The 575,371-nt window shown below is 46.2% G+C and overlaps 2 protein-coding genes, 1 long non-coding RNA gene and 6 other non-coding genes across 24 annotated transcripts; 4 read left to right on the forward strand and 5 right to left on the reverse strand.

The window, feature by feature from the left end:
* The first annotated feature begins 60,279 nt into the window (after window positions 1–60,279).
* On the forward strand, window positions 60,280–361,111 carry ADGRB1 (adhesion G protein-coupled receptor B1). 16 transcript variants are annotated; one of them, XM_051771928.1, is made up of 34 exons: window positions 60,280–61,099; window positions 61,212–61,372; window positions 141,854–142,774; window positions 183,783–183,941; window positions 191,935–192,042; window positions 198,300–198,464; window positions 200,587–200,760; window positions 204,594–204,758; window positions 207,914–208,078; window positions 218,160–218,261; window positions 220,015–220,121; window positions 220,935–221,129; window positions 222,126–222,194; window positions 226,087–226,195; window positions 227,069–227,212; window positions 229,693–229,768; window positions 233,855–233,957; window positions 235,107–235,150; window positions 268,001–268,142; window positions 288,597–288,700; window positions 289,882–289,977; window positions 296,233–296,335; window positions 300,590–300,740; window positions 305,943–306,012; window positions 313,945–314,011; window positions 318,121–318,206; window positions 323,914–324,012; window positions 332,486–332,657; window positions 333,807–333,902; window positions 336,545–336,599; window positions 340,492–341,171; window positions 342,591–342,626; window positions 344,274–344,378; window positions 358,320–361,111. In XM_051771928.1, the coding sequence occupies exons 3-34, from the start codon at window positions 142,027–142,029 to the stop codon at window positions 358,515–358,517; spliced, it is 4,893 nt and encodes a 1,630-aa protein (XP_051627888.1). In that variant the 5' UTR covers window positions 60,280–61,099; window positions 61,212–61,372; window positions 141,854–142,026; the 3' UTR covers window positions 358,518–361,111. The 16 variants fall into 16 exon arrangements, with proteins under 16 accessions (XP_051627888.1, XP_051627891.1, XP_051627892.1 ...); XM_051771931.1 differs by having other exon boundaries at window positions 60,280–61,372; window positions 336,545–336,584; XM_051771932.1 differs by having other exon boundaries at window positions 60,280–61,372; window positions 289,954–289,977.
* A 108,138-nt stretch (window positions 361,112–469,249) lies between these two features.
* Window positions 469,250–469,322, reverse strand: TRNAF-GAA (transfer RNA phenylalanine (anticodon GAA)). Its single transcript has one exon. It is a non-coding gene; the product is annotated as a tRNA-Phe (tRNA).
* Window positions 469,323–474,275: 4,953 nt separating this feature from the next.
* On the forward strand, window positions 474,276–474,358 carry TRNAL-CAG (transfer RNA leucine (anticodon CAG)). Its single transcript has one exon. It is a non-coding gene; the product is annotated as a tRNA-Leu (tRNA).
* An 8,953-nt stretch (window positions 474,359–483,311) lies between these two features.
* Window positions 483,312–492,895, reverse strand: LOC127463004 (uncharacterized). The gene is made up of 5 exons (XR_007900634.1): window positions 492,797–492,895; window positions 489,430–489,553; window positions 488,272–488,320; window positions 487,432–487,565; window positions 483,312–483,518 (listed from the first exon to the last, which is right to left on the reverse strand). It is a non-coding gene; the product is annotated as an uncharacterized LOC127463004 (long non-coding RNA).
* A 33,335-nt stretch (window positions 492,896–526,230) lies between these two features.
* ARC (activity regulated cytoskeleton associated protein) lies at window positions 526,231–532,279 on the reverse strand. Its single transcript, XM_051771963.1, has 3 exons — window positions 528,994–532,279; window positions 528,351–528,517; window positions 526,231–527,954 (listed from the first exon to the last, which is right to left on the reverse strand). Exon 1 carries the CDS (start codon window positions 531,759–531,761, stop codon window positions 530,544–530,546), a length of 1,218 nt encoding a protein of 405 aa, XP_051627923.1. The 5' UTR covers window positions 531,762–532,279; the 3' UTR covers window positions 526,231–527,954; window positions 528,351–528,517; window positions 528,994–530,543.
* Window positions 532,280–550,303: 18,024 nt separating this feature from the next.
* Window positions 550,304–550,376, forward strand: TRNAF-GAA (transfer RNA phenylalanine (anticodon GAA)). The gene has a single exon. It is a non-coding gene; the product is annotated as a tRNA-Phe (tRNA).
* A 623-nt stretch (window positions 550,377–550,999) lies between these two features.
* TRNAF-GAA (transfer RNA phenylalanine (anticodon GAA)) lies at window positions 551,000–551,072 on the forward strand. Its single transcript has one exon. It is a non-coding gene; the product is annotated as a tRNA-Phe (tRNA).
* A 13,526-nt stretch (window positions 551,073–564,598) lies between these two features.
* Window positions 564,599–564,671, reverse strand: TRNAF-GAA (transfer RNA phenylalanine (anticodon GAA)). The gene has a single exon. It is a non-coding gene; the product is annotated as a tRNA-Phe (tRNA).
* Window positions 564,672–570,279: 5,608 nt separating this feature from the next.
* On the reverse strand, window positions 570,280–570,352 carry TRNAF-GAA (transfer RNA phenylalanine (anticodon GAA)). Its single transcript has one exon. It is a non-coding gene; the product is annotated as a tRNA-Phe (tRNA).
* Window positions 570,353–575,371: the final 5,019 nt, after the last annotated feature.

The following is a 575,371-nucleotide window of genomic DNA, read 5'->3' on the forward strand; positions in this document are numbered from 1 at the left end:
ACTTTTTGTTAGTTATTGGTTATTAAAAAAGTTGCTCAATGTTGTTTTAAATCCATTGTCTGATCTCCTCGGGGATCTGAGGAGGAAGAGAACTTGTGATCTGTGCTTGAACTCCTTTGACCAAGTGGGTGCAGACCAGGAGAGTAGAGGAAGCTCCTGTTTCTTCAAGTCCTGCTGCCACAAGGTGTCCTAGAGAAGCACCAAGTGCAATGAATGACCTTGGAGGGGTTGGGGTAGTTTCTAGAGTTCCTAGAGTTTCTAGAGAGGACAAAAGTGACTCCTGAGAGAAGAGAAGAGAAGAGAAGAGAAGAGAAGAGAAGAGAAGAGAAGAGAAGAGAAGAGAAGAGAAGAGAAGAGAAGAGAAGAGAAGAGAAGAGAAGAGAAGAGAAGAGAAGAGAAGAGAAGAGAAGAGAAGAGAAGAGAAGAGAAGAGAAGAGAAGAGAAGAGAAGAGAAGAGAAGAGAAGAGAGAGAAGAGAAAGAGAAGAGAAGAAAGGGACACCCATAACGATAATTTTGATGCACCCAAAACTTCATTTTGCTCCACGTTTGGCTAGAGAAATTCCTCTAACTGGGAAGGAGTACATCCAGATAAAGCTTTAACTTTGACAAAAGTTGGATGAGGAATTCAAACAATTAGTGTGGGGAAAAAAAAAAACAAGTTTTTTTCTGTGTCATTGCATCATGGATGGAGTTACAGTGTCAGGAACTGAAACCCTGCTCAGCAGCCCACAGTTGCCTTTTGTTTTGTGCAAAATTAATCATTAGTGAGAAACTAATTTTAAGTGCATTTGTGTTTGTGGATCTCAGTGAGGTATCTCAGCAGTGTCTGCAGTCCATCCTTCAAACCAAGAAGCAGAAGGGTTTTTATGTTGCAGCTAATTAAAGTCTAATTGGAGGTGACTTGTGGAAGGAGTCTGAATATGCCCAAAAGTATGTATCAAACATTTTCACTAGGTTTAAATGTAACTTTTGGGTTAAGGTGGAGCAGTCTACCTTGTAGAAGTCCCCATCAAAAACACACCTCTGTGCTCTGCAGGTCTCTTCCACCCTTTGTTTGACTTTTAAGCAATCTTAGTGATATGGCAACTCTTCAAAAGACTTAATGATCTCCCTGTGACTTCTCTTGCCCTAATCATATTTACTCTGGATTTACACCTACCTGAAATAGCAAAAGCCTGTGTGGGAGAAATGTGAAGACATTGGTGTCCTGTAAAGAAAAATACCTAAGAAATTTTGGTGAGGAAACTGCTGATGAACCCATAAATCATAGAGTCATAGAATGATTTGGGTTGGAAGGGACCTTAAAGGTAATCTAGTTCCAAAGCCCAAATTTTAAAGGTTACTGATCTTCTTGCAGGTTCATTCATGGCTGCCCTAGGCTTAGTGTTGGCACATGTTGGATTTGTTTGGATCATGTTCATTTAATTTTATCTTCAGAGCTGAAGGAGCCACAAGGTGTCTGCTGTGGGTTGGAAGAATTTATCTCACATTGACTGGGATATTGCAGGAGCTCACCCAAGCCATGTGTGATGAACTCTGCAGAGAAAAACCCAAAGAACTCGAGGTGCTGCTCTAGGACTTGTCTGGCCTTCATGGTATTTTCCCTTCAGAGTGCCTGGGAGGCACCACGATGCTGAGGGTGCTCTGGAGTTCAGCAAAGCAGGTGGTGCTTTTATTGGATTAGTGCACTTCCTGTAGGTGCTGGGATTGCACGCGGCTGAGAAATCATGTCCTGCCTGCTTCAGTTTTTCCAGCCATCTCATTTCAATGCATGATTTCTGCCTGGCACTGGTTTTGGGAGTTGCTTTGTGTTGCTAAACAGCTGGTCTGTCCCACATCTAAGTGGGCCACCCTCCACTCTAGGAAAAAAAAAAACCTGAATAAGAAGAAGGTGTTATATTCACACCTCTGTCCTCATTTCAGCTTGCAGGGGTCACTTGGAGAGGTCTCTCTGAAAATGTCTGAACAAATATTGCTCTTTTTTCTCCTCTGTTCCTTGAACAGCGAGGATTCACACCCATTCCCATCACATTTCCTGCCATTCAGTGGGCACTGTGGCTCTGCCTGCGTGAGTCCTTCAGCAGAGCCATGGAGAGGAGGGAGAGAAGCTGCTGTGTTTTCTGTCAGATGGAGTTTAGTAAATAAGTGTAAATAAGGCTCACAGAGCTGTCCACAAGTTTAAAAGGATCCAGCCAGAAACAACAAGCTGGCAGGGAGAGCTCTGCTCAGCAGCATCACCCTGGCCAGAGAGTTTTTGTTTGCTTTTCTTTTCAGTGACTGAAGCAAAAGCTGATGGAAGAAAATGTGCATAAAGGTCCAGGAAGTGACCTGGAAGTGAAAAAGCAAGAAGAAAGGCTCTGAAATTGTTGGATCTCAGTGATGGGCTGGACTTTCTTTACTCCTACATTTCCTTTTATCTGTGTGTAAGGTGCTATTATTTTTGTTTGCAGAAGCTCATCTGACACTCAGATCCATTTTCTGACATGCTTTTCATAAATGAATGGCAGAGGACTTTTTTTTCTGTTGCAGAGAGGGCCCCCAGAAATGGCTTGGTATAAAATCCTCCATCCAAAATCCTTTCATGAAGCCTTTTGGAAGGATGTCAGAGTCACTCTGAACATGTGCTGGATCAGAGGGGCTTGGATCCATGATCCCAGATGATCTAAACCTGGAGCCATTCCCATGGGCACAGTGTTATCCATCAACCAACATACAAAGACACCTTTATATAGTGCTTAAATAATAATGAAGGACATATTACAGCCCTCTTAGACCTCTCCATAGGCAGGGACTTCTTTGAAGAGACCAAATAGTTGTCAGAGAGAGTTTGTATTGAATTACAACGTCTGATATAGCTGGGACTGTAGAGGTTAACAGATACTCTCATTAAAATTCAGTCCTTTAAACTGAAATATCCTGAAATCTGCTGTGCTTCACACCACACGAAAGTGGGTGTAACAGCAATGAAATAAGTTGGAGTTCTTCTCTGCTTAAAGTGTCAGGCAATTTGCAATGCAACATGAAATATTTTGGTGTGAAGACATCAACTGGCCTTTCCCAATGCAAACTGGGCACAGTGTTAAATTTGCACTGGCAAAAGACCTGGTCCTGGGAGTTTAATAGTTTAGGGGCAATGCCCAAGAACCCCAGTGCTCCCAAGAGGGACAGAAACCATCAGTCAGGGCAAAACCAAGCTTTGAGCATCCCTTTGCAGCGCAGTTGCTTGGTTCTGCCAGCCCCATGCATGTCTATTTATAATTGCAACTTCCCTCGGTTAGTCATGTCATAAATGGCATTTGTACCTCTGGGAACTGTATCTGATGTAACAATCTTTGCAAAATTGTTAATCCCAGATGTGAATCCCCAAGTAAACTGATTACGCCGCTGGCAGCACGAAATAAGCTCAGACCTTCCATTAATCGCTGCACAAACCACAGCAAATTCTGAGCTGAATTTAGATGCATAAGAACATTCCTGGTACTTCAGGGAATAATACACAGACAGCTTCAGACATCATGTGAGTGGGTAGCTGCTGAACACGGAAAACATCCACTAGTTGGTGGTAACTCGTGAACCAGAAGCTCCTCTTCATTTTCTCGTTTGCTCATGTGGAAGCAGTTCATGCAGGAGTAGTGGGGCTGGAAAACTGGAATATTTTAAAAAGAAATGACTGTCAAGGGATATTTGGTTCATGGTTGTCTTGCCTTTCCCACCAGAAGGCTGCCAAGACAGGTCTTGCTCTTGTGGCACTGTGGATCAGCACCTATGGGATACAGGGCTCAGTATTCCCACTGGGGTTTTGTTCAAGAAATAAAAATGATTGGAGATGCCAACTGAAACCACAACGTGACTCAGAAACCCCAGTGTGGAGAAACTGAAATGACTGTTAGATACCTGGAGATTTCCATTTGGGCTTCTCCAGTTCACCTTGGCAGGGAACAAGAGAGTATTTTGTGAGGAAATAAAACCAAAAAAAAAAACCAAAACCAACCAACCAACCAACCAAAAAGAAAACCCATACAAACCCCCCCAAACAAAAAAAAAAAAGCCACCCCAAAACATCAAAACATGAGTAGTTTCATTTTACATCTCATAAAACAACAACAACAACAAAAATCAAATAGGTAAAAATATTTTGAATTTTACAGTGTCCTTGTTTCCAAAACTTTCTCCTGTGAAATAACAAGGATGGGGAACATCTCTGATTCATACATGAGCCCATGTCCAGCTACCTGCAGATCCTCTTGCTGACCAAATACTGCGAGTCCTATCCCTGCCTCAGTCTGTGCCAGTGCTGGCACAGATTGGGAGACCTCAGGAATAAAATGGAGAGCTCAACTATTTGATAGGGCAGAAAGCCTCCTATGATCTCAAGTGATTTACATCTTCAAATCCTACTGTTCTCCTGCAGGGTGGGGAGGGCCTGGCACAGGTTGCCCAGAGAAGCTGTGGCTGCCCCATCCCTGGAAGTGTCCAAGGCCAGGTTGGATGGGGCTTGGAGCAACCTGGGATAGTGGAAGGTGTCCCTGCCCATGGCAAGGGGATTTGAATGAGATGACCTTTTAGGTCCCTTCCAATCCATACTCTGATCTTATGACTTTCTTCTTGGGCGACAACCCACCTGTTGCCGTCCAAAACAAGTCATGTAGAAGTTCAGGTAATACCTCTCTCCAAGGACTTCTCCAAGGTGGCAGTACGGGTGGGGCAGCAGTGTGGGTCTTTCCCTGGGAATGGTGAATTTGGAGGTGGAAATGTAAGCAGTGAAGCAGCACAAAGGCATCTGGGTGGAGTCATCAGCAACATGCAGGAGTTGCTTTCCATCTGTTCATTTTTCAGGAAACTGTGCTGCATCCTTGAATATCTGTCCCTGCTGGTCCTCATTACATGCTGCTCAATTGCTTTGGAGACAAAATAGCAGTTTCTTAATGCTCCATCTCCCCTCCTCCCCTTTTCTGCTGCATGTTTCTGAAATTAAACTCAGATTTTCGATCACAGGATGATTTATTACTGTTTTCTAATGGTCAACCTCCCCCTCGTTAAATAGATGATTTACCAGTAGCTTCACCCCTCAGGAATTAAAGTTTACTGTGTTGAATGGGTGATATGAGGGTCTTTCTTGGAAGTGAAAAAGTCCCAGACTCACAGGATTTAAAGCTCAATATGCACACCACTTAAGGGAATTTTCACTTTTTCCAAAGGTATTATGGACTGTCCTCAGCAGTAGCCATTTGCTCAGTGCTGGGTTAGGACCTCACTGTGGTCGTTGTGGTCCAGAAAATTGGGTTGAGTCACCATCCCTGGAGGAATTTAAAAGATGTGTAGATGTGGCACTTGGGGACATGGTTCAGTGATGGCCTTGGCAGTGCTGGGTTAATGGTTGGACTTGATGACCTTAAAGGCTTTTTCCAACCCAAATGGTTTTATGATTTTGCCTTGCTACCAAATCTATCCCCTTTGGAGAAAACGGAATCCAAATTGCACCTGAGGGACCAGGGCTGCAAAGTAACCTCAGAGCTGAGAGTGACTGCATTCTAAGAGGTTTCTTGGCTTTGTCCATGATCCAGATGCTCTGGAAGATGAGGGAAACCAAGTCAAAAGATTTAGGAGACAATAAAATGGTACATATACACTCAGTGTAATGGAAACACTTATGGAATCCTAAAATCATTAAGGTTGGAAGAGACCTGCAAGATCTCCTCCACCTACCAAATCCAAGTAAATGGGAAGTTATCCCTCTGGTGATTTTAAAAGTATGCTCCCTGTTCCTGTGAAAACCAGTTGAGGATGATTCAGAGCACACAAGGCATTTCCACCATCCTGAGGCCAACACAAATATGCAGCTCTGTGAGGTGAGGCAGGATTTAAAACCAATGTTAATGGTTCTGGTCTGTCACAGTGCAGGGAACCAGCTTGGGACCAAAGTGAGCAGTCCCCAAAAATTAATGCACAGTTCAGTGCCTTTTGTGACGACTCCTCCTGGGTTACTGTGGCTCCAGTTTGTCCTGGGGAAATATTGCCAGAGGATCAGATGGAGCAAAGAGCAGCTGGTGTGAAAAGCTTGGCTTTGAGAAATGGAAACAGAAACGTGTCCAATACGTCTGGGAGTTCACTCCCCAGGCTGGAAAATGAGATTGAAAGAGGAGACACAAATAGCCTTTGCATTAAGCTGTCCTTGCTGCTGCTGGAATCTCCTGCTGCTTCTATTAGACAGTCTTTGATGAGCCTTGGAGCTGTGGAAAGGTGTTTCCATAGTGGGCACAGCTGGTTCTGTGCAATATCACTCCTGCCTTGAGGGTTTGCTGCTTGTTTTTGTGATTTTTGCTGTCTTTCCCCATTTTCTCTTTGTTTAATAAAGAAGAGGTACCTTTCCAAATATCTTGGAGAATAAATCAAGCAGAATATGGGCATTTTTGCAGGTGCATTTCCCTCCTTCACAGCCAGATTTGTGGTGTGGAGGGCTGAGTTTTGTTGGGGAAGTGGAAAAGTCACCTCCAGATACACTGTCAGACATACTGTGGATACATCAGAGCCTCTTTCTGCCCTCTCACCCAACCCCTGCTCATCCTCTGAACCAGATAAAGTCCCTTTTCCAGAATGTGGTAACCATGGTGCAGGTGCTGAGATAAGTCAAGACCAGCTCTGCCTGTGACTACTGACCCAGGTTGGATGGAAAGAGCTGTGCAGCTGCAGTGGGAGTTTGCACAAAATGTCTGTGCTGTCTGTCTGTCCATCTGTGTCTGTCTGAGATCCTCACAGTTGTGATGTAGGAATGACTGGATGCTTCCTCTACTCAGCAGTTTGGAGGGAATTTCAAGGGAGATGGAAGGAGGAAAATAAGGAGAGCATTTGTGTGAGAAAGGAACGAGATGAGGAGAGGCCTGTCAGCTGGAAGTGGCTTTCTCTGACATCTTTCTGCATTGATTCTCCTCAGCATTCAACTTTATTGGCCTTTTGATATCTGCATAAAGTTTAGTGTTACATGAAACGACGCTCCATATCCAGAAAACGAAAGTGAAAAGCAACCCAAAGCAGCCCATCAGCACTGCCCAAGGTAATGAAATCAGACAGTTTTGTTTCCTTGTCTTACGGAATATTTTGAAAAAAACAAAACAAAACAAAAACATTTATGTAAATACCACTAAACTTTCCAAATCTTTAAGGGAAGGGAAACTGATATCAATTATGTGGTTAGTAATCCTCTCAAAAGATAATAACAACAGGCTTAGTGACGTCAGGCCTCTCTGCTGTGGTGAAAAGGCATTAAAAAGCAATCATAAACAAGAGCAGATCTCTACCTAATTCTCTATTCTCTGGGACAGAGGGAGGCACATTATTGTGCTTCAAGGGTTTGCTCTGAGGATAAACTGGAGAGAGGTTTACTGCACATATTTTGGCTAAAACACTGGTGATGTGTGAACCCTGACTCTCACCAAACGCATTTGTCAACTAAACGCTTGTCACAGGCAAAGGAAAACCTCACTCAACTGTCGGTGCGTGGTTGTTCCCAGAGTTTTATTTCTCCTCCTGAATTTGCCGTGTAGAGTTAATTAGCGAAATTTGCATTGTTCTGCTTCTTCTCCCTCGCTGTGAAAATCAGTGTTTTCAGCCTGGGGATAAGGAATAGCAAATGCCACTTATGCTTATGCAGGATCCGTGTGTGCTCTTCAGTTCTCCTAACGAGAAGTAGGATGTATCTGGAATCAGATTGAAAAGGATCCAAAACCAGGGAACGTAAACAGGCAACATCAGCCACACAGGAATAATAATGATGATGTAACTCTAAAAAAAAATATCACAGCAAATGGAGTGTTTCTTTGCAAAAGCAAAAATATTTGTAAATCAATTTTTAGTGACATAAGCAATGTCAGTATCAGGAAAGAAAGTCTTTCATGTTTGTGTGATTAAATAAATATATCAGCATATATAGTGAGCTGGAAGACTTATCGAGCCTCGGCTTTATGAGAAATTCAGTATTTCCAGTATTTTTTTTCATTTCAATCTGAAATATAACTCTGTGTTTTGATTTTTTACCTCTCGTGCATTTAAAAAAAGCATCATGTTTTTTGGTCAATGAGAATATATCACCAAAACTATTTCAACATTTATTTCTGTTTGACTTCTAGTATTTCATTTTTGCCAGATAAAGCTGCAGAATACAGAATTAAAATAAAAAAGTGAATATAAAATTAAACGTGAACATAAACGCGGAATAAAAGAGAACATAATAAATAAGCTTCTACCATAAAATAAATCAGAATAAACAATGTATCCTAAATATATATCTCAAATGGAATAACTCTAACAACTAAATGCTAAAATATATTATGCAAAAGCTGTTTTTAAGCAACGTTGAATTGAAACCATTGCATTCCTCAGGAAGATTGAGATTTTGATGACTTCGCAAATCATGATGGAAAATGTTTTGCCAAAACCCCGTAAAACCAAGCTAATACATTTTGAAAAGCATATGTTAAGAAGCAGTTTCAGATGACATACTTGGGCCAAATGGATAACAAGACTATTTCCAGCTAATTTCAGATGGGGAAGCAGATGGGGCTGTTTCTCGCTGTTAGACTTCTGTGGTCACAGTCTCTCAAGGACTGAACTTGAACATCTGAGTCCTTGTAATTATTATTATTATCATGACTGAAAATAATGTGGCCAGGTCTGCCATCCTGACTTATATCCCGCTGTGCAAAGTGCAGGAAGGTTTTGTCACTGCCTGGAATGTCTGTAGCCCATTAGAACTTCAGGTGGCACATGTGTGGTGCACCTCACCCAGCTTCAGAGGTGGGGTTCACTTGAAAGTACATGGGAGTTTTGCACCCTTTGAGAGTCCCCAGGGTGTCCAAGGGATCTGAAGAGGGCTGGCAGAGATGACCTTACAGAAGACCTGAACTCTTCTGGACTGTCATCAGGTGCCATCAGGGTTTGAAGTGACAATACACAGTTACATAAGGGAGACTAAATCCCATATTATGCACTCTGAATGTTGGGCTCTATATGAGTGAGATGTCAAGGCTCCACATACAGTCAACAGGGAGTCTGGAAGCTCATCAGTGACATGAGCTGTCATAGGCATATGTATTAGGAATGGATAATTTGTCCCCAAATTTGACTTCCTGTAGGGAGAACAGAGGGTTACATGCTCACACCAAATCATTGAACAGTTTAGGTTGGAAGGGACATTCAAGATCATATAGTTCCAATCCCCTGCCATAAGCAGGGACACCTTCCACTAGACCAGGTTCCTTCAAGCCCTAGCCGACCTGGCCTTGAACACTTCCAGGGATGGGGCAGCCACAACTTCTCTGGGCAACTTGATCTAGTGTCTCACCACCTTCACAGTCTAGAATTTATTCTTAATAACTAATCTAAACCTATCCTGTTTCAGAAGAAAGGCGTTACTCCTTGTCATATCCTTCCATGCCAATCTCCAAAGTCCTTCTCCAGCTCTCTTGGAGCCCCTTTAGGCACTGAAAGGGGCTCTCAGGTCTACCCAGAACCTTCTCTTCTCCAGACTGAATAACCCCAACTGTTTCAGCCTGTCTCCATAGGAAAGGTGCTTCATCCCTCTTTGTGGCCTCATCTGGACTTGCTCCAACAACTCCACATCCTTCTTATGTTGAGTTCCCCAGAGCTGGATGCAGCACTGCAGGAGAGATCTCACCAGAAAAGGGAAGAGTCCCCTCCCTTGACCTGCTTTTGATGCAATCCAGGACACAAATGTCTTTCTGGGCCGCAGGTGTGCCTTGCAAACCATATCTAGTCCTTCACCCACCAGTGTCCCCAAGTCCTTTTTCACAGGGCTGCTCTCAAGCAATTCACAGCCTGGTTTGTGTTGATACTGAGGATTCCGTCGACCCAGGTACAGGACTTTGCATTCAGCCTTGTTGTGTTTCATGAGGTTCATCATGGACCTACCTGTGTTACTGACACCTATATTCAGGGTGACAGCTTTCACCCTGAGGCTTTCTGGAACACTGATCAGATGCTTATCTGGATCTGGGACCTCAGGGAGATCAGCCATGAGTGTCTTCAGAACAGACAGCACCCGCTATCTTGGAGTGGCCTTTTACTTATGACACTATAAAAAATGCTAGCATTGAGTGACTGGAACCAACAGCCACCTGAAAGACTTCAAGCTGTGAAATGTTGCTTTTGCTTACACTCCTCCTTTCCCTCAAGAGATGATGAATTGGAAGCATCCTCCAGCTGGGAGAACACTGGAGAGACCTGCACATTTCATTGCCTATAATTGCAGGTATCACAACGTACAATCCCACTGGAAGTTTCACCGATTCAAAACCATTTAACTGCACTTGAAGGTGGAGTGACAGGCAGCTTAACCTCTGGATACATTTCAGAAATGGGTTTTTTACCTTGATTTTCATTTTTAGCATGATCACACTGTAACTGTCCATCCGTCTTAGCCAACTGTCAGTCTTGCTTCTCCCTCGTAAAACTGTTTCTGTCTCCTTGCCACTTCCAATGATACTGAAAGAGTTACTCAAATTCCCAAGAATCTGTTCCTAGGAATGAACAGAAGACTGCATTTGTGAGCCTTTGGAAGGCAGGGTTTAAACATGAAACCCATTCTTTTGCCTTGGTGGCATCAATCAGTGTGTCCACTCTGAGAGCGTTGCTGCCTCTCTTGCTTCTTGATGAACTGGTAATGAGGGTACATGAGAGGGGCTGGAGACGGGGTGGATGGGACAGAGCTAAGGGGTTGTCAGGAAGAGCTGGAGGGATTTGGGGAGTTTCAGGTTGTGGAGGCCTGGAGGTGTTTGGATCTGCAAAGTCGAAGAGTTGTGAGACTTGGGAAGGTCCTTTGTGTATCTCAGTAGGTGGAGGTGGTTCCGTACATGAGACAATAGCTGAGGCTGTTGTGGCAGGATTGTTTACAAAATATTGTGCACACAATTCTGTAGAAAATCTGTCTGCTTTTAATTCTGCTGCTTATAAATATTTGGGTGGCTGATAACCAAGAATATTCATTGTTCCCTTCTCAGAACTGAACACTGGTGAGTGTTGCATCCTGGTCCACAGGGCTGTCCATGTTGATTTGCCTTTTGTGTTCATTTGTGCAGCTAATGTGAGTATTTTCCTAATCAATACTGGTAGATTACTCTTTAATTAATATTGATGAGTTGGAGAAAGAATAGAAAGGACCACAGGCAACATTTCCCCATTGCTGAGTGTTTGAAAGGGAAAAGGCAGAAAACCCAGAAGTCCTCATCCAGGGACATACAATGAAGACCTTCAGCTGGACTTCTGTTTCCATACAGAAAAGAGGAGAAACACTCCAAAGTCATCATGTAAAAACGGTAAAGATGCATTAAGAAACTGGGAATGCTGAGAAAAAGTGGGAGTTGTACAACTCAGATGATGTTTCACTTTATTCCTGACTCGCCCCTGACATGCACTGGCACGGGTAAAAACTCTGCTGGGTAATTGGAGCTGTGACATATCCCTGGCCCTGGAACATGGACAACTTTGTAGACCAAGATACAAGTGGCTTCAGCAGGTTCCAGTGGGCTGCCTGTGGACAAAACTCTTTACACGGAGAAATAAACAATAAACACTGTCCAGGGTGTTCTCTGACAGGAAAACTTCATGTTCACACACCGCAATCTCTCCATAGCACAGGGCTGGAGTAACACTGATTTTCCCTGTTGGCTGCACAAAGAAGAGATCTGGCAAAGTGTCACGGCCAGAATAGATCTGTTCAAATGAAACCACCCTGACAGACAACATCCTTCTGAAAATTTAAATTAACTGTTTTTCCCCGCCTAATAATACCAATCACTGAGTCAAATTCTTGGCCGTGCTTTCCCTTTGTTTCTTTCGTTTATTTAATCTGATTTAATTTAATCAACCATTTGTTTTTGGAGCTGCCTTTATGAATCTGTTTAAAAGCACCGAGTGCTACTCTGGAAACAGAGATTTGCTGTCCTCTTTTGTCTCTTTTTCCTCCTGGTTTGCACTCCTCCTAATGAGGTGCAAAAAATGAGAGTTGAGAAGATTTTTTTTCATGTCTTTTTTAAGAAGACAGTCCGGTCTGCTTGAATAAAGAGTGGATAAAAATTAGTTGAGGGTTTCAGGATTTGCTTTGATGCAAAGTGAGGCTTGTCCAGTGACATAAGGCAACGTATTCTCCAGGGAAAAAACTTACAGGAAGGAAGGGTACATTTCCTATGACCAGGAGCTGAGCCACCTTTCCTGGCAGTCAGATTTTCTCTCTAGTTTATCATGGCTACATCACCACTGCAAATAGGGGATGACAGAGACAGCTCTGTTTCAGCACTGTGAGCAGAATCATGGAATAATTGAATATAAAAGTGTGGGTTGGAAGGATCCTTAAAGATCATCTCTTTCCAACCCCCTACCATGGGCAGGGACACCTTCCAGGTTGCTCAGAACCCCATCCAGGCTGGCCTTGGACACTTCCAGGGATGGGGAGTCCACAGCATCTCTGGAAACCTGTGCCAGGGCCTCACCCAAATCAGAGGTTGTTACTGTGAATGATGATGAGTGAAGGCTGGGAAGGGCTGGAGAGGGGTTTCCAGGAGAAGAAACAAGTTTGAAAGGACAACTGGGGATAGAGGGTTGAAGGGACAGCCCTGAAAGGTCAGGCTGGTCTCTGCTGTTTGGATGGGTAGGAGGTGTGAATACAGCAAACACTCCTGCATGGAGGGGCTAAAAGGGAGGATCTTTGGCCAACCTCTTGGGTTCTCACTTGGTAGTGGCCACTGTGGCTTTTCATAGTTCTGGCACAGGGGGGAAAAATGTGTGCAGTGATGATTCCAGTGTTTGATTGTTCCTGTTGTCCATCCCACTCTCCTTCAGGCAAGACAGGGCACAGTTTCAATGCAGAGAGGGAGGGTTGATCTCAGCAGCATCAGGGAAGGGGAGAACATTTAGAATGGCTCTTCTGAGCAAACGTCCTGCCTTGAGACCTTTGTCTCCTGCTCTGCACCATCAGTGGAGGGCTCAGGGTGCCTGCAGTGCAGAGGCAGGGCAGTGCTGGGAGAGACTTTTACACCAGCCAGGCTTTGGGTAACACAAGGTGAGAGTCAGCACAATGAGTCTCTTATTCAATATCTGACTTGACAGGTCTGAGAACCCGGAGTGCTCCCCAGCCACAGACTAACCAGGTCCTGTCAGCTGGCCCAGAGTGAAAAATTAGGGAGGTTTGCCTGGATATCAGTGAAACAAATGGGGCTTATCAGGGACTCAAAGGTCAGAGCTTGTCACTTTGCAAAGTGAATATCAGATGGGAGTAACTCATGAGCCTCACAACAGAAGCTGTGTGAGGAGATACAAAAGAAATAATTTGCAGTGTTGTCTACAGTGTTTTCCTTGTCTATGTTTTGGCAAATCATCCTCATCACCCTTTTAAATTTGGGGGGGACACCCAAAGAGGACACCCTAAGGGGTTGGTATAAGTGGTGACTTTATTATACCCATTAATTAACAGTTTCATGTCTTTTGAACAATTATAAACCATAACTGATTTAAAACAGCTGCAAACTTCTTTTTCATAGTATTCATTTATTACAATTTTCAGACCTGCCCTTATGTTTCTGCCAAGTACACTGAGTGACACAGCAAAATCTCCATAGAAATTCCCTCTGTGGGCATTATTCTTCACCTTAGTGCAGAAGTTATCAAGCCATGGAGCTGGACATAGTCCACCTACAGTTACCCTATTACCCTCCCCATTGTGTCTGGTAAAAAAAGAAGTAGAGGAGCCCCAGGAATAAGAGGAAAAACGTGTAAGGGGCAAGGAATCTTCGTGACACAGGTTTCTTCCTGCTCTTTCATATCCCCACTCCCTCCCTGTCTCCCCTGAGAGGCAAAATCAAAAGAGATGAGATGTCCCTGCTCTATTTTCAAAGCTTTCCACTTCAAAGGTCTCAGGTTGCAGCAGCTGTTGGTCATGCCCAGGCCCTTTAGGCAGGACAAGGCACAGGGAATATGTATAAAGAGGGATGGAGACTGCAAGTACCAGCTGGGGAACTCTGGAGAGGAACAAATCAGAGGGAAGATGTGACCTGGAAGGACGGACCAGACATGGATTTTACGGTGAAGCAAACAGAAGGTGGATAGAGGAATTATTTAGATGGAATAGAGGTCTAAGGAGACCAGATGGGGTAGGGAAAATGGAGGGGAAAGAGGAGAAATTCCATGGGACAAATAGAATTATGGGAGAGGAACTTCTCTTGAACATCTGTACCCCCAGAGGACCTCAACATCTATCCTTATACACCTTGATTTTTCCACTGAAAATCCTACCACTCATTCTGAAAGGTTATTCCTCAAGATAAGGGTCCTGGCAGCATGAAATATTCGTGTGCTTTACTGTTTTGTCTGAGTTTGATCTACATGGATGCCATCCCCTGAAAAAAAGGCCTGGAGAACAGGAACTCCATTCAAAACAAATCTGGGACCACAAATGAGATACGTAGAAAAGTGGAGTCCACATCCCTCGCGGGTTCCCCAGTGCAGTCTGACCATCCACCTGTTTGCAAATCACAGAAATCTCTGGAGAATTCCTGAAATTATGGCTGCCCCATCCCTGGGAGTGTCCAAGGCCAGGTTGGACAGGGCTTGGAGCAACCTGGTCTAGTGGAAGGTGTCCCTGCCCATGGCAGGGGGTGTTGGAATGAGATGATCTTTAAGGCCCCTTCCAACCCAGGCCATTTTATGATTTTATGATTCTATGATTCTCTTCCAGGTTAGGCTAAAACCAGCTTGTAGCAGAAAGCCAAGTTCATCTTTGAAGGTGTGGAAGGTGCACCAACATGTCCTCCTTGATGTCACTAATTACAGCAGAGATCTGTTCAGGTGGTCCCCAGTGACCAGTCAAAAAGGCCCTTGACAAAAATAACATGCCATGTGTGGATGTGGGAGCTAATGAGGCCCAGCTCTGATTAAATGCAGAGCTGAAGAGGAAAATCTCTGTTAATAATGAATTCATTCCTTATCATATGAGAAAAGTATGAATTTATAACACTCGCTCACTATTTTTGGAGGATTTAAAAAAAGTTACAACACTTGAAATGGTCCCAAGTCCTGTTTCAGGAATGTGAATGAAGTATTTCATTTTCCCAAAGCAGGAACATGCAGTACTTAGCATTTCCAATCGGAGTTTATTTTAGTCTAATTTATTTTCAACAGCTTTCCCCTCATCTTGAGTGCTCTGAGAAGAGTTAAAGATAATACATTCCCACTAGAGACAGGGGATAAAACAACATCAGCAAAAAAAAAAAAAAAAAAAGAAAGAAATGTGTACATTGAATCAATTCTCTCAGAGCTGAGATTTCAGCCAGAGAAATAGGAATAGGAAGGCTGGAGATTCCAGGTGTGTGAGGTGTGTTCTCCTTGACGAAAGGGGTGTGATGGGTATGTGATGAAAATTAAATTTATATTTTGGTGTCACCACAAACCATGACTTTGAAATGCAGAACTTGAAGCTCCTTTCAAAAGTGAAGGGTTCAACACCTCCAGTCAAATCTTTGGTGTTTAGGAGCAGTGCCATTTTTATTTGTGTCTGATTAAAAGGAAAACAAAATAGAGAAAGAAAAAAAAAGATGTTTTCTATGATTTTTGCTATTTCCTTTAATCAAATAATTGGAAATTTTCACATAGTAATTATCTGTAAGGAACAGGTTAGATCCAGACAGACTTTGGCTAAAAAGGATTTTGTGTGCTGTTGTTCACAGTTACAGTAGGGACTTTTTGATAACCTGTAGCCTCCCTGTTTTTGGGAGTGTCTTTTTAGTAAGAGATCTGGAGCTGATATTTGGATCCAATCTCAGTGTTTCTCTGTTTACTTCTGTGTCTGTCTGGCCCAGAGTGTTCTTTTTTTCTTAGCACCTGTTTTTTTTTCTGAAAATGCTTAAAAAAAATTAGACAGTGTCCTTCTTTTGTTATCTGCTGCTCCTCCTGGAGGACTGCTCACACTCCACAGCTGATTATGACAAATGTTCCTGCTGGAACTAATTGAACTGTTATGTCTGCAAATTGTCGGCTTCTATCAGCTTGAAATCTAAATTTGGCCTACTTGTTGTAAAGGTTTGATACTCCTGCTTTTATAACTCTTCCAGGATTGTCTGGAAAGCCTGGTAGACGTTGGCAGTAAGAAACACAGAATGGTTTGGTTGAAAGGGACTTTAAAGATCCTCTTTTTCCACGCCCTGCATGGGCAGGAACACCTTCCTTGTCCAGGAATACACCTCACAGGTGTCCTTCCTCTAATCTTCTAAGGTTTTGCTTCTGACACAAATCTTTCCATGTAATGCTTTGACCACTCATCAGTCACTAATATTGGGTAATATTATTTGATTTTTTTTTCTTTTTGAGATTATTTCTATCTGTACTTTCTCCTTTCCCATTTGACTGTGCTCAGCAAAGACGCTTGCAGGAGCTATGAAACAAAACCCCTCTCCATAAATTACATTTTTGAAGCCTTGCTCTGTAAAAACCCTCATCAAGGACCAAAGGCTGCTTACTCACCGTGCTTGTTGGAGATGTTTGAATAGATGAAGCATCTTCTTGTGCTTTAAAGACTCTGCAAGCAAAGCAAAGAACACACAGTCCAGGGTTAATGGTGGGATAACAACTCCTGGGCTGCCTTTATATGAGTAATAGAGACAAGGATTTAAAGCATCAGGAATACATCAAGGTTAAGGACTGTGGAGGAGCTCTTAGAACAAGTTATTTAAGCACATTTCTGCTTCTCCTGCCCTGTCCTGGGCGCTTCATGCTATATTACACCAAGAAGTCAATGGTAGAACACAATCCAATGAGTTGGCCTTGATTCAGATCTAAACACAGAGGTAACTGGACATCCTCAGATGACTGAATGCTTCCCACCCACCTCCTTAACCTGCTGCCTAAACAACATCAGTGACCTGCATCCCTGTCTTGAGTGAGGTATGACTTCCCTGGCCCGCAGGGGGAGATGAGGATAACCAGGCTCCCAACCTAGAATTGAAATTAATGTACAGATTTCACCAGAGTTTTCTTTGCAAAGTGACTCAGAGCAGAGAATAGAAACTCTGAAATCATCGCTGTGTAAAAGGCATGGTATGGAAATGCATTCTGAGGCTGCCAAAGTTCCAGCAAACCTCTATATCTCTCAGGAATGGGTGATATTCTAGGCAGGAATTCATGGTATTTGCCAGTGAGCTGTTCATAGAATCCTTGAATCATAGAACTGTGGAATCATAGAATCGTAGAATTGTTTAGGTTGGAAAAGATCTCCAATTTAATCATCTAGTCCAACTACTAACCCAGCACTGCCAAGCCCACCACTGAACCATGTCCCCATCTACATGTCTTTTAAATCCCTCCAGGAATGGTGATTCCACCACTTCCCAAGCTTTGCCTGGAAAGCTACGGGGTTTTATCTCCAGGTTATCTACAGGCAGTACAATTTCCCTGGAAGAAATGTTCAACACAAAGAAAATCCAAGGTGGACTGGAATGTCCATCTGAACACAACTTTGCTTCTGCACTCCTGCACTGCTGTTCCTTGGTGTGGCAAATTGTGGTGTGCTGGAGTTAAACTGGATGGAAGTTCTGTATCAAACCATGAAGAGATATGGAGTGGAAACTGAACTCAGCACAGAGACCTTCCTCCATGCTGCTGGATTCATTTGGAATAAAATACCTCTGCAAGCCATGACATGCTAACAGGGTAACCTCTTCTAGCACAATTTTTAGGAACCTCCCTTCCTGCCCTTTGGGACTTGGATCTGAGGGTTCCTGAACATTTTGGAAGGTGGGACTGCTGTATATGTCAAAGGCCTGGTTCAGGTCATATAACCCAATTCTCAGCCCTGAGCTTTAGTCTCACTGCTGTTCCATCCACCACTGCTTTTGAAAAGACCAGGAGGAGGTGAACCCTCACTGAGTAGAGTCTGTTGATAACAGAATTCCTGAATTTAAGGCACCTCTTACCCCCCAAATCTCTCAGGTTGTGGGTCGATCTGTGCCCACTCTAACTCCAGGAGGGATCCCAGTGCTCTCTCCAGGCTGCTTGGAGGTCTCCTGCCTTGCTGCACAACAAAGCAGGGGTGGTGCTGAGCCGTGCCAGGGGTTCTGTGTGGTTTGTCCATCACGGGGACCACCCTGATGCCGTGCTAACAAGGCCCCCTTTTCCTGCCATACCAAATCTCCCTCAAAGCCATGCACAGAAAATTCCTCATTCCCATCCCACCTCCCTCTCTCCACCACCTTGGTAACCATCAAAATGTTGTTTTGGTCACCAACCAGCAGCCTTGTTTTGGGCACAATGAGGAATCCAAGAGGGGCTTAAATGCTTAAGCCCTCCAAACCCCTCCACTCAGTGCAAGATGTTTGCATGTCCTTTATTATTCCAACTCCTTTTTCCCCTCGCTTTGGTCCTCCTCCATCCCTTTTCCGCCCAGGCATCTTGGTCCCCTTTGTGCACAACATCCTTTCCCTTTCACAAAACCAGAAAGACCCAGTGGGGAGGCGGATACAGGAAATGCTGCAGGCGAGTAAAATCCATTCCTTCCCTGTAACACTTTAGCTGCTGGGAAGGGGATCTATTGGCCTTTCTTTTTTTTCTTTTTTTAATGTATGTGGGGTTTGTTTTCTGGTTTTTTCCCCTTTTTTTTTTTTTCTTTCAAAGTCCTCTTTTCTGCATTTCCCTTCTGGTTGATTTGAAAACAACTGACAAGGAAACCTGAAAGCAGAGCTTTGTTTTCCCCCACTTCCCAAGGCTTCCTTTTCTTTATTTTCACAAGTGCCACACACAGATACCTGAAAAGGAAGGGGAAGGATTTCATGCTGTTCTGTCTTCTACATTCACATGATGCCCACCAAGCTCCACACAGAGGTCTATTAAGCAGTCCTGCTGTGACTCAAGTCATAGAACCATAGGATGGTTTGGGATGGAAGGGACCTTCAAGATCATCTCATTCCAACCCCTGCCATAGGCAGGGACACCTTCCACCAGACCAGGTTGCTCCAAGCCCTGTCCAACCTGGCCTTGGACACTTCCAGGGATGGGGGATCCACAGCTTCTCTGGGCAACCTGTGCCAGGGCCTCTCCACCCTCACAGGGAAGAATTTCTTCTTAATTTCTTCATTTCTTCTTCAACACATCAAAAAATAGTTCAGATCTTCAAGGCTTCCCAGATGTGCTCATTAGCACTGCCTTTGCACTCCTGTGTTATCCCTGTGTGAGTCTTGTATTGACTCAACTTTTCCAATGTTATCTCTGGCAACAGCCAGGGATTTCTGTTTTGGAAGGGTTATGCTCTAAGCTCATAGTTGTTCCCTCTAGGGATGGTTTAGACAGACAGAGTCTGGGGTGAAGACCAGTCAGAGAGGAAACATTTTTGCTATGGGGAACTTTAAAAAAAAGGCCTCATGCAACATCTCCTTAGGGATTTTTCTCAGGTCCAGCTGTATGAAGGACAAGCCTTGGTCCAAAATTTTGTCCAACCACAACACCAAAGGGGGTCTGAGCAGCAGCTTGACCTTCTGCAAAGATTAAGTCACAAACCTCAAAGCTGGAAGCATTTCTCAGGCTGGTAAGAAATCCGTGTCAAAGCACTTCTGTCCAGCACAGAACTGTGTATAAAACTAAAAATAAAATAATTCCAACGCCCAATCTCCCAGTCCCAGCTGCTGCCCATATCACAGCAGTTCAGGCCTTATATCTCAGTTCTGATCTCTTCTGGTGGCTTTATTTTCCCCTTCTCCAAGCCTGCATTGTCCTGCACCTCTCCCCCCTCTCCCTTTCCCAGAGACTTGTGATAACCATTGCCTAGGTAACAGCATCTTGCCTGGTGTGTTTTACTGACTGCAATGGCTGTGGGGGCGTGTGCTGTGCCTGCATTCCCAGTGGGATAAGAAGTGGAGAGTCGAATACAGAGTGTGGGAGAGAAACTTCTTACACTGATTCTGACACCAGCAGAGGGAGGAAGGTCAGCTCCTTGCATCCCTCTGGAGTGTTGGGGAGCTGCTGCCCTGGTGACTAAAAGGGTTTATTTACTTCTTGGGGTCCCGGTGAGAGGGCTGGGAAGGGAGACACTTGAAGGACTTTCTGCCTAAGATATCCTTATCAAATGTTAGTTATGCCTGGCTAAAGTTTTGATTATTCAGAAGCCAACTGGTGGGGAAGCTGATTGTCACTTCATTCATACCTTGGGCTTCCTCTGGAGTGAGCTTTAGATCCAGCAGAAAAAAAATTAAACATCACAAGATCCGCCTATCAACAAAGATCAAGAGAAGGAGGACCAACAGTCCAACAAAGTAATCTAAGAAATGTTTTTCTGCTGCATTAAGTGTTAATTCAGAGGCAGAGAATGCCACAAATCTGTGTGTCTCACAAAACTTCCTCAGAGCATTAATTTAGGGAAGTTTGGATTTAATTCCACTAATGTGTGGACTGGAAACCAGGAGAAAAACCGCAAGCAGAAGGTCAGGCATAGCACAGAGGATGGAATAGAAACAGGACCCATGGAGGTTTTAATTATCTTACTTATAAAGGCAGTTCCTAACATATTCATGACTTCTTTTTTAAAGGTGCCTGAAGCAGTAAGGGTTGAACCAAGGAGCAAAGGAAGGAAGGTGGATGGAAAGGCTCGTAATTTAGAACTGGTGGCAGAAAAGACTAAAATGAGGTTTTATGTGGGGACATAAAGAGGAATAAATTCAAATGTGTCTATGTAATGTCAAAGAGAATTTAAGAAGCAAGTCACACTGAAAGAGATCTGGAAACAACGATGGACAGGAAAGTAGGTGGTGGTTTGGTCCCACAACTCAGAACTTGTGTCAGGGAAAAGGAGAAGGGAAAGGCACTCACTTCCCTGCCACCTTTTCATGGACAGATTCCTTGGAAAGTCAGAAGTCAGTGGGTTTATGTTGCCAGACACCTGAAAAAGGTCATAGAATCATAGATTCATAGGATGGCCTGGCTTGGAAGGGACCTTAAAGACCATGTAGCTTCAGTCTCCTGCTATGGGCAGGGACACCTTCCACTATCCCAGGTTGCTCAGAGCCCTGTCCAACCTGGTCTTGGACACTTCCAGGGATGGGGCAGCCGCAGCTTCTGTGGGAAATTCATGCCAGGGCCTCTACCACTCTCACAGCTAAGAATTTCTTCCTAATATCTAACCTAAACCTGCCCTCCTTCGGCTCAAGGCCATTGCCCCTTTTCCTGTCACTACAGGCCCTTGTAAAAAGTCTCTCCCCAACCTTCTTGTAGGTTCCCTCCATGTACTAGAAGGCCACTGAAGCCTTCTCCTTTCTCGGCTGAAAAAATCAAATTTTGTCAGCCTTTCCTCCCAGCAGAGCTGCTCCATCCCTCTGATCACCTTGGGGCCTCCTCTGGAATTGCTCCAACAGCTCCATGTCCTTCCTGTGCTGGGACCCCAGGGCTGGAGGCAGCTCTGCAGGGGAGGTCTCACCAGAGAGGAGCAGAGGGGCAGAATCACCTCCCTCGACCCGCTGGCCAGGTCAGTGCCCAGCACTGGGGAAGGAACTCGGAGGGAGGGATGCAGGATGGATCCCCACAATCCTGGGCTGAACAGCCCACGGCTGGAGAGCCACGAGGTTGTCCCGCTGCAGCAAAGGTGGGAGCTGTGAGAAGCACTCACCAGGCAGTGGAGGTAAAGCCAGGACTCTCAAAACCAAACTGTTTTTCGTCTGCATCACAGTTCCTTCCTGGTGCCACAGCAGGAAAATGCCTGACCTGCGACTCCTTGAAGAAAGTACAGCTCTGCTTATCAAATTCGGCTGCTGGAATGAGAAGCTGATCAAAGTGAACTATTCTGCTGCCAGACAGGGTCTTCCCTCCACTAAAAATAACTTTTAAAATATTGACATGGGGCCACTGGCCTCTGGTAAGGACTCCTATCCAATATAAACCATGGAGTTGGCACAGGACAGCACGGGCAGCTCCCATCTCCCTCCATTTGGGAAGGTGAAAAAGGGGCCTGGAGAGGAAAGGATTCAAGCCACCATCCAGCAAACCAGAGACACCAACACTTACGGAAAATAGCCAGGAAAATAAGATCCAATTGAAAACCAACCGAGCTATGGACACTAAACCACATTTTCCAGCACAAAGCCATCTCTGTTCTTTTCCCTTTGTCTCATCTTCCCCCATTCCCTCTTTTCAAAGTTTGCTCTTTACCTTGACTTTTCTCTGATGTTTTTAATTCCATGCTCTCCTCTGTGCAGAACTTCTCAGCCAAACCCAGTGTGTCAGAGGTGGGGGCAACAGCACCAGGAAACAGAACTGAAATGATTTTCCAGTGCAAGCTGAAATAACTCACTGTAGTGGGCACATCCATCCTGTGGAGTTATTCCCAGTTCAGTATTGATTGGATATGAAAGGAGCAACCCTTGGAAATGAACGTAAAGCTGCCAAGTCTTCTTCAAACTTTTGAACTCCTTTGTGGTGTTCCTGTTATTCTTTGCTTTGCTTTATTTCCCCCTAATTTTCCTTCCCCTTCTCTTCCTTCTCCTTTTGCCAGGAGTGGAACAACTGCAAGCTTTCCCTAATCAGACTTGTGCCATTCAGGGCAGCAAACAAGGCCTCAGGGTATAAGTCAAACACTGAAGTCCATCGTGCAGGGAGGAAGAAAACAGCTTCACCATGTGCTCAGAGCAGTGGAAGGAGAACCAAAATTCCCTGGAATTAGTAATTTCTTTCCCTTCACTCTCATCGCATTTTTGTTTGTGTTGGATGGACGTCCTGTGGTTTGCAGCTTGTACACTATGAGATTTTTTCTTTGGGGATTTATTGTCCTGAATAGTAATGTTTTGGGGATTCTGGTGCTTTCTGGATTGTATGAAGGCTGGAAATGAAAGGAAGTTTATTAGAATGTACAATTATCTATTATCATTTTTATTTTTACTAATCTGGAAGCATTTGGGAGCTGCAAACACGCACAGAAACCTCACTGTGAGACTCCAGTCTGCATTCCAAGGGCTCATGGCAGGGGCAAGAGGTGCTCTAACTAGTCAGGTGATGGAATCCAAGAGATCACTCTGGTTATCAACCACATTTTTCTGCTAATTATCTCTTACCCATCACCCCTCTGTACCTTTGGTGTTCCTTTCTCTGGTCCTGGACCTGGAGGCATTTTACCTCATCTTTCCTTCCTGATTTCTTGATAACCCCATATCAAAGCTCTCCCTCTCCACTCAGTGCTGCATTCACACACCTTCAGAGCAGAGACTGAATCCTTTGAGGATTCCATTAGTGGTCAGGTGAGAGGACTGGGCTCCGAGCAGTGGAAAAAGTTTTAATTCAGAAGTTACCTGCTCGTGAAATAAAGTAGGGAAAAAGTGTAGGGATAATCCCCATTTTTCCCATTTATTTTCAGATTATTGGTCAATGCAAGGGGCAGATTCTCAGGTGCCTTTTTTGCACACAAGTGACTTGTTAAAAACAGGAGGAAGTAGCAAGGATGGGGAGAATAAGACATGACGTATAATATGGGGAAAAGGAAGGAGGAGTAGGATGGGATGAAGTATAATATGGGGGAAACGAAGGACGAGTGGGATGGCAGAAAGGGGGAGCAGAACCCAAGGTAGGAAGAGGAACTGGTTGGGTCCTAATTTCCTGGGGAAATTTCCAAAGAAAAAGTAGTTGGAATTACAATGAATGCCTATTTTATCCATAGTATGCTGGAACACTGGAAAGGGAGTTTGAAGTTCCTGTAGAAAGAACCTCAAAGTCTCCTTTTCAGATCAAAGGACTTCACTGACTCACCAGGGACGGTCATGGTCAACCCCCTGGGGAGGGTGAAGTGTTTCAGTCCCAAGGCTGGGTCCAACACCCAGAAAAACAGAGCTGAGGGCTCCTGCACAGGTTCCCTCCCTGAAAAAAAAGTGATGTTTTGGTGAAGTGAGGCAGCAGGTGAGGTAGAACAGTTGCCTTTCTCACTTTGGACTCCTTTATGCTGTGTTATCCTGTGACAAACGTGGCTGGGGAGCTGAGAGGAGCTGAGCTGAACTTTGTCCTGCTCCCGAATGCAGGAGGGTGAGTGACACCCCAAAGTCTCACACGCACCTCTGGGGTAGAAATGGGGGGGGGGGGGGGGGACGGACACACAACCTCTCTCCTCATGCCTGTGGGGTGTGCATCTCCCTCTCCCACTCCTCCCGAGGTGCCTTTCAGAGCTGCTGCTGTGGCAGGTGAGTCAGTGTGACAGCTCAGACACGGGGCAGCCCCCTCAGCTGCCGAAATGCCAGCCAATCTCCCGGCAGGCTCAGAGCCCACTATTACAAACGCGTTCTTTTTCTCCCTCCCCTCTCCTTCAGCTGGCGATGGTGAGTCAGTAATCAAGGTTCCTTTGTCGTGGGGTGGGGTGTGGGGGAGCTGCTGGTGGGACCGGTGGGCACGAGGGATGTGGGGCAGGTTTGGCTGCATCCTCCTGTGGGTCTCTCATTCTGCTCCTTCCTTGGCTGAGAAAGCCCCACCAGCTGCAGCAAAGGACAAGATGGGTAAAGAAAACAGGGGAGGGAAACATCCCCACTCTGAATTTTAACGTTCTCCGTTCTGATTCACAGGGGTCTTAAACAGAGACCAAGATCCTGCCCCTGCTAATGACAGTTGTTCAGCAAAAGCCAGTGGGGGTTAAAAGGGAATTTAAAAATCCCAGCAGCTGTAAATACCAAAGTCCTGGGAGCACATGGAGGAGTTGGTGGGCAACAAGAATAACGTCAGCCCCTTTGTTTGGAGCCTCTTTGCTGAGGTGGGCTGGGCTGCACGCTGTGGAAAACATGACAGCAACAGGGAAAGGAGGGAGGGGAGGAGGGGAGGGAAGGGGAGGACAAGGCAGGGGGTGCAGGGGGGCTGAATTCTTGCTGCTGGCTTGGGAAAGGGAAACAGAGCCCTGAGAAGAGAGAGACAGGAGGACTGCCAAGGGGAAGGGAAAAGCCTGAAGTGAGTTGGGGGATGACATGAAGCAGAAAATCAACCAGTTCCTTCTGTGTGATCCCTCAGACACCTGTAAACAAGCTTTTCCATAGGACAGCACAACTGCAGTGGTGTGTTGGAGTAAAGGACAGTGCAGCCCTGAGCAGCCAAACAGATGTCAAGGGGAGGGCAAAAGCAGAGTAAATGCACTGGAATACATCCCTGGGTTATCCCACACCTGGCAATGCTCAGGCACCTTCTGAACAAGAGCTGGTGTGGTGGTACCAGGCAGCACCACGTGGATTTTTCTCCTGTGAATTTACCCAAACACTTCTTCAATCCAGGCAAGTACCAGAGCATCATCCAGCACAGAGTTCCACAACTTAGCACAAGCTGCATGTTGTAGCCCCTCCTGGTGTTTGTGGTGGTCTCCTTGTATTAGAAGAGAGGTTAAATGATCATCCCCTTTTTCAGCATCTTTTGGCCCCTCCTGATTTTGTAACCTGCTCATGTTTCCCCTCAGTCATCATTTTTCCAAGCCAACCTTTAACACACCATCATGATCTCCCCTACACTGCAGGACACCTCATGACAACTGAAACACCACTGCTGTTCATCATGGCCTTGAGGGTTTTGTAGGGCCCACAGGGTGGGCGAGCTGGCAGAGACCTTCCTTGTGTGCCAAATCCAGCACAAGGATAATCTCCCCACAGGAATCAGCATGGGAAAGCTGCAGAGAGGGAGTTGTGTGACAGGATGCAGTCAGAGAAGGTGTGGTACGAAACACCACTGGTCCCAACACCACATTAGTGCTCCTTCTTCCATTCCAGCTCCGCCTTCAAACACTCCTTCCCACAGTTTTCCCTGTGTGCATGCCCATGGCTTTGTGTTAAAATCCATGTTTTTAGGAAAAAGGAGAGCAGTAATTGTTCAGAGTTTTCAGGAAACTGTCAGCTTGTGCCTTCACATCTGGCTGAAGTTGCTCCTGCCCTGCAGCTGCCAAGGACATGTTGTTCTTCCCCTGGGTGTGAGCGGAGGTGGGATCACCCTTTCCCTCTCCCTCTTCTCTTTGAAAATTGGTGGGTTTTCTGCTGGATCAGTGAGTGAAGCAGTCACTGTGTGAACACACTTCCCAGAGCTGACATGTGGGAGGCTCTGTGAACACACCACCAAGGGCACTGGAGCCAGTGGGACTGTCCCTGTTGGTGGGAACACAAAACCAGTCTCTGATTTCCTCAAGCTGGCAACAGTCTACACCTTCCATTGGTGTGATGGAGTGATGCTGAAATGCTGGAGGAAGGTACTGCAAGACCAAACCTTTTGATCAGCGAAATCCCCTGGATTTGTCTCTCTTGATTGACCCAGAGCAAGATCAAAGCTTTCCTTTCAGTTGTGAGCCTTCATAATACCTTTCTGGTTCTACCTCTCAGATGTGGGCTCCTTATTATCTACTAAAAGCTGACATACAACAGCCATTCCTTTGGATGGGAACACTGAGCCTCCTCCAACTCTGTGTGTTTGTCGAGAGTTATCTGAAATAAGTCAAAGAATTCAGAATTTATTGGGGAGAGAAAGAGGCCAAAATAACTTCAGTCTTGCCAGTTTGAGATGGGTTTTCCTGGCAAAGTGAGTCTGAAAATGTTAAATGTTCAAGACCAGGTTGGATGAGGCCCTGAGCAACCTGGTCTAGTGGGAGGTGTGCCTCCCCATGGCAGGGGGTTGGAATTGGATGGTCTTTAAGGTCCCTTCCAACCCAAAGCATTCTGTGATTCCATGATGTTGATAGTGAGAAGGAAATATGGATAGAGAAGAGAATAGTGGAGCTGCTGTAAAGGACAGCAAGGACTACCCAGGACAGCGACCACAAGGAAGAGTTCAGAAAGAAGAAGGGAAAATAAAATGGTATTGTTTTTGCTGGATGGTGTGGAATAAAAGGAGGATTTGAGGACTGCAGGAGGTTCAGTGAGAAGGGATGAGGAATAGCACACCCTCCATAATAAAACTGTTTGCTGGATGCTAAGAGGTCTTTGACTCTATTCTAGGGGGAAAATTACACTTCAAGATTTTCTAACACTGAAAAGAGTGTTTTTATTGCAGTATATTTTTAGTTAATTGTCTATTGATTTGCTTTTCATTCTTGAGAAAAAATGAAGGCACAATTGATAGTTTGCTTACTTTACTAACTTCTGCAACTGCTAAATTGTCTAAAGCAAGAGGAAGGCCCTGATGGAACATTCTCTGGGTATGGATCTGAAGAAGAGGCAGGGTTTTTGCTCATCCTCTATAAAATTATTCTAACATATAGCTCACCTAACCTCACTTGTTGATGACAACAGACCAGTGCACACTTATGCTGAATAATATCGTGTTCCAGTGATTACCAGTGACACCAGGACAATAGTGGGATCAGATGTTGAGTGGCACAGCTCAGGGGTGGACCTGGCATTGATTTCTTTTCAGTTTGTTCCTTCAATTAATTGTGTCTTTATAGACCTACTGTGTACTTTTTCTCTACTCTTTCATCTCAGATGCACCCACCTGAGTTACTTTCTCTGTTATTTCGGTGTCATTTTCTGTGTGTTACTAAAATGTAGCAATGATCATGCTCTGGAAATCGATATTTGTGTTGGGAGCAGGACTGGGTGAACACACCCTGCTCCCCAGATTCCCTGAGGCTCACAGGCAGGTTTTTAGGCCCTCTTTCAAGGCACAGAAACTATTAAACTTCCAGGGTGTTTGTTGCTGTTTTCCTCATTTACATAATTAACCAAAATGTGCTTTGTGCCACTTGAAAATACTTAGTCAGAGATAATTCCTTCCCAAGCAACCTGCCATCTGAGGAGACAAGATGAACACACACAGAGGCAAGGATGGGATGATTATTATCCTTTTAGTGATGAGGATTTGTGGATTTTGGTAGAAAAGGTCAGGATCTTTCAAGGGTGACTCAGCCCAGCTTAAATCTGAGTCACTTCTCATGCCCATCTCTCTCTCTGGAACACAGAAGAAGCCAAAGACGAGGTGGTTCCTCCCATAGACATCTCCAGATGTATCTTCAAAGATTGGATCCTTAATATTTGTGTGCAACTCCGTTATATAAGATGAAAACGGGTCTGAAATATCCTCCAGGCATCTCTGTGTGTCTTTGGGCACTTGAACACTTTCAAAGCTCTGTCTTGAACCACCTCCCAAGAGGAGCAGGGAGACACCTCAAAAGATGGTGACAAGAGACTGTGTGTTGGGAGCCAATGGGGAATTCTGATTTTGTGCATAATTTTTACCCATTGAACAGTTAAAAATGTTCAACATTATTCCTTTTTTTTTTTTTTCCCCTTCTTTGGCTGGAATCATCATTTGCGTGTGCTCGTCCACGTAACACCCTCAACAGAGCCACTGAGCTTTTTTTAGAAATCAATAAAACCTTAAAGGTGGAACAACTGTGAGTTTCTCAAGCCCTTTACAAAAGGTTTGCCCAGGACTGGGGTTGCTGACCCCTTTGGGCTGATTGTTAAGAGAATAAAAGCCCAGGCAAAGATAAAGGAAAGTGAGTCTGGGAGAGAAGAGGGGATTTTGGAACTTCTAATGCAAGAAAATGCTACAAATGTTCAAGTCACTGGAAAGGTCAGAGCTACAAGTGGCATAAACACAGGGGTAAGTCAGGCTGGCAAGGAGCAAGGGCATGATGTATTTTTGTACAGGGAAGAGAATGAAAGGATTGGGAAAATATTTGGCAAAGCAGCTGATGGGCGGATCCAGAGCTGTATAATAAAGACTCTGTGTGTGTGTGTGTGTGTGTGTGTGTGTGTGTGTGTGTGAATATTTAAGGCTTCAGTTCCTGATGTACATGGATAGTCTAATCCAGGCACTGATTTAGTGAGGGGAGAAAAGGATGTTCCTGGGAGCCTTGATGTGTTTAGCAAAGTTGGCAACCAACATAATTTACAACGAGAGGATCACAGAATGGTTTAGGTTTGAAGGGACCTTAATGGCCATCTCATTCCAACCCCTCTGCCATGGGCAGGGACAACCTTCCACTAGAACAGGTTGCTCCAAGCCCCATCCAACTCAAAACCCCAGCCTTGTGTCCCTGCAGTGAGGACTGTGACTGCCTCTTTGCTCATCAGAGTGCTGCTGAACTATCTCCAGCTGCATTTTAGGAGCCTTTTCCCTTCTGTTCCTTTCCCTTGTTGGCAGAGGGATGGTCTGCACTCAGATAACTCACCTACTCCTGTGGAGTAGATTTGAAATTCTGTGTGTGCCTGTGGCCAGAAGGTGCTGTGTGAAAATTGGAGCCATCATTACCTAAATAACATTTGGTATCATAATAGTAAAATCTGATTTGAGTCAGCTCCCATAAACCCGCCCAGAAAATTGCACTGACCCCATCCGTCCTCACCATGTTGCTGTGCAGAAGAACTTGGTAGTGCACACCCATAGTTCCTGGTGCTGAGGAGAAACAAAGGTCATAACTCCAGACACCCAGACCACGAGTCCTTACACATCATTAAAGGCATGGGAGTGGAGATAATAGACTTACCACAGGGGCAGATGGCAAGAATGTGGCAACCAGAACAGGCAATTTGATGTTGTGCAGAAAAGCAACTTTGATTAGTTGACTTCAACTCATCATTCAGTTCCAGACCTCAGCAGAACAGGCACCATTCCTTGCCAAATTAAAAAAAAAAAAAAAAATCCTATGTGAATGGGAGGGAAATGAGGGTGAACTTCAGGACCTCCAGCAAAGCTGAGATGAATTTCAGGCAGTGGATCAGACTCTGTGTTATTTTGCCTGAAATATTTCTACTTCCACAGTGCAGAGCAGAGCTCTTTGGAATGGAGCACAGCCTGCCCTGGGCATTGCTTGAGCAGGAAATTCAGATCATACTCTTTTGAAAAATGTAGACCTTGGTCAGAATTGCAAATGTCAGATCTGGAGCTGAATTCCTCTAAAATCTCAGAGTGCCCAAATTTGAGATCCTTGTTTTGCTCCCTTTTACAGGACACGTAAGGCTGAAGCTTCTGCCTCCTTCTGACTCAATGCATACATGGAAATTTTTTAATTTTTAGGGTTTTGTAAAAAAATTGTGTCCTACCAAGAGGCTTAATCATAATTTTTACACACTTGACAATGTCTAAGCATTTTAAAGCTTTGGTTTCTTTTTTTTTATTATTATTTTTGTGCATGTTGGTAAAAGTAATAGTTTCAAATCTGCTTTGAAATAGGCTCATTTGAAAGTGATAAACATGATGGCTTTTGGAAGGATGTAAGGCAAATATATGTTCTCATAATCCCCTAATAAGTGTCTCTGTATGGAACATTTCAGGGAATACTCTTCATACACTTGTTGCTTTTTCACTCTTCTTTCCCAACCATGAGCTGAGAAGGGGAGTCAAAAAAAATACATCCTCCAAAGAGCTGAACACGTTCTGATTTTTGATTCTAGAAGGGTTTTTTTGTTTGATTGTTTTAACTTGGCCTAGATAACACATCATCTTCTTAGATACCAAATGTCACAGTTACCTGGACACTCATCTGGTGCCTACAGAGGAATAGAATTACATATTCATGCACTAGATGTAGCTGATCCACAGGGACTTCCACCACCATTTGGTCTAATGAAGGAACAGCTGGATTGAAGGAGGATGCTCTGTGGAACAGAAGAAATACATTAATTATGAAGCATTTTCATCAGCTAAAGTCCTGCTGATGTGCCACATTCACATTTCACTGAGAACATGGAAGCTGGTTCTTCTTCCCCAACTCCACTGAAGAGAACACCTGATATTCCAGTGTTTAATGCAAATTGTCTTCAGTTTTCTGCTCTTCCCCAAAGTTACCTTCTGTCATTCCTTTTTTATCCACCCCAAAAGGTGTATTTTAGGAGAATAACATTCCAATCTGGTGAGTAGCCCTCCAAAGCTACAAGGCAAGAGGAGAAAATAAATTGATCTTTAATTTTACCCTTTGATTTCTTTCCTCTGGCACTTATTCTTTTACTTTATTATACTTATTATATATAACAATAATTTAATATATATGATATTTATTATATATTTATTATACTTTAAAATATTTCTATTTATTTCAGTTATCATCTTCGCAGCCTCAGGACCATCCTGAAGCTTTCCAGATCCTGATCTGTTTTCAGAATTTAGGCTGAAAAGCCCTCAGTAGCATTTCTTGGGCAGTTACTTACCCGGGGAAGGTTTGGATCCTTGCTGGCTTGTGATGTGTGATACAGGCAGCAAAACAAAGTGCTGGGTAGCTTTCCTCAGATCTTACTGATAGTGCAACTTCCTGCAGTTTCCCTGAGGGCAAACTGTGTCTGTAAAGCTTTCCCCAAATCTTTAAAGCCTTCTCCTGAATATTTCGATGGGAAAAAAGGGCCAAACAAGAGGGATTCCTGTGTCCCTGTGGCCAAGGCAAACTTTTTAAATCTGAGTGACCTCGAGTTGTCCTGGTGTGCTGGGAATAGGCTCAACTGCGTCTTTATCTCTAATTTTTACAGTCCCATCATTTATGGGACCTGAATCCCATGAATCAAGAGCAAAAGTCTGGTTGTGGTGGCCCAGACATGTCCTACACGACTTACCTGAAACACTTCTCAGATGATCCCAGGATCTCCTGCAGGCAGTGCAGCCACAGGAGTCCTGCATCCCCAAGACCTACTTTTTCTTGCCTGTGTTGGGACTTAATGTTTCTGAAGCAGAAGACCAGATTCTTAATTTCAGTGCCTAATTTATCTTACCCTGGAGTCTGGGGAAACTACATGTCTTACAGTCTTCAGGACGTGAAATACATGGAGTGTCCTCAAACTCTTTTTTTTTTTTTTCAAGATCTGCCCTCTCATTTGTGTTTACTTTTCCATTTTGAGCATTTTTCCCCTCTTTTTCTTTTTTAATTATTTCTATATTATGCTGCAGAAGGGAATCTTTGAACATTGACCTTATCCTCACTATATAAATTACACATTTTTTTTGGCTTAATTGACTTCTAACACAATTTATTCCTGTGTCATTCCCATAGAACCTGGAAGTTGACAGTGCTGTTTTATACAGCCCTTAAGGATCAGCTGGAAAGGGTTGTCATGGACTCAAGTGCTAATGACTGCCTGGATCATCTGTTTAGGAACTGCTCCTCTGAGGGAAAAGTGGGTTGATTTTTTAAGGAAGGAAATAGGTGAGTACCCCTCTAGGCTGTCAGACATTGCATTGGTCTGCTCTGGTGTGGGAAATTGCCTGTTTTCCCTCCTGATCATGAACCCCTCACTGCAGCTCTTCCATCCCAATGACTTCTGGGATAAAATGCTGACTATCCAAACGGATAAGTTTGACACACCAGTGGCCAGGATAGCAAAGGCAGAAGTTTTCCACTGTTTTTTAGCACATGGGAATGTGTTTGAGCCTGGAGTGTGTCTCCTGGCTACTGCAAAAGGGAAGGAGGACACCCGCTATTCAAGCACATGGAAGTGTCTGTACAAGTCTCTCCTTTAGCTTCACACACCTTACACAGTGAAAAACTGTTATTCATCTGATGAAAAAAAAGCTAATTCTATGCAAATATCAATGTCCAGCTTTAGTAGTCAAAAAAAAGACCTTTCTAGACTTTACTGCTATGTCAGCTGCCTCTCTTCAGTGACAAACTCAAGATCTGAAGATTCGACACCTGCTTTATTAATGCGATAAAGTTTTCTGCTCTACCCCAAAAAGCTTAACCACCCTTAGTGTCTCTTCAAGTTTTTAGATTACTTTTGCATTTTAGTTTTGCCATTCACTTAGTCTTCAGTGAATGCCTTAACACCATTTGAACTAAAGAAATTAAACTTCTGTTGCTGTTTTGAAAGGAAAAGGAGGGGTTGTTGGTGGTAAAAAATTAGTTCAGTGCTTGGCAAAATTGGCAGAGCTTCCTCTCACATAAGCACCTCTGCAAGGCTTTAGGAAGTGTTTCAATTTAATCTTGGCACCCTCTGGGGTTTTGCACCTGTCAGAAAGGTGTTGGGTTATGAAAGCAGGAAAAGAACCAGCACAGAAAGCTCATTTGTGCTTGCCCTTCCCAGCACATCTCTAAGAGGGAATGGGTCAGGCAGGAAACCTTGTATTTTGTGCAGGAATTAAATGGGTCATCGACCTGTAAATATGGAAATGAATAAGAAAATTTCAGGAGTGTTTGGGGAAACGGGGAAAATAAAGGCACTCCATTTTCCCAATGTAGTAATTGTTGGCCACTTCTGAAAATGTATTTTGATGGAGCATTAATTGGTTCTTGCATTACAGCTCATAGATTCTAACCTGGACACATTATTAACTCAGAGCTAAGTGCAGACAGACAGATCTCTCATGAATAAATAGCTCCTGATGGGTTGATCTCCCTGTGTCATGAGCATTAACCATCTGAAACTGTTCATCTCCCTTCAGTTACTTTGTCTGCTGATATTCCCACTACCTGGAAAAGGAGAAACATAACCCACACTAATTTAAAAGGGGGAAAAGGAAGACCTGGGGAGCTACAGTCTTGTCAGTCTCACCTCTTTTCCTGGCAAGATCATGGAGCAAATCCTCCTGGAAACTATGCTAAGGCACATGGAAAACAAGGAGGCAGTCGGTGACAATAAACACGGCTTCACATGGCTTTAAATGAGGTAGAACAGGTTTAGATGGGATGTTAGGAAGAAATTCTTCCCTGTGAGGCCCTGGTAGAGGTTGCCCAGAGAGGCTGCGGCTGCCCCATCCCTGGAACTGTCCAAATCCAGGTTGGACAGGGCTTGGAGCAACCTGGGCTAGTGGAAGGTGTCCCTGCCCATGGCAGGGAGCTGGAATCAGATGATCTTGAAGGTCCCTTCCAACCCAAACCATTCTGTGATTTTATGATTAGACCTCTTGGCAGTGCACAATTTTTTTGCTAAACCATAAAAAATAATTAAAAAAATTCAAATATGCATCAATTCAGTAGAAAACCAACCATCTGAAAGCACTCCCTATGATTTCACATATCACTGAATAGGATAATAGCAAATAGATTCATTCATTATTCTGAGTTAGAAGCAGGTCTCATGCCATGGCATCTCCCATGAGCTCAGAAGGTGCCCACAGATCAAAAGATAAGGTGAGTGGCAGCTCATGACAACCTCAAGCAAAGCATCTGAATTTTTTGGAGGTGGAGGAACCGTGTCTTTTCCAAGCTCTTTATCACCTGGTTCCTGGCACTCACTGAAAGACTGATCCCATTCACAATCACATCCCACTGTTCCCCTCGTGCAGGTGGACCCAGGGAGGATTTTCAAGCTGTTTTTTCATCCCAAGCAGCAGAAGTAAACAATGTTTAATGCAGAGACGATTGTCCTGGGGCTCATGGAACATGTGCAACTGTCCTTTCTCATTGCACTGATGTGCATTTTGCAGTCACAAACACTGTGATAGAAGGAGGGAAGGATCTGTGATTTCTGATAGAAAACCCCTCTCCCAGCAGATTATTCAGAAGTCTTCTCCTAGATTGACTTTTTTCCTGCTGAAAAAGTTTTTCGAAATATCTAATGATTATTTTTGTTGCAGTTTGGGTTTGTTTTCTCTTTCAGACCTCCCTGGCAGGTTCCTGCAGCTATTAGCCATTTGTGGTGGTAACATTACTGGTGTAACTTCCAACTAACCTTGTCAGTGCTGGGGATGGAGAGGAATGGAGAGAGACTGCAGGTAGGGATAGAAAAGCAGCTTAGTGGAGATGTACTCTGTGTGGGATGTAGGACTTTACTGAGTTCTGGAACATAAGGAGGAAAAAATATCCCCTTTCCTCTAGCCCAGAGATTCCCAAGCTGTGGGTGTTACGGTACACCTACCTCCGAGAACCTTCCCCAGGCAGCTGTCTGCAGAAATTAGAGCCTGCAGAGAACTGCAAGGAGGAATATCTTGAGCATGGTGGCACCAGATTGTCTCATGACTTCTCCGCGCTGCGTCGTTGGTTTGTATCCATCTGTTGTTTCTTGCCTCATCTTTCATCTAGAGAAAAGGACTTGGCAACATGGCCCAGGGATTAGACCTTCATCTAGGGAAGAGATGAAAGCAAAGTGTAATGAAGGGCAAAAACAGAAGTTAGGGATGTTGTCAGCCTGGAATGTTATCAGGAAAGGAACCGAATTAATTCACCCTCTCCCACGTCGCTGTTAAAGGGAAACCGGGGCTTTGGCTCTCTCTCCATGGACTGTTGGATCATACTGGCGACTTTCTCTGATGGTTTCTCTAATTTTGCCAAAACCTGGAAAAACATACCCTGCCTTTGAAGCTTGTATAACTTGATGAAGAAATATACCTTGATGTTTCTGGAGATGTCTGGTCAACACTCCACGTCGGGCCCTCAAGAACTACAGGGCAGTTGTGAGCCCAAACACTGCCCCTCATCCCAAAATCGACCTTGGGCACCTCCACACCCCCTAAAAATAACCTTAAACCTCCAAAATATGTCAAGAATCAAAAGAAAAAAAAATCAAAATTGGACCAAATCACGCTTTTTTTTTTAGGCAAAAAATTGCCTCCTTTTTTTTTTTTTTCTGAGGGAAAAATGGCCCCGTTTCTGGTGCTCGGCCCCAAATTGCCCCTTTTTTTGCTTTGTTTGGTCCCAAACTGGCATTTTTTGTTTGGCCAAAAATTTACCCCTGTTTTTTTGTAGCCCAAAAATTGTGTCCTTTTTTACAAAAAACAATTGTCTGGTTTTTAAGTTGTGTCTTTCCCCCCCACACAATGGCTCACACCTGTCTTTAACATCAACTCAGTTGTGGAACCAAGGTGCTTTTTAGCCCCCAAATACCCTGGTTGGGCCCCAAAATTTGGAGGGGGGTGTGTTTAAGCTTTCAAATGGGGGCTTTGGCCCCCAAAATGCAGCAGGTCTGTCCTCTCCTTTCCTCTGAAACACATTTGTGAGTGACAGAGTGGGAAATCCCTGTAACAGGGTTTTCCCTGTGTGTTCAGTCACTTGCCTTCATGTACCTAATGCAGCAGAGCATTCCTGTCTTTGGGAGCAGCAGCATTTGTGCATCTCAGCACAAGATTGATGGATGATATTAATAATGTCAAATTATATCCCTCTTTTGTGTTATACTCTCAGGTTATTTTACATATGAGACAGGCTGGTGCAATGAGTCTTAGGATGTTTTAATTTTGGCTGATTCGCTGCTTCTATCGTATTTTGTTGTTTTCAGAAGGAGATACTTGGGAAATTTAGGCTTATGGCACTAAATTAGCCTTGGTGGCAATCCCCCAGAGAGACCTGGAAATTGTTTTGACACACTGAGAAGAAAGAAGGTGACCTGCACAATTATGTCTCCCGAGAAATTAAAAAAAAATAATAATCTGGTTATCATTTTAAGGCAATCAGCCCTCTGTGGTGTCGTCCTATATTTTTTTGGTTTCTTGTTCAATCCCAGCCTTTGATCAACCACAACCCCAGATAATTTCTAACTCAGGACTGACAGTGTATGATCACAGAGTACAAAGCCCTCACTCAGGGTCATGTCCATGTGTTTACAGTACATGATTCAGCTCCTGCCCTTGGTTCTCCTCTGGAGGAGCCTGACATCTGAATTCCTGGTTGGCAGTTTTAGGAGAAAAAAATAAGAACTGAAAAGGTCATAGAAACTTGACTTCTGCTCCCCAAAAGGTCAAATACAGCAATGGGACTCTATAAAGAAAAAAACCTGACCTTTCTCTTGCCTTCCCTACCAGAAATGTGGGAAACTAGAAGATTTGTAGCTTTTGAATCTGTCCTGGAAAGATCCTTCTGCAGTAGAATCATAGAATCACAGAATGTTTTGGGTTGGAAAGGACCTTAAAGATCATCCAGTTCCAACCCCCTGCCATGGGCAGGGACACCTTCCACTAGCCCAGGTTGCTCCAAGCCCTGTCTAACCTGGACTTGGACACTTCCAGAGATGGGGCATCCACAGCTTCTCTGGGCAACCTATCCTGGGGCCTCACCACCCTCACAGGGAAGAATTCCTTCCTAATATCTGATATTCCAATTGTGTGGATCTGCTGGAAGTACACAGAGCAGGATGTATCCAACATCCATGGGAAAACTCTTGCCACCAGCAGTGGCAAGGAAGTGGTTCCTGGCCCCTTCAACAGACCCCATGTGTTGTATCAGGTAAATAAGAGTGGCTTTGAAATTCTTTGAATTTATGAGGTGAAAAACAGAGAATAAGGGTCAGGTTTTCACAAGTATTTAAAAATATATCTTGGCGAGTTTATGAATGAGCAAAACCAGCTTATGATGTTTAAAATGTAGTGAAAGTGGAGTTAAATAATAACCTAATTTTGTGTTCATACTTATATCATGAAGCCCTGTTTTCCAAAGGCATTCAGGTCCAGGAATAGCAGGGGGAAGTAAGGCAGTGGGACATCAAAGTTAGAGCACTGACTCTGTGTTTATAATAGAAATGCTGTTGATTTTGGTGTAAAAGTCAAATTCATCAGAGAAGGATGCAAGCCATATCCATCTTTCTTTCCTCTAACTCAGTAGGAAAGCTGATTTAAAAAAAAACCAGAATGAGTTAAATATTTAAATGTGAATTTCCCCCTCCTACTCCGCTCCAGAATTTCCAGAGTACAGAGCTGTGGAGGTTTTACTTTTGCTACCTGTCCAGCTAATTAATACCTGCCAGTTTACTTTTCCCACTCTTGCTATTTTTGGACTGGTATTTTATTTAAAAAAGAACAATAAAAAAAAAAAGAAAGAGAAAAAGGAAAGAGAGGAGGGGAAGGGTAAAATGAAATAGCTGAATTTCACTTCCTCTGACAAAAAAAAATGCAGGTCTGACGTTAATTCAAATATTGAATCTGTTTCCAACTTTCCCCACATTTTCCCCCCTGTTTTAAGGATTTTTATGCTTTTTAAGTCATGCTATGCACAATGAGCATTCTATTCATTTTCTCCATAGCAACATGTTTGTATTGGCTCTTTTTTCTTTCCTTTTCCTCCTGCTGACTGAAGGAAGTCTGTCAGTGACCAGCTTGATGAAGTGCCTTTATAGGCAGTGTTAAATCCAGGGGTGAGGCTGTGAATTAGTGTTTGCAGCAAACAGCAGATGCAAACAAGTCCTTGGTGCACAGTGACAAAGCAGATTCCTAAAAAAAATAGTGACAAAGGGAGTTTCTCAAGTTTTGGTGTGTTTTTATCTTTTTTTTTAAAGTCAGGATGTGCTCATTCTTGCAAGGCTGAGTTTGAGCCAGATGCTGTTCCTTGTAGGCACCCTGACAGATTACAAGAAGGGTTGGAAGCATCACTGGAAGGCAGTGGAGCTCATCAACACATTGCTGGCAGCAGAACTGGAGTCCTTCTCCATTCCCTCTCCATCCTTCCAACTGATCATCTGTAAACGAACGATAATAACCCAGGGTTGAGTTCACAGTCTGGATTTATGGGCATGAACTAAGAATTCATCACTGCTTGAGTTATATTTCTCCACTAAAGAAGAAGTAGCCAAGGCCTGGAAAGAGCAATTAATGTTGATGTATTTGGTTGTGCAGACAGAAATAAACCCCAGCACCTCGCCAAGCCATGTGTGACCCTGGAGTAAATCAAAGGAGCAAGAAAACAAGGAACTCAGATGAAAACCCCACACCTTGCTGGTGTGCCAGCCCATGTCAAGCTGGAGAGCTTTGAGGCAGGTCTGACAGGTCCAAGATGCAAGATAATCCAGGCCACTCAAATGCTGTGCACAGAAGGGAATCTCTGATACCAACCTTCTTCCCTCTTCCAGCTGGATGAGTGTTCAACTCATGTTCATCTCCCTGCTGTGATGATGGACACATAAGAATGACACCCAACAATTTAGGGACCTTGTAGGTCAAGTCAGACCTCTTGATTCTCTTCAGAAGCCAGTGTGGAATCAAGACACATCTGGGACATGCTTCAATTTAATTTCTATGTTTATAACTTGACTTCCAAAAGTCCAAGAGATCTGTGGCAGATAAACCATTACAGATCTTTCCCAATTTCTTCTCCACTCAACTCCTAAAAGTCCAATAGACTGTCCAGATAAACCATTACAGATCTTTCCCTCACTGTCAGGGGAATTATTGCCTTGGTAACAGGCATACCTTCCAACTACAGCAGAACAAGTGCTTTGGCATATCTGGTTACAAGATTGGTAACATCTCTGTGGCCAGGCAGTGAAGATTGACCTCATCTCACACATTCAGAACAGTTTTCATCTGATTTGTCCTTAGGGATGGGATTTGTCCCACTATTTGTGCATTTCCACAAGGGAAGTGACTACTGACCAATTCAGCCCAGGCTTGTTCAGGACAGGATTTGGTTTATCTTAAAGTAGATGCTTCTCTGAGGTTTGATGAATCACATCCTTACCCTCTCTGAATGTGCTGACTAATTCTCAATTACTATGGAGCATCTGATGGAAACACTAAATATGGGCAGCTTAAATTAGAAGGGTGGATCCCAGACAAGTTGTCTACAAGCCAGGTAATGGAAATACTTGTAAACAGCTCCTCTGTATCTGCATCTCAGAGTGTGATCAAACCCATCCCATGATAAATGTGTGAAGAAGGTGAGCAACCATTTAATGGGGGTATCCACCTGCCTTAGGACTGACCAGTGGCTCAGTTTTAGACACCCAAGGTTAGCTGGGTTGAACTGGACTCTGAAAGATGTATCATCATATCTCTGTCTGGAAAAGTATCTCTTAACACTGTTGGATCCAAAGCCTCAATGCTCACTCTGGGAATGTTTTTCCAGAGATTCTTCAACAGAAAAAGGATTCAGCTAGGCTTTTCCAGTATTAAAACTCAACCAGGTGATGGCAGAACACACCCTCTGGCCTCTATGGAGATTCATAACCACTAGGACTTTGCAAAGATGATGGACAGCAGCCAGGAACCAATGGCTGCTTCTGGCAAAGCACTGTGCAAATGCCATTCCATCTGGATGGAGTTTGTCCTCTCCTTTATTTTCCACAGCCTGCTTTGGAGAAAACAGTCCTGCTTGCAATCATTCATATATTTCTTTCTGTTTGGGAAAAAAAAAAAAAATAAAGAAAAAATCCCCCAAAACCTGCATTCTTGTTATTAGAGGCTTTTTTTTTTTCAGTGTTCCTATTCCTGCAGCAGGAGCTTAAGCCAAAACTCATTGACTTCTGCAGGGCAGAAAACACCTTGTGTTTATTGCCACTTTGCACCAGATTCCTGCCACTGACCTTGATGGGAAAACTCCTTAACCCACTTACTGAATCCCCCAAGTCATCCTGGAGCCAGAGAATAACAGTTAATAAAGTGCCTGCCAGGTTTCAGGGTGTTTTTAGCTGCCCTGTATTTCGACTTGTTACATGATTTGCCGTGTAAGAAACCCCCAGGGGTAACACTCCTAGTGCTGAGCACACTGAGCTGGCACTGGAGGATAACAAGGAACTGCCGTCCTGCCCCTGCTCCACAGCTGGAAAAATGCAAAGAACGGGGGGAGAGGAGAAAGGAAGAGAAAGGACAGAGAAAAAAGTAGGTGGGATGAGGTAGAAGCAAGAAAGGGAGCAAAGGAGAGAGCAAAGGAGGAAGGGAGGGAGGGAGGGAGGAAAGGAAGGAAAGAAGGAGGGAGGAAGAAAGGAAGGAAGGAGGGAGGGAGGGAGGGAGGAAGGAAGGAAGGAAGGAAAGGGACTTCAGGAGAAAATGAGAGAGGGACGATTCAGCTTTCTCAGCAATACATAGGAAACAAATGACACACAGAATCACAGAGTCACCGAATGGTTGAGGTTGGAAGGGACCTCTGAAGGTCATCTGGTCCAGCCCACCTGCTCAAACAGGGCCACCTACAGCCAGTTGTCCAAAACTATGTCAGATGTCTTTTGAATGTCTCCAAGGATGGAGATTTCACAAACTCTCGGGGCAACTTTTGCCAGTGCTCAGTCACCCTCACAATAAAAGTGTTTCCTGAAGTTCAGAAGGAAACCCTTATGTTTCTGTTTATGCCCGTTGCTTCTTGGCCTGGTACTCAAAAGAGCCTGGCTCTGTCCTCTTCTCACCCTCCCTTCAGGTATTTATAGACAGCAATAAAAACCCCCTGAGCCTGCTCTCCCCCAGGCTGAACACTCCCAGATCTCAGTCTTTTCTCATGGGAGAGATGCTCCAGTCCCTTCATCATCTCCATGGCCCTTGGTGGACTCTCTCTAGTGCCCATGTCTTTCTTGTATTGGGGAGCCCAGAACTGGATACAATACTCCAGGTGTGTCTCATCAGTGCTGAGTAGAGGTCACGCCTCCAAACTCATCATAGAACCACAGAGTGGTTTGGGTTGGAAGGGAACTTAAGACCGTCCAGTTCCAATCCCTTGCCATGGGCAGGGACACCTTCCACTATCCCAGGCTGGTCCAAGCCCAGTTCAAACTGGCCTTGACACTCACCACCTTCACAGGAAAGAATTTCTTCCTAACATCCCATCTAACCCTGCCCTCAAAGCCATTTTCCCTTATCTTGTCACTCCAGGCCCTTATTAAAAATCTCTCTCCAGCTCTGTTGGTGCCCCTTTAGGCACTGAAAGAGATTCTAGGGTCTTACCAGAGCTTTCTCTTCTCTGGGCTGAACAACCCAAACTCTCTCAGCCTGCCTTCATAGTATGATTTTTAAGTTTCTTTAAATGTTTTGCCCAAGCTGAAATCTGCTCTTGATGTCACAACCAGCTCCTTCTTCTCAGTGCAGCTGTGAGAGCCCTGCAAGCTTTGCACTTGCAGTGACACAATTGCTGCTGCTGCTACCTGGCATTTCCAAGCTTCCAGGCTCAGCTGAACTGACAGTGTTGGCAAGACAGTGTAAAAGAGAAAGAAGAAAGTTGACAGCTCCTTAAAAGCCTAGTACAAATAGGACAGTGCTTGACATAAGGCTGTTCCAAAATCAGTCACTTGGACTTGATTTGCAAGGCTTGCAAAAAGCTGCTTGTTGCCTGGATTTTACTGGGAAAGGTGCTTTGGTTTGGTACCTCTGGGTTTAACATCCTGGGCAGATGCCATCAGTAGAAAAACAGCTTCAGCTGAGAGGAATTAGAGCTGAAGAACAGAGATGTGTCTAAGAGGATCTGGCTGCAGCATTTTCAACTGCAAATACACATAAACAGACACTCAGGGACGGAAAAAAAACCACTTTCTGGGACTGAAGAGGAGAGGATCACCAGTGATGCATGTCCCAGTGTCCTTCCTTTGTACAGTCCCTTAAAAAATAAAAGTATAATTTTGTTATTTCTCTAAAGACTCTTTTTTGTCTGTCCTTGTTCCTACCATTTAAGTAGACAGGAATTTGAGATCCTCCTTCCCAGCATCACTTTCTTCTCTGTGGCTGAGCACAGACCAGTTGTCCCATCATGGAACCACCTGAGCCTGAAGACATTTCAAAACAACAACACATGTCTACAACATCAAACAAATCATCCTCTGGAAGTTTCTACCTTCCTTTGGCCGTGGGGGAAGACTCTAGCTGGCATGAGACACTCAGGAAAGAACCACAAGTCAGGTGAATCCTACACTAAAATGACCCATCACACCATCATCTGAATTGGAGGCACCAGCTCTCTGCAGTGCAGTTGGTGCCTGATGTGAATGCTGATGCTCCTCCAAGGTTGTGTCTTATCAAAAGGGAGGTGACACATCTTCCTGTCCTGTGCAGAAGAGCAGCCAGTTGTAGCTACTACATAACACAAGTGATGCTACAGAATCATGGAATCATTCGGGTTGTAAAGACCTCTGAGACCCTGAAGTCCACCCGTTAACCCAGCACTGCCAAGGCCACCACTAAACCATGTCCCCAAGCACCACATTTACACATCCTTTAAATGCCTCAAGGGACGGTGACTCCGCCACTCCCCTGGGCAGTTTCTTCCAATGATTGGCAACACTTCTGGTGAATAAATTTTTCCTAAGATCCAATCTAAACCTCCCCTGGTGCAACTTGAGGCTGTTTCCCCTCATCCCATCACTTGTGAGGTGTTCTCACTAGAGAAGTGGATGCTCTTTGCCGAATATGTTGTTTTTACTCTGATACAAACCAAGGCTTCTCCCAACTTGCAGAGGCAACCCTTCAGGGATGCTTCCCCCTTGGAAGATTGCAAATTTACGTGTGTTTTTTTCAGTCTCCTGTTCCCCAAACTGCAGAGATGTCTGAACCAGTGTAGACGGCCAATAAAGAGTTTCTAGAAGAGATACCTGGAGTTGGATTTTTGCAGTGGTTTGGGAAACCCTTTTGGTTGCTATTTTCCAAAGCAACTCTGCAAGACTGTGAGCTTCTGGGAAGCTTAGGGATTAGTCCAGACATGACTGATAGAGAAACCAAAATGAGCTGAGGGTTCTCAATACCACCACCACAACAAAAAATGATAAAAATCTTTAAGTAAGAAACCTCAGATCAGAAGCACTTCCAATTAGGAGATAAGACAGCAGCAGACAGTCAGGATCATTTCCTACCCCTGAGACCCTGGCACAGGTTGCCTAGAGAAGATGTGGCTGCCTCATCCCTGGAAGGGACTTGGAGCAACCTGGGATAGTGGAAGGTGTCCCTGCCCATGGCAAGGGGTTGGAACTGGGTGATCTTTAAGGTCCCTTCCAACCCAAACCAGTCTATTATTCTATGATAAAATATGTTATAATGTTGACCTGCATCAATTCTTCTGGTCTTGTAATGAGAATGGAAATAGATGCAGAGGATATAGCGGGGGAATCATTAAACCAAGGCTGGCTACATGGAAAATTCATAAATAATGGAGGAAATTTCATAAACAATCAGTGCCAAGTAAGGCAGAGCTGTCTGCTGGCCCCACAGAAAGACAGAGACATGGCCCTGGGTTTGCTCAGGAGGAGGCTGGTGGTCTTCCCGGGCTGTGACGGAAGGACACAAATCCATCTGGATCATCCCTGTGTCAGCAAGAAGCAATGGGCCCCCTCTGCAGGACTCATCTCCCTCCAGGGGCTCTTCCAGAGGGCAGATGAGATCACCCCCTCATTTCCCAGAGTAGCAACTGCTCATTCAAAATTTCAGTATTTTGTAGTCTCCCATCCCCTGCCTGTCAGTGTACAAACATTCCAGCCCTCGGCAGTGCTGAGCAGCAGTAAATAATCTGTGTGGGAGAAGGCTGGGAGGGAAAACCAAACCTTGTGGGGCAGAAGCAGGTGGGCAATGAGGGGAAATTAAAAATACTCTCTGTCTTGCTGATGCCTTCACTGTCTTGCAGGGACCTCTCTCCCCTCAGGGCTTCAGCCTCCCCACCTGGGAAATACTGAGGCCAATAATTCACTTGTGTACCTTGCCGTGCCGAATAAGCGCTTCCAAAACTACGCGTCGACGTCAGGAGCTGGAAACAGAAAAAAAACACTGGGACCTTCAGGCAACTGCCTTCTTTATAGTTCTGGAGGGATTAAGCTGCACATTTAATTGCTTTGATATATATTTGTCTTACATGAATGCAAGACCCGGCTGATCTAATTGGCTTATCCGCTCCGATGTCGCTGACAATGGACCTTAAACCGCACACAAATGACCGTTAAATTATGAGCTATCAGGGAGATCTGCAATTGGATTTGGAATGTGAAATCAAATGAGAGTTGGGAGAGGCAGTTATTATTTATCTTTTTTTTTAATTTTATTCTTTTTTTTTTTTTTTTTTAAAGCAGCCTTATGTTATCTCTACGAGAACCTTGCTCGGGAGACGAGCGTTCCCATTGGAAAATCGATACTGGAACAACTGTGATGGCAGCAGAGACCTGCTGAGTTTCAATCAGTGCTTGGGAGAGGCTGATCCCCTTCCCTGGGCCTGTCACTTGTTAGGACCCAGTGAATGTTTTGTGCTTGTTTATTGTTTGGAGAAATTTGAACTCTTGGCAGTAAAAATTCGAGGCAGCAATAACGGCAGTATGATTTGCAGGCAACCTCCTCATTTTTTTGTCCCTGTTTTCTTGGGCTCCTGAAGATCCCTAAGACTATGAGAGGTTTTCAAGTGTTTTATGGGAAATGCATCAGCAGGGAGATGAGGGTTGTAGTTCGCTGCTCTCACAATTTGAGATAGTTCCCCACTGAATCTTGACAGAAGACTGGTTGATTTTTCTGAGTTTGTGCTCTGACTTCTAAATTAAATATTTATACAACACCTAAAATACGGAGGACTTGACATGTGCTGGAAAGCTGGTTTCTACAGTCAAAACACAAAGTATCCTGAGAAGTTGTCTTCAGTCTTGATCACCTTTTAGTTGGCCAGCTTCACCTAACCTGCTTTCCTGGGCTCAGCTGAGGCTGGAAAGGTCTAGCAGGAAGATCAGAGTGGGAATCCACATTTGTGGACTGTTAGATAAGACCACACAGCAAACAGCAATTGAGGAAGGGAGACAACACCCCTCAGGAGGACACAAGGCCAGCCAGCTGTATCACAGACACCATTTTGCAGGACATTAATGTGAATTGTTTTTATTTTCTCCGCTCCTTGACAAAGCTCTGCCAGTTTTCCAAGGCTGTTTGCCCCTAAGAAAGCCAGATTATATCCTGTCCTTCATCTCCTCTCACAGGTTGCTGCTTGAGTACCCCTTATCCTAAATCCCCACTTGTGAAACCCTCAACTGATCCACCTTACAGCCGTTCTCTTTCCACTGTTTTATGCTCAGATTCTTTTTTGCTTCCCTCCCCAAAGACCTAGAAAGGGTATTAGAGGCGAGGAGCTCTGTCTGTGCTGTGTGAGAGGATGAGCTTTGCCTTCAGGTCAGGATTGCTCCTCACAGGCCAACCTTTCAGGTGTGATCAGGTGCCCTACTGTGCTATGGATAATGTCCCCACATGAGCCTGTGACCAACTCTGCTGGCTCACTTTGCAAAATCCATGGGCAGTCAGGGCAACACTCAGACAAACATGGAAATGCTGCTCATCTGTCCTTTACTCAGTGGAAAATGGGAGGATTTTGGTCTTGTAACAGGAGTACACCTTTGTTTTAATCATCAAAGTGATACCCAGGTAGGAATAGATCCACTGCAGGAGATGCTGCCTTTTCAGGTGTCTTTTCTTGGCACTTTCAGGAAGAAATGAACCCAAAGCAGAACAAGAAACACAATATAAAGGGGGGACAGGATCCATCTCACCTGCTTGGCATGACTCTGGATACAGGCAGGGCCTTGGTCTCAGCTGTTTTGAGATTAACAGAGAGATCAACTCTTTTTGGTGATTTCAGCCAGACCACCAGGGTAGGTGGAACAGTCACCATCTAGGAGAGGCCAACTTCATCTCTTGTCAGCAGGGAGAAAAAAAAGCCTCTGAGAAAGCCTCACTGTGACCTTCCAGTACTGAAGAGGTGTTTTTAAAAAAGAGGGAGTGTGAGGTTTTACACAGGCAGAAAGTTTTAGGACAAGGAGGGATGGTTTTAAACTAAGGGGGAGGAGTTTTAGATTTTATATTGGGAAGAAATTCTTAACTATGAGGCTGGGGAGGCCCTGGCACGGGTTGCCCAGAGAAGCTGTGGCTGCCCCATCCCTGGAAGTGTTCCAGGCCGGATTGGGTGGGTCTTGGAGCAACCTGGTCTAGGAAAGAGGGCTGGAACAAGAGGATATTTAAGGTCCCTTCCAACCCAAACCATTCTATGATCTTTCATGATTCTTCCCACTGACTGGGGAGGGTCCCCTGGTGAGTAGTTTTCATGGGATTTTGGATTTTCAGTTCCTCAAAGTTCAGTAAAGAATTCCATGGTTGGAGACTTGTTCAAAACTTGGTATCTGCATTTCTTTATAGATAAGAAAAATCAAAGCTTTCTCTCCCTGTCATGTGTTTCCACTTGGTGGATGACATGAAAGTTTCTGATCCTCCAGTGCCCCTCACAGAACAGATGTTTGTGAGAAGGGAGTATCCATTTCACAGGAAGTTTGTAAGGAGAGTCATGACAAGATTAATTTCTTACTTCACACAATGACTCCTCTATTAGGAGGTTCTTGAATATTTAATTATTAATATACATTATTAAAGAACACTGTGGGATTCATGGATACACATGGAGTAAGGCACACCCCCTAAGGTTACAGTGAGTCTGACAATTGCAGAAACACGCAATATTTTTTAAAATGTAGAATTTAGCCCTGAATTTGTGAATGGATTAATTTTTTCACCCCACTAGAAGTTACTTTTCTCCGATTTTAGACAATTTTCAGATTAAGTGGCTTATTTATTCCATGCCATCTTGCTCCACTGGTGACTTAAAAATTAGGATCATGACCAGGATAAGGGGACTGCTATTCTTAAGTACAGGTTGGCATTTCCAGCTCCAGCAACTTGCTATAAGTCAGTCGAAAACATTCCAGCTGAAAAAAATTTGTTAGAAAAAGGTAGATCCCAAACTGATAGAAACTCCACATGAATTTTTGACGAGGGGGTTGATTTTTCTTTTTTATCCGTGGAAAACCAAAACCGAAACATTTCACTTTATTCTTCTCCTAAAAATAGACACTTCCTTTTTTTTTTATTTTCTTTTAATTTGAACTGATGTTCCATTTAGATATTTTTTCATCTGTGCTGAGGAAACACATTATAAAGCTTGAAAACAACATGAAGAAATTCATTGTGGGCGGAAGACAACATTCATTTAAACTCAGATGTGCCGGGCTTGCTCCCCTGTTTGTTTGTTTTCCATTTTCAGTTAGCTGATTTTCTTTCGTTTTTTCTTAGCCTCATTTCAGATCTGCCTCAAACTTATTCATTTATTTGCTTACCTTGTGGAATTGGCAGCAAAAATGAAAAACCAGTTATTCCCGTATCTCTGATTAGGAAATAGCGCAGCATGATCAGTGCCTGGAGGGGTCCAGAAATTGCTGTTATCTCCAGATAACAGTTTGATTTAATTGAGAATGAGTAACAGACATGATAAAAATAACAATAGAGCAATAATAATGAAATTAATAATAATAATAATAGTAATGATAAGGGAGAGAAATTTGCCCAGAGAAGCTGTGGAGTTTAAAAGGAGGAACAATCTATGTTTCCTTCTTCCCCTTTCCTTCCTTTCCTTCCTTTCCTTCCTTTCCTTCCTTTCCTTCCTCTCTTCCTTTCTTCCTTTCTTCCTTTCCCTTTCCTTTTCTTTATTTCTTTCTTTTTCTTTCTTTTTCTTTTTTTCTTTTTTTCTTTTTCTTTCTTTCATTTTTGTCTTTCCTTTCTCTGAACAAGCAGTTAGAGGTGGTCAGCACCAGAAGACAGACTGTTACCGGACTCTTAGTCCTTTTTACATCTGCTAATTATACAGGCATCACCTTGTCTATAAAATTTTTGGTATGTGGTCACATTCTTGCAGGGACTTTTCCAACCATCTGTCCCTATCCTGAGTGCTTCTGGCTCTCTCAGCCTTGGAAAGGGAACCAGCTGTGGCCCAACCAGGGTCTATATCTAAACCAGCTTTTCACTAACTAGTTTGGCTATTTCCCTGTGGTTTCTTTTCTGCATTGGAGGCATTTCCACTGGGTACCCAACTCTCTGCATGTGCTTCACAGTTATATTTAGCCTGAAAGTATCTGACTCAACAAGTGAGACAGATTCAACCTTACAGATATGTATTATTCTGATGAAGGCAGACACTGAAGATTAGTAAAAAATCTATTGTTCCAAATTCCTTTGGAAATTGCTAAAAAAAAAACACAAACAAACAAACAAAAAAACCCAACAACAACAACAAAAAGAAAAAAACAAACAAACCAAACAAACAAACAAACAAAAACAGTTTTGTGGCTTAGTGTTGTGCTTGCTTAAAATTTCTGATTTGAGTTCCCATCTGGTTTAGTGATCAGTCCTTCCTTTTAAAAGTCAGTCCCTTGCAAGTAGAACCAGACATTTCTCCTTTCTGTGCTGGAAGTCACACGTGGACACCCTTTTAAACAGGCATTGGTGAATTTGTTCTTCATGGATTTGTCTAAATCTCTATCAATGGGAAGACATCCACTATGGAGAATAAGAGAGGTGCATCACCACCACCTACTTACCAGCTGTGCAGAGTTTCTGTGCCAGTAGGACCATATTTGCCCAAAAATAAGGTCATGCTCATGTGCACATGTGGGGCCACTGCTACAGCAAGGGCATTTCTTTGCCATTTGTGACTGTTTGAGGGTTTATTTTCTAACTGTGAAGCACAATCAGGTTTATGGTGCAAAAGGATGGAACAGAAATGTATCTGCTTCGAAAACAAAGCCCCCTGCTCTTCTGTCTTTATCAACATCTCTATCAGTCATGACCAGTGTTGCACAGGCTCTGAGCCCTCCTGGGGGAGTGTAGGAAACCCAGAGAATAAGTTTGGCATTGTTAAAATTGTGATATATTCTACGAATTTTTGTCCTGCCTGTGCCCTCCTTCAGCAGAGCTTCAAGGAAGACAGAGCAGAAGGGGGGTCTTTGCCCCAAAACCTTTACAATGTGCAGTGTTTGACAGCATTAAATGGCTTCAACACCATCACACTTGTAAAAACATTATAGCTGTGCTATTGGACTAAATATTTTACGGACACAGGGAAAGACACGGTGACTTCCAAGTTTTCCATGCAACTTGAAGTAAATCAGCTTACTAAGGAAAAAGAAAGTGGAGTCAGGGAAGGAATATGCAGCTGTATTGAGTAGGGTGTTCTGAGTCTCCTCCAATTATTTCAAGTCATTCCTACACTCCTGTGAAGTTGCTGATTTGGGGAGTTTGAACATCCCTGGAGATCCTTTATTCCCATTTCACCAAACCTTTACAGGCTCCTGGGCTTCTCTGGCAGGGTTGCATTGGAGTCAGTGATAAAGTCATAGAATCTTGGAATTATTAAGGTTGGGAAAGATCTACAAGATCATCAAGTTCGTAGGAGTTGAAGGGAAACTGATGTGGTTGCTGGGACAAAACATCCAGAAATGAGTGTTCTCATGTGCCTACACAGCAGTAAGTGCAGAAAACTAAGGCTGTGCCTGGCAAAGGTGTGTGAAAAATTTCTGTGTCCCTTGAAATGGGACATATTTCTCACTTTCTGCTCCAAATAAAAAAATTCAAGTGATAAGTTTCTCATGTCTCCAGCACCAATGGATACCTGAGGAATGGGCTTCAGCCTGTTCTGTTGATCCCAGACTTACACCTGTGGATCTGATCCCCACCCTCAGGCATTCTCTGTAATCCTGTGAGACTTTTGTGTGGTGAGGAATGGGAAGACAAGGAAGGAAATCAGTAATATTTGATTGTAAATGTGGGGTTTTATGTAAGAGCACTATTATTAGAAGGAAAACAAACAAACAACAAACAAGCCTGGTTCATTGTATTCTAAATGAGCCTTTTAATAGACTGGCTTTCTCCAGTGGAAGTCTAAAAGGAATTTATGAAGGGGAAAAGGACAGATTTAATCAGCACATGGGATTTTAGGTTGTCTTGCCAAGTCTGATCAAGGTGAGGCAGGACTGGAGACACAGCTGGGAATGGCTCCAGGGTCATTTGCTCCATCACCACACTTCTGGACCATGATTGTTCTCTCTGCCTTCATCTCCTCAGCTCCATGATTTCCAGAGCACATAAATAGCAGCCTTTCCCTGAATAAATGGTTCTAATGTGCCTCTTGGATTGCCTTCCAAATTTTCCAGCAGGCTCCAAAGGCTGTGTCTAAACCCAAAGCCTCTTTAACCAGAGTGGGAGATGGTTCCTAGAGTTTGTGGCCTCCCTGGGTATGGTGGAAAATGTTCTTGAGTATAAATGGTCTTGCTTTCCACTGAAGTACATAATGAAAATAAAGAGTTAGATTTCACTCAAACTCCACCAATTGCCTTCATTTCTAGCTGTAAAGTGGCCTATAAATCTTGAGGGTCATTCAAAATAAAAAAAAAAAACAAAACAAAACAAAAGAGAAAATACCATACAGCATTGCATTGCTTGCAGATTTTCAGGTTAACACGACTTGACTGTGTCTCTTAAGCTTATTTAAACATTTAATTTTGTTTTCTTGTTCTGTCCCCGAGTACATATGGATTTCACAGAGGTTTAACAGGACAGAAGAAAGTTCCTCGTAATTGAAACAGGCTTTATGCACGTCAGGATGTTTTGTTCAACACTCTGAGGGAGAAAAACATGTTCTTTCTGTCTAAAGTGACTTAATTTCAGATTAAAGGGAACAGCTGTGAGAAGGGAGACAAGTCTTCCTTGGAAAAGCATCACCAACAGAACTGTTGCTGAAATCCGTTCAAAGGGAATAATCCTGAAACTTTATGTTTGATAATCCAGAGAAAACAGAGAAGGACTCATGCAGCATAAATCATAAAATTATAGAAACATGGAATCACAGAATCACAGAATCATACAATCATAGAATGGTTTGGGTTGGAAGATCATCAAGATCATCTACTTCCATGGGCAGGGACACCTTTCACTATCCCAGGTTGCTCCAAGCTCTGTCCAACCTGGCCCGGAACACTTCCAGGGATGGAGGAATCCACAACCTCTCTGGGCAACCTGTTTCCGTGTCTCAACACCTTTCTAGTAAAGAATTTCTTCCTAATATCTGATTTAAACCTAACCTCCTTCAGTTTAAGACCATTTCCATTGTCTTATCACTCCTTGCCCTTGTCCCAAGTCCCTCTGCATCTCTCTTGGAGCCCCTTTAGGCACTGGAAGGGGCTCTAAGGTCTTCCTGGAGCCTTCTCTTCTCCAGGCTGAACACTTCCAGCTCTCCCAGCCTGGCTCCAGAGCAGGGGGTGCTCCAGCTCTCTGATCAACTCAGTGGCCTCCTCTGGGCTCGTCCCAACAAGTTGATGTCCCTCCTGTGCTGGGAAGCCCAGAGCTGGATGCAGCACTCCAGGTGGGATCTCAGCAGAGCAGAGTAGAAAAGGAGAATCCCCTCCCTCACCTGCTGCCCACTCTGCTTTGGATGCAGCCCAGGACATGGGTCTTTGCATTTACAAATGTCACTGGAGCTGCAGAACTTCTGAACTTTTCTGGAAGCCTTTGCAGAGCATTTGTGAGCACGTGGAGCACTGAGGGATGAGCTGTGTGCTGGTACCACATGGCCCCACAACCAGGCTTGTCTCAGCTGCTCTCAGTGATTTATGGCAGGAGACTTGGTAAGCCAACTGATAAATGATTCCTCCATTACCATAAACAGACATGGCCCAGCATAGATTATAACTACAGCTGAGAAAAAAACAGCAAAACAAAAAGCAAAACAAACAAACAAACAAACCCAAAAACAACAAAACAAAGCAAACAAAAAAAAACACAAAAAGCCAACCAACAACAACAAAACCAAACCAAAACAAAAACCACAAGCAAAAAAAAAAAAAAAAAAAAAACCCAACAAAATCCAAAAGCCCAAACAAACACTAAAAAACAACAACAACAAAAAAACAAACACAAAGGTCACCAGGCTGAGTTTGAGTGAATGGTTTATTTAATCTTAATTTTTTTTTCTTATTTTACTCAGGATTAATCCCACCTTCCACTGAAGGGCTTCCAAGGTAGCTTCAATAAGCTCTACATTTTGGGATAAATATGTTTTACATATGTTTATGTCAAGTGATCTACACAACCAGAGGATCAGCCTTTGATTTCAGGATGTTTGGGTGAAACAAAGTTGTTGGAAAACCACAGATTTTCATTCATGTGAGAATCAAAGGAACATCCTGAAAGGGGCTGAGCACTCACCAACTCCATTGGTTTCTGTGGGAGCCGGGTAGCACTTGCTCTTCCAAGAATTAGGCTTGGGAGATGATTTGAAATGTTTCAGTCTGAAAAATGAGGTTGTAAACCACTAATGTGTGAAATTTTGCAGTTTTAGTTTGGGGTTTTTTTGCTTATGTCTTCTGACATCTGTGAAGAGCTGACTTGGGTCCTTGTATGTAAATAAATCAAGTGGAGTTCAGTCCCTGGGTGTTGGGAACATGGGGGAAAGAAGATGACTGTGGTGGGCTGACCCTGGCTGGGTGACAGGTGCCCATCAAAGGCACTTTTTCACTCCCCTCAGCTGGACAGAGGAGAGAAAATATAAGGAAATGCTCATGTGTTGGGATAAAGGCAGGGAGAGATCCCTCACCAGTTACTGTCATGGGCAAAACACACTCAACTTGGGAAATTATTTTATTACCAATTAAATTGGAGTAGGGCAATGAGAAATAAATACAAATCTTCTTTAAAAATCTTCCCCTTCACCTTCACTCTTGATTTTCTCTTCTCCACTGTGGGCATCCATGAGCTGCAGGGGCACAGCTGCCTCACCACAGGCTGCAGGGGAATTCCTGCTCCAGCACCTGGAGCACCTCCTACCCCTCCTTCTTCACTCACCTGGGTATTTTCAGGGCTGTTTCTCTCCCATCTTCTCTCTTAGGTTGGAGTTATACGCATCTTTTTTTCCCCCTCCACCTTCTTAAATCTTAAATCCCAGAGGTGCTGGCACAGATACTGGTGGGCTTGGCTGTGCCCAGTGGTGATTCCATCATGGAGCTGGTTGGCACTGACTCCTTTTGACATGGGAGAAGCTCCCAGAAGCCTTTCATAGGAGCCCACCCCCCACTAGCAAAAGCTTGCCAGGCAAACTCAACTCAACAACCCACAGATCTGGTCATTTACTGGCTGGGATTATTTATAAATTCCTGTTGGAGGTACCACCTTTTAGTGGGCTCATTGGCTGTGTGGAATTTTAAATGTGGAAGGAGGGAGTGTTTCTGATGAAGACTTTTTTTCTTTTTTTTTTTTTTTTTTTTTCTCCTGTTCAAAGTGTTTTTATTTAACTTCAGGTGTAAGAGTCATTTCTCTTGCTGCAAGAGGGGAGAAGATGTGAGTTTGCCCCAGCTCTGGCCAGAAGCATCAGTTGGTCTGATGCAGCACCAGTACTTCAGTTATTAAAAAGCTTCAATTAATAAAAAGCTTTGATTAATAAAGTCCCTTCACTGTGTTGCTCTGATAAACCAAATACCAAGCAGGAAGAGAAAGAAACTTGCTATTAGTTACATATTCCTTCCATAGGGTTCTTAGCTTTGTCTTTGGGCAGAAGTATCAGTTCACTGATATTAGACATCAGTGTGTGAAAGTGTTTTTCTATAAGAAGGAGAAAAGAAGGGGAAAAAAAAGTCTCAAACATTATTGCTTAAATATTATTTTGAATTTTTAAAGCTAACCTAGTGATACTAAAGCAATAGAAAAGGGGGAATGTGTATTGAAATCAAAATGTTTTGACTGGCCTGAACTAAACTCCCATTCACGTGCCCAGTTGCTGCTTTGTGAAAGTGATCCTGGAATTTTGAGCTCATTTCAGGCTTTTGTGACAGTCACTTGAGGTATCTACAGCTTCTTCTTCCAGTATGGAAAATTGTTTTCTTGTTCAACTCTCCAGGTATCATCCCTGTGAAAGGGGATAGACAATCCTATACAGCACAGAGGGATTTTGCATTTCAAGCTCTGTCTGCCAAGTGCTCAGGCAAGGAGGCTTTTCTTGCTTCCTCCATTGATTTAGGATTCGCATTCTGAGCGCATTGTAACTACAAGGAAATGAAATTCTCTCGCTTTCTGCTAAAATAAGAAGATTTACTCGGGGAAACAACTCTGTAAATACCACGTACTGCCATCTATGGCTCTGCTCGGGAAGCACATTGGCCGGGAGAGCCCTGCAAATGAAGCTGCTTTACAGTGACAGAGAAACCTTTTGTTCTGACTGAGGCTTTAACCAAGTGGTTCCAAGCTTCCAACAGCTGTTGTGGGAAGATGAAGTTCCCCGGGGGAGAGGAATCCCAGTCCATCCCACTCCTATCGGTTTGGTGCCAGGGTCAGCAAGAGATGCTCAGAGCATGGAGAGGGGTTGCAAGTCGGCAGGGAAGCACCTGAAGAGCGGCACAAAGGAATTCCAGCCATTCCAGATGGGAAATTGGCTTCCTCAGTGATCCAATTTAAATGCCTCTAACTCTAAAACCTGCAAGATGGGGAATAAACAAGAGGAGTTAGAGATGGGCACAAGCCTGCAGGGCTGTGATCTTACTGGCATCATGGAGATGTGGTGGGATGGTTCCTGTGACTGGATTAGGATGAATCCTGTGACTGGAGTGTTGGAATGGAAGGATTGCAGGCTCTTTAGGAAGGACAGGCACAGGAGATGAGGAGGGGGTGTCACCCTGGATGTCAGTGACCAGCTGGAGCACACGGAGCTCCTTTTGGGATGGGGGAGGAGCTGATGGAGAGTTTATGGGTCAGGATTAAGGGAGGGCAGGGACAGGTGACAGTAGAGTGGGGGGCAGCTGCAGGCCACCCAACCAGGAGGATCTATGGGGCTTTGAAAAACCTGGGCTAGTGGAAGGTGTCCCTGCCCATGAGGTGGGGTTGGAACAAGATGATCTTGAAGGTCCCTTCCAACCCAAACCATTCTGTGACTGTGTGAAATGATGCTGTAATTATCATTACCATTGCTATTTTTACAAGTTGTTCAGCACTTTCTGTCCTGTAAATAAAGTTTCTGAACAAGGATGAGGAAGAGATGAGCAGTTGTTAGAGAAATTCCCTTTATGTGGCCATTTGGTTTTGTCTTCACTGGCAATGGTGTCACACTGGGCCAAAAGTGCACTTTGCTTTTACCTTCACACTCTTGGTCCTCAGCCTCTGGTTCCTGGATCTTCACCAGCTTTTGGCCTTGCCACAGGAGGAGGAATCCTTCTCCCTCCGTAGTCTGGCCAGAAGTGATGTGTAAAGCTCCTGTGATCCCCACAGGAGTGTATGTGTCAGGGAATGGACATGTGGAAGAGATGGGGGGTAGAGGTAAAGGAAGCTGGAGCCACAGTGACTGTAGATGGTCATTGTGGAATGGGAAGGCAGCAGAAAGGTGTCATGAACATCTCCACCCCTTCTGTTCCTAGTCAGGGAGTGAGGAAAGATAAAAGCTCAGGATCAGTTCAAAGCTCTGGAAAAAGAGAATTGTGAATATTTAGGCTTGGGGCTCCATCACTCCTTCCTGCTGCCAGAGACAGCACCACAAATGCTTTCAGGGGTGGGTTTTATCCTCTCCCCTTGATAATCCCAGAGCTTTGGAACTCTGGTGAGTGGCTTCTTCACCAACATTCCAGTCACTCATCCAAGCTCCATCCACCGTCTCTGGCCATGACTGTGTGTGCTGGTGCTTGTCCCCCTCATTAGGACTCTTCTTTTGGGCTCCATAAAGTTGTCCCCTGACCCTGGTGTGCAAAGCAGGCTGGTTAAGGGAGTGGGCTGGAGTTAGGGTTTTCCATGCTGTCACTTAGGAAGCTGGGACTGCTGCCCTGCCTCACTTTACAAGTCTAGAAAATGGGCTTAATGCTAAATTCCCATTTTAGGAGAAGCCTCTTTGCAAGTTGTCCAAGAATGAAGGACTTTGAGCCAAGACACTCCTTGAACACAGAAAATTTTTTCACTTAATAGGTGCAACCCATGTGAGGAGGAACAGGACTTTCCTCCCTTGCCCTTAGAAGAGGCTGTGATTGCTGGGTTTGACATGTGATGATGTGAACCTTAACACTCCTGAGCAGCTCCTGCCAGCAGAAACCACAGTTGGTAACAGGAATGAAAAGTCATTAGAAATATGTATAAAAAATTGATGACAACAACAACAACAACAACAAAAGTGAGGTGGAAATGACAAGCCAGTGAAAGGGGGGAATAGGAAAATCCCCTTCAAGTCCTGTGTAAAGCTGACTTATTCCATGTTACCCTTCAGCAGAAGGATGTGACTGCCTGGAAATTTGAAATGTTTAAGCAGATCTTTAACCAGACACAATACAAGGTGCTATAGATGTAAACACAGTGGTATCTATTGCTGGAGGGGAAGTAAACTGATTACTTACAAGCTGTCCTCCTTTGCAGTTATCCTCTTCAAACACATCCTCTGGGAATCCCAGGCCTTCCCTTTTTTTTTTTTCTTGCCATCCTCATTTAAACCTCCAGTGGCTGGAGCTGCCCCTGGAAGGAGGGGGCTCCTCCAACAAACTGAACTCAGTTTCTCTGCTTTGGAATTGTGCTTCCAGCAGATTTTAGGGGCAGATATATTATTCCAATGGCACTACAATCCTACCTTTCCAAAGTGAGAGGTGGGAGGACAGAGTTAACAAACCTAAACCAGCTCTGAACAGTTTCCAGCCCAAACAGACTATTTTCATCTATAGAAGGTGCTTCAAAAGAAGGTAGAAAAATGGGGCAGATAGAAAATGTTTTTCTCTCTTTCATGCCTCCCTCATGTACTTTGTAGTCTGAGACCCACTTAGGCCCCTGAAGCAGCTTAATCCTTGTCCCAAAATCTCTTTGCAGATTCCCAGAGGTGCTGCATTTATCCATGGAAATTCCCATCCCATTTTTTGCTCTTGACCAGTGTTGCCTCTGACAACAAGACGCATTTTCTGTGTAATAAGTGTGTTCTAAATTCAAAGTGTTTGTAAGGGTAGAGAGTTTGTTTATCTCTATTGAGTTTGCTGGGGGGGTGGGTGACAGAGGGAAGTGGAAAATTACAGCTGGATCCAACTCAAGCTTTTCAATCTCCAAAACCCAGACAGAAAACAGACCATGGACAAAGGCCACAGAGCAGAGAAGAGAATGATAGCTGTCTCTTGGTTGTGTTTTTGGACAGCAAAGCCAGTGTTTGTCATAAAACCCACCCAGCACCTCCCCAAATGCTGTCATGGGTGGGTTGGCCTTACAGCACCATCACGATGGTCTGGGGATGGTGTGTCCCAGAAGCTGTTGGGCCTTCTAATCCCTGCTTTTGCTATTCCTGTCTGCTTCTCTTTCCTCTGGGAATGACACTGGAAGGTCCCGGTGGTGCATTGAGTAACTTCAGGAGTCATCACACCATGTTGTGATGGGACAGAGGTTGCCAGTTTGGGATGAGCTGAGGCCTTTTGGTCATTTCTGCACAGTTTCAAGCAAATAGGGCAGGGATCTCTGTTCTAAGTCTTTCTGTGTCACAAATAAATCATACAACTGGGCAGAGTGGTCCCAGCAAGGCCCCTCCATGGGGAGCAGGGGAGACAACCATGAAAAAAAGGTGTCCTTATATGTGTTGTTTTAAGAGTATGGACTGTTCTCCCTGTGGATTCCACGCTTTGGTTGTTTTGGCAGGATGGAAGGAAGGGTATATGTCTCCCTAAAGGTAGATTTCTAGGAGACCTGATGTTTTGAGAGCATCTCTTGCTCTATGAACAGATTTCTTTGCTCTCCAGATATCCTACAGGAGTGAACTTCACAGATCCCTGTGCATTGTGGTGAAGTTATTTCCTCTTCATCCCTTCACAGATGTGCAAAACCAGAGAGAAAAGGTGAGTTATTGCATTTGATTACCTCAACCCTTTGCAGACCCCAAATCCCCACATGTCCTGTTCAGTGTTGCAGCTCACCCTCAGTTCTCCCTGGAGGGCACACAGTGAGAAATGAGGAGCTCAGGCCTGTCTTCTCTTCATTTTTAAGGTTTGGGTCATGTCTACCCTTTTGTTAAGTGAGGGTCTGGGGATTCACAAACTTCTCTACTTAGGCCTGGAAAGAAACGGGCTGCAGGGACATTTTTCAGCATCTGTGGACAACACTCTCAGGCACGTGGTGGGATTCCTGGGGTTGTCCTGTGCAGGGCCAGGAGCTGCACTTGATGATCCCTGTGGGTCCCTTCCAGCTCAGGATATTCTATGATTTTATGATCCATTGCATTGAGTACAGCTCCCCATTCCCACAAAGATGTGTTTTCCATCACTCCCCATTGCAGCAATGGGAACTGAAAATGGGTTTTAGTTTTTTCAGGGGCACTTTCTGGCACTTCTTCCTCGTGCTGAGCTTCTTTGCCCTGCAACACAGGAGAGATTCCCAGCTGCACCTTGCTCTGTCTGGCCTCCCCAACCACGAGACAGGGAAGGTGAGCGCCCCTCATTCCCCCCACCACCCCAAAAGCAAGGCAGAGCTGCCCCACGGGGCTCACAGGGGCAGAACACATTTCTTAGGCTCTTTTTCCCAAGCACTCCGTGTTTCCCTCCAAAGCTTTCCCCTCTCCTGTTTGCACCTGCCAGGGCTGGAGAGAGAGAGAGAGAAGCTGGAGAAATAGAGAAGAAATCCCTGGGGGCCTCGGAGGCGCAGGGAACCTTCTTGCAAGAAAACAAACTCCCGAAAGGCTGGAGAGAGAAAGGGAGAGATTTCCATTCGGAGCATGCACGGTGCTAATCCAGCATAGCCGCCTGTCGGCTAAAAACACGCATTTCAGGCCCCAGCTGCCCCTTTGCTCCAGTCCCTGCTTAACTGGAGATGTCACAGATGCCTTTGGCCGGCGATGCTGCAGTGCCGGCTGGGGATGAGGAGAGGCTGGTTCGCTGCGCTCCACCACAGCCAGGGCTTGCTGCTCAGCTCCCCTGCAGGAAGGATTTTCTCATTCCCCGCGAAGTTTTTTAGGGATACGAGAGGTTTGAAGGTGTGGAAACGGGGGTAAAAGGGCTGGATGACGTGAAGGGAAGGGAGGAAAGGGAAAGAAGGCCGAGGGAAGGGGGTGGAGGTGCCCTGGAGAGTCCCTGTGAGGAGAAATGGGGTGCTCTTCACCCTCTCTAAGACAGAGGGATAAAGGCTGATGGCAGATGGGATCTTCACCTCTGCCCCTCGGGAAGGTCTGTGCCCCTCCTCTGTTGGGAAGCAGCAGCCCCGGACAGGGAGGGAGGTGGTTTTGTCAGGGAAAGGGGGTGGTTTCCCCCTTTTGGAGTAGAAAAGGTTAAAGACAAGGGGCAGGTCCTGAAGTCTGACAAGATTCTGAAGACCCCCAGCTCTTCCCCCCTTCTCGAGCCTTATCCCTCTCCCCTCCACTCCCTTCTCAGACCCCCTCCTCTGCTCGGGAGGCTCCTCATTCCCGGGAACCTTCCCTGGGCTGTAAAGCCGGAGGCAGCAGCTTTAGCCCAAAGCTGCTGGGATGCAGCCTGAGCCTTTCACCCCAGCCCATCTCCTCCTCCTCCATCTGCTCAAACTTTCCCTCCCCCCTCCCCTTCTTCTACCCCTGGGGCGTTACATGGATGTGATATCCCCCTCACCTCATTCTCCCAATATTTTGGGTTAATGGAGCAAGGAATTGGGGAGGATGCCAGGAGAGAGGTTAAAATCAAATAATTAGGAAAGGGTTAACGGCTGTTGTCGTCTCCTGCCCTGGTGCAAAGCCACGGCCAAACCGGGGTGCTGGGGGAGGTCCCCCCATCACCGCCCTCCCCCTCATCACCCCCCCGCCTGCCGGGCTGAGGGGCTGGGGGACCCACTGCCCCGGTGGTCCCCGCCGCCCTGTCCCGTGTCCCGTCCCTCTCGGCAGGCTGTGAGCTCCGGGGAGGCTCCGGGGGGGCGGTGGGAGAGCCCCCCAGCCCCGCTGTCCCCGGCGGTACCCCGGCAGCGCCGAGCCGCGTCTCTGCGCATCCCTCTGCGGGCGAGCGGCACCTCTTCGCGCCGAACCTCCGCAGGTTTTTTGGGGAGCGGGGAGGGGAGCAGAGCCCTCGCCATCCTCACCACCACCTTCCCGGCTCCCTCTTCACCTCCTGGCTCCCCGCTTAGGGCTAAGCTGTCCCGGGGAGGCTGCGCTGCCTGGGCTCCAGCGCGCTCCGGCTGTCGCTGGGCTCCTCTGCTCCATCCATCCATCCATCCATCCATCCATCCATCCTGTAGGCTAGCGGAGCATGCCCGATGCGATACCGTGTCAGTTCGGGTCCTTGCCTATAGCTGCCTGTTTTACAAAGCTCCGATCCGTGCGTGTGCGTGTGTATGTGTGTGTGCATTTCATCCCTCCCTCCTATCCCTCCCTCCCTCCCTCTCTCTCTCTCTCTCTCACTCTAATGTGTGATCTGGAAAGCTTATAAAAGCCTGATGTAATCCTTAATGCAGCCCCTGGCTACAAAGACTGGATCTAGTTTCACAGAGAGAGATTCAGAAGCAGAATTTAAAAAAAGAAAAAGAAAAAGAAAAAAAAAAAGAAAAGTGGGGGGAGAAGAGAGAGAAAGAAGGAAAAGCAGACGAGTGGATTTTAAACAAACATATCTTTCTGAAGAAGACCATTCTCGCTCCTCGCTGCTGGGAAAGCTACTCTGAACCCTGCTGTATATTTTTTTTTTTTTCCAAAGGAGAAGACTTGATTGTCTGCTTGGATCTAATGATTTACTGGCTTTTAACTGCGTTTTCCCTCTCTCCTAAGGATTCCTCAAAAAACGGCTTAATTATTTTCGGCTTTTCTCTTCTACCTGCCTGTCTGCAGAGACACCAAAGGTTCTCCCTTCCTTTCCCTCCCCACCCCCATTTCTTTTAGGATTTTTCCCCCCTTTTCCCTTTAATAGATACATATATATATATATAAATGTGTATGTATATATATATGTAGAGGCGAGAGTGGAGGAAGAGGAGGGAGGGAGAGCTCTGCCATCCTTTGGACTTCACGCGCTGCCCAATGTTGGGCTGGTTACCCCTGGATATGTTGCTGGTTTCCATTTGGAATTTGACAAAGGGAAGAAGGAGGATATAAAACCTGGGGAGCTCGGCAAGGTAAGGGGCTCCCGGCCACCCTTCCTTCTTCAACGGAGGGTAGGGAGAAAGGGAACGCGACTTCTCCGGGCTGCGCTTTGCCTGGAGCGCGGGGGGGGTGGTGTCTGTCTCCATCCCCAGGGGAGGCAGGGATGGGGGCAGCGCTGGGGACCCCTTCTTCTACTTTTACCCCTGGAAACAGCATCCGGAGGGTGCTTTCGTCCCCTCAGCTCTGCAATTTGGACGGATAGAGCATAATCATTCCCTGACATGGGAAGTTTTAACTTTTGTGCATGCGGGTCCTGTGGGCAAACATCAAGCGGTGGAGGAAAATATTGATGTCTGCAGGATGCGGAGGGGGAAATGCAGTCGTGTCCTGGGGAAAGCAGCTGGGGATTGGATTGGTTTTTTTTGGGGGGGAAGGCAACGAGGAGAGGGAAGAGGAGCGGGGGATCGCGGCAGGAGAGCTGCAGAGCCAGCCGGGGCTGAACTGCAAAGTGCTGTGAAGCCGCGGTGCCTTCGCGGGCAGCCCTGGGGTCCGGGACTCCTCAGCCTGCAATGTTGGCAAACAAAGTCTCGGAAGGACAGGCAGCTGCCTGCCCCGGGCGTGAATCTGCCCTTATCACAGCTTCTCGCCTTCCCCTTTTTCCTTGGAGAGGTGGTGGGAGGGTGAAGGGTCTTTTTTTGCTTCGCCGCTTGTGTGGCTCCTACCCGGGGCTGGAGGCAACGGCTGGGGAGGGGTGAGCGCCTGATGTGCCCCCCCAAATGCCATTTATCAGCACTTTGCTTCACACGGGAGGAGAAAATGAGCCTTTAGCCTGTGTAGGGCTCGGAGTACGGCACAGACACACAGACACACACATGCTGCTCCCGGAGCTGTGCTCCTGGGGGATGCTGGCACCCAGGCACAGCTTAGCCTTTCTTTGAGGATGGGGAGGAGGGTGGCGAGAGAAGGAGTCTCCATCAGGGATGCGTAATTACAAAGCATCTTGTTCTGAATCACCCTGTGTGGGAATGAATCGCAAAATTTGTCTCTCCCTCTTCCCCCACCGCCCCCTTCCCTTTCACCGCCTGACATTCGCTGATGGAGGGTGGCTGTTGATGCATCTTCAGACTTTCACAGAGAGGTGTTTCAGCCATGGCTTTGCCAAGGCTGGAAGGAAAAGAGGAAAAACGGGATGGAGGGGATCAGGTGGATGTTTCAAAGGGACTTTTCAGCCTGGTTGTGGCCCCGGTCCTGGCTGAGAGCAGCAGTGCTCCCCGAATCGAAGGCTCGGGTTTCAGATCAACTCCGCCAGGTCCCTTCGGTTGTGACTCACACTCAGGTCCCCGATCCTACCCTGGCCACGGGAACAACCCCTGTGAATCCGTTGCACAGACAGGAGATGGTAGGGAAGGGAGCATCAAGGCAAGGTCAAAGGGATGGAGGGCAAAAAGACACCCCCCCTTCCATCCCTGACCACTCCATCCCTTCGGAGCCGGGGCTTTCCAAGGCTCAGGCTCAACCCACCTCCAGCACCGGGTCTGGCGAGTGCCAGGGCCAGCTGACAGCTGATGGCTGAGGGAGGAGGAAGAGGAGGAGGGGAAGGAGGGGGCTGAGGAAGAGCGGAGCTACTTCGACAGATGCCCAAACCTGCCTGTGCGGCAGAGCGAGAATCGCAGCGTCTCCAAAGCCTCCCTGGGAAGGAGCCAGGGGCGCTCCGAGCTCGGGGGCACCTCCCCAGCCCCGTTACCTGTTGATTAGCGACAGGTTTGCTCTCACCTGACCGTGCAAAGCCTGAGGGAAGCCGGGAGGGATGAGCCCCCGGCACTCGGCGGAGTTGCCCGATGACCTCCGCGGCGGAGCGGGGAGGGCTGTGTGTTAATGGTGATGACTCTGCTTTGGCTGGTGCTGAAATATCTGTATTATCTATTATCAGCTGGGAGACGAGGCTGGAGGCTTCGCAGAGCTGGGATCTCATCCAAAGTCCGGGCTGCTAAAGGAAACAAACAACTCCCCATGCATATTAAGTGGGTCCCTAATTAATTAATGACTCATTAACCTGGGTCCCACAGTCCTTGCTGTGCGGGAGACCTCTCCGAGGAAGAGGAAGGAGGTCTCAGGGAAGAGCCAGGGAGGTTTTTACCCTGGGAGGGTGCTGAGGAATTGCACCAGCCAAGCCGCACTGCCGGGGGACAGGGTGGGCACGGCGCTGAGCCAGGCAGGGGACAGGCAGAGGGCTGAGCAGGCAGGACACCCTCTCTGAGGGTGCTCAGAGGGGCATGGGGAGCACGGGGGTGCTGAGGCAGGGGGAATAGGGGACCTCCATGCTCTGTGTGATCTAGAGGGGTCAGGGTGCAGCATCGCTTCTGCTGTGGAGGGAGAAGGGGAAGGCCAGAAGGAAACTGGATGGGGTAAAGGCACAGGTAGGGCAGGAGCAGGACCCCTGGCCCTTCCCATAGCACTTTGGATGGTGTTGCAGAGCCCTGGGAGGAGGGATAGGGGCTTGGAGCCCCTCATAACCGACCACTGAAGGTGAAAAGGCTCAGGGAAGGACTGGCTGCAAAGTGCAGGGGTTTTCTAGTTATGAATTTTCTCTACCTCTCTTCTCCTTACACGGGGGAAACTGAGGCAGGTCCGTGTGCCAGACCCCATACCCTGGCTGGGAAACGTGTGTGTGGGGAGACACACCTGATCTCCAATCAGACCTCAAGGAGCAGCCACAGGCACCCTCCACGGTGGGGGGAGCACCCCCCCCATCCCACTGTTTTGGCACACCAGGGAGACCTGCAACACTCTCTGCCCCACAGGCCCTCAGAGGTGGTCTGGGACAGTCACACAGCCCTTCCCTCCCTTACATTACCCCACAGACTCCTTTTTCAACCACCCTAAACTCAATGACACCCCCTCCCAACACACACACACACACATGCACGCTCTCCATCCTTCCCACAGCATCGGGACCGTTCCCGCTGGAACTGCGGGGGCGGGAGAGGCTGGGAAAGGATGTGGGGGCATCTCAACCTGGTGTCAGGGTCCCCTCCACACCTCCCCCCTGCCCATCCGCGGTACCGGGGGGGCTGTCGGGGGCGGTCGGGGCTTGCGGCGAGCGGCGGGGAGGTGGCGCTCGCATCCCGGCTATCGCCGCTCGCCGCCCCCGGAGCGCTCGGATGCTCGGCACAGCCCGTGGAGCGCTGCTCCCCCTTATCCCCTCCCAAAAAAAAAAACCAAACCAAAAACACCCCACCTGCACGGTTGGGACTCGCAAGAAGCGCTGCCTCACACCCCGCACCCGAAACACGCCACCCACGGGGGTTTATGTCTCGCTCTCTAGCATCACCTTCCCGTGGACTTTTTGCCCCCCTCCCCCCGTGTTTTTTTTTACCACACTCCCCCACGTTTCATCCTCCCTCTTCTCCCCAATTTCAACATCGTTGTGAAAATAGAGGCTCGTTGAGCTTCCACGGGCTCTCCATGGGAGTGCAAGTGGGGTGAGCAGCTCTGTTACCCTCGTGCCCAGGATTGAGAGGGGGCAGCCCCCAGCTCCAAGGGCTTGCTGAGGGTCTTCACACCATCCCTTGCTCCGTACAAGCGGGGGAAAAGGTTGCCCGAGCACTCTGCTCCTGCGAGTCCACCCATAGTGGGATCGTGCCCCATCATCTCTCCTGGGAAGGGGAGAGGATGGAAGGGATTCCCGCAGTGACTGTGCGGCTACAGATGGCTTTTCTTTGCCCCTTTTTAGAGGGAGGGAGAGGGGAAAGCAGCGTGTTCCTAGATCCAGATTCACCTTCTCCCGTAGCTCGAGTGCAGCACGCAGGAAATCCCCTGCCATCGATACCTGTTGCCGGGGATCAGCTCGGCTCATTAATTAGCTCCAGGAAACCTGCGCTGGTAAACAAATGAGTCAAAGCTTTTCTCCGGGGCTGATCCCGGGCTCGCAGTGCACCGGTTGCCACCTTTCTAGGAGAGGTGCAAAGAGAGAGGAGTATTTTCTTCAAGATGGATGACAGGCTGTCTCTGGAACGAGCTCGCCTCCTCCCCTTGGAGAAAATTCCCATCCCCAAGAGAGCCTTCCAAGGGAAGGGAGCTGGCACCTGGCCTGGGGGTTTGCAGAGGAGTCTTGGTGTCACAGCACATGTCAGAACGGCTCCGTGTGGCTGCAGAGAAAGTCCCCATCACATCCCAGTGTTCACCTTTCACAGGATGCTCCCGTGTCCTTCTCATGGTTCCTTCCCCAAGTTCCCTGGGCTCTCTGCTTGCCTGAGGTTTGCAAAAGGTGCTGAGATTAAAGAGGGCAGGAGGGTGGTGCTTGTGCTCGGGTGAAACTTGGCCAAGAGTTAAGTTGCTGGAGGGAGTTGCTGTCCATCCATATATTTGGGTGGCGTAGGGATTTGGGGTCTGAAGCACAGGAAGAAAGGGGCTGGGGCACTGTTTTCTCAGCCAAGGTGGGGATAGGAGGGATGTCTTCCAGGGAAAACAGCGTTTCACTGTTCCATCTGCACTGGAGAGGCAGGAGCTCCTTTTGATTTGAGATGCACTCCTTTCCTTTACATTAAATATTAGGAAGAAATTCATCCCTGTGAGAGGGGTGAGGCACTGGAATGGGTTACCCAGAGAAGCTGTGGCTGCCCCATCCCTGGAATTGTTCAAGGCCAGGTTGGACAGGGCTTGGAGCAACCTGGGATAGTGGAAGGTGTCCCTGTCCATGGCAGGGGGTGGAATGAGATGAGCTTTAAGGTTCCTTCCCACCCAAACCATTCTGTAACTCTATGATTCATGTATGGCCCCCTAAGATCCCAAATCCATAGGGACAAGCCCTCTAAGTCCCAAATCACTACAACAGGGAGCTGTGCCAACCCTCATTTCTCCAAGTCAGGGCCAGCACAGATGTTATCCTGGTCTTCAGCATCCTCCAGCATCCCAGTGTTGGAGGTTCCATCTGCCTTGTAACCCTTCTTAATGTTCCTTCTGCCCAAAAGGCAATTCTTCCAGAACCCCACACCATCCCTGACCCAATATTGGTTGCATTTTATTAGAACATAAGAAACTATCAACTGGAAGCCAAACTTGTCTTTTGGAGAGCAATCTGGCAGGGCAGCCCACGGGGAGAGAGTAATTCCCTCTCTCTTACATGCACTCCATGTGATATTTGGCTCTTTAATACAGTTTGCAGGGTGCTGAGGCTACAAAACACAACAATAAAAAAGAATAAGGGAAAGGAAAATGAGCAGTAAATGAAGTCCCTTCAGAACATCCATTTATCGTCACATCTTGGGCTTAGAAATTCCTTGCGGTGCTTCTTGGAGCGAGGGGTTTGTATTAGTCTGATTATGCTGAGATAATCTGTCATGTTGCTCCAGGAAGCTCTGAGGGAAGAGGGGGAAAAAAAAAGAAAAAAAAAAAGGAAAGGAAAGATAATATTTTAAATCAGAGGGCTGCTAGATTGGTGACTCTGTCTGGCAGACACACATCACTGCCCCCTTTATGAAAATTTAAATTGGTTACCTCTGTCAGAGAAAATGAGAGATTTGCTGATTTTAATTTGTTGGAGCAAAACACCCCCTGCCAATGTTATCAGAATTAAACCAGGGATGGTTTCCTACTCTCCTTCTCCTACTCCCTCTGCATTTTTTTCTGAAATATCCCTTCATAAAACATTGATTAAGGAGTGACCAGCTGGTGACACATGAGCTGTTGAAAAGGCAGGCTCTGTGTTGTTGGTGCCCTGCCTTATCCCTGGGACAAGGAGGATCAGGGAAAGCAAACGGGATCTGGGGGAAGAACGGACAGAGCCCTTGTAAGAAAATCTAGGAAGGAAGGAAAACTACCTGTTTGGAGTAGCTGGGGGTAAAAATGGAAGCAGATGGGTGTAATCTTATGTGATGCACTGTGTGCTGGCTGAAGTGCACACATGCAGCAAAATATATAAAATATACAAAATCCTCCTTCCAGTGAGCATCAGATTTTAAGTTGTTGGTTTACTCCAGGTAGAGCTGCTGCTTTCTGACTTGATTTGTCCTGAGAGAAGGACACAGGAATCCTGCATATGTTTGGGGCACCATTTTGTGCAAACCATGTGCATGTACCAGTAGATATCATTGCCAGCTCTTTCTCTGAACATCTAGTTTTTTTGGTCAGAGGCAGGTCTTGTGATACCTCATGCTGTGATTTCAGCACTCCCACCTGCATGCTCACCTTGTCAGCTGCCTGTTTACAGGTTGGCTTTGCTAGATGGAGGTGTTCCCTCAGTTTTTGGAGCTCAGCTGGCCTGGAGCAAAGTCCTTGCTGTTTGCAAAATGTCTCTTTTCTTTCTTCCCTCTGTCAGTTATTAGGAATATCCCATCCCTGGCAGATGTACCTATTCCATATTCATTGAGAGTTAGCAGAGCTGTCTCTCTCTAAATGCATTTGGGATAGGGGTCATGATATCCATGCTAAAATAGATTTGGAGCCAAAACTCTTTGTCCAATCTGTGCTTCTGTCTTCTTGTGGATGATCATTTAATTCTCCAGCTCTACAAACCACTGGAAGTTTGGTGTCCCCAGCATATAACCCCATAGCTTGATTTTAAAAGCTGCAATTCCCACTGTGGACCAAGGACATCCTCACAGGGCTGATCTCATCCACTGCCAAGCCCCGTGGCTCAGGCCAGGGGGTCAGGTCACAGTTAATTAAGACATTGGTCCCTCTGCACTTGGGTGTTCTCATTTGTGAAATGGAAATGCCTGGATTCCTCCTTCCCAGGGGGGCTCTGTGCCAACATTCAACTGCATGTGGTCAAACAACATTTCCTTTGGAATTCTGAGATGAAGGACACCAGCTAAGCACCAAGAATGAATTATTCTTCTTGTGCCTTGACTGTGAGTGCATGTCCACCCTTAAATCTTCCTTCTGTGTCATATTTTCTTGTCCTTTCTCAGTCTTTATTTTCTTGAAGCCTCTCCAGAGCCAAGGCTTTGGAAGTATGAAAATCTCCTGTACCTGCCTTGGATTCGCTCTGGATTAAACAGGAGACCTTGTATAATACTGCAGAATGGCCCTCTGTGTAGTCCAGCACTCATTGACATGCAAATGGATTAATCCTGGGGTGGGAGTCTGGCTGAAACTGGATGTTGTTGAGCAGGAATCTAACAATGGTGATCTTCTGGAAACAAATATCTGCTGGTTCCTGCAAATGAAAGTCGATACACCTTCAGCAGGAAATCTGTCCCGGTGGGGTCTTTTATATTGAGAGCCCTGTTGGTAGATTTATTCATTGTGCAGGTCCTGTTCCCTTAACAAGTCAGTTATTCATTGGCCATTGCTTGAGGGTGTGTGGAATTTATGGTCATAGTCCTGTAATCAGATATTTTGTTATAGAGGGCTTCGGCACCGTAGAAGGTTTGAATAAATCAGTATGCAGCAAAAATTGATCCTCTCACAATCTATTTCTGGACTCATCTCCTGCTTTAGGAGTGTTTTCTCCCTTCTGGAACCACATTATTAAAGCCTTTGCATGTCTGTGCTGTGGTCAGCTCTACCAAAGCTATGCATTAGTGCATGTGTGCAGACAGACACACACTTAGGTGTGTTTTCTGGGCCCGATTTTTATTCTGAGATTCTTGAGACAACATGCTGTTGCCATTTCCCAGCCAAAAAAAAAAAAAAAAACAAACCAAAAAACCCCCAGTTTTTCTCAATCACCTGACTTCAGCATCTGTAGGTTGGAAAGAACTGCTTGAAAAGGCTTTAATCAGTGAAGAAAGAGAAATCAGATTTTGAGTAGCTGCATTGGTGCCTTAAGTACTAAAGAGCTTGGCCCTCTAATCTCCACTTCTCAGATGTTGTTCTACAATCTGATCAGCTCTATTGAGCTGAAACAAGGGTTAATTGCTAACAAAATGCTCCACACTTTTGTGCATACAAAGGAAGGGGCAAGGGTGAGCACCTTGCTTTTTTGGAGCTTATTACGATCTTGCTGTGTGCAGGTGATGGCCAGGGAATTTGTTTCTTGTATGTGCCCCAAGAATACCTCTCTATGAGGATAAAATTCCAGCAGAGCCTCTGATTTTTATGGCAGAAATCGGGGATGAGAGGAGAGGAAAGTCTCTGTAACCTAGCAGCCTGTGCAGCCACTGTCTCTTAGGTCGTTGGTGAAGTTAAATGTGTAAATGTCAATGAACCTCTTCCCTGAGCAGGGCTGAGCTGTCTTGGCACTTCCACTTGGGATGGAGCTTGGCAGTGATATGGTTAGTCAGTGGTCAGACATGCTGCCTGCCTTGCAAGTGTTGCCTGAGGCACAGCATCTTTCCAGGGAAACTCTGATGGCTCCAGGGGTGGGTTTTGATTTAAGGAGAACGCATGACAAAGGACATTTGGTGCCTGGTCTGCTCTGGTGAGTGCAGCCAGCCCAGAGGAGTGTGAGGCTGTGATAAGGAGCGTGGAGATTGTGCTCACAGAGCATGTGGGCAGGCAAACAAGTGGGTGTTTATGGGAGAAGCCATATATGGGATGTACATGGGAGAGGCCTCTGAGTTGCCCACACCTCAGTAGAATCATTCAATGTCCTGAGTTGGAAGGGACACACAAGGATCATCAAGTCCAACACAGGACAATCCCTAGAATCCCACCATGTTCCTCAGAGCGTTGTCCAAACACTTCTAGAACTCTGGCAGCCTTGGTGCTGTGCCCACTGCCCTGGGGAGCCTGTTCAGTGCCCAACCACCCTCTGGGGGAAGAACCATTTCCTAATATACAACCTAAACTTCCTCTGACACAGCTTCAGGCCATTCCCTCAGGTCCTGTCCCTGGACACAGCACTGGCCTTCCAATCGCCCCTTTTAGCACTTGCAGGTCAGTCATGAGGGTAAATGCAGGAATAACCAAATAGTGAATGCACATTTGCTACATATCCTGAATACTTAACAAAATAACAGGGACAATGTCAAATACTGCCTGTCCTGTGGGACTTGCTGCTTCCTGCCAGCTTGGGGTTCTTAGGTATGTTAACTGGGATGGCAGTGCTGTCAGGACTTCCAGATTCTCCAGATGGAGATGATTCTACTACCAGCAGGAGAGATGGTGACAGGCAGAAGAGCAGCAAGGCTGGGAGGGCAGGGGGGAAGCTGGGAGAGATCCCAGCAAAATACTCATTAGCTGAGGGATCCGGTTAAGTGGGGTGAGTGGAAATGCCAGGAAGGCATCCTTTGCTGTGAGAGCTGACATTTGTGGATGTACCCGAGGCATCCCTCAGGGAAAAGACAACTGCCTGTCATCTGGGAAGTGCCTGCAGGCATGGAAATGTCACTGGAAGTGGTATTCAGTCCAAACATGCTCTACTAAAACTGGGAAATATTGTGAGGTGGACTTGAGGAGGTGATTTCAGGGTGTTCCTTTCAACCTCAAGCATCTGTGATCTTGTGATGAGACACAAGTGCTGCAGATTTTGATGCCCTTACTGGGCACAGCTGCCCTCAGGAGCTGCCTGTACATGGTGAGCTGGAGGCCTTCAGGGTATTTAAAGGTGTCCTGAGAAAAGCACTGAAGGCTCTTCTGCAGGACAAATTCCAGGGTGGGACTATGTGACAACCCCCTTTGGGGTGTCCTTCTCAGAAAGGAGGAAATATGGTTGAGGTTGGGGGCTGAAATCTAAGGTCATGATGTGTTTTGAGTAAGAGAAAAACCTTTTGTTACTTCATGAGACAGCTTTACCACCCCTCAGAAGTAGAGACCCTCCTTCCCCTGTGTTGGGAGAAAGCCCTGGATTGACTTCCTGTTGACTGGATCCCAGTTTTCTAGACAGGGTGTTTCTTGGTAAGTCCATATCCCTGCATCTCCATGGGGTCTTACACTGATTTTTTGGCAGGGCTGTGGCCAGTGGCAATGCTGCCACATTTCTTTGATCAGAAACACGCACACACCTTGCCCTGAGATGAGACGCCGACATTCTTTTATTCCCATCACTGAAGCCTTTCTGTGAATAACTTCTTCTGTTGTCCTGGGAGAAGCCTTGGCTTGTTCTGCAGTCAGGGGAATTTTCTGGGATGAGGAAAGCAGGGATCCTCCACCACAAGCTGAAACAGCTCCTTCCTTGTTCTGTGCTGCTGATGGCTGGTGGGTCCCTCCCTTGCTTGGTCGGGCTTTTGACTTCTCATTAGCAGCAATGATCTTCACAAAAGGACTCTTGAGACCATCCAACACCTTCGAGTATGATGTGGGATGTGCTGGGCATGAGAGATATGGCTGGTAAAGCCAATCATGATTCCTAACAGCTCCCAGCAAGTGCAAGCAGTATTTGTTGGGTTGGAGCTCATCTTAAAAGGTTCAGGGAACTGAAACAACTTTCTCTTCCCTGTCTTGAGTAGGTCTTAAATGTGTTTATGGAACTCATCACATTTGTGTGGGGAGGGGAATATGGGACAAAGCGCTGCTTTTTCTCACCTCCCTTCCCTTGCCCAACAGGGTGGTTGGATGTAAATAGGACACAACTCTTCCCAGTGCTGGAGCTGGGTCACCAGGCTCTGCCTGTGTGCAGGTGACAGTGCTGGGGTGTGACAGGAAAACTGGTGCTAAATGCAACTTCCTTGCCCAGCTAAACCCCTCAGATGCTCCACACCTTGGGGCTGCCTTTCACGCCGACCCAAAACTCTCCCTGCAACCTCCTGCTCCCATAAATGCCATTTATGAGCTGCGAGGTGCCTGGCACGGCACAGCCATGTGGTTATTAAAGCCCCAGCCTCCCACCTCAAATTACAACCCAAATGCTGTGTTTGTTCCCCACTCAGTGCCATCCCTCAGAGGGTTTCTTTCAGTGCTAAGCCCTTTTGAAGTTGCTCTTGATTACAGAGAAGGGACTGTAATCTCCCCGAGGGAGTTGTTTGTAGCTGGGGAGTGGGGTGGAGGGAAGGCAATCAATCACCCCAATGCAAATGTCAGAGATGGAGTTGGGAATCAGGGGTGCTGCTCAGCCCTGCCTTCCACTCAGTGCCCCGTCCTGCCACTCAGATGTCCTGCTCTGAAAGTGTTGGCCTGATGACTGCTGCAACTCCTCAGACAGTTAGAGAAGGAGGATATCAAAGGGGTTTTTAGCTGTGCAAATTGGCTTCTGGTCTGGAAGATGATTTTGGTGGTTTAATTATTCTGTCCAGTCACCCAGCCCTCACCAAACACTGGCAGCTGGCACTCTGCCTGAACCCTAATTTTCCCTGCTTTTGTGGCAACTTCTCTGACTGTTTCCTGGGTCATCAACGGAGTGAATCATTTAAAATTATCGTGCTTTATTTCTTCCCAAATTATTGATCACTGCCGTCTGGTGTCTCTGAGTTTTTCTTGATGAGCCCTTTTGGGTTCACAATACTCAAGCACCATGAGTTGGACAGTCCTGAATTTGGGCATGGCCAATGTAGAGCTCCTGAGCACAGAGGCAGCTCCTTGGTCTATGGCTTAGATGAATATTTCCATGAATTAGGTGGAAAGTGAATTGTTGGCAGGCATGAGATCAACACCTGCCGGTCTTGGGATCTTGCTACACCTCCAGCTCAGCCCTTTTCCTCTGTGAAGCTCCTGGACAGCTGTTACTCCCTTGAACTGTTTCTTTGAAGCCTTTCCTAGGTATTTTCACCCTCAGGAAAATTTGGATCAGGGTTAGGGAAGTTGGTCCTCTTGGATACGATGGGGTCCAACTCTTAGTTGGTGCCTCCCGGTATCACTGTGGCAGAAACAGCGATGGGGGGAGAGCTCCAGGCTGACAAAAAGCTGGTGTGCAAGCAACTGAATTTTAGAATCATGGAATCATTAAGGTTGGGAAAGACCTTTGAGATTACCAGTTCCAACAATCTCTGTGGAAAATCCAAATGCACTTTCAGGACTTGAAATTGTCTGGGGGTTTATTTATTCACTAGTTTATTTGGAGACGAGGACTCTGGCTGGTGGGTCTTGTCCTCCAGATGTTCTTGACTTGATCCTTGACCTTGACTGCAGGTCCTAGATGGCTGCAGTACTTGGAATTTGCCAAATATTAACCATAAATAGCTTTGAAATGGTAACAGCACAAAGCCTGGCGTGGTAGAGAGAATTAGCAGGTGGAGGACACCAACCCAGCCCAGCTCCTGCTGATTAATGGCTGCTTCCCTTTATTTCATAGGGTCTGTAGGGAAGATTCCAAAAGTTATCAAGGCTCCACAAAATATTAACTATTTTTCCCCTTTTAGAGTTAAATCTTTAACATTGGGAAATATTCAAACTGAGAGAATAGTGAGGAAGTCTGGGTAGGTAAGATGCCTTTGTTGGCACTATGGGGGCTTGTAGGGGCACTGACTGAGACTGAGCACTGTTGTGCTTTGCAAAATCAACTGGTTTTAAGATATCTTTCTTAATTAAGGGGTGGAGGTGGATTTCACCTGGGCACTATTAAAACTTCTTTTCTTCTAGTTAATCCTTGCAGCTACTTTGGTATTCCAGCATCTCTAGTGTGTTTAGGGCTCTGGATCCCTGCAGATCAATGAAATATCACATAATTGTTAATCAGCAATAAATGTCAGGGCTTGTTCTTTGACTAAGTGACACGGTGTAAGTTGCTGCCACAGGACTAAGTTCTCTCCATCTCCCCACCTGGGGCTTAGTCTTGATCCTAAGGTCTATTAGCAATAATCCCTGGCCCATGTTGTCCCCTGGATAGTGCTTGGTGTTATCTGGGTAACAAATCCCTGGTGGGAATGGTCATCATAGAATCATAGAGTATCCTGAGTTGGAAGGGATCCACAAGGATCATCAAGTCCAGCTCCTGGGACTGTCCCTCAGATGGGTCCTAAGACTGGGCCCTGTCCCTGTAGAGCCCAACAGTAAAATTGCAGATAAAAAATGTCACTGCTAAGTGAAATAATACTAATAAATGGTATGTGAGCAGGAGAAAAAGAAAAGCCAAAATGAGAAGAGAGCCACTGGCGTCAGTGTCCAGGTACAGTGGAGTGGGGCATCTCTCATGTCTCCAGCATAAAGTTGACCCATCTGGGCTGCTCTCCTGAGTCTGATCTTGCTGTTTCATAGAATTATGGAATCGTTAATGCTGGAAAAGACCTTTAAGATCATCAAGCCCAACCACCAACCCAGCACCACCACCATGTTCACCGTTAAACTTTGTCCTCAAGTGCCATATCCATGTGTTTTTTGAACACTTCCAGGAATGGTGACTCCACTCCCTCCCTGGGCAGTCTGTTCCAATGCTTAACAACCTTTACAGTGAAAAATCAAAAAATCCTAATATCAAACCTAAACCTAATCTAAACATCTGATGGATGTTCATGGCTCACAGGGCACGCAGAGAAGAGACACAACCTGGTAGCACCTTTTTTTTTGGTCCAAGTTTCAGTGACTTTCAATATCTGGGAAGTCTCTTGGCTCCTCCTTTGCACCACTTCTCAGTAGTAATGAGGTAACACTCCACTGACTTCCCTGAGCATCTGTTTCATCCCTGGCATGGGGGAAGTGATTTTCCTCACTGCTGTGCTGACTGGAAGTGGAGCAGCTTCAATCCTGGGTTATGTTCCTTGGAGCACTGAGTCTCCTGCAGGCTCAGGGAGCCTTTATCCATGAACACCAACCTGTAACCCAGCAGTGGCTTCAAACCCTATTTTATTCTGAGGCAAAACCTGATAATTTCTGGCCATTCAAAAGCATTCAGGAACATCCTAAATTGTGTCCTCTGGGCTGGGTTACAATGTCGAGTCTTTTGTATTTCAGCTTCTCCTGTATTATTATTGGAGTAGAGGGATGGAGGCACTACATGAGTAATCAGGTTCTTCCATCCCTTTTTTCTCCACCATGATGGCGTTTTGCTGAACCCCAGGGTACTTTCCAATCCTCTCTCCATCTTGTGCTGGAGTTAGGGCTTGGTAAACTAAACAGGGATAGGACCCAGATCCAAAAACTGCCCTGCATTTGTGCAGATAGTTTAATTTTTAGAAATGTTTTTAGAACAGTTTTTTCATCCCCACTCAGGCAGCCCTTTCCCATCCCAAAACTGGTCATGGTTCAGAGGAGAATTTGTCCAGGGACTGTTCCCAGCAGAGACATGAGTCACCTTCTTTTGGCAGGGAAAGGGGTGAAATTCCCAGCTCTCCAGTTACTCTGTGTTAATTTTAAATCAAACAGCAGCCCCAGGGCTGAGCTGGGTGGGGGCTCCTCTCTGTGCTATAACATCCCCCTGCTACAATGCACCTTTACAGCTCCATAGATCACTGGGTAAAACTCACATTTAATTCTATAGTAAGGTCACTTTTTTAGTTAAAAGGGACAGAATGGATTTAATTTACAAGCCTCTCCAACTTTATGGCTTGCATTTAGAGTTATATCTATTATGTAGTGCCAAACACATATTATAAAAATTGATTCCCCCCTTTCTCCTCTCCAGATTTGCTGTGTCAGGAGGATTCTGATGCCCCTCCTGTTTGCTCCAAGCCCACAGATAGACTGAGGTAGATCTGAACGTCAGGGATGACATCTGTGACTGCAAAGTGCAGGTTTATAGGGAATGGAACTGGCCCAGATCTATTCCTGGGTGTTCGGGAAGGAACGTGGTTTCTGCCACGATGCAGGATAGGAGGGCAGGGCTGGAGTCTGCAGGGGAAGATGCAACTCAGTGCAAGGGGTTAGTAGGTTACCTGATGTTAATGTCTTCGTGGGGGTCCTTCCATGGCAGTGTTGTGTAGGCACATCCTCTAAATTCAACAGCAAATTTGAGGCAAAAGACATAATGTTCAGACGAAATCAAGGAGAAGAATCATTATTTTTTTAATTCCAGGGAAGCTTTTAAGCACTTTCAAGGGTCTTAGCAGCAGTGAAATTGGAGTTGGAGAGAGACCATTGAAGGGAAGAGAGGGAGCAGGGTGATAGCAAGAGGAATTAGGTCAAATTTATCACCTGACCATCACTCTCATAACCTAAAGAGCTGGTGCTGGAGCCACATTTTGGCTTTTTCTGATTTAAGTGGTCTCTTTACAGGACAAAAGGAATGCTTAGGATCTCTTGTCTGAGCTCCTGTGGACAGGGATGGCAGGTTCATCCCACAACTGCAAGGATGCTCTTGTGAGGGGAGTCAAGTGAGCTTGTTAAAAGGATGTCTTACCTTGCTTTAGAGGGAGATTTGAGCCTTGAGTCAGGGCTCTGGCAGGAAGAGGGAGCCTGGAAGCATCCCTATATCATAGTCCACTCTCTGGGAGAGCAACAAGGGGGAATCTGCCTCCCTCCCTTGCAGCTTCATTTCTTGAATGACACTTTTCTATCTCTGTTATTAAGTCGTGCTCATAAAATCCCTCACAAACACCCTGGACAAGCTGTTAACTGCCCTTTAAAGTTGAGCTGGGGAGAAATGAACCACATTTGCCTAAATAGAGGACTGGCCATGCTTGATCGAGTGACTGCAGTAAAACCAGAGCTATAAATAAAACACATGTGCCTGTGTCCACTATAGTATTTCCTGAGAAGATGTCATTTGCTTCAGAACTTCAGTGGAATATATTTTCAGCCTCTGTTTATATAAATTAGTGGATTTTTTTAATTATTGAGGGGAGTTAGGTTATTTTTTGGGGTTTTGGTTTTTTTTTTTTGCTTTAGTGTAGTGAAAACAAGGTAGGACAGGACATCCAATCTAAAATAGCAACATGGACAAGGTGCTAAAAGACAAAATATCTGGCAGTGGTGAGGGACAACCACATTTCCAGGCAGGGCTGAAAAGGGACTCCACAGTCTTTGGCTCGGGTCACACTGCTGCTCCTCCTGTGGGCTGGAGAGTCTTCTCCAAAACCTGCAGCCAGGCTGGGTTTAACTGTGAATTGCACAATCCTCTTTGAGTTTTACATGGGCCTGAACGGAGAAATCTGCGGCCTCACCTTTGCTCACACAGTTATGAAACACAGCCAAAATACAAAATCTGGAAATTATGAAACTGGATCCCTTCAGATCGTGAGTTGCTTAGAAATCTTTCCTATTTATTTATTTATTTATTTATTTATTTATTTTAATCTGGAATTTGAGCCACGGTCAGCCTCTCCAGCTTGATTCAACAACCACAGTTGGGATTTTTTTTTTTAACTGCTATTTATTTTTAATACTAATTGCCTTTTATAATTACATAACTTAAGGAATTCTGATTGTCAGATATTGCCAGATCTACCCCAGAAGTGTCAGAATCTGAGGGCAGAGGTAAGTCAGAAAGGACCAGGAGATTACCAAGCACTAATAAGGACAGAATCCAGTCTCCATGGGGAGTGAAGTATTTGCCTCTGTATCTTTTCTTTCCGTCTCCAAGGAGCTCTGTCTCTCGAACAGCAGCATCTTAGGAACTGAAAGCAGCAGTTCACAGGGAATGAAGCTCTCCCTGGCACTTTAGCAACATTTATCAGCATCCTGGCTGCAAAGGACATGTAATTTAGGTTCACTGGGCATGTGGAGATCAAACATCTGACTTTTTTTACTTAAATTTGCCTACATTTAGACAACAGAAATGCGTCAACAGGAACTTTGGGCTTGAAGGTGAGATTTAAATGTGGGATAGAGTCTTAGAGTCACACCTATGTGGAGAAAAATCATAAAGAACCTTGTGCCTCTGCTGTAAATAAGTGGGTTAATGTTTGAACTCGATAATATTAGAGGCCTTTTCCAGCCTTAATGATTCTTTTATTCTAAATATGCATGTTCTGGAGAGGGTAATGACTGCAGGAGGAACATCATGGGATAATATAGATAGGAGAGGATTAAGGGTCACTGTACTCAGAGTGATCATTTCTCCGGGTTCAAATTTGCCCACGTGCAAAGACTTCTGCCACGTTAAAAGGGGGCAGGAGATGGTTCATGTCTCTCAAATACCTTTACTTTGATATTGTGAGGAAAATAAGGCAGGAGGCAAGAAAATGCATGAAGAAGAGGTTTCTGCCCCCAGTTCTGTGGTGTTCAACAACCCCCAGAGGTTTACCAGGAGGCTGAGGCTCAAAGGAGGAGGAGAGGACTCGAAGAAAGCTCAGTGAGGATAGAGTAGAATCATAGAATGGGATGGAAAGGACCTTAAAGATCGTCTAGTTCCAGCTTCCCTGCCATGGGCATGGATAAAATCCTAGAATGAGAAAGGCTGCTGGGCTTGTACCAACTAATTGGAATGTGACCTGTCTTGTTAGCATCATGCTATACCTTACCAGGGTAAGATTTCTCTCTGGAATTTGCCCTGGAGCCCTAAGATATCTATATCCTTGAGGACAAGGCATTAGAGATGGGGGACCTTAAATTAAAAATGAGCAGACAAATGGAAGCTGAGACAAATGAGAAGACAAATCTCCTGCCTGCAGAAGGCAGATGTCATGTCTGTAGGATGTCACTCGAGTCCTTGAGCTATTGGAGACTTTAATGTGAGGTTAGACCAGAAAACTTTCCCTTGGCTGCTGATGAGTCACCAAACACCTGAGAGGAAACAGGGAGGAGGCTGCTCACGGGGTGGAGAAACACATTAAAGCAAAGCCCCCCTGTCGTGTTCAGCTCTAAAGACAAGCTGGAACCTACAGAGCTGTGGAGATGTTTCCATCTCTCTCCATTTGATATAAAAGGGCAGAACTGGAAGGACACTTCCCAAATCCAACTGCCTTCCCAGTGAACTCCACCTCCACAGGGAGATTTCCTTGTTAAACATACAAGATTGACAGCCCTGGACAATAATTTTTTTTGGTCACTAAAGCCTCAATCCAGGTATATTTTCTTTTGGCAAATCAAGCCTGTTTATTCTCATGGTATCATTCCTATTTAATTTAAAGAACTTTTTTCTTCCCCTGGTGCTTCCTCCTCAGAGTTTTAATTGTGGCATTTTATTCTCTCTTCACCTTCCTTGTACAAAGCCAAGTGCACCAGTATCTCCTGGTAAGTCTTATGTTCTCCTCCTCATCTTAGTGATCTTCCTCTGCAACCCTGTCTTGCTTTCTTGAACCCAAGCACGAAAATACAGGTAATATATTAGATATGGCCAAAGATAGTGTCTTCCCTATATTTGGAAACCTGAAAATATCCCCCCCCAGTGTGTCCTAGATTGATATGTTGCCTTCTTTCACAGCGTGTTGTTTGCTTTTATCCAATCCGTATCTTGGTCTTCTGATTTTTTTTCTGCTCCATAGGAATTGCTTCACTCTTTTTTAGCTTTCAGCTTAGGAATGTTCCCATTTTTTAAATGTGACAGTTTTACTCTTATGTTACACCTGGGGAAACTAAGGCAGAGGCAAAAAAGCTACTTGGCCTTCACAAAGGAGGAGGTAAAACTTGCCAAAAGCAGTGCTGAGGAGAGAGGCTCGTTCAGCCCCTGGCTGCTGTGAGCACCAAGGCTTTGTCCTGCCATGACTTCCCTCCAAAGTCCGTGAAGTCAAGGTTCAAATGCCTCCCTGTGGGCAGAGGATGCCTCTACCAGGCAGGAATTATTATAAGGAGACTGGTTGTTTTTCCAGCTCCTCAGCCTTCATCCTACATCCCCCCCTCCCTCCTTCGCCGGGATGGGGATGAATGGGAAGAGAGAGACTCTGAGTGGACTCTGTTCTCCAACACCAGTCGCTGCTGAATTTCAAATAACTCCCCAAACAAAACCCAAACAAGCAGCCCCTTGTGTTCCTCTATCTCCTCTCTCTTTGGCCTTAGTCACCAGGCTTGGCAGCCCTGCTGCTCCTCTGTGGCTCGTCACATGCGAGGCAGGGGAGGATGGGCCGCTTTTTCATTCTTCTTTCCCTTCAGGGGTCTGAAACAACAGGGCCCTTTGCCTTGTTTGCTTTGCTGGGGCAAAGGGAGCAGGGCTGGAGGAAGGAGGAGGGTGGTGTAATCCCTTTGGAAGGGTTTTTAGTCAGCAGCAAGGTGAAGGTTTTTATCTTCAAAGAGTGACTGCCACCACCCATCCTTGTCCCCTGCCTCCCTAGTGCTGGTGATGCCTGGTCCCCTCCTTGCAGAGGGAAATGGGAAGGTGCTGGATGCTCAGAGATGGAGGGAGAGGAAAAGGTGCTGTCCCATGACTGAGGACAGAAGATCCCTCGTGTTCCAGGGGGATTCTCCAGCTGGCAGGGCTGTGTCAGCTGCAAAAATCAGTCCACACAACTGGCTTGGCTTTTGCCTTAAATACAGGTTGGGGTGAAAAGGAGTACCAGGACAAATCCATTTGGGAGCTGTGATTTGTCTCCAGTGCTCATCTCATCCTGAGATACCTGGGGTGGACACCATTCTCCTGGGGCTGGTGTGTGTGGTGGAGCAGGGAGAAGAAAAACACAGTTCCTTTGATGATCTCTGCACCACTGCTCTCCAGAGCTGCTGGGGCATGGCAGTCGTGGAGAGAAGGCCAGGACAGTCCATGAGATCTGAGCAGAAGGATTTTTAGGGGTCTTGAGACCCCTAAACTGACTGTACTCATTGTCCAAGACAGGACTTGAACTCCTTTGACCTGTAGGGAGAGAATCTCTCCAGCCAGCACAGTGAGGTCAAAGTTATTGCAGGCTGGGGCAGCTCCTTCTGACCTCTTAATGTTCAGCAGCCAAGCCTGATAGACTGGGACTGTGTAGTCTGTTTTCTGCCAAAAAAAAAAGGGATTTAGCACTATTTCTTTCTCTTGTGTCTTAGACCAGAAAGGGCCTCTGTGCAAAGCTCACTCAAGATGCACTGTGAGTATTTGGCAGCATATTGTGGTGTTGTTCACTCTGCTGTGCTCGGGCACAGGTCTCAATTCAGCCCAGCTTTCCCTGGATGCTCATCCTGGCAGCCCTCTTGGAGTGGGCTGACTTCAAATAGCAGGACATGACCCCTTGCTTGTGATAAGGGATGTTAACTCCTGACCTGAAGAGGGAAAAAAGAGACCTGAAGTTTAAGAGAAGCCTGTTCCAGTGGTCTGAGTAAAAGCCAGATGGTTTCTATTGACCACAAAGAGAAAATCATTAACAACCATAGATTGTCTGTGAGGAAAAGCTTAAGTGAGAGCTGGTGCCTTTGCAAAATCATGGGAAAGGTCAGGAGAATGGAAGCTGACTCTGTCTTGTGGATAAATATGAGTCTCCCTTCTGCAAGGCTCCTCACTGCAGCTTTTCTGTGGGAAAAACAGCATCCAAGGCATTGTTTGTGCTGTTAGTCACCAGTGCTGAGTGGATCATGGGGAAAATACACAAGTGAGGTGCAGCTGGGGGGGCTGTGCTAAAATTTGGGCTGAGCACAGGAATTCTTGGGTGACATTCAATGGCCTTGTTCTGTCTGAGACAAACTACATGAGCATAAATGTCTCTTCTGCCATTATACATCTGTATATACATGTGTGTATGCATATATATATATAAATATATATATTAAAAAACCCAACATGCAAGATGTTTTATTAGGAATGACCTTGACTAAATAAATTTTACTGTTCCCCTTCAGGTGAAGGAATTATCCCAAAAATTCCTTGAGAATCATGCTTTGTACTAGTTGATTTTTGCCTCTGTTGCTCTGCATCCAACACTGGTTTGCTGCTCTGAGGTGCTGCCTCTCTGTGATGCTCCACTGCTCTTGCAAGGACTTGGCTTTTTCCAGTTTTACTCAATACTCCGATTTTGACAGGGAGCTCCTATTAATAAATCTTCTTATATATTCCTACATATGATCTTTATAGCTGACTATATATATGAAATAGGGAACACCTCCAACTGGGAGTGGTGTGGAAGGAGTTTTTTACTGCTAGGCAACCACTTGGAATCCAAGGCTGCAAATTGTTACTCAGGCTATGACAGCTCTCTTAACCCCTGAGCTCTTCTGCTGAAACTGGGAAACAAGAGGCACTTGGAAATGAAGAGGAATTTCACTGGTTTCAGAGAAAAAATTTAAATCTCTGCTGTGTGGATTCTCTCCAAACTGATTGGGGAAAAATAACAGATAAAGGTAGTCATAACAATTTAATAATACAGACAATTTAACAGTATTAACAATAACAGTTTTATTATTCTTAATAATAATAACAATAAAAACCCAGCTGGTTTAGTCTCCTTCTTTCATTCCTTCTTCCCTCTCTCCTTTTCTCCCTTCTTTCCCCTCAGTCCACTGGGGAGAGGTTTTGAATCTTTGTGAACAAATTTTTTTTGTTCAAAACACCTTTAACTCCGCACCAATTTTTAGCCACTGATTTCTGCCAAACTCTCTTTGACTGCCACATATTAATGGCCCCTTCAATCGAATTCTATATTAAATTATATTAGATAAATAGAGGTCGTGAATCATGGTCGTTTCACCCATAAAGTGCTTCAAGCAAGTCCACTTATAACATGTAGAGGCAGTTTTCCAAGCTTTTTAAAAGATTACATATGTTGGTCATATATTAACACTTCCAGACAGAGATTTTGGGATTTCTGAAGTCTTCTTTCAGCCTCGGGTGAATATGTTTGTACATCTTTCTCCACCCACGTGGTTTACACACGCATACACATTTAATTCTGTTCCTTTTGTGAGCAGCTGGTCAGAACAAAAAGATGCCAAGGGCTGAAGAACTGATAAAAAATAAGGGGTTTTTTTTCCACACTGGTTCAGGCTCTGGAGAAGTTCTCTATGAAGAATTAATTCTTTAACTGGTGTTTTGAGGGTCTTGCTCCTCCCTGATCACCTCCTGAGCTGCTGAGAAGTTGAGATCCCACGGTCCTTGAGATCCAAGTCCTTGTCACCAGAGGGAGGCCTTGGGAAATGAAATAGTTGACTTTTGATGATGAATGTTTTTACCAAAGGTTTCACTAATTGCTGAGCTATTAATGAGTAATCAACAATATAAGCTGTCAGCAGCAAAGAAGGAAAACAAGAGGCAGTAAATTACTCTTACAGCTGCAAATCTGTTGCCTGCTGCTCCTCCTACCCCCAGCCCAGGCCCACCAGTTTTATGAAATCTGGAGACTCTCCATTTCTAGAATAAGTGTGATAAGAGAAAATATCAGATGGTGGTCAGAGGAGAATGATTGGGATAATAATAAGGAACTGGAAGAGTTACAGAACATGGTGTTGAAGGCTGCATAAGAATAAATTTCTGAAAATGGGATGGGAAAAAAAAATGTTGGATTTTTAAAAAGTAAAATAAAACGAGAGTGTAGCAAGGTACAAGCTGCTGGAATGGCAGCAGCATTTGCCATGATCAGTGCATTTTCTATTTTTCCCTACCTGAAAAAGGAGATTTTCTGTCACTTTAGTGACTTCTCCATTTGTTAAATTACAAAGATTAAAAACTAGTTGCTCTTAGCCTAAATAGCCTTAGTGCCACCCTAAATAGCCTTACTGCTAAGGCTGGATGTGTGGAGACTAAAAGAGCTGCTAAAAGGTTACTTACATTACTAATTACTATTTGTCATTAATGGCCAATCAGAGTGTGAAGAATGACTCTATATCTTTTCCTCCCATGACCTGTACTAGTGAGTCCCACTGGCTCTTTACTCAGATGAAAGATTTTCCTTCAATCCATCTTAAATAACTACCCTGGTAATTTCCTGGAGGATCAGTCAGAGAGATTGAAGTTCTGTGTGTTCCTTTTCCTCTCAGTGTGAATCTGTGATATTTAGAATTTGTCTTCTGGGTTAGAAAAACCAGCTAAACGTAAAAAAAAAAATGCTTGATAGGTTTTGATCTTGTTCACTTGGATGGTAAAGCAACATCTCTTCCCTGCTCATCTAAATAGAGGTTTCCGCACCTCACACAAGCAAAATCACAAGAATTCCATATAAAGCATCCGTGGCCAGGAAAAAAAGCCCAAATGGAGAAGATTAGTTACCTCATCTTTCATCAGATGATAATGTGCTCCTTCTCCAAGACTTCCAACTCCCACACTTGCAAAAGGTGTTTTGTAGCATCAAAGACGAGCTGAGGGAATATAAGAACCAAATTTTGATTCGTAAACTCTTTCCAAGGCAAGGCTCTCCATGAACCCAAGCTGTCTGGAAGGATGACTCAAGGCTGACACTGGCCAACTCTAATTTTATCTGTTTGTCTTGCTTTGTGAGCAGTGTTGGTGTCTGGTTGAAAGCCTGATGAGAAGAGGTGACTTGAGAATTTATAACAACTTATCTGCACGTCCTTCTGCACTTCTACTTCCACCTACAGGTGGCCAAAATGAGCTAAAAGCCACAGCTGGAGTTCCAATATCTCTAAGTTTCTGTTGATGCTGTTTTAAGTGACCAGGTAATTCTGGAAGGAGAACTGTAGGCTGTAATTTGTCCATCTGTGGTGTGAAGGTGCACTAATTCAGCCTCTCCATGGAGACTCCATGGAAAAGAAGGATTACAGACTGGTTGCCTCTTATCCAGATTTGCCTGGATGTAGTTCCCCATATACTGAATGGACACCTAAGTAAAGGATTTTGTCACAGTTCCTTCCCCAGAAGTTTCTTGGGTGCCTTAAATACCCTGCAGCCAAAATAAATGAAGCCACCAAGGGCTTCCCCAACAGAGAAACCACGAATTTTGTGTCTCTAAGTTTGTCTACCAACAGGGATTCCTCAATCCACCTCTTTTCTTTAGGACACACCAGATCTCTTCATTGTCTCTGCAGAAAGGAGATCCCTTTTCAGTTGATGTTTGCCTTGATCTCTGAAAGCCACTCCAAATCTCTTGTGGCTGATTCCACAGTCATTTCTGTGTTGTAATGTCTCCAAAGATGCTGAGGATGCTTCAAAACAGTATCTTCAGTATTGATCACTTGCAACAAATAGGTGTCCTGGATGAAGGATGGGAAAAGGTTCCACACGAGATGGAGAACAAGGGTTGACACAAAGGAGATTTGATACATCCCTTTTTGTCTACAATTCTCTCAAGGTTTGAGTCCCTCCTGTAAATCCTGAACAGGGAATGAGGGGAAGAGCTTTTTTAGGTGCCAGTGGTGACGAGGGGAACAGACACTCCTGAAGGTTGGCAGAATGCTGACATTTGATAAGGTGCAGTAATGGAAAATTACAGATCTTGACCTCCCCTGGCACATCAGAGGACGTACCAGCATGGAACCATCCCAGGGGAGAGGAGCTGTGACTGCACCTGCCTCCAAAGGGGAAGGAGAGGACAAGCCTCATGGAGGGCTGGAATTCCTAATGCTGCCAGGACAGAGGGTGTCCTGTTGTCCTTGACTGGGGGTCACTGGGATGCTCTGCACTGAAGTCTGAATTGCTTGTTCTTCCTGAGATAAATGCCCTTCTATGATGACTGTTTGTTGTGGCCCTTCCTGTCCAACACGTGATAAATGCTACTGTTGTCCTATTTATTTAATTTTTTAATCCTCCCCAGTCACTTTAGAGTAAGTTGGGTGTTTAACCTGGCTCTGTTACATTTTCAGAGAAGTGGAGAATCAAAACTGTCTCTCCTGTTCTTGTGCTGATGGTAGGGCTGTTCCAATGCTATAAACAATTTTTGTGAAGAGAAAGACTTCCTTACTGCATTTAGGAGAGTGTCCTGTTCCTGAATAGCCATTCAGAAACACCTCTCACTGCATAACATCTCTATCCACTTGCATCACTGATAATGTTTATTTTTGCCTCTAAAATCAACACATATCCCCATGTTTGGTATAGTTTTACATTTATGCAATTACTGAATATGGCCATCAATTCAAGTGACCCTCTGACCCATTCCTTCTCACCTTGACTGTGGACTCTTCTCTAATCTCGTTTTTTCCCTTTGATTACACTCATCAGTGGCCTTTTTGTGACAGTGAAAACAAAAGCTACATGACAACAAGCCCAGGAAGACAGAAATGACCTGCTCTGTTCTTCCTAAGCCTCGCTCTCATTGCTGAGCAGAAGAAGCAATCAATGGATTGCCTTCAGCCTGAGGAGTCTGAAACAGGGCATCAGTGGGATTAGAGGGGTTTAGGGGTATTAGGATAATTGGTGGTGCTAATTTCCTATGCTGGAGACTTGCAGCTGAGTGAAGATGCTGCAGAGGGAGATGTACTTTAGAACAAAGGAGAGGTGGCAGGATGATGCTCAGGAGGAGTAAAAAGATGGAGGAGTTAGAGTGGCAATATAAAAGGATCCCAGTGAAGCAAGATCTGTGGCTTTGGTGAAAAAAAGTGTCCTAGAATATGCCAGGTATAAGGTTGGGTGGAAAGTGGCAACCCAGGGTGGAGGAAGAGGAGGGGAGAGAGGAGCAAGGACTGAAGGCTCTGTCAGTAACTTGAATTAAGGAGGGGAAGAGGAGGTACCACTGCCTTTTCTTAATACCTGGGGAAAGAACAACAAATCTCTGCCCTGTCATGTTTGTGAGGAGGATCTGTAACCTTCTTGGATTATCTGATATCCCATGTGCACCTTGATCTCACCAAAGACTGAGAACAGGATCCACAAGTACCTGCCCATCTCCATACTGGGGCCATCAGAGCTTGAACAAAGCTGGGATTGTGAAGAGAAAACATGCAGAGACTGGAAAGAAAGAGTATGGATGAAAAATTTGAGGGAAAGTGTTTCTATTGTCTCAGGACAGGGTGGATCTGTAATCTTTGGGAGGTTGAAGATTATGTTGCTGACAGTGAAAAATGATGGAGGATGCAACGGACTTCTGAGGGCTGCCCCATTGCCTGAACATGTGTCAGGGGAGCTCCAGGTGGGATATTAGGAAAAATTCCTTCCCCAAAAGGGTGGTCAGGCATTGGAATGGGCTGCCCAGGGAAGTGGTGGACTCACCATCCCTGGAAGTGTTCAAGAAATGTGTGGCTATGGTGCTCAGGGACATGGTTTACTGGTGGATCTGGCAGTGCTGGGTTAACAGTTGGGCTCGATCACCTTAGAAGTATTTTCCAACCTTAAGGATTCTATGATTCTATGAATTGTTTGAGCAGGATGAAATAAATCTTTCCCTGGATGGGAAGAACATGTTAAATAGGACCTGCAAGTCCTTTCCCACTTCAGTGTTCCTAAGTCTGGAACTAATCCTTCCCCTTCCCATTACATGCAGAGATGACCTTGCACAAAAGAAAGCTCTTTACTGATTTCCTGCCTTCCCACTGGGTTCACATCAGTCTCTAAGTGACATCCTCCACCACTGTGTTCAAAAGCCCCTAGACTAGTTAAAAATCAGCGAACTGGAGCTTTGGAGATTGGTTATGGGCTGAGCTGTCAACTCTCAGAGTGATATTAGAACCTTTCTCAGGTGCCTGCTTGGTCAGTCTTGCCCTTGTACAGACAAACATTATCCCCCAGGTCAGGTTTTCCTTAGTAGTGTTACATTTGGTCAGTTTAGGACCATCAAAATATTTTCTGCTAAAAAAATAACCAATGCTGTGGCCCAGTCATTAGATTTTTAAACAATCCATCTTTCCTCTTGCTGTTTTACTGTGGTGCATTGTACTTTTGTGGCTTGTAGGGGTTTTCTTCAGAGGAAACCTTTGTTTTTGAAGACTTCCTGTGGTGCACAGAGCAAATTTTTAGTGGACTCTCCACTGCTGCATAATGCCAGATATAGAGTAGGCCATGAATTGTAACCTTCAAGCCCTTTGAGTGTGTTTTTCCTTTTAATATTAAGAACAGTAGAAACTTCCGAGCCAGCTTTTGTCACTCAGTTCCCAGAAACGCTCCTGTGAGCTCCTCACCTGAAAGAGTTCAGCAAATAGCTGGTTAAATCCTGCAGAGGGATGAAAAACTGTCTTAAACAAGAGCCACAAATGCTGCAACTTTGTGTGCAGAACTTCTCTGCCTCCATTTTCGGGGGAGTGAGAAGGACAGGGTATGATTAACTTATGAAGTGCTCGCCGAGGCGGCGCCTGAGCTCCAACAGGCCCTTGTGAAGATGGGAACTGCCAGGACATGAATTTTTAACGCCTGGGCTGCATTAAGATCTTAAACGTGACGGGGACTAAACTTAGAGCCTGAACTCGGCTGCTATTTGTGGCACAAGCCAGAGATGGGTTTAGAGGGAAAGCAGTGGAGTGATTTTTAAGGAGCTCTTGTGGCAGGGGAAGCTCCACCAGTTTCGGGTGTCAGTCCAAACCAGACTATTTCTGGGTCTCTGCCCGGGGTCCCCACAAAGCTAATTCTGTTTTTGCCTTTAAATGCTTTGTTTCCATCCATCACTGCATTCACCTTCACTCCTGATGGTCTGTCCTCACCCACCCTCAGGAGATCCTTCCTTCTCCCAGGCCACCCATCCTGTGTTGGCTGCTGGTCCCTTCTCTTCCCTGCTCTGCACACACTCCCCCTCCCTGCCATCCTCAGCAGGAAAACTCCTCTGCTGTGAAACCAGGAGCTGGCACTGGAGGGAAACAGCACTGAGCAACTCGAGTTCTGTGGGAGATGGCCAGCTGGAGGCTGCCATGGCAACAGCTGGATTTCCTCCATCCCTCTCACCCTGCTTCCCTGCTGGTTCTATTAAAACAACAGCAAAAATAACAGTTACAGGGAATCAAAGAACCCTCATCCCCAACAAAATCACCTGGCCTTGTTATATGTTTCCCTGTGCAAATCCCTGCCATCCTTGCTGCTGGCACAACAATACTGTGGCTGTTTCTTGTACATGGTGGGCAAAAAAACGGGTTGGTTTGCTTCCCCTTGATGGGGAAGACCTTTCTCTGTGCTTCTTCTTCTATAGTCTTTGAGCTGAGTGACAGAGCTGTGGGCAAAAAATGTCTTTAGGGATGACCATGACTTTTTGGGGCAGAGTCACCTGGGAGGATCTGGGGTTTGGTTCCAGGAGAGGTTCCAGTGGTGCTGTTTTTGCTGTGATAACTCAGAAGACAAGTCCAGCTCTTTGTCACGGGGTTGTTCCATCGGTTGTCATCATCCTACATGTGCACACAAATATGTGGAAGTTCTACTTGGCATTACCCAGCACAGGTAAGATGTTGACTTACTGTATGTCCAAACTCAGGAAGAATCTGACTGGTTTGCATCCTCCAGGGGTCCTCCTTCATCTCTCTGTGTATTTTTTTTTTTAAAGAGAAGGCCCATGTGCTTTTTTCTCTCTCTTCCCTTTTTGGCTCTTTGCATTGGGAAACACCAAAATTGCGTGGAACACGAAGTGGAGAAGAAATCCCCTGGATAAACAGGAAGTTCACTCCAATTGCAGATAGTTCATATGGCTGTGCTGCCATATCACAGACCCATTTATTCCCATCATTCCCTGCCTGGCACGGCTCCCTTAAGTGGTGGAATGTTCTTCCAGGGTCTGCTCACTACCAAAACTAGAGAGCTGCAGGAACCATTGTCCTCCAGATCTGGAAGACATTCAGATCCCTGCAAAAACCCAGGTAGGCTGGCATCCCACCTCTGACAGTGGCCACAATTGGTCCCTTCACAGACAGACAACAGATTCCATCTCATTCTTTAACAATTATATGCTGACTTTAATCACTGAAGCACAAGGATGGAAATTCCTTCCCTGAGCCTGCCAGCAGTGATAATAAACTTGAGTTTTTTCATTCCTTCATATGTCTCCAAGCTCACTCCACACTTAACATATCCCCAGGGACTTTCCTTCAGACTGGAGGCCTTGAATTGTCACAGTAGGTCAGATTTGGGAAGTCTTCAAACTTGATTTCTGAATGAAGCAGCATCTAAGAGACAACTCAGCAGCTGTAGCAGCAGAGTGGCTCTGTCCTAGTCAGTGAACCTCCAGCACTGGATATCATCTGGGAATATAACCCATGGACAGCCAGGCTTGTGATGCAGTCAAAAAATTGTTCTCCTTGTACCAAGATGCCCTGGCTCTCCTTGAGTCTCAGCCTGAACAAATTTTCAAGTGGATGCTGCTGAGATGTTTGATGCTTTAGCTGCTAACAGGGCTGAGTCCTTTTTTTGGGGACAGAGGGCTTTGTTCACTCAAAGAAGCAAGGAGTGATAGGCACATACACAGGAGGATAAAGTGTATTTGGGGCAAGGAAGCTGAATTTCAGCTTTATCTTGAGGATATCAGACTGCTGAGCTCCCATATCCTCACTTAGTTTCACGCTGTTTGTTTTTCTCCCCCCTCCCTTCTCCTCGACAATTAACTTTGCAATTAGACTTAATTATATTCAGTAGCTACTGAATGTGTCCTCTGCCCCAGTTGCTGCTGATGGAGAAGTGCAGCAGTGGAGGTGAAAGATGCACAGTCAGCTCAGCAGAGCGTTCAGCAGTGATTCACACGTCCCCTGCACGGGTGAGAACAGGGATCTCTCCCAAATCCTCGGTCTTGTGATTTACTCATCCTCTTTCTCCCACAGCATTTCACCTTTCTGTCTCAGGTGTCAAGCAACTGCTCTTAAATGTCAGGGAAACCTGGAAGGATCCCTTGAGGGGTGTTTTCTTTCCCGCCATAGGTGGCAAGTCTCAGGACAGTATTATGCAACCAGAAAGCTGGTTTTGGAATGAATCATAAACCCAAGGTGCAGTCTTTGTTAAGAGAACGTGATGTCCCTGCTCTCTCAGTCTCCAGGGCACACAGAGATCACCTCTGAAGCTGGCAGACCTCAAAGCCAAGTTTTGTAAAAGGTCCTTCAGTGCCAAGTATCTTCTGGTGTTATTTGACTCTAAAGTGTCCAGAAACCCAATACCCAATAATGCTCTTGGGGTATCAGAGAAGGACTTGGTGGTGCTGGTGGATGAGAGGCTGGGCATGACCTGGCAATGTGCACTGGCATCCCGAAAAGCCAAATGTGTCCTGGGCTGCATCCAAAGCAGTGTGGGCAGCAGGTGAGGGGGTGTTTTTGCCCCTCCAGTCTAGTAAGACACCCCCCCCCCTACAGAGCTGCCTCCAGCTCTGGGGTCCCAGCACAGGAAGGACATGGAGCTGTTGGAGTGAGTCCAGAGGAGGCCCCAGGGTGATCAGAGGGATGGAGCAGCTCCCCTGGGAGGAAAGGCTGGGAGAGTTGGGATTGTTCAGCCTGGAAAAGGCTTCAGGGTGACTTAATTGCAGCCTTCCAGTATCTGAAGGGAGACAATGAGAAAGATGGAGAGGGACTTTTTCCAAGAGCACATAGTGACAGGACAAGGGGAAATGCCTTCAAACTGGCAGAGAGCAGGTTTAGATCAGATATTAGGAAAAAAAATCCTTTACTCTGAGGGTGGTGAGGCCCTGGCACAGGTTTCCAAATGTCCCATCCCTGGAGAGTTCAAAACCAGTCTGGATGAGGTTCTGAGTGACCTGGTCTAGTGGAAGGTGTCTCTGCCCACGGCGGGGGACTGGAAGGAGATGATCTTCAAAGTTCCTTCCAACCCAAACCATTCTATGATTCTATCATTGGTATTATCAGTGCCCTTCCTCTGCTCTGGGTAAATGGCATTGTATAAAGAATGTACATGTGTTCATGTTGTCTTTTGTCCAATATCCAGTTTCACATCCTGTATCAGTACCTGAGATATCAACTACTTCATCAGTCAACAACTTATCTACTAGCACAGTATATGTTAGATGGCTTTGTGACTGTTAGATGACTTTAATTTCCTCTTGGGAGATACATGGCAGTTTTCCTTCAAGGAGGATGGGGTGAGAAGTCGTTTTTCCAACTTGTGATGCAAAGTGGGGGTTGCTGCACCTCTGGGAAAGAAGCATTTTGGTTCAGCACAGCTCTGTGTGGAAGCTGCTGTGAGGGGCAAGTGGTTTGTAAAATCTGGGTACAGAGAACCTTTGAAGTAGAGGTTCAAGGTGTTGCATGAAAAGTATATTTGTTGATAGGAAGTTTTTATTGCTGCAGGTCTATCTGAAGAAATAAATAAATATGGGTGATTCTTGGTTTTAGATTCCTCCAAATCCACAAAATCTGTGTGTTGGTCTAGTTGACCTTTAAATGTCCCTTCCAACTCAACCCCAAAATGAATCATAGAATATAATTAGAGAATGATTTGGGTTGGAAGGGTCCTTAAAGATCATCTTGTTGCAACCCCCCACCATGGGCACGGATACCCCACCCGAATCATATTTTTCAGGGCCCCATCCAGCTTGGCCTCGAGCACTTCCAGGGTTAAAATAATTTTAAAATAACAATGGCCATTGAATAGGAGAAAGGAGGTTTTGCTGTGAACATTAATCTGCTTCAGATGAGGTTTGCAAACTGCTTTGCTTCCTTTATAAGCATAATCTCCTGATTTTGAAGGAGAGTGAAGTTGTTTCTCTGCTTTTCTGGATCAAAGCCTCCATTCCTGGAGGACTGATGCTTTTATAGCCAAAAGGCAAGTAATATTCCCTGCAGTAAGGCAGAGACCTCATTTTCTCCCAGGAAATAGTCTCCTAAAGACAAGGCTGGAAGGTGGAGCAACAGCAAACTGAAGCAGCAGCCCTTGAGTGCCCGACCGTTCTTGTTCCGTGAACAAAGAACTTCATCATCTTGGGCTGCCAATGTGAATTAATTTTTAATGCATAATACCTCCCTCACCACTCTTTCTAGCTGCAACTTAACTAAACAAAGCATCTCTCGAGATAAAAAGTCAAAAATCGCAGCCTTTGGGTCAATTTGCTGGGAGTGGAGACGTCACTCAGACGCAGAACGTTGACCAAGCACTTCCTTGGGTACTTTATTTGGGGAACCTCGAGGGAAAGCTGAAACCTTCCACCTGCCTGGGGAGAAATTGTGCTCAGGAAGATGAGGAACCTGGTTCTTCCCAAAGAAACAGTCCCTTCTTGCTTCCAATTAGGCAGTTCATATCCTGCATTGTCAGAAAGAAAAGTCATTGGTGGAGAACATAGAAATTCCCATCCTGTTGCTCCCTCCTCACCCCCTGCTGTGAGTGAAAACTTGATTCTTGCTGATAACTTCTCTTTTCTTTTTGTCTCTTCTCCCTAGTCTTATTTATTTATTTATTCCTGTGCCTTAGCAATTAAAACATCGTGTCTGGCAAAATTATTCAAAAAAAAAAAAAGGGGAGAAATACCCAAAATGTAACCACCCCACGTCACCAGAGGAAAAGAAAGGCTGGGATTTCCATAAATAAGGCAGAAGTTCATGAATAATTCAAACCAGAAGATACTTGTTATTGTAGAGAGTTATCACAGCTAATTATAGTCTATAGCTATCGCTCCCCCCAAAGCTCTGGCATTGATCACTGCAGGACATGCCAAATATTTCACCAAAACAAAATATTGTGCTCCATAGTTCCCTGATCATCAGCAGGTCTTTTCCTAAGAGATTTTGCTGCTCTTCGGTGGCTTTTGCCCTTCGATCATGGTTGGAAAGAAATTAAAAAGACCTTTCACTCAACAGATTTGTTCATCTCTATTAGTCCAATTGTTCCCTGCAGACCTTTCCCAGTGTTGTTCCAACTCCCCTGGCACAGAAAGGGCTCAGGCTTCCACTGTTCCAAAAAAACAGGGACTATATTTCTAAGATTTTTTCCTTTTTCTTTTTTTTTTTTTTTAAATTCTGATTTCTTTCTAATATTCTGATTTGATTTTTTTTTTAAAATCTATCTGCATTCTCCTCAAAAAAGACTTGCATCCTGCAATGAGATGAGGAGTTAAGCACATTGCAGAGTAATATCTTTCAGGAAATGTGGCTTCTCTGTTGGTTTTCCTTTCAGATTTCCCTGTGAGCTGCAAGATTTCTGGGTTTGGATATGACTTTACTAGTTTTAGACTATTGGCAAGTGGCAGATGTTGACTAGACATGAGCTTGGAACTGGAGATGTTTTAGGAATGAGCTCCAGAAAATCAGAATATGCCAAAAGAACTGCCTGCAAAAGGAATTTTAATGAGAATATTAATCATGAAACTCAGCAAAGAAAGTAAAATAATGTAATCGAAATATTTCACAAGAGAAATGCAAAGGCAGTATTATTTCTATAAAATTGACAGACAGGGAGGAAAATTACTGATATCTTTAGAAGTCTGAAGACACTAAGGAAGGATAACAGATGGCCAGCCTGGTAGGAGTAAATCTTTCCCAAGCTTCAGATATTAAGTTGCAAGGAAATGAGGGTGGTTTTTACCTGCAAGTGGGAACCTCAGCGTGAACACGAGTCCAGAGCCAGCAAAACTTTGCTCCGGGGAAGAAATCACTTATGGTCCAGTCTCTGACATAAGATTTACAGTGTGTTGTATCACTGCAAATAGTTGTTGTCCTTGGTCAGACTAAATCTAACTTCCAGCCTATTTTGAAATATGAATCAATGTGATATTGCTGCGTGGAAGAGGTGGGAGGTTTTTTTTCCCTTCTACACTCACCCATATCTTTAATTCCTATTCCCCTGACATCTAACTTTGCCTGAAACTATAAGGCATAAAATTTGCATTCCTAAAAATCTACGGAGAAGTCTCTAAAAAAATCTAGTGTTATTATTTTGATCATTCCTACTTCCATAGAGCACAATTCCTCTCACTAATTTTCTTGGAGATCTTCAGATAAAGCGAAGAGTTTTTAAATGCCTGTACAGCCCATTTTATGGGCTTGCTCCATCAATTTGTCTCTTAGATCAACCTAAGAGGTTTGCTAAGGGGCAAAGAGTTTTTGGGTCTGTTCCAAGCTCCTCTGAATGCAAGAAAAGCCCTTGGTGTATCTGTATTGCTCTGCAGGGTTGGCACTGGAGCAGCATTAACAGGGTGTGCTCCACATTTCACCCTCTTCCACCCTCTTGGGAATTCTTTTGGGTATTGGAAGGAGCCCCCCAGGTGAATTTCTGCTGCACATGGGGCACACAGGTACCTGGAATTACCTAAAACCTACATTTGGTTGAGCTTCCAAGAAGACAGGTAGGCAGGTGTGGTCTTGAAGGCAAGTAGGAGTCACCCTTATGTGCAGGAACAGAAATGGTCTCTTCACCTTCCCTGACTTAACTCATCAAGCCCTTACTTACATTAGTTGTGATGGGGGAGACAAATGAGATAAATGAAGCAGGTTAGATCTCTTCCAGATTTTAATTCAAATTATTTCACACTGAGAACTCTATTTCATAGCTATATCCCTATTTGGAGAATAAAAAGGAAATAACCTCCAAAAGGTTTTACAGAGGAGATAATCTGAGCAGTGACTGGCTTTTTTTCTTTTTTTTTGGGTAGGGAGAAATCACAGTATTGCAGGGAGGAGAGGAAAACTGGGCATGCATTTTACATGACCAGGTTATTTGAGAACACGACAGCTCTAACGAGAGAGAGAGATCATCTTGCTTGTGGCTGTACAGAGTGGAGGTCAGACAGCTCTGAATTAGCAGAGTCATTAATATTCTACTACAACATAGAGCTGGAGGGGACCTTCTAGGTCACCAAGCCAACCATGTCATATAATCCCATTTGAGAAGAGAGGGTGACATTGGAGGCTGAGGAGTGGAGAAAATGCTTGTGAAGACAAAAAGTGCCAGGGTTGTTAACACAGAGTAGGGACAAGGGATTTGTTTAAGGAACTTGAGGGAATTACAGACCTGACTGAGATGTCTTGGAAATTTCCAGTATTTCTGAAGTAACTCTTGTGTTCCTTGCTGTGTTTGGGGAGGAGAAGCCCAACTCTCCACTAAATATCTCGTGTTATCAACCTTGGCAACGTAAGGAGAAATGTTTTCCTCTGTGGATCAGTGCAAGATTCCGGGTACAGAGCAAAGAGGGATCCAGCCTGCCCGCTCTTGGTGCCCTCAGTTCTTCCTGGAGCTCAGAGTGCTCAACCCTGCCGAGATCATCCCTTTTGGGTTGAGTTGTGAAGGACACACAACCATTGCTGTTTCTCAGGTATGGATGCAGGAGACAGTGTCCTGGAGCAGGGAATCGAGGTGCCAGCTTTCCTTCCTGGGAATCCCACTTGATTCACGTCTCAGCTTTGCCTGAGTAGAATTTCAATGCTTCTCTCCCTTTGTTCTCATCCACGTAACGTGCTCAGATAATTACATTTCTGTGTCTCACAGGGATGTTGTGAGGTTTCTCTAACATTTACCAAGTGTTTGAAGAAGATCTTATGAAGGTAGAGTGCAAGCACCAGAAGCTCAGAGCAGTCCTGACGAAATCCTTCCTTTGAGCAACGTAAAGAAATTCAAATGAAACAACGACAAACATTTTTTAACAGCAAAAATTAATTAACTGCTACAGCAGCTTCCCAAGGGAAGTGGGAGATTTTCCATTGCCCAAAACCTGTAAGTCAGAGCTGCCTGTCATGTTGAATGACAGGTTCTAGCTTAGATGCAAGTTATTTAGTTCAGTGCAGGGATCACTGGAGGATGCAGACGATAGAAATGATGACACTGTGGAGTTAACAAAAGTTTTATCACTGCATTTATTTGCCTTCACTCTTTTTCTCCTTTTTGCACACTGTGCCATGCCAACAGTGCACAATTCTGTTTCTATTTATACATAGACCTCAGACATTAAATAGAAGAGTCTTTTGGGAAACAAGGCTCTCCTCTCCGATCTCTCCTGGGTGCATTGACCTTCATGTGTTTATGAAGCTGGAAAGGACATATCAAAACTATTTTACTTTTACCTTCCACTCTTGCCTCCCTGTGATATCTGTGTGGGATTTTATACAGACTTCCATCCCAGGGTCGTCACTTTGGGGTCTAGATCTAGATTTGGGAGGAAGGCTTTTGGTAATGGATGGTATCCAAGCATCAACTGTTCCTGAGCATGGTTGGGTGCTTTGGGCCTGTCTCCCTGTCACATCCTTGTAGAGAAAGGCAAAGGACCTGGTGACAAGAGTTCTTTGGTCCCATAAGTCACATTTGCCACTCCTAACTACACGAGACATTGCCAAAATTCACACAGAATTCTCTCTTCTTCTCTGTTAAAGAGTTTAGACTGGTTTTTTGTGCCTCAAAACCCAACAATACTTTTTTTTTCCTAAAAACCCCAAATGGTTCTCAGAGATCAACCACGACTTGATGTTTATGTCAAATTTGCAAAGATGAGTTACACCTACGAAATATTCAAGAGAAGCATCCAAATAACCAACTGGTGGGCAGTGTCTTCTACTGTGATGGATGAATTTTTAGGGGATGAAAGAAGGAATTATGTAAACAATAGACAGTTTTTTCCTACTATTAATTTAAAGGTGGTTATAACACAAACTGTGATAAAACAGATTTCAGAGGTGACCTTTGTGCTTGAAGGTGGAGAAAGAGAAGTGGTTCATCAAAAAGATTCCATCTGAAAAATTAATTTGACAGTGATGATCCAGTAAGTGCTACTGTAAATACAATTTTCTCGATTTTTAAGGAGCCATTTGGTTTCCAGACACACAATTCAACACTGCGCCAACTGGCAGCTTTGGTGTTTAAAAATGGATTGTGTCGAGACAAGGTAATACCCAGAGGCAAATGTGCTGTTATGAAAGAGCTGTACAGGTTTATATTAGAGTCAAAAAAAAGGGGTTTATGACTGTCAGGAGGCAGGCAAAGGGCAAACTTGGATCTCATCGACATACTGAGAGCCTGCAGAAGTCAACTTCTGCCTTGTGCCTACATGGGCTGACTTTCAAAACTGTGTGAGCTCGGAGGATGGACTCTCCTGTTCTTTGTTTCCATTTTGTTCCGGCTGGATGGGGCTTTGACCAACCTGGGCTGGTGAAAGGTGTCCCTGCCCAAGGCAGGGGGTGGGAATGAGATGGTCTTGAAGGTCCCTTCCTACCCAAACCATTCCATGATTCTGTGATCTCTGTTTTGGGGGTGATCAGCAATCAAACAATTTTGATGAATTTAGAATGGGATAACTTTGGAGGCTGAAGTGATTTCCTAACCTATACCAGGGCAGAGCAGAGAACAGAGGACCCCCAAGGCCTCACTACACAAACCCATTTGAAAGCCAGGAGGGAACATGATGCTGTGCCATCTGTGTGGAGCAGAGCAGAGAGCAGAGAGCCTCACTCAGCAGTTTCTGAAGCAGTCCCCTAACTCAGACTAAGCAGGAGAATTAGACCCAGTCCAATTTAACATCTCCCAGTGACAGAGAAGCATCTGCTCCTCCTGTGATTAGCTACCACAGTTTAGAAGACACACACACACACACAAAGAGATTTTATGTCCATTCTGAATGCCCATTTCTGCTCCATATCATGAGCACCCCACCCTTCCCTTCCCTTCCTTTCCCTTCCCAAACCTTCCCTTCCCAAACCTTCCCTTCCCAAACCTTCCCTTCCCAAACCTTCCCTTCCCAAACCTTCCCAAACCTTCCCAAACCTTCCCTTCCCAAACCTTCCCAAACCTTCCCTTCCCAAACCTTTCCAAACCTTCTCTTCCCTTCTCAAACCTTCCCTTCCTTTCCCAAACATTCCTTTTGCAAACCTTCCCAAACCTTCCCTTTATCCTTGTAGCACTGATGGAAAGGGTGGGTGAACCCCTCAGCTGGTAGATGTGCCAGCCAGGTTGATAGAGAGGCTGGATATAACCTGGTTCCTGGGATCATCTGTTCCAATCCCATCTATCTTCCCGCTCTTCTTGCAGGGGTACTGGAAATATCCATGTTCTCTCTTTTCTTTGTTTGTTTTTCTAGTAGAGACAAAACCACCTTCATCCCTTCTCTCCTTGGCCCCTTTCCAGTCACCTCCAGTTCTTCCTTGCATCCTAGGTCCACTATTCCTTATCTTGGACAGCAAAAAAGTGAGGGTTTTTTTATTTTCAGTGCCATTTTTTGCCTCCACAAATGAGGGAAGAAAAAGGGGAGGTATTATCTGCTTCACCTGTATAACCAGGCTCTAAGTGTTGGCCAGCCTGTTTTGTGGCCTGGGAGGCTGTGAAGAAAGACTTCAGAGAGATTTCTGGGTGTGTTATACAGTCATTTACAGTCCCCAAAGATGAGATTCAGTGGTTTAGATCATCTTTACCAGATTTTTGTGCCAGCCTTTGCCCTCAGTTTTACCTCTTTAAAAACAGCCTGTCCACTCATTTCCTTCTATATTTTTACATTTTGACAAACTCAAGGGTTCTGTGGCCATTCTTTGGGCTGGCGGCCAGAACCTCGTTTCTTCCAACTGCTTCCTGCGTGGAGGGTTTTGGTTCCTAAAAACGGAAGGACCATCATCTTCCCGTTGTGCCTTTTCCTGAGATGAGCCCTCCCCCCAACACACAACAGGACACATCCTCCCCACGTGGCATCGTTGTCATGAAGGGCAAAGAACACCTGATCTCCACCCATTACAGCAAGGAGAAGTTGTGCAGAGCGCAGGCTTGATGCTGTGAGAATGTGAACCTTGTTAATTAAAATGTCAGTGACTCAAATCCCCTTAAGGTGAGAGAGAGAGAGAGAGAGCTGCATTTTTTATTACCATTGCTGTTAATGATACAGTCAGCTGGTACCTTGTAAAGGCAGAAGGCACTTCATCTACCTTGACAGGCTCTGCCCACTCTGAAAACTTCCTCTGTGCCTCATGTATGACTCTTCCAGAGAATCGTGGAATAAGGCTAGAAATGGAGAGAAAGTAAAAAAAAAAAAAAAAAAAAAGGCAATGCTTTCAATTTTTCCATCCTGTTTAGCTAAAGGAGAGGACACGGCCTCAAGCTGAGCCAGGGGAGGTTCAGTTGGACATCAGGAAGAATTTCTTCATGAAAAGGGTGTTTAAGTATTCGAAGGGGCTGCCCAGGGAGGTGGTGGATTCCCCACCCCTGGAGGTATTCAAGAATGACTGGATGTGGCACTCAGTGCTCTGGGCTGGGGGACAAGGCGGGGATTGGTCAGGGGTTGGACTGGATGATCTTGGAGGTCTTTCCCAACCTTAATGATTCTGTGATTATTCTCCAAATCTTGAACATGATATTGTAAATTAACATTAAGCTCGCAGGAGAAGAGGAACAGCCCAGAACAGGGGTACATGGATAAAGAGGAGAAAATGGAGTTGGGGCAAGAAGGAAGAGAAGTAAAGCTGGGAAAAGGCAAAGGTTAGTTTCATGATGGGTTCAAAAAGGGTGATTTGTGTCTTATGACTTGAGTGTTCTGTTGAAAAACCTTAATCAGCTCTCACACAATTGGAAGTATGAGCTCCTCTGCCCTATTTTGCCAACTGTGATATTGTAAACCTGCCCCTCTTCTCTTTAGAGAGGATGGAGAAAAGGACTGTAAAAGGAAGGTCTTTAAAAAGTATAAAGGAAGGGCTTGAAAGACATGGCTAAAACTGTACCCCATGTCCTCATGTACTTTGCAATACATAGGACCACCTTCATGGCTTATTTAGAGTAATAGGCTCAGTGAAATTGTGGAGCTAATCAGAGTGCTTTGCTTCTGCTTTGCCGAAGACTAGCAGTGAACGGTGACCATGGTTTCCATGGTTTTTCTAGGGCAGAAAACACTCAGGCTTTCTCCTTCCAGCTTGGTGGCATAACCAGGAGGTGACACTTCTTTCACAGCTACTTAAGCACCTGCAAGATCTCAATGTAGTACTAAGCATGAGCTTCAAGAGCTGCGGCGAATGCAAACGCAGCTCCAAGTTAATGGGCCTGTTCTGGTCCTGAGGTACAAAATATTTCAGTCAGGACAGTGACTATGAGTCAGGCTCCAGTGGTTCTGATTCCACCTGGGAGCAGTTCCCACAAAGGCCAGCCAAGTCATTAACAGTCTATGGCTAATTGCCTGTTGTAAGAATGGCATAAAGCACCTTTGCTTTGAGATGAGCTCAGCTTGAGCGGTGCTGCTGGCTCTAAATGTGGTGGGTTTAGCCAGGATTTATCTGCTGTCTTGGTGTTGTTATTTGTGGCAATTCTGCTCAAGATGAACCAGGAAATGCTCTGCTTAAAAACCTCATCTTTCCATGACCTGTGCTCCTGGTGAGGAGGATCACGAGATCCAGATGTGAAACTGTCCCAGCAGTCTTTCACTTGTTTGCTGTTGAAGCTTTGAATATACAAGGTTTCCGTGAGCACTGTCTCACATTTCTGGGGGATGAGATTGTCTTTGGCTGTGTCAAATTGTGACTCAGCAGGTTGTAGCAGCACATTTTATTGTTGCAAGAGAGGAGAGATCAACTCTGAGCTGCAGAGATGAGTGTGAGGAGCAGAGCAAATGCCACACGGGAAAGAAAAGGTGGAGCAGGAGATGGACCCTGAGGTCGTGTTGAGGAACAAGAGGGAATTTTTAGGGGTTAAAACAATTTCAGAATTGTTTCTATCTAAGAAACAGTTTCAGAATTGTTTCTATCTAAATCTATCTAAGAACGTTTCTGTATTGGCACAGCGGTAAGGAAACAATCACGGACAGATCATGTCACACTTTGGGAGCATCTCAGACATGTCAGCGTGTCCTACCTGGGCAAATATAAACTGATTACAAGGATAAATTATTCCTGGGCTCAACCAGTTCCCTGCTCTGGGCTGTGTCCATGGACATGTCGGATGTTCAAGGCCAGCTTGAATGGGGTTTTGAGCAACCTGGTCTAATGAAGGCTCCTGGTCATGGCAGAGGGTTTGGAATTAGATGGTCTTTAAGGTCTCTTCCAACCCAAACCATTCTATGGTTCCATGTACCTTCCATTGAAATTTAGTGGGATTATTATTAACTCTGGTAATTAGGGGGAAAAGTCTGCATGTCATATTTATTATATTTTATAGTGAAGAGCATTGCAAGGCTTCTTTGTACTCCAAAGGAGAAGAGGTAATCTTGTCAAAACCCTAAAAATCTAAGGTCTTGCGTGAATATTTGCTCACATTTAAGAAAACCCAAAACAAAACAAAAACAAAACAAAAAACCCACAACACAAAACAAACTAAACAAAAAAACACCCCAAAATAAAATAAAACAAAACCCCAGCGGATATCTAATTATTCTGATTTCTTAATCTCCATTATTAACCTCTCACACACCAGACATGCTCAGTGCATGGGACATTAAACCTTTCTGCTGAGTGACCCATGCTTGAGGAAACTGCTGCTGTATGAATAAATACTAAATAAGCACATTGAATATTTCATTGGCAGGAAGAACAGGTTCTGGAAGGGAGGAGAATTAACATGTGCTGATTTTTACCCTCACATAAGAGTGTTTCTGACAGCAGGACTGCCGTGCACTGGCCAAGAAGGAGCAGGAGCAGCAATTTGTGACTGCTCTGACTGATATCACCAACCAGTGTGGCACCCAAACAGCTCTTCCTGCTTTTTGTAATGAACATAACATTGAAAAAAATAATTACATTCACCAAGGAAAAAAGAAACGCAGGAGTGAAAATAACGAATAATAGTCATGAAATCCTAATCTCTCAGTAGGCAAAGATCATTACCTGAAGTGGACCATTCCCTAGGGACTCACATTACAGTGTGGACAGACAAAACATTGAAAAATGAATACTTGGAAAGTCTTCCCTGGTCTGGAATGAGTAAAAAAATTAGGCTGTTGCCACAGGTCTTGTCCTTTTGGTGTCCTCTGGTTTATATGCATGATTTGGTCTGATACCAGAGCATCAACAGGAGTCTCTTCATTAAAAGTTTGTCCAAAAAATGTCTGGAGATATTCTGAGAGGAGAGAGAGGCAGCCTGCAGTGGCTGCAATGCCACTGGGATAACATTCCTCTGTGACAGAGTAACAGAGCCTATTTTCCTGCCCCTGAATCACAGCTTGCTCTGTGAGAGATGCACATTCCCTGCAGCAGCACAGGAACCTCTGTAGAAAGCCACTGCTGTTTGTGGACTGCTGCCTCATCTTCCTGCTGGAGAGTTCCTATCCTGGCCTCTTAAATGGCTGTGATCTCTGTTCCTGTCCCTGTGGGTTGGTTTTTGATGGATAGCACTGACACGTGCATGGATATGGACTTCCCGCTGAGTTGATGGGTGACAGTTTTTGGGGTTTGGGTTACACCCAGAGTACTTTGCTTAGGAGGCTGTCAGATTAGTATTAACTGCCAGACAGATGATGGAGCTCTTTGTGTAATGATCCTGACAGCGTTTCTCTGGCTGTCACCACAGAGATGACTCCAGGACATACAAAGCAATCAAATCCCTTGTCTCCACGATGTGTGTAAACACCCTCAGCTCTTCCCCCTGTACCAGAAGAACTGAATTAGACCTTTGGACTCTCTGAATTGAGAAGAGAAGTGAAGGAGAGCGAGGTACAAGATCAACCATCTGGAAAGAGGAACAAGAGGCCAGAGCACCACAATAGCTCTGACTTGTACAAATTACTGCTTTATACCTGATACTTTCCTTTTCTGCCCAAGACCTCCTTAAGGGGTGAAATGCCTTATGTATCTATTGCAGGGCTTTGTTTGGGAAGAATCCTCCTCCCTCTCCAGCCTCCCGAATGACTCAATAATTACTTTAACTGATTCAAGGCTCCCCCTCAACCTCCAACCGCCCCCCTCTCCACCATTCAACTTTAACACAAGACCGCACTGTTTCTCGGTTTCCAATGAGCCCAAAGCTATTCAGGCCCCTTGTTTCTCCCTGAAAGGAGCTGACAGAGCTGCTTTTGTGCAGGGGCAATTTTGGATTTAATTGGAGACCTACTGGGGGCAGGGCCGGGGGGGTGGGGGAGGGAATGGGGTCACTGGGTCAGTGTTTTGGAAAGATCAACTCAAGGGAGAGTCCAAGGAGAAAAATCAGTGGGGGTTAAATGTTTGGAGAGAGGTTTTATGTGGGGCTATGTAAGGGCAGTGCTCCCCACCTTCCAGAAATGATCATGATACCTGTGTGGGAGCAGAAAGAAAACAGGGTCAGGCCTGGGGCAAATGGCTTTAATGGCCATTTTGAATCTGTAATGACAGATCTCAGGGTGCTTTCTGCAGGGATCACAGAATAATTCAGGCTGTGGTTGAAGGAGGTCTGATGTCACAAAGGTCACTTGCTGCAGTCCATCCCCTTAGGTCAGGCATTCATCATGCACATTAAAGGAGCTCAGCTAACTTCCCTTCTCCAGCTCTGCATCCTTCCCTGGAGATAAGTTCAGCTTCAGCCCTGTCTGTACCACTTTTGGGGCACAATTCATGCCAGCACTGTGACTGCACCACAAGAAGGGAAGACCTTTTTTTTCTAGTGAGGCACATGGAAAGTCACATCAGGCTTTAAACCAGCACAGTCTTGCTGTGCAAGGGGACCACAGATCATCATCCACATGAAAAATGGGCCTCAGTGAGGCAGCATAAAAGCAGTGGGACTCTCCCACTTCACTGCTCATCTTCTTTTTGGATGGTTCCACTTTCTCACCTGACAAAAAATACATAAATTAAACCGGAAAGATTTGTATTGATTATGCTACAGAAAAGCCAATATAATCCTGGCAGAGCTAGACCACAGTCCAACAGAGATTCACTAAAGCTATTTATGTAGAAAAAAGCCCTTTTTTTGTTGTCAAAAGCCAGATGGACATGACTTGAGATACAATAGGTAAGGCTGCTTTGAGTGGCTTAAAAAATTCTCCCTCCCCATCCCTATCCACAGCATGTTGAGGTCACCTCCCCTCACCTGTTACCAGTCCTGGTCCCTACTTCTCCAGCAGAGTGATGGCTCTCCATTCGCTGACCTAACTTCATTTTTAAAATGACTGGAAGCACCAAGAGAGGTGGGACCACCTCCTATTAAACTGCTCCAGGTTGGTGACAAGCATGGAGCTGACAGTGCCCTTGTACAGCTCGGAGACAGACACCTGCTGGGAGCGTGTGCTGGGGGGGTGATGCATAATTTAGTGGTAAAACAGCAATCTCGCTATTATCCTGATCATGCACTTCAAATCCTGACATCTCCTACCAGCTGCTCCAGGGAGGAGCAGGCTGGCACTGCTGAAGGGGGGTGACCAAGAGCAGCTCCTGGTTTTTGTGGGTGTGTGGGGAGGTCACCTCAGCTGAGTGAACAGAGACAGAGTGAAAAGCTGTTCAGTCAAGGTTGCTACAGCCCTGAGAGTTACGTTTCCACCCGGCATCACAACTTTGCTTCTTTCTCTTATGAGCCTCTGGCTGCATGTCCCTCTGGGATGTCTTTGCTGCCAGTTGACATCATCCCTACGGACCACAGATCCAGGTTTCCTCTAGGGGAACAGGGAGAGGTGTTCAAAGATGTCAGAGACCTATTGAGTTGCATTTTTATCAGCAGTTCACCAGCCATGCTCTGGCAGCATTAGTCAGGTTGAAGCAACACAGAGTTCAAACAGGCTTTGCTCTATTCCCACTACCTACTTGAAAACAAACAAGGCTGACATTTATAAGGCTTTATAAAGCCTGGGTTTAGCATTAGATCTGCTCTCAGATCCCTATTGTATTCCTCTCTTTGACATCTACTTGGTCTCAAACTGCTTGTTTCCAGGATGGCAGCAGATAGGGATTGGTGGTCTTTGCATGTCTGAGACAATGGTGGTTTGGAGGGGGTAGAAAACATCTTCTCTGCCCAGAGGTTGCCCAGAAAAGTTGCCCCATCATAGAAGTGTTCAAGGTCAGGTTGAACGGGGTTTTGAGCAACCTGGTCTAGTGGAAGGTGTCCCTGCCCATGGCAAGGCTTGGAATGAGATGATCTTTGAGGTCCCTTCCAACCCAAACCACTCATTCTATGATTCTGTCCCCCCTCAGCTTGAAGAAAAACACATTTTTATACATTTCTGCTCCCAGGGGGTTTAAGGATACTACCCAAGCTCAGGAAGCTGCAGTATTTCAGCACCACTCTGTGATGCTGGTTGCAAGAAAACAGGAGTGGTCTGTGTCAGGCATTTCTATGTTGGTATCTTTACTGAAACGTGGGTAGAGACCTTTCCCAAATCTTCGTTTGCAAAGCCCAGCCATGAATGAATCTTTACTGAAAATCCCTTTGGAGCACCATTCTGGGCTGGGATTAAAAACAGAACCATAGAATGGTTTGGGTAGGAAGGGACTTTCAAGATCATCTTGTTCCAACCCCCTTCCACAGGTAGGGACACCTTCCACTAGACTAGGTTGCTCAGAGCCTCTTCCCACATGGCCTTGGACACTTCCAGGGATGGGGAGTCCACAACATCTCTGGGCAACTTGAGATGGCAGTAGGAAGGACTTGCCAGATTGGGGATGTATGTCTGGAAACTCCTGCTAATCCATCATGTCTTGGTAGTTGTGATACTTCCTCGTGCTACTTCAGGCTGAGGGTGTTGATAGTTAATAGCCCAGTACAGCCACATGACACGTGAAGAATTCCATGTGCCTGCTCAAGGCTGGATGCAGCAGAGGAGAGCAAGGAAGTCTGTCCACCTCCATCCCCAGCCCCAGCCCCACAGAGAGAGCAGTTACTGCCAGCTGGGCTCTTTGTGCTTCACGAAAATCAGTGATGGTCCAACGCTGCCCAGACTCGAAAAGCTCATATGTCCAGTGGCTTTGCATGGGGAGCAAGGGAAGAAGGACAGGATGGCATTCCTTTCTCCAAAACTTCCTCACTCAAGACTGTCTCTAGAAACAAATGAAACTTTGCTAATTGCCTGCAAGGGAATGAAGAGAAGCAGCAACGCTGATCCAAATTACATATTGTATGATATATTGAACTCCCCTAAAATTGTTTCCTTTCAAGAGAAACAATTCTGCTGTTAATAAACCAAATGATCACCTGGGTTTTCAAGACTAGGAGGTACCACCAGTTTATATATCTCTACCAAGACTAGGGACTGTCACAGAAAGTATAATTAATGTACCTTTAGCACGGTGAAGGTGTTTGCTGCTCTATATATACCTCCCAAATAAGAGTCCAGGTACACCAAAGCATGACCCCGTCATCTCAACTAATATTATCTCACTCAGATGCCGAGTTCTAATGTCCAGGCGTAAGTATGAACAATCACCAGGGCTACAACTGCTATTTCCCAGCACTGCTCCATCAGTATTTAATCTGCTGCTTTATAGAGCACTGTAGGAGATCCCCAGAAAGGAAAACAGCTGCAGCCAAGTTCTGCTCTAAAAAGTATTTTCAATTGAGAGGCCTATTAATCCAGGCAATAGGCATTAAATGACGTAACAGAGAAGCTGGAGGGCTGATATGCCCTTCTACCCAGGGTAGGAAAAATTCCTTTTTATGCCTGGGATAGTTGTTGTAAAAGAGAGCCCTACAGGAGTCTGAGAAATTTGTTCCAGGATTATTATTATTCCTTCTTGAAGTAGCAGCTGCTGGCTTTTTTTTTTTTTACCCTAAACCAATATAATGTATTTCTATGCATATATAAACATATTTATATATGTATATTTACATATATATTTACATATAAAATGCATATTTGTGCACTTATTAATATATGTAACTATATGTACTATATGTATGTATTTATATGTAGATATATTTATATCACAATGTATTTAACTTCTTTGGTTGCTGCAAAAATTGTTTAGCAATCCACAGGTACAAGGAGTGATTCTTGGGGTTGTCCTGTGAAGGGCCAGGAGTTGGACTTTGATGGGTTTTGGGGGATATTCTGTGATTCTGTTATTCTGTGAGATGACAGTCAGTGCAAAACGAGCCTGCAGCTGTATTCCCTGAATTTCCAGCCATTTCCATTCAGACTCTTTCGTTCTTTGAGCTTGCAAAGAGAGACACATCCTCCAAAGAAGGGTTGGAAGCCTTTCCAAGAAAAATTGTTGGCTTAATCAGCAGGAAGCTACAAGTCACTTTTGGGGTCCTTGTGTGACCCTGAAAAACTTGTTCTGTGTCTCTGTGCCTGAAGTCCAAGTCTGGAACGTGGACAAAACAGCTCTGACCATTTTCCTGAAGAGGTGGTGAGCACTCATTTTTGACTTGCATTTTCTAATCTTATATCCCTGTATATTTTTTTTTCTTTTTGCACCTCTATCTGTCCAGCAAGTGAAACCTGAGATGAGGTGTTTGGTGTCTCCCACGATGACAAGATTTAGAACCCCACTGGGTATGTGAAGTACTGATTTTTTTCCTGCTTTTCTTTGGTCTTCTCCTGTCTTTGAAGAGGCTGAGTAGGTGAGCTGGGATGGTATCAGTGTTTGTCAGGTAATAATTATCAGGTCATATCAGAAAGCTGTTCTCACTATGATGTGTTGGCAGGGTGATAACACAACCTGTTCACGCAGCTTGGAATGACAGAATAGTTTGGATTGGACCGGATGACCTTTAAGGGTCATGAAAAGAGATATCTTCAAGTAGATCAGGCTGTTCAGAGCCTCATCAAATCTGGTCCTGAATGTTTCCAGGGATGGGGAATCTACCAGCAATCTCTGGGCAACCTGGTCCAGTGTTTCACCATCCTCGTTGTAAAAAAGTGCTTCCGTATGTTTAGTCTGAATCTTCCCTCTTTTAGTTTAAAACCACCACCCCTTGTCTTATCATCACAGGCCCTACTAAAAAATATCTCTCCATCTTTCTTACACGCCATCTTTAGGTACTGAAAGGCTGCAATAAGGTCTCCTTGAAGCCTCTTCTCCAGGCTGAACAGCCTCTCAGCCTGAGATTCTCAGGCCAGAGGGGCTCCAGCCCTCTGACCATTTCTGTGGCTTCCTCTGGACCCTTTTCAGCAGGTCCATACCCCTCCTGTTCTGAGGATCACATGGGTAGATACAGTGCTCTAGATGAGGGTCTCATCAGAGTGGAGTGGAGGGAGAGAATCCCAAAAGCCCAGGGTAGAACTGACCTTCAGGGCTGTGAGCGCCCACTGATGGGTCCTTTTCATCCAGCAGTGTCCCTCTGTCCTTCCCCACAAGGCTGCTCTCCATCCCTCCATCTCCCAGCCTGTATGGATACCAGGGCATGACCTCACCTCTGTGCAGGCCCTTGCACTTGGCCTTGTAAAACACAAAATGTTAGGCCTCAGTCTTTGGAGAACTTGTGTTTATGACCCCATTTTCTTCTGGGATCCCAATCTCTGAAAGCTCTAATGCTGTTAAGTCCATATGAGCACATTCACTGATTGGTTTTTATAAACAGAAGCAGCAGATGAGAAATATTTCCCTATTTGGCTTGTTGTCCTTCTGCAGTCTATGGCATGGGAGGCTTGGAAAGTTATTTTTGACTCTATAATGGACACTTCACACAGGAGACGAATTCAGTACTTGTATAAAATAAGAAGATAAATAACAGCAACAAACACCAGAAAGATAAAAATAATAAACCATCTGACTGGACTGGCTGGTCTGCAACTTGTTTTTCTTTCCTCAGAATGGAAGTACAATCTTGTCTCCTCCATCTCCACACTCCCTTCCCTTTCCTTCCAGACATGTTGATTCTTCTGCATTCAGAAATTCATTCCTGTTGCCTGAAGTTGATTTTATTTATTTGCCTTAAGTGACTGCATCACCTGACAACTTCCTTTTATCACCTGCCAATTCCTTTTACAAACCTGTTCTTTAATTGCTGCTCAGACTTCTAATGAGCTTTTGGTGTAACCACTGCTTGGCTCCCAGTCCACCCAAAACCCACGGGCTTTAATAACAGCACAGCACGACAAAAATATTATTTGTGAAGGTGTTTCTGATCCCATGTTATGAATGAACATAACACAAAGAGTTGTATTTATTCTCCACCCTGCTGAAAGGAATTAAAACTGCAATTTTTCAGGAGAAACCCTGTTCCCAATCACATCTCCCAGCACACAGTGGGTCTGGCCAAGAAAGTAGTGGATGTCAGTCAGGATTTTTTCCACCTACCAGGCACCTGTCCATGGATGCTGTTCCTTCAAATTTTAGCTGTATTGGAAGGCCTTTTCTAAGGCAGCTCCTCCAGTTCCTCACTAGTTTGTTCCTTTGAGTTTTTGATCACTGCAAACAAACTCTGATATGTGTTTCTGTCTAACATGCTTGCCAGTATCTTCTGAATTGGTCAAATATCAAGTATTCACTGCCTGTTCTCCAGTAAAATGCCAGTTGAAATTGCAGTATTATTTCTTTCTGGAGAAATTCTTGGTATTTCTTTCAAATGTCCAGAAATAACACCATTTTTGCCAGAGTAGTTGTCGCTGTGACCCATGTAGAGAATCACTGGAATGGTATCAACCTTTCATCTGATGAATCATGTAGGACTCTTCATTATCTCTGTTTTCTAGGTTACTACTAACTACTTGGAAAGCATCAAAACTTGTTTTTATGGAAGTACCCACCCTGAAAAAATGATAAAGTTAGGAAATTGGGTGCCTAATGTCTACATCCATTGGTTTCAGACCCTGAGATTTTGAAGCAAGGGCTGGAAGAGATCTACAGCTCTCATACATGCACAGATATTGATATAATCAGGCTCTTTAAATCAGCAGTTTTCCAAGATATTAGTGTACCTACCACTGTGCAGTATCATTAGCTGGGAGATGAAAAGGGGATAAAAGCTCTCTGGCTGTTGGCCAAACTTTAGTCTAAGCTTTGGTATGTAAACCATAATGAAAGGACTTAAAAAAAGTGAATATCTGCTGGTGAAACTTGGTCCATCCCAGTTCAATGTACTGAGACAAGCAAAAAAGGCCTGAAACTCCTCTTCTTAGCAAGGGTAGAGGTTGGGCTCAGGAACCTTCTCAAAGCAGGTTGGTTGGATAGCTGGGGATGGAGATATTGAAAACATACTACACACACACTATGTGTGACTCACCTTGTGCCAACTGACACTGCTCCATGTCTCTGATGTTCTAACACCAGAATATTTTGGTGTTTTGGGACTCACGTGGCTCTTGGAATACCGTGAAATCCATGGATTTATGAGAAAGTGCTCTACCGTTTATTAATCACTTTGGAAGTGCTGGACAAGGTTTGGAGCAACCTGGTCTAGTGGAAGGTATCCCTGCTCATGGTAGGGAGTTGGAATAAGACGATCTTTAAGGTCCCTTCCAACCCAAACCACTCAGTGATTTTCTGACTCTGAACTTTTCCAAGGCCAGTTCTGCTGCACTTTAGTGCCACGAATCCCACTTCGGTGCCTGGCACATTTTCCAACTCTTTCCTGCCATAGTCAGTATTCTCCCTTCTGAGGCCATGTAGAATTGCTACAGATCACAGCTCCTGATAAAATCTTGATGTCTGGAACCTTTGGCCTGTGAGAGGGGGCAGGATAACTGCATTTCAGGTGCCTCACTGCTCTTCTGGAATTTCTTTGAGTATGTTCTCTTCCCAGGCTCTCCTCTCAGGGCACAGCTTTTCAGCTGCCAGTCATGTAAAAAACAGTGTCAGTCCAAACTTCTGTGTTCTGGACCAAATTTGAGCATGTACATTTTATGTTTTCCTTGCCTCAGGATCTGAGTCACATTTCTGAGCTTTGTCCTTCACTGTGCTTGGGTTGAACTGAGTTTTATGTCTGGGTATTACTTGAAGTCAAGGCAGAGTTTTGATTGCTGCATCTTTTATTAGCAAGAGATGCAGAGGTGCCGTTGCAGATTCACTATTCATCTCTAGCATTTTTTGCTGGATTTTTGGAAGGATCCTCTGATTTTACAAGCAGAGTTAAATCTCCATCTTAATACATGGGGTGTGAGGCTGAGAAAGAACCCAATAAGTTTTCCAATTCAGTCTCATCACTAAGGAAAGTCAACCAAAAATACAAATAAACCATAACACGGTTTTTGTTTTGTTTTGTTTTTTTATGATGGGATGTGGACTAATGACTCAACAATAAAGCTGATCATCCAGTTCCCATGATTTTCTTTCTATCTTTGCCACTAAGCCATAAGCAGGTCACCTTGTTCCCTATGAATTGTTTAATGTCTAGGGTTAATATTTCTGCCTCTTGGATGTGCTGTGCAGGTGTGTTGTGACAGAAGAAGCCTTCCTGCAAGTAATGACTCTTGGTTAAGCCAGGTAGATGCAACCAGAAAATATGGTGTGAATTTTTAAACAAATTATAGGATTTGTGTGTGTTCACAGTTGTTCACAGGGACAACTTCACATGAAGTCAATAAACAGTGTGTCCTGTGTAGGTTTTCATACTGCTGTGATACTTCTCACTTACACAACCAGTTTCATTTTCAGTTAAAAATATCCCACACCAACAGGGAACCCCCAAATTTATGGATAAGGAAGCTGAGATAATGTTAAAAAAAAAGGAGATTGGAAATTAGACTCGATGCAAAAAGCTGTCAGAGGTCTCCTGGGCCTTGACAAGCTTTGAACCTCTTGATTTAGTTTGTATTAGTTTTCAAAGACACACTATGACAGCCAAAAGTTCAGGAACAATGTAATGTCTAAGGCCATCACCATTCAGGAGGTAATAAAGAGGAGGATCCCACCAGCCTTAAAATCCAGGACTCTGCAAATGGCTGATACTTGTGAGTCACTTAAGAATAATGTGTCCTGCAGGAATAGCTCAGATAGACAGGGACACACCAGCAAACCATAGAGCACCTTATGGATGATAAAGTATAATAATTCAAGGCTCATTACGAAAGGAACCTGTATGGAAATAATCTCAGTTAAAAGCAGAATAAAAGAACAAAGGAATCAGCAAGTACCCAGAAGGGTCATGTAGGGCACCCTCCCTTGATATGATTAAACAGACGAATAAGTGAATAAGTAATAATCTAATCATAAAAGGGGCCAGGCAAACTCAGCATTAAACTACCAGACTAGGCAAGTTTTTCATTTGTGACCAAATGACCTCATATTTTTTCCATCTGCTTCTATTAGGCAGAGTCGTTTCTTCCATCAGTGCAGTGGTGAAAAAATTTCTCCAACTGTTCTAGGGAAAGAGGAATAAATGGTTCCTTCTGGGAAGGAAGAGGGAGAAATTAATTTCCTGACATGTTCTTTCCTAAAATCAGTGAGAATTTTGCTTTTAATTTCAGGGGTCTGTTGGGGGAAGACCGAGGCCTGGACAGAATAGGGTTGATCTTCTGTGAAGGAAAGAATAGTCACTTTGTTGGTGAGTCACAGGGAACAGCACTTGGAATGAGACTGGGGAGTATCTCCTGACTCTGTAGAATAGGCAGAGCCTCAAGCATATGTTCATGAGGATGACCCAGGATCAAACACTGGCTCATCTGGAGCCCATGTCAACAATGTACCCACCTCAAATCTTCCCTGTATCCATGCTCTGGATATAGGTTGCACCACTGCCTTCCTGTGTCCAGTGTTCTGAGTCTGGTCTTGGTGGCACTGGGGACCTCTGGGCAAGTGACTTCTGTGACAGAGCAGGAGGGCACTGTTGTGGTGCCACTGAGAGGGCAGATCTCTGAGGGAGCTGGGCCTGTTCAGCCTCAAGAAGAGACTCTGAGAGGGGACCTCATCCCTGTCTGTCTGTGTCTGCAGGGGGGGGGCAGAGGATGGACAAGGCTCTGCTTGGGGGGCCCAGCAGTGGGCAGGAACTGATGCCCAGGAAGTTCCACCTGAAGATGAGGAAGAACTTCTTTGCTGGGCAGTGACCCAGCACTGAACAGGTTGCCCAGAGAGGGTGTGGAGTCTCCCTCACTGGGGATATTCCAGAACCATCTGGACACAATCCTGTGCCTTGTGCTCTGGGATGACCCTGCTGAAGCTGGGGAATTGGACCAGATGACCCACCGTGGTCCCTTCCAACCTCACCCATTTTGTGACTCTGTGACTTTGCAAACCCACTCAGCACTCACATCTGGGTGAGGTTGGTGTGATCCTGCTCCCTCCTGCAGAGCTTCTCATGTGAGACTTTAAAGCATCACTTAAGACACTCTGAGGAAGGCTCAGTGCCCCACAGTGCATTTTTTCATAGACAAAGCAGCCAAGGCACAAAACTGACCTACCCAAGAGCATCCAGGAAGCCACAAACCTGAGAATCAGGAACAGTCTCTGATCTTGTGCCTCTCAACACAGTTTCCAAACCATTATTTTATTTTGAAGAGGAAAAAACTATCTTATTCACATTTCTTTGGTCATCCTGTTTCTGCTGGTAGGGGGTGAGACTAGTTTTCGACTCACTAGGTCTGCATGTGTCCAAAATACAAAAGCTGATGGGTACTCATCCCAAATTTTTTGGCACAGTTCCAACAGTTCCCAAAGCTCCTGAGGGATATTTTGACTCTCTTTTGAGCACAGTCCATCAGACTGCAGTAGGATGATATCCACTTTTGATGTCCTCAAAACAAGCTCTCTGGGGATGAAACCAAGTGGATATTGAAAGGGAGGTCTGGCAGAGTCTCCTCCAATGCCTCTGAATCAGCACTTCTAAATTCTGAATAGGAGAGATGGGTCAAAATTACATGTTCTCCCCAAATAGTGTCTCCTGTTGGCACTGCTGGAAACAGAGCATTGGGCTTTTCTGGGAGGGTGTTTTTCTTCTGAGCTCTGTTACGACTTGGTGAGTTCCAAGTTCAGATTGGGACACTGCTGATGTGGAAGAATAAATAAATAAATGAGATCTTTTTTTTTTCCTTCAATCTGCAGAAAAGTTTACAGCACTCTTGCAGGTCTCCTCCAAAAGCTGTGGTGGTAGAAAGGTGCCCATGGAAGTGGGAATTTGTGATTTCTTGATCTTCTTGAAGCTCAGAAGACTGATGGCAATCCTAATACTGCTCCCTTGTACTCAAAGCATTTGAAATGTGTTGTTCAGCACAAGAAGTTTGTCCCAGGGTACAAATTTTGCTGTATCCAAATATCTGTTGCAAAGACTGAGTTGGAGAATTTGGTACCGTGCCGCTTGGCAGGAGGGAAGCACCACACAGAGGCCGTTCAAACAGTCATTTATTTACAGGATAATTGCTGGTTATTAACTAGTTAATTAATAAAGATTAGATGCAGTGGTGGGGGAGAGGAACTTGAGATTAAAAAAGTTTGGCAGCAGTGGTAGGTGGTGTATTATAAAGGTTTGTAAATGTGTGAAAGAAGAAGAGGAAATTAAGTCAAATTGATCATGGGGGAACAAAGGAGTAAGATAAGTAGGGACAGTCTTAGCAGGACAGCTCAGGGCTTAAAAAAGGAAACAAGACAATACCTTCTAACCAGCTCCAGCTGGTGAATCAGAGCAGTGCCTCACCTTGCAGGTTGCAAGTGGAATGTGAATTGGGTTTCCCATCCCTAGGGCTAATTGTAGGCAAGCAGATGCTCAGCTGAGTTGAGAGATTAAATCAGCATGAACCAATCCACAACGTGTGGAGGAGAGACTTTTTAGACTGCTCACAATAACTGGACTTTTCTCTCCTGGAGTTCTTTCTGCCCCAGGTTCACAAAACATTACATAAACCACAGTTGGCTAAGTTTTTTCATAAGGTTTTCCTTTCTTATTTGAAGGAGTGGGTAAGGGTTATTAGCTTTGTTCCACCGATGAGGAAACCAAGGCACAGAGAAGTCAATATACCTCTACCCACAAATCCCACTGAGAGCATCCCCTGGCTGCTGAGAGCCGTGCAACGGATTCTGGGAGACCAGCCAAGGCAGCCAAGTGCCAGGATCAGTGACTCACATTGTCTTGGGGGGGGGAGAGGGATGATTTACACCAGTGCAGTTCAAGCAATCAGGGCTGGACTGGGCTCCTGCCATCAATGCAGATGCACCAGTGCACTGGACCCACCGCTCCTCCCAAAGACAGAGGCTGGGGAAAGAACCAGGCAGGAAATCAAACCCAGGCCTTGAAACCACCATCATCCCCTGCTCGTAAAGCCAAAGTGATTCAGCTCTTTGGTGAGCTAAATCACTTTTAGGAGGCTGCTATCATTCTCTCCTGACTGTTTGAAGGCTTGCCTTCTTGTACCACTCTTCCTGCCTCTGTGCCTCCACTACAGTTGATATTAAAACCAGTAGTAAATCTTGTGTAAGTGCTGATTGCTGGAGTTAAAGCCCTTCATACTTTTAGCAGGGGCTCACATAAGGCTGAGCAGAATGCAGATGTTTTATCCCAGGACAGCATCCAGCTCTGGGGTCCCAGCACAGGAAGAACATGGACCTGTCGGAGCGAGTCCATAGGGCTCCAACAGTTCCCAAAGCTCCTGAGGGATATTTTGACTCTCTTTTGAGCACAGTCCATCAGACTGCAGCAGGATGATGTCCACTGGTGTCCTCAAAACAAGCTCTCTGGGGATGAAACCAAGTGGATATTGAAAGGGAGGTCTGGCAGAGTCTCCTCCAATGCCTCTGAATCAGCACTTCTAAATTCTGAATACGGGAGATGGGCCAAAATTACATGTTCTCCCCAAATAGTGTCTCCTGTTGGCACTGCTGGAAACAGAGCATTGGGCTTTTCTGGGAGGGCGTTTTTCCTTTGAGCTCTGTGACGACTTGGTGAGCTCAAAGTTTAGACTGTGACACTGCTGATGTGGAAGAATAAATATACAAATGAGATTTTTTTTTTTTTCTCTCTACAGAAAAGTACAATAAAGAGAGACAGAACACTTGTTTACTGTAGTGGTATAGGAGGAATTGTGACAAAAAAAGGAAATAAAATGGTTTTCTGGATTTACAGGACAAAAGAAGACATTGGCTTAGATGGCAGTGCTGGATATCCAAATTAGACATGGCAGAGCTTTTCCTAGAGAGATGGGTAATGACACACTGGGCTGCTGGAGTGGGAAAGCTTCTAAAAGCAAATTGGAAGGTCATTATCAGGGATGATTTCTGCAAGGTGAAACACTTCTAGAGGTAGGAAGTTCACTGAATTATAGAATCACAGAATGGTTTGGGTTGGGAGGGACCCCAAGGATCATCTAGTTTGAACCCTCCTGCCATTGGCAGGTACACCTTACACTATCCCAGGTTGCTCCAAACCCCATCCAACCTGGCCTTGAACACTTCCAGGGATGGGGCAGTCACAGCTTCTTGGGGAAATGTGTTCCAGGGCCTCACCACCCTCACAGGGAGCAATGTTTTCCCAATATCTAATCTAAATCTACTCTCCTTTAGTTTAAAGCCATTCCCCCTTGTCCTATCACTGCCTACTCTTGTCAGAAACCCCTCTCCAGATGGTCTAGGTAGGTCTGGAGATGGAGTAGATCTCTCCCTGTGTTGTCTATAATTCAATGTTCTTCAGCTCTGGGTTGTTTAAGGACCTGAGAAGTTTCTGGCCAACTCTCTAGTTCCTAAAATAACATCCCTACATTATAGATGCTTCTTTTGGACAAACCTTTACTAAGCTTCTGTGATTTTATCACAGCCAAGAGCTCATTTTGGTCAATCAGTCCATATCATTCCTCAGAAAATGGTTTTCCACTTCCATGTGCTTTCCCCCTGCATTGCAAATTTTTAGCAAGGGTTTTAAACAAAGGGGAGAAAAAAAGAGTCCCTTGAACAAGCTGTTGAACAGCTGAGTCTGAGGCAATCACATTACACGTCGGGTTCATTTATTTTCTAGGTAAAGTGTTTCTTAGAGGGTTTGTTTTCTGGCATATGCATTTTTCCAGCATAAACTCCAGGTGTTGATTGGTTATTGATTTCCAGGGAGCAAGCAATTTCCTGAAATAGCCCCTTGCTTGTCCTAGACCCTCTACAGAGGGAAGAAAAGACTAATAAAGGTGATTCTTTAGTGGGGGGGTGTTGTTACAGGTTATAATTGGTCTTCATTACCAGTTCATCGACTGGTTTGTTAGATCATTAATCGCCCTTGGCTTTGATCTGGGTCATTAACTAACAAACTTGTCATTAGCTGCTGGAAAATGACCAGCTCCTTTTTTTAGGATTATTGCACTGAGCAGTGGCTGCTGTTGAGTCCCGGAGGGTGTGAGACAGGACTCTCCAGAGCACTCTTTGCTTGGTTCACTGGTGGTATATGAACATCCAGACAGGCTGTTTCTTTTTCAGGGATCAAAAGCTATCTAGGATGCTGGCACAGGGTTTTTTTCTTTGTTTTGCTTTGTTCCTTCACTATATACATAGAATTGTTGAGGTTGGAAATGACCTTTAGGGTCATTGAGTTCAACCTTTAACCCAGCGCTGTCGAGGCCACCTCTAAACCATGTCCCCAAACACCACATCTTCAAGTCTTTTAAATCCCTTCAGGGATGGTGACTCAACCACTCTCCTGGGCAGCCTCTTGCAGTGCTTGGCAACCCTTTCTGTGAAGAAACTTTTCCTAATATCCAATCTAAACCTCCCCTGGAGCAACTTGTGGCCCTTTCCTCTCATCCTGTTGCTTGTTATGTGGAAAAAGAGACCAACCTCCACCTCACTACAACCTCCTGTCAGGGAGTTGTAGAGAATGATAAGGTGTCTCCTGAGCCTCCTTTTCTCCAGGCTAAACAATCCCAGTTCCCTCAGATGTTCCTGATAAAACTTTTGCTCCAGACATTTCCCCATCCTTGTTGCCCTGAATTGCTGAACAGAGGCATCATCTGACTGTAAGAAAGGAAACTCTCCCTCTGCTTCCTTGTTAACAAATAATGAGTCACTTTGAAATCACATTTCTTGGTTGACAGGATTGAGTTTTGCAGGTTTATACCTGCAGAAGGTCTTTGCTTGGAAGTTTATTTTCATGCCTGTGAAAGGTGTGGGACTGAAAACTGTGGAGATTAAAACACATAGAAAAACCAAAAAGAAGCTGGACTCCTTCCATCCTTCCTCAGTAGTGTCTCTCAAACCAGATCTCAGATGGCAGAGGAGAAATCTCTCAGTTTTACCAAGAAATAAAAGCAATAGGGTTGTTAGTATTTGTTTCCCTTGGATTTCCTACATGCAAACACCAACCTGGTTAGAAATTCAGGAAGGACCCCAAAAATCCATCAAGGAGCCATGAGAAGGAGATTTCCTTTTCTCATGATTGATCCAAAGAGAAACTTACTTTTTTTCAACATGGGTCCAAACAGGAATGAAGCCAGTCCTCTAGAAATGAAACTCCCCATTTTTCATTCCAAGTTGCCCTGAGCCAACTTCCCACCATGGCACTTCTCCAGGACACAGAGGAGTTGAGCTGTTCTATCTCAGCTTTCCCAAGAAAGCAGATCTTGCTGTAAATAGGTTCTCCCAGAATGAAAACCTGGATCTTTCCAGCACTGCATAAGTAACTCCCTTTATTTCTGGTAAAGCTGGGTTCTTGAGGAGAATCTAGTCAACAAGCAAAATTAAATGGGATTCATGGAGGGTCCTGTATCAAAAGTGTCTGTTTCATTTTGCAAACACTATTGATGGAAAATTCTGTTCCAGCTCAAGATCTGGGAATTCAATCCCACTGTCACACTGGACCCACCACCTGCCCCCATTCCCTGTCCTCACCCCCTTCTCTCCTCCCCAGGAATTCAATCCTGTCAACATCCTACTGCCAGCAAGGGAGATGTGGAGATGAGGAATACATCATTTTCAGAGTTTTGTGTCTCCGGGACAAATTGCAACGCTCCAAGTCATGTTATTATGAACTCCATAATAATAATAATAGTAACATCCAGCAGGAAGGGAAGGAGGGCTGTGTCTGCGCGCAGCAGACGCTGCAACACAATCCCTTTCTGGAGAGTGTCATCTGTGCTAATGCGTCCCAAAAAAAGCTTCATATCCGATTACAGGCTGTCAGGAGAAATGCAAGGAAACTCCCTGGAAGAGAAGTGCTCGGGGCTGCAGCCTCTCAGAGTTCATCAGCCAGGCAATGAGTCGAGGCTGATCCGTGCTTCAGCTGGGAGCCCACAAAGGAAGCAGGAAAAGTGGGGCTGATGTTTGGGCAGGTGATGTTTTTTTTTTTCTTCAGGTTAAAACTCAGTTATTCACAGCTTCATCTCCTTGACTTATTTCCCAGCCTCCTTGAGTGTTTTCATATGTAAAATCCACGGTCCTTAAGTTCACTGGAGGTAAGCTGGATGTTTCAGAAGGGTAATGGTGAGCAAACACAACGGATGCTGTTTCCAGTTTTAGCACCCTTGAGGTCTTACAGGAAGTTTCTAATTGATTTCTTGCCCCAGTTCTTAGAAGAATATTGGGTCCCTTTGGATTAGCAGGCAATTATCTCATAGATTCCACTTGACCACTTTTGATGTTGCCAGAGATTCAAGGATGTCTCAATAGGAGAAGCCTCAGCTCACCAGAAGACCCAGCTCAGGACACTTGGGAAGGTCTGGCCATCAGGAAGAGCTGAGGTCTCTTCTTCCAGAATCAGCCTTGCTGTGATTTCTGAAACCAACTACCCACACTCTTGGAAAAAGCTCACTCCCTGCAGAGGGAATCCAGGAAGGCTCACTGAGCCCTCAGTGTTAACCATGTGTTGAAGGGAAAAAAATTCCACTGATATTTCTCAGTGGATCTATTCTCCATCCATTCTCCCAGTCCTTCTTCAAGTGGATTTCTCTACATAAATGTAGCGTTTTGGGTGTTGACATGCAAGATTCCCCCTTCTTTAGCTACCATGTCCCTAAAATATGGATGTTTTCATCTCTGGATGAAACTCTGGATCATCTCTGATAATCTCTGGAGATGGGCTAGTAAGTCCCAATTTTACTCTAGAGTTTTAAATGTGCCATTCCTTGTTATTCAGAGGATCCTCTGCCATTCTCCCAATCCTTCTTCAAGTAGATCCAACCAAATGACTTTTCCCTCCCAGAGAAGAAAATTGCCTTTTGATTTTTTTTTCTCCAGTTTCGGTGAGCAGTCCTCCCAAATCTCTTCTCTCCCACCAGCCAGTCTTTGATTTCCTCTTCTGAAGGTTTGTTTTCAGCTTTTATCATGTCCTAACAGCACAAACGAGTCCCAGGGATCCACAACAGATCACCCTTTACAGATCTTTCTCTACATAAATGTAGCGTTTGGGATGCAGGATTCCCCCTTCTTCAGCTACCCTAAAATATGGATGTTTTCATCTCTGGAGACGGGCCATAAGTCCCAATTTTAACCTAGAGTTTTAGATGTTCCATCCCTTGCTACTCAGAGAATCCTCTGCCAATAGCAGGCGTCGTATCTGTTTAGCTGCATTTATCTGTATCCATGCACAGGTTTGCGCAGCCACAAATCCCTGGAGTATTAAAGGATCCAGACTTTTCTCAGCTGATAATTTATTGAAGCAGCATCTCAGCATAACGCCAGGCCTTGTACAGTTATTGGTTCTGGCAGGGTTTGCTTCGTAATAATAACTTGGTCTGCTTTCTATTGAACCAGAATGGAATTGACTGGAGGACAGTGGTGTATTTTCTGGGAGCACAGTCTCACATTCCGAGGATCCCAGAGCACTCAATAAAGAAATGAGTTAGACTGGGGAAGGAAACAGAAGTGCCAGCTCAGCTGGGCTTGTGCTTTACACATTTGGGAGTTTGGGTTTATTTTGCTTCGATTTTTTTTCACGTGTCAGTGCTAAGTTTCTCTCTGGGTGTTTTTGTGCTGAGGTGCCATGGGAGCATAGCCCTCTTGGACAAAGATTCTCATCTGAACTGGGCAGGATGATCCCGTCTATGCTGTTTTCCCTGCAGGGTGTGCATCAGTTTTCCTCCCTCCCCACTTTTCCTAGTGCTGCAATGCAGTGTCAGCGTTGGTTGCAAGCCCAAGCCCTAGCACAGAGTCTGACTCTGCCACAGCCTCCTGGCTCTGGGGAGCAGCAGGAAAACACTTGGCCCCTCTCTCAGAGCTGCTGCAGTCTCCCTGCATGCTCCAGGAGGGAAAGGAGGGATGGAGCTGTAAGGAGGGTGAAGGGCTCTTTTGCTTTATGTGCCCATAGTGTCACCACTGGGCAAGGTGAGAAAGAGCAAAAGTCAAAGCCAGGTTCTCTGCCAGGGTCTCCTGTGAAGTTTCTTGGCAACTCCCCCCCCCCAAAAAATAACCCTCAGAACAAAAAATCTCCAATTCTTTGGCTGGATTTTCCTCATAGTCAAGATTCACCCAAATTCTCTGTTTTTCCAGAGGATCTGGGTGAATCTGGTGCTTGTGGAGTATGGCCTCTCCACCCCAAACTTCTGCTTTGAGCCTTGGCCCGAAATGAGCTCATTTTACAGAAAGAAATCCAAGTAAGACACCAGCTTTGAGTACCTCTGCAGTGGCAGGCACTGGGCCATGACTCTGAGCTCATCCCTGTGCCACTGTGCTTGCTTCCAAGTTTCCCTGGCACGTTGTGAAAATTCCTAAACCATTCCCAGATCCGGATACACAGCTCAGTGGCTCCAGACTGAGAGAAGCTTTGAGATGAGCAGTCCGTGATCTGCTACACAATTTGGAATTTATCAGACATGGGATCTCACCAGAGATCCTTTCTGAACATGGGGACCAGGCTGGAGACTTTGTCAAATGCTGATCCAGCCGCACTGGCTCAATCCATCTCTTGGGATCATCCCTCACCTTGCAACACCTCTGCTCTCCAGGAGAGGTGGGAATTTCGAAGGCTGGCTGTGCCTTTGAACACAAAAGCTCCATAACATCCATGCTGGATGAGACCAATGGTCCATGGAGCTCACACCGATAGCACAGAATCACGGAATCATTGAAGTTGGAAAAGACCTCTCAGATCATCAAGTCCAACACTTCCAGGTCCACCACTAAACCATGTCCCCAGACACCACATTTACAGGTTTTTAAATGCTTCCAGGGATGATGATTCCATCACTTCTTTGGGCAGATGCCCATGAGAAGAATAAAGCAAAAAGGAGTAAGTGCAAAGTAATCCCACCTTTGATGCACACTCCTGACATCCAATAGTCACTGATTTAAGGATTATTATTTTTCTCTGATTTGGAACTGTCTGAAAAAAACCACGTTCCATAACCATGGATCGATTGTGCCTCTGTGAATCGATTTAATTCCTCTTGGGACCCACCAGAACATCTGGTCTCTGGGGGGTTTGCCTTGGGAATGAGTCACAGTGTTCAACTGTTGTTCCCTGTTCAGGATGTGTCTGCAACCCATCTCCAACCCACCTCTCCTGTTGGGTTTTGGGGTTTTTTGGGGGGGGTGTGATAATGGCAGGCGAGAACTTCATGGTCAACCTGATTTCAGCTGGGCCTGGGTCATGCCCTCATGAAAGTAATGAACAACAGGAAGAACCTCGTGAGAAACTGCACAAAGTGCTTTGATTGTCCAGTACAGGAGATGAACTGGCAATGAAAATTCCACTATTCCATGTAAACATTAAGCCAAAAAAAGGAAAAATCAAAGGTAAAGGAGTTCTGTTGAACTGCTTGTTGCCATGGCTACTGTATCACCCAGAGCATCCAGGAGGCATGCACAGGATTTCATTCCTTTTCCAACTTTTTCATTCAGTTTGATTTTATTTTTTTTTAATGAATAGGAAATAAGAGGGGAAATGCAGGAAGGGAGGACACCAGTTGCTCTTCCCAGTGCTTTAAGCACAAAAATGCTTTGAAGCTGATGATGAGATAATTGTCTGGTGTCACCTGTGAGGTCTCCCAGACCTTCCTTGTTTCTGAGACAAATAACTCTCTTTAGAGCTGCTATGGAACAACATCTTCCATTATCAATGACTTTGGAGGGACCCAGGGGTGTCCATGGCATTGCATCTTGAGGAAGGTGGGATCAGCACGGATAACCCTCTTTCTCATGCTCTCTGGGTAGGCAACCGTCCTGAATCAAGTGGCATTTTGGGGATAGAATGTAGAATTAAATAGAATAATATTCCTTTTCCACTCTAAACACTGTAGCATTTCCAAATACACTCCGTAAAAGCTGACAGGATTCCAAACTGAGGGTAAGGACTCATCTTCTGGCATCTCATCTTTCCATTCAATGTTTTTTTTCCCATTCTTTGAGTGCCAATGATTTTGGAGTTACTAGAGCCATGAAGAATTTGGGAGGGCTACTAAGCAATGTTGCATCTTTATTGTTAATTTTCCAACACTAATCCAGGTTTATGTTGAAATAATTGATCAATGATGAAACTTCTTCTCATGGGAGGCTGTGCAATATTACACAATAATACAATCTTTTAAAATTATGAGAACAGTGTCTCACTAATCTGATTGCTATTGGCCAAGCCAAATAACAGAAAAAGTGTAATTACAGTAGAATTATATTGCAATTAAAATGTAATTACACTGTGGTTTTTTTTTTCCTCAATCAATAATTATTTCTGTTGATATAATAAGAACATTAACTGCATGAGTGAGTGGTTTGTGTGAGCTCTCTGGTGTCCCTGTGCTACCTGAATTGAATATACAGCATTGCAGTGACATTTACAGTATTTATTCTCAGCCACACCGTGAACCATCCAGTCACTTATTTTCCAAAACAGGAGGGTGTGTGTGCATGTGTGTGTCCACATATGTAAAGCACTAACACATGCAATAAGTCCTATAATTACCAATTATGTTATTACATTATCATGCAATTAAATTGCAATACTAATATATATTGTAATGGAGTGTAATTATATTACATTTGTATTTGTGGTATTAAAGCGTGTCAGAGAACATACTTATCATAATTACACTGCAATTGCTCTTTTACAAGAGTGGAATTACAGTCACCATATTATGAAATATGACAGTATTATCTTCTGTATTATTTGTATTAAAGTACAACTTAGAGGGCCTTGTAATCAGTGTCTGCTTAAGAAGAGAGTGATTTCCCACCAGGATCAGGACACAGACCCACACTGAGCTCTGGTAAAGGACTCTGACTCAACAACAAAATTTTTGGCACGTGGTCCTGGTGTGGAGTCTGGATCCCTATTTTGAGATCCAGTTTTTGTATTCCCATAAATTGTCTGCAGCTGCTGCTGAATTTGTCCATGGAAACTTATGGCTCCTCCCAAAGACGTGGGGGCAGCAGTGGTTCACAGACCTGCCCAGGAAAGTTTGTCTGCTGGTGCAGGACTAACCCTGACACTTTGAGACCACAGTGGCTTCTCCAAAACCACGCCCTGCTGCAGATTCCCATTTCCTTCCATGGACAGATCAAGGAGCCTTGAGTGGAGAGGCTCAGATTTTCATCTTTGTGTTTCAGTCATCTAAGGAGAGTTCAAGGCAACCCTTCTGAGTATTTAGTGAAAGGTGTCCCTGCCCATGGCAGGGGGTTGGAACTGGATGATCTTTAAGGAGCCTTCCAACCCTAACCATCCCATGACTCTGTGATCTTCCAGGTGGTCCTACCTACATCTTAAACATCCAAACCCAGTGGTTGGAGCATTACATCACCAAACTGAAACCGCCCATTTTCCCAAGTCTTGCACAACTTGTGCACTTTTCCTTAAAAAAGCTTTAGGTAAAAAGCACATATCTCTCCATATTGTGGATCAACACATAAGTTATAGTGGCACAATCTACTTTATCTTCTCTTTCTGGCCCTGGGATCTTCCTGTATCCTCCACAGAGTCATTTCTTAGCCTGGAGAGGTCTGCAGATGAGCTGAGGATGTTAAGCAGAGAGGTAGGGATGCAACACCCATTTCCTTCACTTGCAGCTCCTACAGTGATCCTTGACAGAGAGGAGTTCATGCTGTACTGCAGATTCACCTTCCAGAGTCAAAATGCAGGGCTCTCCTAATGAATATCCATTGCCATCATTGTTTATTTACTGAATTAAAATCCCAGTTTCTTGAGGAATGTCTGTACCCTTGGAGCTTGGGCTGCCAAGGGCGGAAACAAACAACCTGAACCAACATTTACTTTCTGCAGTATTTATGATTCACCAAAACAATTGCTCTTGGCAATTGTGCAAAGCAGGAACTTTATTCCAGTAAAAAATTAGTTGGACAAATATACTGCTCGGGCAAGAATGTGTCTGAGTGTGTGGGCTCCTTCCAGGATATTCAAGGAGCTCCGAGCAGAGGAGGATGAATCAGGATGAATGAGCCAGAGAAAAATCAAGAAGATGCATAAAAGAAGTCTTTACAGCTGCATGAAAACAATATGTAGGCATTCAGCTCAGGAATAAAGAGATGGATTCCTGGTTCCACTGACGTCAGCAAGGCTTCTTGGATTCAGTGAATAACTTTGGATCTCTAATCAAAGATGGATGGTACTTAATTCCAAAGAAAATGGCTGCAAACTATATAAAGAGGTTCTCACACCGTTTGAGTTCCATCTCCAACTCCATTTATCATCAGAGGCCTCCTGAGACATGATGTCCTCAAGATATTAACTCTGGAGTTCCTGAGCCTCTTCCTTTCCTCTTTTCTCATCTTTCACCCATAGTGTTACAGGTGACAGATGTTTAAAATTCTAGTCTTATTTTTCCTTCTTCATCATCCCTGGTTTTTAACCAGCTTTTGGAGATTTTTGGATTCATGCAGAAAATCATCATTATTTGAGTCACTTGCAAAGTGAATAAAATGCCACAAATTATACATCAGGATTGTTCCTGTGGGCATGGAGCAATAGAAAAGATAAGCAAAGGAGCCTTCTGCCAGGGGCAGACTGAGTTGTTCCTAAATATTCTGAGCAATTCAGAGGGGTGGGGTATGTTCAGAGTGATGTGCACAGCTAAACTCAAACTGAGAATACAAGACAGAGAAATTAGATTCCTGTGATGGGGGGGAACTTGATGTCTGTAGTTATATTTCAAGCTCAGCTGATTTTCACCATCTAAAAGTCCCATTTTCCGTTCATCCATCTCCCCACAGTGATGCTAAATTCCTTCAGTCCAAGGGCTGGGACACTCTTCTCTTTTGGTTTTTTTTTGGGGTTTTTTTTGGGGGGGGGCTCTCATTTCATTGAGCTTCTTTCTGAGCCTGTGAAGTGAGGCAGCATTTCTGCCTGGTTGGTTTTTAATTGGTATTAGTTTCCAATCGATCAGATCTCCTAAATCATAATCTCAGGAGGTGCTGATGATGCTTAACATCAGTTTGTGTGTCCTTATCCTTACTGGTAATTCATGAAGGAGGATAAGATTCACCTTGCAGAGGGGTTGTGAGGAGAGCTGACCAGTCATTCCAGTTTCCACTTAGCGACTGGCTTTGTGCCATTTTGGTGGGAATAAAAACATTGCTATTATCACTGAAAAAGATTGTATGGACTCCCCACCCCTGGGAGTGTTCAAGACCAGGCTGGATGGGGCTCTGAACAGCCTGGTCTGGTGGAAGGTGAAGGAGTTGGAACTAGGTGGTCTTTAAGGCCCGTTCTAACCCAAAGCATTCTGCGATTCAATGAAAATAAAAAAATGGAAAATATGGAAATTGCAATGCCACAATGACCCTCATGTTCCTGCTGTTCCTTCTTGGTCAATGGTAGAAAGTGTTGCTGAGGTTTTTTACAAGTTTTCCAGGGTCTATGGTTGACCCTCCAAGTTCACTGGTCTTTCTCCTAAGCAGGATGTGCAGGGAAATCTTCTTGTAGGGCTGGATTAAATCCAAGTTTGTAAGACCAAAGACATTTCCAACAAAGTACACGGGGGTCACCTAACTGCATTTGCTTGCTGAAACTTTGTTCTGCTCTACAATTTGCTGCTGACTTGCACCTTTGTTACCTGAGTTATACAATATACTTCAAGATCCCTGGAATGGCAAGGACTGTAGAACAGCAGTGTAGCAGGATTAGCTGTTTGCCACAGCTCCTGTCCAGGACTGCTGTGCTTTCCCTGCGGCAGGTGGGACTCAGGAAACAAATAAGAATTTCACTCGGTGCTGTTAAGAGTGAGTGGGCAGACAGGACCAGGGTCCCTCTGACTGGCATGGACCTGAAACAGCACCATTTCTGCTCAAAATAGCCTGCCACAGGCAGAGACATTTTGTTTTTGCTTAAAGCAAACAGAGTTGCTAAGAAACGAATATTGCGGAGATGGAAAATCCACAAAAGGTTTGACAGTCGCCGAGCGGTGCAGGAGGGGTGGAGTGGCTTGGCAAAGGTGGCCATGCAGCTATCCCAGAAGAGCCAGAGGATTCCACGGTGCTTCCAGCAGGAAATCCATAGTTTGCTCCTTACATCTTGCCTCCACCATGCGTGTTGCTGATGGGGATTGAGAAAACAGGGGTATAAGAGGGACAGGGCCCTGTGATCACAGAATCATGGAATGGTTTGGGTTGGAAGGGACCTTAAAGATCAGCTGATTCCAACCCCCTGCCAAGGGCAGGGACAGCCTCCACTAGACCTGGTTACTCCAAGTCCCATCCAACCTGTCCTTGAACACTTCCAGAGATGGGACAGCCACAGCTTCTTTGGGCAACATGTGTCAGGGCCTCCCCACCTCACAGGGAAGAATTTCTTCCTAAAATCTCATCTAAATTTGTGCTCTTTCAGTTTAAAAACATTCCCCCTTGTCCTATCACCATCTGTCCGTATAAAACGTCCCCGTCCCTCCCTTTTAAAAGCTCCCTTAAGGTACTGAAAGGCCACCATTGGAGCTCCCTAGAGTTTTCTCTTCTGCAGGCTGAGAACAAGCCCAGCTTCCTCAGCCTGTCTTTGAGGAGAGATGCTCCAGCCCTCTGATATCTTTGTGGCTCTTCGTGAAGCCATGTCTGTGCCTCCACCAGTGATGGCTCCTCTTCAGATTCTGCTCACGGTGTCCCATCATGATGAGGGTCAGTGACCACGTTGGTTCCATGTTGGTACCAACTTTCCCAGGGTGTGGAAACACATCCCTGTGTTTAAGTCACTGTGGAGCCTTTGGAGAGAGTGATCACCTGTGGCTACAGAGGAGGCAGCTTTTTCCCTCCACTGTGCCCCAAATTTTAGCTCCCTCAATGTCCTGTGCTGGAGAAGAGATCTGACACAACTTCCTCCCCAGATAATAAATGACAGATTCCCTGCACCCTAAAGGTGATGCTCATCATGTTCATGACTATGTGCTTGGGGTTTCTCCTTGAACGATGCTCCCAGAGCAGCGTGGATGGAAAAGGTTCCTGAAATATGAGACATTCCAGGGATTACTGTCCCCTGCTGGGGCAGAGCGAGTGAAAAACCACACGTGATCACTACCTATAATAACTGAAGAGCCATCCCTGCTCTCCAGTGCGTTGCTGTTATTGTTAGGTGTGCTCTTCAGGAAGGTGGGATTAGGAAAAAAAAAACATGAAATATTAAAATAGAAGACACAAGCAAAGCAAAACTAAGGCTGAGCCAATCCGGCTAATAAAGGATGCCAGGAGTTGGTGTTAATTTGCGTCTGATTTAAAGTGCTTGGTGGGTGGAGAGAGAACAGCCCACAAGAAGCAGCTGGGCTCCTTTTCCATCCCCCAGCCCTGCTGTTGGAGTGGCGTGGTGGGGGAAAGAGGAGCTCACAATCAGGCGATTCATCCCCACGCTGTCGCACTGTGCAAAGGCAGAGGAGAAGGAGGGAAGGAGGGAGAGGCAGAGAGAAAAAAACAGAGATCCAGTTCTCATGAAAATCGTTGGCAGCAAACATTGTGGCTCTGCTCATCTAACCAGGATTGACTCAGCCTATCCACGTTTACTGGCTTTTTGTGGGATCCCAAAGACAAAAAGGAGATGGATTAATGCTTCTCCTCACCTGGTTGTTCTGGTCAGGCGTGCTGAGGGATGAGGGGAGTGCTCTGATCTGCCCTAGTGGGGCTGGCAGGGCTCACAGTCTTCTCTCAAGGCCAAAGTTGGTGATTTATGTGCAGAGATGGGTAAGACAGAGACAAACACCCCTGCTGACGTTGCTCCGATGCAAAGGTTCACCTGAGCCAACAAAGGGGATACCTGGATTTGCTCCCCACGGGGAAATCAGAGAGTTGGGGCTGCCCAGAGAGGTTGTGGACTCCCCATCCCTGCAGGAATTCAAGACCAGGCTGGATGGGGGCCTGATTAACCCTGGACAAATGGCGGGGAGGTGGGAACAAGGTGATCTTTAAGGTCCCTTCCAACCCAAACCATTCTATGATTTTCTGACTCTCTCATCTCTACCACCCCTCTGCTCTTCTACACGAGAGAACACCCCCTTTGCTGTTCGTGTCCATTCACTCCCTCTGGGGCTGCATCCATCCTTGTAAATAAATGAGGGATTAAATGCAGGCACGAGTGTGGTCCCGTGATCATGCAGACCATTTAATTACTTCCATGCTCCCTGGTGAAGTTTTGGCCCAAGACGGTGCCAGGACACAGTGTGGAGGATGCTTGAGCCAAGCCAAGGGACTCTCCTGCAGGTCTGTGGGATGAGGCCAGACCCTTCCAGAGGGGAGGAGGGCTGAGGTGTGTGGCCCAAGCTGTGCCATGCCTGGTCCCAGAGCCAAGGAACAGCCCCTGCTGCCCATCCTTCAGTAGTAGAGATGTAGCCCGTGGAGACAGACAGTGAAAGGGCAAATTAGCATTTATTTGGCATGTGAATTTCTGTTCTTCAGGAACAAAAGGAGGGCCATCTGCTCATTGTGTCTGGCACCACGTGGGGGCTTTCATTTCCAACCAACCTGTGCTGGATTCCAGTCTGCAACTGGATTTGGAGATGCCTCGGGCTGTCCAGGTATTGCCCTGGGAGACTGAGGACTTCCACTGTGCCCCTCTGTGCTGGGTCATCCTGCCCTCTGGGTAAAAAAGGCAGTGATCCTCATCTCCTGGCACCTTCCTAGAAGGGCTGCTCATCTCTCCTGCATTTCCTGGCTTACTGAGGCAGGTTCCTGGGATGCACAGGTTTGTCATTGCAGAGATATCCAGGAACACCTGGCTCTGTCCATGCTGCTACCTTAAGGTGAGCTTTCCTTAAACAGTGCTGGGTTGGAAGCAGGAGGATGAGGCTCAAAATCTTTCTCTGGAGGAAACTGGAAGCAGAAGAACTGTGGGCACATGGCTTTGTAGCTAAATCCCCCTCCAAGGTCTTGGGTCTTGGGTAGTAACCTAAATCTAAGCCCTGTTGTCTGCAGACGTCCAGCTCCCCTCCAGCTCTTCATTCCAGTTCTGTCTGCTTGTCCTCCCAGCCAGAAGTAAACACTCAAACAACTGAAGGAGCCTGTGAAAATCACAGGTTCTGCTGTCAACTCCGTGATGAAGCATCAGCAGAGCCCTTCTCAGAATAAATATAAACCATTCTCCTTCAGTCCTTCATCTTCATCAAGGCTGCACACAGACAGCTAACTAACCCCAGCCCCAAACCAGCAAACTCTCAGTGCTGCACAAATCACTCCATAATGTCCTCCATCATTTCCTGTGATTGAACAAAGCCAAAGAAAGTGAGAGGAGAGGAGTGCTTTGCCTTCCCATAACCCCCCTGCTTGCCCCTCACCACTAAGCCATCCTCCCTCCCATGTCACATTGCTCAAGGGTTCCTGGAGAGAGGACTGAAAAGGGGAAAATCATATTTCTGTCTCCTTTATGCAAATCCTGAACTACTTGTCATGAGATTGATGGATGAGATGCAAGGAATAATCCAGCTTGTTAGAGCCTGTGCTGTGATTGCATCCCTCTGCCAGCCTCTCTGCACTCCAGCATCCTAGGATTTATCACAGGGGAGCCTAGAAGGCAGTTTCTGCCCTGAGGTGTCTGCAAGGAAAAGAGGGCTCTCCAAGGACCCTTTGCTGTTCATCAGGTTTAGCTCAGGCACAGCAGTACATGGATGTGGACATGACACTCCAGAAAAACTGAAGTCAGGGCAGATAAACATCCAATCCCAAGGACTGCTCTTCCAAGCAGGACAGTGGTTCCATGCAGGATACAGCAGGGTGAAGAGGAGGACATGGATCAGGCCAACCCATTTTGGTTGGGAGGTTTAGCAGTGTGGATGTGACGTGTGACACTCCGTTTAGTTTCATGGACATGGTTTGTTTGGCAGTGTGGACACACATCTTGTGGCTTTGGGGTGGTTACTGATATCCCTGTACCTCTCCATAGTAAATGCAAGAATGGTTATCGAGGGAAGGAACAAAGAATCATGGAATCATAGAATCATAGGGTGGACTGGTTTGAAAGGGATCTTTAAAGGTCATCTACTCCACTCCCCTGCTTCCACGGGCGGGGACATAGCAGGGCTTGGTTTGAAAGGGACCATCAAGATCATGTTCCAACCTCCTTGCCAGGAGCAGGGACATCTTCCATCAGACCAGGTTGCTCAAATTCCATCCAACCTGGACTTGAACATTTCCGAGGATGGGGCAGCCACAACTTCTCTGGGAAACCTGTTCCAGCGTCTCTCCACACTCATAAAAAATGTCTTCCTCATATCCAGCCTTTACCCACCCTCCTCCAGTTTAAAACCATCTTCCCCTGTTGTGTCACTACAGCCCTTGGTGAACAGCCTCTCTCTTTCTTCCAGGACCTGTGTATATATTGAAAGGCTGCAATAAGGTCTCCCTGGAGCCTTCTCCTCTCCAGGCTGAACCCCCCCAGCTCTCTCAGCCTGCCCCACAGCAGAGGTGCTCCAGCCCTCTGATCACATTCCTGGCCCTCCTCTGGATCCACTCCAACAGGTCCGTGTCTTTCTTGTGCTGGGTGCCCCAGAGCTGGGTGCAGTGCTCCAGCACTGAGGTCTCTCCAAAGACCAGAGGGGCAGAATCACCTTCCTCAACCTTCTGGCCACTCTTCTTTTGAGGCATCCCAGGTTATGGTTGGTTTCCTGGGCTGCAATCCCACATTGCCAGCTCATGTCCAGCCTCTCATCCATCAGTATCCTCAAGCCCTTCTGTTCAGGGCTGCTCTTCATCCATCATCCTCCGGTCTATATACTGATATTGGGGATTATCCTGACCCAGGGCCATCCAAGACCATCTGGATGAACAGTGAAAGGCCAAAGGAAAGGCAAAGAAGAGGATACGCTCCGAGACTCTTAGTTGCATCCAAACCATCATTCCCAACAGCAATGGATTGGCTTGTCCTCCACAGATTCCCTAATCCATTTTGTCACTCTTTTAGACCTTTAGTCTCCACAGCATCCTGTGGCAACGAGGTCCCCAATTGAATTATGGGCTGTGTGAAAAACTACTTCCTTTTGCTTGTGTTCAGTCTTTGGGGTCAGCAGGGATGGCTCTCTGCGTCATGAGGCTTAATTCACTGCTGCTCCCCATGTCCCTCGAGGGCCTTGGAGACAAGGTGCTGCAGAAATGCACATATTTATCATTCTTTTGCTTTTTTTTTTTTTGAAGGCTTCTGCTGCTTCAAGGTCATGGCTGGATCTGAATCCATGGGAACTCGGGGCTTTAAAAGGGATTTTCTACATCTGTTTCTCTCCACCTTTAGGGGTTGCTCAGCTTAGTAGAAAGGTTCTACACTCTGCTCAAGCTCAGATATTTCTCCCCTCCCCACGACACTGGGAAGTTCCATTTGCCCACACTAGGGTGGTATCAGAAGACTCCAAAGTCCCTCATTTCAAACTGTGTAGTAGGAGATGGAACCTCTCCCATAACTAGAGCAGTCCTGGAGTTCAAGTTCTCTTGTGCTCCTCACTCCATGGACAATGAAAGTGAATCCAGAGATGGTCACAGTTCCAAAAGGACCTATATTTTAAGTGTCTTTTGTAGTCACAGCCTGAATTTCCATCCTCCTGCTGCTGGAAAATTGCAAATCTGAGCAATGGTATCTTATGGTCCTTCTGTGTGCAATTTAATGACGTCCTCACTGGGCACTGGGAACTGAAAGCCTAAAATTATGAGCTGAATTCCTGTTGTCAGAAGGGAAAATGTTCCCAATCCAGTTTTAACTTTGCTGAGACGGCAGCATTCAAAAACAGCACGGTGCACCTTCAGGGTTGCTGGGAAATTGGACCCTGATGTATTTTTACCTTCTTTTCCCAGCTGCTGCCTAGGAAATCTATTCCCCCCATTGGAGTGGCATCAACATTGTTTGTCTGATGGGGAAACTGAGGCACAGTCATTGAGGGAGAGCACAAAGCCATGGAAGGAGTCAGAAGAAGAATATTAAATCTTCCACAACAAATCTTCCATACAAGCTGATCCAAGCTTCTGGTTGAGGCCTTTTCCCTGCTGCTGGTCATGCCCAGCCACGTGAGGAGCTGGAGGGAAGGAAAGTGGAAATCAACTTTCCTGGTGCTGGGAGAAGCACTAGGATTTGAGCTTGTGCAGATCCTACTCTGGAGCAAAACCAGATGTTCATCCTCTTTTCTTTCCCTTGGGCAGCCCAGCTTCAAGGTGCCATGGGGCAGGCAAAGTGCCAAACCCAGTTGTTATTCCATCCCAGGGGTCTGGACAGGTGGGACAGGAGCAGAGTTGTCTTGGTCAAAGCACCTGGTTTTCCTTTATCCTTTGCATCCATCTCTGTACCAGTGACTCCAGAAAGCCAGGACACAGAATCAGAGGAACACCTTTGGTTGGCAGGTACCTTAAAGATTAGCTCGTTCCAAGCCTCTGCCATGGACAGGGACACCTGCCACTATCCCAAGTTGCTCCAAGCCCTGTCCAACCTGGCCTTGGACACTTCCAGGGATGAGGCAGCCACAGCTTCTCTGGGCAACCTGTGCCAGGGCCTCACTACCCTCGCAGGGAAGAATTTCTTCCTAAAACAAGGCCTGAAACACTATCCCCTCACTGCCTACACATCTCAGGACACTTCCTGGCGAGGTTTTGGCCCCAGCCAACAATCACAACCCCAGACCATGCCAGGGCACAGCTCAGGAGGGAGCAATAAACACTGTGAAAAGCTGTTCTGCTTTGGGGATATGCAATTTAGCCACAGGGAACATGAGATATGTCAAAGGTCTTGTCCTCAGAGGCCAAAAATTGAGCCCTGCTGTGTGTGATTTATGTGGGAGGCACAAGTGAACCTCAGGACGTGCACTGAGCTCTGCCTTGTGCTTGTGCAACCCTGGGAATCACAAAGTCTAGTTTTGGCTTTGCCAACCATCTCTCTGCCTGTGCAAGCCTCAGTTTCAGCAGGCACACACAGCCCCTCCCTAAATATCCCCTGGCCCCAGGGGGCCCCCACTTAGCTCCCCAGCTAATGCCAGTGCTTTTAACCTCCAGCTGAATTCCCAATCAATTGCATCCCAGTCCCCAGCTCAAATGGAAGTGGTCCTGCCTGGTTTGTGCCACTCATTGGGATGACCTTGCCCTCAAAGGCCCTCTTGTGTAACCCTCACAGGCAGGAGCAGGGTGGGAATGAAGGGAAAGAAACCCCAAAGCTCTGGCTGTGAGCACTAACAGGCAGGATAATAAGGCAACAGGAAAAATGGAATTTTTCTAGGATTTGCTGGTATATTTTTCCAGGATTTTTTCTGGCAATATGTGTTGCTCTTCCGGTGGTACCACTGATGGGGATGGATGGGAACGTGGGCAGGCAGATGATATGGGTGATGCTGGCATGGGGGGAAGGCTGATCCTACCAGGATCAGAAGGATTGTGAGGCTGAGGAAATGCCTGGGAACAGTGTGGAGCAATGACCAGCCTGAACTCACAGCAGCCTGTACTGCAATCCCACAGTTCACTGGGATTAAAGCCTTTTTTCTTTAAACTGAGGGAGAATGAGGCAGAGAAAGATGTAACATTGTGACCTCCATCAACAGCCTTCTGCCAGCAACTCTATCAGCCCCTTGACTCCAACCCATCCCAATGTCATTCAGTCCTTGAGAAACTCCCAATCCTGGTAATCCTCTCAACAGGCCATGGAAAAAAACCCCACTGCACTTGTGCAGGGGGAAGCTGAGGACAAACACAGCTGCACACCAGGGTGAAGTGGTACTTAAAATACACCAAGTGCTGGACCCAGCAGAAGGTGCTGCAGAGCCCCGAGCCCCCTTCCCTTGGGCAGCCACATCTGGGAGCAGATGCAGCACATCTGGCCCTCCTTGTCTGCCAGGCTTTTATCTCCAGAGGTTTTACTGGATCCTAGATTTTCAGGTCCAATCTTTGTGCTCAGCTGTCTCCTGATCCCAACTCACTGGAAAAATCACCCAGAGCCAGGGGCTAAGCCTGACCTGCTAAAACCTGGGAGTTTTAGCTTTGAGCCCATCTACCATTAACATGATCTGGAGCAGAGGCCTTGGTCTTTAAGTTAATCTCATTTTGGGATGAAATCCCAGTTGGTTGGACATGAATTGCCATCTCCAGCACTTTACTGAAGCTGTTCAGGTCACAGAGAGCTAGAGAAAAGCAGAGGATGCTTCTTCCATCCATCTTCGGGTGGGAAAACTGAAGCATGGATTGGCAGAGATGCTTAACTCAGAGTGTGCACAAATCCACGACTCAAATCTGGCCTCTGGCTCCCCATGATGGTATCTCCCTTCTGGCCAGTGTTGAAGGAGATCACAAATGGGATGGTTTGGAGTTTCGTCATGGGGCATTCCAGTATGATCCATTTCTAGATATCACCTCTCAGCCTTTTCCCCAAATCCCCCCTTCCAGCCTTTGAAACTTGCAATAGGACTGGGATTCTGCCCCCTAACTCAATCCTCATCACAGAATCAAATATTTCCCACCCTGTTCATGCTGTTCCTGCAGGCTGTTGCACATCTGCTGTGCTCTACCCCTAAAGCAGATGCTATTCCAGCTTGGAGTTGATCGAAACTGGGGATGAAGGGTGCTGCTGTGCATAGATAATTTATTAACAGAGCAGGCAGGTGAGATTCAGGCTTTCTCTGCACTTATGAGACTCAGACAGAGCAGAGGGCAGCACATCAGACTCTACAGCGGTGCAGCAAATATGCCAGGATGTGAGAATGAATCATAGACTAACAGAATTTTTTGGGGTTGAAAAGGACCTTAAAGGCCATCCAGCTCCACCCCACGTGCCATGGGCAGGGACACCACACAGGTCTGAGCCCTTCTCAACTCCTCTGCGTGTTGTCAGTTCACAGATGCCACCGTGTTTTTCCAGGCATTTCCACTCTGTTTTTTCCCTCGCAGAAAGAAAATTTCCAAGCTGTTGCAGCATTTTTTTCCCCTTTTAGCAGTTCCCTGTGAATAAGGACAGAGCAAACACTCCTTTCCTGTGTTTTCTCAGGGTGGCAGGGGAATGAGCCTTTTGGGGCCAGGCGGTTTTCTGCCTCTGGCAAAAGGGATATTTTGTTTGATACCTGGGGACCTTCTTACAGGGAAATGGGAAGACCCAGGAAAGGAGGATTAGCTTGATGAGAGTGGTTTTCACCCTGCTGGGATGTCAGCCATGTACCAAGGTCAGGAAAAGGAAAAGCAGAGGCAAGGAAATCTTGGACGGTGGCACATCCAGAGCCAGTGGACAGAGTAAAGGGAGTTAGGACATGGCTGAGACAGCGGGAACAGATGAAGGAGAGGGTGTTGGGAATGGTCCCACAGGCATCAGTAGGAAAAGATGTCCTTTCTGCAGTCATTTTGATCTTTTTCCCTCCTTTTTTTTTTTTTTCCCATGGAATGGTTGTGTGTGTTTGTGTGTATGTCTAAGAGTGCCCTCCATTGGCCACATCCAGGCTGCTCCAAGGAGCACGACGGAGGGAGGTGGTGGATGCTCAGCCGGGGTAATTGCCCTTCCCATGCAGTAGGAATGTGTGTGATGCCCAGACTCTGCAGAGCAGGGCACAGACAGGGCATATTCCAGCCCTGCCGGGAGCCCCTGGGCTCCTCCCTCTCAGGCAGAGCTGAAATCCCTGTTCTGGGCACAGCTGGACACAGCAGTTTGGAGGGGTCCATCTGGAAGGTCTTGGTGGGACAGGGTGAACTGGTATCTGGGACAATTCAGGCAGAGGGTGAAAGCAGTTTTAGGCAAGATCAGGGCACACCCTGTTCCCTGCTCACACATTCCATGCTGCCTGAATCCCCAGGATGGCTGTGGGGTGTGCAAGTTCTGCAAAATTGTGCAGAATTCAAGCAGAGTGGTGGAAAACTCCAGCTTCAGGCCTGGATCTTCTTGATTTATCATTACTGCGGGAAGATGATGTCCACCATCAAACAGCTCACCGTGGTGGTCTTAGGACAAAGGTTGGACTTGATGATCCCAGAGGTTTTTTCCAACCTTAATGATTCCATGGCTTGCAGGCTCCAAAATTCACTGGCACCAGTGAAAACTGGATGCCTAAACCCCTTGGAGAGAGCAGGTGCCAGGTGTAACCTCGAATTTTGTCCTTGCCTGGTTTTGATTTAGGCTGTGAGGGTCTGTCTCAGGTTGTGTTTCTGATCCAAGTCTGCTCCAGTGGGTGCCACAGTGGGATGGGAAATGTTCAGTAAGGAGGTAGAAAAAGTTATCAGGGCTTTGTGAAGGTGCAGGAGCTGTGCTGGGGGTTCACAGCTCTTCATAATCCCCTTCTTTGTCACCTCTAACACCTGCTCAAGGAAACCAAGGCAGAAGGACCATTTGGACCTAAGTTCCTTCTGTGAGTTGTTTGGGATGAAAAACTGCCTCTGGCAGGGTCACACACACAAAGACAATGATATTTTTGTCCTTTGGTTTGTCCTTGAGAAATGCAGACAAGGGACAGCCCAAGGTCACCTGCTGTCCCCAAGCTTTACTCTGCCAGACACATCCGCCAAGCACAGGACTGGAAGGAGAGGGAAAGAGAGGTGGCATTTACTCCAAGTTGGAGCCAAAGGAAGGGACAAAATTCCAGAAATAGCCAGGCTACCTAGACATTCGCTCTGACAACAGCCATGGGAATATGGACAAATTTGACTCTGTGCTATAGGAACGTGAACTCCAACACTGGGATAATCTGTTTTTTCATGCATTTAATATCACTTCTGCAGGCTGTAGCCTATGGTTATATGTCCCCCTTGGGAATTTTTTTTTTTTTGGATTGAAATGCAGAAGATGGATCTCTGCTGAAATGCAGCAGCCACTCAGCTGTCCATTGCACCTTCCCTCCCTGACAGGTCCAACACCTGCTGAGCCAAAGATCCGGGTGTGGAGGGGGTTTTGCCTCTCCACTCGTGCTCTGAGTAAAGATTCCTGCTTCAGCAAGGATTTTAGCTGGAGGAGAAAAAAAAATATGTTTATGTTCCTTGTGGTGAAACCTTCCAGATGGGGCTGCACTGAGGGGAGATCAATTCTGAGGACAAACACCCGTAACACGGCGTCCCATTAACGGGTCGGCTCAGTTAAAGTGTGTTGGCTTTTATGGTGCTTTTCCCAGGGAGGGGCAGTGAGGGGGGAGGTGTTCCGTGCTCACCACACCCTCACACAGGAGCACGTTTGTAGTCAGTGAGAAAAACTGAGTTTGGGGAGGGCAGGAGCCTTGGGCTGAATCCCAGGTGCTGGCGTTGCCAATAGGGTCTGGATTTCAGAGCCAACCCTTTCTCCTGATGATCTTGTTGCTATGGAGGCACTGCTGGCTCCTGCTTCCAACTGGGAAAGGCAGGTTTCTTCACTGACTGGACCAGAGGTTAAGGTGACAAGAAAGATGGAGGTACTATTTACAAGAGCATGTAGTGAAAGGACTGGGGGCAATGGCTTCAAACTCACAGAGGGCAGGTTGACGTTTGATGCTGGGGAGAAATTCTTCCCTGTGAGGGTGGGGAGGCACTGGAACAGTTTTCCCAGAGAAGCTGTGGCTGCCCCATCCCTGGAAGTGTTCAAGGCCAGGCTGGACAGGGCTTGGAGCAACCTGGGCTAGTGGAAGGTGTCCCATGGCAAGAGGATGAAACAAAATGATCTTTCAGTTCCCTTCCAACCCAAACCATTCTATCATTCTATGATCCTTGTGTGTCCCTTCTAACTCAGGATATTCTGTGATTCCATGATCCCTGCCTGGCTCAGAAGTGAGAGGTTTGTACAGATTTTGGCTTTGCAAAGGCTTGGAAACAGCATGAGCTGCTGCTGCACTGCCCTACAGAGAGGGAGAGGACAACCAGTGGCCCCTTTCAGAGTCTCAGACAGAGCAAGAGCCTTTCACTTCCCAAATATGATATTTAAAGCATTCACAGCCATTTTTAGGCAACCCCTCCTGCTAACCAGGATGGCCTCTGGAAATTTGTAGGATGTGTGGTTGATGCCTGTTGTTTTCACTGCAAGCAAGACCAGCTTTGCATCCACTTTTCATCCCTGAAATCTGGCCCTGGAGGCAGGCAGGAGTCTGGCAAGGGGAGATTTGCACTGTGGAGCTTTGTAGGCTGCAAACCAGTCGGGAGTGGGGATCTGACTTGTAAAAAATTTAAGTGCAAATGCATTTGGACTCCATGCTGATTAGTGTCAGGTCTAACACACACTCAGGAATCTGCTGGCAGGGGCTGCAGTGATTTGAAGCTGGGATGAAACACAGTTTGCAAATAGCAGATCTGACTTTCGAGTTACCTAACCCTTTCCTTCCCAAAATAAAAGCACTTTTTTGAAGACGAGGGGAGATACAGAGACAAATCTTTGATACAGAGCGAGGAGAGAAACCAAGGGGTGAACACGGCAATGCATTTGGCTTCTTATCTCTTCCTAGATGCACAAGATGGTCTGTGGGCTTCTCATTTCTTATTTTTCAGTCTCTCCTGGGACTGGATTTAGCTCTGCCTGAGTTGTAGATTTGCTGGAAATTTGTATGGCTGCTGTGAAAGCTTCCTCTGTTTGCAGTCTGGGGAGGTAGAGCCTGGTGTGGGGTGGGAGATGGCAGGATTGGGGAAGGGTGGTGTGGACACTGTGGGGCTGTGAGGTGGATCAAGGTGTGTTTTCCTTCCTCCCTTGGTGCAGGTTCCCCTCTCCACAGGTTTTCACCCTAATTCCTTCCTGGTAGTGCCAGCACGGTCTCTGATCAGGGAGAAACACATCCCAGATGATCTGAATTATTTTGGGGTTGCAGCCCAGGACAGTGCATCTCAGGAATGGAGCTGTTTGCTCTCAGGCTTCAATGCAGAGCCCCTGAGCACTTGCTTTTCCCTAACCTGTGGACCACGAAGCCTCCTGAAACCATGGCAGTTGTCTAACTTGGCAGGGAAAACCTTCCTCCCAGGGGTCCCATTTATCTGTTTGAAATTGGGCAGCAGGTCTGTTTTGGAGGCAGCAAGTGCTGCAGGGTCGGGGTAAGCATCGCCCAAAGGGGAAACTCCTGATTTTCTCTACCTGAGGTGAGCCAAGAGGGCAGGAAAGCAAAAAGCTGGGAAGGTGGGAAGGAAAAGGTACCATGGCTGCGTGTCCAGCAGTGGGGGAAGTCCTGCCCCTCCTACCTGTCAATCCCCGCAGCTTTTAACAGGCCCCCTTCCCAAACTTGGGGGTGGTCACTGCATGGGGAGGGGGTACAAAATGAGGACAGTCCTGCTTCTTTCTTCAGTACCCTTCTTTCTTCTCTCCTGGAAAGAGGGGAGATGGAGGGAAGGGGGCGCTGGAGGGTTTTCTTGTGGGGTAAGAAAGAATGAGACTTACAGAGGGTGGAGGAGCCTCTTTCTCATGAAGGGGGGCACAGGGATCTGGGCAGTTGAGTTAAAAGGGGATCTTGGCTACAAAGGGTTGCAGGGATTGAGTCTCCAGGTCAGTGGAGGATGGATTTTACTTTCGCTACAGGGATTTAGGGACTGAAGGAGGTCCCAGGGCTGGCAGGGAAGACTTTCACTCTCTGCAGATGCTCCAAGCCTGAGTACAGTACCACAGGCTTTGGGGTGTCCTGCACACAGAGGTGATAGGTGAGGCATCTGCCTGATGTGGGAAGACCTAAAATCTGCCTCTGTTGCCCTTTTTTCCTTGTACTGGGTGTACAGCTCCTTCCAGCCTCCTGTCTGGCCTCAGGGTTAGAGCAGGTCTGGGTTACCAAACAACAACTCTCTTCCCTGCACTGGTTTGGTGGAAAGGAGAGAAAAAAGGTGATAGAAAAAGAAGCTAAAAAGCAAATGCTGGAGAGAGGAAGGGAGGAGGCAGAGCCCAGCTTCCCGTGCTGAGCCCACCCTCCCCAGGTGCAGCTTGAAGTCTGCCTTAAACTGGCTCCTCTTGGGATGGAGAGGGTTGGAAACTCCCTAAACCAGAGATCAATGGTGTTTTATTTGGGGGGATGGTTAAAATTCACTGCAAAGGCTCTGCTTGGCTCAGCAGAGGGATCTGCATGGGCAGAGGGCACCGGGAAAGCAGGGCACAGATATGTTTATCCCCAGTACTAGTCACTGTTGCCGCCCCCCCCCCGGGGGGTTGGGACATCCTAGAGATGGGGACACCCCCAAACTTAGCATGGGGATGGTGATGTGGGACTGCACCTTCTCCCAGTGAGATGGGAGATGGGATTGGGGATGCTGCGTGGATTCTCAGCCTTGTGAAGGGTTAATAAAAACGACAACAACAAACCACCACCAAAAACCCCAAATACCAAATCTCTTCTTTTTCTCTCCTCTCCTCCTTCCCCTTCCCTGTTTTGTTTTTTTTCCAGGTGTTCTTTATGGCCACAGGAGGGAGCTCAAATCCAGATATGGGAGGATTGGCTTGATTTCAGATCCAGAGCCTCTTAAACTCGCGTTTTTCCTATAAGCTGGTCCCTGTTATGTCCAGGATCTGGCGCCTGCTTGACATTTACTTTGAGTTCCAGAGGACCAGAGACCTAGGATGAGGAGCATTGGATCTGCCCTGAACCTGCTTTTGGTATCTCCACTCTACTTTGTGTGGACCGTGGTCGCTCTGGACCTGGCACAAACTCCCTGCACCACTTTGGTCCAAGGGAAATTCTTTGGGTATTTCTCCTCCTTCGCCGTCTTCCCGTTGAACTCCTCCCTCTGCTCTTGGATTATCCAGAACCCCGACCCCCGCAGGTACACTTTGTACATGAAGATCCTCAAGCCCGCCGGCGTATGTGACCACCAGCACATCCGCACCTACCAGTTCGACTCCTTCCTGGAGTCCACCCGCACCTACCTGGGCATGGAGAGCTTTGACGATGTGTTGAAGCTCTGTGATGGCTCCACACGCTTTGCCTTCCTCCAGTCCAACAAGCAGTTCCTGCAGATGAAGCAGACGGCCCCTCCAGGGGTGGACACCTGGCCCATGAGGTGGAAGCCCACCAAAGCTCAGGAGAGGGACTTCTCAGTGGAATACCTGGTGGTGGGCAACAGGAACCCCAGCAAAGCCGCCTGCCAGATGCTCTGCAAGTGGCTGGATGCCTGCCTGGCCATCAGCAGCAGCTCCCACCCCTGTGGCATCATGCAGACCCCGTGCTCCTGCTCGGGAGGGGAGGTCCTGGATCAGGCCAGCGAGGTCCTGGGGTTCACCAGGAAGAAGGAGGATTGCTATAAGGATGGGATTTACTTGGAGAACTGCGTGAGCAGCCCTAAGGACACCAACGGAGCGGAGTTCCTGGGTGAGTGGAGGGTAGCCGGGGGTGTTGGGGAGGGACGGATGGTTGGGCTCTGCTCTCACGGGTCTCACACTGTCCCCATCACCTCTGTGTCTGTATCTGTGGATGCCTGGCATGAAAACCTAATTTCCTAATTGACAGGCAGGTCAGGTAACCCTCTTTAGGAGCCTGAGACTGACTGAAATTACAAAACAGCTTCCCCTAAACATACCCCAGATCATTTCATTCATTCCCGGGGCTCGTGCGTTGCTTGTTTTACTCCTGCAGCCTCTGAGCTTCTCACCTGAGGGTGAGCAGTTTTCCAACGTAATTACAGATGTCCTAGAAAAGGCAGGATCCAAGCTCCCTCCCGAGGCAGGCTGCACTCAGCAGCCCCATCAACCCATTTTAATTCCTAGGGAAAACTTAATACTTGGGTCTGGTTCAAGGGAATGGCAACAGAAGGCACACTCGTTTTGTTCCCAGCTTCATTTTCCTTCTGGAGGCTTTCAGAAAGAAAACTCATCACAATGCTTCCGTGGGGTTACTTGGTGCCTTTGCTGGGGCTCATTCCTGGGATATTTCATTAGTGTTCCATCAGTGATCTTGAGTATGGTATGGGCTGGAAAGGGGGAGGTGGAAGAGGCATGACAAAAAAGGGCTGTAAATAAAGGTGGGGTGATCCTGTAGTCTGATCTAGGCATTGATCTGGGGAGGGAAATGCTCCTTCCAGACCTCTGACACAGCCATGAAAAAGCAGAAGAGATTCAGGGGAGGCCAAAAGCAAAGCTTTTTGTTCAGTACCTGTGTCAGATCTGCCTCGATGTGTTTGTTCTCAGCTCCCACCCCACCTGCCAGCACACAGGTTATGTAAAGGAGAGGTGTGATGCTAAATAGGAATTTGGATGGCAGGGAATGGAGCCTCCAACTCAGCAAGGTTCAAGCCCTCACCTAGCCCTCACCCCAAGGTCTCATCTCCTTCAGGTGCTGGACTGAAACCCCCTCTGCCACCAGCAGAAAGTTGGCATCTGCCTGGGTCTGGAATTTGGGGCTCTTGCCTGACTTTCGCAGCAGCCCCTGTTTAGGGTGGAATTTCTCAGGGTTGAGGGGAAGAGGCTAAATTTGCTTTGCAGCAGGAAGGAGGTGGCCAGGCACAGGTCCAAGCCGTGCAGTGTGATTCTCCTGCAGAACTGCAGCCTGGCGTTAGCAGAGAGATTAGTGTGTGATCAGGTACTTGTGCTTCCGTCAGGGTGTTCTGGGGGAGGTTTTGTTTCTCACTGATCTGTGAATCAATACATGGAGGCAAACGGCCGAGCCATAAATCCTGCAAATTAGTTCTTCAGCCCTGCCTCCCTCCCCTGCTCGGCTCTCCAGATTTTGGGGGTTGTTTTTTTTTTTGTTGTTTCCTTTCACGATGCCCTTTTCTCCTGTGTGGGCAGCCTGTGAGGAGCAGAACCTCTGCTTCCTCCTCGGGAGTGATGAGAGCCCTGTTCAGTCAGATGTCCTGCCTTGGGTTTGCTGATTGGGTGATTTATGCATTCCACCCCAGCAGTGTGACCTTTCTCACTTCAGCCAAAGGCGAAATTTGAAATAAGGTTTCTGGCAAATCCTGAAGCATTCAAGCTTAATGTTGGCTTTTTGTAAGGATCTCTCCTAGCCCAGCTCGAGTGCCTGAATGTTCCCAGCAAGTAAATATGAAAGAGGCTCAGAGGTGGCTGAATCAAAATCCTTTTTGGGTGTCAAATATTTGTGGAGTGGAGATAATTTTTTTTTTCTGGCTGCTCACATCTGCTCCATATTGAAGACACAGGATTATCATCTCCACTGGTGGGTTGCCATCCCCACAGAGATGATGCTTGCAGGGGGCCAGGCCTCTCCATGTGCTGCTCTGTCTGTCACTGTGTCTGTTTTGATTTATGCAAAGGCTCGATCAGGAAGATGGAGGCGAGATCCAATTTGGACAGGGAGTCAGCAATCCCTTAACAGCACTTGGTGGGTGGAATATTTTGATAGGGTTCCTGATTTCCAAGTGCTGATGCTGGTTATTGCAGTCATTGCTGTTCTGATTGTATTTGTAGCATTTTTTTTTCCCAACACACGTTTATTTTTTTTTTTTCCCTCTCTGCTGCTTTCTGAGTCATTTGTTGTTTCTGGGCCTGTCTTAACACTTTCATCTTTGAACAAGTGTAGATGTGTGTGATGTGCTAATCTACTCTGATGACTTTGAAGGCACATAAGGAATGTGGAAGGTGTCCCTGCCCATGGCAGGGGGGTTGGAACTGGGTGATCTTTAAGGTCCTTCCAACCCAAATCCTGATTATGTGAATTCTCAGATACCACTCTGAAATGTGAAGCCTGACTTTTCCTAAGGTCCTTTTTTACTCCTTGGATATTTCCAAAGCAAATGGAATGGGTGCAAATCTATGATGAGATATTGCCTTGGGCACAGCCATGGTTTGGGGCAGAGTCTGGGGGTGAGATCCCTGCGAAAAGCTTCACTCCAAGTAGACCCTGTTGCTCCAGAGCTACTGGGACACTCAAAAACCAGTCTGTTTTCAGTCATGGGCAATGATTCACACCAGGTTCAGGTTCACAGGGATCTTTGTGGTCATTTATGAGGGACTTCAGAAAGAAACTCTGCCAAAGTGACCCTGTCGTATGTGCAGCATCTGTTCTTCTGTGTCTGGAGGTAGGAGAGACTGCTCCAAATTTGCTTCCTGGGTTTGGTGGGACCCTCTTTGCTCTCACTGTCCCACACAGATGTTAAAGAGGTCACACCAGGGAGCAGTGGGTTTGAGAAGAATTCCTCAGGGTGCAGAGGTGGCAGGAGATGTTTTGTTGCACATGGAGCTTGTCCTGGTGATCAGCAGAACATGCTTGGAAATGTATTTGCACCAGCAGCCCATCCCTCACATCTTCCCTCCTTGGGGGAGCTGCCTCCAACTCCAAGAAGGCTTCAACAGGAGATGTTTTCTAGGAGAAGACAATTCAACAGGGGAACTATTTTTGGCCAGCATCAGCTTTCCCTTGTCTCACTCAGGCAACATGGGAAAGGAGGCAGAGACTCTTTGTAGGTCCCGATGTTTAGATGTGAACTCACTTTTTGGAATGCAAGTTGACTTTGCTGGAATAGCTTTGGGGTAGGAGACCAGGGGACTGAAGGAAGGAAAACTTCCTGAAATGCTTGGCATTGGGACTTCGTGGTCTGAAAGTCCTGGTGACCCTGCCAAATGTGAGCTGGCTTTGCTGTAATCATAGCTGGAGCTTTAATGAGATGATGATGAGACCCTGTAATGAGAGAAGGTTAAATGTGTGCTTAAGTGCTGTGCTGAGTTAGGCACTTAATGAATGTCTAATTAGTCTTGTCTCCACATAATCTGTTCCTGGAAGGCCCTTGCAGTGCTGTCACATTTTGGTGGCCCAGAGAGATAACCAGCATGGTCTGGTCCCTCTACTCTTCATATCCCTGCCTTGGAGTGATCCAAGGTGTTTGCTGCAAAACAGGGCTAAATGACTCCCCCAAAATAAAATATTTTCTTCTTGATAAAGTAGGGGGTCCAGGGCTGGAAGGGGTTTTATGATGAACGAATAACTGGTCTGAAATTCTGGGGATTTTCCTGCCTTTTCTGCTATTTTTTTTTTCGTTCTTTTGTTGTCCCCATTGCTCTCAGCAAAATCAAACCCTCTTTCCTCACACATGCTCATGACTTCACTTCTGTTTCGTTAGTGGTGTTTCACCTTCCAGCCTTTAGCTGTTTTTCTACCCCTGTCTGATAGATCAAAGTGTCTCACAGCATCTAGAGGAGCATTTATAGATACATGACCAAGTTCCTTCTTAACCTCTGCCACATCAGTAGGCTGGACTCTGTGAAATTCTCACTGCAGGACACATCCTCCAGGCCTTGGTCATTGTTGGGAAGCTTTGCCTCATGCTTGGCAAGTTCTGCTGGTCAAAGCATGATGCCTCCTCAGCAGGGCTGAGCTCCTGCCCGGACTTGTGGTTGAGTGGCTGCTGAATGGGGTCTGTGGCAAGGGAGAGGAGCCAGAGGCATAGAAACAAAAGAATCAACTCCCATCCTCCCTGCTGTAGGAATCCTGCTGTATGGCACAGCTCCCCTCCCCTTGAACATCCCTCAGGGCAGAAATAACTTGCTAAGTCATTTCCTATGTTCGAGGTGAGCCTTTAGTGGCCCTGAAAGCTCAGAGAGGGATAAAGATCTGTGAGTAATCGCCCAGGGGCAGGCTCTCAAAGCTCTTCTTGACATCTTCAGCTCCTTATGACACATGCTCTGCTCCTCCAGCACCAGTCCCCCGGGTCCAAACAGCAGCTGAGCTTGCAGAGAAAGGTGTTTGGCTTTGGTTTTGCCTCGGTTTTTGATTTGCCAACCAAAGGGCAAAGGGAGTTGTTTTATGGAAGAGGCAAGTGTGGGTAACTCCTTCCGGGATGCTGAAAAGTGAGTTCTGACTCAATTAAAACACTCAGATCTCTGTGACCTGTGCAAGCCCTGCCTGTCCCACTGCTTTCCTCTGGGATCCTGAAAGGCCTTACAATTGGAATGGAATGGAATAGAATTAGAATTAGAATAGAAATAGAAATAGAATAGAATAGAATAGAATAGAATAGAATATTTTCAGTTGAAAAGGATCTGCAATGATTATCTAGTCCCACTGCTTGACCACTTCAGAGCTGACCAAAAATTTAATTAAGGGCATTGTCCAAATACTTATTAAGCACTGACAGGGAGGGGGAATCGACCACATCTCTCAAAAGCCTGTTCCAGTGTTTGACCACTCTCTCAGTAAAGAAATCCTTCCTAGTGTCCAGCCTACACCTTCCCTGGTGCAGCTTTCAAGCGCTCCCACACATCCCATCACGGGATGCCAGGAAGAATCAGGCACGAGCACAGGAGCGCCGGGGTCTCACAGGGACAGAGCAGAGATTCCCGGTGTCTGTGCTGCCTCCACCACTAACTCCGTTCATCCGCCTGTCTGGATGGAGACGGGGTGGACTAAAACGAGCAAATCGAAGCGATCGGTTCCATTGTGAACCCAACAGCTCGTGGACACGGTCACAATGCAGAAACATCGCCAATTACCGTCTCAATGCGCTGTTGTTGTAGCGGGGAGACTAAAGGTGGAATTTACATCCAGTTGCTGAGGGAGTTTCACAGGCAACTACTCCCATTATTGCAAAGAGGGGACTTTTACGGATAATTTAGTGAGTGGCAGCCTGGTGAAAGGCTCGGCTTTGCAGTCTTCCTTTTTTAAAAAAAAAAAAAAAATTTCTATTGTTTAACATTTTCTTATATTCAGGACCCATAGAAGCTGCTCCACAACGTTTTGTGTGGGAATACAGGGTGAAATTTAGATGCAGGGAAACACAGACATCAGATTCATGATCACCATATCTGTAGTTTTCCAGCTGTAACTGCTGAATATGGGGATGATGATGCTGAGGTCTCAGAGGGAGGGTGTACAGAGGGATTCCTGTGCACTTTCACCACCCACACTAAATATCTGGCCCTTTTCACCACCCTCCCTGAATATCTGATGTATTCAAGTTTTGGGAGTGGGCTGAAAAATGGAAAATATTTTCTCTAAGAGAAACGGGTGTTTCAGGTGTTTGATCCACCTTTGCAGTGCCTGAACTCCGTGGGTTTCCTTGGCACTGAGTTCTCTGACCTGGTGGATCCCATCTCTCGTGGTGGACAAACCTCTCCCAGGCTTCCTTGAAAGGGAGTTTTCCCTTTTTCAGTGCTGGTTTCCTCCATCCGGATGCACTCCCAAAGATTACGGCTGAAGCCAGGACTCAGCAGAGATGACATTGGTCTCAGTTGCCTCAGGGATTTAGGAGAAAACAGATCCAGGACGGGAGAAGGAATCTGATCTGTGCTACTTTCAGCAATAAATTCACTCATTTAGCACTAAATTCAGTTATTGCTCAGAGAAGCTGTGGCTGCCTCATCCCTGGAAGTGCTCAAGGCCAGGTTGGACAGGACTCTGAGCAACCTGGGCTAGTGGAAGGTGTCCCTGCCCATGGCTGGGAGCTGGAACGAACTGATCTTGAAGGTCCCTTCCAACCCAAAACTTTCTGTGATTCTCTGACCTGTAACAGGCTGGGAGCAGTGGCTTTTCCATGAGTACTCTGGGAGTGGAATTGAGTACTCTAAACCACAGAAATCTCCTTCCATGTTGGGCAGAGCAGTAGACTTCACACCTTTTCCAGAGCATCACTAAGCCCTCTGCAAATTTCTCAGTGAAATTTTGACAATCTATGTGTTGATTCTGTTTGCTGTAAGTCCCACATTCCCCAGGACATTCCTTGGGATAAACAGATTAGAAAACTGGATAGGGATTTTCAGCCAATATCTTTAACCTGGGGAGTATTCAGCAACTGTGTGTCCCTGGGGTGGCTCTGCCAATGTCACCTCCAGTCATTGAACCTCCTTTTGGAACAATCTCTTCTTGCATTTAAAGCAGACAGGAATCTGATACTGCTATCCTGTATTTCATCCTTCAGCAGGGTGAGACAACCAGGCTGGGAAAGGAAAGGAAAGGACGTCCTTTAGCACATCAGAACTGCAGATCTGTTGAGTTTAAATATATTTCTTTGTGTTCCCCGGCTGTAGTTTCGATAGAGCAATAATTGCCACACACCTCATTAAGCTGAATGCTCTCAATAGGTCTTGAGTGGTCCGTGTCATTAAACAAACAGTTACTGGCTTGGGATATTCCCGGTGTTAAGAAGCAGGAAGGAAGGGAAGGGAACTCGGGGAGGGGTTGAAAGCTGCAGCTCCAGCCTCCTGAAGAAACTGGGCTGCCCTGCCAGGGGCTTTGTCTACTTTGTCCCATTGTTTCTGGGGCAGTTTGAGATGTCTGATTCCTCCCTGTGTCCTAAGGCAGGAATGTAATTCCTGGTACAAGTCCTTGGCTTTGTCACCTTTCCTGGATGATGTGGGGGATTTCCTGATTTCTGCCAGTCTGGATGTTTGGAGCTGGGTTTTTTTTTCTGGATGGAATTTGTTAGTAACCCTTGTTTGTTTGTGGCAGGAAGCACCACCTCATTTGTTAGTTTTGGGACAGGGGTTTGGGTATCTTTGTGTTGAAGGTGCCCAAACCAGAGGAAGACAGTGAAGTTCATCATATGGTACTGAAAGCAGGAGAAAGAGCCTAGACCATGGGTGCTTTCACTACTTTTACTGGTTCTTCTCCTTAATCTGAAGACTGAAGGACCAAAATGCAGGTTGTCAGCCCCTCAGCTTTTGCTGAGACCCTGGGACTGGTGCAGGAGTTACACAGGGTTTCTGCTCCAGGATCTGCTGGAAGCTGGGATAGGACGTGGGGTACGATGGCTCCACCACACCTCCCTGTTTAATCTGCTCTACCAAATTAAACCCATCCACATGGAAGGTGTTATTCAATGATCTGTGTGCAGGTCTATATGCCATCCCATGTGCTTGCTGGAAAAATTGAGGGTTAGTTTTGGTTTCCCCATCCCATAACTTGACTTAACCTGCTCTTTGTTACCAAGACCATGAACAGAATCCCATTTCTACCAATCCTGTGGTCAGAAGTAGAGATGTGGAAGAAAGGCACTGCAGGGTACGTGCCATGGTGCAGGTTCAGGTTGTCCATTAGAGACCTCCAGAGGGGCCCAGCCTAGAGCCCAGATGGACAAGGAAGCAGCTCTGTTGTACACAGGGATTCTTGTCTTCAAAGTTAGTGCCCTGTGGGGCCACCAGGCCAAAAGACAGGGATGCTGTGCATGTGTTTATACCCACAGGCAAAATAGTCCTGGTGTAGGGAGATGTCAGATGGTCCAATCTCCATGAACAGTTTCAGCCCATGAAGATCACAGAGTCATAGAGTGGGTTGAGTTGGAAAGGACCCTTAAAGATAATTTTGTTCCAGCCCTTCTGCCCAGGGCAGGCACATCTTCCTCTAGACAAGGTTGCTCAGAGCCCCATCCAACCTGGCCTTGGACACTTCCAGGGATGGGGTGTGAGAGACTGAAATGCATCCACTTCTCTGGGCAGTTGTGCTTGATGGTGGCAGTGCTGGATGGCACCAGTTTGCTCTTGGTTTGGACCGGGATTCGGTTGGGATTGGGATGAAGTTATCTCTATGGAGCTGGACTAAAAAGGCATCTGCACCAGAATTCCAGTTGTGGAAATACACTGGGAAAGATATCACTGGCCATTCCCAGCAGAAAATCATGCAGGCAGATGTGCCAGGGCTGCTATTTACAGCTGGTTTTGTTCAACACTTGTCTTCTGTCCTCTTTACAGGGGGTGAGTAAAAGGAACACCAACAAAACCAACAGATGACTATTAATTTCTGTCCAAAATCCTCTCCTCCTCAGGCCATTTCTTCCTCCTTTCTTTAGTTTGCTGACTTTGGTTGTTTATTTTTTGTTTTAATGTTCTGAAGGACAAAGCTTCCTGCTGTGCTGTACATTTTTGCCAGGCACCAGAAGCCCCTGTCTCATGGAGCTCTCCTGGGCTTCAAGTGAGTAACTTGTAAGCATCCCCATGAGGTTGTGCTCCGTGGGCAGCCACCCATTCCATAGCCAGCCATCCACTCAATCTGTGGATGCTGCACAACCAAACTGTGAAGCATCAGGTTCAGTGCCAGCATCACTGTGCCAGGATGATTCAGACTGGAGAGGTTCATGGTGTTTTCATCACAATCCAGCAATGCAGCATCTAAACCCAGCTGACCAACACCACAGAAATGAGATGATCAGCCTTGTTGGCCTCCCCAAACACTCCTCTCCCGTGTCTAGGTTTTAAATTGTGGGGTTACCTTCTGTAATTGGCCTGAAATGTAGCTACTTCCCATGCATTAGAATTATAAAATCACAGAATGGTTTGGGTTGGAAGGGTCCTTAAACATCATCTACTTCCAAACTCCTACCATGGGCAGGGGCCACCATCCGCTATCCCAGGTTGCTCCAAGCCACATCCATCCTGGCCTTGAACACTTCCAGGGATGGGACAGCCACAACTTCTCTGGGAAACCCGTACCAGGGCCTCCCCACCTTCACAGGGAAGAATTTCTCATTAATATCTTGTCTAAATCTACCCTTCTTCAGCTTAAAGCCATTCCCCTTCGTCCTGTCACTCCAGGCCCTTGTCCAAAGTCCCTCTCCAGCTCTCCTGGAGCCTCTTTAAGCTCTTAGGTCTCCTCAGAACCTTCTCTTCTCCAGCTGAACATCTCCATCTCTCCCAGCCTGTATCCATAGGAGAGGTACTCCAGCCCTCAGACCACCTTCATTAGGTCAGCCAAAATCAAGTGATGGTGTGCCTTGAGATCAGTTCATAACAGGGAGGCACTCAGTGAGCAGCTGAGGAGCTGCTCAGAAGGATTCTTGGCTTGCTGGGAGGGCACTTGCTGAACAAGAAAACCTGCGGGGACCAGGACAGTCCCCAGGTAACCACAGAGAGGTAGTTTAAGAGATTGTTTTTCAGGCTCTGTACTTTTGGGCTATGGAGGACCTCAGGAGGCTCCTTTGGGGAGTTCAATCACCTGCCCCCATGGACCCACCACAGCTGAGGAATCATCAAGGTAAAATCAGACCTCATGGGAGAGCCATGGTGATACCACCAGCTGCCAGGGCAGGGGTGGCTTTCCTCACTCAGCAGGTCTTATCTGTAAAGTGCCCCTCTGTGCAGTCCATTCCCTGCTACCAGTCCTGGTGTCCCTGCCCCAGCTCAGCATCTTCTCTACTCCTGAGCCTGATGCATTGGCCCCCACCTTGGCAAGTGTCATGCCGTGCCTTCTACTCTTCAAAACAGGGATTTGTGAATGGTGGAAAGGATGAAACCCAATCTCCTACCTTGTGAAACCCCATATTCCCCTATTGCAACCATCCCAATGAGCTCCTCTCACTGCTGCTCATACACAAATCCTTCATAACCCTCATCTTCCACCAATGCCTTTGGGATTGTCTTGTTGCCAGTGCCCTCCTGGGTCTCCTAAGTATTTTCTGGACAGGTATATCCACATATACGTGGATTCCTAAGTGTGCATGTCCATGTGTAGGGACATTTGGCTGCACACAAGGGGGTAAAACCACACAGGGCAGGGCAGATGTAGAAACGGGCATGAAAGTACCTGAATGCAAACCTGGCAGTGTAAAAACACACAGAGATGAGCAGAGAGTTGCACATGCTCCACATGCTCCACACGCTCTGAGGTAGATACACAACCATGTAAATGGGTCTGGAAATGTGGGAACTGTGTGCACGTGTACAACCACTACACATCCACACCCCTGCAACCCTCCAGCCATGTGGGGACACACAGAACACACCTGTGAACATCTCCAGGAGCTGAAACCCCCATGGGAAGCCCCAACACCACACAGAGAGACACAGGCCATGCTGCTTCCCATGCAAGAGACCCACAGAGTGCCAACTCACTGCAGGAGCAGGAGGCTGACTCACGCTTCATCCTTTCCTTGGTTCTTCCAAAGTGTGCCATGAGGCCTATCTGGGCTTCATGGTGCATTTCAGAAGAAGCTGGCTTTGTTTATACTTGTGGGATCCTTCCCATGAAAGCAGAACTACTTCTAATTCCCCCAGAGCCAAAGCACACTGATGATGGATTCTCCAGAGTGACTTGATGTCTTGGTGGGAAAGGACAACCTGCATGGCTTGGCATTCTGAGGGGACAAGGCAAGGACTTGCTTTGAGACTGCACCCATCCAAAGCTGTTCCCAAACCCACTGATGGTGGGCCATCCTTCTCTCTGCCCTGTCCTCCCACAGCAAAGCCTGCAGCAGTCTTCTCCTGCTCCTTGCTCCTGATCTGCTTTAAGTCCAGTTTGTTCTTGACCTCATTGCATTACAGTTCGTGAGGGGAAGAGGAGGGACAGGTACTGATCTCTGCTCTGTGGGGACCAGTGACAGGACCCAAAGGAATGGCCTGAAGTTGTGTCAGGGGAGGTTTAGGTTGAATCTCAGAAGAAGGTTTGTCACACAGAGGATGATCAGACACAGGAACAGGCTCCCCAGGGCAGTGGTCACAGCACCAAGGCTGACAGAGCTCCAGAAGCATTTGGACAACAATCTCAGGCATATGGTGTGACTCCTGGGGGTGGTTCTGTGCAGGGCCAGGAGTTGGACTTGATGATCCTCGTGGGTTCCTTCTAACTCAGCATATTCTGTGAGTTTGTGTTTCTGTGACTGGTGGTTTGAACCATTCCCAGGGACTACCAGCTCTTCCTCAAAGCTCTCTCTCTCCACTAACTGATGTGTGACTTATCAAGGAGAGATCTTACAGTATCTCCCCCTGCCTGCAGCATTCACACCGGTTTTGGGGGGAGTTTTACTGGATCTTGTGGTTTGGAGCCTGTTGGCTACTCCTCAGCTCCTGCCTTCCCCACATCCCAGCCCAGGTGTGGGTACCTGTGCACCAGCCCTGTAAAGCACATGCAGATTCATTCACAGAATCCCAGAATCAGAGAATCAGCTGGGTTGGAAAAGACCCCTGAGATTATCGAGTCCAACCTTTGCCCCAACCCCACCTTGGCACCCAGACCATGGTCTCGAGTGCCAGTTCCAGGCTCTCCTTCAACACCCCCAGGGACGGGGACTCCACCCCCTCCCTGGGCAGCCCATTCCAAGGTCTGATCCCTCTGTCTGCAAAGAACTTCTTCACAATGTCCAACCTAAACCTCCCCTGGTACAGCTCAGGGCTGTGCCCTCGTATCCTACTGCTGGTTCCTGGGAGCAGAGCCCAATCCCCCTCAGCTCCCCCCTCCTGTCAGGGAGTTGGAGCGTCTCACGTGTCTCCAGCCACGTGCTGGTTTGTACACTCAGACATCTGCTTCTGACTCCCATATTTCTCATTCCCCTCTCCATCTTTTCACCTTCAGGGCTGTTCCTCGTTACACCAAGACCCTTTGGTAGGCTTTTGAGGAGCAAAGTCACTCTAAGGGACGTTGGGGTGCTGAGCTGCATCTCACTGATCCTTCTGAGTGTCAGAGCAGTCTCGGTGCAGAGGATAATTGTGGCTGTTGTGCTTTCGAGGACCATTCCATGGAGAGAGCCCTCACTTCAAAAGGCAACCCTGACAGAAACTACAGCTTTGTCTGCCTCACATTTTAATTAAAACTCCAACAATTCTCCTTCGCCCCCGCTCCCTCCCTCCCTACCTTTCCCCATCCCGATCCTCTTGCTGCAAATGAATATCCAGTGTCACCTAGGGACAAAGCATTAATTCAGCAATTAAATAATTGAATGCTCCTCTGGCAAAATGAACTATCTCCTGCCTTTCTTGTGTTTTACCACTTTTTCCCCCCCTCTTTTCTTTCCCCCTCTTCTTTCTTCTTCCCTCTGGTGAGATAAGGCTGCCATTCTTGAAAGCCATTTTAAATATTCATGTTTTAATTAATGGACTTTATTGCATTAACTCTATGTAAGGTAATAAAAAAGGCTGCCTGAGGCACAACACACTTTTTTTTTGTTGTTGTTTGTTTTTGAAAGGGGACTGAGAAATAAAAAGCTTAATATGTTTCTTCAACAAATATTAGAAAGATACACAGAAATGACAGCCCTGGGTCATTTAGCCAGTGGGGCATCCACAACCCTCATGATCCTCAGTGTTGTGGAGTAGGATGGAAATACATGGGAATCTTGCAGGGACTGGTTCTTTCAGACAAGCACCAGGTTCTGCAGTGGGCAGAGTAGGGCAGTGGGTTCATCCAGAGGATTTGTGGGTGGAAATGGAAGCAGAGCTGCAGGGATCCAGTTTATGAGAAGGCTGGAGAGGGACTTTTCAAGGTCACGTAGTGATAGGACAGGGGGGAATGGCCTTAAGCTGAAAGAGGGCAGATTTTGATTAGATATTAGGAAGAAATTCTTTACCATAAGGGTGGTGAGGTACTAGAACAGGTTGCCCAGAGAGGTTGTGGATTCCTCACCCCTAGAAGTGCTCAAGGTCAGGTTGGATGGGGCTTGGAGCAACCTGGGATTGTGGAAGGTGTCCCTGCCCCTGACAGGGGGATTGAAATGGATGATCTTTCAGGTCTGTCCCAACCCAAACCATTGTATGATTCTGTGATTCTATGATCAAAGGCCCTTCAGGGCTGTGAGTCTCTGGGGCTGAACGAAATCTTTTGCTGAACCTGGAAACTGAACAGGTTGTTTTTATCTTAGATGATGTTTTCGACAAAATAAAACAGAGGGAAAGTTTGGACCCGTCCCCTCACCCGGTATTTCTGGGTTGAAAAACCCAAATATTGATTGCACATTTCTGCACTGCATCTTGCTTTTCTTGAAGACAAACAAGTTGATAGAATGTAGGGATGTGTGAAACATCTGGTATTGCCAGTTATGTATTCTTGCCAAAAAAAGGAAGAAAAATAATGTTAGATGAAACTTCACTCCATGTGGGTGTTTTCTTATGGTGCAGCAAGCTGAAATTAGTTTTATATTCTGAGTGTGTCATCTGTGCTGCGTGACATGGGCCCCTGCACCCAGTTTAGCTCTAGTCTTGTGATGGGAGGGGTCTAAGGATGCAGGTCCAGAGCCTTATAGGGAAGCCTAAGTTCTGATCCTGCATCTGCCCATGACCTTGAAGACGCCAAGGTGTTTGTGCACGTGGCTTTTATCGTCCTATTCTTTTCTTTGTTTATTCTGACTCAGATCTTGAGAGCAATTGGCTCTTTCTCAGCAAACAGATGTACAGTGCCCAGCACCAGCACTCCTCGAACTGTGGTGGTGGCTCTTAGTAAGACTGGAGAGAAATAGTTCTAACAGTTAATAAATACTCCAGTGGTTGCCATGCTTAAATTGGGTCATAGAGTTACTTCTCTTTCAGGAAAAGCATCATCTCACAAAGGGTGACACCCTGGCATTTACACTAGAAAGAGAGGGAATGTCCAGCATTGAAGGAGACAGGTGGGTGGCACAAAGAAAATATCTTTAGTCACCCAATGCAGGTTTTCAGTGCTTCAGTGATAAACTGCACTGTGCCCTTGGGATGTCTCTATCCATCACATTGATTACTCCATTTGCTATCTGCCTAGTGCTGATTTTTTTTCATCCTAAATCAAGGAAAAACCAGAGTTCACCCTGAGCTGCCAAGGTGCAAAGATGGGGTCACTCTGCTGAGCTGAAGGGCACTGATTTTATACCAGGATGAACAAGGGCACAAGTAGGTTGATCTTAGTAATAGGTTGCCTTGTGGAGCAGTCTCCATTCCATCTTCTGCAGGTGCTGCCACCTCTGTGTGGCTCCAATTTTGGAGGTCAAAATGCTGGGCTGCTTTTTCTTGTGCTCTGTCTGGTCATGGCTGGGGCATCAGAGAGCTACAGGCGGGGAAGGCAAGGCTATTATCTGATAACAGAGCCACACTCCTCCCTCCTGCATCAGCAGAGCTGGAGGGGGTTTAACAAAGTAGCTGGAGAGACCAGAAAGGGGAGTCAGTCCAAGGTGAAAATTCTTGCTCAATATTTGCAAAACTTCAGTGACAGCACTGAAAGGAGAAGGAAAGCTCAGATTCAGGCAGATCACGTAATGACAGAATTCATTTCTGAGCACATATGTTTGAGGATGTGTCATTCTGCCAGCTCGGTTTGAGCATAACCCTCATCATTATCTCTGGGACAGCCCCTCCAGTAAATGGTTTGCTGATCTCTTTGAGACAGGAGTGGTGGCTCTGAGAGCTGATTTAAATTTCCTCACTGCGAGCAGCAGAGGAGCTCAGCTCTTGTCCCATGTTCTGTGGTGACTAATTCCAGCTGTCCCCAGTGGAGACATTCACATCCCAGCAAGTCACCCCAAGATCCCTTCTTAGTCAACAGAGAGCTGCTTGAGGTGGGTGGTGGGTGTGAGGGCAAACTTTGTCCTATCCCAAAATAGGTATCAGAGGGAAGGAGTCTGGATCTTTAGCAGAGGGACTGATGGTTGATTTGGAGGATGAGTGGTGGTTATGGGTGGCATCTCAGCTCAAGTGCAGCCTTGTCACTGTCTCTAATCAAAGTGTCCTTTGGTTGAAATCGAGTACCAAGGTCATCCCTGGTAAAAGCTACCTGATCTTGCTCTTTCCTCTCCATGCCCTGTCCAGGAGAGGTTTTTATGTGGGATCTGTCTCTAAGGGCTGGAGCACAAGAGCATTGAAGGCAGGGTATGAGTGTGCATCCCAGAGCATTCCTCCTGCTGAAGCTGTATCTTTCCACAGCACTGAAGCAAACAAAGAAATCAATAATTAAAATTGAAAAGAGGCTCTCAGTAAGTCTAAACCTTTGGGAGGTTTCCCATTTTGTGGTTGCTGAGATCTGCTGTTCCACCATGCTCAGCACATCTTCAGGTTATTCTCCTGCCTGCCCCACCTTCATGAGCACCCTCAGTCCCTGTGTGGAGGTTGCTTTCCCCACCTTCTGATTAATCCCTTCCTTTCAAGCATGACCTCTTATTAAAAGGATGCCATGAGGAGCATTCCTTTCCCACCCCTTCCCATGCCTGTCTTAGTTTGGAGATGAGCTCTGGCTCACAGAAGAGAGGAGATGTTTCTTTATCTGGGGTTAATGAGATCCAGCCCTGAGAGAAGGGGGAAGCTCATGGCCACACACCTGGCTCTGTTCACACCTGGTTTGGACCAGCACTGAGAGCACTTTCAGCCTCATTGTACATGATTTTCACTCTGCAGGAACATCTGGGATCAGCTCACACAGCCCAGTCCACCAGCCCCTGTTTTGCCCCATCCCTGGAAGAGTTCAAGGCCAGGTTGGATCTCTGGGAAAGAAAAAAAGGGATGAGTTTTAACTTGGATCCACGAGGTGGCCCAAATCATGGTGCAACCACCCAACTGTCAGAAAGGAGACATGTGGAAGGTGTCTCCTGGCAACAGCCAGGTTGAGGCCTGTTTAAGCTGCCTGCAAAGCCCCAGCTCTCAGCTTTGCCCCTGCCTCTGAGTCACCAGGTATCCCTTTTGTTTGCATTTCGTGTGGATCTTATTAATTAGCTCTTTCATTCCTCTAATTAAATGTAAATGCAGAGTGGATCATTAAACAGGGGTGCAGGAGCCCTCTCTGAACAAAGCAGGTTTCAGCTGGAGGATGAGAGATGGGAAGCAGCTTTTCCTCTGCCCCTTTTACTCCAGGTTTCTCTGGTAGAGATGGTTTAAGTCCCAAAGGAGCTTCCCTGCTCTTTTGCTGCTGAAGGCCTCCCCCTGTGGGTGTGAAAGGGATTTCCTGGTGACAACTGGATGCTCCGAGACCAGAAGCAATGAGCCAAACCTGGCTGCCTTCCCTTTACTTTCCAAGCCAGCGTCTTCCCTACTTCTCCTGCCTGAATCTTCCAGATTGCCCTGCTTGGATGCAACATCACCAGGGAGGTTGGAAGCAACTTCACTGGGTGCCTTCTTGGCACTGCCAACCCTACGTTGTGCCAAGTCAGGTGGGATGGTCTTCATGGTTTGGTTTTGTCCTGGAAGCACCATCCTGTCCAGGATGAAGGAGGGTTAAGCCTTGCCTTGCTGGAGCCTGTCTCTAATGCCTTGTGCTTGGCAGAGCAGTGACGCAGCGTGGCCGGATCTGTGGGCGATGGGAACAGATGGAATGTGCTCTGAGGAAAGCAAAGCTCTCCCTCCTCTCAGGGAGTAAAACGATGTTTTCTTTCCTGCAGGGCTCAAATCTGTCTCTGGTGTGCTGCTCTTGTCCACCTTGGGGCATTAAGCCTGATGTTTTCCTCCTGTGGATGATCAGTGTTGGATGCCCTGGATCCTGCTGGGGGGTGGATGGAGTGTGGTGTTTGTCTACGATGCTTTTCTGGGGCTCAGCAGATGTTCTGCACGAGCAGGAGTGACCTGGACCTAAAACTTCTTGGGCTTCAAGAAGCTGAACTTGGCTGCAGGCCACTGGGTCTGTGAGCAACTGGATCTGCTCCTGGTGACCTGAGAGCAGTAGGGATTTGGAGGCCATTTAGAGGTGGACACCTCATTTTCTATCATTACAAGTGCTCCAGAGGATGAATTTCTTTACTGTGAGGGTCATGAAGCACTAAGATGCCCAGAGAAGTTGTGGATGTCCCATCCCTGGAAGTGTTCAAGGTTGGGTAGGACGGGGTTTGGAGTAACTTGGTCTAGTGGAAGATGTCCCTGTCTTCAAACCCCAACCATTCTATGATTCTATGAGCACAGCTCCCCAAAACATGGAGACCCAGGGAAAGGGCAGGTGATGCACGTGCAACAGTGCAGAGGCAGCCCCTGGTGTGCAGAGTGGGGTGATTTGCAGTGGGTGAATGGAACCAGGAAGATAAAAAGGGTCTGGGATGTTGGATTGGAGGATTAAAGCAGGTTTGAGGCCATGTGTTCACCTTTGGGGTCACCCCATAATGCTTGGGGACAACAGGAAGGGACTGAACATCTCCCATGACCAACTTAGGTCAACGTGGCTGTGGGGTCTCACCGGGAGAGACAGCTCTGCCCTCCCAAATGCCACAGCTCTGCCCTCCCAAATGCCACATCTCAGCCTAGGACAGAAGCTGCCATTTGGTTAAATGCTGCAGAAGGAATGAGTTTGTCACATTGAATCAGCGCAGCAGGAAAAACTCCCAGACCCCTGAAACGACTGAACCTCCGCAGTGCCCCCTTCAGCCCTCAGCATCCCAGGAAGCCACAGCCCCCTCCTGCAAGCCTGGTCCTGTGTCACAGCCCATAAGGTTTCCAGGACCAAGGGGTGAGCTCAGGTCACGGGGAAGGGACTGGCTGGTTGGATTTCTTTTTCTCCAGGACACAGGAGGAGCAGGAGCGTGCGGCTTCTCCTCGGCTTTCCTCTCTCCTGCGACGTGCTGGCCCCGGGGGAGGCTGTGCTGTTGTGCTCTCGCATGGCCTGGTGGGATAATTATCAGGGGGGTGATGAGCCCAGGGAGGATCAGCGGTGCTCTCCCTGCTTCCAACCTGGAGGGGAGCAGGGGGAAGCAGTTGACCTTTTTTTCTGCTTGGCTGTGCCGTGATTCTCCGAGCAGATGCTGCTCTGACTCTGGGACACACGACAACCAGGAGCTGAGCTCTGGAGCCAGAGCTCTGCTAATGCAGCCTCTCCAAGGGCTGATGGGACATGGCATCCATCCCCTTCTAGCCAGGGGAATGCTTGGATTTTGCCCCCCACACTGCCCCTCCCTGGCCCCACTGCTGTCACAACAGGAGAGAGAGGATTCAGGTCTCTGCTCATGGATGCCCAGTGTGTCTCTGGGCAAGAAGTGTAACCTCTCTGTGCCTCAGTTTCCCCACAAGAATAGAGGATTTCAACCTTAGGACTTTCATCCTTACTTTCAGATTTCATCCTTAAGACTTTCAGATGGAATTTAGTATGAAAAACCAATTCTTTTTCTTTCCTTTCCTTCCTTTTCTTTCTTTTTCTTTCTTTCTTTCTCTCTTCCTTCCTTTCTTCCTTTCTTTCTTCCTTCCTTCCTTCCTTTTTCTCTTTCTCTTTCTCTTTCTCTTTCTCTTTCTCTTTCTCTTTCTCTTTCTCTTTCTCTTTCTCTTTCTCTTTCTCTTTCTCTTTCTCTTTCTCTTTCTCTTTCTCTTTCTCTTTCTCTTTCTCTTTCTCTTTCTCTTTCTCTTTCTCTTTCTCTTTCTCTTTCTTTCTCTTTCTTTTTCTTTCTTTCTTTCTCTCTCTCTCTATTTCTTTCTTTCTTTCTTTCTCTTTCTTTCTCTCTTTCTCTCTTTTTTCCTTTCTTCCTTTGTGTTTTTTTCTTATTCACAGAATCATAGAATCATTAGGGTTGGACTTTTTGCTGACCCATTCCCAAGACACCAATAATCCAAGGGCAAGGATATAAATGTTTCTTCTCTTTCCAGAGTCTTAGATGGATATTGGGAAAAAATTCTTCCCTGGGAGGGTGGTGGGGCCCTGGCTCAGGTTGCCCAGATAATCTGTGGCTGCCCCATCCCTGGAAGTGTCCAAGGCCAGGTTGGATGGGTCTTGGAGCAACCTGGGATAGTGGGAGGTGTCCCTGTCCATGGCAGGGGGGTGGAATGAGATGATCTTTAAGGTCCCTTCCAACCCAAACCATTCCATGATTCACATGAGGATCTTTCATTCCCTTTTGAACCTTCTACCAATTCCTAATTAGACATGGGAAGATATCTTCACCCACTTGAAAAGTTTTCTCTGAAGTTCCCTGACTTTTTATTTTTCTAAACCCAGTAAAAATCTCCTCCCAACTCCCCCAGCAGTCACACACTTCCAGTTCCTGTCTTCCTGCTCCCCCTCAAAACAGGTCTAGCAGGAATGTCCCACACAGAACATGAAGTACTAACATCTCCTTCCTTAACTTAAAAATACAGAAAAACCTGGATGCTTTCATAGAAAATTTGTCTTTAGCTCAGAAAACAACTTAAATATTTCAATACAAAGTGTTTTAGGGAACTCTTGCCATCAAATGCCTTGGTGAGACCTCTTTGCTCTGTTATGTTCTTCAGGTACATCCTCTACAAAGCAGATGTTCTTGCTAAGAATCTTTATCCACTGAAATCCTTGATGAGGAACATTAAACAATATTTCTGGAATTCAGTGCAAAAGGTATTTAGCTAGAAGTTCTATCCTAAAAGTGCTAAAAAGCTACACTAAAAATTTACATCCTATGGATCTTAAGGCATCACTGCTCTGTGCTGAGGTCTTGGTTCTGCTGCTCTGCTGGCACTGGATTTTTTTAGGGGGTATTGTGTGGGTTTTCAATTTTTTAGGGGGTTTTGTGTGGGTTTTCAATTTTTTATTTTTTTTTTTTTCATTTTTCCTACTCCTGAGCAGGCTCCTAGCACAGAGGTATCTCCAGCCTGGAGATCCTGATTGCCTGAGGTATCAAAGTTCTGGAGCAGTGACTGCTGGAGCGTGGCTGTCCCCACACCGCTGTGCAGTTGGCAGCTGGCATGTTCCAGAACCAGCTGCATTTTGGTGCTGGGTAAAATAAACTTTACATTCCTCCTTCCAGCACAGCTGTACCAAGTGGCTGCTCTGTGAGCAGTTCAGAAAAAAAAAATATCATCTTATTCATTACTTATGAAACTCTTTTTCGTCTTGTAAGGTCTTCGTAGCTCTTCCATGTGTAGGTTTTTAAACCTCACCCATGGTATTGTTTCAGGATATTTGTTTATTTGTTTAAGGTCATGTGGTGATAGGACAAGGGGGAATGGCCTTAAGCTGAAGGAAGGCAGGGTTAGATGGGATATTGGAAGAAATTCTTCCCTGTGGGGGTGGTGAGGCCCTGGTACAGGTTACCCAGAGAAGTGACTTCCCCATCCCTGGAAGTGTCCAAGGCCAGGTTGGATGGGGCTCTGAGCAACCTGGAATAGTGGAAGGTGTCCCTGCCCATGGCAGGGGGTTGGAACAAGGTGATCTTGAAGGTCTCTTCCAACCCAAACCATATGATTCTGTGATTCTGTGTTAGCTGGGGATTTAGGAAATGGTTTAGAACTTCTACCTGAAAAGCACAGTCCAGATGGAGCCCAGGGAAGGGACTGTGGGTGTTCCAGGCTGGGTGAGTTGGAGGGCTTGCTAGACGGAGAGTGACTTATTCTTCCCACTTGTCCCCAAGCTGAGTGATGTTCCTGTAAACTAATGCACAGAGAAAGAGCACTGATAACAGCTGAAAATGTGCATCATTCCTACCAGCTCCTGTCATGACAGCTGCATACCTCCTTTCCCTCTTCTCTCTTCCCCCTCCAAAGTCAGCTCCTGAAGTTCCCCAGGCAGGGTGGGGATGCAAAAGTCTGACTGAACAAGTTCATCCCCAGACCAGTCTGAAATGTGCTGGAACACTGGGAGCAGCCTTTTAATTTGATATATCAAGATTCAAGAATCAGAACTGCTTTGGGATTATTTAATCCATCCCTAGGGCAGGAGCTACTCAAACCATCCCTAATCCTTTCCCAGTCCCTCTCTAATAATCTGTTCAAAAGCCACCACATCCCTTCCAGATTTGTTCCTATGTCTTGTGGGTGTTTGGGATTATGAGAATTCCCATGTTGGATGGGGCTCTGAGCAACCTGGTCTAGTGGAAGGTGTCCTTGCCCATGTCAGGGGGTTGGAATGAGATGACCTTGAAGGTCCCTTCCAACCCAGGTGCTCACTGTGAGGTCACCACATCTGGAATGCATCTCTTTTCACGGCCTCCTTTGTGCTGAGAACATCTCGAAGGTGGCACAGGAGGATCTTCCCTTCTTTCCCATTGAATCATTGCTGGAGACCGTCCCTGCTCTGGTGTATGAGCTGCCAAACTCAAAAAGGAACAAAGGAGTTATTTGCAGCGTACAAGTTGGGAATAGATTAAACCTGACAACTCAGCTACAGAGCCTTCCCCAGGCGAGGAGAACGTACAGAACTGAATTATATTTCCCCTCTTCCCCAGCAGCTGGAGGAAGGATCTCCCCCTGAGTTATTGGTTTTAACCCTATTCTGCAGCCACTCTCTAAACAACCTCTCTTGCTTGTGAGCAAAGTCCCTCAGCTCTCATCCTTCGTGGTCATGACTTGATCATCAGGTGGGGACTGGGAAGAAAAACCCTTTCTGTCTGTTGGAAGGGGCTTTTCCCAGTCTCAGTGTTCCAGTAGCAGTGGAGGGAAAGGGATGATGCTGGCTCAGTACTTCCCCCAGGTTTGCAGTCAGGAATAACCAGAACTGCAGTGCTCCAGCCAAGGGGTTTTTTCCATCCTCCACAAACCTTGTGTTTGGGGATGTGTCTCATCTGACCTCCAAAGCAACACAGCCTCCCCTTCCTGCTGCACCTCTAAACTCCATCTGAGTTTGGGTGAATGTCTGGGCAGGGTGATAATCACTTGGTTCATGGAGGGTGAGGGCAAAGGAAGGTCAGGACACAGGCAGTAGGTTGCCAAATCTTTCTATCTCATTAAAAAAAATAGCTCTGATTTATAGAGAATTATTCCCTTGGAGCCTTGATTCCAGCTCTTCTCAGCTGGAGGAGCTTTAGTGAGGGTGCAGACACCATGATCCTTATTTCTCCCACAGGTTCATTGGGATGTAGGGTGATGTTACACGAGGTCACCATTTCTCATTTCCAGTGTCCAAGTTTGATGGTCTAACTGGTGCTAAGGACAGACTTTCAGGACAGATTGACTCTTCCTCATCCCCTAGATAGACTGATCTCGTTAGAAATGGTGTTTTGGAGCTCCTCTAGGCTGCAGCCTACCTTGGACAGCTCACATGGAGCAGGGCAAATACTTCCCTGCTCCTGAGCCCTGAGCCCGGGGCCATCCTCAACCCCTGAGCGATCTGCATCGATCTCCCTCCCCCGGACGCCACGAAGGTTCCCCTTTGCAGATCGTTGTCTCCTTGGCAACTGAACTACATCAAATCACAACGGTCTGAAACTCCTAAGCTTGCGGAGCCCGAGTGACGGGCTGGGAAGGAGGGGGAAGGCTGCGGGAAGCCTCGGTCCGGCTGGTGATGTGCATCGTGCAGACAGAGCTGCCGCCTCCACTGCCGCGTGTCCTGCCCCAGCTTCCAGCTCCTGCTGCTGCTCCCCTGTCTGACAGGTCCTACAGCACATCCACCCCTTCCCGACGTGAGGAAAACTGTGGTGTCCCCAGGCACTTTCTCTGCCCCATCCCCTCCCCATGGAGCCCACGCATCCGGGGAGAGGACAAGCCTTGCCTCCAATTCCTTCCAGCCCTTCCTGCTCCTGCAGAAAGCTTTATTATGGGAAGCAGTGGGAATGGCCCAAAATTAAACCCAGGGGGCGTGTTTGCTGCTGCCCCTGTGGCTGTGGATGAGGGTACTTCTGGGTGGGGATTGGTTGGGTATTTGGCTTTTCTTCCCCTCTCCCTGTTTCCTCTAGCTTTGGTCTTCTTTCAGCATCACTGGGCTATTTGCCTTTGCAAGCCTGTCTGGAAGGTCCGTCCAACTTTGGCTTTAAATCAGAACCAGCATTTCAACAGAGCAAAATGGTACAAAACAGCAGAGTGGTTTTCCCCAGAGAAAATCATTCACCCTGCTCCAGGCATCTTTTCCCTTTCCTTCTCATCCACCTCCTGAATCTGAATGTTCTCTTTACCTTCCCCTCCTGACAACCTTTCTCTTTCAAGTTTGCCCCAAACCAACAATCCCCTACTGTACCTGTGACACAGAACACCTGGAACATCTGTCCCCAAGACCAAGGAGAAAAAGACCCCAAACATTTCAAACTGGAGTGAACATAGAGTGGTCCCATCTCCCCCATCTTTGGATGGGCAGGGCAGAGGAAGGAGGAATCTCATCAAAACACTGTATTCCTTTTATTTTAGTGTGTATATAAAAATATATATGTGGATTATTTTAATTACTTTTTTTTCTTGCAATGACAGTCTGACTTCAAGGGGTAGAAGACAAAAGGGGCAGAGGTGTTTAGAAGTGCAAGGAACCAAAGGCTTGATGCAATTCCTTTACAAACAGCACCAGTTGGAAGGACATAGTCAGACAAGTATTTTCCCCCCACTCCCTGGTAAAAAAAAAATAAAATCAACATTTGCATTTAAATAGTCCTTTTTGCTACCAAACAGGGGCATGTTACAGAAGAGCTACACAGAGATAAAGATTCCTTTAAGAGAGAGAGAAAGAGAGAGGGGGGAAATCCCAACCTCAATGAAAGCCCAGTCCATCTCCTATGTGCTGTCAGCAGAGGAAGGGTTATTTATGCATTTGAGAGGGTGCCTGCTGGGATATAATCTAGTGCTCTCAGGGGCCTTTGCTTGCTGGAGGTGGAATTATAAGAATTAAAAATTACAAGTGTAAAACAAGGCTAGTCTAAAATGAAATATCACCCAGTGGCTGTAAATAATTCATGGGCAAAACAACCCTCCTGGGTCCCCCCATTGATTCATCTTCCTCCACAGATACAAAGAGGGATAATCTGTTGGAAGGGTGTTTGAAAGGCTCCAGGATGATTTCAAGGGTCTAGGGTGGTTTAGGAGTGGCTGTGGGCCATGAATGGCTCCGTGGGGAAGGATGAGTGATGGCACAAAATGGAGTTTCCTCTGATAATAAAACCTTTCTCAGAGCTGACCAAGGGAGATGAAAACACCATTTGGTGAAGGAAAAAAAGTAAAAAATCATGTTTTACTCCTGTGATCCAAGCAGTGAGCACCAGTAATTTAACCTGCATGTGCAGAGATCCCTGAAGGACTCAGCAAGACCTTCTCTGGCAAATATTTGCCTTTCAGCACAGTCAAATCCATTCTCAGAGGAAAAGGCTGGCTCTTAGGAAACGTTTTTCTAGGTCTGCTTTGTGCACAAGGGCCATGTCTGAAATCAGAAGTACTCCTGTGTCTCTCTCCTGCATGGAAAAGGGGTGGAAAGGACCTGCCAACCCCACATGAGCAATGTTTGGGACCGTAATGGAAAATTCAGGATGAGAGCTGGCTGATTCTTGAGAGGAAAGATGCTCTCAGCTCTCTTCTGAGAGCTTGGGGACATGGTTTAGTGGTGGACCTGGCAATGCTGGGTTAATGATGGGACTTGGTGGTCTAAGGATTTTCCAGCCTTAGTAACTCTATGATTCTATTCCATGATTCTAAATCCATACCTCAAAGATCAACATGAGAGACTGGACTAAGGCAGATTTTTCTGGGAGAGCTTGGCCACACAGGAGGAAAACAATGATTGCCCATCATGGACCTATGGATCCATTTGCTGGAGGACACTGCCAGCATTCAGTTAGCCCAGAAAACAATTCAGCAGATTTTATTCATGGGGATTAAAAAATAAAGTCACAGAATCATTTAGTCTGGAAAAGAGCTTTGGGATCATCGAGTCCAACCTTTGACCCATCACCACCTTGTCCCCCAGCCCAGAGCCTGAGTGCCACGTCCAGTCATTCCTTGAACACTTCCAGGGGTGAGGACTCATCACCTCCCTGGGCAGCCCCTTCCAATGCCTGACAACTCTTTCCATGAAGAAATTCTCCCTGATGTCCAGCATGAACCTCCCCTGGCACAGTTTGAGTCTCTGACCTCTCATCACCACCTTTGAGCAGCAGATACAGCACACGTCAGTCTTGTCCATCAGTGTTTCCATCCTGGATCCAAATGAGGCTCATTTACCCACAGCTTTTTTTTTTTTTTTTTTTTTTTTTTTGTAGCAGAAAATGTAGAATCACAGAATCATTGTTAGAAAAAACCTTTAAGACCATGAAGTCCAACCATTAACCAACACTGCTGTGTTCACCAGCAAACCATGTCCCCAAGTGCCATATGTACAGACTTTTTGAACACTTCCAGGGATGGTGATTCCACCACTTCCCTGACCACCCTTTCAGTGAAGAAATTTTCCCTAATATCTAATCTAAACTTCCCCTGGTTTACTTAATCCTATCTGACTATTTGTGTTGCTCCTCAACTCTCCAGTGTGTAACCCTGGTAAAGTTTTTGGTGTTGCTGGAATTTAAGTGCTAGACCAGAGTGTTTTATTCTGGGAGGGTTCCACTTTGGGTAATGTTTTCAATAGCATAAGCAGTTGTGTATGGATGAGAAACAGTGACAAAAAGGGCCTGCTTGGAGCTTGGAGATGAATTTTTGGATGCCTTAAGGAAAAAATCCTGTCTCCTACACTGATGGCAGGCTAACCTATTGTATCTTTTGCTTCTTAACAATTGCCCTGTTTGACCTCTATCTCATGTGCATGCCCCAAAAATTGTAGCCATCCTAATCACTTCTGACCACCTCAAAGAGCCCAGTGCATGGTCCTACATGGGCTTACCAGCTACTGGACTTTCCCTGGTGTGCGTTTGGTGGCTTCCAATATTTTTAAAATTTTTTTAAGCTAGTTGAGGGCATTTTCCCATTTTGTTTTCCAGTTAGAATAGATGGAGTGAGGTTGTTTCTACATGAATTTTGTAGTAGCAAACACTCTCCGGATTTCTGTGACTCTGCAAAGCTGGTGAACCAGTAAGAAAATACTTTCCTGCAAACTGATTCTTGAGACAAGAAAAGAGGAAGGGTTTGTTGGGTTTTTTTTCCCTCTTGTTTAGGAGGAAGAGAAGAGCCACAAGAAATACTTTTTGGACACCTAAGGATGCTTAAAGACCTTTGAAAAAGAAAATGAGAAAGAAAATAAGTCAGTGCTTGAAAGGAGGGGACACAGCTCCGGCTACTGGGATTATTCATTCTCCCAGGAAACACAAACGAGCTAAACAAGGAAAATGCCATGCAGAGATCACACATTGTTTTTAAGGACAGGCCCCTAGACATGATCCCCTCTGCTGAGCTGTGACACAGCTCCCAATCAATCTCTCCTTCCTGAAATGTCACTAACCTGCACTTAAGTGCAATAAGACTTCCCGGCCTAATTGAAATTCTGAGCCAGAGTCAGGAGACATTTGCTTCAAGTAGTGTTTTAATTGTCTGCTCCCCAGGCTGGTAACAGAATATTTTGAGCCTTGCATTATTCAGGGAGACACCAGAGCTCAACCTTTCCCTTTAGGTTTGTGCCCTTCCTGTCCTGGGTTTCTGTTCTGTTCTTTATTTGGCCTCTGCTCACGCATTCCCGAGTGTATCCTCGTGTCCCTGCTCAGCCAGGGATCAGGAAACCTCATCCAATCCATCTGCTTGGAGGCAGCTTTTTTGATTTAACTTGTTATCTAGAAATAGATCATTTCTGGGAGGCATGAGGCCAAAACCAGACCCCTGGATCTATGTAACCTGGAGTTATCTTTTTTCTTAGCCCTAAGAGGACTCCTTCTTCCCACATCCTTGCCTTTCAAACCTTCCCTGTGCCATTTGCTGTAACCAGGAAATCAGTCTGGCAGAGAGTGAAGACACAAACTCTCTGTGGCCTTTCCCACAAGTGACCTTTCCCACTTGCACTGAAGACAAGTCTAGAAACTTGTGCATGAAACCAGGTGGAACTCATGGAAGTCTCCACAAAGACTGGGATAAGGCCAGGCATCATCAGGAAGAGGTAAAATGAGCCTTAATGAGCATCCTGGTCACCTGTTGAATTCTTGTCAGCCTTGAGTGCTAACTCCAGTCTGTGCTGGTCTTGGAGGCAGTTTGGAAGTGTTCAGTGATCCATTTACCTGTGAGAACCTTCCTGTCCTCCCCAGGAATTGTTGGGATCCAAAATTGCCCAGCAATCCAAAATTGCCCAGCTATGCCATCATCTGTGGACCAGAATCAAGCAGAAGATAAACCTGCCTTACCTGTCTTACCTGGTTATGTTGACAGGTCCAAAGAGGTGGGTTTGCTTACAGTACCTTTCTGGATAAGTTTGGGACTTTTGGGTCTGGTGGAGTTTGAGCTCCACCAGCTTTATGGAAATACACACAGGGCTGTTTCCAGCAGGGATGTATGTCTGTAGATGGGACAAAAAGAGGAAAACATGTCTTTCGTCTCCCAATTTCAGCATCCTCATGTGCCCTCATATTTCTCGTCATTATCAGAGACTCCTCAGCTTTGAAATCAGACAGAGGGAAGATGACTCTTCTGGGGTCATCTGTTAGATTTCTAGCAAGCCTGACCAGAAGTCCTGAGTCCTTTGGAGCTGCTGTCCCTGCCCCTGCAGAGGGCACAGCTCCTGCACACCTCAGATGCCCTGGTTGCAGATTTGTGTGCAAGGAACACCTGGACATGGTGTCCTGAACGGAGACTGCCAAGTGGACAGTTGGATGTGGCTGTGAGTCAGCAGGCAAGGCACCTAAACAGAGCGAGTTCACCACCTGCCTGCAGCAGGAAGGCTTGTTCCTCCTCATTTTATACAGGTTTGGCTTGTGCTTCCTGCTCATTTTAACCACTTATGGTTCTCTGCCCCCTCTCTGTTCCCTGTGCAGTGATTTCTGTGACCAAAAGACATCCTCGATGTCTAAGGAGGCCTTTCTATAATCAACAGAGAGAAACGGGCATTTCTAGGGGGAGATCCATCCCACTCTAAAGAAAGATGGTCAAATAGAAAGTCTATACTCTCAAAGTGCTTATTTTCCTCCTTTAATTATGAAGTGCCCAGGTGGACACATCTGCACTTCTAAAGCCACCTGAGATGTTGCTCACCCTGCCGATGCTTTAAAGGGGTCATCTGTGATCTCTCAGTGAGCTCAGAATATAGATCAAGCTACTTCTCTCTTACTTCCCTCTAAATCTTGCTCTTCAGGGAGAAGTGGCTCTCTGGAGGGTAGGAAATTGTGTTTTATGTGTAATCGATTTGGATTCCTCAGAGCTCTGTCCACCCGTCAATGCCCAAATGGCCCAGTCCTCCAGGCTGCAGAGAAGGAGGCAAGAGCTGTGCCTGTTATTCATGGCTTGTGTACTCACTCTTCCTAATAAGATGAACTCACAGTCTTTTTTTTTTTGCTTCTATTTTTTGGGTGTAGCTTCTCTGATTTCTCTCTCTCATTCCTACACATTCCCACGCTGCCTTTTGGGAAGGGTTGTGAAGAAAAACAGGGGCTGGCAATGTTGAATTTAACACATCTGGACAGATTCTTCTAGAGGGTGAAACCTCTTCTTATCATCTTTTATCATAGCCTAATTTTACCCTCACCATTTGTTATGCAAAGGCACTAATTAAAAATACAGACATCCTGTTATCTCCCACCCCCCATACCAATAGACACCAGAACAGGCTTAGGCCTCCAAATTTGGACCCTTTATTTCTGATATGTAAAGTTAGACCACTTTAATACCCCCCACTGCAAGTTTCTTGCAGTTTTGGTGACAATAAATGGACTGCAACTCGCCTTTAGGCTGTTTCATCCCAGGAAAAGTATGGGAAGTGTGAGGAGCATTTTGTTATGAAGAAGTGGAGATACACAGATACTTCTGTCTACGAAGATGTGCTACCCAGGACACAGTGGGATGGAATAGCAGTGTTCAGATTAGGGGTGGGTATGAGCCAGGTCCACGTGTGCAGAGCTGAGGGATTTGCTTTGGTGGCAAATTCCACACCTGGGAAATGCTGGTGCTGACCCTCGTGTTTGGGAAATAGCTAAAAATATCTCACAGATGTGTTGAGCTCTGTAAAATCCACGCATTGTGCCAGATCTACACTTGGTCTTGCTTAGCAGCTCGGCCAGTAGATGTTGCTCTTGGCTCACACTGACGCGCTCAAAAAAAAGGATGTATCCAACCTGAGATGTTTGAGAACCCTCTGAAGCCAGGAAGTGCAGATCCATCCATCCTTCACCCAGCTTTCTGCTTTTGGCCATCGTGGAAAATCCCAATGACCACAGAGAAAAATAAAATATGACACAACTCTTCAGACAGCAGTGACTTGTAATTAGTGGGTATAATTGTTAGAGGTTTGCTTTGTGTGAAGTGAGAGTTGCTGGACAGGCAGTCAGTGTCTATAGGGGAGGTGTTGGTTGCTCCAAGCCCCATCTAACCTGGACTTGGATACTTCCAGGGATGGGGCATCCACAGCTTCTCTGGGCAACCTGTGCCAGTGCCTCACCACAGCCTGAGTAAAGAATTTCTTCCTAACATCTCATCTAAATCTCTATTCCTTTAAAGCCATTTCCCCCTTGTCCTATCACTATCTGCCCATGTAAAAACTCACTCTCCCTCCTTCATAAACCCTCTTTTAATTACTGGAAGGCTGCAATGGGGTTATCCAAATGGGATTTAGCCATGTTTCTCATTTCATGGTGTGATATAGGAAAGAGAGTCACCTGGTGTACTGGCTCTTCATCATGAATACTCCTGGCAATCAATGATAACCCAATAACTCCTGACTCCCCTGAGCACCAAAGATGACAAAAAGGGAAAAAGGTAAAAGTGAAATCTTCCACCATCAGTCCCCATCCTCTGGATCTCCTATGGATTCATTTTTGCTCAGTTTTGGGGAAAATACCACCCTTAGTCTGTTCAGAATCTGCCCATTTGTGCAGAGAATCTTGCAGCTCAGGGAGGTTTCTCTGCATTTCCCTCACAGAAAAAATAGCAACTGCACATGATGATGTGCAATTAAATAGGGTCAATAATTTGTAAAGTAGTCTGAATCTCTGTATATCTGGTAATAAACCCACTCTTCCCTCTCCACGCACATTCACCTCACTCCCTCTGTAGTACCAATCACAGCAGTAATTAGGCACAGCCTAATGCCAGCTCTCAGGATCAAGGACTGTCTGTGACTGTTTCACCCACAGAGGGCCAATCCCAGAATGGCTCTCATCTTACTCAAGGCCTCTTAAGAGTGCTGGAATATAAATGACAAATAGCAATAACAGAAAAAAATCATTTACAAACTGCTGGGTAAATGCTGAGCCTTCCTAGCATGTCCTCATCATCTGTGCCAATATAATCTCTCAGTACTCTGCCTTTCTTTTCTTAAGCAGGGCCTCAGACAAGGGAATTTCACATCAGATTTCTCCCTAGAAACAAAAGGTTTTAAGCCTTTAAGACCTTGATCTCTCTTGGCTGAAGATTATGGGTATGGGGGACTGGATCAGCAGACTCAGGGTTAAAAAATGCTCATGAAGATGCTTTCATTAGGGAAAAGGTTTTCTTGTAGTGGTGATAACAGGAGAAATCAGAGGGGGGCCTCCCCTGTAGCAAGGTAACCTGTCTGTTCTGCATCAAGACATCATAAAGAACAAGAGCTCGACTCCTGTTTAGTTTTCAGGGTAGAAACGTAGGATTAGACCGCAGGTCTGCTGCCTGCAGGGTCAGGTGAATTCCATTTGGCATCTCCTTGTGCCACTCTGGGACTCGGAAGGGACATAACAGACATGTGTGAATAATCCCCTCACCACTGACAGAAAAGGTCGTGACTTTGGGTCCAATTGATTACAAATCAGGCTGAGAATTGCTTTATTCATTATAATCCAGGGTCTCTAAGGGGTCTGTGAGCAGATTGCTGTGCCTGCATTCTGTGTTATAGTGCCCCAGCTTTGGATTCCCAGCAATGACTCGATGCTCACACCACACCTCAGCCTCAATGGCAAGAGATCAATACTAACCTCGTCATTATAATGCTGGTAAAGGTTGATGATATTGATTTCTTGCCCTTGATGCTAAAGCATGTTGGAGACCATGTGATCATTATCCCAGATGCAGAACTGCTACTGCTGGTTCCTTAAATTGTCATTAAGCAATCCAGCAGAGCTTTGGATGCCTCCAATGGTTTGAACATATCTCTGCCTTCCCCTTGGACTGAAGAAATTTAGGAATTTAGGAAGAAATTCTATACTGAGAGTGTGGTGAGGCAATGGGATAGGTTGCCCAGAGAATCTGTGGCTGCCCCAACCCTGGAAGTGTTCAAGGACAGGTTGGATGGGGCTTGGAGCAACCTGGATAGTGGAAGGTGTCCCCACAGCAGGGAAGTTGGAATGAGTTGACCTTTAAGGTCCCTTCCAATGCAAATCATTCAATGAGTGTACGGTTTTATGATCCCACACCCCAAAGGTGTTAAAGAAAAGGAAATCTTCAAAGGCATTCATTACTGTAGGATGGAAAATATCAGATTAAGCTGAAATCCTGACATTTTTACTGAATCTTGCCTTGGCCTGGGCTTTGAGCATCCTGGTCTAGTGGGAGGTGTCCCTTCCCATGGCGGGGGGGTTGGAACGAGATGATCTTTGAGGTCCCTCCCAACGCAAACCTTTCTATGTTCCTGTGACTTAAATTCCCATCATTTATCACTCACTGTGCCCAAGTGATATGTGAGCCAACTGTTCTGCCTGTCCCCCTGTTAATGAGGGGAATCAAAATGAGACAGAAGCTACACACAGAGAAAAGCCTGAAACCTTCTCCCCTCTGCAGTGGGAAACACTGACAACGTGTCAAAGGAAGAGCTCCCAACACCAGCCTGTGCCCAGCAAGGCAGCCTGGGTGAGCGTCTCTCCATGCAGGATGAGTGTAAGTGACAGCTCTGAGAAGGAGGGGACACAGACAGGAGAAATTCCTGCTGACAACTTGCTTGTTCTCCAGCCTCCCTCAGAGGTGCACACACCCCCCCGAGCCCTTTCACGTGGTTTTCATCCGCCCCCATTCCCCTTCCGGGCAAAATCCACATCCCTGACATCTCTGTGTGAGGAGAATTTGGCTCTGTGTGTCAAAACATCATTAAATGTTTGGTTTAGGAAGTGCCAGGGTGGCCGTCTCAGTGTTGTGCCGGAGTTTGTGTTTCTGGCTCTGTCTTGGGAGCAGTTGTTGGAGCCAGGACTGCTGGGAGCCACAAATCAGTGTTTGCAGAGCAGCATCTCCTTGGCAGAACTTCTCTGAGAGGGGACACTTGACTCCTGGCTTGTCCTCCTGTGTGATTTTCTCCACGTCCTGCTGTAATATGCTTACCTTAAAAAAATTTAACTTCTCTCAGTGCTGTGTGGAGATACTGCAGGCGAGACTTTCAGCTTTACAGCCCCTCCCCGGTTCACAGTAACAGCACAACCCTGCCTGGCAGTGCTCCTGTGATGAGAAATGTGTCGTGGCTCGTGGAGGATTGAGAAACTGTGGTCTTGGGGGCCATAGAAACCCTTCAGCTGGAAAGGCTGTTCAGGAAACAAGATGAAGTTGCACGGGGCTCGCAAAGCTCTGTGTGTTACAACATTTCACAGCATTTATGGGTTTATGCAGCGCTCTGCAAGTGTTTTATGGGTGAAAACTGAGGCTCTTCAAGCCAGGGAAGGTGGAACATGGAATCGTTGAATCGTTTAGGTTGGGAAAGACCTCTAAGATCACCGAGTCCAACCATTAACCCAGCACTGCCAAAGCCACTGCTAAACCACGTCCCCAAGTGCCACATCCACACATCTTTTAATGACAAGAAAGCAAATTTCACAAATGCCCTTCTTTGATTATTTTTTTTTTTTTGAACGAGCTTTTACGAAAATAGAGTGACACTCAGATCAGGAAAGGTTTCAATCAGCTTGGGCTGCACACTCTGGTTTTAATGTGATCACGTATTTCTCGAGGTGCAGAGACACACGTGTCTGTGCTGATATGTCCCCTCTGTGCTTTGCACCGGGGTCTGCAGCAACCTGGAGAAGCAAACAGTGTGTGAACTCAGCTCTGGTGTGATTCATGAAGCATCAGAGAGCGTGAGGGCGGGGAAGCACTTCATTCCTCCCCGCTGGTGTGTGCTGGCTTCCCCCTCCCAAGTCTGCTCTCTGATATTTTGCCTGCTCTGCTTTGAAATAAGTTAAGTGATTAGGCCTCTACGGCTTTCTTATGGGAAGATTCTTCCACGGTTTTATTTGATCTCCTGCTGCAGACTAAACATTCCCTTTCTCATTTCCCTGCCCACCTCCCCCACTATTTCCACATAAATAATCTCTCTTTATCCCTAGTGTTTCATTTGTAATAAGCACGGCTTCATGCTGGGTTTCCTTGAAAGCTGCACACTGGCCTCATTTCCATCTTCCTTAAGTGATTTTCAGAGCAGGGGGAGATTGAAACTGGTCCTAAATGTTAATCCAAATTGGTCCTCGTTGCCTTTATTTGCAGGGACTTGTGGATGCTGTCGAAATCAGTGACAGCTTTGGCCACTCGTCAGGTTTGAAAGATCACATCACTTATTTGGGTGCCCAGAAGTGAGTGGCCTGAGCAGATTTTGGAATGGTGATGGGCAACACTGGCTTGACCTTGAGCTGACTGTGTTCAGAGTACATCTCCATGAAGGAGATTCATAGTAATAAATTTAAGGTAGGAAGAAGCCAAGCAACTTGGAAAGCACCAGAAACCATCTTGTTGGTCAGATCAGGGTGGTTTTGGCCCAATATCCTCTCAGTAGCAGTGGCTACCAAGGGAAAACAGCATAACAAGGCAAATATACAACATCCAGCCAGCCTGAAAGGAGGTTTTAGACAGGTGGGGGTTGGCATCTTCTCCCAGACAGCCAGTGACAGGACAAGAGGACACGGCCTTCAGCTGTGCCAGTGAGATTCATGTGGATGAATTTCTTTACTGAAAGGGTTGTCAAGCACTGGAATGAACTGTCCAGGAATGTGGTGATGGATTCACCAACCCTGGAAGTGTTCAAGGAATGACTGGACCAGAGCACTCAGTGCTCTGGTCTGGTTGACAAGATGGGAATCAGCCAAAGGCTGGACTTGATGATCCTGAAGGTCTTTTCCAACCTTAACAATTCTGCGATTCAGCAACTTGCAACTCTGAGATTTCTGAGCAAGAGCTGCTGTTTTTTTATGTATTAGCATTTGGTAGCTTTGTCTCTCATGCATTTCCCTGGTTATATTTTGTGTTTGTAGAAACTCTGGTACCTTTTCATGCCATGACAGGCATTGCACAGTTTGACATCGCTCTGTGTCTGTGAATTATGTCCTTGGTTGGTTCTGCACCTGCCTCCTGCTGCTTTCATCTGACACTCCTCCCTTCCCAGTATTGGAAAAGATAATGAACAGCCAGTCCCTGGTTACCTTCTCCTGGTCACTCATGAGCTGTTAAGGCATGTTTATAATTTTTCCACCCTCACTCATCTCCTTTCCATGGAAGAGAGTCAAACAATGATGGAATGGTTAGGATTGGAAGGGACCTTAAAGATCACCCAGTTCCAGCCCCCTACCATGGGCAGGGACACCTTCCACTAGCCCAGGTTGCTCCAAGCCCCATCCAACCTGGCCTTGGACACTTCCAGGGATGGGGCAGTCACAGCTCCTCTGGGTAACCTGTGCCAAGGCCTCCCCACCCTCACAAGGAAGGATTTCCTCCTAATATTTAATCTAAATCTACCCTCCTTCAGCTTAAAACCACTCCCCCTTGTCCTATCACTTTATGCCCTTGTCATGAATGATTTTGCTTTTTAGTGGATTTGGGGGGTTAGTTTTTCTATTAATGTGCACAAACTGCAAACCAGCAAAGCATTACATGGGATTTATTCAGGAAAGGGCAGAGAATGAGCCACAGGAGCAACTCACTTTTGCTGCTGGAGACTTTCCACACACGGGGCATGAGGAGAGGACATCCTCCTGGAAGGTTTTCCTCCTTTCTTCCACAGAAGTAGCAAAGTGAATGTGTGACTCTCCAGGGAAAGATCATGGGTTTGTGTAATAGAAGGCTGTCTGCAAGATAGTCCCTTCTGGACTTGCTCTTTTCCAGCACAGTAGGAAGGAAAGTGATAAAGGAGCAGCTCTCTCACTTCCCCCACTGCATAACAAATTTAAGTTTCTGATGGTATAAGACAACCTTACTCTCAATCTCCTTTCTGTGTCCTTCCCCCTGTTTGCATAAGAAATAACATTTTTTTTTCAGTCATTTGTTAACTGAGACGATTCTCAGGCCCTCAGATACTGTGATATAAATTCCACTACAAATATTCCCAGTGGTAGCACACAGAACCGTGGTGATTTTTTTTGGAGCCCGGGCACGTTTTTCAGACACTAAATGCCCTGACCTGTCAAGCTTGAGAGAGCTGCCAACAAGATGTGTCTTCAGCTGGGGTCAGTGGGAAGCTAAATCCAAAAAATCCAAAATCGGAGACAGATGGAGCGTGTCAGCAAAGCCCCTTTTGCTCCATGGATTGTTTTGTGTTGATTCCTTAGTTTTTGCTGTTGTCACTGCCACCTAATTTAAGGCATTGCTGTTAAATTAAAAGGCATGATTGACTGACTGGCATCTGAGACACATTGCAGCTGTCAGCTGCAAAGATAAACTCTGGATCGAGATGCAAATCTTCCCAAAGATCAGGGGTGTTTGCATGAGGTGTGTAGGTGGAGCCCTCTCAGTTAATTTGTAGGAGGAAAGACCTCTTCTTTTGGCCTCTCTGCTTAGGATTCAGAGCAAGAAATGCCAAATATGAACTTGCTGGTTGATTCCGACCCTCTTGAAGTCTTTTCCATTTAACTGGAGAATTAAAATGCATTGGGTCAGCCTTGCATGAAAACTAATTTGTTTTAGTAGGTGATCATGATAAGAACTGACTGAGCAGGATCAAAAAACTCTTTAGAAACTGGATTAAAGGCCTCCCTGGATGACAGTCTCTGTGGCTCTCGAGCCAGTCCCACAAGCCTCAGGTGCAACAGCAGCTTTGAAAAACTCCTGCCAGGAGCCAGGACTGTTCTCCAAAAATCAAAACCACAAGTTAAAGCTCGCTGTGGGATCGAGGTGACAGCTACTGGTTGTGATGGGAACCTCTGGAGCCGGAAGCATGAGCCAGAGCCACTCCTGTTAAATGGAATAAAGGGCAAAGCGAGAGGAGCCTGTGGACCTGCGAGGCTGGAGCTGAGCAAAACTTCCCTAAGTGGGAAAGGGTTGGGTGTGTGACCTTCAGAGGAGTCAGTGCCTTTGAAAAGCAAAACCCTTTACAGAGCAGTTGCAGCAGACTCATTATTTCTGGATTAAGGACAGATGGCAACTCAACCCGCATCGATCAGCGGGGTGCAGCAGTTGGTGGAGAGCTGATGAAACAGGAACCTCCAGGGGCAGAAGGGACTTGTCTGCAAAGGGTCCCATTAACTTCAGTGCGAGTCTGTGCTGTGTTTCATGTGGGTTATTTGATTCCCTGCACCAGAAAGGTCTCCTCCCAGCCCGTGCTTGAAATGTAAGAAGGGGCAGAGCAGGGAGTTGTGTGGTGAACAAGGGGGGATGAGTTTCCTGGAAGGTGGGAAGTCCATGAGGGTTGTGTCAGCTCAACAAGCAGAGGCTGAGGGATGAACTGAGTGATGGGGCCGCTGTGCAACCACTGCAGTGACCACACCCCACTTATGTCTCTTCTGCAGCATCTGCACTGAGCTGAAAGCACCTGTGGGTTGTGGAGCTCAGCTGCTCCACAGCCACTGCAGATCGTTCCCTTCATGGAATCATAGAATCCTTAAGGTTGGAAAAGCCCTCTAAGATCGCCAAGTCCAACTGTCAACACAGCATCACCCCCATGTTCACCATTAAACCATGTCCTTAAGTGCCATACCCACAAGTTCTTTGAACACCTCCAGGGATTATGACTCCACCACCTCCCTTGGCAGCCTGCTCCAATGCTTGACAACCCATTCAGTAAAGAAATTTTTCCTAATATATAATCTAAAGCTCACCTTGGCACAACTTGAGGCCATGTCCTCTCATCTTGCCACTTGTTACCTGGGAGAAGAGACTGACCCCCATCTGGCTACAACTTCATTTCAGGGAGTTGTAGAGAGTGAAAAGGTCTCCCTTCACCATCCATGTCTCCAGGCTGAACTCTCCCAGCTCCCTCAGTGACTACCTTGTTATCCAGCCACCCCTTTCCACCAGCCAGATCCTTTCACAGTGGGCAGAAGAGCCCAGTGTTGTACTCATGGCACAGCATTTTTCCCCCTGAAAGGTAGGATGGGAATAACTTCATATAACAGACCCTTAACCACTTGTTTACAGCTCCACTAAAAAAGACAAATCACCTGAAACAGTGAATGACTAGACCCAGGAAAAAAAGGAAGATTTCAAAAGGTTTATCTGACAGCCAATAAACAGGATAAATAACATGCAGCATTTAGTTTGTCAGGACCATGGTACAACCTGATGATAAAAAAGGACTGCTCCATAAAGTGGGGAATACCTTTGTCTTGGCTGTAAATGCCTGTGTTGATTTAGGAAGTGCTCTGGTACTTCTCTAACTTCTCTTTAGTACTCACAAATGGGATGGAAACTGAGGAATAAGGAGAGGAAGGAAGTTATCTGTGCTCAACCTCATAAAGAGATCTCATTCCAGTTAAAGTTTTGAGATCATGATGGTTTTTATCTTATTTTGACTGGTTCTCCCATTGCTGAGGATAAGCAGAGTAAGAGCTACCCCCTCTACTCTGTTCTGATGAGACCCTCCCTGTAGTGCTGATCCAGCTCTAGGATCTCCAGCACAGGAAGGACATGGAGCTGTTGGAGCAAGACCAGGGGAGACACCAAGGTGATCAGAGGGATGGAGCAGCTCTGCTGGGAGGAAAGGCTGGGAGAGCTGGGATTGTTCAGCCTGGAGAAGAGAAGGTTTTGGGGTGATCTAATTGTGGCCTTCCAGGACCTGAAGGGGGCTACAAAAAAGATGGAGAGAGACTTTGGAGAAGAGCATGGAGTGACAGGACAAGGGGGAATGGCTTCAAACTGAAACAGAGTAGGTTTAGACTAGATATTAGGAAGAAACTCTTCATTATAAAGGTGGGGAGGCCCTGGCACAGGTAGCCAAGAGAGCTGTGGCTGCCCCATCCCTGGAAGTCCAAGGCCAGGTTGGATGGGGCTTTGAGCAACCTGGTCTAGTGAAAGGTGTCCCTGCTCATGGCAGGGGGTTGGAACAGGATGATCTTCAAGGTCCCTTCCAACTGAAACTGTTCTATTTTAAGATTTAAGAAGTCAAAGACTGGCACCTGTATCCCTCACTCTTTCCCATAGTGAGACCAGGCAGCACCTATTTCTGTATATATTTGAGGGGTCAATGTCATCACAATGGTTTCTATCCTGAAATGCAGACCTGTTTGAACAACCCATCATCAAACTAGGGACACCACAACATCCAGTGAATCTGGGTAACCAGTGTGCATTTTACTTACAAACACAAGATAAAATAACTTCTGAAGACACTGGAGCAATTAGACATTTTGTCTCAAAAAAGCATTCCAGGGAAATAAATCCTAACCCCACCTAAGGCTTGTGTGGAGGTGCTTTCTGCCTAAACCTAACTCTAATCTGCAAGGGAGTGAGAGCAAAGAAAGACATCCTGAAAAGGGCAAGCAAAGTGTTGGTTACCTCCTAAAGGAGTCTAGTTGCAGGTATCCTATTGATCAGCTCAAACCAGGCATCAGGATACCTCCCATTATGCCAGTGGCTTCTCCTGTAACTGAAACACAATCTGTGTCCCAGCAGGAAAGAGGAGAGACAAACCTGTTTTCCCAATACTGTTTAGAAAAAGAAGCAGCACAGAAAGTGACTTTTGAGGGAAAGACAATCTTCTTCAAGGTCAAATATTTGTTGTGTGCCAATAACAACTCCATCCTCGTGCTGCTGCCAGGATCTCTGAGCTCCTGGCTGGCAGGTTCACTACCCTGCATTTCCATCCTGCTCCATTCTCCCATGTTATTCTCATTATTAAGTACCTGAGCAGCTTCCATGACCATCATCAGTGTGAATGTTGCTGAGCATGTGTTTATTTTCACTCTGTCTTGGGAGGAAAAGTCAAAGCATGGTGGTAGCAGAGTGTGAACTCGTGGCTTTATGCTGTGCAGGTGGATGAATATTGTCCCATCCCTGAGCAAGGGGGTGCTGATAATGTCCCTTTATTCTGATTTGGCATCTAGTTGGGCTTGTTTTTCCAGAGAAGGCTGGTGTCCTGCCTAGTGTGTGTCAGGAGCAGCTCAGAGCACAGCCACGATCTCCACTGCCTCAGAAATAGCAATACAGGGGGGCTGAGTCAGCTCGAGTGGATCATCTGCATCTCTGAATCCTCTGGTTCTTGGCAAGGAAAGAAAAAGGGGCTTTATTTCGTTTTTATTTTTAAAAGCAGCATTTGTCTTTTTCCCAGTGTTTCCTGCCTTCAAAAAACTGCATCTTTAGCTCATTATCTTTCTCTGTGCCTGGACACAGCACACAGCTGAATTTCCTGGACCCGAGGCATCTCCAAGGGTAGCTGTGGGTAATGAGAGAATTCACAGCAGGAAAAACAACCATAGGAAAGTGGCCACCTCTGGGATGAAGGGCCACCTCTGCTCCTCCCCATGAGGTGGGCACACGATGGAGCAAAACAGCCAGGCAGCTGAGGCTTATTTTAGCAGATTTTAGCTTGCTGCACACAGGCCATGAGGAGTGAACAGACCACTGAGGGATGTGACAGCTTATCCGTCACCTGAAGGGCCTGGATGATCCCCTGCTGACTTTTTACAACCCAAAACCCAGCTTTGCTTGGCTCCCTGCAGGTGTTTTAACTGTGGGAGGCAAGCCAGCCTCAGATGGTCTTCACGGTCCACTCTGCCATCAACATTTACGGACATTCCACCAGGGCTGGTTGTTCCTGGCAACAAGCTGGGAAGATGCAGGGTGGAGAAGCTGCAGAGGCTCAGAATTTCCCTTCTGCCAGTGGCAGGATCATCTCTGCAGCAGGAGTTTGGTGGATCCATCACCTGTCAGGGAGGTAGCTGGTGGGACAAAGGGGAAAAAGCTGAGTGTTGCTGACACCAGCACTGAGCATGGCTGGGAGGGGAAGCCTAAAAACCATCTTCATCTCATGGTGCTCACAGATTGCTCCCCATGGGTTCTGGAAGGGTGCTGGAGGGTGAAATCATTCCCCTACCAAAGCTGTCCTCAGGAGTGGTGCCTCTCTGTGGCTCATCTGCACTGTGGGGAAAAGGAGTGGCCTTGGGTCATAGAACTCCCACCCTTATCCCTTCCCAGCTCCCTGGTCTTCACACAGTGTTTGTTGGGGGAAAGAGGAAGGAGACACAACCTCACTGATGCTGGATTTTCATCCTGAAGTGATTTCTGCTCATGTCTTCTGGGGTTAGAAGACAACACAAAATGGGCAGAAGGTCTTGTGAGAGGGAGGCCTCTTTACCACAGGAAGAACAGGACTACTTAAATCATAGAAATATAGAATATCCTGAGTTGGAAGTGACCTATAAGGATCACTGAATTCCAGGACAGCCCCAAGAATCCCATTACGTGCCTGAGAGTGTTATCCAAGCGCTTCTTGAACTCTGGCAACAGGAACAGGGAATAATTGAAGAGAAGTCAATACAAAGGCAATGCTTATCAATTCATCTCTTATGTCTTGACTTTCAGGTGGGTGCCAGTCTCCTCTCCAGGAACCAGCTGTAGGACGAGAGGGCACAGCCTTGAGCTGTGCCAGGGGAGGTTTAGGTTGGACATTGGGAAGTTCTTTCCAGAGACAGTGATCATACCTTGGAATGGGCTGCCCAGGGAGGTGGTGGAGTCACCGTCCCTGGGGGTGTTGAAGCACAGCCTGGATGTGGCACTAGACAAAGTGGAGTTGGGTCACAGGTCAGACTGGATGATCTCAGAGGTCTTTTCCAACCCAGTTGATTCTGTGACTCTGTGACTTTCTGGGCTACCCCGTGGTGCCCAGACTTTTAAGGACACCCGAGCTTTGGGGCTTGGCGGTGGGTACGTCGTAGGCTCTGCCAGGCCGGTATCGCCTCATCCTCCTCACTGAAGCTGATGAGGCTTTTCTGGATTTTGCCCAGGTGGTTGGAACTCGTGGTCGGCTTGGGGCGACTGCACCAAGGACTGCGGGGGAGGCCTCCAGACCCGCATGCGCTCCTGCAAACCCCTTCCCAAGGAGGGCCTCGGCTGCGAGGGAGTCCTGGAGGAGGGTCGGCTGTGCAATAGGAAGGCGTGCAATAGTAAGTGCAGGCATGTTCCCTTCGCATGTTCCTCTCCCTTCCCAGGAGGAGGAGCTTGGCCTTGTCCCTGTAAATAATTCGGGACACTCCAGAGGCACCAGGAAGCTGCTGAAGGGTCATGTTGGAGCAGCAGTCCCAGGGGAGCATGTGGGTGAGGCTGTGCATGGCCCTGCCCTGCCCTGCCTGCCTTGCATGCACATGTTGTCCAACACACATGCCTGCAGATCCAGGCCTTCAGCCCAAGAACTAGGGGTTAATCCATAGGAACCAATAAGCAGGCTTGCATCAGGTTTTCGTGTGCTGGTGGTAAACCTGCCACCGATGGCAAAATATCCATCCCTAAAGGCATTGCTTTTAGTTGGAGCCTCTCTCCCATATAGTTAAAGCAGGAAGCTGAGAGAGCTTCTCTTTTGCTTCTTTTTTGCTTCTTTTTGGTTTAGTTCAAGAGCAGTGATCCTGTCCCTCTCTTTTACAAAATGAAACCCACGGTGCCAAGATGTGGAGAAAGATCTGGTCATAAGAGAGACAAAATGCAGGGACTGAGCGAGGTAAAGGCTTCGGTGGATGCTCCACCCTCCTCCTGTAATGAACCCTCCTTCCAGGTCCTCTTCTCCAGGGAACAGGGGACAGATTGTCAACACCAGTCACATATCAATGGGTCGAGCTGGTGAAGCTCCAGCACTTTCATCCCCAGTTCTTCTTTTCCACAAGCTGAGTTGGGAGGGGGATGAAGAGGAAAAACCAACAGTAGACTCAGTTCAGCTCAGTAAATGCAAGCAAATGGCTGATTATGATTATTCCCTTCTTTTTATTTCAAATTCGTGGTGGAGAATGTTTGAACAACTCCTCTGATTAGTCAAATAACTAGGGAAAGTTCAACTGTCTTCAAAGGCTGGGAAGTATCTCCTGATAAAGGGGAAGTTCAAATAAAGGGACATAAATATATTCCTCTAATAAGGGCTAAAATGATTTCATGCATATTTTAACATTTCCATAAATTTAAAATATGTTGCAATTAGGCTTTTTTTTTTTTTAATGAAACCTGGGATACTGAATTTCCTCTCCTTGACTCACAGTTGCTAATCTCCTTCTGAGGTTTGCCCGACACAAGGGATATTTAATCCATGTCCCCCTATACTTGCTGGTGACTTTATCGTTGTAACAGAGCTGTGGATTGAGGGTGGGAGTGCAAGGACATGGAAACTGGTCCTGAAAGACACTTGTGGGACTGAATGGCGATGGAGGAAGGGCCACACCAGTCCTGGTGGGCAATGGTGTGAAGCAGAAGAAGGTGGAGGTGGCACTGTGAGTGGGTAGAGGGGGATCTGCAGGGGTGGCCATTGTTTGAACATGGGGGCACAAGGGACAACAAGCAGAAAAGCTCCTTAGACAGCCCCTCACGTTCTGGACAAACTAGGGGGGGACCCAGTTCCCCAGATTCTCTTTGCAGGACACCCATCCTCATCCTTAACCATCTTCCAAGCCCCTGTTGGATTCTTTCACAAGTCCCTGTTGGACTTCAGCGCGGCGGAATGGACATTTTTCCAGGTCCAGATTCACCATAACTGAGCAAGGAGCAAAACATCTTCTCTTGATCTTCCCCAGGGATGAAACTTTGCCTCTTCTTCATGATAGTTCTCCTGAGGTTGTGGTGGCAAGGAAGGATGGAGTGGGATGGTGGACAGCCATGGAGCCTGGAAGTGTGGGTTGGATTTCCAGCTCCTCTCATTGCACAGAGTACAGCAGTGCAGGATAAATCTTTATTTACTCACTAGTTACTCACTCATTTTCGAGAACACAACATTGAGTAAAGCCAATCCCAGGTGCAGCAAACCCTGATTGTACCCCAGACGGGTTCTGATTCAATAAATTATTTCACTATTGTCTCCCTGTCCCCTTTCCATTACATTCCCAGTCAACTCCTGCTCCAAATCACAGTGAGATGAGTTCAGCTGAGATTATTTGGGAAGAAAGAATCTTGAGCTAAGTGAAAAACCCAAGTTTGAAAAGAGAGCACACCCACAGAGTGGGGCAGCAAAAATGGATTTATTCCTTTGAAATAAAAAAGTTAATTCTGATTAATTGTTCCAAAAGCCTCTTTGGAGACAAGCTGCTGAGCCCCCTTGTGATAATTCCATGCTGGAAAATATTTGAGGGAAGATGTCAGCAATAAACCTTTCAAGAAGACTTGTCCATGCACATCTTGAGGTTTCTGCCTACCTCAAAACAAACTTGTAACTCTTCATACCTCCCAAAACTGTGCATTTGGTTTTGAACTCACCTCTCAGTGAACCTGTCCCTTGTTGCCTTTGCCTAAGGAGATGCACTTCTGACCCAAGAAGGGTTTCTAATTTTTTTTGCACATATCTTTTCTTTCTTTTTGCTTTGATCTGCACCAAAACCTAAGAGGATTTAAAAGTAGATTAGAAATCCTGTTTTAAATGTGTCACTGTTATTTTCATATTGACTTTAGCTCATAGATTTGTTAGGGATGAGTAGGAACTTTGTTCTTTCACTGGAACTGTTATTTTCCTAAGTGTTCACTATATATTGCAGTTTAAATAGGTTCTACTTTGTTTTAATTAAAAAGAAACAAAAAAAAAAAGGAAAAAAAAGGAAAAAGAGGAAGTGGCCAGAAGAAGAACTGTATCCTGAATTATTCAGCATTTGAGTAGCTTGTAATAATGCCTGAGCAGCTTCTGAGGTATTGTGGAGTAGCTGAGATCTTAATTTTCTGGTAGGAAAAACCCACTCTTTTCCTTGACCGAAAGGTCTGACAAAACAAAACAGGGATTAGCACTCTGATATTTTCCTTTTACTGTGGAGATAAATTGAAACTTGTCCACTGAGAAGCTGCTGACCAAGCAAATTGTGTCAGAATAACACAAATACCACCATAACCTTCAAAACAAGGGCAAACCTATCTCTTTTCTTTGACTTCCCCTTTTCTTGCTTCTGCCAAAGTGTCTCAGAATCTGATGGATGATTAGCAAGAGAACTTTAGCTGTTTATTTGGATCTCCAGCATCTGAGGCAGGTTCTCAGTGAAAATAACTTGAAGTGCTGACACTCAGCTCCCTGGAGCTGCTGAGATGAACTTTTGTGGAAGATCTTTGAGGGTTTGATTGGTTGTTTTATTTTACCTGGACATGGAAAACGCTGTAAAGGGATTTAGTCTTTCTTGTCACTCAACTCTTCCCCCAGGTGGACCTTCTCCAGGTCCTGCCATTCTTCCTTTTCCAGAAGGATCTTTAGCAGGTCCTTCTCTGCAGAAGTGGAAATGGTGGCTCTCAGTGTTTCCAAGAGGTGTCAATTCTGCCAGTTTGTCACCAAAATATGGGCACAGACACCTCGTTCTTAGAGTTGACTCTGAACATATTGTCTGGAGGCCATAATGGTTGAAATCAGTGCACAGGGGTGGCTGACTGACTCCACAGGCACCACTTTTATGTGGTCTTTCTGTTTTTCCACTCATTTTGGCCACCATGTCTGCTCTTTCATGTTTTGGAGTGTCTTGCTGGATGTTCTTCTGGCTAAATTTCCCCAGGGATACATCCCCAAGCCCAGTGAAAAGTGAGCCAGGTAAGCTTTCCATGGGCAAAACCCAAAAGATGTGAAACACTGAGGAAAAACTGTATTGAAGGCTGATCCCAACCTGGAAAGGGAATTTTGTCTGGTAGCAGCAGCTTGGCTTAGGCAGAGCCTTTTTTTGTGGCAGCTCAAGAGACACAATCTGAAGGACAACACTCAGTTTTTATTGTAATTCTGATTTTTTCTTTGCTAGAAGCAAAGGACCAGAGACTACACCTACAGAATCAGGCAGCACGGAGTGATTTATTCCTTTGCAATAAATGAGTTAATTCCAATTAATTGTCACAAAATCCTCTTTGGAGACAAACTGCTGAGCCCTGTTTTGATGCTTTCATGCTGGAAAACACTTCTTTCAAGAAGACTCTCCTCATCTCCAGCACAGACAGGGGAGATTTCCTTCATCTCTTGGATTTGGCCAGGAATTGCTGTTTTATAGAAGGAAGAAAAAAATGCCAACCCAAGTGTGGTGGCAAGTGCTTACAGAGGAGTTTTCCAGGCACTCCTACTATGGATGAAAAGGGACACCCACTGTGCTCCAGTGGCCCTTCTTGGCTGCAAATGGTCCTTCAGGTTCCTGAAGCTGTGACTGCTCAGAGGGTCCTCTCAGAGATCCTGGATGGACAACATCCAAACCAGAGTGGGAATGTCATAGGCCTGACCCTGGCGTGGGAACTCTGCAGTGCTGGAGAAATCCGTGAACAATCAGGGATGTGGGCAGCCTGCACTTATTCCTGGGGAATGAGAATCCAAAGAGGAGCCAGCTGAAATCCTGCCATCCCATCTGGCAGAGGCAGCACAAACCCATCCCTGACATTTATGAATATGCAGATTGGGCAGATGCATCTCCCCATGGCTGGGGAAGGGGTGACCACATCCTGCCATCAGCATGACACTTGCATAGTCCTGTCATTCCACACCGGATTTCCAGCACCCAGCAAGTTCAGCATCAAGCCCTGCAGCTGTGGGACTGTGGTGTGAAGGAATGCACACTGCACATGACATTCCAAAGGTTGAGCCTCAGTCTCTGCCACCCCTGATTTCCATTAAAAATAGTCTTTTTGCTGCAGCCACCAAGCTGGAATATCCTGGGCATGTGTAGGAACATCTTCATTCCCTGCTGGCCAGGCTGGAACTCACAGCAAACTGGAAGAGCTCCTTGTCCTATAGATCCTACAGATACCTGCTGCTGCTGCAGAGACTTCACCCTGTCCCCTCTTTCAATGGTGGTGACACTCAGCTGATCTGAGGGTCCAGAGACATTTTCACAAGTCTCAGATGTTCAAAATGCTTTGGGTGATTGTTGGTGTGATTGCCACATATCCAGTGGCCTCCAAAATGACCCTCTTTTGCATCCACTAAGATCTTGGCTTTTAGGGGTTCTTGCTGATTCTACCTTTCTCTAATTTACTCTTTAGCAGCTGCCAGAGGTCGTAAAAACTCCACAACCACCACCTTTCCTTTCAATTTTATTACACTGAGATTCATTCACACCATTTGAATGTTTGGGTTTTTTTTTTTAATAATCCTTTTCCACTCTTTGCTCTGGTCCATCCATTCATTTCCACCATCCCAGCTTGCCTGGATAATTTTCATGATCCTGCTGTTTGCTTTGCCTCTCCTGTTTGGGGCATGAGCCCAGTGTGTGTGGCTCTTGTGAGACAGGCTTGGATGTTAAAACCTTGGCCCACAGCACTTTGAAGCCTTTACTTTTTTCCCTTTGGTTGTGTTCCAAGGTGCTGTCTGTGCCTTCCTCATGGTACTTATGCAGATGGGATGTAAATCAAGTCCAGGCCTTGCTTTGATCCTGGAATTACTCCTCTCCACTGACCCTGCTGTGGGAAGCAGGCTGTTGAAATCCAACCAGTTCCCCACGGCCTTTGTTTCTTGGCCTCCACACCAAAAAGTTCAGGTGCATAAAACCCACAGCAAAGCATCACTTGCATCAACTTCCCCTTGTTCACAAGGGACCTGGCATCTCCCTGCTTTCTTTGGAACCAAGGTTGATTTTTGCTATTCCTCAAGGAACTGTCCAGCTTAAATCTAAGCCATGTTTGGGGTTAGAGACAGATTTGCTTCTCTGCAGTCCCTTTTGCAAGGGGAGACAGGCTGCCTGAAGCAGTGGAGCGACTCTGGAGGCTGCTTTTGCTGGGGGAGGCTTGGGACAAGCTGGAAGGGTCATTCATTCAGCCACTAGGCCTGATTGGCTTTAATTAGGATGAGAAATAGCAGTGCAGACTGTCAGGGAGCAAAGGAAATCATTCTGCTCCTTCAGAATCGAGCTCAGTCATTAGGAGATGTGAGTAACAAGGGGCCCAAATAAATGGTGAGAGGAGGTTCAGGGTGCCAGGGTGTCTCTTTTATCTTTCCTTCCTTCTGTCCTGTGTCCTATCTCTCTGTGCATTCATCCATCCATGCTCACTGACTGCTTCTGGGATACTCAGTCCCAAATTTTCTTTGTCACCTTCCTTGCTCTGGGCAGCTGGCACAGCCATCCAAGCTCCACATCTCCTCCTTGATGCCCAGCCCCACTTTCTCCTCCCAGCCTAAACAAGTCCGTGGGAAGCCTCTGGGATTTGCTGCACGTGGAGATTTTGTGTGCTCTTGTGGTTTGTGAGATTTCCTGAAGAGGATGCAAATCAGAGCAGATGAAGGTGGGTGGGTATAGCCAGGGATGGGTGGTCGGAATGGAGCAGGGTTTGTGAGAAGTCCCAAATATGGGACAAATTTAAGTTCTCTCTGAAGCAAACTGAAAAAAATGGGTATTGGAAAACTAGTTAGAGGTTGGGGTTTTTTTAATTGAATCTCGCAGAGGAAAGTCCCATGATTTTTGGCTAAAAAACCATAGTATTTGAGACCTTTCTATTCCAGTTAAAAGCCATATAAAAACAAGGTGTATGCAAATTCCAGGATGTTTGTCTTTCCCTTCAGGATGGCAGGGGGGTGACTGCCTTGTCCCTCCTCTCCAGCCAGCAACCAGTCAGTGCTGGGAAGGTTTGCAGGAGTCGATGTGTCCAGTTCCTTCATTCCTCAAGTCCTGCTCTCAGGCAACAGTGATGGCAAATAATACTGTTTCACAAACTCTTCCATGATCCAAACTGCTGAATATAAAGCTCCTGGCAGGGACTCTCTGAATCATTCCTCTCCCTCCTCTGCTTTCCCTTTTTGGATGGCAATAAAGACTCCTGCCACCACACTGAAGCTTCATTAACCTTTATTAATTTTCTCAGGGTTCCGGGGTCAAATTTGTCACCATTTCATCTCTTGGCAGTTCATACTTCTTGAAAAGATGTCTGATTGTTTTACCTCCTTGGGGGGAAAAGGTCCTCCGTCTGGTACTTGCTGTTTGGAAACAAATTGGCTGCCAGATCTCAGATTACTGGGGCTCAGCTCTGCTCTCTGCTGTTCCATGTGACTCCAGTGGAGTCAGCTGAGCTCTCCTGATTTACAGCAGGCACTGCTGGTGGGTGGGATCTGGTTGTTGTTTCTCTCTTTGCTCGGGAGGGCACGTGTCAGGATTGCAACACACCCAATAACGTGGAGAACGGGAATTTTAGTTTCCCCTGTAGCAAATTCAGGGCTGATCCACACGGGATGAAAATGGAAAGCTGGCAGAGTATGGCTTTGGAAGAACAGGGGTGAGAGCTGTCAGTTAGGAGTCAAATGCCTTTGATTCACATTATTTACCTTCTGAACTCAACACCGTGGTCTCCGTGGGAGATTTCCAGATAGGACACAAGGGTCAGGAGTTCCTCTCTTCCACTGAGCTGGAAAGGTTCCCAGCCACAGCTCTGTTGGGACTTTGTTGATGCCAGACTTTCATCTCTCCTTGTTGCTGGTGACAGGGTATAGAGTCTGACAAAGAGACATCCTTTTGAGTTATCCCTTTCCTTTTCACCTGCCCTCACCTGCCTGCTCCACTCAGCATTTTCTGGTCCCTCTGCAGAGCATTTCTGATTCCTCTACAGAGCATTTCTGAGTAGATCTTTGCTGCAAGGCAGAATTTTCCACAACAAATTACTACCAGTCACCACCATAAACCTCAGAGCACTACTGGGGATGGTGGGATTCAGTGCCAGCACGTCTGAAGAGGATAAATCCTCCACAAGTGCAGCAAGGAGTACAGGCACCCTAGAAAATCATTGCAATTAAAGACCAGACATAAGGGATCATACTCTGCATGGTCCCGAGTCTCACTGAGAAAGAAGAGGTTGAGCTGCCACCCAGCCTGAGTCTCTCAGGCTGGCTTGGTGCTAAATTTCGGGAATTACTGGTGGCCAGGGGTGTTGGGGTTGGCAAGCAGGTGGTGGTGGCAGGTGGCTGTTGTTTATACGTGTAACCTTTGTAGTGAAAGATCTTGCAGAGTGAACCAAGGTGTATTTACATGACCCATTACCTTGCCATAGCCAATGGACGCTATAATTCCAGAAGCCAATCGCTGAGGTCCACAGATAACAGAAAGCGAGAGGACCCTGACGAACTGCAGCACTACGGGTACCCTGCACCTCAAATAGGTAAGCTCTGACCTCCCCCAGCAGCCCCTGGAGCTGGCACTGCCTGCTCCCTGCACTCCCTGGCTCACTGACTCTCTCCACTGTTTCAATGACCCCTCTAACCATCACTTTTCCCCCAGGTTACTGTGGGGGAGACTTTCCCCCGAACAAACGCTCATCACCCAGTTTGTTCCCATTCCATCGCCCTGCAGGGTTTTGTGTTGGTGCCATCAGCCAGAGAAAGCAGAAAGGGTTAGACACAAAGCCCCAACAAGGCCATACATCTCACAGACTGCTCCTCGTCCCGCTGCCTGAGCCCCACACATCTGAGCCACCGCTTTGTGTGAACTATCTAAGCAGCCATGGTTCATGAAGCCAAAGCTGACCTTACTGCAATGCAGCCTCTTCACTGATGTCCTTGTCATGCCTTCACACTGAGCGTAGGAGAGGGCAAGCAGGGCTTGGTGAGGAGAGAACAGGACTGATTTCCTCTGTCACTGGGCCTTTAGTGCTGTGCAAGGACTTGTAAGCTCTGCAGCAGGACCTTCCACCCTTCTGCAACAGAAGGGGAATAATATGTAGTAGTCTCAGAGGGTGTGGTATGGGAAGATGGGAATGAACTGGACCTGGGTTTATGCCAGCTCCAATCTGGCATAAACAGTGTTCAATCTGGCATAAACCCCTGACAGTGTTCAAGGCCTGGTCGGATGGGGCTTAGAGCAACCTGGTCGAGTGGAAAGTGTCCCTGCCCAGGGCAGGGGGCTTGGAACGAGATGATCTTGAAGGTCCCTTCCAAGCCAAACTGGTTAATGATTCTATGATTCAATCTGGAAAGGTTTTGTGCTCTCCCTTCATGGCTTCATTCTCTGGCAGAGTCATCATGGGTCTTGGGCAAAGCAAGGTGTGCTGAACCTGGCCACAGGTCATAATCATTGCCCAGTGACCTTGCAAGCATTTTGTGCTCTAGAAAGGCTTCAGAGAAGTGATTTCATTATAAGTGAGAGTGGGTCTTATTCTGGTGTAGGTCAGCTGTGCTCCATCCAACCCAGCAGGACTTTGCTGTGGTACAGTGTCAGGAGTCTGTGTGGGGTGGAGGCTCTGGGTGTGATCAGACAATTTTTGGGGTTGTGGCTTTCAACACAAGGCAAGGGATGGTCTGAATTTTCTTTCTACCCTACACAGAAACTGCTCCCCCCAGTGGGAGCAGCCCCACTGTCTGGAGGATCTGTGGCAGCTGGCAAAAGGCTGCAGGAGAGAGAGGACGTTTGTACCACTATAATCTGGTGAATCTCAGCTTAATCTCTCAGTCACACTTGGAGGAAGGGAGGGCACTCCAAGGCAGGTCCTGTGATGTCCCTTGTTCCTACTCTGTCTGGTCTCAGGTGCTTCCTCAGAGCTCTGTTCCAGGCTGTAGCTCTGCCATCAGCTTCATAGCTTGGCGTTTCTTCCTGCTGTGCAGCTGGATGCTGGATCTGGGCTCAGTGACATCCCTGTTAACTTCCTGCCATGGTGGGCACTGCTGGAGCATGGCTGGCTTTAGGCTGTGCTGTCCCTGAATGCAGCATGAGCTGGGAGATGTGCATTGTCCTGCTGCAAAGCTTCCCACATTCCTATCACTGTCTCAGGAGCACCAGCTACAGCCAAGCTGCTCCAGGAAATCAGAATGGAGATGTAGAAAGCAGTCAGAAGGTACAGTCCAGCAAGGGATCAGAGGGAATCTTTAGCTGGGGATGCCAAGGCAAAGCCCACACTTTCCCTGGCTGTGGGCACAGTTTGTAGGGGATAAGTCACGTCACTTCAGCTCAAGACCTAGAAAAATATGAAATACAAAAAATATGCCAACCATAAAGGACTAGGGACAAGGGAACAGCAATGCCCAGTTGAAGAGTAGCATTTTCTCCTGCCAGCCCTTCATCTCCCTGGTACCCAGGTCCTGCTGGCCCACAGGCTCTGGCACAGCCGTGGTGCTGCTCCTGCCCACGTGTCTCTCCCAGCAATAGCACAAGAGCGAGATCCAGCTCAGCAGGTCCCTGGCACGGGCTCTCCCAGCTCAGACTGCTTCCAGGAGGACTTTGCCAGCAGCAGGATGTGAGCAGAGAGGTGTCTTGCACAGGGAGAGATGTCAGATTGACAGACAAGGCCATGGCAAAGAGGGATCCCGGCAGAAGGATGACAGGGATGTGCTGCTCCATTAGTGCCCAGGGAAGGAGTGTCATGGAGAAGCTGCAGGCACTGATGGGGACACACAGCCAGCTGAGCTCAGTTACTCTCAGGGCTGGCTAGGAGCTGGAAAGGATCCTGGATTGTAGTGGTACATCCCTGTGGAGTGACATCCAGCGTGTCTCATTCTGCGGCACCTGCTGGACCCTCTCCAGCTGCTGCAGCTGGATCTGTGGGAGCAACAAGGGCCATCTCCCCGCTTCAGGTGGGGCACTCACCCCTGTAAAATCCTTTGGGATGCTCCTGGTCATCCCCAAGCTAGTCTGGAGCATTACAGGACTAATCAAAGGTCAACCCAGCAGGGGCAGCTTTCTCAGGCACGTCATGATGGAGGGCAGAGCGTGGCCTCTTCTCCTCTGGGGGCAGAGATAAATTTGGTTGAGTGCATCAGGGGGGTTGGAGCACCACTGCTCTGGAGCCAGGCTGAAAGAGCTGTGACTGTTCAGCCTGCTGAAAAAAAGGGTCTGGAGAGACCTTAGAGCCCCTTTCAGTGCCTGAAGGGGCTCCAGGAGAACGGTAGAGGGACTTTGGATAAGTGCATGGAGTGATAGGACAAGGGGCAATGTTTTAAGCTGAAGGAGGATATATTTAGATTGGATATTAGCAAAAAATCTTCACTATGAGGGGGAGTGAGACACTGGAACAGGTTTCCTAGAGAAACTGTGGCTGCCCCATCCCTGGAAGTGTCCAAGGCCAGGTTGGACGGGGCTTGGAGCAACCTGGTCTAGCAGAAGGTGTCCTTGCCCATGACGGGGGGTTGGAGTGAGATGATCCCTTAGGTCCCTTCCAACCAAATCATTCCATGATTCTATAATCTCTGGCAGGTCTATTATAAGACAGCACTGAGCTGTACTAGGTGGCTTTCAAGACCAATGAGCATGGTAGACTTCTTGCCATTACACCAAAATACAGAGCCAGAATCCACTTCTGAGATGAATAATTGGAATATGTTTTGCCCAGTAATTTGTATTTGCTGCCATCTGATCCACAGGAGTGCAGAAATTCTTCTCATCCACAGTTTTGATGACGGGCAATATTCTGCTCCTCTTGAGTGGAGAATGAGAGATCTTGTCTCATGCCTGAGAGAGTCCAGAACTGGGTCTCACATGGTTTGAACATGAGTTAAATTTCTGCAAGGCTTGAGACTTAGTCTGGGTGTAATGTCCCAGTAGACTGAGATAAATTGCTTAGTTCAAAATGACACCAAACCCAGGGAGTAACCAGCACTTAGAAAGTAAACTGTATTATGGGTTTAAAAGCCAGGGACTGGTGCAATGCAAGAGATGATAATTGAGGAGATTTGCCTCTAAGCACAGTTATTTCTGCTGTGAAAGGGCAAAAGCCAGAAGTAATAAAGAAAAGAAAGAGTCAGGAGAGGTGGAATTTGGTTCAAAGGTGCCATTCACTCAGACACTGAGACAGTAACTCTTGTCTGAATATGGTGTTTGGAAAACCCCACCCAGGTCTGAGTGGGGAGGTGGTGGGATGGAGTGGGGAGGTGATGGGATGGTTGGGATGATGGGCTCTCCAAGCCATGAGCTGCTGATGGAGGAGGCCTTTGTGTCTCTGCAGGCTCCCTCTGTCCCACCTCTGGCCTCCCAGAAAAGACTTTGGGGCACAAAATGGGTGTGTTTCCCTACCAAAATCCCCCAGCTCCTTGTCATTAAGGGACTGGGTGCTCTGGGTGCTCTGGGTGCAGGTCCTGGGGAGGTTGCTCAAGGCTGAGGAAGGGTGTTCAACAAGAATTGTAAGGACATTGTCTGTCCATGCAGCGCCCAAGCAGGCAGGGTAGCAGGAATGGTTGGGATCTGTGGGCTGAGAAGGGATCTCCTGGAGTCTGGGCCACTCTGAATGGGAAGTGTTGAAATGATGGTACCACAAAGGAAATTTGCTCATGATGAACTTGGAGGACCCCAGGACTGTCTGTCTGACAGAGCTGGTTCAGTTCCTTACTGAAAAGGTAGGAAAATTACCATGGAAATGCAGATCTTTGTATATCAGGAGATCTAATATCTGAGAAGCAGGATGTGGGAGCGATGGTTTCTTGAAGCCCCAAAGCTTTAAAACACACACTGTCTCCCACACATCCCAGATAAAGACCAGTGGTCCATAACATCCCTCTAACTGGAAACAACTGGGCAGATTAATGGAACAAAACACAAAAGCAGAACAGTATTGAGCAACTTTGGCTTAATGAACAACAAATCTCATTATTATCATTACAGTGGCATAGATGAGGTAGGGAAAGACTCATCCTCACCTCCACCTCTTTCTATGTCCAGCCAATAAATGAAGGAATAAAAGTTTGTCCATTTTACAGGAAAGTCAGGTCTTCCTCTACACTTTCCCCTCTCAACAGGCAGGTATTAGTTCCCCAGGCTGCAATTAGTGGGCATATTTTTAATTCACAACAGCCTGAATGACAGGAGATATTCAAAGCAGACATGCTGAAAAACATGACACAAACCAAACAAAGTAGATAACTACCCAAAATCCCAACGACTATCTCGATGAGGGACACAAACACTTGAAATCCTGCATAAAATTCCATAGCACATGGAAAACATTAGTAAATAAAGACACCACCTCGAGGAAAAAGCCAGACATGCACAACTTTAGGCAGCATTGGGCAGTTTGGTGGTCTCCAACCCTTACAGTCCCCATCACAGCTCTGTCCTGATGCTGCTTTTCATGCAGCTGGTTTATAACTTTCACTGAGATCTCAGGCTGAGATCTCCAACTGTAGAGCCTCTTTCATGTTCCACGTTGCAGCTGGTCTGTTTAATACAGAGTCTGAGGCCCAATTTTCTCTGGGAATGGGGTGGTGGTGTGAGATAACACATCCAAGTGCTGGGTGCAGCCCAGGCTGTGCTGTACGACCCCTGAAGTCCTGCTTACCTGTTTCACCCAGCGCTGTGACACTTTTATCATCCATAGTCTGTCAGATGCATCTTTTTGGGATGTGACACAGTGTGGTCTGATGCTCTGAGGAACTTGTTGCTAGGAGGGGATGCCCCTCTGTGACACATCAGAGATGTGCTGCTGTTTATTTGTGCCATATGCCTGTGTGCTATACATACCAAATGTTGCATTCCAGGTTTATCATGTGTAATTATTAGTAATCCATGAAAAAGCTGAGAACCCAAACAATGCATGGCTTAATTAAATGAGACAGCCAGCTTTTGTTTTTGTGTGGGGAAGAAAGGCATTTTGTCAAGGGTAGATTTGTGCCTATGAAAACTAATGGAAAACTGTCCTTTCCCAGCCCATGTAACACTTTTGGTGAATTATCTGGATGCTGTGGCCTGCTGAAGCACCCCCAGCAGGGATATTAGTGACAAAGAGACTATATCTCATTGCTTTTCACTCTCATTTTTTGCTCATTGGGGTATTTTTACTTTCCTTTCCAGTGCTGCCCCAACAGGTAAGCAGTTGACAGGGACAGTGTGATGCCCTGGAAGAGTCAGCCTTGTCCTTTGTCACGTGCTCAGAGCAGGTCTCCACAGGCAAAGGAGATGCTGAGAACATTCTGTGGGACTCCTCCAGCTGACCCTTCTCAGGAACAGTCATTTTCTCCTTTGTCTGCTCCTCCTCTGCAAATCTGTGTTGGCAGGGGCTGTGAGAAGGCAGGGAAAGGAGTTAAATCCTTAAAACTGATCAATTTATGGACACATTTACTGTATCTGACTAATCACTGTTGCTTAATTAGTGCTCTCTCTCAGTAGGTGTTACACATCCCACGTGGTTCCTCAGTGGCTACTCCACCTCATTATCAGTGGTGGAGCTTGTCCTGCCTTTGATGCTTCCACAACACCCTTCCCTAATTTCTCATGTGTTTGTGTGCTATAGCTCTACGCAGCACCCCCCAAAAAACCCTTTAGCCCATTCTCAACCCTCACCTTTTCTCACCAACCCCCTTACCCCCATTTCTCACACCACCCGTAGGACACGTTGCGCAGCATCTCAGACCTCCGACAGCCGGTGAAGTGCAGCTTGGCATTCTCTTCCCTGGAGATCCAGGTGCCAAGGATCCTCACCTTCTGCTCCAACCCCAACAGGTGACCCTGCAGCAGAGGAGTGGTCCCCCTGGAGCGTGTGCTCGACCACCTGCGGGGAGGGCTGGCAGACCAGGACCAGGTTCTGCGTGTCGTCTTCCTACAGCACCCAGTGCAGTGGCCCCCTCCGGGAGCAGAGACAGTGCAACAACTCTGCCGTGTGCCCAGGTATCTGTGGGCACCAGGGGAAGGGAGATGTGTGGGGGATTGGCTGCCTGTGGTGTCTCCACTGTGATACTTCTGGAAAACACTGGCACAAGGAAGTTGTGGCCACCACGTCCCTGGCCAGGGTTGGACAGGGCTTTGAGCAACCTGGTCCAGTGGAAGGTGTTGCTGAGGGTTGGACTAGATGATCTTTTAGGTCCCTTCCAGTCCAAACCATTCTATGATTCTTGAAGGAAGATGTTTTTTGTTCCCTCTTCCTTCTCTTTGTACCTTAAAGCCTCACACAGAGACCTTTGTTAGACCAAGCACCATGAGATGGGCACCTGTTTTCCCTGCTATGGAAAATTCCATGCTGTCTAAAATCCAGGAACATGAGACACCTCAAAGGCAGGTGTCCTTTGGGGTATTTCCAGTGTGGAGCAGACTGGGAAAGATCTCATCCATAAGAGTGATTACCCACAGGGAATGTGCCTCTCCCACCTTAGATATCAGCTTTTCAGGGTGAGCTTAAAAAACCTGAACAAAATATCAGTGAGACCCTTCCCTTACCTCCATAGTGCCTTAACTCTCCTCCCCTTTTTGTTTTGTTTTGGGAAAGAGAAGCACGAGGTGACTCAGTTGCTCAGATTCCAACACTGGACATCAGCAACAACCAGTGCAAAATCAGCATGAAACACTCAGGATGTTGGTAGGTGATGAACCGAGAAATCCATCACCTCTGTTTTCATGCTCCTTCTCCCACAATTTTGATGAAATAGTATGTTCTGGGGAGACTGGAGCCTACAAGAAAGATGGAGACTTTTTACAAGAGCATGTAGTGAGAGGATAAGGGGGAATGGCTTTAAGCTGAGAATATGTTTAGATTGGATATTAGGAAGAAATTCTTCCCTGGGAGGGTGGGGAGGCCCTGGCACAGGTTGCCCAGAGAAGCTGTGGCTGCCCCATCCCTGGAAGTGTCCAAGGCCAGATTGGATGAGACTTGGAGCAGCCTGGGATAGTGGAAAATGTCCCTGCTCATGTCGGGGGGTTGGAGCAAGACAGTTTTTAAGGTCCCTTCCAACCCAGACCATTCTACTATTCTGAGATTCTATGATTATTTGGAAGATTTATGCTGTTAAATTGTGTTATTCGTGTCTCCTGACCAGCAACATCAGTGTTCAAAAGCAATTCTACAGTGGTGAAACCACCACCTGTGGTGAAAACACCATCCATGTTCTTTCCTGTATTTCCTTCTCTAGTTATCCCTTATCATGCTCAAGGCCTGGTGACAATTAGCTTGGAACACCCTTTCCTGACACTGGGGCATCAGTCACTGTTGACAACTGATGAAGGACTGGAAAAGTACCTGTTTTTTTGGGTTTCTTCTTTTCCTGAAACGTTATTGATTTGGCATTTGCTTTTCCGGTAAAGCTGGAAGGGATGAAATCCCTCCAGAAAGCTCAATGCATTCTTATAACATTTGGTCTCAAGAGATTACAGTGACTAAACTTCCATAAATATCTTGGCCAGATTAGATTCGATTAGATTGGAGAAGATTAGATTAATATAAATTAACAGGCTAATTAGATTAGATTAATATATAGGCTAGATTTCTAATTCCAGTGATGGTTTGAGCACGGTTGGAGCTTGTTGCCCATTCCATTTTACTCTTCCAAGTCTCCCTAGCTTTGCCCCTGTGGTGTCACTGACCTCTGACAGTAATCAAGGCTACAGCTTTCCTGAAAGATTTAAAACGTTGTAGCCTTTGACAATTCAGTGAGAAAATGTGTTGAGGGACAGAAATAAGGGTAAGAAGTGAAAAAGTGATAGTGATGCTGCTTCCTTGTACCTCTCATATTTTACTCAAAAAAAGGATGTTTCAGCTCAAAAATCTAAAAAAAAAATCAGGGTGAATTAAAACTGCATTGTGGTCCGTGTCAAAGACTGGAAAGTAACAGGCACTTGGTGTCGATAAAAGCCACGGCACAAAAATTACACGATGTTCCCCTTGCACAGTTTCGGGCTGGTTTGTTCTCGGCCTTCCCACGCGTTCCGGGTGGGAAGATGCTGTGCCCTGTGGCACTCGCTCGCTTTCCTCAGGCCCTCCCTTGGGAAAGGGAACTCACTCCTTCTGCTTCCCCCGCAGTTCACGGCACCTGGGACGAGTGGTCTCCGTGGAGCTTGTGCTCCTCCACGTGTGGGAGAGGCTACAGGGACCGCACCCGAACCTGCAAACCCCCCCAGTTCGGGGGCAACCCCTGCGAGGGCCCCGAGAAGCAAACCAAGTTCTGCAACATCGCGCTTTGCCCAGGTAAGGACAGTGACAGATTAAAAGCCTCCCCCCTCCAGCAGGTCTCCCCGGCTCTGAAAACGCCCTCGCTCAGCCCATCCAGCTCCATAGGCAACTCCAAGGAAATACTGCCCAACCTGCACTGTCCCCAGGAGGATCCCCTTTAGGGAAAGGGCTCATTGAAGGAGCAGCCTAAAGGGGCTTTCTGGGGTTATTCAGCTCAGATTTGTCTTGGGTTCACTTTTGCCCTCTGTAATCTCTCCCAGAGGACACATTACATGGGTTGGATCTATTTCCGAGGCCATCTTAAGCTTCTCACCTGTTCTCTCCATTGAATGGTTTAAAGTTATTTTGCCTGTGCTTATTGTTGTGCTGGAATTAATTAATAGTTCTACTTTCTTGTAATATATGTGCATTAATTCACTGTATATGCAAGTTTAATTCACTATATATAGCAGTTTTCTCTGTAGCTGATCCCGCTTTGGGTGGTGAGATGGACCAAAACTTCTGATAGCCTTCCATGCCAAGTACCTTTAAGTACCTTTTCCCTGCCCCTAGATTTCAATTCCAGATGCCTCTCCCTGAGTTTTGCTTCGAAACACCAGAAAGAACCTGAAGATGAAATTACTTTTACTGCCTGGAAGTCCATTTGTGCTCCTGTGGCTTCCTTCCTCTGAACCAGACTGGCCCAGGATTTACAACAGAGCACCCCTTAATTTAACTCTGGTTGTCCTGGTGAGCACGATCTGAACACGAGGGACCTCCCCAAAATTCCCTCCCTCTCCCAGGGTAATGTCAACTGACATTTTTCCAGTTTAATGAGAATCATTATGAGACATTATTATGTCCCCGGAGGAGGAGAGGGATTGTGGGAGTGATGAGAACTTTGTGAAAACATTAGTGAGAAGCCTCCTGGCATTTCCCAACGAGTTTTCGCTCCAAGTAACTATCCTTGGATTTTTTGGCTGCTGCCCAGAAGACTCTACTTGGAATGAGAACATCCCAGACACCAAATCGACTCTGTCATAAGAAAGACAAATTGAAGAAGTCAGAGCTGGCACTGCTTGGGCAACAAAGCATACCCTGAGTTAACATTGATCCATAATTAATTTAAATACAAATAAATATGTGGAATGAAACAGCGGTGGAAAAGACAAGCAGCCCAAACTGTGAAGGCTTCAGCTCTAATTAATGCCACAAAGGCAATCAGGGGCCTGGCAGTGCCAAATGAGAGCGGCGTCGGGGGAATCACTGAAGCACAACAATGGGTGTTTGTCACACCAGGCACTCACATTGCTCATTACCACCCTGCTCTGAGGATTTATTACCACAGCTGATGAAAATGCTCTGCTGCGGGGACAACGGAGCCTTTGTTCCTCAGGAGCAGTGGAAACCACAGGCTGAGCCCCAAATCCTTCGAAGAGGGAGAAAAGGAGGAAGACAATGCCTGCCTCTGCACAGCCAGACTCCAAGGAACATTTGTGATAGACTCCCACCATGGTGGGAACGGTCTTGGCTGTGGCTGGGATGGAAAACCTTCAGCATCTGATGGCCAAGAGGCATCTTCCCATCCAGTGCAAGAGGCTGGTGGCCACCTCAGTCCTCCATTATTTAAAACATCTCTGAAATTACAACCTGATTAAATTAAAAAAAAAAATGAAAGGAAGAAATAAATAAAAGGAAGAAATAAGCAAAATGAAGAAATATATAAAAGGAAGGGGAAAAAAAAGGAAATAAATAAAATTACCTGTTCAATAAGTGTTTGGATGACACCCTGAGGCACATGGTGGGATTCTTGGGGTGTCCTGTGCCGGGCCAGTTGGACTCGATGATCCTGATGGGTTCCTTTAAAATCAGCATGTGCTACAGTTCTGTGATTCTATCCCCCCACTGAATGATCAAATAATGGGTTTAGCTCTTTTATTTTCCTACCTCCAAATGCTGGCACTTGTGGTAGCCCATCACCACTGCCACAGCAGCAGGGAGGCTGTTGGATCATTCAACCTTTTATTTGGCAAATGTAGTTTTTGTTGATAAATGCACTTTTTTTTGTCAATGACACTTTTAATGTGATAAATACAATCTCAGTTTTCCGACACAGGGGAATGTTAATGAGGGGCAGACATTGTCATTATTAGGAAGGAATTCTTCCCTGGGAGAGTGGGGAGGCCCTGGCACAGGTTGCCCAGAGAAGCTGTGGCTGCCCCATCCCTGGAAGTGTCCAAGACCAGGTTGGATGGAGCTCTGAGCAACCTGGGATAGCAGAAGGTGTCCCTGCCCATGGCAGGAAGTTGGAATTGGATGATCTTTAAAGGTCGCTTCCAACTCAAACCATTTCTAGATTCTACAATCAGTTCATGGAAACTTAACAGCACTACCTTCAGGTAGAAAAGCCACTCTAATTTATACCTGATAGGACCTTCTTTGTGGAGTTTTGGATCATTTCCAGAGAAATGATCAGACACCTCAACTTGCATTTCCCCTCTTTGGGATTGATAAGCACTGGCACAATGCCTTGAATTTGTGCACAATAAAAGCATCAATCTTGGATTGCTAAAAACGAACACCTTTTGGAAGTACCTTTCTGCCTGCCTGATTTTTCACACCTTCTGAACCCCTCTGAGTTAATAGTTGTTCATTTGGACGGGTTTCGACATTCTTTTTACTCAGTTTTTGCAAACAAAAAGCTGCTCAGCTGCAATGGGGATTATCCAGGGCTGATGGAGTCCTTGCAGATCTCACAAGGGACCAGTTTGCATATATTTTTCTTGGACCGGCAAACAAAGCCAAAAAAAAAAAAACAACAAATGAGCTGCAATGTGCTTTGAGCCAGAATTCAGACTTTTCAGGGATTCAGGTTGTATTTCTGAGTGAGACCTGGCAGCTAATGAGAGCTAAACAGAGCATGATGACCGCTGCTAATGAGTAAAAATGCTGCAGGAACAGCAGAGTGGGTGATGGATCTGTCGATCTGGGACCAATTAGGGTGTAACTGCCACACCTGGGAATGCCTCAGTCCTTACCACGTTAATAAGATGTATTCCTGTTTCTCTCCAACCCCGTTCCCATCATAACCTCCCTCCTCTATTAAATTATCAGACACTGCTGTGTAGAGACACATCAAACCTGTCAGTGTTAATTCAGCTGCGAGAGAAGTACACTGACCACACACACACACACACTGCTCCTGGTCTCGTGTTGGAGCACACCTTTGCTCCCACATTTCCTGGTTATCAGGGTGGATTCCTATGGATAACATTGTGATTGAAGTTTTCTGCATGTGCTTTCATAAAAAAACAGAGCATTGGGTTCTTGAGAAAGTTCTTTCCCTGTGGGCTCATCCATTGCTTTGGTGAAAAATGGGTTCCTTAAAAAAAAAAAAACGCTGATTGCCCCAAATGAGAAATGTCCTGGTAATATACTGATTCCTTCAAAGTGCTCAGTGGAAACATGATCCATGCTTTGATGTTTTGTTGGGATCAGCAATATTATTACTTTTGACTTTTATGTTGGAATGTTTAACGTCAATAATTTCAACTTTTATGTTGGAACGTGTAATATTGATAATTTCAACTTTTATGGTGTTCTGTGGAGTGTGGAACATAAAAATGGGAATGTTGTGGCACTTGCATTCTGTCGGACCAAAACATTCCAGCTGGAGGCTGCAGAGTGTCCCGACAAACCACTGTTGCAAAGTTGTCTAAACTTTTTTTGGGTGATCTTTGCCCTCTCTCTCGCTGACTCCGGTTTGTCCCTCCTTGCCTCGATCCGTTGTAGGCACAGGCTGGACCATCTTTCACATTCCTCTTTCCAGAGGGAGCGATTTTCACATTCTGTTTGTTTTCCTTCTTTGGGCCACTCAGTGGACGGCAACTGGAACGAGTGGTCGAGCTGGAGCTCCTGCTCCGCCTCCTGCTCCAACGGGACCCAGCAGAGGACCAGGGAGTGCAATGGACCCTCCTACGGCGGAGCCGAGTGCCAGGGACACTGGGTGGAGACCAGGGACTGCTTCCTGCGCCAGTGCCCAGGTTGGTCACCAAGGAATTTTCTCTCCCCTGGGTCACCTTTCTCTTTTGTAAAGTTTTCCTTCGGGGAAGACTTGCACCATTTTCAGCAGTAATAGGGAGGTTTGGGTTGCACCAACAGACCATGGCAGCCTAAAATCCTCTCTTAAAAGAAACCTCTAAGACTCAGTTTGTGAGTTTTAGAAGCCAGGCATTCCTTGATTCAACAGTCAGGAATGATTCCAGCATGGTCAGAGTGCCCTGGGGATCAGCTCACCACGGTGCACACAGAGGTGTCTCCACTACAGCTTTTATGTCAACATTACATTGATGCCTTGAACTCTATATTATATAAAACTTTAATATAACTCTTTTAGCTCTTTTAGTACATTTGAGTACCTACTTTTTTAGCTCTTTAGTACCTTTTAACACCTTTGTATGAGATTTCCGAAAATGTTATTTAATGTTCCTTACTGAAATTCCAACGGACAAAGATTTGAGCAAGGTGAAAAACAGCTTATCTGGAGAAAATGTACTCGGAATAATACATAACAAGGGGCACAGCACTTGGTATAACTGAGTAAAAACTACTCAGAAGCCTTGAAGCCGTTCCAAGCAGGACAGAGATGATGATGATGAGGAGGACAGGGATGAAGGGGTGGTCATTTTGTAACCACTGACTCAAATTTGGGATGTGTGTCTGAGGGTGGGACAATGGGACAGACAGTTTTGGGGCTGGGTGTAATCAATGAGGTAATGCCTAGATATTATAATTAGATGGTATTACAAAAATTGTAAAGGCCTGTACTGTGGGTGTGTGCAATATATTTTGTGCACCAAAGGCACCACAGTTAAAGAGCTGCTTTCTACCTTTCTGTACTCAAAATTGTCCAGAGAACTATTTCTCTGATTTTAGGCACCAACATGATTATTCATTTTCAGTTCCCCGCGTTCTTGTTACATATCCATGACATTTCCCAACACTTATTAACATATATACATATCCTTATAAGGTCTTTGGGGAGCTTCACTGGGGGTCTTTGGTGATCTTTTCTGTTTGGAGCCCCCAAAGTTCTAAGTGACTGCCTCAAGACCTTCTTGAAGACAATACACCTGGTTATAGAGTAACTGCCTCAGTTCCCTTCTTTTATTTCTTTACTTTGCTTGGTTAGCCCTTTTGAATCACTTGACTCACTTATTGGTAGTTTTTATGGTACATTCTGCTGCAAAAACTATTAGTTCTTGTTACATCTCAAAACTCTGATATAGAAACCATCACTGGCAAATGCTCCAGGGGACCCCAGAGAGGTGAGTGATTACCCACAGGGAATGTGTCTGTTGTAACCTTAGATATCAGCTTTTCAGACTGAGCTTAAAAAACCCAAACAAATTATAAGTGAGACACTTCCCTCTCTTCCAGAGTGCTTCAGCTTTCCTCCTCTTTTTGTTTTGTTCCTCTTCTCCCAGCATTTCAAGTCTCCCAGTTATATTTGAAGCAAACAGGGAAGCATCTTCCACTGTATCTCAGCTTTGAACCTTATCTGTGACAAGGTCTGGAACAATAAAGCTTTAATTCATGCCTATCTAAGACTTGTCACTTTACTCATCTATCTTTGAGTTAAAATAATAATAATGACAGCAATAATAGTAATAATAAGAAGGATAATAATAATAATAATAAGAAGAAGAAGAAGAAGAAGGGTGATGATAATAATAATGACAATAATTCCTACTGTCCCAGCTGCTGTAGTTGGTACCTTACATTTAGAATAATCATCTTGTCTTCATACCATGGACCTCGAGCTCCAGCAGAGAAGTTTCATGCAGGAGAAGCAATGAGAATTAAAGCAGAGACCAGAGCACACCTAACACCAGAAATCTGTGTTTCTCAGACTAGCACCAGCTCTGTAGAGTTGCAGGTGCAGTTTGCTCCCCTTTTTTTTTTTTCCAGAAATCTTGGGAGAGGCCATTTTAATGGAAACACTTTGGTGAGCTGGTGTGAAAAATATTCTGACCTGTAAAGAAGGTTTGAACAACTAGAAACCTTCCAGACTGATCAGGAACTAAATTTTATTGGTGTGGTTCTCCTGTCCCTGAGTGCTCCTTTCCTGTTAGACCATGGATTTGAGAAGGACTGCACTCCTGAGATGGAGAGTCCCTTCCTCTCCTTTGTGAAAGAACAGGGACAGCCAGAAACAGCTCAGGTCTTTTATACTCTTCTCATACCTTGCTTAGGTGACAAAATACTGGTTTTTTCCACTCCACAAGCATAGAAACCTGTAGCTCATAATTTTCTTGAACTTCTTGGAGAAGACAGAGATCCCCCACCGTCCCAAAAGGAGTTACCAGACCCAAGATGATGCAGTAATTCACAATTGAAACCCAAATAGTAAGCAGCAGACTTAGGCCTTGTTCTAGTTATGTCAGCAATATGCTGCAGCAAAAGAGAAGGTTTCCCTACCTTGCAGACTTGTTGTGAGGGCTAATTAACATTTTTATGGTGCTTTGATAAATGCCATTGTTAATGTAAAAGAAGTAGCATTTTGATAAATGTCAATGTTAACGTAAAAGAAGTCACATTTCCACTGAATCCATAAAGATGTTGGGAGAAGATACAACTGAATGAGACAGCATCCCAAACCTCTTTCCAAGGCACATGAAACATCAGTGCAATGGAAACAGCTGGAGGGAGGTTTATTTGATGTTTCTTCATGGTTTTTTGCCCAAGGGCTCTGCTGGTCTCTCTAAATCCCTGAGCCAGACCTTCTCTGGGAAGGTCTATTTTCACACATACATTGTACATCCCAACTGAGTTCCAGCTGTGGGCTTTGCTTGGCAGATGTGGTTGAATCCCTGCCCACCTGGAGAGTGTTCATGAGCCCAGCCCCAAACGTGAGCCGGAGGAGAGAGATAGGGCTGTTTTTCCAGGGAATGAGGACACTGAGGAGGAACACAAAAACACCTTTTGACTATGAAAGGGCTGATGCAATGGGAAAGGACACACTGTGTTTTAATGTCTGTTGAGAATCAGAGATCCAAGGCAGGAGACTTCCCTTTCCACCAAGCCATGCCCTACTCACCCTACATTCCACTGCTCACCTTGAGACCTCTCATCCTTTGGTTACATATTATGTTTGGGACTAAACAGGCTGTTTCTCTCCTGTTTTTTTTGTCTCCAGTGGATGGGAAGTGGCAGGCCTGGGGAGTGTGGGGCAGCTGCACCGCCACGTGTGGGGGTGGAACTCAGAGACGTGACCGTGTGTGCTACGGACCCTTCTTCGGTGGAGAGACTTGCCAGGGTCCCAAGGAGGAGTATAAGCAGTGCAATGACAGAAAGTGTCCTGGTAGGTACCCCAGACCCCTCATGGTTTGCTTTGTGGGAGGGAGAGTTTGGATTATGGAAAGGGCTTCCGTGTCAGAGAGCTGAATGCTACAGGAGTTGGGATCCAGTAAGAGCCAATATAAAACGCAGGTACAAGATACACCAAGGTCTTGACTTAGTTGCTGCAGCATCCATTGCAACCACGTCAATTTAGTGAGTATTTGGTCAGCTCACCAGTCCAACCTGGGTGGCTTTCATCTTTTCATTGCCATAAAGTTACAAGAGGAAAAGAGGCACTGTTTGGTAGCAAAAACTGAAAGCCGGGTCTCGAGTCCATGAATTAGTTGAGTACTGAGGATGCTGCAGTGGTTTCCCACCCTTTACCTCTGGGAAACCTGCACACCACTGGAAATTTAAAAAAAGACAGCTCTGTCCACATCTGTCTGAGCCTTCCCAATCTCCCCCTCCTCCAGAGTGCAAAAGCTGAATGAAGGGCAAGAGAGGGTAGGGGAAAACCTGGGGCTGAGTGTGAAAACCAAGCAGGAGCAAACACAGCTGGGAATGTTTCTGTCTGTCTCTCACAGACTATCCAGAGACCCCAAAAAGGCCTGTGCACCATTTTGACTTTCTTACTCAGTCTGAATTGAAGCTCCTGGTGAAATTGCTGGTGGGGAATCAATGGCCTGTGTGATGTTGGCAGTCAGATCGCATCGATCCTAACAGGCCGTGAGTTTTGACTGAAAGGGTAATTAATTGTCAGAGCAGCTCAGTGAGAGGCAGGAGAGATTCTCATGGCAGCATCCTGGCATTCCTAGTGAAAGGGGCTGTCTCCCTACAAGACAGGAGGCAGCAGTTTTGATGCAGATGTTTCTGGGGGCAGATCTGACACGTGGAGGACGAGCTGACCCTCAGACTCCCTCACCAACTGCTGAAGACAAAGAGATGAAAGCCAAAGAACTTCAGCATGGAAGTTCCAGCACGTTTAGCTCGGAGATAACAGAGAGAGAGGCTGTGACAGCACAGTCACTCTCTCCAGCTCTGCTCTAATAAAAGACATCACCTCTCCTTACAAGCTGTGCCTCTCAATTAGCAGTGGCGTGTGAGAATCTCTTCCAACTCTGCCACAAAGCTCTCCCACACCACAGAAAAACTTAGCACAGGGTTGTCTGGTGGTGTCTACAGAGTGATGCAGATTTAGTTCAGCTTCAGTGTGTGCCAGCTGGGGCCCTGACAGAACAAGCCCGATCTTTTCTTCTCTTCCTGCAGGCGTTGATGCCTGTGCAGTGCTCAAAAGGAAAAGGCACATCTCAGGGACTGGGCCCTGCTAAGGGTTCACAACCAGAAGGGTCTCACTGCAGTTGTTAATTTGCAAGGGAAGGAAAAGGTGGGGAAACATCAGAGGCTAAAAATAAACCCGCTCGATTTGTTCTCCAGAAAGTACCAAATGCCGGCATGATTTGATTTGAACAGAAGAATTGAACTTAATTGGGTTAGTTATTAAAATCTCCCAGTGCAAATAGGTTACTCTGGTAAAAAGGATTTTGTTGTGAAGCAACATCAAAAAGAAAAAAAAAAAAGGAAGAAAGGAGGAAAGGATAAAATGATTCTCTCCTGGTCTGGGAATTGCTCCTGCACTCGCTGGCAAGACACCACCAATCAGTGTATTTTTAAAGAGCATCTCTGAGCCACAGCATCCCTCAGCGGTCCCCAGGGACACTGCAGGGGTGAGGAGACCAGGAATGTTTGACAGGTCGGCAGAGGAGAAAGGAGAGGATGGATCTGAACATTCTGCCTCTCTGCTTTCTGCTGTGCTCTGCTGTTTTGTAGCCAAAGGTGGTGATAGAAGCTCCAGCCCCACAACCCAAACCTTCCTTTGAAGGGAGGATCTGTGACTGTGGTCAAAGCACTGCTCCAGAAGAAAGGAGCTTAGAACTCAGCTCCCTGCTCTGCCACAGGCTCTCTGGGTGAGCATGTGCTGGTCATGGCTGGGTGATTCAATCTCCCTTTCCTTCAGGTTGGAAGCAAAACTGCCTCTTTTCCACCCACGTTCTGCCCTATCTACAGAAGTCATGAGCTGTTTGCACAGGGACTAGTCCTGTGTGTGCAGAGAGCACAGCTGGGGTCCCTCTTACCCTCCAGGATTTCATTACAACAGTGATTACCCGCAAGGGAACTTTGAAACAGGGGATGCAGCATCTGTTTCCAAGCAGAGAGTGTAACTTATTCATTCCCAGCGTCTACTGGGGAGGAATCCATCTCTGAACTGCAGCTGGGGCTGGAGCCACACAGTCCTGGAGCTGGACTGCAGGAGCAGTGACGTTCAGGCAGCTCGTTGGGTCTTGTAGGAGTTCTTCAAAGAAGCAGGACTTGCCGTGCCCATAATTTTCGGCTTGAACCTCCCCCACAGCCAGGCTGGGCTCTGGGTAGTCCCAGAGCAGAAGTGGATTAAGTCCTGACCAGTTATTGGCACTCACTCAGCTTCCTTTTTATCAGTATTTTTACTTGCACAATGAATAAAAATGCAATCAAAAACTATTAAATCAAGTTTTTTCTTCTCCCCACCCTCAGGAGTGACAAATAGCTTTAACACCATCCTTGTGGCTCCCTCAGCTTTACATGCTGTAAGTAATGAGTTTCTCAGCACAAAGGTCTCCTGTGGTGAATGTTCTTCTCCCAGATCACATCAACTCTGGGGCCAACTCAGCTCCACCCACAGATAGAAGTATCTGAAAACTTCCTTCCAAAGAGCTTTTGCTGTGATGTCTCAGAGCACATTTCTGCAGTCTCCTGGACTTTGCAGCAGTTTTTGGAAATGAGCTGCTGATGCAAATCCAGCTTGTTGGTGCTCAGATCTTCTCCCTGTGTCCTTACACAAGATGGAAGCAGACAGAGGACCCGAATGAAGACCATCCAGGGGACATGTCCATCCTTTTTTCTTTCACCTACTTGTTCTTTCCTTCATTCTTACTCTGATTGATTTATGCCAAGCTGTCCTAGTTAGGACAGCTGAGATCAGTTCATCATGGTGGGTGTAACCCAAAACTGTATTCTATAGCCTTCCATGTCATTTCCCAGAAACTAGACTATTGTTGTCAATAGACTATTCGCACCCTCTACCCATAGAGCCTGACTCCTCAGGCTATAAACTAGTTGTTAAGAGGCCTGTGAGATAGAAGGATGTTTCTGTCCTCACACCCTTTGTGAACTCCCCGCCCTGAGGGGAGTACCAAGCATTCCTGCCTGAACTGGAGGATATATAATCTTGGAGTTTTGGAACATTTTTCAACCCACTCATGGGATCCAGAGGACGGCTGCATCTCATCGCTCTCAACCAGACTTAGACCACCACTGGACTGCGATCACCAGTTCTGGCCAGACTGCAGCAGCTCTCCCACCAGCAGGTTCTTCCCCTCTCCCTTTACTTTGGACTCAAACAGGGCCCAAGGAACACCACTTTGTTCAGGCCCCAGGGCACTGGGTTATACATTTGGGGTTTTGTGGGTTGAGACCAATTGTTTGTTTGTATTATTGTACTTACTGTATTATTTTAATAAATTGTTATTCTGACTTATAATCTCTCCTTTGAGTTGAGTTCATTCCCCCTGCTGGTTAACTTTTAAACCAGCACATTTTTGGCGCCCAACGTGGGGCAGAGAGAGAGAAGTCAGAATCACAATTTCATTTTAAGCATTTGTCTATTTGAATATAGAAACTCCCTGATCACAATGTTGTCTGATGCACTCACATGGATGTTGTATTTGAGCCTGTTCATATTTCCACAGATGGGTTATTATTTGCCTGTTTTGATGCTCTCTTTAAGACCAGGGAGAGGGATCCAAATTGTTTTATTAGTATATTATGTTTATGTCATTCTAACATCAGAAGCAATGAGTTTCATGGTAAATGTGTATTCAGTCCTGTTTGCCTGTCCTGGTTTGGGTTGCTACTTCTGGGGCCTCATTAAAAATCGTACCCAGCTTTTTGGGGGAACAGGGGTGGATGGTTTCCAGCCTCTCACCTCCTTCTTCCCCTTCAGACCTGCTACAACAGTTTTTGAAAATATTGAGTTCCCTTTTGATGTTAAGGACAGCATAATGTTATTGTTAGTGTTGCTCTGTCTGCTCTGTACTGTGTACACCATGTTTAGGGTCAGAAAAGTGCCTTTTAGGGAGGCAGTTTGGACACCTGCCCTGGGAGCAGATAATGCTGAGTGGCACGGGAAGTGGGAGGACATCAGCCAGTATTTGGAAAAGTTTTCTCCTCCAATGATCTGGAAATTCACCCCTGAACAACTGCAGGATCCTGTTAGCATGATAAGACTGGTGAAGGAAAAATGCTCTGGCAGCTCCAGAGATGGCCAGCTCACAGCAACCTGCTGGGCCCTGGCCACTGCCTACCGGGCACTACTTGACATTGTACAGCACTGTCAGGGGGAGGAGAGAAGGAGCAAATCCGCAGACACCACGTCCACCCAAACCACAGCTGAGTCAGAGGGAGAAAGAAATGAACCAACCAGCACCGTGTCCACACAAACCATCGAGGAGCCAGAAGAACAAGCAAAACCAATAGCAGTCGCCCCTGTCCAGAAAAGGAAATCAAAGACTAAATCAGTTCGCATAGCAAATGATGACAAAGAGGCGGGACCTTCACATCCACCGGAGGAGACAGAGCCAGAAATAATCACTCGGTCCCTATCCCTGGGTGAGCTACGTGAGCTCCGGAGAGAGTTCACACGACAGGCGAACGAGTCCATTCTGACCTGGCTGCTCCGAATCTGGGATGCCGCAGCTAACGATACGATCCTAGATGGGAGTGAAGCCAGACAGCTGGGATCCCTGTCTCGAGATGTAGTCATTGATCAGGGGATTGGAAGGAGGCAGGAAACTCTCAGCCTCTGGCGGCGACTGTTGTCCAGTGTGAGGGAGAGATACCTTTGCAAGGAGGACCTCCACGTACAGCAAGGACAGTGGAACACGATGGAACAAGGTATCCGGTGCTTAAGGGAGTTAGCTGTACTGGAGATAATCTTTTCAGAGGATGAAAGATTCCCTAAGAGTCCAGATGCCGTACAGTGCACCTCCCAAATGTGGTTAAAGTTTGCACGACTCGGGCCAGAAATGTATTCCCGCTACTTAGCAACGCTGCAATGGAGGGAGGGAGAGGACAAGGTGGGAGCATTGGTTAGCAAACTCAGGATTTATGAAGACACTGTCACCGCCCCATTACGAGCCCACGTCTCATCTGTGGAAACCAAACTGGCTGAACACGTCCGAAGCCTGGAAGAGAAAACTGAAGAGGGACACCAGAAGCTAAGAGAAGAAATTAAGGAAGGGATTTCCCATATCTCACCAGGGCAAACAAGAGTCTCTGCTATCAGGAGCCAGCGCCCCCCAGCTAAGGAGAGAAGGTACACTCCACGTGGCGATCTATGGTTTTACCTCCGTGAGCATGGAGAAGATATGAGGAAGTGGGATGGGAAACCCACCTCTTCCTTAGCAGCCCGGGTACGTGAACTGAAAAGAGGAACAAATACCATAAAGAACTCTTCAAGGGTAAACGTTGCTCCAGTCTCTCGTGGGCAAGACTCCAGACGGTACAGGAATGATGATACGTCTGATCCTCTTGAAGGGACCTCCAGGTCATACCCACAAGAAGAGCACAATGAGTACCATGACCAGGACTAGGGGTGCCCTGCCTCTAGCCAGGTAGAGGAGAGGGACAATCGAGTCTATTGGACTGTGTGGATTCGGTGGCCTGGCACATCAGAGCCACAAAGATATAAGGCTTTAGTGGACACTGGCGCACAATGTACATTAATGCCATCAAGATACGTAGGGGCAGAATCCATCTCCATTTCTGGGGTGACAGGGGGATCCCAACAGCTGACTGTACTGGAAGCTGAAGTGAGCCTGACTGGGAAGGAATGGCACAGACACCCCATCGTGACTGGTCCAGAGGCCCCGTGTATCCTTGGCATAGATTACCTGAGGAGTGGGTATTTCAAAGACCCAAAAGGACTTCGTTGGGCTTTTGGCATAGCTGCTGTGGAGACGGAGGAAATCAGACAGTTGAACACCTTGCCTGGTCTCTCAGAGGACCCCTCTGCTGTGGGACTGCTGAAGGTTGAAGAACAATTGGTACCGATAGCCACAGCAACAGTGCACCGTCGGCAATACCGCACCGACCGAGACTCTGTGACTCCTATACATAGAATGATCCGTGAACTGGAGACCCAGGGGGTGGTCAGCAAGACTCGCTCACCCTTTAATAGCCCTATATGGCCAGTGCGTAAGTCCAGCGGAGAGTGGAGGCTGACGGTGGATTACCGTGGGCTCAATGAAGTCACACCACCCCTGAGTGCTGCTGTGCCGGACATGCTGGAGCTCCAGTACGAGTTGGAGTCCAAGGAAGCCAAGTGGTATGCCACCATTGACATAGCCAATGCCTTTTTCTCCATTCCTTTGGCAGCGGAGTGCAGACCACAATTTGCTTTCACTTGGAGAGGTGTGCAGTACACCTGGAATCGACTGCCTCAGGGGTGGAAACACAGTCCCAGCATTTGCCACGGACTGATCCAGACTGCACTGGAAAAGGGTGAGGCTCCAGAGCACCTACAGTACATTGATGACATCATTGTATGGGGGAACACAGCGGGCGAAGTCTTCGAGAAAGGAGAGAAGATAATCCAGATTCTCCTAAGAGCCGGTTTTGCCATTAAACGGAGTAAGGTCAAGGGACCTGCTCAGGAAATTCAGTTCCTAGGAGTGAAGTGGCAAGATGGACGCCGCCTAATTCCAATGGAGGTGATTAACAAAATAGCAGCCATGTCCCCACCAACCAGCAAGAAGGAAACACAGGCTTTCCTAGGCGCTGTGGGCTTTTGGAGGATGCATATCCCCGAGTATAGTCAGATTGTAAGCCCTCTCTACCTTGTGACACGGAAGAAAAATGATTTCCAGTGGGGCCCCGAACAACAACAAGCCTTTGAACAAATTAAACAGGAGATTGCCCATGCGGTAGCCCTTGGGCCAGTAAGGACAGGACGGGACGTGAAGAACGTGCTCTACACCACAGCCGGGGAGAATGGCCCTTCTTGGAGCCTCTGGCAGAAAGTGCCTGGGGAGACCCGAGGACGACCGCTGGGATTCTGGAGTCGGGGATACAAAGGATCTGAAGCCAGCTATACACCAACTGAGAAAGAGATCCTGGCTGCCTATGAAGGAGTTCGAGCTGCCTCAGAAGTAATCGGCACCGAAGCGCAGCTCCTCCTGGCACCCCGACTACCAGTGCTGGGCTGGATGTTCAAGGGAAGAGTTCCTTCCACACATCATGCCACCGATGCCACATGGAGTAAGTGGATCGCTCTGATCACGCAGCGAACCCGGATAGGGAATCCTAATCGCCCTGGGATTCTGGAAATTATCACCAATTGGCCCGAAGGTGAGAGTTTCGGACTATCCTCTGAAGAAGAGGAGGAGAAGGTGACACGGGCTGAGGAGGCCCCACCATATGACAAGCTACCCGCAGATGAAAGGCGATATGTGCTCTTCACGGATGGCTCCTGCCGCATTGTAGGGACAAACCGAAAATGGAAGGCAGCTGTATGGAGTCCCACACGGCGAGTTGCAGAAGCGACTGAAGGACAAGGTGGGTCAAGTCAGTTTGCAGAGCTTAAAGCCGTTCAGTTGGCTTTGGATATAGCTGAACGAGAGAAGTGGCCAAGACTCTATCTCTACACTGACTCATGGATGGTGGCCAATGCTCTGTGGGGATGGCTGGAGCGATGGAAAAAGGCCAACTGGCAGCGCCAAGGGAAACCCATCTGGGCGGCGGAGATGTGGCAGGACATCGCTGGCCGGGTAGAGAAGCTGAGTGTGAAGGTCCGTCACGTAGACGCTCATGTAGGCAAGAAACGGGCTAATGAGGAGCATCATAACAACGAGCAGGCGGACCAAGCTGCCAGGATTAAAGTCTCTCAGGTAGATCTGGATTGGCAGCACAAAGGAGAATTATTTCTGGCTCGATGGGCCCATGACGCCTCCGGTCACCAGGGGAGAGATGCAACATACAGATGGGCTCGTGACCGAGGGGTGGACTTAACCAAGGACATTGTCTCACAGGTCATCCATGACTGTGAGACATGTGCTGCCATCAAGCAGGCCAAGCGGGTGAAGCCTCTATGGTATGGTGGACGGTGGTCAAAGTACAGGTATGGGGAAGCCTGGCAAGTTGACTACATCACGCTCCCCAAAACCCGCCAAGGCAAGCACTACGTACTGACCATGGTAGAAGGAAGCACTGGATGGTTGGAGACATACCCCGTGCCTCATGCCACTGCCCGGAATACCATCCTGGGCCTTGAAAAACAAGTCCTGTGGCGACACGGCACCCCGGAGAGAATTGAGTCTGATAATGGGACCCATTTCAAGAATGGCCTTGTAGACACCTGGGCCAAAGAGCACGGCATTGAGTGGGTGTATCATATCCCCTACCATGCACCAGCTGCTGGAAAAGTTGAGCGGTGCAACGGACTGCTGAAAACCACTCTGAAGGCACTGTGTGGGGAGACTCTCAAACACTGGGAGCTGCATTTAGCAAAGGCCACCTGGTTGGTCAACACCCGAGGTTCCATCAATCGAGCTGGCCCTGCCCAATCAGAACTTTTGCATACTGTAGATGGAGATAAAGTCCCCGTGGTACATATGAGAGGAATGTTAGGGAAGACTGTTTGGATTAGTCCCACCTCAAGCAAAGGCAAACCCATCCGAGGGATTGTTTTTGCTCAGGGACCTGGTTCCACGTGGTGGGTAATGCAAAAAGATGGGGAGACACGTGTACCACAAGGGGACCTAATTTTGAGTGAGAATGGTCTGTAATGTTTCATTGTATATATATATATAGATAGATAGATAGATAGATGTATATAGTTTTAAAGGGATATAGTTTTTAAAGGGGGTTAATTTGGGCATGACATGGATGGCATAGAATAAGGGGTGGATAATGTCCTAGTTAGGACAGCTGAGATCAGTTCATCATGGTGGGTGTAACCCAAAACTGTATTCTATAGCCTTCCATGTCATTTCCCAGAAACTAGACTATTGTTGTCAATAGACTATTCGCACCCTCTACCCATAGAGCCTGACTCCTCAGGCTATAAACTAGGTGTTAAGAGGCCTGTGAGATAGAAGGATGTTTCTGTCCTCACACCCTTTGTGAACTCCCCGCCCTGAGGGGAGTACCAAGCATTCCTGCCTGAACTGGAGGATATATAATCTTGGAGTTTTGGAACATTTTTCAACCCACTCGTGGGATCCAGAGGACGGCTGCATCTCATCGCTCTCAACCAGACTTAGACCACCACTGGACTGCGATCACCAGTTCTGGCCAGACTGCAGCAGCTCTCCCACCAGCAGGTTCTTCCCCTCTCCCTTTACTTTGGACTCAAACAGGGCCCAAGGAACACCACTTTGTTCAGGCCCCAGGGCACTGGGTTATACATTTGGGGTTTTGTGGGTTGAGACCAATTGTTTGTTTGTATTATTGTACTTACTGTATTATTTTAATAAATTGTTATTCTGACTTATAATCTCTCCTTTGAGTTGAGTTCATTCCCCCTGCTGGTTAACTTTTAAACCAGCACACAAGCCTTGTTTTAGATACATCCTACTCTGAAGGATGGAAGAAGTAGAGTCTGAAGCTGTGGAGTTTTTCTAGAAAAGACAAAGATCTGCTATTAAAATTAAGAAATAAAACTCCTTAGTAGAGTGTTGCAACAGCAGTTTTCTTGCAAAGTGCTGCCACAAGGCAAGGCAAATGTGTGAGTGGACTTTCCCAGGTTGTTCCATGGATATTAGTGAGCTAATCTTCAGAATGGTTGGATACCCGGTTTTCAGACAGACAGAGCAAATTCCAGGGGGTTTAAATGGCTTTGTCAGGGCCATGCAGGAGGAGCTGCAGAGCTGGGAGCTCGGCTCCAGACCTCCTGGCTCACACCACGGTGCTGTTCCCTCCAGACCCTGCTCCCCTGTTTCCTCTTTCCGTTCCCTTTTCCATGCCCTTGCTGAGGAGGAAGCCTTACCAATGGATCTTTTCTCTCCTTGCAGAGCCCCATGAAATCTGTGATGAGGAAAGCCTTGGCTCTGTGGTTTGGAAGGAGACTCCAGCAGGGGATGCTGCCGCTGTCCGGTGTCCCCGCAATGCCACTGGTAAGGGTGACTCCATGATGGGGACATGGTCCATCCTCAGGGTATCCCTCATCCTTTGCCTCCTGGATGAAGAGAACCTGGTTGTGGGAGGACAGGACAAGCAGATGGACTTTCCTTCTGTCTTTTGGGGCTAAATTAACTCTTTCTGAGTTTCTGTGGCCCTTCAGTGTTTAACAATAACATCTTGGTTCCTACTGGACAATTTGAGGTGGTTTCCATCCACCTCCTGCCTAGTCCTGGGACAGCCTTGCACTCAAGAGTATCTGTGGTGTGTTCTCCCCATTAACTACAAACATCTTTGCAGAGCAGGTGGGGCCTTGTCAGAGTTCTCTAGACTTGGTAGTTATATTTCTCTCCACTGCCCATAAACAAGCTGGTGTTCGAAAGCAGGAAAACCTGAATTTCATGGTCCACTTATGCTTAGAAAACACAGCACCTGTCTAAACATTTATTCAGGTGCTCAGGTTGATGGTCTGATCATGGGGGCGTGAAGTGATGGGATGTGGGCATCCAGGTGTTATCTCTTGTGACCATGACTCTGTGTCATGTCTAGTCCCTAAGGACTAGAAAGCAGGGCAGAGAAGGCTCCAGGAGACACTGTGGTGCTGAAACTTGCCCTCAGCTGGATGTTCCTCACTCCCAGGCAGGAACAGAAATATGGGCAGCAGTGTTAATAATGAATTTAAAGGTTTTATTTTGCTTGAGGGAGGTGGTTGGGTACAGACCAACCCTGCAAACCTTGTTTGAATCAGCCTGGGACAGTTGTGTTGTCCCAAATTCTGTCCTAGAAGGGCTGTATCCATAGAAAGGTCACTGAATCCTTAAGCAGACCCAGCAAACCTGGTCCTCAGAGACTCTCCAAACTGCGCCCTGATGGCTTGGGCAAAGTGATCCCCTTCCCTTCTTCCTCTCTGATAAGTCCATTTTTTTCCTCCACAAAGGCATCTGATTATCACTGCAAACCCCCCTGTAGACTGGAGCTGAGGGAAGGCCTGGGGGAGGACCGAGAGCAGCTCTCAGAGTGTTTCAGCTGCCGCAGGGATGGTGTTTATTCTCCTCCAGACTGTGTGGGCAGCACAAGCCACTGTGCCTGGTTTAGTTGCAAGTACCAGAACAAGCCACCTGGGGAGGCTCGTGGGGCTTCCTGAGCCAGGAAGAATGTTGTCCTCCAGGCCAGGAGAAAAAGAAACCTTGACTAGCCATGGCCAGCCTGTTAATTTTTGTTTTCATGCCCAGTTCCTTCTGCTGCCCTGCAATATTAAAATGCAGGAGGAGAAGGTAATAAAAATAATCTCTCCTACATGCTTGCATGGGTTGTTCAGGCACCTGCAGGTGCCACTGATGTCCTTTGTACTGGTAGCTGTGCCTGAATGGATGCACTGATCAGTTCTGGGTGACCTCCATGGAATTGTTAAGGTTGGAAAAGAGCTCTAAGATCATCGAGTCCAACCCTTAAGCCAACAGTGCCAGGTCCACCCCTAAGCCATGTCCCCAAGTGCCACATTTACATGTTTTTTGAACATGTCCTGGGACAATGATCCCATACTTCTCTGCACAGCCTGTTCCAATACTTGAAAACCCTTTCCATGAAGAAAATTTTCCTCATACCCAATCTAAACCTCTCCTGGTACAACTTGAAGCTGTGTCCTCTCATCCTATCACTTCCCACCTGGGAGAAAAGACCGACCCCCATGAACTCTTGGCTTTTCATCCTGTTTTCCTCACTCCCATATTTGTTTCTTTCATTTTTCAGGGCTGATCCTCCGAAGATGCATTTTAGATGAGGAAGGTATCGCTTACTGGGAGCCCCCAACATACATCAAGTGTGTTTCTATAGATTACAGGAACATACAGATGATGGTAAGGCAGAACAACTCCTCACTCAGCAGATTTGAGATCCTCCCAAATTCTTGTAACATGGCTATAGTTGCTAAAAAGAAGGAAAGGAACATTTCCGTGTGAAAAGGAGATACTGGGTCTGCCTTGATTTTTTTTTACTGCTTTTGTCTGGTTATCTTGTGATGCACAGACACTCCACGGACAAAGGATGGTTCCTTTCAGGATGTTTTAAAACATATCTTGGCAGAATCCAGGTTCTACCAGGTCTTTCATATCACATTATCATTAAGTATCACTGTGACTGCATAACTATTCTATTTATAAATAAGCATCTCATTTTCTGTTAATCTTAAATTCATTGTTGTGATGAATTTCTGCTGATCTCCTGTGGTTTCTCTTTAGGAGAACTGCCCTCTCCTGTTCAGGACAAGCTACAGTCTGTTCTAAAATAATTCCAAATTAGTTATAAGGAAAGAGGGTTTGGGGGCAAAAATATTCTTACTAGCTGGCTTGGGTTATGAGCAGAAGAAACTCTGTGGTAGGACAATCTCTTCTGAACCTCCACACAACCTTTCCTACGTGGGCAAATGAAAAAATTCAGTTTTCTATCATTTTAGAACCACTTAGAATATACTTCAGAATCTATCACTCTGTCCTATCATTTTAAGAAAACCAGAGGCTCCCAGGCCAGCAGAGATTGTCAGATTCAGCTCATCTGCACTCTGAATTAGAAGGAAGGTCAAAAACCTTCCCCCAGCAATTCCTTCACTGAGCTCATTAACTTGACTTCGACTGTCCCTAAAGTGTTTGTCATGTCTCTTCTCTGTTTCTCAGACCAGGGAACATCTTTCCAAGGCTCAGCGTGGGTTGATGGGAGATGGGCTGTCAGATGTGCTCCAGAACCTGGTGGAAATCTCCCAGGATGGGACCAGCTACAGTGGGGACTTGCTGTCCACCATGGACGTACTCAGGAACATGACAGAGATCTTCCGTAGGGCTTATCACAGCCCCACCTCTGGAGATGTCCAGGTGAGCTGGGATGCACATCCTGGAGGCCAAGGCTTGGCTGGAGGTGTGTTTGCATGCACAGGGCTTCAGGTTTGATCACCTCCTTTGCAGCTGATGCAATACTGATGAAAAGCCAGAGTATTTTTTTCTCCAAATGTCTTCCTGTATTAACAAATTCTCCCTTCAAGGTTGTTCTCCCTGGCTTAGAAACTGGAGAATTTGAAAGCCAAAGTCACTCTGAGCTGTTTCAACCTGACAGCACTTTACTGTTGGAGTCTAATTGATATGAGAATATCATTTGGAAGGGATTTCAGTCTTAATGACTAGAGGTAAAATGATCCTGTGGCATTGGGTACCTGGATGTTGATGCAGGAGAATGTCCTCTGACCTTCTCATCCCAGGGTTTTACTTTCAGCAGCTACACACAGAGCAGCTACAAGATACCCCCTTGGGATGGGTCATCACCCCATGGCTTGAAACATTAAACTGATCCTGCAGGACCTGCAAAGAGTGGTAAAAACTAGAGAAGAAATCAATAGGCTTAAATTTCCTTCCTTCTCATAGTGTGCTGCAAAGGTCCTGCCATGCAGAGCACCCTCTGGATCAATCTCTGCTTCTCTTACCTGGTAGCAGGTCAAAGAGGATCATAAGGAATATATTGGAAATGACAGAAAGAGTAGAAAATAGGATAGAAAAGAATTTGTGTGAGGGAAGATCATCTTTTTCTAACCAGTCTCTGACAGACATCGACCAGTAATAAATACAAGACATATTCCCAATCCAACCCTTTAGGAAATACAGTAGTCAAAGTGAAGGCCTTGGGAAAAAAAGTCCTGTTGGTCATTAACATCCCTGGGACCTGTGAAATGCTGTGGGACCCTTTGGGAATGGCACCATGAGAACCCCTTTGGAGCATGGCTGGTTCTCAAATGTTCCTCCCCCATCACTGGGTCCTTCCCAGCCTAGGCTGTGTTTGACTGACCACCTCTTTTGTCTTCTTTTGTCTCCCTTCTCCAGAACTTTGTCCAGATCCTCAGCAATCTTTTATCGGAGGAAAACCGGGAGAAATGGGAGGAAGCTCAGCTGGTATGAACCTTCAGCACCTTCCCTGAGATGAAATATGCTTTCAGCATGGGGTTAAGCCACGAGGAGAGAAATTTCCAAGTGTCTACATGACCTCCTAGCTCTTCTTGCCCAGAATTTTTGAATATTAGGAAAGGGTTCTTCCCCCAGAGGGTGGTTGGGCACTGAACAGGCTCCCCAGGGGAGTGATCACAGCACTGAGCCTGACAGAGCTCAAGGAGTGTTTTGACAATGCTCTCAGACACATAGGGTGATTCTTGGAGTGTCCTGTCCTGTCAGGAGTTGGACTCAATGATCCTTGTGGGTCCCTTCCAACTCAGGACACTCTATGATTCCATGATTCCGGGCTGAGTTGTGTGCAACATAAATCTGTTTTAGGCACAGACCACACAAAATCCCCATCCACCAACGTTCTTCTCCTTGGATAAAGCCTTATGATGAAAGAGCCAGAGTACCCAGACACAGTGAGCTGTACTCGGCTTCAGAGTCTCTGCATGAAGAACAGTGAAATACTGGTGGTGGATACTGAATTTTGGATAGTTCTCAGAGGTCAGGCTTGGGTTGGAGTTGATAACCCTGCTGGCTTGCTCTAATTCCACTCTTTCCTCTTGCCAAGATAAAGAAGTGGGATTTCATGGGTTCCTGGATAAAAAGCTGCAGGACAGGCAGGATTTTCAGAGTTGGGGTCTTCTCAACACAAGCTGGGCTTTGTTTCAGTTATGTTTTGTTTTATTTCTCCCCTCTCAAGGTTGAGGATCCTGCTGAATTCCCTAATCCCCATGCCTGGAAGTGTTCAAGGCCAGGCTGGGTGGGGCTTTGAGTAAGATGTTCTAGTAGAAGGTGACCCTGCCCATGGCAGGGGTTTGGAGCTAAATGATCTTTAAAATTCCTTCCAACCCAAGACATTCATAATTCTGTAAACAATTCTGTAGCTAAACTCTCACGTATTAGGGGATTGGTTTGTTGGGTTTTGTAGCTGTGTTTTATTTGGCTTTTGTCTCCCCTGCCCCAGTTGAACCCTCTGTTGTGGGCTTGTCTCAGACCTAGTCCTTGTCCCTTTGCCATTCTCTTGACAAGCCCTTGGGCTGCTCAGTGCTGTCATCTCACTGCAGCTTTCGGGCACCACATCAGAGGGAAAAAGCTCTGCCTCAGACCAGCAGCTCTGCTGGAAGGTTCCATGGCACCTCGTTCCTCCCATGTCCATTCCTCAGTATTGCACCTTGGAACACAAACCCTCAACTTGCTCAACTCTCAAACTCTCAAGCAACCTCAACTTGCAGAATAACCTGGACAAGGAACAAAACTCAGCCTTTGTGAGAGGTCAATCCCGTGGAAGGTACTTGGAGAGATGGCTCAGACATGGCAACTCACTTTTAGCCACCTGTTGCTGTTGAAAAATTCCTCAAAGTGATTTGGAAATACCAAACAATCAAGTAAAAATCAGCCCCAGACTCCAGTTATATTCACACCAATCAGGGAAGTCCCCTGGGAAAGCTTTCAACAGCAAGTGCTGACACAGTTGTTGGCAGTCCAGAATGGGAGACAAGGGCCTGAATATATTCATACAACAGGGGCGCTGTCAGTAGCTGGGCAGCTTCTTCTCTTCTCCCTGATATCTTGTGTTTTCCCATTGCATTTGAACGAGAATGGTCTGTCTCCAGGTGGGATAAAGAACCATCTCAACGTGGTCCTGGGCAAGTGGCTCTAAGTGTCACTGCTTGAGCAAGAGGGTTGGACCAGATGACCTCTGAGGTCCCTTCCAAACTAAACTGTACTGAGATTCTGTGATTCTGTCATTCTGTGACCAAATACTTGGTTCCAAGCCTTCAGGTGCATGTACATATTTTAGCAGAGAGCAGAGGAGGCTGTCAAGTTGTCATGACAACGGGGAAACCCTGTTGATGCCCTCAAACCCAGCTGCAGTTACTCTGCGTGGCAGTTCATCCCCACTGGCTGTCCCTGTGCAATCTGCTCTTTGCACCCATAAACAGACACAGCCCAGCCTGCTGCCAACACCACCATAACCTACATGTGGATTGGGAATATCATGGGGAGGAGGTTTGTTTAATGGGAATTGAGATGAGAGCCCAGCACTTCAGAACAGAGAAATCTTCATGGACAGGATGTCAACAATTTTCCAGAGTCCCTGTTTTTTTCCCTCAAAGCTGCTGGACCAAAATCACTCCCTGCATTTCCCAGGATCAACCAATTCTTTTAAAACAAAGTCTTTGCCTCCCAGTTTGATCATTAAAAATAAATCCAACTTTTCCACATCCCAAAACCCTGTGCTCCACCCCCCCAGGCAGAGATGTTGTTCAAGGAAAATATAAACCAAAACAACCCATAAAAGTACTCACAGAACGGTTACTGTGCTTTTTGAGGAGATTGTGTTCACCATTATATGATAAAAACCTAAAATGCAATGGTCAGTGTAGCCTGGATTTCGTTTGACCTTGTGATTTCAATCTGCAATGGGATATAAAATATGCAGTTAAAAATAGCTTCCTCACTTACTTCTCCTCCTTGTGTGCACACCCGCTGTACTGGCAGGACTTTTTGTGCTCATCCTGATACGATTTTAGTCTTACCAAGATTCCTTTGGATCGAGACACACAAGGCCACCCCTGTGCTCCTCGTCCACACATTTGAAGGTTCAGCCTTTCCTTCTCCTCCATCCCATCGTGCTTGTCCCCAGCTGTCCCTTCAGCTCTGCTCAGCCACCTCAGGAAGGTCTGGATTACAGGTAGGAACTGAAAATGCTCCAAAAGTGGTGGAAAAGGAAAAGAAGGATCTGAATTGTTCAGCCTCTCATGGTATTTGCTAAGCTCCTGTAGGCAAATGTGAGGAAAAGACAGAACAGCTCCTTTCAAGTGGATTATCTTTTATGGAATCTGTCACTGGAAAACTAGTTATTTTTTAACAGCCTTCTTTCAGGCTGGCAAATTACAAGTGAAGAGTTATTGCCAATATCTTTTTCAATGGGAAAACACCAGGGAAGAAAGAAGAGACAGAGAAGATCCAAGACAGGCCCAGGACCAAGAATTTGGTTATTTGGAGAGTGAGATGCTGCCAGCAAAAAAGAAAAGGAGAAAATCAGCCAGAAATGAGAAAATCAGTCCAGAAAGGAGAAAATCAGGCCAGGAAATGCTTTTCTGGATAGGATTATGTGGTCTGGTGCCTGAGATTCAACATTAAACCATGGATGTCCTTTGGTGTGGCTGCTCTTTGTGAAATGACAGCAAGATTAACTACCCTGGTGGAGGTAATGCTTTGTGGGCTCCATGTCAGTAGAGAACACACACACATATATATATGTACACCATCAGAAGTAGAGCAAATATATTTCTCAGGTCAATTATCATCATACCCGAGTGTCAGGAAAGTCTCAGGCTTGGGAAAGGCTCCTGGAATTTAACAAAGGGCAAAGCTTCAATACATCAACACCAACACATCTTCACTCTTTGGATGTGCAATTCCAAATGCCTCTGGCTTTTGGCCAAATACTCCAGTCAATGGGCTTGGAAATCAAGTAGATGATTTTAAAGGTCCCTTCCAACTCAAACCATTCTGTGATTCTTTGATTCTCTGATTCTATGCAAGTAAATGTGTAGGTTGTCTTCTGCTCCAGACGATCTCAGATACTTCTGTTTGCTTTAAAACATTGCCCTCCAACTCAAGTTTTACCAATCTGAATGTCATCTTATTATTTCTTGCCCCTATTTCTAGGCCTTCTTTTAGGATTTCTCACTCCTCATTCTTCCCAGCTCCATGACACTCCATTATATCCAGCATATGCTTCCAGTTCACGTGCGAGGGCAGGAATCTTTGCCCACAGAGAAACTCCTGCTGTGCTCATTAGTGTCTGATCTACTAAATATTGTCCCTCTCTTTGCAGATAGGGCCAAATGCCAAGGAGCTGTTCAGGCTCGTGGAGGATTTCATTGATGTCATCGGCTTCCGCATGAAGGATTTCCGGGATTCCTACCAAGTGACAGACAATCTGGGTGAGTGGATTTACACTCCCCATGTCAGATAGAGAGCCCATGGAGCTGTTAATTACTGTGTAATATGTGTAACCTGGGCTGTGGGGAGGGAAAGAGGGGAGGCAGCAGGTGGTGCAGCATTAAAAGGTCCTGGGAAAGACAGGGATGGTCGTAAATACAGGGTGGCTTTTCTCCAAATAAGTTAGGATATCACCCTGAACAAGAGATATCCATGGAGAGATATCCAAGAGATATCTATAGAACCATGAATGGAGAACAGGCAAACTGGGCAGAATGAGTCTTTTCCTTTTATTTTTTGAACACAAGAGCTGCACAGCAACCAGTGGAGTGATGAGGCAGCAAGCAAACAGCAGGCAGTGTGTGATTTATCCTGTGTGCACAACCCCGGCGGGGAACTTGTTGCCAGAGGATGCTGCAGAAGCCAAAAAGTGCAGATGGGTTCATGATGGGATTAGGAAAGTGCACAAAAGAGAGGCCCATTGGTGGCTGTTAAAGTTGATGATCTGGATACAGCCACTGGCTGAGGAAGTCCTGCTCATTGCTGGGAGGACAGACCAATAGACGTCTTCCTCTGTTCTTTCTCACACTTCTTTTTAACAACTACTTTTGGCCACTCCTGGAGACAAGATGCTGGAGCAGCCTGACCTCTCTTCTTCCAGGTTTAGTGCAGGCAGGGCCTTTCCAATGAAACCCTGACAGTGTCATCTTCTTTCATGCCTAAGCATCACCTGAGGAGAGCATCATTCCTACAGCTCTCAAAATCCAGTCTCTCTGCTATCTAGTTTCCCAGAATTGCTTCCAATGGTATTTTCAGCACAGGTGAGTTTATTGAAGCTGGTTTGTTGACTGGTTTTATCTCTTGCTCCTCTCTAGTCCTCGGCATTCACAAACTGCCTGCGAATGCAGCGACCGACATCACCTTCCCCATGAAAGGCTGGAGGGGCATGGTGGACTGGGCCAAGAACTCAGAGGACAAGGTCACTGTCTCCAAGAGTATCCTGTCTTCAGGGCTCTCAGGTAGGCAGCACAGCCAGGGCACTCCAACAGAAAATTCCTTCTTCGTTTTCCAAGTGGTTCCTTCCACTTGGCCAATCTTCAAATCCTCCTTCCAGCTCAGCTGGATTTGCTCACAAATACTTGGACACCAAAAGCACTGATGAGTGTAAATAAGGCTCTCGGATGTGGCCTGACCAAGAGTTCAACTTAAACTCCTTGCAAAAGTTCAGGAGCGGGCTCAGTGCCTGGTTGTGGGTGTATATCTTGTCCTAAATGAGTAGCAAAAATAGACAAACAATGCTTTAGATGCCCCCCCAAGGCTGGATCCAGACCTGACAGGACCATCTAAGGGTAAGTAGATGGTGGTCAACACATCAGACTGAGGTCAGGGTCTGTTGCATGGACAAGCTTTGCTAGGTTTGTGAGTTTATGGTTGCTGTGTGAAACTTCCTGCCCCCAGAGAGGAAATTCAGAGGCATTTATCCCTGAGGTCACTGGCTCCACAGCAGGGCATGGATACGAGCCACAGCATGGAGGTGGGACCTCTGGGTGCATCAGCCTCACTGCCAGCTCCAGAAGGAACCTGAAAGGCTCTGGGATGCTCTGCTGAGACATCCAGGTGAAGTCCCCCAACACACTTCAGGCGCCCATCTTTTGGGAGACAGACTTGAAATTTGGCAGGATTGAGCCCTGAGTTTTCAAAAGCAGGACCCCAAGTTGGGCTAATTGCTGGGAAATTGTGGGATTTACTTCTGGCACTCATAGTTTTGAGGGGACAAGCTGTTGGCTGCTGCATCAGGCTCTGCTGTCCTTCCTTGGGACAGAGCCTGGAGACTGTGAGTTGTTGCTACCAGAAAACCTTTGGACTCCTGTTGTCACACCAGGACCTCTTGTCTTGGGCTTCCCTACTGGGAATGGAATCAGCCATCATTTCTACTTGGGAAATCTGAGGCTGGGAACTGTTGACACCCCCAAAGGTAAACAGTGAGTCACTGTCAGAGCAAGGATCATGTGAAGCTCTCCTTCTGCTTTGTTGTGCCTTGGAGACACTGTGATCTCCATGGGAGAAGCTGGAGCGTGTTGGAAGGGTTATCACAGTTTGTGTGTTGTGGCACCTTCACCTCTGGAAAGCTTTGGACAAACTGCTGGCACCAGGCACAGACAGAGCTGATCCTGCTCTGAGGCCGAGGGCTGTCCTGAAAGTATCCAGTTCCTCACGCTGCTGTTTTCCAGATTTCTATTAGAAACATCCTCACACAGAGCTGCTCTGGGGCCCCCAAGCTGCAGTGACTGTGCAAACAAAAGGTGACATCCACCCTGAAGAAGCAACTTCCCATCAGTCCTCACTTCTCCATGGTTTTCTGACTACCACCCAGGGCTCTTCCTGCCTCTGTTTTGTTCAGTATCTTGTGCTGGTGGTATATTTTTCAAGGGTTTATTTAGTGGAGATGCACCTCTTTTAGCTTTGATCCTCACTTTCCTTTGGCTGCAGGGAGTAGGAGTAACTACTCTGAGCAAAGTGATGGAGACAAGGAGCTTCATGAGACCAGAACCAAACTCCCTCACTACTGGGAGCTGATTTTGGTGGGCCAACACTGATTTGTGCAGTTGGGTGATACAATTGCCCTGCAAGCCTGTCTGTCAGTCTCTCCCAGTTATGTGTTTATCAGTTACCCCCAGTGAGCCCAGTCTGATGATGTGAAAGAGGAACACACAGACTTTTGCCAGCCCTGCACTGATGGAGCAAACTCAACCTCAGTACAAGGCATGAGAGAAATCCCAGCTCAGGGCCCTTCCCCAGGCTTCCTCAGCATTGCTTTTCACTTGTCCACTTCCTTTTTCTCCCCCAAAAACCCATCTGCAGGGCTGCCTTTGCTGTTTGGGGTTTATCAGGGGAGCTCTTGCTTTTTGCAGCTGGGCCCTGCAAGGCAGCAGAGGAGGAGCAAAAGGGAAAGGAGGAGGAGGTCAAGTGATGTGCCCAGAGGTCACACAGATGATTCAGAGGCTCATCTGGGACCGTGGTCCTGAGGCAGCACACGAGTTTTGGGGTCAGACGAGGCGCAGTGGGACAATTCCCCTTCTCGCTGCCCTTGTCGGCCCAAGCGTGGCTCTTCCCTCTGAAGGCTTGATGACTGTGGATGGGTCCAAATGCCTCGAGGTGACTGCAGGGGACCTTTCCACCCTGCAGATCTGCCTGCTGTGGTGCTGTCAGAGGGAGCAGTGGGTTTCTGAATGGGGGAGAGCAGCAGGCTGGTCATCTGGGATGAGTGAGCCTTGTGTGAGGGTGGATGTCGGGTCACCCCAAAGGCGCTGAGCCCTCTCTGGGGACCGATGGAGACCCAGTGTGGTGACAGCAGGCACTGCATCCCACCACAGCCACTCTGGCATTAGCCATGCCCCAACAGAGGCCAAATCCTGCACGTGGGTGTCCCATGGGGACAGCTGTCATCCCGATTGTCTCAGTACCGTTGTCTTCTTCCCTTCCCTCTGGTGTCCTGCAGTGTCGGACGACTCCTCCGTCTTCGTGGTGGGGACTGTGCTGTACCGGAACGTGGGCAACATCCTCTCCCTCCAGAGGTAAGAAGGGCTGCCTGGGGAGGGTGGAAAGGCTTTCCTGCTGATCCCTCTGGCCGCAGAGCCCTGGTTTTCCAGGGAAAAAACGAAGGTCACCGGGGTGCAACGAGACAGTGAGAATATTTTGCCCCCCACGGGCTGATGCTGCGCGTTCAGGTGGGGACGGGCTCATGCCTTGCAGGCATCACGTGCTGGAAAAGCAGGAAGGTTTTCCCCACCCCTGTACACCCGGGATAGGAGGGGAGGCACAGAGCTGCTGCTTCATCCCTGCCTGCCGCCCTTTGCCCTCCGGGCATGGATTCTCACACGAGGGATTTGGGGAGGGTTGGACAGACGGGGGATGGATGCTCAGCTGCCTCGATCCTCCCGAGCTCCCGGAGAGCTGCCAAACCAGGCTGAGCCCTCGAGAGCATCACGGCAGAGACAGGCTCGGGAGGAGAGCAGCAGCAGCACGCCTGGCTGCACATGTCTGCCCTGTTCCCGGCCGCTGCAAACTGCCTCGGGCACCGAAGCTTTTGTGTTCAGCGCTCCCCTTCCTTCCCTTCCCTCCTCTCCCTTTTTTCCTCGCTCTTTTTTTTTTTTTTCCCCGAGACCGGTACTGAGGCAGTAAATTAAGCATCCTAAGGCACCTTCTAAATCTGTTCTGCACTGATTAGCGTGAGCCCATTTACCATAAACACCAGGGCATCTCTCCTCACCGATAATCATTTAAATACCTCCAGATTTAGCGCTGGCAATGGCAAAAGAGCTCCAAGTGAGTGCAGGGAGGAATTAGCAAGTCAGCCAACTGTATTCTGTAATATCTTCCATTACAGCAGTGGGAATTAGATCAGAAGGGCAATAAACATCATTGGCTCAAATGATCCAGCAGTATTTCAGCTTTCTCTGGCCAAGCAGGGAATGAGCTCTGATAACCAGCAGCTGCAGCAGCCACAGCCTCCGAGCAGCATTCCCACAGGAGAGCTGATTTAAGATGTTCCTTAATTAAAGGACAGTCCCTCTTTAAAAAAAAAAAAAAAAAAAAAAAAAAAAAAAAAAAAAAAAAAAATCAGGAGCCTTGAATCACCTGTGGAGAGTCAAAGTTAAAAACAAAAAAAAAAAAAAAAAAAAAACAAAAAAGAAGAAATAAAAGCAGCAGTAGCAGTAAAGTACCTCTTACTGCAGTGCTGTGCAAATGGACACAGCATTGAAAAGGAGAATGTCATTAAATAGCCATGTAGCTGCCTATGGGTAAAAAATGATTCTGACCACAGAGGAGAGCAGCTATTCCTGGGTACACATAAGCAACATGGACCCAGATCCTGGGTTTGACCACACTGATTCAATGCAGAGTGATTTTTCCTCAAAGGAAAAAAAAAAAAAAGGAGGTTTAACTCAGTGAACAGCACCAGCTGAGCTGTTCCTAATTGTCCCAATTTACCTCCCCCAGGCAGCAATGCCTTCTCTGACTCACACATTACTCTGTCCCCTCGGATCCAGAGAGCCCTGTGGATCTTGGCAGCTGTGACAGTGGAGACAGGGCACACACCAAACCTGATTTTTCATGGCAGGGAGGTGAGCAGAGCTCAGTCCCACCTGGACAGTGCTGCAGAGGACACAGGAGAACCACCAGCCTGGCACCTTCCAGCCCGGTGTGCTCAGCAGGGTGTTTACAGCTGTTTGCACACTCTTTACAGCCACTCAGGAGCCCTCTGAGCTCCTGTTCCAGCCACATCTCCATGTGTCTTGTTTTCCTCCCAGAAGCTGGGCTGCAATGTACTTTTAGGAATAACGACTCATCTTCCTCCTGAAAGATTTCCCGTGATGCTGAATCCTTCTCCTCCCCCGGAAAGCTGCTCAGATGCTTAATTACCTTCTCTGCTGGGAGCCTGGTTCTCATTTTAAGGCTGAATTTGTCTGATTTTCCCTTCTAGGCACTGGGCCTGGTGACTGAAAAGGCCCTCACACGTAACAGACCGTCAGACATGCCTTTCAACAGGAAACTTTTGTCTGGTTTTCCAGCACCTGGATCAGTTTTCTGTCTCTGCTTTGGTCTCCCTGAGCTGTTTCCTCATCTCAAAGTGGAATTGAACCAGACAGTACAGTGGGATCCTGACAAGGAGGGGTGCATAGAGCAGATCTCTGCTTCATCTCACTGGAAGGGACCTAAAAGACTATCTCATTCCAAGCTCCTGCCATGGGCAGGGACACCTTCCACTAGCCCAGGTTGCTCCAAGCCCTGTCCAACCTGGCCTTGAACACTTCCAGAGATGGGGCAGCCACAGTTTCTCTGGACACCTGTGCCAGGGCCTCACCAGCCTCCCAGGGAAGAATTTCTTCCTTACATCTAATCTAAATCTCTCCTCTTCTAGTTTCAGACCATTCCCCCTTGTCCCATCACTGTCTGCCCATGTAAAAAGTTGTTCTGCAACTTTCCACAAGCTCCCTTCAGCTCCTGGTTGAGCTGTGACCACTTGGCCTTTAACCAATCTTCACCACACTGGTGAATGCTGCGTTCCTACAGCTTCCCACGCTGAAAAATCAAATGCTCTTTCTTCTCACCCGGTCCTCGGCCTTCAAAAGGATGTTTTGGTCTCATTTGTGTTGCTCGTGTAAATATTCAGCAGCACTGAACCAAGAGCTGACCCTCACAGACACAGCTACTAATGAAGACATGCACTGGTTGTTACCTTTCAGCACATCTTGTTTTTAGCTTCTTACAGCTGCTGCTCCCATTGACTTACTCTTTTACTTTTTCTTTGTAGGCTGATGGTTGTGCTTTATCACTTCATTTTTTTATAAGGAAAATATATTATTATTTTTCTTCTTTACCCTATTAAACCAGTGCTGTTGTTCCCTCTAGTGTCGGTGGAATAGTGGCTTTCTGAGCATCCACTTACATATCCATGAACAATTCCAAGTGGGTTTTTTTTAAACCTTTTTTTAAACTTTCTTTTAAACCTTCTTTTTATTATTATTGCTGTTACGCAAGTGCAAATCTTTCCCACCTAATTCCTTTGTAAAAAGAAATATAAAAGCCAGAAAGAAAAGTGTAAGATTTTATTAGTACCTGTCGATTTGGTGGAGATTTGGATAGGGAAAATTTTCCCTTGCCCATGGGAGCAGCCAACTGCTCAGCTACCACCAATTCCTTCATGGCAGAGTTTTCAGCTGCTGGTTGTGGGGACTTTTTGCTTATTTAAACACCAATAATCTGCAGAAACACCAGGAAAACCTGTGTATTTACATATTCAGTGTCCAGGGAAGTACCTGCAAAGAGTTTGGCTTTCCAGGAAGCAGGAGCACAGGCAAGGGAGGTATCTCCTCACTTACTGCTTCTTCCAACAGCCAAACCTCCTCAGGCTGCCAGATTTAATACAATATTTTGCCTGGGCCCAAACATTTCAACATTTCCTTGAAAGATTTGGCCTTTTTCCATCTGCTTTTGATCCTCAAGGAATAGAGATACACACCAGTATCTCCAGACAGGATCATGGAATCACAGAATGGCCTGGGTTGGAAGGGCCTTAAAGCTCATCTCATTTCAACCCCCCTGCCATGGGCAGGGACACCTTCCACTAGACCAGCTTGCTCAGAACTCCATCCAACCTGGCCTTGAGCACTTCCAGGGATGTGGTGCCCCATGGATATGCTGTAAAGGCCACCAAGCCAGCCTTTGAGGGGGGAAAACAGAAGTTTTGTTTTGAAAGCACATGAAATAATAGAATATCTCAAGCTGGAAGGGGCCCACAAGGATCATTGTAGTCCAAATGAGCTCTGTTTCCTCATGTGAGGGATAGAAAATGGGTCCAGGACTATTTTATTACTGGGATATATACAGTCTATAATTCCAACAGATTTAGGGAGTCATCGAGGTTCATAAAGTGACTGATTCCTGGAGGAATAGATGTCTAGTGGCTATGAGGGGAGCTCAAAGGGCTGAGAAGGGGCTCCACCAGCAGCAAGTGTCTTTTCACGGCATTTTAAAGTAATGGGGTCATCTCCTTCTTCACTGTGTACACCACACCTTGTACCACCAGTGACGGATGTGTGGATTTTGTGCTCCACAAAAATCCTCTTTAAAGCATCTCTTTCTCCTCTTCTCCCCAGGAACAGCACTGTTCTGAACTCCAAAGTCATCTCGGTGACTGTGAAGCCATTTCCTCGCTCCCTCCTCACCCCTTTGGAAATCGAATTCTCCCACCTGTACAACGTAAGTATTTCCTGGGACTGCACCATCCCACAGCTCTGTTTGATTCTGCAGAGCAGGAATGTGTTGGTGCAAGGAAAGAGGTGGTTTTTCTGGGCTCCTGAGATCTCTTTGCTGATGCAGGACCCTTCAATCTCCCTAAACACTGCTGAGGTTCTCCACTGCCACCCTCTCATTGGTGTCCCATTGTTGGTCACTGCCAGGGATGATTATATGGATCAACCTTCCAAACCTCCCCTGCTCTGTGCTCCTTGCTCAGGCACTACCAGGGCAGCAAGAGGGTGACAGCACAGCTGGCACAGGGAACATGGGCATACTGGTCCCAAATTCACACCATTTCATTGTGGGAAATCATGGGAGGATAACTGTGTGCTCATTAAAAAAAAAAAAGGCTGCAACAGCGATCTTCTTTGAGGAGGGAAAGGAGGGGGGAAGATTTTTTTCCATTAATACTGGAGACAGGAATATTACTGCTGTCCTCAGTGCTTCCAAAGGCAGGCTCCTTTGCTCCAGGCTCCTCTGCTCAACCCTAGGCAGATGTCTGGGATGGACACTTACACACCCCACGGCCTGTTCTTGCTGTGGGTTTTAGATGTCCTCCTGAGGCTCTACAACATGAATATTAGATCCGTTGTGTCTTTGCTTTGGACTTTCCTGGAAGGGTTTTCCAAAGGGGTCTAAGACAGCTGGAGTCAGTGGTGAACCCCTTCCAGGGGGCTTCAAACACACCTGACCCACTCCTGCGGGGCCGTGGTTCTTCCCAGCACCACGTCCCACAAAAGCACAGGCTGTATTTGATCCACTTTCCAGAAGGGAGCAGCAAAAGGATTCTGTTTGAGGGGAAGAATAAGGAAGAACATCAGTAGGGTGAGTCAGGAAAGATGCAGAGTCAAATCCTCCTTGCAGGGATGGTGATGTGGAACAAACTGAGGCACATTTTGGCCTTGCTTTTCAAGCCCAGAGTGAAAGAATCCATTCAGAGGACTGAGATCCACAACTGCCCATCTGGTGCATCCCAGACACACCAAGCTTAGGGTAGTGGAAGTTGTTCTACAGTGAGATATGTCCCACATATTTCATTCTAATCACACACTCCACAAACAGCATGACACTGATTTGTTTCTTTTTTTTCCCTCTCTTGTCTCCTGGCAGGGAACCACCAACCAGACCTGCATCCTCTGGGATGAAAATGATGGGTGAGTTCTGTGGGTTTCTCTTTATTCTCATGGGTCTGTTTGCTTTTTAGGTGAAATCATCACAATTTTAGCAGTGATGTGTCAGTCTGTCTCAGTCCTTGCTCTCTCCACTCCGTTGTCTCTTTGCCTTGGTGGGGAGTGTTTCTTCCTTCCCCTGTGCACCACTTCTTACTGACTTCTCTTTTAGTGCCAGTTGACCTGGGTCTTGCATTTAAAGATCTGCAGTCAGGTGTTTTCAGAACAGTTCATGAAGGGCCCTGTGTCCTGAAAGCATCGTGTTCTTGTACCAGGGAAACCCTCCAGGGTTCCAGCAGAGGTGTTCATGTTGCTGCTCACAAGGAGGTGTGTTTGCATTTGATTTGATGCTTTGGACCTCAGTCTACTTTTTGCAGAAGTTCTCTCTTATTTTAACTCTTCCAATTTGGGATTTTCCCATATTAAGGATGCATGAACTGAGACCCAGGATTGGGTTTGACATAGCAGTGCTTGGCTCTCTGTAGTGGTTACCCTAAATCAGACACCATAAGGAGAGTAATGCAAAATCAGAGGCCACTGTTGCAAATCTGGCCTGTGGTGGTGAAGTTCAGGTGCTGTGAACTTTATGTTGTGCTGCTGTGATAGGATAAATTGATTTTTTTTCTGGGATTTTCCAGGATTTCTGTGATGACTGATGCTGTTCAGGAGGTTTGGAGTGATGTGATTCTAGTCAGCAGGGGAAAAAAAAAAAGAAATCCCAAGTTACCAGAAAGAGTCAGGGCCATAAATCCTATATTGGAAGTAGTTGTCAAAGAATGGGCATCTTAGAAAAAAACCCAACAAAACCAAAACCAACATTCTGGAAGTGAGCTCTTAAATCTTGAGTGAACTTGACAAGGATACAAAGTGTTTGATTTAATGGTGGTTTTACTTCATTGACTTTTGTATCTCAGTTTGAAGACCAATCTGGCTTCTTTTCTGCCTGCAGTTGCTTTCTCTCCTTGAGATCTTGCACGTTTGGCACCTACCTCTGCATTTATTATTATTATTTATTAACATTATCTGCAGCACCTGAAAAATGATTCCATTCTTCTCCTTTTATGCTCCATTAAGTAGCATATGCACACATAGGCGGGCAACATATTTGCAGGCAGCTCACCCTTCTTGATGGCCTGTGATAAATTTTGCACCTGTGAGTGGATCCAAACACTGCTGAAGAACCCAGAGGGTCTCCCTGCTTGTGAAATCACACCCATGTTGGAGCCCAGGGCAGAACTGGTCCCTCTGGCTTGTAGTGGAAATTATTCCATTATTAGAAGGCTGTTGAGTGCAGGTGAACCTTCAAGAAATTAATAAAATTGCATTTTATTTTGCCAAAGAGCTGTAGGTCTGCATAGAGTGTTGTGTATTGCTGGGCAGACTCAGGAGGAGCTGGCCTGCTCTCCCAAATCTGTTGTTTCTCCATGCTGGAATAGAATTAAAGCACTTGTATACAAATCTAATTTTTGGCAAATAAGGGCGGAATTTGGATTCCTCTGCACAACATCTCGTTGGTTTTTGCTTTCTGCATCCTGGAGAGAGGGTTATGTCCAGAAGGATGGAGATGTTCCCCTGCCAAGCTGGATTTAATTAGCTGTAGTCTGAGCATGAAAAGAGCAAAATCCAGTTTGCACATGGCTGGATCCAAGGGCAGTGATGGCACTCAGGGCGGGCACATGTATCTGTCAGAGCTGGCACTGGGAAGTGCCTGGTAGGAGACAGAGGCAGGGTTGCCCAGTGCTCATCATGGATTGAGAGCTTTGAATGCCATTGATCTGGAGGCAAAACGTTGCCCAGTTCAGCATAATCACCTCTGCCTTGTGGAATGACAGAATGGTTTGGGTTGCAAAGGATCCTAAAGATTATCCAGTTCTGACCCAGTGGGCCAGGTCACTCCTTGTCCCAGGAACTCTGCCCGCTCCATACTCCTGCTCCTAAGGCTTAGCAGCTTGTTTGGCTGCCTGTTGTCCTTCTGGTAGTGCAGGATGTTGGGAATGCTTTCAGTCTTTAATCCCTGCATCCTCATGGCATCAGAGAACAGGCTCCCAGCTCAGAGCTGAGCAGGCGATTTCTTGGCATCGTCACCACGGCTCAGTTTTCAAGGATGGATTCCAAAATCCCCAGCAGATTGGTTGTGCAAATGTTGCTGCTGAGACTCCTGTGTGTGTGTGTGTGTGTGTTGGGGGGTGTGTGTGCTTCCCTGCGAGTGTTTCCAGTCAACATTTACAATCTCAAGCAGTTGAAAAGTCCTAAATGCTGATGTCAGCAGATTTTTGCCGGGGGATGTTCCAAAACTAGAGCTGATCCAGTGATCTCTGGCAACAGGAGCTGCCAAGCTGTTTGTGCAATATTTTAAAGCTGATTTGCACAACATTTTAAAGCTGATTTGCTACCACTTCTGACTCCTGGGAAAGTCTAATGAAAGGCAAATTATGCAAAGCCTATTCTCCAGTCCTGAATGCTCACCTCGAACTTGAACAGCACTCCGGGGCTGTCAAGGGCTTTGCAGTTCTGGGTCACAGTTTTGGGTGATTTTTTTCCTGCTTGGAGCAAGAATTTTTAGGCTTCACCCTGGACCTCTAGCCTGGTATGTGGTAATTCTGGTAATTCTGTGCCATGTCTTAAGCTTCCTCTTTTACCACTCTCCATGTTCCTGCTCCAAGACTGGCCAGGTGGACCTTCCCCACATCCACAATCATCCACCTGAGGCTGCAGATCTTAGTGATCCAAACCCCACCTGAATCCAGTGAATCAACCTCTGGATTTAACCCCTTGAGGCCTGTGAGTGAACAGGTACAAAGGCAGGAAACTCCAAGCAATCCTCACATGAGAGCTCCTGCCTGTTCCTGCAGCCACCTGAGCTTTCAACCCCATCCAAACCACACCACGGCCACTTAAAATCCATGGACCATGAAAGGCTGAACTGTAAAACTGCAATTAGAACAGACAATTAGCAGGTGACCATGTGTTTCCTCAAAGATGGAGCTGTCAAACAGAGCACTTGGGGAAAAAAAAAAAAAAAAGAGGAAGAACTCCTGAGTGTTCATTCATTTGCATTTAGATGGATATTTAAACTTGTACTATTAACAATGGATTTTTGATTTATTAATCCCAGCCCCTCTGAGTGACTGTGAGATTTGTGGGTGGCACCTCTCCATCTCTTTTCTCTTCCTCTTGCCCCCAACTCCTCATGTCACGAAACAAGAGGGGAGAAGATTGAGGGACTAATTTCTGTTGTGTTGGATGCTGCAAGTGTGATTAATGAGCTGAATACTGGCCGGGTAAATTGAAAGCTGAAATCAGAGAATGATTTGGGTTTCTCTGGCTCTCCTCCAAAGGTATTATTCATCTGGAGTGATTATTAGCTGCTTAACCCTGGTGAAGTGAATACCCAGGCAGGATCCAGCCTCCCACTCCTTCTTTCTCCTGCTGGAACAGGACAGAGGGAGTTGACAGATTATCCATGGGCTTCCATGTTCTTGTTCACCAGATTTGTATTTCTCACCTGCCTTGCTCTGGTGCACAACAGGGATGTCCTCTGGCAAAGGGGACTGTGAGAGGGTTGCCAGGGTTTGGTGGTGGTGGTGGCAGCATCACTTCATGTCTCTTTACAACTCCCTGAAAGAAGGTTGTAGTGAGATAAGGGTGGTCTCTTCTCCCAGGTAACAAGAGACAGGTTGAGAGGAAATGGCCTCAAGTTGCACCAGTGGAGGTTTAGATTGGATATTAGGAAAAATTCCTTTACTGAAAGGAATTGGAAAGGCATTGGAACAGGCTACCCAGGGAAGTGGTGGAGTCTCCATCCCTGGAAGTGTTTAAAAAAATGGTGTTCTTTGAGCCTGGGGTTCTGTCTGATAAGGGCATGGAATGATAAGACAAGGTGGAATGGTTTCTAACTGAAAGAAAATAGGTTTAGATTGGATATTGGGAAGAAATTCTTCCCTGTGAGGATGGTGTGGGAGCCCTGGCACAGGTTGTCCAGAGAAGCTTTGGCTGCCCTCCCTGGAAGTGTCCAAGGCCAGGTTGGGTGGGGCTCTGAGCAAGCTGGGATAGTGGAAGGTGTCCCTGCCTGTGGCAGAGAGGTTGGAACAAGATGATCTAGAAGGTCCTTTCCAATCCAAACCATTCCATGATTCTGTGAAATGTCTGGAGAGACACCACGAGATCAGTCAGGGAATGCTTGTTCTTAGAGGATCTGCCTGGCTCCACCAACCAACTATTCTGTGCTTCTCTGTCTCCAGGTGGATCTTTATAATATCTAGGCATTATAACTGATCTTAAGAGGCCTCCCAAACCTTCAAAAATATTTGCATAAAAGCTTTTTGCTCTTGGAAGAGAAAGTTCCTCAAGAACCTGTGGTTTTAATTCAAGGACACCCTTACCTTCCCTTGGGAAAGATCATCTATGCCAGTAATTAAAGCCTTTGAGCTGTCTAGGAAAATCTGACTTCACTGTTTAGGAAGGTGACACAGCACAGCAAGGTTGGGCATGGAGAACAAAGCAAACAGTGCCTCAGCTTGCAGGGCAAGGCTAAACCACTTGGAAACTTAGAGAATCCTAAAATAATGCTGAGAACAGCTCTGCTCATGGGCTCTTTTCAAGCAGGAACTGCTTGGGGTGGATCAAGGGCTGGCAGGACTGGAGATGGTCACACAGAGTTACAATCCATAGGGAATGCTCTGGAGAGTGAGAGCAAGCTTTTGGGGGTGTTTTTGTTTGTTTGTTTTGTCTGGAACAATTAAGAAGAGCCCCAAAATCATCCCAGAAGGAGCTATTGGCTGTCGGGCTCTTTGGGGTGTTTATGGTCCAGCCATCCCATGAGTCTTGCAGTGTAGCTGCTTTGCCTGAAATTCCTGTTTTCAGGATGTCTAATCTGCAGAATCCAAAGCTGTCTGAATTCCTGGCTGCATGTCCTGCATGATGACAGGAAAGTCATTACAAGGCAGCAGGAGGAGCAAGAAACACTGTGAGCTCCATGGGCTTCTCCTGAATTGCTGAAAGCCTCTGATGCACTGGATGAAGAATAAGTCAGGAAGGTTTCTTTCCTGTGCTTTTTGGGGCTTTGTCGTGATCCCAGTCTTGTTGGTCTCCACCTGGTTTCCTTTGGAGGGAATGTACAGGTCCCTTTTTTCCCCTGACACCTGAAAAGTGTCACACAGGATTTGTCTTATCTACAACATCCCACATCAACGTTTTGCTCATCACATCAGTTAATTCATCCCTCAGTGCCTGTCTTTCGAAGAAAAGCTTTCTGAAGTCAAGAAACAGCTTCCCTTTCCCCCTGTCCATCACCCAGCACATTAATGACCCTGCCAGAGCTGTAGACCAGGCAGTAACTCAGCTTGTCTGCGCTGGCAGAGATAAATGAGTCTCCCAGATACAGACAGGAAGGGAAACACAGAAGCAGAGAGTGGTTGGGCTGGAAGGGACCTGAAAGATCATCTTATTCCAACCTCTTTTCCATGGGAAGGGACGTCTTCCACTGTCCCAGGTTGCTCCAAGCCTCATTCAACCTGACCTTGAACACTTCCAGGGATGGGGCAGCCAAAGCTTCTCTGGACAACCTGTGCCAGGGCCTCACTGCCCTCACAGGAAGAATTTATTTCTAATATCTAATCTAAATCTACTCTCTTTCAGTTTAAAGCCATTCCCCTTTGTCCTGTCCCTCTATCCCTAGTCCAAAGTCCCTCTCCAGCTCTCCTGGAGCCTCTTTACGCACTGGAAGGGGATCTCAGGTCTCCCTGGAGCCTTCTCTTCTCCAGGCTGGACATTCTCAGCTCTCCCAGCCTGGCTCCAGAGCAGAGGGGCTCCAACCCTGTGATCATCTTCATGGCCACCTCTGCACTTGCTCCAGCAGCTCCACATCCTTCTTGTGTTCTGGGTCCCAGAGCTGGAGGCAGAACTCCAGGTGTGGTCCCATAACAGCCGAGTAGAGGGACAGAATCACCTCCCTGGACCTGCTGGGCTGTCACAACCCCAAAGCCCCCTGAGAAACCAGAGCTCTGCTCTCCCCTTTGCACCTGTTAATGACACGTTATATATTAATTATATATTACATGTTTTTTACTGCAACTCTCCAGCTGTGGGGGAGCAACATTGCCAGCGACATGCCTTTCATGTGACCCTGTGCAGGTTGTCTGTGCTGGTGTTTCCCAGTCCCAGCTCCATTGCCCTTAATCAGTTTTTATTCCCCACATCTTCAGTTTTGGCTCCAGCTGCAAATCCTGCCTTTTCCAGCTGCTCCTGGGGATGTATTGAGGGGGTGTCTTGGAGAGAGGAAACCACTGTGCTTGCACAGCCTGGCTACACAGGGGCAGGCAGGGAGGTTAATCTGAATATTCCCATTAGTTCCCCTGTGTTAAACCCAGTTAAAAGTATCCCTTAATTCAGCCTGTCTGACTGCACTCACAGTGTGCAACCAGGCAGATGGAACTGTGGTCCCAGGAGCCCTTTTTTAGCCCTGGACGAGAGCAGACAAGACAGGGCAATGCAGTGAAACCCTGTCACACCTCCAGAGCCTGAGGATTTATCCCTGCTCAGCTTGGGGCTGATGGAAGCACCAAGAACACCTTCCAGGGGACCATATTTTCAGGCATCTGCCTTATTCCAAGGACAATTTTTCCTGGAAATACCTTGCCACCTGGACTTCCAGGTGTTGCAGGAAAGAGGTGGTGGATTCTGTTGGCAGAAAGCAGCTGGTACAAGGTACCAGCAAAGCACAGGGCTGTGTCCATCCCTGTTTGGGAGAGGACTCAGACTTGTTTGGCCTTTGCTAAGCTGCTCCACAGCATCCAGCCTTGTCCATGGGATTGGGAAAGCAGGTGCTGGCTTATTCTCCTGTGTCATTCACAGCACAGGATGGAGGAGAAGCTGAGCAGCACAAAACAGGGCTTCTGCTGCCTGCCAACAGAGCATGGCTTAATGGCTTTTGACAGAAGGGAGAAGGGGAGAGGACAGAGGATTCAGAGGCTCTGAATCAAATGGTCCCTTGCTTCCCTAGGAAAGGGGTCAGGAATACAGAGGGAATAAATGAATTCCCTTTACAGAACTGGCAGGAGCCAGACACTGACACCTGGAGGATGCTCCCATTGGGAAGGGGCTTTGGGTTCAGTGATGTGATTCCCAGCCTCAGCTCAGTGCTGAATGTGAGCTGTGAGCTGGAGCCTCATGAGGTTCAGGATGGTTTGTGAGTTCACATGTGACTGTGCAATGTATTCACATAAAAAAAAATATATGTGCAGGGCTATAAATAGGTGAAAGTTTGGGAACAGGTGAGTGCTGGTGGCTGTGTATGAGAAAGGACATGTGACTGTGTTTCTGGGCACAGTCAGGGCTGCAGGGTGTTGGTGGGGTGTCAGTGTGGGTGTGAGCACAGGGGAGGGCTGCAGGTACCTCTAAGTGAAAGGCATTATTGGTATATATGTTTATATATGTGTATGTGCTTGGTTTTGGGCCTCTACTACAGGAAAGACATGAAGGTGCTGGAGCATGTCCAGAGAAGGGCAATGGAGCTGGGGAAACGTCTGGAGTGGCTGAGGGAGCTGTGGGAGTTCTGCCTGGAGAAAAGGAGACTCAGGGAGGACCTCCTTGCTCTCCAAAACTGCCTGGCAGGAGATTGGAGCCAAGTGGGGGTCGGGTTCTTCTCCCAGGTGACAAGCGATAGGACAAGAGGAAACAGCCTCACCTTCCACCAGGAAAGGTTTAGATTGCATATCTGGGAATATTGATACATGGAAAGGGTTGTCAAGCATTGGAATGGGCTGCCCAGGGAGTTGGTTGACCTCCCATCCCTGAAGGTATTTAAAAGACATGTAGATGTGGCATTTGGGGACCTGGTTTAGTGGTGACCTTGGCAGTGCTGGGTTAACGGTAGGACTTGATATTAGAGGTCTTTTCCCACCTAAATGATTCTGTGATCCCATGTTATGTGTACATATTTGTGTGTGGACACCAGAGAAGCACATGTTCATGTGACAATGCACACAGGGACCCAGGTGAGGCTGTTAATCCAACCCACCCTCCACCTGTGCAAGGACTGTACAGCCAGAAATGCACAATTTATATTTAAATACATGTAGGATCTACAGGGTGTCTGTGTGTGTGTGTGAGGGGGATGAGCACACACAAACCTCTGACTTGTCTTCCCTGCATCCCTGCCTGGTTCTCCTGGAACCTCCTGCCATGGACATGCCAGGAAAGTCCAACCTGAATTCCCAACTTGCATGAAGGGACTCCAGGCTGACACTGCAATAACAGTACAGGCTTCTGAATGTGCTGGTGGAGAACTTTGGTTCACAGCTCCAAGCCTTAAAGTGTGGGGAAGAGAAGGAGGCTGGGGAAATTTGAAGCCTGCCCTTGGTGTGCTCAAACTCAACAGCCAACAGGGTACAGCTTTGAGGCAACTTCAAGGCAGGCTCAGATGCATGGAGGAGAGATAAAGACTTGCACTGAAGAACACTCAGCACCCTCTGTGTGTTAAATTCACTGTAGAGTCACTTTATCTCCATGTACTTCTTTGCTGGATTGATTTTATTCTCCCTTTATCAGCACAAGAAAGGCTGTCTGGTTCCAGAGCAGGGCTTCCAAAATGGTTCTGCCTCTAAACCTGCAGATCTTACCAGGTCTGCATCCTCTGGAGCGTTACTTGGCTTTGCTGGAAGCTGCAGAGCAGCCTGTGCCTGATGTGAGGAAGGTGGATCTCAGGTGTCTCAAGGCCAGGGTTGTCCAAAGCCCAGCCCACCATCATCAGGTAGATGCTCAAGAAGGTTTATATGCCACATGACTCTGTCAAGAACACAAGAAGTTTCCCCATCAGGCTTCTTTGCTCAAACTTCCTTGCAAGACTGAGGCAAGCTCAGGTGAGCTTCTTAAAATGCCTCATTTTTTAACAAATCCATCAACTCCACCGGCAGGCAAGCCACAAACACAGCAGTACCCACCATATTCCCAATACTGCCAAAATTTCATCATGGAATCATAGAATAGTTTGAGTTGGAAAGGGCCTTCAAGATCACCTAATTCCAACTCCCTGCCACGGGCAGGGGCACATTCCACTAGACCAGGTTGCTCAGGGCTCCATCCAACCAGGCCTTGAGCCCTTCCAGGGATGGGGCACCCACAGCTTCACTGGGCAACCTTTTCCAGTGCTTTACCACCCTCACAGGGAAGAATTTCTTCTTAATATCTAGTTTCATCTATTTTGCCCATTCCAGTCCCAGGTACCTCACAGAGCTCTCACTCTCATGAGAAGGAGCCCATGGGAGATGGGCAGGGTTCAGAGACAGGTTTATGAGTTCATTCACTGCTGAAAGATGATGGACAAGGTAGGATGGACTGGTAGGATTATGGACAGGGTAGCAGTGATGGACATGGTGGAAAAGTGCTGAGAACTGGCTCGCCGTGAATAAGGATGGACAAAGTTTGATTTTTAAAGAGGAGAAAAGCACTCGTGCTCATTTTCACCTGACTGCTTGTGCACTGCACTAGAAGATGAAATGTTCTGCTGAAACTGCAGAGAAAAGAGGACATAGTGCCTGGGATACAGCCCTTGTCTAATGATGAACTTTCTGTGTGTCTGGGCAAATCAGTGTAAGCTTTGTGCCTCAGTTTTCCCTGAGCCTCCTGCACTAATGACATCAGACAGCTCTTCTAAATGCCATGGGATCCAGGAGTCAGGAACTCCTTTAAGGGGAAGCAAGAGGTAAAAATAAGTATTTTTATTTATCACTGAGAACTGGTTACCTAAAGGTGAGCTTGATGGTTGAACTGGTCACCCAAGCCAGAGGAGCTCCCATTGTGTCAGCTTTGCCCATCACACCTCAGTCCTGTGAGCAGCAGCAAGAGTTCCCATGGGAATTTTGGTCTTCAGGAGGTGGAATGAGACCAGAAAGACTCAGGACAATCACTGAGGGTGGGAGACACCAGCCTGTGCATCCCACCCACTGCCTGAGCTCAGGGTGGCCTCTCAGCCATGTGGTAGAGAGGATTAGCAAATGCAGGGAGCACCCAGATGAGGATTAGCAAAGGAATGGAGCACCCAGATGAGGATTAGCAAATGCAGGGAGCACCCAGATGAGGATTAGCAAAGGAATGGAACACCCAGATGAGGATTAGCAAATGCAGGGAGCACCCAGATGAGGATTAGTGAAGGAGTGGAGCACCCAGATGAGGATTAGCAAATGCAGGGAGCACCCAGATGAGGATTAGCAAAGCAGTGGAGCACCCAGATGAGGATTAGCAAATGCAGGGAGCACCCAGACAACTCTGACAGCTGCCAGATGTGGAGCACAGCAGCTTCTCCCAGCACAGGGAGAATGGGAAGAGCAGGGACAGGCAGACCCACAGGGCTGAGCCCTCCTGGAAAGCCATGGGCAAAGCTCTCCCCGCAGAGAGGACAAATCCTCTGTGCCCTGACCAGTAGATTTATTTGGACGCACTTGAACCCTCAGTCAGGAGCTGCAGAGAGGAAAACAACTGGCACAGCAAGGTCAGGAAGCCCAATTACAAGGCCTATAACGATTTCCAGACTTGTCAAGGCTCTTTCCAGGGCTTTGCAAATACTTTAATTCAATTACGGCACTGACCCATTGGAATGTGCATGTTCATCTCCCAGAGCTACCTCTGCCTTAGGCCAGAGCTGCCTCTCCAGGGGGTTTAATGCACATGTGGAATGTTGGTGGGATGGAAAGTCAAGCAGAGGAATTGCTGCCTGTCTCTGAGGGAACAAATTCACCCTCTGCCAGAGCCTGGTGCGTGGCAAGGTGAGGGTGGGGAGACCCTGGCACAGGCTGCCAAGAGAAGCTGCGGATGTGCCAGCCCTGGAAGTGTCCAAGGCCAGATTGGATGGGGCTTGGAGCAACTTAGGGTAGTGGAAGGTGTCCCTGCCCATGGCAGGGGTGTTGGAACTGGATGATCTTTCAGGTCACTTCATTCTATCAGGGCTGCCCAAAGCCTGACCCAGCAAGAGCCTCCATCTTCCCAGGGGGAATTCTGCTGGTTTGAGGAGAGTCTTTCTTGCTGCTGTGGATGGAAGCACAGGCAGCAAATTGGGTGGGAAGTGCATCATTTTCCCTCATTTTTTGCTGATGGATTCAATCCACCACCAGCCAACCAAGGAGACAAAAATGAAAAGGGTCATAATTGCCTTGATGAGTGATGGGCTGTCCCCAAAAACTGAAGTGCTGCCGTTTGAGGGTGGGGAGGGAGAAACCAAGGCAGTGATTTATCCACAGTCACCGAGGACGAGCAGAGCTGAGCCACAATCAGCTCTTCTGTCCTTTCTTATGGCTGTGCTGGTGGCTCTGAAGAAAATTAACTGTGTCCTGTATTGGGAGAACAGGAGCCCAGAGGAGGTGGTGATCCAGGACACTGCTGCACCTTTTTTAGCTGTGGTTATTATTTATTTAATGATGGATAGAGCTCATATGTTGAATCTTTAAGAATGCTGAGCAACCTTCAAACCTCAGCAAGGCTCCTGACAGCTTCAAGGGCACTCCATGGGATTTGGCCCAGGGATTATCAATATGCAGATGATTTTTCACCCCTTAATCTGAGGCTGAGGACTGAACAAAGGGCTGTTTGCAAAGGGCTGTTTGCATGTCTTTTAGCTGTCACTGGGGTAACTGTGTCTTTAATCTTCCATACAAGCCCAAGTGAAAGCTGCAGGAATGTGTCACTGCTGTTGGGAAGTTTGCTGTGTTCAGGCAGATCCTTTCCAGGAAAGTTCCCTGACATTTAACTGTGTTCCAAGGGCCTGTTTAGTTACTGGCAGTGATGAGTGAGGCAGAGAACTGCAATGCAAATTCCTAAAATCCGGGCAGCTTCAGGAAAAAGGTGTCTCGGGAGCTGCTGCACCTGGAGCCACACAAGGAGAGAGGAGGGAGCTCCCTCTGTCAGACATTGCTGCAGGATCTCGGTCCTGGCTGGGAAAATCATCCTTCAGCTGCAAAGTCTCCTTGAGGGAAGGGATTTTTGATGCCAAAGGTAGAATTTACACACACCAGCACATGGGGAGCCAGCAGGAGTGCAGGGATAGGGAAGGCTGTGGCACACACAGGGCTCTGCTGCAGCCCAGGAACTTTTGCAGTGGTTAAAGTTGCACTGATTAGTCCCAGCAGAGAATCTGCTGCTCGTCCCCAAGAGAAACAGCTCAGAGTGAGGGGGGAGGTGGAAAGTGCTTTGACTGAGACACCTGGAACAGGGCAGGAAGGGGGGAATTGATTCCCAGGGGAGAAATCTACCTGCAGTTCAGAACTGGAATTGGCTCAGCACGAGGGTGCAGACACACAGGAGAGCCCCTGTGCCCACACAAGGAATGGTGTGGAGATAATGGATGGAATGGAATGGAGGAGAATAGAATAGAATAGAATAGAATAGAATAGAATAGAATAGAATAGAATAGAATAGAATAGAATAGAATTTTACAATTGAAAGGGACTGACACGATCATCTACTCCAACTGCCTGATCAATTCAGGGTTGTCCAAAAGTTATTAAGAACATTTTCCAAATGTCTCTCAAACACCTACAGGCTTGGGACATTGGCCACCTCTCTGGGAAGCCTGTTGAAGTGTTTGACCACCCTCTGTGTAGAGAAATGCTTCCTCATATCCAGTCTGAAGGGATGGCAAGGTGCATTCCACCCCAGTGCTCCCAGGACTATTGTTTTTGTGGGACAGAAATTGTTTTGAATTTTTTTTTCATACAGCTATAAAAAGAAATCCCCCCCTCCACCCCCTCTCCTGGGAGGCTGCTGTGTTTCTCTCCACTCAGGCACCAGCATCTCAGAAGTGCTGTTAAGAAATGGTGTCATGGCATTGGGCATTTCCCTGCTTTCCAGTTCATTTCCACCCAATTCATTCCGTTTACAAGTGCAAAAGATGCTTTTGCTAATTGCCAGCCCTGCCAGCTCCTCCTGGGAGCTGGGAGGCAGCTGGGATTGTCCTGCCTGTTCCATCTCCAGCAGCAGGAAAGAGCTGCTGCTGCAGTCTGTGAAACAGGACTTACATGACTCCTATTGCTGTCATGCCTGAGCATTTCACAGCCTTCGATGTGCTGTTATTGCAACTGGAGCTGAACAAAAAAAATCTCCTTTTCTAGGTCACTTACGGTTCTGAATTTTCTTTTACATTTGCCTTTACCCAGATTAGCGTTTTTGAGGAGTTTAGGAGGAAGCAGGTTGGTCAAATGACGAGTGTCACTTTGTTTCTGAGGCTTTCTTGGGTAAAATGGCTTCAAAATGCAGCAAAACTGACAGGAACTCTCAGAACATTTTCTGCTGCTCTGAAGCAGGAGCGACATGGGAACCTGCTCTCGGGTCCCCTGAACAAAGGGCTTGCAAGGAGCATTTATTTTTGTTCTCTTGCCCCCCCTTCCTCCCAGGGAAGCTTTCAGAAGAGGTGGCCTGGGAGCCCCGAGCTTGTGAGCAGTGCTCCTTCACTCTGACAAGGCTTGTCATCTCAGGAAAGAAAGAAAGATCAAACAGGAGGATGAAGTGGGAGCTGTCACATCCACTGTACTTTTCCTGCTCAGTTCAGTTACCCTTGGGCAGGTGAAGGCTGGGACCAGCAGCTTCATCCCTTTGGTCCCAACCTACCTGTCTCCTCGCTGTTCAGTCTGGGGGGACGACCTTGAGTCACAATCCAGCAGCCTGGGCAGGGACATTTGGAGGGACTGGGGAGAAAACAGTCAGACTTTCACCTCAGCACTGTGGTTTCCAACCCTTTTTTCCCTGTCAGGACCCTTTAGCATCAAACTGAATGTTCTGATCAACTTAATCCCCTCTACACACACCTGCACCCCCTTTGATTTCCAGATTCTCTCTCCACAACTCACTCTCTTTCCTCGGTGGCTCCAGAAACTTCCTTTTCTGCAAAATATCCACTGTTTATTCCTTAGAGAAAAGCTGAGCAGCTCCTATTTCTGTTGCTGATGCTCCTTTGCTTCTCTCCACCTTCCCAGCTTGGATAGAGAGAGCTGCAGCACCTGGAATCCCTCTTTTACACCCTCCTGGCTCCAGGTGCCAGCTTGACTTTCGGAGAAAGCACCCGGGCAATGTGCAGCTCTGAGCCAGAGGATAAAAGCTTCCTGCTGGGATTCTGCATTTGGTCTGTGATGGTGATACCAGCTGGCTTATCCCTGTGCTCCTTCCCTCCCCTGGGCCTTGGGAAAGGGAGTGCCAGGGGGGTTGAGTGCGTTTTGTTGTTATCGGCCTAACACAGGAGATCTCAGTGAATCTCGGGGGACTTCTGAATTTCCCAGCTTGGGAGCTGTAGAGCCAATCCTGCTCCCTCCAGGCTCCCTGGAAGGCAGCATCACAAGCCTTTGACTAGCAGGAGCTGGCTCTCACTCTGGGATGATGTTGGAACACGGAACCAGAGCCCGAGGAATGTGCACAGGGCTGCAGGAGGTGCAGGAGCAGGGCTGTGGTGATCCCTCTGCCAAGGGAGGAGGCAGAGATGGATGTGTTTGGCACTGGTGTGTGTGCATTTTATTGCTGGGCACACCAGGGTGGATGGATGGACAGGAAATAAAGGACATTTCACCTCTAGGACTGTGCCTTCTGCTGCACAGTCAGCGATTCCTGCAGTAAAGGCCATTCCCGGTGCTGCAAAACCACGGACAGGACAGAGGAGACATTTCTCAGTGCAAATTACTTTAGCCAGCACAGTCATCACTCGTGCTGCCTCTTAATTGGCAGGTATTTAATTAGCTGAGGAATATTCCACATCTTCCCTCTAAGTGGGAAGTCAGAAATTCCCTGTGGGATGAATGATTTTTCCCTCCCAAACCTGCCACTGCACCTGAGCTGAACCACAGCACATAAACCCCAGCAGACAGTGGAGGGTGAGTTGGCACAGATGCTGCAACATCTGTCCAGTTTGGGCAAGCTGGTGGGCTGGGGGTAGGGGTGGCACTGAAAGTGGGAATGGAATGGAATGGATTGGCATGGAAGAGGAAAGGAAAGGAAAGGAAAGGAAAGGAAAGGAAAGGAAAGGAAAGGAAAGGAAAGGAAAGGAAAGGAAAGGAAAGGAAAGGAAAGGAAAGGAAAGGAAAGGAAAGGAAAGGAAAGGAAAGGAAAGGAAAGGAAAGGAAAGGAAAGGAAAGGAAAGGAAAGGAAAGGAAAGGAAAGGAAAGGAAAGGAAAGGAAAGGAAAGGAAAGGAAAGGAAAGGAAAGGAAAGGAAAGGAAAGAAAAATCCACTGCCTGGGTTTCTTGGGGAACACTCTGTCCTTTCTGCTTCCAGGTGTACAGAGATACAGCAGGGTGGGGAGGAGGGAGGAGAAAGCTTAATGAATAAATATTCGTGGAAATAGAGAGGTTTCCACCAGCCTGTATCTCTGCAAGCCATTTTCATTAGCAGAAAGTGGGTTTAAAAGGTTTTGATAGCAATCCCTCTTTGCATGAGCTCCAGAGGGGCTGGCAGAGGGTTTGGTTACCAGCACAGCTTTGGTTAAATACATTTGCAGCAGCAAAGCTGGGAAATGCCTCCCCCTCCTCCCCCGTGACCTGCTTTCCTGACAAAAGCACAAGCAGATCCGTGTCTCTCCACTCAGCACCTGCTCCTTATTCCTGCTCCTTGCACGATGCTGGGCTGCTCTGTCTGAGGGTCAGGCACGTCCTCCCTCCCAGACAGATCCATTGGCAGGGCAAAGCAGGAATTAGAGCAGACCTGACTCCAGTCCTGCTGCCCACACGAAACCATCGGGCTGGCACGGCAGGGAAACCTTCCGGCAGGAAAACCTCTGCCAGCTTCTCAGGTCTGCAGCTTGATTTGTGTTTTCACCTCCTGCCTATCCAACCACACTTTTCCCAGGCTGAAGAGGGGAAGTTTGCTCTGCTGTTCTCCAGTTCCACTAGAATCCTGAGCTTTGCTGCATCCCTGCATCCTCACTGCTGCCATGCCTGTCAAACTGGGACAAGGTGCCATTCCCGGCAGCGTGGCTTGGAGCTGAATCCAGCTGCCTCAGTGCTGCTCTGTTCCCATCTCTCCTCAGGGATCTCACCCTCTCCCTCTGACTGATCCCAGTTCTGCCCACCAGGGAGATGTTTACATCGACCCCCCAGTGAGAAAACATCTGATCAGCACCCAGGAGGGCTGGGAATGGCTTGTTCAAGGAGAGAGGACAGCACGATCTTAAACATCAGCATTTATTTATTAGCTTTTACTCAACCACGAGTGCTCCAGCCCCCTCACTGCATTAGCATCATCTTGATTTCCCACAGGTTTCCAACTCTTCTGCTGGTGTAAATCCAAAGCAAAACCTCTAGATTCCTTCATACACCCACGTAAGTCAAGGCAGAAATCACATTGGTCCCATCAGAGTGGGATTTTGTGGTTTGCTTTGCATTTTATTTACCCCCTCCCACCCAAAACCCGTAAAGAACCAGCATTTAATGTGACAGGACATTTATAGTGGCCATAGGCACATCACAGCAATGAGGAGGTGGTGAGCAATGGTGCAGCATCCCTGATCCAGGATCTAAATGACCTTCAGGAACAGGCAGATGTTGCTTTCCTAGATTTAAGCTGGGAACAAGGGAGGCATTTCCACCCATTCCAGGAGCTGCCAGCTCTGCTTCACTTGGCTGCTCTGCTTCCATGAAATGCTCATTTTGTGGAATGCAGAGGAAAAGGAGACCAAAGGGAAAGGAAGGAACAAAGGAAAGCACTGGCAGAGGAAAGAAAGTGCTACTGAGCTCACATTAACTAAACCTTCTTGTCCTCAGACCTGCATCCCTGAGTGTGTGTGTGTGTGTGTGTGTGCGTGTGTGCACCTGCCTCTTACTGCTCTCTGAGCTCCAAATCACTCCTTGGATCTGACTCAGAGCTCTCTGATGTCCAGCTGCAGCCTTGAAGTTCATCTTGACTTTAATTGTGGTGTTTCCCTGAGGTACTGATCCTGGGACAACTGTGCCAGTGACAGGAAGGCTCAAAGCTCTGTTGGGTTGAACCATAACAGACAGGTTAACACAGCCAGGTTGTGGCTGCCCCATCCCTGGGAGTGTTCATGGTCAGGTTGGATAGGGCTTGGAGCAACCTGGTCTAGTTGAAGACGTCTCTGCTTTAAACATCCCTTCCAACCCGAACCATCCATGCTTCTACTGTGGTCGTTAATAAGTCTGTATCACCCAGGAGAGCCTGATCAGAATGTTTGAAAGACATGATAAAAATGCCTCAGGGTTTTAAAAAATTAAACCCCACAAGTTCAGGAAGGCCATTGAGGGGCTGGAGTGTGTCCAGAGAAGAGCAACGAGGCTGGAGAAGGGTCTGGAGCACAGTTCCCATGAGGAGAGGCTGAAGGAGCTGGGGGGGCTCAGCCTGGAGAGGAGGAGGCTCAGGGGAGACCTCCTCACTCTCTGCAACTCCCTGACAGGAGTGGGCAGCTGGGGGGGGGTCGGGCTCTGTTCCCAGGAACCAGCAGTAGGACACGAGGGCACAGCCCTGAGCTGTGCCAGGGGAGGTTTAGGTTGGACATAGGGAAGAAGTTCTTTCCAGAGAGAGGGATCAGCCCTTGGAATGGGCTGCCCAGGGAGGGGGTGGAGTCACCATCTTTGGAGATGTTGCAGCACTCGGTGCCATGGGCTGGGTGCCAAGGTGGGGTTGGGGCACGGGTTGGACTCGATGATCTCAGGGGTCTTTTCCAACCAAGCTGGTCCTGTGATTCTGTGACCCCCATCCAGTCCCTCCACCCCCCTCCTTACTCTCACAGGAACGGGGTCTTGGATTCTCCACTGGAAAATGTGAGTTGCTCATGCTAAAAGGAGGTGGCATCTCATGAGCGACCTTTCTCCCGGCGCTCCCGGAGCTGGGATGTGCAGTGGTGCAAACTCCTGATGTGCCACGATGGGATGAGCATCCTCTGCACCCAGAGGCTGAGCCCAAGGGGGAACCTGCTCCACCTGCTCCAGTTTGATGGGGATGTTTGCTGAGCTCTCTTGCTCTGGGCTGTGAAGAACCAGGTGTGAAAGGTGCCCTCCCACTTCCAGCTCACCCACCGTTCCTTTGGAGACATTTTGGTAGGAGGTAAATTAGGAAATGCTCAGTGAGCAGACAGCCCCAAAGGGCTCAGCAGCTCCCCTGGGTTCAGAATAGTTTCAAAATACCTCCAGAGTTTGTTTGTACAATGCCAAGCCCTTCTCAAATGACTGCTTGCATCCCTTCTCCTTTACCTCAGCCAACACAGGACTTGCAATTTCTTAGGGTGATTGCTTTTCCTCTGCTTTTAATGCCCCTTCTCATCTGGAAACACCGGGGTGTGAGGCCACCCAGAGTTCTTAGGTCCAGATATAGCTGCTGTGATCCAGTTGCATCCGTGAATACACTGTTCTTAGGAGCTTTGTGTGGGTTTTGTGAAGTGCATTGAGGTAATTTGTACCTTTAAAGGGCTGCCTCTCCCTCTTGGTTACGGTTAATCTTTAATCCAGCATCTTCATCTTTGCCTGCAGCACCTTAATTTGGCTTCTTGATTTAATTTCTTTTACCGTCTGCTACCTCCTCCTATTCCCAGCCCCTCTGTCATCTGCCTGATTTATTTTTCTTTGTCTCTTTATTTGCCAGCCCTGTGCTCAGCCATTAAAATGTTCTGATTTAGGTTTCTGAGAAGCAGCACGCCCTGGAGCTGCTGTTTTGGTAGCAGGAGAGCCATCCTTCTTCCCAACCTGCCCCTGGGGCCTCCTGTACTCCCTGAGACAGGGCTGGGACACTGGCAGCATTTGTGAAGTGCTGTTGGAGGTACACAAGAGCCAGTCTGGCTTTGTCTCCGTCACTGACTTTGCCATGCAAAGTTGGGAAGAACATCAGGATGGATTGGGCCATTTCAGAGAGGGGGAGGCTGAAAAACAGGGAGCACAAGCAAGGAGATCTGGACCAGAGCTGGGATTTGCAGGCTCACGCTTCTATCTTCTTCATTCCCTTCAGTCACACGCAACAGAAATTTTGTGTTCAAAATCCCAAAGATGGACAATCCTGCCACTGCCGGGGTTTGGTGTGAGCAACCATGGGCTGATGGTTGTGGTCATCCAACCATCCTTCTGCTTCCCTAACCATCCACCTTTAGGACAAGAGGGCTTGGTCTTAAGCTGTGCCAGGGGAGGTTTAGGTTGGATATTAAGAAGAAATTCCTTCCAAAGAGGGTGATCAGCCCTTGGAATGGGCTGCCCAGGGAGGTGGTGGAGTCACGATCCCTGAAGGTGTTTAAGATGAGACTGGATGTGGCATCAGTGCCATGGGCTGTGAAGCATGGCGGGGTTGGATCAAGGGTTGAACTTGATGATCTTGGAGGTCTTTTCCAACCTGGTTGAATCTATGATTCTGTGATTCTGCTCCCCTGAGCTCTGGCTCAGGGCTTGTGTGGAGCTCTGAGTCCTTTTAGGCTCTGTTGGGATCATCCAAGAAGTTGGAAGTGCTGAACAGTGAAGAGGACACAGATCCTGGGATGTCCGAGGCAGCCTGACCATACCCTGAGGAGGCTGTGGGATATCTCTTCCCAGGTGTTTGCATTGCTCTCCATGCCCTTAATCCAAGTGCATTTGTACATCCTTGAGGAGCCAAAGGGAGTGTTTCCAGCTTGTTAACTGCTGGCTGCAATGTCCTACATTTCTTTTGGCATCTGGTATATTCAGCAAAAGCACTTACTACCTTGTTTCCCCATTCTTCCCAAGCCTCCCTTCCCATGGGATTTGAGTATGGAGCTATGATGTCCAGGTGTAGGAAGCAGTGTGTTGTGCTAACATGCTGCATTCCTGGGGGAATTTTCCCTGAAATGTTTGTGGCACACATGACAAAGCTGCTGCTTCTCACTTTGGTGGGTTGGATATTGTTTTCTGTGTAACCAGGAAGCTTTCCCAGTTTCTCAGAAATGACTGTGGGATGACTGGCTCCTGTTCAAGGCAGGGAATGAGGATTGCCTGGACCACCTGTGGGTTAACGCCCAGCATGGAGCCGCATCCTTTTCTGAGCAGAAAAGCAGAGTCCCATCTTTTGGACCGTGATCCAGTTTGAGAGGGAATAACTGCATAACCAGCCGTGGCATCTCATGGAAATTGGGAAATTACAGCTGGAAAGCTGAGAGAGTGAGCTGAGTATTTTTGTGTCCATCTGGAAAATACGCTCTGCTAAAACAGGCACTTCCAGGAGGGTCGCACAGGGTGGGGCAACAAGTTGGTGACAGCTCCTTCAGCACAGTCCTGGCTCCTGTTCCTGCTCTGCAGGACCTGCCACCACATTTCCATGCAAACTCTCTAGTCAAGGACACCCGAGGAGCTGCCCCTGGAGAGAACCATCCTGCAAAGCCTGGATAAGCAGCTAGGAACGTCACGTGGGGGTGGGAGGGAGGCAGATCCATCACTCACTGGTTTCACCTTGTCCTCCGTTGGAAAGGAGCCCTTTATGATAATAAGCCCAGCCATCCTACTGCTCACCCTTCCATTCCCCTTTTGTCCCAGTGATACACCTCCCTTTGCTCAGGAAAGTCGACTTCAGAAGGTCCCAACCCCTGTTTCCAACACTTTCACAGCAGCTCCTGGTTTCACCTTTTCCCCAAGGTGATCCTGATGCCTAATGAATTTAGGCAACACAGAGAACTGGTTGAGTCACCATCCCTGGAGCGATTTAACAGACGTGTAGATGTGGCACTTGGGGACATGATGTGGCACTTGGGGACACGGTTTAGTGGTGGATTTGTCAGTTCTGTGTTAACAGTTGGACTCAATGATCTTAAAGATCTTTTTCAACCCAAACAATTCAATGGTTCTCTGATTTTTATTGTTCTGATACTCTGGTGAATGAGAAAAGATCCAATGGAGCAACTTGGCCCCCACATAAATATTACTTATAAGATTTATCTATAATCTTATACAATTTTTACTTTATTTTATTTATTAATTTTAATTATAAATCTTATTTGTAATCTTATTTATAACTCCTATTCTAGGAGTTATGGCCTGGATTTCTTACATTGGAGAGATCCTAGAAATGCTATAATGGTGCTTTTAACTCTGGATAAAAGCAGCAAATTTAAGAGCAGAGGCCAAAGTCTTGGATGGATAAAATGTTGATCTATTGTGTAAATAAACTGTCTGAAAGGAGGTTGTACTGAGGTGGGTGTCAAACTCTTCCTGGGTAATAAATGACAGGTCAAGAGGAAAGGGACTCAAGTTGCACCAGGGGAGAATTAAATTTGATATTAGGGGAAAATTCTTCACAAAAAGGATTATGAAGGGTTAGAACAGGCTGCCCAGGGAAGTGGTGGCATCACCATTCCTGGGAGTGTTCAAAAAAACATGTGGATGTGGCACTTGAGGTCATGGTTTAGTGGTGAACATGGTGGTGGTGCTGGGTGATGGTTGGACCTGGTGATCTTAAAGGTCTTTTCCAACCTTAATTATTCTGTGATTTTATGAAAGTAGTTCAAGGTCATCTTCTGCAGTCACCGACAGATGAGCCAACCTGGTGATACCAGAGTTTGCAGTGTAGATAAATCTGAGAATTATTTTTCTTTTATTCCTTAAAACCATGAAACCATGGGATTATAGGGAGCTGCAGGCTTTTCTGTTCCTATTTCACAGGGTTCTACAGAGGAGATTGAAAATGCCATCCTTTTAAAGGGAAAGAAAAATCCACAAGAAAAAAAAGACTTAAAAAATAAGAAAAAATGAAAACCTCATGATACTTCAAATCAAACTCCCGATCCTGAGCTGATGCTGATCTGCAAATTACAGATTTGTAATTATTCAGCAACCACTAGAACTGGGGTCATGGAATCACAGAATGGTTTGAGTTGGAAGGGATCTTAAAGATTACCTACCTCCAACCCCCTGCCATGGGGAGGGACACCTTCCACTGTCCCTGTTCAGAGCCCCATCCAGCCTGGCCTTGGACACTTCCAGGGGTGGGTCAGGAGGGAATATTTCCCCAGGTTCCATGAGCAGGGACTGTTGAACTGGTTTCCTCTGCAACATTAATATTGTGACACCTCACAGGGAGTTTCACATTTGTCTCTGATTTAAAGACCAAGGGCACAAGACCAAAAGTGCCTTTGGTTTCTCCATTTCTTCTCCAGGTAGTCAATGGTCTCACATCATCTGTATCAAAATTTTGACATTTGTGGCACATGTTCAGGACTGTTCAGTGGCTCATTGGGCAGGGCTGGGGAGCCCTTGAGGATTCATCCCAATGAAAAATCTGTCCTGTGGACACCTTTGGAAAGGAAGTTTGGCAGGGAAGGACAGAGAAGTTTGGCAGGAAAATTGCCATCACAGAGCACGGACCCAGTGGTCAAGTTCTTGTCTCCCACCTTTCCTTGTGCACTGAATCATAGAATGGCTTGGGTTGGAAAGGAACTTAAAGATAATTTTGTTCCAACCTCCTGCCATGGGCAGGGACACTTTCCACTATCCTAAGTTGCTCCAAGCCCCGTCCAAGCTGGCCTTGGACACTTCCAGAGATGGGGCAGCCACAGCTTCCCAGGGCCTCCCCACCTTCCCAGGGAAGAATTTCTTCCCAATATCCCACCTAAACCTTCTCTCAGTATGTCCCAAGCCCCCTCCAACCTGTCCTTGACTGAGGCAGGTCCTTGGAGACCAAGGCATGGGGCAAGTTTCACCTGCAAATGATGTCTGACTCCAGGGACAGGGATGAAAAGGGGAAAAGTCCTCCTTAATTATCAGACACAGCCTCTGGATTTCAAACTGCAGAGTCCAAAGCCCAGGAGGCTGATGATGGTGGGAAGCTCTGGGCTCCCTCTCTGGTGGGATGGCCTGATGAGGGTCATTAGAGCTCAGCATCAGCTGCACTTCTAGTGCCGGAAAAGATTATCTCCAGATGATCTTATGGGTATTTAGGCAGCCATATGCTTTATTTCAATGGTAATATGTATTTCTTTGTGCCTTTTAACATTGTTTATGTTAATTAAAGCTTCAGACTGGATGCTGCATATGGGCTCTTTCTTTCTTTTCCTTTTTATTTTCTTTTTTTTTTTTTTTTCTGGGGCTAATTTGCAGATAGAAACCAACCTTGTCCCCTGCAAAATGCTCTAATTCAGCTATCTGTAATTATGAATTCACAGCTGGGAAAAAGGTCTTGCTTTTCACCTCCTTATAACTGTGTCTTCCTGTCCCTCTTTCTCCCACGCACAAAAAGAAAATCCCAAATATTTCCCATGGGTCACCAATGTTTTCTTAAGTCACTATTATCTTAATTTTGTTTGTGTCAGTTGTGAAGTAAATCAGCTCAAACCACCTTAAATTAGGGGGTTCTGTAAAATAAAATAAAATTAATATTCCTGCTCTGGTTTCATTTTCCTTCCTCCAAGCAAATGGATCAATAGTAGGCTTTTTTTTTTCTCCTTTTTGCCACTTTCATTGTTTTTCATTAATTTAATAATAGTTGTTAATCTGATTATTGATCCTTTCAAACTGATAGAAAGTGGTTCTCTTCCGTACCAGGTCTGTGCTGTTGGGGTAGAGGTGAAAAAAAGGGCATCAGTGCCAAGCAAAGCTCCTGAGACTGAGCCACCTCAGTAGCTGAGTGTTTTGCAGTGGCTCAAAAGACCTGGGTTTTTTCCTGTCTGTGAAGAAACCAGGCAACCCAGCACAGGATGTTGGGATGTATTTATTGACTCTTTACTCCAAATACCAGAGCTCTGTCAGTGTCCCCTTGCAGTCTGTATCCATTTGCATCTTCTTTGTGGGCCTCAGTTCCCTTCTCATGGAATGGTTTGGGTTGGAAAGAACCTGAAAGATCATCCAGTTCCAAGGGCAGGGAGACCTTCCACTATCCTGGGTTGCTCCAAGCCCCATCCAACCTGGCCTTGAACATTTCCAGGGATGGAGCAGCCACAGCTACTCTGGACAATCTTTGACAGTGTCTCAACTCCCTCACTGTAAAAAATTTCTTCTTTAAATGTAGCTTGAATCTCCCCTCTTTTAGTTTAAGGACATTCCTCTTTGTCCTGTCCCTTCATGCCTTTTCCAAAGTCCCTCTCCAGCTCCCTTGGAGCCCCTTTAGGCACTGCAAGGGGCTCTCAGGTCTCCCTAGAGACTTTTTTTTAATCCAGGATGACCAAGCCCAGCTCTCCCAGCCTGGCCTTTCATCCTTAACTCTCTCCTCAGCTTTGCAGCCTTTCACACCAACCAGAAATGGTCAGAGCTCTCCTGCTGAAATCCTCACATCTGTGCATACCCACAGGCACTCCCTGCCCCAAGGAATCTCAGCTGCCTTCAGAAGTCTGAAAACATTTGCCTTAACATCACTTCCAATCCCAAAGTCCAGCTTTACTCATTTCCCAGCTTTCAAAGTAGACTAGGACAGATCTGGGCCATACATCAACTGAAATAACCTTATGCTTTTGCGTAGCTTGAATCTCCCCTCTTTTATTTTAAAACCATTCCCCCTTGTCCTGTCTCTCCATCCCTTGTCCCAAGTCCCTCTCCAGCTCTTCTGGAGCCCCTTTAGGCCCTGCAAGGGGCTCTCAGGTCTTCCTGGAGCCTTCCCTTCTCCATGGGAGCACCCCCAGCTCTCCCAGCCTGGCTCCAGAGCAGAGGGGCTCCAGCCCTTGAAGCATCTCCGTGGCCTCCTCTGGACTCATTCCAACAGGTCCGTGTTTTTCCTGTGCTGAGGATCCCAGAGCTGGGCACAGCACTCCTCGTGGGATTTCACCAGAACACAGCAGAGGAGGAGAATCCTCTCCCCCAACACGCTGGAGATGCAGCCCAGGACAGGTTGGCTTTCTCAGTTTTGAGCTAAATGAGGTTGATGACACTTGATTTCTTTAAACGAGTGTAGGAAAGTTGCTGGACAAATCAATTACTCCACTGGAGCTTCAGATTTCAGGTTGGGTCACATGGATTTACCAAACTGGTGCTACACTTTAAATTCAGAGATGTACAAGTTCAGGATTTTTCCAGGAGAACCAGTTTTGCCCCAGTAGCCCAAACTGACTTGCTGGATGTGTGAGATGTCCCACAGGATTTTGAGTGGCATAACTGAGAGCTCAGCCCAGCTTTGAATCAGTGGATTGATCACAGGAAGGGAAAATTATCTCTTGGATAACAGGATGACCCTTCTGAAACAGTTTTGCTGGTTTTATTTAGTCTTTAGGAAGGTCTAAACTAACCAAAGCACGATCACTGCTTTGGTACTGAGGATGTCCAAAACACCCTGAGCAGCTGGAGTGTTAAAGATTGATTTAAACCCATATTTAAAATAGTATTTAATTAATTTCTGCATTTCCCTCTCTGGTATGAGATGCTTTGTGATTGTTTTAGCAGCCAATCAAAGATTTATTTTATTTTATTTTACTTTATTTTTAATCAACCTATTTTTTTCAAAAGGTACAAACCTTTTCATGTCCCTTTTTTCCTGGGAAACCATCCACTTGTTAATTCAACCCTGAGGTCCTGCAGAGTGACTCCAACACGCTTTCTGCAGAGAAATGATTGCAGATCTTTTTGTGTCCTGGGCTATTGTGTGGAGCCAAAAGTGTTTGAAAGGAGCTTCGGGGCAGCCTTTGGCTGGAAATGAAAATTGCTTTTGGGAATCCCACAAAAAGGATTAACTTTGACTTCATCTCTGGTTTGTTCTCCAAATTAATAATCAATCTGCCAGCTGGAGCTGTGCCAGGGACTCACATGACCTGCCTGGTTAGTGAAGGGGGAACGGCCCATGTGAGGCAAGAAGTGTGAGAGAACCTCAGGATTGTGGAGGTTGGAAGAAACTCCTGGAGATCCCTTGTGTTATTTAAGTCTCAAATATCTGCCCCCATTTTAAAGCCTCTCTCTGACCCAATCCGTGCCTCTCCCCACAACAAAAGCTCTCCATTTGTGCCAATTCCTCCTCAGAGCAGCATTTCTCTTGGAGAAAAGTCCTTAAGCATGTGCTTAGCTCCTGTTTAAATCTACAAGGCAGTGCTTAATTGCTTTTTCCCATCAAGGGCTCAAAGAATGTTCATAGTCATGTTGTAACATATGGTGAAACATCTCCTTGTGCAGCATCACTGGAATTACACCGGAGCTAAATCTGACCACAGACATCAGAGACACAACCAGCCTGTCAGGTTTCCTGCTAAACCCTCCCAGTACAATGCTTTTTACACCAGTCTGGTTTGGGGATTTCCACAACTCCTTTTTCACTGGGTTGTAATCAGCCTCACTACACTCTTCTCTAATATTCTGCCCACGTTTTCCCTTTAGTAGAGTTTCCTCTTTCTTCCCTCCACCCCTGAGACTGCCTCAGAAATAATTCCGCTTCCTTATTAGTGTACCTGGATTCAATATTTGTGAATAACTCAAATCCTGCTCTTTTTGTTTGCCTCTGAGCTGTGAACATGGGTTTCCCACTACAAACCCAGTGTATTTTTCTGCAGAATCAAAGGCTTTTCTTCTGCTGCGCAGATGAAACCTGAACACAGGGGCAGGCACACACACACATCTGTTCCTCCCCTCATGGACCTGTTCATTAATATCCCATTTTCTTCTGCAGCTTTTAATCAGGTCCATGATGGATGTATTTTACATTCAAATATAAAATGTGACTTTTTGAAAATATATCTGGTTTGTAATTTGAACTTATCCCTGTGAAATCATCTTTGTGCTACAAAATTCAGTGTTTAGGATTTCAGGTTTGCCCTAAACTATGAGGCTTTAGGCAATAACTGGTGGTTGAATCTTACCCTACCTAGGCAGGATGGGATCTGCATCCAGCAAGACTGAAACTCCCTCAGGTGTGTTTCCCTGGACCATGGAGAGATCCCAGGAGACCTCTCTCAATGGCATTCCATGTGGGATCTGCAGCAGATGTTGCTGGACAAGCTCAGACACTCAAAAACCCTAAATGGGGCCACCCAAAAATCACAAGACTGACATTATTGTGAGACCCCACCTGGACTCGTGAGACCACACCTGGAACTCTGTGTCCAGATCTGGTGCCTCCAACATCAAAAGGGTGTGGAACTGCTGAAGTGAGTCCAGAGGAGGCCACAGAGATGGTCTGAGGACTGGAGCCAGACTGGGAGAGCTGGGAATGTCCACCCTGGAGAAGACAAGGCTCCAGGGAGACCTGAGAGCCCCTTGCAGTGCCTAAAGGGGCTCCAAGGGAGCTGGAGAGGGACTTTGGAAAAGGCATGGAGGGACAGGACAAAGGGGAAATGGCTTTAAACTGACAAAGGGCAGGGTTGGATCAAATATTAGGAAGAAATTCTTCCCTGTGAGGGTGGCGAGGCCCTGGCACGGGTTTCCCAGAGTAGCTGTGGCTGCCCCATCCCTGGAAGTGTCCAAGACCAGGTTGGATGAGACATGGAGCAACCTGGGATAGTGAAAGGTGTCCCTGCCCATGGCAGTTCCAGGGGTTTCTGGAACAAGATGACTTTTAAGATCCCTTCCAACACAAACCATTCCATAGTTCTGCATCCATCCTGGGAATAAAGCAATGCTGGCACCTCCCCTGGGTCTCAGGAGTGCAGCAATGAGCAGATCCCCAGCTGATGGAGCAGGTTGCCCTTGGGATGGTGCAATGCCCAAGAAACCCTTTGCTGAAGACTGATCTTAGCCTGCCTCTTGGCTTGTGGTGGCACAGGGACAGAGGGGAGAGGCTGGTGGCTCTTCCAGTCTACAAATGTGTTTTCCTGACCCATCTCCAAGCTACATCCCAAAAAGATGTAGAGGTGTTCCCATCAAAGGGAATGCAAGGCAACAAGAAGAGGTAATTAGGCAGATTTGCAAAGGGGAAGGAAAGGATGAAAGAAAAGTTATTCTTCTGAGGAGATTAAAACCAGAGGAATGGACATGCTCTTTGGAGCATTTGAGTAGTTTAATGACTGTTAATAACGAATTAATTAATAATCACTGGTAGTAATGAGGGCCAGACTTTCATTTTCTATTAAATGGTGTGGTTGGATTTATTCTGAGGTGATTTACACCAAGTTCCTGACTCAGCACATCCACAGCACCCATCCTGGATGTGATTTATAGCAGCTTCTAAAGTAAAAACTAGATGGCTTTGATCCAATTGATTTCTTTAAGTCCAACAGGATAAATAAGCAGGCACCAGACCAGGTCTTTGAAGAGCAAAGGGTGGTTATTATAATTTTTAATTATATTTTTTTGCCTCGATATCTCTCTGTGCTCTTTCTCTCTGCATCTAGAAATGGATATCAGGCTGTGCCAAGTGCCAAGTGTGGCTTTGGCCCTGGATAGATTTTATCCTGATCTTGCATTCAGTGCTGTGCTGTCAGCTTTTCTGCCATGGGAGTGTGAGACCGGGAGCAGCATCCAGGGAGAGTTATTTGTTTTCTGATACTTTCCCTGGGGTTTCCTGTTCTTGTCGTCTCTCTGATTTATTTTCCTTTTCTATTTTTTTTTCCCTGTTTTATTTTTCTTTTGGATGAGGTTACTTCAGTTGATGTATGGCCCAGATCTGTCCTAGTCTACTTTGAAAGCTGGGAAATGAGTAAAGCTGGACTTTGGGATTGGAAGTGATGTTAAGGCAAATGTTTTCAGACTTCTGAAGGCAGCTGAGATTTCTTGGGGCAGGGGGTGCCTGTGGGTGTGCACAGATGTGATGATTTCAGCAGGAGAGCTCTGACCATTTCTGGTTGGTGTGAAAGGCTGCAAAGCTGAGGAGAGAGTTAAGGATGAAAGGCCAGGCTGGGAGAGCTGGGCTTGTTCGTCCTGGAGAAAAAAAAAGTCTCTAGGGAGACCTGAGAGCCCCTTGCAGTGCCTAAAGGGGCTCCAAGAGAGCTGGAGAGGGACTTTGGAAAAGGCATGGAGGGACAGGACAAAGGGGAAATGGCTTTAAACTGACAAAGGGCAGGGTTGGATCAAATATTGGGAGGAAATTCTTCCCTGTGAGGTTGGCGAGGCCCTGGCACAGGTTTCCCAGAGTAGCTGTGGCTGCCCCATCCCTGGAAGTGTCCAAGGCCAGGTTGGATGAGAAATGGAGCAACCTGGGATAGTGGAAGGTGTCCCTGCCCATGGCAGGAGTGGAACTGGATGATCTTTAAGGTCCCTTCCAACCCAAACCACTCTATGAGGCAAAGGGGAAGGGCTTTAAACTGCCAGAGGGCAGGGTTGGATTAAATATTAGGAAGAAATTCTTCCCTGTGAGGGCAGCAAGGTGCTGGAACAGTTTGTTCAGAGAAGCTGTGGCTGCCCCATCCCTGGAATTGCTCAAGGCCAGGCTGGACAGGGCTTGGAGCAACTTGGTCTAGTGGGAGGTGTCCCTGCCCATGGCAGTGGGTTGGAACTGGATGATCTTGAAGGTCCCATCCTGGCCAAACCATTCTATGATTCTATAATAGAAATTAAAAGCTTAAAAAATATAAGACAAGTTAAAAAAAAAAGGTGTAAGAATTTTATTCTTCAGAATGGTGAAAATTAATAAAAAGGAAAATTTAGAGTCTCCTAAAACTGAAATAAATCCTAACGGTATTGGTTTGTTACTAGCTGGAAATGACAGATTTATTTATAATAATGCAGAAATTTCAATAAACTCCTGTATTCTGTAATTGGAAGAGAGCCTGGTTACTTAATCCACATCCCAGGCTAATGAAATACTTGTCATTACAGCAGCAGCTTGAACACATGCTATACATCATCTAATAAAGTGAGATGTGTGGAAGAGAAACAGGACAGAGCAATTTTGTGTGCAAGGATTTTAAAAGAGCAGGTTTAAGACTAATTGGGGATCATTGCTCTTTAGGAAAAGAAAGGTAGAAGGATTCCCAAAATCAGGACAGAGGAGAATGTGCCTGTGAGAGCAGCGGCCTCACATCTGTCTTAGGCACAATAACACAACATCTGATAGAGGATCCAAAAATTAGGGGATTGTGGGTAATATTATGATTATAATTGAATAATAGCACGCTCATTAATACAGAGGAATTAATAGCAATCAACTTATGGAAAATAGATTTTGTCAAGCTCAATTAATACTTTCTATGAGAATACAGAGCTGGTTGGTAGAGTCTGAATATTTGTCATTATTTGTACACATCATAAATACGGCATTTTTTTTCTGGGTGACAGTGAATAAACAGAACAACTAAATAATGCAGATCTTGGAAATATGAGCAGTTCATATAGGGGAATTTGGTTTTCCTCTGGGATTGGCCTTGGATCTCCCAGTCCCTTCCAAGAAGGATGTTGGTGAATGGCAGAAGGTGGATGGAAGAGACCAGAGAACAACACCGGGACTTGAGAACCTCCAAGAGATAATGTGACTTAGCAAGGATCATGTGAAGAGCTGCCTATCCAGGGAAGACAGATTTATATCCTAGAGATGGGTGGACATGGAACAGAATAATGGAATTGTTTGTGTTGGAAGGGACCTTCAGGATCATCTTGTCCAACCCCCTGCTATGGGCAGGGACACCTTCCACTAGCCCAGGTTGCTCCAAGTCCTATCCAACCTGGCCTTGGACAATTCAGGAAGGCTCAGTGCCAAGATTTAAACAGGATCTGAGTAGATAATCACAGCAGGATCAGTGGGATGTGCTGATGTCCTGTTCCCTGTTGGTTCCCAGCCTGTTGCCCCAGAGGGAGGTGAAGGGAGGCTCTGTCTCGTTGCGTGAGGAGCGGGTCAGTGTGTGCACAGAGCCCAGACCTGCCAAAAACTTGTCTGTGAGTCAGGGCAGTCTGCTGGAGTCAGCAGCACTGAGATGTCCAGGCCATCTGTGACACACCTAAGGCTGCTGAGCAGCTTGGCTCCATCTGGAGCTGCCGTGAGCTCGCTGCTGGCACCGCTCCTCTGGGGATGGTCAGCTGTGGAGAGGGGACATCTCTCATCCGTGTCCCTTCAGTGAGGGCACATGGCCCTTTTACTCTGGCCCCACAGCCTGGCCCAGGCTCCCATAAAGCCCAGGTTATCCACGTGGATCCTGAGCTTCACCCCATCCCTTTCATTTCTGCACTTTCTGCATTTACACTCCATACGTGACCAAGTTTCAGGAGAAGAGATTGGACAAGGCAGAGGAGCAATGGGTGGAAAATGACCGTGCTTTTTGGGTGCTGTCTGTACTTTTTGGGGGATGGCTGTACCCCAGCACGTGAGGCAGAGACCAAGATTCCACTTTTCCCTGGCTTAGCCCTTCGTGCTCACTTAAACATAAAAGGCTGGGGAGAGAGTTAAGGATGAAAGGCCAGGCTGGGAGAGCTGGGCTTGGTCAGCCTGGAGAAAAAAAAAGGCTCTATGGAGACCTTAGAGCCCCTTGCAGTGCCTAAAGGGGCTCCAAGGGAGCTGGAGAGGGACTTTGCACAAGGCATGGAGGGACAGGACAAAGGGAGAATGGCTTCAAACTGTCAGAGGGCAGGGTTGGATTAAATATGGTATTCTCACGTGGAGATGGGGCTGCAATAACTTTTCCTGATGAAACCATCCCACCTGTGGGATGAAGGCAAACTTCACATGGAGACTTTCCCATTTTATGACCCTTCCCCTGCTCTGCTGCTCTTCCCCAGCCCAAAAGGATGCCAGGGAAAAGCAAGAACTCTGTGCCTTTGACCTCTTGAGGTCCCTCTGGCCATGAGACAGGAACATCCCTGCCATGCCCAGAGCTCTGGGATGAGGAGGTTCCTGGCCTGGCCTTTGGAAACCTCGGATAGAAACAACTGGGAGGGAACAAGGGGATGGGTGGAGTCACATATCGGGGTTCATACACTTCTATATGGGGTGTCGAGCAGAGGTGTGGGGGGTATATGGGATGACAGACAGGGCTGAGGGGGGTGCAAAGATTATATCAGGTCTGTTGGACAGGCCTATGGAGTTATGCATCCACATATGGGATATGTGATACTGGGCCACAGGGATGGGGGGGGTGCATTTGGGTTGTGTAGGACAGAGCTATAGGATTATTTATCCATATGTGGGGTGTGTCACAAGGATATAGGGTTGTGCATCCACATTATGAGCACCTGGGAGACAGCCAGAAGGTTGTGCACCCATATATGGGATAAGTGGGACTGGGCTACAGGGTTAAGGAGGTGTATATGGAATATGTGGGAAAGGGCTATAGGGTTAGGGAGGTGTATATGAGGTATGTGGGAAAGGGCTATAGGGTTAAGGTGTATGTGGGATATGTGGGACAGGGTCATAGGGGTAAGGGGATGTCTGTGGGATATGTGGGGCAGGGCTATAGGCTTAGAGAGGTGTATATGGGATATATGGGCCAAAGCTATAGGGTTATGGATTCTTCTATGGGGTGTCTGCCACAGGGCTATAGGGTTATGCATTCATGGAGTGGGTGTGTGGGACAAAGCTGTGCAGTTCTGTGTGCACACATGGGACAGGTGGGCTATAGGGTTAGAGAGGTGTATATGGGATATGTGGGAAAGGGCTATAGGGTTGGGAAGGTGTATATGAGCTATGTGGGAAAGGGCTATAGGGTCAGGGAGGTATATATGGGGTATGTGGGAAAGGGGTATAGGGCTAAGGTATATGTGGGTTATAGGGGTAAAGGGGTGTCAATGGGATATGTGGGGTAGGGCTATAAGGTTGGGGAGGTGTATATAGGATATGTGGGAAAGGGCTATAGGGTTGGGGAGGTGTATATGGGGACAGTGAGACAGGCCAGCCAGGAGGTCGAGGAGGGGGACATTGACATGGGTGGGCAGTGATGGAGGGGTCAGACCAGGACCAGGTGCAAGACTAGAGCTGCAGGTCCGGTGTGGGGTCGGTGGGATGGGGGTCGGTGGGGTGGGGGTGGCCGGGGCGGAGGGCGGTCCCCCTCCATCCCCCCGCGGCGCGGTGCCCGCTCCCCGCTCGCCCTGACGGCCGCTCTCTCCCCCTCTCCCCGCTCCGCCGCCCCGTCCCTCCCTCCTTCCCTGCTCTCCTCTCCTCCCTCCAGCAGAGCCTCCGCCTCCGCCTCCCCGCCCGGCGCCTGGTCCTGGCGCGGCTGCCGAACGGTCCCGCTCGACGCCTCCCGGACCAAGTGTCTGTGTGACCGGCTCTCCGCCTTCGCCATCTTAGCCCAGCTCAGCCCCGACATGGTGAGTCCCGCCGAGGGAGGAGCGGAGGGCACGGGGAGGCGGGGGGGACACACGGGGGGACAGGGAAAAGGGAAGCGGGACGCGGCCGGGATGCAGCGGAGCATCCCCGGGTACCGCGGAGCGGCGGCGGGGACGAGCCCCGAGCGCTGCTGCAGTCCGGGGTCACCGGCACCGTGGCGACACGGCGGGAGGCTTCGCATCGCCCTCCCCCTTCCCTCCCCGCCGCCCTTCCTCTCCCCTTCCCCCCGACCCTGAGCGCAGCTTCGGGGACACACACACACAGACACATCGGGGGTGATGCCGCGCTGCGCTCCCCCCGTCCTCCCAGCCATCGCTCCATCCCCGTGCTGTGCCTTTGGACGTGGATCCCGCTAAATGTGGGGAGCCACCGGCCCCCGCAGGCGCGTTCGCTCCCGTGGGCTCCCCCACGCACGGCATCTTCGCACGTGTCTTATTTTTTTGGGGGGGGGGGGGTGGGATCGCCCCGCTTCGCCTCCCTCCCCGCCGCAGCTCCCTCGTGTCTCCCTCCCCGCCTCGGGGTCCTTTCCGCCGCTCCGCTCAGTTTTGGGGTGTGCGTGTGTGTGGGGGGGTCCCCGCTCTGCAAGGAGGGGAGCGTGGAAGGGGAGGAGTTGTGAAGTTTTTGGCCGCTGTCGGGGACGCGGAGCCGGTGCCGCGTCTCGGACGGAGCCTCCGGAAAAAAAAGTGCGAGATTCCTAGAAATTATCACTGGGCGGCTGCACCCTGAGTCAGAGCACGGGGAGGGTGCCAGGGCACTAAAGGTGACACTGGAGTGGCCAAAAGAGGCTGCACAGGGTCCTCTCTTCCACCTTGTGCTTTTTAATTTTTTTTTAAGTAGTTCGTCCTTTTTTTGGATAGTTCCCAGGTTCGTGGAGCAAAGCCCCCCTTCCTCCACCTAAAGCTTCTCCATCTGCCTGGGCACTGGGAGTTACTGGGCCCTTGCAATTATTTACTAATTATGGCTTGCTTGTTAAATGCTGGCTTAATTCAGCAAAAGGGGAGGGGAAAAGAAGAAAGGAAGGGTGAGGGTGGTAAAGGAGAGGGGGGATCACATTTTCCAAGATGAAGGTTTGGTTTATTATTAGAAACACTAATGTATTTGGTCCACTAGTTACCATGGAAACAACATCTGCACTGAAGTGGTTTTAAAGACACAGTGTTGATTGTATTTGCCCGGGCCCGTGGAGGCCCAGCCACCACAGGGCTCTGAAATGGGCTCTGGAGTGTCAGGTGGAGCCACTTTTGGGGGCCTGTTGAGAGAGGCACCAAGTTTCTGGTCTTGGTACAGATGCTCTGGTTGAAGGATGCTCAGAGGTAGGACAGGGAGTGTGTTCCTACTTGGAAGGGGTCTGGAATGGGTTGCTTTGACGTTGGCATCTCTGCACCCGTCTTCTTCCGTGGGTCTTTGTTTCCTTGTCTTCCCACCGTGAACCAAGTGGGCACTGTGAATCAGTCTGCTGGGCTGGTGCTCTCCAGGAATGGGATCCAGCCTGCTGGAGGTGGACAGGGTGACCTCAGGTGAGCCAGGTGGGAGCCATCCCCTGCCCTGGGAGCTTGCAGGGCTGTGTCCTGCCAGCAGCAAGGCTTCACCCTTCATCCCAAGCTACAACAACTCAAGTGTCTGGCTCAAGAGTTTGTGATGACCCCCACGGTGATGGATGGCTGAGCATTGTCCTGCATGGGAAGGACTCCAAGGTGTCCTGACAAAGTTTAGGGAGATTGCATGACTGGAGAAAATAAATTGGGATTTCTGCTGCAGGAATGCTTCTGAGGCAAAGCCTGGAGTGAAGCGAGCCCAGATGTGCAGCTGAGCTACTGGTGAAGGTCCCCTGCTGATCTATCTTCTGGGCAGAGGATCAGGCAGTGTGGGAAAAGCAAAGGGAATCTTTACCTTGGCTCTGAAGCAGAAGTTTCTCTGGTGGAGGCTTTATGTTCACACAGTGCTTGGTATTATTTAACTAAGCAACCTGGGGACAAAATGGTTAATTTGACATGGCCAGACACTGCTGCTCACTCAGCTCCAGGTGTTTGGAGTGTTATCTGGATAACACAGGGTTGGTGTAAGAATTTTTGCATCTGAGAGTGGGCTTGTCTGCAGGAGGATGCAGGTTCCTTCCCCCAGGCATGTTTTATTATATCTGCAACTAAACTCGCAGCTCCTCCTTTGGGGTTTAGGCCTAAAATTACTTCTTTCATCCTCTTTCCAACTCCACTGGCTGGGTTATGTTTTCACAACTCATTTTTTCCCAGCCTCATGAGCATCGGGATGAGACCTTTGGCCATGTTTGGGGGAAAACTGGGGCTTGGATGTCTCCTGAGTCCCCCCTGCTAAGCAAAGCCAAGGGTTTGCTGATGCTGTGGAGCATCATCCAGGCTGAGCTCAGGTGAACCAGCTGGGACCCATCTCCTGCCCTGTGAGCTGGCAGGACCGTGCTCATCCAGGTCCTCATTTCCTTGGTTTCCTCACCAAATCTCATTCTGAACAAGCCCACGTTGCCTCCCGTCCCCAGAGGTGGCATCTCGTCATCGTTGGTGTCTGCGGTGGTGACATTTATGGTGCCGTTTTTCATGTGCCTTTGGAGCTCTCAGGACAAGAAGCTCCGTCCGCCTGGGTCATTAATATTATTTATTGCTATAAATCTCCCTTCTGGAGTCTTTGGCCCTGGCAGTTTGAAATATTTGTAACCCTGGTATGGGCACAGCTTCTTTGCAGGGAGAAAAAAAAACGGCTATGAGAGGATTTTGGGATGACTGTTGCTGCTGATTTGGACTTGCCAAGGACAGTTTCCCTGCTTTGGGACCTGAGAGTTGCTCATGTGGCAGGGAAAGGAAGCAGTTTTCCTTGATTTCAGTGAAGCTAGAGGCTGAAAATTCTGTGTTTTGAATCAATTTGGGAGGCAGACATCCCTAAGCCCTGATGGAGCTGTTCAGATCCAGCTCAAAAGCTGGAGTTCAGACTTGTGTTTGATTTCCCTTGGACCCTGCTATTTCCAGAGGCAGCCTCTTGCACTGGTTTGGCACAACTGCTGTTTGACCATCATGAAAGATTAAAACCTCTTAAATTAAGGAACACAGACAAGCATTTTGGGACTGTCTTTTCGTTTAGTTTTATACCCTGCCCGGCCTGGGAGGGCAATGGCATTGACATGCTGTGGTGCTACACCTGCATAATAGCAGTGCTAACAGGGAACGAGGGCAAAAGCAAACTGCAGAGCTGCATGGCAGGCTTGTGGTGGCGTTTTCTCAATATTTCTTGGTGATTTTTGGAGGTGGGAAGGAAGTAGAGGAGGAGCCTGAGGGTGGGCAGGAGAGACTTTCACTCTTTGGTTGTCTCGTTTGAGTTTGATGTTGTCTCTGCTGCCCACCTGCTTAGGATTGGCCTTTATGAAGCTTTAAAGCCTGGTTCAAGGCCAGGTTGGATGGTGCTTTGAGCAACCTGGTGGAAAGTGTCTCTGTCCATGGCAAGAGGGTTGGAATGAGATGATTTTTAAGGTCCCTTCCAACCCAAACTGTTCCACGATTTTATGATTCGTGCAGCACTTAGGACTGTAGTAAGTCTGCACAAATACCTCTCTACTCTCTCTCCCCCTCCTTACTCCCTTGTCTGCAGAGACAAGGCTGATCAGAATGAGCTGTGCTCTCATTTCTGGTGTTAGCAAAGCTTGAGAGCTGCTGGTGGCAGCAACTTGTAGGGCTGCAGAGTTTGTTGTGTCTGTGGTAAATTTTTGGAACATCTCACGTCTGTGTCAGTGTTTACTGACAGGCAAACCGTGACCTGGGAGGGTTGTAGGGCACCTGGACAGTTTTGTGGGGTGTATTGTAGCAGAACAAACGTGGATATGCATTGGCAAGGCAAGGGAGTGCCCACAATGAGCAGATCTGTGGTAGGTTTAGATTGGATATTAGGAAAAATTTCTTCATGTAGAGGTTTGTCAAGCGTTGGAATAGGCTGCCCAGGGAAGTGGTGGAGTCACCATCCCTAGAAGTGTTTAAAAAACATGTGCTTGTGGTATTTGAGGACATGGTTCAGTGGTGCTGGGCTGATGGTTGGACTTAATGATCTTAGAGGTCTTTTCCAAGCCTCATGATTCCGTGATTCCGTGATTCTACATCCCAGGATGTTGCAGGAGGGTTTGTGCATTGTTATCTCCAGTTTGCATGAATGGAAAGCACCTTTCATGGTGTGCTCCCTGCCCATGGGGACACCACCTTTGGAGCTCCTCTCTCAACTCACATTTCCCACTGTGTTCGAAGCAGAGGATAAGAAATCCCTTTTACCCTTGGGAAATTGTGAAGCCTGGAGAGTAGACTCTCAGTGTCCCTCTTGGCTGTGGGAACGGAATCAACACCCAGGTCTGGTGTGATCATCCCAGCATATTTTGGGTTGGAAGGCACCTTTAAAGTTCTTGGTGTACCTTGAAGATCTTCCCTCTGAAAGGATTGTCCTGTGCCACGGGAGGTCTGTGTTCTTCATGGAGAGTGCACAGACACAAGGTGGGTTATTTTAAGCTCCTAAAACTCTGTAGGGCTCTGCTTGCTCAGGGAGTGGATCCAGGTTTTCCAGCAGGAAAAAAATAAAAAAAAAATATTGATGTTAATGAATCAAATATTTTATAAGGGTGTAGCAGTTCTGACAACATTTTGATGGAAAATTGTAGCAGTTTCACTTAGACAAGACTGGAGAACTTTATTTGGAAGTGAACATTTTAACATTTATATTCTTCCAGTGTTTATCACGTGAGATTTGGAGTTTGGATATGAACAAAGCCTTTTGCATACCCTGAGAACTGCCAGTTCTCATGTTTACTGCAGTTTCCAGGTTTAGTTAATAACAATGCTGCTTTTTCTGCAATATTAACTCTTTGATTCACAAGTTGGGCTTTTCTGATGAAGGCAAGTCCTGGGTTTTGTTATCCATCTCGAAGTCTTGAGGCATCAAACCCCTGCCAGTTCGTACAGTGGTCTAGGGAACAGTTTATTAGGCTGGTGTCTCTGGGTGTGTTGGACAAGCTACAGCCAGAGCTGTTTCTGTGGCTGTAAGTGAAATTATGACCTTGAGCTAATCGCTTCCTTGCCTTCTGCTTCCCTTTCTCCAGCTGCAGCACCCTTGCAGGTGACATCCCAGGCTCGGTGCAGCCACATTTGCACAGTGCCCTGAGCCTGAAGGGTGCTACAGGAAGCACCAAGTGCTGTCATTTCCCTGACAGAGCATTAGGAGCCTCCTCTTGCTGGCTTTTAGCAAGAGCTGTGCCAGGGTGAACATTGCTGAGCTGCGAATATTTGGGCTTTTGAGGTCCAAATCCTCCCCGAGCTCCCGCGCTCGTGCTGTTGGCACCTCTTCCTGCAATCACCCCGTCCTCTCCAGGATGCTGCTCTGTGTAGAGTGTCTCTTAGGAGCTGATTATGCCTCTTGAACTGGAAATACTGCCTAAGATTTCCTGGGGATTTGTGCTGTTACCGCTGAACTCTCCCGGGATGCGAAGATGCCAAAGTGGGAGCGATGAAGGGACGCTCCAGCTGGACTCCTGCTCATCCCAGGAGAGCTTTGTGCTGGGAGCTGGGAAGGATATGGTGTAAGTGCTCCTGGGGATTTCTGGGCTTTGCCCGTCTCCTGCTCCACAGCAGGAGCAGCTGCTGTGTTTTCTCAGGGGTGTTTTTCCCCAAGGTCTGTGGCAGCCTGGAGGAGCAGGCTGTGATTCTGTACATCACAAGCTGGGCTTTGCCTTGCTCAGCAGGGATGCTCCTTTCACTAAATCCAGTTTAGCCCTCCTGAGTTTCAGCAGGCGTGGATAGAATGGAGAAGACAAGGTATGAACCAGCTGGGCAGACAGTTTTCCCCTCCTACTCTCTCCTGTAATAAGATTAGGAGGGAGAGAGGATGTGTGATGCCCTTAGGTGGCCAAATGGGCCAACCCACAGTCTAACTGCCTCTTAAAAGAATTCCATTACTTTTCCAAAGTGGCCTCTTAGCAAAGGGGCTGGAATGTGATCCTACATGCTGGAAATCACCTTCATTTAAATGTTTGCTCTGTCAGTGATGTGAAGTCTGTCAGTGTGTGTTGCAGAGTGAATTTGGGCCAAATCTCATTTGAGTTTGGAGAGCACCTGGAGTCAATGTACGGATGATTTCTGTTGGGCTTTTAGAGGAAGGGGATTACTGATAGAGCTTGTGGTGTGCTCCAGGTGCCAGAATAACCCTGGGTTTGTAATTTTGGTGGGAGATGTGCCTGCAGAGTGCCCTTTCTAAATGCTGCTCACAGATACCTAAGAAGGGATCCCATTAGCAAGTAAGTGATCGGTGTTTGAACATAAACAGGCAAGGAATGAGAGACGAGCGGGGTGGGAAATCCCTCTCAGTGCTGTGCTTCCAGCAGAGACAACACTTGAATATATTAAAAGAAGACAGGTAGCACAGAAGGTAATAATGGGAGGATTTGGCTCAGCATAATAAGCAGTCACCCAGCATCCCACCTCCTTCTCGGCTGTCTGGGGATTCAGCTGTCGATCCAACCGGGAGTTCAGGAGACATTCCCAGCTGACAGCTTTCCTGTGCCGAGTTCCTCGTGGATTTGCCCAGGTCTTTAACTCCTGACTAAAGTCCAGGTGGTGGGATTGCAGCAGTGTGGGGCTGCAGCTCTTCCCTGAGCTCTGCACAGCCCTGGCAGTGACTCTCCTGCAGGCAAATGCTGCATCACCCTGTATCTCTCCATCTGAAAGGGACGTGGGAGAGGAACATGAGCAAGTGGCTGGGAGCTTAGAGGCTCTGTGGGATTCAATGTGAGTAATTCCAAGCCAAATTCACCCTTTGGTGCAAAGGCAGTGCTGGCATTAACCAAGTGACCGCAGCAGCAGGGCAGCGCTGAGGTTAGTCCCTTGTCTTCAGCTCAAATTAAAGCCTCCCCGTGAATGTCTGGGATACTGAGTGTCCAGGAATTCCTGAGGGGTTTGGTGCTTATTTTTGAGCTGCAGTGCCTAATGGCTTGTTGCCATGAAGGCAGCTTAGCAAGTGTGACAGCTGCCCTGTTACCCAGCCACAGTGTAGTGCTCTGCTAAAGGAGGTGTGGATTTAAGCCAGGACACCAAGGTCTTCCCAATTCCCCCACTTTTCACTTTCCTGAAAGCTCAGGGAAGGAGTGTGTGCAGATTTGAGGGCCAGAAATGTGAACAGAGGGTGGTGAGAGGTACCTGTCTGAGGTGCTGTGTTTTGGGGCCAAACAAGATGACTGGTGAGGGTGGGAGGGTGTGTGGGAGAGGATGTGTCAGAGTGTTTGGTGTGGTACCTCCTCACTGATGGGGAGCAGAGGTGAGCTCTGCGAGATGTTTTGACTCCCTTCTGAAGGAGAAAAGGCTGAGGGGAAAGAGGATAATAGTCTTCAAATGGGTAGAAGGTGGCTCTGGGAAGGGAATAATCTGCTTTCTGTGTCTGCTGGGGATTGGGCTCAAATTGCAGAGTGAGAGATTTGATTCAGGCACAAGGGAAAGCCTTCTGACTGCAGGGAGAGTCAAGCACTGAGAGCCTCCATCAGCAAAGGTTGTCTTGAAGAGACTGGGGGTGGCTTCAATGGCTTTGCAGGATGAGGGGTGAGCTGGGCTTAGCAGGGCTTTTCCCACCCTTTTACCTGTAATTCTGTGAACCAGATCCCCTTCGTGTCTGCTCCTTGCTGTGTTTAAAGAGAGGAACGTGGCAGAGGGGCAGCACGTTTGTGGGAGGTGGAGGAGTGGGATGGAGGCAGATGGGAAAGCCAAAAATCCCACAGTCTGTCCACAACTTCCCATATTTAACTGTAGCTGTTGATCCATTGTTATTTATATATTTATAACGTCCTGTTTGGACCACGGTGTCACCTGGGAGGCTTCAGCTGGGGAGCACAACTTCAATCTGCTCAGTGCTGAGCGAGCCACAAAGACACCCTGACCCAAAATAGGTGGAATTCGGCTGAAACTTCCACGTGAAACACAAGGATGCTTGGACAGAGGCGGGTGTGGGGGCCCATGTAAACAGCATGAGGGCATTAGTCATCCTGATCCGCAGATCCTTCCGGAGTCAGGATTGCTCTGTGGGCTCTGCACCAGGCAGGGCTTTACAGGGGTGGTTTAAAGCAAGAGCACTGGGTTTTTGGGGAACTTCTCCCGAGGCAGGGGATGGCGTGGGAGCATCACAAAGGGGCTTGTTTGAAAATGGTAACAAGTGGGTGATGGAGGCTGGGCTTCATGGGCTCCTCAGGGTGGGAGTCACAATTAGCGCTAAATGAGATTATCTTCCTTTCCAAAGCACTTCAGGGACTAAGCACGTTGTGTGGAACTGTTGAGTGTTTCTTGTTATTCTGGTATAATTCTGCACCCTTCTCCACAGTACTTTGGCCTGGAAAAGCCCTTCCTTAGGTAGTTTTGACAAGCTGCTTCACCACTGAGCCTTTTATGCCCTGCCTGAAGGCTAAGGCTGCCCTTAAATTGCCATAGAGTTAAGGCATGGCTAAGTCATTATTATTATTATTTTACAACAATTGTCTACTGATTTAAACCCAAATTGAAGCAGTTTTCTGAAAGGTTTGTGCCCTTCATAGTTTTACTGTCTGTGAATGACCGAGTGGACAAACCTAATGGCAAGATTTTGGCAATCTTTGAGCAAAAACGGGCAATGTGTGTGGCAAACAAATGTCAGAGTTGTAATTAGGAGTATCTGAGCTTGCAAGTTCCCTCTAAATGGTAGGACTGTCTAATGAAGAAAGTGGGATTAAGCTGGGTGGGATAACTGCAAGTCAAAACTCAGTCTGCGGCTTGAGTGCTTGCTGCCTACCTGCCCTACCAACCACAAGGATATACAGAATATATTCAATAAATCTGTGAAAGCAAAATGACTCTGCTCTTTTCCCACAAGTAAGACAATGCTTTCATTTTTCTTGACAAATGGTTCTTCTCCCTCTTTTTAAACATGGCAATCATGCCAGCTGTTCCCCAGACAGGGAATATCCCACTACTGGGGCCACTTTTGATTTTGTTTATATCAGCTCAGAACAGCTGTAAATCCAGGGGCTGTTACAGCTTTACTTTCCAATCACTCAAGCTGTGAATGAGTTGGGTGTCAGGGCTGGAAGCTGGTTCCTGGAGTGCTGTTTGGAGATCACTGCTCCATGGAGAGGGAATTGGCCCCAGGGATTCCCCAGTGACCAGCTGTGTGTTGCACTGGGGGCTGGGAACATGCTGGATCCCGTGGGCTCTTTGGATTCCAATGGGAGTAGAGCTGTCATTATCCCCATAAGAGCACACCAATCTGCTGCCAAATGGCTGAAATCCCTTCATCTCCTTTTCCAAGGTGAGAAGGAGCCTCTGAAACCCTCTGAGGACTGGCAATGGCTTGGACATTTGTTTTACTCCAAGGCTGTTGGTTCAAGCCCAGTTTGGGTCAGGAGCTGTTGCCAGTGCAGGGATCTTCAGTGATCAACAGTGACAGATGGGAACCTGGGTCCTACAGGAGAGGAATTGCATCTGCAAGGAATAATTAGGGTTTGTTCAGCCTGAAGAAGAGGACTCTGAGGAGAGACCTCATCACAGTGTGCAGCTTCCTCATGGGGGGAAGTGGAGGGGCAGGCACTGATTTCTTCTCTCTGGAGACCAGTGACAGGACCCAAGGGAAGTGAAGACGTGTCAGAGGGAGGTTTAGGTTGGATAGCAGGAAAAGTTTTTCATCCAGAGAGTGGTTGGACACTGGAACAGGCTCCCCAGGGCAGTGGGCACAGCACTAAGGCTGCCAGAACTCAAAGAGTGTTTGGACAACACTCTCAGGGGTGTGGTGGAATTGTTGGGGTTGTTCTGTGAAGGGTCAGGAGCTGGACTCGATGATCCTTGTGGGTCCCTTCAAACTCCAGATATTCCATGATTCTATGAATTGGATAAAGGCAGGGCTTAAGAGATGCCTTAGGGGTGGCTTGTGCAGCCTTTGCACAAGTGTTCACAATCTGTGCTTTGGATGAAGCTTTTTCTTAAGGCCTTCAACAGGCAAGGGGAGAGGGAAGGTAGATGTTTGTTCTCCGGGGGAAATGAGCATCTTTGGCAGGAATCTTCTTGCAAACCCTATAGCTTCTGGTGTTCCCCCCTCTCCTCAGCTGGGTCTCTCTGAAGGGCAGGATGCACAGGAATGGGGAAGGCACGTTTTGGGGGAGAGCTGCTGGTCTGGCATCACTCACCAGCACCACACTGATAGTAAAACAAACAACGGGCTGTTTTGGAATAATTTGGTGAAATGCTGTCGCCTGGCATGGAACCAAAACACTGCTTAAATCAGGATAAACACAGTCTGGATTCTACTCTCATTTTCCATCCCCAATCTGCCACGGACTTATTTTATTTTAGCTGTGTGTAAATCTTACCACATTTCCCTGCAAGGTGCTCAGAGCTGCTGCTGTGAAGCTACAAGAGAGGAGGGCAACCAGCTTCCAAATCAGCTGCAGGATTTGAATTGGTTATTCTCTGTGTAGTACACAGAAAGGACAATTCCCAGCAGAAAGGAACAGGAAAGAAGACTTATTTTTAATGTGCCTAGAGAGGATATAGAGAGCATATAGAGCATATGTCCCTGTGGTAAAATAATGCTAGTAATAGCAATAGTAGTAACAATGATGATGATGATGATAATGGTAACAATAATAATAAATTCCAGAGGTGGCTCTAGTGCTGTCCTGTAATTGTCCCTAATATTTAATTTTTATAATGCTCCCTGGCTTGTGCCAACCAGCAATGTCCAGCTGCGGTTCAGGGTGTGGATTGCTCCATGCATCATAAAATCATGGAATCATTAAGGGTGGAAGAGACCTCAAAGATCATCAAGTCCAACCTTCGACCGAATACCACCGTGCCCACTAAACCACACCGCAAGGTGCCACGTTTGCTCCTTTTTTGAACCCTTCCAGGGATGGTGAATCCACCATTTCCCTGGGCAACCTGTTCCGGTGCATAACCACTCTCTCAGTGCAGAAATTTTGCCTAATATCCAACCTAAACCTCCCCTGGTGCAACTTGAGGCCATCTGCCCTTGTCCTGTCATTAGTTGCCTGGGAGAAGAGATCAACCCTCACTTCCCCACAGCCTCCTTTCTGGGAGTTGTGAGGAGTGAATGTTCCACTGAGCAGTATGGACAGGACCCCTCTGTTTTGAACGTGAGTTTGTATGAATATCTGTATCATATATCCACAACAGAGTGGATCCTGGACCATTTGATTCTCCTGGACTGACAGAGTGAAATGAGGTTTGCTCCTTGCTGCAGTGCCTGTGTCAGTGCTGCTGCACAATGCGATTAAAGTTCACTTCTGCCTCTGTTCTCTCAGAAGCAAAGGACACATACCCGTAGAGGAATAGGCCATTTTGGTTATTACCAGCTTTATTGTGGAAAATGGTTTTATTTCTCTTCAGTATGCTTTAAAGGGAAAGGCTGCGACAGAGCAAGCTTTCCATATGCGTGAGAAGCAAAGATTTAAAAGCCAGACATTCCATCTGGCCGGCTCACAAACAGTTAAGCCAAGAGCTCTCTCCTCTCTCTCCTCCATACCTCCCCATGTTAATATTGCACAGCAGAGAATGAGATGCTGGTTCTTGATTGTCCTGACATAGCCCCAGGAACCCCCTGAGTCATTTACACACCGCAGCGATCCACGCTGAGTTAAGCTTTGGACGAGAGATGGAGGCCAGTATTATTCTCTTCCATTTCCAGGGGATCAAAACAGGCCCCTGAGAAGCTAAAACCGGTGTTTGCCATCTAAAGCAGATCAGCTGAGAGGCCTTTGAGAAAGGTTGGCTAAAGTGGTGGAGCCACGTGGCCACAGTTGACCTGCAGGCAAGCTGGGAATAGACCCCCACTCTCCTCCATCTCCACCCACACCCTCCTCCTTGAGGTCCCAGCAGTCTGATTCCCAAACTGCAGCCCACAAAAAGATGCAAAGTGACTCATGGCTGCTCCTCAGAGCTCCATAAAACAGGGATTTCAGCTGCTTGGCCAAGCAAAGCGTAATCGGAGAGGGGCAGGGAGGGAATAATGTGTTTTAAGTAATGGCAGTGAGAATGTCTGGGGCAGAAGAAGAGTGGTCCTCAGCATTAACATGTGAGCCTGACCCATCCCTCCTCGACATCGGGACTGGAAATTTGAGGCTCTGGGAGCGCAGCGTGGTCGCTCAGGGGTGGCAGCGAGCTGACCGTGGTGCTGATGACTGGCAGGTAGATAATGCGGGCTGTTAACTCCCGTAATTCCCTGCCAGCCCGCAGGAAACGATCCTGACAGTTCCCATTTACAGGGAGGCTGCGTGGCCACTCCTCTGCCCTCAGAGCTTCGTCGGGGCTGTTTGCTAAACACGGATCGCCACGTTGGATCTCGAGAGCAGACTCAATACCCACCGAGGAGCTGGCGATTGTTAATAAATAGTAGCACGTTAAGGCGTCTCTCCGGGTGATTTTTGTGCTCCGTAATTACCCGAAATTGCCCGTTAGACCGGCCAAATTACAGAAAAGGAGCCCTCAGCTCCACAAATGCGTTTCTGATAATGGGTGACTATTAACTTTGACATGGGAAGCCTGTGGTTGTGAGGCAAGGGGAAAAAAACGGGGGAGAAATCCTCTGGACCTGTCCTGCAGTGGCAGGGGCTGAGCTCGATATGATGTCATGTTTTCCAGAACAAAGTTGGGAAAAGATAATTTATTAATGATGCCACTAAGTGACATCTTCATGCAGGGATCTCAAAGCCCTTCTCAGAGGTTGGTTGATGGAGAAGAAGAGGCTCTGGGGGGACCTTATTGTGGCCTTCCAATAGATAAAATTTTATGAGGAAGATGGAGAAATACTTTTTCACCAGGTTTTGTTTGAGATGGAGTTAAATTTCTACAAAGCAGCTTGTGTGGGGCTGCATTTGGATTTGTGTTGGAAACAGTGTTGATCACACAGTGATGTTTTAGTTACTGCTGGGCAGTGCTTACACAGCTACTCACCCCACCCCACCAGTGAGAAGGCTGGAGGTGCAGAAGAATTTGGGAGAGGACACAGCTGGCACAGCCAACCCCAACTGCCCAGAGGGATGTTCCAGACTGTATTATGTCATGATCAGCCTCTAAACTGGGAGGATTGGAGGTTGTTGGAGCTGCCATTGCTGACTTGTGGTGACAGGACTTGGGGAGAGATTTTTCCCTTGGAGGGGTGAGGCCCTGGCACAGGTTGCCCAGAGAAGCTGTGGATGCCCCATCCCTGGAAGTGTTCAAGGCCAGATTGGATGAGGATTTGAGCAACTTGCTCTAGTGGAAGGTGTCTCTGCCCATGGCAGGGAGTTGGAACAAGATGATCTTGAAGGTCCCATTCAACTCAAACCATTCCATGAATCTGTTAAAAAGGAAAAAAAAAAGTGTCTTCCCTTGAGCAGGACCACTTTTATCTCAGACCTCAGCAACAGGCATGTCCTGGCATGACCACCCTGGACACCAGTGCTGGTTTCATGGAGCGCTGTGTGATGGTGCTCAGGAGAACAGTGGAGTGTGAGCAGCACCTCCTTATTCAGTGGGTCTGCTCCTTGCGTCCCTCACATCTGCCCCTTCTGCAGCCTCTGTAGTGTCCCCAGAGGTGGACACACACATGAGCTGAGTTGTGTTGTTCTCACACAGGTGAAGGTGTCATGGCGTCACTCAATACCAGAGTCCTAAAAGATACTCTTTATTGCTGTGGATTCCTGCCCTTTGGGGTGGCTGCTGACCTTTTTAGCAGTGGTTGTACTGGTGTAGAGTACAGGTGCTTTACTATCCCAGTGAGGTGTATATGTGAATGAGAAACCCAGAATCCAACCAAATGGGGTTAAAAAAATCAGTGGTTTTTTTGGTAGATGAGAAGAGCACATTCACCTTTTGCTCATTCAACCCTCCTGAGTTGTTTTCTTGCAGCACTGACACAGACCCTTTTGTTTAGAAAGCTGTTCATTCTGTGAGTACTGGCAAAAGCATTATTTTCCAGCAATTTTAACAGCTCTCTCCCTGCTTTGGCAAGAGTTGTCCAACCAGCAATGAAATCAACATGATGGGGCTTAAAAAAAGCTTCTCAGGAATCATGAAAAGCCTTTGGGACAGTGGCACAGTGAAGTGGTTCCTGAGAATACTTGGAGTAAATCACACCCACCTGATCCAGTTCTTTGTCAGAAGAGTGGGATGAGTCTCGTTGCTTTGAGCTCATGACCTGGGGGGAGAAGGAGATGGACTTGCTTGGTCTTGCAGAGATGGATGAAGGGGGAAATCTGATCCCAACCTGAGGGTATCAGAGGGACAGTTACAAAAATTATAAATCCAAATTCCTCTGGCTTGTGCCTGATGGTTTAACAAGGGGAAAAGCCACAAACCAGAGCTTATGAGGTTCACAGAGCCATAGAATCCTTTAACTTGGGAAAGACCTCTGAGACCATTGAGTCCAATCCAGCACTGACACGTCCACCACTAAACCACGTCCCCGAGTACCACATCCACACATTTCCTTAACACTTCCACGGATGGTGATTCCACCACTTCCCTGGGCAGCCTGTTCCAATGCCTGACCACCCTTTCAGTGAAGAAATTCCTAATATCTAATCTAAACCTCCCCTGGTCGTTTGTGACCTTGGGAAAAACCCTGTCGCAAGGAGAGTTGTGTAGCCCTGGAATGGGCACCAATGGGATGGGAGCTCTCCATCTTGGAGAATTCCCAAAGCTTATCCAGACAAAAACAGCACCTGATACTAGTGGTAGCCTTGCTCCAAGCAGCAAATTGGATTGTAAAGCTGAAGTTGTCCCTTGCAACCAGTACTTCTGTAATTCTCTGACTTCATGAATCTTTAATTTCAGATGTGCAGGAAGCCAGGCTCAAGGCAACCATTACAAAGAGCAAACACATTTCTAAAACCAAACAAAGCCCAGCCCCCCAAATTCCAAACTCATATGCCTGTGTTTAATTTGGGAGCATAATAAAGGTTTTAATTTTTCGGTGACAGTGTTGGTGTGATGTTGTACCTATAAAGACTTTGTTCAGCTTTTCTCAGGATCGAGGATGGAAAAAGCAGAAAGAACAGCTTGTAAGGTCTGGGGCAAACTGCACAGCATTAAGAAATATTTTCTTCTAATTGGAGCCTGTTTGACCCTGGAGCCAGAGCAGGGTAATGGAACAAGCACGACTCGAATGAAGTCGCTTTTCACCACATTCTGCAGAAAGCAAGAGAAGGAAAGAGAGAAATGCAGAGAATATCAAGGGGGGAGAGCCAGAGAGATGCATTAAGGGCAAGAAGAAAAGGCAGAATATGTCATGGGAAATGGCCAAAGGAAGGGAGACAAAAAAGACAAGGAGAGCAAAAATTAGGGAGAAAGGAAGAGAAAAGGAAACAGAAAAGGAGAAGGAAGCAAGGTGAAATCGCAAAGAAAAGGAGGAGTGTCCTTCTGCCCTGCCAGGCAGAGCGATGAGGTGGCAGGACAGGAGCAGCCCCAGGCAGGAGCGCTCGTTATTTCCATCCTGGCTGATGTCATTGATTGCTTCTCCCCTCCCTTGTCATGCCTGGTGACAGAATCCCAGGAATTGCGACTCACAGCAACCTGCTCTGTTCCTGATTGGCCCAGGGAAAAGTTTTCTTTCCAGCTCCAAACGGGCACGGCTTCATCTGCGTTTCAAGGTGCTCCTGGAGAAGGTGGAGACCCTTTTCCTGGCCTGTCTTTTGCAGACAACCGGTTTCTTCTCAGCTGTGGTGCTGGGAAAATCCCATAGGATTGCTTCCTCTCTTACCTTGAGGTCTTTCTGTTGCCAGCATTATTACTTTTTGAATCGGCCTTGTTTTTCCCTCACTTTTCCTCCTTTAAGGAAATTTCCCTCGCAAGGCTTGGATTCTACAGCATCCAACCACATTCTGTCAGGGGGTTTAATTAGTCAGAAGATATAAAACAAATGAGGATTTGTTTGCCAAAGGGAAGAAGAGGGGGATGGGAAAAGGAAGATGGGCGGGACAGAGAAACCTTAATAACGAAGAAAGAAAGCAGAATCCTAAGTTACATGGGTCTGAGGCTTTAGGACTTATTTAGGATGAGAAGAAATTGCCTCAAGTGGATTAGACATTAGGAAAAATTTCTTCATGGAAAGGGTTATAAAGCATTGGAACAGACTGTCGTGGGAAGTAATGCAGTCACCTGGAAGTGTTCAAAAAACATGTGGATATGGCATTTGAGGACATGGTTTAGTGGTGAACATGGTGGTGGTGTTGGGTTGGTGGTTGGTCTTGCTGTTCTTTAAGGCCTTTTTCAACCTTAATGATTTTATTATCCCAAAAGGAGCAGCCAGTGTTTTTTGTGGTTATCCACCCTCATGATGCCAACACAAATCTCATCACCAGCCATTTCTTCTCTGTGGGGTAGAGGGATGAACTTTGTGGCGTCTCTTTAGCAAAAGTCCTTCCACTTGGTATGGCTTTTGTGAAAATTTGGTTAAAAGATGAAGAAGGAGGTGCAGATCAGGGGCTTTCCTGTGGGAAGGACTGCAGAGAGACACCAGTTATTACAGCAAAATCTGGCTTCCAACTGACCGCTCATCATTTGTGTAATGCCTCATCTGTGAGCAAACACCTGACCTAGGAATAGTCCAGCACATGAAATCTCTTCCTTAGCTGATGGAGGACCTAGGAGAGTGTTGTGGGTAATATGGGAAAGGGGATTGAGAAAGAAGTGAAAGAACCTGAGGATTTTGGGGAGTGGAGGGATATCAGAGAGGATATGGAAGGGAGGGAAATTAGAGATTCCTGTGTTGGGATATGGGGATGAAGTCTGCTCATCCCTTACAAACCAAACTCCATTCCTTCAGTTACTCCTGGGTGGTTTAGGAGTGAGTTACGTGTCGGGCTTTTTTTGCTTTAATGGAGCTCCTCCCCCACTTTTATCCAGTTACCCATGAAAAGTCAGTGAAATGAGACCTACTTAAATCAAATGTCACAATCGATGCTCATCCCAGGCCACCGTTTGTGCGATGTGAACTCACATCGCCGTGAGGGAGGAGCAGGGACAGGAAAAGGGGTTGGGAGCGAGCTTGGAGAGAGAGAGGGAGAGAGAGAGCAAGGAGCAATCCATGTTTGATCAGTGCTTTTATCACAACCAGGCATCTCTGGGGTGGGACAGAGCTGCTGCCCGCCTGGGTTCTGCAGGGGGGAGAAGCAAAGCTGTGGCTTCTTACCCAACATTGCATCTGTCTCTCCCATACCCAACCCCTAAATCAGAGTCCATTCCACATTTCAATTTATAAGGAGAAAGATATGCTACTTCAGCACTCACACTGCCTGGATTATGTCCAATCTCAATTTTGTTTGATGGAAGATAAATCAAAATGTTGATACATTCATTGAAGTACCTCTGCATTCACCTCATCCCCAGAAAAAAATGCTTCTAACCTTCCGTGAATATTTGGCAGGAGTGAATTCACAGGATGGAAAACACAGTCATATGACTTGACAGTAAAAATTGCAGTGATCTAATCTCTGTAGAAGTTTAGGGGAAGGCTCCACATGTGAGCTGAAACATTTTTTCACGAGCATTTTGGGAATCTGCGAGTGGAGGAAGATGCAGGATGATGCAGGATTGGTGAGGCTCAGCACCCTGTTACTCCTGCAGTTTCTGCACAACCGTTGTTAGTTAAAAGGACCGAGAGATTGTTTTAAAGTTCCATAATTTCTGCAAGTTGAATTAGGATTGGAATCCAAACCCTGTGTGTGTGTATCTGTCAAGGCCGAGTTGGATGGGGCCCTGATTAACCTTGGTCTAGCTGAAGGTGTCTTTGCCCATGACAGGGGGTTGGAATCAGATGATCTTTAAGGTCCCTTCCAACCCAAACTAATCTGGGATTCTGTGATCTGTGGTCTAGTTTGGGAGTGTCCTAAGCCTCCTGTTTCACAGAATAAACTCAAGGAAGGTGGGGGACATTGCAGAGAGGTAGCTCCACACTGCAGGTTTCCTGTCTGTAGCTGTTCTGCATCCAGTGGAGATCCCTCAAACAACCTGTAGTCCTCTGGGTGCTTATTCCAGCTGGGAATTCAAGCCACTGAATGTGTGGGGCATCCCATCTTTAAGGGGAAAGAAGTACCCAAGATTTGTGGTCGAAAGGAACGGTGAAAGTCAGAGGGTCCACAAGAACTTGCAGAGTTTTATTAGTAAGTGACACATTTGGCATGGAAATTGGGATGTTAGTCCCTGATCTCCTGGGGTAAGCACAGGACATTTTGGATAAAGGGGAAGGGTGAAAGGGAAGAGGGAGAAAATGGATTAAAGAGGGAGAGAGAGAAAGAAAGAAAGAAACAAGGAAAGGGAGAAAGAGAGACCATCAGTCCTGGCTCCAGCATTGTCCAGGATCCTGGGGTGCCTGTGCCCCCAGGCTTCAGGGGGGCACCTTTTATAGATAAGTTTTCCCTGCTAGTTTCTCACTTTCTATGCAAATTAGTTATCATACACAGGTCATTCTTCTAGACTTTTCTGGAAATGAGTTGGAGGCTTCAGGGATCTTTGGTGGTTCTTGATTATACCCCTTCAGTGCATGCCCCCTTCTCAACCTCATTCCTGCTCTTGTCCTGTGTTGTGCTTATCTCCAGGAGCCAGGGCAAGGATATTTGTCACAGAAAAGTGCTGCCCTACCTCCACATGGCACCTTCTCCAGCCACAACAGTCCTTGGTTGGCTCCACAGCCATCTGGCTACCCGTGCTTGAGACATACATGTTAACCCCCTTATCCTCTAGGCTCCTACAGTGTGTCACTCAATTTTGTGTCAGGTCCTCTAAGATCTTGTGCCAGCCTTCCCAACAGCTCCTGTGGGGTTCACTGCACTGGTGTGGTGAGAGTTTTTTTCCTCATTAATTCATCCCAATGAGGTTCAAAATGTGGGGACTTAAGTCCTCATATTAATTAATTAATTCCCCCTCCAAATGTGTGAGGCACCCCTGGTCAACATAATCAAATAAGGAAGGTCTTACCTTACCAAGTCCTTCAAAATCCAGGGACAATTCAACTCAGACCCCTCTGCACCAGGGTTGTTTATCTCCTCTTCAGGGTGGGCTCTGTGGAGTAAACCTGTGGTGACTGTGGGCCTTGAGTGAAGGGACACATGTTTGCTTTGCCCATGTGTTGAGCTGGCCAGGCTCCATCTGAGCACCACACTGAGCCTTACCTGATGTACTTTGCTTTGCAGAAGGCTCAGTAGCCTGGAACAGAGCTGCCACAGCCTCAGCCTCATGGCATCCCGCTGACTGGAGGTTCAGGTTGAGCAGCCTCCTGCCTGCCAACAAAACAGTGCAGTCAAGTCCTTAGAGGGCTACCTGTTCTATTCCCAAATTTTTGCATAGTTCCCTTTATTTGTGGTTTTTTTCTCCCTCGTGCTAAGCCCTTGCTGTGTCAGAAACCATCTCATGTCCATGGGCGAAGCGATAGGTGTTGGTGCTGTGCCAGTGCAATGACAATGCAATGAGCCCTGAGTGGGCTCCCACCCCTCTACACATGAACTGATCCCTCTGAATAAAGGGTTCTGGTGTGTCTGCTGCACGGTGGGTCTGTGCCTCTCTGCCTCTCATGCCAGCAGAGATCACCGGTGTGGAAATGAGCCTGCAGCAGGGAAAGCCAAGTGGGATCCAGATCCTCCCTCCGAGCTGAGGACAGGGCGACTTTAATGGTATCAGTCTGGCAGATGTTGGTTGGTTACTCAGTCACAGCCAGGCAGAGAACTCCATTAGGAGAGGTTACAGCAAGTGTTGGGTTGTGTCTGCAGATCTTTTCTCTTCAGAACCATCCCAACCAGGTTTTCCGGTCTGTATGATCCCTTTATATGAGGAAATGCCTCTTGTAGTAGTGTAAGAGTAGTGAACTGATGGATGGTATGGCTGGATTCTGGGTCCCTGGGGAGGTCATACACCTTGCTTTTCCTTTACTTGCTTCACTTCATCCTTTTCCAGATGAATGTCTGTAGCTGGTGGAAAATTTTCACCTTTTCATCCTCCACCCTTCATCACCACCATTCCCAGAAGAGCTCCTTGGTAATTGTTCCAGTGCAGGCATTGCCTTCTGCTGTTGCCTCATTAATTACCTCCCAGTTTCACACTGGATGGAAAGGGCCTGATCCTTCTCTTGTAACCCACGTTTGCCTTCCACAGAAATGAGAGTTGTTACCCAGACTTGACACTGGTGTGTGTGTGTGAGTGTGGGAACAGAATCAGGTCCAAAAGAAGTCTGGGCCAACCAGAAATAGATCCTGGTTTCCTTTCCTCCTTATTTGTTTGTGCAGTGTGATGTGAAGGTCAGGTGAGTTGACACAGTGACAATTAGGAGGAAAATTCTTGCCATGAAATTTTGCTGGTAGAACTGTTTTTTTTATTTTATTTTATTTTTTCTGAGCTTCTTCTATTTCTTTCTTTCTTTTTTTTAATGTCTTACTTTCTCTCTTTCAGAACATGGAAAAGGTGCTGGTCCCTTCTGTCACGTTAATTGTAGGCTGTGGAGTATCTTCGCTGACACTTTTGCTGTTGATTATCATTTATGTCTCTGTTTGGAGGTATGGCTTACATTCTCTTCTCTTCTCTTCTTCTTGGGGAAAGTAACTGGTTTTTAATCTGCATGGATCCTAGAGTCTTTGCCCTCTGGTTTTGGGTGTCTGGTGCCTGAGGAAGAGCTGTTTGGTAACGAGTAGGTCCTGCAGAAAGTCATCCTGGTGGCTTAGCTGGCATTGTTCTTTCCTTTCAGTGCCAGAGAAATTAGTAGAGTGAAATTAGTGCCATGGCCCCATGTAGTCTCACTGTTCCACTTCCAAAAGCCTCTTGCTGGTTTAGATGCCTTTGTAAACTCCAGGAGACCTTGTCTGGGGCGAGGTGGACATGTTCTGCCTCTGGGCAGGCCCTTTCCTTCGAGGTATTGCTTTGATAACATCACAATTCCCATGACCTGCCATGAAAACATCTGGCCTGAAGAACTGACAGAACTTCTCAGGAGCCTGAGGATGTTAAACCACATCATTACACTCCATCACCTAAATAACTCTCCTACCTCTTAGCTACATTTTACCTTCATCTTCAGGTTCAAATGGGAGTCCTCAGTGCATCCCATGGCAGAGAGCTCCTGTACACACATAAGCAGGTCAGGTGGAACCTAAAATTGTGTCATTTATAAAGGCTGAAGTGAATTTGTAGCAAAGTTTTATTGAACCAAGGCCCGTATTGGCCCATGCCCCTGTTAGACGTGTTTTAGTGGACTGTATAAGCCAGAGAACCCGAGGTGTGCAAGGGATTTTCTCCCTGTATTGCCTTGAACAAGGTCTGAGTTTATGCCACGAGACCCATTCCTTTCCTAAATCCATGGCAAACACACTGAGACCTTCGTGGCTCCACACTGAATAAAACAAAGACAATCAGAACCAGGTGACTGACTGTGAAATGGAAGTGGAGTGGCTACAGAGAATCTAACTGGATGTTACTGGTGATCCTTTTGGGAGAAGGGATCAGTCTGAGGCTCTCATTTTGTCAAGTCACTCTTCTTAGGAAGGAAGGAAAGGGGAAATTCCATTCAGAGGTGTGAATTGAGATAACTTTTTCTACCCTTTGACAGAGGAAAGAAACAAGAGAGTAAAAAAAAATGAGCAAAAATGCATCTTTTTTTGTTGATACTGTGACAGTGCGTAGTGGCTGGTTAATTTTGGCAAGTGCAACAAGCTGAAGACTGATCATGATAACATTTATCTAGAACTCAGGTTTTTCCGTGCCTGGGGTATCATTGGATGTGCTCAAGTCCTTGTCCTCTCCTGCTTTTCCTCAGGCTGGGCAGCACTGAGCAGCGCTGGTAGGTGACTTACTGGTGTCACTGGTGTCAGGATCAAGTGGAAAGTTAGGATTGGAGAGTAAAGTGCAAGTGTTTGAGCCTCACCCTCTCTTTCCTATCAGAAACAAGTTCAGGATCTGAAACCCAAGCTCAGACATGAGGTCGACTCAGTTTGGAGCATGCCAAGAGTCATTTGGAATAACACGGTGTATTTTTTTCCAGGAGCGTGCCCCCTCAATATTTACTGTTATTGAGGACAGTAAATTGCCTGACCTGTTTAAAATACACTCTGCTTAATTTCTCATTCCAGCCTTTGCCTTGTGCCTATGCCCAAAATGATCAGCACCAATGGGGGGACACATTTATGGGAGGCTTGAATGGGTATTTCTGAGCTAGCCAAGGATGGACATGCATTTCCAAGTGATCCTGAGACCAGCTTTATCTTGGTTAAAGGGCTCTCTATCCTAAGTCTCTCTGTGTAAATATTTGTAAAGCATGATCAAGTGATCTCTAGAATTTCTCTCTGGTGCGCTGAGTTTGTTCCATTTCTTCTCTGTAGATCATGTTTCCATGTTTTCTGAACTTCACAGCATTCCCGTGGCTGAGCCCTGAGCACTCTGTGTGTCCTTTTTATTTTAGGCATAGCTGCTGGACGTGAATGTGCTGTCCTTTTAATGGTCTCAGGAACCTCATACTCAAGTCAACGTTATCTCCTTGCTCCCACTTTGCTTTACCCTGAATGTAGCATATTCTGATAGACAACAGGAGGAGTGTTTAGAAATGGAATCAGAAGTATTATTCCACACAGGAGCAGTATCAAAGTGGTTCTTTTTCACCATGCAGGGGAGAAACTCCTCATGCCCTGGCTGCCTGATCTTCTGTGGAGAGCCCTCATCCAGAGCTCAGCTGTTTTTGGGAGCTTTGGCCGGGAAATTTCCCATTCAGAACTCCGGACAAAGGCATCTGGAGCATGCACACATAGACCCAGCTTGAGAATGAAACACTTCTGATGAATAAGCTCACTGAAGCTGACACTCTGGAAGCTTTCCCAGAATTTTGCCCAGCTAGGGTTTGTTTATATGTGTGTATATATATGGGAAGCAGAAAGAAAGGGCGGGTGAGAAAGAGGGAGAGGGACACGGTAAAGAAAAGGGGGAAGAGTAGAAGGGAGGTGATCTCAGCTTTGGGGAAGGAATTTACCCTCCACTTCCCATTCAAAGCCCCCAAATAATGGTTGCTCCTCGGTGGCATCTACTCAGCCACTGGTGTGAATGGCACGAGCTTTTTTGATGCAAGTGATCACTTCAGACCCGGCCAACTTGGCACAGCCTCCTGGAAAACTGGGAGTTGCTTCTGTTTGACGGCTGTTGGTGGCCTGTTGGTGGACTCACTCCAGTTCCCAGTAGACAGATGGCTGCAAAAATCTCTGCTGCAGATGGTGCATCTCTGGCCTTATTAGCAGGCTCGACAGAGGGGTCAGTGACACAGTGGGCTGTGGAAGGGGAGTGACCTTGTTACATCTCGGCAGCGCCTGGCCCGGGTCACAGCTGGAGGCACAATGTGCGTGTGGGCCACACGCTCCACCACCCATGTGGAAAAAGAGGGGGAATTGAAAGAAAAAAAAAGATCTTCCCCCTTGAACACCAATGTGAAGATGAAAAACTGGGGAGAAAAAAAACTCAGCTACTCAAGGGTCAGAACAGGTGAAATGACTTAGTGCTGTGTTCCTCCGAGCTCTGGTTTGTGCCACTCCTTTCAAGCAGCTCCTTGACAGGATGGTATTTCAGGATGCGTTTTCCGTCCCTGAACTCATCGTGGTTCAACAGCCTCTGGAGTCAGTGACCTTTCCATAGCCTGGAGATCGATGCTGGCTATTGAATAGCTCATCCACCAGCCCATCAGCATGTGGGGCACGGCAGCCCCTGTTCCCTGGCAGCAGCTGGGGGAGAGCTGGATCACTGGGAGATAACACAGGGAGCTTTTCTCTCCCTGCCCAGCAGAGCCTGAGGATTGATTTAGTGGCTGTCAATGAGCTCTCCAGGGGCTTTTAACACTTGCTTTAAACCCCGGAGCTCTGCCTGTGCTGGAGGTGCTGAGGCACTCGGTGGCCCTGGTGGGAGGCAGCAGGAATGAGTAAGTGACTGCAAGGAGAGGGATGTGTGTACACACAGTGAGAAAGCAGGAGTGACTCAGTGTTTGTGGGAGCAGGGGAGTCTAATGGGAGCAGAGAGACAGACTGCAGGGTTTTCCCACCTTTTCCATCTGTCTCAGCTTGTGCAGGGCTTCCCCACACGCTGCAGGATGTGGGGAGCCTCTCTGGTGACCAATGACAGGACCTGAGGGAATGGGGTGAAACTGTGTCAGGGGAGATTTAGGTGGATCTCAGGAAAAGGTTCTTCCCCCAGAGGGTGGTCAGGCACTGAACAAGCTTCCCAGAGAAGTGCTTACACCACCAAGGCTGCCAGAGCTCAGGAAGAGTTTGGACAACTCTCAGGCACATGGTGGGATTTTTGGGGTGGGTCTGTGCGGGGTCAGGAGTTGGACTCCATGATCCTTGTGGATTCCTTCCAACTCAGGATATTCTGTGATTCTAGGACACAAGCCAGAGCAGAAGTTCCCTGAATTAGCAGTGAGTTTTTCCCTGCTTTTGTGGCTGAGTACAGCATATTTTGATAAGTAGACAGAGTCCATATATCAGCCAAAGGGGTAGCAAGACAGCACCCTGGAGTAGCTCTGTCCTTGCTGGAGATCTGTTTTCTGGCAAAACCTATCAAGTTCTGTGCTTTTTTCCTCTCTGATATGAGCTCCTGACTTCTTTGGCTGGAGGGGCTGGGTAGTATTGATGATTTCTTTCTGTGGAGCATCCTGTGCTGGGGAAGAGGAAATGGAAGGAGAAAAGCAAGCATGGCAGGAGGTCTCAGCATTCTGATTGAACTGAAACATAGCAAGGAAATGCTTGGAATCCAGGTCAGGCTACCAAGGAGGACTCTGGAAGAATTGCCCAGGAATGCAGGATTGAATTAGAATGGTCAGACCTCAGCTGCCTTTGAAACTGGGGAGGGATGTGAAAGGCACCAGGAAGGGTTTCTGTAGGTCCATCAGCACCAAAGGATTACCCAGGGAAGTGTTGGCTCGGTATGGAAGGGGACAAGGAGCCTAATGGAGAAGGAAGTTGAAAAGGTGAAGGTACCCAGTGCCTTCTTTGCCTTATTCTACTGGCAAGGTCGGCTGCCAGGCACCCAAATTCCTACACAGAGGCAAAATCCAGGGAAAAAAGTACTCCCCACCACCAAGGAAAAGAGAGACAGGGATTATTTAGGTTATCTGGACACTTGCAAATCCATGGGACAAAATGGGATGCATAGAGGGAGCTCTCTGGTGTAGCTGTGGAGCTGCTCTGTCATCTGGGAAGGTTCCTGATGGCTGGAAGAAGGCAAATGTTACACCCACCTTTAAAAAGGGCAAGGGGGAGGATCCAGAAAAACGACTGACTGGTCAACCTACACAGCCCCTGGGCTGATTAAAGAGCAAGGACTTAGAAAGGTTATTTCCAAGCAATGGACAGGGGAGTGATTGGGAATAGACAGCGAGGATTTATTGAGGGCAGGTTGTGCCTGGCTGACCTGTTTCCCTGCTGTGGTGGGATGGATGGTTACAGGGACGGTGGAGAGGAGTAGGTGGTGTGTATTTTGACATTACCAAGGCCATTAGCACAGTCTCCCTTGTATCCAAACCAGGGAATTGTGCACTGGATTGTTGGTTTAATAGCTGGATGGAGTTCCTGCCGGATTTAAGGGCAATGGTCAAAGGTTTGCAGCTTCATCAGGAACTTGTTGCTTCTGGCCAGGGTTGGTTCTATGGCCAATATTGTTTAATGTCTTCTTTAACTACCTGGATCATGTTTGACACTGTTGTGACCACATCTGGAAAAGTTTGTCCAATATTGAACTTTCCCAATACAAGAGATTGGAGCAAATCCAGTGGATGCTTAAGGGGCTGGAGAACATGATGCCAAAGGGTGTCACAAGCTTGGACGAGGGTTGGCTTGGAGAAGAGGAGGCTGTTAAGGAGTCATAGGAGAGTGGAATAACTTGCAGAGGTAGGCAGGGAAAGGTCTTGAGGCAGCAGCTGCAGCAGGAAAAGATCCAGCTGGATATAAAAAAATAATCCTTCACCACCAGAGCAGTTAAATGCTGTAATAAGTCATCCAAGAGAGGTGGAAGCATTTCTGTTCTTGGTGTTTTCCAAAACTTGATTGGACAAGACCTTGAGAAGCCTGATCTGACTTTGAAATTAGTGCTTTTTTTTGGGGGCATAGGATTGAACTGGGAACTCGAGAGGATTTTCCCCAACCTAAATTACTCTGATTCTGTGATTCTGTTCATTGCCAACCCACGTCTTGTTCTTTGGATGTTCAGGGATCTGGGGAATGGGATGGGCTCTCAGTATATGAAGGGAAGCAGGGAGAAAGGAGAGCTTGGCTTAAGGAGGTTTAAGGTGGGAACAGTGTGAGGACAGCTGGATTATCTTCCCTTACTTTCACATCCAGACTCTACTAATTTCTTACCTTTTTTGACTAGAGGAGGCTTTTGAAGTGCACCAGTTGGATCATAGTGTTGTTCCACAGATTTATTACATCTCATTCCCACCAGGGCAGAGTCCAGATCTCCTTTTCTACCCCCCTAGAAGCTGCAGATTGGAGACTTGATGTTTTACTTCACACAATCAAAGCACAGATAGACTGATGACTCAGTACCCTCCAGCCACAAATGGAATGGGATGCAGGTGATGCACAGCATTGTACTGAGTCCAAGGAAATCAAGAAATTCGGGATCAGATTGGCCAGGAAAGGAACCAGAAGCAAATTTTTCAGGCAGTCAACCCAGTTTCTAGCTGAGCTGGGATCCTAAATCTTTTAACCTGTTCTGGGATTGGGTGAGTTTCAGGGAGAATTACCCCTAAACCAGATTTCCAACACCCTAAGTAGAAGTTCAATTCACTGCTTTGCACCAATGGCTTTTTTGTATCCAGGAAATCATATCCTCATATTCATGTTTGTCTGAAAACAAAACTCAGAGAAAATTTAAAATCAAAAGTTTTACAGCCTTCATTAGGTCTAAAGCACAGATTTAACCTTGGCAGAACACACATGTGCAGTAAACTCATCCTGCCCTCCTAATCAGGAACCCAAAACTCTGCAGCCAAGGCACGACCAACTCACTTGCACTAAAATTAATTAATGAAATTAAATTCCCAATATAAATAGTTGCCATGCTGGAATATAGGAAATAATCCTGCATTAGCCTCCAGGGATGAGCTGGTTGATTAATACATCTGTTTCTAATTTATATAATCATCAGCACCTACTCTTTGCTCATCTGGTATTCAGGCAGGGCCTTTGCTGCATCACTGGGATAACTCACGTGTGTGAGTGTTGGTGTGGTGAGATCCCGAGTCAATCCTGGAGGACTTGCACTTTTGCAATTCCCTTTTCTTTGGTTTTATTAGGTACATAAAAGTGCCTTCAAAGAAATTTTCCTCCACGGCCAGTGGTTTGAATTAATTGTCGTGCCCACACCTCAGCAGCGAGTCGGGGCCGTGCTGCACCATTGCAAATCAGAAGTGACAAATCCCTTGCTCCTGCAAGGTGCTGAAGGCAACACCTTCCTGACTTATATCCCTCATGTCCCAGACCCGCGGCTGCACTTGCGTGTTTGGCCTAGTTCTGAGAAGTGTTTTTAGAAGAAGAAAAGGAAAAAAAAAAAGCCAGAAACACTTCTCCCTTCAGGATGCCTTGTTAGGTTAAAGGGAGGGGAATGCTGAACCACACACACTTTGTTGTGAAGGCGCATGTGTTCATAATCTGCTTCCATGGCCAGCATGCCTGTGGCTCTTCTTATTTGGGAATCTTTTCCGTGTGTTGCCTGTATGTTTTTCTTTTAAGCTCCTTTTCAAGCCCCCTTCCAAGTAGGCAGAGCTGAAGAAGACTTGCAGCACTCTACTGTCTTAGGAGGGGCTCAGACTAGGCTGGCCCCTAGTTTGTTGACTCCTAACTCCAGCATTGAGGGGGGATGGTGGAGAGACCTCCTCCCCCTCCCTTTCCCCTTTGTTCTTATTTGCTTAACACACAAAATCTGCAGGAAATGGGCAGCCCCTTGCCATGGCCTTGTGTAGAGCCTGGCCCAGAGCAACCTGCACCTGGTTGGTGGGTTTTAGGGGTGACTTGGTGCCTGTTGTAACAGGGTGGGTCTCCCTCCCCCTCTTCTCTCGCTGCAGGTACATCCGCTCCGAGCGCTCCGTCATCCTCATCAACTTCTGCCTCTCCATCATCTCCTCCAACGCCCTCATCCTGATCGGACAGACCCAGACCCGGAATAAGGTGGGAGATGAGTCAGGCTTTTGTTTATTTGTTTGGCTTTTCCCCTGATTTAGCACCGAAATGATCCGTTCAGGCAGCGCTTCCTCGTTTTTCCTCCATCTGTTAATTAGCGACATGTCAAAGGCATGGCTAAATGGCAGATTTCAATTTTCTCTCTCGCTCTCCCTTTGATAATTTGTCAGCATCCTCAGGGCTTTGATTAAAACCAATGTGATATTTTTGAATATCTGCCTAGAGTAGCTGGCACATGGCACGGTGAAGAACCGTGGTGTTTTGCGGGGCTTTAACCATTTTATTTTCAAAGAAAAAATATTACGAAGACAGATTGAGAAAAGGCTTTTTTAAAGAAACAAACAAACAAACAACCTCTCAGCTTTACATTTATTTCTCCAGCAATTTTAATACTCTGAGCTTGAAGCACTTGGCAGATGTTGATGAACACAGACACACAAAAACCCCACCTTTTTTGGAGCAGGAAGCATTTCCAGATGCCCTGTTCACACTGCAGAGCCTCGAGGGACTCTGTGCAGATCCCAGGGTGACTTGAGCAGGACAGGCAAGACCTGACGTGGTTTTCCAAGCCATGTGCACTGGTTGCACATCCATGCCTTCCCACATTACAGACCCAGCTGGAGGGGCGTGTGTGAAGCAGTTTCACATTCCCTGTTGGTATCTGGAATGACAAATCACTGCTCATCATCAGTGTTTTCCCGTTGTAAATTTTCCCATCTTCCCAAATGCTCCAACCATCATATTTGGCTCATTTTTTTGAGCCAAAAAAAGTGAGGCAAGAAACCTCCTCCACTCCTTCTGCTGCCAAAATCACAATCAGAAATCAAAAATTAGTTATTACTGAACAGTAACCAGTGACCAACTGGGTTTTTTTGAGTCCCTGCTTTGGCAGCCAGAACTTGCTGTCACTGTTGGAAGCATATGAGGAATAAATTCTTCAGTCTGAGGGTGGTAGGGCACTGGAAGAGGCTGCCCAGAGAAGCTGTGGATGCTTCATTTGTGGAAGTGTTCAAGACCAGGTTGGATGGGGCTTGGAGCAACCTGGTCTGGTGGAAGGTCTTCCTGCCCGAGGCAGAGGGGTTGGAATGAAATGATCTTTAAGATCCCTCCCAACCCAAATCATTCTGTGATTCTACAGTTTCTGCAGAGAAGCCAAAGGGTTTAGTGAATCCCAGAGACTCATTTCTATGGAGACCCCTTTGGGTTAGGGATAGGTTGTTTTAAGGAGAGTTTTCCAGCTGCTTGAATCTTGTGTGTGAGAGAAGTGTGGTAACAAGCAGCCAGACAACTCTGCTCTTACTAAACAGGTGCCCTTCACAAACTCACATCACAAAGCAGAGCTGTCTCTTGTGGCCCACAGAGTTGGCAAGAGGTGGAGAAGGGGTGACCCAAGCTCCTGCTTTCCCTGGGTGCATTGTCTGCAACCCCAAATGTGTGCTGGGATATTCCTTTCAGCACTGAGGGAGGCTCAAGATGACAAAGCCCAGCTCACCCATGGTTTGGTTAATCCTCTTCACCTGGTGGAAGGAGGTGGATTCCTTCACCTCTCCCACCCCCTGCAGAGCACAGCCCAGGTTCTCCCTGGTGCTTTTGGTCCCGTTAATCAGGGTGTTCACCGTCAGAGCTGGTAGTGGGGATTCAAAGCTCCCGGCAGCGATTTCGTGAGGCAGATTAGCTCGTTGCACATACATATGCATGAAACACCATAAATAGAAAGGTTATTCTTGGATTTCCTCTCAGCCATCTAGTAAACAGTCTCTGGCAGGGAACAGAGAAAGAAAACTATACAGACAAGAAACGAAGGAATGTAAATTAAGATTTTATTCGCGTTCAATTATTGATAATAGAGCGTCTTAAAAGTGTCGGTGATTGATTTATGATTGCGGTTTACTCTGGGAGGATTTCCATGGGATTGGCTTCTCTGGAAGTGTCAAATTCTCCCTTGATTTCCATCCGTGTAACCTCAAAGGCAGGATTCCACGCCTGGATTTGCTAAGCTTTTTGAAGATGAAAGGCCTGGGAAAAGGCTAAAAAAAAATTACAGTCAGCAATACCCTGATACAAAAGAAATGCGTGCTGTGAGAACAGGCACTATCTCAGAGGCATGGCTTGGGTGCTGCGAGGGAACAGATTTCTCCTCTTAAAGGAAAACAAGGGCTAATGGCCTTGACAGACTGACAAGCTCTGCTAGATCTTTCTCCAGCAGCTTGGGACATCATTTCTCTGTGCTTAGCCCTTCATGGACATTTATGTTTTTGCCCACGAGGAAGGAAGAACCTGGAGCAGAGGTTTTGCAGGAGCAAATATGTGGCTGCCCATCACTGGCCAAGTTCAGCTGAGGCGATGGGTTTATACATGTCCAGCTGAGATGTGCTTATTTCTGTTGTCCTCCCCTCCTTTCTTCTCCTCCCCTTTCTGTCAAAACTACCTGATTGAGAAAAAACACCCAGAAGATGTGTCTCTGTCTGGTGTAAAATTATAAAGCAAAGTTTTTCTCTCCCCTCTTATAAACTGCTGGTGAACTGGGAAGTACCGTGTTGGTTCGAAACAAAATCAAAAAGGTGAGATGAATAGTATCATATCTGATATTAGCAAAAAAAACAAAAACCCAAAACATTCCAGAAAGCATCCTCTGTTTGTAACTGTTTTATGTAGGTTTGTAAGCTGATGAATAGGAACCACCTTTTTAGGATTCTTTTACAATGCAAAAATTACTGGAAATTATCATACTGAGCCGTGTTCCTTGTCCTGAGCTGTCATCCAGAATCCATTTATAGGCAGAAAACTGAGGGTTTTTTGGTGTCAAATACGAATATGGAACAAAAAAGACAGTTCCTATCTGAAAGAACACACGGCCTTGCTTTTATTCACAACCTCTGATAACGTGGCGCTGTGCCGGTGTATGAATGGAGAGCAATCCGATAAAATCAGGATAAAAGCCTCTCTGTGCATGAGAGCCCTGAGTTAAAAGCTGCTGGTGGATGAAAAAAAGAGAAAGGTTCATTGACCGTAAACCCAAAGTCCGCATTTCCTGATACAACTCAAAGCGGAGAGAAATCCTTGATTATAAACCTCCCCCTCCCCCAAATGCCTTAAGCCATTTTTTTATCCAGAGTCACTTTTAAAGTCTGTCTGCTCTCCCTTCTCCTCGGGAGCCGCTGGAGTTTCTTCCCGTCGTTTCCTTCCCGAGTACATTGATTCACAGTTTCCAGCTCACAGATGGGGGAAAAACTGGCCGAGTTAAACAGAGCGGCACCAATTTGCACCAGTGAAAGATTTGGCCTTGCTGAGTTAAAACAAAGACGAGCTTGTCAGCTTTCCAGTCCATCTCCCCGGCACTCCGGGATTGTTCTTCATAATGCATTCGCGAGTACTTTCCCCAGTTTAATTTTAAATGGCTTAAGCTCCCTGCATTTCCCTGGTGAGATTTCCCCACTGAGTAGTAGAGCTCACCATTATGAAATTCCTTTTTTTTTTTTTTTTTCTTTTTCGCTTTTCCCTGGCTACTGGTAGTTCTGTGCTCTTGGACAACCCTGCCCTCATGTTTGCAGTCCTTTACCAGCCCCTGGCAGCCGTGGTTTCACCCGGCTCTCATGGCTTAACTCTTTCACTCAGCTCGCCGTCCCTGGCAGGGAAACCATCCAAATTGCCTTCCTCTGATTTCGTTTCTGTGGCTCAGCTGCCAATGACATGGTGCTTTGCAAACCTTTTGAGCTGAGATTAGTGCATGGTTTACTAACTACTCTGCACCCTCCAACCCCCCCAAAAGGATCGTGGCAATGGTTTTGGTCTTTTGGAAATTAAGTATATCTTGCTCAAGCCAAGAAAACACCAGGATGGAACACCAGCTCAGATTTCTATTTGAAGGTGTCCCTGCCCGTGGTGGGGGTGGGTGAGAGCTAAATGATCTTTAAGGTCCCTCCCAACCCAAACCATTCTATAATTCTGTGATTCTGTGACTTCAGTGTTAACTATGGGTTTATCTCAGAGCTCATGTTTAAAAGCAGCCAATTTCCATGTAGTACTTAAATTTGCAGCCAACGCTTTGGTCCTTCGCTAGGTCAAAGGTGGTGGGGGAAACTACCTTGTCCTAAAATGTTTTCTCATGTCCTGACTCCACGACCTTGCCTTCCAGAGCCTGGTTTGGGATCATCTCCCCGCGCCTTCCGCTCTCCTACACGCTGCTCTCTCCGCCTGCTGCTCCTCTCACGTGTCCTCCTTTCCTCCTCTCTCTCTCCCCAGGTGATCTGCACGCTGGTGGCGGCTTTCTTGCACTTCTTCTTCCTGTCCTCTTTCTGCTGGGTGCTGACCGAGGCCTGGCAGTCCTACATGGCCGTGACGGGCCGGTTACGGAACCGCATCATCCGCAAGCGCTTCTTGTGCCTCGGATGGGGTGAGGATCCTGGGGCTGAGGAGCACAGAAGGGTCCAGGCTGCCCTGCTCTGCAGAAGGCTTGGCAGAGGGTGCTTGTAACCCTTTCAGGGGTTTCAAGAGGGGCTGAAATGGTTATAAATAGCACAACCCAGAGCCATGAATTCTAAGCTCCCGTTGCGCCCGAGGGTTGGGCAAAATAGATGAGCCGAGTTTTCAAAGGGTGTGCTCTGGGTGGTTTGTCCTGGGTTTGGGTCTCTTTCTTGCTTTCTCCTTTTCTCTCTCTTGCTGTCTTTCTCCATGTGGAATATGTCTATTGGTACATGATACAAGCCAATGGCATCCTGACATTGTGTGGCCAGCAGGGTCAGGACAGTGACCTGTGCTCGGCACTGGTGAGGCCACACCTCGAGTCCTGGGGTCAGATTTGGACCCCTCACTACAAGAAAGACATTGAGGAGCTGGAGTGTGTCCAGAGAAGGACAATGCAGCTGGGAAAGGATCTGGAGAACCAGGAGCAGCTGGGGGGGCTCAGCCTGGAGAAAAGGAGATTCGGGGGGACCTTATTGCTCTCTACAACTCTCTGACAGGAGTTTGTAGCCATGTGGGGATTGGTTTCTTCTCACAGAAAATAAGTGATAAGACAGAGGGAAACAGCCTCAAGTTGCACCAGGGGAGGTTTAGGCTGGATATTAAGAAAAATTTCTTCCCTAAAAGGATGGTCAAGTACTGGAACGGGCTGCCCAGGGAAGTGGTGGAATCACCATCCCTGGCATTGTTCAGGAAAACACATGGATGTGACACTTAGGGACAGGGTTTAGTGGTGGACCTGGCAGTGTTGGGTTAAGGGCTGGACTCAGTGATCTTACAAGTCCTTTCCAGCCTTAATGATTTCGTGATTCTAAGGTTCTACACCCAACCCAGAGGGAAGGGAGCTCTGAAATCCCGTCTCCATGGCAGCGGCGCCTTTTGTAGGCAAATAAACTCCGAGACTGGTGCAGACGCTTGTAACTAATTTTTCTCCCTCTGCCTCTGCCGTATGTTTAATTTATTAGCCCTAAATGATGCATTCTGTAGTAGAAAACAAATACAAACCCATAACCTGGGCTTTCAAAGCAATAACAAGTGCGTGTCTGAAAGGAGCAATGGAACAAAAAGTTGCTGAAGAGTGAGGAGGCGAAGGAAAGAAAGGGAGGGGGAAAACGTTGTGTGTCTGAGCTCTATTAGCACCTCGCTTTACTACTGAAGTCTTGCAATTCACCCCAGGCAAGAGATTTCTAATGCTTACCAAGCACCCTGATGTGATTTATTCTGGCACATCAAGAGCCGTCCTCGTCCCAGCACCTGCATCCCTTTAAGTTTTCGCTCCCGAGCTTTTGCTTACCATGGAAAATAAATTGTGTTATTAAAACACAGTGTTTGTGTGTGGCAGGAGCAGCATCAACCACATACCTGCAGAGCACAGGCTGCACGAGCCTGTGTGTGTTCATGCATGTGTTTATACCTCCTCTGTGACTCAGGGAACATCAGGGATATCAAATGCAATGGACTAATAGCTTTTCTAGGTAATAAAAAGGGATTTTTTTTTCTGATCTGCAAAAGCTGGGACAGATGGGGCTTGTTAGGCAAGGGAATTTTGGATGAGCAACATTCACATTTGTAGTCTGTACAGATTAAAAAAAAAAATATATCTATATATCCCTACATGTGTAGAAGCTTAATTTGCACTGCTAGTAAAATGTAGTGAGCTCTGAGCAAGGATGCACTGCTGATAAATGATGCATAATAACCATTTGGAGTAGGTTAGGACAAGGAATGAAGAACACTCTCGTCTATTAAGGCAGCAAGGGAATTTTGGATATTTAGCATCCTGCTAGACTTCAGCTGTAGAGCTGGGATTAATGGCACTTGTAAGAGGGAAGAAGCCGAAAATATGTTTTAAAGAGCATAATCTGAAATAATTAGCACAATTCACTTTGTCATGGGCTCATTCTCCCCCCTTTTCCCCCTCTGCATATTAACATTTCTCTAAGCCCTTGTTGGAGACGTCTTTGCCAAGTCCTCAGCTGCTGTCAGCTGGAGCTCATTGAAACTGCAGAGGATTTCATTCCGTGGGTTTTTTTTTTGGTCTCCTCTTGGCTGTGCAACTTTGTCTTTCCAGAAAAGACTTTTTAGCAATTAGATTTTTAAGTTCTCATCTTTATTTTATATTATTGATAATTCTTGTCCATGTTTGAACAAAACCCTCAGACACTTTTATGTGATTCTTTGGGTGATCCCGTGCAGGGTCAGGAGTTGGACTCCTTGATCCTCGTGATCCTCCTTGATCCTTCCAATTCAGGATGTTCTATGATTCTATGATCTAGAATTATTATAATTATTCCCCAGATAAATTATTCCCTAGAAATAATTAATCATATTTAGCCCCAGCAAAGAAGAAATATTTTTGCCAATATTTTTATGACCATGTCATAGTTTCCACAACTGGATTTTTAATGCTGCCAGAGATCAGGTTCTGGGACTTCAGCTGTTAATAACAGTAAAGGCCTTTAGTAGTTATTAGTAGACATCTTTTCCAGTGGAACATGATGAGCACATGACCTGTTCCCTTGTTACCTGGAAGTACAAAACTCTTTGAAGGAGGTTTTAACCACGTTTATTTGGAATCGTGAATGTAAAATCCACTTTCTGCAGAAAGCCCCCAAAACCTTGGCAGTGACTGCCTCCACCACACAAGGTACATGGAACAGAGCAGTTGGGAATAAATGCCTTTTAAATAATCAAAGAAATAGATTAAAAATTTGATTTTTTTATGGTTTCTTTTTTCACTCTTCTCACATCTGACTTTGGTTAGACAGCTCTCCCAAGGTGAAGGAGCACAGCACCTCTGATTATGATGCTCTTTGGTGTAACTACCACAACATAGCTGCTACCTTTAGTAATTGTTACTTGTACAGACCCACTTTCAGCACAAGTTGAGGCTTTTCCCCAGCCTTGGTAAAACCAGTCCCTGGATCTGACGAGTTCACAGCCTGAGCCTGTATTTCTGCATAATTATCACGTCTCAGAGAAGCACTTTGCGAAGAACAAGTTGCTATTTTTGGCAGAGTCTTGGCCAAATTTCCTCTTTCCCAGGGTCTCTTGCATCAAGCTGTGCTCCTGAAAATGTCCTTTCATGTGGGGGTTCTTCTGGATACCATATTGGTGGGACCACAGGGAATGCAGCACCCAGAGCATGTCCAGATGAGGTGTGAAGGTGTGAAGAAGGCTCAGAAAGAGGGGCAATAGTCAGTTCAGAGAAAAAATGGGGAAAAAAGAAAAGGAAAGGAAGAAAGGAGAAAAGGGAAAGGGGAAAGGAGAAAAGGGAAAGGGGAAAGGAGAAAAGGGGAAGGGGAAGGGAAGGTTTGGGAAGGTTTGGGAAGGAAAGGAAAGGAAAGGAAAGGAAAGGAAAGGAAAGGAAAGGAAAGGAAAGGAAAGGAAAGGAAAGGAAAGGAAAGGAAAGGAAAGGAAAGGAAAGGAAAGGAAAGGAAAGGAAAGGAAAGGAAAGGAAAGGAAAGGAAAGGAAAAGGAAAAGGAAAAGGAAAAGAAAAGGAAAGGGGAAAGGAAAGGGGAAAAGAAAGGAAAGGAAAGGAGAAAGGAAAAGAAAGGGGAAAAAAGAGAAAAGGAGGGGAAAAGGAAAGGAAATTTAAAAGAGACATCTTTTAAACCCACTGCCTGTTGAGTTTGGACTGATGACACTTGAGCTATGCTTGGAAATCTCATATGGGAAGAGAAGCACTTCCCTTCAGGAAAGCTCTCAAATGCTCTAATTGTGGTCAGCTTGGCCTCGTGGCTCCCAGCTGGCTGCAGAGCCTCACTGCTCATCCATCTGGGCATGACTTGTGTGGCTGAGTGACCACCTTCCCAGCAGGATTATGGTCTGGATGCTGTGTCTGCACATCCCTTCCATCTCCAGGTCTCCTGCAGTCACCTGCTGTGACCTCTGCAGCTCAGGAATTAGGGTCTTGTCGGGGAGCACTAATCCCAGCTGGCTACTGATCCTGCTGATTCCTAATGGGATTTGCCCATCTGTAGCATCGAGACAGCTTAATTCCTCGTGTCACAAGGAAGAGGGATACAAACAGCCACGTGGAGCCCTGCAGAGCTGAAGAACTAGGTGTTATTAGCCAATATCAGGCATTTCTTTAGGGAAAAGGGAGAGCTGGGCTGGGGCTAGTGAACCTCCACAGGTCCTTGAGCATGGAGGGATAAGAAGGATCAGAAGATTATTAGGAAGATGTAGGGTTTTTGCTGGTTCTCATTGTACTTGCATGTCAGGGACTTCACAGTCTCCGGATATTTTATGAGTTTTAGGCCAATAAGCAGCAGGTTGCACAATAACCAGCAGGTTTTCTTTATGCTCCTCCCTCAAATTTTGTGGGAGCTTCTGTCAGTAGGATCAAGGCCATAATTTCACCCCTTGTGCACCTGAAATACATCCTGTGTCAGCATCCTTAGTTCATGATGCTCTGAAGAGAAATTGGGGTGTCCCAGCCACAGAATAACTTGCTGTTCCTTTGCCACACTCATAATGAACTGTGTCTTCTCCAGGGCAACAGGTTTCTCTTAGTTCATTCACCTTTTGGACACAAAATGGAGCAGGTCTCTGGCAAGAGGGAGTATTGTGGTTTTCCAAAAGATCTGATGTTCTGAAGCTCTTTTCTATTGTTCAGAGGAACCTACTCTATTACAGATCTTGAGGGACCTGTTTGGGGTAGGGGAACTCAATTTTAGTTTCCCCTTCTCCTTCATTTGGGGTAAGATTTAAACTTGGGTTGCTTTGTCAGTGCAAACACAACTCCTGATCTTTGGGTTCCTTGAGTTGGATTGTGGCTGAGTATTCCTTCTTCAGGAGACACCCTGCTATATTCCAGGCCATCCTGTGTTGTACCTAAGAATAAAATAAATAGATTTCACGTATCTGGGTGTACTGTGAGTGCCCACACAAGTGCTGAGCCCACAGCAGGGAAGGAGCTGATTGCAGCTGATGGCTTTGATTTCATTAACAGAGGTAATAAGGAGGGTTCTGCTTTGGGCTCGGAAGGTCCTGAATTCAGTCTCTGCCAGAGAGCCAGGCTGGGACAGATAGTGCTGGAATAACTCTGGGAAGAAAGAGGAATACTGAGTGGGAGAAGAGCTGCACATGTGCTTAAATGACCAATTTCCTCTTGTTTCTTTTCCACAGGGCTCCCTGCCTTGGTGGTTGCCATTTCCGTGGGATTTACTAAAGCCAAGGGATATGGAACTGTCAACTAGTGAGTAAAGGAGCTCTTCCTGCTTTTTCCTTGTTTTATCCTCTATTGTTTTTGTCCAAACCCAGTCACTGACCCACAGGAACCAGGGTAGGAGCTAAATTCTCAGGTGCTCATGTAAATTCCCCATGGCAAAGGAAAGTAGGGATAATGGGAGAGGAAGGAACATTCCTGCATCCCTGTCTCCCAGCCCATCATCTGGCCAAGCTGGATCATGTATTCCTTTAAAAACAAGCTCACAGGGACCAGTTAGATTTAACTGTTGTATATTTGACATCCCTTTGATCTAAATACCTCTTACTTTGAGACTTTTTTAAATGTATTTTTAAGGGGAAAAATGTGGAATAAAGTTTAGGATGTTTGAAAATTAAAAAAAATAGCTTTTGTGTTTATCTGTTTAATGGTTTCCTTGATTGGTCCCACATTTTCAAAACAGCTCAGCTCAGTTTTAGGCAGCAGAATGAGCCTGACCCTCTCAATCCAAGGTTCTGACAGCAATCTCAGTTTGCCTGTTTGACAAATTCTATAGGATTTACCTTTAGGAAACTTTTATGTGCATGTAATAGCAGAAGAAAAGCAGGGGAGAAATAATGGAGTAAGACTGTGCAGAGGCAAAAAATATATTAAAGCAGGGCTGGGATCACTCAGAGCTGAGCATTAGTACAACTTTAACTAAAAAAAAAGAAGAAAAAGCAAGTGTTATTTTTTCACTTTGTTGTGAAAAAGCTTAAAAGTGTTGTTCAGAGTGACAGTTAAAGAATAATATTTTATGTACAATAAGTCAGACTTCCCTACTGCAGCCAACTTTTATCCAGAGCCTTCCTGGCCAGTGCATCCCACGTGGGCAATGTTTGAGGCAGGAGTTGTTGATGTGGAGGGCAGCAGATGAGGCCTCAATAGGCCCACAGAGAAAATGTCATGTGGAGCCTCCCGCTCTCCCTCAATTCCCACCACGTTCCTCACACCCACGACCAAATGGTCCCGGGTTTGCACTTTAATTGCAGGGGAGTATTAAAGCAGCATTTTCCGTTTAGTTTGCAGCCTAAATTACTGCACTTTAAATTACTGCCCAACACAGAGGGCTCAGGAACATGGGGTTCTCCAGTGCCAATCCATACACACAATTCCTGAAGCCTGTGCTGGCATCGGGATGCACTGGATACACCTCTCCTGACTTACCTGTCCCAGCTCAGGTGTCCTGGTGGACAGGGGTCCACTGTTTTTGTGACTCAAAGAACAACACACAGCCTGGCTTTTGGCAGCATCACTGAGATCCCAGATTCCCTTTAGCTTTCCCGTGGCTCTGCTGTTTCTGGCACATCCATGAGAACGACTCACAGTGAACAAGCATCAGGAGTGATGGGAGAGAGGTCCTGAGTATTTGCTGAGCCCTGAATTTATACCTCCCAGAGGGAAAGCAGATCTTCTTGAATTCTATGTAGAAAGAAAGGATATGACACAGAGAAATCTTTCTGGGAAATCCTATTCAGTTCTTCAAATATTTTTGTGTATTTTGCTGAATGGAAACATTAAGGACGTTCCTGTCATCTTCACTAGATGAGGGTTTTTGACTCATTTACTCTCAGAAAGGACTTGTGAGGCAAAAATAAGTTTTCCTGGGGGCAGCTCTTTCCAGCCTTGGTATCCTAAACCCGTTAATTTGAAAGTTTTAGTCACCCAAAGCAACCTCTGCAGTCTATGCAGAGTAAGTAACTGGATTTAGTCACGTTCCCTACAGGAAGAGGAAAAGTCTTACACTCTCCTACCCCCAAAATGTATTTATAGACCGATGGGAATTAGTGCAAAAAGCTTTGTGGCTCTTTCCCCATCAATGTTTAAGAGCCACCACAGAGTTTTGTGGTCAGTGCTGACCACACAAAAGTGCCTGGCCAGGGAGGGGAGGAATGTGCAGGGAAGCACATCCTGTTTCCCTGCCCCAGACCACTGTGTGCCAACATCTCCCCAGAACAATTCCCTCCAGACTGCAGCAAAGAGGGTGACAAAACCTGCTGGATTCTCGCTTTACTCTGGGATTGGGGCAACAGTGAGGTGGCCAGCAGGCTGGGCTGACTTTCCAGCTTTCCCAGGTTGCTTAACCACACCAGCTCTCCTCCTTTTGCTGCTAATCCTCTGACTCCTTTCAGCCCTAAAGTCTCTGTTGCTCCTTGCATCCAAGGGCTGGATGCCTGGGGGATGGCAGAGGATTCCGTGCCCCCAGCAGGAGCTGCAGCCCGAGTGACACCATTTCCCAGCTCTGCCTGTCACCAAAATAGCAGAGGGGCTTCACTCCCCAAAAAGTCCAGTTTGGTCTTCCATGATCAGCTGGACTTCCATGATCCTTGTGGATCCCTTCCAACTGAGGATACTCTGAGATTCTCTGGTCTTCCTTTTGTCTCCTTCCACTCTGCAGCCCAGTATGTGGGGAAGCTGATGAGTCCCACCAAAGGACCGAGAACAACAGCTCCTCTCAAGCACAAAGAGCCCATCAGACATTCCTAACGCTGCCATCTTGCTGTAGTTCCATACTTGGGTACCTGCCAGGTCCTAAAAGAGCTACAGGAAACCTGGAGAGGAACTTTTTACAAGGACACGTAGTGACAGGACGAGGGGGGATGGCTTCAAGCTGAAGGAGGGTAGATTTAGACTGGATATTAGGAAGAAATTCCTGCCTGTGAGAGTGGGGAGGCCCTGGCACAGGTTGCCCAGAGAAGCTGTGGCTGCCCCATCCCTGGAAGTGTCCAAGACGAGGTTGGATGGAACTTGGAGCAACCTGATCTAGTGGAAGGTGTCCCTACCCATGGCAGCAGGGTTAGAACTCAATGATTTTTAAGGTCCCTTCCAACCCAAACCATTCTATGATTTTATGATTTAACCTTGTCCAATGCTGAAGGCACATGAACAGAACACAGACTTGGACCAAAGCTTGTCCCAGGATGTTTGTTGGTTTGGGGCCACTGCAGAGATGTCTGAGGTGGTTGCAAAGCTCAGAGCTGGAGGTCAGGAGCAGTTTTAGTTTTGTCTCTAGTTTGTTTAGGGCACACACGGGGCACTTCAAATGGGCACTGCAGGCTTTCAAGGCACAATATTTCCATCTTGCAGAGGGAAGGAAAGGCATTAACCACAACACATCCCTCCCTGTGAAGCAGGGGACAAGAGCTGACAAGATAAACCACAAGGGACTTCACAGTGTCTTTCAAAACATCTTCCAACCCTACAATTTTTGGGTCCTAAGAGCAGTGCATTAGCACTGTGGAGGTGGGAATTAAGTCAAAGCAGGGCTCTGATATTTAGTTGAGCACAGAATTTAACACTCCACAGCAATTTTTTTCTCTTCCCACTCAGTGGTAAAAAAACAAACCCTGACATCCATCTATGGGCCGTGGTCATGAGAGCATTTTGGGGACAACTGCAGGTGTTGAAGGCATTGCAGAACTGATCCTGGTGTTACAGACTCCCAGGGCAAAGCTGGTGGAAGGGACAGCGTGTGAAATGTGTGACATGTCCTCAGGCTGAAACTGTCAGGTTTATCTTCAGGATAAACCAAGGTGTCCAACCCCAGGTTAAGAGAGGAGCCTCCAGCAGGGAGGCAAAGCAAGATTTCGCCCCGTTTTGTCCTGTCTTTTCGTTGTACATGGGCTGAAGCTGTTCTGTAACAAGCCAAACACAGCTGAGCAGCAGGGTGGAGGTCTGGCCATCGAAGGACTGGCCACATCTCCAAGAGATGCAGAGAGATCAGAGCCAGTCCTGAGCGTGGGGAGGTTGCAGATGATGTTTAATATTTACCCTTCACCCAGCCAGACTGGTCCACCAAGTGGTACGTTGGGAAGGGAGAGAGAAAGGTTCAAATTAAAAATTGAATATACCTGCAGGATGTGGAGTGTGTGTCTCATTCTCTGTGTGGTGATTCCCAGCAGCAATTCACTCAGCCTTTATTGCTCAGGACACTTCTGGAGTGCTGTGAACTCTCCATCTGTGATGAGGGGAGGAAGACACAAGGGGGCTTTTACTTTTTATTATCTGAACAGCGTTTGAAAGGGCATTTTGGAGTTGTTTGGAGAGCTGCTGGGGCAGGGGAGAGGCTGCATTTCTAGTCTCAAATGAAAGTCTGAGAGGTAATGGAGGTCTAAAGGACTTGCCACTGATCACCTCCTTGTATTAGGCTGAATGCCTGAATAGTAACTCTCCTTTTAGCTGCTACTCCAGGGACTAACTCTGGACCTCTAAAGCTTGACAAACAGCCTGCTAGAGCTGGAACTGAGTAATTGAGGTTGTGGGAACTCACATCCTTCCCCACAAGAGAGCCCATGAAAAGTTTTCTGAGAGGATTTCCAGGACACAGCAAATTTCCAGAGGTCCTTGTGTGTGTCATTGCAGCAGGACTTGTGTCACCCACAGGCATCTCAGCCTTTTCTGTGTTAATCTCTGAATTAACACTGATGGGCCAGCCCTGATTCCCAGCTCTAATCTCAGTTATGCAAATATGTTGGAGCTGCTGAATTTGACACACAATTCGAGGTGAGACCTGTTGCTGGCAGAGCTGTTTGGTGTGAAAAAGGTCTCAGTGGAAGTCAGCTCTTCACAGGACCAAGACAAAAGCCACCCACCTCGCAGTCTGTGCCGTGGCAGAGTCACAAAAGGATCAGATGTTTTGCAAAGAGGTGTTTTGTGTTGAGCACAAGAGCTGCTGTCAGTCGGGGAAACACTGCTTAGCAATCATAGTCTGGAGCTGCTGAGTGTTGTTAAAATATCCACTTAGTCCCATCCAGGGGTAATTTTATTTACAAGATGAATGAAGAAATCCCTTGGAAAATACTCTTAGTGAAATGCAAATATTTCTTGTAGGCTAAAAGCATCTCCACTGCCCTGATGTGTTGCTGGGATTTGCTGTCAGTGCCCCTTCTCAGATATCCCTTCACCCTTTCCTTTCTCTTGGTGTTATCCAGCACCTCTGGCAGCCTTGGAAACGCTTGGATTAAGCACTGTGGGATGGAGGTCGGGCAGTCAGAAGGGATAAGGACCAGGGGGACGGCACCTTCCCAAATCCTGGTGCTCAGAGGGGAACAGGAGCTGCCAGAGACCCCACAGGAATGAGAGCCCTCCTTGCACAGAGTCCTCATCACTAATTCCAGTGCAGGATGTCACCTCCTTTCTTCATCTAAACCATCAGCTGGAAGAGACCCTGAAAAAAAACCCATCTCAAAATTAGGATGAAGCATTGGAGGAAAAAGTCTGGGATTTAGGAGCCCTCTTCTTGTATTTAGGGAGAACTCCAGTTATTGCAGCCCTCCAAAGCTTCATTTTTATTCCCTTTCTCCTCTGCTGATTATTCATTTTATTATTACAGCAGCTCAGACAGTTTGTGACAGAGCAAGTTGCTATCAGGAAGAAATCAGAACTGATTAAATTAACACATTACAGGTTTAATTTAGACATAAACAAGACGCAGAGCTCGGTGAAAACTAGAATGTCCTGCTTTCAGCTCTCAATTTGAAATACTTTTTTCTTTTTTAGTGCCTTTTCACAAATTTTCTCTGTTTTAGGGTGAAAAAAAATAACTTTTTTTTTTTTTTGCAAATCAGAATTAATGCAGAAAAACATATGAGTCTGATCAACAAAATTGAAATGTTTCCAGCAAGGCTTTTTTTCCCTGGGAGCATCAGTTTGCTTCTGATGCAGAATGAAACCATCTTGCTGAGAGCAGGGGCATGTCACTGAATTACTGCAGGGTGAGCTGGGTTAAGAGCTTGGAGAAAGTCTTCTCTCCATTGTGGTTTCCTGCTCTTCTCCTGTGGTAAATCCATGGTGCTTTCCTGCTGAAACAGGATTACTTTGTCACACATTTTCTCCAGGGTTCTGCCTTGTCAGAGCGTGGAAACTTTCCATGGGGTTGCTGACACAGTGTAAATTCTCATCCTCCCTCGCCCTGAAGTACCAAGTTTATGTGCCCATGCCCTGAATTGCTGCATCCCCCACAAAAATGGGAATTTCAGCCCCTGTGCTGCTGTAACTGTGGCTGTTGCAGAGTCACAGACTTGTTGAGGTGGGTTCTCTGGAGTCTTTTGGGCCAACCAGCTGCTCAGGAAGGGTCACCTGGAATTGGCTGCCCCAGGAACCTGCCCAGATGGCTTTTGAATGTCTCCAAGGATGGAGACTTCACAATTCCTCTGCTCATGCTTTGGCAGTGCTCTGTCACCCTCACAGTGAAGAAGTGTTTCTTTCCTGACTTTACAGTCAAACCTTAAAAACAAAGGACCAAGGAATGGCTTGGGTTGGAAGGGACTATAAAGATATCCAGGTCTACCCCCCTGCCATGGGCAGGGACACCTTCCACTAGCCCAGGTTGCTCCAAGCCCCATCCGGCCTGGCTTTGGACACTTCCAGGGATGGGGAAGACACAGCTTCTCTGGGCATCCTGTGCCAGGGCCTCCCCACCCTCCCAGGGAAGAATTTCTTCCTGATATCCAGTCTAAATCTACTCTCCTTCAGTTTGAAGCCATTCCCCCTTGTCCTAATCCCTGTTGGCTGCCCAGACACTCTGTGATGCTCAGCTTTGGGATGGGAGGGGAGTGAGATTTCTCCTGCTGTTCTTTCACGCCGAGTTTGTCATTTTGGGGATGTTGAGGTACAGTGAGACCTGTGTGTGATTGAAAGTCTCTGTGGGGACACCAGGAGCATGTTCATACTGGTTTCCTCAGAGATGGGATTTATTCTGCACCCCAGTTAGTGATGAGGGCTTTAAACTAAAGTTGTTGGAGGAGGGGAACCTCAATCCATCCCACTCCTGCCAGTGCCAGCAGTACTTGCCCAGAGCATGGAGGGGCATTGCAGGTCATCAGGAGAACCCCTGTTGAGCAGCACAAAGGAGTTCCAGTAATTGGCTTAATCAGGGGCCCATCTTGAATTCTTCTTCATGGCTGGCCAGAGAATCTGAGGCTGCCCCATCCCTGGAAGTGTCCAAGGCCAGGTTGGATGGGGCTTGGAGCAACCTGGCATAGTGTGGAAGGTGTCCCTGCCCATGGCAGGGGGGTGGAACAAGATGATCTTTAAGGTCCCTTCCAACCCAAAGCATTCCATGATTCTATGATCTCCCCAGTGATGTCTCCACATGTGACAGGTTCATTTGGATGAGGAAGTTCTGGTGCAGTCAATGAAGTTCAGGATGTGATTCACCTGAGTAGGTAAAGGTGCCTCACAGAATCATCCTGGACTCCTCTGGTTGGATCTCTACTGACTAGAAATGTCACCAAGGGTGCCTGGCTCTGTGCTAGGCTGTTTAGGAGCCTGAATTCCACACGTGGTCACTGAAGAAAGAGGAAGTCCTCATCAGGTTATGTGGTTATTTCCAGAGGAGGCACCACACCCCTCCCATTGAACTCATTCCATAGTGGAATTCCACAGGAGATTTCACTTCAGGAGTACTGTGAATTCCCACCTTGCTGCTGTGTTGTAGGATTTCCCCAAGGAAGCTCAAAGGGAGAATCCAGAGGAAGAAATGTCCTGCACTCCTGGACCTGAGCTCCCAGCAGAAATAGTGGTTAGCAAAGGAGCAAGGGACAGTTCCCACCCTTTCTACTCCTTCGCCTGAGTGAGCAGGACAAGAGCATCATCTTGCCAGCAAAATGATGCAGCTGCTCCCAGGACCTGACCTGAAACAGAGCACCATCCTTAATTTTTCATGCATTCCCCTGTCAAATGCCATCTGCAGGCAGGTCCTCGGGGAAATGAGCCTTTGTGCAAGTTCGGGAGAAATGGGAAGCAAAACTTGCTCTTTGCAAAGTCTGAGGGTTTTTTTGGTTTTTGTTTTTTGTTGGTTTTTTTTTGCCGTGGGGGATCACCTCCCAGGATGAACTCTGCCAGCAAAGGGAAGAAGCAAACATGTGCCTGTCAGGGTTGTTTGCCCCCGGGGTAATTTCCTTTTCTCTCTTCATTTTCCAGCTGCTGGCTGTCGTTGGAGGGAGGGCTCCTCTATGCCTTCGTGGGACCGGCGGCTGCTGTCGTTTTGGTATTTAAGCTTGGCTGAAAGCTTTTTTTATTTTCCTCTTTGTCTTATGCCACTCTCCTTGTTCTTTCAACCCAAGAATGCCCTCTCTTTATTTCCACTCGCAGGAATAAGGAGCAAAGTGTTAGAAGCCAACAGTTTGGGATGGGTTTGATTCTGGGATATAATGTGCCTCAAGCTCTCAGCCTTTCACCTCTGTCCTCACTGGTGTCCCCTAACACCTGATTAATGCTTTTCCTTGGTTTTGCCCTGTCTGGATGGAAGTGCAGGATGATGGTGGAAAACTCTGACATGAACTCCTTCAGAAACTGCTGTCCCTGGTTGCTCCCAGACCAGGCTGTGCCCTCCCAGCCAGCATTTATTCCTGGTCTGTCCCAGCTGGCCAGTATGTGGGAGCAGCTTCCTTGTTTGCAGGTGAATTGGAGATCTTCAAATCAGTGCTGGGGGGGGTTCTTAGTTATCCTAAAAGTGCCATGTTTGCTTTTAATTCAGAAGGAATGGCAAGCTTAAAGTAAACATTCCTAAATTCTGTCCCACCAGCTCCTGCATGGTGGGAGTGTGTCCTACTGTCCCTTCACCCTTGGCTCCAACACAGCACCAACACCAGCCTTGGCCGGTTATTTGAGTTTAAGGTGCCACTCAAGAGCTGACATTCCTTTCCTCAAGCTTCCCTGCTGTTGAAGCCTCTCTGACCATGAGAAATCTTGACTGTCAGGGTTGAAAGACTCTTGAGAATTGCTGGTCCTCCAGGAAATCCCTCCTGCAGCAATTTCAGATGGGTTTAAATCCCCATTTGAGCCCCCTCACATTAGGTGACAGCCTGGTTTCTCTCCAGCCCAGTGTTTTATGCAGTGGAGGAGCTGTGTGTCCTCTGAGGCTCAAGTGTCCCACAGGAATGGGGTTGTTGACACTCATAGTTCCTTTTTTGGGTCAGGCTTTTGTTTCCTGCAGTGCCTGGGGGGGGTTAAATGCCCTGAAGCAGGCGCTTATAGGAGAATAACTCCACAAAAGCTCCTGCTGCCTCTGTTCTCACTGCTGTCATTGCACATCAAACCACCTTGGTGCCATCCTTTGATCAGCATGACAAAGAGGTGAGCCAGTAGCTGCCCCTCCTCTGTAATAAATCAAAACTAGTTTCAGTTAAGGTCTTTCTTTAGTGTAGGATTGTGATACAGTGATTAGGAGGGAGGAAGCTTTGGTAGTGCCCAGAGAAGAGGGAGTCACTCAGCTGCCTCAAGGCATCTTGCTTTTGTTGTGCCAACAACAAGGGAAGTAATCCTTCATTTTTCCTTTGCATTTTTAAAGTGTGATTAAAACCCAGGAGCCTCCTTCCCTTTGGCACCTCAGTTTTCACTCACCATAAAGCAGGAAATGGAGATGTCCTTAAAGAGGGGTCAACATATGCAAAGGGTGGCTCATGCAGCTGATATTAGGAAGTGGTGAATCATCTCTGGGGGTGTCTGTCCCTGAGCAGCACCATGACAGAGCATACACACCCAGTTTAGACCTCCTGGCTCACTGCTGGCTCAAGTGATGAATGAACACTGCCCAAGTGGGGTAGATACCCAGGAGCCAGGGGAAGGAGAAAGAGAAAAAGAAGCATTTAAAGCCTTTTTATAAATGGGAACCTGCAAAGAGATGAGCTCAACTGGCCACTCAGATTCACACTGTGACCTCTGGCAGGGCCAGAAGTGGAACACAGAGTCCACGAGGCTGGACAGCTGTGTGTGTGTTCTCCTTGTGCTGTGCCTTGAGTTCAGGTTGGCCATGCCAGTGACAGAAGGACATCCCAGAAGGACCAGGGACAGGATGACCAGGGCAGTGAGTACACCTGGCTCAACAGGGCAGTCAGGCTCCTGCAGGGCTGTACAGGGGATGGGCAGCTCCGCTGCTCTCAGGACAGGTTTGCTCCAGAGAAAATACAGCTGCTCGTGTGACACCTTGCACAGATCAGGGTGGGATTTGACTCTGAGCCTGAGCTTTTTCTCACCCAAAATTCAATATATAGATGCCCAAGTGAGTTTGCACAGAGCTGACTTGGCTTGGAGAGACAGCTGGGACAGCCTCAGCCCTGGCCAGGCTACTTTTGTTCTCACTCCTCCCAAGCCATTCAAGCATCTCTGCACTCAGTTCTCCCACCAGCAGGATTTCTCTATTACCTATGGTAATACACAGCAACCTTCTTCCTCCACACCCTCCCTTATTATTCTCCACACTGGAAAAAGGCTTTTGGTTTGGAGAATACCTTTACTTCAATTTAATACTCTTAAGATGGTTGGCCTGCAGCTTCAGCAGCGTTCACAACTTGCAGTCAATCCACTGGCACTGAATGGCTGCAGAGATCTGACCTTTATTCTTAAAAATCCCAACAACCCGACAGGCAGAGCTGTTGGAAGCAGTTTTGCTCACCCAGCCTGGGGATGATTTGGGGCAGGTTGAAGGCAGGGAGAGGCTCATGGTGACAGGACAGAGTCAGCAGTGGCCAGGTCGTGGTTGTCTCAAGGAATCTCAGACTTGAGTCTTTGCTTCTGGATATTATCTCAGAGATAAAGAAGTAAAGCTGCTCTGCATGTCATTAAGAGTGAAGAAGAATTAAGTGTTTAGAAGAATTATCCCTAACTTAGGAAAACTGGAGCCAGGATCAGAGCAGGGTGTTGATCACAATGATCAGTGTGCTAAATGTGTGTGGCTAAAACAGCAATGTGGCTAAAAATAGCTTTTAATTATTAAAACCATCGCAGAGCTGCTCTTTGTCACCTCCCCTGCTCCAGAAGGATGAGGATACACATCTTTCCTAGGGGAGAGATCCTGCCACACTTCAACCCCATCTTTTCCCCCTTAAAGAAAAGTCTCTTGCACTCCCCAGCCTCCAGCACGGTGAAGAAGGATCAGTGAATTCCAAGTGCTCCCTCTGTCTCCAAGCACATAACTGGGGTTTGATTTCCTGCTGATCCTTGGCTGCACTGCTGTGTCTGACTTGCCAGTGCTGTTGCTCTAAATCAATACCGTGGTGAGCTCTAGAAATGGGCTCACAGCTGTGGGAAGCAGTGCCCTGACCCAGCAGCTGATGCAAACGAAAATAACTGCTATTTCTGAGCTTTTCCATTGATTCCCAGCTGTGGGCTCCACAGCAGCGAGCTGGGTCATGCCCTGCTCAAACCAGCAATCCAAATGCAGGAATTTTGCTCATTTTTCTGAGGCTGCTTTAGGCATTTAGGCAGAGCAGACATCTCCCTGCCTTTGGGGCCAGGTGCTGCACAAGGTGTCCCTCAGCACCACCTCTGTTAAACTCACCTCGGTGCACATGTGATGTTACACGTCCCTGAATTTGGCCTGAAAACATTTCCCTGCAAGCCCCACGTGCAAAACAGCATCAACCACGTCGTTCTACAGCACCAGATGTTTCCCTGACAGCAAAACCAGGAGAGTGTCATTTTTTTCCACCATTTCTTTGCCTCCACGAGGGGGGTGGTGCTCATGTGTCACTAATGTTTGGATGAGGTTTGTGGAGCAGATGCAGCTGGCAGCAGTGGATGCATTTGGAAGGGCACAGTGAGGAGTTTGGGATCACTTTGCAGGACCTCAGCTCTGTGTTTCACTGTGAATATTTATGCCTGGTTGATACAGACATCCACACTCTCACCCTAAAAAAAACAGACCAAAGGACTGCATGGAGTTGTCCTGCCCACTGATTTTTTGGGAAATGACTGGATGGCTGACCTGTGTGCTGGGCCATCTGCAATTCTTCTTGCTCAGACTTGTAAATCTGGGCAGTTTACAAATTTGTCCTGGTTCCTGGAGATGTGGTTCATGGTTGGACTCGGTGATCTTGGGGGCTTTTTCCAACCTTAATGATTCTGTGATTCCAAGACCTCTCTTATCTGTTGCCAGCTGCATTCTGCTCTCCTGAACTCCCTGCTGCATGGCCAGGGAAGGTGGGACAGGGTGGAGAGGGGACAGAGGGGGTGGTGGCCTGCAGAAGTGTGACCTGATTTGGGGAAAAACGGGAATAACTTCGTTTGCCAGATGTTGGGGGGTTTTTGCCTTCTGTGCTACCAAGTTTGAGCTGAGCCACATGAGAACAAAACTGTGTGTTGTTTCTCTTTTGACAGGTGAACATGGTTATTGGCATTCTGGTTTTTAACAAACTTGTATCCAAAGATGGAATAACAGATAAGAAACTGAAGGAACGGGCAGGGTATGCCTTATCAATACATCTAAGTAAAGAGTGACAATCAAAACCAAAAACACCCAAGGTTGTGATCAATAACCAGGCCAGGAGTGCAAAAAGAAAAAGAGATCGGAGATGGAAACAAAAAGCAAAAACAGATTTAAACAAAATGAAAGAAAAAAACCCACACTTGATTTAATCTCTTTGCTGTGTCGTTCAGTGCAGCAGGGACAAAAAAATCCAAGGAGCAGCACTGGGTTGCTGTGGAGGAAGGACAAAAGTTCATCTCTTTGTTGAAATGGCTTCAGCCCAGGCTGATGTATCCTCCCAAAAATTAAGGAGAGCAAAGTGACTCTTGTCACTGACTCCTGGGAACAGCAGCTGGATCAGAGAGGGACTCACCAGTGCTGAGTGGGGCACGTGGCACGGGCTGTGTGACAGAGAACTCATGTCCAGTGGCTGGCAGGTGGCTGAGGGACAGCAAAGGGATGTGATACTTTTAAGGGAAGGCTTTTGGAGGCCTAGCAATGAACAGGTCAGGAGATGGGTGCACATGTAAAGAGGAGGTAAGTTAGGAACCTCTTCTGCAGGAAAAAAAATCTGCTGCTACCTGAGGTCCTTTATCTTCTCCACGACCTCCACACCAAAACCTGGGGCTTGTGTTACCTGGGTCTCTTTGTAGTATAAATCCAAGGGCTGCCTCCAGAGTCCTCATCCCCCTGGTGCCGCTGGGGGTTGGCTGGGGCAGGGCTCTCTCATGGGTTCCTTCCAAACTCTGTTGACAATGGATATTTTGCCACTGTCAGCATTCCCAGCAGGATGGGAATGTTGGTTCCCCTTCCATCTTCTTTTCTAGAAATGAGTTTTTGGCCTGCTCAGACTTTACCCCTGAGCTGTGCTCCAGGCCAGGGACAGAAATGGCACAGTGACACTCTGAGTCACATCAAATGCTCAGGTCAGCCTGGCTGACGTGTGTTATTTGCCACTGCCTTGCTTGGCTTCTTGTTGCAGAGAAACTGTGTCCTTACCTGCAGACAGGAAAGGCAGGGATGTGTGATCTTCATGTATCCATTGGATTTATCACTGTGTTCTTTATCACTTGTATTCTTGAAGGAAGAAGTTGTTTCCAAAGAGATGAGGAGAGCAAGGGGTGTTGTGGTGTCTCTTTACCACAGCTACAGCCAGAATGTAAAACCTTTGGAGGCTGGAGGAGAAGATAAAGGATATATCCTGCCTACTAAAGAGGAAGGAGAACGGTCTCCATCGAGTCTCAGAGGGTGGCAGCAGATAACACAGATGAGGCTCAATATTCCTGTCACAGCACTATTGAGTAGTTGTGGTAGAAGTGGTTTTTAATTGAGTGGTGGCAGCAAAACTGAGGGTAGAAGCAAACTCTCATCAGCCCCTGAAATCCTGTGTTCAGTTTTGGGCCCCTCGCTGCAGGAAAGACCTCGAGGTGATGGGGCATGTCCAGAGAAGGGCAATGGAGCAGCTGAGGGGTCTGGAGCACAAGTCCTGTGAGGAGCAGATGAGGGAACTGGGGGTGTTTAGTCTGAAAAAAAGGAGGCTCGAGGGGGACCTTATCACTCTACAACTCCCTGAAAAAAGATTGTGGTGAGGTGGGGGTCGGCCTCTTGTCCCAGGTAACAAGTGGCAGGACAAGGGGAAACGGCCCCAAGTTGTGCCAGAGGATATTCAGGTTGGATATTAGGAAAAATTTCTTCACTGAGAGGATTGTGAATCATTGGAAAAGGCTGTCCAGAGAAGTGGTGGAGTCACCATCCCTTGGAGTGCTCAGAAAACAAGTGGATGTGGCACTTGGAACTTTGGTTTAGTGGGAATGGTGGTGGTTGGTTGAAGGTTGGACTTGATGATCTTGGAGGTCTTTTCCAGCTTTTATGATTTCTATAAGGAACACAAGAACCTGTCAAAGGTCCTGATTTCTATGAGAAACACAGAAATCTTCCACGGTCATGATAATAAAAGGAGACTTAACATGTTAGGATGATCAGAGGTATCAGTTGCCACTGGGTTGAAAAGCACGTGAAGTGACCTTGGTGCTTTGCTTTAAGCAGCTGCAAGAAGCAAGTGCTTTATTGTGGGTGATGCCTCCTTCACAAAGAGAGAACTCAAGAAAATACCCAGACTGCAGGCAGAGTCTGCAGCAAGGTAATTGCACTTGAAAGTCAGCCCTGCAATAAATGCTTTATTGGATTAGCAAAGCAGAGAGTTGCTGTCGCTCAGCCCCTCCCTCCCTAATCCAGACTGCTCAGAAAACGACCTTATTTAATACACAGCAGCTGGTTATTGATCACAGAGTTGTTCTTTAAAAACAAAAGCTGCAAAGCAACAACAACAACAACAACAAAAAAAGTCATTTTTTTTCTGATGTTCTTTGTTTTTTCTTTCTTTTCTCTTTTTTCCCCCCTCTTTCGTGTCCGTGTGTGTGTGTGCAGCACTTTTAAGCCTTCTCTGTGCTCAATGGTTTTGTTCTCCTTTCCCAAGTGCACCTGCTGAGAGTGTGGGAGCACTTTTGAGAGCCCTGGTGCCCCTTTTCCCTTAGTTAACTTTGTAGAAGTTATTCTGCTTCTGGCCTGGGCTTGGGAACCGTGTTGGAAGGTAGATCTGAAGAGAATCAGAACGAGCAATGGCCTTGGAGATGTTTGGATCTGAGGAGATGGTACAAAGAAACGTTGTGTTTCCTTTAGCAGAGGCAAGAAGTATGGTTCAGTGTTGCAAAAACGATAAAAAAGGGGAAAAAAACCCAGAATAGGGGAAAATAAAGAGCTGTTGGGTACTAAGAAGAGCCCAGCACACACTCCACAGATTGGTTGGCACTCAAATACCTCAGAATTAACAGTTCTCATGAAATAATACCTGAGACACGATAGGTTTTGCCCTGTACTTTGCAGAGGAAATTGCTGTGATTAGGGTTGTCACATCTGTCAGAAAACCTTGACTTCCTAATGGCAACGGCTTCGTAGATGAATCACAAAGCCAGGCTGGGGAGAGTTGGGTGGGATTGCCTGGAGAGCTGGAGGAAGACACACAACTGCCCCCCACCTGTCCAGGAACAGGAGAAAACCATCCAGGCACCTCCCAGCAGAAGGGTCTCCGTTGGTGGCCAAGTGTTTGAGCTCTGCTGATGGGAGTGCTACTAAAAATGGATGTCTTAATGTCAGGAGCCTTTAAAATGAGTTTGAAATTTATTCAGGCAGCGTTCATTCCAGAAGCATTTGTGTGCTAACGCAGCCAGGGAGGAAGAATGAGACTATAGGGTATATTCACCAGGGCTAATTTTAGCCTGCTGAGTTTAATCTCTCTAGGCTTCCTCTGTAACTGCTGGAGAGAGACGAGAGCCTGGTGTAGTTGTTCCAACTTGCCCCTTGGAGGACCTTTACTTCTTTTATCTTCCTGTTGATTATAGAAACGACTCAAGAAAGTTTGCCCCCATCCTTTGTGTGAAATATTCCCTGTACGACTGTCCTGGTGGGGTGTAACAGAGCTGGGCTGTCAGTGCATAGAGAAGAAAGTAATTGGAGAGATAATAACTCCATTAAAACAGGAAGGGATTTGGATTGCCCTTCATCTGGGAATGGTTCGTGTTGGAAGCAGCACTCCTGCTCTTTGGGCTGCGTGTGGTGTAAAGCACGGCTCAATAAAAGGGAGAAAAGTCCAGGCTCCAGTGAACACACCAGATGAGTCTGGGAGCTGGTTGTGGATATTTAGGAAGCAGCAAAAGCTGAATTAAATGGATGCCTCATTCCCTGTGATTATTTCATTAGCTACCCTTTCATACGTGCAGGCGCCAATACAAACCTGCTACGGAAATTCAATATATTAACAACCTCCTGCCCCCAACCAGAACAAATTAGAATGTAAATGTATCCACATCTGTGCCTACTGCTTACAACTTTCTGCATAAGTACACCCAACAGCAGCTACAGTTGTGTGTTACAGTTGGTCTTTTGGCCAGTTCTTTGTGGTTCAGTGTCATTCATGTTTTTTCTGGTACAGTTTTCCATCAAATTCCTCAAATCAATCTACTTTTTCTTTTTGCTGCCTATCTCTGCCTCTCTCTGTCTCTCTGCTTATCTATTCTTTGTGGCTTATAGATTTGGGGATAAGCTGTATTTTTTTTTTTTTAAGGGTCGTGCACTTAATGCCTCTCAAGACCCACTTTACCTTTGGTTCAGCCACTGGATTTACAGCATCCTTCCTGGAAGATATTTATCTCTGGACACAGGAGCTAATTTCCTCTGTGTCTGAAGGCTGAAAATTTCTGTGGGATACCTTAGTCATTATTTTGGAATGGAGCAATGGCTTATGTCACTAATTAATTAAAAGACCAATCAATAGCCACTTGATAGTGGGCCACTGGGCCCGCTGACGATACCGTGTTGGTGTTCATGGGGATGTTTTTTTGCCCTGAGACTGAAGACAGAGCCATAAAAGTTAAGTGATCTGTCAAGTTGCCTGATCTCTCTCCTGGTCAGGGCAGGGCTGTCAAACCCCTCGTGGTTGGTGCAAATATGACCCCTCACCAGCTGCACCACCCTCAGCCAAGGGTGACGCACCCACCGTCCTCTGGCAGTGATTTCGTGCCTTCCCTGATGTCAGGCACTGCAGGGAGGTCTGGGGGATGGTTTGCAGGCTCCTTCCCATTTTTTTAAGCCAGATCTGATGTGGATGCCCACCTGCGCAGATCAGAGAGTGCACACACTTAGTAAATTCTGGGAAGAATCAGGGCCAGTGCCAAGCTCAAGTGGCTTCCAGGCTCCTGGAGAAGAGCTGGCTTGTCAGCTGGGTGGGTTCACACAGATCAGCTCCCAAAAATCATGAGTTTACTCCCCTTAGCAGATCCCTGCAGCCCCTTATCCCAGCAGCCCACAATGGCCTGGTTGATCCCACGCAGAAAAACTGGGAGCAACAGGCGTGGAGTAGTCTCAGGGTTCATCCCAAACATGTTTTCATCTGCAAAACAAGATATGAGAGAAGAAATGTCTCAGAAGTATTCAGCCAGTCCAGTTCCTTCCAGGGCAGGTTGGTGGTCTTACAAAGCACCCAAGTTCATGCTTAACTCCCAGGACACAAAGAGTCCCCTTTGCATTGTCCTTCCTCACAGATGGAGCAGCCAAAGAGTGGCCTCTCTCCTGGTACCATGGGGAGATCCCAATCAGAGAAAATACGTGATTTATCCCTTGCATTGCTGTAGGAAAGAATATAAGCAGGCACAGTCCCCACAGCCCTACTTCTTGCCTTCTACTGCACAACCCTGCCACCTTTTTTGTTTTGGAGCAAAAAGGCCAGGAGGGAAAAGAACAATTTCTCAAAAAAAAAAAAAAAATTAAAAAAAATTAAAACTCAATCGAAAAGAAGGAGGTGGAGACTGGGAGAGCAGTACTGATTTCTCTTCCCTGGGTGCCAGAGAGAGACACCCTGAAACTGGGCAAACATAAACCAACACAGTTCCACCCTCTCCAGCGGCACCAACAGTCTCTGAACTGCACATTTTCCCCCCCATTTCCCGCATCTGGATTGGTACAGATGAGAGAGTTTTATTCCTGCCTGTCTTTCATTTCTCTTCCCGAACTGGGTATGGTTGGTTGGTTCCCTATTTCTCCTTCCTTCCTTCCTCTCTTTCTTTTGGCTTCTCTATTTCCCTTTCCTTTCTACGTTTGTGCTCATGAGCAAAGTGTTTTGTTTTGTTTCAGTCTTTTGGTTTTAATTGCAGTCAGATGGCAGTGCCCCTTTACGGGATGACGCTCAAATGTTCCAAGTGTGGAGTAGTTTCTTCTGCTGAAGTTTCGGCCACAGCCACCAGTAACGCCATGTTAGTTCCTCTAATTTCAACTCCTTTTCTTTCTTTCTTTCCACTTTCTTTTTTTTTTGTTTTTCCTTCTTTTAATTGATTTTTTTTTCTTTTAGTTTGTTTTATTTCCCTCTTCCATTTCCCTGCACTCACCAGCCCTTGTTTGTTTTCTCTCTCCCCGTGTCCCTGCCCACCCTCCCCACATTCCCCAGCTCTCCCTGACCTCATTCTGTGGGCCATGAGTAGTGTAGGGCTCCTCCTGCAACATCCCTGGAGCTGATGGGCTGGATCCTGGAAAGCCCTTTATGACATGCTTAGATTTGAGCATGTGAGCAGCCCATGGAAGACAAAGGGACTCTGCATTTATTGCAAGCCGTGCATATGTTCAATTCTTCCACTGAATTTAGTTGCAGACTTAAAGATGTGATTCCCAGTAATTTTAGGGCTAGACAGGGACCTCAAAACCCAGCTCTGTCAACCGCTTAAGCATCTTCATGAGTGTTTTACTCCAGAGGCTGCAGAGCATTGAGAATGGTTTAAGTTGGTGAATCACTTCTAAATATTGGGTTTTTTTGCTCCTATGAAATGCTCAAGTTAAGTTTGATACCTCATAGGGCTGCAGGTCTGATTTGATAAGTGTTGACTGCCTCTTTTGGACCCCTAAAAGCAGTTGGAATTAATTCTCAAACTCTTAAAGCGTTTCATAGCTCTGAGTTACAAAAGTCAAAAGCTGTTAAATCTCTTCTTAGATGCCCCTGGAGTTAGTTTTAAAAGAAAAAAAAAAAAAAAAAAAAGGAAAAGAATGCCAGAGCTTTGTTCTGCTGGAGAAATTGTTGCTATTTATATAGTTGGCTTTTTTCCCTAAGGTTAAGGTTGAAGGGAGAGTGATGAGGGAAGGTTTGTCTTTCTTCCTTCCCTTTTGGAAATTGCATTATCTGCATCATATCCAAGTGATGCTGTTACTTTGATTTCGGTGTCTAGAATAATGTATGTAAAATGTGTGAAAGAAACGGTCTTAGATCACTTGCAGTTTGGAAACTCCTACTTTTAATTAATCTAAACAAAAAGAGGCAGCTGAGTGTCAAATCTCAAAATGCAGAAAAATAAAAGAAAATCAAAGCACAAGAGCAACCTGGTCCAGTGGGAGGTGTCCTGCCCATGGCAGGGGATTGGGATGAGATGATCCTTAAGGCCTCTTCCAACCCACACCATTCTATGACTCTGTGATTTTCTCTGTGAAATGAAAAACTAAACAAAATCTCATTTATTTTTTGTTGCTAAAGTCATTTACTCACCTTTTGCAACAGTGCTCAGCTGAGATGGGGAGATGGAATTGGTCCAGGCACGTGTACCATGAGTCTGGAATTAGCAGGTCACTGAATTTTGAATTCCTGAGACTGCAGAGGAGCTAAAACAGCAGATTTACTATTAATGAATTAGACTGTTAAATAGGAGAGGCTTTCTGTTCATAGTAAATTCATTTCAAAAGTTAAACAGTCTCAAATCCTTCTCCTGCACTGTCTGACATCAGTCTGTGATAAATCACATATTCTGATTCATCTCCAAATCAAACAAAAAAAAAAAGGGATATGAAAGCCAGATCTCCTGTTCATCCTGCTTTTCTAATTTAAGTGGATGGATAGAAATTGGAGGGCTCTTGGGAGAGGACATGTCTTTTGTTTCCCAGCAAGTAAATACCTCAGATGACAGGTTTCACCACTAGTTTTGCGGTCTGTCCTCAAGTGTCCCATGCTCTTGTCCTTGCAAAGGGACCATTGAGCAATCCATGGATTAGTTCCCTCAGCCTCATCTCCCTTTGTCATCCACTTCATTCTGCAGCTGAACTGTTGCTGTTTTTCCTCCCCCAAATCTATTGTTTGTCAAAAAGGCAAAGCCCTGATGATGCTTCGTGCTGCTGCCACCATTCTGCTGCCCTTCATCCTTCCAGACCTTGGAGAGGCTTTGTCATTCCCTTTTCGAGTCTTGTCATGTGAATCATATGCCAGGAGAATTCCTGGCTCCTCCCTGACCTGGAATGAGCCATAGTTGTTTGGTAGGGAACATATCAAGGATGTTCCTGCCTTGTTCCTGCTGGGGTTGCTCATTCCCTCTCCAGTTTACCTCCTGTAGCTTCCAGAGGCTTGTTCTGGGAGAGCATGGCATGAAAAATAGATGCTTTTGCCTGTTTTTTCTTGGCTTTTGGAAATCATAGAAGTCTTGAACAACTGTTTGTGGTAATATCTGAATCTAAGAGAGAAGGGGACAGAGAAGGGGATGTGGAACTGAGGGAAAACAAAGTAAACCACTGATGGGAGAGCAGAAGGGAAAAAAATTTGCACTGGCAACTGTGCAGTGTCTTGACTTGGGGAATGATAAAAAGGGAATGATGAAAAGGTGACAGAAGTGAAAAAATCTGCACTGGAAATTGTGTAATTTCTTGACTTGGGGAATGAAACAGGAAAGTTTTGGATGTCTCTGACTTGTTAAGGATTAGCCAGACTTGACAGGTGTAGGTTAAAAACACCTTTCCCTTTAGGTTGTGCTGAAGGAGACACTGGGCAGATTTTGCCATTGGAAGACCTCTGTTCCCACATATCCTTCTGTTCATTGTTGCCTGTAAGGTTCCCCTCAGCCTGTGAAATATTGACTTATAATTAATTTGTCTTTGCTACCTGTGAAAGATATTTTATCTGAGGTGGAAAACATATGGCAGAGTCATGGCATGTCTTGGTATTTGCTGTGAATGAGGAGATCCACTGCAGAACACAGGGACTGCTGATGGATGGGTGGGTGGATGGATGGATGGAAGTTGTTGATGTTCCATCCCTGGAAGTGTTCAAGGCTAGGTTGGGTGGGGCTCTAAGCAATCTGGGATAGTGGAAGGTGTCCCTGCTCATAGCAGGGCTTTGGAATGAGATGATCTTTAAGGTCCCTTCCAACCCAAACCGTTCCATAATTCTATGAAATGTCTGGACTCAAATTCTGACCACAGGGAAGAGACTGGCCCAAAACTGAGGCCCTGGCACAGGCAGGCATCCCACCCAGGAGTCAATGTCAGAGAGTCCTCATGACCCTTCTCATCATCATCCCTCTTAAATCATTAGAAATTCCTGTGTCAAATCTCCCATCTAAAGGACTTGCCCTTTTCCTTGGCTCAAAGTCATTTCGGGGCATCTTAGATATCAAGCTTTCCACCTGTATTCCAGCACCAGTGTGAGTCAGCATTTCCATACCTGGCTGGTTTTATGAAGGAGACTGTTCCTCAGGAGAGTGTTGTCCTCATGGTTCAAGGAGTTTGAAATCCCCCCTTACCTGGGGATGATACCCGAGTCCTGCAGGTCCTTGCTGGGACTGTCAGAGAACACCTTCCCTAATTAGGGAATAATCAAGTGAATAATCAAGCAGTTTGTCCACAGCTGCCTCATCACCTCCCTGTCTCATTTGTCACAGATTCATCATGGAATGGTTTGGGTTGGAAAGGACCTGAAGGATCATCTCATTCCAAACCCCCTGCCATGGGCAGGGACACCTTCCACTGGACCAGGTTGCTCAGGGCAGTTCAGAGACATTTAATTTCCTGTTCCCCTGGTTCTGTGATTTATAATGCAGCAACTGAGAGAAGAATCATCTTTTGGGGAAAATAGAAATCACATCAGGTGTGGAGAAATCCTGTTCTGTGTTGCCTGGGCATGAGAAGAACATGCAGAGTGCTCCCTCTTTTCTAGTTCCAGGTTTCCTGTGTTGGTTTTGAGTTTGGGCTCCTTTGGGCATTGAGTTAAAGGGACGTTCTCTGAAAGTGTCCCTAAAATTGGGACAACACTCTTACTTTTAGGAGGAATAGTGTTTATGTTCTTAAAAAGTGTTCAAGGCCAGGTTGGATGGAGCTCTGAGCAACCTGGCCCAGTGGAAGGTGTCCCTGCTCATGGCAGGGGATTGGAACGAGATGATCTTGAAGGTCCCTTCCAATCTGAACCATTCCACAGTTCTGTGATTCTGTGAATCCAAGTTAGAGGAGTGATAAAGCACGAGAAAATAAATAAAGTACATCCCTGCACTGTGATTTGCCTGCAGCAGAACTGCTGGCATGTGAAGAAACATCCATTATGTTGAGTCCACCGACTTTCTCCCTTTCCAGAGCTCCTTCTGGGAGCTGTTTCTGAATTATAAAGTGATTTTTTCCTTCTGCTGCTTCTTTAACTTACGTCACTGCTGCTCTGTCAGTGTTGAGTAATGAGAAGAATTGATCCCTTCCCTCTTTATAACAGCCCTTCACATCTCTATTGGCATGTCCTGTATTTCCCCCTGCACTTGCCTTTTCTCAGGGTGCAGCGCTCTTCATCTTTCTTCATGTAGATCTTTGTCTCCAAAACCATTTATTTGCTCTTTCCATTGCTCTCCTCTAAGTGCCATCCCTTTATTCTGCTTCCTTTGCAAAGATGACAACTCTCAAGGCTGCCAGCTTGTGCTAAAGGACAAAACCAGAGCTAGTTTTTGTCATTTTGGCCAAAGGCTTCATCTGCTTGTGGTCAGAGCTGGGTCTGCTGTGTGCTTTCATAAGGCTTAGTGGTAGAACTTGTTTCCCGTGGTAGAACATCCCATGTGCTAGAGAACAGGAGCAGCTGAGGGAGCTGAGATTGTTTAGCCTGGAGGAAAGGAGGACTGGGAGGATCTTATCTGCAACTACCTTAAAGAAGGTTGTAGCCAGGTGGGGGTCAGTCTCTTCTCCTCAGTAACAAGTGATAGAACAAGAGCAAATGGCCTCAGGTTGTGCCAGATTTAGGTTGGATATTAGGGACAATTTCTTCACCAGAAGGGTTATCAAGCATTGGAACAGGCTGCCCAAGGCTTCACCATCCCTGGAGGGGTTTTAAAGCCGTGTAGTTGTGGCACTTGGAGACATTTTTTAGTGGTGGCCTTGGCAGTGCTGGGTTAGTGGTTGGACTCGATGATCTCAGAGGTCTTTCCCAACATAAATGGTTCAGGGATAAAGCTGTGGACAATCCTAGAGTGTGGCCATGCTGTCACACGTCCTTGTAATTATATCTGGGGAGGAACAACATGACACTACAACTGCACTGCTGAGTAACACTGGCATGGCAGGGTCACCTCACCATAAACCATTGTCCCCCTTCCAGAATGAATGATCTTCCCTGTCCCCCGTCCTGAGTGCTGTCATGGATGGCACAAAGAAGAGGATGTGCCAGCTGATTCCTTTGTCTCAAGCCATACAACTCCTGGATCTGTTGATTGTAGCTAATCTGTGATGGAAAGCCATTAGGTGATCACAGTGTCATTATAGAACATCAGCATTTCATATCACATCACGTAACTTGACGTTTCTTAAGTCCTGTGAGTTATTCTGTAAGTTTTTAAGGATGCTCCTAAAACAGGGACAGGTGGAAAGGTGGCAGAAGTGTGGGCTCTGCTGTGAATTCAGCTCACAGCAAGTAGAATTAGGGGCAATCTCACAGAAAACCCACTTACCTTCCCTTGAGTTTTCTTCTGAAATTTCAGTCTTTATAGGATTGTTTTTAATGGAGGGTTTGTTTGGGGTTTTTTTTTGAGTTTAATCTTTCATAAATCTAAGCAGAGCTCTGCCAGTGAAATTAGAGTGAGTTCCATTCCTGTGACCCATTGCCACCTGCTGCCTGAGAATAAAGATTATGCATTAAGTGTCAAGCAGCATTTCCATAACATTCGTGAGGGATGAATGTTGCTGAGAAGGTGAATCACAAAGGGAGCAGAAAGGCCATACTCTTAGCTGATGTAAGTCAGCACAACTCAGGAAAATCCTGATCTACTCCAGCTGAATACGTGGTGTAATATTGTTTTCATCATCTGAGATGGAAGGGCAGATGAGTTTTCCATCATCTGGTTGGAAAAGCAGAGATTTATGTGATGATTTAAGGTTGCTCATGTTGGCAGCAGTAGTGAAGTCCATCAGGATGTCTCGACTCAGAGGGAAGTGGAATAGTTTTCCCATATGGAGGCACATGGATCAAGGGGCTGGAAGGACTCTCTGAGTGCATGTGAAGGCAGCAGGAGCTCTGAAGAGAGAGTTTTGGATCATTGCATCCATGCTCTGGATAGCAAATGGACTCAAGCAGTGCCTCCTTAAAGGAAGTTTTGAAGCCAGGGGATTCAAATCAAACCATTTGCTGAAGAGAAACCTAAATTATATATAATTTACCTCTCCAACAGCATCCCTTACAACCCCAAATCCACATCTAAATCTTGGATTCAGACCCAAATCATTGCCAGTGTGAGTTTGCAGGTCTTCCCAAGAATGGAAAACCCACTCAAGCTCAGATGATCTGCATTCCCAGGTCAGATCCATTCTCAGATGTGGTTGCCAGGTTTCTTGTTTGCACACTGGGGGTGGCAACATCCACATATGTGTGTCCTAAGAGTGTTCTGGAAGATCAGAGGATTCCAAGAAGGAGAGCTGTCTGGTACAGACCTTTCCTAGCAGCTTTTGTTGATTTTGATGGTTTCCCTTTGCTACTGGAATAGCTTCATGTCCCCAGCCATGCTCTGGGAATGTTGTGTTTGCTGATTCTTGCATGGAAGACGCATCTAGAGAGGTGCCTTATGGACCAAACTTTATCTTTCCTTTTGACTTTTCTGCACCTACTTTTCTCCACCTACTACTCAGCCAGATTAATAATGCCCCACCACAAATGATAGCAAAGGGAGATTTCAGTGTAATGAGGCAGATTCCAGAGGGCTGAGGGAGAAAGGGAATAAGAAACTTCTATTTGGGAGTTATTTGGTTAAGGGCTGTCTGACTGCTGTTTTGTTTTGTTGTTTTTTTTGTTTTTTTTTTTAAATAATGCTTTGAAGTGATAGTTCATATTGGACATTAAACAACAATGTTTTTCATTCTATATAAAATTACAAGATATCAGATTATGTCATGGTCTTTACCCTATATGGGGGCCTCATAACGCTTGTTCTAATTAAAAAAAAATAAATAATAATTCCATTTCCCTGCTCCCTTAGGTAAATTCTATTCCTTAATAATACTACTAAGGAACACATCTGAGTCTGGACAGGTTGTAGAGATATTGCATTTAGGGTATCATTCTGACTATGAAAATAAACTGTCACTTCAATATGTGGTCACTACAGCAGAACTGATGTAACAACCCTTGCAAAACACTTAATGAAACCAGGGGGTTATATCCTGATGTCCACCCTTGTATCCAAGCTCCAGCTTTGTCCAGGTAAAACTCTCACTCAGCTCTGTGAGAGCAGTACCTGCATAACCAGCAAGTAAACATTAAAAACTTGCTCAGAGATGGCAAGCATAGAATGGTAAGCAAGTCCCATGTAAGTACTGCAAAAACGTGTGTCCTGGTATCTGTCCTGTAATTTATTGTGTTGCCTGTACTTGTTTGTTAGTGTTTAGGTTGAGGTTTGCTTGAAACTCAACTTTTTATACAGCCTGTGCCCAAATCTGCTCTGATTTGTTGGGGAAAACCCCACAGAGAAATTCTCCTTGGTGCACCAGGATGACTGACAGCTTAAAATCTCCCCAGTAGGCTGCTAAAATTGCTTGGGACCCCTTTTGCTCAGGTTGCTGAATGCCCAAATAGTCCATGGGAGCAGAGCTGCTTTGCCATCTCTAGGGCCATTATTTATAGATAAAGTGGAGATTCGTGGGGCAGTACTTGCATTACAGAAAACTACTTTGTCCAGTTTAGTAACTTGTGAATTAAAATGTGGCTTGAATCTCAAGTTATTTTAACCCAGGATGTCCACCCATGAATAAACTTATTTACAGGAATTGCTGAATATAGGAAAAAATTTTTTGGGGGCAGGTCACAGCAGAAAGCAGAAATTTTTCTGTCCACAGGAAAATTGGGTCAGGACTCAGTTCTCCTGGTGTTCATGGACACAGTGTCATAGGGACCATCAGCTGTGGAGTAAAGGAGCACCAGCAAAATGTATCAGTCTCCACATCAGCTCTGAGCTTGTCTGTTCAAGTCACTCCAAACTGTGACACCTGTCCCAGTGTTGGTGTCTTCCATGTGCTGTGGAAGTCCAAGTGTGTGTGACTCAAGTACCGACAGCCATCGTGACAGACCGGTCTCTGCTGCAACTGTCCCCCTTCCCTTTGGCAACCTCCAGTGACTGTATTTTGTCTCCCTTTCCTCGGGGAACGTTGTGGATTAGTGGCAGAGTGGGAAGGGTGTGAAAGGGGGAGTGAGGTATCCTCATCCTTCCTCCCCACCTCCAGTTTTCTGCATGTTTGCACCATTGGAAAGTTGTCCCTCCCGCAGAAACGCGTCACCTGTTTTGGCAGAGTGAGTGTGCAAAGCATCCTCCTGCTTCCCTGGGAGAGGGGCTCAGAAAACATCCAACATCCAGCACAAGTAGATGTTTGCTGGAGGAATTTTCTGCAGCCCTGTGGGATCAGGGGGCTGGATTAACATCCCCCGTGGGAGCGGGTGAGGCTAAAGCTGGGTTCTCTTTTCCTCTGCTTTGACAGGGCATCCCTTTGGAGCTCCTGCGTGGTCCTGCCTCTCCTGGCCCTCACCTGGATGTCTGCAGTCCTGGCCATCACAGACAGACGCTCAGCCCTCTTCCAGATCCTCTTTGCTGTCTTTGACTCCTTGGAGGGCTTTGTCATCGTTATGGTCCATTGCATCCTGCGGCGGGAGGTGAGACAAAGGGGTCCTTCTCTTTTATATCATCAACACATTTCCCGTAAAAATCACCTGGAAAATGTCCAGCCAGCCTGGGAACTTCTCTAACCCTGCAAACTTTTGACTTTGTGTGGATGGTGACCACAAAAATGACCGTGACAGTGTCGGTCAGAGGAAAGGAGGGATGAATCGGTGGTTGTCCTGCAGAGTGGAATTTGGTGGGCAGCCTTAGGTTGGATAACATGCCAGGTTTAGATTGGATAACATGTCAAGCTCGGCTTGTTTAACACCAAAATTCACGTTTCCAGCGTGTTTCCACCCCACCTCCAAAAATGCAACATTAAAAAAGTACTTTGTGATTTCAAGAGAGCCAAGTTGCCCTGAGATTTACGGAACGAAAGGTGTGTTGGCATGAGCACCCAGATATTCCAACTGGAAAGTAAAGTCAGCAATAATCAAGCAAGGAAATTGAGGGAATTCTCTGCAGCCTCCCTGTGGAGATTTAAAATGGTTAATTTATATCAGGGAAGAAAAGGATGAATCTTTTATGTTTCTTTTATTCTTTTCGTCCTACCGAGTGCAAAGACTATTAATAACAGAGACAGGAAGGGGCTTTTTTTTTCAATATTCATTTCATCTTCTTACAGCTCCTTTAAATTAAGTAAAACAGATTAATTCCTTATGTCAGGCCAATGAAATCAATGGGATTACACCACTGGCTTGGCTGAGACTCCTTCCACTAATTGCATTATGAATATGAGCCTGCATTGAACTCCCATTGCAGTCACTGGGATTGTTTTTTCCATTGATTTCAGTGAGTTTTGGACCAGATATTTATCACAGGATCATAATCAAACTTTGTAGACTCCACTATGATGATTTATGCAATAGCATCCGTTGTAAAGATACTGCAAGCTGCATTTTTATTCTTGATTATATAAATCAAGCAAATTGAAGCAGTGACCCAGGACAGAAGGAAAACCTTGGAGTCGCTCTTTAGTAGTGAAATATGTTACATATAAACCATGTGAAATAAATACCTGGATGCTGCTTAAGTCCACGTTCTTTTATCTACCAAAGACTGGTTGTTTTTTTTTCTTCAGCAGAATTTAATATGTTTGGTCTGTCTGACTCTGCCTTTTGCCAATCCCTGTGTTCCTGCAGGTCCAGGATGCCGTGAAGTGCCGAGTCGTGGATCGTCAGGAAGAGGGAAACGGAGACTCAGGGGGGTCGTTTCAGAACGGACACGCTCAGCTCATGGTAGGGAAAAGCACCACCTGGGCTGCTCTTGAGGGACCTCTGGGCATTTTTAATTCATAACTGATGAACAGAGGGCTCTGTCCATCAGAGGGTTTTCAGTCAGTGTTCTTTTTTACCTTTAAACCTGTACTTGAGCAAACTTACCACTTAGAACAGACTCTTTCACACAAATCTGGTTGTGTTTTTTTTTTTAAATTGTGATATCAAGGGATTTAAACTCACACACCTGCATTTGCAGACATCTTGGTGAGATCTTCTCTCTCCCAGAAAATAAAAAGCCAAAATAACACCTCCCAGGTCTTCCAGACCTTCTCATCCCCACCACGCTGCCTTGGCCTAGCTGCACTAAGTTTAATACTGTTTTAATCACTGTGTGTTGGGTTATTATTATAAAGAAGCTGTCTCAGAGGGATTGGTTTCTCTCCAAAGCACACTTTGCTTCCTTGGGAATGTAATTTAAGCTCTGTAAATCCCGGTCCTGTTGTGTAAGTCCTTTACAAACAGTGTGGATAAGGCCACAGAGGAATAAGCTGTGGAGCTTCCTCTTGAGTCTGCCTCACTGTTATGAGGTAGTTGATATAAGAAACATTTATTTTCTGAAGTTAACGTAAAGACATCAGGAGAATCACAGGATTTGAACAAGTTCCAAAACCATCTCATTATTATTAGAACTCCATCACAACCCAGTGATGTTTTTTTTCCCCTCACTCCCGTGCTAAGCAAAGCAGTTTGTGCTTGGTTACAGCAAAGTCTGGTTTCAAACAGCACAATCTTGGAGTCAGGACATCAAGAGACATTCAATTCCACCACACCTCGGTGGTGTTTGTTATAAACAGCTGCCTCATTTCTCATTTCAGTGCATAATCTCCTCGTTTTCAGACAGGTTCTCGCTCTGCCTAATTGTGTGTTGTTAGAAAACCCCTTATGTGCCTGCTGCTTTGGCTTCTTCAATAATAGACACCATCATCATATCCAGTCTCAATCTTCTTTTCAATAAGTTATCACCCTGAGCTTCTTTTATTCTCCCTCTGTAAAGATGTGCCTTCAAATTATTTATAGAACCCTTTCCCACCCGCCCTTCACGTTCCCAGCACCCTTGGAAGATGTGGATGCTCTATTTCTTATTCTTTTGTCACCACCCCAAGTTTCAGATTTTTGTATCTCTGTATAAATTCCCTGTTTTCATTCATTCATTCATTGCAAAATTCTGTGTCAGCCACAAGTTTTGCAGCAATATTACATTTATTCTGCACTGGTGGTGGATGTTTTGAGGAGCTGAGAGCTCACAGTCACTTTTTCACATCCAAGCACAAAAAGCTCTGGGATCTAGAAGTGAGTGATGACTCCTCACTGATATTTTTAGAGGGGTACAATGTTATTTTACAGTGACTGAGCTGTAAAATAACCAAAGAAATCAAAAGCTTTGCAGGGTGGCAATTTTGCTGTTACCTTTTCCAGTAATCTCCAAATCTGCCCAAGTGGTGAAAAGGAGCTTAGCTGAGTAGAACTGTTTTCCACAAAATCTTGTTGACTGGAATTAAATATAAACCTATCTTTTATTTATTTATCAGCAAAACTAGTACAGGCTGTTCAGCTGCGGTTTTTTTGGGAACTCCTGTAGGAAAATGAGATTATATTTTTCTGTGTCAACATTTAAATGTTAGTTCAGTCATATTTCTCTTCTGTTCTTTTCAGATTTCTTTGCTATCTCAAATAATTTACCAAGGAATTAGCATCAAGGAGGTTGAGATATTTCCTCAAACGTTCCTGGATCTCAACCTGCAAATATTAAATTGTTTATCCCAGGGGGGTGGGGATTTTTTCCCCATAATTTTCTTAGTATTCAATTTTAATCGCATTAATACAATTATATGAAGTGTCCTTCTGAAATTATACTAGAAATAGTCAGTGAACTCTCTGCCTTTTTCTAGTCTGCAGCTCTTCTATTGCTCCATGAAAACCCATGGCCTGCTGTGACTTAGTTTATCCAGTTCTTTGAAATGTTATCTGCCAAAAGCTTTAGAAAAAGAGTTTCACTTCTACAGGGAGAAGAAAGGAGTGTGGTTGGACTGTACAGACCACTTGAAAAAGTTCCTCAGCCTTTGTGCCTGCAGGAACCTTTGGTTTTTTATGTGAAGAGTTTCAGAGGCAGAGACTTGTTTCCACTTGGTGTGACTTGGTGCCAGATCACAGGAAAGCCCAGTGGGGATGGAGCTTTCTCAGCAGCAACCCCAGATCTCTTTAATGAGTGGAGGGGAATCCACTTAAACTGTGTGTGGAGTGATGTATCCAAGACAGTTCTGGCCAGGGACCTGTTCCCTGTTTTTTTTAGAAATGTGCATGAATGTGTTCCAGGGAGATATTTTAACCTGCAACCCAGAAATCAGTGAATGGATGAGCAGATGAAGCCAGCTGAAAAAAAAATTTACAGCTTTATCAGTGCTTGAAGTTCAAAAGCCACAGGTGAATAAAAGTGGTGTGTTGGCCATGTTTCAAAGCCCAAACAAAACATTTCTCCCCCGCTGTTCTGGCAGTGGTTGTGTCCACCTCACTAATTCAGGTGGGGTTTTGCATTTTCCCAATGGATTTCCTTCCTCTCCCACCTCCTTTTGACCACGTCCTCTGTGTTCTCTGTCTTTCAGACCGATTTTGAGAAGGATGTGGACATGGCTTGTAGATCAGGTGAGCACATCACAGGTGAGAATCAGCAAGTGACCTGGTTTGGGGATTGAACTAGGCCATTTTTTTTCCCTTTCTGTTTTCTGTGTGTGTGTCTTGGTGGCTTGCATGTACTTGTCTGGGTTGTTTGCCCTCACTCTCAACCCTGACCAAGAGAAAGCAACACCCCTAATTTTCCCTTTGCTTGTCCTATTTTCCTGCAGCTCTTTTAACTCAGATTAAGCACTGCCTCCAAGGTGTTATTTTTTGACATCTAACCCAGTGGCAGAGAAGAGTATCAAGGAAGAAGAGCTGGGATCCATCTCTTCCTACTGTGATCCTTCTTTGCTCTAGCAACCCCCGCCCGAGGGGATCCCACCAACCTCAGACAGCTCTGTGCTCAGGAAGGGTGTCTTTGAGAAGGTCTGGAATCTGGAGAGCCTTCCCAACAGTCCACCTGGCTCCAAGCACTTCTAGTGCAGTTGGACACTGCCTGTGCATGTGGAAGTTGGTCAGGTCTTTCCTTCTCTGCCTGCACCTTTCTGCTGTGCGTTCATTTTGATCCTGAAGATGTGCATGAGCTGACAGCCCCTTTCCCAATAACCCTGGGAAGTGTGTGTGCTTTCTGGATTCTCCTTTGCCACCTGTTCACCTCTGCAGGTTTTGTCCTGTCCTGGTCCTGGCATGCCTGACCTCATGCCTGACCTCATGCCTGACAGAATCTTACCCTTTGTAGATAATTTAGGCTTTCATTTACCCTCCCAGACTTCCCACCTCCCAAGCAAGAGAAATTCCAGCTTGCTTGGCACTTGCATATAATTCATATCCTCCAAACCAGGATCTTCCCAAGTCAAGGACAATACACTGTGTGTGTTCAGTTACCACCATGAGAAAGCTGCTTTTTCTCAGTCTCTCTCTCTGTCTCTTTGATAATCCTTCCGTTCTTCCTCCCTCCCTCCCTCCCTTCCTCTCTTCCTTCCTCTCTTCCTTCATTCCCTCCTTCCTCTCTTCCTTCTTTCTTCCTTCATCCCTCCCTTTCTCTCTTCCTCTCTTTCTTCCTCTCTTCCCTCATTGCCTCCTTCCTCTCTTCCTTCCTCTCTTCCTTTGTTCCCTCCTTCCTCTCTTCCTTCCTTCCTCCCTCCCTCCCTCCCTTCCTCTCTTCCTTCCTCTCTTCCCTCATTGCCTCCTTCCTCTCTTCCTTCCTCTTTCTTCCTTCCTTTCTCTCTTCCTTCCTTCCTTCCTGTCTTCCTTCCTCTCTTCTTTCATTCCCTCCTCCCTCCCTTCCTTCCTCCCTCCCTCCCTTCCTCCCTTCCCTGCCTTTTCTCTCTCCTCCTCCCTCTCTCTCTAAACATCTACCTGTCCTTTTCATTTATCTTATTCTTTATCTCATCTATCATTTATTTCTCTGCTTCTAATGTATTTATCTATAATTCATCACTTTCATTCTATCTTGAAATCACTTCTCTATCTCTATCCTCAGCTGTCTGTCTTGCTGTACCTGTTATTTATATATTTCTATCTCTGTCAACATTTATCCCTGTCATGGTGTTTCTGTGTATTGTCTGTCACTGTCACTATCATTTATCTGTCTAATATCTATCTATATCTTATTTATCTTTTCCTGTCCTTCTCTCTTCCTCACTCCCACTCCCCGTGCTTATCACAGTCACAGTATATTTATCTCACTTATCCTTGTGATATCTTATTTCATGGTCTCTTTCTGTCCATTTATCTCTTTTCAGGGTCTGTCCATTTTTTTTTCTTCCTGTTTCTCTGTCTCACACTCTCTAACCTCATTTCTAGCTGTCTGCCTCTTCTCATTTGTCTTCCTCCTTCTCTTTTGACACCAAATACTGAGTTCCAAAAAAAAAAAAAATCATGTGAAAAACGTGTGTGAGACCTTGCCTGACTTGAAGGGATGCTCCAGGATGATCCAGGCTGGGTGTTGGCACACACAACCAACTGTAAACCACAGCAGTCCCTGGACTCCTGCATTAAAGGAGCCTTTATGGATCTCCTACCATGTTTTTTGCTCCCAGATCAAGCTTCCCAGGGGAAAGGAAGGAACTGATTTTTTTCACATGACTTCAGAGCAGGAGACCCTGGAACAACCCCCAAGCTTCCCTTCCTTTGCCAGCACAGAACTTTACAATTTGAGGGTTGATGTCTGCCTGGAGAGATTTTCCTCCTCTCATAAAGTGCTGTTAGTTAATAATAATAATAATCCCCACTTCAGAGACCCTTCTATATGGTGCCTTGAATAACAAAAAATGGCAATCTGTCCATTGGTTTCTGGCCACCCTTTCTCCTGGAGGCACCATCTCTCATGTTATGATGGGTTGGGGATGTGGCTGATCCCTCTCATAACCCCCTCACGTAGATCCACCGGTAGGGTTTGGTCCATGGCTCAGTGTCCAAAGCTCACCCCACTCCATGCTTGGAGATTGCCAAGTGGAAACCTCTCCAAATGTGCTTTGTGCAGCTCATGGGAGCATGGAGGGGAGCCTGGATCAATAAACCTTGGTGACACTCCCAAGGGAAGGGTTTGCCTTGCTCTGATTTATCCTCTGGCGATGTCAAGGTGGTTGTGGCTGCCCTGGTTTGTTTGGCTTTAAAAGCTCTTGGAAAGTTCTTTTTATTCTCCTTGGTACCTTTGCCATCCTGCTTTGCCTCTCTTGGAGGCGAGCTTTGATCTCCCAGCACCCCTCACTCCCACTAGGAGCTGGTAGGAAAAATCAGTGTGTCCTCAGTCCCATGGGATACCTGAGTCATGTCCCGCCTCTGTCCCAGCTGGAGCAGCTCAGTAGTGTCAGGTTCCCACAAAGATCCTTCTCCCTGTCCCAAAAAAGATCTTTTTACCTATTTTTTATTTCCTACTCAGCCAGGGGAATGGGGAACATGCATTTATTCCTCCTTTCCTGTGCTGAAATCCCAGGTAAGTAGCCTTCAGTCCCACACCACTTTGTCCCTGCCCCACGGACTGATTTCCATGATTTTCCTGCCTTTCCATCCATGGAGACATCCAGGTTGACATCATTATCTTTCCAAGGTCTTTGTTGCAGCCTGAAGTCAGCTGAGTGATGGATTCTTACACCCAGGAAAGGAGCAGATGTTTTGTTGTGTGAGAATGAGTGTCTGTGTGTCCATGGCATGTTCACTTCCTCCTCAGTTTAAAGTTTTCCTCCCTTTTTAAGGAATATTCATGTCACTGCATCCCTTCCTGAAGGGAAGTTTAAAAGGTCTCACAAAGCCTTGCCATGTTTACTAAAATGTAAGGTTTTTAGAGAGCAGTTTGGAATTTATAACGAATTTTGCTGTATTTCAAAATACCAATTTACTAACACTGAAGCTGTTCAAGGGAAAAGAACAACCTGAAGTATTTCAGTGAGTTACAAAAAATAAATTATATTTGAAGGGGGTTGGAACTGGATGACCTTTTAAGGTCCCTTCCAGCCCATTCTATGATTCTATGAAATCAGAGATAATGCTGCATTTTTGATTTTCTGAATCAAAGTAATTTTATTTACATAAAAGCAACCTTTATTTTAAAGAATTCAACTCCATAAGCTAGTAATATATATAGTTCATATATATATATATGCATATACTACGTGTACTAAATATATAAAAATGTATTTGTTATTCAATGTATTGTTATCAACATGACAGTATTTGTAGCCTAGATGGGAGTTTTGGCAATGATTGTGTAGGAAAATTCCCTTTTTTCTTCCCTATCTTTAGCTTTACCTTCAGTATCCTGGACTTAAAATATAAAATATTTTAAAATATGAATATATAAATAATATTAAACCATGAGCTCTTCCTGAGAGGTGCAAGGGAACGTGCTGGCGTGGTGTGACTGTGGTGGGTTGTGTTGATGTGTTCACCAAAACCCGGGCGAGGTGCTGAGGGCACTTCTCTGTCTCCCCAGTGCTGAATAAAGACATCACCACCTGCAGAACCTCAACCATCACGGGAACCCTGAAGCGCCCATCGCTGCCGGATGAGGAGAAACTGAAACTCAACCACCAGAAAGTGTCATCGAACTTCAACAGTCTTCCAGCCAACGTCTCCAAGATGCACCTCCAGGGCTCACCACACTACCTGGGGGCCATCAACCTGAACGAGTTCAGCAACCACTCCCTCACCCTGAAGAAGGACAAGAACCAGCCACCCAAATCCATCTACATCTGCGACGGGGACATCTTCAAGAAGTTGGACTCGGAGCTCTCGCGGGCGCAGGAGCAAACCCTGGACACCAGCTACGTCATCCTGCCCACCAACACGTCCACCCTGAGGGCCAAACCGCCCAAGGACGAGAGCAAATACAGCATCAACATCGACCAGATGCCTCAGACGCGGCTCATCCACCTCAGCATGGCCACCGACCCGGGCTTTGTGGTCAAGAGCCCTCCCCGGGAGCCCGTGGCCATGGCGTGCAGCGAGGTCCAGGGTTCCTCCATGATCCAGCAGCAGCAGCAGCTGGCTCCACAGAATATCTCCAACGAGTCACAGATTCCCAACAGCCTGTGTGACACGGGTGACTCAGGGAACTCGGGTGTGGTGTCCAAGAGCGAGACCGTGTCCACCCTCTCCATGAGCTCCTTGGAGGTGAGTGTGGGATTTGCTGGGTTGTTCTCAGCCCGGGATGGTGCCCTGCCCTCAAAGGCAGGTGTTCCAAGAGAAGCACCTTAGAGCAGGTGCAGCCCACCATGCAATGCCAGTATTATATTCCCAGGAGGGATCACTGGCACGGGATACTATTTTGGAATGTAATGTTTGAAATCTCTCACAACTTCCAAAGACAGATTCCATTTATGGATCAACTGCCTTTGGCCCTACAGATACTGCAGGGTCAAAGAAAAATGGTAGTTTGTCAAAGACTTCTCATTTTAATGCAAGACACATGTCTTGCCTTAACTTTTCTCCTTCCATCCTCTGCCTCTGTTTCCCTTTTTGATGACTTCAGTCATGACACAGATGGGAAACTCCTGGTGATCCAGGGGTAAAGTGTCCCTAAGGCATATCCCACAATGCTCTTGGCATCAGGGGGATGTCAGAGGTTTTGCACAAGTGCATCCCTCTCCTTCTGAGCTTTGATAACTCATTTCTGTTTCAAGGCCAGGTTGGATGGGGCTTGGAGCAACCTGGTGTAGTGGAAGGTGTCTCTGCCTCTAGCAGGGGGTTCTAGATGATCTTTAAGGTCCCTTCCAACCCAAACTATTTGATGATTCTGTGATTCATGCTAGGGCTGATATTAGCAGTTGTCCTCAGACTTTAGGTCTTACACTGAGGTCTGTCCTGGGGCATCTGGCCCTGTTCCTGCCTGTTGCCAGAGAGCAGGTCTCAACCACTGCTGTCCAAACTTCAGTCTCAGCTGGCTGGTGCTCGGAAGCTCCAGTAAATCCGTTGGCTGATCTGTTCCCTCTCTGCTTCCCATTCTGTGAACAACCTGAAAACTCACAGCCAGAACAGAGCTTGAATTGGTCAAAATCCCATGCCCTCCTCAAGGTACACTGGTTTTGGTAGAGATCCCTCAGAGTGACCTAATTGTGGCCTTCCAGTACCTGAAGGAAGCCTTGCAAGAAAGATGGACAGGCACTTTTTGCAAGAGCATGTGGTGACAGGACAAAAGGGAGTGGCTTTAGACTAAAGAGAGTAGATTTAGATTAGATATTAGGAAGAAATTCTTCCCTCTGAGAGTGGTGAGGCTCTGGAGAAGGTTGTCCAGAGAAGTTGTGGATGTCCCATTCCTGGAATTGTTTAAGGACAGATTGGATGAAGCTCTGAGCAACCTGGTCTGGTGGAAGGTGTCCCTGCCCATGCTGGGGGCTGGAACCAGATGATCTTTGAGGTTCCCTCTAGCCAAAACCTTTCTATGATTCTAAATGCTTGGCACTTTACATCATGGAGTGCCAGAGAAACATGTAGGAAGAAGGAAAAGGAGAAGGACTGTCCCTGTTTTATCTAATCTGATTGTATCAACCCCTCACTAACCTTCACCCTTCTCTTTCTCTCTCAAACACCCAGCGGAGGAAATCTCGGTATGCAGAGCTAGATTTTGAGGTGAGTACATCCCTTTTGGAATGTTCTTTTTGAGGGATAGGATGAGAAAAAGAAACAGTGCTTTCTTTTCTTTCTCTAGCCTTCTTTCCTGCTTTTGCCAAAGAGCTTCTTCAAGGGTTTAAAACTGGTGGGTTGGAGTTGTGCTGGGGTATCAAGGCTTAGCCTGTGCAGCTAAAAAAATAGGGGATTTATTATTAATGACCTTCATAGAATGAGCCTGGGTGGAAAAACCACTGTAGGTAAGGAGATATCTGTCCTCACACCTGAGGCACAGAGTGGATTGTTCTGAAAAGCCAACCTTTCACAAAGGGTCTGTGGGGCTGATGAGCGTTAGTGCAGCGATCCTCAGTCCGTCCTTCCCAGAAGGGCTGTCCTTTCCTTCTCTGTCCTTGTCCGGTTCTGGGGAGGTCTCATCTGGAGTGCTGTGTCCAATTCTGGGCTCCTCAGGGCAAGAGAGACATGGAGCTCCTGGAGAGGGTCCAGTGGAGGGGGACAAAGATGATTGAGGGATTATCTGATGAGGAAAGGCTGAGGGAACTGGGCCTGACTGAGAGGGGACCTCCCCCATGTCTGTCCATGTGTGCAGGGAGGGGGCAGAGGATGGACCACACTCTGCTCAGGGGGGCCCAGCAATGGCACAAGAGGGAATGGGCAGGAACTGATGCCCAGGAAGTTTCACCTGAACATGAGGAAGAACTTCTTTGCTGGGCAGTGACCCAGCACTGGAACAGGTTGCCCAGAGACAGTGTGGAGTCTCCCTCACTGGAGATATTCCAGACCCCTCTGGACACAATCCTATGCCCTGTGCTCTGGGATGACCCTGCTGGAGCAGAGAGATTGGACCAGATGACCTACTGTGGTCCCTTCCAACCTGACCCAGCCTGACCCCATGATTCCCCTCACAGCTGCCACTTCTTCCAAAGCAGTCACATTAAAGGCCCAAGAGCTGGAATCCCTTAATGCTGGAATCACTTCAGAGCTCCAGGCTGGGAATTTTGTCTGAAATTGAGGCACCATGGCACATGAAAGCTGCCACCTTCTCCACTCGTCTAGCCCTTGGCAGAGCACAAGGACAAGCACATATGGAAATCCATATTCAGTGTGCTCTCACATGCCAAGGGAAGTTCTTACAGGAATCAGTCTTGTCCCCCCCTTCTGGGCAGTAGAAGGTAGAAGTGAAATGCAGATGGGTCAAATTAAAAAAAAAAAAAAAAAAAAAAAAAGAAATTATGGAACAGTTTCTGGTGGAATTTCCCCAAATTCTTCATGTCTGTGTATTTACTGGTGACTTACTGAGAACAGGGTTTTCATGGGGTCAAGTATCAGTTAAAGAAGGTCAGCAAAGCTTCCTAGGTCTGTCTAGTAGAACATTGCCAGTCAAGCACAAACTGTGCAGCATAAAAAGTTGGTTCTTGCAGGTTTAGGGTAATGGTACAGTCAAAAATTAATAATTCTTACTCTCTTCCGCCATCTCACCTTGAAAATAAAGGCAGTGTACTGTGGGTCCTCAGGAAATGTTGAAGATATTTAGTGCACAGCAGATTTCACCTGCAGGGAGACAGATCTTGGATTTTGTAACTCTGGGAGGAGGAAATGCTCCTTCTGAATTTGGTTTTGCTGACCTGTGGCCTTTTCTGTTTGGTCCAGAAAATCATGCACACGAGAAAACGTCACCAAGACATGTTCCAAGACCTGAACAGAAAACTGCAGCACGCAGAGAAGGACAAGGAGTCTCCAACAACGGACAGCAAGGTCAGTCAGACACTTCCAGAGCCATCCTCTCCAACAGGACATTGGGAAGCAGCAGGAAAGTTTAGGAGCACTCACTGAACACTTTCCCTTGATTTTCTGTCCATGGGTGTTGTAACAAACACGTGCACCACAAAGGACAGGGAGGCTCATAGAGGTGCCACCAGCTCGTCTCCTGGTCAGCAGCCCAGAAGGAGGATGTTTGTCCTCGTGTCTGTCCATGGTGTTGTCTGCTTTGTGTTTGTGTCTGTTGTTTGCATTCCCTTTCAGGCCATGTCTTTGTACCCTGTACATCCACTCATAGCTGGCAACTGGAGATTAGATGAAATCCAGGTGGAAAGGGGAGAGGGCAGGAGGAGGGGACAGCAGGAACCATCTACCCGATGTTATGGGGCCAAGTCAGAGGCCAAGGTGGCAGGGATGGGTTGTTTAGGAAGGCCACAGCAATGAGATTGAAGCTGTGGGGTTGACAGCACATCTTGAGGACTGAACCCTGATTAAATGTGGGTTACTGGTGGCAGCTGATCACCACATCCATGTGATATGGGAATATAGAAATGGGCCAGTCCAGATGAGGACAGGAAGATGCTCCGAGGACCGGAGCACCTCTCCTGGGAGGAAAGGCTGAGAAAGTTAGGATTGTTCAGCCTGGAGAAGAGAAGGCTCTGAGTTGACCTTGTTGTGGCCTTTCAGTACCTAAAAGAGTTGGAGAGGGACTTTGGGCAAGGGCCTGGAGTGACAGGACTGTGATGGTCAACAAAGGGGAAGGGCTTTAACCTGAAAGAGTGAAGGTTGAGATGGGATATTAGGGAGAAACTTCTCCCTGTGAGGGTGGCACAGGTTGCCCAGAGAAGCTGTGGCTGCCTGAAAGTGTTCAAGGCCAGATTGGACAGGGCTTGGAGCAACCTGGGCTAGTGGAAGGTGTCCCTGCCCATGGCAGGGGGCTAGAATTGGATGAGCTTTATGGTCACCTCCAACACAAACCATTCTAGGATTTCATAATATACACAGTTTTCCTCAACAGGAGCAAACTTCCAAGGAAAAGGAGACTTTAAGGAAGGCAGTTTGAGAGAAGCAGCTTTTCAGAGGAGCAGAGATGTGGGACTAGAACCAGATATCAGGAACCTGTGTACTAAGTGATGTAGATGATACAAATAAAGGAGGGCAGGCTGGTGGCAGCTTCCACATGTCTCAGCCAGCTGGGCAAGGACTGAAAGGATGCAGGGAAGTCTGTTGGCTCCAGCTGAAGGGAAAAACAGGTGTCAGAGCCAGATTGGCAGTACAAATTAAATTTGGGGGTTGCTTGCACTCAGAAGAGGGGCAAGGTGAGCTAATTATGACATTCTTGGTCATTTATAATCAAAGTCCCTCATGACAAGAAAGACATTGAGGGGCTGGAGAGGGAAAGGGGCTGGAGCATAATTCTGATGAGGAGCAGCTGAGGGAGCTGGGGGGGCTCAGCCTGGAGAAAAGAAGGCTCAGAGAGGAATTTTTTGCTCTCTACAACTCCCTGAAAGGGGTTTGTAGCCAGGTGGGGGTCGGTCTGTTATCCCAGGTAACAAGTGACAGGATGAGAGGAAGCATCTCCAGTTACACCAAGGAAGGTTTAGTTTGGATATTAGGAAAAATTTATTCACTGAAAGGGTTGTCAAGCATGGGAAGAGGCTGCTGAGGGAAGTGGTGGAATCACCATCCCTGGAAATGTTAAAAAAACATATGGATGTGTTGCTTAGGGACAGGATTTAGTGGTGGCCTTGGCACCACTAATGGTTGGACTTGATGATCTTAGACCAACCTTAAGGATTCCATGATTTTAAGTCAGATCCAGGATGCAGCATGACCAAGGTGGGGCTGATTTTGATGGGACTCCCTTAGAGGCAAGACCAGAGCTGAGAGGGTGATGGAATGAGAGGTTTAGTTTGGTTTTTGCGGGAAGCAGAGCCCTGCAGAGCCTTTGTTATCTCCCAGCATTGCTGTGCTGAGCTCCAGAGGTGTGATCCCAGCAAATCTCACTTTTATTGCCCATGGCAAGGTGTCATTATGGGCAGCAGGATGAGAGGGATAGTGGATCTAGCAGGCAGGTCCAGATCAAAGGAGCCTGTGGTGGCCCAGAATCCCAAAGTTTCACTGAGCATCATCTCTCTGCTTTATTTTTTCTGTTATTTAGGATCGATGCAGCTATAAACCCAAAAATGCTTAAACACCACATACAAGCTAATCCATGGGATGTTTGCAGCAGGGTTTTATAGATTGAGGTGTCTTTAGCATTTCAGAGATGTATCTGTGTAGAATTAAAGTTGCCACTGTCAACATCAAAGGGCTCTGAGCTGCTGAGGGGAGCTCTAAAGGTGGCCTTTGCATATTGACTGAGTCTTATTCAAGTTGGGATTTTCCCTGGGATCTAATCCAGGAGGGGGAGCTTGTGAAGATCAGTATTGGCAAGTCAGGAACGGGTATTGGTTTAAAAACCTCCAAAGCAGCAGAAAGCAAAACAAATAGCTTTTTTTTTTCACCCCTTTTTCTACCATTTGCTGCTGAGGAACCTGCTGGAACCTCCTGCCCCATCTTCAGCTTGCCCTGAGGAGGCAAACTGCAGATACCAGGGATTAAAGTAACAACAAAAGAATGTTTTTCTCTTTTATGTATGTTTAGGTTATAAAATGCTGGAGTGTTTCTTCTGGTGGCAGTGATAAAACAAACGTTAGCGTAAGTCTGGCTTTCACTTTGCATCAAAGAGCATTCCAGACCTATCCCAACCCCTTCCATAACGTGAATCCAAACTCATTCCTTCACCAGCAGGAAATTCCTTGCCTTGTGGGCATGAACAAGGCCGTAAGGATCCTGGGATACCCTTGAACTCTTCCTCACCATGGAGCAGGAGGGATATTTTATGGGTCTAGTCCGTCTGCCTGCGTTGCTGTTATCTTTGATTTCTCTTTCAAATAAGCAACCACAAAGTCAAGCTCCCAAGTCTCTCCCCAGCCTTGGCAGTTTCCCAACCTCTCCTGGCAGCATGTCCTGTTGTCCTCAGTCCTTTCCAAGTTATGATGCTTTTCCTGATCTTCTCACTCTTCCTCTCTCCTCCTTCAACTCCAAGGTCAGGAAGGTGCTGCTGAGACTTGAACTAAATAAACTGTTGTCTCCACAACACAGACATCCTTTGGGAATTCCTAGGAATGATGCTGACCATTTTTAGGGATTTGGTTTGGATATAAATGCCAGTCCTCTGTACTCCACTGCACTGGCCAAACCTGATTATCCTGTCACAATAAATACGTAGTTCATATCAAATGAACTACAAAATTATCGGATTTTAAGGAAACACCAACAGATTACTGGGATGAATAAACAGCTTTTCTGTCTCTTTAGGAAAAGGGGTTGAAAATTCAACCATCACATGTGTTTACTGCTGAGAATTTCTCCAGATTCATTGGTAAAACATCAGTTTTAAAGGGTCTTCAGCAAAGAGAAGGCTTGTCCCAGCACATATATTCCTGCTCTCCAAGTATCCTGACACATGGAAACTTTGGATAAGTGTTACCTCTGTGTACACTTGAAAGATGAAGAGGAATGTCCTTTGCTCACTGTCCCAGAGTTGTTCCTGCAGAGCTAGAAACATAATCAGGGACTCAGAGAATCATTAAGGTTGAAAAAGACCCCTCAGATCAACCATTAACCCCCACTGAACCACGTCCTCAAGTGGCACATCTTTTTAACCCCTCCAGGGATGGGGACTCCACCACTGCCCTGGGCAGCTGGGCCAGGGCTGGACAACCCCTTCAGTGAAGAAATTTTCCCAAATATCCAATTTAAACCTCAACCTGGCACAGTCTAAAGACATTTTCTCTTGTTCTGTCACTCGTTACTTGGCAAAAGAGACTGACCCCCACCTGGCTGGAACCTCCTCTCAGGGAGTTGTAGAGAGTGAGAAGGTGGAGACAGGTTTGGAGATGGATTCTGCTTTCCCATCACCCCATGGCCAAGGGGTCCTAATCCACATCCCATTGAAATTGAGGTGTCCTTTCTTAGGCAATAAACCATATTTTTTCAGTTTATTACGTGAAATCTATTCCATGTGACATCTAGGTTTTAAAATCTCTACCTCAACTATAAAATGCTCCAGTTGGAAGCACCCTCAGCTATTCCTGATGAAAATCACGTGGACCAAAGCATACAGAATCTCACATCCACCTGCCCATTCCCCTGCAGCAGAGTGCAGGGGTCTCACTCATAATGGCTTTAAGCTGAAAAAATGTGATTTAGTTTGGATGTAAGGAAGAAATCCTTCCCTGGGAGGGTGGGGAGGCCCTGGCACAGGTTGCCCAGAGAAGCTGTGGCTGTCCCATCCCTGGAAGTGTCCAAGGCCAAGTTGGATGGAGTTTGGAGCAACCTGGGATAGTGGAAGGTGTCCCTGCCCGTGGCAAGGGGCTGGAACTAAATGGTCTTTAAAGTCCATTCCAACCCAAACCATTCTGTGATTTGTGGCTTTATGGACTAATCAGGGATGTGGACACTGTTACCCAAAGCTCATTTTTCAGTGCTGGAGTTAAGATATGAGCAGCAAGATCTGATGGCTGCAAGTTGAAAAATCAATTTTTTAATGCATCTAATAGATCTCTGTATGACCTTCCCATGACCCTTCCAACTCAGGATATTCTAGGATTCTGTGGTAAATTTTGTCTCCCTTCACATGTCTTGAACTTCACATAAAGCAAGGAAGGTGGAGATGATTTTTTCCTTACTCAAAAGGAAGTTACAGCGTTGTAGGCAGGACTTCTTTGCTCCTGTTATGCTGGAATTTGGGACAGATTATCTCTGTCCACCTGAAGAGATGTGAAATCTAAAAATAGCATCTCAGGAGCAGGTTTGCTTTGCTCATCCTCCTCCCAGAGGGCTTACAGCCAGCCTGTCTGTGGATGTTTCACACTGTTACCCTTCCATTTTATCCCAGACCAAACTGGGAGCTGGTGCAGACCCTGAGCAGAAAACTGAATGAGCTTTGTGTGTTAAATATTTATCCTCTTGGGCAGCTTATTTGCAACCAGGAGGCTTGAAAGGAACCAAAAGGCTTGGAGACAACCACAGCAGGATTTGCATCAAAATACCCCTCCCCCCCATCCATCCCAGGCATCCAGAGGAAAATTTAAAGCTCTCCTGATGCCTGGGATCCACCAGACCCTCCTTTTGAAGGTTGCAATGAGCAGTGAGCGACTTCCACCTGGACCATAAATATCTCTTTGTAGTTTTAAGGCATATTCTGCTGCCCAAATTGATGGATATTGGAATGTGAGGTTGGTACTGACTCACACAGCAGATTTCTTCCTTCCTAATCACTCCCATCACTTTGAGTCGTTCTTTACCTCCCATATTGCTACCAGAAAAAAAAATCCCGTTGTTGTAAACCTCTCTTCAAGTTTCTTTCTGTGTTTAAAAGCCTGACCTTTGCCTGGCAGACTGCAGGCTCCAACATGCAGTTTCTTTCCCTGTTTCCTCCTAAATATACACAGTTTCCAGGGTTTAAATTCTTGTAGCTGGGAGCTCTTCACATTAAAGCAGAGTAGTGACTGTTTTCAAGCTGCTTTGTGCTGCACAGGAAATATTTGGCTGTGCAGAGCTGTGTTCTCAGACTAAAGCATCTCCAACCTTGCTACTCCCTGGGATTTAATTGCTAAAGAAATTCCAGTGCTTGGGCTGGACATCCAAAGGGGTTCACATGCTCTGCAACAGCTTGGTGTGAAAGTGGAACCTTTGCAGGCTTTAAAAAAAGCCAAGGTTTTGCTTCTGCTACAGTTTGAAAGGAATGGAAGTGACACTCCTGCCTTCCCCCTCTGCTGGAGTCCTTTGATCCAGCTCTATTAGGGAAGTTTGAATCACATACATATTCCTCTTTTCCTGCCATCACCTGGCTTTGCATTCATTTTAAACCTCTTTGCTGGTGCTGAGGTCAGAGCAGAGCTCCCAAATTCCTCTGATTTACTCCTTGCTTATTAGCAACTTGCTGTGTCCTGCTCCCTGCAGCTGGAATGGCTTTTGCTTTGGCTGGAGCCTTGTCCTGGAGCTCACAGACAGGATCAGGGCTCAGTTTGTAATTCATGGAATCACGGAATGGTTTGGGTTGGATTGGATTTTAAAGAACATTTTGTTCCAACCACCTGCCACGGGCAGGGACACCTTCCACTATCCCAGGTTGCTCCAAGCCCTATCCAACCTGGCCTTGGACACTTCCAAGGGATGGATTCACAACTTCTGTGGGCAAAAAACAACTCTCAAATCCAGCCCCATCTCTCTGTTGGTCCTGAAAAAAAAAAAAAGCAATTGCTTCAAAATCCAGCCTAAAGAGATACAAAGGGGATTTTTGCCTTCCTGTGAGTTTTTCCTATTTCATTATAGGCAGTGTTTCTGTCTTGATTCCTCACTTTCTCTTCTCACATAGAGATTTTTCTCAGCTTTCCTCTTTGGACACCTGGAGATGTTCCCATTCCACCAACACTTGCTTTGACATCTGACAGAGGGGTGAGAAAAAAGGGATCATGGAGTGACAGGACAAGGGGGAATGGCTTTAAACTGACAGAGGGCAGGGTTACATGAGATATTAGGAACAAATTCTTTCTGTGAGGGTGGGGAGGCCCTGGCACAGGTTGCCCAGGGAAGCTGTGGCTGCCCCATCCCTGGAAGTGTCCAAGGCCAGGTTGGATGGGGCTTGGAGCAACCTGGGCTAGTGGAAGGTGTCCCTGCCCATGGCAGGGGGTTGGAATGAGGTCTTTAAGGTCCCTTCCAACCCAAACCATTCTGTGATTCTGTGAATATTGATCACTATTGCAGCTCATCCCCACTCAGGGCTCTCTGTCTCCTTGGTGTTCTCTGCTCCATGACAGGATTAATCCTTTGCTTTCTGACCTGTCCTTTCCCTGGCTGACTGGGAAGCCCTGCTCCCAGGTGGGAAAACTTGGCTCCTATCCATGGGAACCTCTTTGCCTGGGCTCAGGCTGGGGGTGGAGGAACTCAAGTGGTGGTGGTTGTGTCACTCAGGGTCATTCTCACTGAGGAATCAGAAAATTGGGAAGCTTTGCTCCTGCTGCTGCTGCCTGGGTGTCCCTCTGCAAGGGAAGCTCCACTTCTGTGCACAGTGTCTCTGTGCCACATCTTTAATCCTCTTTGCACTTCTTAAAGGCTTTAGTAGCTAGCAAATTTTAAAGCCAATTAGGGCAGTTTTTATAGGGAGGAGCTCTGCATAAAGTCCAGTAATTACTGCAATAAATTCTGTTATGAAAATGACGTCAAACCTTAATTCCTTCAGCCATAAACCATCTGTCAGCTCCTGGGTAGCCAAATATACTATCAGTCAGAAGTTCACCTCCTTCTGTACATCACCTGACACCTCCTGTTCCAAGAATTAGGCATCAGCTCCTCTGTATTGCTCAAAGAAACATCCTATTCCCTGTATTCCCTGCTTCAACACCAGGAAGGGGCCACCAGCAGATTGAACTCTTGGTTGTGTAAACTCTAACATCTAAATAATTCTTTATAGAGTCTAAATAAAAGACTATTAAAAAAACCCCATGCTTTGGGTGCTCCTGGTCCCATTCTGAGTCCCTGGGTGCCCCCATCAGGCAGCCTTGAGTGTTTTCAGCATTTTAGGGAATTTATTCCTCCCTATCTTCCCAGTGGGCTCTTCAGCAGACCAGAAACGTTGTCCCAGAAATGGCTGGGATGTAAACCAGCAGGACTAACAGCAAGAACAGTCCGGAAAACAGCCTGTTCCTGGTGCTGGTGGGACCACAGGCTTTCTCTGCAACTCTCAGGATGTTTAGGAGTCGATGCAAAGAGCCCCTGAGGGTCTTAAGACCTCCTTGATCCAGTGCCTGTTCACCTTCACTAGATTTTGGCTCACAGGAGCCCCTTCAGGTTGGATGAGCTTCTGAGAACACAGAAGCAGAAAACATATTTTTATACCCCTGCACATGCTGAGTATTTCACGTTCCCTGACTGATTTCCAAGTTAAAACCACAAATTATTTCTCCTCTTTTTCTTTCTTTTTTTTTTAATGTAATGCAATTCTGACCAAAGTCAGCCCCTTCCTTTCGTTTTGCTTTTCTCCTCAATGAAAAATAAAAGAGAAAGCAAAATCTTTGTAGTTCAACAGCATAGAATGAAAGAGCTGCAGCTACTTGTTTCCAAGAAGGAAAGGAAAATTTATCATTCTCCCAAGGAACAAGGTAGCTTTCCCATTTTCTAATCACTTTTCATTGACATTGATCCAAAGATGGATTAGACACTGTGGGCCACATTTATCTTCCAAATCCCCTGCTCTGGGCTCTGAATAACTTCATTCTGGTCCTAAAGTCATCAGTGTCATGGGGAGGGACTGTTTGGGTCATGAAATATCCTTCAAGTTGACACTGGGGGCAAGGAAAGCAGCGTGGGAGGAGCTGGTTCCAGGGGAGTTATCACTGTGGAAAGCACTGAGCTGCTCTGCAGGTTATTCAGGGTAAATATAAAAATCAGGTGTTAAAAATGGAAACAAGCAAACCCAAATAAAACCCTAAACCCCACCAAACCAACCCGGGGAGATCCAGCTGAGCAGGTCACACATTTCAGTGTTTTTGGCTGAAGGGTGAAATCAAAGCTGTGCCTCAGAGCAGCCAGTTGGGCTCCTGGGCCCTATTTCTGCAATACACGGATGCTGCTCCCAAGGGAAAGAGTTGCACAGGGATACAAGTGCTCTGGATGAAGCCAGGCTGGATCCCTGAAGGCACAATGATGGGCAGAAAAGTGTGGAGGTCGAGGGAGGTGATTCTGCCCCTCTGCTCCACTCTGGTGAGACACCACCTGGAATGTTGTGTCCAGCTCTGGGGTCCCCAGCACAGGAAGGACGTGGAGCTGTTTGAGCAAGTCCAGAGGAGGCACCAACATGATTAGAGGGATGGAGAACCTTTCCTATGAGGAAATGTTAGGAGAATTTGGATTGTTCAACCTGGGGAAGAGGTGGCTTCAGGGAGACCTTAAAGCACCTTCCAGTGCATGAAGGGGCTCCAAAAGAAATGGAGAGGGAATTTCTACAAGTGCCTGGAGTGACAGGGCGAGGGGGAATGGCTTCAAACTGACATAGAGCAGGGTTAGATTGGATTTCGGGAAGAAATTCTTCCCTGTGAGGATGTTGAGGCCCTGGCACAGGTTGCCCAGAGAAGCTGTGGCTGCCCCATTCCTGGAATTGTCCAAGGCCAGGTTGGGCTGAGCTTGGAGAAAACTGTGTAGTGTGTGGCATCCCTGCCCATGGCAGAGGGGTGGAATTAGATGGTCTGTAAGGTCCCTTCCCACCCAAACCATTCTGTGATTCTGGGATGATTCTCTGAAGACTCTAGGGTAGGGAAGTACCTGCTCCACCACCAAGACCTTTCCAAAACTACCAGGTGACTCGTTGGGGAGTCTACCAGGACCAGCTTTAGGAGGAGAGGCCTGTGTGGATTATCCCAGTGCACTTTGCCTCTGTCTTTCTTAGGGATTTGGAGATTTTCGTTGGCACTGCATCTTAAATGCCTTTATCCCAAATCCTCTCCCTCCACCTTAAAGATTTACAGCCAAAATTAAATCGCAGCTCAATGAAGGAGACTCTGAGTGCCCTCAGGGGGCTGAAGACCTCCACTCTGCCCTGTGCAGCAGGTTTTACCCCACCTTGGAGTCTGGGTGCTCCCTCCTTTCCCACCCCTCCAACAAAGCCTTCTGCTCCGCCATCCTGGCACCGGGCAGGAACTGATAAACATCCCCCCCCTTCCCAGCGTCCAGGGGCTCCTGGGCTGTGTCAGGGCAGAGTGATGGCTCTGTCTCTGTCCCCGTGAGTTCCTGGCAGAGCAGCCCCTGCTGCTTTCAGCCCCTGGTTGGAGCCATTCCTGGCTGGCTTCGAGGCGCCAGGCCCTGCGCCAGCTCCGGCGCCTTTTCCAGTCGGATTACACAACCCTCTCTCTCCAGGTTTTTTCTTCTTTTCTGGGCATAGTTCAGTTTTTCCTCCTGTCTGCAAGGATTGCTAAGACCCCACAGTGGAGCTGGAGGAAAATGCCAGAGCTGAGGCGTGAGCCCAGGGGCTGTTTCTCTGTGCTGTTCAAGTGGCCGAGGCCCCATAAAAACCTTTTCCATATGGAGGGAAAGAAAAGGGGAGCTGTTCCCAGGAGCCTGCTACCAATTCCCAGGGTGCCTGGTGCCAAGAGGAGATTTTCCTTTGTCTCCCAGCATCCTTGGCAGAGCTCAGCCAGGCTGATTATCCAGAGTGGGCACCAAGTCCTTCTGCACCCACCCCTGAGATGGCACCTCCGCTCACATCATTAGAGAAGTCTAATTCTCCTCTGAGAGGTGGGAAAGTAAAAGCAAGGCTCCCTTCTCCATTTCCTCATTTCCTAGAGCTCTTCTTCATCTTTTAGCTGTAAATAGACATCTTTGGGGTTGCTCAGCCTGCTGCAGTCACAGCCAGGTAACACATCACACTGATGAGGTGGGTGGAAACCACCACGTGGGGTTGGACCCGTGGCCAGTCTCTGCCTCCTTTCCATGACAGAGTAAAGAAAAGCTTGGAAAAATGCAAAAACTGGGCAAGCACATGGTGGTGCATCTTCAAGTGATCCCCAAGACTCCGGTAGTTCATGCTCAGAGACCCCCTGATGCAGAATGATGTCACTTCACTTCGTAGTACCAAGTGGATTTTGCTTTTTGGAATGTTTCCACCTGTTTTTTATAAGTTTGGAAGTTTTCAGCATGAGCAGAGAGCTGTGGAAACGTGGTCTGGAGTTTGGCTGGGCCCCATGTGCAGGCTCAACTCCTGGGATTCACTCCTTGGTGTCCTGTCCTGCTCTGTAGTTCTCATGTTGGAAGAGATGATCCCTCCCATCAGTGATCCCTTCCTATCATCCAAAAGTCCTCTTTGACATCCGTCCACAATCCCTTTTAAGGATGGAAGATCATAGTCTGAGGGACTTTCCTCCTCCATAACTTTGTTCCTGGCTGGAAACTTGCCACCTTTATCACTTCCCTTGTATCCTTCTCCCAGGAAGCCCATGGAGTGCACATAAAATTCAGGATGCAGGTGCACTGCCAATAAAATATTTGCTGTTTCATTCTCTCTTCCTTTCTTAATTTTTCTCCTCTTAATAACTCCCAACATTTAATGTCTGGCTTTTATCACCACTGAATAATTATTGGAGCCCTTGGGTGTTGTTCCCCGGTGCTGGGTCTGATCAGAGGCCACTGATGGAGATGTGAACTTATAATTGGTTTTATTGGAGTTTTTATTCCCACAATTTCTGTTCCCTGCATGGATTTGCAGCTACTCTGGCTCACTAATCCGTGACAAGGAGGGCTCTGAGGTTTGCTGATCACGTCCAGTGCATGATCAGAGCTGGGTGCACCCTCCCCGCGTGAAGGAGAGGCTGAAGGTCGGGAATGTGGCAGATGGAGAGACTGTGAAAACAGGGATTGGCTGGGAATAGAAGAACCTGCTGCTGAAGGTGGCTGTAAATAATGCCAGCAAAGAAGGACTTTCATTTGAGGGGGAAAAAAATGGAATTATTTATGAACTTCATGCCTAAGATCCCTTGTGCTGCTCTGTTAAATAACACAGCTGTGGACAGTGGGAACTTTAAAAACTTGGTGGGAGAAAACCAAATGTTTTTCATTGGAAACTCTGTCCTGAGCAAGGCTGTTTTTCTTCACCTTTTGGGAAACTTTACTTTCATTCCATTTTTTGTTCTATATGTGCTTTTCTCTCTTTGTGCCCCTTCTCGCTGCATCTTTTGAGACATTCAGTGGTCTGCAAAAAACACTGTAGGTAGAAATTTCCCTTCAGGAAGCCTGAAACTTGTCTCATTAAGACACACACAGAGATAAATAGGTTCAGCTTTTAGTAGCAGTGATTTTAAAATAAGTTAAAAAAAGAAAGATAATGGAATAAGTCAGGAATTTTATCACCTTTTGCATCTCATTAGTGTTAATCACCATTGTGTTAAATAATGGAATAAAGTAAGAATAACACCAACAGCATTAGCAAATTCTGTATTGGAGAGTTGAATGAAAACCTCAGATGAGGATTTCAAGAACTGGAGTGTTTTATATTCTTCTGAGTAATACTTTTACAAAACTTTAGTAAAAAAAAAAAAACAACAAAAACAAACCAGCAGCTCTCAAAGGACTTTAAAAATATTGGTTTTCTCTCTTTGAATTAAAGATTAAAATCATATTTATTAAGATATTATTTATTTAATAAATAAATAATTGTTTATTATGACTTAAATACAATTTCAGTTTTCACTTTCCATTGAGATGGTTTGTACATTAACCACCCTCTAACCACCAGATGCTCTCACCCAGAGCCTTCTCCCTGGGAGTGGGGAGGAGGCAGGACCAACTTCAAGCCCATTATATTTTTATATTGAAAGCTAAAGTTTGGAAAAGCAGAAATCTGTGGCTTGGGTGATGCAGCAAAAGCTGCCCCTGTAGGGATAATTCTACAACACCTTTTCTGTCAGCACTGCAGTTTGGAGGTGGGAAAAACACCAGGCTTCCAAAAATGTCTTAGGAAAGGACAAAATGAGGCAGCTGGATTAGTGTGTGGCAGATGGGCTTTCAGGTTTCCTACAGGGCTCCAACAATCCCTGCAGCCTCCTGGAGCACAGTCAGGACCCCACAGCCCCTGTGTGGCTTCATCTCTCCTCAATCAATCCATTTTGGTGGCAACATCGAGCTGTGGCACGTCCTGGGCTGCAAATCATCATGTCTGTGTCCTCAACCTTCTCCCCACGCTTCTCCTCTCCTTGCTGAGTCCTCCCTGGAGCTGCTTTCCTCCCACCCTTCCCTCTTGCTGCCACTTTCCCTCTGTCAGGAAAAGGGCTCTGTGCCCCTGTCAGAGTCAGGGGAGCCTTTCCTTGCCCAGTACTGGAGTGTTTTGTGGGGATGATCAGCTGTGAAAAGCATCACTTGTGGTCTGAAGGGTGGAAACTTAGTGGAACAACTCATTTAAAGTCTTTCCACGGACACCCCTTCATATACACACATCTTACAGAACCTCCCCAGAGCCTTGTCCTGGTGCAGATCAGCAGAAACACTGGAATATATCCCCTGGATCGATATCCATGGTGGGATGCCGTGGGAGACTTGGCAGACAGAAGTCAATAAAGCCTGAGAGGCTTGGGGTGGAGTTGATGGAAGTGTTTTCAGTTCCAGAGCTCATCAAACAGCAGGGCCTCGCTGGTGAGACACTGAGCAGGTTCTGCTGCAGTTAAAGAGCCTAAAAATAGCTGTGCTGCACAAGGAATGTGCATCCATATCAGATGCAGTGTTATGTACAAAAAGACCTCATTGCAATCTGGATTTCATAGGATGGTTTGGCTTGGAAGGGACCTTAAAGCTCATCGTGTTCCCTGACATGGGCAGGGACACCTTCCAGTAGCCCAGGTTGCTCCAAACCCCATCCAACCTGGCCTGGGACACTTCCAAGGATGGGGCAGCCACAGCTTCTCTGGGTAACCAGTGACAGGACCTCCCTGCCCTCCCAGGGAAGGATTTCTTCCCAATATCCCACCTAAACCTGCTCTCTGTCATTTTTAAGCCATTCCCCCTTGTCCTGTCACTCCATGCCCTTGTAAAAGCAGGAAAACAATTTCAATTTTCAAAACCATGTTCAGTTTTTCAGTGGAACTGCAAGTGGCAAAAGCTTGAGCTGAAAGTCAAAATATCTAGGCATTAGTTGATAGAGATAGCAGTGGACAGAAAGCAACATTTTCTTCCTGAAAATGGCAAATTTGCACACCAAGTGTCAGTTTTATCCACTTTATTTTGGATCAGGAGCTACAGAGAAAAAAGTTGTCTTTGATGCAAGAGGAGGTAAAAGCATGGTATTTGTTGCATGGTACTAACCTATCTTTCTTTCTCTCTCTCCTTTCTTACACTTCCCTCCTCTTGCAGCAAGAAAAACAGCAGACACCAAACAAGAGACCCTGGGAAGGCATCAGGAAAGTCCAGTCCCCACCATCATGGGTTAAAAAGGACATGGAACCCGTGGCACAGTCTCCCCTAGAACTAAAAACTGTAGAGTGGGAGAAAACAGGGGCCACCATCCCCTTGGTGGGACAAGACATTATTGACCTTCAGACAGAGGTCTGAGCAGAAAGGGAAGAAAAAGGACTTTTTTTTTTCCGGAAAACAAACGAAACAAACAAAAAAAAGAAAAAAACAAACAAAAAAACAAACAAAAAACCACGTTTTAAAGAAATGATTAAATTAAATCGGAACTGAGCAAGAGAAGTGTTTGGTTTCTTTTGAAACCTTTGGTAAGATGGAGTAACTTTTGTATTGTTTCTCAGCAGAGAGGGGGAAATATTACTTTATAGAGTATAGTAGCTGTAGGTTCAGGACAACACGAGCTTTCCCAGGTAGGACTGGAGAAGAAGAGCCTGGAGGAGAGCGAGGAGGAGGAAGAGGGTGGGGAGGGGCTGCAGGGGACGAGCCCTGCCGAGATGCTCTTGGGTTCTGCACACCAGGAGAGCCTTCCTGCTCTGCCACCGGGAGGTGTGGAAGGACCAGCGGCCCAGCAGCCACCACGGAGGGCCAAGAAGATCGGGGTTGTTTGGGGACCACGAGAGCGGGAGCCTCGCGGGGACGTGGCCTGGCCGGGGGAGACCCGGCCCTGGGGGGCCCATCCTCGTCCCCCACCTCTCCCTCAGCAGCTCATCCGAGAAGGAAGGAGGTGGGATGCTCCAAGAAAACGTTCCCACTCGTGTGCCACGCCGTGCCCTGGAATTGTGGCACATCCACGGCAGGTCCTCACGGAGCCTGGAGGGGGAATTGGTGGCATGAAGTGGCGAGGTGAGGTGGGGCTTCCTCCTCTCAGCCCTCCGCAGCAGAGCTCCTTGGAGTTGTGTCCCTCAGGAGTGGGACAGGCACAGGAGCACAGGACCAGCTCCAAATCCTCACCCCACCTCCAGGGAGAGGGTGGAAGGTGTTGGAAAACAGACCAACCAGAGGAATGTAGGTCGTTTCATTGACTGTTAAATAGATAAACTCAGCACCGGGGCCTTGCAAAGGTCCTTTGGCCTCATCCTTTTTTTTTTTTTTTGTTTGTTTGCTTTTCTGTTATTTTTCCTTGCTTTGGGACTTCAGATTTATTCCAAGCTGCCCCTCCCTCCCTGGAAGGCAGAGAGAGAAAGAGGGAAAGACAGACCTGCCAATGTACCTGGAGATATTGGAATACAGAGACGTTGCCTTAGGACATTGAGACAAACTGACAACACGAATAACGTCCACTTGGAAACAAAAAAAAAAAAAACAAACAAAATAATCTATTTTTTTCCTTCTTCTTTTCTTTTCTTCAATAAAAAGAGAACTTGAAACCCGAGACCTTTCTTTTCTTTGGCTCTTGTCATTTCAAATGCCTTTCTGTGCCAGGCATGGGGTGAGGATGCCACCTGCTGAAGGTGGAAGGCAAGTTGCTCCATGGAAAGTTTGGGATGGTGGGAACACACATAGTGTTTTCCTTTGTTTCATTCAGTTTGGGCTGCGGATATTTTTCCCCTGGTTGCCTTTTCTTCTCCCTCCCCACTGCCCAGAGCCAGCAGGTTTGTGGTCCTACACGAAGGAGCTGATCAGGAGAGCAGGACACCCCTCACCATAACATCCTGTCTTTTCATTCCTCCATGAAAACAAAGCAACAATTTTAATTTTTTTTTCTTTCCTTAAACACTTCTCAAGGTTATTTACAAAAAATAAGATACCTACATTTTCACCCCAAAAAGTGTTGTGTGGTATTTTTATCATTAAAAAATACCTCCCTGACATTTTGCACGCAGATTTCACTTTTTAAATTATTTTTATCATTCCCAGCACTTGTCTGTCTGATGTTTGGAACAACTCTCTCAGTTTTGGAGGTGGGTGGTGACAAACCTCTGGTTGTGAGTGGCCAGAATGTGCCAGAAAACAGTAAAACTTGAACAGGGTTCTGAGTTATTACTCTGTGTTTGGGTATCTTTTTAATTAAAAAAAGAACAAATGTTTTTAGGGGAAAACTACCACTGGATACAAGATTTCAAACCAGTCACTACCCCCAGCTGTGCTTCCCCCACAGGCAGATGTTGCTTTGAGTGCCAACATCTGCTTTGACTTTCCTTTGGGCCACCTGGGTGTTCTCTAAGGACAGTGGCATTTCCTGTGCCATCAACTGTAGAATGTGAAGGATGGAAAGGAAAACTTAAAATAAATCCAAATAGTTCAAAAAGAGGGGAAAGTGGTTACTTATAAAACTGTGATATAATTGTTCGATTTTAGATTATTCTCTGCAACAGGAAAGCACAAAGGCCTCCCTCAGATGCCGGGTTGTATGATATTGTAATTATTCTAATTACACACTATGAATTTTAGCATACAGATATCTTTCTACTGTGTTTTAATTATTTTCTCTCTTTTTTCCCCCCCTTTCCTCTGCCCAACCTACCTCTCCCTCTTCACTCCAGCCTTCCCCATCCACCCATTCACTCCTTTGCAGGACATTAAGGATGTGATGTAACTACAGAGATAAATGTTTGTTTAAAAACTGTTGATATTCGACTTTCTCTGCTCAGCTCCTCTGGTTAATTCTGTTTTCCCGTGCCCTGCCCCCCTGCCATTCCTTCCTCTCCTTCCTCTCCATGTTGGTCAAATTTTTATTTTTTTTTTTCTGTACAGTTTTCAGAGCACAAAATGAATGTGTCTTATTTCTAATAAAAGAGGTGGAAACTCCAGCCCTGTCTGCTTTTTAAAAAGCGCCCCACGTGTATTTTCATCGCTCCTGGGGGCTGGGAAACACCTCTCCTGACCCCACAAGCTGCACCTACTCCGGGAGAGTCCTGACCTGGGGCTAAAGTTACCCAATCTTCAGCTTTGTATCTTCTGGACACCCCTAAAACTACATCCCCCTAGGATGATTATTTCCAGGACACGAGGAATTCCCTTTTCTGTGCAGCACAGGCTGGTTTTCTGCAGGTTTCTCAAACCCACAACCTGATGCCTCCTTCCCAATATCATGTGATGATTTTACAGAGGTCTGGCAGCAGTTCTGGCACAGGGATGTTGGGTTATGGTTTCCAGTAAGTCAGGGTAATGCTGATGCTGCCCTGCAAAGCCAATCATAGATTTATAAAACAATTTGGGTAGGAAGGGATCTCAAAGATCCTCCAGTTCCAACGCCCTGCTGTGGGCAGGGACACCTTCCAATAGACCAGGTTGCTCCAGCCTGGCCTTGGACACTTCCAGGGATGGGGCAGCCACAGCTTCTCTGGGCAACCTGTACCAGGGCCTCCCCACCCTCCCAAGGAAGAATTCCTTCCCAATATCCAACCTAAACTTTCCCTCTTCCAGCTTGAAACCATTCCCTGTTGTCCTATCACTAAATGTCCCTGTAAAAAGTCCCTCTCCAGCCTTTCTGTTGGCCCCCTTCAGGTTCTGGAAGACTCAACCTCACCTTGATTTCCCTGCCAGCTCCTGCATGGCCAGGCAGGCCCTGAGCCCCAGCTCAGCAAGCAGAGGGGGTGAGGATTTCACTCATAAAAGGGGACAAGACATTAATTGACTGACAAATTATTCACTTCCTTGGTGCTCACCCTTGAAGGCCTGAAATCTTCCAGGAAGAAAATGTGTCCTTTGTCTCCCTGACTCTGCTCCATCGGCTCTTTGCCAGATTTTAGGTTTGTAGGCAAGGAAGCTCAGGGTTTGTCAAGTGGAATTCAGGGCTGGTGCTTTCTGGAGCCTTCATCCAAAGTCATCACGACCCAATAGGTCCCCCAAATGCCATGACTTATCTTGCACTGGCTGGAATAATTTGGATGTCCTGAAACATCTGGAATGACTGCAGAGGTGTGGAGCTGCCTGGAGGCTCTTCCCTGAGCTGTGATCCAACACTCCTTCAATCAGCAGTGCCTGATGGTGAGTCCCAGGGTTTCTCCATCCTTCCTATGGAGGTGTTTCTCACCCTACATCTCCTATACTACAATCCTTGGTGGACTTCACAGTGCTGGGTTAATGGTTGGACTCGATCCTGAGGTCTTTTCCAACATGAATGATTTGATGATTTTGTAGCATCAACAGGCAGAAGGGAAATACAAGCAGGTACCACAGGAGGTGATGGGCTGGGAGGGCAGGAGAGCCCAGATCCTGGATCACAGCCTGAGACATGGATCAGGAGATCCAGCTGCTTCTCACCAGGGGGAGCTAGAGAAGGGAGGACTTCTCCCTGCTGTTTTCATGGGACTGTCAATAACAGCCCTGGGATGCAGGTCAGTGTGGGGATATCAGTGTGCACTGTGGTTATAATTGTGGTGGGGCTGTAGGGAAGGGTCACTGGATACTTCAGCTTGGAAAAGTCCTCCTGAGGTCCCTCTGAACTGTCCCATGTCCCTGTGATCCTGACTTGCAGTCACTCGGGCTACAGCCATGAGACAAAGAGAGAATATCTGAGGAGGCCTCCTTGCAGCCCTCCAGTACTTAAAGGGGGCTTATAAAAACAGGGAGAGTGAGTTTTCCATGGAGAGATAGTGATAGGACAAAGGGGAAATGGCTTTAAACTGAAAGAAGAGAGATTTAGATCAAATATTGGGAAGAAATTCTTTACTCAGAGGGTGAGGAGGCCCTGGCACAGGCTGCCCAGAGAAGCTGTGATTGCCCCATCCCTGGAAGTGTTCGAGGCCAGGCTGGACAGGGCTTGGAGCAACCTGGTCTATTGGAAGGTGTCCCTGCCCATGGCAGTGTTTGGAGTGAGATGGCCTTTAAAGTCCCTTCCAACCCAAACCATTCCATGACTCTTCATACCCCGTGATCTCACAAGCCCAGCAATGCTGTGGAGGTGGATAAATATGCTGCAGATGTAAAAAAATTCTATGTCTTGGTTGCTACACGGGGAAAACGTGGCTATGCTGGAAAATTGGGAAGAATCTGAACACCGAAGACAATGCAAAGTATTTTACCTGGTCTGCTGTGACAGACTCACCCTGTAACCAAACCAGCAGGAGTTTGGTACAGGATCCAAAGGAACTGAAGGCCTGAGCTATATCCAGGCCAAGAACTCCTCCAGGAAGGCCACAAAGGAGCAGTGACACAGTGAGCATCGATGCACAGGGGATTGGAACACTGATTATGTGGCCAACACATGAATGGAGGAGGCTTTTCTAAGGCTTATTTATCAAGGAACGAAGCAAGTTGTGTGCACAAGGAGTTTCATTCACAGCTTTTCTGCAATTTGGCTCTCAGCCAACCACTTTACTCCACAACTGAGAGCCTGAGTGAGCTTTCTGTGAGCTCTTATCTGGTGTGATGGTGACCTCCCCTCGAGCTGGGACACCTCTCAGTGTTGCTCCTCGAGGCAAGAGACCTTTCATCAACACTGGATCTTTGGATGGGTCCAATTGGAGTTGTCCCTGCATTGCAACTGGACTGTGTGCCAGGTAAGTCTCTTCTAGAGCAGGGACACCTCTCAGATTTGAGATTCTTCACCTGAGACTGAGATTCTTCACCTGAGACTGAGATTCTTTACCTGAGACTGAGATTCCTCTTTGCCCAAGGTGGAGGAATCCCTTACTGGTGACAAATCCTCATTAAGTTGCTGATAACAGGCTGCTTTAACAGTAATGTACAATTACCAACCCATGTAAGTACTCACTGCTAATTATTATGAACTTTGTGGTGGAGATAGTCCCATCAGACATAAACCCTTGTCCAAATCTGAGACTAAGACTGGATTTGAGCTGCACCTTGGCTCCCTCAGGGACTCAGGAAGCAAGGGGGTACATTCTGAACCTCAGTACTCAATGGGAGGGTCTCAGATCTTGGTGTGAATCCTTCCAGCTCAATTCTAACTCAATTTTCCTTTGGGTTTTTCTCTCATATATTAAATAATGGAGAACCTCGACACTGAACTTTATTAAATCTCGCTTTTGCAACATCATATTAATCCCACTTCTGTTAATACATTTGACAATGGAAATCTCTTTCACTGATCTAAATTACCCATTCATGGCAGCTGCCCACACAGGAAAAGGCCCATATGGAGCAAGACAACATTCCTGGAAGATTTGGGATCAGGGCAGGGGGTGACTCTCTGCAGTCTCTCTCTTTTGTGGCTTCAGAAGGTGCTTGGGCTCACTACACTCCTGTCTGAGCTGTCCAAAATGAGGTGGGGCCTGAGGAGAATATCTGTCCTAAGATCTCTGTTGGGACAAAAAAGAAGAGAAAAGGAAAAGGGAAAAGGAAAAGGGAAAAGGAAAAGGGAAAAGGAAAAGGAAAAGGAAAAGGAAAAGGAAAAGGAAAAGGAAAAGGAAAAGGAAAAGGAAAAGGAAAAGGAAAAGGAAAAGGAAAAGGAAAAGGAAAAGGAAAAGGAAAAAAGAAAAGGAAAAAAGAAACAGAAAAAGAAAAGGAAAAGGAAAAAAGAAACAGAAAAAGAAAAAGAAAAGGAAAAAAGAAAAAGAAAAAGAAAAAGAAAAAGAAAAAGAAAAAGAAAAAGAAAAAGAAAAAGAAAAAGAAAAAGAAAAAGAAAAAGAAAAAGAAAAAGAAAAAGAAAAAGAAAAAGAAAAAGAAAAAGAAAAAGAAAAAGAAAAAGAAAAAGAAAGAGAAAGAGAAAGAGAAAGAGAAAAAGAAAAAGAAAAAGAAAAAGAAAAAGAAAAAGAAAAAGAAAAAGAAAAAGAAAAAGAAAAAGAAAAAGAAAAAGAAAAAGAAAAAGAAAAAGAAAAAGAAAAAGAAAGAGAAAGAGAAAGAGAAAGAGAAAAAGAAAAAGAAAAAGAAAAAGAAAAAGAAAAAGAAAAAGAAAAAGAAAAAGAAAAAGAAAAAGAAAAAGAAAAAGAAAAAGAAAAAGAAAAAGAAAAAGAAAAAGAAAAAGAAAGAGAAAAAGAAAAAGAAAAAGAAAAAGAAAAAGAAAAAGAAAAAGAAAAAGAAAAAGAAAAAGAAAAAGAAAAAGAAAAAGAAAAAGGAAAAGAAAAAGAGAAGGAAAGGGAAAGGCCATTGTTTTTTCTTTTTTTTTTTTTTCTCTTCATGGTTTACTCAAGCCACTCCTACCAGGAAGAAGTCAGAGTCCTCAAGGCATCCATGGGGACTTCTCCAGGTGCTTGTTTGCTCAGACTTATTTTCATCCATGATTTTCCAAAAAGGCCTTGATGTATCTGAGGCTGGAAGCTCCCTCAGGCCCTTTGGGTGGTCCGGTTTCCTGCCAAGCCCTGGAGGTGGCAGCGTGGAAGAAAAGCACAGGTCCTGAGCTGGAGCCATGCAGGGCTTCATGTTGGATTGTTAAAATCATTCCTTCCTGGACTTTAAAAGGATCCTTTTAGGATGTGATGTGGGCCTTGCTCATCTCCCATGTCCCAGAAACCACCCCAAAACTGTGGTTTGGCACATTAGGGAGCAGTACCAGGGGTTCTGAGGAGAACACGTAGCCTCCACGATAACCGGGAGAGCTGCGGCAACGTGACAGGTGAAGTTCCAAGAGCTCCTTCCTGAATAAATTCCCTCCCATCCAGCTGCTTCACAGCTGTTTGCTCCTTTGAAAAGCAACATTTCTGGACTCCTGAGGAGGCTGCAAGAGCCCTTTGAACTTCTAAACTGGGAAAGAAAGGACAGACGTTGTGTTTTGGAGGGAAAGAGAGCACAGATGAGCCTGATGATCAGCTCTAAGGGGAGACTTCCACTACCTAAAGGGGCTCCAGGAGAGCTGGAGAAGGACTTTAGATAAGGGATGGAGTGACAGGACAGGGGGAAATGACATAAAAATGACAGAGACCAGGGTGAGATGGGATATTGGGAAGAAATTCTTCCCTGAGAGGGTGGAGAGGCCCTGGCACAGGTTACCCAGAGAAGCTGTGGCTGCCCCACCCCTGGAAGTGTCCAAGGCCAGGCTGGAGCTCTGAGCAACCTGGGCTAGTGAAAAATGTCCTGGTTGGAATGAGGTGATCTCGAAAGTCTTTTCCAACCCAAACCATTCTATCATTCTAGGCATGAAGCAGCTGAGGGAACTGATGGCCTCCAACTGCAGGAGGTTGCTGTGGAGGGAGCTCAAGATGCTCCAGCCCTTTTCTCCATCTCAGTGTTTCCTCTGGAGCTTTGCAGGAATAAACCTAGGGAAACTTTGTGGTGGCTCTGCTTTCCTTCTGAGCTGAGGGAAGCCAAGTACAGCCACAGGGTGCCACATCTTGGTGATGCCCATTGCCTACATCCCCAGATCCCTCCTCACTCTGCATCCAGCATGGAATTTTTAGAGTGCTTTGGATGAGGACCCTCTGAAATCCCCTGCACAGGGGCTGCTCATGAAGCTGGAGCTGGATCACCAAGCAGCAGCATCACCAAACAACACACACCTTGTTCTTTCCAGTCTGGGGGACTGGGATTAAAAGTTAAGTTGTTAAACAACATTTAGATTTGGGAATTGATCCTTTTTTTATTTTTTTCTTCCCAAACCCTTTATATTTAAACACAGATTCACCCCCCAATCATTCCCAACTGCCTTTCTTTTTAAAACACTTGAAGACAGAGAAAATCCTATGTGACTGGGTGAATACTGGGGAACCCCACTCTTATTTATTTGAGAGGCAGAGATGAATCCAAAACCAAGTTGGAGCAACCTGGTCTAGTTGGAGGTGTCCCTGCCCATGGCAGGGAGGTGAAACTGGGTGATCTTTAAGGTCCCTTCCAAGCCAAACCATCCTGTGACAATGCCATGACTTATGCAGCACACAGCAGGATGGGGGCTGCTATTTTTCTTCCCTCTAATGGAAAACCTGAGCTTCAAAGCCATGGAAATTCTGAATTAAAATGCAACATTTCACAGCAGCACTTTGACAAGTGACCCCTCCAAAGATGGAGCAACGAGCAAAGGAAATTATGCAAACATTGGGAACCATTTGAAAGCAGGAGAGAAGGAAGGAGGCAAATTCTGCAGGAAGGAAGAGAAGTGCAGAGGGGGGTTCTGTTCAGGAGAAATAATTAAATGAAAAGGCAAATTGTCCTCTCCTGGTCTGTGTGGGCTGAGGGTTTTCAGGGAATGGACAATCAAAGAGTAGCTTAATGTATACCAGGAGTTTCTTGGCTTTGATCAATTGTCTGAAATAATTGGCAGCTTCTTTCCATTACCTCATGTTTGGCCCCATCACTGATATTGTAATTCAAGCTTTGAGGTTTTGGCCAGCACAGGCTTCCAACACTTGTGGGTGTTTGGCATTTACATGGGGAATAAGAGGCCATGTCCCCTTCAAAGGGCTGGAAACCTGCTGGAAGTGCAGGCACAGAGGAAAGGCAGAGACTGGAACACAGAAAATTCAGCTTCAGAGGGAAGGACTAAATGCTGAGCATCTGGTTCCTCCACAGAAACCCTTTGGGCCAAGTTCTGGTACAACTTGAGGGGTAAAATCCTCTCAGTCAGTTTTGCTGAATTTTCTGGAAGAGGACGAAGGCACAGAAGGAATTTCTGGGTCTCAGTTGCTGCCCAGGAAATAAAATCCCTTCTGAGCTGAGATCATGGAATCATAAAATGGCCTGAGTTGGAAGCCACCTGAAAAAATATTCAGTTCCAACCTCCCTGCTGTGGACAGGGACACCTGAGATGGGCAAGGGTTGGTATTTCAGGGTTGACAAGTAATGTTGGTTGTCAAAAGAAAGTAATTTAAAAGCTTGGCCTCATTGAGTCTCTCAGTCCAGCTCTGCCAGGACAGTGCAAATCAATTGGTGTAGAAAAGCTCAGCCTTGTTCAGTCTCAGGCAGGGCTTTGGATCCATTACAAGGATCAGTAAAACAAAAGTAAATAGAAAATAGATCACACTGCACAGATAGTCAGCCAAAGAGTTCTGTTCCACAGTAATTAATTATCTTCCTTAAATAAAGCAGCTGATTTCCCTGAGCTTAGATCTGTGATCTGAATAATTTCTCAGCAAAGCATCTCATGGATTTGTTGTACTGTGGTGTTGGTGGAGGAAATGGGGATTCTTGTGAGTGATGGATAAAAAAGAGTGCTGGGTGTAGAAAACTATGATGGCAGTATGGCATGAGTCAATAATAATGTCCTCAGTTAACCTGAAGGTTTATTTAATATTTTTATTTGAAGCCTTGGAACAACAATAAGAAAAATAAAATTGTGTTTGCCAATAAAAGATTTGGAGGCAAAACTTTGAAGGACATTGTCAATACAGAGAAGGATTGAGACATCAGACATCATCCAAGGAGAACTGGATTCCTGGGGAGAGCAGAGAGAGGAACAGATTAACATTTTATAGCACAAAGCTCACAGTCCAGCTGCAGCCTGGGAGGCTCAACAGATGGGAGGGAGAAGGAAGAGAGGCTTGAATGCATCCAGGACAGTCACCAAGCAGAGAAAATGAAAATCTCAAGCTTGAGGTGTGCCAGGATATATCTTTCCAGCAGCAGCAAAGAGGAGGAGAGGATGATGAGATTCCTTTGGAACGCTGTGTGTGTCCAGGCAACACCCCCTGAGGGGTCCTGGGGTTGCCCAAACTCCTGAGGCCTCCTGGATGGTAAAAGCAGCACAATCAGTCACTCATGGGCAGAGAAGAAGGATTCCAACTGGGAAGGGATATTTGAAATGCCAGAGGAACCACCACATGGTTCAGGCTTAGGAAGTCTGGCTCCTTCAATCTGTTTAAACCATGTCAAGAGGATCATGAGTGTTGCTGATGAAGGGAGAAAACAGCAAGAGAGAACAAGAATTCTTTAACCCGAATGATGCTGATGGGGGAAGAGTCCCTGATTATAAAGATAGGAATGAAATAAAATCAGTAGGGAAGTTAGGATGTGGGTTTTAGCTGGAAGTGTGGTAATTCCAACCTTAGCTGAGGAGACAATAACATGGTTGGTTCAGGAGACACACAACAAAGGAGTGGGAGAGAAACCACACTCAGGGGGATGCAGGACAGGATGTTCCTCCTGCCCCAGATTTGTGTTCCCAAGTCTGGACATCCATGGAGAGGAACATGAATTCCCAGCAGGCACAATCACACACATGGAATGTTCAGACTCAGCCAGACGCCCTCAGCATGGAGAGCAGTGCCTTTACCAGCATCTCAAAAACACACACAGCACCCACAGAAATGTGCAGCAGGGACGGCTCCATCCTCTTCCTCTTTTCCATCTCACCAGAGTGGAAACTGTGGGATATTCACACCCAACACGGGGCTCTCCAGCAGCTGGGCTTGGTCTGCTCACGAGTTGTCCCCAGCTCTCAGTCCTCCCCAGTGTCTGGCACGAAGATCCTTCAGCTCCTGAGGCCTGGTGGCCCCAAATGTCCTGCCCTGCTCACAGCCAGCCTGACTCGCAGCAAATTTCATCAACACAAAGCTCAAGATAGAAATAATAAAGCAAATCAGCACAGAAAATAATCAGGAATGACATCCAAAATGTGTGTGATGAGGGGCAGGGCTGGACCACAGCACCCTGACCTGCAGCCTGAGAGACGGGAGTGGCCTTTGCCATTTATTAATCGTTACGTCCACTGCTGTTAACACAGGATTTCTTAAAATTACTGTGTTCAAAGAGGTCAAAATTCACCCAAAGAACATCTTCAGAAGCCATGGGTCCAGCCTAGACTCAGCAGTGGGTTTCTTCTCTCTGTACAGGAGTAGTTCACACTGGGGAGCCCTTTGGGTGCCATAAACCACAAAATCTGACAGCGAGAATGAATCCTGGGCAAAAATATATTGAAAGCAGAGCTTCCCCAAAGATGGAGCTGCCTTTAAGGGTAAAAGTGCTTGACTGCTCTGTAACTTCCTTTTTTTTTGGTATTGATTGCTAGAAACTTGTGTAGGAGTCTTGGAGTGTTAAGGACTGGTGTTAATTACTCCAAGTAACAACCTTTGCATGCCAAACTAAGCTGTTTTCACTGGCCCTTGGAAATCCAGGGATTGTTAAAGATTGTCTGGCAAGTAGAGGAGAGACTTTCTGTTCCAAGGAACTGAGGCTGTGTGTCCCCTGCAGAGGATCTGGAGCAGGAGACCCAAATTCACGTCTTAATTCATGATCTTAATTCCTGATCCCAGTGGCTGCTTGGAGCTGCACAGGTTGGAATCACCACTCTGCCATTTAGAAACCACATCCTAAATTCCACCCTTGATTTTTCCCTTTCTGTCTTTATAATAAGGGATTCTTACACCACTAGCATCCTGTTAAGATGGTTAATCAGGTTAAGAATTCAAATGAATTTCTGGATAAGAATTCCTGTTCTCTCTTGTCGTTCCCTCCCTCCCTTCAAAAGAAATCACTGGAAGGGAATGGAAGGGATCAAAATTGTTTTAACCTGGCAACGAATTAAGCACAATAGCTCTGTTAAGAAAACAGATTTCTTGTTCTTTCAAAGCTTTCCAGAGACATCTTTGCTTTGGGAGATCGGGATGATTTTTCTCTTTGGTCCCTTGGGAATCCTCCATCAAGAGACTGGAAATAACACAGGAGCTTAATAGTTCCATTTGATTCCCAGCCTGTCCTCTGGATATGGGCAGACTTACCTTTATCAGGTCCTCATAGACTCCTTGAAATGTGGAAAGGGGATCTAACTGGTGCCATTTCCTTATCCCATCTCGTCCTTCCAAGAAGAGCTATGAAGAAGAAAATCAGGCAGCATTGGAGGATAGAGAGGAAAAGGATGGAACTTATTTTTACCTTTCCCGGGCTTGACTAATTATAAAACTTCTTAGAAAGGCTCCAACCGAGCAGGTGAGGGGCTGAGATGAAACAGCAACTTAATCCTTGGGGACGAACTCCATCAATGATCCAATTATTTAGGATTTGATGTTTCTCGAGCCGGCAATTCCCAGCCCTGTGCTCAGGGACGGGACGGCATTTGGCACCAGTGGATTTGGGATGGGGGGGAGGCGCTGGAGGAGCCTGCCTTGATTTATAAAGGCAAAACCATTAGCATATAAATTGGCACCATAGGTTAGCGAGCAGCCGAGCTGGATGAATCAGCGGGGCCGAGACTGTGGGGAGGAGGCAAATTAAAGTCTCTGCTCGAAGGGCTCACTCCGGAGCGCCTGCAAGAGAAAATGAGAGTCGTTTGTTGTGTCGACTTTATTTATCTCTGATTACTTTTCGCTTGCTGCTGCTTTAATTTCCCCCTCCTCCTCTCTTCCCCTGTCACCCTTCTCTCCCTGTCTCAATCACTGGCTCTCTGATGGGTCTTGCACACCCATCCAGCCCTGCAGAGCCTGGTTGTTCCTCCTGTAACACTGACTGGTGAAATCAGGGCACATCTTCCTTCTTTTTTCCTGAGTGTTTTGTCTTTGTGTCCCATTCCCTTCTATCTTTTTTTTTTCTTGCCCTTTCATCCACCGTGTCTTTTATTTGTTTTCCTGCTACACCTCTCAATCCCTCTTCCTCTTCCTTTTCTCATGAGGAAACAAGCAAAATTCCAGGTGTAAAACGACAGTAAGAGCTGAGGTTATTAGTTTTCCTCTGCTGTTCCAGTCATATTCCTCTCTTTGTGCTTGGAAATGACTCTAAAAGCACATTTCTTTCTTTTTGAGCCCCGTAGGACACATTATGTACTTCGGGGTGGGAAGAGTGTCCCTTGGATGGAGACAGACACAGATTTTATCCCAAATTGCAGGATGCAGTAGTGCTGTGCCATTGCCTTTCCTGTTTTCCAGCTTCCCTTTGCACACATGGTGTGATCCAACCCCTCCAGGACACTGCTGCAATCAGGGAATCTCTTTCTCATGGTCCCATCCTGCTCCAGGTTTTCTCCATTTTCACCCATTCCTTTATTTCTCATTCCCTACTCACTCTCCCTTGAAACAAAATCTTCTAGTGGTGCCTTTCTTTGATGAGAAAAATCATCCCTAGCAGTGATTTTCTGAGTAGAAATACAGATTCCTAAACATGTCAGTTGGAGGGGACCTCTGGACATCCCATGTCTAACCTCCCTGTCCTTTCTTTGCAGGACTTTATCCCCATTATTTCAGGGATTCTGTGCAGCAGGTCCCTCTCTCTTCTTGTTCTCCAAACATTTGAAGACAAACATGGGAAGATGATAATTTTCTGACCTGTTTTCATCCTTGCTGAGGCCTTTCTCTCCCCCATCCCCTTCCCCTAAGTAGTTACCCAAGAGAACTCCAATTCTCTTGATTAACTATAAACCGACACCACCATCCTCTGAAATACCTAATTTAAAGCCTAATTTAATATCTGATTTCCACATTGGCAAGATTATTGACAAAGATGCTTTATCAAGTGGGTCTCACCCACTGTTTCTGGTCCTGATTCCTGCTCAGGCCCCTTTTTAGCAACCAGCCTACCAGGGAAAGCACAAAGAAGCTGTTGACTCCAGTGACCCCAAAAAGATCCCAAAACAACTCATTTTCCAACCCACTAAAGGGTACAGACAATGTACATGTCCCAGGGCTTGCTCACATCTCTTTTCTGGTTCAATCAAAATGATGTCATTTAGGTTGTCCCTCAAAAATTACAGATGCAGAGGTTAATACACTTCAGCCCCAAGCCACGCTTGGGTTTTTTGGGAGGAATTTGGCTGTTGGGCTCCATACACTGCCTTGCTCCAGGAGTTTTAATTCCATACACACTGATCCAGGATGAACTTAGGCCAAGAAACAAGCAGCTCCTCTTGTATTCCTGTACATTCCTATTTAGTCACTGTGGGCAGCAGCACAGAGCAGGGAATGTCTCCAGGCTGGGCCACGAGAGCATCTTCCTTCCCTCCCAGATCCCTCAGGAGGAATGGGATTTAAAAAAGAGAAATAGGTTTAATAAAGAGCTGTGTGAGGCAGCAGCCCTGGGGTTTCTGCACATTTATCTGCACAAATTACGGGTTTAATTTGGGCCATGCAAAACCTGGAGAAAACCAATTTTAAAAATCATAGAATTGCAGACTGGTTTGGGTTGGAGGGAACCTTTAAGACCCCCTCATTCCAACCCCCCTTCCACGGGCAGGGACCCTTCCACTAGACCAGGTTGCTCCAAGTGCCATCAGGCACTTCCAGGGATGGGGAATCCACAGCTTCTCTGTGGAAGGGAATGGAAGAATCCATCAAAGTGGGGTGGAGGGGAAGGTGCTTCAGAGAAACAAGGAATGATCCGTCTCTCCAATGCTGAATTACAGTTGCCCTTGCCAAAGGCATCACCTTCACAATGCCAGGATGAGCTTCAAACAGGACTTTTTTTGCTTTATCAGGGCCAGTGGGATTTTTTTTTTTGGTTTTTTATTCATCCTGCAGGTCCCACTCCAGGGCACCAGGATACAATTCCTTTCTCAGCTGCACTTGGGAATCTTGTTGAGCCCCATGTGAGTCTACGATGACTCTTCTGGACAAAGAGAGACCGAGGGACACTTCAGTTGCCAGTAAAAATGGTGATTAAACATCAGGCCCTTCTGTACCCTGTCAATTGTCATCTCAGCAAAATGCTCCTATGGTTTCCCTGTAATTTAGCATTCCCTTGCCTGTCCCCTTTTTCCAGCATTCCCTAAGGAAACTACAGGAGCACATCAAGAGCCAGAACAAAATATCCTCATTTTCTGAATTCCAATGTCGAGGTTCTTAATAAAAAATCAACCTGACAGAATCTTTTAGTCTTTCTCTCTCTCTCTTTTTTTTTTTTTTCCTTTTTAAATCCCCTTGTCCTGCCAGGGTCCCATTTCTTTCCAGATGCATTAAGATTTACCAGCTCCTTCTCTGAGCAGTTTATTGATGGGTTACACATCGGAGAAGATTATTTTAACAAGTGCTTACCAACAAAGAGTTCTGCTGGTGATGTGGCAAGAAAGAGCCTTAAAAGAAACACCCCTAAAACCCCAGAAAAATTTAATGTGCATGTAAATTTAAAGAGAAAAAATTTATTTAAAAATTTGTTTTATAGAGTGAGAGGGACAGGATAAAACACAACAAGTTCCAGTAGCTTTCAAACGTTGGAGAAACTTATTTTATTACTTGGTTTATTTTCCTACAAAAGTATATTTTGTGCAGTAAATGGTGATTCCCTTCTTGGCAAGTGTAAGAAGGAAGTTTATCCACCTAAGGAGGGGCTCAAAGGAGTTTTTTTCCTTTTTTATCAAATCTTTTTTCATCAAATCTTTTTTGATCAAATCTTTTTATCAACTCTCTTAATCTGCCTCGTTAAGATGAAACTTAATTTGGTCCTGTGGAAGGGATGTTGCAAAGGACCAGTTTTAGTGGGTCTGAAAAGGTTTTGAAGGTGCTCTGGAGAGTTTGGGTTACTTTTGTTGAAGATTTTTTTGGCAAGATGACCAGGCAAGGCCTTTATTTCAACAAATCTTTTTGGTTAAACTCTTCCTGGCTGTATCTGAACGGACTTTTGGGGTGGTTGTTTGATTTGGGGGTGGTTTTTGTGTTGTTTGTTTTTTTTTTCCATTTATTTAACTAAATTAAAACCAAAAATGGACCTCCAAAGGGATCAAAATGATCCTTTAACTGGTTTCAATTGGGCTGAATTGGGTCATTCCCTTCAATCAGTAAATACATTAAGTTATGCCCTGGGTGCTATAAATTTACCATTGAAACATTTGGAAAATATCTAATAAAACCCTGTGTAAGAAAAATGCTTTTTGACTTCTCCTCTCTAAAAGAAATACAGGGTTTTTTTTTTAATTTTCAGCCTCCAGCTGAAAAAGGCTTTTCTGAAACACTTTAACAACCTGAAAGTGAAGCAAAACACTCAATTACAAGTGAAAAAAACATGAAAGGAGATCCCCAAACTGAACCAACTCAACTTTCAGTTCTGTACCAATCAAGCTGAAAAACACCCACTTCTTGTTTTTGATTCAGATACTTGCTGTGTATAATTTCAAGCTTCTGCTTCCTAGAAAACCTACCCTTGGGACACAGTGGATGCTTAGGAAACATCAGGATCAAGGCACATCTATTTATACTCTATTTTTTAGGGATCTTGTAGCACAACAACCTTGAAGAAAGTGCCCTGTGTCCATCCCGTGCAGCAGGAATGTCTCACACACACAACTGAGGCACTTGTTGATGAAAAGCTTGGCCTGTGGGATTCTAGGGATGATTTCCAGAAAAATAAAGTCCTGTTTTGACTCAGTGTCCAGACAGGACTTTGTCATAGGAGCAGCTGCTGAATCACAGCAAGCAGGAGAATTTCAGATTTTAATGGGCAACGTTTGTTTTCTTCTTTATTTCACCAGAATCATGGAATGGTTTGGGTTGGAAGATCTGAACCTCCTGCCATGGGTAGGGATACCTTCCACTAGCCCAGGTTGCTCCAAGCCCTGTCCAACCTGGTGGACACTTCCAGGGATGGGGCAGCCACAATTTCTTTGGGAATTTCATTCCAGCCTCTCACCACGCTCCCAGGGAAGAATTTATTCCCAGTATCCCATCTAACCCTGGCCTCTGGCAGCTTAAGGCCATTTCCCTTGTCCTGTCCCTCCATGTCTTGTCCCAAGTCCCTCTCCAGCTCTCCTGGAACCCCTTTAGGCCCTGGAAGGGACTCTCAGGTCTCCCCGGAGCCTTCTCTTCTCCAGGTAAACATTCCCAGCTCTTCCAGCCTGGCTCCAGAGCAGAGGGGCTCCAGCCCTCAGAGCATCTTCATGGACACCTCTGAACTCACTCCAACACTCTTTCTTTGATCTGCCCAAGGAATCCTATTTTTCAGTCATGGGATCACAGAATGCCAGGTTGGAAGGAGCCTGGAGGTTCATCTCGTCCAACCTTTCTTGGCAAAAGCAGGATCTGGACAGAACGGCCCAGCACCTCATCCAGCTGAATCCTAAAATTGTCCAGTGTTGGGGAACTCACCACTTCCCTGGGGAGATCATTCCATGGCTCACTTCTTTCACTGGGCAAAACTTGCCTCCTGTGTCCAATCAGAACCTCCCCGGGAATAACTTGTACTCATTACCCCTCATCTTTTCCAGGTGAACTCTCCTAAAATGGGAATTTCCATCCTTTACCCACCCTTTAAACACTGGGACACAGTGACAAGATCTCCCCTGAGCCTTCTTTTCTCAAGGATGCACAGATCCAGTTTTTCTCAGTCTTTCCTCACGTGTCAGGTTTCCCAGACCTTGGATAATCTTTGTGGTCCTTCTGTGGACCCTCCCCAATCTGTCCATGCCTTTTTGGTACAACACAGACCAAAGCTAATCACAGCATTCCAGGTGTGGCCTGAGAGGAGCGGAGTAGAGTGGGACAATGACTTTTTTACCTCTGCTGGTGGTGCTGTTGATGCAACTCAGAGTCCTTTTGAGTTTTTTGTGGCAGCACAGAGTTCATTCATATGGAGCTTATTGTCTACCAGGACCCCCAGATCCCTTTCCACAGAGCTGGATAGATCCCAGCCTGTACTGCACTGCTGGATTATGTTTTTCCAGATGCAAGACCCTATATATATACATTTATTGAACTTCATCAGGTTCCTGTTAGCCCACCTTTCCAGCCCACCCAGGTCTTTTTGCAGGGTGTTTCTCCATTCTGGAGTGTCCACTTTCCCACTCGTGTATAATCAAACTCTTCATTCACAACCAGCTCAGAAGGCCTAAAAGATGTTTCAGATGTACCTAAACAGCCCCCAGTGAGACAGGATTAGCCCTTCCTCTTGCATTTGTGTACCTCAGATGGGGCAGGTTGACTGAAGAGACATAAATCCACATTGTTGTCGCAGTCCGTGGGGAGGGGGTTGGAACTAAATGATCTTTAAGGTCCTTCCAACCCAAACCATTCTATGATTTGATGATTCTATGATTCATAATTGCTCAGATCACACAAATTGTGGCAAAACCATGACAATCTGAGCTCACCAGAAGCAACACGTGTTGCTACTTGTTTGTACTGAGCCAAGCAATTAAGATGCATCTCAGGTATTGACTTGCCTTGTCTATCCTTATCCTTCTTCCATTATTTACAACTCCATAGCACTTGCAGAAAATTCTGCTGCATTAGGATTCCCATCCCATCAGAATGGCAGGTTTTCACCTCATCCTTTGTAACTCAGGCTCTGTGTGAGATATATTGTGTATCAGCCTCATTAACAGGGCCCAGGAACACATGGCTGGGAAGATAAGAGCCTTCAAGAAGAGGAGAAGTGCTGAGGTGGCAGCCTGCCCTCCCTGCAAAGGAAATGTCAGGAAAACTCCAGCACAATGAGGTTCTTCAATCATCTTCCCCATAACCCCTTCCCTTCCCCTCCCTAAAACTGTCCCTCTGAGTCTCTTGGGTTTGGCACATTTTGAAAAGCAACAGCAAATTATAAATCCCCAACCAGGTTATTGAGCCGTTCAGCTGAGTCCAGGAGGGCTGGGAAAATTTCCTTTTATTCCTCTTGCATTAAGTATAAGCTCAACAAACATTATCAGCAGGGTAAGACTCTGAATTCACAAATCAGTGAATTATTCCTGCACCACACAGTATCTCCCTCTTCCCTAAGTTTTCAGATGCTGAATTCCTGCATTCAAAAAAAAAAAAAAAAAAAAGAACGCTGGCATTTCTTCCGTGAGCTCAGAAATATGTTCTTAAAAAGTTGTACTTTTCATTTCAGCAAGTGATAAGACCTTTATCTTCTGCCAGGATATTTCAGGCACAAAAACAGGAGTTCTGGCTTTTAGCGCCTGGATTAGAGCTGCATCCACCTCCTTTGAGGTGATTGATTTTCCTGCCTCTAATTTCCTGGCACATGTTGTGCTGCATCTTTATAACTAATATTTGTTGGTGAATGCTTGTTATCTCTGGGAGCTGAGGAACTGGAGCAGAGTTTAATGTACCACTTATCATTTTCAAAGTGTTATTATTGCCTTTCTATCAGTGCCTTCACATGAGGCTGCAGTAGCAAAACTGCAGTGGGACTTTGCAGTAGTCAGCACTGATTCCAAGGAAATATGGATTTCCAATCCATGCCAGGCTGGGAAGCTTCCAAATAATATTTACCAAGTCTCCTGTGTTAGACTGGGAACCCCTCAATGATACTGGGAAGTGGGAACAGGCCATTGGTGGATGAGAATAGATCCTGAGATACTGGGTTTTCAAATCTGCCAAAGCTCCTCACATTTTCTTGTCAAGATTCATTCTTAAACTACTGACAATTTCCTGGGGTTTATAAAAGAATAAAAGGCCTGAAGGGTGTTTGAGGTTTCAATGCAGAGGGAATTGAAAAGGCAGGATAATAATTTTCTCATTTTTCCCTGCACAAAACACAGATATTTAGCATTTGAAACAGACTCTCAATTTCCAAATTTTCTTCATTTCACAGAAAGAAAAAGAGCATCATTGAAGCATTTCCCCAGTTCAAAGCCCTGAGAGATTTGAAACATTTCCTGTGGATATGACAGGTTTTTTTCATTTCCTTCCAACCAGGAACAAAACTATTCCTTTAAAGAAAGTGTCAGTGAAGCCACAAACAATTTTTCATGCTGGGGGTGAGCAGGGATGTGCATGTGCTGCCTCCCAGCTGCATTGGTTCTCCCCGACAATAAAACCCATCTCAATCCCAAAGAGACACCTCTCACCCCTCAGGTCTCTCCAGACAGTATTTGTTCTATTTATTCCATCCAGGACTTTTAACTATTCCTTGGGGGAAGATGTTGAACACGCCTGAAGTTGCACAGACAGCAGAAATGGGAGGTCTTGTGCACTGCAATGTCCTTTCATGGCATGGAAAAGGGGAAAAGTGCATTGTCAGGCCCTTTCTCAGAGCACAGATTTTTCGTCCTGAGGTTCCTGCCCCTCTCTCTGTGACCAAAGGCTGTTGAGCACAAAGATTAGTGGTAATTAGTGATAATTCACCACCTACAAACCCAAGACATCAAACAACACCTTCTGTACCCCTGTGCCAGCCCTGCCCTGAGCTCAGCAGGGAGTAGATGAGCAGCTGAGCCCGGATTTGGAATTGTGAGGACGGAGAATTAATTCGTTTAAAATCATTGAATCATTGAGGTTGGAAAAGACCTCCGAGGTCATCAAGTCCATCCTTTGACCCAATACCACCATTCCCACGAAACCATCTCATGAAGTGCCACATCTGCTCATTCTTTGAACCCTTCCAGGGGTGGTGACTCTACCACCTCCCTGGGCAGCCTGTCCCAAGGATTAATCACCCTTTCCGTGAAGAAATTTTTCCAAATATTGAATGTGATCCTTCCCTGCCACAACTTAAAGGCATTTACCCTTGTGTCAATGTGAGGGGGAAGAAGAATGTTTTTGCTCACAACCTAAAGTTGTCTGTGAAAAAGTCAGATGAAAATTAACAGCACAACCTCTACTAATGTCAAGGGCTTCCCCCACTAGATTTTCCAGGCCTGGAAAAACCCTCTGGAATGGTTTGGGGTTTAGTGCCAAATCTATCTGCCAGAAATTCTTCGCCCCCTTCTTTTCCTCTTTCTTTTGCAGCTGGAAATGGGAACTTTTCTCTTACTGTTCTAATGTGACAACCTGTCCCTGAATGTCTTCACATCTGCCATGGAGTGAAGGGCAAAAAGAACCAAGTAGGAGTGTTGATCAGCAAAGCAGATTTACAAATTAGCATTAAAAAAATGTCTAGTCTTTACATATCATTCATACAGATACAGAGAGTTCCTGAAAATGAGGATGATTGAGGCTGCCCCATCCCTGGAAGTGTTCAAGGCCAGGTTGGATGGGGCTCTGAGCAACTTGGGATAGAGGAAAGTGTCACTGCCCATGGTAAAGGGTTGGAATGAGATGATCTTGAAGGTCCCTTGAAGGTCCCTTGAACCCCCACCAATTTATGATTCCATGATTCTATAATTGGGGATCAGTTGATCACTCCACACATCAACACATGAAAAGTGGACTATTTTATAAATGGTTTATCCTATTCTTTAGTAAAAGAGGAATATACTTAAAAGAGCAATTTCTTGAGAACTTCCTATCAAAATGTGGAATATTTGGTGTTACCTCATCCATCAGTGAGAGTGAGATCACCTTTGTTGTATGAGTTGAGGTATCTCAGCAGCTTCTCTTCAGGAGTATTAAGGAAAACTCATGGAAAAGATGTAAGAGCCTGAATGTCCCTTTGGATGGACTGGTGTGTTCTGTAGGAGCAAAAGGCATCACCATTTAACAGTAAGTAAGAAAAGAAAGGAAGAAAGCTCAGCTTGGTCCTCCAGAATGACCCAGGGAAGGGTTTGCCTTGGCCAAAATCCCTTCTTTGGGTCAAGTAAAGACTTCAGGCTTTGCTGGAAGCGACTTCCCTTCTCAGGCAAAGAGAAGGAGTTTGATTTTTCTCACTCGAGAGCAATGAAATGCAGAGAAATTCCTGGGAAGGACAGGAAGATTTGACTATTAGCATCTTCACAGCGTGGGAAAACCATTTGGCATTTGGTTGTAATTGGGAATTACTCTTAAATGACTGTGTTCATCCTGATCCCTCTTATCCCTCACAACAGCTACAATCAGCACAGCTGTCCAGAGCTGTGGGAAAGCAGGAATTGTGACCTGCAGGACAAAAAAAAAGGCTGCACACTTGGAACAGTGAGGTCTTATCATGAAAACACCAAGTCCAGCAAAATGTTATTTCATTGTGACCGAATAAGGGAAGAGCATTTCGTGCTGAACCGCCTTCACCACAGAGCCCTTTGGGAAGAAATTCAACATGAAAATACGAGGTACTTTGCTGACAAACACTGAGCAGACCTTGGTACACCCAGTTATGGATGAAATTTCAGCAGATGAGTTGTTGCATCGCCTTTATTTTTCTTCCTGCGGTGCTCAAAATGCTGTGCTTGGGTTTATTCCTCAGCTCTGACTTTCATGGACACGATGATGCAGCACAGGGAGAGAGCTGGATGAGAAAGGAAAAGAAAGATTTGGGGGCACAGCAGAAAGGGAAGGAGTCTCGAAAGGGATATAAAAATGTAAATAATAAATGTCATCTGAAATGTCCTCTTGGGCTGAGTCATTTGCACAAAGAGGAGCCGGGTCATACGAGAAGCAGTCGGAATAATCCTCTGGGAACCAGTGAATTAAAATCAGTGGCCTTGTTGTGACCATTCTTGGCTCTAATTCCTGGTATTTATGGATGGCTGTTCCCATGTCCCTCCATTATTTTTTAGCTGCTGAAACAAGGTGAGAAGAGAAAGCTTTTGGCTGCCCTTTTACCTGTAGGACTCATTGGAATGAGCAGCTGTTAAAAGCAGAGGAAATCTTGGATTCAATTGGCCTCTAAATTAAGTTTACCCCTACAATCTGCATACATCTGCCCCACTAAGTCTCACATATTTTGATGCCCTTTTAGCTTCTACATGGAATTTAAGACAGGAGAGATTTCTTGATATATTAAATCCCTTTACACAGGCAAGGATAATTCCCATTATCCCATCAGCCCTGCAACAAGCAACAACATCGGGATTCTGGAGATGTAGCTGCTACAGGTCTCAGAGTTCACAGCTCACAGATCCTCGGTTCAAAGCCCGGTTCAATGAGCTGATGTTCATATAAAAAGTGAGTCTCTCCATAGCACAGGATGCTCTGCATCCACAGATATTTTTGTCTGGCTCCAAAAAGCCTCAAAATGTGAGGAAACACCTTAAACACTTTTATTTCCTCTCTTATTCTGAAACAGACAGATATTGTGCATTTTGTTCCTATGCTTTAGTCTTCTGTGACTGTGCCTATTTTTGACCATGATAGTTCAAACTTCACCTAAAAAAATTGGCAGGTGTGATGGAAAACCACAGACCAACCTTGCAAAGGTGCACCCCAAGCCTGTAATTCTTTGTCACAAGAGTAAATGAAAAAATAACACTTTACTTGCCTTCCTCCAGCATTTCTGCTGCCTCAAAAATGCAGGATCTGTAGGAAGATCAGGAAAGCACAAAACAAGCAGTATCATTGTGATACATTTAGAAGATCAAGGTGCTTTCTGGAGAACTTGTTGCTTTAATCATCCTCCTCCCTCTAGAAATGCACTGTGGATTTTGGGTGGTGTTGTACCAGAGCCAGTCACTGCAGTACATCCATCCCCATTCCCTGCTTTCCAAGTGTTCTTCCAGGCTTTTGGCTGTTGTTTGTAAGGAGTTTTGTCTCCAGAGATGCTGCCAGTGTCTCTCTAGGATAAGGGGCTGGTTCTTGCTGGACTCTGCTACATCACAGGCTGAGAGCTGGGGATGTTCACCTGGAGAAGAGAAGGCTCCGGGGAGACCTTGGAGCCCCTTCCAGTGGCTGAAGTGGCTCCAAGAGAGCTGGAGAGGGACTTTGGACAAGGGCCTGAAGGGACAGGACAAAGGGAAATGGCTTTAAGATGAAGGAGGATAAATTTAGATTGGATATTGGTCAGAAATTATTCTCTATGAGCATGGGGAGGCCCTGGTACAGGCTGCTCAGAGAAGCTGTGGCTGCCCCTGGATCCCTGGAAGTGTCCAAGGCCAGGTTGGATGGGGCTTGGAGCAACCTGGGCTAGTGGAAGGTGTCCTTTCCCATGGCAGGGGGTTGGAACGGGATGAACTTTCAGGTCCCTTCCAACTCAAACCATTCTATGATTCTATGATTCTATGATTCTATGGTTCTATGATTCTATGATTCTATGAATTGGGGTCCTGAATCCTCTACTCCTGGATCTGCTCAATTATGCCCAAATCTGGGCTTCTATAAAGAGTTTAATAAGCTCAGTTTATTAAATTCCTCATTTAAAGAGCTCCAGGTTTTGTGCTTTTTTTGCATTGGCTTCAATTAGAGATCCAACCTGAAGGATAGGCTTGATTTATGACTTTAACAGGGCAATATCCAGGACAGGGCTTCTGCTTGTCCTTCCTTCATTTCACAGAAACATAAAATGGTTTGGTTTCAGTGGGAAGGGACCTTAAAAATCATCTATTTCCAACCCCACTTCCATGGGTAGGATGGATATCACCCTCTCAACCAGGTTGCTCAGGGACCCCACCCAAACTTGCCCAGGTCACCTTGTAGACAAGGCAACACAGGAGAAGAGGCCACATCCCTGTTGGATGTGGCTGCAGCCACGTGCTCCAGCAGCTCCATCTGGAGCTGGAGTGCTGCAGCTTCTCCATAAATAAAGAGCAACGTTCTGGCAACTTAATTTCACTCAGTTTTTGACCCTCAGCTATAGGAGAGAAAAGGTCTTTAATATGAGGTGGTGAAGGGATTATGTGATTGCTGTTCCAAAGATCTGCGAGGGAACAGTTAATCCTTGGGTCCGCTTGGGAATGCTGTGATTTAAACACGCTGAGGGGTTGGGTTCAGCTGGTTTTCTCGGCAGGAGAAGGGACACAATTCTTGTGTTATTCTTTGGCCTCTCATCTGACAGTGTGTCCCACTGTTGTGACTTATTTGTCACACTAACCAGGCATAACAAACAGCTTTATACTGGTGTTTTTTTCCTGGTGTCCAATTGCCTGGAAAACGAGTGTTCCTCCATGGCCACATTTCCCCACAAATATCTCCATCAGGCCTTTCAGAAGGCAGTAAACTACAGCCAGAGGAGTTTGTCCAACACCTTCACAATTCCCTTAATTTGGTAATAAGATGCTTTAGACAGTTCCTGGGTCAAGGGAATGTGTGAGACCTTCAGGAATGTAATTTCATTTTTTTCCAGGTTTTCTGTAGTCGACAGCTTCAAATGGGGAATAGGAGCATTTCTGTGTTGCATTGGCTCTTTCTCTTGCCACCACTGATGAGAAATATCAAATTACTTGTTCATGGGGACAGTAGAATTTAAAAGTTGGCCTGATATGACCACACACTTCTGGGCCAGGATGGAGATGAGGCTAAATCAGCAATAACTGCTGATGGAACAGACTGGAATATGTTTGCTGATCATTCTAAAGTTGATGCTCCATGGACAAGATCTTGAGACCTGAAAGGGATCACGTTCAGTATATCCAATAACTCCAGTTTCATGATCCCAATTCCTGGGTCTCATAGAAACCATTTGAATGATTATGGTCTGGATGGCAGAAGAGTCTGGATTTTGGAGTAGACTCAGACAAAGCTTTAGGCAACTTCCCTGTAAAGCTCCTGTTGCTATTTTGGGTGAAGCTTCTGTGAAAGTCTGACATTTCAACCTCAGGCTGAAAACTTCCCTTATTATGGCTCTTTCTGTATGGATAATGCTGCTGTCCTCTTATGGTGCTGAGGTTCATCAGTTATCACAGAGATGTCATTGCTTCAGGAACCTAAAAACTAGGAGACTTCTCTTCCTCTCTAGAGACCTTCCAGCAGGTGAAAGGCTGAGTCAGAACATTCTCTCTGGGCATAAAGTTTTATTATTATTACTTGTGTCTTTAAAGTATCAAAGCCTGAGGGATTCACAGGTATCAGCTAAATGGGGACAAAAAGAGAGGTCAGTGCAAGGAGGCCATTTGTTGGATTAGTTACATTAGGTGTGATTATGTGAAACACAATTATGTCTCTTTTATTTTTGCATGTTGGGTGGACAGGTCAAAGTGCAGATGCTGAGTTCTGGAGCTTTACTGAGGAGCAGAGATGTCAGAATTAGGGGAAATTCAGAGGAATGGAAGCTGCAAATACAATTTCTGAACTTTTTAGACCTGAAATCTGCTGTCATTATCCTTGTGTGACTTGACCAGACTCCGAAGTCTGGAGTTGGGCTGGGGAAGGGGTCACTGTGAGATGGGTTTCTGACACATTTCTTGTTTGTACTGTCATGGTCTGACTGTATTTGTACCTCAGCCTCTTAAAATCCACATTCCTCAGAGGAAATCACTAAACTAAACCTCCAGAGGAGACTAGAGAACATTATCAGAGTCTCCAGAGGAAGTTGCAGGACTGTCCCACTGCTTCTTACATGTTTGTTTTTGGTTTTTTTTCATTTTCTTTTGCTTAAATATTTATTTTTGTGGGCGTTTGCTGTTTATTTCTTGGTTTTTTGTCTACACTCACATATACATGTGCACACACACACTTCATTTTATTTAGCTGCTTCTTCACATATTTATTTATTCCATATTATCTTTTTTTTAATTTTATTTTACTAGAGATGATTATGCAGAAACCAAAACAGGGTTCTATTTCAAAGATCAATCCCTTCACTGAAACCTAATTCCCATTCTCTCTTTGCATGTTGTCAGGTCCACCCTTTTGTGCTTGAGTTGCAGCTAAAGGTCGGTGCTGTCAGTAACCAGCTCTGGGAGAAAGGGTTGAAAAGGGTAAGATGACACACAGGTATGGGAAGAATGTAAATAAAAAAAGCTGTGTCTTAGCAGGACAGAAAATCAAATCATCTCTTACATAAGTCTGCATTTCTTGTAATCTGCACGATTCTGTACAAGGCATCTCCACAGAATGTTTGCTGAGATATCCTTCACTACAGTATTTAGGAATGTGGGCTCTAACTCCACTCAGCGGAGCTTTATTCCTCACTCTGAATTCAAAATTCCAGTCCCAGGTTGAAGAGGAATCTCTTGCCTTTGCGCTTCTCTACCAACAAAGTTTCCTTGGATATTTCAGCCCTGCTTGTGCCATGTAAACCCACAAAGCTGGATGAGGAAGGGTCTGGAGCACAAGTGCCATGAGGAGAGGCTGGGGAAGCTGGGGGGGCTCAACCTGGAGAGGAGGAGGCTCAGGGGAGACCTCCTCACTCTCTGCAACTCCCTGACAGGATGGGGGAGCTGGGGGGGATCGGGCTCTGCTCCCAGGAACCAGCAGTAGGACAAGAGGGCTCAGTCTCAAGCTGTGCCAGGGGAGGTTTAGGTTGGATGCCAGGAAGAAATTCTTTGCAGAGAGAGGGATCAGACCTTGGAATGGGCTGCCCAGGGAGGGGGTGGATTCTCCCTCTCTGGAGGTGTTTAAGGTGAGACTGGATGTGGCATCAGTGCCATGGTCTGGGAACCACAGTGGGGTTGGATCAAGGGTTGGACTTGATGATCTCTGAGGTCTTTTCCAACCTAGTTTATTCTATGATTCTATGATTCTATAGCTCTATGATTCTTTTCATCCATGGAAGAATGAAAACAACAATTCAACTCACCTTTGATAAACAGACCTTTGCATTCCATCAACCACCTCCCCCTCTCTGCAGCACCTGATGCCTGTGGCTACAACTTCCCTAGTCCCTGGCCACTAAAACTGAGCTGACCAAACTGCTCTGTGCTGTGATTCCTGACTGTTACTGCTCCTCATCCAGTGAGGATTCCTGAATGGAAGCCACACAGCTGCCTGTGGAGAACAAAGCAGCACATTCCATGCACGTACCCCATTTCCTGCGCTATTGTTTCCCAGGAGCTGCCAGAGGGTTTGTCAGCCCAGATCCAATTAAGATTGGGGTCAGTCTGCTCAGCCATGGCATGAGAAATGTCCTCCTGTGCTTAGAGCACCATCTCCCTAAAGATTGCCAGGATACACATCCCTGAGGGGACTTAGTTCCCATCTGATGCTCAGTTGCTCATCAATGGGCTTTGACCCCGCAAAATATCTGTCTTTTGGGACCTGCCTTCATTAGAAGAAACTGGGAAGTTGGAGTTGCAATGGAGAGTGGGTGCTTCAGTAGACTGAATTATGAATTAGATAGGTTATTAATTATTATTATGATTACTGTTAGATATTAGGAAGAAATTCTTCCCTGTGAGGGTGGTAAGGCCCTGGCACAGGTTGACCAGAGAAGCTGTGTCTTCCCCATCCCTGGAAGTGTCCAAGACCAGGTTGGATTGGGCTTGGAGCAACCTGGGCTAGTGGAAGGTGTCCCTGCCCACAGGGAGGGTTGGAACCAGATAATTTTTAAGGTCCCTTCCAACCCAAGTCATTCTGTGATTTCATGTAACTCACTTGCTGTCTGTCTCTACCAGTCTTTCACCTGATGGTTCTGCAGGTCAGAAGGGTTTCTGCTGAAGAGCAGCCTCTTAGAACTCCGTCTGAGGCTTCCTCTTTGTGTTTGTGGGCAGCAACATCCCCACCTCTCTGAAGTGCTCTGAAATGAAAGTCTTTTGCATCCCTCTTTTGCTCCATATTTTAATAGGAAGTCCTCAAGAACTGACTCATTTAAGTATATCCCTCATTCACTAAGGGATGGGAGATATTATTGATAGAATAGTCTGCTTTTCATGTGCTGACATCTGAACTGATCAATTGATCTGCAATCATAGAATCACGGAATTATGGAATTATATAATGGGTTGGGTTGGAAGGGAGCTTAAAGACCATCTTGTTCCACCTCCCTGACATGGGCAGGGACACCTCCCACTAGCCCAGGCTGCTCCAAGCCCCGTCCAACCTGGCCTGGAACACTTCCAGGGATGGAGCAGCCACAGCTTCTCTGAGCAACCTGTGCCAGGGCCTCCCCACCCTCACAGGGAAGAATTTCTTTTAATATCCAGTCGAAATTTATCCTCTTCCAGCTTAAAGCCATTCCCCTTTGTCCCTCAACAGGAAAGTCCCTAAGTCAGTCTCCAAGAGGGAATATTTAGGGAAATACCATTAAATAACCTTCAGAAGTGTTTCCTTCAACTCTGATCAGAGACAGGTTGTATCAGCAGAGGTACCTTTGGTGTGACCCAGGATGACCATTGTTAAAGGCCTCTATAATCACAAGAACTTTCTGGTTCCCAAGGGCTCCCTGAGAGCTGTGTTGTCCCATTATTCCCCAATTTCCCTCTAAATGAAGCAAAGTCCTCTTTGATCATCAATTCTCCAGCCACCTCTGCACGCTGCAGTCCAGCCTGAACCCACACGTGGTCTCCCAACTCCTCCAGCTGTATCCTGGCACAATTCCTCACATGCAAATACATTTGTTTGTCTTCTCTGACAGTTTGGAACAGAGATCATCTCATTTTTAGCCAATTACCCAGTAGTTGCTTTGCCCAATTTGCACAGAGAACAACCCATTATTGCTCTCAATCTGGGGGGAATTGTTTCTCCTTTGCAGCCTCACAAGCTGCAGATGGAGCTTCATTTTTATTTTATTTTGGGGGTTTTTTTGGTAAATACAAAAAACAATAAAACGTGGAAGAAATAATTTATCTGTGGATGTTAAGCAGGGAGAGAACAGAGAGAACCTCAAAACTGGAAATGGTGGCGTTGATTATTGCTTATTAACTATGAAAAAGACTGAACCAGTGGCATCAAATCCCCTGCAATACCTCATTGCAATGCAGTATTTTAGTAATCCTGTCTCTACTTTCTAAGGAATCTCAAAATTAGTGATTTTTAGTGGGTTTTTACACCCTTTTTACCATATTTTTTTACATCAAAATAATGCACAGTTTTAAACAACTTCTCCTCCTCAAAACCTCTTGAACATCCACCCTCACCTTAATTAAATATATTAGATTTTGCTTTCTTTTTATCTCCCTCCATAGAGATGTTCAGAACCATCTGGACACAATCCTGTACCACGTGCTCTGGGATGACCCTGCTGGAGCAGAGAGGTGGCACCAGATGACCCGCTGTGGTCACTCCCAATTTTACCCTTTCTGTGATTCCGTGATAGAATTTCAACAGAGCTTTGAAAAATGTAAGGAAATGTCTTTTAAAATAACCTCTCAAAGTGTACAAACCAAATCCATTTAGTCATTTATATCCACAAAGTCGTTTAGATGCCAAACTTCCATTTACTTCTGTAGAAATTAAAACACCTCTGTGGGTCTGATTTCCAAAACCTTTGTCCATTCTCTATTTCTAGCTTTCTTTTTACAACCAAGGAGCAATTTTTCTTGGATTCAAGGGTTAAAAATTAGAGATAAGCCACTTTCTGAATTCTGATTTGCTTGTTCCTGAGTGTTATTTACAGGAGGACCTTAATCCAGTTAAATAAATTGCACTTTTATAGCCAAGGAATAACAGTGATTCAAAGCAAGCAGGATCCTAATTCCAGTGGCCTGTTGAAGGTGAGAATGAATTACAAGTGAATTTTTTAGTGGAAAATAATTCCCAGAGCTGTGGGACACAGCCCTGCTCCTTATGAATCCATACAAGAAGTGCCATGGATACATCTCATTATCCCAGAACAAAATAATATAAATGTGAGGAGAAGGAAAACGGGATTGAAGATTTTTCAGTGAAGCAAAAGCTGAGCTCCTGAAGAAGAGCTGACTCAGCTTAGATCTCTAAAATGAGGTTTGTGGTGATCACAGATAAGAGCACCAAGAACACTGGACACAGAGGAAGAAGAGACACTTGATGGAAAATCGATACAGGAAGAAGAAAAAGATCCGTGTGGGCCGGAAAAAAATTTTGGCTGGAAATTGGAAGATGATTCCTGTCTGTCAGAGGAGAGAAATGCTGGAAGAGATCTCAAGCATAGCTAAAATTCTGAATGCTCAGAAGGTAAAACATGACAAGACAAGAGGAAATGGCCTCAAGTTGTGTCAGGGGAGGTTTAGTTGGATATTTGAAAATTTTTTCCCTGAAAAGGTGGCCAAGCACTGGAAGATGCTGCTCAGGGAAGTGGTGGTGTCACCATCCCTGGAGGGATTTAGAAGATGTGGCACTTGGGGACATGGTTTAGTGGTGGCCTTGGCCTTGGCCATGCTGGACTTGATGATCTTGGAGGTCTTTTCCAAACTGAAGAATTCTGTGATTCTGAGGTGAGTATAAAGAACTGGGATCTGGTGCCCCAGGAACTGGAGATCATAACCCAGGTGGTCTCTTCCAAAATAACTCTCCCAGCAGAAGTAGAACCAACAATCCAGCAGAGAAACTTTTCCACACAAGACTGTGGGAAATGCAGAGTCAGCCCTCTGGGTGGTGTGAGCACCTGCTTTTCTTTGCCTCTCTGCACATTTGTTCTGCACCTGCCAGACCAGAATGTCAGCTGTCAATTTATGGCTTTTCTTTTTCTTCTCTTCCAGTGACAGGAGGGAAGTTTGTGGCCCCCAAGAGAAGCAGAACATAAAAAACCCTGGACAGAGAGTATGAAACTGTTTTGTTTGTTTGTTTGTTTGTTTTTTTCACTGCCTCCAACACACATGTCACTTGATTTGATGGTTGGTAGCTCTGGGCAACTTGTGTTTAAACACCACAAAAAATAACCAAAAAAACCCTCTCTCTACAGGTCTCATTACTGAAGAAAGCCACAATTTCCTCTCTGGGAAGGAAGCCTGGCTTTGAAGGATCAGCAGAAATCTGCCAGTGGGCAGTTGGAAAAGGAAACAGAGTCCAGGGGTTCCAGCAGGAATAAGGGAATTCTGTTTGGACCTGGATGTGCTCTGAGTAACATTTTCCTGCATCACTGCAATTCACAATACATCTTCTTCCTATTATTATAAATATATTATAAATATAACTTAAAGAATTGTAATTTAAATGTGGATTTCAGCAGGGTACAAAGAGCCTTTGGGATCTTTTAAGTTTCTAGTGGAAGGTGTCCCTGTCCATGACAGGAGGATTGGAACTGGATGATCTTTAAGGTCCCTTCCAACCCAAACCATCCTGTGATTCTATGGAAATACAGTGTTGGGAGCCAGTGAGGTTTATTAATTCTCATTATTTAGAAATATCTCCACATGCTTCAAACTATAAACCAAGGGATTAACCAGAAAATAGCAGGAAAAAAATTCCAGTTTTTTATAGGCAGGTTAATGCAGCATTGCCCACCAGGGCAACACTTGATGGCTTTTCTCTGCCTTAGAGAGAAAATGGCAAAGGGATATTTTACAGAAATAAGAACCATCCTATCACTAATGACTCGGATGTGGGACTTTTAGAGGCTGGGAACACTTTGCTGAGGGAGTGCCTGGAGTCAGGAGCTGTAGCAGGCAGCTCTTAATGGATCAGTCGAGCCTTGTAAGAAGAAACTGGGAATGTGACAAATGGATTTTTTCTGCTAAAAGGGTCCCTCAGAAGAGTCCCAGAATTATCCCCTGACAGCCACCAGAAACCTGGAGCTGTCAGCACCTCAGAGGGATGTCCCCCTGACAAGATCTGATCTGATTTCCCCTCAAGAGGTGAAACAGGTAGACATCCATTTGCATTAATCTATTAATACCCAGAGGAGCAGGATGGATTCATCCTACAAGCCATTTCCAGGAGGAGTTTTACACTTCTAAGAGTTAGGAAAACACCCTGAAGCAAAAATTGTCCACACACCAGTAGAACCATGAGTGTGTCATCTTTTCCTCTCATGATGCACATCTGTTGTATCCTGTAACACACTCAACATCCATCTCAGCTGGGCATTGAAAATGGGGAAGAATCTGCATTTTTGCAGGGGTTCTTCTTGTTTTTAGGTCAGAACCACCAAAATAATAGATAATAGAACATTAATAATAGATCAGGGAGGGGTTACCACTGCTACAAATTATGCAGCATCCAAAGATCTTGAACTAATTCAGTCCTTCAAACCTGGGGTTGCACTTTTATAGTATAAATATCTTCCTTAAGAGAAGCTGCTCAGTTCACAACCTGACATTGATGACTTATAACTGGTAAACAAACCATCCATAATACCCTGGGTGAGGTTACAAATGACACAAACAGCTCTTTAATAAGTAATTAATAATGGGGAGCAAAATGCATTAGCAGGGAAGGGTTGTGATTTCGGATTATTTGAGGGCAGCAGTAAATCTTGCAGGTCTTCAGAGTGCATCCTTACAAATATATTAATTCCTAAAGGCTGTCAGCTTTGGTTCGGTTTAATTAAAAAAAAAAAAAAAGTGAAATTAAAATGTTGCAATACACATTTTGGGGTTTAAAGGAATAATAAATCTTTCCTTATATGCTCATTTTCAAAGCATTAAACAACCTGCTACTCTCCAGCAATGTGAGAAAGAATAAAATCAAAAAGTTTAATAGATAGATCATAACTATTGAAAAGACAGAAGGAAGCTTTTATAAGTAGAAGAAGGTGATGCCTTGTGATTTTTAAGTTTTCCATTAAAAAGGTTTTATACTTCACTTCTGTTTCTGGGATATGTTCATATTTTAAAAATGGATAGTTACTTTTTATCCTCCTTTTCACTTCTTTATATCTTTTATTTACTTCTGCAGTAATTTCTGATTATTTTTTTCTTTTTTTTCCCTGATAGATGGGGAGATAAATATTTTATTTTTTTTTTATAATGCATTATTTTTTAGACATAAAACAACTCACCTTTGTCTGGAACAATTCTCTCCCTCTTTTTCTGGTGTGCTTGATCACTCATTAATTGACATGTTGGGTGTCCCCATGAAGGCCACACATCTTTTACAGCTCTTTTAGACAGAACTTCATCAGCAAACCTGAGCTGGGCTAATTTTGCAAAGGTCTTTGCTCACATTGATATAAGATGACACCGTTATCTTGGGTAAGAAGCAGCTAAATGTGTTTTCTTGCACTCAGCAATCACCAAATTCATTTTTTTGGCAGTGACTTGGAGCATAAAACACTATATTTCTATAAATACATTATCAGCAGAAGGAGGGCTCAGGAGAGTCTCCATCTTTTGTTGGATGAGGGTGGAAACACAGGGAGAGAGGATGAGGAAAAGGCTGAGGTGAGGGTCAGTCTCTCCTCCCAATTACCAAATGATGAGAGGAAAGGGCTCAACCTGCAGCAGGGGAGGTTTAGATGTGATTTTAGGGGGAACTTCTTGACAGCAGTGGTTGTCCAGCCCTGGCACAGACTGTCCAGGGACGTGGTGGAAGGATTTAACTGTCCAGGGAGGTGGGGGAAGGATTTAACTGTCCAGGGAGGTGGTGGAGTCCCCATCCCTGGAGGGATTGGAAAGCTGCGTAGATGTGGCCCTTGGGGACACAGTTCAGTGGTGGCTTGACAGTTTTGAGTTAATGGCTGGACTTGAAGATCCAAGGTGGTTTTTCCAACCTAAATGCTTGGATGATTCTGTGATTCCATTGTTGGATAAACCCAGAAGCCCCTCCAGGCTGGGATCTGGAGCCCTGCAGTGACCCCAAGCACACCTACATTGCTGCTTTTGGCCACGAGGCACAGGCTGAGTGACTTCCCACTGCCTCAGGAATCAGGTGTTTGGATCTGGAAGCATGGAAAACAATGTTCAACAGCAGATGGCAAGGGGAGAGCAAAAGGACAGAGAGGAATCCTGCAACATCCCACTCTATCCTGTAATTACCCAGAGTTGGAGGTGATGTTATTGTATTTTTCCAATTAATTTGCCCATTAATTTACCTAATATATTTTGAAGAAGTGTAAATATTTAGCAACTATTCTGTCCTATATTGAGAAGTCCTGGAGCTTTTTCTTTTTTTTTTTTTTTTTTTTTTTTTGCTGTGTGAATGATTTCATTTTGCTCATTTTCAGCTGCCACCTGCTATTTCTATTTCAGAACTCCCAGGACCTCTTCCTTTGTTGAGTTTGCTCTGTTTTGATTTAAAAAGAAGATGATGAATAAAGAGTTGCTTCCTTTCTGAGACCACTCAAGACCCTCTGTCAGTTCCCCACAGTCTCATTGTCTGGAATGGGGAAATCTAATTTATTTAGTCATTCTTTGCAAGGAGATTGTTCCACTCCTGTGATAATCCCCGTCACCTTTTTCTGCATTTTTTCCAATTTCATTCAGTCCTGTTGGAAACAGGGGGATTGGGAAGGCAAACAGTAATTAGTGAGTGCATAATGGATATGTACCATGGCTTAACTAGGAAAACAAACCCCTGGAGTTGCCAACACACATCACAGTGCCCACTTTTTCTTTTATTCCTTTTATATCCAGTGGGGTCCTCTTACAAATGGGCAGGGAATGTCCTGAAGACAAAAGCCATCATTTAGTTTCCTCCTCAGTGCCTGGCACTGTTGAGTCTGGTTTTGGATTAAACCTGAGACCAAGCTGCAAGTGCTATATAAACAACAGTGCCTGTGGATTTTCACGGAATCAAACAATCCCAAAGTGTTGGAAAGCACCTTAAAGATTATCCAGTCCAACCCCTGCCATGGACAGGGACACCTTCCACTAGCCCTGGTTGCTCCAAGCTTCATTCAACCTGGCCTTGGACACTTCCAGGGATGGAACAGCCACAGCTTCTCTGGGCAACCTGTGCCAGGGCCTCCCCACCCTCACAGGGAAGAATTCCTTCCTAATATCCGACCTAAACCTTCCCTCTTTCAACTTAAAACCATTCCCTCTTAGTCTTGTCCCTCCATTCCTCATCCTACATCCCTCTCCAGCTCTCCTGGAGCTTCTTTAGGCCCTGGAAGGGGCTCTCAGGTCTCCCCAGAGCCTTGTCTTCTCCAAGTGAACCCCCCCAGCTCTCCCAGCCTGGCTCAAGAGCAAAGGAACTCCAGCCCTTGGAGCATCTCCGTGGCCTCCTCTGGACTTGCTCCAACAGATTCATATCATTTTTCCCCAGAGCTGGATGTAGCTCTCCAGGATTCTTTTCCCATGTTTCCTAGGTCAACATAAAGATTCAGCTCCTGAAGTTCAGTGTCACACTGAACAGTGTCCTCCCCCCCCATTCACTGAAAGGCCTCTCCTTTATTTCTTATTGAAGTCTGTCTGAATTCAGCTTCAAATATTCAGTTCTGGGTCTGTCTATCCCTGCCAGATTAAACAAACTTTTTTTACCTGTTATTTTCTCCCCAGGAAGGTCTTTATTCCCTCTAATGAACATTCTGTTTAATAAGCCAAGTAGGTTGAGTTCTTTGAAATATTTGTTTCCCCCACAATACAGCATTTTCCCAGCCATCAAATCATTTTTGCAGCTCTTTCTGTGCACGCTCCAGATATTTTATCAGCATCTTATTTGAAGTTGTTGACAGCAGAACTGGACTCAGCAGCGATGGATCAAGCTGTGATTGTTATTTCTGGGTTGATGTCTTCTTGGAACACATTCCAGGCCACATCTGATTAGGATCAACAGATGAGAGCACAGAGATTGTGTTGGCTTCAGGCATTGGGAAGACAGGCAGTATCTGACCCAGCATGAAGCTCAAGGGGCATGGAGAGATGGCCCTTCTGCTCTCCAAATTCAACCCTAATCCAGCCCATCAGCAGTGGCCATTGGATCAGTGTTTTACATCCTATGGAAGTGTTTGGTTTTGGCCTAATATTATAAAATTTCAAGTGTGGTGCATTTCAGACTTCACCTCTTTCTTCACACAAGCTCCATTAGGAGATGAAATCACCCCTTAAGTCCTGGGATCTTCTGTACAGAGCCAGGGGACCCCTGGAAATATGTTTTCCCTCTATTTAAATACTCCTTTTATGCCAGACTAGGGACATTTTATAGCTGGTTCTGCCAAGCACCTCTGGGATGGGATCCAGTACCTTCCACTTGGATCACCAGTTGCTTTGGGAATGCCACTGAGACAGGAGATGCCAGCAATTTCTCCTTAATTTTGTAAGGAAATCAGTCCTTGTTCAGCAAATGAAGGCAGTGACTCCCTCTCAGAACAATCTTAGAATTTAGATTTACAAACTTAGATGCCAAATAACCAAGAAATAACAAACACATGTGCCCTTCCAAATAATCCTTTATCTGGAAAGGGCAGCTGTTGAACTGATGTTGAGACATAATGAGCTGGCTTTGCTTGGTCTCTGGTTCAATATGTTTAAAGAGTTGATTTTTGTTCTTGGACAGTTCCAGCTGAGCTTATTCCATTTGTCCATACAAGATCCCCTGTTTAACAAACAATTCTGCAAGAAGGACTCAGATGCACTCAGCTCGGGGGGGGGTGGTGATTTAAAAAGTCCTGTATTGTCCAATATTTGAATGTTTTGCTTGTTTTGATGTTCTCAGTTGCATGGCTGAATAATTTGGGGTTTCCAACAACAGTGTCAGGACACTTCCATTCAGTTCTGTGAGTTAACAGAAGTTCATTGGCACAATTTTTTTTTTTTGTATTTTAGGTTAATCATTTTTAGCTGTAATTATTAAACACATTATTTTAATTTATTAGGAGACCTTTAGCAAATGCAGTGTGAAGAGCTTTGTCATCTGTGCCTGTGTGTTCCCCGAAGCAGAGAGTTTTGGGAGAGGTAACGAAGAGGAAACACGGCTGGCAGAGTCACAGGATCATAAAGGTTGGAAAAGACATCCAAGATCATCAAGCCCAACCTTCATGATGAAGATCCAGCCTTCAAGATCATCAGCCTCCAACCTGTTATACCAGGAAGAAAATTTTTTAAAATATTATCATCATGGAATTGTTTGGGTTGGAAGACACCTTGAAGATTGTTGAGTTCCAAGCCCCTGCCATGGGCAGAGACACCTTCCACTATCCCAGGTTGCTCCAGCCTGGTCTTTGATACTTCCAGACATGAAGAGTCCACAATCTGTGTGGGAAATCCTGTACCAGGGCCTTACCACTCCCACAGGGAAGAATTTCTTCCTAATATATAATCTAAATCTACCTTCCATCAGATTAAGGCCATTCCCCCTTGTCCCATCACTACGTGTCCTTGTGAAAAGTCCTTCTCTAAATCTCTTGTAGCCTCTTCCAGGCACTGGAAGGGGCTCTAAAGTCTCTCTGAAGCCTTCTAACCTCCAGCTGAGCAGCCCAAACTCTCCCAGCCTGTCTCCAGAGCAGAGATGCTCCAGCCCTCTGGTCAGCTCGGTGGCCTCCTCTGGACTTGTTCCAGCAGGTCAACACCTTTCTTGTGTTGGGAGCCCCAGTGAAATAGGAAATCAGCTGTCAGTGGTCATTCTTCAGTGACCATCATATCCATGGCTGGAAAAATGACCAAATTAGGGGGTTTTTGCCCCTTCAGAGAAGGTGGAATCACTCTCAGTGAGCAGAGGGAAGTTGATGATCTCCATGCACGGATCTCTCTCTTGTTCTCAGAGTATCTAAGTGGGAAGTGGCTTTGTCCTCACCCTTCGGGCAAAAGCCCTTTTGAAGGAATCACTCGTGTGAACAACTGGATTCAAAACCTGTGTGACAGAGAATAAGTGCCTCTCTCTTATTTTGTCATCAGAAGGCTGAAAGGCATCTGCAAATATCACTCATTATCATTTATTATTCCAAATTATGCTGAAGGGGAGATAGATCTCCTTGGCTTCAGTCCTGCTCCTGTAAGTTTACCCTGCCAGGATGGAGAACAGGAAGAAGTCTCTTCTTTGATGTGATATTTGAACAATATTAAAATGTGTCTGGGGAGAATAAAGCTGCAGTGAGAATAAGGAAGCATTTTAACCCTCATGAGTGGAGTTCAAGCAGCTGCCAACATTTCTGAGCAGAAAATCCGGTATTAAAAAAAGAACACATTCAAATGAATATGCTCTTCTCTCCTGAACTGATATTTTTAAAAACCTGCTTTTGAAAAGGTTTCCAAGAACACAGCTCGCATTGAGTCTTCTCCAAATTAAAATGAAGCTCTGCCATGTTCAGGGACAGCTGGCCAATGGAAAAGACATGGGAACATGGGAAGAGAACAGCAGGTAAGAAGTGTGGTGAGAGGAATGAGGTGGCCAGGCTGTACAAGAGTTCATGAGTCTTGACCAACGGATAACTGGGGACCCTGTCAGGATACCATTGGAATTCCAGTTAAAAAATGTGAATCTGGTCTGCTATTTTTATTCCATTCCAGACAATCCTGAGTTAGTGGATGCAGGACTAGTCAGAAGTTATGACCACTTTTTTCTGACCAGCTTGAAGCATGAGGACAACAGACACAAGACTCATCTGCCTTGATGAAAAATAGGATATTTTGCTTCTTGCTGCTGATCCAGCTGAATGAATTCAGGCTTCGTTGCAGATTTACTCTAAAGATATTAATTAGATTATCACCTCTGAATGAGAAAATTAAAAATGGCCACATGTTTACCATTGAAAATTGGGCAGAAATAGGTCACCTCCACCCCTAGAAATGCATGAAGTCATCTGGGTATCAAAAGGACTTTAGAGCTGTTTACTGTAGTCTGGGCAAGTATTTTCTTTCCTCTCTGTAAGGAGAAAAGACCATTTCCATGAAGCCCTTTACCAACACCTTCCTGGCCTAAATTTTTCTAGGGGACATAATAGAAATGTAGGAGGACACAGAAACGAGATCACTTATTTGAGAGCTTAGTTCCAGGCAACAATCCTCCCTGCTTAGTCACAGGTTTAATGCTTCACTCAGTGCCCATCCAGTCTAGAAACCTGGCCTGGTCAGATCATGGTGGCCCTTTAGACAGTAATTAAAAATACCTGATTGAAGATGGAAACAGCAGCCAGATAAAAACTGGAAAGGAAATAAAGCTGCCTTTAAGGAGGAACACTTCTTAATCTTAATGTACTGCCTGAAAACCTGCTCAGCTGTAGCAGAATACACCCTGAAAAGCAAGTAGAGCCCTGAAGTGCCTGAAAGACCATGGCCCTCACTCAGAAATTTATTTCTATTGCTGATTTTTACAATTTCATAAATTGAAATTAAATGCATGTAAAAAGTTGTGTTATTCAGGTTAAGGCAGAAACACTTCAATGCGAAGTGTCAATGCCAGAGTTCCAAGAAGGGTTTGGTGAATACTCTCAGGCATGTGGTGGGATTCTTGGGGTTGTCCTGTGCAGGACCAGGAGCTGGACTTGTTGATCTTTGTAGGTCCCTTCCAGCTGAGCATATTCTGTGATTCCAAGCAGCTTCCACATGTGCCTTGGTGTCTGAGCTTGCTGTGAGTCAAGAGCTGATCAATATGTTCAGCAGGTCTGCTTTGATCAGCACAGACAGATGGAGATGTCACAAACGCCACAGATACCTGTGTTTAGGCAACTGGGTCTTGTCTATGATGTCTGTGAAATAACTGGAATTAAATTAATATTCATAACTGAGCTGTTGGCTGGTATTCTCCTGACCATGTTGATCAGGTCTGTGTTGGCTGGGGCTTGGATGCCTGACATGGACATTGATAACAAAATATAGAAACCTCTAAAGCAGGGCTGGTCCCAGAGCTGAATCCCACTGAGCCAGTACCTGCAGGGGCTCCAGGAGAGCTGGAGGAGGACTGTTGACAAGGACAAGGGATACTGGCTTTAAAGTGAAAGAAGGCAGGGTTAGATGGGATATTTGGAGGAAATTCCTCTCTGTGAGAGTGGGGAAGCCCTGGCACAGGTTACCAGAGAAGCTGTGGCTACCCCATCCCTGGAAGTGCCCAAGGCCAGGTTGGATTGGGCTTGGAGCAACCTGGGCTAGTGGAAGGTGTCCCTGCCTGTGGCAGGGGGCTGGAACGAGATGATCCTTAACATCCCTTCCAACCCCAACCATTCCCTGATTCTGTGAAAACACCAGCAGTGTTTCCTCTGCTGTAGCATTTAAAAGATTGCAGAAAAATATTCAGGCAGCAACTTTATTCCTGTCTCTCAGCACTTCTTGGATACTAAACCGCAGGCACTTTTCCAAGGACAAGCATTTCCAGTCTGGTCTTCTTAATATCCAAGTCAGGTCTTAGGAAGAACAGCACCACAGTATCTTGATATTTTCTGGTTGTGTTTTTTGTATGGTAATGACCGAAAGTGAACAGTGCTCTGTCACGTGTTCAAAGTTCTGGGAACTGGGATTTCTGGATTTAGCTCCCAGCAACAGCACAAATGCCCTGGGTGGATTTTGACAGGTCCTTTAACTTCCTTGTCCCTTAAATATTAATAGATGAAATGGAGGCTATTTTTCCTAAGGCAGTTGAACTCAACACACTAATGACTGTGAGACGTTGCAGTAATGGAGGCGTTTGACAAATGTGAAGAATGATGTTGCTGTTATTGGTGTGATGGATCAAAACTTTACTTCAGCTTCATTAACTTCATCTTTTCTCCTTGTCAGTGTACAAACACACTATTTCTGGCAGCTCAGATTCCAAAGGATTCATTATTAGTTGTACACTAATAATGTCAGCCTGAAATTAAAAGTAGAAGGGGGTGCGGGGGAGTGAGGTGGGGTTTTTTTTCTTGCTTTCTGTAAAATCTGATTGTGAAAATTATGTCTCTCGGCACCACTGGATAAAGGAAACACAAAAGTTCCCCACAGTGACAGGAAAAGGAAAGGCCATTAAGGACTGCAGCAGAATTTGAGAAGAGTTAATGTGAACTGTTGCAAAACATCCCAGACAGAACTGGATTTTGGATGAGACGTGGCTGGAACCGAACAGGAGCTGATAAACTTGGCCAACCCAAGTTGATCCTGCTGAGCCATTTGGGATGTCCCTGCACCAAGGAGCAGGTTAAGCAGCTTATTTGCTCTGGTGGTGTGCCCTGCATGAGGTCTGAATACCTGTGGAGTCATCCCTGAGGCACTAAGAGACATTCCATGACCATAAACATTCCCTGTGGTTTTGACAAGAGCAGGATACAGGAGTCCTGGGGCCTCCCCGACTCTGTACTGGAGCTCCAGGAAACCAAAACGATTTTGCACTGGACACAACGTCTTCACTTCTCACCTAAGCTGTCCCTTACATGTTTTTATTGTAAAACTCCCTTTTATGGGGAGCATCAAAATGTCATTTCATTTTACAAGGACTCCAAATCTGAGATGAGACATGGCTTGAACTGAACAGAAACTGATAAATGTGACCAACCCAAGGTGATCCTGCCGGGAATGAAGCATCTCCTGGATAAGTTTTTGGTACAGATCCCACTAAGTGCAACCCACATCCATTGCTGAGAGTGATGATGGATCAAGGTGCTCCAGGTGAGCCACTCTGGTAACCTCAGCAAACCTGACCTTTCCTTGGCTGTGCTGAAAGAAAAGTCCTGGCCTGTGTTTTAGGAGATATATAACATTTTTTTGGATGTTTGTTGGATCATTACACCTTGGAAATCCAACCTGGGGGAACTCCCAGCAGGGTGAGGTGTTGTACACTGCTGGTCACCTTCCAACTTCTTCTCTGAAGATGGAATAGAATTATTAAGGTTGAAAAAGACCTCTAAGATCATAAAGTCCAACCTTCAACCAAACACCACAGTGCCCAATAAATCATATCACAAAGCGCCACAACCTCTCTGTTTTTGAACACTTAGAGGGATAGTGACTCCATCACTTCCCTGGGCAGGCTGTTCCAATGCTTAACCACTCTTTCAGTGAAGAAATTTTTCCTAATATCCAACCTGAATCTCCACTGATGCAACTTGAGGCCATTTCCTCTTGTCCTGCCACTTGTTGTCTGGGAGAAGCAACAGAATTTTTTCTTGGTGATTTCCTGTCCATCTCCTTTGTTCATTAATGTCTTGTTTTACATCTAGTCTCCCATTTCTAGACATTCAGCAGTGCTTCTTTAACCTCTTTCTGTAACCAGGGTAGCAAAAAAATCAGCTCCACCTCTCCCTTGCACAAGGGTTGTGATCAGGAACAGGGATCGTGACATTTTTCTAGGAGTGAGGAAGGATATTTGTCCTTGAGCTGCATCCCAGTGGAGGAGAACAGAGAGGGATAATACACATTCCAGCTTCCCTTGCAGAGAGGAGAATTCACTGCTGGATATTTGAGCCCTTAGTGAGGTGTTTCATTAGTTTATGTGGCATCATCAGTCTGGCAGTGCCAGGGGAGTTGGAGATGGAAGTGCCTGGTTGGCCCTGCAGTGGGTGGGGATGTTCTTTCCTTGCAGGGCAGCAGAGATCATGGGATCACTAAAGTTGGAAAAGCCCTCTGGGATCGTTGAGTCCAACCACTAACCCAGCACTGCCTGGTCCACCATTAAACCACGTCCCCAGGTGCCACATCTGTGCATTTCTTGAACACTTCCAAGGATGGTGATTCCGGTCCTTCTCTGGAAAGCCTGTTCCATTGCTTGCCATCCTTTCAGTGGAGAAATTTTTCCTGATATCCAAGTGAAAACTCCCCTGGTGCAACTTGGGGCTCTTTCCTCATGCCCTGTCAAGATGCTGGAAATAATTGCAGGGTAGCAGTTCCTTGGACTGATCTGGCCAGGTCTGCCAGCTCCCTTTCTTCTGTCACTTTAGAGGTAAAAATGCTCTTACCAACCCCAAAAATACTCCATGTTACTGTGCTGACTAAGTCCTAAATGTGCTGAATATTCACTTGCCTGTTGACAGGGACCTTGCAGTGATTTGAGTAAGACCTGGATGGTCATAATTCAGTGTCAAGCACTGTTTTTTTTCACTCAGCCTCTCTGGGTTTTAGAGAAAGACATCGTCTGAGCTGGTTTTCTCCCCAGAAGCCTTGTAGGGTGACTTTCCACTGGACAAATTACAATGAGTTGTGGTGCTGTCACTGTCTCACCATAAATCGTCCTGATAACGAGGCAGGTGAGCTCAGATTCCAAACCCTGGGCTCCTGCAGGTTCCGTGAGCACAAACCCATCAAAAGATTGTGAAACAACGTGAAACTTGCTGTTACAAAGCTGCTGTGGAAGAAGCACATAATTAAAAACACTCCCCTGGAGAGAACATCATTTCATCTTCTTCACACAACCCACCACTAGGGCAAAAAACACAACAAAAGATCTGAATCACGGGGAAAACAGGGGCCCTTTTTTTTTGTTGTTGTTGCTGGAATCCCTCGTATTAATTTTACACTTGCTATTGAATTTAAGGTCAATTAATATTGAATTTAAGGTCAATCAGTGAGGCTTGTAAGTGAAAATTGCCAAGCTGTATTCCAGCAAACATGACATTTCTGTTGTGCACATGAACCTCTCGGACTTTTGGTTTCCAATCTGCTCAAAAACACAGCGTGGTCTCAGAGAAACAACAGGGGACTAAAAGCATGATATTTTATTGAGGAACACAGGATTTATTAGACTCAATTAGACTGTGGTCCATTTGTTCCTGTTTCTTGCCTCGAGCAATGAGTGAATTCCAGCATTTCAAAGGCAAGGGGAAATTATAGTGAAGGAGAAGACGTGAAATTTGAAGGGTTTTTTTACTGACCTAAAACTCAGCTCCTGTTAAATGGAAACTCCAGAGTGAGCTATGAGTCCTACAGTGAAATTTGGGTCAAGTTTTGATTAATGTCAGGATGAAAATTTCAACTCTATTCAGGCTAAAATGAAGGGACAACTGTCTCTGGCTTTTAGGGATGTGATATTACTAACATTTATTAAACACATGATAGCAGTGTCTTGAGGCACAGGCCTTGGTCAAAGCCTCCTTGGTCTCCACACTGTCTATAATGACACAGCTTCCCTTCTGGGTTCCCCTGTTCCACCATATTTTCAGCAAAGAAGAGAAGAGTCAACAAAAAGAAATATCGTTTTCACCAAATCTTCATTGCTTCTTATCCCTGAGTCCCCCAAAAAGAAAAAAAAAAATTAAAGGGTGGACTTTTTTAAACTTGGTATTTTAGTGTCCATTTCTCTACTGCAAGTTGTAAATCCCACAACAGGGTGGGATGGTTACTCAGTCTTATCCTCAGCAGGGTAAGATCGTTTGTCTTTGCTTATCACAGAATCAGAGAATGGTTTGGGTTGGAAGGAATCTTCAAGAACATCTTGTTCCAATCCCCTGCCATGGGCAGGGACACCTTCCACTAGCCCAGATTTTTCCAAGACCCATCCAACCTGGCCTTGGACACTTGCAGGGATGGAACAACCACAGCTTCTCTGGGCAACCAGTGCCAGGGCCTCCCCACCCTCACAGTCAAGAATTTCTTCCTAATACCTGATTTAAATCTCTCCTGTTTCTGTTTAAAACAATTCCCCATGTCCCATCACTGTCTGTCCCTGTAAAGAGTCACTCTTCCTCCTTTTTATAAGCCCCCTTTAGATACTGGAAAGCCACAGTTGTGCTCCTCCCGATGGCAGACATGAGTTTGATCAGTCTACACCCACCAGTCCCTTACAGAAGGTGAACAAGATGCCACGTGGCTGGAAGTTTGTGGGATCAGGAATCTCTTGTTTGAGTGACTCACTCCTGCAAATCCAGAATTTGGCTTGGGACAGAGCCTGAACAAACTGGGTGAAGGAAAGACTTGTCTCCTCCCAAGAGTTCAGTTCCCAGCAGTTGGAATTGTGAGAATTTCCTGATGGACTGGACCCCCAAGGGACAACTTCATGACAGAAACCTTCAGATTATAGAATTCTGGTCCTGGAATGATTCTGATCCCATGTGAAATTCCTGGTTTGGATTAGAGCAGCACTCACTGCCCATATCAGAGGCACTAAATCCATGGAATCTTCAAGACCCCTTCCAACCCCAAACCATTCTGTGAGAGGCTCCAGGTGATCCAGAAGTGAAGGCTGGGACAGGTATGAGAGGTCACACTGAGTCTTTGGAGTGGGTGCAAGAGATCTCAAGGCTGAATCTTTCTTGATAAACTCCATTATGTATTGATCTAAATATAGGTAACATATTAAAATTGAATATAATTAAATATGAGGTAACATTAAACATAGGTAACATATATAGCAGTTTACAGCTCTCTCCAAATTACTGTTGATCCATGGGAGAATTTTCTATGATGCCTGAGCTGCGATTTTACAAGATGTGGTTGAAGTTACATAGAATCAGGGTGGTAAGGGTGACTGTGAAACAGTTAAGTTTTCCCCCAGTTTTATTCTGTCTGTGCAAAATAATGATGAAAAACTAAACAAAATATTTTAGGATTTTTTTTTTAAACCTTTGGAGATCTTTGCATCATGGAAAGCATAACATGGAAATCACAGTAATTCTGACATCCATTTAGGCTTCTGCAACATTTCAACACTTTAAGGATTTCTACCATGTACTTTCTATGAGATGAGATTCCTTTTTCCAAACACTTTGGAAGTAAATCTGGGGAAGCAAACAAAAGGGTGGATACTTCTACAGACCAAGAGAGAGGAATCATGGAACCATAGAATGGTTTGGGTTGGAATGGACCTTAAAGATCATCTTGTTCCACCCCCCTTCCACTATCCCAGGTTGCTCCCAGCCCTGTCCAACGTGGCCTTGAGCACTTCCAGTGATGGGGCATCCACAACTTCTCTGGGAATTCCATTCCAGAACCTCACCACCCTCCCAGGGAAGAATTTCTTCCTAATATCCCATCTAAACCTGCAATCCTCCAGATTTTTCTGTCTCAGGGGAGCCTGTGGAAGTTCTGAAGCCCCCTCAGCTCTCGAGCCCCCGTGTGAGGAGCTCACGTTGTCCAAGTGCTGCTGATGCACAATTTTGCAGCCCTGATGCCTTAAATTAAAAGGGGCACTGACCTGAAAAATCCTCTGCAGCAGCTGAATTGCAGCTGGATTAGGGTTGATTTGGACTCTTAATTTAGGAGAAAGCTTTAAAAGCAAAAGTAAAGAATCCTCACAGAAACTCATATCAGTGGAGAGCAGTCCTTGACAATGTTGAGTCTCCTGTTGCACCTCAAGGGAAATGCTGGTTTCTGCCTCTCCTGCCTTTGGGATTGGTGTCAGAGACAGCTGCAGGGATTACCTGAGTCTGTGGGATTACCTGAATTTTGGGGATAACCTGAGTTTTGGGGACTAGTGGTCATACACAGATGGTGCCTGGAGCATGTGGTCAAGATGCAATACCACCATAAAAGATGTAAAACTGCATGTCAGATGATTTCCTGGGAAGGCAGCGCTCTGATTCCCTGCTCTGGCCTCTTGCCTACTGAAATAGGATTTTTCAGTTCTAATTTCTGCTTCAAATCTGACAGTCATGCTAGTACTAAAGCTTAACTTCTAAAGAAGGAAAAACCACGATAGCAAGATAAAAAAAAAAAGTTCTTGATTTAGTAGTTGCAGGGATGGAGAATCCATCACAGCATTAGTTAAGCAGATTGAATAGTTAATAGCAGAGCCTTGCAAATGTATTCCTTAATTTCTTCTCTAAATTAGAGTTCTGCAAATAATTGATATTTTGGTTCAGTGGGCAAATTAAAAATAAAGCAGAAAGAAATTGATAAGGGAAGAAAACATTTTGGCACGAATGAACTCCTCAATTTGTGAACTCAAACACTGCTACAAAGGTCTGAAAAATGTGGAGTCTAATTATAGCAGCACAGAACTGTAGTAATGAGGGACTGGAGAGCGTGACTGATGAGCAGGAGATAATGCTCTGATGGGCATGATGTGCACAGTCCTTCAAGACTGACAAAAAAACCCTCTGTGAGACATCTGTGGGCTTGTGTAAAGGACAAGGAATGTTTGAAAATGGGATTTAAAGGTGAGGAATAACCAGGGAACGTGTGGCTCTGCTGGTGACTGGATTTTTCCCGCGTGCTTTGAGCGTGGACAAGGTAATTAAGTGGTTGAAACGCAGCAGGAGGAGAGATCTTGAGACTAAAAGTGGAACCTCATCCTCTGGATTGCTGGGCAGATGGGCCCTGGCTGGATATTAGCACATGGATTTTGGCTTTTTGCCCATTGCACTGGATGAGGGAAGAGGAGGACACATCCAACCTGGAGTTCAGGTGTGTATTTCCCAGAGATTTAGGCTTAGGATGGGAGAGGGGAATGGAGACAGACTCTGGAAGAGAAATGACCTCCAGTGGGTGAAGCAGATATTGAACTGAGTCGGTGGCTTGATTTATTTCTTTATCTCTTTCATAATCTTCATTATTAAAAAAAAAAAGGAGAAAAAGAAAAAGGAAGAGAAAGAAAAAGAAAAAAATGAAGAAGAGGAAGAGGAAAAAGTAAAAGTAAAAGGAAAAAAGAAAAAGGAAAAGTAAAAGGAAAAGGAAAAGGAAAAGGAAAAGGAAAAGGAAAAGGAAAAGGAAAAGGAAAAGGAAAAGGAAAAGGAAAAGGAAAAGGAAAAGGAAAAGGAAAAGGAAAAAGAAAAAGAAAAAGAAAAAAGAAAAAGAAAAAGAAAAAGAAAAAGAAAAAGAAAAAGAAAAAGAAAAAGAAAAAGAAAAAGGAAAAGGAAAAGAAAAAGAAAAAGAAAAAGAAAAAGAAAAAGAAAAAGAAAAAGAAAAAGAAAAAGAAAAAGAAAAAGAAAAAGAAAAAGAAAAAGAAAAAGAAAAAGAAAAAGAAAAAGAAAAAGAAAAAGAAAAAGAAAAAGAAAAAGAAAAAGAAAAAGAAAAAGAAAAAGAAAAAGAAAAAGAAAAAGAAAAAGAAAAAGAAAAAGAAAAAGAAAAAGAAAAAGAAAAAGAAAAAGAAAAAGAAAAAGAAAAAGAAAAAGAAAAAGAAAAAGAAAAAGAAAAAGAAAAAGAAAAAGAAAAAGAAAAAGAAAAAGAAAAAGAAAAAGAAAAGCAAGAATGTTTGGTCCCCAACACAGGAAGGACATGGAGCTGTTGAAGCAAGTCCAGAGGAGGCACCAGGATGATCAGAGGGATGGAGCAGCTCTGCTGGGGGAAAAAGCTGGGAGAGTTGGGATTGGTCAGCCTGGAGAAGGTTTTGGAATGACTTAAGTGTGGACTTCCAGTATTTGAAGGGAGCCTAAAAGAAAGAGGGAGAGAGATTTTTTACGAGGGCCTGGAGTGACAGGACAAGGGGGAATGGCTTCAGACTGAGAGAGGGCAGGGTTAGATCAGATATTAGTAAGAAATTCTTGGCTGTGAGGGTGGGGAGGCCCTGGTACAGGTTGCCCAGAGAAGCTGTGGCTGCCCCATCCCTGGAAGTGCCCAAGGCCAGGTTGGACTGGGCTTGGAGCAACCTGGGCTAGTGGAAGGTGTCCAATGGCAGGAGGTTGGAACTGAATTGTCTTTAAGTTCCCTTCCAACTCAGGACATTCAATGATTCTCTGATATTTTACAATGATTATTCCATGATCCTGCTGTTTTTCCATACCTATTCCTTCCGTGTGGTTCACCAGAGGGACCAGTGGAGGTTGTCAGTCCTTCATCTGTCCCTCTTTTGTTCTATTCAACCTGTGTGTGCTGCCCCTTGTATGCTGGAGAACACGAGCACTGGGACCTCTTTCCTTCCCTGTCTGTCTCCTCCAGCATGTGCATTTTGGATTACATGGGGGGTAGAGGGATTACAGGGGTTTAGACATGGTTTTAGCAATCATCTCAAAAAGTCCTTTCTTAATTCTTCTTGGAGCCAGGTTTATATCTCAGGGTTGCACATCAACAGGTCTCAGGACAAGGGTCCAAATTTCTTGAATCACAAGATGTTTGTCAGCCTTGTTTTCCAAGGTTTGTGATTCAATTTTACCAAGCCTCCTTTTGTTAAGAGATGGGTTTGGGCTCCTACAGGCACCTCTCTAGTAATACTTCAAAAAAGTTTCAAAAATGTCATCCTTTTCTTTTACTGATTCATTGCTAATTTCAACCAAGGGGAAAAAATAAGACAATAAAGGGTCGTTCTTCTATTTTTTTTCCACTCTTTTGGGCCATTCTGGTTTCTTTTTTCTGAACCTGTTACTCCTGTCTTTCTGTCATGTGAAGGAGTCTCAAGATTTCTTCCACGCCAGTGATGGTTATGCTGTTTTTCCCCTTCTTTTACTCCTTCCTTTTAAAATACAGCCCTTTAGACTCATTTATCTCTTTGGAAGCAGGTAGAAAGCAGGACAAGAAAAAGCAATAAACGCAATAAATGGGAAATTTTCCAACAAACACACCTAATAACTTTTCAACTGATCAAACAATTCCATGACCGGGAATTTTGTTATACTCAGAAGTGACAACTTTAAAACCAAGCTCTGAAACATTTCATTCCTCCCAAAGCCATTTCTCTGCCGGTGTTGCAGGTGTGAAATGAATGTTTTTTTGGGCCAACAGGCCATGGGTGAGTGAAATACCTGTAAAGTAAATGGAATGAAAAGTTATAACTTCAGCTGAAGGGCTAAAGATCCCCAGAAAAGAAGAGTTAATATCCTGTGGGGTAGAAGAAATAAAGCAGCACATACAGACCAAAATCTGGTTGCGCTGCAACAAAAATTAGGACTTATTTAGGAATTAGCAGATCAGCACCAATCCTCTCAACAGCATCCCAGCCCCACTAATATGTTCATGGATCACAAAATTCATTTCAATTATATTCCCATGCCGTGGATGCAGGATTTGTGAGATGACATTGCATGGATTTGTCTGATTTGGGGCACACCTCGTTCTGAACAAGGGAGGACGAGGAAGGAAGGAGAGAACTAATTAGACATAACAAAAAATAATGATGAACTCTGAGTTCACAGCATTGTGGGAAGATATTTGATGGGATGAGGGATGAAGGAAAATGAGTATCAACAGGTCAAGCATTTGTTTGCTTTATTAGGATAGCTGATATACCAGGAACTCCTCAGACCAAAAATACAGTGAGGTCCTTCCAGGAAAAAGAGTGTAAAAAACAGTGGATGAATCAGGGAATGGGACCCATGGAAATAATTCTTCCCTTCAACACAGAGCTCAAAAGGGATCTTCAAGGGACTGAGCAGAGGAGGGTAGGTGGGACAGGCTTCACAGGAGATTTAGGACAGGCTTTAGATGGGATTTAGGACAGGCTTCAGATGGGTTTAAACACAAGCAAAGGCCAAATCTCAAAAAAAGCAAAACAGTCAAAGATTTGCAGCCTTTTTTTGCCCAGGGCAGAGCTGTGGAGAATCACTTGGGAGAGAGAAGAGATCCATAAGATCTGTCTCTGTTGGGAAGTGCTGGAGGCTCCTAAGAAGCCTTTAGCTGTCTCCAAGGGACCCCTTTTCTGTTTATTCCTTGGGATAATTTGGCAACTGGAATGCTTTCTTTAAGTCTTTGTTTGACTTATGATCCTGAGGCAGCTTTTCCAGTACTTCACTGAAACAAAAATTGGTAAAGGGCTCCGTTGGACTCTCCATGTTTAATTATTTATTTTTTGCGGAGGTGTCCAATTTGGTTACAGGAAATACTTTCAAGAGAAGGTCTGTGAATCTTTATGGGGAGTAATAATGATCTTAAGGGTCTTTTCCAACCTAAATGATTCTATAATTATTCATGTCCTACCTGCTTTCTGTGTCTCTCCTTCCCTTCGTTTCTTCCCAGCCAAATCATTCTGTTCTTCCTACCCCTAAAGGCACAACAAACGTCATAAGGTTTGTGGTGTATCTAACAGGGCAGATAAGATTTGCTTTATGATTTCCAGTCTTACAAAATGCTCTCCAAGTGACAATTAAATCCTATAAATTCACATCATTGCTTGAAGAAACTGAGGGAAGTGGGAGATGCTGGAATTATTTCAACTTGTGGAGGAAACAACGGACAAATGGGTTTTTTGCTTTAAGAGAAGCTGGCAATTTTTAATTCATTGCAAGCAGAAGGAAGTATTTATGATTTATAACTGCATTCAAAAGTGAAAATAGTTGCTGTGCCTCAGAGTAATACTACAGACGAGTGGAAGGACAGATGCTCCAGGGAAGTCCAAAAGCTCAGGCTACTCCAGTGCGTTGTCCCCTCCAGTGCGAAGTAGCAGATGCTTCAAGAAGAGTGGAAAAAGCCTCAGCACTGTTCTCTGCCAGCCTCCAGCATTCTGCCCTCTGTGACCTTTCCAAGCCAAAGATGTTGTCTCTTTGTTGGAAAAACTTTGATGGCATTTTTATTTGAAGACATTGTGGGTTTGCTGGAGGAATAACTGAGCCTACCTGATGCAGGATCATAGATGAAAGCAGCCTTTGCCAAGCCATGACTCTTGGGAAAAATATTGCCCATGAAAGTTGTGAGCAAGAGACAGGCTGGAAAGTGGAGAAATACAGGAGTTTAGACCCATGAGGAAAAGTTGTAGGAGTTTGTCACAAACATGTTCATGTCTGAAAACAATCATAGAATGGTTTGAGTTGGAAAAGACCTTGAAGATCGTTGAGTTCCACCCCCCTGCTATGGACAGGGATACCTTCCACTAGTCCAGGTTGCTCCAAGTCCCATCCAAACTGGCCTTGGATACTTCCAGGAATGGGGTAACAACTCCTTCTCTGGGTAACCTGTGCCAGGGCCTCCCCACCTTCACAATAAAGAATTTATTTTGTGTATCTAACCTAAATTTCCCCTCTTTGAGTTTGAACCCATCACTCCTTGTACCATCACTACAATTCCTGATGAAAAGTCCCTCTCCAGTTTCCATGTAGACCCCCTTCAGATAGTGGGACACTGCTCCACACAACCTTCTCGTCTTCCAGGCTGAACAGCCCCAACTTTCTCAGCCTCTCTACAGGGGAAGTGCTTCAGTCCCCTCATCAACTTCCTGGCCCTCCTCTGGACTTGCTTCAAAATTTCCATGTCCTTCTTATGCTGGCATTGGCCATGGGTGGGGGACAACCATCACTAGACCCCAAATTTGAAGACACAAGTTGCCATTTCAGGTGAGACCCAAAGCTATTTGAGGCAGAAAGGGACCTGGGGGTGCGGATGGACAGCAGCTGGACACAAGCCCAGGGGTGCCCAGGGGGACAAGAAGGCCAATGGATCTTGGTCTGGATCAGGAAGAGTGTGGCAGCAGGAGCAGGGCAGTGATTCTTCCCCTGGACTCAGCACTGGTGAAGCCTCACCTGGAGTGCTGTGTCCAGCTCTGGGCCCTCAGCTCAGGAAGGACATGGAGGGGCTGGAGCAGGTGCAGAGAAGAGCAACGAGGCTGGGGAAGGGTCTGAAGCACAATTCCCATGAGGAGAGGCTGAGGGAGCTGGGGGGGGCTCAGCCTGGAGAGGAGGAGGCTCAGGGGAGACCTCCTCACTCTCTGCAACTCCCTGACAGGAGGGGGGAGCTGGGGGGGGTCGGTCTCTTCTCCTCTAAATGCCAGAAACCAGCAGTAGGACAAGAGGGCTCTGTATCAAGCTGTGCCAGGGGAGGTTTAGGTTGGATATCAGGAAGAAATTCTTTGCAGAGAGAGGGATCAGCCCTTGGAATGGGCTGCCCAGGGAGGGGGTGGAGTCACAGTCCCTGGGGGTGCTGAAGCAGAGCCTGGATGTGGCATCAGTGCCATGGGCTGGGTGCCAAGGTGGGGTTGGGGCACAGGTTGGACTTGATGATCTCAGGGATCTTTTCCAACCCAGTGGATCCTGTGATTCTCTGACCTGTGGTTTGGCTGATTAAAGCCCAGTAATCTCACATTTCTCATTCTGAGCAAACTCATCTCCCTTTTTTGAGCTCTCTTAGCACATAAACTCCTTGACTGATGGAGCAGTGGCAACACTGTATTCTGATTCTACCAGGTTATTAATATTTTTCTAATGATAAAAATAATGAATACCAGAGAAAAAGAGAGACAGCCCAGTAACCTGCTGGAACACGCCAGATTCTTTGGATTTTTCACACTCCTGATGTTTTCCTGGACATGGATTGGGCCCAGTGCTGTTAATTCACAACAAGAACATTTTGTTTATTAGAAACATGCAGTGAATTATAATAGGAAGTGACTGAGAGTGGCTGAGAAATAGCACAGCCCTGTGGAAGATCTGCTCTCAGAGCTCAAAAATCTGTGGAGCTGGGCTCATGGACATCCTCCAAGCAATTCTTCAGTCAGGACTGAGAGGTGTTTGGATAAAATGTTGATGCTGACTGAGTTTTAGGACTTTATTTCTTCATGACTCTGAACTGAGGTCTAAAATGAAGGGTTGGTTACTCCATGTCCCCTTAGGATCTGTGGCTGCTGAACTAAATGCCTGGATTTGTCTGGTTTGGAGAGAAGGAGGCTGAGGGGATCCTCATTGCTCTCCACAGCTTCCAGAGGAGGGAAGTGGAGAGGGAGGTGCTGAGCTCTCCTCACTGGAATCCAGTGATGTGATGTATGGGATTGGTCCAAAGGTGCATCAGGGGAGGTTCAGACTGGATATTAGAAAGCATTTCTGTACTGGAAGTGTGGTCAAACACTGGAATAGGCTTCCCAAGATGTGATCAATGCCCCAGGCCCATCAGTGTTTAAGAGTCACTTGGAAAATGTGCTTATTAATATACTTGAACTTTTGGACAGCCCTGAATTGGTCAAGCAGTTGGAGAAAATGGTCATTGTATGTCCCTTCCAACTAAAAATCCTCCCCTCCTCTCCCCCCCCCCTCCCCAAACCTCCCCTCCCCTCCTCTCCCCTCCCCAAACCTCCCCAAACCTCCCCAAACCTCCCCAAACCTTCAAGGGTCACCACCCCCTGGGGTTTTACCATTTTATAACTTCAGGGGGAAAACTGTTTCCCCCCACCACACCTCCCCAAACCTTCCCAAACCTTCCATTCCCAAACCCTCCCAAACCTTTCCTTCACCTTCTCTTTTCCCTTCTCTTCTCTCTTCCCTTTTCTCTTTTCTCTCCTCTTCTTGAAGGATCTGTGAGGACAAAGGTATAAAAATGTACCTGATCATCTCCCTCAGTCTGGTCATGACACAAACGCAATTTAATATATCCTGTGCTAGGATGAGATGAGGAGCTGTTTGACACCTTCATGTGAAAGGTAATAAATATGTTTTCCTGGTAATATGAAATTCCAGTCCTATCCTTAAAATTTACCTTCATTTTTGAAGATGATGACCTGTTTGTAACCACATCTGAGAGCAATAAAATGGAGGGTGAACTGGAGCAACTTGATATGTGTATTCCATGAGCAATCCTTGGAATATGGGGGACCTGAAAAACAAGATGTGTTTTGAACCTGCTGTCAGAACAGAAGGAAAAAAAAACCATAACTGAATAATAAGCCAATTAATGATGACCTGTCTGAAATGAGATTTGCAGAGAGATGTCTCAAGACATCAAACCCCCAGGTGAGTACAGGAATAAACCAGTGTAAGAGAGTATGTTTTAGGAACAAAAATAATGCAGATTATATCCTGAGCTCATCAGTTTGCGAAGTGGACATGGAGGTTGCCCAGTTTTGCTGTTCCTCCTCTCACCACACAGACCCAGGGGCCTGGAGCAGTGAAACCACAGAACAGATGATTATCCCCAGGGCAACCTGCAAGGAGGTGATGCCCTGTTGGAAACTCAGGTAGGAAAAATATGGAAGTCACCCGGTGTGAGGTTTTACTCAGGGAATACAGAAAAACCATCAAAAGCCTCTGCTTATCTCATGCAAGCCACTAAATGGGCAATACTGGAGGAGTTCAATCATTTTGGGCAGAGCTCGGCAGGGCAGCAGCAGGAATTGGTCACACTAAACTGTGTCTCTTGCAGAGCCTGTTTGGTGCCAAGTCAATCCTGAAGGAGTTTATGAAGCTCTCTGCTCCACTTTGGCTGCCCAGGACAGTCCTGCAGGGCTTCTCTGAAAGAAAGGAAAGAGTAGGGTATTGCTGCAGCACCTCGAGAATCTTCTTGGCAGAGAAGAAATCAAATGTACCTCTGGATTTCCTGTGTGAATTCTACTGAAAGCCTGGAAGAATCCAGCCAGGAAGGGCAACCTGACTCAATCCATCCATGGATTGGGGAGATAATCTGTTGTCCTCGTGAAGAGGATCTGCCCAACACTCCTTTCTCAGCTGGTCGTTTATAAGACTAAAATGAAATGTTTGTGGGAGTGTCTGAGAGTGTCAAATGCCACCAGGACTGGTGGTTTCCTGCCCCATGGGGCTTCCTGACCTGATGTCCTGCAGCCAAACCATATCACAGTGAACTCCTCACCTGCTGGGGAAAGATTGAAGGAACTACAAGGAAATTAAGTGCCAGACTCTCCTTGATTTACACGGTGATTGTCAGTCTCCTTGAGATAAAGGTACTATTTTATTATCAGGATTGGTCCATTTTAACTCAATCCAATCTCAACGACAGTGGTCTCTCCCCCAAAAAAGCCCCAACCCAAAACAAAATAAACCAAACCAAACCAAAAACTCACCTGAGTTTTATTTTGAGGACAGTTGTTTGCCTTCTTTCCTATGTGCGAGTATTTAATTTCTTTTTCTTTCATTCATCATCTCCTTTCTAGTTTCTTTTCTTTTAATACTCCAGAGTAGGAACAGTCAAATGGCCTCACTGTAACTGAATAATTCCCTGGCAGGTGTCACTTGGACTTTACAGAGAAAGGTACAAAAATCCTTGTGGGTGTTTCTTGGCCATAAAACCACAATCAAATTCCCAAAAGGTTGAAAGGAATTGGGTGTGAAGAGTGGGGATCTTTAATTCTTATAATTTGATCTGAGTATATAGAAATGATAATCCTAGTAATCTTCCCTAACAGTGAAAAGAACCTGGGGACAGAGATCTCAGCAACACCCCCTCAAACAGTGTTTTTAACAGAGTGTTTTAAAATGGTGTTTTAACACAGTGGCCAAGTTTTGTGAATGTTGTCTGATTGATTTCTCACCTCAAGCAAACATGATAGCACTGAAATTCAGAGATTAATTCCCAAATAAAAAATAGATAATAGTCCTTTTGCCTGCCTTACCATCCTAGAATGCTCTTCTGAGATCCTTTCCCACTTGCATGAGAGGGGACTTTCAAACAGGTGTCTTCCAAGTCCCATCCTTCTCTACAGCAGGTGTGGTCAGGTTTGGAAACAAATATGCACATGATGCATAAATTTTGTCAACTGTTCTTAATTTCATGACTGTGGGGTGTCCCTCAGGTCGGATCAACATCACATGTCAAGAAAAAGAGCTGCTGTGTCCCTTTCTTTCTGTATCAGCAACACTTCCACTTCTGCCCCTCTCCAACCAACGTCTCCTTCCCCTTTTTCCCATCAAAATCTCCCTTTTCCTCACATGAAAATGGAGTTAATATAAAAATCAGTGTCTGTTGTGTGTGATGTGATCATCATCTGCTTTTGCACCTCTTCTGGCAGCTCTGGCAGCTCCTTGACTACTTTTTTTGCTCTCCCTTCAGATGGAACAGAGCGAGTCATTTGCATTTTCATGATAAGCAGCTTCCACGGTCTGTGAATCTTTACAGGGTGCAATAATGATCTTAAGGGTCTTTTCCAACCTAAATGATTCTATAATTATTCATGTCCTACCTGCTTGCTGCATCTCTCTTTCCCTGTCTTCTTCTCAGTCTATTCTTCCCACCCCTGAAGGCACAAAAAACATCATAAGGTTTATATTGTATCTACCAAGGCTGATAAAATTTGCTTTATGACTTCTGGTCTTACAAAATGGTCTCCAAGTTGCAGTTAAACCCTATAAATTCACATGATTGCTCGGAGAAACTGAGGGAAGTGGGAGATGCTGGAAATATTTCAGCTGACAGGGGAAACAATTGACAAATGACTTTTTGCTCTTGCTTTATTGCAGATAATTATAAGAAATGAGATCTACAGAACTGGCTTTAAACATGATAATGGTGTGACAATTTGTCTACAGGACTTACCTTGCAAGTGTAATCAGAGAGGGGTCTCACCTCAGTGATTTTGGCTGTTCCATCCCTGAGCTATTGCTCTGTCAGCCAAGCAGTAAGAGCTCATCTGGATTTTATTTAGTAAATATTAAACTAAACTGATCAGATATTTTATTTTCCCTGTCAAGGACTCCCAAACTCCCAAGACATGGATGGGAAACCTCATCCTGCCTGTATTGTCTTCACATGCTGTTTGTGTATTAGAAGTACATCCCTCACTGGGAACAGGAAGGTCCTTCCCCCAGGCATCCAAATGTTTCTGGTGGTCCAACATGGACAAAGCAGTGTGGGCTGACAGGGGGGTCAACACCCTTCCCTGAGTGATGAGACAGACATTTTTTTCTTTCATAAAGATGAGATGAGATGATGAGATAAAAAAAAAAGCAGCAAGAGCCAAGGATTGCAAAATGCTGAAGATGTAAAGTGTCTGCTGGTGGATAGAACTTGTTTTTCTGCAAAGCAGTGACTTCTGTTGAGTTTGAAGGTCCACAGGAGCCGCTGGAGAGAGTCTTTAGATGCTCTGGCTGCCACCCCAACACTGCTTGTGCTTCCACAAGCGGAAGATTTATGGATCTCTCCAGGGAGTGCTCAGTTTCCCAGACAAATGATGTGTCCTTATTACTTGTGGTTGTCCCATCCTTGGATGTGTCCAAGGCCAGGTTGGAGCAACCTGGTCTAGTGGAAGGTGTCCCTGCCCATGGCAGGGGGTGGGATTGGATGATCCTTAAGGTCCCTTCCAACCCAAACCATTCCATGATTCCATGATTCACATACCCACTGTCTCTAGTATGGGACTGCAGAAGCAGATACAACCTTTTCCATGGCTGGGCTTCCTCAGCAAGGGAAGTATTTGCTTTCCTCCACATTTGAAATTTCTGGAAAAAACCCCAAAACAGAGAATAAACAAGGGTACCCAAAGGGGTTGTCTGGTATCTTGATCACCACACTGTAGGTTTTCCCTCTAAATCTCTACAAAAATACATTCCTTATCATTCCCTAAAGTAATTTTAATCCAGGGACAAGAAGTCCAAAGGTCTGATTCATTATGGAAAACCATACCTTGGTTTGAGAGTAATTATTTCTCTGGTTTTATTTTCTCCATGAAGGAGACTTGGATGTATTTATTAAGCTTCTGTATGATTGAATTTTACAGGATCACATCCCTGGAGGTCCAGTGGTCCACATGAACCTGGACTTTGCCGATACACTGATGCCAATGCAGCTTCCTGCATCCAGGTCATTCCTGCCCTTTGGAATTTGGAATTGAAAAGGTTGGCTTTCTGATATAAAATGCTGACCATCCTGTTGAGCATAAACTGGAACTTATCAAGAAGGAGATAAGTAAATAACTGTAACCACACACTAAGAACAAATCGATAAACGAAGAAAAAACAACGAAAAAGAGATGATTTGGGTTCTTTTTTTCCTGTGTAGAATGTTTCAAGCAGTTCCTTTTTCACATTCTGTGACTAGTTTTGAGCAGCAGAGACTGAAAGGAGAATGTAGGTTGATTTTGGAGTAGGATTAGCATAGTGAATCAATTATTGAGGAATCTTTTATAATAGCAGTGAGTGCTTTTTCCATCTTTAGATTTCAAAAGTGTTCAATGCACGTAAGAAAAAACAGCATTTTAAGAAGCTCACAATGGGATTTTCAGCTGTGCTGCCCTGGATCTATCACTTGATCTTGCAGTTCACACCCCTGTCGCATATCTCCATCAAATCCTTGAATAACTTTTGGCAATAAGAGCATATTTTTTTCTCTTTTACTCTGTGATTCACTTTTTACCCCCAAAAATGAGCACCAGGGAGCCACATTTCTTCTGGTTCTTAACAAGTTTTAACTACACTTCAAAGTCAGGTCAGGCACAGCCATCCTATTATCATTCCCTGGTTCCAGAATAATTGCATTTTATACTTCAGTCTGTGTTTAACAGCATATCACAGATGAACCTGGAAATGTAAAACAGCGTGGCCTTCTACTACAGCAATTTTTCTTTTAGCATTGATGGGAAGAGGCTTTCCAGATGCTAAAGTGGCAAAAGATCCAATATAGAGCTTGATAACAAACCACACAAATTTAGAATTACTCCTTTCTCACATCATTCCATCTCTACACTACACACACACACACGAATTAGGTGGATAATGTCTTAAATCTAAACTAAAAAGGACAGATTTAGATGAGATATCTGGAAGAAATTCTTCCCTGGCAGGGTGGTGAGGGGCTGGAATGGGATTCCCAGAGAAGCTGTGGCTACTCCATCCCTGGAAGTGTCCAAGGCCAGGTTGGACAGAGCTTGGAGTAACCTGGGATAGTGGAAAGGGTCCCTGCCCATGGCAGGGGGGTGGAACTGTGTGGTTTTCAAGGTCCCTTCCAACTCAAGCCTTTCTCAGATGATTCTATGACACGGCCTCCAGAACATTCATGGAAGCTCCAGGAACGAGTATCTGCAGCAGGATGGTAATGGATTATCCAGATATCCTGGGAATATACTGGTCTGGCTGCAATGATGTCTATTAAACACTTCACACAAAAATAATCAAATTAAAGAGATTTACAAAATGTTCTTAACATAGTCTGTGATAGAGACATAGACTTCTGCTTCATCCACTTCAGACCCAGGAGGACCATAAATTTGTCTGTTCTATTTTTTCAAGGTAGGTCATCTTTTAGTGCTATTTTATGACAGTTTATCACCTTACATATGTTCCCTGATATTTCCTTGATCTGTTTCTGGATAAATCAATGTTCTTCATGGCAATTTTCTTGGGAGTCTTTCACTCCATTTCACATTGTTTTCTCCTCTTGTATTTCCCTTTAAATAAAGAGATTCCATCCATGGTAATCCTGTGTTTGCCACCATTCATTCTCCTAAGGAGCACATATTTTGAGGGAAAAGAAGTATTCTACACAAGTAGATTTCTCAGAGCTGATCCTGTACATGACTGGACACAATTAGCACTCATCACACAATGGTCTTGTCTATTCAAACCCATACTGAAGTATCTTTTTCTAGTATCAACAACATCTCTTCACCAATTATAACATGTTCTCTGGCTATTTTAAAGCTCCTTTAAATCACAGAATGTCTTATTTTCAAAAAAATTCAAGAAAAAAGCAGTAGGATATTGAGAAAGTAGAACTGGGAGGTGGCTGAAACATCTCAGTGTCTAGACTTTGTAATCTGTAAAATTTGGTCTTTGGTGCAATTCCAGACACCAAATGATGTCACTACAGATGATCACTACAGATTATCTTTTCAGGAACAGAAACGTGCAAGGAATAGTTCTGCAATTGCATCAACCAACTATTGGCAGGAACATCCCAAATTCACTTAAGTGAAGATTCCCACTAATATTTGTAGGTATTTATTGCCAGCTCCAGTCTCAGACCTGGAGCAAAGGAAAGCAAAGAGGGAGTTTGACACTCACAGGTGACTTCAGAAGTGGCCCCTCCTTCACATGGAAGTGTGATGCAGATCCCACTGAAATCCATGGAGATCTTTCCAACCAATTAATTACACCTTGTGGCAGACCCAGAGGTTTTTGTTACAGACTCTTAATACACCTGGGCTGGAACCAGGGATTCCTGTGTTTGCTGAGGTTGTATTAAAACCTTTTCCAGTGTGTTCCATATCTTTTGGACACATCCAAACTGAGGCTGGAGTGGTGTTCTGTTAAAGGTTGGACTTGATGGTCTTGGAGGTCTTTTCCAAATTTTATGATTCTGTGATTCTAAGTGATTTCAGCCTGTTCCTAAATCTGTTCAAGCTTCAAGCACACCTGATACCCTCATCGACCTGGGTTTTACCGACCAGGTGGTGTCTTCCAGGTTTTAGAGCTCATCCAAAATGCAAAACTCAATAGCCTTCCTCATATCTGAGGTGAAGTTGGCTCTGAGAGGGGTATTTGGGTCTTGTACAAACCTTTCTCTGCTTAAAGGGGGCTTATAAGAGAGCCGGTAAGGAGTTTTTGCAGGGCCTGGTGTGACAGGAGAAGTAGTAATGGTTTTAAACTTAAAAAAAAGAGATTTAGATTGTATACAAGGAATAATTTTTTTTGAAGTGAGGGTGGTGAAACACTGGCACAGGTTGCCTGGAGAGGTGGCAGATGTCCCATCCCTGGAAGTGTTCAAGGTCAGGTTGGACAGGGCTTGGAGCAACCTGATCTAGTTGAAGATGTCCCTGTTCATTGCAGGAGGCTTGGACTAGATGACCTTTAAAGGTCCTTTCCAACCCAAACCATTCTATGATTCCACGATGTTCTTGTAAAACAACCTTCCTCCCATAATGTTCTATTATGATTCTCATGTATATTAAAAATATATATTTGTTGGTCTTAAAACTCATAAATTTTGGACACAGGCAAATAAATGATAATAAATACCAAATAAATTTTGTCTTTTTGGAAAACTCTCAGTGCTCCTGGGGCCTTGGTGATTTCTGATTGGGGCCACTGGGATTTTTTGAGCTCAGTGTAGTTCCACCCTTCTCTTCAACTGGCCACAGCACTTACAAAGAGAAGGCAAAGATAAAACAATCAACTGACAAAAGAATTTTATTTGGGGTTGGCAGCAGTGACTTGGCTGAGGTTGGTTGTTTGCTGGCACATCCTCTGATCTACCTGAGCAGCCATTTCCTTTGGCTCACCTTGGATTTTTGGCAACTGAAGCACTCTGATATATTAAGTAGCAAGACTCTATTTCTTTTTAAGGGTGAGTCCAACTGAATGACCTTAATAGAAAACTGCCAACAAAAGCACAAAAAAAAATTTTAACTAAATTAAATCTAAATAATATGATCTTGAAGTTTTAACACAGCCTTATCTGTTGACATTGTCTTGCTGTTACAACAAAAGAACAAAGTCCTTGTTCTGCTCTTCTGCAGAGCAGGCAAATTTATAACAGACAGCAAAAGGAATCTGAAAGGCAAGGTCTTCATATAATGTTTAATCCAATATTAGAAAGTGAACATCAAAGGTACTGCTGAAGTGTGGAAACCATCATACACCAGGGTGTTTGGTTCCCACCAAGGTAGAGCACAGGGCACATGTTCCTTATTTCATGTAATAATATCCTATGGCTACATTTTCTTGGTCTCAGCACAGGTCTGACATATATTTAAGATTATCTTCCTTTTCAGAGGAGGGAGAAGTAGTTGGAAGGTGATTTTGGTGTTTTGAAGGCTGAGTACCACTTGGAATATTGAAACAGCACCAAAAGTGCTCTTTGTTCAGACAGAATGTTGGGTGATGTGTGTATGGAATGACCTGCCTGAACCACCCCCAGTATTACATATATATAGATTATATATCCATTACAACTTTAACTCTACTCTTCAACTCCACACATCTCATCTTTCTACTCTTTTCCATGAGATCTGTGTCTCTGTTCTTGCTTCTGTAAGATCACAAACCTTTAGAGAGAGGTTGGACGAGGGTTGGCCATTCACCACCTCTTCTGCCAGAGTTTGGTGAATAAATGCAATGACTGGAAGGCAGATACAAAACAGACAAAAGGACATGATTTTTAAAAGAAGATCTTGTGGTTTAACCTCAGCCTTGGTCCCACACAGCCCCTCACTTGTCCCTGTCAGTGGGATGGAGAAGAGAATCAGAGAGGTAAAAGTGTGGAAATCCCTGAGTTGAACTAAAGAACATCCTCCCTTCCTCCTTCTTCCGGATTTTACCGCTGAGCACGACATCAGCTGGTGTGGAATAACATCATCTGATATGGAATAACACCAGCTGGTATGGAATAACATCATCTGATATGGAATAACACCAGCTGGTATGGAATAACATCATCTGACATGGAATAACACCAGCTGGTATGGAATAACATCATCTGATATGGAATAACACCAGCTGGTATGGAATATCCCTTTGGCCACTTGGGATCAGCTCTTCCAGCTGTGTCCCCTCCCAGCTTCTTCTGCACCCTCAATCTTTTCGCTGCTGGGGTGGTGTGAGAGCAGAAAAGGCCTCGATGCTGCGTGAGATCAGCACTCTTTTCACCCCAAATCCAAAACACAGCTCTATAAAAGCTCCTACGAAGAAAATGAACTCCATCCCTGCCCAAACCCATACACCTGAAAAGCTTCTTCAAGGGAACTTTTTTTGTTGTTGCAAAATGGCAATCTGGGTTCAAACCAATCTTCGAAGTTGTGTGAGCCCTCAGAGAAGATTCCTGTTGCAGATCAATAAATAGGTAAGTTATAAATAAAAACTTATTAATAAAAATAATAATAACAAATAATAAATCAGTAGACGAGCTCAGGTATGGAACTAAAAATAACTAGAAAATGGGAGAAAATCAAGTATGGATCATCTCTACCTTCTCTGTTCTTACTCTTTCCGAGACATTCATATTTGACTTATTTTGGAGATGGGCTGTGCTCAGGCTCAACCTGCTCCTCTGCTTTTCTGTTCTCATGACTCCAACCCAAGCTGACAGAAACTCGTGTGAATACTGGGCCCTGATGAGGCAGGTGAAGCTTAATCCTGTTTTGATGATTAATTTCAGGAGCAATAGTGGGCAACTGCTCTTTGTTAATACACGTATTTCCCCACACTGTTGCTTCAGAGAGAAGGCAGCTGGAAATCAAATAATAAAAGTTAACATGAAGGGATTATTAACAACCCTGATTAGGACTTGGGGGAAATTATCCTACAAACAGATGGTACTCTGAAAAAGTGTTCTGAATACTTCAGAATAATTTGATTGACAAAAAGAATCGACAAGGAAAAAGAGAGATAAAATATGTGAGAAAGGAACCAATTTTTTATAATCCCTCATGGACCTGCAGCATTCCCAGTTTCTTCTTTCTGGTTTTTACTCTGCTCTCTTTTTCATTTGAGACCTCAGACTCTAGTAATAATGGGAAAATTGCCAAAGTTTTATTAGACTGTTGGGATCTTGGTGATCAGAGCAGAGTCTTCTTACTTTCCATCTGTAATTTCAGCCCTTAGTTTTCACCCTCTGTTTTTTCTATGATCCCCTTTCCTTATTTGCCTTATAATCACCTTTCCTTACCTGCCTGTTTTGTTGTACAGGGCTGGCAGCCTCTGCTAATAATTGGCTTTCAGGCTAAAACCATTTCCATCAGCTCACGGGTATGATGTCAAATTCCAAAGGGTAATCCCTGGTTTCTGTTGGAATCCTGGACTTCCTCATCTCCTCCCACCATTTTCACTGGATGAGAAGTGGGTGAAGGAGGACAGACACCTTCACCCACTGAGGGTGTACCAAGGATAGGACACACAACAGGGAAACCATCTGGCTGGAGAGAGATCCCCCTCCTGTTGATCCTACAGTGGTATAAGATTAGAAGGAAAAAATCGTAGAATCATGGAATGGTTTGGGTTGGGAGAGAACTTAAAGATCATCCAGTTCCAACCTCTTGCCGTGGGCAGGGACAACTTCCACAAGACCAGGTTGCTCAGAGCCCTCTCCAGTCTGGCTGGATTAAATAAAGACAAATAAATCCCTGTTCTCACTGAGTTATAAAAGGATGAATCTCAAGGAGATGTGTTTGGCCTGTTCCCTGGACAGTTCAGTCTTACCTGCATAAACTGGAGGAGGAAGAGGAATGAAGACCAGAGTCAAAACTCTTGCTAATTAGAAGAACTATCATGGCCTAGAAATTAGACCCAGATATGCAACACCTTGTGAATGGTTTTTCACTGGGTTGGCTCAGTCAGGTGTAATCCTTTAGTTTTATGGAATTAGTTAAATTGAAAAGGGGGAGAATTAAGTCAGATATGAGGAAAAAATTCTTTCCCATGAGAGTGGAGAGACACTTGAAGAAGTTTTCCAGAGAAGCTGTAGTTGCCTCATCCCTGGAAGTGTCTAAGGCCAGGTTGGACGGGGCTTTGAACACCCTGCTCTAGTGGAAGGTGTCCTGGCCCATGGCATGGGAGTTGAAATAAGACATTTTTGAAGTTCCTTTCCAACCCAAACCATTCTATGATTATATGATAATTCTCTCCCTTGCTCGATGCTGCTGAACTCACTTTCCTTCCACGTAACCTTCATTTTATTTCTCCTTTCCCATGTTTTCTCACTGAGATCACCTCCCTGACCTTCTAATACTTCCAGCCCGAGAGGAGAAGATGAACATGCACCTTTCTGCATCTATTTGTGCACATCTTTCCCATCACCAGGTGTCTGAGACAATTACTTTCCTGGGCAAACGAATGTCCACCTTTAATCATTCTCCACCAAATTAATTTCTACAAGTGTTGCATTATTACCAAGGAGGGAGATGAACAAAGGGAATGAAGACAGACAGAAAATCCCAGGATACCAGTGCCTCGCTCTGAGAGGGAACATAATTAATTGTAGTGCTTTAATTTCTGCCCCTTCTGCTGCTCCCATGTCAAAGCCCACGTGCTTTAATTGGCTGCTTAATTAGTTCTGTGGGAGCAAATGGAGGCATCACGACTGTTCAAGGCATAAAATTGCAACAGCAAAACGCTGCTGCCCTGGGCCAGCTGACAATTACCTGCTGGATTTAAGCAGATCTGTCCAGAATACAGAGGTGTCTGAGGAGAATAAACATCACAGGGGCCAGGACTTGCTTGTTCCTTTGGGTCCCTGTCATCACTCATTAATCATGAGCTGATGTTATCTCAGAACAACACCAGTGCAGCTTTCCCATCTCTGACCTGTCAGTGATTTAACTGTTTCCTAAATCCATGTGGACTGGGTGGATTGGAGGGAGCATGGCCAGCATGTGGATATAAGAATATTTGCACGTGTCTTAATTGCACTCCAGGGTTGATGGATTCTCCTAAAGCTGCCTTTGGATCCCCTTCAGTTTGCAGCACATATGACAAAGCACCCCAGTGACAGGACAATGGCTTTAAGATGAAGGAGGGTAGACTTAAATTAGATATTGGGAAGAAATTCTTCCCTGTGAGGATGGGGAGGGGCTGGTATAGAATTCCAAGAGAAGCTGTGGCTGCCCCATCCCTGAAAGTGTCCAAGGCCAGGTTGGATGGGACTTGGGCTAGTGGAAGGTGTTCCTGCCCATGGCAAGGGGTTGGAATGAGATGATCTTTAAGGTCCCCTCCAACCCAAACCTTTCAGTGATTCTCTAAAATAGGAAAGGAATTTCTGCAATTCTCTTTATCTTCACCATAACCTCCCTTTTATTGATGTCTGGGGAACTGGGACAACAAACTTTTCATTTTGTTTTGCCACTGTTCTTACAAAGATTCTCTGACAAGGCAATAAACTGAATCTCCCCCTGTTTACTCTTGATACCCATGAAATATTTTCAGAGGCAAGGCTGGATGTGGCTTGGAGCAACCTGGTCTAGTGGGAGGTGTCCCTGCCCATGGCAGGGGCTCAGAAACACATGATCTTTAAGATCTCTTCCAACCCAAACTATCCTGTGGTTCTGTAATTTGACAAAGCCACATTCACAGATCTTCTCTCACACTGGAGGAGCCTTTCACAACATCCTCTCCTAAGCACAGGCAAATAAAGCTAAAAATTAATTGGGGTAACAATGACCAGCTGAATTTTTGCTTTAATACAAGAGGATTCTACACTGAAAATAGACAAGACCACTGGCTATAATGTGAAAGATTTAATAGAAAAGCTGTGGTGTGAAAAGGGAACTTCACCAGTCCCGGTATTTATGAGGGTACAGCAAAATAAACTGGAGCTTATTCACACTTTTAATATCTCTGCTTTTCATGCAACCCACCGATCATTCTTCAAATAAAAGGATAATTGAAAAGGAGCAGAGTCTTTCTATTTTCACAGTGATGATGGAGTAAAAACCAGAGGATTTTTAAGGCACCCAACACAGAAATCCTACAGGCTTTTTCCTGGTGAACTCTCCCATCAATATGGAAATGAAAACTTTAAATTCATTTTGTTTTCACAATGGGAAAGGTTCAGTCTCGTGGCATTGAGGCTTTATGAAGTATGTGAAGATTTACTACCCCAAAGCAAAACCAGAGTGATATTCTATATGTTCCAAGAATAAAACATCCCCTTGGAAATGAAGCAATTCGGCTCTTTGAAAATCAGAGCGAGGGCAGGAGGCATCATATGGAAATCTAATATTGTAGGAAAACATGGAGAAAATGCCAGTGCCATCTATTGGTGGGAAAATGTAAAGGTGGAAGAGAAGCCGAGCTCGTCTGCCTGGATCCCGAGCGGAGAGGAGGCTGTTTGTTTTAATCACGTCAAGTCAAGATATTTGTAAATATGCAGTTTCATGTTTAGTCTTTTTAATGATGTTGTATTTTGGGTAAATATGTTGACTTTCAAATTAATCACCGTTGTAATCAAGCTGCAGCAAAGATGGGGGGATTTGCCTGTGCTGGGAATTAGGAGTCACTGCTGAGTGGATAAATGCTGGCAAACTGTCTAATGCTCTGAAGCGGGTTTGAGGTGGCATCACAGGCTGGATCCAGGTTTAAATCTCCCCTGGAATAAAAGGTGGAAGAATCCGCAGCCCTTAAATCCTTCCTGCCTTCCCTCAGCAGCTGCAACTAGGAAATAATTGGGACTGAAGCAATGTCGGGACTGAAGCAAAGAGGGATTTCCATTCCCAGCCAGACAAAGGGGGGCATCCAACCTGGGAATTCAAATAGCTCATTTGGGGATCAGGGAGGCTGGATTGGCATCACATTATCCTCTACTTTTCAAATTCAAATTAGCCTTTCTCCCTGCATTCCCACTTTGCAGTAGGTGAATAATTCCCATTCCACTGTGCTCAGGTTGTAACATGTATCTGTGGTGGGATGTCCCTGCAACCACTCAGGTATTTCAGGAATTTTCAGCTCTCCAAATGATTCCTTTCTGCAGAAAAAAAATGCAATGTTTGATATCAAAATCTTTTGGTTTTGGAGAAGGAACCTTTTCTCAATTATTTTTCCGTTCTAAAACTTAAGATTTAAAATCGGGAAATTAAATTTAATTAAAATAAATGAAAAAATAAATTAAATTTAAGAAATAAATTAAATTGAATTAAAATTGTAAAAAATTAAAGCTTCAAGGGACTTGGGGACATAGCATGGAGCACTGAAGTCATCCGTGCTTTTATATGGAGCCACTCCATTCTGATGGACACAGAACTTATTTTTTTAAGAGTGGCTTAGACCGAAAAATCTGGAGCAATCTTTTCCCTACTCAACCTCTTACGTGAAAAACCAGTGAGAAAATTGGTGAGAACAGTGAGTGTCTCCCTCATTTTGTTTTTTCAATATTGGCATTATTTTAAAACTCAGGTGGAAGATCTTTGTCAGGACACTGGGAAGGGGGAAACAGGTTTTATGAAACTCATCCTGATTACTGGGGTGATTTTGAAGCTCACCACTGAACAAGTCTGAGCTCTCTCATTTCCCAGCCCAAAAAATGGTTGCAATAAGAAATTTTTTTTGCAAAAATAACTCACTTTGCAGGAGTGATGAGGGTTTTGCTGTTCTTTGTGCTGTGCTTTGCCAGAGGGCTCCAGGGAAGAACAAAAATTTGTATCCACCAAAATGCTGTGACATTTTCCCACTGTTTAAACACACTCTCTTAGGTATCTGCTTAAAAAAAAGGCTTAAAATGAGATTTCCAGATTTCTTTGAGTCTGTGTATCAGCACCTTCCACCCATCTTCTTGTTTCTTCTGTGTCTCGTTGTCCCTCAATCCCTGCAAAATCCAAAGGGAATTATTCCCACTTCCCCAGTGAGCAGAAGCACAAGGAGAGGATCCAACCACCAACCACATAAATTTTATTTCCTGTATCCAAAATTCTGCATCCAGCCAAAGAAGGCCAAAGGTTTCCTCTCTGGAAGGCACTTCTTTTTGGCATCTCAATGCTCTTGATCTTTTCAATCTAGTTCAGAACCGATGGCAACAAATCACTCTCTAGAGTTGCAAATAAACACCCTTAAAGATAAAGGATGTATAACATAAAGACGTGTATGAGTTGTTGCCTGAGTAGAAAAATGTAAATCAGAGTCAATGAAGGAAATAAAACGTGTCAGCAAAAAAAAAAAACCCGCAAAACAAAGCATTTTTAAAATAAATCAGGGGCAGAACGTGGTGTGCAAACTCTCCTCCTCCAGGGGAAACCCCAACAAGGATCATGGAATCACAGGATTGTTTGGGTTGGAGATACTGGAGTCTGTGTATCAGCAACTTCTACCCAGCTTTTTGTTTCCTGGGGTTCAGGACCACCACTCTGGTCTGTGTCTCGTCGTAACTCAATCCCTGCAAATCCAGAGGGAATTATTCCCACTTCCCCAGTGAGCAGAAGCACAAGGAGAGGACCCAACCACCGACCCCATGCACACACACAAAACCTATATTTTACCTTCTGCATCAAAAATTCTGCATCCAGCTAAAGAAGGCTAAAGGTTCTCCTCTCCTTTTGTCATATCAATACTCTTGATGTTTTCAATCTGTTTCAGAACTGATGGCAACAAATCACTCTCCAGAGTTGCAAATAAACACCCTTAAAGACAAAGGATTTATAACATAAAGAGCTGTATGAGTTGTTGCCTGAGTAGAAAAATGTAAATCAGAGTAAATGAAAAAAAAAATAAAATGTGTCAGCTGAAAAAAGGCCTGGCAAAAACAGACATTTTAGAAATAAATCAGAGGCAGAACATGGTGTGCAAACTCTCCTACTCCAGGGGAATCCCCAACAAGGATCATGGAATCACAAGATGGTTTGTCTTGGAAAGAATCTTCAAGATCATCCAGTTCCACCTTCCACTATCCCAGGTTGTTCCAAGCCCTGTCCAACCCAGCCTTGGACACTTCCAGGGATGGGGCAGCCACAGCTTCTCTGAGCAACCTGTGCCAGGACCTCACCACCCTCACAGAGAATAATTTCTTCCCAATATCCCATCTAACCCTGCTCTCTGTCAGTTTGAAGCCATTTCCCTTCGTCCTATCACTCCAGACCCTTGGAAATGGTCTCTCCTTCTTTCTTGTAAACTCCCTTCAGGTACTGGAAGGCTGAAATTAGGTCGCCCCAAATCCCAGAATCCCAGAATCTGCTGAGTTGGAAGGGATTCACACAATTCATCTTTAACCATTCCATCCATATAACCAAAAACAAAGTAACTGAAACCATCTCTCAGGACCATCCCCCCATCTACTGAACTTTTAAGGCCGTGAGACCATCCCATGCCTTAAACCAACACCTTCCATGGCTGCACTTCTGCAACTCCAGATGTGCCACCGTTTCTCTGCAGCCTTTTTACGAGCCACAGACATGAGGTCTCAATGTCTTCTTCACCTTCCTTCACTCTCCCCCACCCCAGGTGCAATTTTGGCTTTGATTATGCCTGAAGGTATTTTGAATGAGTGGGTTTTGCATAAGCCCAGAGCCAGGAATTGTTTAAACAGTTTCTTCTCCCCGAATTTCCCCTCCCAGTGAGCCAATCTCACTCTTAACTCCAGCCAATGCACAGACTATGAACCAGTGAGGGGTTTTGGCTTGATGGACCCAAACTGAGTATTGGGAAGCTCTGGAGAACCAGGTGACATCCCTGAGTGTTGCATGGAAGTGGCAGGAGCAAACCCACACACCGTGTGTGTGCTGAGAGAGAGGGAGGAGAGAGAGAAAATGAATGGATTTGGACCATGGCATGGAGGTCACCCCTCAAAGCATCTCCTGTGCATGATAACCTTCTCCTCTGGAAGTTGGGTGGTACAAAGGAAAGCTACAGAGGTGATGGAGCCATCCCCTAGAACAGGGAAAAACGGGATAATAGAAATCTAAAATGGTTAAGTTTGGAAAAGACCTTTAAGATCATTGAGTCCAACTGTCAGTGCAACACCACCACCATGCTCACAATCAAACCATGGTCTCATGTGCCACATCCACATGTTTTCTGAACACTTCCAGGGATGGTGACTCCACCACTCCCCTGGGCAGTCTATTCCAAGGCTTTACAACCATTTCTGCAGAGAAATCTTTCCTGATATCTCATCTAAACCTGCCCTGGCACAACTTGAGGCCATTTCCACTGGTACCTCGAGCCAGCTCAAGTATTTTCTCTTTATCAACCAGGGCAGCTGCCACTGGAACTGTTCATGAGTAGAATTTCTTGAAGATTTGGGGTTTCTTTCCTGAAGTTGTTCCCCCAGGGCAGGTTGCACATCTGGTGTGGTAAAAAAGCAGGCAGAAAACTTTGGGAAGGTGGGGAAGCCCTGGTACAGGTTGCCCAGAGAAGCTGTGGCTGCCCCATCCCTGGAAGTGTCCAAGGCCAGGTTGGACAGGACTTGGAGCAATCTGGGCTAGTGGAAGGTGTCCCTGTCCTTGGCAGGGGGGTGGAACTGGATGATCTTTAAGGTCCTTTCCAACCCCAATCATTCCATGATTCTATGATTTATCCGAAAGGTGGGAAATGCCCTGGAGAAAAATATCCTTGACATGTTCAGATGAGTATTTTGGGAAGTGCCTTTAACACAACCTCTGACCACCAAATTCTGTGTCTGAAGAACCTCCCTTGGTGCAAATCAGCCTTTTCTTCCCCGTGTTTTGCTTTCTTCTTTGATGCCTTGGCCTCTCACCTCTCCATCTCTCACACCTCACTTCCCATGGTCTCCATGCCTGGTGAGCACCTAACCAGGAATTATTGCTGGATGCAGATTCCCAGTGTTTACACACGGATGCCCAGGTGAGCTTTTGAAATCTGTGGACCTTGAATTTTCCCTCTCGTTTCCCACAGGGAAATATTTACATATTGTTGAACGGGCTGAGCTTGTTGTTATCCTGTAGTTACTATGGTTTACAAAACATTACCAGGAAAGAGAATAATAATAATAATAACAACAATAATAATAACAACAGCAACAAACACCAGTATTTGTTGGAACTGAAGCCTGGGAGATGAGCCATAGGAGGCTGGGGCACCAACATCAGGATACAGCATGAGAGGGTACCTGTGATATTCACCTCCCACTCATGGGTCCCTTCTCCACCTCAGCTGTGGTAATTTATTCATACACCTTGAGAAATTAAGATTAAATCTCTTAGGAGTTTGTGAATATGCCAAGAAAAAGAGGTTACTGATAAGCAACAGTCCTTAATTTATACACGAGGGTAAGATTTATAGTGTGAGAGGAGGTGGAAGAGGGGAAGGCAGGGTGATCTTTTGTCTTTCCAGTCCCATCAAATTTCATATTCACAGCACCAAAGTGGCCTGAACACCATTTTTTTTCCCTCTCCTCTTTTTCACACTGGTTTCTGTCAAATATTAAAGAGGGAAAGATAACACCAAAGAGGGAAAAATAAGGAGCACAAACACAACACATTCAGTGACCCTCTGTCTGGGCTCTTGACAAGATCTCTCAGCTCAGGGAGTGTTTGCTTGGTTGAGAGGGAAAAAGTGGGAAGAGTTTTTCTGGATATACTGAGAAGGAATGTGGTGTGCATTATTAGCTGGAATTTGAGATTGCAAGTGAAATTTCTGTTGGAAATGTGATAAGAACGTTCCTTCTTGAAGGGGTTCCCAATCACACTCAAATTGCGGGAACAGGAACTGTCTGTAGGAGTCTGAGAAGCTCCTTTTCGTCCTGTTTTCCACAGCTAGAAAGGCAGGATTTCTTAAAAGGATTAAACACCCAAATTCGAATCGCAGAATCACAGAATAGTTAGTTAGGTTGGAAAAGACCAACCCATGAGTGATCACCACCTTGTCAACCAGAGCAGAGCACTCAGTGCCACATCCAGTCACTTCCTAAACTCCTCCAGGGATGGGGACTCCACCACCTCCATGGGCAGTCCATTCCAATGCCTGACCACCCCTTCTGTGAAGAAATTCCTCCTGATGTCCAACCTGAACCTCCCCTGGTACAGCTTGAGACTCTGAAGGTCCAGAGATCTCCCAGTGAGTTGGTTACAAATGCTACCAGTGGACTCTGACCCATTTTCCCAGTATTGTTTTGCTGCTTCTTTGCTTTGCACCCACCTGAGAGCAGGTTTGGGGTCACATCTTTACATCGGGAGTATCTTTATGTTCTTCATTGTGAATACAGAGCTTTGTGAAGTCCTGGAGATGCCAACTGCTGCTATATTACAGGTATCAAAAATCTATTAATTACCCAATAATTATTATATTTTTAGTATTTATCATTTAGTAAAACAACAGAATTGGAGTGATCTGGAGACTTTGAGACCATAAACCCATTCAGAGGAGGGAAATAGTAACATTCTGAGTGTTACAGCCCTGAAGTAGTTGCTGCAACCAGGGAATATTCTTTTATTATGAACTTTAAATGAACTATTCTTTAGTTCATTTGTTTTTCCTGCTACATGGAAAATGTATATTTTAGCATAACTTAAAGAAAGCAAAAAGAAAGCAAAAGACATCTTTATAGTTTAAACACTGAACACAAGGTTTTGAGAAAGCAAGTTAATAATCCACAAAGTCATTCAGACAATTCAGACCCCCCAAAAAAGTGAGGTCCTGCTTGAGCAGGTCCCATCTGCAGCAGCTGAATCCTAAATTGCACAGATTTATGTCACAGCATAAATTACTGTCACACAGTTTGTAGCCTCCTGTTTTCATCCAACTGCTGCTCTACCCTGGGAATGAAAGATGAGATGGGCTCCAGTTGTCAGAGGTTGGTTTATGACCAACCTGGACCAGCCCCCCGTGTCCAACAGGTTTCCATGTCCCCTGGAAGAGGTTAAGCCTTGGAACAGGCTCCCCGGGGAAGTGGTGGAGTCACCACCCCTGGCAGTGTTCAAAAATCAAGTAGATGTGGCACTTTGGGATGAGGTTTAGTGGAAATGGTGGCGTTGGGCTGAAGGTTGGATTTGATGATCTCAGAGGTCCTTTCCAGCTTTAATGATTCTGGGATTGGGGGTTATTACTTGAATCTGCTAAAAGTAAGGACATATAGTTCAGTTCCTGGGAACATTCAGCTCCCTCTGCTTATGGAGTTCACCCAAACTAGTTGTCCCCCCACCAGCCATCTCAGCACCCCCAACATTCAACGTGGCAGAAGTGACCTCAAATCACTGTGATTAACCCCTGAGAGCTATTTGGGGGGACCCTTCCATCTACTGGTTGAAGATCACAAAGGGTTTATTACCATCAACCTTATCACTTATGATTTCTGCCCCAAGAGTTGATATTTCCAGCAGGGTTCTGTGTGAAAAAGAGGGCCATGGATAGTCCAGAGAAGGGCTTGCTGGTATCCAGGGTCCTCTCCTAGAGCTCCTGGGATCCCTGTGGTCCTCCCCAGTGACAAGGAATTGCCTCATTCCTCTATCCATCTGGGTAATCCAAAACTGATTAATATCTACTGGAAACATGAAAATGTTCCTTCTTGAAGGAGGTCCCACCACACTCAGATTGCAAGAGCAGGAAGTGCCCGAAGGGGTATGAAAAACCATTTTTTTTGTCCTGCTTTCCACAGGTATTAAGCAGGATTTCTTAAAAGGCAACGCCCAAATCTCTTGTAAATGAGACAGGGAAGGAAGACAGGACCTTCTGGACCATCATGAACAGATGTCAGGAGAAGAGATTTTTTTCCTTTACTTCTTGTAAGGCCATGGAATGATTGGACAAGGGAACAATGGCTTTAAATTGAGTGAGAGTAGGGTTAGATGGGATACTGGGAAGAAATTGTTCCCTGTGAGGGTGGTGGTGTCCTGGCACAGGTTGCCCAGAGAAACTGTGGCTGCTCCATCCCTGGAAGTGTCCAAGGCCAGGTTGGATGGGGTTTGGAGCAACCTGGGCTAGTGGAAGGTGTCTCTGCCCATGGGGATTGGAAGTAGATGATCTTTCAGATCCCTTCCAACCCAAACCATTCCATGACTCTATGAGTGTGTGACCCAAAAGGGAGAAGGGTAGACTGAGGGTGTCTGGGGGCATCCCAGACTTACAATGTGTCCAAATTAAGGGCAGAGCTGTGGACACACTCAGCAGTTCTCCTCCCTACAGAAGCTGGAGAGATGGAGACTGAAAGGGCTTAAGATGCACCAAGACTGGGTTTGTAGCAGATATTTTGCCTAAATTAGAGAGACTCCTCAGGTACTGCAAGAAATTAAAGCAGGAACAGCAGCCTTTGGAGATTGTTCACATTTGAGATCTTAAATAAGATGAGGACCTATCCCATATATCACACCCAGTGAGTGACATCAGAGGCACAACCAGAACAATCAAAAGAGGAAACAATAAATCCCAGCCTTTATTTATCAGTGCCTTCAAATACTTAAAAGCAAGCTAAATCCCCAGATCTGAGGCTTGACTCCTTCCTATTCTCAAAGAAAGATGAATGTCTTGAATGAGCTGAATGTCTCATTCTAAATTTGGGGAAGTATTTAAACAGGGTACAGGAAAAGTTTCACTTGGGGAAGGGTCAACGGACGTGGCCCCAGGTTGTTTCCTTGCACTGCCTCTGCAGGGCACCTGCAGCTCCCTGACCAAGAAAGGCAGGAATTGGGATACAATCCTGACCCCTTTCGCCTTCCCTCAGGGCCCAGAAACAGCAGAGCACTTCAAAATTCCCATTTTGCTTTGGAGCTTTACTTGGAAGTGCCTACAACAAGGATTTGCCTTTCTGAAGCTGTGACTTTTCTGTTACCCTTAGCCCAGCAACAAACTGAGCAGAAAAACCATATATGAATAATAACTATTTAGAAGCCTTTGGAAAGAGGTTTTCATGTTTTTCTTTGAGGAAAATGGGCCTATGGTGAATAATATGGGGAGCAAGTAATTAATTCACATGGAAATATTCTATTTTGAAAACATTTATGCTTAAGAATAATGATTTCCAGTAGAAGAAATCTCAAAAATTGGACTTAACACCCATTTCAAATTCACTGGCAATGGCACAGCAGGTTTCCTGGATGTTGTGAACGAGGTATTGAACAGTATTAGTGATCTCCTCAAGGTTATTTTATTCCTAGAGTGACTTTCCCAAAAGACTTGCAGGATGAAGGAAAAAACAGAGGCAAAACACCTGGAGAAAAATGACCCTTCATTGATGTAATTGGCAGTCCGTGAAATGTAACTTCCTCTTTTCTTGTAGTGGCCATTTGATTGCATTCCCTGTAAAAAAGTCTGTCTGGGGACTGTTAGAAAATTCTCTCCCCAAACAACTGGACAGTTCTCTGGGATTAGAGAGTTCCAGAAGATGAATCCAACAACCCAGCACATTCTGGTGCTGTGCCAACTCTAAAACTCCCTAAAGAACAACAAAAAAATTATCTAATAGTTTGTGGTTTTTTTAATTATTTGGCTTCTCTGGTGATCCTGCCTTTTATGGTGGATCCCTGGAATGCTCAGATCTCAAAACCACTTTGTGATAGAGTTCAGTGGACATGGTGGCATTTGGTTGAAGATTGGACCCAATGATCTTGGAGGCCTTTTCTGACCTTAAAAATTCTATGATTCTATATAAAAAATCCCTTTACTTTGTGGGTTTTGCAGTTCAGACCTATTACCTGAGCTCGGGAAGGACCTACAAACAGCTTGGACCAACCTCAGGAGCTAATGGATGGAGTTATCCATAACAACTTCCATGAGCTCCTGTTTCTGCAGATAGTTGGCCATGACCAGATTTGTCCTGTGCCTCACTTTCTCTCTCTTTTTAATAGAATTATTCATTCCAGACTCTCCTCATCACATAAACTTGCCCAAGCTCTCAGTATAATTATCTTGAGGGGCTTCAGTATTCCCTACCACTCATCCTGCTGCCAGCTTCCTTCTCCCTTCCTGCCTTATGTTGCCAGAAAGACAAATTGATTTCAGCTCCCCAAGACTCAGGCAGAGCCTGGAGTTGACAAGGAGCTAATTATCCCTTCCAAGGTGATCCCAGTGAAGTCAGTGGAAGAGAAGATGATGGGCTATTTGGAATGACAGCTTGAAGTGACAAGACAACTGAATAGGAAGAGGCTGCAGCACTTGCTGTCCATGAATTGTTCTCCCACCTAATTCTTGCAGTGTTGAGTTCACAAAGTTACTGTCAATTAAACAAAGCCTTGGCGATGTGTTAAATTGCAAACCCTTGCTGATGGCAGCTCAAATCAAACTTTACAGCAGGTAGGAGCAGCTATGTGGGCTCAGCAACCATTAAGTATCTCAGGGAACAAAACGTGCCCTCTCAAGGCTGAATTTTGAAGAGGACAGCACCTGGAAAACAGTCAAAATAAGAGTTGTGAGGGATCGTGGGATCCTAACTTGAAGGAAACCAATAAATGCTTTAAATCCCTGCACCAGTTTTAACAAAACACACTGAGACTTTGGAGAGATGTGTTTCTTTACCAGTATTTGTCCTCATCTCTTCTGAATTTTGAGACAACCAGGGAATAAAACTCAAGAAAAAAAGCTGATAAAGTAAAATCTTCACTTTCTCATTATGTGACTTGTGGAGAAACATTAAAATGCTTCCATGAACATTGTCAGAACAAAAACTGGTTTGTGTTTGAAAGGTATTCTCCAGGACTATAATAAGGGGACAAGGGGGAATGACCTTAAGCTGAAGGAGGTTTAAGCCAGATATTAGGAAGAAATTCTTGGCTATGAGGGTGGGAAGGCCCTGGCACAGGTTGCCCAGAGAAACTGTGCCTGCCCCTGGATCCCTGGAAGTGTCAAGGCCAGGTTGGACAGGGCTTGGAGAAAGCTGGGCTAGTGGGAGGTGTCCCTGCCAATGGAAGGGTTTGGATGATATTTAATGCCCCTTCCAACCCAAACCATTCTTTGATTCTGTGATAAACATCATTTCTAGCAGTGCAGGGATGAAGTCTGGAGCAGTCCCAGCACACATGGCTGGGAGCAGGGGGAGGATGGGCTCATTTCTCAGTTCAGTCCGTTGCCACTCCGTTGCTGGGCACCTTCTTTTTCCTCCCTGCTTTGAGATGGACAAAACAGTTCCCATCAGTTGCTATGAGTTCAAGAACTGTTCAAGGACTGGAAAGGGCTGCCCAGGGTGGTTGTGGATTCCCCTTCTCTGGAGACATTTCAAACCCCACCTGGACTCATTCTTGTGTCACGTGCTCTGGGTGACCCTTCCTTGGCAGGGGGGTCTCACTGGATGATCTGCAGAGGTCCCTGTGTGTCAACACTGGGCTGTCAACCCATTCAAGCCATGTGCTTTGAGCCTTGTCAGTCCTACAGGTGTGTCTGAACCAGGTCAACCCAAGCTGTCCAAGCAGAGCTCAAATATTCACCTTGTGCAGTGAGCAAGGCAGGAGGGCACTCAGGTTGGGAAGGCACTGGGACACACGGTGCAATTACGGAGAGGAGCTCTGCTGCAGCATTCAGGATAGTCACTCTCACTTCCATATGTGTCCTGCCATCTGAAGGGGGCTGGAGGCTAGCCAGGCATCCTCTGTGATTGTGTTTCCCTGGCACAGACGACAGGAGTAGGGTTAAACAGTTCTGCTGGATCCTAAGGGTTGGGTCGCCTCTGAGACTGGTGATGGGACAAGGATTGTCACCTCCTGAGGACCAAGGAGCCTGAATTTGTGTCCACCCTGGGCTTGATTTACCATGTTTATTGGTTTGTGGTCCCTGAGGATCACTGTGGATGAAGATGGTGTTCCCCTCTGTGATTGCTGAGGGGCACACTCCCTTGTGTCAGTGGAATAGGCAAGGAATGGCAGTGCAGCACAAAAACAGTGTGACAGCCAGGCCAAGGATAGGGGTGATCTACAGCTCTTGGCAAAGCTGAGGATTTTTGAGGATACCCCAACGGTATCCTGGAGTGAATATGGAAGAGCATTGCCAGCAGGTCAGGGAGGTGATCCCGCTCCTGCACTCAGCCCTGGTGAGGCACATCTGGAGAGCTGTGTCCAGTGCTGGGCTCCTCAGGGCAAGAGAGACATGGAGCTCCTGGAGCAGGTCCAGGGGGAGGAAACAAAGATGATGAAGGGACTGGAATATCTCTGTGACAAGGAAAGGCTGAGGGAGCTGGGGCTGTTCAGCCTCCAGAGGAGACACTGAGAGGGGACCTCCCCCATGTCTGTCTGTGTGTGCAGGGAGGGGGCAGAGGATGGACCAGGCTCTGCTCGAGGGGGCCCAGCAATGGCACAGGAGGAACGGGCAGGAACTGATGCCCAGGAAGTTCCATCTGAACATGAGGAAGAACTTTGCTGGGCAGTGACCCAGCACTGGAACAGGTTGCCCTGAGGGGTTGTGGAGTCTCCCTCACTGGAGATGTTCTAGACCCATCTGGACACAATCCCTTCCAACCCAAATCATTCCCTGATTCTCTGAGTACTCCCCAAACCCTCTACCACAAAAAACTTTCAAATCAGGTGTCTGACAGAAAACATGACAGATATTGGTAGATAACTAGAGAGCACAATAAAAACCCAAGCATGTTGGTCAGCCACGAACCTTCCAACACATCAGCTGCTGGTTCTGCTGGCAAGTCCCCTTCCCTGGGGGGAAGAATGAACTCTCCTCTTCCATTTCCATGTGCTTGAATTTAGTTGCATAATTCTCCTTGTTTCCAATTCACTTTTCATTCAAGGTCCCATCAAAGGCAAGTAATTTGGGGGAAATGTGCTTTAAAAGATGCTTTAATGCCCTTCACTGCAGACTGCCTGAGGCACACCGGGAATGGAGCAACTGTAATGCTCATTTTAAGATGCAAGTTGGGGAATATTTACTGCCTGTTACAAGCTGTTGATGCCAAGGTGACACTTGTCTGTTTTGTTCCAACCTGACACTCCCTGACTTTCCTTGTTTCCACCTTTACATCCCCTGAAAATGTCAGGTATATCCTCTTTTGTTGAAGGTGTCAGTCAAAACACGAACAAAGTGCTCATATTTGCAGCAAGTCTTTTGCCAGATTTTATTCTTGAAAATAAACATTTCTGCTCACAAACAAATGATGGATCTGCCTTGGTACAGACCTTGAGGAATCAACCCAAGATTTTTAGGCATCTCCATATTAAGGCAGCTCCCAGCCAGCTGGTCCTGCTAAAAAACACGTTCACAAGTATTTAGGTGGGAGATGGAAAGCTGCTGGACCCTGCTGTCCATTCTGCCAGCTTGTTACAGTCATCACTTAATCCTAATAGGTTTTTGTTCCAGTCCAGTCTAAACACCCTGAGAAGCCCCAATGACTTGCAGGGAGCTCAGGAGGAGAACAGATTGCAGTTTGGATTGGTTTGGGGAAGCACCAGGCTGCTCACTACCAAAGGGAGCCTCTTCAAGCTCCATAAATAGCTGCTTTCATGGAGAATTTGAGTTTCACAAGAGCAGAAAAGCAGCACAAACCACCAGAGTCTTCAACCAGGAGAAGAAAATCCCACAGTTTAACAGAGCTTCATTTTTACTCTCATGTTGCTTTCCCTGAAGGCCATTCCTCTTGTGCTCACCTCAGCTCCTGGTTCCTGGGAGTCAGGAGGAGCAGAGGTGTAAAATCAGCTCAAATTTATCCATGAATTATCAGTCTGAAGTCTTGAAGTTTGTTCCCCAAATTCAGATAAAATAAAATTCCAGCTGTGTGTGGGGTATCTCCTTAGATCCACTCATCCTATTAAAAGCATACACTCGTTAAGGTTGGAAAAGATCTCCAAGGTCATCAAGTCCAACTTTCCACCAAAAATCCAACCTTCAGTCGAGGGTTGGACTGTCTCTCCCTGTCCTGGAAAGGGAATATCTGCAGAAACACATAAATTCAGTTGGATTTTGGGAGAAGGTTAAAAGGATTTTGAGTACTTCAAATCAGTAGGAGCAAGACAAGAACTGCTGAGAAACATTAAAGTACAGAAGAGTAGTGTAAGGTTTTCAAGTTCATTTTTCTTTTTCCCAGTAGATAAAAAAGATCTGAGGAAAAAACAAAAGCAAACCCATGTTTTTAAGTAGATTTTGCTTCATTTACTCACCTTTGGATTCTTTTATTTCAGCCAAGGCTACCAGCATAATATTTATCACTTAATTTTCAAACACTGCTTTTACCCACATGATGAATTTGGCCAAGTGAACCAAACTTTTCTCCTATTTAAACCAAACCCTGCTGCTGCTGCCTCCATCTCTCCATCCAATATTGGAGGTGTGGAGGTAGAGGGAGGAGGAATCTGACCACACATCTTGAATTTTGGAATTATATTCCTGTCAAGTCAGCCCAGGATGATCCTCCCTTCTCACGTCCTCTCTTTGCTGCAGGAGGTGGTAGCTCCATGGCTGAATTCTTTGGGGAGAAAAAAAAAGAGGTTTGGAGCAAGAGAACCACTAAATAAAGCGGTTTTTTAGCACACCTGCAAATGGAACAGCTCCAGCTATTGGCAACTGCAATTATTTAATGAAGCAAGGAATTTCTATTGATTTTGTGACTCCAGTTGGAAATTAAAAGGCCTGTTATAATTAGCCCTAAACTCTCCCATTTATTACTGAGCTGAGCTGTGCCAGGAAGGAGCTCTGTGGTTGGAAGTGATGGAGCAGCTGCACTTTGTGCTCGGGGTGTTGATAATTCAGGATCAAACCCACATCAGGGTGACTGTGTGGGGTGCAGGAATTGTTTTTGGACTTTGCCAAATGTTCTTCTGTCAGGAGCAGCTGCCTCATGTGAGGAAAAGGAGAAGAGAATGTTCCAGGGAGACCTCAGAGCAACTTCCAACACCAAAAAGGAGCACCAAAAAGGGACTTTTTAGAAGAGTGTGCAATGACAGGACAAGGAGCAAAGCCTTTGAGCTGAGATAGAGTAGGATTAGACCAAATTTTAGGAAGAAATTCTTCACTGTGAGGGTGGTGAGAACACCAGGACAGGTTGGGTTTGTGATGCCTCTCTCAGTGAAAGGGAATCACATGTTAGACCTGGATTCTTGAGAGAAATGTCTTTAAAAGGGGAAAAAGTGCCCAAAATCCAAGCTGGGTGTATAAACTCTCAGCAGTGGAGATGAAGATGGTCCTTCAGATGAAAACTTATGGAAACACCTTCTTGGCAGCTCTGAATCATCCCTGGCTTTGCTGCCTCTTGCCCTTAACAAAGGAAAGGCTCCCAGATCAGGAGAGATCTGCAAGGGGAGAACTCTGTCACTCTTTAAACAGAAAACTTTAACCTTTTCCACTCCTAGAAGGTGCTGGCAAAAATGCCAGTGGAACAGCTGGGATTTAAAAGAGGATTTGAGAGGGTGTAGGAGAGGCCAAGGATGGATCTGAGGTGATGTGAACTGGGTTTGAATCTCAGTGAGCAGTGGAACAGAAGGAAACCTGGGAAAGCCCAGAGTGGGATTCACAGTCTTACGTCAGAAGCAGCTGCCTCATGTGAGGAAAATGAGAAGAGAAGGTTCCAGAGAGACCTCAGAGCAACTTCCAACACCTGAAGGGGCTCCAAGAGCACCAAAAAGGGACTTTTTACAAGCCCTTTACAGTGATAAACAGGAGTAATTGAATATCTTGGCAAAGGCTCAACCCTGACACTGAATTTCTGAGGATCCTTTCAGGGATGTTTAGAATTCCTTATCCCAAAATTACTAGCTGGACAAGATGTCTGGAAGTTCCTCCATCCAGCCTCTGACTTGGAGCAGGATTATTGGCAGCGCTGGGGCACGTCAGACATGGTTTTGTTTAGTTAAATCCTTAAGATCTCCAAAAAATGAGTTTTCATGAGGTGATCTGCTGCTCTGCTGCCTTACCCTTCTAGGGAAAAAAAGATTTCCTCCCCTAAAATCAAGCCTGAACCTTTCTATTGTAGAATTAGAGGCTTCTCATCCTCTCTGGAGTGGAAGGGTTGATGGTTTTAAACCAGCTTTTGTCTGTATCTGGTGCCCAAAGAACAGTTGCAAAGCTCAAAGTGCCATTAATATTTCTCATGATAATTAAGGTCAAGTTTTATCAATCTGTTGCCAGAGAGCTGCAGTGGGAAAAGCCAATCAAGCAGAGAGAATGTGTAAATTGAATTATACACTACAAAAGTTAATTAAAATAGACAAAAATGGAAGGGAAGAAAGATCCTCCCCGTGTGTTAGGTGTGTCCATCACAGAGCACGAAGGGTGTGGTGAACAGAGGAGTGAGGGAGGGAATTATGACACCCTGACCTAAGAAAGGAGCACAGTTTGGTGTCAAAATCATCTTTTAGAAGAGGAAGATGGAGACATAAGAAATCTTCAGGGCATGTTTCTAGGTCACGCAGGCTAATTTACCCAGCCCCAGGAAATAACTGAGCTACTGAGGGTAGCAAATAATCAACAAAATGTGAATTATTGATAAATACATCTTTACATCCACAGGCACTGTGACAACAACTTCTTGGGGGAGAAAATTGAAAATCATAGAGTGCACCATGCAATGAGATGGAGGGAAGAAAAGAGCAATTATGCAGATGCAATTTAATACTGAACTCTATTTAATCACTTGGGGGTTTGTGCATGCATAAATGCTGAAGAATTCTGACATTATACTCTGAGATTAGGGCATGATTAATGTGGGGAAAAAGTTATTTAGTTGAATTCCTGTGATTTATAAATCCACAGGAGAGATTTCTCGGGGACCTGAACAGTGACACTTCTCTGGACAGCACAGGAACCAACTCAGATGTTGGGAAGGTGACTGAGGTGAGACAATAAAATCAGGTCAGGAAGAAAGACCAGGATAAATCCTTCTCAGAAAAAAAGTTGGTAAGTGGGAAAAAATGTCCTCACTCTAAAAGGACATCCCCCACCTCTTATTCCTCAGTATATTGTGTTTAGGCATTTTTATTCTAGGTCAGACTGTCATTACTTTACACTATTCCACCTTCCTCCTTCCTTTTCTTCACCAAAACTGTGGGATTTGGTGTTTTTTTTTTCCTCTGCTTTTAAAAAAATATAATTCAGGACAGCTTGTGAAATAGAAAACATGACCAGAGGGAAAAAAAAAAATATATATATATATTTGTCTCTTTTTTATTATTTTTTTCTATTCTTCAAAAGGTAACAAAAATAAGAGTGAAGCTGTTGGGAATAGCTTGGACATATGATGGGAGATTGATGTGAAGTTGGAAGATAAGACAGCCAGCCAGGAACATGATTTCTTTAGTGAAGGAGTAGGTTGCAGGCTCTAATTACTTATCAGATACTTGTCTTGAGTCAAGCCAAAAAAAAAGGGCATAACAGGTTCCAGTGGACGGAAATTTAAGTCAGCAAAATTAGAACTGAATTCAAGGTGTACATCTTTAATCATGAAGTTAAATCAACCTTCAGAACAGACAATCAGTGGACATGATAAATTCCCTCATCATTTAGTCACTTTAGGGGAAGATTATTTCTCTATTAAAAAAAAAAAGAAGTTTTCTACGCAGTTTAAGCAGAAATAAATGGGATACTTTCTGGATATTGCTGAGGCAAAATTTCGTGCTCTGAACTGTGGAGGTCAGAGAAGTTTCTCAGAAGGGTTTTGTGATGTTTGAAACCAAATCTGGGTTGGTTTGGAAGGTCCTATTTAACACCATTCCGGCCCTCAGCAGTGACCCTTAATTTGTTAATTTGTCAAAGCTGCTGAAAAGCCACCAAGTTATGGATTTGCACCTGCAGTGTGTCACTACAGCCCTGATTCAGGGGAGTTTCCATGTGCAAATCCAATACAAACGAGGACTTAAAAGATAAATGTTCCAGGACTTGCCAACCACCAGACCCCAGAGCAAGGATAAGGGATGTGCTCCATGGACAATGTCCATGTGGAACCTGCTTGCAGCAGGGTCTCCTCAAGGTTTTACCTCCTGGAACTTGTCAGTTCCCAAAAGACAGTAAATTCTGGCTGGTTTTGCTTAAACTGGGAGGTCTCCAAGTGTTTGGTGTTCACATTTCATTGACATAGGTGTGTGTTACAAAAAAAAAGTGCCCCTGCTTAGCTGGGGTGCTGGAAAGGTCTTAAAAACAAGGCTGGACAAGAAGATCAGGGCAGAAGAAGGAATGAGTGGATGTGGATGAATCTTGCCAGGAAGTTACACACACACAAAAAGCGCAGAACCAACTGTCTCCTCAATTAACCCACCCCTGCTGCCTTCATAAATCACTTTGTGCTGCAATATATTAGTCTCAGAAATCCAGAACAGTATTTGCACACTTAATTGCTGTTTAAGGAGCGAAATCCCCTTCGAAATCCTTTGTCTGATAAATATTTTTGTGGATTTGAGCCTTCTGGCTCTAATCTCACAGAGGCTGAAACGAGAAGGTGTTACCTGTTATTGTGTAAGTGCACGAGACAAAGGATAAACTGAAAGGAAAATACTGAACTCCCACAATGTCTCTGTGGGGGATTTTAGACAATGTCCTGGAAAAGTCACTGTGGGAATGAATTACACCTGAGTGAAGGTGGAACCTCATAAAATAAGGGATAATCTGACCAGGACTAAACTGGTCTAGTGGGAGGTGTCCCTGCCCATGGCAGAGGGGTTAAAATTAGATTGACCTTTAAGGGCCATTCCAACCCAAACCATTCCATGATTCTATGAATCCATGATTATTTTGGCACCCAGGATTTAGTGTCTAGTGTGGCAGTGTGTTTTCCAAGCCCATCCAGAGCTCTCCAAGGACAAGAACTGGATCTGGATGAGTAGGGAAAACCCACAAACTCTGAATCAAATGGCACCTTTTGCCCAAACACGCTGCAATTCCTGCTTTCAGTGTGTTTTCCAAGCCCATTCAGAGCTCTCCAAGGACAAGAACCAGGTCTGGATGATGAGGAAAAACCCACAAACCTCAGAGAGATCAAAGGGAATCTCTTGCCCAACCAGGCTACAATTCCTGCTTTCATTGTGCTTTCCAAGACCATACAGAGCTCTCCAAGGACAAGAACCAGGTCTGGATGATGAGGGAAAACCCACAAACCTCAGAGAGACCAAAGGGAATCTCTTGCCCAACCAGGCTGCAATTCCTGCTTTCAAAGTGTTTTCCCAGCCCATCCAGACTCTCCAAGGACAAGAACTGGATCTGGATAAGTAGGGAAAACCCACAACCCCTTCAATCAAAGGGCATCTCTTGCCCTAACATGCTGCAATTCCTGCTTTCAATGTGTTTTCCAAGCCCATCCATCTCTCAGCTCATTCCCGTCTCTGTGGTTGGACCTCACTCCTGGTCCTGTGTTTGTACAGAACTTTGCACGACTTGAATCTTGTCCAAGGTGGACCTGAGGCCAACTAGTGAGCAATAATTAGTGCAAATCTTTCTCCTTGCCACATTAATCATGTCTGGGCCCACCACATCTGTCTCAGCACGGCACAACTCGTTATGAGCAGCCAAATGCTGATGATTCCCAACAGCAAATTGAGTTACACCGAGCACGAGTGAGAAACCCCAAGGAATGGGAGATTTTGGCAGGAGGAGAAATGGGAGTGATTTACACACTTGAGCCGAGCCCAGAAAGTGGGAGAACATTCCTCCCCACCTTCACATCCCTGTGGTACCAAACTAAAAGGTTTCACAGAGACCTTCAAAACCCCGTGAATTTGTGCAATTTGGTCGGAGGAAATATGAGATTTCCCAAATTGCCATTAATATTTTGATACTTTCCATGGAAAACACTTTGCTGAGCACAAGAGAAATTTAATTAAACCAACACATTTTGACCTTATTTCAGTGTGGATGGTGTAATGCTGAGCTCACTGATTTGCAAAACTAATGAGTACAGTCTGACCCAGAGTCGCTTTTCACAGTGTCAATTCACCCAGGAGGTCTGGAAATCTGAGGCTCTTTATTTTTCCTTTTTTTCCACTGTTTGATTTGGATGTGCTGAGTTGAAACTCCAGTTAAAACCCTGAAAAGAAAAAGGATTCCAAAATTCTGAAAAAAAAAAGCATAACTAGGGTTCAAAACCCCTTTTTCCCTCCTTTCTTTCCTTAAAGATGTGCTGTGGGGTCTAAGCCAAGTCCTTGCTTTGCAAGTTTTTAATCAAGAGTTGGAAGAAAGGGGAAGAAAGAAGAAGGGAAAAAAAGTGAACAAAGCACAAATATTGATGAAGGAAATAAAAATAAAAGAAAAAAGCTTCAGAAACAATTTACAATTTTTTTTTTTCCCATGGCAAAACCCATCTCCTTCCAAAACCGGAGTTGAATTCATTTTCTCCTACAGCTTTCCCTAAAGAGAATATTGAAGTGCTTTCCAGGAGTACTTTATTTCCAATGATTTTTAGTGATTTTTTTAAAGAAACAACTTCAGATGGATTTCTTTTGCCCCTTTGGTGCATTCAGATGTTCCCTTTTCATTTTAGCTATACATTACATTATATTAATCATATCACAATTACAGAGGGTTAATGTTTCTTTCAGGTCATTAATGTGTTTCTGAATTAATTTTTCAAGGTGTGGTCCAGTTAGAGAGGAAAATAATATATATACATATAAATTTTAGAGAGTGTAGTTACTTAACCTTTAACCCAAGAGTAAATGGGAGCCTAAAGAAAAATATGCATCCAAATGCACTTCATTTCATGCCTCTTAAAGCTAAAATCTCAACTAGTCCTCTGAGTCAGAGGAGAGAAATGAGTTTTTCTAGGCAGTTCACTTTTGATTTTCTGTATCTGTTTAAGATAAGACAAATCATTCCCAAGGAAACTCTCACGTCAGAAAAGGGATGAGTCCCTTTTCTAAATCTGCTGATGAACAGTCACCAGGCAAATACCTCTGGAGTTGCTCCAGGTGGAACCACAAGTGATGCAGGGACACATCAGACCTGCTTTTTTCCTTGCAGGGACATGAGTTTTGCTTCTACAAATGAATTTTTAGGCCCAGGAAAAGCCATTTCTCTGGGTTAGAAGTGATGGAGGTGAAAATCTCTGAGGCAGGATGAGCTGACAGGACACAAATATCAACCCAGATTCATTCCCAAAATGAATTCATTTCCAAAAGGAATTCATTTCCAAAACGCTCCAATAGCTCTTCTTTAACCCTCACCTCCAAGAGGAGGGAGCAGAGAGAGATGGTGGAGTGAGGCTCTGAATATTTGGACTTTTGACAGATCTGAATATTCAGGTTGAATTTGGGAAGCCCCAGTCACAGCTGGATGGGATTTCATCCCACACTGTTCACAGCAGCCCAGGAAAACAATCTCAGGGAATAGACTGTCAGGAGAGAAAGCACCAAAAAACATGGGAATGTGGGACTAGGAATAACCTGGTGGCTCAGGGTGTGTGAAATGATTCCACAGCAAAACGTGGGAGGAAAATATTCCACCAGGGCCAGTGTTACACACAAGGATATCAAGGGCTGCTAATTTGTCCCAACCATAAATATATTCAAGAAAGCCAAATAAAAACCTCTCTCTGGCACTAATTAAACTTTGCCCTGATTTGCAGAGCTGAATTTTAATTGCAGTGCAACCGCATAGCTTTGATTTAATTTCCTTCTGTTGGATGCAATTGTGTTTAACCAAATCACATCCCATCGATTGCTGGTTGTTTGCAGTGAAGGCTATTTAGTTCCTCTGCAGCAAATTATTTTAAATGAAATTCCTGGAATTGCGTTTATCTGGGATGCAGTTGCCCGAAATGGATTGAATTAGGGCACGTTGAAGGAAAAGCCCACTGAAAATGGGCTGGGGTTAAGTTGCACTGAATTTTGGTGAATTGAATGGGACAGGGAGCTGCATTTCCACTGAAGCAAGGACAGGGAGGCAAGGAGAGCAAAATGAGGGCTAAAGGGAAGGCATCAGGGAAGGTAGGAAGCTGGAAGCAACTGGACGACAGGCATCAGTCCCACCTGGTGGATGAGAAGAAGGCTGTGGGTGTGTCTACCTGGATTTCACCAAAGCCTTTGGCACCGTCTCCCATGGGATACTCCTGGAAAAGCTGCAGCCCACAGCTTGGACAGGGGCACTCTGTGCTGGGTTAGGAACTGGCTGGATAGACAGGACCAGAGAGTGGTGGGAACAGAGCTGCATCCTCTTGGGATCCGGTCACCAGTGGTGTACCCAGGGATCAGTGCTGGGCCCAGTTCTGTTTAATGTCTTTATTGATGATCTGGATGAGGGGATGGAGTGAACCATCAGCAAATTTGCAGATGACACCAAGCTGGAGGGAAGTGTTGATCTGCTGGATGGCAGGAGGGCTCTGCAGAGGGACCTGGACAAACTGGAGAGTTGGGATGATTCCAACGGGATGAGGTTCAACAAGGCCAAGTGCTGGGTCCTGTACTTTGGCCACAACAACCCCGGCAGCTCCACAGGCTGGGACAGAGTGGCTGGAGAGCAGCCAGGCAGGAAGGGAGCTGGGAGTTTGGATGGACAGGAAGCTGAACAGAAGCCAGAGTGTGCCCAAATGACCATGAAGGCCAATGGATCCTGGCCTGGCTCAGGAAGAGTGTGGCAGCAGGAGCAGGCAAGGGATTCTCCCCTGGACTCAGCGCTGGTGAGGCCTCACCTGGAGTGCTGTGTCCAGTTCTGGACCCTCAGCTCAGGAAGGCCATGGAGGAGCTGGAGGAGGTGCAGAGAAGAGCAACGAGGCTGGGGAAGGGTCTGGAGCACAATTCCCATGAGGAGAGGCTGAGGGAGCTGGGGGGGCTCAGCCTGGAGAGGAGGAGGCTCAGGGGAGACCTCCTCACTCTCTGCAACTCCCTGAGAGGAGAGGGGAGCCGGGGGGGGGGTCGGACTCTGCTCCCAGGAACCAGCAGTAGGACAAGAGGGCTCAGTCTTCAGCTGTGCCAGGGGAGGTTTAGGTTGTACATTGAGAAGAAATTCTTTCCAGAGAGGGTAATCAGCCCTTGGAATGGGTTGCCCAGGGAGGGAGTGGAGTCCCTGTCCCTGGAAGTGTTTAAGATGAGACTGGATGTGGCATCAGTGCCATGGTCTGGGAACCACAGCGGGGTTGGATCCAGGGTTGGACCTGATGATCTCTGAGGTCCCTTCCAACCCGGTTGATTCGGTGATTCTACGAATAAGGAGCTGAAGGTAGTGCTGGAATATATATGAGACATAAGTGCCACACATTATTACATTAAATACATCTAAATACTTCTCTGGAAGTCTTCAGGGACAAACCACCTCCATCCACTGTCTGAGGGCACCTTGATCTCCTCAGTGGACCTTTCAGGCTCCAGTCATGCAGGGTTGCTGGGAATGGAGGTTTTCACAGCATCCATATAAAAGTACTGTCATGGAATCACAGAATGTTTTGGGAGGAAAGGGAACTTCAAGATCATCCAGTTCCAATCCCCTGCCAGGGGCAGGGACACCTTCCACTAGCCCAGGTTGCTCCAAACCCCATCCAATCTGGCCTTGAACCCTTCCACGGACATCCACAGCTTCTCTGGGCAACCTGTGTCAGGGCCTCCCCACCTTCACAATAGAGCTGCTTCCTAATATCCCATCTAATTGCAAATTCCAGAGGGCAGGACCTGATGGACGAATCAATCCCTGCTGAGCTTTATTTCTCCTGTTGGAAATTACACTGATGGGAAATAATCAGTCAATACACCCTCCCAAAACTTGTCCTCTGAGACTCACAGGCACTGGGAAGCTCATCTTCTTGAAGCAAATTAAATCTGTGTTTATCGATCATGGCAACACCAGGATGTGCCATGCTTCTCTCTGGGATACTGTGGGAATGTGGACTATGGAATATGGAACAGAAAGACATGAGCTTCTTTCTAGTGACATCTCAACCAGGAGAAGAAGAGCAGCTGAAAGCAGAGTAACTGCAGCTGGAAACCAAGGATGGAAATTTCAACAGAGATCTACGTCAGCCTGATGATTCCCAGCCTATGGAACACTGAGACAAGGCAGAGAAGTTTACAAGGATGTATGGAACATTTCCTTTCTTTTCTTCTTTTTTCTTTCTTTCTTTTTCTTTCTTTTTCTTTCTTTCTTTCTTTCTTTCTTTCTTTCTTTCTTTCTTTCTTTCTTTCTTTCTTTCTTTCTTTCTTTCTTTCTTTCTTTCTTTCTTTCTTTCTTTCTTTCTTTCTTTCTTTCTCTTTCTTTTTCTTTCTTTTTCTTTCTTTTTCTTTCTTTCTTCCTTCCTTTTTCTTTCTTTTTTTCTTTCTTTCCTCATTTCCTTCTTTCTATCTTTCCTTCTTTCTTCCCTTCTTTCCTTCTTTCTTTCCTTCTTTCCCTCTTTCCTTCCTTCTTCAGGAAAAAGGCAGGGTTGGGGGAAGGCTCTTGTTATCCAACTCGGATTTGGATTGGTAATAAGATTTATTTCCCCAAATTAATTCCCCAATTAATTGCCCATGATGGCAATTGCTGGGTGATTTCTCCCTGTTGACCCATGATCCCCCAGCTGAGGAGGGGGGTGACAGAGGGGCTTTGGTGGGCACCTCGTGCCCAGAAGGGTCAACCCACCACAGTTTATTTTGATGCTTGACATGAGGAATTCAAGACCAAGAGAGTAACTGGGAGAAGTCATGGACAAAACACGGTCTGAGCAGCGTCAGAGAGGAGAATGATCTTCACCAGGGGCTGCAGGGGAACCTCTGTTCTGGTGTCTGGAGCACCTCCCTCTCTCCTTCTCCACTGCCCTGGGTGTCTGCAGGGCTGTTTCTCTCACATATTCTTCTTTCTTAGGCTGCAGTTCTTCAGGTCCTTTTTACCCCTATTAAAATGTTATCCCAGAGGTGCTCTCACCATTGCTGCTCTCACAGAAATTACCCCTGTAGCCCCCTGCTGCCAAAAAATTGCCCTGCAAACCCAATATTGCAGAAGGACTCAGCACCACGGACAGGGATGCTGCTTTTGGAGCTGGTTCCTGCTCCCACCACCTCAGCAGTGCCCACTATCCCCATCAGATCATCCCTTGTAGCTGAAGGAGGGATTACACCACCCTGACATCCAAAACTGGCAGCCTGTGTTCCTCTGCCATCTGCCAGTGCCAGGTGAGAACCAGGAATGTCTGCCAGGCTGTGCAGACACGTCTCACCAGCAGAGAGCTTGCAAGTGAGCAGCTCCATTGAAACCTGTGTCAGAACACTTCAAAAGCTTCAGGGGACTTTTTTTTATTTTTTTTTTAATTATTATTTGCTGCTGTTGAACTTTTTCTCTGCTACTTTCTTCCTGCTCATCAAATTAACTACTTTGAAGGGAAGGCTTCTCTTCTCCAGGCACGTGGCAGGGGGTTGGAACAATGTGATCTTGAAGGTCCCTTTCAACATAAAGCATTCAATGATTCTATGAATAAAATAACAGTCTGCATTTCTTACAGCTCTGTCTGAGCTGTGTGATTCCTAAATATTTATTAAGATTTATTCAGGGGTTGTTGTTTTTTTTTTTTTAATGTATAAATGGCCCTTTTCTCTTACTGTGGCCACATTTCTGCTTAAAAGCAGCCAGCTCTGACATCACAGGCAAAGAGAGGGAAAAGTTCAGTCAGTCTCTCCTGTCAGCAAAGGGTGATCTCCCTTCCTGGCCAAAGCATCACTTTTTAGCTTCTCTCTGTTTAATTCTCCCATTTTGAACATTGTGCCAATTTTGGAGAGCTCTAAATGTCAGCATAATAGAACAACAACAGTTAATATCATCATTAACTGCCAGGCTTAAGGGAATGGGAATCAGAGAGCAGCAATTCATTAGCAACGCTGCTTTATTTCCTGCTGGTAAACAGGCTTTGGCTCTGAGCAGCTCAGTCGAAACTCCTTTAACCCTAAAAATGAGGAAATCTGGGATGAGATCACTTCGTGTTCCTTTGACCTCTCAGGCTCTGTGAGTAGTTCCTGTGGTTGCTTCTCCAGAGCCCCTCGGAGATCAGAGAATCCCAGAATGGTTTGGGTTGGAAGGGAACTTCCCGAACATCTGATTCCAACTCCCTGCCATGGGCAGGGACACCTTCCACTAGTCCAGGTTACTCCAAGCCCAATCCAACCTGGCCTTGGACACTTCCAGGGATGGGGCAGCCACAGTTTCTCTGGGCAACCTGTGCCAGGGCTTCTCCACCATCACAGGGAAGAATTCCTTCCCAATATCCAATCTAAACCTACTCTCTGACAAACAGCCTTCCTTGTCCTCAAATTTAACTTGGACACCTGCCTGCAGCCAAACTTTTACATCCCAAGAGGTAGTGGAAGCTAATCAGGAAGAAGACTTGTTTATCTGCAACATTCCTTATAAGAAAACAACTTCCAATGTCCCCAAAAGCTGTTCTTTATGCAGAAACCTCAGTAGGAGAGCAACAGTAACACCACTTTTGGAGTCAAATCCCAGTGGAATGAGCAGGCAGGAAACCAGATGGCAGGAACTAATTTTGTTTAAATAATTAGGAATATTAATAGGTAAGTTGATAGAATAAAAGCATCAGAGGACATGGAGGGATGCATGGATGGACAGGAACGAGAGATGTGTCTAAAATAAGAAAGATGTCACCTTGTTTCTGGCCCAGGAGACACCAACTCACACAAATTCTATTTTACAAAGTGCCAGAGCTTCTGCTTTATGTCATATAAATTCTGCCTGCAGTGCCATCTTGGACTCACATAGCAAAGGTTTCTGGCTGACATTTTGAGAGATGAAGTAAGGAAATACTTAAAATAGTCTTTGTTTTTAATTAAAAATGAATTAGTTTGCATAAGCGTAGAAGCACAAGGAATAAATGAGTTTCTGTGTGTATCTCATTGCACTTTGCACAAGCTTTGCCTTTCCAGCCCTCTAGTGGAAAAAGAGAGGTATGAAGAGAGGATTTTCAGGATTCTCATCCTGGCAGAAATACTGTTTTATGGAATTATTAAGGGCGGGAAAGACCTCCAAGGTCAGTATTCTCAGTGCGTGTTGCAGCTTCTTCCCACTTCTCACCTCAGAAACTGCTCTGGAAAACTTCACAAAGAGCTTGGCTTTTTGTGACAGTGAATTCATAGGATCATAAAGGTTGGAAGAGACCTCCAAGATCATCAAGTCCAAACTTTGGCCAGACACCACCATGTCCATCAAACCATAGCATGAAGTGTTGTATCTCCATGGTTTTTTGAACACTTCCAGAGGGAGTAATTCCACCTCTTCCCTGGACAGGCTCTTCCGATGCTTAACCACTCTTTCAGTGCAGGAATGTTCCCTAAAATCCAACCTGAACCTCCCCTGGCAAAAATCTGAGGCCATTTCCCCTCATCCTTGTAGCTTGTTGACCTGGGAGAAGAGACCAAACTCCCCCAGGCCACGACCTCCCTTCAGGGCACTGTGGAGATCAAATTCCTCACTTAAAACCCTTCTGTGTGCACACATCAAACATGTCTTGTGGATCCACACGTGTGCCAACACGTGGATGTGTTGGCATCTGAGTCCATGCCAAAGGCTCTCAGATTTGGGATCGAGCAAAGTGAAGTTTCCCTTAAAACTTGGCAAGCAGCACTTCATGAAGGAGTTTTGGTGTTTAAATCTCCTCACAAGTTATGCCAGGGCCGAAGTAATAACTAGAATATAAATATCTTTTATAGAGGTTGCAAAGTGTTGGTGGAAGGGGAGTAATATGTAAAAATTGAGTTAGTGATGTAGTGAAAAGCGAAGGATTATTTGTGTGATGAGGAGGAAACCTGGCAAGAATGAAAATCAGAGGACTCAGAGTTAATAGTGTTGATGGATGAAATGCCACTGGCCCAGCACAGCCCATCTTGTTATGCCTCTGCTTTAAGGCACACAGAACCTGAACAGCCTCTCTCCCCCAGAGAGCAAATAAAAGAGATTTAATTCAAACAAAAGCTGCTGAGGACAAACAAGGGGAAGAGATACAGTGGGAAAGGGGGAAGGAAAATGAAAGGAGAGAGACAGGCAGTGCTAAATGAACCAATAACACACTGGCAGTGGGATTCTTGTGCAGGGGTGAATTACCAGGAGAACAGGAAAGGAGCTGGGAATGGCAGCCAAGAACACACTTTACTGGCAGATGGAAAATCATGGAATCATAAAGTTGGCAAAGACCTCCAAGGTCATCAAGTCCAACCTTTGTCCCAAGACCACCATTCCCACTAAACCATATCCTCAAGTGCCACATCTACTCCTGGTTTGAACCTTTCCGGGGTGGTGCCTCCACCACTTCCCTGGGCAGCCTGTTCCTGGTGGAATTGTCCCCAGACCATCCTGCTTCCATTTTACCACTGTGAGAAGATCAGAAACATCTCTGGACCCTGACAGCACCTCCTTCTCTGGCCATCCCTTTTTTTCCTAACCCTGGGCTGCAGTTGATTGCACAAGGGCAGAAACCATGGGATGTTTGGTGGCTTTGTGCACAGGGAATGTGGCAGGAATCTCTCTTGGTCTCAAACAGTCCCTGATCAGCCCTGAAGTTTTGTGGGAAATGATTGTGTTTAAGTTCAATCCACCTCACTGTCTTTCCTCCCTTTATTGTTCACTGTTGGCACGTGAACAGTTTGACACAGGTTGTGCATCAGAAAATTGAGTTGGTTTTTTTTTTTTTTTTTTGCTTATAAACCATAAAACCCCCCAACTGTTCAGAATTTGCTTTTCTCTGCTTCTCCCTTATCGCTCCACTTCTTCAAGGAGCACAATTTACTTTGCACAGGAGCTCGAGATTTTTGTCTGTGAGCAGTTTCATGGACAAGGAAGTGGAATTGAGGGGGAAAAACCAAATAAGTCACTACTTATTCAAGCCTGAGGGAGAAGAAGGGAAAGCAGGAGGATGACAGAGCTTCAGCAGTCACAGAGCCCGGGCTCAGTGAGGGATGGCTGGCTGGTGATGTCTAAAAAGCTAGAAACCAAAGCTTACAAGCATTTACCAAAACCAAGTGAGGAAGACCACAAAACAAACCAAAACCAAAGAGGAATTAATCCCAGGGGTGTGTGGGGGGGAAGGGGATTCTGCCTTGGTGGCCTTCCCCCTGATTCTGATCCATAAACACTCAACCCTGTCACCACCATCATGAAGCTCCAGACAACCACAACCACCTCTAACACCCCCTGTCCTTCCTTGCCTGTCCCTTCTCAGGAATTTATATCCACCCACAGCACTGCTCCAGCTGTGCAAGTCATCCCACTGTGTTTCCATGGCTGGAAACACATCATATTTTTCCAGCTACACAACGTCTTCCAGCTCCTCCTGTTTGTTGCCCATGTTGGGAGCATTGGTGCAGATTCACTTCTCCTGGATCCCACAACTTTGAGGGGAAGAAGCCCTAATTCTTCATGACCCCTCTCAGGTGTTTCCAGGGTTCTTAACACATCAATAAGCTTGGTATCTTTCCTGGCACATGGATGTCCATCCCCTACTCCACTGAGACTGAAGAATCTCAAACAATGGTGAGCTGCTCCCAGATTTATCCCTAGAAATTCTGATTTTATCCCTTTCCCCCTTCAAACCTGGTTTCCACGATCTCTTTCCATGATCCCCGCAAATGCCTGTGCAAAAAACCCTTTTTCCCCTTTGAGACAGGTGTGTCTTCCCTCTGTGTAATTGTCAGGGATTTAAAAACCAGGGCACTTTGTGTCCCTGGCACCCACTGGCACCACTGCTTTCCTCCCAGCCAGATCCCTGTCCAGGCAGGCTGCAAAGAGGAACTAACTGGCACCATTAACTCCAACCCTGCTCTATCCCAGAAAGCAACTTGGAGCCTCTCAGAGTCTAATAAGGGTGAAAGATGTTTTGATACCAGCTCAGGGCACGAGTGTAGATGCCACAGGCATTGTTTTTGTGTCTGGGTTTGTGAGGTTTATTTTTAAATTCCTTTCCTTTTTTTCTTTTCTTTTTTTTTCTCCCCCCCCCTTCTGTCTCCCATTTTTTTCTTGCTGTTTTATGCACTTTCCTCAGTTTTAATTTGAACCATCTCCCTGTGGAGTTTCTGCCCCTTTTCCACCACACCTTGCCTTTAAATAAGATGCTGATTTTTTTTTGTGCCTCTGTGCCAGAGAAAAAGAGTTTAATTCAAACCTCAGGGCTCAGAATCATAATCCTGAGTTTAGAGATCAAGTTTTTCCCAGTGCTAAGGCAGCAGAGAGTTCACAACCTGTGTTTCCACTACAGGGATTGGGGAAAATGGCAGGGAAACATCAGGTCAAGCAGTGTCCACCAAGAGGTAATTTTGGAAAAAACCCTACAAGCTGTGGGGTTTCTTCCTTTTCTTTCTGGCATTTCAGCCCAGGTTGAGCTGGCACTTTGTCCTTGTGGCCTGCAGGGACAGTGAGATCCTGGGATGCATCAGGAAGTGTGGCCAGCAGGTCCAGGAGGTGATCCTGCCCCTCTGAACTTTTGTGTTCAATTCTGGTCCCCAAAGTTCAAGAAAGACAAGTTGCTACTGGAGAGGGTCCAGCAGAGGCCACAAAGATGATGAGGGGTCTGGAGCTTCTCTGATGAGGAGAAACTGCAGGAGATGGACCTGGTTAGTCTGGAGAAGACTGGAAGGGGATCTCATCAATCCATAAAAATATATCCAAGAGGTGGCAAGAGGATGGTGCCAGACTCTTCCCAGTGGTGCCCAGTAACAGGACAAACTAAAACACAAGAAGTCCCAACTCAACATGAGGAAGAAGTTCTCTCCATGGAGGGTGGTAGAGCACTGGGACAGCTGCCCAAGGAGGGTGTGGATTCTCCCTCTCTGCAGACATTTCAAACCCACCTGGACACGTTCCCGTGTCACCTGCTCTGGGTGACCCTTCCTTGGCAGAGGGCTTGGACTGGATGATCTCCAGGGGTCCCTCCCAACCCTAAAAATTCTGTGATTCTGTGAAACCAGTTTCTTTCCTCTTTATCTGGAGAAGTTTTCTGCTCTTTCTTGAGAACCCAAGACTCTGTTAATGCACAGATTATATTCACACAGTGCTGGACTGAAAAAAGTGCCCGTAAACCCATTGACAGAGGGCAAATCCCAACACAGAGAGGTGCCTGGTCACACAGAGTGTCATTCAGAGACCTATAAAAAGTGGAACCAGGTCTACAAACCCCAGGGCATTCGAGATGCCTTCCAGTTTATTTTACATTCATTAACTCCAGTGTCAGAGTATTAACTGAGCCAGGATGGAATGAAGCATGAGCTAATTGATCCTTCTTGTGGGATTTTGCAGCTACTGTCAGCTTTGTGCTGCATGGCTGCTTTGAGCCAGCTCTGATATCTTTGTGCTCCCTGCCAATCCTGCAGCTTTTATCTCCTGCTCCATCCAGTGGCTTTCTCTTCGTGTTGGGTCTGGCTGGGATGGAGTTAATTTTCCCCTTAACGGCCCTTGTAGTGTCCTTATTGTGCTTTAAATACTGGAAAGGTGTTGATAACACAGCAGTTTATCAAGGTTGTCTTTCCAAAATTCTCCTCTAGGGCTGGGCAAGAAAGATCTCGGGAAGGGACATAACCAGGACAGCTGACCCAAAGGGACAAAGGGAATATTTCAAACAGTATGAAATCTGCAATAAAAACTAAAACAGAAAGGAGGAGGAAGGAGTGACTTTCATTATTTACAATCTTTGTCTTCCAGAGCAACTTCTACATTTTTTGGAAGTCCTGCTTCCCAGATTTACCACATAAAGATGAGGGATGCTGCTGATAACAGTGAATAAACCTCAGAGGACATATTAATTCCTTACTCTGAATTAATCTGAGATCCAGAAGTGGACAACATCATATAAGGGTACCTATAAGTACCAACGTGTGCTCAAAATATGTAGACAAGCACATAATTCTGAAGAGATCAGTAATAAATCAAAAGGAAGCTATCCTGAATTCCCACTTAGGGACACTGAATTGAACATAAACCCTGTCAAAGGCACTGGGGATGTCCCCAGAGAGTTTTGGATCCATCCATTCAAAAGTTTGCAGAACAAAGCTTAAAGGGAGCCTTTTACAGGAAAGGAGAAAAGTGTCAGACCCCCTGTCCAGCCTGAGGTCAAAGATTTCAGGGTTAGCAAGAATAATTAATTTAGTCTTTTAGGTTCTCTGAGAATCCTCTCTCTGCCTCTCTATCCACAGAATCAAGGAATCATTAAGGTTGGAAAAGACCTCCAAGGTCATCAAGTCCAACCTTTGTCCCCATTCCACTAAGCCATGTCCTCAAATGCCATATCTGCTCCTTTTTGGAACCATTCCAGGGATGGTGACTCCACCCCTTCCCTGGGGATACACATATCCATGTATCCATATAATTTCTCTACATAATCATGCCCACAGTGCCTGATTTTACAGCCACAAAGAATTTCCTTCTCTTTTATTTTTTTTTCAGGAGGGTTTAGGTCATTGAATCTCTGTGAAATCAAATGACAGGGAATCTCTCATCTCCCTGTGTAAGCTGTTCAAACATCTCACTATTTTGCCCGTAATACGAAAAAAAAAAATGCATTTTGAGCATCTACTCTGCCTCTTTTAAGCATCATTTTGATCCCAAAGACAACTCATTGCAATTCCAGTGTGGTCAGGAGAACTGTGCCAGCTTTACATCACCGGGAGTGAGAGGAGGATTTTTCCATACCCACTGAAATGCATTCCCACCCCCAAGGTTGTTTTGACTTTATTCATACAAGCCCCAGGATACACAGTGGATGTGTAAACATTTACATCTAATAAATCAGTCAGGGAAAGGCAGTTTAAGCACCATCTTTACACAAAGTGCATCTTCTTATTAAGTCAAAACATATTATGCAATGACTCTAATGTGCCTCAGGTGCACTTTAAAATGTATATATCCGTTTTCATCCCGTGCTCTGTTATTTATTACATGTAGCAATGGCTGTTCTTTCCCAGCCACGGGTTGCCTGATGTGTTTTGATATAATTTATAAACAGCTAATAAAACTCATGTTTATAGAGGCTGCCTGGGAGGGATGGGAGGTCTAACAACTCCTCTCAGTCAGCTGGGCCACGGGAGAAGACAAACAGTGCAGGGTGATGAGTCATTAAGAAGTAATTTTGCATAGATGTGGCTTGATTATACAAGCACAAATAATTCCAGCCTGTATTCCCAGCTTTTCTCTTTGGTGGCCAGTGTGGAAAGAGGCAAGAAAGAAAAGGTATTTCTTTTATCAGTGGGGCAAAGTGATCAGTTCTCACTGCACAGGATCTTTTATCTTCTTAGATGTTTTTTCACTCAAAACTCATCTCCTGGAGCCTGAGTGATTCCCAAAATATTCCTTAAATTGCTGGCAGAAGATGCTTTGGTTTTCCCAAGAAGGAAAGAAAGAGGGAAATAGAGAAAGAGAGAGAGAAAGAAAGAGGGGGAGAAAGAGGGGAAGAAAGAGAGAAAGAGGGAAAGAAGGAAAGAAAGAGGGGAAGAAAGAGGGAAAGCAAAAGAAGGAAGGAAGGAAGAGAAAAAGAAAGAAAGGGAGAAAGAAAGAAAAAGAAAGAAAAAAGAAAGAAAGAAAAAGAAAGAAAAAGAAAGAAAAAGAAAGAAAGAAAGAAAGGAGAGAAGGAAGGAGGGATAGAGGAAGGGAGGGAGGGAAGGAAGGAAGGAAGAAAGAAAGGAAGAAAGGAGGAAAGGAGGAAAGGAAGAAAAGAGGAAAGGAAGAAAGGAAGAAAGAAAAAGAAAGAAAGAAAGAAAGAAAGAAAGAAAGAAAGAAAGAAAGAAAGAAAGAAAGAAAGAAAGAAAGAAAGAAAGAGAGAAAGAAAGAAAGAAAGAAAGAAAGAAAGAAAGAAAGAAAGAAAGAGAGAAAGAAAGAAAGAAAGAAAGAAAGAAAGAAAGAAAGAAAGAAAGAAAGAAAGAAAGAAAGAAAGAAAGAAAGAAAGAAAGAAAGAAAGAAAGAAAGAAAGAAAGAAAGAAGAAATTCAGTCTTCAGGAAGTGCAATTTTTTGTTCTGTGTGCAAAATTCCATACCAAGGTAGGACAATTTGTAATTCAATACCTGAATGACATTGGATGTCACTCTCTCTAATCACCTGAGTTCAAGAAACTGTCCCAATTGTGAATATTCCAAGTGTTCTTGGCAGACAAGACACAATGGATGTAAAACGTGGAGACATCCAAAGTAATTAATTTTATCACTGACCCTTGTAATTTACTCAGCAATTTTCATATTATTTTCGTTTTATCTTTATTTATTTTATCTATATTTTTATTATTATTATCTATATTTATCTATCTATATTCATTTTCATTTTATCTCTACTAATGAAAATCTACATAGAAGGACTTATATAGGTATGACCACTCAACTTAAAAAATTAGGAAAAAAAACTCCAGGATTTGACTATTTTCTCCCTCAAGACAGAATTCTATGGAACACAAACAGTTAATTAGAGAGACACTCCAGCCAGCAGGAAATTCTTCCATATTTTTTAGCTTTCCTCTTGTCACTAGTTTTGTTCTAATCACCCAGAGAAGGAGACATTCACCCTTCACTGGTCAGAGACAAGAGTTTGGCTACCTAAAAAACGCTGAGAGTGCTCCTGGACCGGTTGTTGTGGGTGGGAATTAGCCAAGCTTGGGATAAACAAGCAGCCTGGATTCTTCAGGGTGGTGGAAAGAGCAACATGAAGGTGCCTGTCCCCGTCCCAGTGGGGAATTGAGGAACATTTCTCCTTCCCTGAGTTCACCCCGTTCCTTTGAAGCCACTGCAAAAGCCCGGATTGACGTCAGCGGAGTCAGGAGATCACCCCTGGATGAGGCAGTTTGGGAACAGGGCATGGAAAAAGCTCTGACAACTCATTTAATGGCTTGAATTGAAGGCAGGACGTCCACACACCCTTACATGTGTGTACCCACAGATAGAGGAAAAACAGCCAACGTGTTTTCCTTGCTGAATAACTCCGTGGGATGTGCCTCCAAAGACGAAATCAAATTATTTTGTTCTGCATTCGGGTCTCAAGCTGAGAAAAAAACCACCTATTTCGATGTAATCTGGCTTTTAAGTCTATTGAAGTGGAAGTTTAAAGTGTGAACTTTCTCTTCCCTCTCTTTCCCGCTGTGAAGGAAACTGCTCCTGACACATCCCGTGGCTTCTGCTGATCAGTGATGAATGATCCTTAAAACATCCACTAATTTCAATTCCTTCAGGTTCTAACCTGTGTCAGGGGGGCCAAGTGATAATGAACATGTATTAAAGGGACTTGAAAAATTAATTATAAGCAAATTTTAAAAGGTTTTTGGCCTTTTGGATGGCACTGTCAACAGGAGCTGCTGTTCATTGCCAGGAATTTGACAAGGCCATGAGGGCAGGGAAGACACCAGGAACTGGTCACACCTTCCACTGTGACATCCTTAACTTGGAATAACCCTGGAAAGACTCAGACACATTCCTGACCTACTGCTGCTTATGGATCAAAGGAGGAACATGGGCATTTCTCTATTTGGGTTCTATTTGGGACCTATTTGGGTTCTCCAGTTCAAAAAAGACACTGGGATACTGAGGTGGGTCAGCCAGGATGGTTGGGAGAGCTGGACCATGAGGATTTAGGAGGAGAAGGTGGGAGAAGAAGGTGTGTTCAGATTCAAGGTGAGGGAAGATCTTATTACTTCATGAAACTCCTTAAGGGGAGGATGTAGAGAAGATGGATCTCAACTCTTGGGAATATAAAAATTTGACTGGAAAAGCCATTGGCCCTGCTTGGAACAGAGTTTTGGATGAGATTCCTCAAAAGGTGATTTCCAACCTAAACTATTCTATTTTATGTAGAGGTTCCATCTGAACAAGCCACCAAAGGCTTCCTCTGGAGCCAGTGAATGTTGAATTTTGGATATAAAATCCACTGGATGCACTGAAGATTCCTCCATTTTGGGGGACTCTAGAAGTTTAACTAAAACAGAAGAAGAAAGGCTACGCACTAGACACAAATGTTATAGAAAAAAAAAAGTCCTCTATTTTTATTTCCTCAGTCTTCCTACTTTCTCTCTGCTATCCTTCACTTTTCCAGGGATCTCTCAGCAACCTCTGTCTCCTTATTCTGTCCCACACTCCTTTAAACTTTAAGGACTTTAAAGAGAAGCATTTAAAGTCCTCCTGTCCCTGTGTTAACATATGTTTTGGTTTTGAGTGTCCCAGGACATGCTCTTACAAATCACTTTGTGCTGCTGCTGCTGTCTCCTGGAATGATTCCACTGCAGCAAGAGCTGGAACAGCTCATGTAAAAACATTTATTATCCATTTCCTCCTGTCACTCTGCTGCTGACATGACTCTTTCTCCATCCATATGGATGGAGAAACAATGTTCTATCTGAGGGCACAGAAGGGAATAAAAGCTCTGCTCTGAAACTCCGTCCAGGATGAGAATACGAGGAGGAAAAAATGCCTTAAAATCCGTTTTTATCTGCCTAAACTTAGCCAGAACTGGGGTGTTCTCCCAACTAGTGCCATGAAGCCACAGCAAAGGAAAGCTCTCACTGCTAACCTCATTTTCCTGCTGTTGAATATCCTGACATTTTTCTTTAGCCTTACAACATAAAAAAGTGGGATTAATCTCCTCTTCCTGCTAAGAAACCGAGGCCCAAGTGAAGAGTGGGATGCATCTGCACAGCTCTGGGTGTCTGGGCCTTAGTTGTTTGCATCTGGTTAATTATCTTCATTCTCATTATGGTTAAAGACAATCAAATTAACAAACTGAATGGAGTTTAGGGTGGGAATGTCCCTGTCTAGTTTAGGATGAGATAAATTATAGAATCACAGAATGGTTTGAGTTGGAAGGGACCTTCAAGGTCATCTAGTTCTCCACATTCTACTGTGTGTGACCTTGGCACCAGTATTTATTGAAACTTAGTCAACTCATCTAATACATCTACATATTGCTGGTCAACAGGACAGAGAACCAAGAGGAGATCCAACCCCTCCTACAGACATGTAGGATCCTTTGAGACACCTCAAACAGTTCCACAAAACAATGATCAGGCCAATTAACTGACTCAACAACTTCTGCAAAGAGGAAAAAGGGTCCTGGAGGATCAGCTCAAATCATAGAATCAAAAAGGTTGGAAAACGTCTCTGAGATGATCAAGTCCAACTGTCACCACCACCTTGTTCACCACTAAATCCTCAAGTGCCACATCCATGTGGTTTTTAAACACTTCCAGAGATTGTGAATCCACCCCTTCCCTGGGCAGCCTCTTCCCATGTTTGACAATGGATGTTAAATCTCTCAGGTTTTAGTACCCTGGATAACTTTCCCAAGGTAACTCCACTGCCTAAAGACACTGAAGCCACATCTTGCAGCACTGAGTATAATGTTCTACTCGGTGTCCTCTGTGGTACTTGATGGGTCTCTGGAAAAAAGAGGAAAACTTTTCCAGCTGGAAAAGGAATTGCTCATCCCTTAGTCACTCGTTACTGAGGAAGACCTCAAAAAGGAGAAGAGGAGGCTCAGGAGAGACCTTCTTGCTCTCTACAACTCCCTGAAAGGAGGTTGTGGTGAGGTGAGGGTTGGTCTCTTCTCCCAGGTAAGAAGCGACGGGACAAGGGGAAATGGCCCCATGCTGCACCAGAGGATGTTCAGGTTGGATAGGAGGGAAAATTTCGTCACTGAAACAGTGGTTAAGCACTGGAACAGGCTGCCCAGGGAAGTGATGGAGTCACCATCCCTGGAAGTGCTCAAAAAATGAGGAGATGTGGCACTGGGGGATATGGTTTAGTGGGACTGGTGGTGTTCGGTCAAAGGTTGGACTTGATGATCTTGGAGGTCTTTTCCAACCTTAACGATTCCATGAAAACAGAGCTCTTCCAGAGCCTCCAGCTCCCTGGCAGGCTGTCACTCAGTGTGTGGCTGTCTGGGCTGTGAGCACAAGGCACTTGGAAAATCTGTTTATTTGGATTATTTATTAAGCAAATGATTTCTGCGCTCGGCATCTGGAAACACCCCATAAATATAACACAGCAGAGGCTTAAATTTCATTGCTGTTCACAGACAGCCACACGAATGGCCTCCAGCCCTCCCCTCCCTGCCACAACAAACCTCTGGAAATAACATCCAAGGTTTGCTGTCAGTGCCATGAGACAGATGCACTGAGGAGCAAATCCAGCCTCCTGCCATCTTCTGGAGGAGGATTGGCAGGAGTCAGTGGCACCAAACACTCAGGAAAAACTTTCTAATGAGGAGAATGGAGCACAGGAAGAGCTCTTTAAATTGGGGATTGAGCTGATGACCTCTAAGGACACCTTCCATCTGGCTTGGCCTGTCTCTCAAATGGTTTGGTCAAGGTGCTGAGAGGGAACTTTTCAGATGGGACTGTTTTCCCAAGGAACTGAAATCTCTTATGACCTACAGCACAAAAATCCACACATTGGATCAGGCTGGGTTCCAGGCCCAGCCTAATGTCCAGACTCATCCACTCCACACCAGCATCACTGAAGGATTTAATAACCAGAGCCCAGGAACTCTGCAAGAAAGGGAGAGCTTGAATATTTTTGTGCTTCAAAATGAGCCCAAACTCATTTATAAGATCTGGATCATCCAAGGGGAGCAGACTCAGCCCAGTTCATCCCAAGAAACGCTTTGTAAGAAGAGTTCAACTGATGTTCCCAAAGCCTAGAAGTCAATCTTTTGCTCTATTATACTTTTGGAGTGACCCATTTCATGCTTGGTTGGTTGGGTTTTGTGCCTGGGACAGGATTAGGGCACTTCAATCATAAAATCATAGAATGGTTTGGGTTTGAAGGGATCTTTAAGATCATCTCATTCCAACCCCCCTGACATGGGCAGGGACACCTCCCACTAGCTCAGGTTGCTCCAAGCCCCATCCAACCCGGCCTTGGACACTTCCAAGGATGGGGCATCCACAGCTTCTCTGGGCAACCTGTGCCAGGGCCTCCTGGCTTTATTAAGACTGATAATCTAGGAAAAAGGAGAATAGTTTCAAACTGACAGTAGGTTTAGTTAGATATTAGGGACAAAGTCCTTCCTGTGAGGGTGGGGAGGCCCTGGCACAGGTTGCCCAGAGAAGCTGTGGCTGCCCCATCCCTGGAAGCGCTCAAGGCCGGGTTGGACGGGGCTTGGAGCAACCTGGGCTAGTGGAAGGTGTCCCTGCCCATGGCAGGGGGTTGAAACTAAGTGATCTTTAAGGTCCCTTCCAACCCAAACCATTCTGTGATTCCATGATTCTATGACTCTGGTTCTATGTTTCTATGGTTCTACGCTTCTATGACACTTGCTCTGTCCTTCTCACACTCACACCTCCTCCTAAACTGGAATTGCTGCTCTGTGGCTCATCCCCATCCCAGTGCCCCTCCTCTCCTTCCAGCCAGACCCCCAGGGAGGCACCGCTCACTCCCGAGCTCGTTACTCAGGTACAGCTCAATGGGCTCAATAATTAAGGGCCCCCTGAGGAGCCGGGGCTGCAGACACACCAAGCTCCCAGTCAGTGCGGGAGTACCAGGGCTTGAAGGGAAAGGACTTGTAATTAATGTCCTCTAAAACATGCAAACGAGATTTCCTTGCCCTCAGACCAAATTAGTCTAACAGAAAGGGAAGAAGAATGGGAAACAATGTTTAAATTAAAGAACAGAGGGAGGACGGTGCTTTTATTCCACGGTAATTTAGATTACAAATCCACTCTCCCCTGGATCAGTTCTGTCTGCTCAGTTGCCTAATTTGTGCTTGGCTCAAAGGAGAAAGTTATTTTCTTTAATTTTTTTTTTTTCCTTTTCTTCCACGACTCAGAAATCCTGGAACGGAAACAGCTCTGGGAAGGCACAGCCAGGAAAGCAAAGCAAGGCAACACAGCAGCAATCAGTGAGGTGATCTCTGAAAGCAAACAGGAGCTCCTGGGATTCTTTCAATTAGGTGGTTCGAGGAAAATCTTTGGGCAGAGGCAACAAAAGTTGTCTTTTGCAAGTTGAATAAATTCACTCTGCTTCTCACAGGAGAGTGGAGAATGGGGTGAGTAATTCTCTGAGCAGGAAAGAGGTGAATGTGTCTTAGAGCCACTGGAAAGGGAGAGGGGATATTTAGACATAGAGGGATAAAACAGAGCAGGAAAGAAAGCCCAGGATGTGATGAACACACAGTGGGATCCTTGAAGCAACTGGATCTCTCTTGCTTCATCTCGTTACCTCATCACTGGTTTCATCCTTCAGAATGAAGACTTCAGAAACCTCCCTGGCAGCATCAGGGTTAATCTCTCCCCTCACACTCAACTGCAAAACACTGGAGGGCCACAGACCTGCAAATCCCTCTTGAATTCCAGTGTTTTCTTTTCCATCTATTGAGTTCTGCAAATATCTCAGTGAAAGACAGTGGGGCCCTGTGCTAAAACTTGCAGAGAACCCAAGAACAGGTAGATCTGGATGCTCTGGTCCATTGAGATGGGTTTCATCTGGCCAGATGTTGACATGTTCCTCCAAATGAATGGAAAGAGGTAGGTTATTTTTAAAGGAATTGAGGGAATTTGGTCTTTTTAGTAAACAAGGCACCCCATGCTAAGGATAGTGTCTAGACTAGGGAAGATGAATCTAAAATGGCTCCCAAACTCTGAGTGGGCAGGTGATTTTAGTTGTTTTCAGGCTGTCTCTGATGCCCAAGTCAGGAATCTGGAAACAGAATCATTAAGCTTGGAAAAGACCTCCAAGATCATCAGGTCCAACTGTTGACCCAGCACTGCCAAGTCCTCCGTGAAACAATGTCTTTAAGTGTCACATCTACACATCTTTTAAATGTCTCCAGGGATGGTGACCCCACCACTGCCCTCAGAATCCTGTGCCAGGGCTGGACCAGCCTTTCAGTGAAGAAATTGTTCCTAATATCCAGCCTAAACCTCTCCTGATGGAACTTGAGGACGTTTCCCCTCATCCTGTCACTTGTTACCAGGGAGAAGAGACCAACTCCCACCTGGCTCCAACTTCCCATCAGGGAATTGTAGAGAGCAAGAAGGTCCCCCCTGAGCTTTCTTTTGTCCAGGCTGAGCCCTCCCAGCTCCCTCAGCTGCTCCTGGTGCTCCAGCCCCTTCCCCAGCTCCATTCTCATCTCTGGACACTCTCCAGCTCCTCAATGTCTTTCTTGTCCTGAGGAGTTCACATCTCACACTTCGGTGACGTGTTCCACTGTCACACTTTCCCTGTTAGATAACTCCTGGTTTCCTCATAAAATAGATCCACAGGTTTCTCTGAGGAAATTTTCTCCTTTTTCTGGCACTTCTGGGTGATGTCCCTGCTAAGAGAGCTCAGGTTTCCTCTCTCCAGGAGGCAGGAGAAACTGCTGAAGAAGAGGGCCAGGGTTGAATATAACTGACTTTATGGGGCTGACCTGATGTACGATCTTTCTCAAATCACTTGTTCTCTCCATAATGTTGTTTTCCTTCCCTGTCTCCCCCCAGAGTTTCTGCTGGGATTGTAACTCTTTCAAAGGAGGAAATCAGCTCAAAGGAGGAAATCAGCTTCTTTTTTTTTGTCTTTTTTTATTTCCTTATTTAATTCCACCTCTCTCCTTCTCTGGGGCCAGTTCACTCGCTGCATTCCAAGGGATTCCTCTCGGCACAAGTTTCTGCCTTGCCCACTAGATGTCATGAAATGCTGAGCTCTCAGAGCAGTGGGAGAAGGGGGACTTTGGGGCTGTTTTGTAGCAAATTGCTGGAGTTCCTCCCTGGCCATCTGCTTTCTGGAGGGAGCCCACTCAGTTGGGAGCTGTGAGCAAAAGCATCAGCTGCTGCCAGCACCGTTCCTATTTTCAGCTCCGAGGAATCACGACTGTCGGCAGCTCCGCCAGGAACAGCAGCACTTGGCATTTGCTGTGGGCTGGTGAGTAAAGGAGAAAACCCAGGGAGAGATGGGTTTGGCTTCAGCTGACCCACCATTAGACATGGGCAGCTCTGCAGCTCTTCCAAGTCTTCGTATCCGCTGCAGGAATGACTTTGCTCCCCTCGTTTCCAAGCTGCTTGGAGGAGCAGGTGGGCTGGGAGAAGTTGTGCTTGGGATTGGTGAAGGTACCTTCCTGGAAAGGCACTTGGAGAGGAAAAATACGAAGTTTGCAGGCTGGAGAGATGACTCATCTAGAGATGCAGACTTTGCATACAAAGGGCTTCAGACTCTAAGCGTTCCTTAATTGGTTTTGGATGCTTTCCTCAGTTTTCAGAACTGACCTTTGATTTTTCTTTCGTTCTTCACGTGATTAATTACCATTTCTCCACTTGCCTCTCTTCTATTTTAAAGCGCTGTCTTCCCTTTGGACTGGCCTTCCTCCAGCAGGGTTCAAGTGTGTGTAGGATACTTTGCATTAGTTGCTTGACTTCAGATAAAAATATGTTTAGTGGAGCTGTCTGCTTATTTTCAAATATTGCTGGCATTTCTCTCCTTGCAAAAGAAAGGTGAGGGAGAGAATTTCACCCCTTTGACTTTCAGCTGAGGGCTTTCCAAGATTGAGTTATTCAAGTTGCCTGCATGAGGTCAGTTTGTTGGGAAGATCCTCTCTCTTCCAAAGGACTCACAGATCCACCTGAAGTTCCATGTGAAGATGCCATGTGAGTTGAGGAGTGAGCACATTTTCCCCGGGAATCATGTTCACAGCTCAGCAAATGTATGATTTTTCTGAGCCAACATCTTGTCAGACCCAAGTAAGACTTTCCACATTTCCAGCACTGCAAGAAAAACTTTCAGGATGTTTTGTAAAGTTTTTTTTTTCATGTCAAGCTCTCCCTGTTGATGTTCTGGCCTAGTTTGTAAGTTGGCTCAAGCCAGACGATTCCCAGGAAGTGACAGGGATGTGAGTCCCTGGTTTGAGGGGGAAAGGGAGGGTGAAAGTTTGTCCATATGGACAAAATCTCTGTAAGACACTTGGATTCAGGACTGAGAACAAATGCCAGCTCATTTTCTTTGGTCTTCTAGCCCTTGGCCTGCAGTTGTAGAGATTCAGCAGCAGAGGAGAACAACAGAAAAGGGGAACAAGGATGATGGAGGGACTGGAGCATCTCTCTTGGGAGGAAAGGCTGAGAGAGTTGGACATGTTCAGTTCCAAAAAAGAGTTGCTGAGAGGGGACCTCATCCCTGTCTGTCCATGTCTGCAGGGAGGGGGCAGAGGATGGACCAGGCTCTGCTCAGGGGAGAGGTCCAGCAATGGCACAAGAGGAACAGGCACAAACTGATGCCCAGGAAGTTCCACTTGGACATGAGGAAGAACTACTTTGCTATGCAGTGCCACAGCACTGGAACAGGTTTCCCAGAGAGGATGTGGAGCCTCCCTCACTGGGGATGTTCCAGAACCATCTGGACACAATCCTTTGCCTTGTGCTCTGTTTGAGCAGGGAGGTTGGACCGGATGACTTGCTGTGGTCCCTTCCAACCTTTCCCATTCTGTGATCACCTTCCTGGCCTTTTGATGGACTCTCTCCCACCTGTCCCTGTGTCTGTTGTACTGGAATCCCAGCCCTGGGCACACAAAAAGGGCAGGAAAACCCTGCTGAAGCCCGGGATTGAACCAGGGACCTTTAGATCTTCAGTCTAACGCTCTCCCAGCTGAGCTACTTCAGCCCTGTTGGGGCTGCAATTGTCACAAAACCTGTTGAAATATGATGATCTTTCAGCCTTTTTGGGCAGCCTTTAGTTGATTTTGGCTTGGGAAACAAAGAAGTTGTTTGAGGGAACAGGATGGAGACAGACTGGGCTCAAAGCAAGGGCCCAAGGTGCCAACACAGCCTCCCTGTCAGCGTATGAACACGTGTTCTGGGGCACACAGTGGCTGTTGGCAGAAGAAAAGAGAAGTCATTGCAAAGCTCCAGTGCTTGACAGGGATGCAAAACCTCCAGCAAATCTGTGAAAGGTCAAAAAAAGTCTGATTTTCATGAAGAAACACCTGAAATCCCTGTTTCCCCAGCTGGGAATAGCCTGGGTGCCCTCTACAGACAGATCCTGCCATCCCTTGCCCACAGAAGCTGTGGCTGCCCCATCCCTGGAAGTGTTCAAGGCCAGGTTGGATGTGGCTTGGAGCAACCTGGGATAATGAGTGGCATCCCTGCCCATGGCAAGGCATTGGAACTGAATGATTTTTAAGGTCTCTTCTACCTCAAACCATTCCATGATCCCTGCAGAGTGACAAAACCCCGGGAAGCAGGAGCCGCTCTGCAGGACCTCAGTGGCTGTGAGGATGTCGGGGGAGCATCTGCAGGCAGCGTGGATTTGCCCCAAAATCGTCAGCGGGCTGTGCATTCCACCCCCCCACCCCCCCCAACCCCCGGTATTCCTGCACTCCCTGCTGTCATTGCCGTCCTTCCCGAGCCGAATTCCTCTGGTTTTATCTGCTTTGGAGCCGGGAGAGGGCAGCAGTGCTCATGGACAGACAAAGCGGTCCCACTACTGTCCCCGCTCCTTCGCTGTCTGAGAGTCTGGAAGCGACATCCCGGCACCCTGGGGATGTTGGGATGGGCAGCAGTGCAGACGGGGGCCTCTGGCACTTCCCGCTCGGCTAAAGCCGTGTACAAACCCTTTTCATTCCAAAGGAAAACTCCTCTGCATCTTGGTTTGCACAGGGCTGGGATTTAAGGACTCCTTCCTTGATTCCAGGCTGTGACCAATCAGCCTGTCCCTTGTCTTCTCAGACTCTGGAGATCTGTGCCTGGAGCAAGTGCCTTTGGCTTAATTACACCTCTTGATGAGCACTTAAACCCCCTACGTCTAAGCTAATTAAATAAATAAACCTCCTGCTCCCCCTGCCCCCAAATAATGAGTGAAAAATTAAGGGAGTCTTCTGAAATAAAGTCTTTCCCTTAATGAGCATTGACTAATTAGAGTCACATATTTCTGCCAAACAGTGGGAGCATGAATTGAATGTGGGCATGTCAGAAAGTTTTCATCTTGATATAACAAAGAATTTTTTCAATCAGTGGAACAACCTCCACAGGGAGGTGGTGGAGTCCTCATCATTGGAAATTTCCAAAATGCAGTGGGATGGGGTGTTAGACAGTCTTATTTAGGAGCCACAGCTCATAAGCGGTCCTTGGGCTGGTCATCACCAAATTCATGGGCCTGTCATCTGTGATCCTGTGGAATTGCCTTCCTTTGGCTCCTTCACCATTGGATTCCACTTGAAGCAACTTGGTTGGAGACACTTCCCTGGTAGAAGTAGGATATTTTTGATCACTCTGATAATTTGAGGGCCAGCACACTCCTGGAAACATGGAATCATAGAATATCCTGAGTTGGAAGGGACCCACAAGGATCATCAATCCGGCTCTTGTTCCTGCACAGGAGCATCCCCAAGAATCCCACCATGTGCCTGAAAGCGTTGTCCAAACACTCCTGGAGCTCTGGCAGCCTTGGTGCTGTGCCCACTGCCCTGGGGAGCCTGTTCAGTGCCCAACCACCCTCTGGATGAAGAACATTTTTCTGATATCCAACCTAACCCTCCCCTGGCACAGCTCCAGCCATTCCCTCAGCTCCTGTCACTGCCCACCACGGAGAAGAGATCAGTGCTGCCCCTCTGCTTTCCCCCCTGCGTCATAACCTGTGTTATCTCAGTGTAAATTTTGGAGTGCTACAAAAATACAGTTTAATAGCTCCAACTCCTAAATGGTAGTTTTTTTCTTGGACCTTCCTAAGCTACTGGGGGGTAACAGTGTGACACCCTCAGACCTGCAAAGCCCCAGTAATCAAAGGTGAGGTTATCACATTGGACATGAGAGCTCTGGCCTTTCTCCCACTTAAAGATGCCACTTGCTGGGCATGAGATCAGTATTTAAAGCATATTCCAGTATTTGTACTGATTAGGATGGTACAGAGGTCCCTGGGAATGCCCCCTGAGTGAGTGACCTTTTGTGAAGGAGTCTGGCCTTGGATTGTGGCTCTGTCCTTGTTCTTAGTAGGTGGTGGCTGCCCTGACCCTCCAAAATGTCCCTCTGAGTTCATGATTCATCTGCCAGGATGAGCCACAGAGACTTCCCTGCCCCCTCTCCTCCCTCCAGCCAGGATGAGCCACGGTGGCATTTGTTTTAATATTCCAGCAAGAGAGATCCACAGGCACAAAACCTGGGCTGTGGAGCTGTGCCAACCCAAAGGCAGGCAAGGTGAGAGGGAAATGCCAAATGCCTCATTGATTCCAAAACTGCCACACGATCCTGCCTGGGAGGATGTGAAGCTGTTAGAAATAAAAGAAAAAAAAGTGCTTTAAAAGGACATAGTGTTGATGGGAAGTTGGCAGGTTGCTTTGGGCAGGCTGTTTATTCTCATACAAAGCATTCCAAATGCAGACTGTTTACCCAATGGAAACCCCTTGGCTTTGTGTTTCCCTCACACAGCTCATTCCTCACCAGCTGGAGCTCTGCAAAACACCTTTCCTTAGTCACCGGTGTCCACCCACAGCCAGATGCCACCAGTTCCCAAAGAGCTCGAGGAACCTGAACACCTTTTAAGTCAACACTGAGGGCCTCTGGCTTCCCTCCTGCCCTTTTTCAGAGAATCCCAGAATCCCAGAATCAACAAGGTTGGAAAAGACCCCTGAGATCATCGAGTCCAACCTGTGCCCCAACCCCACCTTGGCACCCAGCCCATGGCACTGATGCCACATCCAGGCTCTGCTGCAACACCTCCAGGGACAGGGACTCCACCCCCTCCCTGGGCAGCCCATTCCAAGGGCTGATCCCTCTCTCTGCAAAGAACTTCTTCCCCATGTCCAACCTAACCCTCCCCTGGCACAGCTCAGAGCTGTACCCTTGTGTCCTACTGCTGGTTCCCGGGAGAAGAGCCTGACTCTCCCCCAGCTCTCCCCTCCTGCCAGGGAGTTGGAAGAGAATGAGAGGGTCTCCCTTGAGCATCCTCCTCTCCAGACTTAACTGCCCCAGCTTCCTCAACCTCTCCTCATAGGGCTTTTCCTTCATATCTCTCTTTAAATTAACCAAAGCCAGGAGGCACGTTGGGTTGGTGGTGTATTGATACTCAATTCCCTGCTGTTTGATTCCCTTCTCTGCCCCTGCTGTCTCCCATGACAAAAGTCATGTCCTTAAGGCCACACCCCTGTGATGGGCAGGGATAACACAGTGCTTTGCGTCCCCTAAAACCTGTGGAGGTTCACAGGAGGAACTGGGGATTTGTAGTGCCAAGCCTGAGCAAATCTCCTCTGTCTCCCAACATGGGCCATTAGCCAGGGCTCAAGATTAATAACTTTCCATCAGCCAGGAATGTGGGCAGAAGCAGCTGATAATTATAGACATCCTGAACCTACTCCCTCACCAGTTCAGGAAATTCTTTAGCAGAATAAAGTTAATAAGAATGCTGAAGTGTTCCTCTAATGATACAGTTATAACAGTTTAGTGAAAAATCCTCTGTAATGGTGTATATAGATAATTATAGAATCATAAAATGGTTTAGGTTGGAAGGGACTTTAAAGATCCTTTATTTCCAACCCCCAGCATATGTTGCATAAAGGGCAATATTTATTTTCCATGGTTTTTTCTTCCTCTTCTATAATTTGCTGGCCACTCCTGCCACTCTGAAAGATTTATCCCTTACCACAATTTCACTTTGTCTTGGAATAAAAAGTCTCTCCTTTCCATTGAAAGTACATTTCCTTGGTCCTTTCTCTGGTCCTAGAGAAGTCCTGTTGTTCTGCTGCCCCTCTCAAAAGCGACACAGGACCTTGCTCAGAGCCTCTCTGGGGAGCTGGACTGAGGTTGGGATGAGAGGAAAGCCTCCTTCCTGCACACACACAGACATCACCTCAGCGTCAACTCATCTAAAGACTGTTGGAAAAATTCCAGCACTTTATAAAGAGAAAAGGGAAAAAAAAAAAAAAGGAGAAAGTGAAAGAAAGGAGCTGGCAGAGGTAAAGGAATGTGCCAGAAATTAGTGTATCTTTTTTTAATTTGTCATTCTGGTGGTTCTTTGGGTTTTTTTTCCCTCCTTAATTCTGCTGGTTTGTGGCATTTCACTGCTTAAGCCCAGCTTAATTTTTTACCTCCTGCTCCACTTAGTGATGGGGGAGGAAGGAGAGAACATCAGACCTTCTCATGGAATTATTAACGTTGGAAAAGACCTCTAAGATCATCAAGTCCAATGGTTAATGCAGAATCACTGTGTCCACCACTAAAATATATCCCCAAGTGCCACATCCACACTTTTTGAGTACCTTCGAACACTGAAGTCCATTTGAGCACTTCCAGGGATGGGGATTTTACCACTTCCCTACACAGCCCGTTCCACTGCCAGGTCACCCTTTCAGTGAGGAAATTTATCCTAATACCCAATCTAAACCTCCCCTGGTGCATTTTAGGCCCCTTCCTCTTGTCCCATCACTTGTTCCTTGGGAGCAGGGACTGATCCCCACCCGGCTCCAACTCCTGTCTGTTCCAGAGTCCAGGCAGTTGCTTCCCAGCTGGAGTGCAGAGGAGAGTCCTGGATGCCCAAGGAAATGCTCCACACACTTGAAGGACACACTGGATCCATGACAACTTTCCAGATTGTTCCAAAGGACACGGAAAGGGGTAAATTCCAGAGGTCAGGATGGCCGAGCGGTCTAAGGCGCTGCGTTCAGGTCGCAGTCTCCCCTGGAGGCGTGGGTTCGAATCCCACTCCTGACAACTTGTTTGCTGCCCAGACTCATCCCAGAGGGAATTCTGCTGCCTCCCAGTGCAGGAGGCATTCCCAGGAATCTCCCTGGTTCTTGTCCAGCCCTTGGATTGGTGCCTACTATTGCTTGTTCAGGTTGACAGTGATGAGGTCAAAGAGAGAAGTCTCTCCCACCTGATTAATTCCTGGATCAGAGGGAATTTTGGCTTTTTCCCTCCTACCTGATTAACTCCTGGCTCAGATAGAATTTTGGCTTTTTCCCTCCCATGTGACTCACACCTGGATCAGGTGGAATTTTGGCTTTTTCCTTCCCACTTGATTAACTCTTGGCTCAGATGGAAATTTAGCTTTTTCTCTCCCACCTGATTCACACCTGGCTCAGGTGGAATTTTGGCTTTTTCCTTGCCACCTGATTTAACTCCTGGTTCGGGTGGAATTTTGGTTTTTGGATCACCAAATCTGCTGGTGGCATCTGGGTTTCACCATCTCAAAGTGGGAAAAGGATTCTGTCCCATGAGTTGGGGGCTGACTGTGAGGGCTTTAAACCAGGTTTGAAGGGGGAAGGGGATAAAACCAGGCTTGCTAGAGATGGGCCTAAGGACAGCATGCCAGTGTGGGGCTTGAAATCCATCTGCTTGTGGGAAAGAAGGACCTACAGAGGGATCTGGACAGGCTGGATTGATGGGCTGAGTGTTCCAAAAATGAGGAGATGTGGCACTTCCCTACATGGTTGCGTGTGAAGGCTGAAAGATTGAACCTGATGATCTTGGAGCTCTTTTCCAAACTTAATGATTCTACGATTCCCTGAAGCACAGAAATCCTCTTCCAACCTAAACAAGGTTAAGCTGCAGCAGTTCGAGGCAGAACAATCCTTTTTTGAATATTTTTTTCCTGATGAGTCTGTGGCTTTAAACTTTTATGCTACAAGTTCTTTGAGATGATATCTTTTATTGATAGTCTTTTATACAGCACTGCAGTGTCAGTGTGCTGCTGGTGATGGAAATATTACCCTCTTCTGTCAGAGCAGTGACTATAAGCTGTAACTGCTTGGTTGCTCTTTCACAAGCTCTCTTTTGGTCATTACAGTCAAGCCTCAGGGCCTGGATTTCTCCCACCACTCATTTTCCAAACCAGTGGCAAGTCCTTGAGATCCTTGTGCCTCCCAGGCAAAGAGGGGAGTCCGGCAAACCGAGGTGCACAAAAAGAGCAGGAAAAGCAGTTTGTATTGAAGGACAAGGAAATCAGACCAGGTGAATCATCCCATCTGTATTTTGTTAATTAAAACAACCCAGCGGCACTTTATGCAGCCTCGGGTGGCACCTCCCATTAGGTACCAGTACCAAAGGACCTTTCCTGCTGAGGGGAAGAGAAATTAAGAGTCCAGAGCTGATGTCAGTGATGAATTTCAAGCTTCAAGTGAAAAAATGAAGTCTTCCTTTCAACTAAAGACATCACTTTGTTGAAGGAAAGGATGTGAAAACGAAACCACAAAGGCTGTTCCTGTGTCATGGTCAGGACTGGTGACTCCAGCAGTGCCCTGGGCAGCCTGTTCTGATGTTCAACCACTCTTTCAGTGAATATTTGCTTCCCAAAATCCAACCTGAACCTCCACTGGCACAACTCAAGGCCCTTTTCCCACGTCCTACCATTAATTTCAGGGCAGAAGAGGCCGAGCCTTGCCTTTAATTAGAATATCTCTTTGCAACAGCTCTGTCAAAATCACATGTTCTGGTGCAATCAGGAATGAGATGTTTCTTCCCCAAAATGCTGCTGAGCAGCCAGGATTGAGCATGTACCTGACTCCCACTGTGGAATCGTGCTCGTTGAGCGCATCAAAATATCAAGGCAGTGTCGGTAAACTGCAGAGGATGGTGGAGAACAACTCCAAGCATTTAAAAAGTCAGGAGGGAGATGAGATTAAAAGGAAACAATATCTGCAATTTGTCTAATCTATGACTAAGGGGACCAGAGCTGTCTACAAGCCTTTGCAGAGTGGAACAAACAACAAAGAAGGAGAAAGATTGGTTTAGATTGGAACAAAGAGTATTATTAGGAGCAGTGGGAAGTGAAGGAAAGTATAGCCTGAACTGCCTAAGAATTTAATGTATTCTATTGTAAACCTTCACATTATATAACATTTCTTTAAACACTTCATTATTTTATTTTTTTTTTTTTTTTTGTGGAGGGCTCTGGCCTTTTCCAGAAATATCTGGGGTTTTACAGAATATCTGATGTTGATTCATCATCTTTTTTTTGTGTGTGTGTGTGTGTTTGTTTTTAAATAGAAACAATATAAAAAGTAGTTCTGGCTTGCAGTGACTGACTTGGAAAGCAACACCATCCATAGACTAATCACTAGTTTTTAATAAACAGGATTACACAGGAAAAGGCTTTTTACAGGAGCTCACCCTCATTCCTGGGTTCTTGGAAAGGCAGAAGGGCACCAAGAGCTCCTCTGAGTCCACTTCAGAGACACCTGAGAAACAGGACCATGAAGGGGAAATGCTGGGGAGTTGATGGGAAAGAAGGAAATTGGTTGAATTCCCCAGAAAAAACATTCACTGCAGGAGAAAACCATCTCCCCAAAAATTTATTCAGTGCCTTCCCAACTTTAAATATATATATATATATGTATGTGTGTATGTATATACACACATAGATCCAGGTATACATATTTATATATATACACAGAAATATGTTTATACACGTATATATAGGGAACTAATTCTTTCCACAAGGAATTTCATAGGGAATTTATAAAATATTTGCCAAATCTGGGTTGCAGAAGCTGGTTGACGGGGATATATTTTTTTTATGATCCCATAAGGTTGAATATTCTCCCCACAAACTGATGCAAGGTGTTCCAGGAGGATTTTCAAAGCTCTTGAGGGAAATGAGCTGCACAGACAGACAGACAGACACATGGACTTTGTTGGTTCCAACCCCTTCTAAATGGAATCTAACTTGAAATGCTTCACATAAACAGTTGTCCCTTTTCTGATTGGCTTTAACTTTTGGATTCAGAGGAATTTTGTGCTTTTCCTGAAGTCAGGATACTCTCAGCAGCACCTTTTTAAAATTCCCTTGTTGGTTGATTTTAGAACGTTTTTTTCTCTAATGAATTTACTCTCAGGCCCATGGTGTGACTCTTGGGAATGGGTGCAGGGATAGGAGTTGGACTCGATGATCCTTGTGGGTTCCTTCCAACTCAGCATATTCTGTGATTTTGTGACTCTGTGACATGTAATCTCATGATATGTCCAGAAATTGTCCTTTTTTTCCCCTCCCTGGAAATCTCCTATTTTTTAAATGGATGTCAATACTTCCACTCAGAGCAGGAAGGATTTGGGGAGGGGGAGGAAGATGCCACAAATTTGAGGTGTTTCTAGAGCAGGAACTGCTCTTTGAACCCGTGATCCAGCCGGTGTTCATATCATCCCTTGGAGCACCCGTGCCTTCTGGGAGGCTCCGTGGTGGGATCCAGACAAATCACCTCCCACACACACTGACTAATTACTGTTCTTTGCCCAATTAGCACATGCCAACACTCCAGGCAAAAGCAAAACAGCTGCACCCACTGAAATGAAGGCCAGGAGCCGAATCCAGAGCGTGGCTCCTCTTCCCAGTTGTCCTTGTGGGAAATCCGTGGAAGTTGGAGCTTTGCTTTCCCATTCCAGCACAAAAACAAACAGGAGCTGCCAATAAAAACACACACACAACTCTGCTTCTGCTCCTGAAACACAGCGAGGAGCTGACACGAGGAAGTCAGAGGGATTCCAGGCCCGAGGTTTATTTTGTGCCCTTTTTAATTGCTTCAAAATTCACATGAGAAAACCAGTAATTTCTCCTTTCTGTCTTAATTGCTCTCAACATTAAGAATCCAACTGCATTTTCCCCCCTTTCAATCATTGGACCCAACTGTTATTATGACATGTTTGGGGTTTTTTTCCCTTTTCAGTGTTATTCTGCCGTTGATTTGCAGGGTGGATGGTTTATATTGCTAATTAGCAGCTATTAAAGCTGGTATCCCATTCAGGCCTTGATGAATGGAGATGGAAAGGAATAAGGCATCAGAATAAATCAGAGTATAAGGAACTGATTTTTCCTTCAGGAAATCTCTCTGAATTAAACTTGAATGTGCCTCTGTGTGTGCCTGTGAATATTATATATGCATTGTAGCACTGTTGTTATGATATTTAACATGTCTTTCCAACCTGTCATTTAAGATCTGGATACTATAAAATATAAGAGTTATCTGGGAACAGAATCCTGTCTCCAGGATCCAATGAGCAACTGCAGATATCCAGGAGAAATATAAACACTGGGGAAAAAAAATATGAGGAACTCATAACCAGTGTTCAACAATCTTAAATTCAGTGACTTTCCAAGCCAGAGGTGTTAACAGTCCTTGAAAGAAGTCACAGAAGGTATACTTGGAAATGATATCCTGGGAAAGCAGAATTCCTGGGAGAAGCAAAGGAAAGACCCTTTTGGCTCCTCATGGAGTAGGGGAATTGAATCCTGGAAAGAGTAAAGGTCAGGGATTCAGGAATTATGATTATTATATAGGAAAGGGGCCTGCAGCTAAAATCACTGGTGAAGGGAAAGTGATTTCCAGGGACGACAAATCAAATGGACTCTGAGAAGCCTCAGAGCCCAAAGGTCTGACTGAGCCTTGAAGTTCTGACACAGGAATCTTTATCCCCCTAAAAATATGAATCAGAGCTTCTTTTTAACAAGACATTTAGAAAGGAAACCAAGGGAAATATCCTACCTCTTTGACTTCCCAGTCTTTCTCCTGACTGAGAACCCTATTTTTGAGATTTAGGGTGGCACAGGTTTCTTTCTTGTTGTATCTGAGGTGTCTTAAACCCCAGCAGATCTTTATATGAACATTCACCCAGAAGAAATCACTCTTGTGATTCCATCCCATGGTGGAACATCAATTCCAAACCTTATCCCATGTCTTTTCTTTTGAAGTCTGTGACCTCTTGGTGGGATACATCAAAAACTCATCTGCCTCCAAATTCCCTGAAGTGAGAATTCCTGACTTTATTGGGACAAAACAATTCCATGTTTTCCCATGGAAGAAGATTCCATATGTGAGGGAAGCTGGCAGAGCTGCAAAAAGCCCAGTGAGATGGGCCAACAAATGTGAGCTCTGGCACTGGGGTGATGTTGCCCTGTGTTGGAAATCTCCACGTGGCTCCATCTGCAGAAGAAACTAATAAAAAAGGGTTGATGGATGAGGCTGGAGCAGGGAATCAAAGCCCATCTGGAATTAAATCTGGTGAGGGACAACAAGACAATTTTCTACAGGCATGTTAGTGGGAAGAGTAGGAAAAAATGCAGGCTTGCTGCTCAACAGGGTAGGAATTCTGGTGACAAAGAGCATGGAAATGGCCCAGGTACTCAAGGTCTTCTTCACTTAAGTCTTTACTGTTAAGATCAGCCTTCAGAAATTCCTGGACCAGAGCAAGGAATATTTATCCTCAGTGGAGGAGAATCAAGTTAAGGAACACTAAGACAAACTAGACATGTAGAATTCATGGGCCATGACAGGATTAATCTGTGGGTACTGACGTCATTGCAAGGTCACCTCACTTACCTTTGAAAGGTTGTGGTGGTCAGGGAAGGTTCCTGGGAGCAGAGAGAGGCAAATGTTCCTCCTGTCTTCAAGAGGGACAAGGAGGGTAACTCAGGCCAGTGTTGGGAAGGTGAGCCCCCCCAGCTCCTTCAGCCTCTCCTCATGGCAATTGTGCTCCAGACCCTTCCCCAGCCTTGTTGCTCTTTTCTGCACCTGCTCCAGCCCCTCCATGTCCTTCCTGAACTGAGGGCCCAGAACTGGACACAGCACTCCAGGGGAGGCCTCACCAGCACTGAGTCCAGGGGAAGAATCCCTTCCCTGCTCCTGCTGCCACACTGTTCCTGATCCAGGTAAGGATCCCTTGACCTTCTTGCCCACCTGGGCACACTCTGGCTCCTGTTCAGCTTCCTGTCCATCCACACTCCCAGCTCCCTTCCTGCCTGGTTGCTCTCCAGTCACTTTTTCCCAGCCCATGGAGCTGCCAGGGGTTGTTGTGGCCAAAGTGCAGGACGTGGCACTTGGCCTTGTGGAACCTCATCCCATTTGAATCAGCCCATGGATCCAGCCTGTCCAGGTCCCTCCGCAGAGCCCTCCTGCCTTCCAGCAGATCAACACTCCCCTCCAGCTTGGTGTCATCTGCAAATTTGCTGATGGTTCACTCCATCCCCTCATCCAGATCATCAATAAAGACATTAAACAGGACTGGGCCCAGCACTGATCCCTGGGGACAGCACTGGTGACCAGATCCCAAATGGATGCAGCTCTGTTCCCACCACTCTCTGGTCCTGGCCATCAGCCAGTTCCTAACCCAGCACAGAGTGCCCCTGTCCAAGCCATGGGCTGCAGCTTTTCCAGGAGTATCCCATGGGAGATGGTGCCAAAGGCTTTGGTGAAGTCCAGATAGACACATCCACAGCCTTCTCCTCATCCACCAGGTGGGACTGATGCCTGTTGTCCAGTTGCTTCCAGCTTCCTACCTTCCCTGATGCCTTCCCTTCAGCCCTCATTTTGCTCTCTTTGCCTCCCTGTCCTTACTTCAGTGGAAATGCAGCTCCCTGTCCTATTAAATTCACCAAAATTCAGTGCAACTTAACCCCAGCCCATTTTCAATGGGTTTTTCCTTCAACTTGCCCTAATTCAATCCATTTTGGGCAACTGCATCCCAGATAAATGCAATTCCAGGAATTTTATTAAAAATAATTTGCTGATGGTAGACTCAGTCCCCTCATCCAGATCATCAATAAAGACATTAAACAGGACTGGGCCCAGCACTGATCCCTGGGGACACCACTGGTGACCAGATCCCAACTGGATGCAGCATTGTTCCTGCCACTGTCTGGTCCCAGCCATCAGCCAGTTCTTAACCACAAGTCATCAAACACAATCTTTTTTCTGCAAAGCCATGAAATTTTACTTGAGAAATAATTACCAGAAAACCCATCAATTGGAAAAAGAGACAACACCACACCCTACCTGACAGTGAATAAGGCAAAACTGTGATATCAACCAGGACATAGTTAAAACTGATACTTATTTTTTAGTGTCCAAAAACCCAAAACCACTGCAGAAACACTATAAAAAAACAACTGCAAAAGTGGTTCAGAAAAAATTGCTGGTTGTTATGTTAAAGAAGGTTATGAGTCCCTGTTGTGAAAAAGCAATTCCTGTCTTCCTTTTTTTTTCTTCATTGTGCTTATGGTTCTTAGGAAGTTTTGGGCAGAGAAGTTGGAAGAAAAGCAGTTTGTTTGATTGACTTTGTGCTGAGCTCTTGGACAAGGGAACCTTCCACTTCCAGCTACACATTGAAAACAGAGATAAAACGGGGGACATTTGGTCAGGTGGGAAAGTCAGAAAACAGGGGAACTCACAGAAATGTGTGACCAAACCTCATGAGATATAGAAGAGAAGAAGCTTTTCCTCAGGGACCCCAAAATGCACTTTTGTTGCAAGGCAAAAAACCCTGGAAAGTACTGGACTAATGATGGGAGAAATGGATCTCTTTTCTAAGACAATAATCAAAGAATAAAATAACTTTGCTTTAAATAATTTTTTTCTCCTTTTCCCCAGCACACCCAAAGACCTTTCTTGAAACAATGCATTTATGTAGCTGGAGTTCCTAAAAGAAAATATTTACAGATTCAAAGACAGATCTGTGTTTTTTGTGCTCACTTTAATTCAAATTTTGGGTAAAATCCACTTCAAAGCTCTCTCCTACCCAGGCCCCATCACACTGGCACTGAAGGGCCTCTCCAAACTGGACTGTGCCTAAAAGTTTTTAGAATCACAGAATGGTTTGGGTAGGAAGGGACCTTAAAGATCATCCAGTTCCAGCCCCAGGGACACCTTCCATTAGACCTGTTTGCTTAAAGAAAAAATTACGTGTTTGTGAGTTTATTTATATAAATATCTCCATTTGAATTGCTCAGTACATTTGTGTTGGCTCTTAATTGGTAGATTTTGTGAACTTTGCTTTTTCTCTATTTAATTTCACTTGTGTTGTAGTAGAGGCTCATTTTTTTCATGCCCCAGCCCCTGGGAGACACCAGCAGGTGAAATTTGCCCTTTGGTCTAATGGAAAAATAATGATTCCCTGGAGTAATTGCTTTGGTTCCTGCAGGATTATGAAGACAGTCTTTCTTTCTTTCTTTCTTTCTTTCTTTCTTTCTTTCTTTCTTTCTTTCTTTCTTTCTTTCTTTCTTTCTTTCTTTCTTTCTTTCTTTCTTTCTTTCTTTCTTTCTTTCTTTCTTTCTTTCTTTCTTTCTTTCTTTCTTTCTTTCTTTCTTTCTTTCTTTCTTTCTTTCTTTCTTTCTTTCTTTCTTTCTTTCTTTCTTTCTTTCTTTCTTTCTTTCTTTCTTTCTTTCTTTCTTTCTTTCTTTCTTTCTTTCTTTCTTTCTTTCTTTCTTTCTTTCTTTCTTTCTTTCTTTCTTTCTTTCTTTCTTTCTTTCTTTCTTTTTTTTCTTTCTTTTTTTTCTTTCTTTTTTCTTTCTTTCTTTTTCTTTCTTTCTTTTTTTCCTTCTTTTCTCTTTCTTTCTTTCTTCCTATCTTTCTTTCTTTCTTTCTTTCTCTTTCTTCCTTTCTTTCTTCCTTCCTTTCTTTCTTTCTTCATTCTTCTCTCTTTCTTTCTCTATTTCTCTCTTTCTTTCTTTCTCTTTCTTTCTTCCTTTCTTTCTTTTTCTTTCTTCCTTTCTTTCCTTCCTTCCTCCCTTCCTTCCCTCCTTCCCTCCTTTCCTCCTTCCTTCCCTCCCTCCTCTCTTCCTTCATTCCTTCCCTCCTTCCTCTCTTCCCTCCTCCCTTCCTCTCTTTCCCTTTCCTTCCCCTCTCTGACATTTTTGCTGACTTTTGGGAACTGATTTTGCTTCCCAGCCCTCACTTCAATATTCCTATATTTTTAAGCTTCAAATGGAAATCTTTCAAAAGTAGCATCTGGCTGAGGAGGGAACTTCAAGACCAAAGCATCCCAGACCAATGGAGCAGAACAACCTGGGGGTCAAGGAGACGCAATTCCTCATCTTTGGAATCTGCCTCTTGGCTGCTGGCTTGGAGAAGCCTTCCCTGAATCTTTGGTGTCCCCTCCTCAGAAAACCCTGGAAACAAAGAGTCAGAGCTTGTGTCAGGGTTATGGGAACTGAAAAACACTCTACGGCCTTGGGGAGTGCTAAAACCAGAGGATTTATTTGAGAATCCATTGAAATGAGCTATAATGATAAGAAAAAGCCATAAAAATCAGATAAACCACCACCTGCATTCCTGAAAAGGCGACTTCTCCCTGTAAACTGGTGTATTGTGATGGCAAACACATGGAAAGGGGGAGACAATTGTACCTCTGAACACAAGGTTGCATCTCCCAGGATTCTTTCCAGTCCCTCAGCTCAACTTGTATCTGCATTCCCAAACTCCCAAAAGAAGGTGACTGTATCCAAAATATCTACTGGACATAGTCCTTGGCCTGTGCTGTTCTCCAAACCACACACTGGGTTTGTCCTGGCTGAATCCCCGTTGGCACAGGCCAAGCATCCCAGAATGGAACAGGATGGACCATCACAGCCAGGATTTGCTGTTGTGTGCCCTTCCCTAAAGTAAGATCATGAAATCATAGAAGGGTTTAAGTTGGAGGGGACTTCAAGATCATCCAGTTCCAACCCCCTGCCCTGGGCAGGAACACCTTCCACTTCCTTTCACAACCTTTCAGGTTGCTCAGAGCTCCATCCAACCTGGTCTTGGACACTTCCAGGGATGAGGCAGCCACAGCTCCTCTGGGAAACCTGTTCCAGTGCCTCCTCCAAAACGTTCTGTGGGACCTGACCTTCATGAAGGCTTCTCTTTGAAACCAAACTATTTTATTCTGACAACTTCCCACAAGTAATGGGATTTAACCTGCCCAAAGAAGGATCTATTCCTTGTGCCTCTCTCTAACCAAGCCACTGTCCAAACAAGCAGCAGTTTTCCTGTTCCAGTTTGGTTTTACTCCAAACAAACATCAAACCAAACAAAAATATCCCACTGGTTGCTTTGCCCAGACGCCTGAGAAGGATGGTGCCTTCAGAGGCTCGTTTTGTCCTTCCTACAAAGGTAATAAGTCTGGCATTTACAGGAGAGTGTTATTTTTAGTTATCCCCATTGTGTTTCCTCTTCTTTGTGTGTCATTGGCACTGCTGGGTGTTACCACTGAGTGACAATTTTGGCAAACCCACAATTGTTGCACCCCAAGATACCTTGGTTTACCAAGTCTTCCTGGTTTTTGTCATTTCAGAGCACCCAGTGCTCCCCAAAATACGCAAATGAGGGTGATTATTTGCAGAAAACGAAGTTCTACATTTCTCTTTGTGTCTTGATGCTTTGTGGACTTTATTTCACACTGGTAAATTGAAGGAGAACATCCTGAATTAAATACAGACAAGTCTAGGAAAGGTGCCAGCTAATAAACACCCCAGCAAACAGGGAATCCCACCTGCTGGCAGGTGCCTCTCTCTGGTTTTATGGGATCAGAGCAACGTACTCAGGAATATTACACCATTCTGAGCCATTCCAAGGAATTCCCAGAGCAGGGAATTGCCAGGATGCAATGGATGTTGCCACAGATCTCTCCCAGCAGAGTTCAGAGCAGAACAGAAGGATATGAATAGATGAGAACACAAACTGAGACACTCAGGTTAAATTGGTCCTTGGAATAAACCAGGCAAGAAATTATGGTTACTGAACTATTTTTGTCACTATTAATAGAAAAAAAAAAGAACCCCAAAATATAAAAAAGATTATTCTTCACACCTTTGAGAGAGATATGGAGGGATTGTTGCTTCCCCAACTGCCAGATATTAGGAAAATGAGAAATGCAAAATGATTGTTGTTTGAAAACTTCACTATTTTTCTAGTTACCCAAGAGAATTTTGGGGAAATTCGAAGGCATTCAACTCCAATAAATAAAAATTACAAATACAGACACTAGGAAGTGTTAAAATTCTCAAGAGTGAGATAGAGCAGGGAGTAGAAATCCTACTGATGGTGGATGAATTAACCTAAAATATTGCACTTGCAAGAAGGACCCACCATTTGTTGATGAAAGAAAGCCCTCCTAATATTTTCCAGATACGGATTATTGATTTTTTAGGCTGGGAGAACGAAAAATATGCAGCATTTAGGCTCAGTTCTACCCCTGTGATTGGTCTGGTTTCACATGCTCCGTGAATTCTTACGGTGACTTTGGGCTGGATTCTTCTCCTTGAACAAACACAAAAGCCTGAGGTGACAATTCCATGAGCCACAGGTTAAAAAAATTAGGCAAATTCACTAGTTTTGATGAGGAAAATCAGTGTGTCAGTAGGACCTTCTGCCTCCATCAGCTCTTCACTGAGAAGGAGGGAATGAGATCTCTCAGCTTTCACAGGGACACAGCATGGAAGGCTGAGAGTGATCAAAGCAGCAGGGAAATCAAAGCTGGCCTTTGATAATAAAATTCACAGAGATGGAAAGGAAAAGGTTCTTCCTCCAGAGGGTGGCTGGGCAGTGAACTGGCTCCTCAGGGAATGGGCACAGCCCCAAACCTGCCAGAGCTCCAGGAGAATTTGGACAACGCTCTCAGGGACAGGGTGGGGTTGTTGGGGTGTCTGTGCAGGGCCAGGAGTTGGACTCGATGATCCTTGTGGGCCCTTCCAACTCAGGATATTCCCTGACTCCATGACCTCATGAGGTCAGTTATCCCAGGTTTTGCCATAAGAAATGGGCAGTTCCACCTGGGTCCACCCTGATCCACTTACGTAGGAATGTTGTTGTTCTTCCCACACTTAGCACTTCCCACAACAGTCAGTTCCTGAGCCTTCCTGAGGAAAAGATTTTGGGAACTTCAAGCTTATCTCATTTCCTGGGCCATTCTCCATGGATCTGCCCTCTGGATTGTTCCCTTTGTTCCAAAAAAGGCTTTTACATACTGGTTTTATCAGCTCCTCCTGTGACACATCTGAGTTCTCTACGTTTATTTTTAGGATTTTTGTGAGGATTTGAATAGTGGTGCAGGAGAAGTTAAGACACGTAACACTTGTTACAGGCTTGGAAATTTGCCTTTGTGTCTCAATTCCAGATGATTTTTTGACAGTGTGAGTTGGTCATTCGGAGGAATATGGATTTTTGGTGGACTTTGGTGACATAAAATGAAAAGTCTGGGCCATCCATCCCGAGATCTATGTCTTTAGACTTTTCTTATGTAAGGAACAGATAAAATAACCCCCAAAAAACTAAAGACATGGTCCAAAACATTGATTCTGGTTAGCCCAGAGCATTTTAAGTGACACCTCCCTGTTGCAATCCCACTAAGCCTGTGCTAAATATAAATAAAACATATATATAATATAAACATCCTGTACTAAAAGCAACTCCTGAAGGGAGATCCCTGAAGAAAGCAAAGCTACCCTTTCAGGACGTGAAGAGAAGCAATTAAAGGATCAAAGCCAACCAATCTAGGATCTAAAATCAATTAATTGCTCTTTGAAAGTAAATGAATTAGAGAAAAGGATGCTGTTGCTGGTCAACCAGGTGCTCTGATAGTTCCTGGGATGATGGTTTGAAGTAGCTGGGAATTAAACACTCTTTTCCAATTGTTTCTTAATTTTTCTCTTCCTTAATTTTTCTCTTTTCTTCCTTAATTTTTCTCTTTTACACTCTCTTACCATTGTTTCTTCCATAGTTTTTCTCTTTGTAACCTGTTTATGTATCCAACACATTTTTAAGACTTTCACCATCCAGAAAACTCCTTCTTGCTCTTCAGTCTCCATGAAAATGTCTCTTCCTTTGTGATTTTCAGACACTGGACATTGATATCCCATAATATTTTTCTCTAGACAGGTGGTGTCTTAAATTGTCATGTACATAAGGGACATTTCAACGTGACTGCTCCTCATTAACCCACAGAGATTTTTCAGATCCCAGCTAAGAGCCAGGAGAGGAATCAGCTCCAGTCCTTTCAAGACCTCCCATCCCCCACAACTTCTGCTCTCGTTTTTTAAATACCTTTTCCTCTGCCATTTCATCCCACACAAGTGAACCATGGCAGCTTTCTTAGGTATCCTTTGCATTTTCAGAGCTTACAGGGCATGGAAAAAAATCAGGGATGATATTGCAAGCATCTGGAAAACAGATCTTTTCTGTGATGAAAAGAGAAAAGAAGGTAATGTCTATTTTTCGTGTGTTCTAGGTCAGCAAAACTGGGGAAACTCCACGCTGGTCACATGGGAAACATGTGAACTGCAGCTACTCTTAACCACAGGCTCATGTGCTACAGATAAACATCACATGGAAATATGGAATTATAGAATCATTAAGGTCAGAAAAGACCTCCAAGATCATCGAGTCGAACAATTAACTCAGGACTGACAAGGCCACCACTAATCAATGTCCCCAAGTGCCACATCCACACAGCTTTTAAATCCCTCCAGGGATGGGGACTCCCCCACTGCCCTGGGCAGCTGGGCCAGGGCTGGACAACCCTTTCAGTGAAGAATTGTTCTTAATTTCCAGTATCAACCTTCCCTGGTGCAACTTGAGGATCTTTCCTCTCATCCTGTCCCTTGTTCCCTGGGAGCAGAGCCCGACCCCCCCCCAGCTCCAACTTCCCACCAGGGAGCTGTAGAGAGCAAGAAGGTCCCCATTGAGCCTCCTTTTCTCCAGGATGAGCCCCCCCAGCTCCCTCAGCTGCTCCTGGTGCTCCAGACCCCTCCCCAGCTCCTTTCCCTTCCCTGGACACCCTCCAGCCCCTTAATGTCTTTCTTGTCCTGAGGGGTCCAAAACTGATCCCAGGATTTGAGGCAGTTCAGGCTGTTTTCTGCTCTGAGGAGGAGGCTGAGAACTGACCTGGTCAGTGCATGCAGAGCAGGGTCTCCAGACAGCTGGCTTTAAATATCTGGGTTTAAATAAGTTAATTAAAACTCTCTTACAACAAAGGCTCTGCATTAACCACTAACTGGAGGGGGCAGCCAGACATTTTGGGGTCAAGGTTAAGCCCATACTTTTTCTCTCCCTCCTCTGTAAGGAGGTTTGGAGATACAGGAGATAAAGACATGGGAGCAATCATTGGGAAGGAGAAATCCTTTCCCAATTTCCAGGAGCTGGGGGAAGCTTCAGGTATGAAACCATAATATATATTTTTAAAACCCTAAGAGCAGACTGTGCTGCAGCCCTGGAGAGCAAAGGCTGAACATCTCTCCTCCAGTGGGTTGTTTTTTACAATCACAGGCTGGTTTGGGTTGAAAAGGACCTTAAAACTTATTTCATTCCAAGCCCTCTGCCGTGGGCCCAGACACCTTCCACTATGCCAGATTGCTCCCAGCCCACTGTGGGGTTTGTCCTGGGTGACACATGAGTCACTGAACCTCCAGTGGCTCAGGCAGGTCTCAGACTCTCTGTTCAAACTCAGTTTCAGGCTGATCTCAATATTTATCTCATAAAAAACAGCTCCTTTGACTGGCTTCAAAGCAGTGATATTTCTATGAGAAATGTCTCCTTTCAGGGGATTTGCCTTTATTTTTTTAAGAACAAAGCAAACAGCCCCTCCTTCCCCTTCACTCCAATCCCAAACTATCACTTGACATTTTTCAGTCTTCTACCAAAGCCCTCAAAGTTTTATGTCTCATCTGAAAAAGATGTTGGTACTGAAATGTTTTATGAGAAAAATAAACACTGTGGCCATTTTCCCCATGGTCTTGCTTTTCCTATAGCTCTGTCACAATAAAATCCATGAGTTTTTCTTGGTGTTGGCTTTGGGAATTTTAATGTGGCCATGAGGAACCCAACTCACAGAACCCCAGAATCACTGAGGTGGGAAAAGACCTCCAAGTCATCGAGTCCAACCTGTGCCCCATCCCCGCCTTGTCCCCCAGCCCAGAGCACTGAGTGCCACGTCCAGGCCTTCCTTGGACACCTCCAGGGCTGGGGACTCCACCACCTCCGTGGGAAGTCTATCCCATTACTTAACAACCCTTCCCAATAAGAGTTTTTTCCTGTATTCCCCACCCCAGTTTGCTGAGCAGTTCCCTGGGTACCATCATCAGTTGTTCCAGTGTTGCTCCTCAAAAATCCAGCCCTTGGGTTTTGTGCATCCTGGTGGTCCTGGAGTGGCACTGACCTCTGAGTCCAACTGTCTTCCTTAAATGTGGTGGAATTAGCAATCGGTACACTGGAAAATCACAGAATGGTTTGGGTTGGAAGGGACCTTAAGGATCACATTGTTCCAACCCTTTTCTGTGGGCAGGGACACCTCCCACTAGACCAGGTTGCTCCAAACCCTGTCCAACCTGGCTTTGAACACTTCCAGGGATGGGGCAGGTCATGATTTGGTACATTATAGAAACATTATTCACAGCTGTTGTGTTCTCACTCCATAATTAACATATTAATCAGTGAAGAGAAGAGAATTTGGGAAAATCTGGTGTCACAGTGATCTTCTGTCTCTATTTCTGCTACATTAATTTATATTTTAACATATGTTGGGATGTCATTTATGGTGAATTCCCATCAAAGCTGGTTCTGCTTAACATGGAGATCTTCCCATGGAGACCTGTCAATAGGCATATGCTGGATTATGTCTAAATTTTCCTTTCTGTTCACTGCCCTGAACTTATATTTACAGTGAATGATTTCACAGATTTCCTTTCCATATCCCCGGGATTTATTTATAGAGAGTGGAAAGAACATTGGGTTGTTTTCTTTACTAATTTGTCACTTTTAATGCTTGTCCCCCAGATTTCATTTCTGCAAATAAACAGAAGAAAGAATATGCAAATCCAGCTTATACTTCTGGAGGTTTCTCCATATCAAAAGGATTCAGAATTAAAAGAAAAATATGAGAGAGAAAAGCTGAATTAATTTTATTCGGTTCCTTACAGCCTGGCATATGCTGTGATTCTGTGAACACAATCCCTCTTTACAGAGGATTCCTAGTTTTCCATCAAAAAACCTTCCTTCTATAACTCCTCACATTTTTCACCCAGAAAGCCTTCAGATGCTAAAAGAATAAAGTAGTTTTTTGGATAGAGCTACTAAAAAATAAAAACTTCTCACCGTTAAAACTTGAAAATTCTCTTTTTCCAAAATATTTTTAATCCAGTCCTCAGACTTTCTGGGTTTTAATTAAAACTTGAAGAGTTCTCACAGATACAACTTTGAGGAAAAAAGACATTTTTCATCCCTGTAAAATCATTATTTCTTCCAGCAGTCACAGGTTTCCTTGGAATCATAGCTGAGGGAAGATCCCTCTCAGTCAGTGCCATGGAAAAGATGTTTTCTAGGGAGTTTCATCTAGTCGTTATTTCTTGTTTACAAATAGGGAATATCCCACAACTTCCTGCAGTGTTTGGAAAAAAAAGGTCTCATCATGGTGGATATTTTATCCCACACTCCAAGAGTTGTTCATCCACCCCCCAAATACACACCCTAAAAAGGAAAACAGGCCAAACATCTCTGCCTTTCTCCCTACCCTGTTTCAAGATGATGAAAGCAAAGCTTTGGGCTACGAAAACCTCTATCCATAACTTTTTTTTCCCCCTCAGAAAACAACAAATAGATACAGGAATGGAAATGTTCTTCTCCCCACAAACACGTTTTTGAACACAAGGGATGGACGTAATTGCTACCCAGAAAAAAAATGACAACCAAATCACTCGGGTTTTTCCCCATAGGCAGTGACTCTTGTTCCTCCCACCTGATTTTTGGATGATCCAGATTTTACTTTTTCAGCTTTTGCATAGTCTTAACCAACTGATCCCATGGAGCCAGGCTGGGAGAGGTGGGGGTGTTCAGCTTGCAGAAGAGAAGGCTTCAAGGAGGCATTTGAGACCCTTCCAGTGCCTAAAGATGCTCCAAGAGAGCTGGAGAGGGACCTGGGACAAGAGATGGAGTGACAGGACACAAGGAATGACTTCCCACTGCCAGAGAATAGGGATAGATGGGATATTAGGAAGGAATTCTTCCCTGGGAGGGTAGGGAGGCCCTGGCACAGGTTACCCAGAGAAGCTGTGGCTGCCCCATCCCTGGAAGTGTCCAAGGCCAGGTTGGATTGGGCTTGGAGCAACCTGGACTAGTGGAAGGTGTCCCTGCCCATGGCAGGGGGTTGGAACTGGATGATCCTGAAGGTTCCTTCCAACCCAAACCATTCCACGATTCCATGATTCAATGACTATGAAGGCCTCTCTAATTCCTGTTACAGACTTCCAATGACATTTAAATCCTGGTTAGTGGAAGATGTCCCTCCCTATGACAGACAGTGGGACTGGATGATCTTTAAGATTCCTTCCAATCCAAATCATTCTACGATTCAATGATTGCAAAAGACTTCTTGCCCTCCTGGAACCACCGTGATGGAAAAGCCAATTTACCACCATCTCCACCCTCCCCAGGCTGGACTCTTGGAATGTCCTCCAACATGCAGATGAGTCCTCTTAAATGAGAGTCACTTTTACTCTTGTCTTCCTTGGAGGAACTTTAAAACTGTTTGGTTTTGCAGGAGTTGTTGAAGTTTTCTGGTTCATTTAGAGGTTGGGCTGAGACTTCTTTGGATGCTCCCCGAAGACACAAACCCTCTGTGCTTCAGAGCACCCCAGAAATGTTTACCCAGACTTTCCACAAATAAGAGGGTTTTATTGCTGTCATAGCTAAGAGCATCCTTAAAAATTATAAACTGAATTTAGATTCTAATTTTAAAAAGCAATATTATAAAATCCTATTAAAATACGGTGAAAACACCAGTGCAATATTTATTTTCTGTAAACCTATTAAAGTTGTGAATGGGGAAATTGTGGCCTTCAAATCATACAATCATCAAGGTTGGAAAACACCTCCAAGATCATCAAATCCAACCTTCCACCCAATATCACCATTCCCACTAAACCATGTCCCCAAGTGCCACACCTACTTGTTTTTTGAACAATTCCAGGGGTGGGGATTCCACCCTTTCCCTGTTCCAATGTTTAATCAATCTTTCAGTGAATGTTTATATATTTCAAATAATCTCCACTATTACATCTCCAGGACATTTTGCAAAGGAAATTCTTGACACAGGTACCCACCTAGAACTGAAATGGAGACAGCTCTGGGGAAGGATTCATGTCATTGTGGAACAAGACTAGAAACCAGGAATGATACAAGAGAGAATTCCCAAATCCTCGAATATTCATCCAGTGCATTTGGAGAGTGATTTGACTTAGATCATAGAATGGTTTGGAATGAAAGGGACCTTCAAGATCATGCAGCTCTAACCCCCTGCCATGGGCAGGGACACCTTCCACTAGCCCAGGTTACCCCAAGCCATGTCCAACCTGGCCTGGAACACTTCCAAGGATGGGGCAGCCACAGCTTCTCTGGGCAACCTGTGCCAGGGCCCCACCACACTCACAGAGAAGAATTTTTTCCTAATATCTGATGTTCCAGTTGTGTAGATCTGGTGGAAGTACACGGGGCAGGATGGGAGGTGTGAGTGTGAGAAGGACAGAGCAAGTGTCATAGAATCAGAGAACCACAGAAACAGAGAACCATTGAGTCATAGAATTGTGGAATTACAGAATGGTTTGGGTTGGAAGGGATCTTAAAGATCACTTAGTTCCAACCCTCTGCCATGGGCAGGGACACCTCCCACTAACCCAGGTTGCTCCAAGCCCCATCCAACCTGGCCTTGGACACTTCCAGGGATCCAGGGGCAGCCACAGCTTCTCTGGGCAACCTGTGCCAGGGCCCCACCACCCTCCTGGGGAAGAATTTCTTCCTAATATCTAACCTAAAGGTCTCCTCTTTCAGCTTTAGTTGCCAAGGTGTTTTCTCAGACTGATGAATCACCAGACAGAGCCTCCTGCACCTTCAACTCTGTGGCTCCTTCATAGTCCTGCCCCAACGTGGATCTCACCCCACCCCAAGCCTGCTGGCTGTTTTGAGAGGCTGTTCCAAACCCTCCTTTGGCTTTGATGCTTAGAAATGTTTTACCTTTCCAGCCAACATTCATCTGAGATGAGTTTTTAGCTCTTTGTCCCTGTGCCAGCTTTATCCTGCAGCTAAAATAATTGTTCCTCCTTCCTTCTGCCTGTCTAGAGGCAGAGTCTGGAGACCAGGCACAACTCCTACTCAGCTTCCAGCTCAAGCCAAGCTCTTCTAGTCTTTTCTATTTAAAGAATCTCTTCTTAGCTCTGACAGTCCTTGCTTTTCCTTCATGGATTTCGTGTGGAATCCATCTTTCCTGAGTGAGAGTTTGTGACATTCCCAACAAGCTCCCAGCTTGTGTAAGAACTTTGCTCTCATTACAATCCTCTCTCCTGATCCAGTGAAACAGCATCACATCCACCTTTTTCACAAAGCTTTGCAAACTCATCAGTCCCACTAATAAGTGCATCTGAAACTCAGGGATTTATTATTCCATCCTTTAGGATTAGACTGGAGCTGAAACTTAGGTGTGAACATTCACAGTTTATCTTTTGCATGACAGAGCAACCAGAAAACCCAGATCTGAGAACTCAGACTCATCTTAGACCAGATATTTGTAAATCAGCTGATTTTTACTTTCAGAAATGGGAAGAAGTTTAGACTTTAACTTAGTGATTCCAATATATACCTATATGCACACAAATTTTATACACACAGGCACACATATATATAGAATAAACACATGCACACACAGTGCAACTACCAACCTTTTCAAAGATTCTGTAGTTTCCCACTTTTCCTCCAGATTCATCCCATACAACCCAACTTCTCCTAGTTTTTCACACGTGGTTAATGCTCATAACTGCCCTGTGAGTCAATTGTAAATACAGGTTATTTTTCTTCTTTATCATTCCAACTTGTCCCAGAAATAAAGCAAGGAAGAACCCAGAGAAGGGACTTCAGCCACAACAAATTAAGTGTAAATTACAGAGTAATTAGTAAATCATCAGTGTCTTACAGGCCAACTCCTGATTTCACTGCAAAGTTTGTTTTTTGCTTTAAAGGCAAACAAAAACTCCAAGGGTCAACCTTGCACTTCAGTGCTTCACAATCCAGCATGAGAGATTATAGCACAAACTTTTCCTGAAATTCTCCATCAAATGCAAGCTCAACTCCATCCCTACCTATGCAGTGACCTGCAAGGTGTGTCCCCTCATGTCCACAGATCCCTGGCTCCCGTTACTGCTCGTGACATCTCACCACATCTCACAAGGTTTGTGTCCCATCCCTTGGGCACCCTTTGGATATCACAGGGATGGCAGTTGGGTGGCAGACATGTTCATGGCAATATAATTTGCTGAGAGATTTGTTTTTTCAAGCCAGCCCAAGACAATGATAAAATTAGGGGCTGAAAATGGGCAGAGAAACTATAGGATTAATCCCTAAGAACTAAGAAATGCTGGTGGGAATTGCAAAATATTTTCAAAGAATAACGCAACAGTTTGGGTTGGAAGGGACATTAAAAATCATCTCATTCCAACCCCCTGCCATGGGCAGGGACACCTTCCAGTATCCCAGGTTGTTCACAGCTCCGTTCACCCTGACCTTGAACACTTCCAGGCATGAGGAGTCCCCAACCCCTCTGGGCAACCTGTGCCAGGGCCTCACCATTCTTTATAGGATAGAATTTCTTCTGAATATCTCATCTAACCCTGCCCTGTGCCAGGGAATGCCCAGCCATTCCCCCTTGTCCTGTCCCTCCATCCTTTGTCCCAAGTCCCTCTCCAGCTCTCCTGGAGCCCCTTTAGGCCCTGGAAGGGGCTCCAAGGTCTTCCTGGAGCCTTCCCTTCTCCAGGTGAACCCCCCCAGCTCTCCCAGCCTGGCTCCAGAGCAGAGGGGCTCCATCCCTTGGAGCATCTCCGTGGCCTCCTCTGGACTTCTTCCAACACTTCCACATCTTTCTTATGTTGAGGAACCCTGAGCTGGACATTTCTCCAGGTGGGTTCTCGCAAGAGCAGAGTAGAGGGGCAGAATCACTTCCCTCAACTTACTTGTCGTGCTTCTTCCCAGGATCCAGTTGGTATCTGGTTTGCAAATACTCACTGCTGAGCAATGTTGAGCTTCTCAGGATGGTGTTTGAGGATCTCAGGACATGGACTGACCTTTTCATCTCCCCTGAAACCCTTGGTCCCATGTTCACCACTCACATTTGGTTTATGACCCACCTCCTGAGCCCTCCCGGCTCCTGCTTTCCAGCACAGCAATTAATTCCTGCAGTTAATGATCATCCATGCACCATGCTCTTCTCCATGGAGGTGACAATGCAGTGGCCATGAAAATACATGGAAAAAGGAAAGGAAAGAGCTGCCATCAGACTGGTGTGGGTCAGACACCCCAACAAACCCCAGGACAGTGAGGCAGACACCTCTTTCAGGATTTCTTGCTTGGCATCAGGACACTGGGATTATCTGTCCCTAGACAGGTGACTTCCTGTCTCCAACTTGTGTGAAACCCCCCTTTTTTATTAATCATTTCATTAGTCATTTAACAGAGATATTTTGGTTGCTGTGTCTATTAAACTGAAGTAGGTTATGATATTTTAATGCCACATGAGGCAAAGGCAACCTTTCCTTTTTCCTTTCACTCACAAGTGACATTTTCTTTGAATTTTGTCTCTTGCAACCAAGATAAATAAAAAAAATTCGAGTTTGAGACTAAAGTTTGTTGTTTTGATCTCCCTTCCTCTAGAAATGAGCTTTTTTTTTTTTTCCCCACCAGAAAGTTCAATATGTATGACAACAAAGGTCTTTTCGGTCTTTTATGAGCTGGTCACATGAGAGCTGACTGTGCAGTCACAGCTGTTCCTCTGTGCCATCCCTTGGAAGCTCAAATGCCTCATGAAGCTCAAATTTATTGGTATGGCAAGACCATTTCATCTGGGTCTCATCTACTGTGGTTGGTGCTTTCACTTCTCATTAGCTCAGGATTAGGTGAATAATGAGCTGTAGACACCAGAATGTAAGGACCAAGACATTTCAAGCTCACAGACAAGTCAAACAAACCTTTTTTTAAAAAAGAGTCTTGCATATAAATGTCAAAATTCTGCCTACTTGGCTCTTTATATAAATATCTGGTTTTATCTTGTTTTTTTAATGAATCAGTGCCTCATTTTCCTCTCAAGTTACTTGAGGATAAATAAGGTCATCGCTTCAAAGGAGGAAGGAGGGAAAAGGATACTTTGACCTTCCCAAGGTGCTTGGAAGTCCACAGAGAGGGAAATTATCATTTCATCCATTCTCCAAGAGTTTTCATGATGAAGAAAGCTTGTTCCAAGCTCAAGTCTTTGTTCTATGTTACTTTTCAGCCACAAAAAAAAGGACCTCCTGTTGTAAAGCTGTAACCCTGCATCAGGTTAAAGCTGGAGACTTGAACCAGAAAAGAAAGACAAGTCTGGACTTCAGTGCTGAACTGAAAGTCAGTGGTTCTGTGCTGTTAACAGGAAAAGCTGAGGGCAAAACACACAGATCAATCCTGCTTTTCATCAGTGCCACCAGGAGGAGCAGAGAAAGAGCGAGTGCAATCCCAGGCAAAGGAGGAAAGACCTGGGAAGGCAAAGGAAGATGCAACAAGGGCAGACGTGGGGTGGGAAAAGTCATGACCTGACAGCCCTGCAAGACACCCATTGCTCAGAGAATCATGGAATGGTTTGGGTTGGAAAGGACCTTGAAGACAATCTCATTCCCTTCCATGGGCAGGGACACCTTCCACTATCCCAGGTTGCTGCAGGCCCTGCCCAACCTGGCCTTGGACACTTCCAGGGATGGGGAAGACACAGCTTCTCTGGGTAACCTGTGCCAGGGCCTCACCACCCTCACAGGGAAGAATTTCTTCCAAATATCCAATTTAAATCTGCTTAAAGCCATTTCTCCTTGTCCTGAGTTCCCGGTTGCATCTCTGACCTGTCCAACCTTTTTATAAATGCCTTCAGGGATGGAGACTCCACCACTTCCCTTGGGCAGCCCATTCCAATGCTTGACAACTGTTTCTATGAATAAATTCCTCCTGACATCCAACCTGAATCTCTACTGGTGCAGTTTGAGGCCATTTCCTCCTGTTTCTTGCTATTTGTCCGTGTCCTAGTTGTGGCCGAGAACATTCTCTCAACTGCTCTGCCACACACAGTGAGGCAAAGCTGGAGGGCTTGGTGGGACCAAGAACACTCCATCTGATGGTGGCAGCATCAGATGGGTAAATCTCTGTGAAACATTAAATGGAATACAGGTTAGATCTTTAGAAGCAAAAGAATATTGAGGGTGGTTGTGAAAAACCAAAGCAATGGCAGAGAGAGTTGTGTGAAAGTCTTGCTCATTTACTAGGAAAGGCAAAATTAAATTGTTCTGGGCCAGGCTGACATGATGATACCTGAAATACATCCTCAAAGATGAAATTCAGTGAAAAAGGATCCCCAGGGGCACTCTGTGCTGGGTGAAGAACTGGCTGATGGCTGGGCCCAGAGAGTGGCGGGGATAGAGCTGCATCCAGTTGGGATCCGGTCACCAGTGGTGTACCCAGGGATCAGTGCTGGGCCCAGTCCTGTTTAATGTCTTTATTGATGATTTAGATGAGGGGATTGAGTGAACCATCAGCAAATTTGCAGATGACACCAAGCTGAGGGGGAGTGTTGATCTGCTGGAAGGTAGGAGGGCTCTGCAGAGGGACCTGGACAAACTGGATCCATGGGCTGATTCCAACGGGATGAGGTTCCACAAGGCCAAGTGCTGGGTCCTGCACTTTGGCCACAACAACCCCGGCAGCTCCACGGGCTGGGACAGAGGACCTGGAGAGAGAGGGACCTGGGGGTGCGGATTGACAGCAGCTGGACACAAGACCAGGGGTGCCCAGGGGACCAAAAAAAGCCAAAGGATCCTGGCCTGGATCGGGATCAGTGTGGCAGTAGGAGCAGGGAAGGGGTTCTGCCCCCATGAGGCCTCCCCTGGAGTGCTGTGTCCAGTTCCGGGCCCTCAGTTCAGGAAGGACATGGAGGGGCTGGAGCAGGTGCAGAGAAGAGCAACGAGGCTGGGGAAGGGTCTGGAGCACAATTCCCATGAGGAGAGGCTGAGGGAGCTGGGGGGGCTCAGCCTGGAGAGGAGGAGGCTCAGGGGAGACCTCCTCACTCTGTACAACTCCCTGACAGGAGGGGGAGCAGGGGGAGGTCGGGTTCTGCTCCCAGGAACCAGCAGCAGGACATGAGGGCACAGTCCTGAGATGTGCCAGGGGAGGTTTAGGTTGGACATTAGGAAGAAATTCTTTCCAGAGAGAGGGATCAGCCCTTGGAATGGGCTGCCCAGGGAGGGGCTGGAGTCACAGTCCCTGGGGGTGTTGCAGCAGAGCCTGGGCGTGGCACTTGGTGCCATGGTCTGAGTTCCAAGGTGAGGTTGGGACACAGGTTGGACTTGATGATCTCAGGGGTCTTTTCCAACCCAGTTGATTCTGGGATTCTGGAATTCTGAGAAAGGTTCTGGAGTAATACAGGCCACCCTTTGCCTGTCAGTCATTCAAATCCATAGTAGGGCTGTGTCATCCAAAGCATTGCTGAGTTTCCAGGTGCCAGCTGGGCTGGCACAGCTGGTTTCCTGTGGTTCACCTCCCTGGAACACCTTGCACATGGTTTAAGCTGTTTTATTTTACTACAGACCCGGGTCTGACTCAGAGAACAGTCAGATTTGGGCTATTATGTGGCAAAGCAAAGCCATGAGGCACCTCATGGCCTGCAGTTAAACCAGGCATGAAATTACCTCAGTCATCCACTTGTTATGGTGAGTCACTCCCAGTTTTTCCCTGTTACCAAGCTTTGGCTCAGTTAGAGGGGTGTAAATCCCTCACAGAGGAGTGGTATCACACCAGTGCCCATAATCAAACCTGAAATGGAAACTGAGCTAAAGCAGCGCAGCCAGAATGGGTCTGACCTTGGGTCTTCTACCCATGCTGGGAATTTTGCTCCTGGACACACAGCTTTACTGCCCACATATGCTGATCTCATGGTCTCTGCCAGAATTCAATGCAATTTATATTTAAGGCCATACTCAGACCACTTGCTGTGGGATCCCTACAGTCAGCACAGGCAGAAACCTCAGAGAAAACCATTTGAGTCCAGTCTTCACCCTTCTCTTGATGAGCAGAGAATTTCCAGTTTGCCAGTGCTCTCCTGATCAGCTTCTTCAGCTTTTAAACCTGTGCTTCACTGAAAGACGTTGGTTTATTGAAGCCAAATGCTTCTCACATGTTCTTTTTTATCTGAATCGAAGTCGGCTCTTCATCATTCCAGTTTCAGAAAACAGAGGAGGTTTTTGGGGGTCCAAAATTCTCCTGGTTCTGATTCCAGAGGCAATAACCAATCATCTGAGCAGGAGAGCAGGGGAGAGCTGACAGGACACGCCAAAAACAACCACGAGCTGGGTCTTGCTGGCTTTTTATTTAATCATGACATCATAAAATGATTTGGGTTGGAAGGGACCTTCAGGATCCTCTCATTCCAACATTCCAACCTCCCTGCCATGGGAAGGAACATCATCCATAGACCAGGTTACTCCAAGCCCTTGATCTTAAGAAAGAGGGAGAATTTTATGATCCTTTTCTCATAGGAAACAAATGAACAAAACAAGCTGGAGTACAAGTGATTTGGTTGAGGGTAAAATGACAGAGTAGAGGTGAAATGCTTCAAATCTTAGTCCAGAAAGGCAAGGTCTACCATCCCCCCCTTGGATACAAAGCTAATTCCCAGCTGGATAACTGTTCAGATAACTGTGACACGGTGACACCCAAGGCAGCTGCTGTGGCACCATCCATGTCCTTCCTTAGCCTGTTATCTCCCACGGTGAGGGATGGAGAACAATTTGATGGATAACATTTTAATAGGCCTTGCTTTGTTGATCTGCTGAAAGGCAGGAGGGCTTTGCAGAGGACCTGGACAAGCTGGATCCATGGGCTGATTCCAATGGGATGAGGTTCAACAAGGTCAAGTGCCAAGTCCTGCACTTCGGCCACAACAACCCCCGGCAGCTCCAGGTTGGGACAGAGTGGCTGGAGAGCAGCCAGGCAGGAAGGGACCTGGGAGTTTGGATGGATAGGAAGCTAAACAGGAGCCAGAGTGTGCCCAGGTGGCCAAGAAGGCCAATAGATCCTGGCCTGGATCGGGATCAGTGTGGCAGCACTGATGAAGCCTCCCCTGGAGTGCTGTGTCCAGCTCTGGGCCCTCAGCTCAGGAAGGACATGGAGGGGCTGGAGCAGGTGCAGAGAAGAACAACGAGGCTGGGGAAGGGTCTGGAGCACAATTCCCATGAGGAGAGGCTGAGGGAGCTGGGGGGGCTCAGCCTGGAGAGGAGGAGGCTCAGGGGAGACCTCCTCACTCTCTGCAACTCCCTGAGAGGAGAGGGGAGCCGGGGGGGGGCGGTCAGTCCCTGCTCCCAGGAACCAGCAGTAGGACAAGAGGGCTTGGTCTCAAGCTGTGCCAGGGGAGGTTTAGGCTGGACATTGGGAAGAAATTCTCTGCAGAGAGAGGGATCAGACCTTGGAATAGGCTGCCCAGGGAGGGGGTGGAGTCTCGGTCCCTGGGGGTGTTTAAGGTGAGACTGGATGTGGCATCAGTGCCATGGGCTGGGAACCACAACGGGGTTGGATCAAGGGTTGGACTTGATGATCTCAGAGGTCTTTTCCAACCTGTTTGATTCTATGATTCTGTGAATTAATGGTTTAATGTTAATGGATGTATTTTGGGGTTTGGTTTGGTTTTTTGGGGTTTTTTTTTGTTGGTTTTTTTTTTTTTAATCCTCTCATAGTTTTAATAGTGTTCTGGGTTTTTTGCCACTGTCTGTAACTCCAGCCTTAACAACTCAAAGATAGAGTCAATACTGCATCCATGTGTTTTCAGATCTTATCATTTGTGGGTGTAGGGAGATAACAGACTTACTGATGACTGACTGAGCCCAGTCAAGTCTTAGCACTCCATTTCACTGCAGACTCTCTTTGTATTTTTGGATATTATTGCTGTGATGTTTAGGATGCAACAACAAACATTGATTTTGAAAGGGGAGCAATATAAAGCCTGAAATACCATTGCTGGTGGTAACTGAATTCCCTCTTTATGGCTTGAAAAATCAGAAAAGTCCTAATTAGAGTGAGGGTTGTTCTTTCACACCCCACCTCTGGGTGTAATTATAAATGAAGGCTGGAATGTCTCCGCAGCAGCCGCTGAATTGGCACTGCTGCAGTTCCTGAGCAGTCACTGAGCAAATGCAGATTCAGGAGCAGAGTGTTGGGAGCAGAGATAAAAAGCCTCAGAGAGACTCATTCCCTAAATCCAGACCACACATCCTCCAGTGCCTGGGGCTGATCTCTGGCGAGAGAAGAGGGAGAGCTAAAGAGAAATAACTTGGCTCAGGGAATAATAGAGGAAAGGAATGGTTTGCTCCATGTCACGAAGTGAATCCCAGAGCACAGCAGAGAGGAACTGGCAGAGCTGCAGTTAAACAGCACAGTGGCTTGTAAATAAACAGGAAATAAACTGTTGCTCAAGGAGGGCTTTCAAAGCAAAAGAGAGGCATTTGGGCTCAGTTCCTGCTCAGGAAAGCTTGTCCCAAGCTCAAGTCTTTGTTCTATGTGATTTTTAAACCACAGAGAATAAACCTCCCGCTGTCAAGCACAGCCAAGAGGTTTTAACCCTGCATCAGGTTAAAGCTGGGGACTTGAACCAGAAACGAAAGACAAGTCTGGACTTCAGTGCTGAACTGAAACTGGGTGAAACTTGTGCTGTTAACAGGAAAAGTTGAAGGTAAAACACACAGATCAATCCTGCTTTTCATCAGTGCCACCAGGAGGAGCAGAGAAAGAACGAGTGCAATCCCAGGCAAAAGAGGGAAGAGATGGGAGAGCAAAGGAAGATGCAACAAGGGCAGACATGGGGTGGGAAAAGTCATGACCTGACAGCCCTGCAAGACACCCATTGCTCAGAGAATCATGGAATGGTTTGGGTTGGAAGGGACCTTGAAGACCATCCAGTTCCAATTCCCCTCCCATGGGCAGGGACACCTTCCACTATCCCAGGTTGTTCCAAGAGCAATCCCACATGGGAAGGAAGGGGTAGTGGATTTAAGCTGAAGGAGGGCAGGTTTAGAGCAGATATCAGGGAAAAATTCCTCCTTATGAGGCTGGGAAGGCCCTGGCACAGGTTGCCCAGAGAAGCTGTGGCTGCTCCATCCCTGGAAGTGCCCAAGGCCAGGTTGGACAGGGCTTGGAGCAACCTGGGATAGTGGAAGGTGTGAACTGGAGCAAGATGATCTTGACAGTCCCTTCCAACCCAAAACATTCTATGATTCTACAATTCAGGCCAACAAGAAATGTCCATATCTTCACCTTCTGTGAAGGAATAGTTGTGCTCACATGGTGGGACCTGGCAATGCCTGGTTTTGGTACAGCCAAGGCACAAGTGCTTGCTCAGGGCTGCTCTTCACACTGGTGTCCTACAGAGGAGATCCCACAGACAGATCCACTCCACTGAGTCAACACAAAGACTTAAGGTAGAGCCATCAAAAAGTTATTTAGCCATAAAAATCAAGAGAAAAAGAAGCCACCCTCTTCTAATGAACTCAGCTCCTTGGCAGCAGTGAGTAGTGAGTCCTATTTTTTATCCATCAATAAGATCCTTATATCCACAAAGGTGTTGCCTGCTGACATCTGCTGTGGACTAAAACCTTTGGAGAGAGAGTTTGATGGTGCCCCCATGCCCTGGAGAAGTCTTGCAAAGCCCTCATGAACTTGCTCAGTGATGGCTCTAAACCCTGTCCACACATAAATTTAAGGAATATAAAGGTATTAGGGAGTGTCCAAAGGAGGGTCATGGAGGTGGGGAAGGGTTTAGAGGGGAAGGCACAGGAGGAGTTGCTGAGGTCACTTGATTTGCTCAACTGAGGAAGAGGAGAGTGAGGGGAGACCTCCCCAGGGCTCCAGCTTCCTCAGGAGGGGAAAAAGAGGGGTAGGCACTGATCCCTTCTCTCTGAAGAAGAGGGAATGACATGAAGCTGTGCCAGGGGAGGTTTGGGTTGGATATTAGGAGGAGGTTCTTCCCCCAGAGGGTGGTTGGGCACTGACCAGGCTCCCCGGGGTGGTGGGCACAGCCCCAAGGCTGCCAGAGCTCAAGGAGCATTTGGAAAACACTCTCAGGGAGAGGGTGAGATTCTTGGCATTGTCCTGTGCAGGGCCAGGAGTTGCACTGGATGACCCTTGTGCTTCCCTTCAGCTCAGGATATTCTATGATTTCCTGTGCAGGTCACTCTGGATGTTCTCCCAGGTTTTCTGCTTCGGTGACAAATGATGGGAATGCCAACTGGAGCAGCCACAGGACTAAGATGATCAGTTCACCAGCCAGAGAAGCCAAACACACAGTTTAACACCCAGCTCTTTGTTATTGCAGATATTCCAGGGACGTTTAGCTCTGAGTGGGGCCCTGTTGTGCTGAGCTCTGCACACACATGGAATGAGGCACTTTGGGAGACATTCCTCAGACAAATGGAGCCATCTGTGACAGCCACCGCCAACTCCCTGTGCAATCAACAGGCACTTCCAGAGGGTAATTCCTCTCATCCTCAAGTAACCAGCTAAACAGAGATGAATCATGTTTTTAAAATGCCTGTTTTCCCCCCATTAAGGGGAATAGAGTCCTACAATACACTGCTTTACATATATTAGGGCTGAATCACATATTCTCCTTTCACAGGTGCTGAACTTTGGGGTGGCAACATTTGTTGGACCACACAGTGAATAAGTGACAGATGACTGGTTTTCTCCCTCTTTCCAAGTAGTTAAACTCATCCAAGGCTGCCTTTCCTCTTCCCAAGAAATATTTTACATTCAGACAACTCAAAGCAATCTGCAAACATGAAAAACTGATGCCCTGTTCCTCTCGGTGCAGACCCACAAGGAGATTTTAGCTCTGTCCACCCCTGAAGGAAGAAATTATCATTTCCTGGAGTCCATCTATCACTAAAAAAAGCAGACAGTGCAAGTGTGGGTGTCCCAAAACCTCAGACATTTAAAATCTGTAATACCCTGACATGGTGGGTCAAACAATGCAGTTGGAGGCAGGATAATGCCCTGGAGATCAGGAATTCAGGTAAACTGTCCTTGAAAGCAAAAGCAGAGAAACAGCTCTGAGCATTGGCTTTCCCATGGGAAAATCAGGAATATCAAGCAAAATCCTGGACTTGGGCAGGATGGGTGGGACAGAGAGTTGCAAAATACATACTGGAGCTCAAAGCAAGAGTTTGGTATGGGCAGTAAATGCTGTTAACACCTGGAAAGTCCCCTTGCCTTGCTGGGAGGGTTGAGACATCCTTTTCTTGCATTCAAGTTGCTCATTTTAATGAGAAGTAATTGCTTGGGTTGTTCCCGCCTTTTCAGAGCTGCTTTGTAAATGGCCTTTTGGGCCACACAGACACTTCACCATCTCCCCAGGCACTCAGAACAAACCCACAGCCCCAGCCTCATCCTAAAGAAAGGCTCCAAACCCTCCAGGTCCAATATCACTGCAACCCAGAGCTCAGTTACACAGCAAAGTATCTGAAGTGGTGCCAGGAAATCTCACCTGGGGACAAGTCTTTGTCCAAGGATCCAGTGGGATGATGTGACCCCACTGAACTACAGAAGAAGAGCTTCCAAATTTTGCATTTGGTCTTTATTGGGTTGCATGTCTTTATTGGTCTCATTAGCCTGGTTAGTTTTGGATCCTTGTCCGTCCAGAGGTTTCCTTGAAACTTTTCAGTGTGTAAGTTTAAAGAATACAAAACTATCCAAAGGATCTCTGATTATATACACATAGAATTTCCTCTTTATCCCTTCTTAAAAGAATTAGAGACAATTTGTGCTAGGACTGGGAAGAGAAGAACCTCCTCCACAAAAAGCTTTGGACTCACTGTCATGGAATCATGGAAAGGTTTGGGTTGGAAGGGACCTAAAAATCACCTAATTCCAACCCCCTGCCATGGGCAAGGACACCTCCCACTAGCCCAGGTTGCTCCAAACCCTGTCCAACCTGGCCTTGGACACTTCCAGGGATGGGGCAGCCACAGCGTCTCTGGGCAACCTGTGCCAGGGCCTCACCACCCTCACAGGAAACCATTCCTTCCTAATATCTCATCTAAATCCACTCTTCTTCAGCTTAAGGAAGCTTTGTCCTATCACTCCTTCTCCAAAGTCCCTCTCCAGCTCTCCTGAAGCCCCTTTAGACACTGGAAGGGTCTCTAAGGTCTCCCTGAAGCCTTCTCTTCTGAAGGCTGAACATCCCCAGCTGTCCCAGCATATCTCCAGGACAGAGAAGCTCCAGCCCTTGGAGCATCTTCATGTCCTGCTCTGGACTTGCTCCAACAGATCCATCCCCTTGTCATGCTGGTGACCCCAGAGCTGGAGCCAGTGCTCCCTGTGGGGTCTCACAAGACCAGTGTAGGGAAAGAATCAACTCCTGCTCCTTTCTGCCCTTTTAAAAACTATACTTTCAGTCTGGAAAGTCCAGAGGAAAATCAGTGTATGGGCCTCTCATCTGCCTCTCAGCAGAACCTCTTTGCTAACCCACAATTGATTAACAATTGGCTTTCATCTTCCTGTCAGAGCCTGTGGAAGGTGCTTTGCTGTGCTCAGAGTCTGGAACTTACTGTTCTAGTGGGAAAAAAACCACAATCCCATCAAAGCTGTCATTCCCTTTGGCAGGAAATCCTATTACGGATGCACACGAGGTGTGCTCTGAAGTCTCTCCCCATTTACTTCTCTATCTTCTGCCTGCTGTGGGTTTCTCCAGTGCTCATTCCTAATGAATCCTGCTGTTTCATGGAAATGACCCATTTTGGGATGGTTGTGTCTGCTTGGATTACCTTTGGGAAGGTGTTAATGAGGGGTGGCAGGGCTATTACAGAGCAGAGCAACTCTGGGGAAGAGCCACATTCCAGCTGAGCACCCCTGGGATGCCCAGAGCTGGCAGTGAGCACATAATCCAAAGAAAAAGCCAAGTTTGGGAAGTGTCAGTGCTTGGGGTGTGGAGCGTCCAGGAAAGCCTCCTTCACATCCCATTTATCATGGGAATGATCCAGCTTGGGATTGACATCCTGTTTGACTCACCTGCATTACCCCACCACAAACAGGATGCACAAACTGCCACCAAGTTGATGAGAGGGATGGAGGAGGAAAGGCTGGAGAACTGGGATTGTTCAACCTGGAGAAAAGAAGGCTTCAGGGTGACCTGGCTGTGGCCTTCCAGGACCTGAAGGAGCTCCAGGAAAGATGGAGAGGGACTATTTACAAGGAGTGACAGGACGAGGGGCAATGGTTTCCCAAAGCCGGAGGGCAGGGTTAGATGGGATATTGGGAAGGAATTCTTCCCTGGGAGGGTGGTGAGGCTGTGGATCATGTTTTCCAGAGAAACTGTGGTTGCCCCATCCCTGGAAGTGTCCAAGGCCAGGTTGGACGGGGCTTGGAGCAACCTGGGTTAGTGGAAGATGCCCCTGCCCATGGCAGGGGGGTCCAATTCCATGGTCTTTAAGGTCCCTTCCAACCCAAACCATTCCATGATTCCATGATTCTATGAAGGCCACTCTAACTCCTCCGAAATATTTCCAATGACATTTAAATCCTACATGTAACCAGTAGGTTTTCCCACTAACTTTTCACTCTAAGGTAGTGCTGGCGGGTGGGAAAATTGTCTGTAATTTAATGCTGGATAAGAGGATAAAACTTGATGAGAAGAGATGACCTCAAGTTATGCCAGGAAAGGTTGAGGTTGGATATTAGGAAAAATTTCTTTCCTAAAAGGTTTGTCCAGCCCTGGCAGAGCTGCCCAGGGCAGTGGTGGAGTCCCCATCTCTGGAGGGATTTAAAAACCCTGTAGATGCGGTACCTGGGAACATGGTTTAGTGGTGGCCTTGGCAGTGCTGGGCTAATGGTTGAACTTGATGATCTTAGAGGGCTTTTCCAACCTAAATGGTTCTGTGATTCTGTGACTTAAATAAAACAGATCCCATAAGGAACAGAGAGAGCTGGAACAGCTCACTGGGGTGGGGGATTTTTCATTTGTTGCAAAAGTTGGATCCAAATCCAGGGCCTGGAAGCCAAGCTTAGATATAAACAGACTTCAAATAATGGTACAAACATGGATTATTGGGATAAATAACCACGAGAGTTGATCCACATTTCTATCAGCTACCTCATTCTGAAAAGGCCTGGAGTAACTCCGAAGATAATTATCCCAGAAACACCCTCTCTTGGGCAGAAACAGGAATTGTTGGGAGAATTTAATCACCTGCACCATGAAGTGGGTCAGGCAGAAGTTGGGAGAGGCTGTTTTGAGCTCAGCAAGTCTTTTCCAGCTTTGCACTTTCCTGGGGCTGGATAAAACCAGTTCAGATTTGAAGCCCACAATCCATAAAGGTCTTTTGAAGGAACCACTTCAAACTGACCCTGCACTCAAGCAGGACCTCTGTTAGTGCAGATGAATCAAATCCACCTCTTTGTTCCTAAAATGAAAGTCAAATCCACCTTTCCTTCTGTTTTATCTTGGGATTGGGGTGATTTTTGTTTGTTTGTTTGGGATTTTTTATGTTCCACCAGCAGTCTGATTCAGCTTTAAAGAGGATGAATTCCCCTTTATAGAATTTTACAGCTCAGATGAGCTTTGCTTGTAGATTTTCATAAACATCCTGTTCTAGTCAGTAGAGAAAAATTGGATTCAGTTGTGAAATTCCATTTAAAATACTAAAGTCATTGTGTTTTCTTGCATTTACCAGTCAAGAAGATTATGGGTGGTAAGAATTTATTCCCTGGACTCATCACAGAACATTTTTTTCAAGGAAAACCATAGTTCAGGGACTCTTTTGTGCCAGTTGAGCTCATGTTCGTTCCTCACTTTGAAGTAACAAATATCATGTAAAGATCTAGTGACAAGGACATATTATCACCTCGTGTAAACCCAAATCCAGTTTTATATTTTATATTTTATATTTTATATTTTATATTTTATATTTTATATTTTATATTTTATATTTTATATTTTATATTTTATATTTTATATTTTATATTTTATATTTTATATTTTATATTTTATATTTTATATTAATTTTATATTTTATGTTATGTTTGACATATTATATTTTATGTTTTATATTTTATATTTTATGTTTTTGGTTTTTTTTTTGTGGAAAGCTCACTAGTTTAAATAGGCATAAAAGGATGGAACGTCAAGTGGCTGAGAAAAATAATCCAACAATTTTTTAGGGGGGAAAAATCTCAAGTTCAGGTTGGAAACAGAGGTAACATTGTTTTATTATTTTTAATGCTGAGATATGAGAAATTTAAGGTGGCAATAATAATAATAATATGGCAATAATAATAATAATATGGTAATAATGATAACAAGGATAATAATTTAAAATAATAATAATAATAATAATAACAATAATTTGCTTTACCAATTTTCCTTTACAAACACTCCCTATCTCTCCATATAAGATGCCAGCTGGAAGTGTGTGCTGGATACTGAGACACAAATGTATTTTCTTTCCCTCAAGAATGTCTCTATCCAACCTGGAACAGCCTGTACAATTCCTGTTCTTATTTATCTCATTAGTGCATTTAGACATTGACTGTCCTTCTCCCTCAAGAAAAAAACATGCAGAGAAGAACTCCAGGGCCAGATTCCCACTCTTTTCTTTCCTTGAATAAAAATCTCACCCTCAGGCAGATTCTTTTTTTTTTTTTTTTTACAATTTACAAAACTCAAAATAAATTTTATAAGCGTGGGTATCAACTGCCTTCAAAACATTTTGATTCCAGGTTAAGCGCCCTTTCACTCTGCTCACTGAATGACTTTCCTGAGAAGATGGGACAGAGAATATACACAGAAAATTGGATAAAACTCAGAATAACCCTCAGAAAACAACAACCAGACTCGATTTTCTTTTTAAGATTCAGTCCCAAATAATATTCTGGGTGATAACAGGTGAGTTTGTGCCTCGTGGCCACTGGTTGATTTCAGACTCTTTTTTCCCACAAGTTCCATGTGCAAAGCAGGATCCCCTTGATGTTACATGAGCTGAGCCAGGCTGGACAAGGCTGGATTATACATAAAGTGCCTTCTGATTTAACCCAGCCCTGCAGCCACAAACAGGTCCAGCTGGGTTGGGCATTCTGTTGGAATTTTATTTCTCTCCAGAGGGGATGAGGAAGAAAGGGAGACAAGATAGGAGCTGTTTCTTAACTTTCTTGGCCTCTCCTTCAAAATCACCTTAAAACCAGGGGAATCATTGGCTGGTTTAGGTTGGAAAGGACCTTCAAGATCATGGAATTCAATCCCCCCTTCCGCTGTCTCAGGTTGCTCCAAGCCCTGTCCAACCTGGCCTTGGACACTTCCAGGGATGGGGCAGCCACAGCTTCTCTGGGCAACCTGTGCCAGGGCCTCTCCATCCTCACAGGTGAGGAATTCTTTCCCAATATCTGAACCTGTGGTGTTTAAATATTCCATACTTAGTTCTGGTTTCTGGAGTTCACAGGATGCCAGTTGTGGAGAGACTCCAGAGGGGGACCACAAAAATTATTAGAGGAGAGGTCTGGGGCATCTCTCCTGTGAGAAAAGACTGAGAGAGCTGGAGGTGTTCATCTGGAGAAGAAAAGGCTCCAGGGAGACTTTGGAGGCCCTTCCAGGGCCTAAAGGGGCTCCAAGAGAGCTGGAGAGGGACTTGGGACAAGGGATGGAGGGACAGGACAAGGGAGAATGACTTCAAACTGACAGAGGAAACAATTAGATCAGATATTGGGAAGAAATTCTTCTCTGTGAGGGTGGGGAGGCCCTGGCACAGGTTGTCCAGAGAAGCTGTGGCTTCTGGATCCCTGGAAGTGCCCAAGGTCAGGCTGGACAGGGCTTGGAGCAACCTGGGCTAGTGGAAGGTGTCCCTGCCCATGGAAAGAGGTTGGAACTTGATGATCTTTAAGGTCCCTTCCAATCCAAACCATTCTATGATTTTACTCACTTGAAAGTTACTTTCATGTTTTCTAATAAAGCCAATTTTGGGTTTTTTTCTGTTTTGGAGGGTTTTTTGCCTTTTTTCATTTTCATACCAGCATATTTTGTTGGTGAGTAGCACAATAACTGATCCAGGGTCAGTCAGGGACCTAATTCATTCCCTTGAGCCTCACATGGCAATTATTCCTTTGAATATGCTGCACCAAAAAAAACCAACATTGGGTGTGAAGTTGGATGGTTCTGGGTCACACTCAAGGACAAAACCCTACTTCTTTCTGTTGCTTTTTGCATCCAGGGTTTTTCTTTAGTTTTTCATATCATCAAATTGAAGCATTTCTTCTGTCTGTGCCTGTCCTTCCACTTGTGCTCTTGGTGTTCCAGGATCATCCCACAGTCCAGTAGAAAATCAAGGCTCTGTGGGATCAAGAGATGAGCCATGAAAAGGGCCTTTTCACCCATCTGAGTAGACAAGATGATGGGAGGAATGGAGACTTAGGGAACAAAGTGATTTTCCCAAGGTTTTAGAGCATCACAGAGGAGACAACCCCTCCAGGCTCTGCATCCAGCTCTGCTGGAATGGCCCATATGTGTCCTCATGCTCAGGGAAGATTTCCCTCTTCCCTCTGGAGTTCCATCTGCTCCTGCACTGCTCTTTCTCCTGCCCACTTGAGGGGAAGCAAAACTGGGAGACAAACATGAGATACTGGGTCTGGACCTTGGCCCAGCAGTGGCCCAGGCTGTCAGATGACATCGTTTGTCATCTGTTGTTGCTGCTCTGAGGCTTTTTGCTGGGAGATGTTCAATTTGAGACCATTCATGGGGCTCTCCCTGCTTGGTTTGGGCCTCTGTGCTTTTTGGTGCCCAGCTCTGAAAGGACCAGAGACCACAGTTATAGTTTTTCGAAGACTCTAAGGGTAAGACCCCCTCTCTCCTCCTGGTCTCTTCACCCCTTTCCTCTCCTACCAACCCTATTCCACACACCCAGAGATGTTTTCTCCTAACCAGAGCCGAACTGATGCTGCCTGTTTCCCTCTTTATCATTTCCACAAGCTCCATCTGTCTCAGGGGGAGGGAGAGAAGAATTTCAAGAATATAATGATGGACTTCTGGAGTCATGTAAGAAAGAAAACAAGAAAAAAAGGCAACACACACAAAGAAAGGAGAAAAGGGAACTGTGAGGGCTCAGCCAAGGTGTTGATACAGACTGTGGGCTGCTACTCTGTCTTTGCAGGAGGCCATTAATTATCATTATTGCCTGGCTTGAATTATCTTTTTTTTATAAAAAAGACTGCAGTAAATAGGCAGGATCTGTGAGGGAAAGTGTTCAAGCTTCACATATGTCAGGCAGAGAGAGCAGAGCAAGATGAGAACAGGCAGCAGACGGGGAGCTTCAAAGGCACAGACAGATAAAAGGCCCCTGCAGCAAAGGAAGCCTTGAGACAGAAGCAGAAGCTTCCAGTTTGAGATCCTGTTCAGGAGGATTTTATTAGTAGGCTGTAAAACTCTGAGCAGGAGAGTTGGGCTGGTCTGTTTTAAAGGGTCAAAAGGGAGAGTTTCAGACTGGCCTAGACAGCTCTTAATCCCTGCCAAAAGTAGGTGTTTGCGTCAACTGCCTTGGGTTTGTCTGGCAAGGAACACTTCTACTCAGACTGGAGAAGGGATCTTACAGAGGGACAGTGACATCACTGAATCACAGGATCATAGAATTCTGATTTAATGACATCACTGAATCATAGAATGGTTGGAAGGGACCTTAAAGATCATCCAGTTCCAAACCTCCTGCTGTGGAAAGGGACATCTTCCCCTAGAACAGCTTGATAAGATGTGTAGAGATTCTTGAAGTCACCTTCCTTCTCCCAGTCCCACACGGCCATTCCTGGATATTCATGTTTTGTGGGACAACATCTCTTGAGCTCACAGGCTGAATCAAATATCCCAAGTTGGAAGGGACCCATGTGGATCATTAAGACCAGCTCCTGACTCCACGCAGGGCAACCTAAAAGTAAAAGCAGGTACTTTAGAGCATTACCCAAACCCTTTTTGAACCAGAATTGGTCAAGGTAGATGAAGAGAGAGGGGGTTGTTTCAGCCAGAACCAACTCTAGGAATGGGATTTCTCTCCTCCCTCTCAGGGTTTCTCCCATTTCACCCAGGGTTTAGCTGCTGAAAAGCTGAGAACTTGTTACCCATCCAAACTCACTGCATTCTTCAGCAAAATCATGAGGTGGTACAAGAAGTCCTCGGGAGGTGCCTTTTTCTCTGTTGTCCAGAGAGAAAATTAAGATGTCTAATTTGCCTCAAGTGATTAACTTCTGGATAAAAAAGAAAGGGGTTCTGCCAGAAAGCTGGAGAGGGACTTTGGACAAGGGAATGCAGTGATAGGACAAGGGGGAATGGTTTTAAACTGAAGGAGAGTAGGCTTAGATGGGATATGGGGAAGAAATTCTTCCCTGTGACGGTAAGGAGGCCCAGGTTGCACAGAAAAGTAGTGGCTGCTCCATCCCTGGAAGTGTTCCAGGCCAGACTGGATGGGGTTTGGAGCAACCTGGGCTAGTGGAAGGTGGCAGGGGGTGGAACTCAATGATCTTGAAGGTCCCTTCCAACCCAAACCTTTCTGTGGTTCTGTGATGTAGAAATGAGCAGTTTGAAGGTGAGAAGGTTTGGAAGGAGACACCAGATCTCCAGCCTGGGTGATTTGAGCACAAAGAACTTTGTCAGCCTCGCTGGGAACAGTTAAAGAGCACTCAGTGTGTGCTGAGACTTCTCAGCATCATTTTCCCAGGCTGAAAACCATCCCAGCGGGTCAACGCTGGGAAAAGTGTGTGATTAACAGGTCAAGAGAGCAGCATCTTAAAACCCACCAAGCAGGCAGCTGAGAAGTTCAGGGACTGACAGGAAACCCGGGGTTCTCAGACAAAAATCCTTGTCTAGAACTGAGTCATCCTGCCAGCATTAATGACAGGGAATAAAGGCAGGGGAATAATGAGAAAATGCTTTTACTGTGTCATTACAGGAAAAGGGCACAATGCAAATTAGGGCACTATTGCAGATAATTAGAGGTGAAAGAATGGATATCTTTGATTAAAAGTGGGAGCCCAGGCAGGATGAAGCTGCAGAACAATGCCTTGTTTTCCCTTGAAAACTCCCCAAACTGAAGAAAAGATAAATACAGACATTAAGGACTTCAAAATCCTCGCTTCCAAGGGCAGCTTTGGACTTGTTTGTTAGAGAGATGTTAAAATGCTCAGCATGTCACTCCAGATAAGTGGAAAAAATCTATGGAATGAGCTGTTAACCATGAGAACTGCTTTTCTTGAAGATTCTTGAGCTGGCCCAAAGACTGGGAACAACGGAAGAGCAGGAAAAGACAACACCAAGGACAAGAGGACCAGGACTCATTTAGGAAGATGTCTTACAGAAATTGGTTCTCTGAGGTCTGAAAGCCCCTTGAGGTGCAATTTCAGGTCTGAATTTCTAAGGGCTCTGCAGTCACGTTGCTCCATCTCCTCCAGCTGGCACAGGGATCCCTGTCCTACATCTCTCCTGAGTCCTGAGCTGGTCTGGCCAGACCCACACCTACAGCACACGTGTCATCACCTCCTGATTGTGGGCATGAAGGAACAGAGCCTGCAGTCAAAGCCTGTTTCCCACAGTGTGGATCTTCCTATTGATGTGTGCAAGATTCTGGAGCGGAGGATAAATTTTGGGAGACCTTTCCTGTCAAGACCAGGTTGGAGGGGGCTCTGAGCAATCTGGTCTAGTGGAAGGTGTCCCTGCCCACAGCAGGAGAGTTGAATGACCTTTAAGGTCCCTTCCAAGCCAAATCATTCTATGATTCAATGATTCCTCTTCCTTAGCCCCCCAAATATCTCATGGCTGAGAATTCCTGAGTAGAAAAGGCACAGACTCCACCTGGATGCAGAAAATCTCAACCTATATATATATATATATATAAGTCTGACCTATATATTTGTTGCATGAAGAAAAAAAGTGGTTCAGCCTCTCTCTCCACCATCCTCACTCTGCATTTGGCTCAGAGACTCCATCCCATGAGAACATTCCCGGTGTGGAAACCCCTCCTCAATCAAAAGCCTGTGAAAAGAGCTTTGGATCCGTTTGGCTGCTGAAGTCTCCTCAGGGTATTTTCCCTTTTTTAAAATTCAGGTTCTGTCTTCCTTTCTCTTGGTACCTGGGAGCCTAATTTTCTGCAGAAGTTAATGGTAGGGGAGTACTCGTCATGCAGATGCCAAGGAATCGGTCTCCTTGGCAACAGCAGCCATGGAAGCGCTGGGATCTCATTAACTCCTCAACCCATTCATGTCCCTGCACTCTCAGCACTGTCCTGCCCCAGGGACAACTTGGCCTCTGTGTTATTTTACACATCCCGGGGTTTAGATAATTCTCAAATGAAGCTCTGGCCTCGCCCCCCATGGGAAACCTCTCTCTCTTTTGTCATTCAGATCTGTGACAACTCAGCTTCAGTGTTCAGGGAAAAAAAAATAAAAAAAATGTCCCAGCAAAGATAAGGAAAGAAGAATATTCTTGAATTGTGCAGAGAACAGAGAGAGGTTGGAAGCTCTGGAATTTTCTTCAGGGGTGGTCCTTTGTGCTGGTATAAATATCTGAGTGGACTTCAGCCTCAGAGAGGGAGAAACTTGTTCTCTGAGGTCCCTTTTCCTCAAGAGGGTGTTATTACAACACAGATTTCCTGCTAGGGGACAGACAAATATTCTCCCAAATCCTAGATGATGATGTTGGATATCCTGGCAGGAAGCTGCAGCCCATGGCAGCTGCTTTTCCTGACCAGTGACTATTGAGGACACCTAGGAGAGGTCTCTGTGGGGTTGAGACATTTATATAATTTAGATATAATTTTAATATAGTTTGTTTATATAATTTCAAGTTTATATAATTTCAAAGTTTTATATAGTTTCAAAGAAGACATTGATAGGTGTGAAATGAGACTGCTGAGAGGGAAGACAGACCAGACAAGAAATGGGTGTTTGATGAATTAATAACATCCATATAAAGATTGAATCACAGCAGCTGCCCTGTTTAAAACGAGGTCCCGTGAACAATTTGTGAACAGGAAAGGAGCCAAAATGAGCCTCCTAGATCTGAAAAGGGGAGTTTCAGTCATATAAAGGAATGTGGGAAATTTTACACCGAGTTTTGCCACCCATTTTCCCCTGGCCAAGGACCTATTGAGGAGACCTAGGAGAGATCTCAGTAGGGTTGGGAGATTTATATGATTTCAAAGAGGACATTTTGGGCATGAAATGAGACTGATGAGTGGCAGGACAGACTGGACAAGAAAGGGGTGTGAATGAGAAAGTGCTGATGCTGAAAGTGTGTTTGATTAATTAATAACATCCATACAAATATTGGGTCACAGCAACTGCCCTGTTTAAAAGGAGGTCCCATGGACAATTTGTGAACAGGGAAGGAGCCAAAATGAGCCACCTGGATCTGAAAAGGGGAGTTTCAGTCATATAAAGGAATGTGGTAAATTTTACAGCAAGTTTTGCAACCCAGTGTCCCAAATTCTGAAACTTTCAGTGCAGAAAATGCTTCCGCAAGCAAGAAGGGGCTGGTTTGCTCTCTGTAGTGTTGGTAAAAAAGCCCTGAGCTGGACTGGTTAGAGAAAGTGGGAGGTCTCCACCACTTGAAGAGCTTTAAAAATAGTTTAGAACATGATCTGTGAGTTGCATCGTGGCAACAAATAATGTTCTCCTGAAGCAGATGCCCGGTATGATCCTGCAGCACTCTGAGCTCAAATGATCCCCCAGCAAGGGAAATGGAGTTTCCAAGGATTTCCTCTGAAGTGCCATTGAATATGACAGGACAAAACCTGTTGGAACAAGTCCAGAGGAGGCCACTGAGTTGATTAGAGGCCTGAAGATCCTCTGCTCTGGAGACAGGTTAGGAGAGCTGGGGGTGTTCACCTGGAGAAGAGAAAGCTCCAGCGAGATCTTAGAGCCCCTTCCAGGGCCTAAAGAGGATCCAGGAGAGCTGGAGAGGGACTTTCCACGAGGGCCTGGAGGGACAGGACAAGGAGGAATGGCTTTAAGTTGAAGGAGGGTAGATTTAGATGAGATATTGGGAAGAAATTCTTGGCTGTGAGGGTGGTGAGGCCCTGGCACAGGTTGCCCAGAGAAGCTGTGGCTGCCCCATCCCTGGCAGTGTCCAAGGCCAGGTTGGACTGGGCCTGGAGCAACCTGGTCTATTGGAAGGTGTCCCTGCCCATGGCAGGGGTTGGAATTCCATGATATTTCGGGTCCCTTCCACCCCAAACCATTCCATAATTCTATGAAAGTCTCTGGTACTTCCAGAAGAAAACAAATGGGTGAGTGGCAAACTCCCTTCTCATGGCGTGGGATGAGCTGCAGGAAAGTTCTCACCAGCAGGACACAGGTTCTGACTCATTGTGTTGAAGGAGCCAAGGGCAGCAGGATTCAGGGATGACACCATCCTCAACAGCTCCTGCAGGGACACTGATTGAAACGCTGCCCCAGGAGGGACAGTTCCTGCTTGACTTGCAATTGGTTTTGGCAGGGATTTAATGAGTCAGTGAGGAGCAGGGACGAGGTCCCAGTGGTCAGTCACCTCCACCTTCACCGTGTGCTCACCACAACCACGTCACACTGCTTTTTATACCCATCAAGTTGCCACTTGACCCTTCACTCTCTCCCTTGTCCCTCCACCGTCCTGCCCTCGTCATATTTACTGCGTGGGAGCTTTGTGATTTCTAGATTTGCCTCTAATCTTCCAACCCTTCAGACTTCAAACTCCGACTTCAGATCTCAGACTCCACCGTGGCAGGTACAGAACAACTCCTGGACTTCCAGCAGCGAATTCTTCCCTTCAGCTGCTCTGATCCAGGCAGGATGTTGAATAACTCACCCATTTCTCTTGTTGTTTAGCTCAAGATCAAGAAACTGAGCAACAAAAGAGAAAGAGAAACCACTCGCCCACAGAGTAGCTCCAAGGGCTTTGTTTCCTGGCTGGTTTATGGCAAGAAAAGGAATTGTGAGCTGGATGTTCTTCTGGGGGATGCTCAGGATGAGATGCTGGAGGGTCCTGAGATCACAGGCAAATTTGGGGCCATGTTTCAGCAAGTTCAGGGCTGGATGCACCATGATATGATGCTTTTATAGTGGGAAAACTTGTATATCATGTCCTCCCCCCGATATGTACCCTATTTTTTCCCAAAATATGCCCCTTGCTTGTACCTCCCTGTTCAAATCCACGCTGTGAGGCTGCAAATCCTTGTTATATCCTAAATCCCCTATGGAGGGAAACTCATTAGATTCATTTTTCACCTACATCAATAATTTAATTGTTTCTAATGCGGCAGCAAATAAGTAAAACCAGTCAAAAGATTCATTGACTGAGGCTGGAGGAGGGGGAGAAGGAGGGAGAAGGGACAACAACATCAGTGTCTGCAATCCAGGGAAGCTAAAACCTTCTTCATCTTTTCCAGAATTCCAGTGGCAATAATCCCTTTAACAAGTGTGAACTGTGAGGATGGGAATCTCTGCAGAAAAACCTCTCCATAGGCACAGTCACCTCCGTCTGGTTTCCATAGAGATTTGGGTCCCTGTTTCCAGCAGGGAAAATCTTGATTGACAAGTTTGTACCTTCTCAGAGGTAAAACCTCAGCGACACAGAGACGAGCTCTGAGTTCTCAATAAAGTCCAGCCTTTCAGGGGGTTCCTTATTTGATTTATTTTAAAAATTATTCTTTGGTGGTTTTATTTTGTGGCGGTTTTTTTTTTTTTTTTGCCCCCCTCCCTCCCAAGCTTTTCTCATGCCATGGAAAAGGTGCAGGATTGGCAGCTTTGGAGTCTGTGATCACACCCTGATTTCAGCAACCAGGTAAAACTGCAGACAGATGGCTGAGTAGGGAGGGGGGGGAAAAAAAGTGCTGGATTTCTTCTGATAATCAAAAAAATCGCAGGGAAATCCAAATGAAGCAAAGATTTTATGAGCTCTGGGAAGTTTTGGGAGAATCTTCCACAGAAGCAGAAAAAGGTGGATGCCTAAAGCCATGTCAGTGTGGAAAGGGGCAGAGAAATGGATTTTTTTTTCTCTATTCTGAAGACATTGGATAGTTTGGGATGATTTGGGCCCATGGAGGGGAGTTTCTTCTTTCTTGTCTGGTCTCATGAGCTCCATGTGATGCTGGGTTTGGACAATAAGTAGGTCCAGTTCCTGAAGAGACATCTCTGTGTGAATTCCCTGGGTCAAATTAACTAAAAATTATATCAGCAGACCAACTTTTCCTGCTTGTTTTTATTTCTCCCAGGCCGTGTTTCACACTGCATGATTTTAGAGTTCCACTCTTTTACTGGAAGGGATTCCAGACAGGGATTTCTGCTGATACACGTGACAAATATCCCAGTTTTCATGGGAGTGTGCCAGAAGAAATCAGTTGCACCAATGTCCCTTGGTGGTCTCCTGTTGGAACATCCTGTTGAATCTAGGAGGCAAAATCCAGCAGGAATGTTCAAAGGTCTCAGCCTCTTCATCTAATTTGATTTAAAGGAAAATAAGCAAAAAACCCAGTAAAGATTGCCAAGAAAAATGTGGATTTTTTATGATCTTGATACATGATATGTGACATACTGTAAAAAATGACATTTACCAACTGTTCAAAACTCATGTAGGAAAAGCCTGCAGGAAGCAACATTTCCTGGATTTCCATGGCATTTGTCTGCAATTCCAGATGTTTGGGTTGTTCATACATCATGTGATATTGCAGCAGTCTGGCTGTGCTTGCTGATCTAAGGTTTAATCTGAATTTCATTTGCAATGACTGGGTTGAAAACAAATTCCCTGGTGCAAAGCAAAATCCGGGAAGATTCGAGTGGTCTTGTCCTGGAGAGGCACCCCAGGATCTGTCCTTCAGTGGGAATGACCAAGACAAGGAGCTCTCCCAGTATCACAGAATCATGGAATGGTTTGGGTTGGAAGGGACCATCGAGACCATCTCATTCCCACCCCCTGCCTTGGGACACCTCCCACTAGACCAGGTTGCTCAGAGGCTGATCCAGCCTGGCTGGATCCACCACAGAATGATTCCCAGGGAAGTGTCCCTGGTGTCAGGGAGCAGAATTTGATGGTAATAGGTTTTAGGAAAATTACTGTCTGGGCTTGGATGTTTTTCCAGTAGTTTCTGTGCAGTTTTCCAGGCTTACAGTGCCCTCAGCTCTCAAGCTTAATTCAGTTCCAGACATGCCTTCCTGATCAAGCTGAGGGGAAGCGAACCACATGGAATTAAGGGCACCTTCATTCTGAAGTAAATTGAAGACCCAGGTCTTAAAGTCTTCCAAGTAATTTCCTATAAAGCCATGCCTTGGTTCAGTTTGGATTTGCTTTCCTGGAACTCTCTGTGGAGAGGAGTCCTCAGAGAGAAGCATCTTTGGAACATGGTGAATTAATTTAGAAAGAGAGAGAGAAAGAGAGAGAAGGGAAGGAAGGGAGGAAGGAAGAAAAAGAAGGAAAAAGAAAGAAAGAAAGGAAGGAGGGAAGGAAAGAAAGAAAGAAAGAAAGAAAGAAAGAAAGAAAGAAAGAAAGAAAGAAAGAAAGAAAGAAAGAAAGAAAGAAAGAAAGAAAGAAAGAAAGAAAGAAAGAAAGAAAGAAAGAAAAAAAGAAAGAAAGAAAGAAAGAAAGAAAGAAAGAAAGAAAGAAAGAAAGAAAGAAAGAAAGAAAGAGAGAAAAAGAAAGAAAGAAAGAAAGAAAGAAAGAAAGAAAGAAAGAAAGAAAGAAAGAAAGAAAGAAAGAAAGAAAGAAAGAAAGAAAGAAAGAAAGAAAGAAAGAAAGAAAGAAAGAAAGAAAGAAAGAAAGAAAGAAAGAAAGAAAGAAAGAAAGAAAGAAAGAAAGAAAGAAAGAAAGAAAGAAAAAGTAAGTTAGTTTTCCTTCCTGCCTTCACCCTCAGACATTTAGTAAATGCCTCTCTCCAAGGTCTCTTTTGGGAAAAACCAGGAAACAACCTCCTGGCTGACCCCAGGCACACAGGGAAGGCAGGTTGTGATGAAGAGCTCCTGGTCTTTCCCTGGCAGGAGGATCATGGAATCGTTTGGGCAGGAAAAGACCTCTGAGATCGTTGAGTCCAACTGTGACACCGCCACTGCCAAGGCCACCACTGAGTGGCTTTTCAGTACCTAAAGGATGCTCCAAGAGAGCTGAAGAGGGACTTTAGACAAGGGTTTGGAGTGACAGGACAAGGTGAGGCCCTGGATGGTCCCAGGACAGGTTGCCCAGAGAAGCTGTGGCTGCTCCACCCCTGGAAGTGTCCAAGGCCAGGCTGGACGGTCCTTGGAGCAACCTGGGCTAGTGGAAGGTGTCCCTGCCCATGGAAGGGTGTAGAACAAAATGATCTTGAAGGTCCCTTCCAACTCAAACCATTCCATGATCCTGTGGTTTTATATCATGCAAAAACAAAGATTCCCAAAATCACTACAACCCTACAAGTTTTCCATACAGACTGGGTGAATTTTGGGCAGTTTTTCCATCGCTCCCACATGTGATTGAAATGCTCTCAGACAATATTACACAAAAGACTCGAAATACAAGGTATAAGTCCCTAGAAAATCAGATTTCATTTAATCCTGAATCTTACAGAACCACTTGCTGGCATGAAGTGTTTCTTGTTTTTCTAAACGAATAGAATGTTGACATTTTCAAAACGGACCTTTTTGACTGTTTGTTTGCAAAAAACATCATTTAAAAACTGAGTTTAACTTGAAAAAAAACAAAACAAAACAAAACAAAAACAACATAAAAGAAAGAAAACAACAAGGGAAAGGTTAGAAAACTCAGAAAATAAATGGAATTTAGTGTTTTGGGACTTAAAGACTTCTGCTGAGTTGGTGAGTGAAGAAATCTCTTTTTCCAACTTCATCTTAATATCAGGAATTATCAGGAGACTTTCTCATCAGACTTGACCTTGCCTTATTTTGCTCTCTCCTGACTTGACTATTCAATTAAATAATTTCAATATTTCTCCTGATGCAAGATTTGCATCCTCTGTGCTCCTCTGCTGCTCAGGAACTCAGAATTTTCTGTCTTTGGAATGGTGTGAAACCCTTCCTTACCCCAAATGAAGTTATTTTCCCAACAGGATCAAGGAATGATCCCTCTTTGTAACCAGGATTAACAAAGCCTGTGTTACACTCTTGAAAAGTTACAGATCCACTCCCTGGAGGGCCCAAAGTCACTGACAATTTTGACACCAGCAGAAAAGCCAAACTTAAGGTTGTAACCTTAAAAATGGTTTGGGTTGGAAGGGACCTTCAAGTCTACCATGTTCCACCCCCTGCCATGGGCAGGGACACCTTTTACTAGACCAGGTTGCTCCAAGCCATCCTTGGACACTTCCAGGCATGGGGCAGCCACAGCTTCTCTGGGCAACCTGTGCCAGGGCCTCCCCACCCTCACAACTAGGAATTTCTTCCCAATATCCAATCTAAATGTATCCTCCTTCAGCTTAAAGCCATTTCCCCTTGTCCTGTCCCTCCATGCCCTTGTAAAAGTCACAGAATCCCAGAATTTCAGGATCAACAAGGTTGGAAAAGACCCCTGAGATCTTCGGGTCCAACCTGTGGCCCAACCCCACCTTGGCACCCAGCCCATGGCACCGAGTGCCACGTCCAGGCTCTGCTTCAGCACCCCCAGGGGCAGCGACTCCATCCCCTCCCTGGGCAGCCCATTCCAAGGGCTGATCCCTCTCTCTGGAAAGAACTTCTTCCCAATGTTCAACTTAAACCTCCCCTGGCACAGCTCAGGGCTGTGCCCTCATGTCCTACTGCTGGTTCCTGGGAGCAGAGCCTGACTCCCCCCGGCTCCCCCCTCCTGTCAGGGAGCTGCAGAGAGTGAGGAGGTCTCCCCTGAGCCTCCTCCTCTCCAGGCTGAGCCCCCCCAGCTCCCTCAGCCTCTCCTCATGGCAATTGTGCTCCAGTCCCTTCCCCAGCCTCGTTGCTCTTCTCTGCACCTGCTCCAGCCCTTCCATGTCCTTCCTGAGCTGAGGGCCCAGAGCTGGACACAGCACTCCAGGGGAGGCCTCACCAGCGCTGAGTCCAGGGGAAGAATCCCTTCCCTGGACCTGTTGGCCACACTCTTCCTGATCCAGGTCAGGATCCATTGGCCTTCTTGCCCACCTGGGCACACTCTGGCTCCTGTTCAGCTTCCTGTCCATCCCAGCTCCCAGGACTCTTCCTGCCTGGCTGCTCTCCAGCCACTCTGACCCAGCCTGGAGCTGCCGGAGGTTGTTGTGGCCAAAGTGCAGGACCCAGCACTTGGCCTTGTTGTACCTCATCCCGTTGGAATCAGCCCATGGATCCAGCTTGTCCAGGTCCCTCTGCAGAGCCCTCCTGCCTTCCAGCAGATCAACACTCCCCCCCAGCTCGGTGTCCTCTGCAAATGTATCCCACAGTCCTTCCATCAGCACTCGAGGCATGGCCTCACCAGTGCCCAGTGCAGGGGCAGAATCCCTTCCCTGCTCCTGCTGCCACACTCTTCCTGATCCAGGCCAGGATCCATTGGCTTTTTTGGCCCCCTGGGCACCCCTGGGTTTGTGCCCCGCTGCTGTCCATCCGCACCCCCAGGTCCCTCCCTGCCTGGTTGCTCTCCAGCCACTCTGGCTCAGCCTCTTACTGAGTCCTGCCAACTGGAGAGCCTCATCTCCCTTTCCCAGCTCCCCCAGCTCTCCTGTAGGAGCATAAATTAACAAGTAGAAACTTAATAAACATTGAAGAGGGAAAGACTGAAAAACACACTGACACTGCACTATCACTGTAACTTAATGGGATCTTAAAAATTCCTAAATATAGCCTAGAAATAATGAAAATGACTGTGCCTTCCATAATAATCATCAGAAATTATTTCCTGAATTGAGCTGATGGTAAGTTTTCAATTTTTAACAGATTAGAGCTGTAAAAACCACTTCACCTGCAACTCGTTCTTAGTATAAATAAGTATCTTTAGAACAGGTCTAAGACAACATGATCTGAGTGAGCACCCAAAGCTCACCAGAGCAGCGTTTTGAGGTGATAAGTGGAGCCATTAGAGCCGCTTGTGTCAATAATGGAAGTTTCACAGCTTCCTAATTACACTTGCTTTGCTGGAAAAAGGAGAGCCAGGGGAGCAGCTGGGCTGGGAAGTCAGTAAATATGATTTACATCACTGACCGGTGCAATCTCTTTGATTAAAAAAGGAAATAGAAGACAAAAAAAATTCAAAAAAAAATAGAAAAGAAAGCTGGTCTAGTGGAAGGTGTCCCTGTCCATGGCAAGGGGTTGGAACTGGATAATCTTTAAGGCTCTTTCCAACCCAAAACATTCCATGATTCTATGAACTATTTCATATGTGCAATAGTCTGATCAGGTCCATCTTGGCCCCTTCTTTAAGCCATTCTAAATATGCAAATTAAGGAGTCCAGTAGTGCAGTCACAATAAAGAGAGAAGGAAAATAAAATTTATCAAGTAATTGTAAATTAAGATTTTTTTTCAGTTCTGTAAGTGACCCCTCATGTCTTGTCCATCATTTATAGAGTCAATTTTTAAGGTTGGAAAAGCCCTCTAAGATCACTGAGTCCAACCTGTAACCCAGCACTGCCAGATCCACCACTAAACCATGTCCCCAAGTGCCACATCCAAAGCCTTTTGAGGCTTTCCAGGGATGGCGATTCCACTGGGCAGTTCCCTGGGCAGCCTTTTCCAATGCCTGGTCACCCTTTCAGTGAAGGATTTTTTTTTATAATATATAATCTAAACCTCCCTTGCTGCTGTTTCCTCTGGTCCTGTTGTGCTTGTGAATATCCCTGATATTGGGATCATGGCCCAGAAAACACAGGGATGGTTCCCACTCTGATTTTGGAGGGGATTTCAACTAGTTTGAGGCAGTTCATCCATCACTGGGCTGCATCTCTTCTAGGTGACTCTCTATTCCTAGAGCCAGGAGCAGAAATAAGACATTTTTTCATTAATTAAAGGTGTAGGTCCAGTGACTCTCTGGACCTTTTCATCTAGAACTGTCAGAATGAAAGCAAACAACAATTACTAGAGTCAAATCTGGAAGGCTGTGGAACAAAATTGGAAACCCAATGAGTTTGTCTGGCACAGGCAGGAATTTCCCAGCCTCATCCACCTTTTCAACTCCCCCAGCAGGGCATCTCCATCCTGTCCATCTTCCTCCACTGTAATTTGGCCATCAGTTCTTCTCAGCTCTCCACACCAACCTCTCATTTGCCCCTTCCCTCACATCTCCCTCAATGATCAACCACTGATCTTGTGGATGATCTGGAGTGGGCCATGTGAGGATTGATGGCGACAAGGAGAGATTTTCCCCTTTTTTAAGTGGATTTTCCTACTTTTAATTCCCACAGCGAACAGTGGAGTTCTGCCCCCCTCTGCTGGAAAAGCTCAGCACCTCCAGCTGAGCATCAAATCCTAGAACATCCTGAGCTGGAAGGCACCCACAAGGACCATGAAAGTCCAGCTCATGTCCCTGTACAGGACAACCCCAAAGAATCCCTTCATGTGCCTGAGAGTGTTGTCCAAACACTTTTTGAACTCTGGCAGGGTTGGTGCAGCTCTCGCTTTTCGCTCTTTGAGGCATCACATTGGTCATGTCCCTTTTGGCCATGTCCAGAGACCTTGAGAAGTCTAAACCTGCTCTCCTGCCCCAGTTCGCTGCACTGTCCCAGGATGGGGTTGCATTAGCTGGACCCCTGTGATGGTTTGTCCCCTCAATTCTTGTTTTTCCCCTTTTTACTGATGCCAGAAGTGGGGAGAGTTCAGCTGAGGAACAAAACTGCACCTTCAAAGTTTCTTCCTCGCTCCTGCAAAGATTTTGTGGTTGGATGAGCTGTAAAGAGCTGGAGATACAAAGGTTGGCAGGTCTCCTTTTGGCCATCTGACCATTTCTGCCTTCCCAACCTGAGCTCAGAAGGGGTATCTGGGTGGTTCACTTGGCAGGGCACATTTGTTCCCTCTTGGGAAAGGGATGAGTCCATTGGTTTTTCCAGCTGACCCACCCAAGTGCTCATTGTTCACCCCTGGTATTCCCAACACCATCCCTGTTGGAGAGTGACTAAGGACAGAGCAGGGAATGGGGGCTAAGTCCACCTGAGTGTAAAACCTTTCCAGAAGAGGCAGGATTTGCAGAGGCAGAGCAGAGTCCTCCATACCTAGAACATCTGTGGGGCCAGAAATTTGAGCCCAAACTATTGCAAAAATACACATTTCAGTTTAAATGACTCTGAGTTCCATCCTCTACTCTATTCCTTTATGTTCCTGTATGTTCCTACCTCCAACCTGTATGGCCCAGGGATTTTTTTACAGGTAATGAACCCAAGGAATTTGGAAATGCATCAATAAACAAAGCACCAGGCTGAATTTCTCCTGGGTCTCTCTATTGCTGAGTGCTGGTTTTCTACCTGCTGAAGCCTCTTCGGAGGTCAAGTAGAGCTGATTGAGGTTTAGAGATTTCTTTACCTTGTCCTGACTTGCCTCAGCTCTTCTGTGCATACCATTTCTCAGAAATGGGTGGGAATGTGATCCCCTCCTGTTTCAACAGCCTTGCTCTCAGTTGTACCCCACAAGAGCCCTCCACATCCCACAGTCCCACGAGGGATTGCTCCCACCTCATGGGCTGCAGGTGACTCAATCTTAGATGCCAAACAACTCCCTCAAAACACCTCCCTGTTCTCCACATCCAACCCCTCCTCTGCAAAGATTTTTCTCAAATCAAGTAAGGCCAAATGGCTGACAAACCCAAACTTTCAGAGGGCAGCAGGTACTTTTGTTGCCCATAAACCAAGGAAGAAAGACCGGAAAGCGAAGCACAAAGCAATTGAAGCAGAATATTTCAAAGTTTTATTGTATAAATCTACAAAAGGCTTTGCTACAATAGCAAATAGAGTGTAGCACTATTCTATTGACAGGTTCTAGTGGCTTGGGGTGATCTTGTAGCTCCAACATGACACATGAGGAATAAACTGCCTGATACAGTCAGATCCAGGGCAGGTGATGTCGGCTTACAAAGACCTTTGGCTTCAACCCCTACAACCTGCAGCGATTCAATGGGTTTGCCTTTTGTACAAGGTTGCTTGAATTAAGAAGATCTCTAGTAAAAATAAAAACTCTAAAGAAGTTTTGTCAGAGTTCAAATGTAAAACCATCTAAGGAGGAAAAAAAAACCGCAGTGGTTGAAATCTGCTGAAGTTTCAGAGACAAAACACATACACACTTCTTCATTCGTGTGGCTCTGCCCCAGGAAAATAAACTACCAGCCCTTCCTGGGGAGGCTGGTAATATAAACCAGGGTGCTACAAGTAAAGCTCCAGTTTGCCAGGAGCAACAGGTGAAATAAAATCAGTCCAGGAGATTCAGTTCTTCACACTCCAAAAAGGCAGCTGAAAATGTATAAACCTCAGGACCAAACAACCAAGTAGCACAGACAGGCTAATTCATTAAAAAGGCAGGAAAGCCTATGGGAAAAAAAATAAAATGCCTATTGAGGCAGTCAAGTCCCTTGAAAGGGACTGTGAAAATTAAGCACCTCAAAATCAAACATCATTCTGACCTTGAGATGATGCCTGTGGAGTCTGGCTTGACATGGTTTTCCAGAATTTTCTGGTCCCGGACATTTTTGCTGAGCCTTGTTGGAATGTACCCTGGGTCCACCCCAGAACTGGGCTGAGGTGGATTTGTTTGCCCGACACACACCCCCACAGCAACACCCACACACACCCACACACCCCCAGGACAGTTGGCTCTGGAAGAGAGAGGAACCAACTGGACCCCTTGAGCTGAGATGTGAAGCAAAACTGCCTCGTCCAACTCACTCGTCCCTTTGGGCTCCCTGGGTCTGGATGGAAACAGTCCCCCCAGAGTCAGCACAAGAACCCCAGTTCTTGCAGTAACTCTGGCCCATGCAGATCCAGAGAGCTCCTGCTGCCTCCCAACACTCTCCTCTCTGGCAAGACAGTTGTGCAGGCTCCAAGAGTTCAGACAAGCATCAGGAACACCGGGATGCTTCTCCGAACCTCCGGAGCCCTTTGAGGTTTGAAACTTGTACCCGCATGAAATGAAGTTCCCCCCGAAAAACTCAGGAAAAATGAGTTACAGCATTGACAGCCTGGAGGGTTCGTAGCCTAAGAAGGGTCAGCCTTTTGGCAAAGTTAATCAGGAAAGTTTTTTGGAGCTGATAATCTGGTGAAGAGTTCTTCAGGTGAGTCCCAGCGGCCCCAAATCGCAGAGGTTTGGTGTCATCTCAACACACAGTCAGCACAAGCCCAGCATCCTTGCTGTCCCCAAAACCTGCACTTGCTTCTTCTCTTCTGGCCTCTTGGCTTCTCTTTCCATTCTCAGCACTTTCTTCTGTGCTTGGAATATCTGGACCAGCTCAGACTTTTCTTCGTGCTGTTGGAAGTGGCTTCCCCCTTTCACTGGGACTCTCAGCACCTTGAACACAGGGAGGCTCTTTGGTGCAGGATTTGCCCTCTGTCTTCCTGCAGCCTCTTCCCTGGGAAAGCTCTTGGGCACAGAGAAGGAAGTTCAGCAACAGCAGCAGGGATTGCTGTAAAACAGAAAAAAAAATGCAGCAGCTCTGATTAGATCTCTAAAGAGGAGAATAAAGGAGATTTCTCAGGAGTTGGGATTAAATTTAGCTGTGCCCATGAAGTGTCTGCAGCCTGGAGGACCCACCAGGTGTTGGTGTCCAAGGATTTGCCAATGGTCCAGCTGAGGGAAAGGCCCTCTGCTGCAATGCACTGTCCCCAGAGCATTAATTGGGGCTGGTGCTTGGGTTCTGACCCCAAGAAGCTGAAATGCCACCTCTCTGGTGGTGTCAACCTCTTGCAACCACCAGGGCTGAGGCCTCAGGACCAGCACAGATGTTTGTACCTGGGCTATTCACTATCTCAAGGCACTGGGGAGGCTGAAAGGCCCACAGGGTAAGATGGGAGGTAATTACCTGTGCCAGTCTTTCCTTCAGCTGGTGGAGCTGGCAGCTGGTGGCTGTGGACTCTGAGAGCAGGTCTGATGTCAAATCCTTGGGTTTGAAGGTTTTTCTGGGCCTTTCCTTCCAATTCCTGAGTGCTGTGAAGTGATTCCTTCTCAGAGGAGGATCTGAGTGAGTCACTGCAACCAAGAGGAGATAATGTTTGTAATGCATGGCCAGCTCATCCTCAGCAGTGACACCCACTCCCCCATCACTCATCCCAGGGCATTAGTGAGAAATGCTCCCAGAGCTGCTCACAAACCAACTCACTCCCAACAAGTGAGAGGAGAGCCCCCACATTCCCAAGACAGGCTCCTAACAGGGCTGGTTGTTATCCCAGCCCAGAGCTTCATGTGGCAGGAGCTCAGGGTGAGCTAATGAAGAAACTTCCCATTTTCTCCTCATCTTTATGAGAAAGTGCAAGATGCTGCCCTCTTTGGAAACTTTTCCCACTCCTTGTCCTGCATTTCCCTTTGGCTGCCTCTCCCTTCCCCTTTCTCCCAACCCTAGTGCTTCATGTCCCATTCCAGACTAGTATTTATCCCAGTGCAAGCTTCCTACTGGATGGGCCATGGCTAATTCAGGTCTGAGAAGAGAATGCAGGAAGTCTCCTTACCTTCATCCTCTTGGAAGGAGTCACACCCAAGGCCTTCTGAGCCACCAGTGCCACGTGTCCCTGCTTTGGTAGTGCCAGGAGCATCCCAGGGTCACTCCTGCTGCTGCATCCCTGCTCCATCTCCTGCACAGGCGCTGTTCTTTTGGGTTGGTGGTGAATGCAGATGATGCTCAAGATGGTGCTCCAGCCTCCAGAAGCTTCAAAGAGCCAAACTTCATGAATGTCTTTCATCTCTAAAGTCCCATCCTCAAACTCTGGCCACAGATGAACGCTGAGCATTTACTGTCTCCACACGGAAAAAGTCACAAAGTCCAAGTCCACCTCCATCCATGGATAGATGTTGTAGAAAGTTCTTTGTGAGCAGACACTGCTCTGTCCTCAGGTGCTCCAGGACAGGCATTCCAGGCTTTCCAAGAGCATTTTGAGCCTGTCTGTGTGAGCAGAAGCTCTTTGCTGAAGCTGTGCTGGGCACACACGTCCTCTCTTCACATCTTCTCTTTGCTTTTACATGGCAAAAGCTCCTGTTGCCTCCACACATCAGTGTGGACTCAATTTGCTGCTCCGGGGATGTTTTGCTCTGAATTTGGGTTGTGTTTGTTTGTTTTGTTCAAAGAATAAGGATTTGGATTTCCCTTCCCTCCCCCCATCCTCTCAAAAGAGCTCTGGTGTCTCCTCTCTCCACCTGGATGCCCTCCCTGAAAGGAAGCAGACTGCTCCTTCAATAAATGAGCTCACAATTTAATTAGGAAATCTGTTTCCTGCTGAATGCACAGGATAATGTGCAGGGAAAGGGAGAAATTTGCCTCTGCACTGCAGTGGCCTTGATTGGAATGAGCAGAAACTCAGACAAGGAGTAAACCAATAAAGCCTCTCGAGAGGAAACACATTAAAGCAGGTATTAGGTGCAGAGAAATGAAAAACATCAAAAATAATCCACTCTTAAAGCTTTCAATTCCTGAAGTAATAGGATTTTTTTTCTTCACAAAACAAAAAAATAATCAAAAAAATTAATTTAATCCTTTGGAGCAAGTAAGAGCAGGAGATTGCAAAGAGAGCAGAAGCCTGGTGGTTAATCAGAAACAGGCAAGGGTCAAAAGAAAGCTGTGTCCTTAGGACAGGGACACTTCCTCAGAAGAGGGAGGAGAGAAGGAAAAGGAGAGATCCAGATGGGTAGGAACCCTCAGCCAATTGCTGCACTCGTGTGAAGTCCTGGAGAGCCGCCAGTGCCGAGCGGCTGCTTCAGAAGTTGGGAATTGTCTCTGGTTTCTCATCAGGGATCTCATAAAATGGTCTGTTCCCCCCAGTGGTGCCAGCGGGGTCTCCAACACCCCCGCCTTGCAGGGCTCAGCTGAGGTGGGCAACCCCACCCTAAGGTGCCTCTGCCCCACCACCTCCCTCCCCCCACGAGCAAAGTTAACAACCCCTCTGCCCTGGGCTCTTGGGCTGAGCACACCTCATGTCCCGTCTCAGCCAGAGCCTCTCTCCAAGGAGAAGCTTCCTAAATAAGCCCCCTTCTCCCTTGCACTTCACCCAGAGCGCTGCAGAGCAGCTCATATGACAGTGGCTGGGGGGCTGGGGGGCTGCTCAGGTTGGGTCCCGTTGCTCGGCACGGGACTGGCAGTGGTTGAGGGAGGCACGGTGTCCACGGAATCCCCCGGCTGGATCTCGGGGGTCCTCTGTGGGCTGGGCTCCTCAGAGTGCTCCATGCTGCCCTGGACCTCCTTCCCTCTTTGGATCAGCTGCTCTAAGGTCTTGGGCAAGGGGTAGCTCAAGAAGCGCTTCAGTTTGGGCTGGAGGGTTCCTACCACGTACTGGATAATCTCCTCCTCATCAGCGTCCACATAGAGGGTCTGGTACAAGTCCCTCTTGCGCCAAAGGAACTGATCCAGGGGCTCCCCCTCTTTCTGGGGCAAATCCAGCTCCCTTTTGATGGCATCCCTAGTCAGGGTGCCCTCGCTGTACTGCAGGAACTCCTTCTTGAACTCCACCCAGTTCTTGACGGAGTCCTGCTTGTATTCCCACCACTTTTTAGCTGGGCCGTTCATGTGGTTTTGGATCTGAGAAAGCCAGTACTCCTCAGTCCCACCCACCTGCTTTAAATATTCCTCCAAGTGGCTCAGGAACTCCCGGGGATCCTCAAACACCTGGGTCTCCACCGGGGAGGCTGGAGCATCCTCGGACACAGAGACCCACTGGTAGGAATCGTGGCCCTGGGGGATGCTGGGCACCTCCCCAGGGGGAGGGGTCAGGGCATACATTTGGCTCATGTCGAGGGCATAGTCATAAATCTCCCCCTCACTTGGCCTGATCTCAGGGCCTCCCACCCCCACAGACACCGTCTGCTTGCCCTGGTCCCCAGGGCAATATTTGCCCCCCATGGACTCCAAGCGGTCAGCCCACTTTTCCAAGCGGAAAAACACCTCCTTCCAAACATTCATCTCCCTCTTGACCCACCTCTCCAGGTGGGCAATGGTCTCCTGGCACCTGGCCAGGCAGGCCTTGATGGACTTTTTCCACCTCTGGTTCTCAGTAGGGACATGGTCCTCTAAGTTGTTCTCTAACTTCCCCACGGATTTCTGCAAACCCTTCAGCTCCCGCTCCACCTGCTTGGAGACCTCGGTCAGGAGGTGCCTGTGGGTCCTCCTGACGTGCTCCAACATTTCTGCCCTGCACTTCCCAATCTGCAGGATCACATTGGGCTTGTTGGCCACTCCACGGTGCCCCTGGAAGGAGTGGATGCCCGCGTTGGTGACATTATCCAACTGCATGGCCGCGACCGTGCGAGTGTCAAACAGGGACAGAACTGGGTTATGAGCCCTGGCACTGGAGCTGGCTCCCAAAAACCCCCACCACAACACTTCCTGAGAGACACACAGAGACTCCTAAACCCCCCTCCAAGGACTTTTCCACACAAACACAACCAAATCAGAAATCACCGCAGAGCGAGCCGGTCGGTCCCCGTGGATCCCAGACTGAGAGTTGGAGGCAAATTTCTTCCGGTGCCCAGCTGGAAACTCCTGTCTCAAGTGCTCAGCGTGTCCCAGAGAGAACCAGGATCCTCCAGGAAGAAGGAGAGGGGTTGGATAAGGTGTCCAATCCCGTTGCTCGTCCGGAGCTGAGGATCTTCAACAGCGCCAAGTCCCCTCTGGAGAAAAGCACACGAAGGAGCTGCTGCAAAAATCCGGGTGATTCCTCCTCGGGTAAAAGTTGGCGAGCCAAAAAACGCTTTTCCACTAGAGATGCAAAGAGCTGCTTCTCTTCCCTGGCTGAACTGCCACTAGTCCAGGCTCCTCCATCTACTTATACTCCGCACGGCTCAACATGTGGGTGGTGCTCTGCCTCCTCCCGCACTCCCAGCGCAGCGTTCATTGGAGGAGAAGCGAGGCCGGTGTCTGTGGCAACCCAGATTTTGGCAGCCTCCCCTCGCTTCCCACCCCCTCGCTCACGCCCCCAGACTCGACGCGAGAAGCACTTGAAAGGTGCTGGAGACAGTTGGAGGGATGGATGAGTAATCGCACCTTCCGCCTTTCGGGCTGCGGGAAAAGCACTTATTCATTCCACAACTATTTACTCAGCAAGGTCACCGTTAACGTGCTTTCCCCTGGCAGGGCTCAGCTGAGGAGGAATTCAGGGTGTCACACACAGGCAGACGCCCCCGGGCCCCCACACATACCCCCAAATGTTCGCACACACACACACGGGGTGAGCTCACTCCTAATGCAAATCCCTGGGAATGGTGGTAAATCGGCAGGAAAAAAAAAAAAAAAAAGAGGGAGAGAAAAGAAAAGAGGAGGGGGGGGAACAGAGGGGGAAACACTCAAAGGAGCCAATTCAGCACAAAGTGGAACACTCTGGACTTTCTCAGGCGCTGGTAGGTGGGAGTCATCCCCACTGCCTAATTGCACCAGACCAACTGCTATCCCGGGAATATTCGGTGAGGGAGGGGGGGGGCGACATCCTGGGTTTTGCATGGAATTAAATCCACCCATCAAAAGCCTGTTCCGTACTTAGCTTTGAATCAGATGCTTAATCAGGGAGCCAACCCACAAGCGCAGATGAAGCCACATTTGTTCTTCCTTCTTGACAAAGCAGGAAAAGCCAACCATAAAAGGAGCCTCCGGGTCTTACATAAACCAGAGATAAAGGATTCCCTAATCCGAGAGAGTTTCCCTGCCGGAACACCCTCAGAGAGGTGCTGAGGGTATCTGGGGCTTCTCAGTGACAGAGGCCGGAGGCAGTGGGATGCTGATTCACTAAAATCACCTAAAAATGGGTTTTGAGCCTGTTGGCAGTGAGGGGGGGGGCTGTGCCCTGGGGTGGTGGGCACTGTGCCAGGGAGGATTCGGACGGATCCTCACTCCTACATGTTTTCTGGTGGGAATGCAGCCACCCTGGAAGAGCAAAAAGAGGAGGAGGAGGAGAATCTCTCAGTAAAGTCCCGCTGGAAGGAGGTCTCAGCGGTCTCAGGTTAAAGCAGAGACCCTTTGGAGCAACCTGGTGGTGGTTGAGCTGGAGGACATGAGGGACAGGGGGCAGGATTCCCTTTCCCCCCATATGCATGCAGGAAGGGATGTGTCTGTTCCTTACCAGGTGATGGCACATGGACAGACACCACTGTTCTATGGCTCTCAGGACACAGGGCACTTATTTAGGGCAGCAACAAGATGACCTAGAAGGGCTGCATAGTTTGGTTGAAGGGGGAGTGACAGTGAGTGGGGAAGGGAACAAAATGTTGGATTTCTAATCCAGTAGATTCTCCCAATGCCACTTCTTCCCTCACACATATCACACACTTATCTGACTGCCCTCCCTTTTCCTTACTCCTCCACTTTCAACCAGTTTTCCTAAGCACGAGATTTTAGGACATCTGTGTTTTTGTTTGGAAAAAGTCTAATGTCAGTCATCTGAGGGTTTGGGACAGATCTGAAGCCTTTTATGGTGTCACTGTACCCCAGAGAGCCTCCCTCAAACCTGCATTGCCAGCAAGAGATAACGTGAATTGGAGAGACTGTTCCATCTCTGTATCCCTGGATTGGTGGAAAGATATTCTCTAGAAAGCTTTTCACCCAAGATCCCCAGAAATGGCCTGTAGGATGGAGACAAGTTGTAGGGTGGCATTAACTTTGCAAGATGACCTCCTTTCCACCTCACCTTGTCCTGTCACATGCCAGGGGTGACATGGTTATAAAAGGTACTCCACCAAACCGGGCCCTTTCCAGACCCTGCTGCCTCTCTTTCCTTCTCCTTTTTGTTTTCCCTCCCTCTGGAGGGGAAATCATCAGTCTGAATGGCCTCATTTGGCACTTAGCTCTGGTCACAGGATTTTGGGATCACTAAGGGTGAAAGGGACCTCAGGAGGTCTCCAACTCAATCTCCTGCTCTAAGATGAGTCAACTTAGGTGAGATGGTTCAGGTTTCAGATGTTCAAAACCCCAGGGATGGGGATTGCTCAAAGGGAAAACCTTTTTCCTTGTACCCAAACTGAGTGTCTTATTTGAATTTAGACCCAATGTCTGTGAAGATCCTGGTTTGACCTCCTTGGTAACATCCCCACAGGTACAGGACACTGCTGTTAGGACCCCCAAATCCATCACTTCTCTGGGCTGGACAGGCCCTAGTCCCACACCAGGTAGGTTCTCTGACCATCTCTGGCCTGAACTCCTTCCATTTGACCACTGTCTTGTCCTAAGAGGGATAAATCTGGTTGCAGCAGTTTAATATGATCTAAAATGCCCTGATTAGAGGGCTATAATCCCATCCATTGATCTCCTGCTTGTCCTCATCTTCTCACAGTCCAGGACAGTTTTTTTGCTGCCAGGACACACTGCAGGATCATCCTCAGCCTTCTGCCCCCCATCATTCTCAGGTCCAGCTCTGCCAGGGACCCTTTCTTCCCAGGCACAGAATTAATCCTTGCTGAATATCATCCTGCTTCTCTTGGCCCTTCCCTCCAGCTTTTCCAGGTCTCTGGGTTAATCTCATTCACAGAGCTGTTCTAATCACTCTCCTGGTGCTGTGGAGGTGGTGGGGGAAGCAGGAGAAGCGAGGAGGGAATGGGGGTTTTCCTTCTGGACCTGCTGGGGAATGAGCTGCTGATTAAGACATGTGTGATAAGCATTTTCATTGTGCTTCTAATTAAAGGAAGGTGAGTGGGAAGAGGAGGAGGAGAGAGGGGAGCCGGAAGCAAAGGGAGGAGGGAGATGCTGGGAGGTGATGGAGGGAGACAGTTTGAGGCAGACAGGCAGATTCCAGGCACACAGAGACAGACAGGCATGGAAGGACAAGATCCATGGATTGGGGCAGGATGGGAGGAGGCTCAGAAGCCACAGCAGCTTCATCCCAGGGTTTCACAAAGGAGAAGCTGGGATTCTGTTGAAAATACCTGCTTGGTCTCAGGGGAGCTGTCAATGAGGTGGACAGAGCAGACAGCAGGGCTTGTTGTCCTCTGGGTGGCTACAGGAGGTCCAAGGCCAAGGAGAACAGAAAGGAAAGTGGGAAGTGAGTATGAGGGTGATCAGTGAGCAGTTCCCTCCAAAAACGCTGAGCAGGAGGCAAGGGAAGGAGAGAAAATAGCAAAAAACCACATCTCAGAGCTCAGCAGGGATGGTGTCAGCGTGGCTTGTCTCCCTAGAGCTTCCTGAGAACAGTTTTAAACCAGAGCAGATTGGGATCAGACCCAAAAAAACGAGGAGAGAGAAAGAGAAGAGCCAACAGAGGCATCAGAGGCAGCCAAAGGAGCCCCTGGCAGTGAGGCAGGAGAACCCCACTGAGGGGATGGGGACCAGAAGAAGGGACACTGAGGCACAGCCAGCACTGACACCTTCCCCAGTGCTGTCACTTTACACCCAGATCCTCATGTCCCTCGCCCTTGGCATCAATTCAGGGTGTGAGTTTTTGCTGCCTCAGAGCAAATGTGTTGGGGCTTGGAGGGTTCTTTTTTTTTTAGGTTGACAACCCTTTGCCACCTCATCTGGCCGAGTGTTTTGCTCAGATCCACCTTCTGGCAACACATTTCACTCCAACTTGGAGACGAGCCTGAGCCAGATGAACCTGGTGGGGGGAGTGAGAGAGAAGGGGGAGATCCCAGGGCTTGGGAAAGTTTCTGGTGCAGCTGATTTGTGCTGCCTTTTAGTGCCATATGCTCTGGAGAGCTCTGGTGGAGGCTGGAAATGCTGGATCACCCTCCTGTGGTGCCGGGATCCCTCTCTAATTATTCCTTGGGATGTGCATTGTGTTTCTTCTCTGAATTGCTGCCTGGAGGACCATTCCTTTCACCCAGGACTCCGTGAAGGGCTGAAAATTAGAAGCCTGAAGGCCTGGGGCAGTTGAGCCCATATTCTTGCAGGAACTAATATTTCCTACTGGGATTTTCTGCATTATCCTATATTTGCTGTGCTAGAATTTTCCTTTTCCCTTCCAGAATTACTTCCTCCTACAAGAAAAAAGAAAAAAGGAGAAAATAAGGAATTAAAATTCCCCCCCTTCTACCTCCACATCCTTTTAATCCCTATTGACCCTCCTATAGCTCACCAGACAAAGCTGCCCAGTCATTTGTTTGATAGCAAAACCCTCAACAAGGCAATAAAACAAAGTGGAAACCAAGGTATTGGGCTTTGAAATTTGTAAAGAAAGAAACAGGGAGGAAAGAATAACCCATTTAATTTGCACCATACGTGCCTATTCATCCATGCCCAGCTCTGGAACACTTTATTGCACTCAAAACCCAGAGTTTTGCATTCAAAACCCGGATCACGTCAGTGGCTCTATTGTTCCCGGCCACCCATCATCCCCCAGGACGTCACTGGGAAGGTGTGGAATCAACTGGGAATCTGAGGGCACCCCCCCTCCATCAATATTAACCACAATAATGGTGATTGTCATCAGTGCCACTCCTCCTGCTGCAGAGGAGCCTGCAAGTTCTCTCCTTATTCCTTTTCATCTGGAAAGCCCTACTTTGAGGGGAAGGGAGAGTGCTTTGTTTTCGGGCTAAAAATATCTTCTGTGTTTTATAATTCTCTCCTCTCTCCTTCTTTAATGAGATGTTTGTTATTTTCCTGTCCTCGCTGGGCAGAGGAAATGTTAATGAGTCTCTTCTCGTGCTGCTTTCGCCCCCCCAGTCCTGCCTGAGGCTACAGCAGGAAAGCCAAAGGAGGCAGCAGGATTTTTCACACTCTGCTCTTGGCTGTTATGACCCTCATGAGGTCAACACAAATAGAAAGACATCTCCAAATGAGCCTCGTTTGCCTCACTGAGGAGCTGGTAGAGCACAATTCTTGCCAGGGCAAAGGGCCTGATTCACGCCTGGGCTGTGACATTTTATCTGCCACGTGTTTTCCAGCTGGATTTGGCCCACTTTTGGCCCCACACTTGATTCTTTTCTCACCTACCCCCCTTCAGGGTGTCCCTCTAAGTGTTCTGGGAGAAGTTTCTGATTTTAGTGCTTTTTTTCTTTTTCCCCTCCTCCTCAGCAGCAAACCCTGAGACTCACAGGTCTGCTAAATCAGGGAGAGCAGTGGGGTGGCTGTGAAGCTCACAGACCCTGTTCCTTTGCTGGTGTGGCCTGGCTGACAGAGTCCCACCAGGCCTGGAGAGCTTTGCTCCTCATCCCCTGCCAGGAGGATGTGCCTACGCTGATCTAGGAACCCTCTGTGGTCCATGGAGCCCATTCCACCCTCCCCTGCAGCCCTGGATTTGCTTTTCTGTTTCTCTCTAGGTTTCTGAGCTCACTGGTGGTGGTGGAGGAGCACTGGGAGGTCACAGCCACACAGGGAAAACGGGACATTGTCCTTGGTGGTGGCATCAAATCCTACCCTTGATGATGATTCCCTGGTGAGCCTGGAAGCTTTGGCAGCACCAGCTACTCAGATGAGGAGAGAAGGGCTCAGACTGTTTTTCCTGCCCCTACTCCTCACACACATCTTGCTGTTCCTATGGGTGAATCCATGTTAAGCCTCTCTTTCACTTCTCTCAACACCTACATGGATTTTTCCTCCTGGGAAGGACTTTTAGGGGTGGTGGGAGCCCTGTTTTCCATCATGGGAAGATTTCTAAGCTGCAGATTCTCTGCTGTGGGCAGGAGGGAACAATGGGATAATCCTGTGACCATAAGAGAAAATGCTACCTTGTTGTGGTTGGTAACAACCAGAGCCGTGGAGAACCCACCCACAGCCCCTTTTCCACACCAAATTCCATGGTCCTGCCTATCCTGTGAGTGGCAACAGCTCTGTTGCCATGAGGGATATGCCAGAGGAAGTTAAGGAATGCTCAGGGAATGGAAGCAGAAGCCTCTTTGCACATGGAATTGCAGGTTATCCTCCAAGATGTGCAACAGCAGCAAAAGCCAGGTTCGTTTGGACACCTCCATGCTAATCTCATTCCCAAATTCCCTGTTCACTTCCCTCTGCCTGATGCTCCTAACCTGGGTTAAATAACTCCAGATTCATAATAAGGACAAGCTAAGTAGGATTTTATCCTGTTTTGGGGATTAGATCCCTCCATCTGCAGATATCTATAGTTTAAGCTTCTCTTCCTCCAAACATTTTCCTGTCTGAGCCGTGGATCAGTTATTAACTGGATGAATAGATGGGTAGTTTTTCTCCCTAAATCGCTCCCTAAATGCTTTTTTTTCCTCATTCACACTGAAATCCCAAAGCATTTTCAAACCTGTCGAGGATTTGGCCACAGAGATGTCTTTGGACAACATCCCAGGCAGGTTCAGAGCCTGATCTGGCAGTAGGATTTCTATCCAGGTCTCCTCAGTGCTGGGACATTTCTAAAGGAAAAGGAAAAATGAAATGCTTTATTATAACTCATTTTGTGGACATTGTTTGTACCTTTCTCTAAACGGGAATGTGTGTCTGGCTCTTTGCAGTGGGATCCATTAAAACCTCACAAAGGGTCACAGAGCACATCCATGATCCCAGAGGGACACAGGGATGCTGTTCCCAGCCAAATCCACATCTCCAGAGCTCCGTCACTTCTCAGCTCTTTGCTCTCACACCCTGAAGACACAAACTAGGCCACTGCTCACCTATTTTTAACAATTCTATCACTGAGTTGTGACTCGATTTACCTTTATTCCGCGTTTCCCTTTTCGCTTCTCCTGATATATTTCTCTTCTTTCTGCCCCCGCCAAGCATCTCTGTTGACAAAGGTTTTCCTCCCAGCATCTTTGCTTTCTGCCTCTAATCTCTCCAAGCCACAGGGAGCCCCAGCTGGAGTCAGGGCAGGAATTGTGTCTCCTTGGCTCCAGGAAACAAGGGAGCCGCTGCCTCCCGTGGGGCTGGGCAGGCTGCAGCACTAATGACAACAGGGGTGAGACTCGGTCACTCCTGGAGGGAAGGGAGCCTCCTTCAGCTCCTCCTCATCCCAGATTTTCCATTCCCATTACTGAAGTACCTGTAAATGAGAGATGGATAATTAGGAACAGCAGGGAAGCTCCAGGGGAACAGAAGAATGTGAAAAGCAAGCAGTAGACTGAATTTTCTTCTTTGTGGATCTATGAGGCCCAAACCATCACTAAAAGCCACATTAGACCAGGGCTGGCAGGAGCTGGGGGGGAATTGGTGTGTAAAGCTCTCCAGGTGTTTTCCTTCCCAAAAAATCCCATCACAGCTCCTTGGTGTATCATTCCCACCCCACTGAACACAACTTGGTGGTCTCAGGCTGGAGATCATGGAATCCTGGAATGGTTTGGGTTGGAAGGGCCCTTGAAATCATCTCATTCCAACCCCCTGCCATGGGCAGGGACATCTTCTGCTATCCCAAGGGTTGCTCCAAGCCCTGTCCAACCTGGCCTTGGACACTTCCAGGGATGGGGCAGCCACAGGAGGGATCCTGACACGAGGCTTTTCCTTGCTTGTCTCCACATGATTATGGGAATTTACTCCATTCCCTTCTCTTCATAGAGGTTGTCTCTCAGCAAGGGCTGCTCCCAGTTGCAAAATGTGATGACAAGGGAAAACTTTTGTCCTCACAGAGATTTTCAATTTTAGCAGGGTCAGAATTGAGGGGAGGGGCGAAAATAATAAAAGGAAACTGGGGGGGGAGGGGGGAAGAAAGGAAAAAATAAGAGAAAATAAAAAAGAAGAAAAAAAATGGGGAAAAAAAAGAAAAAAGGGAAAAAGAAAAAAGGGGGGAAATGAAAAAAAAAGGAAAAATAAAAGAAAATAAAAAGGAAGAAAAAATGGGGGAAAAAAGAAAGAAAAAAGGAAAAAAGAAAATAGGGGAAGGAAAATAGAAAAAAAGAAAAATAAGAAAAATAAAAGGGAAGGGAAAAGATGGGGGAAAAAGACAGGAAAAAGGGAAGAAAATGGGGAAAAAGAAAATAGAAAAAAAAAGGAAAAATAAGAGAAAATAAAAAAAGGGGAGAAAAAGGATGGGGGGAAAAAAGAAAGAAAGAAAGGAAAAAGGAAAAAGGGGAGAAACAGGAAAATAGGAGAAAAGGAAAAAATAGGAGAAAATAAAGGAAGGGGAAATAAAAAGATGGGACAAAAAGAAAGAAAAAAAACGAAAAAAGAAAGAAGATGAAAAAGGAAAAAAGGGAAAATAGGAGAAAAATAAAAGAGGAGAAAAAAAGATGGAACAAAATGAAAGAAAAAAGGAAAAAGGAAAATAGAAAAGAAAGAGGAAAAATAAAAGAAAATAAAATAGAAAAAAAAAATAAGAGAAAAGAAAAGAAAGGGAGAAAAAAGAAATGGGGGGGAAAGAAAGGAAAAAAAAGGAAAAAGGGGAAAAAAGGAAAACGGGGGGGGGGAGAGGGGGGAAGGAAAAAAGAGAAATCAGGGGCTACAATTGTAACCAGAGTTATTTATGCCTGATTTTAGTGGAAGAACCATCAGAATTGAAGATTTTTTTTTTTTTAATGTCACTCAGGCACGACCTGGTCAGGGATTATCCTGCCCTGGGGTTACTGGAATGGCATGGCATGGCATGGCATGGGCAGCTCTGCCCTGTTGCTGGGCTCCTGATTTGAGCCCGGCAGATGCCGGGGAGGCGGCGGCTGCTCATTCCCGGCACGGTGGGATGGAGCTGTCCATGGATCCCGGCAGGAATGGTGCAACAGCGAGAGGGAAGGACGCGGGGGGATATGCGGGAGCCTCTGGCCAACCCAGACAACCTTTCTCTGCCCATCACCGCCTGTTCTCCTCTCGGGACACAAACCGGGACCTCCCCACCGACCTTCCCAGAGAAACCCCATCCCAGGCTGCGGGGAAGGACGGGGTGTCCTGGATTTCCCAGCTCGCTCCCCCATTTTCTGTTTTCCAGCGGTCGGGTTTGGCTGCGGGGAGGGAGGGGAGGGAGAGGCAGCGGCGGCTCCGAGCCGGGGGGGTTCCTCGAGGAGAAACCGAGGTCGGTATCCATGTATCCATCACCTGGAGAGCCGTGAGCCATCCCCGAGTGAGACACCGGGGTGGGCGGGATGCGGGGGAGAAGGGGAGAGTGGGAGCAGGGAGACAAAAGGGATGAGCGGGCTGTGAGTGTGCCGGGGGAGCTGCCGCACGCTCCTGCCTTTCTCCCACCTGCCTGGGAGCTTTCCAGGGGCCGGGGGAGCTCTGCAGGGGGGAAAAATGAGCCACGGCAGCACCCCCAGGGCAGTGCTGAAATAGGGTCGCTGTGGGCAAGGTGCCCCAAATGCTGACACTGCTCTGGAGGGGTTAGAGGGATTTTTCCTCCTCCTCAGGCCCTGAATCAGGGAAGGGGGGTAGTTCCTGCAGTGCTGCTTTGCTCACAGCCAGGAAGACTCCCTGAAGGGATCATGCAATCCTAGAATGATTTGGGTTGGAAGGGACCCTAAAGATCATCTCGTTCCAACCCCCTGCCATGGGCAGGGACACCTTCCACTGGACCAGGTTTCTTAAAATTGTGCTTGTGTAGGAGGGAAAACCCTAAGATTTAGAGCTTTGTGACCCCCACAATTAACACAGGCAGAGCCCTCCTTCCCCTCCCCTGCTTGCTCTCCAAAATCCTCCAACTCCCTTCCCAAATGTTGTGAGGGGAACACAATCTCACCAGGGCACCCCCAGGTTTCTGTCAGGGGTTGTGCAGGAAGTTGACTGAACATGAAATCTCTACCCAAAGCTTCAGTTTCCCAGTGGGGTGGGGTGGGAAAAGTGTCTTAAAATCATATTTTTCGCTTGCATAGATTCGTGGAATTGTTCTGGTTGGAAGAGATCTCCCAAGATCACTGGCAGAGGTTGTCCAGAGAAGCTGTGGCTTCTCCATCCTTGGAAGTGTCCAAGGTGGGGTTGGATGTAGCTCTGAGCTACCTGAGAGGTTGTGAAAGGCAGTGCAAAGTGTCCCTGCTCATGGCAGGGAGTTAGAACTGGATGATCCTCAAGGTCCCTTCCAACCTAAACCATTCTATGACTCTGTGATCTCAATTTAGGGAAGGGACATTAGTGCAAATCCTGGCAGGAAAAGATAATTGAGTCCAACTGTTACACCCCCACTGCCAAGGCCACCAGTGGGTGGACATTACTGTGGCTTTTCAGCACCTAAATGGGACTCCAAGAGAACTGGAGAGGTACTTTGGGCAAGGGCCTGGAGTGACAGCACAAGGTGCCCTGGCACAGGTTGACCAGAGAAGCTGTGGTGCCCCATACCTGGAAGTGTCCAAGGCCAGATTGAATGGGACCTGGAGCAACCTGGATTAGTGGGAGGTGTCCCTGCCCATTGCAGGGGATTGGAATGAGATGATCTTTAAGGTCCCTTCCAACCCAAACCCTTCCATGATTCCATGATCATCACGTCCAGGGTAAACCCAGCCCCACCACCGTGTTCACCACTAAACCATGTCCTCCAATTATTAAAAAGGAGGCTGTCACTGTCCAAAATCGTGGGACAGGGTTCCCTTCCTGTGAGTTGCATAAAAGCACTTCCAGAACCTATCCCCTTTAACTGGGGCATGGATTGTGATTTCTCCACAGCTGAAGAGCTCTGACCCCACATCCCTCCCTGCTAACCTTCTACAAGAGCTTGATCATTTTGGATTACTGGTCAAACATCCATCAGGCCAGAACAAGATCTAGACCTGCCAGTCTTAATTCTTGGAATACACACCCCAGGCTCTGCATCCCATATGTCCCAGGAAAGCCAATACTATGGAATCATTTAGATTGGAAAAGGCCTCTAAGACCACTGAGTTCAACCATTCTCCCAGCTTTGCCAAGGCCAACACCAAACCACGTCCCTAAGTGCCACATCTACCTACACATCTGGTAAATCCCTCTGGGGTTGGTGACTTCACCACTGCCTTGGGCAGCCTTTTCCAATATCAGTCTCCCTGCTCCCTGTCCATTTAATCCCACAGAACAGACAGAGATCCCACAAGGAGCGACCAAGTCTTGTCCTGACCCAGAAGTGCCCTATCAGATGTTCACTTAAGACACAGAGGTGAACTCACCTCATCCACTCTTGCCACCTCTGTTCACCCACCCTAAAATCACCTTATTTCTCTTCCCAGCCCCAAACTCAGAGGGTTTCCCCATCAGGAGGAGTTTGGGGGTTGTATTGCAGTCTTTTAGGGTACAGAGGAGACCTGTGAGGCTCAAAAACCAATTACCCAAAAGCTACCAGGAAGGCTCCTACTTGGCCTCAGAAAGGACACCTCCTCGCCCTTAATTTGGGCACTGAGTGGCCAGCACAGAACTTTTTTTCCTCCTCTCCTTTCCCCAAGCACTTGTGCAGATTGTCTGTGGCATTTAGAGCAGCTAAAATTATCTCAATTAAATATCTCCACTGCTTTCCTTTGTTCTTTTTTTCTATTTTTTTCTTCTTTTTGCTCTTTCCTTCCAGACAGCTGGAACATGTTCTTTAGACACTCTATAAAAACAAAGGGGGAAAAAAAAAGAATAAAACACCCTGCCCCAAGCACCCAACAGCTTCAGCTTGGCTTTATTTAGAACCATGGTTGAAATAAATGATGTGAGGAGTATTATAAGATATATTGCTCCAGTATTCATCCATAGGAGACAGAATAGTCTTACCTGGTCATCTAGCCCATCAAAGTCATGGATTGGGGATTACAGATCTTTTGGAAGTGTGGGAGAAAAGGCTAAAGGGTTGTGGACTGATTTTTGGGGCAAGTTTGGTGCCATGAGATGAAAACAAACCTCTGTCATGCTCCGTGATGTTCCCCCTGCTAGTCCACACGTTTGTCACAACAATTCCTGACCCTTCAGAGTGACCCCTCAGCTTTACAAATTCCCTGTCAGTCTGTTCTGGGAGAGAAAATTCCCTCCCAGCATGAAATTTGGCAGCTGCCTCATCCCTGTGCCTGACAGAATGAATCACCAGAGTTAAGTAACAAACCCATTTATACATCAAGACACCAGCACTGTCCAAACCAAATCATTCCTGTGCTTTTTTATTGTAGATTCTGCTTCTGCTCATCTTGTTCCCTCTCTTTTGTTCCATTATTTTTTCTCCCAGGATCTTCTGGATGTTTTGCAAAACAGTGGAAAAAACTTCAGAAGGGGGTTGGGATGCTCAGCAGAGGCAGAGAATATTTCCCAGCCCTCAGCAGAGGCAGAGAATATTTCCCAGCCCTCAAGAAGGGTTGTTTACTACTAATTTTATGAGTTACTGGGAAATCTCTCCGGGAACCTCACCAAAGCATGTTTGGCAAGAACAAAAGGCTCGTTAATGAGGTATTGCCACCTGGTTTGTGTATTAATGTCTTATAAATATCCTTACAAACCCCTACACACTTTAAAGCACCTGTTATTTTTACAAATATTTTCTTGGTGCTTTTCTTCTGTCTTCTTAGTGCCCAATTTATTCCTCTGCTCTACTGACAGTTATTAAAGAAGCGATTCCTGAGTGCTTTTGGTCTCTCCTTCAGTAAATGAAATTCAGATGGGTTGAAATAGCAGTGGGTGTTCCACATTGAAAGAGAAATCTGAGGAAAGCACAGGGAAAGCTCTGGGAGTTTGTGGGGGCAGAACAGGATCTGCAGATGCCATTAAGGAAAGGAAAAGTAGCAGGACTTTCACACTGAGCAGAGTTGCAATATTCAGTAATTGGTACAAAACAAGTTTAGGACAAAACTGTGTCTCTCAGCGCTTAGATCCAAGAGAAAACACCCAAACTGGGAGTTCTCCTGGTGTCTGGTCAGCCTGGGTCCATGCAGGACACAGCCAAGGACATGGTCACTGCTGTCTTTTTGTAGCTGAGGTGCCCTCAGAAAGTTCTGCCTCAAATATCTTCCTCTATCTGATTGATGGCCACAGAGCTTTGCTTTTCCAATTTTTCCCATCACTCCGAGTGAAATACATTCAGGATGTTGCCCAGAGAAGCTGCCCCATCCCTGGAAGAGTTCAAGGACAGGTTGGATGGGGCTTTGAGAAACCCAGTGGAAAGTGTCCCCGCCCATGGGACACTTTTAAAAATGATTTTTTAATTCCCTTCCAACCCACACCTTTCTATGATTCTAAGATCTCTTAGATCTCCCTGATAACAGTCACTAAAGCAAACACTAAAACATTCATTTTCTCAGAAATTGGTGATTTAAACTTGAGGAGAGCTGAAATCCCAGGTCTGGGGTTTGTTCTCACTGTCTCTCCCTCCCAGTGACTACGTGGGAGGTTCTGCCCAGGGCAGATTGCAAATATCCCCCTGGATGCAAACAATTTCTCTTATGCAGCAGCAGGACCACAGGTTGAATCTCTCCATGCAGGGTTCATTTTTCCAGGCCAGCAGAGCTCTTATTCACAGCCTATTGGATTCCTAACAGCCAAACTTAAATAAAAATTCTAAACAACTCCAGGAGCCACCCCCTCGAAGGATGGACTGACAATCTCAGCAGCTTTCAGACATCGGGCTTGGGGAGGGAGAGGAGAGGGCTGTGTGACAGGCAGAGTTTGGCAGCTGGGCTTCATTAACTCTGTTTTTCAAAGATGCATTTCTATCCCTGGAATAACAATGAAGTTATCCCAGGCCTCCCATTCCATCCCCTTTACTGCCTCCCCTCCCAGCTATTGCTGTAGGTGCAGAGCACCCACAGTCCCCCTTGTGCTATTATCTCCTTCCTTCCCCAACACATTAAACTGCCATCAAAGAGGAGCTTTGCAAACATAGTTTGTTGCCTACTGTAGCCTCACATTTCAGAACTGCTGCTGCTGCTGCATATTTTGTGGAATTTTATTTTCAAGCAAGTCCATTTTTCCTAATGGGCTCACTTGGGGGTCTGCTCAACTGGAGGGGAAATGGAACCAAGCAAGATTCCTGCTGGGAGACCTTTAGAAACCTCAGGAAACCTTTTTTTCTTTTTTTTTCAGAGACAGAAGTTCCGTGTTCTTAATGAGATCATTTTTGGAGAAGTCTGGGGAAAGAGCAAAAAAATAAAAAAAAAGAGAAAATAGCGACAGGAAAATAGAGATAATCACTAAAAATGCTTTTCAAGTAAAGCAGGAGCTCACTTAGTGTATTCCAGAAGCCTAAAGAAGGAACATGGACCTTATTTGATGCATCAGAGCCAAGTGAGAATGTGAGGAGCAATAACATCCCAACCCTGCAGTGGATGGCACTCCCCTGGTGCAGATGGCTGGAGAAAGAGTGGGGAAATAGGACAAAATCCCACCTGTGGCACAGTTTGATGCCAGGATGTCTCTAAGGAAAACTAAGGTTGGAGACAGATTGGATGTGCTGAGTTGGGTGGAAAAGGTCACCTGTGTGCAGCTCCAGGTGCTGCACTGACCCCATGAGAAAGGAGTGCACTCAGCAGGGCTGGTGAATCCACATGGCCCACAGAGGTCTGGATGTGGATCTGGACAGGCTCCTTGGTTGTTGGGATGAGCATTTGGTGGGAGATTTCATGAAATCCCAGGATGGTTTGGGTTGGAAGGGACCTGAAAGATCATCTCATTCCACCCCCCTGCCATGGGGAGGGACACCTTCCACTAGCCCAGGGGTTGCTCCAAGCCCCATCCAACTTGGCCTTGGACACTTCAGGGATGAGGCAACCACAGCTTCTGTGGACAGCCTGGGCCAGGGCTTCACCACCCTCATAGCCAAGAATTCTTTCCCAATATCCCATCTAAAGTTACTCTCATTCCATTTGAAGCCGTTCTCCTTTGTCCTGTCACTCCAGGCCCTCCTAAAATCTCTCCCCCTCTTTCTTGTAATCACCCTTCAGGTGCTGGAAGGCCACATTCAGGTCACCCCAAAGCCTTCTCTTCTCCAGGCTGAACAATCCCAGCTCTCCCAGCAGAGCTGCTCCATCCCTCTGATCATCCTGGTGCCACCTCTGGACTCTCTCCAACAGCTCCATGTCCTTCCTGTGCTGTTCCCCAGGGCTGGAGCAGCTCTGCAGGGGGGTCTCACCGGGGGGGGGCAGAGGGGCAGAATCCCCCCCTCCCCTGCTGCCCCCGTTTCTCTTGATGCATCCCAGGATACAACTGGATTTCAGGTTTGCGTGGATGTAATTCCACAACCTTGGAAAGCTGCTTCCCTGACTCAGGGCAGATGGACATTTCACAAAGCACAGGCAGATCAGCCTGGAGTGGCAGGAAAACGGGAAGAACGGGCGGAGGGAAAGCAAGGACAGAGGGATCTCCTGTCAGCTGCCTGTCGTGGCCAAAGCCTCGAGCATCTGAGTGGGAGTGGTGATGAAAGATCTGGGTGATGGTGGGAAATGTCACCTCCAGCTCAGCTCTGCCCGAATGCCAGCAGGGTTTAACAGGCTGACACTTCCCTGATGCCTCAGGAATCCAGAGTGTGAGGATGAGGAGGTGCCAGAGATGTTCAGAACAACATCCAGCTCGAAACCCAGCCTGCAATATTTTCCAGGAGTTAACACCTACAGAGGAAGAAATAATGTAGTGTTGTATCACCAGATACTCTCCCAATCTCCAGAGGTTTGTGGCTCAGGCCACAAACCAGGTGGTTCCATCTTCACACACTTTTTATGGAGTTTTTTCTTCCGTAAATCTTCCTGGTCATCATTTGAATGCTTGTGCTCTGTAATACCCTGGGGCTGGGAGTTGCCCAGATAACCAGACACTGGGTGAAGTAATTCCTTATTTTTCTTTGTTCCAGGCTTGGCACTTGCTCGTTCCCACTGATAATCCTTAGTTCCTACATCAGAAGAATCAATAAGCAATCAACCCTTAACAACTACTCCCTAGATCCTATAATATCCTTCCTTTCACTCTTTCCTTTTCCTGACTGGGTAAACGTGGTTTACACAGCAATTTCCTGTGCAGAAGTGACTTTATTAATCTTTTCCACTGGTTAATTTGAGCTTTTTTTCACATCCTTTCTGGGATGAGGACACCAAAAAAACCCCCCAAAAAACCCCCAAAAAACAGGCAGTAATGAAGATGTGGATGAAATATAAGTTTTTTCAGGAGGAATGAAGGCAGAGGAGAGAGGTCAAGACTACTACACACTCTACAGTTCCCTTGGGTGCAAAGGACACAAAAGTGACCCGAAGAAAACACCCAAAGAAAATCAAAAATGAAGCACAAAGCCACCTATTAAAAAGGTTTTGCCATAGGGTTAAAGTGGAAGCAGAGATGGAAACAGGGAGGGAAATAAGTGTCATGGGGATGGGGCATTTTCCAGCAGGGAATCACAGTATCCATCTGTGTCTCTGCCACGACAGCGGAGAGGTTGTCAGGGCAGTTTTCCCAAATCTCTGCTTTTCTCAGTGCAATGCTGAGCTGAACATGGCTCAAAAAAAGCAACATCTGCTAAAAGATCTGAGTTTGACCCGCCCACAGGGCAGCCAGAGCAGATATCCCAAGGTCACTCCTGCTCCCACTTCGTCCTCCCCACAGCAGAGCTGCCCATGGACCTCCAGCCCTCAGGTCTGAACTGAGCCAGAAAAACAGGTTTCATTCCTTCCTTTTCCATAAGGAAAAGTCTCAGCTTCCAACTCTTTCCATGTGACACGTTCAACAGGCAACACAAGTCTGACTTCTCATGACTTTGCTCGCAGAGTTTCAGTTCTGAAATTCTGTTTCACCAGCTGAATAATCCAAGTTCCCAGCAAGTCAGCTCCTCCAATTCCTAATTTAACTGCAAGGTAGCACTTCCTTCAAGGCTTGTTCTTTATCCTTTCCACCAACACTGCAAGCATGTGCAAAGTGGTACAAATTCAGTGGGAATTTTGCACCCAGCTGAATATTTCCAGCTAGGCAGAGTGGGCTGGCAAATACCACAGTTTCCATGTTGGGAGCATTTCCTCCTGTCTGAGGAAAGCTGGTGAGAAGCAGAACAGCTTTGGTTTCTGCTTTCCTTGACAAGGAGAAAGCTGGTGAGGCAGAAATGGGACAGCTGGAAGGGCGGAGCTGTGTCCCAAGGGAGCCAGGATCCCACACAGGCCGACCTGGCAGGTGTCCCTTTCCCAGGGAGAACCTGCAGATGGGTCCTTGTCACCCACTCAGAGCCCACTGGACATGGATGATGGGAGCTCTGTGGAGTGACAGGTTAGTCCAGACTCTGAGAAAACTCTGAACCACCAATATCAGAAGGAGGTGGAGCTGCTGGAGGGAGTCCAGAGGAGGCCACGGAGATGCTCCAAGGGCTGGAGCCCCTCTGCTCTGGAGCCAGGATGGGAGAGCTGGGGGGGTTCACCTGGAGAAGAGAAGGCTGCAGGGAGACCTGAGAGCCCCTTCCAGGGCCTAAAGGGGCTCCGGGAGAGCTGGAGAGGGACCTGGGACAGGGATGGAGTGACAGGACAAGGGGGAATGGTTTCCCACTGCCAGAGGGATGGGAATATTGGAAGGGATGGATATATTGGATGGGATATTAGGAAGAAATTCTTCCCTGTGAGGGTGGGGAGGCCCTGGCACAGGTTGCCCAGAGACGTTGTGGCTGCCCCATTCCTGGAAGTGTCCAAGACCAGCTTGGACAGGGCATGGAGCAACCCTTGGGCTAGTGGGAGGTGTCCCTGCCCATGGCAGGGGTTTGGAATGAGATGATCTTTCAGGTCCCGTCCAACACAAACCATTCCATGGTATAAGTATCCAGAGACAGATGTGAACAGACAGAACAGGACATGTCCCTTCCAACTCCTTGAATATGGCACAAAGGGGATGAACTTCAGCCACACTCCCGTCATCTCCCGTGGAACATCTCCCTGGGCCTTTTCCAGAGACAGGGAACCGCACTAGAAGGACCATCAGCCTGATCTAAATGGACACATTTGATTTCCCTGAGTGCCTGGTGTTGTTTGAGAAGGCTTTTCTCAGTGTTCCCTGGGGACAGAACAAGAGCCAAGTGTCCCCTGGGCCAGTTGGAGCCGCAAAGGGCTGAAAGCTCTTCCTCTTCCAACAGGGTTTGTGCCAATGGCAGCCCCAGCAGGGCTGAAGTAGCTCAGCTGGGAGAGCGTTAGACTGAAGATCTAAAGGTCCCTGGTTCAATCCCGGGCTTCAGCAGGGTTTTCCTGCCCTTTTGGGTGCCCAGGGCTGGGATTCCAGTACAACAGAGACATGGACAGGCAGGAGAGAGGCCAGCAAAGGGCCAGGAGGGGGATGAAGGGGCTGGAGCATCTCTCCTGTGAGAAGAGGATGAGAGAGCTGGGAAAGGTTGCCCTGAGAGGTGAAGTTCCCATTCTTTGCCATATTTCAAAGCCACCTGGATGTGGTTCTAGACAACTGGCTGGAGGTGTTCCTGCCTGAGAAGGGGTTTGATGTCCATGAGATCTCTTCTGACCTCAACCAGTCTGAGTCTGTGAAACAGGGACATTGTTTTTAATTCAAAGGCATCAGCAAAAATAGTGATAGAAAGGGGTTTTTCTTTAATTCCTTCAACTGTTTTTTCCCAGTCCTGTGTCCTGGACTGCCCTGAGAAGAGGTAGGAAGATCAACTCACAGGTATTTGGCTGTGCAGGAAATCAAACCTGTTATTTGGCATAAGAAATAACACCTTATCAAAAGAGTTCCTTTTAGTCTGAATCACAACTGACCTTGAAACAAGCTCTCTCCCTAAAAAGTGCCTTTTCCAGGCTGTCCTCGTGGGTCTGCCTGTTCCTTGCAGGGAAAGGGATCCACATTTCAGGGCTGAAGTAGCTCAGCTGGGAGAGCGTTAGACTGAAGATCTAAAGGTCCCTGGTTCAATCCCGGGCTTCAGCAGCGTTTTGGGAGTTGGACTTGATGATTCATCCCTGGAGGTGTCCAAGGAATGACTGGACGTGGCACTCAGTGCTCTGGGCTGGTTGATGAGGTGGTGATGGGTCAAAGCTTGGACTCGATGACCTTGGAGGTCCTTTCCAACCTAAATGAGTCAATGATATCCTTGTGGGTCCCTTCCAGCTTGGGATATTCTCCAATTCCATGATCTTTGATGAATCTTAGTGCCCTTTCCTGAACCTTCCCGCTCTCACTTTTTTAAAATTAAGGTATTCAACGTGCAAATACCCCAAAGAGTTCTAAACTGAGTAATTGTGCTTTGGCTTTGCTTCTCTGAGCCTTTCTGACTAATTCCTGATCCGTGGAGACCTTCAGGCAAACAGCAGAGACAAAACAAAACACAAGTTACTAGTTTTCAAAATAAAAAAAGTGAGAAGCAAAGCTTTGACTCCCGGTTTCTCAAAGTCACCATCCAATCTCTTCCCCATAACAGGGCAGAGACTCTTCTTTCTGCCTTTCATTCTAGTGGTGCTCTGGACATCAAGTTTTCAGATTCTGCAGCACTTTCAGGAGATGAATTCCCTGCTCAGGATTTGAATAATGAGTCAACAACATCATCACCTTCTTGAGCCTTGAAGAGACACCATGTCCTGATGGGAAAATGCCTCTGTCAAGAGCCACCACCCAAACATAACCCCACAAATGGAACAGCTGCTCACCCAGGAGGGACCTTTGCAGACCTGATGCCCTCAGGCAACATCTTGTGGCCCAAGGATGCACCAGCTAAAATTAGCTTTTTACTCCTGACTGCCTTTGCCTGTGGCTAAATTAGGCCTCCCGGCCCCCAAAATGGATCAAAGTAGGTCAGAACTCCCTTTGTGGCCCATGTGCCGGATTCAATTTTCTCCCATTTGCTCTGTCTTGGGCCTCTCTTTGCCCTGGAAACGGATCTCAGGCATCATCCTGGGTGCTGCCCTCAGGTTTCAGAGGAGTTTGCACACCCTGGCTGGGATAACTCCTGTTTGTGGGCTCCAACCTCATCAACTCACCCCAGCAATGAGCCTGGAGCCTGAGGGCAGGAGGAAATGCCAGAGCAGAGACACTGAGCCTGAGGCAGAGAGAAGCAGGGTGGCACAGGGAGCAGCAGGGTGGCACAGAGAGCAGCAGGATGGCACAGGGAGCAGCAGGATGGCACAGGGAGCAGCAGGGTGGTACAGGGAGAAGCAGGGTGGTACAGGGAGCAGCAAGGTGGCAGAGGAAGCAGGAGAGTGGCACAGGGAGCAGCAGGGTGGCACAGAGAGCAGCGGGATAGCACAGGGAGCAGTAGGATGGCACAGAGAGAAGCAGGGTGGCACAGAGAGCAGCAAGAGGGCACAGGGAGCAGGAGAATGGCACAGGAAGAAGTGAGGTGGTACAGAGAGCAGGAGAGTGGCACAGAGAGCAGCAGGATGGTACAGGGAACTTCAGGATGGCACAGGGAATAGTAGGGTGACTCAGAGAACAGTAAGATGGCACAGAGAGCAGCAGGGTGGCACAGGGAGCAGCAGGATGGGTCTGGGAGCAGCAGGATGGCACAGGCTCAGCATTCCAGCAGCTCTGCTGAACAATGTTCTGACCTGGTTCCACAGTCCTGGTTTAACAGGTGTGCTGGAAATGGGAATAAGGGCAGTGCCGGGGCTTGTTTGATGCTCAGTGCCCATCCACAGTGTTTAAATGTGCCAAACTGTGTCCTCCAGACAATGCCCAGGCACAGTTCAGGGGATACCAGGGCCAGGAACTATTCCTGGGAGGTGGTTTGGACATAATAGATCTATTTATGAAGAAAGGCTGGGAGAGCTGGGACTGTTCAGCCTGGAGAAGAGCAGGCTCCAGGGAGACCCTAAGCTCTCCCTTCCAGTGCCTAAAGGGGCTCCAGGAGAGCTGGAGAGGGACTTTGAACAAGGACATGGAGTGTCAGGACAAGAGGGAACGGTTTCCCACTGACAGAGGGCAAGATTAGATGGGATATTGGGAAGAAACTCTTCCCTGTGAGGGTAGTGAGGCCCTGGCACAGGTTGCCCAGAGAAGTTGTGGCTGCCCCATCCCTGGAAGTGTCCAAGGCCGGGTTGGATGGGACTTGGAGCAACCTGGGCTAGTGGGAGGTATCCCTGCCCATGGCAGAGGAGTTGGAACTGTGTGATTTTTAAGGTCCCTTCCAACCCGAACCATTCTATGAATTTATGATCCTGTGATTTCTGTTCAGCCAGAGAGGGGAAGAGCTTTCAGCACAGATCTGCCCTGCCAGATGTTCTCGTGGAGGTGCCAGTGACATCTGGGCTTGCTCACCTCTAAAAGTCCCGCACAAGGAGGCAACCACAATGAAATTCCTTTGGAGCCCAATCCAGCCGTGGGAAAACAAAGGAAAGGGCCCCACTGGTGTCAGTCAGTCCCCATGTTCACACTGCAGGACATAAAGAAACCCCCAAAAACATCACAGAGGGGGTGGGAGCAGCTTATTTCCCTCCTCCTCCTTCCAACTTGGTGCCCTCCTGGCTGGAACAGCTTTGACTCAACCCTCCGTGCCAAAAGCTGCCGAGTTTCCCTGAATTTGGCTCAGAGGAGAGTTAAACCTGTCCCGAAGAAGGGTTAAGCCTGCCCTAAGGAAGGGTTAAAGCTGCCCCGTGCTCCCGGGGAGCTGCGAGGGCAGGAGTGGGATGAATAACTGTGCCGGGTGGGCGGCAGGAGCGGGGGCGGCCGCCCTGGCAGCGCCTCGCCAGCCCCCAGCACACACTCAGCTCCCTCCTCTCACCCTCTTCATGTCCCCACATCCATCAATCAGCTCCTGGCAGATCCCAAGAACCACCTTTTCCCGAGTCCCCCACAAACACGGCACTGCCAGTGCCCTTCAATTCGGATTTTATTCCTTTTATTCCAGTGGTTTCTGCCTTTTTTCTCTGAATTTTTCCAGTCCTGATTTGATGCTGCCGCCCTTCTCCCCCATCCCTGTGAGCGCCTCTCCCCACCTTTCCCACCAGGAGCGCCGGCAGGGATTGATCCACGCGCAGGGATCGATCCACACACAAGGATCGATCCACGCACATCCCCCTGACCGCACAGCACCGGAGCTGTGTCTCACTGCCCAGGAGACGCAGGAGAAAGATCAGACAGATAAAAGGATGGGAATCTCTCAGCAGGAGCTTAAAATTCTTTCCTGCGGAAACAAAACAAAACAAACAAAAACAAAACAACAACAACAACAACAAAACAAAACCCCCAAAAAACACAAGCAAAACCCACAAAACAAACAAACAAAAAATCCCAAACCAAAAACAAAACAACAAAAAACCACAAGCAAAACCCACAAAACAAACAGACACACCCCATAAAAACCAAAATAAAACACTAAAAAAGTTCCAACACAACCCAACCCAACCCAATCAAAGAAACCCCGAAAACAATCCTCCCCCAAAACTCGACCAAAAAAAAAACCAAACAGAACAACGAAAAAAGAAACACCAAAAAAAAAAAACCAAAAACCCTGCAGCCGACCAACCAATTAACCAAAAAAACTCCCCAAACCCCTAAAAAAACCCAACCCCCCCCCAAAATAAGCCCCAAACCAAAATACACATCCCCAAGCAACCAAACACACACGCACAGAGAAAAAACCCTGAAGCCCAGGAAATTTAGATTTTACTGTTTTTTTTCTGTCACAGTTGTCATTCCCATGGAGTGCTTTTGCTATTGTTTTGTTTTTCATAGGGTCATAGAATGGTTTGGGTTGGAAGGGACTTGAAATATCCCCTAATTCCAGCCCCTCTGCCATGGGCAGGGACACCTTCCACTAGGCCAGACTGCTCAAACTTATTTTAATACATGGACTAGTCTGCTTTGTCCCTCGCTCTGCCAATGTCTGGCATGAGGAGAAGGCAATTTTTATCCTCATGTCTCAGTTTCAACCCTCAGAAAATCGGGAAAAGTCCTCTGGAATCCTTTGGAAAGCACTCTGGGATCTGACAGCCAGAGCTCTTCGTGGCAGAGGCAGAGAACAAAAGACTTTGCCAGCCCTGAAGATTAATTTCCTAAATTACATGGCAGCTACGAGATGAGGGAAAGAAAGGATTATTATTTGCATGCCCTGGGAGCAATAATCCTGCCTCAACTACTCCAGGCTTAAAGGCATTAAGCCGAGTTTGTGCTGCAGTGCAGAGCTCTCGAAGGTGGAGCAGCACAGTGCCAGGAACACAGAGCTCCTGTGGGGCTGTAAAGGTGACAAACACTTTAGTGCAGAGCCCAGAGTGGCACGAAAACCACCCATACCAGCATTAAGATATTATAGAATCATAGAATCATTGAATTAGATGGATTGGAAGGGACCTCTGAGATCATCAAGTCCAACCCTTGATCCAACCACGCCATGGTTCCCAGCCCATGGCACTGATGCCACATCCAGTCTCACCTTAAACACCTCCAGAGAGGGAGAATCCACCCCCTCCCTGGGCAGCCCATTCCAAGATCTGATCACTCTCTCTGGAAAGAAATTCTTCCCAATATCCAGCCTAACCCTCCCCTGGCACAGCTCAGAGCTGTGCCCTCGTGTCCTACTGCTGGTTCCTGGGAGCAGAGCCCGACCCCCCCGGCTCCCCTCTCCTGGCAGGGAGTGCAGAGAGTGAGGAGGTCTCCCCTGAACCTCCTCCTCTCCAGGCTGAGCCCCCCCAGCTCCCTCAGCCTCTCCTCATGGCAATTGTGCTCCAGACTCTTCTCCAGCCTCGTTGCTCTTCTCTGCACCTGCTCCAGCCCCTCCATGTCCTTCCTGAGCTGAGGGCCCAGAGCTGGACACAGCACTCCAGGTGAGGCCTAACAGGGGCAGAATCCCTTCCCTGCTCCTGCTGCCACACTCTTCCTCATCCAGGCCAGGATCCATTGGCCTTCTTGCCCACCTGGGCACACTCTGGCTCCTGTTCAGCTTCCTGTCCATCCAAACTCCCAGCTCCCTTCCTGCCTGGCTGCTCTCCAGCCACTCTGACCCAGCCTGGAGCTGCCGGAGGTTGTTGTGGCCAAAGTGCAGGACCCAGCCCTTGGCCTTGTTGAACCTCATCCTGTTGGAATCAGCCCATGGATCCAGCTTGTCCAGGTCCCTCTGCAGAGCCCTCCTGCCTTCCAGCAGATCAACACTCCCCCCCAGCTCAGTGTCCTCTGCAAATGTATCCCGCAGTCTTTCCATCAGTGGGACACAGGAGCTGCCACCCAGAGCCTCTGACAGCAGGATTAGGCTCAGCTTTTCTCATGCCAGCTGAGCAGGCGAGGTCGAGGTTGACCTCGTGGCACCTGAAGTCTGAGTGGCACCAACTATCCCTGTGGACTTCTGAGGGATCCTGGGATAACTAAAGGCTTTACTGCTAAGAAGTTCTGCCCCAAGGATCCTTGGGAAGCCGCCCATGACCTGGGAGCTGACCCTCCACAGAGGAGTCCAGCTGTTCCTAAGAGCTCAGCTGAGCACTCAGCTTTGCCAAAAGCTGAGCTTAGAGTTGCAGATCCACCCCTGCCTGCCCTAAAGGTCAGAGTTGTCAGGATATTTTAAAGAGCATGAGGTCCTTGTTCAACTGATGAACATGATGTGACTTATCCAGTGCAAATGCGACCTGGGGTTCCAGCCCCTCTGCTCTGGAACCAGGCTGGGAGAGCTGGGATTGTTCAGCTTGGAGAAGAGAAGAGCCCCAAGAGAGCTGGAGAGGGACTTCGGAGAAGGGGTGGAGTGACAGGACAAGGGGGAATGGCTTCCCACTGCCAGAGGACAGGGTTAGATGGGATATGGGGAAGAAATTGTTCCCTGGGAGGGTGGGGAGGCCCTGGATCATGTTTTCCAGAGAAGCTGTGGCTGCCCCATCCCTGGAAGTGTTCCAGGCCAGGTTGGATGGTGTTTGGAGCCCTGGGATAGTGAAAGGTGTCTCTGCCTGTGGCAGGGGTTTGAATTCCATGATCTTTCAGGTCCTTTCCAACCCAGGCCATTCCATGATTCTATGACTCATTCTATATGAGAATAAGGGTAGTTCTTCCCTTGAGGTCATCCAAAAAAACCCCTGGAAAATTTTGACTCAGGATTTATCTCACTGTCTAAACTATGTCTTAAAATGGAGTATGGACATGTGCCAGGAAAAAAAAATCATTAAAAAAATAAATAAAAAGGAAAAAGACAAAATTTCCTCTTTCAGATTAATCAACTGTCCAAGATTTGCTCTGAACACCAAATGCTAAAACTGGAGAATAACAAAAGAATTTTTGGGTTCAGCTCAGTTCCTCAGAGGTACTAAAGTAAAAAACAGCCAAAACACCTCAGAAGGGTCATGGTTTTAGGGTGTGTGGCTGATTAATTAAATGCAATTTAGGTTATTATTTGGGCTGTTAACTTTTAGGGCAACGGGCTCTCCTTCCCCTTGGGTTTGAACAGCAAAGTCTGATTTTGTTTGTGACTTCAGGGGGCTGGTGGGGGAAAAAGGAGAGAACATGAAGTTCTGCTCGTTCCATGTGGAAGGAGGCTATTTAAATATGCAAATTGTGCTCAGAAAAGCAGACAGAAGTAGGATTTTGGAGCTTCCTGCTGTCGTTTATGAGATGTGGAGGGTTTTATTCCCCTGCCCAGGGTGGGATTTAGGATGGAGAAAGAGTTAATACATCTCTGTCAGGTTTTGGGAGCACCCAGGAGGGAACAGAGTCTGGAATTCCATGCAGAAGGGTGGGTGGATTTCAGTTTGGTTCCCAACAGCCCAGAAAACACCCTTGGCAAAACTCTGCAAATTCAGGAAAATAGTTCATACAAAAAAGTATAAAAATCCAGCAGAGGAGTGAATTTAATTCCTATATAATATGTGAGGTTTTAAACTGCACTTAGATCATCATTTTAAGCCACTTGACTTGTGCCACATGGGTTGACAACTTCTCTTTTGCTTTGGAAATTTAACTTTGTCTTATAATCCCTCATTCCAAGCAAGTGGGAATGTCTAGAGGAGAGTTTGCCCTGCTGAGTTTTGTTTCATTGAAAAAAAAACCAAAACAAAAAACCCCCAAAAAACCCAAAACAGATCTGGGAATATTTCAACTCCCAGGCAAGGAGCAAAAGGATCAAATTAAGAATTAAAAGGCACTAGAAACAAATGGGAAAATGTCTTTATAATGACCAATATCCCTGTCCATGGTCAGAAGATGTTGGACAGGTGTTTTCTCCCGGAGGGATTTTGGTGGAGTCGGTTCCACATTCCCATTTCTTTCCCCCTGACACGGGGAAACTCCTCGAGTCGTTTGGAATCGGTGCCTCTACCTCCGGTATTTTCGTGCCAGGCGGGATCCGTGGGTGATCCTCTGCTCCAGTTTTCAAGCACAAAGTTCTCACAAATTGACGGAGGAGGTTTTGGCACCTCCGCCGGAGGAGCAGCGAGAGCGAAGGAGATGGAGGAGGAGGAGGAGGAGGAAGAGAAGCGAAATGGGCTTTTAAACCCCATAAAATTAGCATTTCAAACGGCGGCAGCTTTTCCTTCCCTGCACCGAGAGCAATCGAGCAACCGCCTGCTGCTTTTAGTGTCACCCCATTCAGGATCCTCATGGGTGGCCAAACAGCTTCCCGGTGTCCTGGTGCTCCAGGGAAGCTGCTTTTGCAGCTGAAACCTTGCAAAAGTCGAGTTCAGATTTTCCCTTGCCGTGAAATCTCCCCAGTTCTTGAGCCAATAATTAAAATAAAAAAAAAAAAGTCAGGAGTAGAACACTTTTAAAATCACTGAGGGTGCATTTTTTTTTTCAGTCCAAGGATTTTTAGGCCTCGAGGTCTCAGATCATCACTTGGAGTTTTAAATATTTAGCTGAAGTTTTTAAGTTAAGAGCTCTTTTTCTTGTGTTTTTTTTTGTTTGTTTGTTTGTTTTGGGTTTTTTCTATTGTTGTTTTGTTTGTTTGTTTTGTTGGGTTTTTTTGTTGTTGTTGTTGGTTTGTTGTTGGTTGTTTTTTTTCCCAGACTCTCAATATGGTCAGGAGAGGTAAAACTCAGTTCCTGTACAATTGTAGCACTTCCCTGGGGTAAGACCTGTTAGCTCAGGGTTTGGAGTTGATCTAAAAGACATAAGTATAATGTAACAATAAAATATATTATATAAAGCATAACAATAAAATATAATATTAAACAGACAATATAATAATAAAATAGAAATATAGAAAATATAGAAATATAGAAAACTAATAGAGAAATATAGAAATATAGAAAACTATAGAAACATAGAAAACTAAATTTAGAAAATATAGAAACATAGAAAATATAGAAATATAGAAATCTAAATATAGAAATATTTAGAAATATAGAAAACTAAAATTATTAAATATATAACAATAAAAATATAAATATATAGTATAATTATAAAATATAATATAAAAATATTAGAAATGTCATTCCTGCCAGCCCTGTAAAGGTTCCTGTTTTGGTGGGTGATGGGAAACACAGTGACACAAGATGCTGGAGCCTGGAGCTGCACACCAGGACCTTCCCAAAGGTGTCTTTCCAGTGGAGCAGGACCCGACAGCAAGGGAAAATATGTGCCTAGAAATGTGATTTCCCAGTTGCTGATGCCTGGATTGGTGTCTGAGTAACCTGCTCTAGTGGAAGGTGTCCCTGCCCATCGCACGGGGGTTGGAACTGGGTGATCTTTAAGATCCCTTCCAACCCAAACTCTGATTCCATGATTCCAGGAATCAGGTGTCAGCATGACCTGTGAGAGCCTCAGCTGTGAGTGGTGCTGTGGGAAGGGAGCTGTGACCTCCCCAGGTGTCATTGTGGAGGAGATAAGACATAAACAAGATTTAAAAAAGATTCAAATAAGATGGAAGATGTGAGGAGAAGGAGACAAAACCCCCCCCAAACACCTCAACACTTGCAAATGTGCTTGTAACCATCAGCAACATAAATCCCTCTCCATCAATCCTCCAGCAGTGCCGAGGAATTTGTCCCATTCCAGGGCTGGCAGCTGTCAAGAGAAACAGTTAAAAGTTGGTCTCACACACTGCAGCAAATTCCAGCAGCATTTGGAAATGTGAGAGAGAGATTTCCCGAGGAATATGCAAAGGATTCCTTAATCCAAAGGAGCTAAACTTTCTGGGTGATCTGTTCCCTGTTGGATAATGTTGGTGAGGATGCAAACACACCTCTTTGAGCCCTTCTTGTCCCCTCAGTGAGTTCCCAGGTCAGGGTCAGGCCAGAAAGTTGCTCTCAAAACACAGCTGAACGTCACAGGATCCCCAGTCCTGCTCTCACCTCCTCCAGGAACAGCTTTCCTTCCCTTCCAGGTGAACTTTTCCCTCCCTGCCGTTCCTGGCTGGCTCCCTCTGGAAGGTGGGAGTGCTCTGCTGGGCTGAGGGGATGGGAAGTACAGACAAGGAGCAAGGCAGGGCTCTGGGAATGTGGTACCAGTTATCCCTATTCCCTGCTGGAGGGTTCTGCTGGCACTCCCAGGAGACAAAACCTCCCTCTGCGTGTCCAGCCACCTTTGCCAAATGATTTTATTGTTGAGGGGGACAGGAAAACAACACGGAAGGGCTGGAAAATTCAACTAGCTACATTTTCCCCTCTCTGCCACAGCTTTTCATGGAAGTTTATAGTTTAAATCATAGAGTTGTTTAGGTTGGAGAAGACCTTTAAGATCAGCAAATACAACCATTAATGTAAAAATACCCCAGTCCACCACTAAACCATGTCCCCAGGTGCCACATCCACACAGCTTTTAAATCCCTTCAGGGATGGGGACTCCCCCACTGCCCTGGGCAACTGAGCCAGGGCTGGGAAACCCTTTCAGTGAAGAAATTGTTCTTAATATCCAACCTGAACCTCCCCTGGTGTTACTTGAGGCTGTTTCTTCTCATCCTATTCCTTGGTACTTGGGAGCAGAGCCCTAGTCCAACCTGGTTCCACCCTCCTGTTGGGGAGTTGCAGAGAGTGAGAAGGTCCCCTTTGAGCCTCCTTTTCTCCAGGATGAGCCTCCCCAGCTCCCTCAGCTGCTCCTGGTGCTCCAGACCCTTCCCAGTTCCGTTCCCTTCCCCGGACATGCTCCAGCCCCTCAATGTCTTTCTCATCGTGAAAGGCCCAAAACAGCCCCCAGAATTTGCATTTGAGTTGGGTTTCAGCTGGATTTCAGTTGGATTTCAGTTGCTGATCACTGCCCTGGTCCTGATCTAAGATATAATGATTTAATAGCAGATTAAACTTCCTGATAATGAAACCTTCCACAAGCACACACAGAGCCTCCTGGAGCACCCAAATAACTGGGATTTGAGGGAATGTGGGTCTCTGTGTGGATACAGGAAAACAGTAAAGAGGACCTTAAATCAATTCAACTTGTGGGAGGTGGATTTGGAGGCACCTCTGTCTTGTCCCTGCTTTGAGCAGTGGTGGCCACTGCTCTTGCCAAAAAGAGCAAGTTTCCACAACCAGAAACAGATCCCCTGAATCCCAAAGTCTTCCTTGGCCATTTAAAATGTTCTGTACCAACTGTGACCCAGATTCTGGGTCTCTTACCTCATCTCCAGTCCATCATCCTCTTTCTTACACTGTTTCCTAATTATTTACCTCATCTCCTGGTGTTCTGGGATGATCTGTCCCCTTCTTTCTTACCACTCCCACCTCCCATTTCCGATCCAGTCTGTGGTGAATTCACCTGCAAGTCACAGGAGTTTCTTAGGAACAGCTGAGTGACGCTGATTCCAGCTTTGTGAGGGCTGTGTTTTCCTGGAGAGCATGACTGTTCCCAACTCCTGCAAATAAAAGGAATTAAACAGAGGATTCGAGAGGTGTGTGAGTAATGCAGCACCATCCCTGGGGACACGTGCTGGGGGAATACACACAAACAAGCTGAGAACACAGAGAACAAGAAGTGCTTCCATGGGAAGGGAAGGGAAAGGGAATTGTTACAGCAAAGGGAAACTGAGGCCCAGAGTTACAGTTTGCACAGCTTATTCAGCTGGTTTGGTGCAGAGCCTAAACTAAGGCTCTTCCTGATTTGTTGTGGGTTTCACTGTCTGAATCAGGCAATAAAGCTGAATTTATTTGCACAATAGGAAAATAAGGCTGTGAACTTCATCCTGCTAAAGGGACCAGGGAAAGGCAACAGAGCTGGGGAAGAGTCGGGAGAACAAATCCTATGAGCAGAGGCTGAGGGAGTTGTGGGGGCTCAGTCTGGAGAAGAGGAGGCTCAGGGAGGACCTTCTCACTTTCCACAACTTCATGACAGGAGGGGGAAGCCAAAAGGGGTTCAACAAGTAACAGGATGAGAGGACACAGCCTCAAGCTGCCCCAGGGGAGGTTTAGATTGGACATTAGGAGGACTTTCTTCACAGAAAGGAGGCTTAGACATTGGAATGGGCTGCTCAGGGAGGTGTGGAGTCATCATCCTTGGAGATGTTGAAGCAGAGCCTGGACGTGGCACTCAGTGCCATGGGCTGGGTGCCAAGGTGGGGTTGGGGCACGGGTTGGACTTGATGATCTCAGGGGTCTTTTCCAACCTAGTTGATTGTGGTTCTGTGTGCCAAACAATGGTGTGTCCCAGTGACTTGGACCTTTCTCTTCATGACATCCCCAGCTTGGCTCTTCCTCCCCTCATTACTCTTGTCCTAATGAACAAACCACAGTGAAGCTTCTCTTTCTCACAGCCAGACATGGCCTGGTGTTGGCTCTGCCTCATCTGTGCATTGCCCTTGTTGCCTAAAATCAGAGAAATAATTCTCTGGACAGTTTTGAGTACAGAAAGGTAGAAAGCAGCACTTTAACTGTGGTGCCTTTGGTGCACAGACTGTACTGCACACGCCCACAGTACAGGCCTTTACAATTTTTATAATACCATCTAATTACAATATCTAGGCATTACCTCATTAGTTACACCCAGCCCCAAAACTGTCTGTCCCATTGTCCCACCCTCAGACACACCTCCCAAATTTGAGTCAGTGGTGGCAAAACAACCACCCCTTCATCCCTGTCCTCCTCCTCATCATCATCTCTGTCCTGCTTGCAACAGCTTCAAGGCTCCTGAGCAGTTTTGACTTGGTTATATCAAATGGTGTGATCCTGTTATGTCTTATTCCGAGTACATTTTCTCCAGATAAGCTGTTTTTCACCTTGCTCAAATCTCGGTCCTTTGGAATCCTCGTCAAGGAACGTTAAACATTTTCGGAAATCTCGTACAGAGGTGCTAAAAGTGCCACACTAAAAGAGCTAAACTAAAATTGGATGTGACACAGAGTTGAAGGCATCACCCTCGAGCCTGTTCCAGGCCCTCCTGACCGTGGTTGAGCACCGAAAGCCTCCTGATAACCCGAGGGCTCTGTCACAGCGAGCTCCGTTCGCACCGAGCTGGCACCGCTCCCACCCACCGCCTTCCCCACCTCCGAAGGAGTCTGGAGCTCAGCAAGGGGAAGGAACATTCCATAGAAGGGAAGAGATCTCTGCCAGGCTCTGCAGAAATGGGACACAGATGGTGCCTTAAATGAGAGCGGAAGTTTATTTGGGGGCCCTGCTCGTGACGTCGCGCTGCAGATCCCGCAGCAGATGACAGACACCAGCATCTCAGAGAGGGTGAGGAGTTAATTTTGGGGCTCTTAGTTTGACTAAAAATAAGGAAAAAAAAAATCAAGGAAAAAGAGGAAAAACTTCACCTTGATAAATGTTTCAAGGATAGGAGTGTTTAAACCTGCTTATTTATGTGTAGGTCTGGTTTTTCCGACACCCTGATCTTTATCACAGCTCTGTTGGCTGGTTGCTCAGCCAGGGTGGTTGGGCTGGTTGACCACGTGGACACTGCTGATGGGAAAATATGAGGATTTAATTAGTTTGGCTTTTCTCTTCTCTAGATGTAAACTTTTGTCCTTGTCCTCTCCACACAGAATAGTTGGAAGGGATTTCTGGACATTTTCTAGTGCAACCCCCTGCTCTAGCAAGACCACTGAGGACCAGTTGCCCAGGATATATCCAGGTGGTTTCTTAAAATTTCTCAGAATGGAGATTCCACAACCTCTCAGGAGAGCCAGCCCCAGGTCTCTCTCATAAAAGAGATGCTCCAGTCCCTTCATCCCCTTGAGCTGGGCCAGTTCAGCTTTGAGAAGAGACACTGAGAGGGAACCTCATCCCTGTCTGTCTGTGTGTGCAGGGAGGGGGCAGAAAATGGACCAGGCTCTGCTTGGGGGGGCCCAGCAATGGCACAAGAGGAACAGGCACGAACTGATGCCCAGGAAGTTCTACCTGGACATGAGGAAGAACTTCTTTGCTGGGCAGTGATGGAACACTGGAACAGATTTCCCAGAGAGGCTGTGGAGCCTACCTCACTGGGAATATTCCAGACCCATCTGGACACCATCCTGTGCCCTGTGCTCTGGGATGACCCTGAGTTTGGACTGGATGACCCGCTGAGGTCCCTTCCAACCTTTCCCATTCCATGATCACCTTCCTGGCCCTTTGCTGAACTCTCTCCTGCCTGTCCATGTCTCTGTTGTACTGGAATCCCAGTCCTGGGCACCCAAAAGGGCAGGAAAACCCTGCTGAAGCCCGGGATTGAACCAGGGACCTTTAGATCTTCAGTCTAACGCTCTCCCAGCTGAGCTACTTCAGCCCTGCTGGGGCTGCAATTGTTGCAAAATCTGTTGAAATATGATGATCTTTCAGCCTTTTGGGGCAGCCTTTAGTTGATTTTGGCTTGGGAGAGGAGGAAGTTGTTTCAGGGAATAAGATACAGGCAGAATGGGATCAAAAGCACTGGTTCAAGGTGCCAACCCAGACTCCCTGTCAGTGTCTGTGACTTCCATGCATGACTTTAATCATGTGAATCTGGAGGATGGAGCTGGGAAACACTTACTTTGATATTAGAGAAGCTCACAAATCATTGCAAGGAAAATAAGGAGATGGAGTAAAGTCTCTGTAGCTACAAAGCTGCAGAAGGGGAAGCTGAATGTGGAGTGACAAAGGTGGTGGAGGATGAAGTGAAAGACAAATTCACTGTAGGGAAGGCTCAAGAGATAACTGGGAAGAGAGTAAAAGGGACAATCAAACACAGACTCCTCTCTCTGGGCTGGTGCTGAGGACATTGTCTTGTCTCATCCCTCAGACCATCTCTCTTTTTTGTGCTGTTCAGGGTTTCAGGCTGGTCTGACATATCCAAAAATACACATTGGACAGGTCTAAAATACCCAAACAGCTTCCCTGTAGCATGTCCTGATAAGAAATAATAAATATAAGAAATAATCAATTGGGGCTCACTGCTGTTCCTGAAGGCCAAGGTCCATAACATTGTGAAGAAATTCTTTACTCAGAGAACAGGAACAGGCTTTCCAGAGAATCTGTGGTTTCCCCATCCCTGGAAGTGTTCAAGATCAGGTTGGACAGGGCTTGGAGCAACCTGGTCCAGTGGCAGGTGAGTGGGATGAGATGATCTTTAAGGTCCTTTCCAGATCAAATCATTCTGGGCTCTTATGATAAAACACAGCTAAAATCTGGATTTAAACAGCAGCCTTGAGCTGAGAACCATCATGAGCATTAGCATTGAACAGACTTTCCTAACATCTTTTCACAGAGCCCACGGAAGGATCTGGAGTTATCCATGGAGCCTGGCTAATCTCTGCACACCAATCTGTCTCTCTCCACCCAGGGAATGGGAACCTGGCAGATTCATGTGGTGAGATGGGACAGGTTTGCCCAACCCACCAGCTTATCCTGCAAATAATTCGCTCCCAGGGCGATCTCCCATCTTTTCCCAGCTCCAAATTCACGTCTTCCCAAAATACTTCTGTGAAATGCACGGTGAGTTTTCCATGTCTGTCAAAAATCTGGTAGAGAAAGGTGTCAAAAATATATTTAATCTGGGCTTGAATGTTCAGCTCGACAGCAGCAGATATTTCCTCCCAGGGATTTATTAGATAACAGTTCCTTGATATTTAGGGCTCCCAAACTAGGCTATGGAATATCCAGACAACAGAATCATACCCTAAGTGGGTTTTCTTCCTGCAAAAACACTTTCATTCCTGGATCCCAGTTGTGATCCCACCCCTGGTCACTGAGGAACTGGTCACACGTGTGGCTGAGGGTCACAGCATCTTTGTGCTTCTCAGATGGGGACATTTTTGGCCAGCTGAGCAATGATACTCCCATTTAAGCTTATAAATTGTCTCCTACATATGACAGATCCAGCTCCTGAAAACTCAGTGGTACCAAGAGAAAGGTTCTCCAAGGTCTCCTTGGAGCCTTCTCTTCTCTGGGCTGAACAAATCCATCTCTCTCAGCCTTTCCTCACAGGAGAGGAGTTCAACCTCTCTAATAATCTTTGTGGCCTCCCCTGGACTTGCTCCAGAGTAGACAACCCCCCACACCAGTGACTCAAGATGTTGAGAAGCTGTGGCTGCCCCATCCCTGGAAGTTTCCAAGGCCAGGCTGGACGGGGCTTGGAGCAACCTGGGGTAATGGAAGGTGTCCCTGCCCATGGTAGAGGGCTTGGAAAGAGATGATCTTTGATGTCCAGGGCATCACTAAAGACCTTGGCCAAAAGACAACACAACCCAAACCCAGATTCCTCTGTTTTGAGTCTGGTGGAGATGCTGAAATGAGAAGAATCTCCAATATTGCTGACAGGGTTGGAGCCTGAAGGCTGACTAGGTCTCAGCTCTGATGTGGGAATGAGCAATCCTTGTTCTCTATCCTATTGAATGTCTCTCTCATCTCCACCTGGATCTCAAGATCCATAAGGAGAAGGCAGTTGGGAATTGGTCCCAGTAAATATTTTCAAGAAATCCTGCAATCTGCCCCCTGCAAAATCATTCCCAAAACAAGGCTGGATGTTCAGAGCAGCTCTGGTTATATTTATTTACAGAAGGAGCAATTCAGTGACTACAGATCCTACAAATCTAGCTTGGCTCAGCCTGCAGGGACTGAAAACTCTTCCTGGTTTATTTTCCCATATTTGGATGCTGAAGGAAGTAAGAGAAAGGGTTGCAGAGCCAGATGATTTATCAGCTGATGATTATTGTGTGGCCCATCACAAGTGTTCCCTTGTACATAAAGCTTTGCTTTGAAGGGTTATTAAAGCCTGGCGTGCAGCTTTGCTCCAGGCTTAGCTTTTCTTCAAAGACTCTTGTCTTTGAAGGCAAATCAAAATAATCCAGTGTCTATTTTGAAACATCAATGCCTCTGATTCTGTGAAATGGTATTGTTCTGTTCTTCTCTTAAGAGCTGGGAGCTATTTAGTTCAGCAGCATTGGAGATCAACAAATTCCTGGAAGGCCAGATGGGGAGAGCAGCGTGACAGGTAGCAAAGAACACAGGAGAAGACCCAGCAGGACATTTTTTACTGCAAACCCAGGAGTTTGGAAAATGTTCCTGGGGTGGGATTAGTCTCACTTGATTTCTCGGAGGGCAAAAAGGCAAATCACTAAACCTGACCTAAACACAGAACGGTTTGGGTTGGTAGGGACCTTCAGGATTACTTAATTCCAACCCTCTGCCGTGGACAGGGGCACCTTCCACTAGTCCAGGTTGCTCAGTCACCAGATAGAGCCCACAGAAATCAAATGCTGATTTCCAAAATTGAATCTACCTTCAAAATCCGAACGAAAAATTTCAGAAGTCGACTCTGGAGGTCTCTGTGTGACACCTGGGGCGTTGTCAGCATGCTCTCCCAGTAACCTGGGCATCCCCTTTCCAGCAGCAAACCATAAATGCACCAAGATCAGCTTTGTTGGGAGTTACAGCTCCCTCCCTGCAGCCAGGAATTAAATTATCCAATCAATGCCAATAAGAAAAGTTATTTCCACTCCTGAGTTCAGCTCAAACTCTGGTGAAGTTCATGCCCAGAGGAGCCAGGTTATGTCTTCCCGTGGGGTTTTCCAGAATCCAGTGCAAAGATGGGCTGAGTCCTATCAAAAATTCTTCTCCAAATCAAATCACAGCCAATAGCCCAGATCACTTTGAGGTCTGCACGAATCTCATCCAACTCTTCCTGAGCTTTTTGGGGCGGGGGTCTCCCAGTTGGGATTTAGGTCAACGTGGCTCGAAGGAGACAAGGCACATCAAAGGCTTCTCAAGGCCAGTGGTGCCACCTAATGGGAAAATTCCCAGGGAATGAGTTCCTCGGAAGTGAAAGCCCTTATCTGGAGTGTTGCTAGGTGACGTCGAGATGGAAATTAGGAGCCCTGACGTAAGTCCCTCTTTTCTGCTGCTTTACGACCATTCCTCCGTCAATCCAGTCCCTTTTTCCCCAGCATCCGAGCCACACGCGCGGGATCGCCCTGGGAATTTCGGGCTATTTCCTGCTTTTAAATCCTTTCTCAGCAATGCCCTGAAGCTGCCAAAGGGATTTTGTCCTTCTTGACGCTCGGCGTGGAGAGGAAATTATTCCAGATTTTTGGAATATGAAGAGCCAGGCAGAAAACAAAGAGGGAATGAAGGAGTGCCATGGGAGAGACCAGGAATCTGTGGGTTTTATCCTTAGTTACAAGTTTTGAAAATGAGAGGTGATGCAGGCTCTGCACTGCAACCTCCCCACACTGCTGCAGCTCCGATCCCTCTGGAATCACACTGTGGCTCTGCAAAAAAAAGGGATAATATCTCAAAAGTTCCCAAATGGTAACTCCCTGCAGCCTCTCCAAATCATAAATAATCATGAGAGTAGGCAGAAAAGAAGTGGGAAGCCTGTCCTGGTCTCAAGGGATTAATATGTTCCCTGACTGTGTTGTCTTCCCAACACCTCCACCTGTTTTTCCCTGACAGTCACTCACCACCATATCCCTGTTCCCTTTATTTTTCAGGAGTGTGTTACATGGTTAGAGCAGGGTCTGGATCATTCTCAGGTCTCATCTCACCTCTACCATCAATAAATCCAAAGTTTTAAGCTGTCTCAGTCAGGCTTTCTTTATTTCCATTTCTTTGAAGAGGTATTTCCAAGATTCTGTCAATTTTTCCTGAGATTAAGGTGTTTGTAAGGGCTCACAAGAAGAAAATTATGTAATGCGGTGTCAAAGCTTTGTTTCTGCTGTTCTTGGGGACAGGGCACAAGTGAAGGTAGGGGAGGATTTAATCCTTCTTTCAATCAAAACACCACCATTAGAGGCAAGAAGGAACCCACAAAACTCCTGTGGGTCAAAGAAGGGATCAACATTTAGGGCAAAGGGGAGACACCTTCAATTAAGCAGGATGGAATCATTAATTCCAGCAAGGAGCCGAGCTCTGCTGCTGCTGAGGACTCTGCAGCTGTAGCTGGTGTTGTTCCAAGCCCCCAGCGTTGCCTGGCAGAGGTGGTGGGGCATCAGTGATTGTCCTCAGAGCTCAGAGGGTCATAAACCATGGAATGGTTTGGGTTGGGAGGGACATTAAACATCATCCCATTCCAACCCCCTGACCTGGGCAGGGACACCTTCCACTAGCCCAGGTTGCTCCAAGCCCTGTCCAACCTGGCCTTGGACACTTCCAGGGATGGGCCAGCCACAGCTTCTCTGGGCAACCTGTGCCAGGGCCTCACCACACTCCCAGGGAAGAATTCCTTCCCAATATCCCATCTAACATCCCTCTGTCGACTTAAAACCATTCCCCTTCATCCTGTCACTCCATGCCCTTGTCCCTCTCCAGCTCTCCTGGAGCCCATTTAGGCACAGGAAGGGGGTCTAAGGTCTCCTTGGAGCCTTTTTTTTCTGGGCTGAACAAATCCCTCTCTCAGCCTTTCCTCATAGGAGGGGAGTTCCATCTCTCTAATAATCTTTGTGGCCTCTCCAGGACTTGCTGCAGCGTAGACAGCTTCCCACACCAGTGACTCAACATCACCACCACTTTAGAGGGCAGTCCAGGACACAGGACTGGGAAAAACAGCTGAAGGAACTAAGGAAAAACCCCTTTCTAAAACTATTTCTTATGATGGCTTTGAATTAAAAACATGTCCCTGTTTCACGGACTCAGACTGGTTGAGGTCAGAAGGGATCTCATGGATATCAAACCCCTGCTCAGGCAGGAACACCTCCAGCCAGTTGTCCAGGATCACATCCAGGTAGCTTTGAAATATGGCAAAGAATGGGAACTTCACCTCTCAGGGCAACCTTTCCCAGCTCTCTCATCCTCTTCCCACAGGAGAGATGCTCCAGCCCCTTCATCCCCTTCCTGGCCCTTTGCTGGCCTCTCTCCTGCCTGTCCATGTCTCTGTTGTACTGGAATCCCAGCCCTGGGCACCCAAAAGGGCAGGAAAACCCTGCTGAAGCCCGGGATTGAACCAGGGACCTTTAGATCTTCAGTCTAACGCTCTCCCAGCTGAGCTACTTCAGCCCTGCTGAGGCTGCCATTGTCCCAAACCCTGTTGGAAGAGGAAGAGCTTTCAGCCTTTTGCAGTTCCAACTGGCCCAGGGGACACTTGGCTCTTGTTCTGTCCCTGGGGAGTACTGAGGGGTCCCTGGGGACCACCTTCTCAAACAGCACCAGGCACTCAGGGAAATCAAATGTGTCCATTTAGATCAGGTTGATGGTCCTTCTAGTGCAGTTCCCCGTCTCTGGAAAAGGCCCAGGGAGATGTTCCATGGGAGATGACAGGAGTGTGGCTGAAGTTCATCCCCTTTGTGCCATATTCAAGGAGTTGGAAGGGACATGTCCTGTTCTGTCTGTTCACATCTGTCTCTGCATGCTTAAACCACAGAATGGTTTGGGTTGGAAGGGACCTTAAGGATCATCTCATTCCAAACCCCTGCCATGGGCAGAGATATCTTCCACTAAACCTTTAGATCTCCAATCTAACACTCTCCTGGCTGAGCTACTTCAGCCCTGCTGGGGCTGAACTTTGCACAAAACCTTTCAGACTTTTGCTGTTCCATGTGGCTTCCCCTCCAGGCAGATCTTCATAGAATCACAGAATGGTTTGGGTTGGAAAGGACCTGAAAGATCATCTTGTTCCATGGGCAGGGACACCTTCCACTAGACCATGTTGCTCAAAGTGACTTTTCTTTTCATATCCCTCATCCCAAGAGTTCCAGCAACCAAGAAATTTCATCTGTAGGACTCAGCCTGAGGGCTGATGGTGTTTCTCAGATCTGAGCACATTCCAGCCTCAAATCCTTGACATCTCTTATGTGCTACAACAGAGCCCTTTTATTGATGAGGGAACTGAGATACAGGGCAACCAGTGGATTTTTGGGGCTTTTTTACTAGTTTTGGTGAGCTCTGCTCGGCTCCTGTGGGAAAAATACAGCAAATACCAAATTGGCTTGTGAAAACATATTTGCTTAATTTTACCATTTAGAACATGACAGATTTCTGTTTTAAAGGCAGGAGATTCCCTTCCAAAACAGTTGTCACACCAAACCTTTCCCTTTGAAACAGCCCCTTCTCCACATGAAGACCCAGCTAAGGAAAAGCAGAGCGGGATTTTTTGGAAAAACAGGGTTAAATAGCCAAATTTTGTTGCAGATACAAGAGACCATATCATGGAATCATTGAAAAGTTTGAGTTAGAAGGAATCTTCAATATCATCTCTGTCCAGCCCATGGGCTGGAACTATCCCAGGTTGCTCCACGCCCTGTTCGACCCAGCCTTGGACACTTCCAGGGATGAGGAATCCACAACTTCTCTGGTCAAACTGTTCCAGGAACAGCCTCTCCCCAGAAATAACAGACATCCACAGGTTTCTCTGGTGGAGCATCAGCTGGGAAGCTGGAATGGAAAACAGACTGGAAAACTTCTCAGTTCTCTTGGCCTATTATGTCATATATTGTACCATGATGTGCAATAGTTTAACTACACTTAAATCACTCTAAACTACATAAATTACCTCCAATAATCCATCTCCTTTCCAAATGCTGGCACTTTGTTTTCCCAGAATACAGCAATCTTGCCATCTTCCGTATAATTGTACATGGAATTCATCTCTGCCTCTTAAATAAATAAGAGTTATGTTCCCCAGTATTCACCCAGTCACACATAATTTTCTCTGTCTTCCAGTGTTTTAAAAAGAAAGGCAGATGAGAATGCTTGGGGGGTGAATCTGTGTTTAAATGTAAAGGGTTTGAGAACACAAAAAATAAAAAAGGAACAATTCCCAAATCTAAATGTTGTTGTTTAACAACTTGACTTTTAACCCCAGTCCCCCAAACTGGAAAGAACAAGGTGTGTGTTGTTTGGTTCATAACAGCCCCTGTGCAGGGGATTTCAGAGGACACGTGGAAAAGTTTCCTCATCCAAAGCACTCTCAAATTCCATGCTGGATGCAGAGTGAGCAGGGATCTGGGGATGTAGGCAATGGGCATCACCAAGGCGTGACACCCTGTGGCTGTACTTGGCTTCCCTCAGCTCAGAAGGAAAGCAGAGCCACCACAAGGTTTCCCTAAGTTTATTCCAGGGTCCTACAAAGCTCCAGAGGAAACATTGAGATGGGGAAAAGGGCTGGAGCATCTTGAGTTCCCTCCACAGCAACCTCCTGTAGTTGGAGGCCATCAGTTCCTCAGCTGCTTCTTTCCTACTCAAGAATAACAGAATGGTTTGGGTTGGAAGGGACCTTGAAAATCACCTTCTTCCAACCCCCTGCCATGGGCAGGGACACCTTCCACTAGCCCAGGTTGCTCCAAGCTCCATCCAGCCTGGCCTTGGACACTTCCAGGGATGAGGCAGCCACAGCTTCTCTGGGCAACCTGTGCCAGGGCCTCCCAACCCTCCTAGGGAACAATTTCTTCCCAATATCCAACCTAACTCTGCTCTCTGTGAGTTTGAAGCCATTCCCCCTTGTCCTGGCATTCCAGGCTCTTGTCAATAGTCCTTCTCCAACTTTCTTGTCGACTCCCTTCAGGTACTGGAAGGCCACAATTAGGTCACCCCAGAGTCTTCCCTTCTCCAGGCTGAACAATCCCAATTCTCCCAGCTTTTCCTCATAGAAAAGTCGCTCCATCCCTTTAATTATCTTGGTGCCTCCTCTGGACTCGCTCCAACAACTCCATGTCCTTCCTGTGCTGGGAACTCCAGAGCTGGATGCAGCTCTCAAGAATCCCTCCTCCATCAGCATCTGGTTGTTTCAACAATGGGATCCAAATATTTACTCAGTCCTAAGTCTGGGTGCAGGATTCAGCTTCATTCCTCATCCATAAGAAACAGGCAATCTCTGACAAGGAAAAAAACGTGGAAAGGGATTATGACAACGAAAAGTGTGGAGGATGGGAGGTTCTGCATCTTCCTGGATATCACAACTGTGACCCAATCCTGAAGGCTCCACACGAGTGCTCTCTCAGCACTGGGAAGTGCTTTTCTAACCTTGGGAGACTCCTCCCTTTTCACGTATGGGATGTCTGCAGCTTCTTTCCATGGTTTCTCCACCAAAATCCCGCTCCTGTACATGGCTGAGCCTCAGCTGCCAATTTGGCAGCTCCTGCAAGTTCACAATAAGGTTTCTTGGATAGACAGACATTCCCTGCCGAGATCTGAGGCTGCAAGTGCCAGCTGGAGGTATTCCATAGGATACATTGGGAAGGGGAGGAAACATGAGCTTCTAATCTGCTTGGAAGTCAGGTAGTTAACAGCAGGCTGTTGGGTGGTCTTCCCTTGGGATCCAGGCCTGGAAATCTCTCCTGGAGGAAGAGGGCTAAGCCAACCTTCTCTCACGGAAGTTTGAGACACACATGGCATAAACTGGCTCTTGCCCTTGGCTTTAGGCAGGTGGAGTGAGCTGATCCTGGTCAGATGCCAGGTATGGAATCATAGAATCGTTGAATCACAGAATCACAGAGTCATAGAATCTTTGCATCATAGAATCATAGAATCTTTGAATCGTAGAATTTTTGCATCATAGAATCAAAGAATCTTTGAATCATGGAATAAACCGGGTTGGAAGGGACCTCTGAGATCATCAAGTCCAACCCTTGATCCAACCCCATCGTGGTTCCCAGCCCATGGCACTGATGCCACATCCAGTCTCACCTTAAACACCTCCAGGGATGGGGACTCCACCCCCTCCCTGGGCAGCCCATTCCAAGGTCTGATCACTCTCTCTGGAAAAAATTCCTTCCTAATATCCAACGTAAACTTCCCCTGGCACAGCTGAAGACTCAGTCCTCTTGTCCTACTGCTGGTTCCTGGGAGAAGAGACCGATATCCACCCAGTTCCCCCCTCCTGTCAGGGAGTTGCAGAGAGTGATGAGGTCTCCCCTGAGCCTCCTCCTCTCCAGGCTGAGCCCCCCCAGCTCCTTCAGCCTCTCCTCATGGGAATTGTGCTCCAGACCCTTCCCCAGCCTCGTTGCTCTTCTCTGCACCTGCTCCAGCCCCTCCATGTCCTTCCTGAGCTGACGGCCCAGAGCTGGACACAGCACTCGAGGTGGATGTTATTTAAATTTATTACTAACAGGATCGGAGCAAAAGAGTGAGAAGTAAAATAATCTTAAAAACACCTTCTCCCTACCCCTCCTTACTTCCATGCTCTCCCTCTTCCCTCTTTCCTTTCCTGGTCTATGGAAGGTGTTCCTTCCCATGGCAAGGAGGTGGAACTGGTTGATCTTTAAGGTCCCTTCCAATCCAAAAAACTCTATGAATTCTATGCCATTCCCAGAAAACATAGATAGGATCAAGCCCTGCAAACAACATAAGCTTGGCAGAGTGAAGATCCTTCATGGATCCATCTCCCCATGGTCACTCCCCTTTGACCAGGGTGTTACAAGGACATCTAGAGATGTCCCCAAGCAGTAAACAAGATAATGGCACTAATTACCCAGCCTCAAGCCATGGAATTGATTCTCCATGGCTGATGCATCCAGAGGGAAATGGAGCTGAGTGACACCGAGTTTGATGGGAAGATTGACAGGTTTGAGGGACTCATGGTGGATTATCTGAGTCCTGTGTGGCAGGAATGACATTGGGGCCTGGGATCAAACATCCAGCCAGGATCTGGGCTCAAACAAGTCTTGTTCTTTCCCTTTCCACCCTATTTCTCAAGTTGACATGTCCCAATAAACCTTATAGACAGGCTGGAGCCCTGGGTGTAAAATAAATGTCCTGTGTGTAAAATAAGAGAGTCCTGGATGTAAAATAAATTCCAGCTGTTCTGACCTGTTTCTAGTCAGGTAATTGAAATCCACTTCCCCAAATTTTTCCAAATGTGATGAGATTTCTGCTTTTCCTACTGCCATTAATTTCACAGGAGCTGGCAGGTAGGAGCCCAGTGGCTACCACACCACTCCTGGAATTCATGTGGGTTAATCTCCAGGTCTGTCTACAGTTACAATAAACCAAAAACACACAAAGAAAGGTAGCATTTCCCACCTTTGTGTACAAAAACCTGCTGCTGCTGCTGCCATTTGCATTTTATGCACATCCCGTGCC

Source organism: Manacus candei, unplaced genomic scaffold (genome assembly GCF_025592945.1).
Source record: "Manacus candei isolate 608988 ecotype Guabito, Panama unplaced genomic scaffold, ASM2559294v1 h1tg000148l, whole genome shotgun sequence".
Taxonomy (NCBI): domain Eukaryota; kingdom Metazoa; phylum Chordata; class Aves; order Passeriformes; family Pipridae; genus Manacus; species Manacus candei.

Bases quoted from the DNA above. Each gene is read 5' to 3' on its own strand.
- ARC (XM_051771963.1), bottom strand. From the start codon at position 531,761: ATGCAGTTGGATAATGTCACCAACGCGGGCATCCACTCCTTCCAGGGG.
- ADGRB1 (XM_051771928.1), top strand. From the start codon at position 142,027: ATGAGGAGCATTGGATCTGCCCTGAACCTGCTTTTGGTATCTCCACTC. The intron at 300,741-305,942 runs GTGAGGATCCTG...TCTTTTCCACAG, and splicing joins CTTCTTGTGCCTCGGATGGG to GGCTCCCTGCCTTGGTGGTT. The intron at 341,172-342,590 runs GTGAGTGTGGGA...TCAAACACCCAG, and splicing joins TCTCCATGAGCTCCTTGGAG to CGGAGGAAATCTCGGTATGC.